The sequence below is a fragment of the Gorilla gorilla genome, chromosome 18 (assembly GCF_029281585.2).
Source record: "Gorilla gorilla gorilla isolate KB3781 chromosome 18, NHGRI_mGorGor1-v2.1_pri, whole genome shotgun sequence".
NCBI lineage: Eukaryota > Metazoa > Chordata > Mammalia > Primates > Hominidae > Gorilla > Gorilla gorilla.
In genome coordinates, this window is record NC_073242.2 from 45,414,538 (window position 1) to 45,991,253 (window position 576,716).

The window sequence follows — 576,716 nt, forward strand, 5'->3', positions numbered from 1 at the left end:
CCATTCCGTTCTACTCGGGTTCATTCCATTCCATTCCATTACATGGAATTCCATTGAATTCCATTGAATTCCATTCCATTGAATTCCATTCCATTGAATTCCATTCCATTCCATTGAATTCCATTCCATTTCATTCCATTCCATTCCGTTCCATTCCATTCCGTTCCATTCCATTCCATTCCTTTCCATTCCATTCCATTCCGTTCCATTCCATTGAATTCCGTTCCATTGCATTGAATTCCGTTCCATTCCATTCCATTCCTTTCCGTTCCGTTCCGTTCCGTTCCGTTCCGTTCCGTTCTACTCGGGTTGATTCCATTCTATTCCATTCCATTCCATTCGATTCCATTCGATTCAATTCGATTCCATTCGATTCCATTCCATTCCATTCCATTCCATTCCATTCCATTGAATTCCATTCCATTCCATTCCGTTCCATTCCATTCCGTTCCATTCCATTCCATTCCATTCCATTCCATTCCATTCCATTCCGTTCCATTCCATTCCATTCCTTTCCATTCCATTCCTTTCCGTTCCATTCCGTTCCGTTCCATTCCGTTCTACTCGGATTGATTCCATTCTATTCCATTCCATTCCATTCGATTCCATTCGATTCCATTCGATTCCATTCGATTCCATTCCATTCCATTCCATTCCATTCCATTCCATTCCATTCCATTGAACTCCATTCCATTCCATTCCATTCCATTCCATTCCATTGAATTCCATTCCATTCCATTCCATTCCATTGAATTCTGTTCCATTCAATTCCATTCCATTCCATTCCGTTCTACTCGGGTTGATTCCATGCTATTCCATTCCGTTCCATTCCGTTCCGTTCCGTTCCGTTCCGTTCCGTTCCGTTCCATTCCACTCGGGTTGATTCCATTCTATTCCATTCCATTCCATTCCATTCCATTCCATTCCATTCGATTCCATTCGATTCCATTCGATTCCATTCGATTCCATTCCATTCCATTCCATTCCATTGAATTCCATTGCATTCCATTCCATTCCATTGAATTCCGTTCCATTCCATTCCATTGCATTCCATTCCATTCCATTCCATTTGAATTCCATTCCATTCCATTCCATTCCATTCCATTCCATTCTACTCGGGTTGATTCCATTCTATTCCATTCCATTCCATTCGATTCCATTCGATTGCATTCGATTCCATTCGATTCCATTCCATTCCATTCCATTCCATTCCATTCCATTCCATTCCATTCCATTGAATTCCATTACATTCCATTCCGTTCCATTCCATTCCGTTCCATTCCATTCCATTCCATTCCATTCCATTCCATTCCATTACGTTCCGTTCCATTCCGTTCCATTCCATTGAATTCCGATCGATTGCATTGAATTCCGTTCCATTCCATTCCATTCCTTTCCGTTCCGTTCCGTTCCGTTCCGTTCTACTCGGGTTGATTCCATTCTATTCCATTCCATTCCATTCGATTCCATTCTATTCCATTCGATTCCATTCGATTCAATTCGATTCGATTCCATTCCATTCCATTCCATTCCATTCCATTCCATTGAATTCCATTCCATTCCATAGAATTCCATTCCATTCCATTGAATTCCATTCCATTCCATAGAATTCCATTCCATTCCATTCCATTCCATTCCATTCCATTGAATTCCATTCCATTCCATTGAATTCCATTCCATTCCATTCCATTCGATTCCATTCCATTCCATGGAATTCCATTCCATTCGATTCCATTCCATTCCATGGAATTCCATTTCATTCCATTCCATTCCATTCCATTCCATTCCATTCCATTCCATTCCATTCCATAGAATTCCATTCCATTCCATTCCATTCCATTCCATTCCGTTCCATTCCATTCCATCGAATTCCATTCCATTCCATTCCATTCCATTCCATTCCATTCCATTCCATTCCATTCCATTCCATTCCATTCCATTCTACTCGGGTTGATTCCATTCTATTACATTCCATTCCATTCGATTCCATTCGATTCCATTCGATTCCATTCGATTCCATTCCATTCCATTCCATTCAATTGAATTCCATTCCATTCCATTCCATTCCATTCCATTCCATTGAATTCCATTCCATTCCATTGAATTCCATTCCATTCCATTCCATTCCATTGAATTCCGTTCCATTCCATTCCTTTCCATTCCATTCCATTCCATTGAATTCCATTCCATTCCATTCCATCGAATTCCATTCCATTCCATTGAATTCCATTCCATTCCATTCCATTCCATTCCATTCCATTCCATTCCATCGAATTCCATTCCATTCCATTCCATTCCATTCGATTCCATTCGATTCCATTCGATTCCATTCGATTCCATTCCATTCCATTCCATTCCATTCCATTCCATTCCATTCCATTCTACTCTGGTTGATTCCATTCTATTACATTCCATTCCATTCGATTCCATTAGATTCCATTCGATTCCATTCGATTCCATTCCATTCCATTCCATTCCATTGAATTCCGTTCCATTCCATTCCATTCCATTCCATTCCATGGAATTCCATTCCATTCCGTTCCGTTCCGTTCCGTTCCGTTCCGTACCGTTCCATTCCATTCCATTCCATTCCATTGAATTCCGTTCCATTCCATTGAATTCCATTCCATTCCGTTCCATTCCATTGAATTCCGTTCCGTTCCGTTCCGTTCCGTTCCATTCCGTTCCATTCCATTCCATTCCGTTCTACTCGGGTTCATTCCATTCCATTCCTTTCCGTTCCGTTCCGTTCCGTTCCGTTCCGTTCAGTTCCGTTCTACTCGGGTTGATTCCATTCTATTCCATTCCATTCCATTCGATTCCATTCTATTCCATTCGATTCCATTCTATTCAATTCGATTCCATTCCATTCCATTCCATTCCATTCCATTCCATTGAATTCCATTGAATTCCATGCCATTCCATTCCGTTCCATTCCATTCCGTTCCATTCCATTCCATTCCATTCCATTCCATTCCATTCCATTCCATTCCGTTCTACTCGGGTTCATTCCATTCCATTCCGTTCCGTTCCGTTCCGTTCCGTTCCTTTCCTTTCTACTTGTGTTGATTCCATTCCATTCCATTCTATTCCATTGAATTCCATTCCATTCCATTCCATTCCATTCCATTACATGGAATTCCATTGAATTCCATTGAATTCCATTCCATAGAATTCCATTCCATTCCATTCCATTCCATTCCATGGAATTCCATTCCATTCCATTCCATTCCATTGAATTCCATTCCATTCCATTCCATTGAATTCCATTCCATTCCATTCCATTCGATTCCATTTCATTCCATTGAATTCCATTCCATTCCATTGAATTCCATTCCATTCCGTTCCCTTCCATTGAATTCTGTTCCGTTCCGTTCCGTTCCGTTCCGTTCCATTCCGTTCCATTCCGTTCCTTTCCGTTCTACTCGGGTTGATTCCATTCTATTCCATTCCATTCCATTCGATTCCATTCTATTCCATTCGATTCCATTCGATTCAATTAGATTCCATTCCATTCCATTCCATTCCATTCCATTGAATTCCGTTCCATTCCATTGAATTCCATTCCATTCCGTTCCATTCCATTGAATTCCGCTCCGTTCCGTTCCGTTCCGTTCCGTTCCATTCCGTACCATTCCGTTCCATTCCGTTCTACTCGGGTTGATTCCATTCTATTCCATTCCATTCCATTCGATTCCATTCCATTCCATTCCATTCCATTCCATTCCGTTCTACTCGGGTTCATTCCATTCCATTCCATTACATGGAATTCCATTGAATTCCATTGAATTCCATTCCATGGAATTCCATTCCATTCCATTCCATTCCATTCCATTCCATGGAATTCCATTCCATTCCATTCCATTCCATTCCATTGAATTCCATTCCATTCCATTCCATTGAATTCCATTCCATTCCATTCCATTCGATTCCATTTCATTCCATTGAATTCCATTCCATTCCATTCCATTCCATTCCATTCCATTGAATTCCATTGAATTCCATTCCATTGAATTCCATTCCATTCCATTGAATTCCATTCCATTTCATTCCATTCCATTCCGTTCCATTCCATTCCGTTCCATTCCATTCCATTCCTTTCCATTCCATTCCATTCCGTTCCATTCCATTGAATTCCGTTCCATTGCATTGAATTCCGTTCCATTCCATTCCATTCCTTTCCGTTCCGTTCCGTTCCGTTCCGTTCCGTTCCGTTCTACTCGGGTTGATTCCATTCTATTCCATTCCATTCCATTCGATTCCATTCGATTCAATTCGATTCCATTCGATTCCATTCCATTCCATTCCATTCCATTCCATTCCATTGAATTCCATTCCATTCCATTCCGTTCCATTCCATTCCGTTCCATTCCATTCCATTCCATTCCATTCCATTCCATTCCATTCCGTTCCATTCCATTCCATTCCTTTCCATTCCATTCCTTTCCGTTCCATTCCGTTCCGTTCCATTCCGTTCTACTCGGATTGATTCCATTCTATTCCATTCCATTCCATTCGATTCCATTCGATTCCATTCGATTCCATTCGATTCCATTCCATTCCATTCCATTCCATTCCATTCCATTCCATTCCATTGAACTCCATTCCATTCCATTCCATTCCATTCCATTCCATTGAATTCCATTCCATTCCATTCCATTCCATTGAATTCTGTTCCATTCAATTCCATTCCATTCCATTCCGTTCTACTCGGGTTGATTCCATGCTATTCCATTCCGTTCCATTCCGTTCCGTTCCGTTCCGTTCCGTTCCGTTACATTCCACTCGGGTTGATTCCATTCTATTCCATTCCATTCCATTCCATTCCATTCCATTCCATTCGATTCCATTCGATTCCATTCGATTCCATTCGATTCCATTCCATTCCATTCCATTCCATTGAATTCCATTCCATTCCATTCCATTCCATTCCATTGAATTCCGTTCCATTCCATTCCATTGCATTCCATTCCATTCCATTCCATTTGAATTCCATTCCATTCCATTCCATTCCATTCCATTCCATTCTACTCGGGTTGATTCCATTCTATTCCATTCCATTCCATTCGATTCCATTCGATTCCATTCGATTCCATTCGATTCCATTCCATTCCATTCCATTCCATTCCATTCCATTCCATTCCATTGAATTCCATTCCATTCCATTGAATTCCATTCCATTCCATTCCATTCCATTGAATTCTGTTCCATTCAATTCCATTCCATTCCATTCCGTTCTACTCGGGTTGATTCCTTTCTATTCCATTCCGTTCCGTTCCGTTCCGTTCCGTTCCGTTCCGTTCCCTTCCACTCGGGTTGATTCCATTCTATTCCATTCCATTCCATTCCATTCCATTCCATTCGATTCCATTCGATTCCATTCGATTCCATTCGATTCCATTCCATTCCATTGAATTCCATTCCATTCCATTCCATTCCATGGAATTCCGTTCCATTCCATTCCATTGCATTCCTTTCCATTCCATTCCATTTGAATTCCATTCCATTCCATTCCATTCCATTCCATTCCATTCCATTCCATTCCATTCCATTCTACTCGGGTTGATTCCATTCTATTCCATTCCATTCCATTCGATTCCATTCGATTCCATTCGATTCCATTCGATTCCATTCCATTGCATTCCATTCCATTCCATTCCATTCCATTGAATTCCATTCCATTCCATTGAATTCCATTCCATTCCATTCCATTCCATTGAATTCCGTTCCATTCCATTCCATTCCATTCCATTCCATTCCATTGAATTCCATTCCATTGAATTCCATTCCATTCCATTCCAATCCATTGAATTCCATTCCATTCCGTTCCGTTCCGTTCCGTTCCGTTCCGTTTCGTTCCGTTCCATTCCGTTCCGTTCCATTCCATTCCATTCCATTCCATTGAATTCCGTTCCATTCCATTGAATTCCATTCCATTCCGTTCCATTCCATTGAATTCTGTTCCGTTCAGTTCCGTTCCGTTCGGTTCCATTCCGTTCCATTCCGTTCCTTTCCGTTCTACTCGGGTTGATTCCATTCTATTCCATTCCATTCCATTCGATTCCATTCGATTCCATTCGAATCCATTCGATTCCATTCGATTCCATTCGATTCCATTCCATTCCATTGAATTCCATTCCATTCCATTCCATTCCATTGAATTCCGTTCCATTCCATTCAATTCCATTCCATTCCATTCCTTTCCGTTCCGTTCCGTTCCGTTCCGTTCCGTTCCGTTCTACTCGGGTTGATTCCATTCTATTCCATTCCATACCATTCGATTCCATTCTATTCCATTCGATTCCATTCGATTCAATTCGATTCCATTCCATTCCATTCCATTCCATTCCATTCCATTGAATTCCGTTCCATTCCATTGAATTCCATTCCATTCCGTTCCATTCCATTGAATTCCGCTCCGTTCCGTTCCGTTCCGTTCCGTTCCATTCCGTTCCATTCCGTTCCATTCCGTTCTACTCGGGTTGATTCCATTCTATTCCATTCCATTCCATTCGATTCCATTCTATTCCATTCGATTCCATTCTATTCAATTCGATTCCATTCCATTCCATTCCATTCCATTCCATTCCATTGAATTCCATTGAATTCCATTCCATTCCATTCCGTTCCATTCCATTCCGTTCCATTCCATTCCATTCCATTCCATTCCATTCCATTCCATTCCATTCCGTTCTACTCGGGTTCATTCCATTCCATTCCGTTCCGTTCCGTTCCGTTACGTTCCTTTCCTTTCTACTTGTGTTGATTCCATTCCATTCCATTCTATTCCATTGAATTCCATTCCATTCCATTCCATTCCATTCCATTACATGGAATTCCATTGAATTCCATTGAATTCCATTCCATAGAATTCCATTCCATTCCATTCCATTCCATTCCATTCCATGGAATTCCATTCCATTCCATTCCATTCCATGGAATTCCATTCCATTCCATTCCATTCCATTGAATTCCATTCCATTCCATTCCATTGAATTCCATTCCATTCCATTCCATTCGATTCCATTTCATTCCATTGAATTCCATTCCATTCCATTGAATTCCATTCCATTCCGTTCCGTTCCGTTCCGTTCCGTTTCGTTCCGTTCCGTTCCGTTCCGTTCCATTCCATTCCATTCCATTGAATTCCGTTCCATTCCATTGAATTCCATTCCATTCCGTTCCATTCCATTGAATTCTGTTCCGTTCCGTTCCGTTCCGTTCCATTCCATTCCGTTCCATTCCGTTCCTTTCCGTTCTACTCGGGTTGATTCCATTCTATTCCATTCCATTCCATTCGATTCCATTCGATTCCATTCGAATCCATTCGATTCCATTCGATTCCATTCGATTCCATTCCATTCCATTGAATTCCATTCCATTCCATTCCATTCCATTGAATTCCGTTCCATTCCATTCAATTCCATTCCATTCCATTCCTTTCCGTTCCGTTCCGTTCCGTTCCGTTCCGTTCCCTTCTACTCGGGTTGATTCCATTCTATTCCATTCCATTCCATTCGATTCCATTCTATTCCATTCGATTCCATTCGATTCAATTTGATTCCATTCCATTCCATTCCATTCCATTCCATTCCATTGAATTCCGTTCCATTCCATTGAATTCCATTCCATTCCGTTCCATTCCATTGAATTCCGCTCCGTTCCGTTCCGTTCCGTTCCGTTCCATTCCGTACCATTCCATTCCATTCCGTTCTACTCGGGTTCATTCCATTCCATTCCGTTCCGTTCCGTTCCGTTCCGTTCCTTTCCTTTCTACTTGTGTTGATTCCATTCCATTCCTTTCTATTCCATTGAATTCCATTCCTTTCCATTCCATTCCATTCCATTACATGGAATTCCATTGAATTCAATTGAATTCCATTCCATTGAATTCCATTCCATTCCATTCCATTCCATTCCATTCCATTGAATTCCATTCCATTCCATTCCATTGAATTCCATTCCATTCCATTCCATTCGATTCCATTTCATTCCATTGAATTCCATTCCATTCCATTCCATTCCATTCCATTCCATTGAATTCCATTGAATTCCATTCCATTGAATTCCATTCCATTCCATTGAATTCCATTCCATTTCATTCCATTCCATTCCGTTCCATTCCATTCCGTTCCATTCCATTCCATTCCTTTCCATTCCATTCCATTCCGTTCCATTCCATTGAATTCCGTTCCATTGCATTGAATTCCGTTCCATTCCATTCCATTCCTTTCCGTTCCTTTCCGTTCCGTTCCGTTCCGTTCCGTTCTACTCGGGTTGATTCCATTCTATTCCATTCCATTCCATTCGATTCCATTCTATTCCATTCGATTCCATTCGATTCAATTCGATTCGATTCCATTCCATTCCATTCCATTCCATTCCATTCCATAGAATTCCATTCCATTCCATTGAATTCCATTCCATTCCATTCCATTCCATTGAATTCTATTCCATTCCATGGAATTCCATTCCATTCCATTCCATTCGATTCCATTCCATTCCATGGAATTCCATTCCATTCGATTCCATTCCATTCCATGGAATTCCATTTCATTCCATTCCATTCCGTTCCATTCCATTGAATTCCATTCCATTCCATTGAATTCCATTCCATTCCATTCCATTGAATTCCATTCCATTCCATTGAATTCCATTCCATTAAATTCCATTCCATTCCATTCCATGGAATTCCATTCCATTCCATTGAATTCCATTCCATTCCATTCAATTCGATTCCATTCCATTCCATGGAATTCCATTCCATTCGATTCCATTCCATTCCATGGAATTCCGTTTCATTCCATTCCATTCCATTCCATTCGATTCCATTCCATTCCATTCCATTCCATTCCATTCCATTCCATTCCATTCCGTTCCATTCCATTCCATCGAATTCCATTCCATTCCATTCCATTCCATTCCATTCCATTCCATTCCATTCCATTCCATTCTACTCGGGTTGATTCCATTCTATTACATTCCATTCCATTCGATTCCATTCGATTCCATTCGATTCCATTCGATTCCATTCCATTCCATTCCATTCAATTGAATTCCATTCCATTCCATTCCATTCCATTCCATTCCATTCCATTGAATTCCATTCCATTCCATTGAATTCCATTCCATTCCATGGAATTCCATTCCATTCCATTCCATTCGATTCCATTCCATTCCATGGAATTCCATTCCATTCGATTCCATTCCATTCCATGGAATTCCATTTCATTCCATTCCATTCCGTTCCATTCCATTCCATCGAATTCCATTCCATTCCATTCCATTCCATTCCATTCCATTCCATTCCATTCCATTCCATTCCATTCTACTCGGGTTGATTCCATTCTATTACATTCCATTCCATTCGATTCCATTCGATTCCATTCGATTCCATTCCATTCCATTCCATTCAATTGAATTCCATTCCATTCCATTCCATTCCATTCCATTCCATTCCATTCCATTGAATTCCATTCCAGTACATTGAATTCCATTCCATTCCATTCCATTCCATTGAATTCCGTTCCATTCCATTCCTTTCCATTCCATTCCATTCCATTGAATTCCATTACATTGAATTCCATTCCATTCCATTCCATTCCATTCCATTCCATTGAATTCCATTCCATTCCATTGAATTCCATTCCATTCCATTCCATTCGATTCCATTCCATTCCATGGAATTCCATTCCTTTCCATTCCATTCCATTCCATTCCATTCCATTCCATTGAATTCCATTGAATTCCATTCCATTCCATTGAATTCCATTCCTTTCCATTCCATTCCATTGAATTCCGTTCAATTCCATTCCATTCCATTCCATTCCATTCCATTCGAATTCCATTCCATTCCATTCCATTCCATTCCATTCCATTCCATTCCATTCTACTCGGGTTGATTCCATTCTATTCCATTCCATTCCATTCGATTCCATTCGATTCCTTTCGATTCCATTCCATTCCATTCCATTCCATTCCATTGAATTCCATTCCATTCCATTCCATTCCATTCCATTGAATTCCATTCCATTCCATTCCATCGAATTCCATTCCATTCCATTGAATTCCATTCCATTCCATTCCATTCCATTCCATTCCATTCCATTCCATTCCATCGAATTCCATTCCATTCCATTCCATTCCATTCCATTCCATTCCATTCGATTCCATTCGATTCCATTCGATTCCATTCCATTCCATTCCATTCCATTGAATTCCGTTCCATTCCATTCCATTCCATTCCATTCCCTTCCATTGAATTCCATTCCATGGAATTCCATTCCATTCCATTCCATTCCATGGAATTCCATTCCATTCCGTTCCGTTCCGTTCCGTTCCGTTCCGTACCGTTCCATTCCATTCCATTTCATTCCATTGAATTCCGTTCCATTCCATTGAATTCCTTTCCATTCCGTTCCATTCCATTGAATTCCGTTCCGTTCCGTTCCGTTCCGTTCCGTTCCGTTCCATTCCGTTCCATTCCATTCCATTCCGTTCTACTCGGGTTCATTCCATTCCATTCCTTTCCGTTCCGTTCCGTTCCGTACCATTCCGTTCCGTTCTACTCGGGTTGATTCCATTCTATTCCATTCCATTCCATTCGATTCCATTCTATTCCATTCGATTCCATTCTATTCAATTCGATTCCATTCCATTCCAATCCATTCCATTACATTCCATTGAATTCCATTCCATTCCATTCCGTTCCATTCCATTCCGTTCCATTCCATTCCATTCCATTCCATTCCATTCCATTCCATTACGTTCCGTTCCATTCCGTTCCATTCCATTGAATTCCGATCCATTGCATTGAATTCCGTTCCATTCCATTCCATTCCATTCCATTCCATTGAATTCCATTCCATTGAATTCCATTCCATTCCATTCCATTCCATTGAATTCCGTTCCATTCCATTGAATTCCATTCCATTCCGTTCCATTCCATTGAATTCCGTTCCGTTCCGTTCCGTTCCGTTCCGTTCCATTCCGTTCCATTCCGTTCTACTCGGGTTGATTCCATTCTATTCCATTCCATTCCATTCGATTCCATTCCATTCCATTCCATTCCATTCCATTCCATTCCTTTCTACTCGGGTTCATTCCATTCCATTCCGTTCCGTTCCGTTCCGTTCCGTTCCATTCCTTTCTACTTGTGTTGATTCCATTCCATTCCATTCTATTCCATTGAATTCCATTCCATTCCATTCCATTCCATTCCATTACATGGAATTCCATTGAATTCCATTGAATTCCATTCCATTGAATTCCATTGAATTCCATTCCATTCCATTCCATGGAATTCCATTCCATTCCATTCCATTCCTTGGAATTCCATTCCATTCCATTCCATTCCATTGAATTCCATTCCATTCCATTCAATTGAATTCCATTCCATTCCATTCCATTCGATTCCATTCCATTCCATTGAATTCAATTCCGTTCCATTCCATTCCATTGAATTCCATTGAATTCCATTCCATTGAATTCCATTCCATTCCATTGAATTCCATTCCATTTCATTCCATTCCATTCCGTTCCATTCCATTCCGTTCCATTCCATTCCATTCCTTTCCATTCCATTCCATTCCGTTCCATTCCATTGAATTCCGTTCCATTCCATTCCGTTCCATTGCATTCCGTTCCATTCCATTCCATTCCATTCCATTACGTTCCGTTCCATTCCGTTCCATTCCGTTCCATTCCATTGAATTCCGATCCATTGCATTGAATTCCGTTCCATTCCATTCCATTCCTTTCCGTTCCGTTCCATTCCGTTCCGTTCCGTTCCGTTCCGTTCTACTCGGATTGATTCCATTCTATTCCATTCCATTCCATTCGATTCCATTCGATTCCATTCGATTCCATTCGATTCCATTCCATTCCATTCCATTCCATTGAATTCCATTCCATTCCATTCCATTCCATTCCATTCCATTGAATTCCATTGAATTCCATTCCATTGAATTCCATTCCATTCCATTCCATTCCGTTCCATTCCATTCCGTTCCATTCCATTCCATTCCATTCCATTCCATTCCGTTCCGTTCCATTCCGTTCCATTCCGTTCCATTCCATTGAATTCCGTTCCATTCCATTACATTCCTTTACGTTCCGTTCCGTTCCGTTCCGTTCTGTTCCGTTCTACTCGGGTTGATTCCATTCTATTCCATTCCATTCCATTCGATTCCATTCTATTCCATTCGATTCCATTCGATTCCATTCTATTCAATTCGATTCCATTCCATTTCATTCCATTCCATTGAATTCCATTCCATTCCATTGAATTCCATTCCATTCCATTCCATTCCATTCCATTCCATGGAATTCCATTCCATTCCATTGAATTCCATTCCATTCCATTCCATTCGATTCCATTCCATTCCATGGAATTCCATTCCATTCGATTCCATTCCATTCCATGGAATTCCATTTCATTCCATTCCATTCCATTCCATTCCATTCCATTCCATTCCATAGAATTCCATTCCGTTCCATTCCATTCCATTCCATTCCATTCCGTTCCATTCCATTCCATCGAATTCCATTCCATTCCATTCCATTCCATTCCATTCCATTCCATTCCATTCCATTCCATTCCATTCTACTCGGGTTGATTCCATTCTATTACATTCCATTCCATTCGATTCCATTCGATTCCATTCGATTCCATTCGATTCCATTCCATTCCATTCCATTCCATGGAATTCCATTCCATTCCATTCCATTCCATTCCATTCCATAGAATTCCATTGAATTCCATTCCATTGAATTCCATTCCATTCCATTCCATTCCGTTCCATTCCATTCCGTTCCATTCCATTCCATTCCATTCCATTCCATTCCGTTCCGTTCCATTCCGTTCCATTCCGTTCCATTCCATTGAATTCCGTTCCATTGCATTGAATTCCGTTCCATTCCATTCCATTCCTTTCCGTTCCGTTCCGTTCCGTTCCGTTCCGTTCCGTTCTACTCGGGTTGATTCCATTCTATTCCATTCCATTCCATTCGATTCCATTCGATTCCTTTCGATTCCATTCCATTCCATTCCATTCCATTGAATTCCATTGCATTCCATTCCATTCCATTCCATTGAATTCCATTCCATTCCATTCCATCGAATTCCATTCCATTCCATTCCATTCCATTCCATTCCATTCCATTCCATTCCATTCCATTCCATCGAATTCCATTCCATTCCATTCCATTCCATTCCATTCCATTCCATTCGATTCCATTCGATTCCATTCGATTCCATTCCATTCCATTCCATTCCATTGAATTCCGTTCCATTCCATTCCATTCCATTCCATGGAATTCCGTTCCATTCCATTGAATTCCATTCCATTCCGTTCCATTCCATTGAATTCCGTTCCGTTCCGTTCCGTTCCGTTCCGTTCCATTCCGTTCCATTCCATTCCATTCCGTTCTACTCGGGTTCATTCCATTCCATTCCTTTCCGTTCCGTTCCGTTCCGTACCATTCCGTTCCGTTCTACTCGGGTTGATTCCATTCTATTCCATTCCATTCCATTCGATTCCATTCTATTCCATTCGATTCCATTCTATTCAATTCGATTCCATTCCATTCCAATCCATTCCATTACATTCCATTGAATTCCATTCCATTCCATTCCGTTCCATTCCATTCCGTTCCATTCCATTCCATTCCATTCCATTCCATTCCATTACGTTCCGTTCCATTCCGTTCCATTCCATTGAATTCCGATCCATTGCATTGAATTCCGTTCCATTCCATTCCATTCCATTCCATTCCATTCCATTGAATTCCATTCCATTGAATTCCGTTCCATTCCATTGAATTCCATTCCATTCCGTTCCATTCCATAGAATTCCGTTCCGTTCCGTTCCGTTCCGTTCCGTTCCATTCCGTTCCATTCCGTTCCATTCCGTTCTACTCGGGTTGATTCCATTCTATTCCATTCCATTCCATTCGATTCCATTCCATTCCATTCCATTCCATTCCATTCCATTCCATTCCTTTCTACTCGGGTTCATTCCATTCCATTCCGTTCCGTTCCGTTCCGTTCCGTTCCATTCCTTTCTACTTGTGTTGATTCCATTCCATTCCATTCTATTCCATTGAATTCCATTCCATTCCATTCCATTCCATTCCATTACATGGAATTCCATTGAATTCCATTGAATTCCATTCCATTGAATTCCATTGAATTCCATTCCATTCCATTCCATGGAATTCAATTCCATTCCATTCCATTCCTTGGAATTCCATTCCATTCCATTCCATTCCATTCCATTGAATTCCATTCCATTCCATTCAATTGAATTCCATTCCATTCCATTCCATTCGATTCCATTCCATTCCATTGAATTCGATTCCGTTCCATTCCATTCCATTGAATTCCATTGAATTCCATTCCATTGAATTCCATTCCATTCCATTGAATTCCATTCCACTTCATTCCATTCCATTCCGTTCCATTCCATTCCGTTCCATTCCATTCCATTCCTTTCCATTCCATTCCATTCAGTTCCATTCCATTGAATTCCGTTCCATTGCACTGAATTCCGTTCCATTCCATTCCATTCCTTTCCGTTCCGTTCCGTTCCGTTCCGTTCCTTTCTACTCGGGTTGATTCCATTCTATTCCTTTCCATTCCATTCGATTCCATTCTATTCCATTCGATTCCATTCGATTCAATTCGATTCCATTCCATTCCATTCCATTCCATTCCATTGAATTCCATTCCATTCCATTCCGTTCCATTCCATTCCGTTCCATTCCATTCCATTCCATTCCATTACGTTCCGTTCCATTCCGTTCCATTCCGTTCCATTCCATTGAATTCCGATCCATTGCATTGAATTCCGTTCCATTCCATTCCATTCCTTTCCGTTCCGTTCCGTTCCGTTCCGTTCCGTTCTATTCTACTCGGATTGATTCCATTCTATTCCATTCCATTCCATTCGATTCCATTCGATTCCATTCGATTCCATTCGATTCCATTCCATTCCATTCCATTCCATTGAATTCCATTCCATTCCATTCCATTCCATTCCATTCCATGGAATTCCATTGAATTCCATTCCATTGAATTCCATTCCATTCCATTCCATTCCGTTCCATTCCATTCCGTTCCATTCCATTCCATTCCATTCCATTCCGTTCCGTTCCATTCCGTTCCATTCCGTTCCATTCCATTGAATTCCGTTCCATTCCATTACATTCCTTTACGTTCCGTTCCGTTCCGTTCCGTTCCGTTCCGTTCTACTCGGGTTGATTCCATTCTATTCCATTCCATTCCATTCGATTCCTTTCTATTCCATTCGATTCCATTCGATTCAATTCGATTCGTTTCGATTCCATTCCATTCCATTCCATTGCATTGAATTCCATTCCTTTCCATTGAATTCCATTCCATTCCATTCCATTCCATTCCATTCCATGGAATTCCATTCCATTCCATTGAATTCCATTCCATTCCATTCCATTCGATTCAATTCCATTCCATGGAATTCCATTCCATTCGATTCCATTCCATTCCATGGAATTCCATTTCATTCCATTCCATTCCATTCCATTCCATTCCATAGAATTCCATTCCATTCCATTCCATTCCATTCCATTCCATTCCATTCCATTCCATTCCATCGAATTCCATTCCATTCCATTCCATTCCATTCCATTCCATTCCATTCCATTCTACTCGGGTTGATTCCATTCTATTACATTCCATTCCATTCGATTCCATTCGATTCCATTCGATTCCATTCGATTCCATTCCATTCCATTCCATTCAATTGAATTCCATTCCATTCCATTCCATTCCATTCCATTCCATTCCACTCCATTCCATTCCATTGAATTCCATTCCATTCCATTGAATTCCATTCCATTCCGTTCCATTCCATTGAATTCCGTTCCGTTCCGTTCCGTTCCGTTCCGTTCCGTTCCATTCCGTTCCATTCCATTCCATTCCGTTCTACTCGGGTTCATTCCATTCCATTCCTTTCCGTTCCGTTCCGTTCCGTTCCGTTCCGTTGCGTTCCGTTCCGTTCTACTCGGGTTGATTCCATTCTATTCCATTCCATTCCATTCGATTCCATTCTATTCCATTCGATTCCATTCTATTCAATTCGATTCCATTCCATTCCATTCCATTCCATTCCATTCCATTGAATTCCATTCCATTCCATTCCGTTCCATTCCATTCCGTTCCATTCCATTCCATTCCATTCCATTCCATTCCATTACGTTCCGTTCCATTCCGTTCCATTCCATTGAATTCCGATCCATTGCATTGAATTCCGTTCCATTCCATTCCACTCCTTTCCGTTCCATTCCGTTCCGTTCCGTTCCGTTCTACTCGGGTTAATTCCATTCTATTCCATTCCATTCCATTCGATTCCAATCTATTCCATTCGATTCCATTCGATTCAATTCGATTCCATTCCATTCCATTCCATTCCATTCCATTCCATTCCATTCCATTCCATTGAATTCCATTCCATTCCATTCCGTTCCATTCCATTCCGTTCCATTCCATTCCATTCCATTCCATTCCATTCCTTTCCGTTACGTTCCGTTCCGTTCCATTCCGTTCTACTCGGATTGATTCCATTCTATTCCATTCCATTCCATTCGATTCCATTCGATTCCATTCGATTCCATTCCATTCCATTCCATTCCATTGAATTCCATTCCATTCCATTCCGTTCCATTCCATTCCGTTCCATTCCATTCCATTCCATTCCATTACGTTCCGTTCCATTCCGTTCCATTCCGTTCCATTCCATTGAATTCCGATCCATTGCATTGAATTCCGTTCCATTCCATTCCATTCCTTTCCGTTCCGTTCCGTTCCGTTCCGTTCCGTTCCGTTCTACTCGGATTGATTCCATTCTATTCCATTCCATTCCATTCGATTCCATTCGATTCCATTCGATTCCATTCGATTCCATTCCATTCCATTCCATTCCATTGAATTCCATTCCATTCCATTCCATTCCATTCCATTCCATTCCATTGAATTCCATTGAATTCCATTCCATTGAATTCCATTCCATTCCATTCCATTCCGTTCCATTCCATTCCGTTCCATTCCATTCCATTCCATTCCATTCCATTCCGTTCCGTTCCATTCCGTTCCATTCCGTTCCATTCCATTGAATTCCGTTCCATTCCATTACATTCCTTTACGTTCCGTTCCGTTCCGTTCCGTTCCGTTCCGTTCTACTCCGGTTGATTCCATTCTATTCCATTCCATTCCATTCGATTCCATTCTATTCCATTCGATTCCATTCGATTCAATTCGATTCGATTCGATTCCATTCCATTCCATTCCATTCCATTGAATTCCATTCCATTCCATTGAATTCCATTCCATTCCATTCCATTCCATTCCATTTTTTGGAATTCCATTCCATTCCATGGAATTCCATTCCATTCCATTCCATTCGATTCCATTCCATTCCATGGAATTCCATTCCATTCGATTCCATTCCATTCCATGGAATTCCATTTCATTCCATTCCATTCCATTCCATTCCATTCCATAGAATTCCATTCCATTCCATTCCATTCCATTCCATTCCATTCCATTCCATCGAATTCCATTCCATTCCATTCCATTCCATTCCATTCCATTCCATTCTACTCGGGTTGATTCCATTCTATTACATTCCATTCCATTCGATTCCATTCGATTCCATTCGATTCCATTCGATTCCATTCCATTCCATTCCATTCAATTGAATTCCATTCCATTCCATTGCATTCCATTCCATTACACTCCATTCCATTCCATTGAATTCCATTCCATTCCATTGAATTCCATTCCATTCCGTTCCATTCCATTGAATTCCGTTCCGTTCCGTTCCGTTCCGTTCCGTTCCGTTCCATTCCGTTCCATTCCATTCCATTCCGTTCTACTCGGGTTCATTCCATTCCATTCCTTTCCGTTCCGTTCCGTTCCGTTCCGTTCCGTTGCGTTCCGTTCCGTTCTACTCGGGTTGATTCCATTCTATTCCATTCCATTCCATTCGATTCCATTCTATTCCATTCGATTCCATTCTATTCAATTCGATTCCATTCCATTCCATTCCATTCCATTCCATTCCATTGAATTCCATTCCATTCCATTCCGTTCCATTCCATTCCGTTCCATTCCATTCCATTCCATTCCATTCCATTCCATTACGTTCCGTTACATTCCGTTCCATTCCATTGAATTCCGATCCATTGCATTGAATTCCGTTCCATTCCATTCCACTCCTTTCCGTTCCATTCCGTTCCGTTCCGTTCCGTTCTACTCGGGTTGATTCCATTCTATTCCATTCCATTCCATTCGATTCCAATCTATTCCATTCGATTCCATTCGATTCAATTCGATTCCATTCCATTCCATTCCATTCCATTCCATTCCATTCCATTCCATTGAATTCCATTCCATTCCATTCCGTTCCATTCCATTCCGTTCGATTCCATTCCATTCCATTCCATTCCATTCCTTTCCGTTACGTTCCGTTCCGTTCCATTCCGTTCTACTCGGATTGATTCCATTCTATTCCATTCCATTCCATTTGATTCCATTCGATTCCATTCGATTCCATTCCATTCCATTCCATTCCATTGAACTCCATTCCATTCCATTCCATTCCATTCCATTCCATCGAATTCCATTCCATTCCATTGAATTCCATTCCATTCCATTCCATTCCATTCCATTCCATTCCATTCCATTCCATCGAATTCCATTCCATTCCATTCCATTCCATTCGATTCCATTCTATTCCATTCGATTCCATTCGATTCAATTCGATTCCATTCCATTCCATTCCATTCCATTCCATTCCATTGAATTCCATTCCATTCCATTCCGTTCCATTCCATTCCGTTCCATTCCATTCCATTCCATTCCATTCCATTCCATTCCATTCCATTACGTTCCGTTCCATTCCGTTCCATTCCGTTCCATTCCATTGAATTCCGATCCACTGCATTGAATTCCGTTCCATTCCATTCCATTCCTTTCCGTTCCGTTCCGTTCCGTTCCGTTCCGTTCTACTCGGATTGATTCCATTCTATTCCATTCCATTCCATTCGATTCCATTCGATTCCATTCGATTCCATTCGATTCCATTCCATTCCATTCCATTCCATTGAATTCCATTCCATTCCATTCCATTCCATTCCATTGAATTCCATTGAATTCCATTCCATTGAATTCCATTCCATTCCATTCCATTCCGTTCCATTCCATTCCGTTCCATTCCATTCCATTCCATTCCATTCCATTCCGTTCCGTTCCATTCCGTTCCATTCCGTTCCATTCCATTGAATTCCGTTCCATTCCATTCCATTCCTTTCCGTTCCGTTCCGTTCCGTTCCGTTCCGTTCCGTTCTACTCGGGTTGATTCCATTCTATTCCATTCCATTCCATTCGATTCCATTCTATTCCATTCGATTCCATTCGATTCAATTCGATTCGATTCCATTCCATTCCATTCCATTCCATTCCATTCCATAGAATTCCATTCCATTCCATTGAATTCCATTCCATTCCATTCCATTCCATTCCATTGAATTCCATTCCATTCCATTGAATTCCATTCCATTCCATTCCATTCGATTCCATTCCATTCCATGGAATTCCATTCCATTCGATTCCATTCCATTCCATGGAATTCCATTTCATTCCATTCGATTCCATTCCATTCCATTCCATTCCATAGAATTCCATTCCGTTCCATTCCATTCCATTCCGTTCCATTCCATTCCATCGAATTCCATTCCATTCCATTCCATTCCATTCCATTCCATTCCATTCTACTCGGGTTGATTCCATTCTATTACATTCCATTCCATTCGATTCCATTCGATTCCATTCGATTCCATTCCATTCCATTCCATTCAATTGAATTCCATTCCATTCCATTCCATTCCATTCCATTCCATTGAATTCCATTCCATTACATTGAATTCCATTGCATTCCATTCCATTCCATTGAATTCCGTTCCATTCCATTCCTTTCCATTCCATTCCATTCCATTGAATTCCATTACATTGAATTCCATTCCATTCCATTCCATTCCATTCCATTCCATTGAATTCAATTCCATTCCATTGAATTCCATTCCATTCCATTCCATTCGATTCCATTCCATTCCATGGAATTCCATTCCTTTCCATTCCATTCCATTCCATTCCATTCCATTCCATTGAATTCCATTGAATTCCATTCCATTCCATTGAATTCCATTCCTTTCCATTCCATTCCATTGAATTCCGTTCAATTCCATTCCATTCCATTCCATTCCATTCCATTCCATTCGAATTCCATTCCATTCCATTCCATTCCATTCCATTCCATTCCATTCCATTCCATTCTACTGGGGTTGATTCCATTCTATTCCATTCCATTCCATTCGATTGCATTCGATTCCTTTCGATTCCATTCCATTCCATTCCATTCCATTCCATTCCATTGAATTCCATTCCATTCCATTCCATTCCATTCCATTGAATTCCATTCCATTCCATTCCATCGAATTCCATTCCATTCCATTGAATTCCATTCCATTCCATTCCATTCCATTCCATTCCATTCCATTCCATTCCATTCCATCGAATTCCATTCCATTCCATTCCATTCCATTCCATTCCATTCGATTCCATTCGATTCCATTCGATTCCATTCGATTCCATTCCATTCCATTCCATTCCATTCCATTCCATTCCATTCCATTCCATTCCATTCTACTCCGGTTGATTCCATTCTATTACATTCCATTCCATTCGATTCCATTAGATTCCATTCGATTCCATTCCATTCCATTCCATTCCATTCCATTCCATTGAATTCCGTTCCATTCCATTCCATTCCATTCCATTCCATTCCATTGAATTCCATTACATTGAATTCCATTCCATTCCATTCCATTCCATGGAATTCCATTCCATTCCATTCCATTCCATGGAATTCCATTCCATTCCGTTCCGTTCCGTTCCGTTCCGTTCCGTACCGTTCCATTCCATTCCATTCCATTCCATTGAATTCCGTTCCATTCCATTGAATTCCATTCCATTCCGTTCCATTCCATTGAATTCCGTTCCGTTCCGTTCCGTTCCGTTTCGTTCCATTCCGTTCCATTCCATTCCATTCCGTTCTACTCGGGTTCATTCCATTCCATTCCTTTCCGTTCCGTTCCGTTCCGTTCCGTTCCGTTCCGTTCCGTTCTACTCGGGTTGATTCCATTCTATTCCATTCCATTCCATTCGATTCCATTCTATTCCATTCGATTCCATTCTATTCAATTCGATTCCATTCCATTCCATTCCATTCCATTCCATTCCATTCCATTCCATTGAATTCCATTCCATTCCATTCCGTTCCATTCCATTCCGTTTCATTCCATTCCATTCCATTCCATTCCATTCCATTCCATTACGTTCCGTTCCATTCCGTTCCATTCCATTGAATTCCGATCCATTGCATTGAATTCCGTTCCATTCCATTCCATTCCTTTCCGTTCCGTTCCGTTCCGTTCCGTTCTACTCGGGTTGATTCCATTCTATTCCATTCCATTCCATTCGATTCCATTCTATTCCATTCGATTCCATTCGATTCAATTCGATTCGATTCCATTCCATTCCATTCCATTCCATTCCATTCCATTCCATTCCATTGAATTCCATTCCATTCCATAGAATTCCATTCCATTCCATTCCATTCCATTCCATTCCATTGAATTCCATTCCATTCCATTGAATTCCATTCCATTCCATTCCATTCGATTCCATTCCATTCCATGGAATTCCATTCCATTCGATTCCATTCCATTCCATGGAATTCCATTTCATTCCATTCCATTCCATTCCATTCCATTCCATTCCATTCCATTCCATAGAATTCCATTCCATTCCATTCCATTCCATTCCATTCCGTTCCATTCCATTCCATCGAATTCCATTCCATTCCATTCCATTCCATTCCATTCCATTCCATTCCATTCCATTCTACTCGGGTTGATTCCATTCTATTACATTCCATTCCATTCGATTCCATTCGATTCCATTCCATTCCATTCGATTCCATTCCATTCCATTCCATTCAATTGAATTCCATTCCATTCCATTCCATTCCATTCCATTCCATTCCATTGAATTCCATTCCATTCCATTGAATTCCATTCCATTCCATTCCATTCCATTGAATTCCGTTCCATTCCATTCCTTTCCATTCCATTCCATTCCATTGAATTCCATTCCATTCCATTCCATTCGATTCCATTCCATTCCATGGAATTCCATTCCTTTCCATTCCATTCCATTCCATTGAATTCCATTCCATTCCATTCCATTCCATTCCATTGAATTCCATTCCATTCCATTCCATTCCATTCCATTCCATCGAATTCCATTCCATTCCATTGAATTCCATTCCATTCCATTCCATTCCATTCCATTCCATTCCATTCCATTCCATCGAATTCCATTCCATTCCATTCCATTCCATTCGATTCCATTCGATTCCATTCGATTCCATTCGATTCCATTCCATTCCATTCCATTCCATTCCATTCCATTCCATAGAATTCCATTCCATTCTACTCTGGTTGATTCCATTCTATTACATTCCATTCCATTCGATTCCATTAGATTTCATTCGATTCCATTCGATTCCATTCCATTCCATTCCATTCCATTGAATTCCGTTCCATTCCATTCCATTCCATTCCATTCCATGGAATTCCATTCCATTCCGTTCCGTTCCGTTCCGTTCCGTTCCGTACCGTTCCATTCCATTCCATTCCATTCCATTGAATTCCGTTCCATTCCATTGAATTCCATTCCATTCCGTTCCATTCCATTGAATTCCGTTCCGTTCCGTTCCGTTCCGTTCCATTCCGTTCCATTCCATTCCATTCCGTTCTATTCGGGTTCATTCCATTCCATTCCTTTCCGTTCCGTTCCGTTCCGTTCCGTTCCGTTCCGTTCTACTCGGGTTGATTCCATTCTATTCCATTCCATTCCATTCGATTCCATTCTATTCCATTCGATTCCATTCTATTCAATTCGATTCCATTCCATTCCATTCCATTCCATTCCATTCCATTCCATTCCATTGAATTCCATGCCATTCCATTCCGTTCCATTCCATTCCGTTCCATTCCATTCCATTCCATTCCATTCCATTCCATTCCATTCCATTACGTTCCGTTCCATTCCGTTCCATTCCATTGAATTCCGATCCATTGCATTGAATTCCGTTCCATTCCATTCCATTCCTTTCCGTTCCGTTCCGTTCCGTTCCGTTCTACTCGGGTTGATTCCATTCTATTCCATTCCATTCCATTCGATTCCATTCTATTCCATTCGATTCCATTCGATTCAATTCGATTCGATTCGATTCCATTCCATTCCATTCCATTCCATTCCATTGAATTCCATTCCATTCCATTGAATTCCATTCCATTCCATTCCATTCGATTCCATTCCATTCCATGGAATTCCATTCCATTCGATTCCATTCCATTCCATTGAATTCCATTTCATTCCATTCCATTCCATTCCATTCCATTCCATTCCATTCCATTCCATAGAATTCCATTCCATTCCATTCCATTCCATTCCATTCCATTCCATTCCGTTCCATTCCATTCCATCGAATTCCATTCCATTCCATTCCATTCCATTCCATTCCATTCCATTCCATTCCATTCCATTCCATTCCATTCCATTCTACTCGGGTTGATTCCATTCTATTACATTCCATTCCATTCGATTCCATTCGATTCCATTCGATTCCATTCGATTCCATTCCATTCCATTCCATTCAATTGAATTCCATTCCATTCCATTCCATTCCATTCCATTCCATTCCATTCCATTGAATTCCATTCCATTCCATTGAATTCCATTCCATTCCATTCCATTCCATTGAATTCCGTTCCATTCCATTCCTTTCCATTCCATTCCATTCCATTGAATTCCATTACATTGAATTCCATTCCATTCCATTCCATTCCATTGAATTCCATTCCATTCCATTCCATTCGATTCCATTCCATTCCATGGAATTCCATTCCTTTCCATTCCATTCCATTCCATTCCTTTCCATTCCATTCCATTGAATTCCATTGAATTCCATTCCATTCCATTGAATTCAATTCCTTTCCATTCCATTCCATTGAATTCCGTTCCATTCCATTGAATTCCATTCCATTCCGTTCCATTCCATTGAATTCCGCTCCGTTCCGTTCCGTTCCGTTCCGTTCCATTCCGTTCCATTCCATTCCATTCCGTTCTACTCGGGTTCATTCCATTCCATTCCTTTCCGTTCCGTTCCGTTCCGTTCCATTCCGTTCCGTTCCGTTCCGTTCTACTCGGGTTGATTCCATTCTATTCCATTCCATTCCATTCGATTCCAATCTATTCCATTCGATTCCATTCGATTCAATTCTATTCCATTCCATTCCATTCCATTTCATTCCATTCCATTCCATTCCATTGAATTCCATTCCATTCCATTCCGTTCCATTCCATTCCGTTCCATTCCATTCCATTCCATTCCATTCCATTCCTTTCCGTTCCGTTCCGTTCCGTTCCATTCCGTTCTACTCGGATTGATTCCATTCGATTCCATTCCATTCCATTCCATTCCATTCCATTCCATTCCATTGAACTCCATTCCATTCCATTCCATTCCATTCAATTCCATTCCATTCCATTGAATTCCATTCCATTCCATTCCATTCCATTGAATTCTGTTCCATTCAATTCCATTCCATTCCATTCCGTTCTACTCGGGTTGATTCCATTCTATTCCATTCCGTTCCGTTCCGTTCCGTTCCGTTCCCTTCCACTCGGGCTGATTCCATTCTATTCCATTCCATTCCATTCCATTCCATTCGATTCCATTCGATTCCATTCGATTCCATTCGATTCCATTCCATTCCATTGAATTCCATTCCATTCCATTCCATTCCATGGAATTCCGTTCCATTCCATTCCATTGCATTCCATTCCATTCCATTCCATTTGAATTCCATTCCATTCCATTCCATTCCATTCCATTCCATTCCATTCCACTCCATTCCATTCCATTCTACTCGGGTTGATTCCATTCTATTCCATTCCATTCCATTCGATTCCATTCGATTCCATTCGATTCCATTCCATTCCATTCCATTCCATTCCATTCCATTCCATTCCATTGAATTCCATTCCATTCCATTGAATTCCATTCCATTCCATTCCATTCCATTGAATTCCGTTCCATTCCATTCCATTCCATTCCATTCCATTCCATTCCATTGAATTCCATTCCATTGAATTCCATTCCATTCCATTCCAATCCATTGAATTCCATTCCATTCCGTTCCGTTCCGTTCCGTTCCGTTCCGTTTCGTTCCGTTCCGTTCCGTTCCGTTCCATTCCATTCCATTGAATTCCGTTCCATTCCATTGAATTCCATTCCATTCCGTTCCATTCCATTGAATTCTGTTCCGTTCAGTTCCGTTCCGTTCCGTTCCATTCCGTTCCATTCCGTTCCTTTCCGTTCTACTCGGGTTGATTCCATTCTATTCCATTCCATTCCATTCGATTCCATTCGATTCCATTCGAATCCATTCGATTCCATTCGATTCCATTCGATTCCATTCCATTCCATTGAATTCCATTCCATTCCATTCCATTCCATTGCATTCCGTTCCATTCCATTCAATTCCATTCCATTCCATTCCTTTCCGTTCCGTTCCGTTCCGTTCCGTTCCGTTCCGTTCTACTCGGGTTGATTCCATTCTATTCCATTCCATTCCATTCGATTCCATTCTATTCCATTCGATTCCATTCGATTCAATTCAATTCCATTCCATTCCATTCCATTCCATTCCATTCCATTGAATTCCATTCCATTCCATTGAATTCCATTCCATTCCATTCCATTCCATTCCATTCCATTCCATTGAATTCCATTCCATTCCATGGAATTCCATTCCATTCCATTCCATTCCATTCGATTCCATTCCATTCCATTCCATTGCATTCCATTCCATTCCATTCCATTGAATTCCATTGAATTCCATTGAATTCCATTCCATTCCATTGAATTCCATTCCTTTCCATTCCATTCCATTGAATTCCGTTCAATTCCATTCCATTGCATTCCATTCCATTCCATTCCATTCGAATTCCATTCCATTCCATTCCATTCCATTCCATTCCATTCCATTCCATTCCATTCTACTCGGGTTGATTCCATTCTATTCCATTCCATTCCATTCGATTCCATTCGATTCCTTTCGATTCCATTCGATTCCATTCCATTCCATTCCATTCCATTGAATTCCATTCCATTCCATTCCATTCCATTCCATTCCATTCCATTCCATTCCATTCTACTCGGGTTGATTCCATTCTATTCCATTCCATTCCATTCGATTCCATTCGATTCCTTTCGATTCCATTCGATTCCATTCCATTCCATTCCATTCCATCGAATTCCATTCCATTCCATTCCATTCCATTCCATTCCATTCCATTCCATTCTACTCGAGTTGATTCCATTCTATTACATTCCATTCCATTCGATTCCATTCGATTCCATTCGATTCCATTCGATTCCATTCCATTCCATTCCATTCAATTGAATTCCATTCCATTCCATTCCATTCCATTCCATTCCATTCCATTCCATTCCATTCCATTCCATTCTACTCGGGATGATTCCATTCTATTACATTCCATTCCATTCGATTCCATTCGATTCCATTCGATTCCATTCGATTCCATTCCATTCGATTCCATTCAATTGAATTCCATTCCATTCCATTCCATTCCATTCCATTCCATTCCATTCCATTCCATTGAATTCCATTCCATTCCATTGAATTCCATTCCATTACATTCCATTCCATTGAATTCCATTCCATTCCATTCCATTCCACTCCATTCCATTCCATTCCATTCCATTGAATTCCATTACATTCAATTCCATTCCATTCCATTCCATTCCATGGAATTCCATTCCATTCCGTTCCGTTCCGTTCCGTTCCGTTCCATTCCATTCCATTCCATTCCATTGAATTCCGTTCCATTCCATTGAATTCCATTCCATTCCGTTCCAATCCATTGAATTCCGTTCCGTTCCGTTCCGTTCCGTTCCATTCCGTTCCATTCCGTTCCATTCCGTTCTACTCGGGTTGATTCCATTCTATTCCATTCCATTCCATTCGATTCCATTCCATTCCATTCCATTCCATTCCATTCCTTTCTACTCGGGTTCATTGCATTCCATTCCGTTCCGTTCCGTTCCGTTCCGTTCTACTCGGGTTGATTCCATTCTATTCCATTCCATTCCATTCGATTCCATTCTATTCCATTCCATTCCATTCGATTCCATTCTATTCCATTCTATTCCATTCGATTCCATTCGATTCAATTCGATTCCATTCCATTCCATTCCATTCCATTCCATTCCATTCCATTCCATTGAATTCCATTCCATTCCATTCCGTTCCATTCCATTCCGTTCCATTCCATTCCATTCCATTCCATTACGTTCCGTTCCATTCCGTTCCATTCCGTTCCATTCCATTGAATTCCGATCCATTGCATTGAATTCCGTTCCATTCCATTCCATTCCTTTCCGTTCCGTTCCGTTCCGTTCCGTTCCGTTCCGTTCTACTCGGATTGATTCCATTCTATTCCAATCCATTCCATTCGATTCCATTCGATTCCATTCGATTCCATTCGTTTCCATTCCATTCCATTCCATTCCATGGAATTCCATTCCATTCCATTCCATTCCATTCCATTCCATTCCATTCCATGGAATTCCGTTCCATTCCGTTCCGTTCCATTGAATTCCGTTCCGTTCCATTGAATTCCATTCCATTCCATTCCATCGAATTCCATTCCATTCCATTCCATTCCATTCCATTCCATTGAATTCCGTTCCATTCCATTGAATTCCATTCCATTCCGTTCCATTCCATTGAATTCCGTTCCGTTCCGTTCCGTTCCATTCCGTTCTACTCGGGTTGATTCCATTCTATTCCATTCCAATCCACTCGATTCCATTCCATTCCATTCCATTCCATTCCATTCCATTCCATTCCGTTCTACTCGGGTTCATTCCATTCCATTCCTTTCCGTTCCGTTCCGTTCCGTTCCGTTCCGTTCCGTTCTACTCGGGTTGATTCAATTCTATTCCATTCCATTCCATTCGATTCCATTCTATTCCATTCGATTCCATTCGATTCAATTCGATTCGATTCCATTCCATTCCATTCCATTCCATTGCATTCCATTGAATTCCATTCCATTCCATTGAATTCCATTCCATTCCATTCCATTCCATTCCATTCCATTCCATTCCATCGAATTCCATTCCATTCCATTCCATTCCATTCCATTCAATTCCATTCGATTCCATTCGATTCCATTCCATTCCATTGAATTCCATTCCATTCCATTCCATTCCATTGAATTCCGTTCCATTCCTTTCAATTCCATTCCATTCCATTCCATTCCATTCCATTCCATTCCATTCCATTCCATTCCATTCCATTTGAATTCCATTCCATTCCATTCCATTCCATTCCATTCCATTCCATTCCATTCTATTCTACTCGGGTTGATTCCATTCTATTCCATTCCATTCCATTCGATTCCACTCGATTCCATTCGATTCCATTCGATTCCATTCCATTCCATTCCATTCCATGGAATTCCATTCCATTCCATTCCATTCCATTCCATTCCATTCCATGGAATTCCATTCCATTCCGTTCCGTTCCGTTCCGTTCCGTTCCGTACCGTTCCATTCCATTCCATTCCATTCCATTGAATTCCGATCCATTCCATTGAATTCCATTCCATTACGTTCCATTCCATTGAATTCCGTTCCGTTCCGTTCCGTTCCGTTCCGTTCCGTTCCATTCCGTTCCATTCCATTCCATTCCGTTCTACTCAGGTTCATTCCATTCCATTCCTTTCCGTTCCGTTCCGTTCCGTTCCATTCCGTTCCGTTCCGTTCCGTTCTACTCGGGTTGATTCCATTCTATTCCATTCCATTCCATTCGATTCCATTCTATTCCATTCGATTCCATTCTATTCAATTCGATTCCATTCCATTCCATTCCATTCCATTACGTTCCGTTCCATTCCGTTCCATTCCATTGAATTCCGATCCATTGCATTGAATTCCGTTCCATTCCATTCCATTCCTTTCCGTTCCGTTCCGTTCTGTTCCGTTCTACTCGGGTTGATTCCATTCTATTCCATTCCATTCCATTCGATTCCATTCTATTCCATTCGATTCCATTCGATTCAATTTGATTCGATTCGATTCCATTCCATTCCATTCCATTCCATTCCATTGAATTCCATTCCATTCCATAGAATTCCATTCCATTCCATTCCATAGAATTCCATTCCATTCCATTCCATTCCATTCCATTCCATTCCATTGAATTCCATTCCATTCCATTGAATTCCATTCCATTCCATTCCATTCGATTCCATTCCATTCCATGGAATTCCATTCCATTCGATTCCATTCCATTCCATGGAATTCCATTTCATTCCATTCCATTCCATTCCATTCCATTCCATTCCATAGAATTCCATTCCATTCCATTCCATTCCATTCCATTCCGTTCCATTCCATTCCATCGAATTCCATTCCATTCCATTCCATTCCATTCCATTCCATTCCATTCCATTCCATTCCATTCCATTCCATTCCATTCTACTCGGGTTGATTCCATTCTATTCCATTCCATTCCATTCGATTCCATTCGATTCCATTCGATTCCATTCGATTCCATTCCATTCCATTCCATTCCATTCAATTCCATTCCATTCCATTCCATTCCATTCCATTCCATTCCATTCCATTCCATTCCATTCCATTGAATTCCATTCCATTCCATTGAATTCCATTCCATTCCATTCCATTCCATTGAATTCCGTTCCATTCCATTCCTTTCCATTCCATTCCATTCCATTGAATTCCCTTACATTGAATTCCATTCCATTCCATTCCATTCCATTGAATTCCATTCCATTCCATTGAATTCCATTCCATTCCATTCCATTCGATTCCATTCCATTCCATGGAATTCCATTCCTTTCCATTCCATTCCATTCCATTCCATTCCATTCCATTCCATTCCATGGAATTCCATTGAATTCCATTCCATTCCATTGAATTCCATTCCTTTCCATTCCATTCCATTGAATTCCGTTCAATTCCATTCCATTCCATTCCATTCCATTCCATTCCATTCGAATTCCATTCCATTCCATTCCATTCCATTCCATTCCATTCCATTCCATTCCATTCCATTCCATTCTACTCGGGTTGATTCCATTCTATTCCATTCCATTCCATTCGATTCCATTCGATTCCTTTCGATTCCATTCCATTCCATTCCATTCCATTCCATGGAATTCCATTCCATTCCATTCCATTCCATTCCATTGAATTCCACTCCATTCCATTCCATCGAATTCCATTCCATTCCATTGAATTCCATTCCATTCCATTCCATTCCATTCCATTCCATTCCATTCCATTCCATTCCATCGGATTCCATTCCATTCCATTCCATTCCATTCCATTCCATTCCATTCCGTTCCGTTCCATTCCGTTCCATTCCGTCCCATTCCATTGAATTCCGTTCCATTGCATTGAATTCCGTTCCATTCCATTCCATTCCTTTCCGTTCCGTTCCGTTCCGTTCCGCTCCGTTCTACTCGGGTTGATTCCATTCTATTCCATTCCATTCCATTCGATTCCATTCTATTCCATTCGATTCCATTCGATTCAATTCGATTCCATTCCATTCCATTCCATTCCATTCCATTCCATTGAATTCCATTCCATTCCATTGAATTCCATTCCATTCCATTCCGTTCCATTCCATTCCATTCCATTGAATTCCATTCCATTCCATGGAATTCCATTCCATTCCATTCCATTCCATTCCATTCCATTCCATTCCATGGAATTCCATTCCATTCCATTCCATTCCATTGAATTCCATTGAATTCCATTGAATTCCATTCCATTCCATTGAATTCCATTCCTTTCCATTCCATTCCATAGAATTCCGTTCAATTCCATTCCATTGCATTCCATTCCATTCCATTCCATTCGAATTCCATTCCATTCCATTCCATTCCATTCCATTCCATTCCATTCCATTCTACTCGGGTTGATTCCATTCTATTCCATTCCATTCCATTCGATTCCATTCGATTCCTTTCGATTCCTTTCCATTCCATTCCATTCCATTCCATTCCATTGAATTCCATTCCATTCCATTCCATTCCATTCCATTGAATTCCATTCCATTCCATTCCATTCCATGGAATTCCATTCCATTCCGTTCCGTTCCGTTCCGTTCCGTTCCGTACCGTTCCATTCCATTCCATTCCGTTCCATTGAATTCCGTTCCATTCCATTGAATTCCATTCCATTCCGTTCCATTCCATTGAATTCCGTTCCGTTCCGTTCCGTTCCGTTCCGTTCCGATCCATTCCGTTCCATTCCATTCCATTCCGTTCTACTCGGGTTCATTCCATTCCATTCCTTTCCGTTCCGTTCCGTTCCGTTCCGTTCCGTTCCGTTCCGTTCCATTCCACTCGGGTTGATTCCATTCTATTCCATTCCATTCCATTCCATTCCATTCGATTCCATTCGATTCCATTCGATTCCATTCGATTCCATTCCATTCCATTCCATTCCATTCCATTGCATTCCATTGAATTCTGTTCCATTCCATTCCATTGCATTCCGTTCCATTCCATTCCATTTGATTTCCATTCCATTCCATTCCATTCCATTCCATTCCATTCCATTCCATTCCATTCCATTCCATTCTCCTCGGGTTGATTCCATTCTATTCCATTCCATTCCATTCCATTCCATTCGATTCCATTCGATTCCATTCGATTCCATTCCATTCCATTCCATTCCATTCCATTCCATTCCATTCCATTCCATTGAATTCCATTCCATTCCATTGAATTCCATTCCATTCCATTCCATTCCATTGAATTCCGTTCCATTCCATTCCATTCGATTCCATTCCATTGAATTCCATTGAATTCCATTCCATTGAATTCCATTCCATTCCATTGAATTCCATTCCATTTCATTCCATTCCATTCCGTTCCATTCCATTCCGTTCCATTCCATTCCATTCCTTTCCATTCCATTCCATTCCGTTCCATTCCATTGAATTCCGTTCCATTGCATTGAATTCCGTTCCATTCCATTCCATTCCTTTCCGTTCCGTTCCGTTCCGTTCCGTTCCGTTCCGTTCTACTCGGGTTGATTCCATTCTATTCCATTCCATTCCATTCGATTCCATTCTATTCCATTCTATTCCATTCGATTCCATTCGATTCAATTCGATTCCATTCCATTCCATTCCATTCCATTCCATTCCATTCCATTGAATTCCATTCCATTCCATTCCGTTCCATTCCATTCGGTTCCATTCCATTCCATTCCATTCCATTACGTTCCGTTCCATTCCGTTCCATTCCGTTCCATTCCATTGAATTCCGATCCATTGCATTGAATTCCGTTCCATTCCATTCCATTCCTTTCCGTTCAGTTCCGTTCCGTTCCGTTCCGTTCTACTCGGATTGATTCCATTCTATTCCAATCCATTCCATTCGATTCCATTCGATTCCATTCGATTCCATTCGTTTCCATTCCATTCCATTCCATTCCATTGAATTCCATTCCATTCCATTCCATTCCATTCCATTCCATTCCATGGAATTCCGTTCCATTCCGTTCCGTTCCATTGAATTCCGTTCCGTTCCATTGAATTCCATTCCATTCCATTCCATGGAATTCCATTCCATTCCATTCCATTCCATTCCATTCCATTCCATTCCATCGAATTCCATTCCATTCCATTCCATTCCATTCCATTCCATTGAATTCCGTTCCATTCCATTGAATTCCATTCCATTCCGTTCCATTCCATTGAATTCCGTTCCGTTCCGTTCCGTTCCATTCCGTTCTACTCGGGTTGATTCCATTCTATTCCATTCCAATCCACTCGATTCCATTCCATTCCATTCCATTCCATTCCATTCCATTCCATTCCGTTCTACTCGGGTTCATTCCATTCCATTCCTTTCCGTTCCATTCCGTTCCGTTCCGTTCCGTTCTACTCGGGTTGATTCCATTCTATTCCATTCCATTCCATTCGATTCCATTCTATTCCATTCGATTCCATTCGATTCAATTCGATTCGATTCCATTCCATTCCATTCCATTCCATTGCATTCCATTGAATTCCATTCCATTCCATTGAATTCCATTCCATTCCATTCCATTCCATTCCATTCCATTCCATTCCATTCCATTCCATCAAATTCCATTCCATTCCATTCCATTCCATTCCATTCAATTCCATTCGATTCCATTCGATTCAATTCGATTCCATTCGATTCCATTCCATTCCATTCCATTCCATTGAATTCCATTCCATTCCATTCCATTGAATTCCGTTCCATTCCTTTCAATTCCATTCCATTCCATTCCATTCCATTCCATTCCATTCCATTCCATTCCATTCCATTCCATTCCATTCTACTCGGGTTGATTCCATTCTATTACATTCCATTCCATTCGATTCCATTCGATTCCATTCGATTCCATTCGATTCCATTCCATTCCATTCCATTCCATTGAATTCCGTTCCATTCCATTCCATTCCATTCCATTCCATTCCATTCCTTTGAATTCCATTACATTGAATTCCATTCCATTCCTTTCCGTTCCGTTCCGTTCCGTTCCGTACCGTTCCATTCCATTCCATTCCGTTCCATTGAATTCCGTTCCATTCCATTGAATTCCATTCCATCCCGTTCCATTCCATTGAATTCCGTTCCGTTCCGTTCCGTTCCGTTCCGTTCCGTTCCATTCCGTTCCATTCCATTCCATTGCGTTCTACTCGGGTTCATTCCATTCCATTCCTTTCCGTTCCGTTCCGTTCCGTTCCATTCCGTTCCGTTCCGTTCCGTTCTACTCGGGTTGATTCAATTCTATTCCATTCCATTCCATTCGATTCCATTCTATTCCATTCGATTCCATTCTATTCAATTCGATTCCATTCCATTCCATTCCATTCCATTCCATTCCATTCCATTGAATTCCATTCCATTCCATTCCGTTCCATTCCATTCCGTTCCATTCCATTCCACTCCATTCCATTCCATTCCATTCCATTACGTTCCGTTCCATTCCGTTCCATTCCATTGAATTCCGCTCCATTGCATTGAATTCCGTTCCATTCCATTCCATTCCTTTCCGTTCCGTTCCGTTCCGTTCCGTTCTACTCGGGTTGATTCCATTCTATTCCATTCCATTCCATTCGATTCCATTCTATTCCATTCGATTCCATTCGATTCAATTCTATTCGATTCCATTCCATTCCATTCCATTCCATTCCATTGAATTCCATTCCATTCCATAGAATTCCATTCCATTCCATTCCATTCCATTCCATTCCATTCCATTGAATTCCATTCCATTCCATTGAATTCCATTCCATTCCATTCCATTCGATTCCATTCCATTCCATGGAATTCCATTCCATTCGATTCCATTCCATTCCATGGAATTCCATTTCATTCCATTCCATTCCATTCCATTCCATTCCATTCCATGGAATTCCATTCCATTCCATTCCATTCCATTCCATTCCGTTCCATTCCATTCCATCGAATTCCATTCCATTCCATTCCATTCCATTCCATTCCATTCCATTCCATTCCATTCCATTCCATTCTACTCGGGTTGATTCCATTCTATTCCATTCCATTCCATTCGATTCCATTCGATTCCATTCGATTCCATTCGATTCCATTCCATTCCATTCCATTCCATTCAATTCCATTCCATTCCATTCCATTCCATTCCATTCCATTCCATTCCATTCCATTGAATTCCATTCCATTCCATTGAATTCCATTCAATTCCATTCCATTCCATTGAATTCCGTTCCATTCCATTCCTTTCCATTCCATTCCATTCCATTGAATTCCATTACATTGAATTCCATTCCATTCCATTCCATTCCATTGAATTCCATTCCATTCCATTGAATTCCATTCCATTCCATTCCATTCGATTCCATTCCATTCCATGGAATTCCATTCCTTTCCATTCCATTCCATTCCATTCCATTCCATTCCATTCTCCTCGGGTTGATTCCATTCTATTCCATTCCATTCCATTCCATTCCATTCGATTCCATTCGATTCCATTCGATTCCATTCCATTCCATTCCATTCCATTCCATTCCATTCCATTCCATTGAATTCCATTCCATTCCATTGAATTCCATTCCATTCCATTCCATTCCATTGAATTCCGTTCCATTCCATTCCATTCCATTCGATTCCATTCCATTGAATTCCATTGAATTCCATTCCATTGAATTCCATTCCATTCCATTGAATTCCATTCCATTTCATTCCATTCCATTCCGTTCCATTCCATTCCGTTCCATTCCATTCCATTCCTTTCCATTCCATTCCATTCCGTTCCATTCCATTGAATTCCGTTCCATTGCATTGAATTCCGTTCCATTCCATTCCATTCCTTTCCGTTCCGTTCCGTTCCGTTCCGTTCCGTTCCGTTCCGTTCTACTCGGGTTGATTCCATTCTATTCCATTCCATTCCATTCGATTCCATTCTATTCCATTCTATTCCATTCGATTCCATTCGATTCAATTCGATTCCATTCCATTCCATTTCATTCCATTCCATTCCATTCCATTCCATTGAATTCCATTCCATTCCATTCCGTTCCATTCCATTCGGTTCCATTCCATTCCATTCCATTCCATTACGTTCCGTTCCATTCCGTTCCATTCCGTTCCATTCCATTGAATTCCGATCCATTGCATTGAATTCCGTTCCATTCCATTCCATTCCTTTCCGTTCCGTTCCGTTCCGTTCCGTTCCGTTCTACTCGGATTGATTCCATTCCATTCCATTCCATTCCATTGAATTCCATTCCATTCCATTCCATTCCATTCCATTCCATTCCATGGAATTCCGTTCCATTCCGTTCCGTTCCATTGAATTCCGTTCCGTTCCATTGAATTCCATTCCATTCCATTCCATTGAATTCCATTCCATTCCATTCCATTCCATTCCATTCCATTCCATTCCATTCCTTCGAATTCCATTCCATTCCATTCCATTCCATTCCATTCCATTGAATTCCGTTCCATTCCATTGAATTCCATTCCATTCCGTTCCATTCCATTGAATTCCGTTCCGTTCCGTTCCGTTCCATTCCGTTCTACTCGGGTTGATTCCATTCTATTCCATTCCAATCCACTCGATTCCATTCCATTCCATTCCATTCAATTCCATTCCATTCCGTTCTACTCGGGTTCATTCCATTCCATTCCTTTCCGTTCCATTCCGTTCCGTTCCGTTCCGTTCCGTTCTACTCGGGTTGATTCCATTCTATTCCATTCCATTCCATTCGATTCCATTCTATTCCATTCGATTCCATTCGATTCAATTCGATTCGATTCCATTCCATTCCATTCCATTCCATTGCATTCCATTGAATTCCATTCCATTCCATTGAATTCCATTCCATTCCATTCCATTCCATTCCATTCCATTCCATTCCATTCCATCAAATTCCATTCCATTCCATTCCATTCCATTCCATTCAATTCCATTCGATTCCATTCGATTCCATTCGATTCCATTCGATTCCATTCCATTCCATTCCATTCCATTGAATTCCATTCCATTCCATTCCATTCCATGGAATTCCGTTCCATTCCTTTCAATTCCATTCCATTCCATTCCATTCCATTCCATTCCATTCCATTCCATTCCATTCTACTCGGGTTGATTCCATTCTATTACATTCCATTCCATTCGATTCCATTCGATTCCATTCGATTCCATTCGATTCCATTCCATTCCATTCCATTCCATTGAATTCCGTTCCATTCCATTCCATTCCATTCCATTCCATTCCATTCCTTTGAATTCCATTACATTGAATTCCATTCCATTCCTTTCCGTTCCGTTCCGTTCCGTACCGTTCCATTCCATTCCATTCCGTTCCATTGAATTCCGTTCCATTCCATTGAATTCCATTCCATTCCGTTCCATTCCATTGAATTCCGTTCCGTTCCGTTCCGTTCCGTTCCGTTCCGTTCCATTCCGTTCCATTCCATTCCATTGCGTTCTACTCGGGTTCATTCCATTCCATTCCTTTCCGTTCCGTTCCGTTCCGTTCCATTCCGTTCCGTTCCGTTCCGTTCTACTCGGGTTGATTCAATTCTATTCCATTCCATTCCATTCGATTCCATTCTATTCCATTCGATTCCATTCTATTCATTTCGATTCCATTCCATTCCATTCCATTCCATTCCATTCCATTCCATTGAATTCCATTCCATTCCATTCCGTTCCATTCCATTCCGTTCCATTCCATTCCATTCCATTCCATTCCATTCCATTACGTTCCGTTCCATTCCGTTCCATTCCATTGAATTCCGCTCCATTGCATTGAATTCCGTTCCATTCCATTCCATTCCTTTCCGTTCCGTTCCATTCCGTTCCGTTCTACTCGGGTTGATTCCATTCTATTCCATTCCATTCCATTCGATTCCATTCTATTCCATTCGATTCCATTCGATTCAATTCTATTCGATTCCATTCCATTCCATTCCATTCCATTCCATTCCATTGAATTCCATTCCATTCCATAGAATTCCATTCCATTCCATTCCATTCCATTCCATTCCATTCCATTCCATTGAATTCCATTCCATTCCATTGAATTCCATTCCATTCCATTCCATTCGATTCCATTCCATTCCATGGAATTCCATTCCATTCGATTCCATTCCATTCCATGGAATTCCATTTCATTCCATTCCATTCCATTCCATTCCATTCCATTCCATAGAATTCCATTCCATTCCATTCCATTCCATTCCATTCCGTTCCATTCCATTCCATCGAATTCCATTCCATTCCATTCCATTCCATTCCATTCCATTCCATTCCATTCCATTCCATTCCATTCCATTCTACTCGGGTTGATTCCATTCTATTCCATTCCATTCCATTCGATTCCATTCGATTCCATTCGATTCCATTCGATTCCATTCCATTCCATTCCATTCCATTCAATTCCATTCCATTCCATTCCATTCCATTCCATTCCATTCCATTCCATTCCATTGAATTCCATTCCATTCCATTGAATTCCATTCAATTCCATTCCATTCCATTGAATTCCGTTCCATTCCATTCCTTTCCATTCCATTCCATTCCATTGAATTCCATTACATTGAATTCCATTCCATTCCATTCCATTCCATTGAATTCCATTCCATTCCATTGAATTCCATTCCATTCCATTCCATTCGATTCCATTCCATTCCATGGAATTCCATTCCTATCCATTCCATTCCATTCCATTCCATTCCATTCCATTCCATGGAATTCCATTGAATTCCATTCCATTCCATTGAATTCCATTCCTTTCCATTCCATTCCATTGAATTTCGTTCAATTCCATTCCATTCCATTCCATTCCATTCCATGCCATTCGAATTCCATTCCATTCCATTCCATTCTTTCCATTCCATTCCATTCCATTCCATTCTACTCGGGTTGATTCGATTCTATTCCATTCCATTCCATTCGATTCCATTCGATTCCTTTCGATTCCATTCCATTCCATTCCATTCCATTCCATTGAATTCCATTCCATTCCATTCCATTCCATTCCATTGAATTCCATTCCATTCCATTCCATCGAATTCCTTTCCATTCCATTGAATTCCATTCCATTCCATTCCATTCCATTCCATTCCATTCCATTCCATTCCATTCCATTCCATTCCATTCCATTCCATCGAATTCCATTCCATTCCATTAAATTCCATTCCATTCCATTCCATTCCATTCCATTCCATTCCATTCCATTCGATTCCATTCGATTCCATTCGATTCCATTCCATTCCATTCCATTCCGTTCCGTTCCATTCCGTTCCATTCCGTTCCATTCCATTGAATTCTGTTCCATTGCATTGAATTCCGTTCCATTCCATTCCATACCTTTCCGTTCCGTTCCGTTCCGTTCCGTTCCGTTCTACTCGGGTTGATTCCATTCTATTCCATTCCATTCCATTCGATTCCATTCTATTCCATTCGATTCCATTCGATTCAATTCGATTCCATTCCATTCCATTCCATTCCATTCCATTCCATCGAATTCCATTCCATTCCATTGAATTCCATTCCATTCCATTCCATTCCATTCCATTCCATTCCATTCCATTCCATCGAATTCCATTCCATTCCATTCCATTCCATTCCATTCCATTCGATTCCATTCGATTCCATTCGATTCCATTCCATTCCATTCCATTCCATTCCATTCCATTCCATTCCATTCCATTCCATTCCATTCCATTCTCCTCCGGTTGATTGCATTCTATTACATTCCATTCCATTCGATTCCATTCGATTCCTCTCGATTCCATTCCATTCCATTCCATTCCATTCCATTGAATTCCATTCCATTCCATTCCATTCCATTCCATTGAATTCCATTCCATTCCATTCCATTCCATTCCATTCCGTTCCATTCCATTCCATTCCATTCCATTCCATTGAATTCCATTACATTGAATTCCATTCCATTCCATTCCATTCCATGGAATTCCATTCCATTCTGTTCCGTTCCGTTCCGTTCCGTTCCGTACCGTTCCATTCCATTCCATTCCATTCCATTGAATTCCGATCCATTCCATTGAATTCCATTCCATTCCGTTCCATTCCATTGAATTCCGTTCCGTTCCGTTCCGTTCCGTTCCGTTCCGTTCCATTCCGTTCCATTCCATTCCATTCCGTTCTACTCGGGTTCATTCCATTCCATTCCTTTCCGTTCCGTTCCGTTCCGTTCCATTCCGTTCCGTTCCGTTCCGTTCTACTCGGGTTGATTCCATTCTATTCCATTCCATTCCATTCGATTCCATTCTATTCCATTCGATTCCATTCTATTCAATTCGATTCCATTCCATTCCATTCCATTCCATTACGTTCCGTTCCATTCCGTTCCATTCCATTGAATTCCGATCCATTGCATTGAATTCCGTTCCATTCCATTCCATTCCTTTCCGTTCCGTTCCGTTCCGTTCCGTTCTACTCGGGTTGATTCAATTCTATTCCATTCCATTCCATTCGATTCCATTCTATTCCATTCGATTCCATTCGATTCAATTCTATTCGATTCCATTCCATTCCATTCCATTCCATTCCATTCGATTCCATTCCATTCCATGGAATTCCATTCCATTCGATTCCATTCCATTCCATGGAATTCCATTTCATTCCATTCCATTCCATTCCATTCCATTCCATTCCATAGAATTCCATTCCATTCCATTCCATTCCATTCCGTTCCATTCCATTCCATCGAATTCCATTCCATTCCATTCCATTCCATTCCATTCCATTCCATTCCATTCCATTCCATTCCATTCTACTCGGGTTGATTCCATTCTATTCCATTCCATTCCATTCGATTCCATTCGATTCCATTCGATTCCATTCGATTCCATTCCATTCCATTCCATTCCATTCAATTCCATTCCATTCCATTCCATTCCATTCCATTCCATTCCATTCCATTGAATTCCATTCCATTCCATTGAATTCCATTCCATTCCATTCCATTCCATTGAATTCCGTTCCATTCCATTCCTTTCCATTCCATTCCATTCCATTGAATTCCATTACATTGAATTCCATTCCATTCCATTCCATTCGATTCCATTCCATTCCATGGAATTCCATTCCTTTCCATTCCATTCCATTCCATTCCATTCCATTCCATTCCATTCCATGGAATTCCATTGAATTCCATTCCATTCCATTGAATTCCATTCCTTTCCATTCCATTCCATTGAATTCCGTTCAATTCCATTCCATTCCATTCCATTCCATTCCATTCCATTCGAATTCCATTCCATTCCATTCCATTCCATTCCATTCCATTCCATTCCATTCCATTCCATTCTACTCGGGTTGATTCCATTCTATTCCATTCCATTCCATTCGATTCCATTCGATTCCTTTCGATTCCATTCCATTCCATTCCATTCCATTCCATTGAATTCCATTCCATTCCATTCCATTCCATTCCATTGAATTCCATTCCATTCCATTCCATTCCATTCCATTGAATTCCATTCCATTCCATTCCATCGAATTCCATTCCATTCCATTGAATTCCATTCCATTCCATTCCATTCCATTCCATTCCATTCCATTCCATTCCATCGAATTCCATTCCATTCCATTCCATTCCATTCCATTCCATTCCATTCCATTCCATTCCATTCCATTCCATTCCATTCCATTCGATTCCATTCGATTCCATTCCATTCCATTCCATTCCGTTCCGTTCCATTCCGTTCCATTCCGTCCCATTCCATTGAATTCCGTTCCATTGCATTGAATTCCGTTCCATTCCATTCCATTCCTTTCCGTTCCGTTCCGTTCCGTTCCGCTCCGTTCTACTCGGGTTGATTCCATTCTATTCCATTCCATTCCATTCGATTCCATTCTATTCCATTCGATTCCATTCGATTCCATTCGATTCCATTCCATTCCATTCCATTCCATTCCATTCCATTGAATTCCATTCCATTCCATTGAATTCCATTCCATTCCATTGAATTCCATTCCATTCCATTCCATTCCATTGCATTCCATTGAATTCCATTCCATTCCATTGAATTCCATTCCATTCCATTCCATTCGATTCCATTCCATTCCATGGAATTCCATTCCATTCCATTCCATTCCATTCCATTCCATTCGATTCCATTCCATTCCATGGAATTCCATTCCATTCGATTCCATTCCATTCCATGGAATTCCATTTCATTCCATTCCATTCCATTCCATTCCATTCCATTCCATAGAATTCCATTCCATTCCATTCCATTCCATTCCGTTCCATTCCATTCCATCGAATTCCATTCCATTCCATTCCATTCCATTCCATTCCATTCCATTCCATTCCATTCCATTCCATTCCATTCTACTCGGGTTGATTCCATTCTATTCCATTCCATTCCATTCGATTCCATTCGATTCCATTCGATTCCATTCGATTCCATTCCATTCCATTCCATTCCATTCAATTCCATTCCATTCCATTCCATTCCATTCCATTCCATTCCATTCCATTGAATTCCATTCCATTCCATTGAATTCCATTCCATTCCATTCCATTCCATTGAATTCCGTTCCATTCCATTCCTTTCCATTCCATTCCATTCCATTGAATTCCATTACATTGAATTCCATTCCATTCCATTCCATTCGATTCCATTCCATTCCATGGAATTCCATTCCTTTCCATTCCATTCCATTCCATTCCATTCCATTCCATTCCATTCCATGGAATTCCATTGAATTCCATTCCATTCCATTGAATTCCATTCCTTTCCATTCCATTCCATTGAATTCCGTTCAATTCCATTCCATTCCATTCCATTCCATTCCATTCCATTCGAATTCCATTCCATTCCATTCCATTCCATTCCATTCCATTCCATTCCATTCCATTCCATTCTACTCGGGTTGATTCCATTCTATTCCATTCCATTCCATTCGATTCCATTCGATTCCTTTCGATTCCATTCCATTCCATTCCATTCCATTCCATTGAATTCCATTCCATTCCATTCCATTCCATTCCATTGAATTCCATTCCATTCCATTCCATTCCATTCCATTGAATTCCATTCCATTCCATTCCATCGAATTCCATTCCATTCCATTGAATTCCATTCCATTCCATTCCATTCCATTCCATTCCATTCCATTCCATTCCATCGAATTCCATTCCATTCCATTCCATTCCATTCCATTCCATTCCATTCCATTCCATTCCATTCCATTCCATTCGATTCCATTCGATTCCATTCCATTCCATTCCATTCCGTTCCGTTCCATTCCGTTCCATTCCGTCCCATTCCATTGAATTCCGTTCCATTGCATTGAATTCCGTTCCATTCCATTCCATTCCTTTCCGTTCCGTTCCGTTCCGTTCCGCTCCGTTCTACTCGGGTTGATTCCATTCTATTCCATTCCATTCCATTCGATTCCATTCTATTCCATTCGATTCCATTCGATTCCATTCGATTCCATTCCATTCCATTCCATTCCATTCCATTCCATTGAATTCCATTCCATTCCATTGAATTCCATTCCATTCCATTGAATTCCATTCCATTCCATTCCATTCCATTGCATTCCATTGAATTCCATTCCATTCCATTGAATTCCATTCCATTCCATTCCATTCGATTCCATTCCATTCCATGGAATTCCATTCCATTCCATTCCATTCCATTCCATTCCATTCCATGGAATTCCATTGAATTCCATTGAATTCCATTCCATTCCATTGAATTCCATTCCTTTCCATTCCATTCCATTGAATTCCGTTCAATTCCATTCCATTGCATTCCATTCCATTCCATTCCATTCGAATTCCATTCCATTCCATTCCATTCCATTCCATTCCATTCCATTCTACTCGGGTTGATTCCATTCTATTCCATTCCATTCCATTCGATTCCATTCGATTCCTTTCGATTCCATTCGATTCCATTCCATTCCATTCCATTCCACTGAATTCCATTCCATTCCATTCCATTCCATTCCATTCCATTCCATTCCATTCTACTCGGGTTTATTCCATTCTATTCCATTCCATTCCATTCGATTCCATTTGATTCCTTTCGATTCCATTCGTTTCCATTCCATTCCATTCCATTCCATCGAATTCCATTCCATTCCATTCCATTCCATTCCATTCCATTCCATTCCATTCCATTCTACTCGGGTTGATTCCATTCTATTACATTCCATTCCATTCGATTCCATTCGATTCCATTCGATTCCATTCGATTCCATTCCATTCCATTCCATTCAATTGAATTCCATTCCATTCCATTCCATTCCATTCCATTCCATTCCATTCCATTCCATTCCATTCCATTCTACTCGGGATGATTCCATTCTATTACATTCCATTCCATTCGATTCCATTCGATTCCATTCGATTCCATTCGATTCCATTCCATTCGATTCCATTCAATTGAATTCCATTCCATTCCATTCCATTCCATTCCATTCCATTCCATTCCATTGAATTCCATTCCATTCCATTGAATTCCATTCCATTCCATTCCATTCCATTGAATTCCATTCCATTCCATTCCATTCCACTCCATTCCATTCCATTCCATTCCATTGAATTCCATTACATTCAATTCCATTCCATTCCATTCCATTCCATGGAATTCCATTCCATTCTGTTCCGTTCCGTTCCGTTCCATTCCATTCCATTCCATTCCATTGAATTCCGTTCCATTCCATTGAATTCCATTCCATTCCGTTCCATTCCATTGAATTCCGTTCCGTTCCGTTCCGTTCCGTTCCATTCCGTTCCATTCCGTTCCTTTCCGTTCTACTCGGGTTGATTCCATTCTATTCCATTCCATTCCATTCGATTCCATTCCATTCCATTCCATTCCATTCCATTCCTTTCTACTCGGGTTCATTCCATTCCATTCCGTTCCGTTCCGTTCTGTTCCGTTCCATTCCTTTCTACTTGTGTTGATTCCATTCCATTCCATTCTATTCCATTGAATTCCATTCCATTCCATTCCATTCCATTCCATTACATGGAATTCCATTGAATTCCATTGAATTCCATTGAATTCCATTGAATTCCATTCCATTGAATTCCATTGAATTCCATTCCATTCCATTCCATTCCATTCCTTGGAATTCCATTCCATTCCATTCTATTCCATTCCATTGAATTCCATTCCATTCCATTCAATTGAATTCCATTCCATTCCATTCCATTCGATTCCATTCCATTCCATTGAATTCCATTCCATTCCATTCCATTCCATTGAATTCCATTGAATTCCATTCCATTGAATTCCATTCCATTCCATTGAATTCCATTCCATTTCATTCCATTCCATTCCGTTCCATTCCATTCCGTTCCATTCCATTCCATTCCTTTCCATTCCATTCCTTTCCGTTCCTTTCCATTGAATTCCGTTCCATTGCATTGAATTCCGTTCCATTCCATTCCATTCCTTTCCGTTCCGTTCCGTTCCGTTCCGTTCCGTTCCGTTCTACTCGGGTTGATTCCATTCTATTCCATTCCATTCCATTCGATTCCATTCTATTCCATTCGATTCCATTCGATTCCATTCGATTCAATTCGATTCCATTCCATTCCATTCCATTCCATTCCATTCCATTCCATTCCATTCCATTGAATTCCATTCCATTCCATTCCGTTCCATTCCATTCCGTTCCATTCCATTCCATTCCATTCCATTACGTTCCGTTCCATTCCGTTCCATTCCGTTCCATTCCATTGAATTCCGATCCATTGCATTGAATTCCGTTCCATTCCATTCCATTCCTTTCCGTTCCGTTCCGTTCCGTTCCGTTCCGTTCCGTTCTACTCGGATTGATTCCATTCTATTCCAATCCATTCCATTCGATTCCATTCGATTCCATTCGATTCCATTCGTTTCCATTCCATTCCATTCCATTCCATTGAATTCCATTCCATTCCATTCCATTCCATTCCATTCCATTCCATTCCATGGAATTCCGTTCCATTCCGTTCCGTTCCATTGAATTCCGTTCCGTTCCATTGAATTCCATTCCATTCCATTCCATCGAATTCCATTCCATTCCATTCCATTCCATTCCATTCCATTCCATTGAATTCCGTTCCATTCCATTGAATTCCATTCCATTCCGTTCCATTCCATTGAATTCCGTTCCGTTCCGTTCCGTTCCATTCCGTTCTACTCGGGTTGATTCCATTCTATTCCATTCCAATCCACTCGATTCCATTCCATTCCATTCCATTCCATTCCATTCCATTCCGTTCTACTCGGGTTCATTCCATTCCATTCCTTTCCGTTCCGTTCCGTTCCGTTCCGTTCCGTTCCGTTCTACTCGGGTTGATTCCATTCTATTCCATTCCATTCCGTTCGATTCCATTCTATTCCATTCGATTCCATTCGATTCAATTCGATTCGATTCCATTCCATTCCATTCCATTCCATTGCATTCCATTGAATTCCATTCCATTCCATGGAATTCCATTCCATTCCATTCCATTCCATTCCATTCCATTCCATTCCATTCCATTCCATTCCATTCCATTCGATTCCATTCGATTCCATTCGATTCCATTCCATTCCATTCCATTCCGTTCCGTTCCATTCCGTTCCATTCCGTCCCATTCCATTGAATTCCGTTCCATTGCATTGAATTCCGTTCCATTCCATTCCATTCCTTTCCGTTCCGTTCCGTTCCGTTCCGTTCCGTTCTACTCGGGTTGATTCCATTCTATTCCATTCCATTCCATTCGATTCCATTCGATTCAATTCGATTCCATTCGATTCCATTCCATTCCATTCCATTCCATTGAATTCCATTCCATTCCATTCCATTCCATTCCATTCCATTGAATTCCATTCCATTCCATTCCATTCCATTGAATTCCGTTCCATTCCTTTCAATTCCATTCCATTCCATTCCATTCCATTCCATTCCATTCCATTCCATTCCATTCCATTCCATTCGATTCTACTCGGGTTGATTCCATTCTATTACATTCCATTCCATTCGATTCCATTCGATTCCATTCGATTCCATTCCATTCCATTCCATTCCATTGAATTCCGTTCCATTCCATTCCATTCCATTCCATTCCATTCCATTCCATTGAATTCCATTACATTGAATTCCATTCCATTCCATTCCATTCCATGGAATTCCATTCCATTCCGTTCCGTTCCGTTCCGTTCCGTTCCGTACCGTTCCATTCCATTCCATTCCGTTCCATTGAATTCCGTTCCATTCCATTGAATTCCATTCCATTCCGTTCCATTCCATTGAATTCCGTTCCGTTCCGTTCCGTTCCGTTCCGTTCCATTCCGTTCCATTCCATTCCATTCCGTTCTACTCGGGTTCATTCCATTCCATTCCTTTCCGTTCCGTTCCGTTCCATTCCATTCCATTCCATTCCATTCCATTCCATTCTACTCGGGTTGATTCCATTCCATTCCATTCCATTCCATTCGATTCCATTCGATTCCATTCCATTCCATTCCATTCAATTGAATTCCATTCCATTCCATTCCATTCCATTCCATTCCATTCCATTCCATTCCATTCCATTCCATTCCATTCTACTCGGGATGATTCCATTCTATTACATTCCATTCCATTCGATTCCATTCGATTCCATTCGATTCCATTCCATTCGATTCCATTCAATTGAATTCCATTCCATTCCATTCCATTCCATTCCATTCCATTCCATTCCATTCCATTCCATTGAATTCCATTCCATTCCATTGAATTCCATTCCATTACATTCCATTCCATTGAATTCCATTCCATTCCATTCCATTCCACTCCATTCCATTCCATTCCATTCCATTGAATTCCATTACATTCAATTCCATTCCATGGAATTCCATTCCATTCCGTTCCGTTCCGTTCCGTTCCGTTCCATTCCATTCCATTCCATTCCATTGAATTCCGTTCCATTCCATTGAATTCCGTTCCGTTCCGTTCCGTTCCGTTCCGTTCCATTCCGTTCCATTCCGTTCCATTCCGTTCTACTCGGGTTGATTCCATTCTATTCCATTCCATTCCATTCGATTCCATTCCATTCCATTCCATTCCATTCCATTCCTTTCTACTCGGGTTCATTCCATTCCATTCCGTTCCGTTCCGTTCCTTTCCGTTCCATTCCTTTCTACTTGTGTTGATTCCATTCCATTCCATTCTATTCCATTGAATTCCATTCCATTCCATTCCATTCCATTCCATTACATGGAATTCCATTGAATTCCATTGAATTCCATTCCATTGAATTCCATTGAATTCCATTCCATTCCATTCCATGGAATTCCATTCCATTCCATTCCATTCCTTGGAATTCCATTCCATTCCATTCCATTCCATTCCATTGAATTCCATTCCATTCCATTCAATTGAATTCCATTCCATTCCATTCCATTCGATTCCATTCCATTCCATTGAATTCCATTCCATTCCATTCCATTCCATTGAATTCCATTGAATTCCATTCCATTGAATTCCATTCCATTCCATTGAATTCCATTCCATTTCATTCCATTCCATTCCGTTCCATTCCATTCCGTTCCATTCCATTCCATTCCATTCCATTCCATTCCATTCCATTCCATTACGTTCCGTTCCATTCCGTTCCATTCCATTGAATTCCGATCCATTGCATTGAATTCCGTTCCATTCCATTCCATTCCTTTCCGTTCCGTTCCGTTCCGTTCCGTTCCGTTCTACTCGGATTGATTCCATGCTATTCCATTCCATTCCATTCGATTCCATTCGATTCCATTCGATTCCATTCGATTCCATTCCATTCCATTCCATTCCATTGAATTCCATTCCATTCCATTCCATTGAATTCCATTGAATTCCATTCCATTGAATTCCATTCCATTCCATTCCATTCCGTTCCATTCCATTCCGTTCCATTCCATTCCATTCCATTCCATTCCATTCCATTCCGTTCCGTTCCATTCCGTTCCATTCCGTTCCATTCAATTGAATTCCGTTCCATTGCATTGAATTCCGTTCCATTCCATTCCATTCCTTTCCGTTCCGTTCCGTTCCGTTCCGTTCCGTTCCATTCTACTCGGGTTGATTCCATTCCATTCCATTCCATTCCATTCGATTCCATTCTATTCCATTCGATTCCATTCGATTCAATTCGATTCGATTCCATTCCTTTCCATTCCATTCCATTCCATTCCATAGAATTCCATTCCATTCCATTGAATTCCATTCCATTCCATTCCATTCCGTTCCATTGAATTCCATTCCATTCCATTGAATTCCATTCCATTCCATTCCATTCCATTCCATTCCATTCCATGGAATTCCATTCCATTCAATTCCATTCCATTCCATGGAATTCCATTTCATTCCATTCCATTCCATTCCATTCCATTCCATTCCATAGAATTCCATTCCGTTCCATTCCATTCCATTCCATTCCATTCCGTTCCATTCCATTCCATCGAATTCCATTCCATTCCATTCCATTCCATTCCATTCCATTCCATTCCATTCTACTCGGGTTGATTCCATTCGATTCCATTCCATTCCATTCGATTCCATTCGATTCCATTCGATTCCATTCCATTCCATTCCATTCCATTCCATTCAATTGAATTCCATTCCATTCCATTCCATTCCATTCCATTCCATTCCATTCCATTGAATTCCATTCCATTACATTGAATTCCATTCCATTCCATTCCATTCCATTGAATTCCGTTCCATTCCATTCCTTTCCATTCCATTCCATTCCATTGAATTCCATTACATTGAATTCCATTCCATTCCATTCCATTCCATTCCATTCCATAGAATTCCATTCCATTCCATTGAATTCCATTCCATTGAATTCCATTCGATTCCATTCCATTCCATGGAATTCCATTCCTTTCCATTCCATTCCATTCCATTCCATTCCATTCCATTGAATTCCATTGAATTCCATTCCATTCCATTGAATTCCATTCCTTTCCATTCCATTCCATTGAATTCCGTTCAATTCCATTCCATTCCATTCCATTCCATTCCATTCCATTCCATTCCATTCCATTCCATTCTACTCGGGTTGATTCCATTCTATTCCATTCCATTCCATTCGATTCCATTCGATTCCTTTCGATTCCATTCCATTCCATTCCATTCCATTCCATTGAGTTCCATTCCATTCCATTCCATTCCATTCCATTGAATTCCATTCCATTCCATTCCATCGAATTCCATTCCATTCCATTGAATTCCATTCCATTCCATTCCATTCCATTCCATTCCATTCCATTCCATTCCATTCCATCGAATTCCATTCCATTCCATTCCATTCCATTCCATTCCATTCGATTCCATTCGATTCCATTCGATTCCATTCCATTCCATTCCATTCCATTGAATTCCGTTCCATTCCATTCCATTCCATTCCATTCCCTTCCATTGAATTCCATTACATTGAATTCCATTCCATTCCATTCCATTCCATTCCGTTCCGTTCCGTTCCGTTCCGTTCCGTTTCGTTCCGTTCCGTTCCGTTCCGTTCCATTCCATTCCATTCCATTCCATTGAATTCAGTTCCATTCCATTGAATTCCATTCCATTCCGTTCCATTCCATTGAATTCTGTTCCGTTCCGTTCTGTTCCGTTCCGTTCTATTCCGTTCCATTCCGTTCCTTTCCGTTCTACTCGGGTTGATTCCATTCTATTCCATTCCATTCCATTCGATTCCATTCGATTCCATTCGAATCCATTCGATTCCATTCGATTCCATTCGATTCCATTCCATTCCATTGAATTCCATTCAATTCCATTCCATTCCATTGAATTCCGTTCCATTCCATTCAATTCCATTCCATTCCATTCCTTTCCGTTCCGTTCCGTTCCGTTCCGTTCCGTTCTACTCGGGTTGATTCCATTCTATTCCATTCCATACCATTCGATTCCATTCTATTCCATTCGATTCCATTAGATTCAATTCGATTCCATTCCATTCCATTCCATTCCATTCCATTCCATTGAATTCCGTTCCATTCCATTGAATTCCATTCCATTGAATTCCATTCCATTGAATTCCGCTCCGTTCCGTTCCGTTCCGTTCCGTTCCATTCCGTTCCATTCCGTTCCATTCCGTTCTACTCGGGTTGATTCCATTCTATTCCATTCCATTCCATTCGATTCCATTCTATTCCATTCGATTCCATTCGATTCAATTCGATTCCATTCCATTCCATTCCATTCCATTCCATTCCATTGAATTCCATTGAATTCCATTCCATTCCATTCCGTTCCATTCCATTCCGTTCCATTCCATTCCATTCCATTCCATTCCATTCCATTCCGTTCTACTCGGGTTCATTCCATTCCATTCCGTTCCGTTCCGTTCCGTTCCGTTCCTTTCCTTTCTACTTGTGTTGATTCCATTCCATTCCATTCTATTCCATTGAATTCCATTCCATTCCATTCCATTCCATTCCATTACATGGAATTCCATTGAATTCCATTGAATTCCATTCCATAGAATTCCATTCCATTCCATTCCATTCCATTCCATGGAATTCCATTCCATTCCATTCCATTCCATTCCATTGAATTCCATTCCATTCCATTCCATTGAATTCCATTCCATTCCATTCCATTCGATTCCATTTCATTCCATTGAATTCCATTCCATTCCATTCCATTCCATTGAATTCCATTGAATTCCATTCCATTGAATTCCATTCCACTCCATTGAATTCCATTCCATTTCATTCCATTCCATTCCGTTCCATTCCATTCCGTTCCATTCCATTCCATTCCTTTCCATTCCATTCCATTCCGTTCCATTCCATTGAATTCCGTTCCATTGCATTGAATTCCGTTCCATTCCATTCCATTCCTTTCCGTTCCGTTCCGTTCCGTTCCGTTCCGTTCCGTTCTACTCGGGTTGATTCCATTCTATTCCATTCCATTCCATTCGATTCCATTCTATTCCATTCGATTCCATTCGATTCAATTCGATTCCATTCGATTCCATTCCATTCCATTCCATTCCATTCCATTCCATTGAATTCCATTCCATTCCATTCCATTCCATTGAATTCCGTTCCATTCCTTTCAATTCCATTCCATTCCATTCCATTCCATTCCATTCCATTCCATTCCATTCCATTCCATTCCATTCGATTCTACTCGGGTTGATTCCATTCTATTACATTCCATTCCATTCGATTCCATTCGATTCCATTCGATTCCATTCCATTCCATTCCATTCCATTGAATTCCGTTCCATTCCATTCCATTCCATTCCATTCCATTCCATTCCATTGAATTCCATTACATTGAATTCCATTCCATTCCATTCCATTCCATGGAATTCCATTCCATTCCGTTCCGTTCCGTTCCGTTCCGTTCCGTACCGTTCCATTCCATTCCATTCCGTTCCATTGAATTCCGTTCCATTCCATTGAATTCCATTCCATTCCGTTCCATTCCATTGAATTCCGTTCCGTTCCGTTCCGTTCCGTTCCATTCCGTTCCATTCCATTCCATTCCGTTCTACTCGGGTTCATTCCATTCCATTCCTTTCCGTTCCGTTCCGTTCCATTCCATTCCATTCCATTCCATTCCATTCCATTCTACTCGGGTTGATTCCATTCCATTCCATTCCATTCCATTCGATTCCATTCGATTCCATTCCATTCCATTCCATTCAATTGAATTCCATTCCATTCCATTCCATTCCATTCCATTCCATTCCATTCCATTCCATTCCATTCCATTCCATTCCATTCCATTCCATTCTACTCGGGATGATTCCATTCTATTACATTCCATTCCATTCGATTCCATTCGATTCCATTCGATTCCATTCCATTCGATTCCATTCAATTGAATTCCATTCCATTCCATTCCATTCCATTCCATTCCATTCCATTCCATTGAATTCCATTCCATTCCATTGAATTCCATTCCATTACATTCCATTCCATTGAATTCCATTCCATTCCATTCCATTCCACTCCATTCCATTCCATTCCATTCCATTGAATTCCATTACATTCAATTCCATTCCATGGAATTCCATTCCATTCCGTTCCGTTCCGTTCCGTTCCGTTCCATTCCATTCCATTCCATTCCATTGAATTCCGTTCCATTCCATTGAATTCCGTTCCGTTCCGTTCCGTTCCGTTCCGTTCCATTCCGTTCCATTCCGTTCCATTCCGTTCTACTCGGGTTGATTCCATTCTATTCCATTCCATTCCATTCGATTCCATTCCATTCCATTCCATTCCATTCCATTCCTTTCTACTCGGGTTCATTCCATTCCATTCCGTTCCGTTCCGTTCCTTTCCGTTCCATTCCTTTCTACTTGTGTTGATTCCATTCCATTCCATTCTATTCCATTGAATTCCATTCCATTCCATTCCATTCCATTCCATTACATGGAATTCCATTGAATTCCATTGAATTCCATTCCATTGAATTCCATTGAATTCCATTCCATTCCATTCCATGGAATTCCATTCCATTCCATTCCATTCCTTGGAATTCCATTCCATTCCATTCCATTCCATTCCATTGAATTCCATTCCATTCCATTCAATTGAATTCCATTCCATTCCATTCCATTCGATTCCATTCCATTCCATTGAATTCCATTCCATTCCATTCCATTCCATTGAATTCCATTGAATTCCATTCCATTGAATTCCATTCCATTCCATTGAATTCCATTCCATTTCATTCCATTCCATTCCGTTCCATTCCATTCCGTTCCATTCCATTCCATTCCATTCCATTCCATTCCATTCCATTACGTTCCGTTCCATTCCGTTCCATTCCATTGAATTCCGATCCATTGCATTGAATTCCGTTCCATTCCATTCCATTCCTTTCAGTTCCGTTCCGTTCCGTTCCGTTCCGTTCTACTCGGATTGATTCCATTCTATTCCATTCCATTCCATTCGATTCCATTCGATTCCATTCGATTCCATTCGATTCCATTCCATTCCATTCCATTCCATTGAATTCCATTCCATTCCATTCCATTCCATTCCATTGAATTCCATTGAATTCCATTCCATTGAATTCCATTCCATTCCATTCCATTCCGTTCCATTCCATTCCGTTCCATTCCATTCCATTCCATTCCATTCCATTCCATTCCGTTCCGTTCCATTCCGTTCCATTCCGTTCCATTCCATTGAATTCCGTTCCATTGCATTGAATTCCGTTCCATTCCATTCCATTCCTTTCCGTTCCGTTCCGTTCCGTTCCGTTCCGTTCCATTCTACTCGGGTTGATTCCATTCCATTCCATTCCATTCCATTCGATTCCATTCTATTCCATTCGATTCCATTCGATTCAATTCGATTCGATTCCATTCCTTTCCATTCCATTCCATTCCATTCCATAGAATTCCATTCCATTCCATTGAATTCCATTCCATTCCATTCCATTCCGTTCCATTGAATTCCATTCCATTCCATTGAATTCCATTCCATTCCATTCCATTCGATTCCATTCCATTCCATGGAATTCCATTCCATTCAATTCCATTCCATTCCATGGAATTCCATTTCATTCCATTCCATTCCATTCCATTCCATTCCATTCCATAGAATTCCATTCCGTTCCATTCCATTCCATTCCATTCCATTCCGTTCCATTCCATTCCATCGAATTCCATTCCATTCCATTCCATTCCATTCCATTCCATTCCATTCCATTCTACTCGGGTTGATTCCATTCGATTCCATTCCATTCCATTCGATTCCATTCGATTCCATTCGATTCCATTCGATTCCATTCCATTCCATTCCATTCAATTGAATTCCATTCCATTCCATTCCATTCCATTCCATTCCATTCCATTCCATTCCATTGAATTCCATTCCATTACATTGAATTCCATTCCATTCCATTCCATTCCATTGAATTCCGTTCCATTCCATTCCTTTCCATTCCATTCCATTCCATTGAATTCCATTACATTGAATTCCATTCCATTCCATTCCATTCCATTCCATTCCATAGAATTCCATTCCATTCCATTGAATTCCATTCCATTGAATTCCATTCGATTCCATTCCATTCCATGGAATTCCATTCCTTTCCATTCCATTCCATTCCATTCCATTCCATTCCATTGAATTCCATTGAATTCCATTCCATTCCATTGAATTCCATTCCTTTCCATTCCATTCCATTGAATTCCGTTCAATTCCATTCCATTCCATTCCATTCCATTCCATTCCATTCCATTCCATTCCATTCTACTCGGGTTGATTCCATTCTATTCCATTCCATTCCATTCGATTCCATTCGATTCCTTTCGATTCCATTCCATTCCATTCCATTCCATTCCATTGAGTTCCATTCCATTCCATTCCATTCCATTCCATTGAATTCCATTCCATTCCATTCCATCGAATTCCATTCCATTCCATTGAATTCCATTCCATTCCATTCCATTCCATTCCATTCCATTCCATTCCATTCCATCGAATTCCATTCCATTCCATTCCATTCCATTCCATTCCATTCGATTCCATTCGATTCCATTCGATTCCATTCCATTCCATTCCATTCCATTGAATTCCGTTCCATTCCATTCCATTCCATTCCATTCCCTTCCATTGAATTCCATTACATTGAATTCCATTCCATTCCATTCCATTCCATTCCGTTCCGTTCCGTTCCGTTCCGTTCCGTTTCGTTCCGTTCCGTTCCGTTCCGTTCCATTCCATTCCATTCCATTCCATTGAATTCAGTTCCATTCCATTGAATTCCATTCCATTCCGTTCCATTCCATTGAATTCTGTTTCGTTCCGTTCTGTTCCGTTCCGTTCTATTCCGTTCCATTCCGTTCCTTTCCGTTCTACTCGGGTTGATTCCATTCTATTCCATTCCATTCCATTCGATTCCATTCGATTCCATTCGAATCCATTCGATTCCATTCGATTCCATTCGATTCCATTCCATTCCATTGAATTCCATTCCATTCCATTCCATTCCATTGAATTCCGTTCCATTCCATTCAATTCCATTCCATTCCATTCCTTTCCGTTCCGTTCCGTTCCGTTCCGTTCCGTTCTACTCGGGTTGATTCCATTCTATTCCATTCCATACCATTCGATTCCATTCTATTCCATTCGATTCCATTAGATTCAATTCGATTCCATTCCATTCCATTCCATTCCATTCCATTCCATTGAATTCCGTTCCATTCCATTGAATTCCATTCCATTGAATTCCATTCCATTGAATTCCGCTCCGTTCCGTTCCGTTCCGTTCCGTTCCATTCCGTTCCATTCCGTTCCATTCCGTTCTACTCGGGTTGATTCCATTCTATTCCATTCCATTCCATTCGATTCCATTCTATTCCATTCGATTCCATTCGATTCAATTCGATTCCATTCCATTCCATTCCATTCCATTCCATTCCATTGAATTCCATTGAATTCCATTCCATTCCATTCCGTTCCATTCCATTCCGTTCCATTCCATTCCATTCCATTCCATTCCATTCCATTCCGTTCTACTCGGGTTCATTCCATTCCATTCCGTTCCGTTCCGTTCCGTTCCGTTCCTTTCCTTTCTACTTGTGTTGATTCCATTCCATTCCATTCTATTCCATTGAATTCCATTCCATTCCATTCCATTCCATTCCATTACATGGAATTCCATTGAATTCCATTGAATTCCATTCCATAGAATTCCATTCCATTCCATTCCATTCCATTCCATGGAATTCCATTCCATTCCATTCCATTCCATTCCATTCCATGGAATTCCATTCCATTCCATTCCATTGAATTCCATTCCATTCCATTCCATTCGATTCCATTTCATTCCATTGAATTCCATTCCATTCCATTCCATTCCATTGAATTCCATTGAATTCCATTCCATTGAATTCCATTCCACTCCATTGAATTCCATTCCATTTCATTCCATTCCATTCCGTTCCATTCCATTCCGTTCCATTCCATTCCATTCCTTTCCATTCCATTCCATTCCGTTCCATTCCATTGAATTCCGTTCCATTGCATTGAATTCCGTTCCATTCCATTCCATTCCTTTCCGTTCCGTTCCGTTCCGTTCCGTTCCGTTCCGTTCTACTCGGGTTGATTCCATTCTATTCCATTCCATTCCATTCGATTCCATTCTATTCCATTCGATTCCATTCGATTCAATTCGATTCCATTCGATTCCATTCCATTCCATTCCATTCCATTCCATTCCATTGAATTCCATTCCATTCCATTCCGTTCCATTCCATTCCGTTCCATTCCATTCCATTCCATTCCATTCCATTCCATTCTGTTCCATTCCATTCCACTCCTTTCCATTCCATTCCTTTCCGTTCCATTCCGTTCCGTTCCATTCCGTTCTACTCGGATTGATTCCATTCTATTCCATTCCATTCCATTCGATTCCATTCGATTCCATTCGATTCCATTCGATTCCATTCCATTCCATTCCATTCCATTCCATTCCATTCCATTGAACTCCATTCCATTCCATTCCATTCCATTCCATTCCATTCCATTCCATTCCATTGAATTCCATTCCATTCCATTCCATTCCATTGAATTCTGTTCCATTCAATTCCATTCCATTCCATTCCGTTCTACTCGGGTTGATTCCATGCTATTCCATTCCGTTCCTTTCCGTTCCGTTCCGTTCCGTTCCGTTCCGTTCCATTCCACTCGGGTTGATTCCATTCTATTCCATTCCATTCCATTCCATTCCATTCCATTCCATTCCATTCCATTCCATTCGATTCCATTCGATTCCATTCGATTCCATTCGATTCCATTCGATTCCATTCCATTCCATTGAATTCCATTCCATTCCATTCCATTCCATTGAATTCCGTTCCATTCCATTCCATTGCATTCCATTCCATTCCATTCCATTTGAATTCCATTCCATTCCATTCCATTCCATTCCATTCCATTCTACTCGGGTTGATTCCATTCTATTCCATTCCATTCCATTCGATTCCATTCGATTCCATTCGATTCCATTCGATTCCATTCCATTCCATTCCATTCCATTCCATTCCATTCCATTCCATTCCATTCCATTGAATTCCATTCCATTCCATTGAATTCCATTCCATTCCATTCCATTCCATTGAATTCCGTTCCATTCCATTCCATTCCATTCCATTCCATTCCATTGAATTCCATTCCATTGAATTCCATTCCATTCCATTCCATTCCATTGAATTCCATTCCATTCCGTTCCGTTCCGTTCCATTCCGTTTCGTTCCGTTCCGTTCCGTTCCGTTCCATTCCATTCCATTCCATTCCATTGAATTCCGTTCCATTCCATTGAATTCCATTCCATTCCGTTCCATTCCATTGAATTCTGTTCCGTTCCGTTCCGTTCCGTTCCGTTCCATTCCGTTCCATTCCGTTCCTTTCCGTTCTACTCGGGTTGATTCCATTCTGTTCCATTCCATTTCATTCGATTCCATTCTATTCCATTCGATTCCATTCGATTCAATTAGATTCCATTCCATTCCATTCCATTCCATTGAATTCCGTTCCATTCCATTGAATTCCATTCCATTCCGTTCCATTCCATTGAATTCCGCTCCGTTCCGTTCCGTTCCGTTCCGTTCCACTCCGTACCATTCCGTTCCATTCCGTTCTACTCGGGTTGATTCCATTCTATTCCATTCCATTCCATTCGATTCCATTCCATTCCATTCCATTCCATTCCATTCCGTTCTACTCGGGTTCATTCCATTCCATTCCGTTCCGTTCCGTTCCGTTCCTTTCCTTTCTACTTGTGTTGATTCCATTCCATTCCTTTCTATTCCATTGAATTCCATTCCATTCCATTCCATTCCATTCCATTACATGGAATTCCATTGAATTCCATTGAATTCCATTCCATTGAATTCCATTCCATTCCATTCCATTCCATTCCATTCCATGGAATTCCATTCCATTCCATTCCATTCCATTCCATTCCATTCCATTGAATTCCATTCCATTCTATTCCATTCCATTCCATTGAATTCCATTCCATTCCATTCCATTCCATTCCATTCCTTTCCATTCCATTGAATTCCATTGAATTCCGTTCCATTGAATTCCATTCCATTCCATGGAATTCCATTCCATTCCATTCCATTCCATTCCGTTCCATTCCATTCCGTTCCATTCCATTCCATTCCATTCCATTCCGTTCCGTTCCATTCCGTTCCGTTCCGTTCCGTTCCGTTGCGTTCCGTTCTACTCGGGTTGATTCCATTCTATTCCATTCCATTCCATTCGATTCCATTCTATTCCATTCTATTCCATTCGATTCCATTCGATTCCATTCGATTCCATTCCATTCCATTCCATTCCATTCCATTCCATTGAATTCCATTCCATTCCATTAAATTCCATTCCATTCCATTCCATTCCACTCCACTCCATTCCACTCCACTCCACTCCACTCCACTCCACTCCATTCCATTCCATTGAATTCCATTGAATTCCATTGAATTCCATTCCATTGAATTCCATTCCGTTCTGTTCCGTTCCGTTCCATTCCGTTCCGCTCTACTCGGGTTGATTCCATTCTATTCCATTCCATTCCATTCGATTCCATTCTATTCCATTCGATTCCATTCGATTCCATTCGATTCCATTCGATTCCATTCCATTCCATTCCATTCCATTCCATTCCATTCCATTCCTTTCCATTCCATTCCATTCCATTGAATTCCATTACATTGAATTCCATTCCATTCCATTCCATTCCATTGAATTCCATTCCATTCCATTCCATTGCATTGAATTCTGTTCCATTCCATTCCATTCCATTCCATTCCATTCCATTGAATTCCATTCCATTGAATTCCATTCCATTCCATTCCATTCCATTGAATTCCATTCCATTCCGTTCCGTTCCGTTCCATTCCGTTCCGTTTCGTTCCGTTCCGTTCCGTTCCGTTCCATTCCATTCCATTCCATTCCATTGAATTCCGTTCCATTCCATTGAATTCCATTCCATTCCGTTCCATTCCATTGAATTCTGTTCCGTTCCGTTCCGTTCCGTTCCGTTCCATTCCGTTCCATTCCGTTCCTTTCCGTTCTACTCGGGTTGATTCCATTCTATTCCATTCCATTCCATTCGATTCCATTCGATTCCATTCGAATCCATTCGATTCCATTCGATTCCATTCGATTCCATTCCATTCCATTGAATTCCATTCCATGCCATTCCATTCCATTGAATTCCGTTCCATTCCATTCAATTCCATTCCATTCCATTCCTTTCCGTTCCGTTCCGTTCCGTTCCATTCCGTTCCGTTCCGTTCCGTTCTACTCGGGTTGATTCCATTCTATTCCATTCCATACCATTCGATTCCATTCTATTCCATTCGATTCCATTCGATTCAATTCGATTCCATTCCATTCCATTCCATTCCATTCCATTGAATTCCGTTCCATTCCATTGAATTCCATTCCATTCCGTTCCATTCCATTGAATTCCGCTCCGTTCCGTTCCGTTCCGTTCCGTTCCATTCCGTTCCATTCCGTTCCATTCCGTTCAACTCGGGTTGATTCCATTCTATTCCATTCCATTCCATTCGATTCCATTCTATTCCATTCGATTCCATTCGATTCAATTCGATTCCATTCCATTCCATTCCATTCCATTCCATTCCATTGAATTCCATTGAATTCCATTCCTTTCCATTCCGTTCCATTCCATTCCGTTCCATTCCATTCCATTCCATTCCATTCCATTCCATTCCATTCCATTCCATTCCGTTCTACTCGGGTTCATTCCATTCCATTCCGTTCCGTTCCGTTCCGTTCCGTTCCTTTCCTTTCTACTTGTGTTGATTCCATTCCATTCCATTCTATTCCATTGAATTCCATTCCATTCCATTCCATTCCATTCCATTACATGGAATTCCATTGAATTCCATGGAATTCCATTCCATAGAATTCCATTCCATTCCATTCCATTCCATTCCATGGAATTCCATTCCATTCCATTCCATTCCATTCCATTCCATGGAATTCCATTCCATTCCATTCCATTGAATTCCATTCCATTCCATTCCATTCGATTCCATTTCATTCCATTGAATTCCATTCCATTCCATTCCATTCCATTGAATTCCATTGAATTCCATTCCATTGAATTCCTTTCCACTCCATTGAATTCCATTCCATTTCATTCCATTCCATTCCGTTCCATTCCATTCCGTTCCATTCCATTCCATTCCTTTCCATTCCATTCCATTCCGTTCCATTCCATTGAATTCCGTTCCATTGCATTGAATTCCGTTCCATTCCATTCCATTCCTTTCCGTTCCTTTCCGTTCCGTTCCGTTCCGTTCCGTTCTACTCGGGTTGATTCCATTCTATTCCATTCCATTCCATTCGATTCCATTCTATTCCATTCGATTCCATTCGATTCAATTCGATTCCATGCGATTCCATTCCATTCCATTCCATTCCATTCCATTCCATTCCATTCCATTCCATTGAATTCCATTCCATTCCATTCCGTTCCATTCCATTCCGTTCCATTCCATTCCATTCCATTCCATTCCATTCCGTTCCATTCCATTCCATTCCTTTCCATTCCATTCCTTTCCGTTCCATTCCGTTCCGTTCCATTCCGTTCTACTCGGATTGATTCCATTCTATTCCATTCCATTCCATTCGATTCCATTCGATTCCATGCGATTCCATTCCATTCCATTGAACTCCATTCCATTCCATTCCATTCCATTCCATTCCATTGAACTCCATTCCATTCCATTCCATTCCATTCCATTCCATTCCATTGTATTCCATTCCATTCCATTCCATTCCATTGAATTCTGTTCCATTCAATTCCATTCCATTCCATTCCGTTCTACTCGGGTTGATTCCATGCTATTCCATTCCGTTCCATTCCGTTCCGTTCCGTTCCGTTCCGTTCCGTTCCGTTCCATTCCACTCGGGTTGATTCCATTCTATTCCATTCCATTCCATTCCATTCCATTCCATTCCATTCGATTCCATTCGATTCCATTCGATTCCATTCGATTCCATTCGATTCCATTCCATTCCATTGAATTCCATTCCATTCCATTCCATTCCATTGAATTCCGTTCCATTCCATTCCATTGCATTCCATTCCATTCCATTCCATTTGAATTCCATTCCATTCCATTCCATTCCATTCCATTCCATTCCATTCCATTCTACTCGGGTTGATTCCATTCTATTCCATTCCATTCCATTCGATTCCATTCGATTCCATTCGATTCCATTCGATTCCATTCCATTCCATTCCATTCCATTCCATTCCATTCCATTCCATTCCATTGAATTCCATTCCATTCCATTCCATTCCATTCCATTCCATTGAATTCCGTTCCATTCCATTCCATTCCATTCCATTCCATTCCATTGAATTCCATTCCATTGAATTCCATTCCATTCCATTCCATTCCATTGAATTCCATTCCATTCCGTTCCGTTCCGTTCCATTCCGTTTCGTTCCGTTCCGTTCCGTTCCGTTCCATTCCATTCCATTCCATTCCATTGAATTCCGTTCCATTCCATTGAATTCCATTCCATTCCGTTCCATTCCATTGAATTCTGTTCCGTTCCGTTCCGTTCCGTTCCGTTCCATTCCGTTCCATTCCGTTCCTTTCCGTTCTACTCGGGTTGATTCCATTCCATTCCATTCCATTCCATTCGATTCCATTCGATTCCATTCGAATCCATTCGATTCCATTCGATTCCATTCGATTCCATTCTATTCCATTGAATTCCATTCCATTCCATTCCATTCCATTGAATTCCGTTCCATTCCATTCAATTCCATTCCACTCCATTCCTTTCCGTTCCGTTCCATTCCGTTCCGTTCCGTTCCCTTCTACTCGGGTTGATTCCATTCTATTCCATTCGATTCCATTCGATTCAATTAGATTCCATTCCATTCCATTCCATTCCATTCCATTCCATTGAATTCCGTTCCATTCCATTGAATTCCATTCCATTCCGTTCCATTCCATTGAATTCCGCTCCGTTCCGTTCCGTTCCGTTCCGTTCCATTCCGTACCATTCCGTTCCATTCCGTTCTACTCGGGTTGATTCCATTCTATTCCATTCCATTCCATTCGATTCCATTCCATTCCATTCCATTCCATTCCGTTCTACTCGGGTTCATTCCATTCCATTCCGTTCCGTTCCTTTCCATTCCGTTCCTTTCCTTTCTACTTGTGTTGATTCCATTCCATTCCTTTCTATTCCATTGAATTCCATTGCATTCCATTCCATTCCATTCCATTACATGGAATTCCATTGAATTCCATTGAATTACATTCCATTGAATTCCATTCCATTCCATTCCATTCCATTCCATGGAATTCCATTCCATTCCATTCCATTCCATTCCATTGAATTCCATTCCATTCCATTCCATTCGATTCCATTTCATTCCATTGAATTCCATTCCATTCCATTCCATTCCATTCCATTCCATTGAATTCCATTGAATTCCATTCCATTGAATTCCATTCCATTCCATTGAATTCCATTCCATTTCATTCCATTCCATTCCGTTCCATTCCATTCCGTTCCATTCCATTCCATTCCTTTCCATTCCATTCCATTCCGTTCCATTCCATTGAATTCCGTTCCATTGCACTGAATTCCGTTCCATTCCATTCCATTCCTTTCCGTTCCGTTCCGTTCCGTTCCGTTCCGTTCTACTCGGGTTGATTCCATTCTATTCCATTCCATTCCATTCGATTCCATTCTATTCCATTCGATTCCATTCGATTCAATTCGATTCCATTCCATTCCATTCCATTCCATTCCATTCCATTCCATTCCATTGAATTCCATTCCATTCCATTCCGTTCCATTCCATTCCGTTCCATTCCATTCCATTCCATTCCATTCCATTCCATTCCATTACGTTCCGTTCCATTCCGTTCCATTCCGTTCCATTCCATTGAATTCCGATCCATTGCATTGAATTCCGTTCCATTCCATTCCATTCCTTTCCGTTCCGTTCCGTTCCGTTCCGTTCCATTCCGTTCTACTCGGATTGATTCCATTCTATTCCATTCCATTCCATTCGATTCCATTCGATTCCATTCGATTCCATTCGATTCCATTCCATTCCATTCCATTCCATTCCATTGAATTCCATTCCATTCCATTCCATTCCATTCCATTGAATTCCATTGAATTCCATTCCATTGAATTCCATTCCATTCCATTCCATTCCGTTCCATTCCATTCCGTTCCATTCCATTCCATTCCATTCCATTCCATTGAATTCTGTTCCATTCAATTCCATTCCATTCCATTCCGTGCTACTCGGGTTGATTCCATTCTATTCCATTCCGTTCCGTTGCGTTCCGTTCCGTTCCGTTCCGTTCCGTTCCGTTCCGTTCCATTCCACTCGAGTTGATTCCATTCTATTCCATTCCATTCCATTCCATTCCATTCGATTCCATTCGATTCCATTCGATTCCATTCGATTCCATTCCATTCCATTGAATTCCATTCCATTCCATTCCATTCCATGGAATTCCGTTCCATTCCATTCCATTGCATTCCATTCCATTCCATTCCATTTGAATTCCATTCCATTCCATTCCATTCCATTCCATTCCATTCCATTCCATTCCATTCCATTCTACTCGGGTTGATTCCATTCTATTCCATTCCATTCCATTCGATTCCATTCGATTCCATTCGATTCCATTCGATTCCATTCCATTCCATTCCATTCCATTCCATTCCATTCCATTCCATTGAATTCCATTCCATTCCATTGAATTCCATTCCATTCCATTCCATTCCATTCCATTGAATTCCGTTCCATTCCATTCCATTCCATTCCGTTCCATTCCGTTCCGTTCCGTTCCGTTCCGTTGCGTTCCGTTCTACTCGGGTTGATTCCATTCTATTCCATTCCATTCCATTCGATTCCATTCTATTCCATTCTATTCCATTCGATTCCATTCGATTCCATTCGATTCCATTCCATTCCATTCCATTCCATTCCATTCCATTGAATTCCATTCCATTCCATTAAATTCCATTCCATTCCATTCCATTCCACTCCACTCCATTCCACTCCACTCCACTCCACTCCACTCCACTCCATTCCATTCCATTGAATTCCATTGAATTCCATTGAATTCCATTCCATTGAATTCCATTCCGTTCTGTTCCGCTCCGTTCCATTCCGTTCCGCTCTACTCGGGTTGATTCCATTCTATTCCATTCCATTCCATTCGATTCCATTCTATTCCATTCGATTCCATTCGATTCCATTCGATTCCATTCGATTCCATTCCATTCCATTCCATTCCATTCCATTCCATTCCATTCCTTTCCATTCCATTCCATTCCATTGAATTCCATTACATTGAATTCCATTCCATTCCATTCCATTCCATAGAATTCCATTCCATTCCATTCCATTGCATTGAATTCTGTTCCATTCCATTCCATTCCATTCCATTCCATTCCATTGAATTCCATTCCATTGAATTCCATTCCATTCCATTCCATTCCATTGAATTCCATTCCATTCCGTTCCGTTCCGTTCCGTTCCGTTCCGTTTCGTTCCGTTCCGTTCCGTTCCGTTCCATTCCATTCCATTCCATTCCATTGAATTCCGTTCCATTCCATTGAATTCCATTCCATTCCGTTCCATTCCATTGAATTCTGTTCCGTTCCGTTCCGTTCCGTTCCGTTCCATTCCGTTCCATTCCGTTCCTTTCCGTTCTACTCGGGTTGATTCCATTCTATTCCATTCAATTCCATTCGATTCCATTCGATTCCATTCGAATCCATTCGATTCCATTCGATTCCATTCGATTCCATTCCATTCCATTGAATTCCATTCCATTCCATTCCATTCCATTGAATTCCGTTCCATTCCATTCAATTCCATTCCATTCCATTCCTTTCCGTTCCGTTCCGTTCCGTTCCGTTCCGTTCCGTTCTACTCGGGTTGATTCCATTCTATTCCATTCCATACCATTCGATTCCATTCTATTCCATTCGATTCCATTCGATTCAATTCGATTCCATTCCATTCCATTCCATTCCATTCCATTGAATTCCGTTCCATTCCATTGAATTCCATTCCATTCCGTTCCATTCCATTGAATTCCGCTCCGTTCCGTTCCGTTCCGTTCCGTTCCATTCCGTTCCATTCCGTTCCATTCCGTTCTACTCGGGTTGATTCCATTCTATTCCATTCCATTCCATTCGATTCCATTCTATTCCATTCGATTCCATTCGATTCAATTCGATTCCATTCCATTCCATTCCATTCCATTCCATTCCATTGAATTCCATTGAATTCCATTCCATTCCATTCCGTTCCATTCCATTCCGTTCCATTCCATTCCATTCCATTCCATTCCATTCCATTCCATTCCATTCCGTTCTACTCGGGTTCATTCCATTCCATTCCGTTCCGTTCCGTTCCTTTCCGTTCCTTTCCTTTCTACTTGTGTTGATTCCATTCCATTCCATTCTATTCCATTGAATTCCATTCCATTCCATTCCATTACATGGAATTCCATTGAATTCCATGGAATTCCATTCCATAGAATTCCATTCCATTCCATTCCATTCCATTCCATGGAATTCCATTCCATTCCATTCCATTCCATTCCATTCCATGGAATTCCATTCCATTCCATTCCATTGAATTCCATTCCATTCCATTCCATTCGATTCCATTTCATTCCATTGAATTCCATTCCATTCCATTCCATTCCATTGAATTCCATTGAATTCCATTCCATTGAATTCCATTCCATTCCATTCCATTCCATTCCATTCCATGGAATTCCATTCCATTCCATTCCATTCCATTCCATTCCATTCCATTGAATTCCATTCCATTCTATTCCATTCCATTCCATTGAATTCCATTCCATTCCATTCCATTCCATTCCATTCCTTTCCATTCCATTGAATTCCATTGAATTCCGTTCCATTGAATTCCATTCCATTCCATGGAATTCCATTCCATTCCATTCCATTCCATTCCGTTCCATTCCATTCCGTTCCATTCCATTCCATTCCATTCCATTCCGTTCCGTTCCATTCCGTTCCGTTCCGTTCCGTTCCGTTGCGTTCCGTTCTACTCGGGTTGATTCCATTCTATTCCATTCCATTCCATTCGATTCCATTCTATTCCATTCTATTCCATTCGATTCCATTCGATTCCATTCGATTCCATTCCATTCCATTCCATTCCATTCCATTCCATTGAATTCCATTCCATTCCATTAAATTCCATTCCATTCCATTCCATTCCACTCCACTCCATTCCACTCCACTCCACTCCACTCCACTCCACTCCATTCCATTCCATTGAATTCCATTGAATTCCATTGAATTCCATTCCATTGAATTCCATTCCGTTCTGTTCCGTTCCGTTCCATTCCGTTCCGCTCTACTCGGGTTGATTCCATTCTATTCCATTCCATTCCATTCGATTCCATTCTATTCCATTCGATTCCATTCGATTCCATTCGATTCCATTCGATTCCATTCCATTCCATTCCATTCCATTCCATTCCATTCCATTCCTTTCCATTCCATTCCATTCCATTGAATTCCATTACATTGAATTCCATTCCATTCCATTCCATTCCATTGAATTCCATTCCATTCCATTCCATTGCATTGAATTCTGTTCCATTCCATTCCATTCCATTCCATTCCATTCCATTGAATTCCATTCCATTGAATTCCATTCCATTCCATTCCATTCCATTGAATTCCATTCCATTCCGTTCCGTTCCGTTCCATTCCGTTCCGTTTCGTTCCGTTCCGTTCCGTTCCGTTCCATTCCATTCCATTCCATTCCATTGAATTCCGTTCCATTCCATTGAATTCCATTCCATTCCGTTCCATTCCATTGAATTCTGTTCCGTTCCGTTCCGTTCCGTTCCGTTCCATTCCGTTCCATTCCGTTCCTTTCCGTTCTACTCGGGTTGATTCCATTCTATTCCATTCCATTCCATTCGATTCCATTCGATTCCATTCGAATCCATTCGATTCCATTCGATTCCATTCGATTCCATTCCATTCCATTGAATTCCATTCCATGCCATTCCATTCCATTGAATTCCGTTCCATTCCATTCAATTCCATTCCATTCCATTCCTTTCCGTTCCGTTCCGTTCCGTTCCATTCCGTTCCGTTCCGTTCCGTTCTACTCGGGTTGATTCCATTCTATTCCATTCCATACCATTCGATTCCATTCTATTCCATTCGATTCCATTCGATTCAATTCGATTCCATTCCATTCCATTCCATTCCATTCCATTGAATTCCGTTCCATTCCATTGAATTCCATTCCATTCCGTTCCATTCCATTGAATTCCGCTCCGTTCCGTTCCGTTCCGTTCCGTTCCATTCCGTTCCATTCCGTTCCATTCCGTTCAACTCGGGTTGATTCCATTCTATTCCATTCCATTCCATTCGATTCCATTCTATTCCATTCGATTCCATTCGATTCAATTCGATTCCATTCCATTCCATTCCATTCCATTCCATTCCATTGAATTCCATTGAATTCCATTCCATTCCATTCCGTTCCATTCCATTCCGTTCCATTCCATTCCATTCCATTCCATTCCATTCCATTCCATTCCATTCCATTCCGTTCTACTCGGGTTCATTCCATTCCATTCCGTTCCGTTCCGTTCCGTTCCGTTCCTTTCCTTTCTACTTGTGTTGATTCCATTCCATTCCATTCTATTCCATTGAATTCCATTCCATTCCATTCCATTCCATTCCATTACATGGAATTCCATTGAATTCCATGGAATTCCATTCCATAGAATTCCATTCCATTCCATTCCATTCCATTCCATGGAATTCCATTCCATTCCATTCCATTCCATTCCATTCCATGGAATTCCATTCCATTCCATTCCATTGAATTCCATTCCATTCCATTCCATTCGATTCCATTTCATTCCATTGAATTCCATTCCATTCCATTCCATTCCATTGAATTCCATTGAATTCCATTCCATTGAATTCCTTTCCACTCCATTGAATTCCATTCCATTTCATTCCATTCCATTCCGTTCCATTCCATTCCGTTCCATTCCATTCCATTCCTTTCCATTCCATTCCATTCCGTTCCATTCCATTGAATTCCGTTCCATTGCATTGAATTCCGTTCCATTCCATTCCATTCCTTTCCGTTCCTTTCCGTTCCGTTCCGTTCCGTTCCGTTCTACTCGGGTTGATTCCATTCTATTCCATTCCATTCCATTCGATTCCATTCTATTCCATTCGATTCCATTCGATTCAATTCGATTCCATGCGATTCCATTCCATTCCATTCCATTCCATTCCATTCCATTCCATTCCATTCCATTGAATTCCATTCCATTCCATTCCGTTCCATTCCATTCCGTTCCATTCCATTCCATTCCATTCCATTCCATTCCGTTCCATTCCATTCCATTCCTTTCCATTCCATTCCTTTCCGTTCCATTCCGTTCCGTTCCATTCCGTTCTACTCGGATTGATTCCATTCTATTCCATTCCATTCCATTCGATTCCATTCGATTCCATTCGATTCCATTCCATTCCATTGAACTCCATTCCATTCCATTCCATTCCATTCCATTCCATTGAACTCCATTCCATTCCATTCCATTCCATTCCATTCCATTCCATTGTATTCCATTCCATTCCATTCCATTCCATTGAATTCTGTTCCATTCAATTCCATTCCATTCCATTCCGTTCTACTCGGGTTGATTCCATGCTATTCCATTCCGTTCCATTCCGTTCCGTTCCGTTCCGTTCCGTTCCGTTCCGTTCCATTCCACTCGGGTTGATTCCATTCTATTCCATTCCATTCCATTCCATTCCATTCCATTCCATTCGATTCCATTCGATTCCATTCGATTCCATTCGATTCCATTCGATTCCATTCCATTCCATTGAATTCCATTCCATTCCATTCCATTCCATTGAATTCCGTTCCATTCCATTCCATTGCATTCCATTCCATTCCATTCCATTTGAATTCCATTCCATTCCATTCCATTCCATTCCATTCCATTCCATTCCATTCTACTCGGGTTGATTCCATTCTATTCCATTCCATTCCATTCGATTCCATTCGATTCCATTCGATTCCATTCGATTCCATTCCATTCCATTCCATTCCATTCCATTCCATTCCATTCCATTCCATTGAATTCCATTCCATTCCATTCCATTCCATTCCATTCCATTGAATTCCGTTCCATTCCATTCCATTCCATTCCATTCCATTCCATTGAATTCCATTCCATTGAATTCCATTCCATTCCATTCCATTCCATTGAATTCCATTCCATTCCGTTCCGTTCCGTTCCATTCCGTTTCGTTCCGTTCCGTTCCGTTCCGTTCCATTCCATTCCATTCCATTCCATTGAATTCCGTTCCATTCCATTGAATTCCATTCCATTCCGTTCCATTCCATTGAATTCTGTTCCGTTCCGTTCCGTTCCGTTCCGTTCCATTCCGTTCCATTCCGTTCCTTTCCGTTCTACTCGGGTTGATTCCATTCCATTCCATTCCATTCCATTCGATTCCATTCGATTCCATTCGAATCCATTCGATTCCATTCGATTCCATTCGATTCCATTCTATTCCATTGAATTCCATTCCATTCCATTCCATTCCATTGAATTCCGTTCCATTCCATTCAATTCCATTCCACTCCATTCCTTTCCGTTCCGTTCCATTCCGTTCCGTTCCGTTCCCTTCTACTCGGGTTGATTCCATTCTATTCCATTCGATTCCATTCGATTCAATTAGATTCCATTCCATTCCATTCCATTCCATTCCATTCCATTGAATTCCGTTCCATTCCATTGAATTCCATTCCATTCCGTTCCATTCCATTGAATTCCGCTCCGTTCCGTTCCGTTCCGTTCCGTTCCATTCCGTACCATTCCGTTCCATTCCGTTCTACTCGGGTTGATTCCATTCTATTCCATTCCATTCCATTCGATTCCATTCCATTCCATTCCATTCCATTCCGTTCTACTCGGGTTCATTCCATTCCATTCCGTTCCGTTCCTTTCCATTCCGTTCCTTTCCTTTCTACTTGTGTTGATTCCATTCCATTCCTTTCTATTCCATTGAATTCCATTGCATTCCATTCCATTCCATTCCATTACATGGAATTCCATTGAATTCCATTGAATTACATTCCATTGAATTCCATTCCATTCCATTCCATTCCATTCCATGGAATTCCATTCCATTCCATTCCATTCCATTCCATTGAATTCCATTCCATTCCATTCCATTCGATTCCATTTCATTCCATTGAATTCCATTCCATTCCATTCCATTCCATTCCATTCCATTGAATTCCATTGAATTCCATTCCATTGAATTCCATTCCATTCCATTGAATTCCATTCCATTTCATTCCATTCCATTCCGTTCCATTCCATTCCGTTCCATTCCATTCCATTCCTTTCCATTCCATTCCATTCCGTTCCATTCCATTGAATTCCGTTCCATTGCACTGAATTCCGTTCCATTCCATTCCATTCCTTTCCGTTCCGTTCCGTTCCGTTCCGTTCCGTTCTACTCGGGTTGATTCCATTCTATTCCATTCCATTCCATTCGATTCCATTCTATTCCATTCGATTCCATTCGATTCAATTCGATTCCATTCCATTCCATTCCATTCCATTCCATTCCATTCCATTCCATTGAATTCCATTCCATTCCATTCCGTTCCATTCCATTCCGTTCCATTCCATTCCATTCCATTCCATTCCATTCCATTCCATTACGTTCCGTTCCATTCCGTTCCATTCCGTTCCATTCCATTGAATTCCGATCCATTGCATTGAATTCCGTTCCATTCCATTCCATTCCTTTCCGTTCCGTTCCGTTCCGTTCCGTTCCATTCCGTTCTACTCGGATTGATTCCATTCTATTCCATTCCATTCCATTCGATTCCATTCGATTCCATTCGATTCCATTCGATTCCATTCCATTCCATTCCATTCCATTCCATTGAATTCCATTCCATTCCATTCCATTCCATTCCATTGAATTCCATTGAATTCCATTCCATTGAATTCCATTCCATTCCATTCCATTCCGTTCCATTCCATTCCGTTCCATTCCATTCCATTCCATTCCATTCCATTGAATTCTGTTCCATTCAATTCCATTCCATTCCATTCCGTGCTACTCGGGTTGATTCCATTCTATTCCATTCCGTTCCGTTGCGTTCCGTTCCGTTCCGTTCCGTTCCGTTCCGTTCCGTTCCATTCCACTCGAGTTGATTCCATTCTATTCCATTCCATTCCATTCCATTCCATTCGATTCCATTCGATTCCATTCGATTCCATTCGATTCCATTCCATTCCATTGAATTCCATTCCATTCCATTCCATTCCATGGAATTCCGTTCCATTCCATTCCATTGCATTCCATTCCATTCCATTCCATTTGAATTCCATTCCATTCCATTCCATTCCATTCCATTCCATTCCATTCCATTCCATTCCATTCTACTCGGGTTGATTCCATTCTATTCCATTCCATTCCATTCGATTCCATTCGATTCCATTCGATTCCATTCGATTCCATTCCATTCCATTCCATTCCATTCCATTCCATTCCATTCCATTGAATTCCATTCCATTCCATTGAATTCCATTCCATTCCATTCCATTCCATTCCATTGAATTCCGTTCCATTCCATTCCATTCCATTCCGTTCCATTCCGTTCCGTTCCGTTCCGTTCCGTTGCGTTCCGTTCTACTCGGGTTGATTCCATTCTATTCCATTCCATTCCATTCGATTCCATTCTATTCCATTCTATTCCATTCGATTCCATTCGATTCCATTCGATTCCATTCCATTCCATTCCATTCCATTCCATTCCATTGAATTCCATTCCATTCCATTAAATTCCATTCCATTCCATTCCATTCCACTCCACTCCATTCCACTCCACTCCACTCCACTCCACTCCACTCCATTCCATTCCATTGAATTCCATTGAATTCCATTGAATTCCATTCCATTGAATTCCATTCCGTTCTGTTCCGCTCCGTTCCATTCCGTTCCGCTCTACTCGGGTTGATTCCATTCTATTCCATTCCATTCCATTCGATTCCATTCTATTCCATTCGATTCCATTCGATTCCATTCGATTCCATTCGATTCCATTCCATTCCATTCCATTCCATTCCATTCCATTCCTTTCCATTCCATTCCATTCCATTGAATTCCATTACATTGAATTCCATTCCATTCCATTCCATTCCATAGAATTCCATTCCATTCCATTCCATTGCATTGAATTCTGTTCCATTCCATTCCATTCCATTCCATTCCATTCCATTGAATTCCATTCCATTGAATTCCATTCCATTCCATTCCATTCCATTGAATTCCATTCCATTCCGTTCCGTTCCGTTCCGTTCCGTTCCGTTTCGTTCCGTTCCGTTCCGTTCCGTTCCATTCCATTCCATTCCATTCCATTGAATTCCGTTCCATTCCATTGAATTCCATTCCATTCCGTTCCATTCCATTGAATTCTGTTCCGTTCCGTTCCGTTCCGTTCCGTTCCATTCCGTTCCATTCCGTTCCTTTCCGTTCTACTCGGGTTGATTCCATTCTATTCCATTCAATTCCATTCGATTCCATTCGATTCCATTCGAATCCATTCGATTCCATTCGATTCCATTCGATTCCATTCCATTCCATTGAATTCCATTCCATTCCATTCCATTCCATTGAATTCCGTTCCATTCCATTCAATTCCATTCCATTCCATTCCTTTCCGTTCCGTTCCGTTCCGTTCCGTTCCGTTCCGTTCTACTCGGGTTGATTCCATTCTATTCCATTCCATACCATTCGATTCCATTCTATTCCATTCGATTCCATTCGATTCAATTCGATTCCATTCCATTCCATTCCATTCCATTCCATTGAATTCCGTTCCATTCCATTGAATTCCATTCCATTCCGTTCCATTCCATTGAATTCCGCTCCGTTCCGTTCCGTTCCGTTCCGTTCCATTCCGTTCCATTCCGTTCCATTCCGTTCTACTCGGGTTGATTCCATTCTATTCCATTCCATTCCATTCGATTCCATTCTATTCCATTCGATTCCATTCGATTCAATTCGATTCCATTCCATTCCATTCCATTCCATTCCATTCCATTGAATTCCATTGAATTCCATTCCATTCCATTCCGTTCCATTCCATTCCGTTCCATTCCATTCCATTCCATTCCATTCCATTCCATTCCATTCCATTCCGTTCTACTCGGGTTCATTCCATTCCATTCCGTTCCGTTCCGTTCCTTTCCGTTCCTTTCCTTTCTACTTGTGTTGATTCCATTCCATTCCATTCTATTCCATTGAATTCCATTCCATTCCATTCCATTACATGGAATTCCATTGAATTCCATGGAATTCCATTCCATAGAATTCCATTCCATTCCATTCCATTCCATTCCATGGAATTCCATTCCATTCCATTCCATTCCATTCCATTCCATTCCATGGAATTCCATTCCATTCCATTCCATTGAATTCCATTCCATTCCATTCCATTCGATTCCATTTCATTCCATTGAATTCCATTCCATTCCATTCCATTCCATTGAATTCCATTGAATTCCATTCCATTGAATTCCTTTCCACTCCATTGAATTCCATTCCATTTCATTCCATTCCATTCCGTTCCATTCCATTCCGTTCCATTCCATTCCATTCCTTTCCATTCCATTCCATTCCGTTCCATTCCATTGAATTCCGTTCCATTGCATTGAATTCCGTTCCATTCCATTCCATTCCTTTCCGTTCCGTTCCGTTCCGTTCCGTTCCGTTCCGTTCTACTCGGGTTGATTCCATTCTATTCCATTCCATTCCATTCGATTCCATTCTATTCCATTCGATTCCATTCGATTCAATTCGATTCCATGCGATTCCATTCCATTCCATTCCATTCCATTCCATTCCATTCCATTGAATTCCATTCCATTCCATTCCGTTCCATTCCATTCCGTTCCATTCCATTCCATTCCATTCCATTCCATTCCGTTCCATTCCATTCCATTCCTTTCCATTCCATTCCTTTCCGTTCCATTCCGTTCCGTTCCATTCCGTTCTACTCGGATTGATTCCATTCTATTCCATTCCATTCCATTCGATTCCATTCGATTCCATTCGATTCCATTGGATTCCATTCCATTCCATTCCATTCCATTCCATTCCATTCCATTCCATTCCATTCCATTGAACTCCATTCCATTCCATTCCATTCCATTCCATTCCATTCCATTGTATTCCATTCCATTCCATTCCATTCCATTGAATTCTGTTCCATTCAATTCCATTGCATTCCATTCCGTTCTACTCGGGTTGATTCCATGCTATTCCATTCCGTTCCATTCCGTTCCGTTCCGTTCCGTTCCGTTCCGTTCCATTCCACTCGGGTTGATTCCATTCTATTCCATTCCATTCCATTCCATTCCATTCCATTCCATTCGATTCCATTCGATTCCATTCGATTCCATTCGATTCCATTCGATTCCATTCCATTCCATTGAATTCCATTCCATTCCATTCCATTCCATTGAATTCCGTTCCATTCCATTCCATTGCATTCCATTCCATTCCATTCCATTTGAATTCCATTCCATTCCATTCCATTCCATTCCATTCCATTCCATTCTACTCGGGTTGATTCCATTCTATTCCATTCCATTCCATTCGATTCCATTCGATTCCATTCGATTCCATTCCATTCCATTCCATTCCATTCCATTCCATTGAATTCCATTCCATTCCATTGAATTCCATTCCATTCCATTCCATTCCATTGAATTCCGTTCCATTCCATTCCATTCCATTCCATTCCATTCCATTGAATTCCATTCCATTGAATTCCATTCCATTCCATTCCATTCCATTGAATTCCATTCCATTCCGTTCCGTTCCGTTCCGTTCCGTTTCGTTCCGTTCCGTTCCGTTCCGTTCCATTCCATTCCATTCCATTCCATTGAATTCCGTTCCATTCCATTGAATTCCATTCCATTCCATTCCATTCCATTGAATTCCGTTCCATTCCATTCCATTCCATTCCATTCCATTCCATTGAATTCCATTCCATTGAATTCCATTCCATTCCATTCCATTCCATTGAATTCCATTCCATTCCGTTCCGTTCCGTTCCGTTCCGTTCCATTCCGTTCCATTCCGTTCCTTTCCGTTCTACTCGGGTTGATTCCATTCTATTCCATTCCATTCCATTCGATTCCATTCGATTCCATTCGAATCCATTCGATTCCATTCGATTCCATTCGATTCCATTCTATTCCATTGAATTCCATTCCATTCCATTCCATTCCATTGAATTCCGTTCCATTCCATTCAATTCCATTCCATTCCATTCCTTTCCGTTCCGTTCCGTTCCGTTCCGTTCCGTTCCCTTCTACTCGGGTTGATTCCATTCTATTCCATTCGATTCCATTCGATTCAATTCGATTCCATTCCATTCCATTCCATTCCATTCCATTCCATTGAATTCCGTTCCATTCCATTGAATTCCATTCCATTCCGTTCCATTCCATTGAATTCCGCTCCGTTCCGTTCCGTTCCGTTCCGTTCCATTCCGTACCATTCCGTTCCATTCCGTTCTACTCGGGTTGATTCCATTCTATTCCATTCCATTCCATTCGATTCCATTCCATTCCATTCCATTCCATTCCATTCCGTTCTACTCGGGTTCATTCCATTCCATTCCGTTCCGTTCCTTTCCATTCCGTTCCTTTCCTTTCTACTTGTGTTGATTCCATTCCATTCCTTTCTATTCCATTGAATTCCATTGCATTCCATTCCATTCCATTCCATTACATGGAATTCCATTGAATTCCATTGAATTCCATTCCATTGAATTCCATTCCATTCCATTCCATTCCATTCCATTCCATTCCATGGAATTCCATTCCATTCCATTCCATTCCATTCCATTGAATTCCATTCCATTCCATTCCATTCGATTCCATTTCATTCCATTGAATTCCATTCCATTCCATTCCATTCCATTCCATTCCATTCCATAGAATTCCATTGAATTCCATTCCATTGAATTCCATTCCATTCCATTCCATCGATTCAATTCGATTCCATTCCATTCCATTCCATTCCATTCCATTGAATTCCATTCCATTCCATTCCGTTCCATTCCATTCGGTTCCATTCCATTCCATTCCATTCCATTACGTTCCGTTCCATTCCGTTCCATTCCATTGAATTCCGATCCATTGCATTGAATTCCGTTCCATTCCATTCCATTCCTTTCCGTTCCGTTCCGTTCCGTTCCGTTCCGTTCTACTCGGATTGATTCCATTCTATTCCAATCCATTCCATTCGATTCCATTCGATTCCATTCGATTCCATTCGTTTCCATTCCATTCCATTCCATTCCATTGAATTCCATTCCATTCCATTCCATTCCATTCCATGGAATTCCGTTCCATTCCGTTCCGTTCCATTGAATTCCGTTCCGTTCCATTGAATTCCATTCCATTCCATTCCATTGAATTCCATTCCATTCCATTCCATTCCATTCCATTCCATTCCATTCCATGGAATTCCATTCCATTCCATTCCATTCCATTCCATTGAATTCCATTCCATTCCATTCCATTCGATTCCATTTCATTCCATTGAATTCCATTCCATTCCATTCCATTCCATTCCATTCCATTGAATTCCATTGAATTCCATTCCATTGAATTCCATTCCATTCCATTGAATTCCATTCCATTTCATTCCATTCCATTCCGTTCCATTCCATTCCGTTCCATTCCATTCCATTCCTTTCCATTCCATTCCATTCCGTTCCATTCCATTGAATTCCGTTCCATTGCACTGAATTCCGTTCCATTCCATTCCATTCCTTTCCGTTCCGTTCCGTTCCGTTCCGTTCCGTTCCGTTCTACTCGGGTTGATTCCATTCTATTCCATTCCATTCCATTCCATTCCATTCTATTCCATTCGATTCCATTCGATTCAATTCGATTCCATTCCATTCCATTCCATTCCATTCCATTCCATTCCATTCCATTGAATTCCATTCCATTCCATTCCGTTCCATTCCATTCCGTTCCATTCCATTCCATTCCATTCCATTCCATTCCATTCCATTCCATTACGTTCCGTTCCATTCCGTTCCATTCCGTTCCATTCCATTGAATTCCGATCCATTGCATTGAATTCCGTTCCATTCCATTCCATTCCTTTCCGTTCCGTTCCGTTCCGTTCCGTTCCATTCCGTTCTACTCGGATTGATTCCATTCTATTCCATTCCATTCCATTCGATTCCATTCGATTCCATTCGATTCCATTCGATTCCATTCCATTCCATTCCATTCCATTCCATTGAATTCCATTCCATTCCATTCCATTCCATTCCATTGAATTCCATTGAATTCCATTCCATTGAATTCCATTCCATTCCATTCCATTGAATTCCATTCCATTCCATTCCATTCCGTTCCATTCCATTCCGTTCCATTCCATTCCATTCCATTCCATTCCATTGAATTCTGTTCCATTCAATTCCATTGCATTCCATTCCGTTCTACTCGGGTTGATTCCATGCTATTCCATTCCGTTCCATTCCGTTCCGTTCCGTTCCGTTCCGTTCCGTTCCATTCCACTCGGGTTGATTCCATTCTATTCCATTCCATTCCATTCCATTCCATTCCATTCCATTCGATTCCATTCGATTCCATTCGATTCCATTCCATTCCATTGAATTCCATTCCATTCCATTCCATTCCATGGAATTCCGTTCCATTCCATTCCATTGCATTCCATTCCATTCCATTCCATTTGAATTCCATTCCATTCCATTCCATTCCATTCCATTCCATTCCATTCCATTCCATTCCATTCTACTCGGGTTGATTCCATTCTATTCCATTCCATTCCATTCGATTCCATTCGATTCCATTCGATTCCATTCGATTCCATTCCATTCCATTCCATTCCATTCCATTCCATTCCATTCCATTGAATTCCATTCCATTCCATTGAATTCCATTCCATTCCATTCCATTCCATTCCATTGAATTCCGTTCCATTCCATTCCATTCCATTCCGTTCCATTCCGTTCCGTTCCGTTCCGTTCCGTTGCGTTCCGTTCTACTCGGGTTGATTCCATTCTATTCCATTCCATTCCATTCGATTCCATTCTATTCCATTCTATTCCATTCGATTCCATTCGATTCCATTCGATTCCATTCCATTCCATTCCATTCCATTCCATTCCATTGAATTCCATTCCATTCCATTAAATTCCATTCCATTCCATTCCATTCCACTCCACTCCATTCCACTCCACTCCACTCCACTCCACTCCACTCCATTCCATTCCATTGAATTCCATTGAATTCCATTGAATTCCATTCCATTGAATTCCATTCCGTTCTGTTCCGCTCCGTTCCATTCCGTTCCGCTCTACTCGGGTTGATTCCATTCTATTCCATTCCATTCCATTCGATTCCATTCTATTCCATTCGATTCCATTCGATTCCATTCGATTCCATTCGATTCCATTCCATTCCATTCCATTCCATTCCATTCCATTCCATTCCTTTCCATTCCATTCCATTCCATTGAATTCCATTACATTGAATTCCATTCCATTCCATTCCATTCCATAGAATTCCATTCCATTCCATTCCATTGCATTGAATTCTGTTCCATTCCATTCCATTCCATTCCATTCCATTCCATTGAATTCCATTCCATTGAATTCCATTCCATTCCATTCCATTCCATTGAATTCCATTCCATTCCGTTCCGTTCCGTTCCGTTCCGTTCCGTTTCGTTCCGTTCCGTTCCGTTCCGTTCCATTCCATTCCATTCCATTCCATTGAATTCCGTTCCATTCCATTGAATTCCATTCCATTCCGTTCCATTCCATTGAATTCTGTTCCGTTCCGTTCCGTTCCGTTCCGTTCCAATCCGTTCCATTCCGTTCCTTTCCGTTCTACTCGGGTTGATTCCATTCTATTCCATTCAATTCCATTCGATTCCATTCGATTCCATTCGAATCCATTCGATTCCATTCGATTCCATTCGATTCCATTCCATTCCATTGAATTCCATTCCATTCCATTCCATTCCATTGAATTCCGTTCCATTCCATTCAATTCCATTCCATTCCATTCCTTTCCGTTCCGTTCCGTTCCGTTCCGTTCCGTTCCGTTCTACTCGGGTTGATTCCATTCTATTCCATTCCATACCATTCGATTCCATTCTATTCCATTCGATTCCATTCGATTCAATTCGATTCCATTCCATTCCATTCCATTGAATTCCGTTCCATTCCATTGAATTCCATTCCATTCCGTTCCATTCCATTGAATTCCGCTCCGTTCCGTTCCGTTCCGTTCCGTTCCATTCCGTTCCATTCCGTTCCATTCCGTTCTACTCGGGTTGATTCCATTCTATTCCATTCCATTCCATTCGATTCCATTCTATTCCATTCGATTCCATTCGATTCAATTCGATTCCATTCCATTCCATTCCATTCCATTCCATTCCATTGAATTCCATTGAATTCCATTCCATTCCATTCCGTTCCATTCCATTCCGTTCCATTCCATTCCATTCCATTCCATTCCATTCCATTCCATTCCATTCCGTTCTACTCGGGTTCATTCCATTCCATTCCGTTCCGTTCCGTTCCGTTCCGTTCCTTTCCTTTCTACTTGTGTTGATTCCATTCCATTCCATTCTATTCCATTGAATTCCATTCCATTCCATTCCATTACATGGAATTCCATTGAATTCCATGGAATTCCATTCCATAGAATTCCATTCCATTCCATTCCATTCCATTCCATGGAATTCCATTCCATTCCATTCCATTCCATTCCATTCCATGGAATTCCATTCCATTCCATTCCATTGAATTCCATTCCATTCCATTCCATTCGATTCCATTTCATTCCATTGAATTCCATTCCATTCCATTCCATTCCATTGAATTCCATTGAATTCCATTCCATTGAATTCCTTTCCACTCCATTGAATTCCATTCCATTTCATTCCATTCCATTCCGTTCCATTCCATTCCGTTCCATTCCATTCCATTCCTTTCCATTCCATTCCATTCCGTTCCATTCCATTGAATTCCGTTCCATTGCATTGAATTCCGTTCCATTCCATTCCATTCCTTTCCGTTCCGTTCCGTTCCGTTCCGTTCCGTTCCGTTCTACTCGGGTTGATTCCATTCTATTCCATTCCATTCCATTCGATTCCATTCTATTCCATTCGATTCCATTCGATTCAATTCGATTCCATGCGATTCCATTCCATTCCATTCCATTCCATTCCATTCCATTCCATTGAATTCCATTCCATTCCATTCCGTTCCATTCCATTCCGTTCCATTCCATTCCATTCCATTCCATTCCATTCCGTTCCATTCCATTCCATTCCTTTCCATTCCATTCCTTTCCGTTCCATTCCGTTCCGTTCCATTCCGTTCTACTCGGATTGATTCCATTCTATTCCATTCCATTCCATTCGATTCCATTCGATTCCATTCGATTCCATTGGATTCCATTCCATTCCATTCCATTCCATTCCATTCCATTCCATTCCATTCCATTCCATTGAACTCCATTCCATTCCATTCCATTCCATTCCATTCCATTCCATTGTATTCCATTCCATTCCATTCCATTCCATTGAATTCTGTTCCATTCAATTCCATTGCATTCCATTCCGTTCTACTCGGGTTGATTCCATGCTATTCCATTCCGTTCCATTCCGTTCCGTTCCGTTCCGTTCCGTTCCGTTCCATTCCACTCGGGTTGATTCCATTCTATTCCATTCCATTCCATTCCATTCCATTCCATTCCATTCGATTCCATTCGATTCCATTCGATTCCATTCGATTCCATTCGATTCCATTCCATTCCATTGAATTCCATTCCATTCCATTCCATTCCATTGAATTCCGTTCCATTCCATTCCATTGCATTCCATTCCATTCCATTCCATTTGAATTCCATTCCATTCCATTCCATTCCATTCCATTCCATTCCATTCTACTCGGGTTGATTCCATTCTATTCCATTCCATTCCATTCGATTCCATTCGATTCCATTCGATTCCATTCCATTCCATTCCATTCCATTCCATTCCATTGAATTCCATTCCATTCCATTGAATTCCAATCCATTCCATTCCATTCCATTGAATTCCGTTCCATTCCATTCCATTCCATTCCATTCCATTCCATTGAATTCCATTCCATTGAATTCCATTCCATTCCATTCCATTCCATTGAATTCCATTCCATTCCGTTCCGTTCCGTTCCGTTCCGTTTCGTTCCGTTCCGTTCCGTTCCGTTCCATTCCATTCCATTCCATTCCATTGAATTCCGTTCCATTCCATTGAATTCCATTCCATTCCATTCCATTCCATGGAATTCCGTTCCATTCCATTCCATTCCATTCCATTCCATTCCATTGAATTCCATTCCATTGAATTCCATTCCATTCCATTCCATTCCATTGAATTCCATTCCATTCCGTTCCGTTCCGTTCCGTTCCGTTCCATTCCGTTCCATTCCGTTCCTTTCCGTTCTACTCGGGTTGATTCCATTCTATTCCATTCCATTCCATTCGATTCCATTCGATTCCATTCGAATCCATTCGATTCCATTCGATTCCATTCGATTCCATTCTATTCCATTGAATTCCATTCCATTCCATTCCATTCCATTGAATTCCGTTCCATTCCATTCAATTCCATTCCATTCCATTCCTTTCCGTTCCGTTCCGTTCCGTTCCGTTCCGTTCCCTTCTACTCGGGTTGATTCCATTCTATTCCATTCGATTCCATTCGATTCAATTCGATTCCATTCCATTCCATTCCATTCCATTCCATTCCATTGAATTCCGTTCCATTCCATTGAATTCCATTCCATTCCGTTCCATTCCATTGAATTCCGCTCCGTTCCGTTCCGTTCCGTTCCGTTCCATTCCGTACCATTCCGTTCCATTCCGTTCTACTCGGGTTGATTCCATTCTATTCCATTCCATTCCATTCGATTCCATTCCATTCCATTCCATTCCATTCCATTCCGTTCTACTCGGGTTCATTCCATTCCATTCCGTTCCGTTCCTTTCCATTCCGTTCCTTTCCTTTCTACTTGTGTTGATTCCATTCCATTCCTTTCTATTCCATTGAATTCCATTGCATTCCATTCCATTCCATTCCATTACATGGAATTCCATTGAATTCCATTGAATTCCATTCCATTGAATTCCATTCCATTCCATTCCATTCCATTCCATTCCATGGAATTCCATTCCATTCCATTCCATTCCATTCCATTGAATTCCATTCCATTCCATTCCATTCGATTCCATTTCATTCCATTGAATTCCATTCCATTCCATTCCATTCCATTCCATTCCATTCCATAGAATTCCATTGAATTCCATTCCATTGAATTCCATTCCATTCCATTCCATCGATTCAATTCGATTCCATTCCATTCCATTCCATTCCATTCCATTGAATTCCATTCCATTCCATTCCGTTCCATTCCATTCGGTTCCATTCCATTCCATTCCATTCCATTACGTTCCGTTCCATTCCGTTCCATTCCATTGAATTCCGATCCATTGCATTGAATTCCGTTCCATTCCATTCCATTCCTTTCCGTTCCGTTCCGTTCCGTTCCGTTCCGTTCTACTCGGATTGATTCCATTCTATTCCAATCCATTCCATTCGATTCCATTCGATTCCATTCGATTCCATTCGTTTCCATTCCATTCCATTCCATTCCATTGAATTCCATTCCATTCCATTCCATTCCATTCCATTCCATTCCATGGAATTCCGTTCCATTCCGTTCCGTTCCATTGAATTCCGTTCCGTTCCATTGAATTCCATTCCATTCCATTCCATTGAATTCCATTCCATTCCATTCCATTCCATTCCATTCCATTCCATTCCATGGAATTCCATTCCATTCCATTCCATTCCATTCCATTGAATTCCATTCCATTCCATTCCATTCGATTCCATTTCATTCCATTGAATTCCATTCCATTCCATTCCATTCCATTCCATTCCATTGAATTCCATTGAATTCCATTCCATTGAATTCCATTCCATTCCATTGAATTCCATTCCATTTCATTCCATTCCATTCCGTTCCATTCCATTCCGTTCCATTCCATTCCATTCCTTTCCATTCCATTCCATTCCGTTCCATTCCATTGAATTCCGTTCCATTGCACTGAATTCCGTTCCATTCCATTCCATTCCTTTCCGTTCCGTTCCGTTCCGTTCCGTTCCGTTCCGTTCTACTCGGGTTGATTCCATTCTATTCCATTCCATTCCATTCGATTCCATTCTATTCCATTCGATTCCATTCGATTCAATTCGATTCCATTCCATTCCATTCCATTCCATTCCATTCCATTCCATTCCATTGAATTCCATTCCATTCCATTCCGTTCCATTCCATTCCGTTCCATTCCATTCCATTCCGTTCCATTCCATTCCATTCCATTCCATTCCATTCCATTCCATTACGTTCCGTTCCATTCCGTTCCATTCCGTTCCATTCCATTGAATTCCGATCCATTGCATTGAATTCCGTTCCATTCCATTCCATTCCTTTCCGTTCCGTTCCGTTCCGTTCCGTTCCATTCCGTTCTACTCGGATTGATTCCATTCTATTCCATTCCATTCCATTCGATTCCATTCGATTCCATTCGATTCCATTCGATTCCATTCCATTCCATTCCATTCCATTCCATTGAATTCCATTCCATTCCATTCCATTCCATTCCATTGAATTCCATTGAATTCCATTCCATTGAATTCCATTCCATTCCATTCCATTGAATTCCATTCCATTCCATTCCATTCCGTTCCATTCCATTCCGTTCCATTCCATTCCATTCCATTCCATTCCATTGAATTCTGTTCCATTCAATTCCATTGCATTCCATTCCGTTCTACTCGGGTTGATTCCATGCTATTCCATTCCGTTCCATTCCGTTCCGTTCCGTTCCGTTCCGTTCCGTTCCATTCCACTCGGGTTGATTCCATTCTATTCCATTCCATTCCATTCCATTCCATTCCATTCCATTCGATTCCATTCGATTCCATTCGATTCCATTCGATTCCATTCGATTCCATTCCATTCCATTGAATTCCATTCCATTCCATTCCATTCCATTGAATTCCGTTCCATTCCATTCCATTGCATTCCATTCCATTCCATTCCATTTGAATTCCATTCCATTCCATTCCATTCCATTCCATTCTACTCGGGTTGATTCCATTCTATTCCATTCCATTACATTCGATTCCATTCGATTCCATTCGATTCCATTCCATTCCATTCCATTCCATTCCATTCCATTGAATTCCATTCCATTCCATTGAATTCCATTCCATTCCATTCCATTCCATTGAATTCCGTTCCATTCCATTCCATTCCATTCCATTCCATTCCATTGAATTCCATTCCATTGAATTCCATTCCATTCCATTCCATTCCATTGAATTCCATTCCATTCCGTTCCGTTCCGTTCCGTTCCGTTTCGTTCCGTTCCGTTCCGTTCCGTTCCATTCCATTCCATTCCATTCCATTGAATTCCGTTCCATTCCATTGAATTCCATTCCATTCCGTTCCATTCCATTGAATTCTGTTCCGTTCCGTTCCGTTCCGTTCCGTTCCATTCCGTTCCATTCCGTTCCTTTCCGTTCTACTCGGGTTGATTCCATTCTATTCCATTCCATTCCATTCGATTCCATTCGATTCCATTCGAATCCATTCGATTCCATTCGATTCCATTCGATTCCATTCTATTCCATTGAATTCCATTCCATTCCATTCCATTCCATTGAATTCCGTTCCATTCCATTCAATTCCATTCCATTCCATTCCTTTCCGTTCCGTTCCGTTCCGTTCCGTTCCGTTCCCTTCTACTCGGGTTGATTCCATTCTATTCCATTCGATTCCATTCGATTCAATTCGATTCCATTCCATTCCATTCCATTCCATTCCATTGAATTCCGTTCCATTCCATTGAATTCCATTCCATTCCGTTCCATTCCATTGAATTCCGCTCCGTTCCGTTCCGTTCCGTTCCGTTCCATTCCGTACCATTCCGTTCCATTCCGTTCTACTCGGGTTGATTCCATTCTATTCCATTCCATTCCATTCGATTCCATTCCATTCCATTCCATTCCATTCCATTCCGTTCTACTCGGGTTCATTCCATTCCATTCCGTTCCGTTCCTTTCCATTCCGTTCCTTTCCTTTCTACTTGTGTTGATTCCATTCCATTCCTTTCTATTCCCTTGAATTCCATTGCATTCCATTCCATTCCATTCCATTACATGGAATTCCATTGAATTCCATTGAATTCCATTCCATTGAATTCCATTCCATTCCATTCCATTCCATTCCATTCCATGGAATTCCATTCCATTCCATTCCATTCCATTCCATTGAATTCCATTCCATTCCATTCCATTCGATTCCATTTCATTCCATTGAATTCCATTCCATTCCATTCCATTCCATTCCATTCCATTCCATAGAATTCCATTGAATTCCATTCCATTGAATTCCATTCCATTCCATTCCATCGATTCAATTCGATTCCATTCCATTCCATTCCATTCCATTCCATTGAATTCCATTCCATTCCATTCCGTTCCATTCCATTCGGTTCCATTCCATTCCATTCCATTCCATTACGTTCCGTTCCATTCCGTTCCATTCCATTGAATTCCGATCCATTGCATTGAATTCCGTTCCATTCCATTCCATTCCTTTCCGTTCCGTTCCGTTCCGTTCCGTTCCGTTCTACTCGGATTGATTCCATTCTATTCCAATCCATTCCATTCGATTCCATTCGATTCCATTCGATTCCATTCGTTTCCATTCCATTCCATTCCATTCCATTGAATTCCATTCCATTCCATTCCATTCCATTCCATTCCATTCCATGGAATTCCGTTCCATTCCGTTCCGTTCCATTGAATTCCGTTCCGTTCCATTGAATTCCATTCCATTCCATTCCATTGAATTCCATTCCATTCCATTCCATTCCATTCCATTCCATTCCATTCCATGGAATTCCATTCCATTCCATTCCATTCCATTCCATTGAATTCCATTCCATTCCATTCCATTCGATTCCATTTCATTCCATTGAATTCCATTCCATTCCATTCCATTCCATTCCATTCCATTGAATTCCATTGAATTCCATTCCATTGAATTCCATTCCATTCCATTGAATTCCATTCCATTTCATTCCATTCCATTCCGTTCCATTCCATTCCGTTCCATTCCATTCCATTCCTTTCCATTCCATTCCATTCCGTTCCATTCCATTGAATTCCGTTCCATTGCACTGAATTCCGTTCCATTCCATTCCATTCCTTTCCGTTCCGTTCCGTTCCGTTCCGTTCCGTTCCGTTCTACTCGGGTTGATTCCATTCTATTCCATTCCATTCCATTCGATTCCATTCTATTCCATTCGATTCCATTCGATTCAATTCGATTCCATTCCATTCCATTCCATTCCATTCCATTCCATTCCATTCCATTGAATTCCATTCCATTCCATTCCGTTCCATTCCATTCCGTTCCATTCCATTCCATTCCATTCCATTCCATTCCATTCCATTCCATTACGTTCCGTTCCATTCCGTTCCATTCCGTTCCATTCCATTGAATTCCGATCCATTGCATTGAATTCCGTTCCATTCCATTCCATTCCTTTCCGTTCCGTTCCGTTCCGTTCCGTTCCATTCCGTTCTACTCGGATTGATTCCATTCTATTCCATTCCATTCCATTCGATTCCATTCGATTCCATTCGATTCCATTCGATTCCATTCCATTCCATTCCATTCCATTCCATTGAATTCCATTCCATTCCATTCCATTCCATTCCATTGAATTCCATTGAATTCCATTCCATTGAATTCCATTCCATTCCATTCCATTCCGTTCCATTCCATTCCGTTCCATTCCATTCCATTCCATTCCATTCCATTGAATTCTGTTCCATTCAATTCCATTCCATTCCATTCCGTGCTACTCGGGTTGATTCCATTCTATTCCATTCCGTTCCGTTGCGTTGCGTTCCGTTCCGTTCCGTTCCGTTCCGTTCCGTTCCATTCCACTCGAGTTGATTCCATTCTATTCCATTCCATTCCATTCCATTCCATTCGATTCCATTCGATTCCATTCGATTCCATTCGATTCCATTCCATTCCATTGAATTCCATTCCATTCCATTCCATTCCATGGAATTCCGTTCCATTCCATTCCATTGCATTCCATTCCATTCCATTCCATTTGAATTCCATTCCATTCCATTCCATTCCATTCCATTCCATTCCATTCCATTCCATTCTACTCGGGTTGATTCCATTCTATTCCATTCCATTCCATTCGATTCCATTCGATTCCATTCGATTCCATTCGATTCCATTCCATTCCATTCCATTCCATTCCATTCCATTCCATTCCATTGAATTCCATTCCATTCCATTGAATTCCATTCCATTCCATTCCATTCCATTCCATTGAATTCCGTTCCATTCCATTCCATTCCGTTCCGTTCCATTCCGTTCCGTTCCGTTCCGTTCCGTTGCGTTCCGTTCTACTCGGGTTGATTCCATTCTATTCCATTCCATTCCATTCGATTCCATTCTATTCCATTCTATTCCATTCGATTCCATTCGATTCCATTCGATTCCATTCCATTCCATTCCATTCCATTCCATTCCATTGAATTCCATTCCATTCCATTAAATTCCATTCCATTCCATTCCATTCCACTCCACTCCATTCCACTCCACTCCACTCCACTCCACTCCACTCCATTCCATTCCATTGAATTCCATTGAATTCCATTGAATTCCATTCCATTGAATTCCATTCCGTTCTGTTCCGCTCCGTTCCATTCCGTTCCGCTCTACTCGGGTTGATTCCATTCTATTCCATTCCATTCCATTCGATTCCATTCTATTCCATTCGATTCCATTCGATTCCATTCGATTCCATTCGATTCCATTCCATTCCATTCCATTCCATTCCATTCCATTCCATTCCTTTCCATTCCATTCCATTCCATTGAATTCCATTACATTGAATTCCATTCCATTCCATTCCATTCCATTGAATTCCATTCCATTCCATTCCATTGCATTGAATTCTGTTCCATTCCATTCCATTCCATTCCATTCCATTCCATTGAATTCCATTCCATTGAATTCCATTCCATTCCATTCCATTCCATTGAATTCCATTCCATTCCGTTCCGTTCCGTTCCGTTCCGTTCCGTTTCGTTCCGTTCCGTTCCGTTCCGTTCCATTCCATTCCATTCCATTCCATTGAATTCCGTTCCATTCCATTGAATTCCATTCCATTCCGTTCCATTCCATTGAATTCTGTTCCGTTCCGTTCCGTTCCGTTCCGTTCCATTCCGTTCCATTCCGTTCCTTTCCGTTCTACTCGGGTTGATTCCATTCTATTCCATTCAATTCCATTCGATTCCATTCGATTCCATTCGAATCCATTCGATTCCATTCGATTCCATTCGATTCCATTCCATTCCATTGAATTCCATTCCATTCCATTCCATTCCATTGAATTCCGTTCCATTCCATTCAATTCCATTCCATTCCATTCCTTTCCGTTCCGTTCCGTTCCGTTCCGTTCCGTTCCGTTCCGTTCTACTCGGGTTGATTCCATTCTATTCCATTCCATACCATTCGATTCCATTCTATTCCATTCGATTCCATTCGATTCAATTCGATTCCATTCCATTCCATTCCATTCCATTCCATTGAATTCCGTTCCATTCCATTGAATTCCATTCCATTCCGTTCCATTCCATTGAATTCCGCTCCGTTCCGTTCCGTTCCGTTCCGTTCCATTCCGTTCCATTCCGTTCCATTCCGTTCTACTCGGGTTGATTCCATTCTATTCCATTCCATTCCATTCGATTCCATTCTATTCCATTCGATTCCATTCGATTCAATTCGATTCCATTCCATTCCATTCCATTCCATTCCATTCCATTGAATTCCATTGAATTCCATTCCATTCCATTCCGTTCCATTCCATTCCGTTCCATTCCATTCCATTCCATTCCATTCCATTCCATTCCATTCCATTCCGTTCTACTCGGGTTCATTCCATTCCATTCCGTTCCGTTCCGTTCCGTTCCGTTCCTTTCCTTTCTACTTGTGTTGATTCCATTCCATTCCATTCTATTCCATTGAATTCCATTCCATTCCATTCCATTACATGGAATTCCATTGAATTCCATGGAATTCCATTCCATAGAATTCCATTCCATTCCATTCCATTCCATTCCATGGAATTCCATTCCATTCCATTCCATTGAATTCCATTCCATTCCATTCCATTCGATTCCATTTCATTCCATTGAATTCCATTCCATTCCATTCCATTCCATTGAATTCCATTGAATTCCATTCCATTGAATTCCTTTCCACTCCATTGAATTCCATTCCATTTCATTCCATTCCATTCCGTTCCATTCCATTCCGTTCCATTCCATTCCATTCCTTTCCATTCCATTCCATTCCGTTCCATTCCATTGAATTCCGTTCCATTGCATTGAATTCCGTTCCATTCCATTCCATTCCTTTCCGTTCCGTTCCGTTCCGTTCCGTTCCGTTCCGTTCTACTCGGGTTGATTCCATTCTATTCCATTCCATTCCATTCGATTCCATTCTATTCCATTCGATTCCATTCGATTCAATTCGATTCCATGCGATTCCATTCCATTCCATTCCATTCCATTCCATTCCATTCCATTGAATTCCATTCCATTCCATTCCGTTCCATTCCATTCCGTTCCATTCCATTCCATTCCATTCCATTCCATTCCGTTCCATTCCATTCCATTCCTTTCCATTCCATTCCTTTCCGTTCCATTCCGTTCCGTTCCATTCCGTTCTACTCGGATTGATTCCATTCTATTCCATTCCATTCCATTCGATTCCATTCGATTCCATTCGATTCCATTGGATTCCATTCCATTCCATTCCATTCCATTCCATTCCATTCCATTCCATTGAACTCCATTCCATTCCATTCCATTCCATTCCATTCCATTCCATTGTATTCCATTCCATTCCATTCCATTCCATTGAATTCTGTTCCATTCAATTCCATTGCATTCCATTCCGTTCTACTCGGGTTGATTCCATGCTATTCCATTCCGTTCCATTCCGTTCCGTTCCGTTCCGTTCCGTTCCGTTCCATTCCACTCGGGTTGATTCCATTCTATTCCATTCCATTCCATTCCATTCCATTCCATTCCATTCGATTCCATTCGATTCCATTCGATTCCATTCGATTCCATTCGATTCCATTCCATTCCATTGAATTCCATTCCATTCCATTCCATTCCATTGAATTCCGTTCCATTCCATTCCATTGCATTCCATTCCATTCCATTCCATTTGAATTCCATTCCATTCCATTCCATTCCATTCCATTCCATTCCATTCCATTCTACTCGGGTTGATTCCATTCTATTCCATTCCATTCCATTCGATTCCATTCGATTCCATTCGATTCCATTCCATTCCATTCCATTCCATTCCATTCCATTGAATTCCATTCCATTCCATTGAATTCCATTCCATTCCATTCCATTCCATTGAATTCCGTTCCATTCCATTCCATTCCATTCCATTCCATTGAATTCTGTTCCATTCAATTCCATTCCATTCCATTCCGTGCTACTCGGGTTGATTCCATTCTATTCCATTCCGTTCCGTTGCGTTCCGTTCCGTTCCGTTCCGTTCCGTTCCGTTCCGTTCCATTCCACTCGAGTTGATTCCATTCTATTCCATTCCATTCCATTCCATTCCATTCGATTCCATTCGATTCCATTCGATTCCATTCGATTCCATTCCATTCCATTGAATTCCATTCCATTCCATTCCATTCCATGGAATTCCGTTCCATTCCATTCCATTGCATTCCATTCCATTCCATTCCATTTGAATTCCATTCCATTCCATTCCATTCCATTCCATTCCATTCCATTCCATTCCATTCCATTCTACTCGGGTTGATTCCATTCTATTCCATTCCATTCCATTCGATTCCATTCGATTCCATTCGATTCCATTCGATTCCATTCCATTCCATTCCATTCCATTCCATTCCATTCCATTCCATTGAATTCCATTCCATTCCATTGAATTCCATTCCATTCCATTCCATTCCATTCCATTGAATTCCGTTCCATTCCATTCCATTCCATTCCGTTCCATTCCGTTCCGTTCCGTTCCGTTCCGTTGCGTTCCGTTCTACTCGGGTTGATTCCATTCTATTCCATTCCATTCCATTCGATTCCATTCTATTCCATTCTATTCCATTCGATTCCATTCGATTCCATTCGATTCCATTCCATTCCATTCCATTCCATTCCATTCCATTGAATTCCATTCCATTCCATTAAATTCCATTCCATTCCATTCCATTCCACTCCACTCCATTCCACTCCACTCCACTCCACTCCACTCCACTCCATTCCATTCCATTGAATTCCATTGAATTCCATTGAATTCCATTCCATTGAATTCCATTCCGTTCTGTTCCGCTCCGTTCCATTCCGCTCCGCTCTACTCGGGTTGATTCCATTCTATTCCATTCCATTCCATTCGATTCCATTCTATTCCATTCGATTCCATTCGATTCCATTCGATTCCATTCGATTCCATTCCATTCCATTCCATTCCATTCCATTCCATTCCATTCCTTTCCATTCCATTCCATTCCATTGAATTCCATTACATTGAATTCCATTCCATTCCATTCCATTCCATAGAATTCCATTCCATTCCATTCCATTGCATTGAATTCTGTTCCATTCCATTCCATTCCATTCCATTCCATTGAATTCCATTCCATTGAATTCCATTCCATTCCATTCCATTCCATTGAATTCCATTCCATTCCGTTCCGTTCCGTTCCGTTCCGTTCCGTTTCGTTCCGTTCCGTTCCGTTCCGTTCCATTCCATTCCATTCCATTCCAATGAATTCCGTTCCATTCCATTGAATTCCATTCCATTCCGTTCCATTCCATTGAATTCTGTTCCGTTCCGTTCCGTTCCGTTCCGTTCCATTCCGTTCCATTCCGTTCCTTTCCGTTCTACTCGGGTTGATTCCATTCTATTCCATTCAATTCCATTCGATTCCATTCGATTCCATTCGAATCCATTCGATTCCATTCGATTCCATTCGATTCCATTCCATTCCATTGAATTCCATTCCATTCCATTCCATTCCATTGAATTCCGTTCCATTCCATTCAATTCCATTCCATTCCATTCCTTTCCGTTCCGTTCCGTTCCGTTCCGTTCCGTTCCGTTCTACTCGGGTTGATTCCATTCTATTCCATTCCATACCATTCGATTCCATTCTATTCCATTCGATTCCATTCGATTCAATTCGATTCCATTCCATTCCATTCCATTCCATTCCATTGAATTCCGTTCCATTCCATTGAATTCCATTCCATTCCGTTCCATTCCATTGAATTCCGCTCCGTTCCGTTCCGTTCCGTTCCGTTCCATTCCGTTCCATTCCGTTCCATTCCGTTCTACTCGGGTTGATTCCATTCTATTCCATTCCATTCCATTCGATTCCATTCTATTCCATTCGATTCCATTCGATTCAATTCGATTCCATTCCATTCCATTCCATTCCATTCCATTCCATTGAATTCCATTGAATTCCATTCCATTCCATTCCGTTCCATTCCATTCCGTTCCATTCCATTCCATTCCATTCCATTCCATTCCATTCCATTCCATTCCGTTCTACTCGGGTTCATTCCATTCCATTCCGTTCCGTTCCGTTCCGTTCCGTTCCTTTCCTTTCTACTTGTGTTGATTCCATTCCATTCCATTCTATTCCATTGAATTCCATTCCATTCCATTCCATTACATGGAATTCCATTGAATTCCATGGAATTCCATTCCATAGAATTCCATTCCATTCCATTCCATTCCATTCCATGGAATTCCATTCCATTCCATTCCATTCCATTCCATTCCATGGAATTCCATTCCATTCCATTCCATTCCATTCCATTCCATGGAATTCCATTCCATTCCATTCCATTCCATTCCATTCCATGGAATTCCATTCCATTCCATTCCATTGAATTCCATTCCATTCCATTCCATTCGATTCCATTTCATTCCATTGAATTCCATTCCATTCCATTCCATTCCATTGAATTCCATTGAATTCCATTCCATTGAATTCCTTTCCACTCCATTGAATTCCATTCCATTTCATTCCATTCCATTCCGTTCCATTCCATTCCGTTCCATTCCATTCCATTCCTTTCCATTCCATTCCATTCCGTTCCATTCCATTGAATTCCGTTCCATTGCATTGAATTCCGTTCCATTCCATTCCATTCCTTTCCGTTCCGTTCCGTTCCGTTCCGTTCCGTTCCGTTCTACTCGGGTTGATTCCATTCTATTCCATTCCATTCCATTCGATTCCATTCTATTCCATTCGATTCCATTCGATTCAATTCGATTCCATGCGATTCCATTCCATTCCATTCCATTCCATTCCATTCCATTCCATTGAATTCCATTCCATTCCATTCCGTTCCATTCCATTCCGTTCCATTCCATTCCATTCCATTCCATTCCGTTCCATTCCATTCCATTCCTTTCCATTCCATTCCTTTCCGTTCCATTCCGTTCCGTTCCATTCCGTTCTACTCGGATTGATTCCATTCTATTCCATTCCATTCCATTCGATTCCATTCGATTCCATTCGATTCCATTGGATTCCATTCCATTCCATTCCATTCCATTCCATTCCATTCCATTCCATTCCATTCCATTGAACTCCATTCCATTCCATTCCATTCCATTCCATTCCATTCCATTGTATTCCATTCCATTCCATTCCATTCCATTGAATTCTGTTCCATTCAATTCCATTGCATTCCATTCCGTTCTACTCGGGTTGATTCCATGCTATTCCATTCCGTTCCATTCCGTTCCGTTCCGTTCCGTTCCGTTCCGTTCCATTCCACTCGGGTTGATTCCATTCTATTCCATTCCATTCCATTCCATTCCATTCCATTCCATTCGATTCCATTCGATTCCATTCGATTCCATTCGATTCCATTCGATTCCATTCCATTCCATTGAATTCCATTCCATTCCATTCCATTCCATTGAATTCCGTTCCATTCCATTCCATTGCATTCCATTCCATTCCATTCCATTTGAATTCCATTCCATTCCATTCCATTCCATTCCATTCCATTCCATTCTACTCGGGTTGATTCCATTCTATTCCATTCCATTCCATTCGATTCCATTCGATTCCATTCGATTCCATTCCATTCCATTCCATTCCATTCCATTCCATTGAATTCCATTCCATTCCATTGAATTCCATTCCATTCCATTCCATTCCATTGAATTCCGTTCCATTCCATTCCATTCCATTCCATTCCATTGAATTCCATTCCATTGAATTCCATTCCATTCCATTCCATTCCATTGAATTCCATTCCATTCCGTTCCGTTCCGTTCCGTTCCGTTTCGTTCCGTTCCGTTCCGTTCCGTTCCATTCCATTCCATTCCATTCCATTGAATTCCGTTCCATTCCATTGAATTCCATTCCATTCCATTCCATTCCATTGAATTCCGTTCCATTCCATTCCATTCCATTCCATTCCATTCCATTGAATTCCATTCCATTGAATTCCATTCCATTCCATTCCATTCCATTGAATTCCATTCCATTCCGTTCCGTTCCGTTCCGTTCCGTTCCATTCCGTTCCATTCCGTTCCTTTCCGTTCTACTCGGGTTGATTCCATTCTATTCCATTCCATTCCATTCGATTCCATTCGATTCCATTCGAATCCATTCGATTCCATTCGATTCCATTCGATTCCATTCTATTCCATTGAATTCCATTCCATTCCATTCCATTCCATTGAATTCCGTTCCATTCCATTCAATTCCATTCCATTCCATTCCTTTCCGTTCCGTTCCGTTCCGTTCCGTTCCGTTCCCTTCTACTCGGGTTGATTCCATTCTATTCCATTCGATTCCATTCGATTCAATTCGATTCCATTCCATTCCATTCCATTCCATTCCATTCCATTGAATTCCGTTCCATTCCATTGAATTCCATTCCATTCCGTTCCATTCCATTGAATTCCGCTCCGTTCCGTTCCGTTCCGTTCCGTTCCATTCCGTACCATTCCGTTCCATTCCGTTCTACTCGGGTTGATTCCATTCTATTCCATTCCATTCCATTCGATTCCATTCCATTCCATTCCATTCCATTCCATTCCGTTCTACTCGGGTTCATTCCATTCCATTCCGTTCCGTTCCTTTCCATTCCGTTCCTTTCCTTTCTACTTGTGTTGATTCCATTCCATTCCTTTCTATTCCATTGAATTCCATTGCATTCCATTCCATTCCATTCCATTACATGGAATTCCATTGAATTCCATTGAATTCCATTCCATTGAATTCCATTCCATTCCATTCCATTCCATTCCATTCCATGGAATTCCATTCCATTCCATTCCATTCCATTCCATTGAATTCCATTCCATTCCATTCCATTCGATTCCATTTCATTCCATTGAATTCCATTCCATTCCATTCCATTCCATTCCATTCCATTCCATTCCATAGAATTCCATTGAATTCCATTCCATTGAATTCCATTCCATTCCATTCCATCGATTCAATTCGATTCCATTCCATTCCATTCCATTCCATTCCATTGAATTCCATTCCATTCCATTCCGTTCCATTCCATTCGGTTCCATTCCATTCCATTCCATTCCATTACGTTCCGTTCCATTCCGTTCCATTCCATTGAATTCCGATCCATTGCATTGAATTCCGTTCCATTCCATTCCATTCCTTTCCGTTCCGTTCCGTTCCGTTCCGTTCCGTTCTACTCGGATTGATTCCATTCTATTCCAATCCATTCCATTCGATTCCATTCGATTCCATTCGATTCCATTCGTTTCCATTCCATTCCATTCCATTCCATTGAATTCCATTCCATTCCATTCCATTCCATTCCATTCCATTCCATGGAATTCCGTTCCATTCCGTTCCGTTCCATTGAATTCCGTTCCGTTCCATTGAATTCCATTCCATTCCATTCCATTGAATTCCATTCCATTCCATTCCATTCCATTCCATTCCATTCCATTCCATGGAATTCCATTCCATTCCATTCCATTCCATTCCATTGAATTCCATTCCATTCCATTCCATTCGATTCCATTTCATTCCATTGAATTCCATTCCATTCCATTCCATTCCATTCCATTCCATTGAATTCCATTGAATTCCATTCCATTGAATTCCATTCCATTCCATTGAATTCCATTCCATTTCATTCCATTCCATTCCGTTCCATTCCATTCCGTTCCATTCCATTCCATTCCTTTCCATTCCATTCCATTCCGTTCCATTCCATTGAATTCCGTTCCATTGCACTGAATTCCGTTCCATTCCATTCCATTCCTTTCCGTTCCGTTCCGTTCCGTTCCGTTCCATTCCGTTCTACTCGGGTTGATTCCATTCTATTCCATTCCATTCCATTCGATTCCATTCTATTCCATTCGATTCCATTCGATTCAATTCGATTCCATTCCATTCCATTCCATTCCATTCCATTCCATTCCATTCCATTGAATTCCATTCCATTCCATTCCGTTCCATTCCATTCCGTTCCATTCCATTCCATTCCATTCCATTCCATTCCATTCCATTACGTTCCGTTCCATTCCGTTCCATTCCGTTCCATTCCATTGAATTCCGATCCATTGCATTGAATTCCGTTCCATTCCATTCCATTCCTTTCCGTTCCGTTCCGTTCCGTTCCGTTCCATTCCGTTCTACTCGGATTGATTCCATTCTATTCCATTCCATTCCATTCGATTCCATTCGATTCCATTCGATTCCATTCGATTCCATTCCATTCCATTCCATTCCATTCCATTGAATTCCATTCCATTCCATTCCATTCCATTCCATTGAATTCCATTGAATTCCATTCCATTGAATTCCATTCCATTCCATTCCATTGAATTCCATTCCATTCCATTCCATTCCGTTCCATTCCATTCCGTTCCATTCCATTCCATTCCATTCCATTCCATTGAATTCTGTTCCATTCAATTCCATTGCATTCCATTCCGTTCTACTCGGGTTGATTCCATGCTATTCCATTCCGTTCCATTCCGTTCCGTTCCGTTCCGTTCCGTTCCGTTCCATTCCACTCGGGTTGATTCCATTCTATTCCATTCCATTCCATTCCATTCCATTCCATTCCATTCCATTCCATTCGATTCCATTCGATTCCATTCGATTCCATTCGATTCCATTCGATTCCATTCCATTCCATTGAATTCCATTCCATTCCATTCCATTCCATTGAATTCCGTTCCATTCCATTCCATTGCATTCCATTCCATTCCATTCCATTTGAATTCCATTCCATTCCATTCCATTCCATTCCATTCTACTCGGGTTGATTCCATTCTATTCCATTCCATTCCATTCGATTCCATTCGATTCCATTCGATTCCATTCCATTCCATTCCATTCCATTCCATTCCATTGAATTCCATTCCATTCCATTGAATTCCATTCCATTCCATTCCATTCCATTGAATTCCGTTCCATTCCATTCCATTCCATTCCATTCCATTCCATTGAATTCCATTCCATTGAATTCCATTCCATTCCATTCCATTCCATTGAATTCCATTCCATTCCGTTCCGTTCCGTTCCGTTCCGTTTCGTTCCGTTCCGTTCCGTTCCGTTCCATTCCATTCCATTCCATTCCATTGAATTCCGTTCCATTCCATTGAATTCCATTCCATTCCGTTCCATTCCATTGAATTCTGTTCCGTTCCGTTCCGTTCCGTTCCGTTCCATTCCGTTCCATTCCGTTCCTTTCCGTTCTACTCGGGTTGATTCCATTCTATTCCATTCCATTCCATTCGATTCCATTCGATTCCATTCGAATCCATTCGATTCCATTCGATTCCATTCGATTCCATTCTATTCCATTGAATTCCATTCCATTCCATTCCATTCCATTGAATTCCGTTCCATTCCATTCAATTCCATTCCATTCCATTCCTTTCCGTTCCGTTCCGTTCCGTTCCGTTCCGTTCCCTTCTACTCGGGTTGATTCCATTCTATTCCATTCGATTCCATTCGATTCAATTCGATTCCATTCCATTCCATTCCATTCCATTCCATTCCATTGAATTCCGTTCCATTCCATTGAATTCCATTCCATTCCGTTCCATTCCATTGAATTCCGCTCCGTTCCGTTCCGTTCCGTTCCGTTCCATTCCGTACCATTCCGTTCCATTCCGTTCTACTCGGGTTGATTCCATTCTATTCCATTCCATTCCATTCGATTCCATTCCATTCCATTCCATTCCATTCCATTCCGTTCTACTCGGGTTCATTCCATTCCATTCCGTTCCGTTCCTTTCCATTCCGTTCCTTTCCTTTCTACTTGTGTTGATTCCATTCCATTCCTTTCTATTCCATTGAATTCCATTGCATTCCATTCCATTCCATTCCATTACATGGAATTCCATTGAATTCCATTGAATTCCATTCCATTGAATTCCATTCCATTCCATTCCATTCCATTCCATTCCATGGAATTCCATTCCATTCCATTCCATTCCATTCCATTGAATTCCATTCCATTCCATTCCATTCGATTCCATTTCATTCCATTGAATTCCATTCCATTCCATTCCATTCCATTCCATTCCATTCCATTCCATAGAATTCCATTGAATTCCATTCCATTGAATTCCATTCCATTCCATTCCATCGATTCAATTCGATTCCATTCCATTCCATTCCATTCCATTCCATTGAATTCCATTCCATTCCATTCCGTTCCATTCCATTCGGTTCCATTCCATTCCATTCCATTCCATTACGTTCCGTTCCATTCCGTTCCATTCCATTGAATTCCGATCCATTGCATTGAATTCCGTTCCATTCCATTCCATTCCTTTCCGTTCCGTTCCGTTCCGTTCCGTTCCGTTCTACTCGGATTGATTCCATTCTATTCCAATCCATTCCATTCGATTCCATTCGATTCCATTCGATTCCATTCGTTTCCATTCCATTCCATTCCATTCCATTGAATTCCATTCCATTCCATTCCATTCCATTCCATTCCATTCCATGGAATTCCGTTCCATTCCGTTCCGTTCCATTGAATTCCGTTCCGTTCCATTGAATTCCATTCCATTCCATTCCATTGAATTCCATTCCATTCCATTCCATTCCATTCCATTCCATTCCATTCCATGGAATTCCATTCCATTCCATTCCATTCCATTCCATTGAATTCCATTCCATTCCATTCCATTCGATTCCATTTCATTCCATTGAATTCCATTCCATTCCATTCCATTCCATTCCATTCCATTGAATTCCATTGAATTCCATTCCATTGAATTCCATTCCATTCCATTGAATTCCATTCCATTTCATTCCATTCCATTCCGTTCCATTCCATTCCGTTCCATTCCATTCCATTCCTTTCCATTCCATTCCATTCCGTTCCATTCCATTGAATTCCGTTCCATTGCACTGAATTCCGTTCCATTCCATTCCATTCCTTTCCGTTCCGTTCCGTTCCGTTCCGTTCCGTTCCGTTCTACTCGGGTTGATTCCATTCTATTCCATTCCATTCCATTCGATTCCATTCTATTCCATTCGATTCCATTCGATTCAATTCGATTCCATTCCATTCCATTCCATTCCATTCCATTCCATTCCATTCCATTCCATTGAATTCCATTCCATTCCATTCCGTTCCATTCCATTCCGTTCCATTCCATTCCATTCCATTCCATTCCATTCCATTCCATTACGTTCCGTTCCATTCCGTTCCATTCCGTTCCATTCCATTGAATTCCGATCCATTGCATTGAATTCCGTTCCATTCCATTCCATTCCTTTCCGTTCCGTTCCGTTCCGTTCCGTTCCATTCCGTTCTACTCGGATTGATTCCATTCTATTCCATTCCATTCCATTCGATTCCATTCGATTCCATTCGATTCCATTCGATTCCATTCCATTCCATTCCATTCCATTCCATTGAATTCCATTCCATTCCATTCCATTCCATTCCATTGAATTCCATTGAATTCCATTCCATTGAATTCCATTCCATTCCATTCCATTCCGTTCCATTCCATTCCGTTCCATTCCATTCCATTCCATTCCATTCCATTGAATTCTGTTCCATTCAATTCCATTCCATTCCATTCCGTGCTACTCGGGTTGATTCCATTCTATTCCATTCCGTTCCGTTGCGTTCCGTTCCGTTCCGTTCCGTTCCGTTCCGTTCCGTTCCATTCCACTCGAGTTGATTCCATTCTATTCCATTCCATTCCATTCCATTCCATTCGATTCCATTCGATTCCATTCGATTCCATTCGATTCCATTCCATTCCATTGAATTCCATTCCATTCCATTCCATTCCATGGAATTCCGTTCCATTCCATTCCATTGCATTCCATTCCATTCCATTCCATTTGAATTCCATTCCATTCCATTCCATTCCATTCCATTCCATTCCATTCCATTCCATTCCATTCCATTCTACTCGGGTTGATTCCATTCTATTCCATTCCATTCCATTCGATTCCATTCGATTCCATTCGATTCCATTCGATTCCATTCCATTCCATTCCATTCCATTCCATTCCATTCCATTCCATTGAATTCCATTCCATTCCATTGAATTCCATTCCATTCCATTCCATTCCATTCCATTGAATTCCGTTCCATTCCATTCCATTCCGTTCCGTTCCATTCCGTTCCGTTCCGTTCCGTTCCGTTGCGTTCCGTTCTACTCGGGTTGATTCCATTCTATTCCATTCCATTCCATTCGATTCCATTCTATTCCATTCTATTCCATTCGATTCCATTCGATTCCATTCGATTCCATTCCATTCCATTCCATTCCATTCCATTCCATTGAATTCCATTCCATTCCATTAAATTCCATTCCATTCCATTCCATTCCACTCCACTCCATTCCACTCCACTCCACTCCACTCCACTCCACTCCATTCCATTCCATTGAATTCCATTGAATTCCATTGAATTCCATTCCATTGAATTCCATTCCGTTCTGTTCCGCTCCGTTCCATTCCGTTCCGCTCTACTCGGGTTGATTCCATTCTATTCCATTCCATTCCATTCGATTCCATTCTATTCCATTCGATTCCATTCGATTCCATTCGATTCCATTCCATTCCATTCCATTCCATTCCATTCCATTCCATTCCTTTCCATTCCATTCCATTCCATTGAATTCCATTACATGGAATTCCATTCCATTCCATTCCATTCCATTGAATTCCATTCCATTCCATTCCATTGCATTGAATTCTGTTCCATTCCATTCCATTCCATTCCATTCCATTCCATTGAATTCCATTCCATTGAATTCCATTCCATTCCATTCCATTCCATTGAATTCCATTCCATTCCGTTCCGTTCCGTTCCGTTCCGTTCCGTTTCGTTCCGTTCCGTTCCGTTCCGTTCCATTCCATTCCATTCCATTCCATTGAATTCCGTTCCATTCCATTGAATTCCATTCCATTCCGTTCCATTCCATTGAATTCTGTTCCGTTCCGTTCCGTTCCGTTCCGTTCCATTCCGTTCCATTCCGTTCCTTTCCGTTCTACTCGGGTTGATTCCATTCTATTCCATTCAATTCCATTCGATTCCATTCGATTCCATTCGAATCCATTCGATTCCATTCGATTCCATTCGATTCCATTCCATTCCATTGAATTCCATTCCATTCCATTCCATTCCATTGAATTCCGTTCCATTCCATTCAATTCCATTCCATTCCATTCCTTTCCGTTCCGTTCCGTTCCGTTCCGTTCCGTTCCGTTCTACTCGGGTTGATTCCATTCTATTCCATTCCATACCATTCGATTCCATTCTATTCCATTCGATTCCATTCGATTCAATTCGATTCCATTCCATTCCATTCCATTCCATTCCATTGAATTCCGTTCCATTCCATTGAATTCCATTCCATTCCGTTCCATTCCATTGAATTCCGCTCCGTTCCGTTCCGTTCCGTTCCGTTCCATTCCGTTCCATTCCGTTCCATTCCGTTCTACTCGGGTTGATTCCATTCTATTCCATTCCATTCCATTCGATTCCATTCTATTCCATTCGATTCCATTCGATTCAATTCGATTCCATTCCATTCCATTCCATTCCATTCCATTCCATTGAATTCCATTGAATTCCATTCCATTCCATTCCGTTCCATTCCATTCCGTTCCATTCCATTCCATTCCATTCCATTCCATTCCATTCCATTCCATTCCATTCCGTTCTACTCGGGTTCATTCCATTCCATTCCGTTCCGTTCCGTTCCGTTCCGTTCCTTTCCTTTCTACTTGTGTTGATTCCATTCCATTCCATTCTATTCCATTGAATTCCATTCCATTCCATTCCATTACATGGAATTCCATTGAATTCCATGGAATTCCATTCCATAGAATTCCATTCCATTCCATTCCATTCCATTCCATGGAATTCCATTCCATTCCATTCCATTGAATTCCATTCCATTCCATTCCATTCGATTCCATTTCATTCCATTGAATTCCATTCCATTCCATTCCATTCCATTGAATTCCATTGAATTCCATTCCATTGAATTCCTTTCCACTCCATTGAATTCCATTCCATTTCATTCCATTCCATTCCGTTCCATTCCATTCCGTTCCATTCCATTCCATTCCTTTCCATTCCATTCCATTCCGTTCCATTCCATTGAATTCCGTTCCATTGCATTGAATTCCGTTCCATTCCATTCCATTCCTTTCCGTTCCGTTCCGTTCCGTTCCGTTCCGTTCCGTTCTACTCGGGTTGATTCCATTCTATTCCATTCCATTCCATTCGATTCCATTCTATTCCATTCGATTCCATTCGATTCAATTCGATTCCATGCGATTCCATTCCATTCCATTCCATTCCATTCCATTCCATTCCATTCCATTGAATTCCATTCCATTCCATTCCGTTCCATTCCATTCCGTTCCATTCCATTCCATTCCATTCCATTCCATTCCATTCCATTCCATTCCTTTCCATTCCATTCCTTTCCGTTCCATTCCGTTCCGTTCCATTCCGTTCTACTCGGATTGATTCCATTCTATTCCATTCCATTCCATTCGATTCCATTCGATTCCATTCGATTCCATTGGATTCCATTCCATTCCATTCCATTCCATTCCATTCCATTCCATTCCATTCCATTCCATTGAACTCCATTCCATTCCATTCCATTCCATTCCATTCCATTCCATTGTATTCCATTCCATTCCATTCCATTCCATTGAATTCTGTTCCATTCAATTCCATTGCATTCCATTCCGTTCTACTCGGGTTGATTCCATGCTATTCCATTCCGTTCCATTCCGTTCCGTTCCGTTCCGTTCCGTTCCGTTCCATTCCACTCGGGTTGATTCCATTCTATTCCATTCCATTCCATTCCATTCCATTCCATTCCATTCGATTCCATTCGATTCCATTCGATTCCATTCGATTCCATTCGATTCCATTCCATTCCATTGAATTCCATTCCATTCCATTCCATTCCATTGAATTCCGTTCCATTCCATTCCATTGCATTCCATTCCATTCCATTCCATTTGAATTCCATTCCATTCCATTCCATTCCATTCCATTCCATTCCATTCTACTCGGGTTGATTCCATGCTATTCCATTCCATTCCATTCGATTCCATTCGATTCCATTCGATTCCATTCCATTCCATTCCATTCCATTCCATTCCATTGAATTCCATTCCATTCCATTGAATTCCATTCCATTCCATTCCATTCCATTGAATTCCGTTCCATTCCATTCCATTCCATTCCATTCCATTCCATTGAATTCCATTCCATTGAATTCCATTCCATTCCATTCCATTCCATTGAATTCCATTCCATTCCGTTCCGTTCCGTTCCGTTCCGTTTCGTTCCGTTCCGTTCCGTTCCGTTCCATTCCATTCCATTCCATTCCATTGAATTCCGTTCCATTCCATTGAATTCCATTCCATTCCGTTCCATTCCATTGAATTCTGTTCCGTTCCGTTCCGTTCCGTTCCGTTCCATTCCGTTCCATTCCGTTCCTTTCCGTTCTACTCGGGTTGATTCCATTCTATTCCATTCCATTCCATTCGATTCCATTCGATTCCATTCGAATCCATTCGATTCCATTCGATTCCATTCGATTCCATTCTATTCCATTGAATTCCATTCCATTCCATTCCATTCCATTGAATTCCGTTCCATTCCATTCAATTCCATTCCATTCCATTCCTTTCCGTTCCGTTCCGTTCCGTTCCGTTCCGTTCCCTTCTACTCGGGTTGATTCCATTCTATTCCATTCGATTCCATTCGATTCAATTCGATTCCATTCCATTCCATTCCATTCCATTCCATTCCATTGAATTCCGTTCCATTCCATTGAATTCCATTCCATTCCGTTCCATTCCATTCAATTCCGCTCCGTTCCGTTCCGTTCCGTTCCGTTCCATTCCGTACCATTCCGTTCCATTCCGTTCTACTCGGGTTGATTCCATTCTATTCCATTCCATTCCATTCGATTCCATTCCATTCCATTCCATTCCATTCCATTCCGTTCTACTCGGGTTCATTCCATTCCATTCCGTTCCGTTCCTTTCCATTCCGTTCCTTTCCTTTCTACTTGTGTTGATTCCATTCCATTCCTTTCTATTCCATTGAATTCCATTGCATTCCATTCCATTCCATTCCATTACATGGAATTCCATTGAATTCCATTGAATTCCATTCCATTGAATTCCATTCCATTCCATTCCATTCCATTCCATTCCATGGAATTCCATTCCATTCCATTCCATTCCATTCCATTCCATTGAATTCCATTCCATTCCATTCCATTCGATTCCATTTCATTCCATTGAATTCCATTCCATTCCATTCCATTCCATTCCATTCCATTCCACTCCATAGAATTCCATTGAATTCCATTCCATTGAATTCCATTCCATTCCATTCCATCGATTCAATTCGATTCCATTCCATTCCATTCCATTCCATTCCATTGAATTCCATTCCATTCCATTCCGTTCCATTCCATTCGGTTCCATTCCATTCCATTCCATTCCATTACGTTCCGTTCCATTCCGTTCCATTCCATTGAATTCCGATCCATTGCATTGAATTCCGTTCCATTCCATTCCATTCCTTTCCGTTCCGTTCCGTTCCGTTCCGTTCCGTTCTACTCGGATTGATTCCATTCTATTCCAATCCATTCCATTCGATTCCATTCGATTCCATTCGATTCCATTCGTTTCCATTCCATTCCATTCCATTCCATTGAATTCCATTCCATTCCATTCCATTCCATTCCATTCCATTCCATGGAATTCCGTTCCATTCCGTTCCGTTCCATTGAATTCCGTTCCGTTCCATTGAATTCCATTCCATTCCATTCCATTGAATTCCATTCCATTCCATTCCATTCCATTCCATTCCATTCCATTCCATCGAATTCCATTCCATTCCATTCCATTCCATTCCATTCCATTGAATTCCGTTCCATTCCATTGAATTCCATTCCATTCCGTTCCATTCCATTGAATTCCGTTCCGTTCCGTTCCGTTCCATTCCGTTCTACTCGGGTTGATTCCATTCTATTCCATTCCAATCCACTCGATTCCATTCCATTCCATTCCATTCCATTCCATTCCATTCCGTTCTACTCGGGTTCATTCCATTCCATTCCTTTCCGTTCCATTCCGTTCCGTTCCGTTCCGTTCCGTTCTACTCGGGTTGATTCCATTCTATTCCATTCCATTCCATTCGATTCCATTCTATTCCATTCGATTCCATTCGATTCAATTCGATTCGATTCCATTCCATTCCATTCCATTCCATTGCATTCCATTGAATTCCATTCCATTCCATTGAATTCCATTCCATTCCATTCCATTCCATTCCATTCCATTCCATTCCATTCCACTCCACTCCATTCCACTCCACTCCACTCCACTCCACTCCACTCCATTCCATTCCATTGAATTCCATTGAATTCCATTGAATTCCATTCCATTGAATTCCATTCCGTTCTGTTCCGCTCCGTTCCATTCCGTTCCGCTCTACTCGGGTTGATTCCATTCTATTCCATTCCATTCCATTCGATTCCATTCTATTCCATTCGATTCCATTCGATTCCATTCGATTCCATTCGATTCCATTCCATTCCATTCCATTCCATTCCATTCCATTCCATTCCTTTCCATTCCATTCCATTCCATTGAATTCCATTACATGGAATTCCATTCCATTCCATTCCATTCCATTGAATTCCATTCCATTCCATTCCATTGCATTGAATTCTGTTCCATTCCATTCCATTCCATTCCATTCCATTCCATTGAATTCCATTCCATTGAATTCCATTCCATTCCATTCCATTCCATTGAATTCCATTCCATTCCGTTCCGTTCCGTTCCGTTCCGTTCCGTTTCGTTCCGTTCCGTTCCGTTCCGTTCCATTCCATTCCATTCCATTCCATTGAATTCCGTTCCATTCCATTGAATTCCATTCCATTCCGTTCCATTCCATTGAATTCAGTTCCGTTCCGTTCCGTTCCGTTCCGTTCCATTCCGTTCCATTCCGTTCCTTTCCGTTCTACTCGGGTTGATTCCATTCTATTCCATTCAATTCCATTCGATTCCATTCGATTCCATTCGAATCCATTCGATTCCATTCGATTCCATTCGATTCCATTCCATTCCATTGAATTCCATTCCATTCCATTCCATTCCATTGAATTCCGTTCCATTCCATTCAATTCCATTCCATTCCATTCCTTTCCGTTCCGTTCCGTTCCGTTCCGTTCCGTTCCGTTCTACTCGGGTTGATTCCATTCTATTCCATTCCATACCATTCGATTCCATTCTATTCCATTCGATTCCATTCGATTCAATTCGATTCCATTCCATTCCATTCCATTCCATTCCATTGAATTCCGTTCCATTCCATTGAATTCCATTCCATTCCGTTCCATTCCATTGAATTCCGCTCCGTTCCGTTCCGTTCCGTTCCGTTCCATTCCGTTCCATTCCGTTCCATTCCGTTCTACTCGGGTTGATTCCATTCTATTCCATTCCATTCCATTCGATTCCATTCTATTCCATTCGATTCCATTCGATTCAATTCGATTCCATTCCATTCCATTCCATTCCATTCCATTCCATTGAATTCCATTGAATTCCATTCCATTCCATTCCGTTCCATTCCATTCCGTTCCATTCCATTCCATTCCATTCCATTCCATTCCATTCCATTCCATTCCATTCCGTTCTACTCGGGTTCATTCCATTCCATTCCGTTCCGTTCCGTTCCGTTCCGTTCCTTTCCTTTCTACTTGTGTTGATTCCATTCCATTCCATTCTATTCCATTGAATTCCATTCCATTCCATTCCATTACATGGAATTCCATTGAATTCCATGGAATTCCATTCCATAGAATTCCATTCCATTCCATTCCATTCCATTCCATGGAATTCCATTCCATTCCATTCCATTGAATTCCATTCCATTCCATTCCATTCGATTCCATTTCATTCCATTGAATTCCATTCCATTCCATTCCATTCCATTGAATTCCATTGAATTCCATTCCATTGAATTCCTTTCCACTCCATTGAATTCCATTCCATTTCATTCCATTCCATTCCGTTCCATTCCATTCCGTTCCATTCCATTCCATTCCTTTCCATTCCATTCCATTCCGTTCCATTCCATTGAATTCCGTTCCATTGCATTGAATTCCGTTCCATTCCATTCCATTCCTTTCCGTTCCGTTCCGTTCCGTTCCGTTCCGTTCCGTTCTACTCGGGTTGATTCCATTCTATTCCATTCCATTCCATTCGATTCCATTCTATTCCATTCGATTCCATTCGATTCAATTCGATTCCATGCGATTCCATTCCATTCCATTCCATTCCATTCCATTCCATTCCATTCCATTGAATTCCATTCCATTCCATTCCGTTCCATTCCATTCCGTTCCATTCCATTCCATTCCATTCCATTCCATTCCATTCCATTCCATTCCTTTCCATTCCATTCCTTTCCGTTCCATTCCGTTCCGTTCCATTCCGTTCTACTCGGATTGATTCCATTCTATTCCATTCCATTCCATTCGATTCCATTCGATTCCATTCGATTCCATTGGATTCCATTCCATTCCATTCCATTCCATTCCATTCCATTCCATTCCATTCCATTGAACTCCATTCCATTCCATTCCATTCCATTCCATTCCATTCCATTGTATTCCATTCCATTCCATTCCATTCCATTGAATTCTGTTCCATTCAATTCCATTGCATTCCATTCCGTTCTACTCGGGTTGATTCCATGCTATTCCATTCCGTTCCATTCCGTTCCGTTCCGTTCCGTTCCGTTCCGTTCCATTCCACTCGGGTTGATTCCATTCTATTCCATTCCATTCCATTCCATTCCATTCCATTCCATTCGATTCCATTCGATTCCATTCGATTCCATTCGATTCCATTCGATTCCATTCCATTCCATTGAATTCCATTCCATTCCATTCCATTCCATTGAATTCCGTTCCATTCCATTCCATTGCATTCCATTCCATTCCATTCCATTTGAATTCCATTCCATTCCATTCCATTCCATTCCATTCCATTCCATTCTACTCGGGTTGATTCCATGCTATTCCATTCCATTCCATTCGATTCCATTCGATTCCATTCGATTCCATTCCATTCCATTCCATTCCATTCCATTCCATTGAATTCCATTCCATTCCATTGAATTCCATTCCATTCCATTCCATTCCATTGAATTCCGTTCCATTCCATTCCATTCCATTCCATTCCATTCCATTGAATTCCATTCCATTGAATTCCATTCCATTCCATTCCATTCCATTGAATTCCATTCCATTCCGTTCCGTTCCGTTCCGTTCCGTTTCGTTCCGTTCCGTTCCGTTCCGTTCCATTCCATTCCATTCCATTCCATTGAATTCCGTTCCATTCCATTGAATTCCATTCCATTCCGTTCCATTCCATTGAATTCTGTTCCGTTCCGTTCCGTTCCGTTCCGTTCCATTCCGTTCCATTCCGTTCCTTTCCGTTCTACTCGGGTTGATTCCATTCTATTCCATTCCATTCCATTCGATTCCATTCGATTCCATTCGAATCCATTCGATTCCATTCGATTCCATTCGATTCCATTCTATTCCATTGAATTCCATTCCATTCCATTCCATTCCATTGAATTCCGTTCCATTCCATTCAATTCCATTCCATTCCATTCCTTTCCGTTCCGTTCCGTTCCGTTCCGTTCCGTTCCCTTCTAGTCGGGTTGATTCCATTCTATTCCATTCGATTCCATTCGATTCAATTCGATTCCATTCCATTCCATTCCATTCCATTCCATTCCATTGAATTCCGTTCCATTCCATTGAATTCCATTCCATTCCGTTCCATTCCATTCAATTCCGCTCCGTTCCGTTCCGTTCCGTTCCGTTCCATTCCGTACCATTCCGTTCCATTCCGTTCTACTCGGGTTGATTCCATTCTATTCCATTCCATTCCATTCGATTCCATTCCATTCCATTCCATTCCATTCCATTCCGTTCTACTCGGGTTCATTCCATTCCATTCCGTTCCGTTCCTTTCCATTCCGTTCCTTTCCTTTCTACTTGTGTTGATTCCATTCCATTCCTTTCTATTCCATTGAATTCCATTGCATTCCATTCCATTCCATTCCATTACATGGAATTCCATTGAATTCCATTGAATTCCATTCCATTGAATTCCATTCCATTCCATTCCATTCCATTCCATTCCATGGAATTCCATTCCATTCCATTCCATTCCATTCCATTCCATGGAATTCCATTCCATTCCATTCCATTCGATTCCATTTCATTCCGTTGAATTCCATTCCATTCCATTCCATTCCATTCCATTCCACTCCATAGAATTCCATTGAATTCCATTCCATTGAATTCCATTCCATTCCATTCCATCGATTCAATTCGATTCCATTCCATTCCATTCCATTCCATTCCATTGAATTCCATTCCATTCCATTCCGTTCCATTCCATTCGGTTCCATTCCATTCCATTCCATTCCATTACGTTCCGTTCCATTCCGTTCCATTCCATTGAATTCCGATCCATTGCATTGAATTCCGTTCCATTCCATTCCATTCCTTTCCGTTCCGTTCCGTTCCGTTCCGTTCCGTTCTACTCGGATTGATTCCATTCTATTCCAATCCATTCCATTCGATTCCATTCGATTCCATTCGATTCCATTCGTTTCCATTCCATTCCATTCCATTCCATTGAATTCCATTCCATTCCATTCCATTCCATTCCATTCCATTCCATGGAATTCCGTTCCATTCCGTTCCGTTCCATTGAATTCCGTTCCGTTCCATTGAATTCCATTCCATTCCATTCCATTGAATTCCATTCCATTCCATTCCATTCCATTCCATTCCATTCCATTCCATCGAATTCCATTCCATTCCATTCCATTCCATTCCATTCCATTGAATTCCATTCCATTCCATTCCATTCCATTCCATTCCATTCCATTCCATCGAATTCCATTCCATTCCATTCCATTCCATTCCATTCCATTGAATTCCGTTCCATTCCATAGAATTCCATTCCATTCCGTTCCATTCCATTGAATTCCGTTCCGTTCCGTTCCGTTCCATTCCGTTCTACTCGGGTTGATTCCATTCTATTCCATTCCAATCCACTCGATTCCATTCCATTCCATTCCATTCCATTCCATTCCATTCCGTTCTACTCGGGTTCATTCCATTCCATTCCTTTCCGTTCCATTCCGTTCCGTTCCGTTCCGTTCCGTTCTACTCGGGTTGATTCCATTCTATTCCATTCCATTCCATTCGATTCCATTCTATTCCATTCGATTCCATTCGATTCAATTCGATTCGATTCCATTCCATTCCATTCCATTCCATTGCATTCCATTGAATTCCATTCCATTCCATTGAATTCCATTCCATTCCATTCCATTCCATTCCATTCCATTCCATTCCATTCCATTCCATTCCATCAAATTCCATTCCATTCCATTCCATTCCATTCCATTCCATTCCATTCGATTCCATTCGATTCCATTCGATTCCATTCGATTCCATTCCATTCCATTCCATTCCATTGAATTCCATTCCATTCCATTCCATTCCATTGAATTCCGTTCCATTCCTTTCAATTCCATTCCATTCCATTCCATTCCATTCCATTCCATTCCATTCCATTCCATTCCATTCCATTCCATTCTACTCGGGTTGATTCCATTCTATTACATTCCATTCCATTCGATTCCATTCGATTCCATTCGATTCCATTCGATTCCATTCCATTCCATTCCATTCCATTGAATTCCGTTCCATTCCATTCCATTCCATTCCATTCCATTCCATTCCTTTGAATTCCATTACATTGAATTCCATTCCATTCCTTTCCGTTCCGTTCCATTCCGTTCCGTACCGTTCCATTCCATTCCATTCCGTTCCATTGAATTCCGTTCCATTCCATTGAATTCCATTCCATCCCGTTCCATTCCATTGAATTCCGTTCCGTTCCGTTCCGTTCCGTTCCGTTCCGTTCCATTCCGTTCCATTCCATTCCATTGCGTTCTACTCGGGTTCATTCCATTCCATTCCTTTCCGTTCCGTTCCGTTCCGTTCCATTCCGTTCCGTTCCGTTCCGTTCTACTCGGGTTGATTCAATTCTATTCCATTCCATTCCATTCGATTCCATTCTATTCCATTCGATTCCATTCTATTCAATTCGATTCCATTCCATTCCATTCCATTCCATTCCATTCCATTCCATTGAATTCCATTCCATTCCATTCCGTTCCATTCCATTCCGTTCCATTCCATTCCATTCCATTCCATTCCATTCCATTACGTTCCGTTCCATTCCGTTCCATTCCATTGAATTCCGCTCCATTGCATTGAATTCCGTTCCATTCCATTCCATTCCTTTCCGTTCCGTTCCGTTCCGTTCCGTTCTACTCGGGTTGATTCCATTCTATTCCATTCCATTCCATTCGATTCCATTCTATTCCATTCGATTCCATTCGATTCAATTCTATTCGATTCCATTCCATTCCATTCCATTCCATTCCATTGAATTCCATTCCATTCCATAGAATTCCATTCCATTCCATTCCATTCCATTCCATTCCATTCCATTGAATTCCATTCCATTCCATTGAATTCCATTCCATTCCATTCCATTCGATTCCATTCCATTCCATGGAATTCCATTCCATTCGATTCCATTCCATTCCATGGAATTCCATTTCATTCCATTCCATTCCATTCCATTCCATTCCATTCCATGGAATTCCATTCCATTCCATTCCATTCCATTCCATTCCGTTCCATTCCATTCCATCGAATTCCATTCCATTCCATTCCATTCCATTCCATTCCATTCCATTCCATTCCATTCCATTCCATTCTACTCGGGTTGATTCCATTCTATTCCATTCCATTCCATTCGATTCCATTCGATTCCATTCGATTCCATTCGATTCCATTCCATTCCATTCCATTCCATTCAATTCCATTCCATTCCATTCCATTCCATTCCATTCCATTCCATTCCATTCCATTGAATTCCATTCCATTCCATTGAATTCCATTCAATTCCATTCCATTCCATTGAATTCCGTTCCATTCCATTCCTTTCCATTCCATTCCATTCCATTGAAATCCATTACATTGAATTCCATTCCATTCCATTCCATTCCATTGAATTCCATTCCATTCCATTGAATTCCATTCCATTCCATTCCATTCGATTCCATTCCATTCCATGGAATTCCATTCCTTTCCATTCCATTCCATTCCATTCCATTCCATTCCATTCCATTCCATTCCATTCCATTCCATTCTCCTCGGGTTGATTCCATTCTATTCCATTCCATTCCATTCCATTCCATTCGATTCCATTCGATTCCATTCGATTCCATTCCATTCCATTCCATTCCATTCCATTCCATTCCATTCCATTCCATTGAATTCCATTCCATTCCATTGAATTCCATTCCATTCCATTCCATTCCATTGAATTCCGTTCCATTCCATTCCATTCCATTCGATTCCATTCCATTGAATTCCATTGAATTCCATTCCATTGAATTCCATTCCATTCCATTGAATTCCATTCCATTTCATTCCATTCCATTCCGTTCCATTCCATTCCGTTCCATTCCATTCCATTCCTTTCCATTCCATTCCATTCCGTTCCATTCCATTGAATTCCGTTCCATTGCATTGAATTCCGTTCCATTCCATTCCATTCCTTTCCGTTCCGTTCCGTTCCGTTCCGTTCCGTTCCTTTCCGTTCTACTCGGGTTGATTCCATTCTATTCCATTCCATTACATTCGATTCCATTCTATTCCATTCTATTCCATTCGATTCCATTCGATTCAATTCGATTCCATTCCATTCCATTTCATTCCATTCCATTCCATTCCATTCCATTGAATTCCATTCCATTCCTTTCCGTTCCATTCCATTCGGTTCCATTCCATTCCATTCCATTCCATTACGTTCCGTTCCATTCCGTTCCATTCCGTTCCATTCCATTGAATTCCGATCCATTGCATTGAATTCCGTTCCATTCCATTCCATTCCTTTCCGTTCCGTTCCGTTCCGTTCCGTTCTACTCGGATTGATTCCATTCTATTCCAATCCATTCCATTCGATTCCATTCGATTCCATTCGATTCCATTCGTTTCCATTCCATTCCATTCCATTCCATTGAATTCCATTCCATTCCATTCCATTCCATTCCATTCCATTCCATTCCATGGAATTCCGTTCCATTCCGTTCCGTTCCATTGAATTCCGTTCCGTTCCATTGCATTCCATTCCATTCCATTCCATTGAATTCCATTCCATTCCATTCCATTCCATTCCATTCCATTCCATTCCATTCCATCGAATTCCATTCCATTCCATTCCATTCCATTCCATTTCATTGAATTCCGTTCCATTCCATTGAATTCCATTCCATTCCGTTCCATTCCATTGAATTCCGTTCCGTTCCGTTCCGTTCCATTCCGTTCTACTCGGGTTGATTCCATTCTATTCCATTCCAATCCACTCGATTCCATTCCATTCCATTCCATTCAATTCCATTCCATTCCGTTCTACTCGGGTTCATTCCATTCCATTCCTTTCCGTTCCATTCCGTTCCGTTCCGTTCCGTTCCGTTCTACTCGGGTTGATTCCATTCTATTCCATTCCATTCCATTCGATTGCATTGTATTCCATTCGATTCCATTCGATTCAATTCGATTCGATTCCATTCCATTCCATTCCATTCCATTGCATTCCATTGAATTCCATTCCATTCCATTGAATTCCATTCCATTCCATTCCATTCCATTCCATTCCATTCCATTCCATTCAATTCCATCAAATTCCATTCCATTCCATTCCATTCCATTCAATTCCATTCGATTCCATTCGATTCCATTCGATTCCATTCGATTCCATTCCATTCCATTCCATTCCATTCCATTGAATCCCATTCCATTCCATTCCATTCCATGGAATTCCGTTCCATTCCTTTCAATTCCATTCCATTCCATTCCATTCCATTCCATTCCATTCCATTCCATTCCATTCCATTCCATTCTACTCGGGTTGATTCCATTCTATTACATTCCATTCCATTCGATTCCATTCGATTCCATTCGATTCCATTCGATTCCATTCCATTCCATTCCATTCCATTGAATTCCGTTCCATTCCATTCCATTCCATTCCATTCCATTCCATTCCTTTGAATTCCATTACATTGAATTCCATTCCATTCCTTTCCGTTCCGTTCCGTTCCGTACCGTTCCAATCCATTCCATTCCGTTCCATTGAATTCCGTTCCATTCCATTGAATTCCATTCCATTCCGTTCCATTGCATTGAATTCCGTTCCGTTCCGTTCCGTTCCGTTCCGTTCCGTTCCATTCCGTTCCATTCCATTCCATTGCGTTCTACTCGGGTTCATTCCATTCCATTCCTTTCCGTTCCGTTCCGTTCCGTTCCATTCCGTTCCGTTCCGTTCCGTTCTACTCGGGTTGATTCAATTCTATTCCATTCCATTCCATTCGATTCCATTCTATTCCATTCGATTCCATTCTATTCATTTCGATTCCATTCCATTCCATTCCATTCCATTCCATTCCATTCCATTGAATTCCATTCCATTCCATTCCGTTCCATTCCATTCCGTTCCATTCCATTCCATTCCATTCCATTCCATTCCATTACGTTCCGTTCCATTCCGTTCCATTCCATTGAATTCCGCTCCATTGCATTGAATTCCGTTCCATTCCATTCCATTCCTTTCCGTTCCGTTCCGTTCTGTTCCGTTCTACTCGGGTTGATTCCATTCTATTCCATTCCATTCTATTCGATTCCATTCTATTCCATTCGATTCCATTCGATTCAATTCTATTCGATTCCATTCCATTCCATTCCATTCCATTGAATTCCATTCCATTCCATAGAATTCCATTCCATTCCATTCCATTCCATTCCATTCCATTCCATTGAATTCCATTCCATTCCATTGAATTCCATTCCATTCCATTCCATTCGATTCCATTCCATTCCATGGAATTCCATTCCATTCGATTCCATTCCATTCCATGGAATTCCATTTCATTCCATTCCATTCCATTCCATTCCATTCCATTCCATAGAATTCCATTCCATTCCATTCCATTCCATTCCATTCCGTTCCATTCCATTCCATCGAATTCCATTCCATTCCATTCCATTCCATTCCATTCCATTCCATTCCTTTCCATTCCATTCTACTCGGGTTGATTCCATTCTATTCCATTCCATTCCATTCGATTCCATTCGATTCCATTCGATTCCATTCGATTCCATTCCATTCCATTCCATTCCATTCAATTCCATTCCATTCCATTCCATTCCATTCCATTCCATTCCATTCCATTCCATTGAATTCCATTCCATTCCATTCCATTCCATTCAATTCCATTCCATTCCATTGAATTCCGTTCCATTCCATTCCTTTCCATTCCATTCCATTCCATTGAATTCCATTACATTGAATTCCATTCCATTCCATTCCATTCCATTGAATTCCATTCCATTCCATGGAATTCCATTCCATTCCATTCCATTCGATTCCATTCCATTCCATGGAATTCCATTCCTTTCCATTCCATTCCATTCCATTCCATTCCATGGAATTCCATTGAATTCCATTCCATTCCATTGAATTCCATTCCTTTCCATTCCATTCCATTGAATTTCGTTCAATTCCATTCCATTCCATTCCATTCCATTCCATGCCATTCGAATTCCATTCCATTCCATTCCATTCTTTCCATTCCATTCCATTCCATTCCATTCTACTCGGGTTGATTCGATTCTATTCCATTCCATTCCATTCGATTCCATTCGATTCCTTTCGATTCCATTCCATTCCATTCCATTCCATTCCATTCCATTGAATTCCATTCCATTCCATTCCATTCCATTCCATTGAATTCCATTCCATTCCATTCCATCGAATTCCTTTCCATTCCATTGAATTCCATTCCATTCCATTGAATTCCATTCCATTCCATTCCATTCCATTCCATTCCATTCCATCGAATTCCATTCCATTCCATTAAATTCCATTCCATTCCATTCCATTCCATTCCATTCCATTCCATTCCATTCGATTCCATTCGATTCCATTCGATTCCATTCCATTCCATTCCATTCCGTTCCGTTCCATTCCGTTCCATTCCGTTCCATTCCATTGAATTCTGTTCCATTGCATTGAATTCCGTTCCATTCCATTCCATACCTTTCCGTTCCGTTCCGTTCCGTTCCGTTCCGTTCTACTCGGGTTGATTCCATTCTATTCCATTCCATTCCATTCGATTCCATTCTATTCCATTCGATTCCATTCGATTCAATTCGATTCCATTCCATTCCATTCCATTCCATCGAATTCCATTCCATTCCATTGAATTCCATTCCATTCCATTCCATTCCATTCCATTCCATTCCATTCCATTCCATCGAATTCCATTCCATTCCATTCCATTCCATTCCATTCCATTCCATTCCATTCGATTCCATTCGATTCCATTCGATTCCATTCCATTCCATTCCATTCCATTCCATTCCATTCCATTCCATTCTACTCCGGTTGATTCCATTCTATTACATTCCATTCCATTCGATTCCATTCGATTCCTTTCGATTCCATTCCATTCCATTCCATTCCATTCCATTCCATTGAATTCCATTCCATTCCATTCCATTCCATTCCATTGAATTCCATTCCATTCCATTCCATTCCATTCCATTCCATTCCATTCCATTCCATTCCATTCCATTGAATTCCATTACACTGAATTCCATTCCATTCCATTCCATTCCATGGAATTCCATTCCATTCCGTTCCGTTCCGTTCCGTTCCGTACCGTTCCATTCCATTCCATTCCATTCCATTGAATTCCGATCCATTCCATTGAATTCCATTCCATTCCGTTCCATTCCATTGAATTCCGTTCCGTTCCGTTCCGTTCCGTTCCGTTACGTTCCATTCCGTTCCATTCCATTCCATTCCGTTCTACTCGGGTTCATTCCATTCCATTCCTTTCCGTTCCGTTCCGTTCCGTTCCATTCCGTTCCGTTCCGTTCCGTTCTACTCGGGTTGATTCCATTCTATTCCATTCCATTCCATTCGATTCCATTCTATTCCATTCGATTCCATTCTATTCAATTCGATTCCATTCCATTCCATTCCATTTCATTACGTTCCGTTCCATTCCTTTCCATTCCATTGAATTCCGATCCATTGCATTGAATTCCGTTCCATTCCATTCCATTCCTTTCCGTTCCGTTCCGTTCCGTTCCGTTCTACTCGGGTTGATTCAATTCTATTCCATTCCATTCCATTCGATTCCATTCTATTCCATTCGATTCCATTCGATTCAATTCTATTCGATTCCATTCCATTCCATTCCATTCCATTCCATTCCATTCGATTCCATTCCATTCCATGGAATTCCATTCCATTCGATTCCATTCCATTCCATGGAATTCCATTTCATTCCATTCCATTCCATTCCATTCCATTCCATTCCATAGAATTCCATTCCATTCCATTCCATTCCATTCCATTCCGTTCCATTCCATTCCATCGAATTCCATACCATTCCATTCCATTCCATTCCATTCCATTCCATTCCATTCCATTCCATTCCATTCTACTCGGGTTGATTCCATTCTATTCCATTCCATTCCATTCGATTCCATTCGATTCCATTCGATTCCATTCGATTCCATTCCATTCCATTCCATTCCATTCAATTCCATTCCATTCCATTCCATTCCATTCCATTCCATTCCATTGAATTCCATTCCATTCCATTGAATTCCATTCCATTCCATTCCATTCCATGGAATTCCGTTCCATTCCATTCCTTTCCATTCCATTCCATTCCATTGAATTCCATTACATTGAATTCCATTCCATTCCATTCTATTCCATTGAATTCCATTCCATTCCATTGAATTCCATTCCATTCCATTCCATTCGATTCCATTCCATTCCATGGAATTCCATTCCTTTCCATTCCATTCCATTCCATTCCATTCCATTCCATTCCATGGAATTCCATTGAATTCCATTCCATTCCATTGAATTCCATTCCTTTCCATTCCATTCCATTGAATTCCGTTCAATTCCATTCCATTCCATTCCATTCCATTCCATTCCATTCGAATTCCATTCCATTCCATTCCATTCCATTCCATTCCATTCCATTCCATTCCATTCCATTCCATTCCATTCCATTCTACTCGGGTTGATTCCATTCTATTCCATTCCATTCCATTCGATTCCATTCAATTCCTTTCGATTCCATTCCATTCCATTCCATTGAATTCCATTCCATTCCATTCCATTCCATTCCATTGAATTCCATTCCATTCCATTCCATTCCATTCCATTGAATTCCATTCCATTCCATTCCATCGAATTCCATTCCATTCCATTGAATTCCATTCCATTCCATTCCATTCCATTCCATTCCATTCCATTCCATTCCATTCCATCGAATTCCATTCCATTCCATTCCATTCCATTCCATTCCATTCCATTCCATTCCATTCCATTCGATTCCATTCGATTCCATTCGATTCCATTCCATTCCATTCCATTCCGTTCCGTTCCATTCCGTTCCATTCCGTCCCATTCCATTGAATTCCGTTCCATTGCATTGAATTCCGTTCCATTCCATTCCATTCCTTTCCGTTCCGTTCCGTTCCGTTCCGCTCCGTTCTACTCGGGTTGATTCCATTCTATTCCATTCCATTCCATTCGATTCCATTCTATTCCATTCGATTCCATTCGATTCAATTCGATTCCATTCCATTCCATTCCATTCCATTCCATTCCATTGAATTCCATTCCATTCCATTCCATTCCATTCCATTGAATTCCATTCCATTCCATTGAATTCCATTCCATTCCATTCCATTCGATTCCATTCCATTCCATGGAATTCCATTCCATTCCATTCCATTCCATTCCATTCCATTCCATTCCATTCCATGGAATTCCATTGAATTCCATTGAATTCCATTCCATTCCATTGAATTCCATTCCTTTCCATTCCATTCCATTGAATTCCGTTCAATTCCATTCCATTGCATTCCATTCCATTCCATTCCATTCGAATTCCATTCCATTCCATTCCATTCCATTCCATTCCATTCCATTCTACTCGGGTTGATTCCATTCCATTCCATTCCATTCCATTCCATTCCATTCCATTCCATTCGATTCCATTCGATTCCATTCGATTCCATTCCATTCCATTCCATTCCGTTCCGTTCCATTCCGTTCCATTCCGTTCCATTCCATTGAATTCTGTTCCATTGCATTGAATTCCGTTCCATTCCATTCCATACCTTTCCGTTCCGTTCCGTTCCGTTCCGTTCCGTTCTACTCGGGTTGATTCCATTCTATTCCATTCCATTCCATTCGATTCCATTCTATTCCATTCGATTCCATTCGATTCAATTCGATTCCATTCCATTCCATTCCATTCCATCGAATTCCATTCCATTCCATTGAATTCCATTCCATTCCATTCCATTCCATTCCATTCCATTCCATTCCATTCCATCGAATTCCATTCCATTCCATTCCATTCCATTCCATTCCATTCCATTCCATTCCATTCGATTCCATTCGATTCCATTCGATTCCATTCCATTCCATTCCATTCCATTCCATTCCATTCCATTCCATTCTACTCCGGTTGATTCCATTCTATTACATTCCATTCCATTCGATTCCATTCGATTCCTTTCGATTCCATTCCATTCCATTCCATTCCATTCCATTGAATTCCATTCCATTCCATTCCATTCCATTCCATTGAATTCCATTCCATTCCATTCCATTCCATTCCATTCCATTCCATTCCATTCCATTGAATTCCATTACACTGAATTCCATTCCATTCCATTCCATTCCATGGAATTCCATTCCATTCCGTTCCGTTCCGTTCCGTTCCGTTCCGTACCGTTCCATTCCATTCCATTCCATTCCATTGAATTCCGATCCATTCCATTGAATTCCATTCCATTCCGTTCCATTCCATTGAATTCCGTTCCGTTCCGTTCCGTTCCGTTCCGTTACGTTCCATTCCGTTCCATTCCATTCCATTCCGTTCTACTCGGGTTCATTCCATTCCATTCCTTTCCGTTCCGTTCCGTTCCGTTCCATTCCGTTCCGTTCCGTTCCGTTCTACTCGGGTTGATTCCATTCTATTCCATTCCATTCCATTCGATTCCATTCTATTCCATTCGATTCCATTCTATTCAATTCGATTCCATTCCATTCCATTCCATTCCATTACGTTCCGTTCCATTCCGTTCCATTCCATTGAATTCCGATCCATTGCATTGAATTCCGTTCCATTCCATTCCATTCCTTTCCGTTCCGTTCCGTTCCGTTCCGTTCTACTCGGGTTGATTCAATTCTATTCCATTCCATTCCATTCGATTCCATTCTATTCCATTCGATTCCATTCGATTCAATTCTATTCGATTCCATTCCATTCCATTCCATTCCATTCCATTCCATTCGATTCCATTCCATTCCATGGAATTCCATTCCATTCGATTCCATTCCATTCCATGGAATTCCATTTCATTCCATTCCATTCCATTCCATTCCATTCCATTCCATAGAATTCCATTCCATTCCATTCCATTCCATTCCATTCCATTCCGTTCCATTCCATTCCATCGAATTCCATACCATTCCATTCCATTCCATTCCATTCCATTCCATTCCATTCCATTCCATTCCATTCTACTCGGGTTGATTCCATTCTATTCCATTCCATTCCATTCGATTCCATTCGATTCCATTCGATTCCATTCGATTCCATTCCATTCCATTCCATTCCATTCAATTCCATTCCATTCCATTCCATTCCATTCCATTCCATTCCATTCCATTGAATTCCATTCCATTCCATTGAATTCCATTCCATTCCATTCCATTCCATGGAATTCCGTTCCATTCCATTCCTTTCCATTCCATTCCATTCCATTGAATTCCATTACATTGAATTCCATTCCATTCCATTCTATTCCATTGAATTCCATTCCATTCCATTGAATTCCATTCCATTCCATTCCATTCGATTCCATTCCATTCCATGGAATTCCATTCCTTTCCATTCCATTCCATTCCATTCCATTCCATTCCATTCCATTCCATGGAATTCCATTGAATTCCATTCCATTCCATTGAATTCCATTCCTTTCCATTCCATTCCATTGAATTCCGTTCAATTCCATTCCATTCCATTCCATTCCATTCCATTCCATTCGAATTCCATTCCATTCCATTCCATTCCATTCCATTCCATTCCATTCCATTCCATTCCATTCCATTCTACTCGGGTTGATTCCATTCTATTCCATTCCATTCCATTCGATTCCATTCAATTCCTTTCGATTCCATTCCATTCCATTCCATTGAATTCCATTCCATTCCATTCCATTCCATTCCATTGAATTCCATTCCATTCCATTCCATTCCATTCCATTGAATTCCATTCCATTCCATTCCATCCAATTCCATTCCATTCCATTGAATTCCATTCCATTCCATTCCATTCCATTCCATTCCATTCCATTCCATTCCATCGAATTCCATTCCATTCCATTCCATTCCATTCCATTCCATTCCATTCCATTCCATTCCATTCGATTCCATTCGATTCCATTCGATTCCATTCGATTCCATTCCATTCCATTCCATTCCGTTCCGTTCCATTCCGTTCCATTCCGTTCCATTCCATTGAATTCTGTTCCATTGCATTGAATTCCGTTCCATTCCATTCCATACCTTTCCGTTCCGTTCCGTTCCGTTCCGTTCCGTTCTACTCGGGTTGATTCCATTCTATTCCATTCCATTCCATTCGATTCCATTCTATTCCATTCGATTCCATTCGATTCAATTCGATTCCATTCCATTCCATTCCATTCCATCGAATTCCATTCCATTCCATTGAATTCCATTCCATTCCATTCCATTCCATTCCATTCCATTCCATTCCATTCCATCGAATTCCATTCCATTCCATTCCATTCCATTCCATTCCATTCCATTCCATTCCATTCGATTCCATTCGATTCCATTCGATTCCATTCCATTCCATTCCATTCCATTCCATTCCATTCCATTCCATTCTACTCCGGTTGATTCCATTCTATTACATTCCATTCCATTCGATTCCATTCGATTCCTTTCGATTCCATTCCATTCCATTCCATTCCATTCCATTGAATTCCATTCCATTCCATTCCATTCCATTCCATTGAATTCCATTCCATTCCATTCCATTCCATTCCATTCCATTCCATTCCATTCCATTGAATTCCATTACACTGAATTCCATTCCATTCCATTCCATTCCATGGAATTCCATTCCATTCCGTTCCGTTCCGTTCCGTTCCGTTCCGTACCGTTCCATTCCATTCCATTCCATTCCATTGAATTCCGATCCATTCCATTGAATTCCATTCCATTCCGTTCCATTCCATTGAATTCCGTTCCGTTCCGTTCCGTTCCGTTCCGTTACGTTCCATTCCGTTCCATTCCATTCCATTCCGTTCTACTCGGGTTCATTCCATTCCATTCCTTTCCGTTCCGTTCCGTTCCGTTCCATTCCGTTCCGTTCCGTTCCGTTCTACTCGGGTTGATTCCATTCTATTCCATTCCATTCCATTCGATTCCATTCTATTCCATTCGATTCCATTCTATTCAATTCGATTCCATTCCATTCCATTCCATTCCATTACGTTCCGTTCCATTCCGTTCCATTCCATTGAATTCCGATCCATTGCATTGAATTCCGTTCCATTCCATTCCATTCCTTTCCGTTCCGTTCCGTTCCGTTCCGTTCTACTCGGGTTGATTCAATTCTATTCCATTCCATTCCATTCGATTCCATTCTATTCCATTCGATTCCATTCGATTCAATTCTATTCGATTCCATTCCATTCCATTCCATTCCATTCCATTCCATTCGATTCCATTCCATTCCATGGAATTCCATTCCATTCGATTCCATTCCATTCCATGGAATTCCATTTCATTCCATTCCATTCCATTCCATTCCATTCCATTCCATAGAATTCCATTCCATTCCATTCCATTCCATTCCATTCCATTCCGTTCCATTCCATTCCATCGAATTCCATACCATTCCATTCCATTCCATTCCATTCCATTCCATTCCATTCCATTCCATTCCATTCTACTCGGGTTGATTCCATTCTATTCCATTCCATTCCATTCGATTCCATTCGATTCCATTCGATTCCATTCGATTCCATTCCATTCCATTCCATTCCATTCAATTCCATTCCATTCCATTCCATTCCATTCCATTCCATTCCATTCCATTGAATTCCATTCCATTCCATTGAATTCCATTCCATTCCATTCCATTCCATGGAATTCCGTTCCATTCCATTCCTTTCCATTCCATTCCATTCCATTGAATTCCATTACATTGAATTCCATTCCATTCCATTCTATTCCATTGAATTCCATTCCATTCCATTGAATTCCATTCCATTCCATTCCATTCGATTCCATTCCATTCCATGGAATTCCATTCCTTTCCATTCCATTCCATTCCATTCCATTCCATTCCATTCCATTCCATGGAATTCCATTGAATTCCATTCCATTCCATTGAATTCCATTCCTTTCCATTCCATTCCATTGAATTCCGTTCAATTCCATTCCATTCCATTCCATTCCATTCCATTCCATTCGAATTCCATTCCATTCCATTCCATTCCATTCCATTCCATTCCATTCCATTCCATTCCATTCCATTCTACTCGGGTTGATTCCATTCTATTCCATTCCATTCCATTCGATTCCATTCAATTCCTTTCGATTCCATTCCATTCCATTCCATTGAATTCCATTCCATTCCATTCCATTCCATTCCATTGAATTCCATTCCATTCCATTCCATTCCATTCCATTGAATTCCATTCCATTCCATTCCATCCAATTCCATTCCATTCCATTGAATTCCATTCCATTCCATTCCATTCCATTCCATTCCATTCCATTCCATTCCATCGAATTCCATTCCATTCCATTCCATTCCATTCCATTCCATTCCATTCCATTCCATTCCATTCGATTCCATTCGATTCCATTCGATTCCATTCGATTCCATTCCATTCCATTCCATTCCGTTCCGTTCCATTCCGTTCCATTCCGTCCCATTCCATTGAATTCCGTTCCATTGCATTGAATTCCGTTCCATTCCATTCCATTCCTTTCCGTTCCGTTCCGTTCCGTTCCGCTCCGTTCTACTCGGGTTGATTCCATTCTATTCCATTCCATTCCATTCGATTCCATTCGATTCCATTCGATTCCATTCGATTCAATTCGATTCCATTCCATTCCATTCCATTCCATTCCATTCCATTGAATTCCATTCCATTCCATTGAATTCCATTCCATTCCATTCCATTCCATTCCATTCCATTCCATTGAATTCCATTCCATTCCATTGAATTCCATTCCATTCCATTCCATTCGATTCCATTCCGTTCCATGGAATTCCATTCCATTCCATTCCATTCCATTCCATTCCATTCCATTCCATGGAATTCCATTGAATTCCATTGAATTCCATTCCATTCCATTGAATTCCATTCCTTTCCATTCCATTCCATTGAATTCCGTTCAATTCCATTCCATTGCATTCCATTCCATTCCATTCCATTCGAATTCCATTCCATTCCATTCCATTCCATTCCATTCCATTCCATTCCATTCTACTCGGGTTGATTCCATTCTATTCCATTCCATTCCATTCGATTCCATTCGATTCCTTTCGATTCCATTCAATTCCATTCCATTCCATTCCATTCCACTGAATTCCATTCCATTCCATTCCATTCCATTCCATTCCATTCCATTCCATTCTACTCGGGTTGATTCCATTCTATTCCATTCCATTCCATTCGATTCCATTTGATTCCTTTCGATTCCATTCGATTCCATTCCATTCCATTCCATTCCATCGAATTCCATTCCATTCCATTCCATTCCATTCCATTCCATTCCATTCCATTCCGTTCCATTCTACTCGGGTTGATTCCATTCTATTACATTCCATTCCATTCGATTCCATTCGATTCCATTCGATTCCATTCGATTCCATTCCATTCCATTCCATTCAATTGAATTCCATTCCATTCCATTCCATTCCATTCCATTCCATTCCATTCCATTCCATTCCATTCCATTCCATTCCATTCTACTCGGGATGATTCCATTCTATTACATTCCATTCCATTCGATTCCATTCGATTCCATTCGATTCCATTCGATTCCATTCCATTCGATTCCATTCAATTGAATTCCATTCCATTCCATTCCATTCCATTCCATTCCATTCCATTCCATTCCATTGAATTCCATTCCATTCCATTGAATTCCATTCCATTACATTCCATTCCATTGAATTCCATTCCATTCCATTCCATTCCACTCCATTCCATTCCATTCCATTCCATTGAATTCCATTACATTCAATTCCATTCCATTCCATTCCATTCCATGGAATTGCATTCCATTCTGTTCCGTTCCGTTCCGTTCCATTCCATTCCATTCCATTCCATTGAATTCCGTTCCATTCCATTGAATTCCATTCCATTCCGTTCCATTCCATTGAATTCCGTTCCGTTCCGTTCCGTTCCGTTCCATTCCGTTCCATTCCGTTCCTTTCCGTTCTACTCGGGTTGATTCCATTCTATTCCATTCCATTCCATTCGATTCCATTCCATTCCATTCCATTCCATTCCATTCCTTTCTACTCGGGTTCATTCCATTCCATTCCGTTCCGTTCCGTTCTGTTCCGTTCCAATCCTTTCTACTTGTGTTGATTCCATTCCATTCCATTCTATTCCATTGAATTCCATTCCATTCCATTCCATTCCATTCCATTCCATTCCATTCCATTCCATTGAATTCCATTACACTGAATTCCATTGAATTCCATTCCATTGAATTCCATTGAATTCCATTCCATGGAATTCCATGGAATTCCATTCCATTCCATTCCATTCCTTGGAATTCCATTCCATTCCATTCTATTCCATTCCATTGAATTCCATTCCATTCCATTCAATTGAATTCCATTCCATTCCATTCCATTCGATTCCATTCGATTCCATTCCATTCCATTCCATTCCGTTCCGTTCCATTCCGTTCCATTCCGTTCCATTCCATTGAATTCTGTTCCATTGCATTGAATTCCGTTCCATTCCGTTCCATACCTTTCCGTTCCGTTCCGTTCCGTTCCGTTCCGTTCTACTCGGGTTGATTCCATTCTATTCCATTCCATTCCATTCGATTCCATTCTATTCCATTCGATTCCATTCGATTCAATTCGATTCCATTCCATTCCATTCCATTCCATCGAATTCCATTCCATTCCATTGAATTCCATTCCATTCCATTCCATTCCATTCCATTCCATTCCATTCCATTCCATCGAATTCCATTCCATTCCATTCCATTCCATTCCATTCCATTCCATTCCATTCGATTCCATTCGATTCCATTCGATTCCATTCCATTCCATTCCATTCCATTCCATTCCATTCCATTCCATTCCATTCTACTCCGGTTGATTCCATTCTATTACATTCCATTCCATTCGATTCCATTCGATTCCTTTCGATTCCATTCCATTCCATTCCATTCCATTCCATTGAATTCCATTCCATTCCATTCCATTCCATTCCATTGAATTCCATTCCATTCCATTCCATTCCATTCCATTCCATTCCATTCCATTCCATTCCATTCCATTGAATTCCATTACATTGAATTCCATTCCATTCCATTCCATTCCATGGAATTCCATTCCATTCCGTTCCGTTCCGTTCCGTTCCGTTCCGTACCGTTCCATTCCATTCCATTCCATTCCATTGAATTCCGATCCATTCCATTGAATTCCATTCCATTCCGTTCCATTCCATTGAATTCCGTTCCGTTCCGTTCCGTTCCGTTCCGTTACGTTCCATTCCGTTCCATTCCATTCCATTCCGTTCTACTCGGGTTCATTCCATTCCATTCCTTTCCGTTCCGTTCCGTTCCGTTCCATTCCGTTCCGTTCCGTTCCGTTCTACTCGGGTTGATTCCATTCTATTCCATTCCATTCCATTCGATTCCATTCTATTCCATTCGATTCCATTCTATTCAATTCGATTCCATTCCATTCCATTCCATTCCATTACGTTCCGTTCCATTCCGTTCCATTCCATTGAATTCCGATCCATTGCATTGAATTCCGTTCCATTCCATTCCATTCCTTTCCGTTCCGTTCCGTTCCGTTCCGTTCTACTCGGGTTGATTCAATTCTATTCCATTCCATTCCATTCGATTCCATTCTATTCCATTCGATTCCATTCGATTCAATTCTATTCGATTCCATTCCATTCCATTCCATTCCATTCCATTCCATTCGATTCCATTCCATACCATGGAATTCCATTCCATTCGATTCCATTCCATTCCATGGAATTCCATTTCATTCCATTCCATTCCATTCCATTCCATTCCATTCCATAGAATTCCATTCCATTCCATTCCATTCCATTCCATTCCATTCCGTTCCATTCCATTCCATCGAATTCCATACCATTCCATTCCATTCCATTCCATTCCATTCCATTCCATTCCATTCCATTCCATTCTACTCGGGTTGATTCCATTCTATTCCATTCCATTCCATTCGATTCCATTCGATTCCATTCGATTCCATTCGATTCCATTCCATTCCATTCCATTCCATTCCATTCCATTCCATTACATTCCATTCCATTCCATTCCATTCCATTCCATTCCATTGAATTCCATTCCATTCCATTGAATTCCATTCCATTCCATTCCATTCCATGGAATTCCGTTCCATTCCATTCCTTTCCATTCCATTCCATTCCATTGAATTCCATTACATTGAATTCCATTCCATTCCATTCTATTCCATTGAATTCCATTCCATTCCATTGAATTCCATTCCATTCCATTCCATTCGATTCCATTCCATTCCATGGAATTCCATTCCTTTCCATTCCATTCCATTCCATTCCATTCCATTCCATTCCATGGAATTCCATTGAATTCCATTCCATTCCATTGAATTCCATTCCTTTCCATTCCATTCCATTGAATTCCGTTCAATTCCATTCCATTCCATTCCATTCCATTCCATTCCATTCGAATTCCATTCCATTCCATTCCATTCCATTCCATTCCATTCCATTCCATTCCATTCCATTCCATTCCATTCTACTCGGGTTGATTCCATTCTATTCCATTCCATTCCATTCGATTCCATTCAATTCCTTTCGATTCCATTCCATTCCATTCCATTGAATTCCATTCCATTCCATTCCATTCCATTCCATTGAATTCCATTCCATTCCATTCCATTCCATTCCATTGAATTCCATTCCATTCCATTCTATCGAATTCCATTCCATTCCATTGAATTCCATTCCATTCCATTCCATTCCATTCCATTCCATTCCATTCCATTCCATCGAATTCCATTCCATTCCATTCCATTCCATTCCATTCCATTCCATTCCATTCCATTCCATTCGATTCCATTCGATTCCATTCGATTCCATTCGATTCCATTCCATTCCATTCCATTCCGTTCCGTTCCATTCCGTTCCATTCCGTCCCATTCCATTGAATTCCGTTCCATTGCATTGAATTCCGTTCCATTCCATTCCATTCCTTTCCGTTCCGTTCCGTTCCGTTCCGCTCCGTTCTACTCGGGTTGATTCCATTCTATTCCATTCCATTCCATTCGATTCCATTCTATTCCATTCGATTCCATTCGATTCAATTCGATTCCATTCCATTCCATTCCATTCCATTCCATTCCATTGAATTCCATTCCATTCCATTGAATTCCATTCCATTCCATTCCATTCCATTCCATTGAATTCCATTCCATTCCATTGAATTCCATTCCATTCCATTCCATTCGATTCCATTCCATTCCATGGAATTCCATTCCATTCCATTCCATTCCATTCCATTCCATTCCATTCCATGGAATTCCATTGAATTCCATTGAATTCCATTCCATTCCATTGAATTCCATTCCTTTCCATTCCATTCCATTGAATTCCGTTCAATTCCATTCCATTGCATTCCATTCCATTCCATTCCATTCGAATTCCATTCCATTCCATTCCATTCCATTCCATTCCATTCCATTCTACTCGGGTTGATTCCATTCTATTCCATTCCATTCCATTCGATTCCATTCGATTCCTTTCGATTCCATTCGATTCCATTCCATTCCATTCCATTCCATTCCATTGAATTCCATTCCATTCCATTCCATCGAATTCCATTCCATTCCATTGAATTCCATTCCATTCCATTCCATTCCATTCCATTCCATTCCATTCCATTCCATTCCATCGAATTCCATTCCATTCCATTCCATTCCATTCCATTCCATTCCATTCCATTCCATTCCATTCGATTCCATTCGATTCCATTCGATTCCATTCGATTCCATTCCATTCCATTCCATTCCGTTCCGTTCCATTCCGTTCCATTCCGTCCCATTCCATTGAATTCCGTTCCATTGCATTGAATTCCGTTCCATTCCATTCCATTCCTTTCCGTTCCGTTCCGTTCCGTTCCGCTCCGTTCTACTCGGGTTGATTCCATTCTATTCCATTCCATTCCATTCGATTCCATTCTATTCCATTCGATTCCATTCGATTCAATTCGATTCCATTCCATTCCATTCCATTCCATTCCATTCCATTGAATTCCATTCCATTCCATTGAATTCCATTCCATTCCATTCCATTCCATTCCATTGAATTCCATTCCATTCCATTGAATTCCATTCCATTCCATTCCATTCGATTCCATTCCATTCCATGGAATTCCATTCCATTCCATTCCATTCCATTCCATTCCATTCCATTCCATTCCATGGAATTCCATTGAATTCCATTGAATTCCATTCCATTCCATTGAATTCCATTCCTTTCCATTCCATTCCATTGAATTCCGTTCAATTCCATTCCATTGCATTCCATTCCATTCCATTCCATTCGAATTCCATTCCATTCCATTCCATTCCATTCCATTCCATTCCATTCTACTCGGGTTGATTCCATTCCATTCCATTCCATTCCATTCCATTCCATTCCATTCCATTCGATTCCATTCGATTCCATTCGATTCCATTCCATTCCATTCCATTCCGTTCCGTTCCATTCCGTTCCATTCCGTTCCATTCCATTGAATTCTGTTCCATTGCATTGAATTCCGTTCCATTCCATTCCATACCTTTCCGTTCCGTTCCGTTCCGTTCCGTTCCGTTCTACTCGGGTTGATTCCATTCTATTCCATTCCATTCCATTCGATTCCATTCTATTCCATTCGATTCCATTCGATTCAATTCGATTCCATTCCATTCCATTCCATTCCATCGAATTCCATTCCATTCCATTGAATTCCATTCCATTCCATTCCATTCCATTCCATTCCATTCCATTCCATTCCATCGAATTCCATTCCATTCCATTCCATTCCATTCCATTCCATTCCATTCCATTCCATTCGATTCCATTCGATTCCATTCGATTCCATTCCATTCCATTCCATTCCATTCCATTCCATTCCATTCCATTCCATTCTACTCCGGTTGATTCCATTCTATTACATTCCATTCCATTCGATTCCATTCGATTCCTTTCGATTCCATTCCATTCCATTCCATTCCATTCCATTGAATTCCATTCCATTCCATTCCATTCCATTCCATTGAATTCCATTCCATTCCATTCCATTCCATTCCATTCCATTCCATTCCATTCCATTGAATTCCATTACACTGAATTCCATTCCATTCCATTCCATTCCATGGAATTCCATTCCATTCCGTTCCGTTCCGTTCCGTTCCGTTCCGTACCGTTCCATTCCATTCCATTCCATTCCATTGAATTCCGATCCATTCCATTGAATTCCATTCCATTCCGTTCCATTCCATTGAATTCCGTTCCGTTCCGTTCCGTTCCGTTCCGTTACGTTCCATTCCGTTCCATTCCATTCCATTCCGTTCTACTCGGGTTCATTCCATTCCATTCCTTTCCGTTCCGTTCCGTTCCGTTCCATTCCGTTCCGTTCCGTTCCGTTCTACTCGGGTTGATTCCATTCTATTCCATTCTATTCCATTCGATTCCATTCGATTCAATTCGATTCGATTCCATTCCATTCCATTCCATTCCATTCCATTCCATAGAATTCCATTCCATTCCATTGAATTCCATTCCATTCCATTCCATTCCATTCCATTCCATTCCATTCCATTCCATCGAATTCCATTCCATTCCATTCCATTCCATTCCATTCCATTCCATTCCATTCCATTCCATTCCATTCGATTCCATTCGATTCCATTCGATTCCATTCGATTCCATTCCATTCCATTCCATTCCGTTCCGTTCCATTCCGTTCCATTCCGTCCCATTCCATTGAATTCCGTTCCATTGCATTGAATTCCGTTCCATTCCATTCCATTCCTTTCCGTTCCGTTCCGTTCCGTTCCGCTCCGTTCTACTCGGGTTGATTCCATTCTATTCCATTCCATTCCATTCGATTCCATTCTATTCCATTCGATTCCATTCGATTCAATTCGATTCCATTCCATTCCATTCCATTCCATTCCATTCCATTGAATTCCATTCCATTCCATTGAATTCCATTCCATTCCATTCCATTCCATTCCATTGAATTCCATTCCATTCCATTGAATTCCATTCCATTCCATTCCATTCGATTCCATTCCATTCCATGGAATTCCATTCCATTCCATTCCATTCCATTCCATTCCATTCCATTCCATGGAATTCCATTGAATTCCATTGAATTCCATTCCATTCCATTGAATTCCATTCCTTTCCATTCCATTCCATTGAATTCCGTTCAATTCCATTCCATTGCATTCCATTCCATTCCATTCCATTCGAATTCCATTCCATTCCATTCCATTCCATTCCATTCCATTCCATTCTACTCGGGTTGATTCCATTCTATTCCATTCCATTCCATTCGATTCCATTCGATTCCTTTCGATTCCATTCGATTCCATTCCATTCCATTCCATTCCACTGAATTCCATTCCATTCCATTCCATTCCATTCCATTCCATTCCATTCCATTCTACTCGGGTTGATTCCATTCTATTCCATTCCATTGCATTCGATTCCATTTGATTCCTTTCGATTCCATTCGATTCCATTCCATTCCATTCCATTCCATCGAATTCCATTCCATTCCATTCCATTCCATTCCATTCCATTCCATTCCATTCCATTCCGTTCCATTCTACTCGGGTTGATTCCATTCTATTACATTCCATTCCATTCGATTCCATTCGATTCCATTCGATTCCATTCGATTCCATTCCATTCCATTCCATTCAATTGAATTCCATTCCATTCCATTCCATTCCATTCCATTCCATTCCATTGAATTCCATTCCATTCCATTCCATTGAATTCCATTCCATTCGATTCCATTCCATTCCATGGAATTCCATTCCGTTCCATTCCGTCCCATTCCATTGAATTCCGTTCCATTGCATTGAATTCCGTTCCATTCCATTCCATTCCTTTCCGTTCCGTTCCGTTCCGTTCCGCTCCGTTCTACTCGGGTTGATTCCATTCTATTCCATTCCATTCCATTCGATTCCATTCGATTCAATTCGATTCGATTCGATTCCATTCCATTCCATTCCATTCCATTGAATTCCATTCCATTCCATTGAATTCCATTCCATTCCATTCCATTCCATTCCATTACATGGAATTCCATTCCATTCCATTGAATTCCATTCCATTCCATTCCATTCGATTCCATTCCATTCCATTCGATTCCATTCCATTCCATGGAATTCCATTTCATTCCATTCCATTCCATTCCATTCCATTCCATTCCATTCCATAGAATTCCATTCCATTCCATTCCATTCCATTCCATTCCATTCCATTCCATTCCATTCCATCGAATTCCATTCCATTCCATTCCATTCCATTCCATTCCATTCCATTCCATTCTATTCCATTCTACTCGGGTTGATTCCATTCTATTACATTCGATTCCATTCGATTCCATTCGATTCCATTCGATTCCATTCGATTCCATTCCATTCCATTCCATTCAATTGAATTCCATTCCATTCCATTCCATTCCATTCCATTCCATTCCATTCCATTCCATTGAATTCCATTCCATTCCATTGAATTCCATTCCATTCCGTTCCATTCCATTGAATTCCGTTCCGTTCCGTTCCGTTCCGTTCCGTTCCATTCCGTTCCATTCCATTCCATTCCGTTCTACTCGGGTTCATTCCATTCCATTCCTTTCCGTTCCGTTCCGTTCCGTTCCGTTCCGTTGCGTTCCGTTCCGTTCTACTCGGGTTGATTCCATTCTATTCCATTCCATTCCATTCGATTCCATTCTATTCCATTCGATTCCATTCTATTCAATTCGATTCCATTCCATTCCATTCCATTCCATTGAATTCCATTCCATTCCATTCCATTCCATTCCATTCCATTGAATTCCATTGAATTCCATTCCATTGAATTCCATTCCATTCCATTCCATTCCGTTCCATTCCATTCCGTTCCATTCCATTCCATTCCATTCCATTCCATTCCGTTCCGTTCCATTCCGTTCCATTCCGTTCCATTCCATTGAATTCCGTTCCATTGCATTGAATTCCGTTCCATTCCATTCCATTCCTTTCCGTTCGGTTCCGTTCCGTTCCGTTCCGTTCCGTTCTACTCGGGTTGATTCCATTCTATTCCATTCCATTCCATTCGATTCCATTCTATTCCATTCGATTCCATTCGATTCAATTCGATTCGATTCCATTCCATTCCATTCCATTCCATAGAATTCCATTCCATTCCATTGAATTCCATTCCATTCCATTCCATTCCATTCCATTGAATTCCATTCCATTCCATTGAATTCCATTCCATTCCATTCCATTCGATTCCATTCCATTCCATGGAATTCCATTCCATTCGATTCCATTCCATTCCATGGAATTCCATTTCATTCCATTCCATTCCATTCCATTCCATTCCATAGAATTCCATTCCGTTCCATTCCATTCCATTCCATTCCATTCCGTTCCATTCCATTCCATCGAATTCCATTCCATTCCATTCCATTCCATTCCATTCCATTCCATTCCATTCCATTCCATTCCATTCCATTCTACTCGGGTTGATTCCATTCTATTACATTCCATTCCATTCGATTCCATTCGATTCCATTCGATTCCATTCCATTCAATTGAATTCCATTCCATTCCATTCCATTCCATTCCATTCCATTCCATTGAATTCCATTCCATTACATTGAATTCCATTCCATTCCATTCCATTCCATTGAATTCCGTTCCATTCCATTCTTTCCATTCCATTCCATTCCATTGAATTCCATTACATTGAATTCCATTCCATTCCATTCCATTCCATTCCATTCCATTGAATTCCATTCCATTCCATTGAATTCCATTCCTTTCCATTCCATTCCATTGAATTCCGTTCAATTCCATTCCATTCCATTCCATTCCATTCCATTCCATTCCATTCGAATTCCATTCCATTCCATTCCATTCCATTCCATTCCATTCCATTCCATTCCATTCTACTCGGGTTGATTCCATTCTATTCCATTCCATTCCATTCGATTCCATTCGATTCCTTTCGATTCCATTCCATTCCATTCCATTCCATTCCATTGAATTCCATTCCATTCCATTCCATTCCATTCCATTGGATTCCATTCCATTCCATTCCATCGAATTCCATTCCATTCCATTGAATTCCATTCCATTCCATTCCATTCCATTCCATTCCATTCCATTCCATTCCATCGAATTCCATTCCATTCCATTCCATTCCATTCCATTCCATTCCATTCGATTCCATTCGATTCCATTCCATTCCATTCCATTCCATTGAATTCCGTTCCATTCCATTCCATTCCATTCCATTCCCTTCCATTGAATTCCATTACATTGAATTCCATTCCATTCCATTCCATTCCATGGAATTCCATTCCATTCCGTTCCGTTCCGTTCCGTTCCGTTCCATACCGTTCCATTCCATTCCATTCCATTCCATTGAATTCCGTTCCATTCCATTGAATTCCATTCCATTCCGTTCCATTCCATTGAATTCCGTTCCGTTCCGTTCCGTTCCGTTCCGTTCCGTTCCGTTCCATTCCGTTCCATTCCATTCCATTCCGTTCTACTCGGGTTCATTCCATTCCATTCCTTTCCGTTCCGTTCCGTTCCGTACCATTCCGTTCCGTTCTACTCGGGTTGATTCCATTCTATTCCATTCCATTCCATTCGATTCCATTCTATTCCATTCGATTCCATTCTATTCAATTCGATTCCATTCCATTCCAATCCATTCCATTACATTCCATTGAATTCCATTCCATTCCATTCCGTTCCATTCCATTCCGTTCCATTCCATTCCATTCCATTCCATTCCATTCCATTACGTTCCGTTCCATTCCGTTCCATTCCATTGAATTCCGATCCATTGCATTGAATTCCGTTCCATTCCATTCCATTCCATTCCATTCCATTCCATTCCATTGAATTCCATTCCATTGAATTCCATTCCATTCCATTCCATTCCACTGAATTCCATTCCATTCCGTTCCGTTCCGTTCCGTTCCGTTCCATTCCGTTCCATTCCATTCCATTCCATTCCATTGAATTCCGTTCCATTCCATTGAATTCCATTCCATTCCGTTCCATTCCATTGAATTCCGTTCCGTTCCGTTCCGTTCCGTTCCGTTCCATTCCGTTCCATTCCGTTCCATTCCGTTCTACTCGGGTTGATTCCATTCTATTCCATTCCATTCCATTCGATTCCATTCCATTCCATTCCATTCCATTCCATTTCATTCCTTTCTACTCGGGTTCATTCCATTCCATTCCGTTCCGTTCCGTTCCGTTCCGTTCCATTCCTTTCTACTTGTGTTGATTCCATTCCATTCCATTCTATTCCATTGAATTCCATTCCATTCCATTCCATTCCATTCCATTACATGGAATGCCATTGAATTCCATTGAATTCCATTCCATTGAATTCCATTGAATTCCATTCCATTCCATTCCATGGAATTCAATTCCATTCCATTCCATTCCTTGGAATTCCATTCCATTCCATTCCATTCCATTCCATTGAATTCCATTCCATTCCATTCAATTGAATTCCATTCCATTCCATTCCATTCGATTCCATTCCATTCCATTGAATTCAATTCCGTTCCATTCCATTCCATTGAATTCCATTGAATTCCATTCCATTGAATTCCATTCCATTCCATTGAATTCCATTCCATTTCATTCCATTCCATTCCGTTCCATTCCATTCCGTTCCATTCCATTCCATTCCTTTCCATTCCATTCCATTCCGTTCCATTCCATTGAATTCCGTTCCATTGCACTGAATTCCGTTCCATTCCATTCCATCCCTTTCCGTTCCGTTCCGTTCCGTTCCGTTCCGTTCCGTTCTACTCGGGTTGATTCCATTCTATTCCTTTCCATTCCATTCGATTCCATTCTATTCCATTCGATTCCATTCGATTCAATTCGATTCCATTCCATTCCATTCCATTCCATTCCATTCCATTCCATTGAATTCCATTCCATTCCATTCCGTTCCATTCCATTCCGTTCCATTCCATTACATTCCATTCCATTACGTTCCGTTCCATTCCGTTCCATTCCGTTCCATTCCATTGAATTCCGATCCATTGCATTGAATTCCGTTCCATTCCATTCCATTCCTTTCCGTTCCGTTCCGTTCCGTTCCGTTCCGTTCCGTTCCGTTCTACTCGGATTGATTCCATTCTATTCCATTCCATTCCATTCGATTCCATTCGATTCCATTCGATTCCATTCGATTCCATTCCATTCCATTCCATTCCATTGAATTCCATTCCATTCCATTCCATTCCATTCCATTCCATTCCATTGAATTCCATTGAATTCCATTCCATTGAATTCCATTCCATTCCATTCCATTCCGTTCCATTCCATTCCGTTCCATTCCATTCCATTCCATTCCATTCCATTCCATTCCGTTCCGTTCCATTCCGTTCCATTCCGTTCCATTCCATTGAATTCCGTTCCATTCCATTACATTCCTTTACGTTCTGTTCCGTTCCGTTCCGTTCCGTTCCGTTCTACTCGGGTTGATTCCATTCTATTCCATTCCATTCCATTCCATTCCATTCTATTCCATTCGATTCCATTCGATTCAATTCGATTCGATTCGATTCCATTCCATTCCATTCCATTCCATTGAATTCCATTCCATTCCATTGAATTCCATTCCATTCCATTCCATTCCATTCCATTCCATGGAATTCCATTCCATTCCATTGAATTCCATTCCATTCCATTCCATTCGATTCCATTCCATTCCATGGAATTCCATTCCATTCGATTCCATTCCATTCCATGGAATTCCATTTCATTCCATTCCATTCCATTCCATTCCATTCCATTCCATTCCATAGAATTCCATTCCATTCCATTCCATTCCATTCCATTCCATTCCATTCCATCGAATTCCATTCCATTCCATTCCATTCCATTCCATTCCATTCCATTCCATTCTATTCCATTCTACTCGGGTTGATTCCATTCTATTACATTCGATTCCATTCGATTCCATTCGATTCCATTCGATTCCATTCGATTCCATTCCATTCAATTGAATTCCATTCCATTCCATTCCATTCCATTCCATTCCATTCCATTCCATTCCATTCCATTGAATTCCATTCCATTCCATTGAATTCCATTCCATTCCGTTCCATTCCATTGAATTCCGTTCCGTTCCGTTCCGTTCCGTTCCGTTCCATTCCGTTCCATTCCATTCCATTCCGTTCTACTCGGGTTCATTCCATTCCATTCCTTTCCGTTCCGTTCCGTTCCGTTCCGTTCCGTTGCGTTCCGTTCCGTTCTACTCGGGTTGATTCCATTCTTTTCCATTCCATTCCATTCGATTCCATTCTATTCCATTCGATTCCATTCTATTCAATTCGATTCCATTCCATTCCATTCCATTGAATTCCATTCCATTCCATTCCGTTCCATTCCATTCAGTTCCATTCCATTCCATTCCATTCCATTCCATTCCTTTCCGTTACGTTCCGTTCCGTTCCATTCCGTTCTACTCGGATTGATTCCATTCTATTCCATTCCATTCCATTCGATTCCATTCGATTCCATTCGATTCCATTCGATTCCATTCCATTCCATTCCATTCCATTGAACTCCATTCCATTCCATTCCATTCCATTCCATTCCATTCCATGGAACTCCATTCCATTCCATTCCATTCCATTCCATTCCATTCCATTCCATTCCATTGAATTCCATTCCATTCCATTCCATTCCATTGAATTCCGTTCCATTCCATTCCTTTCCATTCCATTCCATTCCATTGAATTCCATTACATTGAATTCCATTCCATTCCATTCCATTCCATTCCATTCCATTCCATTGAATTCCATTCCATTCCATAGAATTCCATTCCATTCCATTCCATTCGATTCCATTCCATTCCATGGAATTCCATTCCTTTCCATTCCATTCCATTCCATTCCATTCCATTCCATTCCATTGAATTCCATTGAATTCCATTCCATTCCATTGAATTCCATTCTTTTCCATTCCATTCCATTGAATTCCTTTCAATTCCATTCCATTCCATTCCATTCCATTCCATTCCATTCGAATTCCATTCCATTCCATTCCATTCCATTCCATTCCATTCCATTCTACTCGGGTTGATTCCATTCTATTCCATTCCATTCCATTCGATTCCATTCGATTGCTTTCGATTCCATTCCATTCCATTCCATTCCATTCCATTCCATTGTATTCCATTCCATTCCATTCCATTCCATTGAATTCCATTCCATTCCATTCCATCGAATTCCATTCCATTCCATTGAATTCCATTCCATTGCATTCCATTCCATTCCATTCCATTCCATTCCATTCCATTCTATTCCATTCCTTCGAATTCCATTCCATTGCATTCCATTCCATTCGATTCCATTCGATTCCATTCGATTCCATTCGATTCCATTCGATTCCATTCGATTCCATTCCATTCCATTCCATTCCATTGAATTCCATTCCATTCCATTCCATTCCATTGAATTCCGTTCCATTCCTTTCAATTCCATTCCATTCCATTCCATTCCATTCCATTCCATTCCATTCCGTTCTACTCGGGTTCATTCCATTCCATTCCTTTCCTTTCCGTTCCGTTCCGTTCCGTTCCGTTCCGTTCTACTCGGGTTGATTCCATTCTATTCCATTCCATACCATTCGATTCCATTCTATTCCATTCGATTCAATTCTATTCCATTCCTTTCCATTCCATTTCATTCCTTTCCATTCCATTCCATTGAATTCCATTCCATTCCATTCCGTTCCATTCCATTCCGTTCCATTCCATTCCATTCCATTCCATTCCATTCCTTTCCGTTACGTTCCGTTCCGTTCCATTCCGTTCTACTCGGATTGATTCCATTCTATTCCATTCCATTCCATTCGATTCCATTCGATTCCATTCGATTCCATTCGATTCCATTCCATTCCATTCCATTCCATTCCATTCCATTCCATTGAACTCCATTCCATTCCATTCCATTCCATTCCATTCCATTCCATTCCATTGAATTCCATTCCATTCCATTCCATTCCATTGAATTCTGTTCCATTCAATTCCATTCCATTCCATTCCGTTCTACTCGGGTTGATTCCATTCTATTCCATTCCGTTCCGTTCCGTTCCGTTCCGTTCCGTTCCGTTCCGTTCCATTCCACTCGGGTTGATTCCATTCTATTCCATTCCATTCCATTCCATTCCATTCGATTCCATTCGATTCCATTCGATTCCATTCGATTCCATTCCATTCCATTGAATTCCATTCCATTCCATGGAATTCCGTTCCATTCCATTCCATTGCATTCCATTCCATTCCATTCCATTTGGATTCCATTCCATTCTATTCCATTCCATTCCATTCCATTCCATTCCATTCCATTCCATTCCATTCTACTCTGGTTGATTCCATTCTATTCCATTCCATTCCATTCGATTCCATTCGATTCCATTCGATTCCATTCGATTCCATTCCATTCCATTCCATTCCATTCCATTCCATTCCATTGAATTCCATTCCATTCCATTGAATTCCATTCCATTCCATTCCATTCCATTGAATTCCGTTCCATTCCATTGCATTCCATTCCTTTCCATTCCATTGAATTCCATTCCATTGAATTCCATTCCATTCCATTCCATTCCATGGAATTCCATTCCATTCCGTTCCGTTCCGTTCCGTTCCTTTCCGTTTCGTTCCGTTCCGTTCCGTTCCGTTCCATTCCATTCCATTCCATTCCATTGAAATCCGTTCCATTCCATTGAATTCCATTCCATTCCGTTCCATTCCATTGAATTCTGTTCCGTTCCGTTCCGTTCCGTTCCGTTCCATTCCGTTCCATTCCATTGAATTCCATTGAATTCCATTCCATTCCATTCCGTTCCATTCCATTCCGTTCCGTTCCATTCCATTCCATTCCATTCCATTCCATTCCATTCCGTTCTACTCGGGTTCATTCCATTCCATTCCATTCCGTTCCGTTCCGTTCCGTTCCGTTCCTTTCCTTTCTACTTGTGTTGATTCCATTCCATTCCATTCTATTCCATTGAATTCCATTCCATTCCATTCCATTCCATTCCATTACATGGAATTCCATTGAATTCCATTGAATTCCATTCCATAGAATTCCATTCCATTCCATTCCATTCCATTCCATGGGATTCCATTCCATTCCATTCCATTCCATTCCATTGAATTCCATTCCATTCCATTCCATTGAATTCCATTCCATTCCATTCCATTCGATTCCATTTCATTCCATTGAATTCCATTCCATTCCATTGAATTCCATTGAATTCCATTCCATTGAATTCCATTCCACTCCATTGAATTCCATTCCATTTCATTCCATTCCATTCCGTTCCATTCCATTCCGTTCCATTCCATTCCATTCCTTTCCATTCCATTCCATTCCGTTCCATTCCATTGAATTCCGTTCCATTGCATTGAATTCCGTTCCATTCCATTCCATTCCTTTCCGTTCCGTTCCGTTCCGTTCCGTTCCGTTCCGTTCTACTCGGGTTGATTCCATTCTATTCCATTCCATTCCATTCGATTCCATTCTATTCCATTCGATTCCATTCGATTCAATTCGATTCCATTCGATTCCATTCCATTCCATTCCATTCCATTCCATTCCATTCCATTGAATTCCATTCCATTCCATTCCGTTCCATTCCATTCCGTTCCATTCCATTAAATTCCATTCCATTCCATTCCATTCCGTTCCATTCCATTCCATTCCTTTCCATTCCATTCCTTTCCGTTCCATTCCGTTCCTTTCCATTCCGTTCTACTCGGATTTATTCCATTCTATTCCATTCCATTCCATTCGATTCCATTCGATTCCATTCGATTCCATTCGATTCCATTCCATTCCATTCCATTCCATTCCATTCCATTCCATTCCATTCCATTCCATTGAACTCCATTCCATTCCATTCCATTCCATTCCATTCCATTCCATTCCATTGAATTCCATTCCATTCCATTCCATTCCATTGAATTCTGTTCCATTCAATTCCATTCCATTCCATTCCGTTCTACTCGGGTTGATTCCATGCTATTCCATTCCGTTCCATTCCGTTCCGTTCCGTTCCGTTCCGTTCCGTTCCATTCCACTCGGGTTGATTCCATTCTATTCCATTCCATTCCATTCCATTCCATTCCATTCGATTCCATTCGATTCCATTCGATTCCATTCGATTCCATTCGATTCCATTCCATTCCATTGAATTCCATTCCATTCCATTCCATTCCATTGAATTCCGTTCCATTCCATTCCATTGCATTCCATTATATTCCATTCCATTTGAATTCCATTCCATTCCATTCCATTCCATTCCATTCCATTCCATTCCATTCCATTCCATTCTACTCGGGTTGATTCCATTCTATTCCATTCCATTCCATTCGATTCCATTCGATTCCATTCGATTCCATTCGATTCCATTCCATTCCATTCCATTCCATTCCATTCCATTCCATTCCATTCCATTGAATTCCATTCCATTCCATTGAATTCCATTCCATTCCATTCCATTCCATTGAATTCCGTTCCATTCCATTCCATTCCATTCCATTCCATTCCATTGAATTCCATTCCATTGAATTCCATTCCATTCCATTCCATTCCATTGAATTCCATTCCATTCCGTTCCGTTCCGTTCCGTTCCGTTTCGTTCCGTTCCGTTCTGTTCCGTTCCATTCCATTCCATTCCATTCCATTGAATTCCGTTCCATTCCATTGAATTCCATTCCATTCCGTTCCATTCCATTGAATTCTGTTCCGTTCCGTTCCGTTCCGTTCCGTTCCATTCCGTTCCATTCCGTTCCTTTCCGTTCTACTCGGGTTGATTCCATTCTATTCCATTCCACTCCATTCGATTCCATTCGATTCCATTCGAATCCATTCGATTCCATTCGATTCCATTCGATTCCATTCCATTCCATTGAATTCCATTCCATTCCATTCCATTCCATTGAATTCCGTTCCATTCCATTCAATTCCATTCCATTCCATTCCATTCCATTCCATTCCTTTCCGTTCCGTTCCGTTCCGTTCCGTTCCGTTCTACTCGGGTTGATTCCATTCTATTCCATTCCATTCCATTCGATTCCATTCTATTCCATTCGATTCCATTCGATTCAATTAGATTCCATTCCATTCCATTCCATTCCATTCCATTCCATTGGATTCCGTTCCATTCCATTGAATTCCATTCCATTCCGTTCCATTCCATTGAATTCCGCTCCGTTCCGTTCCGTTCCGTTCCGTTCCATTCCGTACCATTCCATTCCATTCCGTTCTACTCGGGTTGATTCCATTCTATTCCATTCCATTCCATTCGATTCCATTCCATTCCATTCCATTCCATTCCATTCCATTCCGTTCTACTCGGGTTCATTCCATTCCATTCCGTTCCGTTCCGTTCCGTTCCGTTCCTTTCCTTTCTACTTGTGTTGATTCCATTCCATTCCTTTCTATTCCATTGAATTCCATTCCATTCCATTCCATTCCATTCCATTCCATTACATGGAATTCCATTGAATTCCATTGAATTCCATTCCATTGAATTCCATTCCATTCCATTCCATTCCATTCCATTCCATTCCATGGAATTCCATTCCATTCCATTCCATTCCATTCCATTGAATTCCATTCCATTCCATTCCATTGAATTCCATTCCATTCCATTCCATTCGATTCCATTTCATTCCATTGAATTCCATTCCATTCCATTCCATTCCATTCCATTCCATTGAATTCCATTGAATTCCATTCCATTGAATTCCATTCCATTCCATTGAATTCCATTCCATTTCATTCCATTCCATTCCGTTCCATTCCATTCCGTTCCATTCCATTCCATTCCTTTCCATTCCATTCCATTCCGTTCCATTCCATTGAATTCCGTTCCATTGCATTGAATTCCGTTCCATTCCGTTCCATTCCTTTCCGTTCCGTTCCGTTCCGTTCCGTTCCGTTCCGTTCTACTCGGGTTGATTCCATTCTATTCCATTCCATTCCATTCGATTCCATTCTATTCCATTCGATTCCATTCGATTCAATTCGATTCCATTCCATTCCATTCCATTCCATTCCATTCCATTCCATTGAATTCCATTCCATTCCATTCCGTTCCATTCCATTCCGTTCCATTCCATTCCATTCCATTCCATTCCATTCCATTACGTTCCGTTCCATTCAGTTCCATTCCATTCCATTCCATTCCATTGAATTCCATTCCATTCGATTCCATTCCATTCCATGGAATTCCATTTCATTCCGTTCCATTCCATTCCATTCCATTCCATTCCATAGAATTCCATTCCGTTCCATTCCATTCCATTCCATTCCATTCCATTCCATTCCATTCTACTCGGGTTGATTCCATTCTATTGCATTCCATTCCATTCGATTCCATTCGATTCCATTCGATTCCATTCGATTCCATTCCATTCCATTCCATTCAATTGAATTCCATTCCATTCCATTCCATTCCATTCCATTCCATTGAATTCCATTCCATTACATTGAATTCCATTCCATTCCATTCCATTCCATTGAATTCCGTTCCATTCCATTCCTTTCCATTCCATTCCATTCCATTGAATTCCATTACATTGAATTCCATTCCATTCCATTCCATTCCATTCCATTGAATTCAATTCCATTCCATTGAATTCCATTCCATTCCATTCCATTCGACTCCATTCCATTCCATGGAATTCCATTCCTTTCCATTCCATTCCATTCCATTCCATTCCATCCCATTGAATTGCATTGAATTCCATTCCATTCCATTGAATTCCGTTCAATTCCATTCCATTCCATTCCATTCCATTCCATTCCATTCGAATTCCATTCCATTCCATTCCATTCCATTCCATTCCATTCCATTCCATTCTACTCGGGTTGATTCCATTCTATTCCATTCCATTCCATTCGATTCCTTTCGATTCCATTCCATTCCATTCCATTCCATTCCATTCCATTCCATGGAATTCCATTCCATTCCATTCCATTCCATTCCATTGAATTCCATTCCATTCCATTCCATCGAATTCCATTCCATTCCATTGAATTCCATTCCATTCCATTCCATTCCATTCCATTCCATTCCATTCCATTCCATTCCATTCCATTCCATCGAATTCCATTCCATTCCATTCCATTCCATTCCATTCCATTCCATTCCATTCCATTCCATTCCATTCCATTCCATTCGATTCCATTCGATTCCATTCCATTCCATTCCATTCCATTCCATTCCATTCCATTCCATTCCATTCCATTCTACTCCGGTTGATTCCATTCTATTACATTCCATTCCATTCGATTCCATTAGATTCCATTCGATTCCATTCGATTCCATTCCATTCCATTCCATTCCATTCCATTGAATTCCGTTCCATTCCATTCCATTCCATTCCATTCCATTCCATTGAATTCCATTACATTGAATTCCATTCCATTCCATTCCATTCCATGGAATTCCATTCCATTCCGTTCCGTTCCGTTCCGTTCCGTTCCGTACCGTTCCATTCCATTCCATTCCATTCCATTGAATTCCGTTCCATTCCATTTAATTCCATTCCATTCCGTTCCATTCCATTGAATTCCGTTCCGTTCCGTTCCGTTCCGTTCCGTTCCGTTCCATTCCGTTCCATTCCATTCCATTCCGTTCTACTCGGGTTCATTCCATTCCATTCCTTTCCGTTCCATTCGATTCCAATCTATTCCATTCGATTCCATTCGATTCAATTCTATTCCATTCCATTCCATTTCATTCCATTCCATTCCATTCCATTGAATTCCATTCCATTCCATTCCGTTCCATTCCATTCCGTTCCATTCCATTCCATTCCATTCCATTCCATTCCGTTCCATTCCATTCCGTTCCATTCCATTCCATTCCATTCCATTCCATTCCATTCCATTCCATTCCATGGAACTCCATTCCATTCCATTCCATTCCATTCCATTCCATTCCATTCCATTGAATTCCATTCCATTCCATTCCATTCCATTGAATTCTGTTCCATTCAATTCCATTCCATTCCATTCCGTTCTACTCGGGTTGATTCCATGCTATTCCATTCCGTTCCATTCCGTTCCGTTCCGTTCCGTTCCGTTCCGTTCCATTCCACTCGGGTTGATTCCATTCTATTCCATTCCATTCCATTCCATTCCATTCCATTCCATTCCATTCGATTCCATTCGGTTCCATTCGATTCCATTCGATTCCATTCGATTCCATTCCATTCCATTGAATTCCATTCCATTCCATTCCATTCCATTGAATTCCGTTCCATTCCATTCCATTGCATTCCATTCCATTCCATTCCATTTGAATTCCATTCCATTCCATTCCATTCCATTCCATTCCATTCCATTCCATTCCATTCTACTCGGGTTGATTCCATTCTATTCCATTCCATTCCATTCGATTCCATTCGATTCCATTCGATTCCATTCGATTCCATTCCATTCCATTCCATTCCATTCCATTCCATTCCATTCCATTCCATTGAATTCCATTCCATTCCATTGAATTCCATTCCATTCCATTCCATTCCATTGAATTCCGTTCCATTCCATTCCATTCCATTCCATTCCATTCCATTGAATTCCATTCCATTGAATTCCATTCCATTCCATTCCATTGAATTCCATTCCATTCCATTCCATTCGATTCCATTTCATTCCATTGAATTCCATTCCATTCCATTCCATTCCATTCCATTCCATTGAATTCCATTGAATTCCATTCCATTGAATTCCATTCCATTCCATTGAATTCCATTCCATTTCATTCCATTCCATTCCGTTCCATTCCATTCCGTCCCATTCCATTCCATTCCTTTCCATTCCATTCCATTCCGTTCCATTCCATTGAATTCCGTTCCATTGCATTGAATTCCGTTCCATTCCATTCCATTCCTTTCCGTTCCGTTCCGTTCCGTTCCGTTCCGTTCCGTTCTACTCGGGTTGATTCCATTCTATTCCATTCCATTCCATTCGATTCCATTCTATTCCATTCGATTCCATTCGATTCAATTCGATTCCATTCCATTCCATTCCATTCCATTCCATTCCATTCCATTGAATTCCATTCCATTCCATTCCGTTCCATTCCATTCCGTTCCATTCCATTCCATTCCATTCCATTCCATTCCATTACGTTCCTTTCCATTCCGTTCCATTCCGTTCCATTCCATTGAATTCCGATCCATTGCATTGAATTCCGTTCCATTCCATTCCATTCCTTTCCGTTCCGTTCCGTTCCGTTCCGTTCCGTTCTACTCGGATTGATTCCATTCTATTCCATTCCATTCCATTCGATTCCATTCGATTCCATTCGATTCCATTCGATTCCATTCCATTCCATTCCATTCCATTGAATTCCATTCCATTCCATTCCATTCCATTCCATTCCATTCCATTGAATTCCATTGAATTCCATTCCATTGAATTCCATTCCATTCCATTCCATTCCGTTCCATTCCATTCCGTTCCATTCCATTCCATTCCATTCCATTCCATTCCGCTCCGTTCCATTCCGTTCCATTCCGTTCCATTCCATTGAATTCCGTTCCATTGCATTGAATTCCGTTCCATTCCATTCCATTCCTTTCCGTTCCGTTCCGTTCCGTTCCGTTCCGTTCCGTTCTACTCGGGTTGATTCCATTCTATTCCATTCCATTCCATTCCATTCCATTCTATTCCATTCGATTCCATTCGATTCAATTCGATTCGATTCCATTCCATTCCATTCCATTCCATTCCATTCCATAGAATTCCATTCCATTCCATTGAATTCAATTCCATTCCATTCCATTCCATTCCATTGAATTCCATTCCATTCCATTGAATTCCATTCCATTCCATTCCATTCGATTCCATTCCATTCCATGTAATTCCATTCCATTCGATTCCATTCCATTCCATGGAATTCCATTTCATTCCATTCCATTCCGTTCCATTCCATTCCATCGAATTCCATTCCATTCCATTCCATTCCATTCCATTCCATTCCATTCCATTCCATTCTACTCGGGTTCATTCCATTCTATTACATTCCATTCCATTCGATTCCATTCGATTCCATTCGATTCCATTCGATTCCATTCCATTCCATTCCATTCAATTGAATTCCATTCCATTCCATTCCATTCCATTCCATTCCATTCCATTCCATTCCATTGAATTCCATTCCATTACATTGAATTCCATTCCATTCCATTCCATTCCATTGAATTCCGTTCCATTCCATTCCTTTCCATTCCATTCCATTCCATTGAATTCCATTACATTGAATTCCATTCCATTCCATTCCATTCCATTCCATTCCATTGAATTCCATTCCATTCCATTGAATTCCATTCCATTCCATTCCATTCGATTCCATTCCATTCCATGGAATTCCATTCCTTTCCATTCCATTCCATTCCATTCCATTCCATTGAATTCCATTGAATTCCATTCCATTCCATTGAATTCCATTCCTTTCCATTCCATTCCATTGAATTCCGTTCAATTCCATTCCATTCCATTCCATTCCATTCCATTCCATTCGAATTCCATTCCATTCCATTCCATTCCATTCCATTCTATTCCATTCCATTCTACTCGGGTTGATTCCATTCTATTCCAATCCATTCCATTCGATTCCATTCTATTCCATTCGATTCCATTCGATTCAATTAGATTCCATTCCATTCCATTCCATTCCATTCCATTCCATTGAATTCCGTTCCATTCCATTGAATTCCATTCCATTCCGTTCCATTCCATTGAATTCCGCTCCGTTCCGTTCCGTTCCGTTCCGTTCCATTCCGTACCATTCCGTTCCATTCCGTTCTACTCGGGTTGATTCCATTCTATTCCATTCCATTCCATTCGATTCCATTCCATTCCATTCCATTCCATTCCATTCCATTCCGTTCTACTCGGGTTCATTCCATTCCATTCCGTTCCGTTCCGTTCCGTTCCGTTCCTTTCCTTTCTACTTGTGTTGATTCCATTCCATTCCTTTCTATTCCATTGAATTCCATTCCTTTCCATTCCATTCCATTCCATTACATGGAATTCCATTGAATTCCATTCCATTGAATTCCATTCCATTCCATTGAATTCCATTCCATTTCTTTCCATTCTATTCCGTTCCATTCCATTCCGTCCCATTCCATTCCATTCCTTTCCATTCCATTCCATTCCGTTCCATTCCATTGAATTCCGTTCCATTGCATTGAATTCCGTTCCATTCCATTGAATTCCGTTCCATTGCATTGAATTCCGTTCCATTCCATTCCATTCCTTTCCGTTCCGTTCCGTTCCGTTCCGTTCCGTTCCGTTCCGTTCTACACGGGTTGATTCCATTCTATTCCATTCCATTCCATTCGATTCCATTCTATTCCATTCGATTCCATTCGATTCAATTCGATTCCATTCCATTCCATTCCATTCCATTCCATTCCATTCCATTCCATTCCATTGAATTCCATTCCATTCCATTCCGTTCCATTCCATTCCGTTCCATTCCATTCCATTCCATTCCATTCCATTCCATTACGTTCCGTTCCATTCCGTTCCATTCCGTTCCATTCCATTGAATTCCGATCCATTGCATTGAATTCCGTTCCATTCCATTCCATTCCTTTCCGTTCCGTTCCGTTCCGTTCCGTTCCGTTCCGTTCTACTCGGATTGATTCCATTCTATTCCATTCCATTCCATTCGATTCCATTCGATTCCATTCGATTCCATTCGATTCCATTCCATTCCATTCCATTCCATTGAATTCCATTCCATTCCATTCCATTCCATTCCATTCCATTGAATTCCATTGAATTCCATTCCATTGAATTCCATTCCATTCCATTCCATTCCGTTCCATTCCATTCCGTTCCATTCCATTCCATTCCATTCCATTCCATTCCGCTCCGTTCCATTCCGTTCCATTCCGTTCCATTCCATTGAATTCCGTTCCATTGCATTGAATTCCGTTCCATTCCATTCCATTCCTTTCCGTTCCGTTCCGTTCCGTTCCGTTCCGTTCCGTTCTACTCGGGTTGATTCCATTCTATTCCATTCCATTGAATTCCATTCCATTCCATTCCATTCGATTCCATTCCATTCCATGTAATTCGATTCCATTCGATTCCATTCCATTCCATGGAATTCCATTTCATTCCATTCCATTCCGTTCCATTCCATTCCATCGAATTCCATTCCATTCCATTCCATTCCATTCCATTCCATTCCATTCCATTCTACTCGGGTTGATTCCATTCTATTACATTCCATTCCATTCGATTCCATTCGATTCCATTCGATTCCATTCGATTCCATTCCATTCCATTCCATTCAATTGAATTCCATTCCATTCCATTCCATTCCATTCCATTCCATTCCATTCCATTGAATTCCATTCCATTACATTGAATTCCATTCCATTCCATTCCATTCCATTGAATTCCGTTCCATTCCATTCCTTTCCATTCCATTCCATTCCATTGAATTCCATTACATTGAATTCCATTCCATTCCATTCCATTCCATTCCATTCCATTGAATTCCATTCCATTCCATTGAATTCCATTCCATTCCATTCCATTCGATTCCATTCCATTCCATGGAATTCCATTCCTTTCCATTCCATTCCATTCCATTCCATTCCATTCCATTCCATTGAATTCCATTGAATTCCATTCCATTCCATTGAATTCCATTCCTTTCCATTCCATTCCATTGAATTCCGTTCAATTCCATTCCATTCCATTCCATTCCATTCCATTCCATTCGAATTCCATTCCATTCCATTCCATTCCATTCCATTCCATTCCATTCCATTCTACTCGGGTTTATTCCATTCCATTCCATTCCATTCCATTCCATTCCATTCCTTTCGATTCCATTCCATTCCATTCCATTCCATTCCATTGAATTCCATTCCATTCCATTCCATTCCATTCCATTGAATTCCATTCCATTCCATTCCATCGAATTCCATTCCATTCCATTGAATTCCATTCCATTCCATTCCATTCCATTCCATTCCATTCCATTCCATTCCATTCCATCGAATTCCATTCCATTCCATTCCATTCCATTCCATTCCATTCGATTCCATTCGATTCCATTCGATTCAATTCCATTCCATTCCATTCCATTCCATTCCATTCCATCGAATTCCATTCCATTCCATTCCATTCCATTCCATTCCATTCGATTCCATTCGATTCCATTCGATTCCATTCCATTCCATTCCATTCCATTGAATTCCGTTCCATTCCATTCCATTCCATTCCATTCCCTTCCATTGAATTCCATTACATTGAATTCCATTCCATTCCATTCCATTCCATGGAATTCCATTCCATTCCGTTCCGTTCCGTTCCGTTCCGTTCCGTACCGTTCCATTCCATTCCATTCCATTCCATTGAATTCCGTTCCATTCCATTGAATTCCATTCCATTCCGTTCCATTCCATTGAATTCCGTTCCGTTCCGTTCCGTTCCGTTCCGTTCCGTTCCATTCCGTTCCATTCCATTCCATTCCGTTCTACTCGGGTTCATTCCATTCCATTCCTTTCCGTTCCGTTCCGTTCCGTACCATTCCGTTCCGTTCTACTCGGGTTGATTCCATTCTATTCCATTCCATTCCATTCCATTCCATTCTATTCCATTCGATTCCATTCTATTCAATTCGATTCCATTCCATTCCAATCCATTCCATTACATTCCATTGAATTCCATTCCATTCCATTCCGTTCCATTCCATTCCGTTCCATTCCATTCCATTCCATTCCATTCCATTCCATTACGTTCCGTTCCATTCCGTTCCATTCCATTGAATTCCGATCCATTGCATTGAATTCCGTTCCATTCCATTCCATTCCATTCCATTCCATTCCATTGAATTCCATTCCATTGAATTCCATTCCATTCCATTCCATTCCACTGAATTCCATTCCATTCCGTTCCGTTCCGTTCCGTTCCGTTCCGTTCCGTTCCATTCCATTCCATTCCATTCCATTGAATTCCGTTCCATTCCATTGAATTCCATTCCATTCCGTTCCATTCCATTGAATTCCGTTCCGTTCCGTTCCGTTCCGTTCCGTTCCATTCCGTTCCATTCCGTTCCATTCCGTTCTACTCGGGTTGATTCCATTCTATTCCATTCCATTCCATTCGATTCCATTCCATTCCATTCCATTCCATTCCATTCCATTCCTTTCTACTCGGGTTCATTCCATTCCATTCCGTTCCGTTCCGTTCCATTCCGTTCCGTTCCATTCCTTTCTACTTGTGTTGATTCCATTCCATTCCATTCTATTCCATTGAATTCCATTCCATTCCATTCCATTCCATTCCATTCCATTACATGGAATTCCATTGAATTCCATTGAATTCCATTCCATTTAATTCCATTGAATTCCATTCCATTCCATTCCATGGAATTCAATTCCATTCCATTCCATTCCTTGGAATTCCGTTCCATTCCATTCCATTCCATTCCATTGAATTCCATTCCATTCCATTCAATTGAATTCCATTCCATTCCATTCCATTCGATTCCATTCCATTCCATTGAATTCCATTCCGTTCCATTCCATTCCATTGAATTCCATTCGATTCCATTCTATTCCATTCGATTCCATTCGATTCAATTCGATTCCATTCCATTCCATTCCATTCCATTCCATTCCATTCCATTCCATTGAATTCCATTCCATTCCATTCCGTTCCATTCCATTCCGTTCCATTCCATTCCATTCCATTCCATTACGTTCCGTTCCATTCCGTTCCATTCCGTTCCATTCCATTGAATTCCGATCCGTTGCATTGAATTCCGTTCCATTCCATTCCGTTCCTTTCCGTTCCGTTCCTTTCCGTTCCGTTCCGTTCCGTTCCGTTGTACTCGGATTGATTCCATTCTATTCCATTCCATTCCATTCGATTCCATTCGATTCCATTCGATTCCATTCGATTCCATTCGAATCCATTCGATTCCATTCCATTCCATTCCATTCCATTGAATTCCATTCCATTCCATTCCATGGAATTCCATTCCATGGAATTCCATTCCATTCCATGGAATTCCATTCCATTCCATTCCATTCGATTCCATTCCATTCCATGGAATTCCATTCCATTCGATTCCATTCCATTCCATGGAATTCCATTTCATTCCATTCCATTCCATTCCATTCCATTCCATTCCATTCCATTCCATTCCATTCCATCGAATTCCATTCCATTCCATTCCATTCCATTCCATTCCATTCCATTCCATTCCATTCTACTCGGGTTGATTCCATTCTATTACATTCCATTCCATTCGATTCCATTCGATTCCATTCGATTCCATTCGATTCCATTCCATTCCATTCCATTCCATTCCATTCAATTGAATTCCATTCCATTCCATTCCATTCCATTCCATTCCATTCCATTCCATTCCATTCCATTGAATTCCATTCCATTCCATTGAATTCCATTCCATTCCGTTCCATTCCATTGAATTCCGTTCCGTTCCGTTCCGTTCCGTTCCGTTCCGTTCCGTTCCATTCCGTTCCATTCCATTCCATTCCTTTCTACTCGGGTTCATTCCATTCCATTCCTTTCCGTTCCGTTCCGTTCCGTTCCGTTCCGTTGCGTTCCGTTCCGTTCTACTCGGGTTGATTCCATTCTATTCCATTCCATTCCATTCGATTCCATTCTATTCCATTCGATTCCATTCTATTCAATTCGATTCCATTCCATTCCATTCCATTCCATTCCATTCCATTGAATTCCATTCCATTCCATTCCGTTCCATTCCATTCCGTTCCATTCCATTCCATTCCATTCCATTCCATTCCATTACGTTCCGTTCCATTCCGTTCCATTCCATTGAATTCCGATCCATTGCATTGAATTCCGTTCCATTCCATTCCACTCCTTTCCGTTCCGTTCCGTTCCGTTCTGTTCCATTCTACGCGGGTTGATTCCATTCTATTCCATTCCATTCCATTCGATTCCAATCTATTCCATTCGATTCCATTCGATTCAATTCGATTCCATTCCATTCCATTCCATTCCATTCCATTCCATTGAATTCCATTCCATTCCATTCCGTTCCATTCCATTCCGTTCCATTCCATTCCATTCCATTCCATTCCATTCCTTTCCGTTACGTTCCGTTCCGTTCCATTCCGTTCTACTCGGATTGATTCCATTCTATTCCATTCCATTCCATTCGATTCCATTCGATTCCATTCGATTCCATTCGATTCCATTCCATTCCATTCCATTCCATTGAATTCCATTCCATTCCATTCCATTCCATTCCATTCCATTCCATTGAACTCCATTCCATTCCATTCCATTCCATTCCATTCCATTCCATTCCATTCCATTCCATTGAATTCCATTCCATTCCATTCCATTCCATTGAATTCCGTTCCATTCCATTCCTTTCCATTCCATTCCATTCCATTGAATTCCATTACATTGAATTCCATTCCATTTCATTCCATTCCATTCCATTCCATTCCATTGAATTCCATTCCATTCCATAGAATTCCATTCCATTCCATTCCATTCGATTCCATTCCATTCCATGGAATTCCATTCCTTTCCATTCCATTCCATTCCATTCCATTCCATTGAATTCCATTGAATTCCATTCCATTCCATTGAATTCCATTCTTTTCCATTCCATTCCATTGAATTCCGTTCAATTCCATTCCATTCCATTCCATTTCATTCCATTCCATTCGAATTCCATTCCATTCCATTCCATTCCATTCCATTCCATTCAACTCGGGTTGATTCTATTCCATTCCATTCCATTCCATTCCATTGAATTCCATTCCATTCCATTGAATTCCATTCCATTCCATTCCATCGAATTCCATTCCATTCCATTGAATTCCATTCCATTGCATTCCATTCCATTCCATTCCATTCCATTCCATTCCATTCCATTCCATTCCTTCGAATTCCATTCCATTCCATTCCATTCCATTCCATTCCATTCGATTCCATTCGATTCCATTCGATTCCATTCGATTCCATTCGATTCCATTCCATTCCATTCCATTCCATTGAATTCCATTCCATTCCATTCCATTCCATTGAATTCCGTTCCATTCCTTTCAATTCCATTCCATTCCATTCCATTCCATTCCATTCCATTCCATTCCATTCCATTCCTTTCTACTCGGGTTGATTCCATTCTATTACGTTCCATTCCATTCGATTCCATTCGATTCCATTCGATTCCATTCGATTCCATTCCATTCCATTCCATTCCATTGAATTCCGTTCCATTCCATTCCATTCCATTCCATTCCATTCCATTGAATTCCTTTACATTGAATTCCATTCCATTCCATTCCATTCCATGGAATTCCATTCCATTCCGTTCCGTTCCGTTCCGTTCCGTTCCGTACCGTTCCATTCCATTCCATTCCATTCCATTGAATTCCGTTCCATTCCATTGAATTCCATTCCATTCCGTTCCATTCCATTGAATTCCGTTCCGTTCCGTTCCGTTCCGTTCCGTTCCGTTCCATTCCGTTCCATTCCATTCCATTCCGTTCTACTCGGGTTCATTCCATTCCATTCCCTTCCTTTCCGTTCCGTTCCGTTCCGTTCCGTTCCGTTCCGTTCCGTTCTACTAGGGTTGATTCCATTCTATTCCATTCCATTCCATTCGATTCCATTCTATTCCATTCGATTCCATTCTATTCAATTCGATTCCATTCCATTCCAATCCATTCCATTACATTCCATTGAATTCCATTCCATTCCATTCCGTTCCATTCCATTCCGTTCCATTCCATTCCATTTCATTCCATTCCATTCCATTACGTTCCGTTCCATTCCGTTCCATTCCATTGAATTCCGATCCATTGCATTGAATTCCGTTCCATTCCATTCCACTCCTTTCCGTTCCGTTCCGTTCCGTTCCGTTCCGTTCTACTCGGGTTGATTCCATTCTATTCCATTCCATTCCATTCGATTCCAATCTATTCCATTCGATTCCATTCGATTCAATTCTATTCCATTCCATTCCATTCCATTTCATTCCATTCCATTCCATTCAATTGAATTCCATTCCATTCCATTCCGTTCCATTCCATTCTGTTCCATTCCATTCCATTCCATTCCATTCCATTCCTTTCCGTTACGTTCCGTTCCGTTCCATTCCGTTCTACTCGGATTGATTTCATTCTATTCCATTCCATTCCATTCGATTCCATTCGATTCCATTCGATTCCATTCCATTCCATTCCATTCCATTCCATTCCATTGAACTCCATTCCATTCCATTCCATTCCATTCCATTCCATTCCATTCCATTGAATTCCATTCCATTCCATTCCATTCCATTGAATTCTGTTCCATTCAATTCCATTCCATTCCATTCCGTTCTACTCGGGTTGATTCCATTCTATTCCATTCCGTTCCGTTCCGTTCCGTTCCGTTCCATTCCGTTCCGTTCCATTCCACTCGGGTTGATTCCATTCTATTCCATTCCATTCCATTCCATTCCATTCGATTCCATTCGATTCCATTCGATTCCATTCGATTCCATTCCATTCCATTGAATTCCATTCCATTCCATTCCATTCCATGGAATTCCGTTCCATTCCATTCCATTGCATTCCATTCCATTCCATTCCATTTGAATTCCATTCCATTCCATTCCATTCCATTCCATTCCATTCCATTCCATTCCATTCCATTCCATTCTACTCGGGTTGATTCCATTCTATTCCATTCCATTCCATTCCATTCCATTCGATTCCATTCGATTCCATTCGATTCCATTCCATTCCATTCCATTCCATTCCATTCCATTCCATTGAATTCCATTCCATTCCATTGAATTCCATTCCATTCCATTCCATTCCATTGAATTCCGTTCCATTCCATTCCATTCCATTCCATTCCATTCCATTCCATTGAATTCCATTCCATTGAATTCCATTCCATTCCATTCCATTCCATTGAATTCCATTCCATTCCGTTCCGTTCCGTTCCGTTCCGTTCCGTTTCGTTCCGTTCCGTTCCGTTCCGTTCCATTCCTTTCCATTCCATTCCATTGAATTCCGTTCCATTCCATTGAATTCCATTCCATTCCGTTCCATTCCATTGAATTCTGTTCCGTTCCGTTCCGTTCCGTTCCGTTCCATTCCGTTCCATTCCATTGAATTCTATTGAATTCCATTCCATTCCATTCCGTTCCATTCCATTCCGTTCCGTTCCATTCCATTCCATTCCATTCCATTCCATTCCATTCCGTTCTACTCGGGTTCATTCCATTCCATTCCGTTCCGTTCCGTTCCGTTCCGTTCCTTTCCTTTCTACTTGTGTTGATTCCATTCCATTCCATTCTATTCCATTGAATTCCATTCCATTCCATTCCATTCCATTCCATTACATGGAATTCCATTGAATTCCATTGAATTCCATTCCATAGAATTCCATTCCATTCCATTCCATTCCATTCCTTGGAATTCCATTCCATTCCATTCCATTCCATTCCATTGAATTCCATTCCATTCCATTCCATTGAATTCCATTCCATTCCATTCCATTCGATTCCATTTCATTCCATTGAATTCCATTCCATTCCATTCCATTCCATTCCATTGAATTCCATTGAATTCCATTCCATTGAATTCCATTCCACTCCATTGAATTCCATTCCATTTCATTCCATTCCATTCCGTTCCATTCCATTCCGTTCCATTCCATTCCATTCCTTTCCATTCCATTCCATTCCGTTCCATTCCATTGAATTCCGTTCCATTGCATTGAATTCCGTTCCATTCCATTCCATTCCTTTCCGTTCCGTTCCGTTCTGTTCCGTTCCGTTCCGTTCTACTCGGGTTGATTCCATTCTATTCCATTCCATTCCATGCGATTCCATTCTATTCCATTCGATTCCATTCGATTCAATTCGATTCCATTCGATTCCATTCCATTCCATTCCATTCCATTCCATTCCATTGAATTCCATTCCATTCCATTCCGTTCCATTCCATTCCGTTCCATTCCATTCCATTCCATTCCATTCCATTCCGTTCCATTCCATTCCATTCCTTTCCATTCCATTCCTTTCCGTTCCATTCCGTTCCGTTCCATTCCGTTCTACTCGGATTGATTCCTTTCTATTCAATTCCATTCCATTCGATTCCATTCGATTCCATTCGATTCCATTCGATTCCATTCCATTCCATTCCATTTCATTCCATTCCATTCCATTCCATTCCATTGAATTCCATTCCATTCCATAGAATTCCATTCCATTCCATTCCATTCGATTCCATTCCATTCCATGGAATTCCATTCCTTTCCATTCCATTCCATTCCATTCCATTCCATTGAATTCCATTGAATTCCATTCCATTCCATTGAATTCCATTCTTTTCCATTCCATTCCATTGAATTCCGTTCAATTCCATTCCATTCCATTCCATTCCATTCCATTCCATTCGAATTCCATTCCATTCCATTCCATTCCATTCCATTCCATTCAACTCGGGTTGATTCTATTCCATTCCATTCCATTCCATTCCATTGAATTCCATTCCATTCCATTGAATTCCATTCCATTCCATTCCATCGAATTCCATTCCATTCCATTGAATTCCATTCCATTGCATTCCATTCCATTCCATTCCATTCCATTCCATTCCATTCCATTCCTTCGAATTCCATTCCATTCCATTCCATTCCATTCCATTCCATTCGATTCCATTCGATTCCATTCGATTCCATTCGATTCCATTCGATTCCATTCCATTCCATTCCATTCCATTGAATTCCATTCCATTCCATTCCATTCCATTGAATTCCGTTCCATTCCTTTCAATTCCATTCCATTCCATTCCATTCCATTCCATTCCATTCCATTCCATTCCATTCCATTCCATTCCATTCCATTCCATTCCATTCTACTCGGGTTGATTCCATTCTATTACGTTCCATTCCATTCGATTCCATTCGATTCCATTCGATTCCATTCGATTCCATTCCATTCCATTCCATTCCATTGAATTCCGTTCCATTCCATTCCATTCCATTCCATTCCATTCCATTGAATTCCATTACATTCCATTCCATTCCATTCCATTCCATGGAATTCCATTCCATTCCGTTCCGTTCCGTTCCGTTCCGTTCCGTACCATTCCATTCCATTCCATTCCATTCCATTGAATTCCGTTCCATTCCATTGAATTCCATTCCATTCCGTTCCATTCCATTGAATTCCGTTCCGTTCCGTTCCGTTCCGTTCCGTTCCGTTCCATTCCGTTCCATTCCATTCCATTCCGTTCTACTCGGGTTCATTCCATTCCATTCCCTTCCTTTCCGTTCCATTCCGTTCCGTTCCGTTCCGTTCCGTTCCGTTCTACTAGGGTTGATTCCATTCTATTCCATTCCATTCCATTCGATTCCATTCTATTCCATTCGATTCCATTCTATTCAATTCGATTCCATTCCATTCCAATCCATTCCATTACATTCCATTGAATTCCATTCCATTCCATTCCGTTCCATTCCATTCCGTTCCATTCCATTCCATTTCATTCCATTCCATTCCATTACGTTCCGTTCCATTCCGTTCCATTCCATTGAATTGCGATCCATTGCATTGAATTCCGTTCCATTCCATTCCACTCCTTTCCGTTCCGTTCCGTTCCGTTCCGTTCCGTTCTACTCGGGTTGATTCCATTCTATTCCATTCCATTCCATTCGATTCCAATCTATTCCATTCGATTCCATTCGATTCAATTCTATTCCATTCCATTCCATTCCATTTCATTCCATTCCATTCCATTCCATTGAATTCCATTCCATTCCATTCCGTTCCATTCCATTCTGTTCCATTCCATTCCATTCCATTCCATTCCATTCCTTTCCGTTACGTTCCGTTCCGTTCCATTCCGTTCTACTCGGATTGATTCCATTCTATTCCATTCCATTCCATTCGATTCCATTCGATTCCATTCGATTCCATTCCATTCCATTCCATTCCATTCCATTCCATTCCATTCCATTGAACTCCATTCCATTCCATTCCATTCCATTCCATTCCATTCCATTCCATTGAATTCCATTCCATTGAATTCCATTCCATTCCATTCCATTGAATTCCATTCCATTCCATTCCATTCGATTCCATTTCATTCCATTGAATTCCATTCCATTCCATTCCATTCCATTCCATTCCATTGAATTCCATTGAATTCCATTCCATTGAATTCCATTCCATTCCATTGAATTCCATTCCATTTCAATCCATTCCATTCCGTTCCATTCCATTCCGTCCCATTCCATTCCATTCCTTTCCATTCCATTCCATTCCGTTCCATTCCATTGAATTCCGTTCCATTGCATTGAATTCCGTTCCATTCCATTCCATTCCTTTCCGTTCCGTTCCGTTCCGTTCCGTTCCGTTCCGTTCTACTCGGGTTGATTCCATTCTATTCCATTCCATTCCATTCGATTCCATTGTATTCCATTCGATTCCATTCGATTCAATTCGATTCCATTCCATTCCATTCCATTCCATTCCATTCCATTCCATTGAATTCCATTCCATTCCATTCCGTTCCATTCCATTCCGTTCCATTCCATTCCATTCCATTCCATTCCATTCCATTACGTTCCTTTCCATTCCGTTCCATTCCGTTCCATTCCATTGAATTCCGATCCATTGCATTGAATTCCGTTCCATTCCATTCCATTCCTTTCCGTTCCGTTCCGTTCCGTTCCGTTCCGTTCTACTCGGATTGATTCCATTCTATTCCATTCCATTCCATTCGATTCCATTCGATTCCATTCGATTCCATTCGATTCCATTCCATTCCATTCCATTCCATTGAATTCCGTTCCATTCCATTCCATTCCATTCCATTCCATTGAATTCCATTGAATTCCATTCCATTGAATTCCATTCCATTCCATTCCATTCCGTTCCATTCCATTCCGTTCCATTCCATTCCATTCCATTCCATTCCATTCTGCTCCGTTCCATTCCGTTCCATTCCGTTCCATTCCATTGAATTCCGTTCCATTGCATTGAATTCCGTTCCATTCCATTCCATTCCTTTCCGTTCCGTTCCGTTCCGTTCCGTTCCGTTCTACTCGGGTTGATTCCATTCTATTCCATTCCATTCCATTCCATTCCATTCTATTCCATTCGATTCCATTCGATTCAATTCGATTCGATTCCATTCCATTCCATTCCATTCCATTCCATTCCATAGAATTCCATTCCATTCCATTGAATTCAATTCCATTCCATTCCATTCCATTCCATTGAATTCCATTCCATTCCATTGAATTCCATTCCATTCCATTCCATTCGATTCCATTCCATTCCATGTAATTCCATTCCATTCGATTCCATTCCATTCCATGGAATTCCATTTCATTCCATTCCATTCCGTTCCATTCCATTCCATCGAATTCCATTCCATTCCATTCCATTCCATTCCATTCCATTCCATTCCATTCTACTCGGGTTCATTCCATTCTATTACATTCCATTCCATTCGATTCCATTCGATTCCATTCGATTCCATTCGATTCCATTCCATTCCATTCCATTCAATTGAATTCCATTCCATTCCATTCCATTCCATTCCATTCCATTCCATTCCATTGAATTCCATTCCATTACATTGAATTCCATTCCATTCCATTCCATTCCATTGAATTCCGTTCCATTCCATTCCTTTCCATTCCATTCCATTCCATTGAATTCCATTACATTGAATTCCATTCCATTCCATTCCATTCCATTCCATTCCATTGAATTCCATTCCTTTCCATTGAATTCCATTCCATTCCATTCCATTCGATTCCATTCCATTCCATGGAATTCCATTCCTTTCCGTTCCATTCCATTCCATTCCATTCCATTCCATTCCATTGAATTCCATTGAATTCCATTCCATTCCATTGAATTCCATTCCTTTCCATTCCATTCCATTGAATTCCGTTCAATTCCATTCCATTCCATTCCATTCCATTCCATTCCATTCGAATTCCATTCCATTCCATTCCATTCCATTCCATTCTATTCCATTCCATTCTACTCGGGTTGATTCCATTCTATTCCATTCCATTCCATTCGATTCCATTCTATTCCATTCGATTCCATTCGATTCAATTAGATTCCATTCCATTCCATTCCATTCCATTCCATTCCATTGAATTCCGTTCCATTCCATTGAATTCCATTCCATTCCGTTCCATTCCATTGAATTCCGCTCCGTTCCGTTCCGTTCCGTTCCGTTCCATTCCGTACCATTCCGTTCCATTCCGTTCTACTCGGGTTGATTCCATTCTATTCCATTCCATTCCATTCGATTCCATTCCATTCCATTCCATTCCATTCCATTCCGTTCTACTCGGGTTCATTCCATTCCATTCCGTTCCGTTCCGTTCCGTTCCGTTCCTTTCCTTTCTACTTGTGTTGATTCCATTCCATTCCTTTCTGTTCCATTGAATTCCATTCCTTTCCATTCCATTCCATTCCATTACATGGAATTCCATTCCATTCCATTGAATTCCATTCCATTTCTTTCCATTCCATTCCGTTCCATTCCATTCCGTCCCATTCCATTCCATTCCTTTCCATTCCATTCCATTCCGTTCCATTCCATTGAATTCCGTTCCATTGCATTGAATTCCGTTCCATTCCATTGAATTCCGTTCCATTGCATTGAATTCCGTTCCATTCCATTCCATTCCTTTCCGTTCCGTTCCGTTCCGTTCCGTTCCGTTCCGTTCTACACGGGTTGATTCCATTCTATTCCATTCCATTCCATTCGATTCCATTCTATTCCATTCGATTCCATTCGATTCAATTCGATTCCATTCCATTCCATTCCATTCCATTCCATTCCATTCCATTCCATTGAATTCCATTCCATTCCATTCCGTTCCATTCCATTCCGTTCCATTCCATTCCATTCCATTCCATTCCATTCCATTACGTTCCGTTCCATTCCGTTCCATTCCGTTCCATTCCATTGAATTCCGATCCATTGCATTGAATTCCGTTCCATTCCATTCCATTCCTTTCCGTTCCGTTCCGTTCCGTTCCGTTCCGTTCCGTTCTACTCGGATTGATTCCATTCTATTCCATTCCATTCCATTCGATTCCATTCTATTCCATTCGATTCCATTCGATTCCATTCCATTCCATTCCATTCCATTGAATTCCATTCCATTCCATTCCATTCCATTCCATTCCATTGAATTCCATTGAATTCCATTCCATTGAATTCCATTCCATTCCATTCCATTCCGTTCCATTCCATTCCGTTCCATTCCATTCCATTCCATTCCATTCCATTCCGCTCCGTTCCATTCCGTTCCATTCCGTTCCATTCCATTGAATTCCGTTCCATTGCATTGAATTCCGTTCCATTCCATTCCATTCCTTTCCGTTCCGTTCCGTTCCGTTCCGTTCCGTTCCGTTCTACTCGGGTTGATTCCATTCTATTCCATTCCATTGAATTCCATTCCATTCCATTCCATTCGATTCCATTCCATTCCATGTAATTCCATTCCATTCGATTCCATTCCATTCCATGGAATTCCATTTCATTCCATTCCATTCCGTTCCATTCCATTCCATCGAATTCCATTCCATTCCATTCCATTCCATTCCATTCCATTCCATTCCATTCTACTCGGGTTGATTCCATTCTATTACATTCCATTCCATTCGATTCCATTCGATTCCATTCGATTCCATTCGATTCCATTCCATTCCATTCCATTCAATTGAATTCCATTCCATTCCATTCCATTCCATTCCATTCCATTCCATTCCATTGAATTCCATTCCATTACATTGAATTCCATTCCATTCCATTCCATTCCATTGAATTCCGTTCCATTCCATTCCTTTCCATTCCATTCCATTCCATTGAATTCCATTACATTGAATTCCATTCCATTCCATTCCATTCCATTCCATTCCATTGAATTCCATTCCATTCCATTGAATTCCATTCCATTCCATTCCATTCGATTCCATTCCATTCCATGGAATTCCATTCCTTTCCATTCCATTCCATTCCATTCCATTCCATTCCATTCCATTGAATTCCATTGAATTCCATTCCATTCCATTGAATTCCATTCCTTTCCATTCCATTCCATTGAATTCCGTTCAATTCCATTCCATTCCATTCCATTCCATTCCATTCCATTCGAATTCCATTCCATTCCATTCCATTCCATTCCATTCCATTCCATTCCATTCCATTCTACTCGGGTTGATTCCATTCTATTCCATTCCATTCCATTCCATTCCATTCCATTCCTTTCGATTCCATTCCATTCCATTCCATTCCATTCCATTGAATTCCATTCCATTCCATTCCATTCCATTCCATTGAATTCCATTCCATTCCATTCCATCGAATTCCATTCCATTCCATTGAATTCCATTCCATTCCATTCCATTCCATTCCATTCCATTCCATTCCATTCCATTCCATCGAATTCCATTCCATTCCATTCCATTCCATTCCATTCCATTCGATTCCATTCGATTCCATTCGATTCCATTCCATTCCATTCCATTCCATTGAATTCCGTTCCATTCCATTCCATTCCATTCCATTCCCTTCCATTGAATTCCATTACATTGAATTCCATTCCATTCCATTCCATTCCATGGAATTCCATTCCATTCCGTTCCGTTCCGTTCCGTTCCGTTCCGTACCGTTCCATTCCATTCCATTCCATTCCATTGAATTCCGTTCCATTCCATTGAATTCCATTCCATTCCGTTCCATTCCATTGAATTCCGTTCCGTTCCGTTCCGTTCCGTTCCGTTCCGTTCCATTCCGTTCCATTCCATTCCATTCCGTTCTACTCGGGTTCATTCCATTCCATTCCTTTCCGTTCCGTTCCGTTCCGTACCATTCCGTTCCGTTCTACTCGGGTTGATTCCATTCTATTCCATTCCATTCCATTCGATTCCATTCTATTCCATTCGATTCCATTCTATTCAATTCGATTCCATTCCATTCCAATCCATTCCATTACATTCCATTGAATTCCATTCCATTCCATTCCGTTCCATTCCATTCCGTTCCATTCCATTCCATTCCATTCCATTCCATTCCATTACCTTCCGTTCCATTCCGTTCCATTCCATTGAATTCCGATCCATTGCATTGAATTCCGTTCCATTCCATTCCATTCCATTCCATTCCATTCCATTGAATTCCATTCCATTGAATTCCATTCCATTCCATTCCATTCCACTGAATTCCATTCCATTCCGTTCCGTTCCGTTCCGTTCCGTTCCGTTCCGTTCCATTCCATTCCATTCCATTCCATTGAATTCCGTTCCATTCCATTGAATTCCATTCCATTCCGTTCCATTCCATTGAATTCCGTTCCGTTCCGTTCCGTTCCGTTCCGTTCCATTCCGTTCCATTCCGTTCCATTCCGTTCTACTCGGGTTGATTCCATTCTATTCCATTCCATTCCATTCGATTCCATTCGATTCCATTCCATTCCATTCCATTCCATTCCTTTCTACTCGGGTTCATTCCATTCCATTCCGTTCCGTTCCGTTCCGTTCCGTTCCATTCCTTTCTACTTGTGTTGATTCCATTCCATTCCATTCTATTCCATTGAATTCCATTCCATTCCATTCCATTCCATTCCATTCCATTACATGGAATTCCATTGAATTCCATTGAATTCCATTCCATTGAATTCCATTGAATTCCATTCCATTCCATTCCATGGAATTCAATTCCATTCCATTCCATTCCTTGGAATTCCGTTCCATTCCATTCCATTCCATTCCATTGAATTCCATTCCATTCCATTCAATTGAATTCCATTCCATTCCATTCCATTCGATTCCATTCCATTCCATTGAATTCCATTCCGTTCCATTCCATTCCATTGAATTCCATTCGATTCCATTCTATTCCATTCGATTCCATTCGATTCAATTCGATTCCATTCCATTCCATTCCATTCCATTCCATTCCATTCCATTGAATTCCATTCCATTCCATTCCGTTCCATTCCATTCCGTTCCATTCCATTCCATTCCATTCCATTACGTTCCGTTCCATTCCGTTCCATTCCGTTCCATTCCATTGAATTCCGATCCGTTGCATTGAATTCCGTTCCATTCCATTCCATTCCATTCCATTCCATTCCATTCCATTCCATTCCATTGAATTCCATTCCATTCCATTGAATTCCATTCCATTCCGTTCCATTCCATTGAATTCCGTTCCGTTCCGTTCCGTTCCGTTCCGTTCCGTTCCGTTCCATTCCGTTCCATTCCATTCCATTCCTTTCTACTCGGGTTCATTCCATTCCATTCCTTTCCGTTCCGTTCCGTTCCGTTCCGTTCCGTTGCGTTCCGTTCCGTTCTACTCGGGTTGATTCCATTCTATTCCATTCCATTCCATTCGATTCCATTCTATTCCATTCGATTCCATTCTATTCAATTCGATTCCATTCCATTCCATTCCATTCCATTCCATTCCATTGAATTCCATTCCATTCCATTCCGTTCCATTCCATTCCGTTCCATTCCATTCCATTCCATTCCATTCCATTCCATTACGTTCCGTTCCATTCCGTTCCATTCCATTGAATTCCGATCCATTGCATTGAATTCCGTTCCATTCCATTCCACTCCTTTCCGTTCCGTTCCGTTCCGTTCCGTTCCGTTCTACTCGGGTTGATTCCATTCTATTCCATTCCATTCCATTCGATTCCAATCTATTCCATTCGATTCCATTCGATTCAATTCGATTCCATTCCATTCCATTCCATTCCATTCCATTCCATTGAATTCCATTCCATTCCATTCCGTTCCATTCCATTCCGTTCCATTCCATTCCATTCCATTCCATTCCATTCCTTTCCGTTACGTTCCGTTCCGTTCCATTCCGTTCTACTCGGATTGATTCCATTCTATTCCATTCCATTCCATTCGATTCCATTCGATTCCATTCGATTCCATTCGATTCCATTCCATTCCATTCCATTCCATTGAACTCCATTCCATTCCATTCCATTCCATTCCATTCCATTCCATTGAACTCCATTCCATTCCATTCCATTCCATTCCATTCCATTCCATTCCATTCCATTGAATTCCATTCCATTCCATTCCATTCCATTGAATTCCGTTCCATTCCATTCCTTTCCATTCCATTCCATTCCATTGAATTCCATTACATTGAATTCCATTCCATTTCATTCCATTCCATTCCATTCCATTCCATTGAATTCCATTCCATTCCATAGAATTCCATTCCATTCCATTCCATTCGATTCCATTCCATTCCATGGAATTCCATTCCTTTCCATTCCATTCCATTCCATTCCATTCCATTTCATTCCATTCCATTCCATTCAATTGAATTCCATTCCATTCCATTCCGTTCCATTCCATTCTGTTCCATTCCATTCCATTCCATTCCATTCCATTCCTTTCCGTTACGTTCCGTTCCGTTCCATTCCGTTCTACTCGGATTGATTTCATTCTATTCCATTCCATTCCATTCGATTCCATTCGATTCCATTCGATTCCATTCCATTCCATTCCATTCCATTCCATTCCATTCCATTCCATTGAACTCCATTCCATTCCATTCCATTCCATTCCATTCCATTCCATTCCATTGAATTCCATTCCATTCCATTCCATTCCATTGAATTCTGTTCCATTCAATTCCATTCCATTCCATTCCGTTCTACTCGGGTTGATTCCATTCTATTCCATTCCGTTCCGTTCCGTTCCGTTCCGTTCCGTTCCGTTCCGTTCCATTCCACTCGGGTTGATTCCATTCTATTCCATTCCATTCCATTCCATTCCATTCGATTCCATTCGATTCCATTCGATGCCATTCGATTCCATTCCATTCCATTGAATTGCATTCCATTCCATTCCATTCCATGGAATTCCGTTCCATTCCATTCCATTGCATTCCATTCCATTCCATTCCATTTGAATTCCATTCCATTCCATTCCATTCCATTCCATTCCATTCCATTCCATTCCATTCCATTCCATTCCATTCCATTCCATTCCATTCCATTCCATTCCATTCCATTCTACTCGGGTTGATTCCATTCTATTCCATTCCATTCCATTCGATTCCATTCGATTCCATTCGATTCCATTCGATTCCATTCCATTCCATTCCATTCCATTCCATTCCATTCCATTGAATTCCATTCCATTCCATTGAATTCCATTCCATTCCATTCCATTCCATTGAATTCCGTTCCATTCCATTCCATTCCATTCCATTCCATTCCATTGAATTCCATTCCATTGAATTCCATTCCATTCCATTCCATTCCATTGAATTCCATTCCATTCCGTTCCGTTCCGTTCCGTTCCGTTCCGTTTCGTTCCGTTCCGTTCCGTTCCGTTCCATTCCTTTCCATTCCATTCCATTGAATTCCGTTCCATTCCATTGAATTCCATTCCATTCCGTTCCATTCCATTGAATTCTGTTCCGTTCCGTTCCGTTCCGTTCCGTTCCATTCCGTTCCATTCCATTGAATTCTATTGAATTCCATTCCATTCCATTCCGTTCCATTCCATTCCGTTCCGTTCCATTCCATTCCATTCCATTCCATTCCATTCCATTCCATTCCGTTCTACTCGGGTTCATTCCATTCCATTCCGTTCCGTTCCGTTCCGTTCCGTTCCTTTCCTTTCTACTTGTGTTGATTCCATTCCATTCCATTCTATTCCATTGAATTCCATTCCATTCCATTCCATTCCATTCCATTACATGGAATTCCATTGAATTCCATTGAATTCCATTCCATAGAATACCATTCCATTCCATTCCATTCCATTCCTTGGAATTCCATTCCATTCCATTCCATTCCACTCCATTGAATTCCATTCCATTTCATTCCATTCCATTCCGTTCCATTCCATTCCGTTCCATTCCATTCCATTCCTTTCCATTCCATTCCATTCCGTTCCATTCCATTGAATTCCGTTCCATTGCATTGAATTCCGTTCCATTCCATTCCATTCCTTTCCGTTCCGTTCCGTTCCGTTCCGTTCCGTTCCGTTCTACTCGGGTTGATTCCATTCTATTCCATTCCATTCCATGCGATTCCATTCTATTCCATTCGATTCCATTCGATTCAATTCGATTCCATTCGATTCCATTCCATTCCATTCCATTCCATTCCATTCCATTGAATTCCATTCCATTCCATTCCGTTCCATTCCATTCCGTTCCATTCCATTCCATTCCATTCCATTCCATTCCGTTCCATTCCATTCCATTCCTTTCCATTCCATTCCTTTCCGTTCCATTCCGTTCCGTTCCATTCCGTTCTACTCGGATTGATTCCATTCTATTCCATTCCATTCCATTCGATTCCATTCGATACCATTCGATTCCATTCGATTCCATTCCATTCCATTCCATTCCATTCCATTCCATTCCATTGAACTCCATTCCATTCCATTCCATTCCATTCCATTCCATTCCATTCCATTCCATTCCATTGAATTCCATTCCATTCCATTCCATTCCATTGAATTCTGTTCCATTCAATTCCATTCCATTCCATTCCGTTCTACTCGGGTTGATTCCATGCTATTCCATTCCGTTCCATTCCGTTCCATTCCGTTCCGTTCCGTTCCGTTCCATTCCACTCGGGTTGATTCCATTCTATTCCATTCCATTCCATTCCATTCCATTCGATTCCATTCGATTCCATTCGATTCCATTCGATTCCATTCGATTCCATTCCATTCCATTGAATTCCATTCCATTCCATTCCATTCCATTGAATTCCGTTCCATTCCATTCCATTGCATTCCATTCCATTCCATTCCATTTGAATTCCATTCCATTCCATTCCATTCCATTCCATTCCATTCCATTCCATTCCATTCTACTCGGGTTGATTCCATTCTATTCCATTACATTCCATTCGATTCCATTCGATTCCATTCGATTCCATTCGATTCCATTCCATTCCATTCCATTCCATTCCATTCCATTCCATTGAATTCCATTCCATTGAATTCCATTCCATTCCATTCCATTCCATTGAATTCCATTCCATTCCGTTCCGTTCCGTTCCGTTTCGTTCCGTTCCGTTCCGTTCCGTTCCATTCCATTCCATTCCATTCCATTGAATTCCGTTCCATTCCATTGAATTCCATTCCATTCCGTTCCATTCCATTGAATTCTGTTCCGTTCCGTTCCGTTCCGTTCCGTTCCATTCCGTTCCATTCCATTCCTTTCCGTTCTACTCGGGTTGATTCCATTCTATTCCATTCCATTCCATTCGATTCCATTCGATTCCATTCGAATCCATTCGATTCCATTCGATTCCATTCGATTCCATTCCATTCCATTGAATTCCATTCCATTCCATTCCATTCCATTGAATTCCGTTCCATTCCATTCAATTCCATTCCATTCCATTCCTTTCCGTTCCGTTCCGTTCCGTTCCGTTCCGTTCCGTTCTACTCGGGTTGATTCCATTCTATTCCATTCCATTCCATTCGATTCCATTCTATTCCATTCGATTCCATTCGATTCAATTAGATTCCATTCCATTCCATTCCATTCCATTCCATTCCATTGAATTCCGTTCCATTCCATTGAATTCCATTCCATTCCGTTCCATTCCATTGAATTCCGCTCCGTTCCATTCCGTTCCGTTCCGTTCCATTCCGTACCATTCCATTCCATTCCGTTCTACTCGGGTTGATTCCATTCTATTCCATTCCATTCCATTTGATTCCATTCCATTCCATTCCATTCCATTCCATTCCATTCCGTTCTACTCGGGTTCATTCCATTCCATTCCGTTCCGTTCCGTTCCGTTCCGTTCCTTTCCTTTCTACTTGTGTTGATTCCATTCCATTCCTTTCTATTCCATTGAATTCCATTCCATTCCATTCCATTCCATTCCATTCCATTACATGGAATTCCATTGAATTCCATCGAATTCCATTCCATTGAATTCCATTCCATTCCATTCCATTCCATTCCATTCCATTCCATGGAATTCCATTCCATTCCATTCCATTCCATTCCATTGAATTCCATTCCATTGAATTCCATTCCATTCCATTCCATTCGATTCCATTTCATTCCATTGAATTCCATTCCATTCCATTCCATTCCATTCCATTCCATTCCATTCCATTGAATTCCATTGAATTCCATTCCATTGAATTCCATTCCATTCCATTGAATGGAATGGAATGGAATGGAATGGAATGGAATGGAATGGAATCGCAACGAATCGAATGGAATCGAATGGAATCGAATGGAATGGAATGGAATGGAATGGAATGGAATCAACCCGAGTAGAATGGAATGGAATGGAACGGAACGGAATGGAACGGAACGGAACGGAATGGAATGGAATGGAATTCAACGGAATGGAATGGAATGGAATGGAATGGAATCAACCCGAGTAGAATGGAATGGATCGGAATGGATTGGAATGGAATGGAATGGAATGGAACGGAATCGAATCGAATGGAATCGAATGGAATGGAATGGAATGGAATGGAATGGAATGGAATGGAATGGAATGGAATGGAATCAACCCGAGTAGAACGGAATGGATTGGAATGGAATGGAATGGAATGGAATTAAAAGGAATAGAATGGAATGGAAAGGAATGGAGTGGAATGGAATGGATTGGAATTCAATGGAATAGAATGGAATGGAATGGAATGGAATGGAATGGAATGGAATGGAATGGAATCGAATCGAATGGAATCGAACGGAATCAAATGGAATGGAGTGGAATAGAATGGAATCAACCCGATTATAATGGAATGGAATGGAATGGAACGGAATGGAACGAACCCGAGTAGAACGGAACTGAACGGAACGGAACGGAACGGAACGGAACGGAACGGAGTGAAATGGAATGGAATGGAATCGAATGGAACCGAATGGAATGGAATGGAATGGAATGGAATGGAATGGAATGGAATGGAATCAACCCTAGTAGAATGGAATGGAATCGAATGGAATGGAATGGAATGGAATGGAATGGAATCAACCCGAGTAGAATGGAATGGATTGGAATGGAATGGAATGGAATGGAATGGAATGGAATGGAATCGAATGGAATGGAAAGGAATGGAATGGAATGGAATGGAATCAACCAGAGTGGAGTGGAGTTAAGTGGAGTGGAGTGGAGTGGAGTGGAGTGGAATGGAATGGAATGGAATGGAATGGAATGGAATGGAATGGAATAGAATGGAATCAACCCGAGTAGAACGGAATGGAATGGAATGGAATGGAATGGAACGGAATGGAACAGAACGGAATGGAAAGGAACGGAACAGAACGGAATGGAGTTTAATGAACCCGAGTAGAACGGAATGGAATGGAATGGAATGGAATGGAATGGAATGGAATGGAATCGAATCGAATGGAATCGAATGGAATGGAAAGGAATGGAATGGAATGGAATGGAATGGAATGGAATCATCCCGAGAAGAACGGAATGGAATGGAATGGAGTGGAATGGAATGGAATTGAATGGAATGGAATGGAATAAACCCGTGTAGAATGGAATGGATTGGAATGGAATGGAATGGAATGGAATGGAATGGAATGGAATGGAATGGAATGGAATGGAGTGGAATAGAATGGAATCAACCCGAGTAGAACGGAATGGAATGGAATGGAACGGAATGGAACGAACCCGATCCATTCCATTGAATTCCATTCCATTCCATTCCATTCCTTTGAATTCCGTTCCATTCCATTCCATTCCATTCCATTCCATTGAATTCCGTTCCATTCCATTGAATTCCATTCCATTCCGTTCCATTCCATTGAATTCCGTTCCGTTCCGTTCCGTTCCGTTCCGTTCCGTTCCATTCCGTTCCATTCCGTTCTACTGGGGTTGCTTCCATTTTATTCCATTCCATTCCACTCGATTCCATTCCATTCCATTCCATTCCATTCCATTCCATTCCATTCCGTTCTACTCGGGTTCATTCCATTCCATTCCTTTCCGTTCCGTTCCGTTCCGTTCTACTCGGGTTGATTCCATTCTATTCCATTCCATTCCATTCGATTCCATTCGATTCAATTCGATTCCATTCCAATCCATTCCATTCCATTCCATTGAATTCCATTCCATTCCATTCCGTTCCATTCCATTCCATTACGTTCCGTTCCATTCCGTTCCATTCCATTGAATTCCGATCCATTGCATTGAATTCCGTTCCATTCCATTCCATTCCTTTCCGTTCCGTTCCGTTCCGTTCCGTTCCGTTCTACTCGGGTTGATTCCATTCTATTCCATTCCATTCCATTCGATTCCAATCTATTCCATTCGATTCCATTCGATTCAATTCGATTCCATTCCATTCCATTCCATTCCATTCCATTCCATTGAATTCCGTTCCATTCCATTCCATTGCATTCCATTCCATTCCATTCCATTTTAATTCCATTCCATTCCATTCCATTCCATTCCATTCCATTCCATTCCATTCCATTCCATTCCATTCTACTCGGGTTGATTCCATTCTATTCCATTCCATTCCATTCGATTCCATTCGATTCCATTCGATTCCATTCGATTCCATTCCATTCCATTCCATTCCATTGAATTCCATTCCATTCCGTTGAATTCCATTCCATTCCATTCCATTCCATTGAATTCCGTTCCATTCCATTCCATTCCATTCCATTCCATTCCATTGAATTCCATTCCATTGAATTCCATTCCATTCCATTCCATTCCATAGAATTCCATTCCATTCCGTTCCGTTCCGTTCCTTTCCGTTCCGTTTCGTTCCGTTCCGTTCCGTTCCTTTCCTTTCCATTCCATTCCATTCCATTGAATTCCGTTCCATTCCATTGAATTCCATTCCATTCCGTTCCATTCCATTGAATTCTGTTCCGTTCCGTTCCGTTCCGTTCCGTTCCATTCCGTTCCATTCCGTTCCTTTCCGTTCTACTCGGATTGATTCCATTCCATTCCATTCCATTCCATTCCATTCCATTCGATTCCATTCGAATCCATTCGATTCCATTCGATTCCATTCGATTCCATTCCATTCCATTGAATTCCATTCCATTCCATTCCATTCCATTGAATTCCGTTCCATTCCATTCAATTCCATTCCATTCCATTCCTTTCCATTCCGTTCCGTTCCGTTCCGTTCCGTTCCGTTCTACTCGGGTTGATTCCATTCTATTCCATTCCATTCCATTCGATTCCAATCTATTCCATTCGATTCCATTCGATTCAATTCGATTCCATTCCATTCCATTCCATTCCATTCCATTCCATTGAATTCCATTCCATTCCATTCCGTTCCATTCCATTCCATTCCATTCCATTCCATTCTATTCCATTCCATTACGTTCCGTTCCATTGCATTCCATTCCATTCTACTCGGGTTGATTCCATTCTATTCCATTCCATTCCATTCCATTCCATTCCATTCCATTCCTTTCGATTCCATTCCATTCCATTCCATTCCATTCCATTGAATTCCATTCCATTCCATTCCATTCCATTCCATCGAATTCCATTCCATTCCATTCCATTCCATTCCATTCCATTCGATTCCATTCGATTCCATTCGATTCCATTCCATTCCATTCCATTCCATTGAATTCCGTTCCATTCCATTCCATTCCATTCCATTCCCTTCCATTGAATTCCATTACATTGAATTCCATTCCATTCCATTCCATTCCATGGAATTCCATTCCATTCCGTTCCGTTCCGTTCCGTTCCGTTCCGTACCGTTCCATTCCATTCCATTCCATTCCATTGAATTCCGTTCCATTCCATTGAATTCCATTCCATTCCGTTCCATTCCATTGAATTCCGTTCCGTTCCGTTCCGTTCCGTTCCGTTCCGTTCCATTCCGTTCCATTCCATTCCATTCCGTTCTACTCGGGTTCATTCCATTCCATTCCTTTCCGTTCCGTTCCGTTCCGTACCATTCCGTTCCGTTCTACTCGGGTTGATTCCATTCTATTCCATTCCATTCCATTCGATTCCATTCTATTCCATTCGATTCCATTCTATTCAATTCGATTCCATTCCATTCCAATCCATTCCATTACATTCCATTGAATTCCATTCCATTCCATTCCGTTCCATTCCATTCCGTTCCATTCCATTCCATTCCATTCCATTCCATTCCATTTCGTTCCGTTCCATTCCGTTCCATTCCATTGAATTCCGATCCATTGCATTGAATTCCGTTCCATTCCATTCCATTCCATTCCATTCCATTCCATTGAATTCCATTCCATTGAATTCCATTCCATTCCATTCCATTCCACTGAATTCCATTCCATTCCGTTCCGTTCCGTTCCGTTCCGTTCCGTTCCGTTCCATTCCATTCCATTCCATTCCATTGAATTCCGTTCCATTCCATTGAATTCCATTCCATTCCGTTCCATTCCATTGAATTCCGTTCCGTTCCGTTCCGTTCCGTTCCGTTCCATTCCGTTCCATTCCGTTCCATTCCGTTCTACTCGGGTTGATTCCATTCTATTCCATTCCATTCCATTCGATTCCATTCCATTCCATTCCATTCCATTCCATTCCATTCCTTTCTACTCGGGTTCATTCCATTCCATTCCGTTCCGTTCCGTTCCGTTCCGTTCCGTTCCATTCCTTTCTACTTGTGTTGATTCCATTCCATTCCATTCTATTCCATTGAATTCCATTCCATTCCATTCCATTCCATTCCATTCCATTACATGGAATTCCATTGAATTCCATTGAATTCCATTCCATTGAATTCCATTGAATTCCATTCCATTCCATTCCATGGAATTCAATTCCATTCCATTCCATTCCTTGGAATTCCGTTCCATTCCATTCCATTGAATTCCATTCCATTCCATTCAATTGAATTCCATTCCATTCCATTCCATTCGATTCCATTCCATTCCATTGAATTCCATTCCGTTCCATTCCATTCCATTGAATTCCATTCGATTCCATTCTATTCCATTCGATTCCATTCGATTCAATTCGATTCCATTCCATTCCATTCCATTCCATTCCATTCCATTCCATTGAATTCCATTCCATTCCATTCCGTTCCATTCCATTCCGTTCCATTCCATTCCATTCCATTCCATTACGTTCCGTTCCATTCCGTTCCATTCCGTTCCATTCCATTGAATTCCGATCCGTTGCATTGAATTCCGTTCCATTCCATTCCATTCCATTCCATTCCATTCCATTCCATTCCATTCCATTGAATTCCATTCCATTCCATTGAATTCCATTCCATTCCGTTCCATTCCATTGAATTCCGTTCCGTTCCGTTCCGTTCCGTTCCGTTCCGTTCCGTTCCATTCCGTTCCATTCCATTCCATTCCTTTCTACTCGGGTTCATTCCATTCCATTCCTTTCCGTTCCGTTCCGTTCCGTTCCGTTCCGTTGCGTTCCGTTCCGTTCTACTCGGGTTGATTCCATTCTATTCCATTCCATTCCATTCGATTCCATTCTATTCCATTCGATTCCATTCTATTCAATTCGATTCCATTCCATTCCATTCCATTCCATTCCATTCCATTGAATTCCATTCCATTCCATTCCGTTCCATTCCATTCCGTTCCATTCCATTCCATTCCATTCCATTCCATTCCATTACGTTCCGTTCCATTCCGTTCCATTCCATTGAATTCCGATCCATTGCATTGAATTCCGTTCCATTCCATTCCACTCCTTTCCGTTCCGTTCCGTTCCGTTCCGTTCCGTTCTACTCGGGTTGATTCCATTCTATTCCATTCCATTCCATTCGATTCCAATCTATTCCATTCGATTCCATTCGATTCAATTCGATTCCATTCCATTCCATTCCATTCCATTCCATTCCATTGAATTCCATTCCATTCCATTCCGTTCCATTCCATTGCGTTCCATTCCATTCCATTCCATTCCATTCCATTCCTTTCCGTTACGTTCCGTTCCGTTCCATTCCGTTCTACTCGGATTGATTCCATTCTATTCCATTCCATTCCATTCGATTCCATTCGATTCCATTCGATTCCATTCGATTCCATTCCACTCCATTCCATTCCATTGAACTCCATTCCATTCCATTCCATTCCATTCCATTCCATTCCATTGAACTCCATTCCATTCCATTCCATTCCATTCCATTCCATTCCATTCCATTCCATTGAATTCCATTCCATTCCATTCCATTCCATTGAATTCCGTTCCATTCCATTCCTTTCCATTCCATTCCATTCCATTGAATTCCATTACATTGAATTCCATTCCATTTCATTCCATTCCATTCCATTCCATTCCATTCCATTGAATTCCATTCCATTCCATAGAATTCCATTCCATTCCATTTCATTCGATTCCATTCCATTCCATGGAATTCCATTCCTTTCCATTCCATTCCATTCCATTCCATTCCATTGAATTCCATTGAATTCCATTCCATTCCATTGAATTCCATTCTTTTCCATTCCATTCCATTGAATTCCGTTCAATTCCATTCCATTCCATTCCATTCCATTCCATTCCATTCGAATTCCATTCCATTCCATTCCATTCCATTCCATTCCATTCCATTCCATTCCATTCTACTCGGGTTGATTCCATTCTATTCCATTCCATTCCATTCGATTCCATTCGATTCCATTCGATTCCATTCGATTCCATTCCATTCCATTCCATTCCATTGAATTCCATTCCATTCCGTTGAATTCCATTCCATTCCATTCCATTCCATTGAATTCCGTTCCATTCCATTCCATTCCATTCCATTCCATTCCATTGAATTCCATTCCATTGAATTCCATTCCATTCCATTCCATTCCATAGAATTCCATTCCATTCCGTTCCGTTCCGTTCCTTTCCGTTCCGTTTCGTTCCGTTCCGTTCCGTTCCTTTCCTTTCCATTCCATTCCATTCCATTGAATTCCGTTCCATTCCATTGAATTCCATTCCATTCCGTTCCATTCCATTGAATTCTGTTCCGTTCCGTTCCGTTCCGTTCCGTTCCATTCCGTTCCATTCCGTTCCTTTCCGTTCTACTCGGATTGATTCCATTCCATTCCATTCCATTCCATTCCATTCCATTCGATTCCATTCGAATCCATTCGATTCCATTCGATTCCATTCGATTCCATTCCATTCCATTGAATTCCATTCCATTCCATTCCATTCCATTGAATTCCGTTCCATTCCATTCAATTCCATTCCATTCCATTCCTTTCCATTCCGTTCCGTTCCGTTCCGTTCCGTTCCGTTCTACTCGGGTTGATTCCATTCTATTCCATTCCATTCCATTCGATTCCAATCTATTCCATTCGATTCCATTCGATTCAATTCGATTCCATTCCATTCCATTCCATTCCATTCCATTCCATTGAATTCCATTCCATTCCATTCCGTTCCATTCCATTCCATTCCATTCCATTCCATTCTATTCCATTCCATTACGTTCCGTTCCATTCCATTCCATTCCATTCTACTCGGGTTGATTCCATTCTATTCCATTCCATTCCATTCCATTCCATTCCATTCCATTCCTTTCGATTCCATTCCATTCCATTCCATTCCATTCCATTGAATTCCATTCCATTCCATTCCATTCCATTCCATCGAATTCCATTCCATTCCATTCCATTCCATTCGATTCCATTCGATTCCATTCGATTCCATTCCATTCCATTCCATTCCATTGAATTCCGTTCCATTCCATTCCATTCCATTCCATTCCCTTCCATTGAATTCCATTACATTGAATTCCATTCCATTCCATTCCATTCCATGGAATTCCATTCCATTCCGTTCCGTTCCGTTCCGTTCCGTTCCGTACCGTTCCATTCCATTCCATTCCATTCCATTGAATTCCGTTCCATTCCATTGAATTCCATTCCATTCCGTTCCATTCCATTGAATTCCGTTCCGTTCCGTTCCGTTCCGTTCCGTTCCGTTCCATTCCGTTCCATTCCATTCCATTCCGTTCTACTCGGGTTCATTCCATTCCATTCCTTTCCGTTCCGTTCCGTTCCGTACCATTCCGTTCCGTTCTACTCGGGTTGATTCCATTCTATTCCATTCCATTCCATTCGATTCCATTCTATTCCATTCGATTCCATTCTATTCAATTCGATTCCATTCCATTCCAATCCATTCCATTACATTCCATTGAATTCCATTCCATTCCATTCCGTTCCATTCCATTCCGTTCCATTCCATTCCATTCCATTCCATTCCATTCCATTTCGTTCCGTTCCATTCCGTTCCATTCCATTGAATTCCGATCCATTGCATTGAATTCCGTTCCATTCCATTCCATTCCATTCCATTCCATTCCATTGAATTCCATTCCATTGAATTCCATTCCATTCCATTCCATTCCACTGAATTCCATTCCATTCCGTTCCGTTCCGTTCCGTTCCGTTCCGTTCCGTTCCATTCCATTCCATTCCATTCCATTGAATTCCGTTCCATTCCATTGAATTCCATTCCATTCCGTTCCATTCCATTGAATTCCGTTCCGTTCCGTTCCGTTCCGTTCCGTTCCATTCCGTTCCATTCCGTTCCATTCCGTTCTACTCGGGTTGATTCCATTCTATTCCATTCCATTCCATTCGATTCCATTCCATTCCATTCCATTCCATTCCATTCCATTCCTTTCTACTCGGGTTCATTCCATTCCATTCCGTTCCGTTCCGTTCCGTTCCGTTCCGTTCCATTCCTTTCTACTTGTGTTGATTCCATTCCATTCCATTCTATTCCATTGAATTCCATTCCATTCCATTCCATTCCATTCCATTCCATTACATGGAATTCCATTGAATTCCATTGAATTCCATTCCATTGAATTCCATTGAATTCCATTCCATTCCATTCCATGGAATTCAATTCCATTCCATTCCATTCCTTGGAATTCCGTTCCATTCCATTCCATTGAATTCCATTCCATTCCATTCAATTGAATTCCATTCCATTCCATTCCATTCGATTCCATTCCATTCCATTGAATTCCATTCCGTTCCATTCCATTCCATTGAATTCCATTCGATTCCATTCTATTCCATTCGATTCCATTCGATTCAATTCGATTCCATTCCATTCCATTCCATTCCATTCCATTCCATTCCATTGAATTCCATTCCATTCCATTCCGTTCCATTCCATTCCGTTCCATTCCATTCCATTCCATTCCATTACGTTCCGTTCCATTCCGTTCCATTCCGTTCCATTCCATTGAATTCCGATCCGTTGCATTGAATTCCGTTCCATTCCATTCCATTCCATTCCATTCCATTCCATTCCATTCCATTCCATTGAATTCCATTCCATTCCATTGAATTCCATTCCATTCCGTTCCATTCCATTGAATTCCGTTCCGTTCCGTTCCGTTCCGTTCCGTTCCGTTCCGTTCCATTCCGTTCCATTCCATTCCATTCCTTTCTACTCGGGTTCATTCCATTCCATTCCTTTCCGTTCCGTTCCGTTCCGTTCCGTTCCGTTGCGTTCCGTTCCGTTCTACTCGGGTTGATTCCATTCTATTCCATTCCATTCCATTCGATTCCATTCTATTCCATTCGATTCCATTCTATTCAATTCGATTCCATTCCATTCCATTCCATTCCATTCCATTCCATTGAATTCCATTCCATTCCATTCCGTTCCATTCCATTCCGTTCCATTCCATTCCATTCCATTCCATTCCATTCCATTACGTTCCGTTCCATTCCGTTCCATTCCATTGAATTCCGATCCATTGCATTGAATTCCGTTCCATTCCATTCCACTCCTTTCCGTTCCGTTCCGTTCCGTTCCGTTCCGTTCTACTCGGGTTGATTCCATTCTATTCCATTCCATTCCATTCGATTCCAATCTATTCCATTCGATTCCATTCGATTCAATTCGATTCCATTCCATTCCATTCCATTCCATTCCATTCCATTGAATTCCATTCCATTCCATTCCGTTCCATTCCATTGCGTTCCATTCCATTCCATTCCATTCCATTCCATTCCTTTCCGTTACGTTCCGTTCCGTTCCATTCCGTTCTACTCGGATTGATTCCATTCTATTCCATTCCATTCCATTCGATTCCATTCGATTCCATTCGATTCCATTCGATTCCATTCCACTCCATTCCATTCCATTGAACTCCATTCCATTCCATTCCATTCCATTCCATTCCATTCCATTGAACTCCATTCCATTCCATTCCATTCCATTCCATTCCATTCCATTCCATTCCATTGAATTCCATTCCATTCCATTCCATTCCATTGAATTCCGTTCCATTCCATTCCTTTCCATTCCATTCCATTCCATTGAATTCCATTACATTGAATTCCATTCCATTTCATTCCATTCCATTCCATTCCATTCCATTCCATTGAATTCCATTCCATTCCATAGAATTCCATTCCATTCCATTTCATTCGATTCCATTCCATTCCATGGAATTCCATTCCTTTCCATTCCATTCCATTCCATTCCATTCCATTGAATTCCATTGAATTCCATTCCATTCCATTGAATTCCATTCTTTTCCATTCCATTCCATTGAATTCCGTTCAATTCCATTCCATTCCATTCCATTCCATTCCATTCCATTCGAATTCCATTCCATTCCATTCCATTCCATTCCATTCCATTCCATTCCATTCCATTCTACTCGGGTTGATTCCATTCTATTCCATTCCATTCCATTCGATTCCATTCGATTCCATTCGATTCCATTCGATTCCATTCCATTCCATTCCATTCCATTGAATTCCATTCCATTCCGTTGAATTCCATTCCATTCCATTCCATTCCATTGAATTCCGTTCCATTCCATTCCATTCCATTCCATTCCATTCCATTGAATTCCATTCCATTGAATTCCATTCCATTCCATTCCATTCCATAGAATTCCATTCCATTCCGTTCCGTTCCGTTCCTTTCCGTTCCGTTTCGTTCCGTTCCGTTCCGTTCCTTTCCTTTCCATTCCATTCCATTCCATTGAATTCCGTTCCATTCCATTGAATTCCATTCCATTCCGTTCCATTCCATTGAATTCTGTTCCGTTCCGTTCCGTTCCGTTCCGTTCCATTCCGTTCCATTCCGTTCCTTTCCGTTCTACTCGGATTGATTCCATTCCATTCCATTCCATTCCATTCCATTCCATTCGATTCCATTCGAATCCATTCGATTCCATTCGATTCCATTCGATTCCATTCCATTCCATTGAATTCCATTCCATTCCATTCCATTCCATTGAATTCCGTTCCATTCCATTCAATTCCATTCCATTCCATTCCTTTCCATTCCGTTCCGTTCCGTTCCGTTCCGTTCCGTTCTACTCGGGTTGATTCCATTCTATTCCATTCCATTCCATTCGATTCCAATCTATTCCATTCGATTCCATTCGATTCAATTCGATTCCATTCCATTCCATTCCATTCCATTCCATTCCATTGAATTCCATTCCATTCCATTCCGTTCCATTCCATTCCATTCCATTCCATTCCATTCTATTCCATTCCATTACGTTCCGTTCCATTCCATTCCATTCCATTCTACTCGGGTTGATTCCATTCTATTCCATTCCATTCCATTCCATTCCATTCCATTCCATTCCTTTCGATTCCATTCCATTCCATTCCATTCCATTCCATTGAATTCCATTCCATTCCATTCCATTCCATTCCATCGAATTCCATTCCATTCCATTCCATTCCATTCCATTCCATTCGATTCCATTCGATTCCATTCGATTCCATTCCATTCCATTCCATTCCATTGAATTCCGTTCCATTCCATTCCATTCCATTCCATTCCCTTCCATTGAATTCCATTACATTGAATTCCATTCCATTCCATTCCATTCCATGGAATTCCATTCCATTCCGTTCCGTTCCGTTCCGTTCCGTTCCGTACCGTTCCATTCCATTCCATTCCATTCCATTGAATTCCGTTCCATTCCATTGAATTCCATTCCATTCCGTTCCATTCCATTGAATTCCGTTCCGTTCCGTTCCGTTCCGTTCCGTTCCGTTCCATTCCGTTCCATTCCATTCCATTCCGTTCTACTCGGGTTCATTCCATTCCATTCCTTTCCGTTCCGTTCCGTTCCGTACCATTCCGTTCCGTTCTACTCGGGTTGATTCCATTCTATTCCATTCCATTCCATTCGATTCCATTCTATTCCATTCGATTCCATTCTATTCAATTCGATTCCATTCCATTCCAATCCATTCCATTACATTCCATTGAATTCCATTCCATTCCATTCCGTTCCATTCCATTCCGTTCCATTCCATTCCATTCCATTCCATTCCATTCCATTTCGTTCCGTTCCATTCCGTTCCATTCCATTGAATTCCGATCCATTGCATTGAATTCCGTTCCATTCCATTCCATTCCATTCCATTCCATTCCATTGAATTCCATTCCATTGAATTCCATTCCATTCCATTCCATTCCACTGAATTCCATTCCATTCCGTTCCGTTCCGTTCCGTTCCGTTCCGTTCCGTTCCATTCCATTCCATTCCATTCCATTGAATTCCGTTCCATTCCATTGAATTCCATTCCATTCCGTTCCATTCCATTGAATTCCGTTCCGTTCCGTTCCGTTCCGTTCCGTTCCATTCCGTTCCATTCCGTTCCATTCCGTTCTACTCGGGTTGATTCCATTCTATTCCATTCCATTCCATTCGATTCCATTCCATTCCATTCCATTCCATTCCATTCCATTCCTTTCTACTCGGGTTCATTCCATTCCATTCCGTTCCGTTCCGTTCCGTTCCGTTCCGTTCCATTCCTTTCTACTTGTGTTGATTCCATTCCATTCCATTCTATTCCATTGAATTCCATTCCATTCCATTCCATTCCATTCCATTCCATTACATGGAATTCCATTGAATTCCATTGAATTCCATTCCATTGAATTCCATTGAATTCCATTCCATTCCATTCCATGGAATTCAATTCCATTCCATTCCATTCCTTGGAATTCCGTTCCATTCCATTCCATTGAATTCCATTCCATTCCATTCAATTGAATTCCATTCCATTCCATTCCATTCGATTCCATTCCATTCCATTGAATTCCATTCCGTTCCATTCCATTCCATTGAATTCCATTCGATTCCATTCTATTCCATTCGATTCCATTCGATTCAATTCGATTCCATTCCATTCCATTCCATTCCATTCCATTCCATTCCATTGAATTCCATTCCATTCCATTCCGTTCCATTCCATTCCGTTCCATTCCATTCCATTCCATTCCATTACGTTCCGTTCCATTCCGTTCCATTCCGTTCCATTCCATTGAATTCCGATCCGTTGCATTGAATTCCGTTCCATTCCATTCCATTCCATTCCATTCCATTCCATTCCATTCCATTCCATTGAATTCCATTCCATTCCATTGAATTCCATTCCATTCCGTTCCATTCCATTGAATTCCGTTCCGTTCCGTTCCGTTCCGTTCCGTTCCGTTCCGTTCCATTCCGTTCCATTCCATTCCATTCCTTTCTACTCGGGTTCATTCCATTCCATTCCTTTCCGTTCCGTTCCGTTCCGTTCCGTTCCGTTGCGTTCCGTTCCGTTCTACTCGGGTTGATTCCATTCTATTCCATTCCATTCCATTCGATTCCATTCTATTCCATTCGATTCCATTCTATTCAATTCGATTCCATTCCATTCCATTCCATTCCATTCCATTCCATTGAATTCCATTCCATTCCATTCCGTTCCATTCCATTCCGTTCCATTCCATTCCATTCCATTCCATTCCATTCCATTACGTTCCGTTCCATTCCGTTCCATTCCATTGAATTCCGATCCATTGCATTGAATTCCGTTCCATTCCATTCCACTCCTTTCCGTTCCGTTCCGTTCCGTTCCGTTCCGTTCTACTCGGGTTGATTCCATTCTATTCCATTCCATTCCATTCGATTCCAATCTATTCCATTCGATTCCATTCGATTCAATTCGATTCCATTCCATTCCATTCCATTCCATTCCATTCCATTGAATTCCATTCCATTCCATTCCGTTCCATTCCATTCCGTTCCATTCCATTCCATTCCATTCCATTCCATTCCTTTCCGTTACGTTCCGTTCCGTTCCATTCCGTTCTACTCGGATTGATTCCATTCTATTCCATTCCATTCCATTCGATTCCATTCGATTCCATTCGATTCCATTCGATTCCATTCCACTCCATTCCATTCCATTGAACTCCATTCCATTCCATTCCATTCCATTCCATTCCATTCCATTGAACTCCATTCCATTCCATTCCATTCCATTCCATTCCATTCCATTCCATTCCATTCCATTGAATTCCATTCCATTCCATTCCATTCCATTGAATTCCGTTCCATTCCATTCCTTTCCATTCCATTCCATTCCATTGAATTCCATTACATTGAATTCCATTCCATTTCATTCCATTCCATTCCATTCCATTCCATTCCATTGAATTCCATTCCATTCCATAGAATTCCATTCCATTCCATTTCATTCGATTCCATTCCATTCCATGGAATTCCATTCCTTTCCATTCCATTCCATTCCATTCCATTCCATTGAATTCCATTGAATTCCATTCCATTCCATTGAATTCCATTCTTTTCCATTCCATTCCATTGAATTCCGTTCAATTCCATTCCATTCCATTCCATTCCATTCCATTCCATTCGAATTCCATTCCATTCCATTCCATTCCATTCCATTCCATTCAACTCGGGTTGATTCTATTCCATTCCATTCCATTCCATTCCATTGAATTCCATTCCATTCCATTGAATTCCATTCCATTCCATTCCATCGAATTCCATTCCATTCCATTGAATTCCATTCCATTGCATTCCATTCCATTCCATTCGATTCCATTCCATTCCATTCCATTCCATTCCTTCGAATTCCATTCCATTCCATTCCATTCCATTCCATTCCATTCGATTCCATTCGATTCCATTCGATTCCATTCGATTCCATTCGATTCCATTCCATTCCATTCCATTCCATTGAATTCCATTCCATTCCATTCCATTCCATTGAATTCCGTTCCATTCCTTTCAATTCCATTCCATTCCATTCCATTCCATTCCATTCCATTCCATTCCATTCCATTCCATTCCATTCTACTCGGGTTGATTCCATTCTATTACGTTCCATTCCATTCGATTCCATTCGATTCCATTCGATTCCATTCGATTCCATTCCATTCCATTCCATTCCATTGAATTCCGTTCCATTCCATTCCATTCCATTCCATTCCATTCCATTGAATTCCATTACATTGAATTCCATTCCATTCCATTCCATTCCATGGAATTCCATTCCATTCCGTTCCGTTCCGTTCCGTTCCGTTCCGTACCGTTCCATTCCATTCCATTCCATTCCATTGAATTCCGTTCCATTCCATTGAATTCCATTCCATTCCGTTCCATTCCATTGAATTCCGTTCCGTTCTGTTCCGTTCCGTTCCGTTCCGTTCCATTCCGTTCCATTCCATTCCATTCCGTTCTACTCGGGTTCATTCCATTCCATTCCCTTCCTTTCCGTTCCGTTCCGTTCCGTTCCGTTCCGTTCCGTTCCGTTCTACTCGGGTTGATTCCATTCTATTCCATTCCATTCCATTCAATTCCATTCTATTCCATTCGATTCCATTCGATTCAATTAGATTCCATTCCATTCCATTCCATTCCATTCCATTCCATTGAATTCCGTTCCATTCCATTGAATTCCATTCCATTCCGTTCCATTCCATTGAATTCCGCTCCGTTCCATTCCGTTCCGTTCCGTTCCATTCCGTACCATTCCATTCCATTCCGTTCTACTCGGGTTGATTCCATTCTATTCCATTCCATTCCATTTGATTCCATTCCATTCCATTCCATTCCATTCCATTCCGTTCTACTCGGGTTCATTCCATTCCATTCCGTTCCGTTCCGTTCCGTTCCGTTCCTTTCCTTTCTACTTGTGTTGATTCCATTCCATTCCTTTCTATTCCATTGAATTCCATTCCATTCCATTCCATTCCATTCCATTACATGGAATTCCATTGAATTCCATCGAATTCCATTCCATTGAATTCCATTCCATTCCATTCCATTCCATTCCATTCCATGGAATTCCATTCCATTCCATTCCATTCCATTCCATTGAATTCCATTCCATTGAATTCCATTCCATTCCATTCCATTCGATTCCATTTCATTCCATTGAATTCCATTCCATTCCATTCCATTCCATTCCATTCCATTCCATTCCATTCCATTGAATTCCATTGAATTCCATTCCATTGAATTCCATTCCATTCCATTGAATGGAATGGAATGGAATGGAATGGAATGGAATGGAATCGCAACGAATCGAATGGAATCGAATGGAATCGAATGGAATGGAATGGAATGGAATGGAATGGAATCAACCCGAGTAGAATGGAATGGAATGGAACGGAACGGAATGGAACGGAACGGAACGGAATGGAATGGAATGGAATTCAACGGAATGGAATGGAATGGAATGGAATGGAATCAACCCGAGTAGAATGGAATGGATCGGAATGGATTGGAATGGAATGGAATGGAATGGAACGGAATCGAATCGAATGGAATCGAATGGAATGGAATGGAATGGAATGGAATGGAATGGAATGGAATGGAATGGAATGGAATGGAATGGAATCAACCCGAGTAGAACGGAATGGATTGGAATGGAATGGAATGGAATGGAATTAAAAGGAATAGAATGGAATGGAAAGGAATGGAGTGGAATGGAATGGATTGGAATTCAATGGAATAGAATGGAATGGAATGGAATGGAATGGAATGGAATGGAATGGAATGGAATCGAATCGAATGGAATCGAACGGAATCAAATGGAATGGAGTGGAATAGAATGGAATCAACCCGATTATAATGGAATGGAATGGAATGGAACGGAATAGAACGAACCCGAGTAGAACGGAACTGAACGGAACGGAACGGAACGGAACGGAACGGAACGGAGTGAAATGGAATGGAATGGAATCGAATGGAACCGAATGGAATGGAATGGAATGGAATGGAATGGAATGGAATGGAATGGAATGGAATGGAATCAACCCTAGTAGAATGGAATGGAATCGAATGGAATGGAATGGAATGGAATGGAATGGAATCAACCCGAGTAGAATCGAATGGATTGGAATGGAATGGAATGGAATGGAATGGAATGGAATGGAATCGAATGGAATGGAAAGGAATGGAATGGAATGGAATGGAATCAACCAGAGTGGAGTGGAGTTAAGTGGAGTGGAGTGGAGTGGAGTGGAGTGGAATGGAATGGAATGGAATGGAATGGAATGGAATGGAATGGAATGGAATGGAATAGAATGGAATCAACCCGAGTAGAACGGAATGGAATGGAATGGAATGGAATGGAACGGAATGGAACAGAACGGAATGGAAAGGAACGGAACAGAACGGAATGGAGTTTAATGAACCCGAGTAGAACGGAATGGAATGGAATGGAATGGAATGGAATGGAATGGAATGGAATCGAATCGAATGGAATCGAATGGAATGGAAAGGAATGGAATGGAATGGAATGGAATGGAATGGAATCATCCCGAGAAGAACGGAATGGAATGGAATGGAGTGGAATGGAATGGAATTGAATGGAATGGAATGGAATAAACCCGTGTAGAATGGAATGGATTGGAATGGAATGGAATGGAATGGAATGGAATGGAATGGAATGGAATGGAATGGAATGGAATGGAGTGGAATAGAATGGAATCAACCCGAGTAGAACGGAATGGAATGGAATGGAACGGAATGGAACGAACCCGATCCATTCCATTGAATTCCATTCCATTCCATTCCATTCCTTTGAATTCCGTTCCATTCCATTCCATTCCATTCCATTCCATTGAATTCCGTTCCATTCCATTGAATTCCATTCCATTCCGTTCCATTCCATTGAATTCCGTTCCGTTCCGTTCCGTTCCGTTCCGTTCCGTTCCATTCCGTTCCATTCCGTTCTACTGGGGTTGCTTCCATTTTATTCCATTCCATTCCACTCGATTCCATTCCATTCCATTCCATTCCATTCCATTCCATTCCATTCCGTTCTACTCGGGTTCATTCCATTCCATTCCTTTCCGTTCCGTTCCGTTCCGTTCTACTCGGGTTGATTCCATTCTATTCCATTCCATTCCATTCGATTCCATTCGATTCAATTCGATTCCATTCCAATCCATTCCATTCCATTCCATTGAATTCCATTCCATTCCATTCCGTTCCATTCCATTCCATTACGTTCCGTTCCATTCCGTTCCATTCCATTGAATTCCGATCCATTGCATTGAATTCCGTTCCATTCCATTCCATTCCTTTCCGTTCCGTTCCGTTCCGTTCCGTTCCGTTCTACTCGGGTTGATTCCATTCTATTCCATTCCATTCCATTCGATTCCAATCTATTCCATTCGATTCCATTCGATTCAATTCGATTCCATTCCATTCCATTCCATTCCATTCCATTCCATTGAATTCCGTTCCATTCCATTCCATTGCATTCCATTCCATTCCATTCCATTTTAATTCCATTCCATTCCATTCCATTCCATTCCATTCCATTCCATTCCATTCCATTCCATTCTACTCGGGTTGATTCCATTCTATTCCATTCCATTCCATTCGATTCCATTCGATTCCATTCGATTCCATTAGATTCCATTCCATTCCATTCCATTCCATTGAATTCCATTCCATTCCATTGAATTCCATTCCATTCCATTCCATTCCATTGAATTCCGTTCCATTCCATTCCATTCCATTCCATTCCATTCCATTGAATTCCATTCCATTGAATTCCATTCCATTCCATTCCATTCCATTGAATTCCATTCCATTCCGTTCCGTTCCGTTCCTTTCCGTTCCGTTTCGTTCCGTTCCGTTCCGTTCCTTTCCTTTCCATTCCATTCCATTCCATTGAATTCCGTTCCATTCCATTGAATTCCATTCCATTCCGTTCCATTCCATTGAATTCTGTTCCGTTCCGTTCCGTTCCGTTCCGTTCCATTCCGTTCCATTCCGTTCCTTTCCGTTCTACTCGGATTGATTCCATTCCATTCCATTCCATTCCATTCCATTCCATTCGATTCCATTCGAATCCATTCGATTCCATTCGATTCCATTCGATTCCATTCCATTCCATTGAATTCCATTCCATTCCATTCCATTGAATTCCGTTCCATTCCATTCAATTCCATTCCATTCCATTCCTTTCCATTCCGTTCCGTTCCGTTCCGTTCCGTTCCGTTCTACTCGGGTTGATTCCATTCTATTCCATTCCATTCCATTCGATTCCAATCTATTCCATTCGATTCCATTCGATTCAATTCGATTCCATTCCATTCCATTCCATTCCATTCCATTCCATTGAATTCCATTCCATTCCATTCCGTTCCATTCCATTCCATTCCATTCCATTCCATTCCATTCTATTCCATTCCATTACGTTCCGTTCCATTCCGTTCCATTCCGTTCCTTTCCATTGAATTCCGATCCATTGCATTGAATTCCGTTCCATTCCATTCCATTCCTTTCCGTTCCATTCCGTTCCGTTCCATTCCGTTCTACTCGGATTGATTCCATTCTAATCCATTCCATTCCATTCGATTCCATTCGATTCCATTCGATTGCATTCGATTCCATTCCATTCCATTCCATTCCATTCCATTCCGTTCCATTGAATTCCGTTCCATTCCATTCCATTCCATTCCATTCCATTCCATTCCATTCCATTGAATTCCATTCCATTGAATTCCATTCCATTCCATTCCATTCCATTGAATTCCATTCCATTCCGTTCCGTTCCGTTCCGTTCCGTTCCGTTCTGTTCCGTTCCGTTTCGTTCCGTTCCGTTCCGTTCCGTTCCATTCCATTCCATTCCATTCCATTGAATTCCGTTCCATTCCATTGAATTCCATTCCATTCCGTTCCATTCCATTGAATTCTGTTCCGTTCCGTTCCGTTCCGTTCCGTTCCATTCCGTTCCATTCCGTTCCTTTCCGTTCTACTCGGATTGATTCCATTCTATTCCATTCCATTCCATTCGATTCCATTCGATTCCATTCGAATCCATTCGATTCCATTCGATTCCATTCGATTCCATTCCATTCCATTGAATTCCATTCCATTCCATTCCATTCCATTGAATTCCGTTCCATTCCATTCAATTCCATTCCATTCCATTCCTTTCCGTTCCGTTCCGTTCCGTTCCGTTCCGTTATACAAGGGTTGATTCCATTCTATTCCATTCCATTCCATTCGATTCCATTCTATTCCATTCGATTCCATTCGATTCAATTCGATTCCATTCCATTCCATTCCATTCCATTCCATTCCATTCCATTCCATTGAATTCCATTCCATTCCATTCCGTTCCATTCCATTCCGTTCCATTCCATTCCATTCCATTCCATTCCATTCCATTCCCTTCCATTCCGTTCCATTCCGTTCCATTCCATTGAATTCCGATCCATTGCATTGAATTCCGTTCCATTCCATTCCATTCCTTTCCATTCCGTTCCGTTCCGTTCCGTACCGTTCTACTCGGATTGATTCCATTCTATTCCATTCCATTCCATTCGATTCCATTCGATTCCATTCGATTCCATTCGACTCCATTCCATTCCATTCCATTCCATTCCATTCCATTCCATTGAACTCCATTCCATTCCATTCCATTCCATTCCATTCCATTCCATTCCATTGAATTCCATTCCATTCCATTCCATTCCTTTGAATTCTGTTCCATTCCATTCCATTCCATTCCATTCCGTTCTACTCGGGTTGAATCCATTCTATTCCATTCCGTTCCGTTCCGTTCCGTTCCGTTCCATTCCATTCCACTCGGGTTGATTCCATTCTATTCCATTGCATTCCATTCGATTCCATTCGATTCCATTCGATTCCATTCGATTCCATTCGATTCCATTCCATTCCATTCCATTCCATTGAATTCCATTCCATTCCATTCCATTCCATTGAATTCCGTTCCATTCCATTCAATTCCATTCCATTCCATTCCATTCCATTCCATTTGAATTCCATTCCATTCCATTCCATTCAATTCCATTCCATTCCATTCCATTCCATTCCATTCCATTCCATTCTACTCGGGTTGATTCCATTCTATTCCATTCCATTCCATTCGATTCCATTCGATTCCATTCGATTCCATTCGATTCCATTCCATTCCATTCCATTCCATTCCATTCCATTCCATTCCATTCCATTCCATTGAATTCCATTCCATTCCATTGAATTCCATTCCATTCCATTCCATTCCATTGAATTCCGTTCCGTTCCATTCCTTTCCATTCCATTCCATTCCATTCCATTGAATTCCATTCCATTCCATTGAATTCCATTCCATTCCATTCCATTCCATTGAATTCCGTTCCGTTCCATTCCTTTCCATTCCATTCCATTCCATTGTATTCCATTACATTGAATTCCATTCCATTCCATTCCATTCCATTGTATTCCATTACATTGAATTCCATTCCATTCCATTCCATTCCATTGAATTCCATTCCATTCCATTGAATTACATTCCATTCCATTCCATTCGATTCCATTCCATTCCATTGAATTCCATTCCTTTCCATTCCATTCCATTGAATTCCGTTCAATTCCATTCCATTCCATTCCATTCCATTCCATTCCATTCCATTCGAATTCCATTCCATTCCTTTCCATTCCATTAAATTCCATTCCATTCCATTCTACTCGGGTTGATTCCATTCTATTCCATTCCATTCCATTCGATTCAATTCGATTCCTTTCGATTCCATTCCATTCCATTCCATTCCATTCCATTCCATTGAATTCCATTCCATTCCATTCCATTCCATTGAATTCCATTCCATTCCATTCCATCGAATTCCATTCCATTCCATTGAATTCCATTCCATCCATTCCATTCCATTCCATTCCATTCCATTGAATTCCGTTCCATTCCATTCCATTGCATTCCATTCCATTCCATTCCATTTGAATTCCATTCCATTCCATTCCATTCCATTCCATTCCATTCCATTCCATTCTACTCGGGTTGATTCCATTCTATTCCATTCCATTCCATTCCATTCCATTCCATTCCATTCCATTCCATTCCTTTCCATTCCATTCCATTACATTCCATGGAATTCCATTCCATTCCATTGAATTCCATTCCATTCCATTCCATTCCATTGAATTCCGTTCCATTCCATTCCATTCCATTCCATTCCATTCCATTGAATTCCATTCCATTGAATTCCATTCCATTCCATTCCATTCCATTGAATTCCATTCCATTCCGTTCCGTTCCGTTCCGTTCCATTCCGTTTCGTTCCGTTCCGTTCCGTTCCGTTCCATTCCATTCCATTCCATTCCATTGAATTCCGTTCCATTCCATTGAATTCCATTCCATTCCGTTCCATTCCATTGAATTCTGTTCCGTTCCGTTCCGTTCCGTTCCATTCCGTTCCATTCCGTTCCTTTCCGTTCTACTCGGATTGATTCCATTCTATTCCATTCCATTCCATTCGATTCCATTCGATTCCATTCGAATCCATTCGATTCCATTCGATTCCATTCGATTCCATTCCATTCCATTGAATTCCATTCCATTCCATTCCATTCCATTGAATTCCGTTCCATTCCATTCAATTCCATTCCATTCCATTCCTTTCCGTTCCGTTCCGTTCCGTTCCGTTCCGTTCCGTTCTACTCGGGTTGATTCCATTCTATTCCATTCCATTCCATTCGATTCCAATCTATTCCATTCGATTCCATTCGATTCAATTCGATTCCATTCCATTCCATTCCATTCCATTCCATTGAATTCCATTCCATTCCATTCCATCGAATTCCATTCCATTCCATTGAATTCCATTCCATTCCATTCCATTCCATTCCATTCCATTCCATTCCATTCCATTCCATCGAATTCCATTCCATTCTATTCCATTCCATTCCATTCCATTCCATTCCATTCGATTCCATTCGATTCCATTCGATTCCATTCGATTCCATTCCATTCCATTCCATTCCATTGAATTCCATTCCATTCCATTCCATTCCATTCTACTCGGGTTGATTCCATTCTATTCCATTCCATTCCATTCGATTCCATTCTATTCCATTCGATTCCATTCGATTCAATTCGATTCGATTCCATTCCATTCCATTCCATTCCATTCCATTCCATTGAATTCCATTCCATTCCATAGAATTCCATTCCATTCCATTCCATTCCATTCCATTCCATTCCATTCCATTGAATTCCATTCCATTCCATTGAATTCCATTCCATTCCATTCCATTCGATTCCATTCCATTCCATGGAATTCCATTCCATTCGATTCCATTCCATTCCATGGAATTCCATTTCATTCCATTCCATTCCATTCCATTCCATTCCATTCCCTAGAATTCCATTCCATTCCATTCCATTCCATTCCATTCCATTCCATTCCGTTCCATTCCATTCCATCGAATTCCATTCCATTCCATTCCATTCCATTCCATTCCATTCCATTCCATTCCATTCCATTCCACTCTACTCGGGTTGATTCCATTCTATTACATTCCATTCCATTCGATTCCATTCGATTCCATTCGATTCCTTTCGATTCCATTCCATTCAATTGAATTCCATTCCATTCCATTCCATTCCATTCCATTCCATTCCATTCCATTGAATTCCATTCCATTCCATTGAATTCCATTCCATTCCATTCCATTCCATGGAATTCCGTTCCATTCCATTCCTTTCCATTCCATTGAATTCCATTACATTGAATTCCATTCCATTCCATTCCATTCCATTGAATTCCATTCCATTCCATTGAATTCCATTCCATTCCATTCCATTCGATTCCATTCCATTCCATGGAATTCCATTCCTTTCCATTCCATTCCATTCCATACCATTCCATTCCATTCCTTTGAATTCCATTGAATTCCATTCCATTCCATTGAATTCCATTCCTTTCCATTCCATTCCATTGAATTCCGTTCAATTCCATTCCATTCCATTCCATTCCATTCCATTCCATTCCATTCCATTCGAATTCCATTCCATTCCATTGAATTCCATTCCATTCCATTCCATTCGATTCCATTCCATTCCATGGAATTCCATTCCATTCGATTCCATTCCATTCCATGGAATTCCATTTCATTCCATTCCATTCCATTCCATTCCATTCCATTCCCTAGAATTCCATTCCATTCCATTCCATTCCATTCCATTCCATTCCGTTCCATTCCATTCCATCGAATTCCATTCCATTCCGTTCCATTCCATTCCATTCCATTCCATTCCATTCCATTCCATTCCATTCCATTCCATTCCATTCCATTCCACTCAACTCGGGTTGATTCCATTCTATTACATTCCATTCCATTCGATTCCATTTGATTCCATTCGATTCCATTCGATTCCATTCCATTCAATTGAATTCCATTCCATTCCATTCCATTCCATTCCATTCCATTCCATTCCATTCCATTCCATTCCATTGAATTCCATTCCATTCCATTCTGTTCCATTCCATTCCGTTCCATTCCATTCCATTCCATTCCATTCCATTCCATTCCATTCCCTTCCATTCCGTTCCATTCCGTTCCATTCCATTGAATTCCGATCCATTGCATTGAATTCCGTTCCATTCCATTCCATTCCTTTCCATTCCGTTCCGTTCCGTTCCGTACCGTTCTACTCGGATTGATTCCATTCTATTCCATTCCATTCCATTCGATTCCATTCGATTCCTTTCGATTCCATTCCATTCCATTCCATTCCATTCCATTCCATTGAATTCCATTCCATTCCATTCCATTCCATTCCATTGAATTCCATTCCATTCCATTCCATCGAATTCCATTCCATTCCATTGAATTCCATTCCATCCATTCCATTCCATTCCATTCCATTCCATTGAATTCCGTTCCATTCCATTCCATTGCATTCCATTCCATTCCATTCCATTTGAATTCCATTCCATTCCATTCCATTCCATTCCATTCCATTCCATTCCATTCCATTCTACTCGGGTTGATTCCATTCTATTCCATTCCATTCCATTCCATTCCATTCCATTCCATTCCATTCCATTCCTTTCCATTCCATTCCATTCCATTCCATGGAATTCCATTCCATTCCATTCCATGGAATTCCATTCCATTCCATTGAATTCCATTCCATTCCATTCCATTCCATTGAATTCCGTTCCATTCCATTCCATTCCATTCATTCCATTCCATTCCATTCCATTCCATTGAATTCCATTCCATTGAATTCCATTCCATTCCATTCCATTCCATTGAATTCCATTCCATTCCGTTCCGTTCCGTTCCGTTCCGTTCCGTTTCGTTCCGTTCCGTTCCGTTCCGTTCCATTCCATTCCATTCCATTCCATTGAATTCCGTTCCATTCCATTGAATTCCATTCCATTCCGTTCCATTCCATTGAATTCTGTTCCGTTCCGTTCCGTTCCGTTCCGTTCCATTCCGTTCCATTCCGTTCCTTTCCGTTCTACTCGGATTGATTCCATTCTATTCCATTCCATTCCATTCGATTCCATTCGATTCCATTCGAATCCATTCGATTCCATTCGATTCCATTCGATTCCATTCCATTCCATTGAATTCCATTCCATTCCATTCCATTCCATTGAATTCCGTTCCATTCCATTCAATTCCATTCCATTCCATTCCTTTCCGTTCCGTTCCGTTCCGTTCCGTTCCGTTCTACTCGGGTTGATTCCATTCTATTCCATTCCATTCCATTCGATTCCAATCTATTCCATTCGATTCCATTCGATTCAATTCGATTCCATTCCATTCCATTCCATTCCATTCCATTCCATTCCATTGAATTCCATTCCATTCCATTCCATCGAATTCCATTCCATTCCATTGAATTCCATTCCATTCCATTCCATTCCATTCCATTCCATTCCATTCCATTCCATTCCATCGAATTCCATTCCATTCCATTCCATTCCATTCCATTCCATTCCATTCCATTCCATTCCATTCCATTCGATTCCATTCGATTCCATTCGATTCCATTCCATTCCATTCCATTCCATTGAATTCCATTCCATTCCATTCCATTCCATTGAATTCCGTTCCATTCCTTTCAATTCCATTCCATTCCATTCCATTCCATTCCATTCCATTCCATTCCATTCCATTCCATTCCATTCTACTCGGGTTGATTCCATTCTATTACATTCCATTCCATTCGATTCCATTCGATTCCATTCGATTCCATTCGATTCCATTCCATTCCATTCCATTCCATTGAATTCCGTTCCATTCCATTCCATTCCATTCCATTCCATTCCATTCCATTGAATTCCATTACATTGAATTCCATTCCATTCCATTCCATTCCATGGAATTCCATTCCATTCCGTTCCATTCCGTTCCGTTCCGTTCCATACCGTTCCATTCCATTCCATTCCATTCCATTGAATTCCGTTCCATTCCATTGAATTCCATTCCATTCCGTTCCATTCCATTGAATTCCGTTCCGTTCCGTTCCGTTCCATTCCGTTCCGTTCCATTCCGTTCCATTCCATTCCATTCCGTTCTACTCGGGTTCATTCCATTCCATTCCTTTCCGTTCCGTTCCGTTCCGTTCCGTTCCGTTCCGTTCCGTTCTACTCGGGTTGATTCCATTCTATTCCATTCCATTCCATTCGATTCCATTCTATTCCATTCCATTCCATTCCATTCCATTCCATTCCATTCCTTTCGATTCCATTCCATTCCATTCCATTCCATTCCATTGAATTCCATTCCATTCCATTCCATTCCATTCCATCGAATTCCATTCCATTCCATTCCATTCCATTCCATTCCATTCGATTCCATTCGATTCCATTCGATTCCATTCCATTCCATTCCATTCCATTGAATTCCGTTCCATTCCATTCCATTCCATTCCATTCCCTTCCATTGAATTCCATTACATTGAATTCCATTCCATTCCATTCCATTCCATGGAATTCCATTCCATTCCGTTCCGTTCCGTTCCGTTCCGTTCCGTACCGTTCCATTCCATTCCATTCCATTCCATTGAATTCCGTTCCATTCCATTGAATTCCATTCCATTCCGTTCCATTCCATTGAATTCCGTTCCGTTCCGTTCCGTTCCGTTCCGTTCCGTTCCATTCCGTTCCATTCCATTCCATTCCGTTCTACTCGGGTTCATTCCATTCCATTCCTTTCCGTTCCGTTCCGTTCCGTACCATTCCGTTCCGTTCTACTCGGGTTGATTCCATTCTATTCCATTCCATTCCATTCGATTCCATTCTATTCCATTCGATTCCATTCTATTCAATTCGATTCCATTCCATTCCAATCCATTCCATTACATTCCATTGAATTCCATTCCATTCCATTCCGTTCCATTCCATTCCGTTCCATTCCATTCCATTCCATTCCATTCCATTCCATTTCGTTCCGTTCCATTCCGTTCCATTCCATTGAATTCCGATCCATTGCATTGAATTCCGTTCCATTCCATTCCATTCCATTCCATTCCATTCCATTGAATTCCATTCCATTGAATTCCATTCCATTCCATTCCATTCCACTGAATTCCATTCCATTCCGTTCCGTTCCGTTCCGTTCCGTTCCGTTCCGTTCCATTCCATTCCATTCCATTCCATTGAATTCCGTTCCATTCCATTGAATTCCATTCCATTCCGTTCCATTCCATTGAATTCCGTTCCGTTCCGTTCCGTTCCGTTCCGTTCCATTCCGTTCCATTCCGTTCCATTCCGTTCTACTCGGGTTGATTCCATTCTATTCCATTCCATTCCATTCGATTCCATTCCATTCCATTCCATTCCATTCCATTCCATTCCTTTCTACTCGGGTTCATTCCATTCCATTCCGTTCCGTTCCGTTCCGTTCCGTTCCGTTCCATTCCTTTCTACTTGTGTTGATTCCATTCCATTCCATTCTATTCCATTGAATTCCATTCCATTCCATTCCATTCCATTCCATTCCATTACATGGAATTCCATTGAATTCCATTGAATTCCATTCCATTGAATTCCATTGAATTCCATTCCATTCCATTCCATGGAATTCAATTCCATTCCATTCCATTCCTTGGAATTCCGTTCCATTCCATTCCATTGAATTCCATTCCATTCCATTCAATTGAATTCCATTCCATTCCATTCCATTCGATTCCATTCCATTCCATTGAATTCCATTCCGTTCCATTCCATTCCATTGAATTCCATTCGATTCCATTCTATTCCATTCGATTCCATTCGATTCAATTCGATTCCATTCCATTCCATTCCATTCCATTCCATTCCATTCCATTGAATTCCATTCCATTCCATTCCGTTCCATTCCATTCCGTTCCATTCCATTCCATTCCATTCCATTACGTTCCGTTCCATTCCGTTCCATTCCGTTCCATTCCATTGAATTCCGATCCGTTGCATTGAATTCCGTTCCATTCCATTCCATTCCATTCCATTCCATTCCATTCCATTCCATTCCATTGAATTCCATTCCATTCCATTGAATTCCATTCCATTCCGTTCCATTCCATTGAATTCCGTTCCGTTCCGTTCCGTTCCGTTCCGTTCCGTTCCGTTCCATTCCGTTCCATTCCATTCCATTCCTTTCTACTCGGGTTCATTCCATTCCATTCCTTTCCGTTCCGTTCCGTTCCGTTCCGTTCCGTTGCGTTCCGTTCCGTTCTACTCGGGTTGATTCCATTCTATTCCATTCCATTCCATTCGATTCCATTCTATTCCATTCGATTCCATTCTATTCAATTCGATTCCATTCCATTCCATTCCATTCCATTCCATTCCATTGAATTCCATTCCATTCCATTCCGTTCCATTCCATTCCGTTCCATTCCATTCCATTCCATTCCATTCCATTCCATTACGTTCCGTTCCATTCCGTTCCATTCCATTGAATTCCGATCCATTGCATTGAATTCCGTTCCATTCCATTCCACTCCTTTCCGTTCCGTTCCGTTCCGTTCCGTTCCGTTCTACTCGGGTTGATTCCATTCTATTCCATTCCATTCCATTCGATTCCAATCTATTCCATTCGATTCCATTCGATTCAATTCGATTCCATTCCATTCCATTCCATTCCATTCCATTCCATTGAATTCCATTCCATTCCATTCCGTTCCATTCCATTGCGTTCCATTCCATTCCATTCCATTCCATTCCATTCCTTTCCGTTACGTTCCGTTCCGTTCCATTCCGTTCTACTCGGATTGATTCCATTCTATTCCATTCCATTCCATTCGATTCCATTCGATTCCATTCGATTCCATTCGATTCCATTCCACTCCATTCCATTCCATTGAACTCCATTCCATTCCATTCCATTCCATTCCATTCCATTCCATTGAACTCCATTCCATTCCATTCCATTCCATTCCATTCCATTCCATTCCATTCCATTCCATTGAATTCCATTCCATTCCATTCCATTCCATTGAATTCCGTTCCATTCCATTCCTTTCCATTCCATTCCATTCCATTGAATTCCATTACATTGAATTCCATTCCATTTCATTCCATTCCATTCCATTCCATTCCATTCCATTGAATTCCATTCCATTCCATAGAATTCCATTCCATTCCATTTCATTCGATTCCATTCCATTCCATGGAATTCCATTCCTTTCCATTCCATTCCATTCCATTCCATTCCATTGAATTCCATTGAATTCCATTCCATTCCATTGAATTCCATTCTTTTCCATTCCATTCCATTGAATTCCGTTCAATTCCATTCCATTCCATTCCATTCCATTCCATTCCATTCGAATTCCATTCCATTCCATTCCATTCCATTCCATTCCATTCAACTCGGGTTGATTCTATTCCATTCCATTCCATTCCATTCCATTGAATTCCATTCCATTCCATTGAATTCCATTCCATTCCATTCCATCGAATTCCATTCCATTCCATTGAATTCCATTCCATTGCATTCCATTCCATTCCATTCGATTCCATTCCATTCCATTCCATTCCATTCCTTCGAATTCCATTCCATTCCATTCCATTCCATTCCATTCCATTCGATTCCATTCGATTCCATTCGATTCCATTCGATTCCATTCGATTCCATTCCATTCCATTCCATTCCATTGAATTCCATTCCATTCCATTCCATTCCATTGAATTCCGTTCCATTCCTTTCAATTCCATTCCATTCCATTCCATTCCATTCCATTCCATTCCATTCCATTCCATTCCATTCCATTCTACTCGGGTTGATTCCATTCTATTACGTTCCATTCCATTCGATTCCATTCGATTCCATTCGATTCCATTCGATTCCATTCCATTCCATTCCATTCCATTGAATTCCGTTCCATTCCATTCCATTCCATTCCATTCCATTCCATTGAATTCCATTACATTGAATTCCATTCCATTCCATTCCATTCCATGGAATTCCATTCCATTCCGTTCCGTTCCGTTCCGTTCCGTTCCGTACCGTTCCATTCCATTCCATTCCATTCCATTGAATTCCGTTCCATTCCATTGAATTCCATTCCATTCCGTTCCATTCCATTGAATTCCGTTCCGTTCTGTTCCGTTCCGTTCCGTTCCGTTCCATTCCGTTCCATTCCATTCCATTCCGTTCTACTCGGGTTCATTCCATTCCATTCCCTTCCTTTCCGTTCCGTTCCGTTCCGTTCCGTTCCGTTCCGTTCCGTTCTACTCGGGTTGATTCCATTCTATTCCATTCCATTCCATTCAATTCCATTCTATTCCATTCGATTCCATTCGATTCAATTAGATTCCATTCCATTCCATTCCATTCCATTCCATTCCATTGAATTCCGTTCCATTCCATTGAATTCCATTCCATTCCGTTCCATTCCATTGAATTCCGCTCCGTTCCATTCCGTTCCGTTCCGTTCCATTCCGTACCATTCCATTCCATTCCGTTCTACTCGGGTTGATTCCATTCTATTCCATTCCATTCCATTTGATTCCATTCCATTCCATTCCATTCCATTCCATTCCGTTCTACTCGGGTTCATTCCATTCCATTCCGTTCCGTTCCGTTCCGTTCCGTTCCTTTCCTTTCTACTTGTGTTGATTCCATTCCATTCCTTTCTATTCCATTGAATTCCATTCCATTCCATTCCATTCCATTCCATTACATGGAATTCCATTGAATTCCATCGAATTCCATTCCATTGAATTCCATTCCATTCCATTCCATTCCATTCCATTCCATGGAATTCCATTCCATTCCATTCCATTCCATTCCATTGAATTCCATTCCATTGAATTCCATTCCATTCCATTCCATTCGATTCCATTTCATTCCATTGAATTCCATTCCATTCCATTCCATTCCATTCCATTCCATTCCATTCCATTCCATTGAATTCCATTGAATTCCATTCCATTGAATTCCATTCCATTCCATTGAATGGAATGGAATGGAATGGAATGGAATGGAATGGAATCGCAACGAATCGAATGGAATCGAATGGAATCGAATGGAATGGAATGGAATGGAATGGAATGGAATCAACCCGAGTAGAATGGAATGGAATGGAACGGAACGGAATGGAACGGAACGGAACGGAATGGAATGGAATGGAATTCAACGGAATGGAATGGAATGGAATGGAATGGAATCAACCCGAGTAGAATGGAATGGATCGGAATGGATTGGAATGGAATGGAATGGAATGGAACGGAATCGAATCGAATGGAATCGAATGGAATGGAATGGAATGGAATGGAATGGAATGGAATGGAATGGAATGGAATGGAATGGAATGGAATCAACCCGAGTAGAACGGAATGGATTGGAATGGAATGGAATGGAATGGAATTAAAAGGAATAGAATGGAATGGAAAGGAATGGAGTGGAATGGAATGGATTGGAATTCAATGGAATAGAATGGAATGGAATGGAATGGAATGGAATGGAATGGAATGGAATGGAATCGAATCGAATGGAATCGAACGGAATCAAATGGAATGGAGTGGAATAGAATGGAATCAACCCGATTATAATGGAATGGAATGGAATGGAACGGAATAGAACGAACCCGAGTAGAACGGAACTGAACGGAACGGAACGGAACGGAACGGAACGGAACGGAGTGAAATGGAATGGAATGGAATCGAATGGAACCGAATGGAATGGAATGGAATGGAATGGAATGGAATGGAATGGAATGGAATGGAATGGAATCAACCCTAGTAGAATGGAATGGAATCGAATGGAATGGAATGGAATGGAATGGAATGGAATCAACCCGAGTAGAATCGAATGGATTGGAATGGAATGGAATGGAATGGAATGGAATGGAATGGAATCGAATGGAATGGAAAGGAATGGAATGGAATGGAATGGAATCAACCAGAGTGGAGTGGAGTTAAGTGGAGTGGAGTGGAGTGGAGTGGAGTGGAATGGAATGGAATGGAATGGAATGGAATGGAATGGAATGGAATGGAATGGAATAGAATGGAATCAACCCGAGTAGAACGGAATGGAATGGAATGGAATGGAATGGAACGGAATGGAACAGAACGGAATGGAAAGGAACGGAACAGAACGGAATGGAGTTTAATGAACCCGAGTAGAACGGAATGGAATGGAATGGAATGGAATGGAATGGAATGGAATGGAATCGAATCGAATGGAATCGAATGGAATGGAAAGGAATGGAATGGAATGGAATGGAATGGAATGGAATCATCCCGAGAAGAACGGAATGGAATGGAATGGAGTGGAATGGAATGGAATTGAATGGAATGGAATGGAATAAACCCGTGTAGAATGGAATGGATTGGAATGGAATGGAATGGAATGGAATGGAATGGAATGGAATGGAATGGAATGGAATGGAATGGAGTGGAATAGAATGGAATCAACCCGAGTAGAACGGAATGGAATGGAATGGAACGGAATGGAACGAACCCGATCCATTCCATTGAATTCCATTCCATTCCATTCCATTCCTTTGAATTCCGTTCCATTCCATTCCATTCCATTCCATTCCATTGAATTCCGTTCCATTCCATTGAATTCCATTCCATTCCGTTCCATTCCATTGAATTCCGTTCCGTTCCGTTCCGTTCCGTTCCGTTCCGTTCCATTCCGTTCCATTCCGTTCTACTGGGGTTGCTTCCATTTTATTCCATTCCATTCCACTCGATTCCATTCCATTCCATTCCATTCCATTCCATTCCATTCCATTCCGTTCTACTCGGGTTCATTCCATTCCATTCCTTTCCGTTCCGTTCCGTTCCGTTCTACTCGGGTTGATTCCATTCTATTCCATTCCATTCCATTCGATTCCATTCGATTCAATTCGATTCCATTCCAATCCATTCCATTCCATTCCATTGAATTCCATTCCATTCCATTCCGTTCCATTCCATTCCATTACGTTCCGTTCCATTCCGTTCCATTCCATTGAATTCCGATCCATTGCATTGAATTCCGTTCCATTCCATTCCATTCCTTTCCGTTCCGTTCCGTTCCGTTCCGTTCCGTTCTACTCGGGTTGATTCCATTCTATTCCATTCCATTCCATTCGATTCCAATCTATTCCATTCGATTCCATTCGATTCAATTCGATTCCATTCCATTCCATTCCATTCCATTCCATTCCATTGAATTCCGTTCCATTCCATTCCATTGCATTCCATTCCATTCCATTCCATTTTAATTCCATTCCATTCCATTCCATTCCATTCCATTCCATTCCATTCCATTCCATTCCATTCTACTCGGGTTGATTCCATTCTATTCCATTCCATTCCATTCGATTCCATTCGATTCCATTCGATTCCATTAGATTCCATTCCATTCCATTCCATTCCATTGAATTCCATTCCATTCCATTGAATTCCATTCCATTCCATTCCATTCCATTGAATTCCGTTCCATTCCATTCCATTCCATTCCATTCCATTCCATTGAATTCCATTCCATTGAATTCCATTCCATTCCATTCCATTCCATTGAATTCCATTCCATTCCGTTCCGTTCCGTTCCTTTCCGTTCCGTTTCGTTCCGTTCCGTTCCGTTCCTTTCCTTTCCATTCCATTCCATTCCATTGAATTCCGTTCCATTCCATTGAATTCCATTCCATTCCGTTCCATTCCATTGAATTCTGTTCCGTTCCGTTCCGTTCCGTTCCGTTCCATTCCGTTCCATTCCGTTCCTTTCCGTTCTACTCGGATTGATTCCATTCCATTCCATTCCATTCCATTCCATTCCATTCGATTCCATTCGAATCCATTCGATTCCATTCGATTCCATTCGATTCCATTCCATTCCATTGAATTCCATTCCATTCCATTCCATTGAATTCCGTTCCATTCCATTCAATTCCATTCCATTCCATTCCTTTCCATTCCGTTCCGTTCCGTTCCGTTCCGTTCCGTTCTACTCGGGTTGATTCCATTCTATTCCATTCCATTCCATTCGATTCCAATCTATTCCATTCGATTCCATTCGATTCAATTCGATTCCATTCCATTCCATTCCATTCCATTCCATTCCATTGAATTCCATTCCATTCCATTCCGTTCCATTCCATTCCATTCCATTCCATTCCATTCCATTCTATTCCATTCCATTACGTTCCGTTCCATTCCGTTCCATTCCGTTCCTTTCCATTGAATTCCGATCCATTGCATTGAATTCCGTTCCATTCCATTCCATTCCTTTCCGTTCCATTCCGTTCCGTTCCATTCCGTTCTACTCGGATTGATTCCATTCTAATCCATTCCATTCCATTCGATTCCATTCGATTCCATTCGATTGCATTCGATTCCATTCCATTCCATTCCATTCCATTCCATTCCGTTCCATTGAATTCCGTTCCATTCCATTCCATTCCATTCCATTCCATTCCATTCCATTCCATTGAATTCCATTCCATTGAATTCCATTCCATTCCATTCCATTCCATTGAATTCCATTCCATTCCGTTCCGTTCCGTTCCGTTCCGTTCCGTTCTGTTCCGTTCCGTTTCGTTCCGTTCCGTTCCGTTCCGTTCCATTCCATTCCATTCCATTCCATTGAATTCCGTTCCATTCCATTGAATTCCATTCCATTCCGTTCCATTCCATTGAATTCTGTTCCGTTCCGTTCCGTTCCGTTCCGTTCCATTCCGTTCCATTCCGTTCCTTTCCGTTCTACTCGGATTGATTCCATTCTATTCCATTCCATTCCATTCGATTCCATTCGATTCCATTCGAATCCATTCGATTCCATTCGATTCCATTCGATTCCATTCCATTCCATTGAATTCCATTCCATTCCATTCCATTCCATTGAATTCCGTTCCATTCCATTCAATTCCATTCCATTCCATTCCTTTCCGTTCCGTTCCGTTCCGTTCCGTTCCGTTATACAAGGGTTGATTCCATTCTATTCCATTCCATTCCATTCGATTCCATTCTATTCCATTCGATTCCATTCGATTCAATTCGATTCCATTCCATTCCATTCCATTCCATTCCATTCCATTCCATTCCATTGAATTCCATTCCATTCCATTCCGTTCCATTCCATTCCGTTCCATTCCATTCCATTCCATTCCATTCCATTCCATTCCCTTCCATTCCGTTCCATTCCGTTCCATTCCATTGAATTCCGATCCATTGCATTGAATTCCGTTCCATTCCATTCCATTCCTTTCCATTCCGTTCCGTTCCGTTCCGTACCGTTCTACTCGGATTGATTCCATTCTATTCCATTCCATTCCATTCGATTCCATTCGATTCCATTCGATTCCATTCGACTCCATTCCATTCCATTCCATTCCATTCCATTCCATTCCATTGAACTCCATTCCATTCCATTCCATTCCATTCCATTCCATTCCATTCCATTGAATTCCATTCCATTCCATTCCATTCCTTTGAATTCTGTTCCATTCCATTCCATTCCATTCCATTCCGTTCTACTCGGGTTGAATCCATTCTATTCCATTCCGTTCCGTTCCGTTCCGTTCCGTTCCATTCCATTCCACTCGGGTTGATTCCATTCTATTCCATTGCATTCCATTCGATTCCATTCGATTCCATTCGATTCCATTCGATTCCATTCGATTCCATTCCATTCCATTCCATTCCATTGAATTCCATTCCATTCCATTCCATTCCATTGAATTCCGTTCCATTCCATTCAATTCCATTCCATTCCATTCCATTCCATTCCATTTGAATTCCATTCCATTCCATTCCATTCAATTCCATTCCATTCCATTCCATTCCATTCCATTCCATTCCATTCTACTCGGGTTGATTCCATTCTATTCCATTCCATTCCATTCGATTCCATTCGATTCCATTCGATTCCATTCGATTCCATTCCATTCCATTCCATTCCATTCCATTCCATTCCATTCCATTCCATTCCATTGAATTCCATTCCATTCCATTGAATTCCATTCCATTCCATTCCATTCCATTGAATTCCGTTCCGTTCCATTCCTTTCCATTCCATTCCATTCCATTCCATTGAATTCCATTCCATTCCATTGAATTCCATTCCATTCCATTCCATTCCATTGAATTCCGTTCCGTTCCATTCCTTTCCATTCCATTCCATTCCATTGTATTCCATTACATTGAATTCCATTCCATTCCATTCCATTCCATTGTATTCCATTACATTGAATTCCATTCCATTCCATTCCATTCCATTGAATTCCATTCCATTCCATTGAATTACATTCCATTCCATTCCATTCGATTCCATTCCATTCCATTGAATTCCATTCCTTTCCATTCCATTCCATTGAATTCCGTTCAATTCCATTCCATTCCATTCCATTCCATTCCATTCCATTCCATTCGAATTCCATTCCATTCCTTTCCATTCCATTAAATTCCATTCCATTCCATTCTACTCGGGTTGATTCCATTCTATTCCATTCCATTCCATTCGATTCAATTCGATTCCTTTCGATTCCATTCCATTCCATTCCATTCCATTCCATTCCATTGAATTCCATTCCATTCCATTCCATTCCATTGAATTCCATTCCATTCCATTCCATCGAATTCCATTCCATTCCATTGAATTCCATTCCATCCATTCCATTCCATTCCATTCCATTCCATTGAATTCCGTTCCATTCCATTCCATTGCATTCCATTCCATTCCATTCCATTTGAATTCCATTCCATTCCATTCCATTCCATTCCATTCCATTCCATTCCATTCTACTCGGGTTGATTCCATTCTATTCCATTCCATTCCATTCCATTCCATTCCATTCCATTCCATTCCATTCCTTTCCATTCCATTCCATTACATTCCATGGAATTCCATTCCATTCCATTGAATTCCATTCCATTCCATTCCATTCCATTGAATTCCGTTCCATTCCATTCCATTCCATTCCATTCCATTCCATTGAATTCCATTCCATTGAATTCCATTCCATTCCATTCCATTCCATTGAATTCCATTCCATTCCGTTCCGTTCCGTTCCGTTCCATTCCGTTTCGTTCCGTTCCGTTCCGTTCCGTTCCATTCCATTCCATTCCATTCCATTGAATTCCGTTCCATTCCATTGAATTCCATTCCATTCCGTTCCATTCCATTGAATTCTGTTCCGTTCCGTTCCGTTCCGTTCCATTCCGTTCCATTCCGTTCCTTTCCGTTCTACTCGGATTGATTCCATTCTATTCCATTCCATTCCATTCGATTCCATTCGATTCCATTCGAATCCATTCGATTCCATTCGATTCCATTCGATTCCATTCCATTCCATTGAATTCCATTCCATTCCATTCCATTCCATTGAATTCCGTTCCATTCCATTCAATTCCATTCCATTCCATTCCTTTCCGTTCCGTTCCGTTCCGTTCCGTTCCGTTCCGTTCTACTCGGGTTGATTCCATTCTATTCCATTCCATTCCATTCGATTCCAATCTATTCCATTCGATTCCATTCGATTCAATTCGATTCCATTCCATTCCATTCCATTCCATTCCATTGAATTCCATTCCATTCCATTCCATCGAATTCCATTCCATTCCATTGAATTCCATTCCATTCCATTCCATTCCATTCCATTCCATTCCATTCCATTCCATTCCATCGAATTCCATTCCATTCTATTCCATTCCATTCCATTCCATTCCATTCCATTCGATTCCATTCGATTCCATTCGATTCCATTCGATTCCATTCCATTCCATTCCATTCCATTGAATTCCATTCCATTCCATTCCATTCCATTCTACTCGGGTTGATTCCATTCTATTCCATTCCATTCCATTCGATTCCATTCTATTCCATTCGATTCCATTCGATTCAATTCGATTCGATTCCATTCCATTCCATTCCATTCCATTCCATTCCATTGAATTCCATTCCATTCCATAGAATTCCATTCCATTCCATTCCATTCCATTCCATTCCATTCCATTCCATTGAATTCCATTCCATTCCATTGAATTCCATTCCATTCCATTCCATTCGATTCCATTCCATTCCATGGAATTCCATTCCATTCGATTCCATTCCATTCCATGGAATTCCATTTCATTCCATTCCATTCCATTCCATTCCATTCCATTCCCTAGAATTCCATTCCATTCCATTCCATTCCATTCCATTCCATTCCATTCCGTTCCATTCCATTCCATCGAATTCCATTCCATTCCATTCCATTCCATTCCATTCCATTCCATTCCATTCCATTCCATTCCACTCTACTCGGGTTGATTCCATTCTATTACATTCCATTCCATTCGATTCCATTCGATTCCATTCGATTCCTTTCGATTCCATTCCATTCAATTGAATTCCATTCCATTCCATTCCATTCCATTCCATTCCATTCCATTCCATTGAATTCCATTCCATTCCATTGAATTCCATTCCATTCCATTCCATTCCATGGAATTCCGTTCCATTCCATTCCTTTCCATTCCATTGAATTCCATTACATTGAATTCCATTCCATTCCATTCCATTCCATTGAATTCCATTCCATTCCATTGAATTCCATTCCATTCCATTCCATTCGATTCCATTCCATTCCATGGAATTCCATTCCTTTCCATTCCATTCCATTCCATACCATTCCATTCCATTCCTTTGAATTCCATTGAATTCCATTCCATTCCATTGAATTCCATTCCTTTCCATTCCATTCCATTGAATTCCGTTCAATTCCATTCCATTCCATTCCATTCCATTCCATTCCATTCCATTCCATTCGAATTCCATTCCATTCCATTGAATTCCATTCCATTCCATTCCATTCGATTCCATTCCATTCCATGGAATTCCATTCCATTCGATTCCATTCCATTCCATGGAATTCCATTTCATTCCATTCCATTCCATTCCATTCCATTCCATTCCCTAGAATTCCATTCCATTCCATTCCATTCCATTCCATTCCATTCCGTTCCATTCCATTCCATCGAATTCCATTCCATTCCGTTCCATTCCATTCCATTCCATTCCATTCCATTCCATTCCATTCCATTCCATTCCATTCCATTCCATTCCACTCAACTCGGGTTGATTCCATTCTATTACATTCCATTCCATTCGATTCCATTTGATTCCATTCGATTCCATTCGATTCCATTCCATTCAATTGAATTCCATTCCATTCCATTCCATTCCATTCCATTCCATTCCATTCCATTCCATTCCATTCCATTGAATTCCATTCCATTCCATTCTGTTCCATTCCATTCCGTTCCATTCCATTCCATTCCATTCCATTCCATTCCATTCCATTCCCTTCCATTCCGTTCCATTCCGTTCCATTCCATTGAATTCCGATCCATTGCATTGAATTCCGTTCCATTCCATTCCATTCCTTTCCATTCCGTTCCGTTCCGTTCCGTACCGTTCTACTCGGATTGATTCCATTCTATTCCATTCCATTCCATTCGATTCCATTCGATTCCTTTCGATTCCATTCCATTCCATTCCATTCCATTCCATTCCATTGAATTCCATTCCATTCCATTCCATTCCATTCCATTGAATTCCATTCCATTCCATTCCATCGAATTCCATTCCATTCCATTGAATTCCATTCCATCCATTCCATTCCATTCCATTCCATTCCATTGAATTCCGTTCCATTCCATTCCATTGCATTCCATTCCATTCCATTCCATTTGAATTCCATTCCATTCCATTCCATTCCATTCCATTCCATTCCATTCCATTCCATTCTACTCGGGTTGATTCCATTCTATTCCATTCCATTCCATTCCATTCCATTCCATTCCATTCCATTCCATTCCTTTCCATTCCATTCCATTCCATTCCATGGAATTCCATTCCATTCCATTCCATGGAATTCCATTCCATTCCATTGAATTCCATTCCATTCCATTCCATTCCATTGAATTCCGTTCCATTCCATTCCATTCCATTCATTCCATTCCATTCCATTCCATTCCATTGAATTCCATTCCATTGAATTCCATTCCATTCCATTCCATTCCATTGAATTCCATTCCATTCCGTTCCGTTCCGTTCCGTTCCGTTCCGTTTCGTTCCGTTCCGTTCCGTTCCGTTCCATTCCATTCCATTCCATTCCATTGAATTCCGTTCCATTCCATTGAATTCCATTCCATTCCGTTCCATTCCATTGAATTCTGTTCCGTTCCGTTCCGTTCCGTTCCGTTCCATTCCGTTCCATTCCGTTCCTTTCCGTTCTACTCGGATTGATTCCATTCTATTCCATTCCATTCCATTCGATTCCATTCGATTCCATTCGAATCCATTCGATTCCATTCGATTCCATTCGATTCCATTCCATTCCATTGAATTCCATTCCATTCCATTCCATTCCATTGAATTCCGTTCCATTCCATTCAATTCCATTCCATTCCATTCCTTTCCGTTCCGTTCCGTTCCGTTCCGTTCCGTTCTACTCGGGTTGATTCCATTCTATTCCATTCCATTCCATTCGATTCCAATCTATTCCATTCGATTCCATTCGATTCAATTCGATTCCATTCCATTCCATTCCATTCCATTCCATTCCATTCCATTGAATTCCATTCCATTCCATTCCATCGAATTCCATTCCATTCCATTGAATTCCATTCCATTCCATTCCATTCCATTCCATTCCATTCCATTCCATTCCATTCCATCGAATTCCATTCCATTCCATTCCATTCCATTCCATTCCATTCCATTCCATTCCATTCCATTCCATTCGATTCCATTCGATTCCATTCGATTCCATTCCATTCCATTCCATTCCATTGAATTCCATTCCATTCCATTCCATTCCATTGAATTCCGTTCCATTCCTTTCAATTCCATTCCATTCCATTCCATTCCATTCCATTCCATTCCATTCCATTCCATTCCATTCCATTCTACTCGGGTTGATTCCATTCTATTACATTCCATTCCATTCGATTCCATTCGATTCCATTCGATTCCATTCGATTCCATTCCATTCCATTCCATTCCATTGAATTCCGTTCCATTCCATTCCATTCCATTCCATTCCATTCCATTCCATTGAATTCCATTACATTGAATTCCATTCCATTCCATTCCATTCCATGGAATTCCATTCCATTCCGTTCCATTCCGTTCCGTTCCGTTCCATACCGTTCCATTCCATTCCATTCCATTCCATTGAATTCCGTTCCATTCCATTGAATTCCATTCCATTCCGTTCCATTCCATTGAATTCCGTTCCGTTCCGTTCCGTTCCATTCCGTTCCGTTCCATTCCGTTCCATTCCATTCCATTCCGTTCTACTCGGGTTCATTCCATTCCATTCCTTTCCGTTCCGTTCCGTTCCGTTCCGTTCCGTTCCGTTCCGTTCTACTCGGGTTGATTCCATTCTATTCCATTCCATTCCATTCGATTCCATTCTATTCCATTCGATTCTATTCTATTCAATTCGATTCCATTCCATTCCATTCCATTCCATTCCATTCCATTCCATTGAATTCCATTCCATTCCATTCCGTTCCATTCCATTCCGTTCCATTCCATTCCATTCCATTCCATTCCATTCCATTACGTTCCGTTCCATTCCGTTCCATTCCATTGAATTCCGATCCATTGCATTGAATTCCGTTCCATTCCATTCCATTCCTTTCCGTTCCGTTCCGTTCCGTTCCGTTCTACTCGGGTTGATTCCATTCTATTCCATTCCATTCCATTCGATTCCATTCTATTCCATTCGATTCCATTCGATTCCATTCGATTCCATTCGATTCCATTCCATTCCATTGAATTCCATTCCATTCCATTCCATTCCACTGAATTCCATTCCATTCCATTCAATTGAATTCCATTCCATTCCATTCCATTCGATTCCATTCCATTCCATTCCATTCCATTCCATTCCATTCCATTCCTTTCTACTCGGGTTCATTCCATTCCATTCCGTTCCGTTCCGTTCCGTTCCGTTCCATTCCTTTCTACTTTTGTTGATTCCATTCCATTCCATTCTATTCCATTGAATTCCATTCCATTCCATTGCATTCCATTCCATTACATGGAATTCCATTGAATTCCATTGAATTCCATTCCATTGAATTCCATTCCATTCCATTCCATTCCATTCCATTCCATTCCATTCCATCGAATTCCATTCCATTCCATTCCATTCCATTCCATTCCATTCGATTCAATTCGATTCCATTCGATTCCATTCCATTCCATTCCATTCCATTGAATTCCGTTCCATTCCATTCCATTCCATTCCATTCCCTTCCATTGAATTCCATTACATTGAATTCCATTCCATTCCATTCCATTCCATTGAATTCCATTCCATTCCATTCCATTCCTTTCCATTCCATTCCGTTCCATTCCATTCAATTCCATTCCATTCCATTCCATTCCGTTCCGTTCCATTCCGTTCCATTCCGTTCCATTCCATTGAATTCCGTTCCATTCCATTACATTCCTTTACGTTCCGTTCCGTTCCGTTCCGTTCCGTTCCGTTCTACTCGGGTTGATTCCATTCTATTCCATTCCATTCCATTCGATTCCATTCTATTCCATTCGATTCCATTCGATTCAATTCGATTCGATTCGATTCCATTCCATTCCATTCCATTCCATTGAATTCCATTCCATTCCATTGAATTCCATTCCATTCCATTCCATTCCATTCCATTCCATGGAATTCCATTCCATTCCATTGAATTCCATTCCATTCCATTCCATTCGATTCCATTCCATTCCATGGAATTCCATTCCATTCGATTCCATTCCATTCCATGGAATTCCATTTCATTCCATTCCATTCCATTCCATTGCATTCCATTCCATTCCATAGAATTCCATTCCATTCCATTCCATTCCATTCCATTCCATTCCATTCCGTTCCATTCCATTCCATCGAATTCCATTCCATTCCATTCCATTCCATTCCATTCCATTCCATTCCATTCCATTCCATTCCATTCTACTCGGGTTGATTCCATTCTATTACATTCCATTCCATTCGATTCCATTCGATTCCATTCGATTCCATTCGATTCCATTCCATTCCATTCCATTCAATTGAATTCCATTCCATTCCATTCCATTCCATTCCATTCCATTCCATTGAATTCCATTCCATTCCATTGAATTCCATTCCATTCCATTCCATTCCATTGAATTCCGTTCCATTCCATTCCTTTCCATTCCATTCCATTCCATTGAATTCCATTACATTGAATTCCATTCCATTCCATTCCATTCCATTGAATTCCATTCCATTCCATTCCATTCGATTCCATTCCATTCCATGGAATTCCATTCCTTTCCATTGCATTCCATTCCATTCCTTTCCATTCCATTCCATTGAATTCCATTGAATTCCATTCCATTCCATTGAATTCCATTCCTTTCCATTCCATTCCATTGAATTCCGTTCAATTCCATTCCATTCCATTCCATTCCATTCCATTCCATTCGAATTCCATTCAATTCCATTCCATTCCATTCCATTCCATTCCATTCCATTCCATTCCATTCTACTCGGGTTGATTCCATTCTATTCCATTCCATTCCATTCGATTCCATTCGATTCCTTTCGATTCCATTCCATTCCATTCCATTCCATTCCATTGAATTCCATTCCATTCCATTCCATTCCATTCCATTCCATTGAATTCCATTCCATTCCATTCCATTCCATTCCATTCCATTCCATTCCATCGAATTCCATTCCATTCCATTCCATTCCATTCCATTCCATTCCATTCGATTCAATTCGATTCCATTCGATTCCATTCCATTCCATTCCATTCCATTGAATTCCGTTCCATTCCATTCCATTCCATTCCATTCCCTTCCATTGAATTCCATTACATTGAATTCCATTCCATTCCATTCCATTCCATGGAATTCCATTCCATTCCGTTCCGTTCCGTTCCGTTCCGTTCCGTACCGTTCCATTCCATTCCATTCCATTCCATTGAATTCCGTTCCATTCCATTGAATTCCATTCCATTCCGTTCCATTCCATTGAATTCCGTTCCGTTCCGTTCCGTTCCGTTCCGTTCCATTCCGTTCCATTCCATTCCATTCCGTTCTACTCGGGTTCATTCCATTCCATTCCTTTCCGTTCCGTTCCGTTCCGTTCCATTCCGTTCCGTTCCGTTCCGTTCTACTCGGGTTGATTCCATTCTATTCCATTCCATTCCATTCGATTCCAATCTATTCCATTCGATTCCATTCGATTCAGTTCTATTCCATTCCATTCCATTCCATTTCATTCCATTCCATTCCATTCCATTGAATTCCATTCCATTCCATTCCGTTCCATTCCATTCCATTCCATTCCATTCCATTCCATTCCATTCCATTCCTTTCCGTTCCGTTCCGTTCCGTTCCATTCCGTTCTACTCGGATTGATTCCATTCTATTCCATTCCATTCCATTCGATTCCATTCGATTCCATTCGATTCCATTCGATTCCATTCCATTCCATTCCATTCCATTCCATTCCATTCCATTCCATTGAACTCCATTCCATTCCATTCCATTCCATTCCATTCCATTGAATTCTGTTCCATTCAATTCCATTCCATTCCATTCCGTTCTACTCGGGTTGATTCCATTCTATTCCATTCCGTTCCGTTCCGTTCCGTTCCGTTCCGTTCCGTTCCCTTCCACTCGGGTTGATTCCATTCTATTCCATTCCATTCCATTCCATTCCATTCGATTCCATTCGATTCCATTCGATTCCATTCGATTCCATTCCATTCCATTGAATTCCATTCCATTCCATTCCATTCCATTCCATTGCATTCCATTCCATTCCATTCCATTTGAATTCCATTCCATTCCATTCCATTCCATTCCATTCCATTCCATTCCATTCCATTCCATTCTACTCGGGTTGATTCCATTCTATTCCATTCCATTCCATTCGATTCCATTCGATTCCATTCGAATCCATTCGATTCCATTCGATTCCATTCGATTCCATTCCATTCCATTGAATTCCATTCCATTCCATTCCATTCCATTGAATTCCGTTCCATTCCATTCAATTCCATTCCATTCCATTCCTTTCCGTTCCGTTCCGTTCCGTTCCCTTCCGTTCCGTTCTACTCGGGTTGATTCCATTCTATTCCATTCCATACCATTCGATTCCATTCTATTCCATTCGATTCCATTCGATTCAATTCGATTCCATTCCATTCCATTCCATTCCATTCCATTGAATTCCGTTCCATTCCATTGAATTCCATTCCATTCCGTTCCATTCCATTGAATTCCGCTCCGTTCCGTTCCGTTCCGTTCCATTCCATTCCGTTCCATTCCGTTCCATTCCGTTCTACTCGGGTTGATTCCATTCTATTCCATTCCATTCCATTCCATTCCATTCTATTCCATTCGATTCCATTCGATTCAATTCCATTCGATTCCATTCCATTCCATTCCATTCCATTCCATTCCATTGAATTCCATTGAATTCCATTCCATTCCATTCCGTTCCATTCCATTCCGTTCCATTCCATTCCATTCCATTCCATTCCATTCCATTCCATTCCGTTCTACTCGGGTTCATTCCATTCCATTCCGTTCCGTTCCGTTCCGTTCCGTTCCTTTCCTTTCTACTTGTGTTGATTCCATTCCATTCCATTCTATTCCATTGAATTCCATTCCATTCCATTCCATTCCATTCCATTACATGGAATTCCATTGTATTCCATTGAATTCCATTCCATAGAATTCCATTCCATTCCATTCCATTCCATTCCATGGAATTCCATTCCATTCCATTCCATTCCATTGAATTCCATTCCATTCCATTCCATTGAATTCCATTCCATTCCATTCCATTCGATTCCATTTCATTCCATTGAATTCCATTCCATTCCATTGAATTCCATTCCATTCCGTTCCATTCCATTGAATTCTGTTCCGTTCCGTTCCGTTCCGTTCCGTTCCATTCCGTTCCATTCCGTTCCTTTCCGTTCTACTCGGGTTGATTCCATTCTATTCCATTCCATTCCATTCCATTCCATTCTATTCCATTCGATTCCATTCGATTCAATTAGATTCCATTCCATTCCATTCCATTCCATTCCATTCCATTGAATTCCGTTCCATTCCATTGAATTCCATTCCATTCCGTTCCATTCCATTGAATTCCGCTCCGTTCCGTTCCGTTCCGTTCTGTTCCATTCCGTACCATTCCGTTCCAATCCGTTCTACTCGGGTTGTTTCCATTCTATTCCATTCCATTCCATTCGATTCCATTCCATTCCATTCCATTCCATTCCATTCCGTTCTACTCGGGTTCATTCCATTCCATTCCATTACATGGAATTCCATTGAATTCCATTGAATTCCATTCCATTGAATTCCATTCCATTCCATTCCATTCCATTCCATTCCATGGAATTCCATTCCATTCCATTCCATTCCATTCCATTGAATTCCATTCCATTCCATTCCATTGAATTCCATTCCATTCCATTCCATTCCATTCCATTCCATTCCATTCCATTGAATTCCATTGAATTCCATTCCATTGAATTCCATTCCATTCCATTGAATTCCATTCCATTTCATTCCATTCCATTCCGTTCCATTCCATTCCGTTCCATTCCATTCCATTCCTTTCCATTCCATTCCATTCCGTTCCATTCCATTGAATTCCCTTCCATTGCATTGAATTCCTTTCCATTCCATTCCATTCCTTTCCGTTCCGTTCCGTTCCATTCCGTTCCGTTCCGTTCTACTCGGGTTGATTCCATTCTATTCCATTCCATTCCATTCGATTCCATTCTATTCCATTCGATTCCATTCGATTCAATTCGATTCCATTCGATTCCATTCCATTCCATTCCATTCCATTCCATTCCATTCCATTGAATTCCATTGCATTCCATTCCGTTCCATTCCATTCCGTTCCATTCCATTCCATTCCATTCCATTCCATTCCAATCCGTTCCATTCCATTCCATTCCTTTCCATTCCATTCCTTTCCGTTCCATTCCGTTCCGTTCCATTCCGTTCTACTCGGATTGATTCCATTCTATTCCATTCCATTCCATTCGATTCCATTCGATTCCATTCGATTCCATTCGATTCCATTCCATTCCATTCCATTCCATTCCATTCCATTCCATTCCATTGAACTCCATTCCATTCCATTTCATTCCATTCCATTCCATTGAATTCCATTCCTTTCCATTCCATTCCATTGAATTCTGTTCCATTCAATTCCATTCCATTCCATTCCGTTCTACTCGGGTTGATTCCATGCTATTCCATTCCGTTCCATTCCGTTCCGTTCCGTTCCGTTCCGTTCCGTTCCATTCCACTCGGGTTGATTCCATTCTATTCCATTCCATTCCATTCCATTCCATTCCATTCCATTCGATTCCATTCGATTCCATTCGATTCCATTCGATTCCATTCCATTCCATTCCATTCCATTGAATTCCATTCCATTCCATTCCATTCCATTGAATTCCGTTCCATTCCATTCCATTGCATTCCATTCCATTCCATTCCATTTGAATTCCATTCCATTCCATTCCATTCCATTCCATTCCATTCTACTCGGGTTGATTCCATTCTATTCCATTCCATTCCATTCGATTCCATTCGATTCCATTCGATTCCATTCCATTCCATTCCATTCCATTCCAATCCATTCCATTCCATTCCATTGAATTCCATTCCATTCCATTGAATTCCATTCCATTCCATTCCATTCCATTGAATTCCGTTCCATTCCATTCCATTCCATTCCATTCCATTCCATTCCATTGAATTCCATTCCTTTGAATTCCATTCCATTCCATTCCATTCCATGGAATTCCATTCCATTCCGTTCCGTTCCGTTCCGTTCCGTTTCGTTCCGTTCCGTTCCGTTCCGTTCCATTCCATTCCATTCCATTCCATTGAATTCCGTTCCATTCCATTGAATTCCATTCCATTCCGTTCCATTCCATTGAATTCTGTTCCGTTCCGTTCCGTTCCGTTCCATTCCATTCCGTTCCATTCCGTTCCTTTCCGTTCTACTCGGGTTGATTCCATTCCATTCCATTCGATTCCATTCGATTCCATTCGAATCCATTCGATTCCATTCGATTCCATTCGATTCCATTCCATTCCATTGAATTCCATTCCATTCCATTCCATTCCATTGAATTCCGTTCCATTCCATTCAATTCCATTCCATTCCATTCCTTTCCGTTCCGTTCCGTTCCGTTCCGTTCCGTTCCCTTCTACTCGGGTTGATTCCATTCTATTCCATTCCATTCCATTCGATTCCATTCTATTCCATTCGATTCCATTCGATTCAATTAGATTCCATTCCATTCCATTCCATTCCATTCCATTCCATTGAATTCCGTTCCATTCCATTGAATTCCATTCCATTCCGTTCCATTCCATTGAATTCCGCTCCGTTCCGTTCCGTTCCGTTCCTTTCCATTCCGTACCATTCCGTTCCATTCCGTTCTACTCGGGTTGATTCCATTCTATTCCATTCCATTCCATTCCATTCCATTCCATTCCATTCCATTCCATTCCATTCCGTTCTACTCGGGTTCATTCCATTCCATTCCGTTCCGTTCCGTTCCGTTCCGTTCCTTTCCTTTCTACTTGTGTTGATTCCATTCCATTCCTTTCTATTCCATTGAATTCCATTCCTTTCCATTCCATTCCATTCCATTACATGGAATTCCATTGAATTCAATTGAATTCCATTCCATGGAATTCCATTCCATTCCATTCCATTCCATTCCATTCCATGGAATTCCATTCCATTCCATTCCATTCCATTCCATTCCATTGAATTCCATTCCATTCCATTCCATTGAATTCCATTCCATTCCATTCCATTCGATTCCATTTCATTCCATTGAATTCCATTCCATTCCATTCCATTCCATTCCATTCCATTGTATTCCATTGAATTCCATTCCATTGAATTCCATTCCATTCCATTGAATTCCATTCCATTTCATTCCATTCCATTCCGTTCCATTCCATTCCGTTCCATTCCATTCCATTCCTTTCCATTCCATTCCATTCCGTTCCATTCCATTGAATTCCGTTCCATTGCATTGAATTCCGTTCCATTCCATTCCATTCCTTTCCGTTCCTTTCCGTTCCGTTCCGTTCCGTTCCGTTCTACTCGGGTTGATTCCATTCTATTCTATTCCATTCCATTCGATTCCATTCTATTCCATTCGATTCCATTCGATTCAATTCGATTCCATTCCATTCCATTCCATTCCATTCCATTCCATTCCATTGAATTCCATTCCATTCCATTCCGTTCCATTCCATTCCGTTCCATTCCATTCCATTCCATTCCATTCCATTCCATTCCATTACGTTCCGTTCCATTCCGTTCCATTCCGTTCCATTCCATTGAATTCCGATCCATTGCATTGAATTCCGTTCCATTCCATTCCATTCCTTTCCGTTCCGTTCCGTTCCGTTCCGTTCCGTTCCGTTCTACTCGGATTGATTCCATTCTATTCCATTCCATTCCATTCGATTCCATTCGATTCCATTCGATTCCATTCGATTCCATTCCATTCCATTCCATTCCATTGAATTCCATTCCATTCCATTCCATTCCATTCCATTCCATTCCATTGAATTCCATGGAATTCCATTCCATTGAATTCCATTCCATTCCATTCCATTCCGTTCCATTCCATTCCGTTCCATTCCATTCCATTCCATTCCATTCCATTCCGTTCCGTTCCATTCCGTTCCATTCCGTTCCATTCCATTGAATTCCGTTCCATTGCATTGAATTCCGTTCCATTCCATTCCATCCCTTTCCGTTCCGTTCCGTTCCGTTCCGTTCCGTTCCGTTCTACTCGGGTTGATTCCATTCTATTCCATTCCATTCCATTCGATTCCATTCTATTCCATTCGATTCCATTCGATTCAATTCGATTCGATTCCATTCCATTCCATTCCATTCCATTCCATTCCATAGAATTCCATTCCATTCCATTGAATTCCATTCCATTCCATTCCATTCCATTCCATTGAATTCCATTCCATTCCATGGAATTCCATTCCTTTCCATTCCATTCGATTCCATTCCATTCCATGGAATTCCATTCCATTCGATTCCATTCCATTCCATGGAATTCCATTTCATTCCATTCCATTCCGTTCCATTCCATTCCATCGAATTCCATTCCATTCCATTCCATTCCATTCCATTCCATTCCATTCCATTCCATTCCATTCTACTCGGGTTGATTCCATTCTATTACATTCCATTCCATTCGATTCCATTCGATTCCATTCGATTCCATTCGATTCCATTCCATTCCATTCCATTCAATTGAATTCCATTCCGTTCCATTCCATTCCATTCCATTCCATTCCATTGAATTCCATTCCATTACATTGAATTCCATTCCATTCCATTCCATTCCATTGAATTCCGTTCCATTCCATTCCTTTCCATTCCATTCCATTCCATTGAATTCCATTACATTGAATTCCGTTCCATTCCATTCCATTCCATTCCATTCCATTGAATTCCATTCCATTCCATTGAATTCCATTCCATTCCATTCCATTCGATTCCATTCCATTCCATGGAATTCCATTCCTTTCCATTCCATTCCATTCCATTCCATTCCATTCCATTGAATTCCATTGAATTCCATTCCATTCCATTGAATTCCATTCCTTTCCATTCCATTCCATTGAATTCCGTTCATTTCCATTCCATTCCATTCCATTCCATTCCATTCCATTCGAATTCCATTCCATTCCATTCCATTCCATTCCATTCCATTCCATTCCATTCCATTCTACTCGGGTTGATTCCATTCTATTCCATTCCATTCCATTCGATTCCATTCGATTCCTTTCGATTCCATTCCATTCCATTCCATTCCATTCCATTGAATTCCATTCCATTCCATTCCATTCCATTCCATTGAATTCCATTCCATTCCATTCCATCGAATTCCATTCCATTCCATTGAATTCCATTCCATTCCATTCCATTCCATTCCATTCCATTCCATTCCATTCCATTCCATCGAATTCCATTCCATTCCATTCCATTCCATTCCATTCCATTCCATTCCATTCGATTCCATTCGATTCCATTCCATTCCATTCCATTCCATTGAATTCCGTTCCATTCCATTCCATTCCATTCCATTCCCTTCCATTGAATTCCATTACATTGAATTCCATTCCATTCCATTCCATTCCATGGAATTCCATTCCATTCCGTTCCGTTCCGTTCCGTTCCGTTCCGTACCGTTCCATTCCATTCCATTCCATTCCATTGAATTCCGTTCCATTCCATTGAATTCCATTCCATTCCGTTCCATTCCATTGAATTCCGTTCCGTTCCGTTCCGTTCCGTTCCGTTCCATTCCGTTCCATTCCATTCCATTCCGTTCTACTCGGGTTCATTCCATTCCATTCCTTTCCGTTCCGTTCCGTTCCGTACCATTCCGTTCCGTTCTACTCGGGTTGATTCCATTCTATTCCATTCCATTCCATTCGATTCCATTCTATTCCATTCGATTCCATTCTATTCAATTCGATTCCATTCCATTCCAATCCATTCCATTACATTCCATTGAATTCCATTCCATTCCATTCCGTTCCATTCCATTCCGTTCCATTCCATTCCATTCCATTCCATTCCATTCCATTCCATTACGTTCCGTTCCATTCCGTTCCATTCCATTGAATTCCGATCCATTGCATTGAATTCCGTTCCATTCCATTCCATTCCATTCCATTCCATTCCATTCCATTGAATTCCATTCCATTGAATTCCATTCCATTCCATTCCATTCCATTGAATTCCGTTCCATTCCATTGAATTCCATTCCATTCCGTTCCATTCCATTGAATTCCGTTCCGTTCCGTTCCGTTCCGTTCCGTTCCATTCCGTTCCATTCCGTTCCATTCCGTTCTACTCGGGTTGATTCCATTCTATTCCATTCCATTCCATTCGATTCCATTCCATTCCATTCCATTCCATTCCATTCCATTCCTTTCTACTCGGGTTCATTCCATTCCATTCCGTTCCGTTCCGTTCCATTCCGTTCCATTCCTTTCTACTTGTGTTGATTCCATTCCATTCCATTCTATTCCATTGAATTCCATTCCATTCCATTCAATTCCATTCCATTACATGGAATTCCATTGAATTCCATTGAATTCCATTCCATTGAATTCCATTGAATTCCATTCCATTCCATTCCTTGGAATTCCATTCCATTCCATTCCATTCCATTCCATTGAATTCCATTCCATTCCATTCAATTGAATTCCATTCCATTCCATTCCATTAGATTCCATTAAATTCCATTGAATTCAATTCCGTTCCATTCCATTCCATTGAATTCCATTGAATTCCATTCCATTGAATTCCATTCCATTCCATTGAATTCCATTCCATTTCATTCCATTCCATTCCGTTCCATTCCATTCCGTTCCATTCCATTCCATTCCTTTCCATTCCATTCCATTCCGTTCCATTCCATTGAATTCCGTTCCATTGCACTGAATTCCGTTCCATTCCATTCCATTCCTTTCCGTTCCGTTCCGTTCCGTTCCGTTCCGTTCTACTCGGGTGGATTCCATTCTATTCCTTTCCATTCCATTCGATTCCATTCTATTCCATTCGATTCCATTCGATTCAATTCGATTCCATTCCATTCCATTCCATTCCATTCCGTTCCATTCCATTGAATTCCGTTCCGTTCCGTTCCGTTCCGTTCCGTTCCATTCCGTTCCATTCCATTCCATTCCGTTCTACTCGGGTTCATTCCATTCCATTCCTTTCCGTTCCGTTCCGTTCCGTTCCATTCCGTTCCGTTCCGTTCCGTTCTACTCGGGTTGATTCCATTCTATTCCATTCCATTCCATTCGATTCCAATCTATTCCATTCGATTCCATTCGATTCAGTTCTATTCCATTCCATTCCATTCCATTTCATTCCATTCCATTCCATTCCATTGAATTCCATTCCATTCCATTCCGTTCCATTCCATTCCGTTCCATTCCATTCCATTCCATTCCATTCCATTCCTTTCCGTTCCGTTCCGTTCCGTTCCATTCCGTTCTACTCGGATTGATTCCATTCTATTCCATTCCATTCCATTCGATTCCATTCGATTCCATTCGATTCCATTCGATTCCATTCCATTCCATTCCATTCCATTCCATTCCATTCCATTCCATTCCATTGAACTCCATTCCATTCCATTCCATTCCATTCCATTCCATTTAATTCTGTTCCATTCAATTCCATTCCATTCCATTCCGTTCTACTCGGGTTGATTCCATTCTATTCCATTCCGTTCCGTTCCGTTCCGTTCCGTTCCGTTCCGTTCCGTTCCCTTCCACTCGGGTTGATTCCATTCTATTCCATTCCATTCCATTCCATTCCATTCGATTCCATTCGATTCCATTCGATTCCATTCGATTCCATTCCATTCCATTGAATTCCATTCCATTCCATTCCATTCCATGGAATTCCGTTCCATTCCATTCCATTGCATTCCATTCCATTCCATTCCATTTGAATTCCATTCCATTCCATTCCATTCCATTCCATTCCATTCCATTCTACTCGGGTTGATTCCATTCTATTCCATTCCATTCCATTCGATTCCATTCGATTCCATTCGAATCTATTCGATTCCATTCGATTCCATTCGATTCCATTCCATTCCATTGAATTCCATTCCATTCCATTCCATTCCATTGAATTCCGTTCCATTCCATTCAATTCCATTCCTTTCCATTCCTTTCCGTTCCTTTCCGTTCCGTTCCCTTCCGTTCCGTTCTACTCGGGTTGATTCCATTCTATTCCATTCCATACCATTCGATTCCATTCTATTCCATTCGATTCCATTCGATTCAATTCGATTCCATTCCATTCCATTCCATTCCATTCCATTGAATTCCGTTCCATTCCATTGAATTCCATTCCATTCCGTTCCATTCCATTGAATTCCGCTCCGTTCCGTTCCGTTCCGTTCCATTCCATTCCGTTCCATTCCGTTCCATTCCGTTCTACTCGGGTTGATTCCATTCTATTCCATTCCATTCCATTCCATTCCATTCTATTCCATTCGATTCCATTCGATTCAATTAGATTCCATTCCATTCCATTCCATTCCATTCCATTCCATTCCATTGAATTCCATTGAATTCCATTCCATTCCATTCCGTTCCATTCCATTCCGTTCCATTCCATTCCATTCCATTCCATTCCATTCCATTCCATTCCATTCCGTTCTACTCGGGTTCATTCCATTCCATTCCGTTCCGTTCCGTTCCGTTCCGTTCCTTTCCTTTCTACTTGTGTTGATTCCATTCCATTCCATTCTATTCCATTGAATTCCATTCCATTCCATTCCATTCCATTCCATTCCATTACATGGAATTCCATTGTATTCCATTGAATTCCATTCCATAGAATTCCATTCCATTCCATTCCATTCCATTCCATGGAATTCCATTCCATTCCATTCCATTCCATTGAATTCCATTCCATTCCATTCCATTGAATTCCATTCCATTCCATTCCATTCGATTCCATTTCATTCCATTGAATTCCATTCCATTCCATTGAATTCCATTCCATTCCGTTCCATTCCATTGAATTCTGTTCCGTTCCGTTCCGTTCCGTTCCGTTCCATTCCGTTCCATTCCGTTCCTTTCCGTTCTACTCGGGTTGATTCCATTCTATTCCATTCCATTCCATTCGATTCCATTCTATTCCATTCGATTCCATTCGATTCAATTAGATTCCATTCCATTCCATTCCATTCCATTCCATTCCATTGAATTCCGTTCCATTCCATTGAATTCCATTCCATTCCGTTCCATTCCATTGAATTCCGCTCCGTTCCGTTCCGTTCCGTTCTGTTCCATTCCGTACCATTCCGTTCCAATCCGTTCTACTCGGGTTGTTTCCATTCTATTCCATTCCATTCCATTCGATTCCATTCCATTCCATTCCATTCCATTCCATTCCGTTCTACTCGGGTTCATTCCATTCCATTCCATTACATGGAATTCCATTGAATTCCATTGAATTCCATTCCATTGAATTCCATTCCATTCCATTCCATTCCATTCCATTCCATGGAATTACATTCCATTCCATTCCATTCCATTCCATTGAATTCCATTCCATTCCATTCCATTGAATTCCATTCCATTCCATTCCATTCCATTCCATTCCATTGAATTCCATTGAATTCCATTCCATTGAATTCCATTCCATTCCATTGAATTCCATTCCATTTCATTCCATTCCATTCCGTTCCATTCCATTCCGTTCCATTCCATTCCATTCCTTTCCATTCCATTCCATTCCGTTCCATTCCATTGAATTCCGTTCCATTGCATTGAATTCCGTTCCATTCCATTCCATTCCTTTCCGTTCCGTTCCGTTCCGTTCCGTTCCGTTCCGTTCTACTCGGGTTGATTCCATTCTATTCCATTCCATTCCATTCGATTCCATTCTATTCCATTCGATTCCATTCGATTCAATTCGATTCCATTCGATTCCATTCCATTCCATTCCATTCCATTCCATTCCATTGAATTCCATTGCATTCCATTCCGTTCCATTCCATTCCGTTCCATTCCATTCCATTCCATTCCATTCCATTGAATTCCGTTCCATTCCATTGAATTCCATTCCATTCCGTTCCATTCCATTGAATTCCGCTCCGTTCCATTGAATTCCATTCCATTCCATTCCATTCCGTTCCATTCCATTCCGTTCCATTCCATTCCATTCCTTTCCATTCCATTCCATTCCGTTCCATTCCATTGAATTCCGTTCCATTGCATTGAATTCCGTTCCATTCCATTCCATTCCTTTCCGTTCCGTTCCGTTCCATTCCGTTCCGTTCCGTTCTACTCGGGTTGATTCCATTCTATTCCATTCCATTCCATTCGATTCCATTCTATTCCATTCGATTCCATTCGATTCAATTCGATTCCATTCGATTCCATTCCATTCCATTCCATTCCATTCCATTCCATTCCATTGAATTCCATTGCATTCCATTCCGTTCCATTCCATTCCGTTCCATTCCATTCCATTCCATTCCATTCCATTCCAATCCGTTCCATTCCATTCCATTCCTTTCCATTCCATTCCTTTCCGTTCCATTCCGTTCCGTTCCATTCCGTTCTACTCGGATTGATTCCATTCTATTCCATTCCATTCCATTCGATTCCATTCGATTCCATTCGATTCCATTCGATTCCATTCCATTCCATTCCATTCCATTCCATTCCATTCCATTCCATTCCATTGAACTCCATTCCATTCCATTCCATTCCATTCCATTCCATTGAATTCCATTCCATTCCATTCCATTCCATTGAATTCTGTTCCATTCAATTCCATTCCATTCCATTCCGTTCTACTCGGGTTGATTCCATGCTATTCCATTCCGTTCCATTCCGTTCCGTTCCGTTCCGTTCCGTTCCGTTCCATTCCACTCGGGTTGATTCCATTCTATTCCATTCCATTCCATTCCATTCCATTCCATTCCATTCGATTCCATTCGATTCCATTCGATTCCATTCGATTCCATTCCATTCCATTCCATTCCATTGAATTCCATTCCATTCCATTCCATTCCATTGAATTCCGTTCCATTCCATTCCATTGCATTCCATTCCATTCCATTCCATTGGAATTCCATTCCATTCCATTCCATTCCATTCCATTCCATTCTACTCGGGTTGATTCCATTCTATTCCATTCCATTCCATTCGATTCCATTCGATTCCATTCGATTCCATTCCATTCCATTCCATTCCATTCCAATCCATTCCACTCCATTCCATTGAATTCCATTCCATTCCATTGAATTCCATTCCATTCCATTCCATTCCATTGAATTCCGTTCCATTCCATTCCATTCCATTCCATTCCATTCCATTGAATTCCATTCCTTTGAATTCCATTCCATTCCATTCCATTCCATTGAATTCCATTCCATTCCGTTCCGTTCCGTTCCGTTCCGTTTCGTTCCGTTCCGTTCCGTTCCGTTCCATTCCATTCCATTCCATTCCATTGAATTCCGTTCCATTCCATTGAATTCCATTCCATTCCGTTCCATTCCATTGAATTCTGTTCCGTTCCGTTCCGTTCCATTCCATTCCATTCCGTTCCATTCCGTTCCTTTCCGTTCTACTCGGGTTGATTCCATTCCATTCCATTCGATTCCAATCGATTCCATTCGAATCCATTCGATTCAATTCGATTCCATTCGATTCCATTCCATTCCATTGAATTCCATTCCATTCCATTCCATTCCATTGAATTCCGTTCCATTCCATTCAATTCCATTCCATTCCATTCCTTTCCGTTCCGTTCCGTTCCGTTCCGTTCCGTTCCCTTCTACTCGGGTTGATTCCATTCTATTCCATTCGATTCCATTCGATTCCATTCTATTCCATTCGATTCCATTCGATTCAATTAGATTCCATTCCATTCCATTCCATTCCATTGAATTCCGTTCCATTCCATTCCATTCCATTCCATTCCATTCCATTCCATTGAATTCCATTCCTTTGAATTCCATTCCATTCCATTCCATTCCATGGAATTCCATTCCATTCCGTTCCGTTCCGTTCCGTTCCGTTTCGTTCCGTTCCGTTCCGTTCCGTTCCATTCCATTCCATTCCATTCCATTGAATTCCGTTCCATTCCATTGAATTCCATTCCATTCCGTTCCATTCCATTGAATTCTGTTCCGTTCCGTTCCGTTCCGTTCCATTCCATTCCGTTCCATTCCGTTCCTTTCCGTTCTACTCGGGTTGATTCCATTCCATTCCATTCGATTCCATTCGATTCCATTCGAATCCATTCGATTCCATTCGATTCCATTCGATTCCATTCCATTCCATTGAATTCCATTCCATTCCATTCCATTCCATTGAATTCCGTTCCATTCCATTCAATTCCATTCCATTCCATTCCTTTCCGTTCCGTTCCGTTCCGTTCCGTTCCGTTCCCTTCTACTCGGGTTGATTCCATTCTATTCCATTCCATTCCATTCGATTCCATTCTATTCCATTCGATTCCATTCGATTCAATTAGATTCCATTCCATTCCATTCCATTCCATTCCATTCCATTGAATTCCGTTCCATTCCATTGAATTCCATTCCATTCCGTTCCATTCCATTGAATTCCGCTCCGTTCCGTTCCGTTCCGTTCCGTTCCATTCCGTACCATTCCGTTCCATTCCGTTCTACTCGGGTTGATTCCATTCTATTCCATTCCATTCCATTCCATTCCATTCCATTCCATTCCATTCCATTCCATTCCGTTCTACTCGGGTTCATTCCATTCCATTCCGTTCCGTTCCGTTCCGTTCCGTTCCTTTCCTTTCTACTTGTGTTGATTCCATTCCATTCCTTTCTATTCCATTGAATTCCATTCCTTTCCATTCCATTCCATTCCATTACATGGAATTCCATTGAATTCAATTGAATTCCATTCCATGGAATTCCATTCCATTCCATTCCATTCCATTCCATTCCATGGAATTCCATTCCATTCCATTCCATTCCATTCCATTCCATTGAATTCCATTCCATTCCATTCCATTGAATTCCATTCCATTCCATTCCATTCGATTCCATTTCATTCCATTGAATTCCATTCCATTCCATTCCATTCAATTCCATTCCATTGTATTCCATTGAATTCCATTCCATTGAATTCCATTCCATTCCATTGAATTCCATTCCATTTCATTCCATTCCATTCCGTTCCATTCCATTCCGTTCCATTCCATTCCATTCCTTTCCATTCCATTCCATTCCGTTCCATTCCATTGAATTCCGTTCCATTGCATTGAATTCCGTTCCATTCCATTCCATTCCTTTCCGTTCCTTTCCGTTCCGTTCCGTTCCGTTCCGTTCTACTCGGGTTGATTCCATTCTATTCCATTCCATTCCATTCGATTCCATTCTATTCCATTCGATTCCATTCGATTCAATTCGATTCCATTCCATTCCATTCCATTCCATTCCATTCCATTCCATTGAATTCCATTCCATTCCATTCCGTTCCATTCCATTCCGTTCCATTCCATTCCATTCCATTCCATTCCATTCCATTCCATTACGTTCCGTTCCATTCCGTTCCATTCCGTTCCATTCCATTGAATTCCGATCCATTGCATTGAATTCCGTTCCATTCCATTCCATTCCTTTCCGTTCCGTTCCGTTCCGTTCCGTTCCGTTCCGTTCTACTCGGATTGATTCCATTCTATTCCATTCCATTCCATTCGATTCCATTCCATTCCATTCCATTCCATTCCGTTCCATTCCATTCCGTTCCATTCCATTCCATTCCATTCCATTCCATTCCGTTCCGTTCCATTCCGTTCCATTCCGTTCCATTCCATTGAATTCCGTTCCATTGCATTGAATTCCGTTCCATTCCATTCCATCCCTTTCCGTTCCGTTCCGTTCCGTTCCGTTCCGTTCCGTTCTACTCGGGTTGATTCCATTCTATTCCATTCCATTCCATTCGATTCCATTCTATTCCATTCGATTCCATTCGATTCAATTCGATTCGATTCCATTCCATTCCATTCCATTCCATTCCATTCCATAGAATTCCATTCCATTCCATTGAATTCCATTCCATTCCATTCCATTCCATTCCATTGAATTCCATTCCATTCCATGGAATTCCATTCCTTTCCATTCCATTCGATTCCATTCCATTCCATGGAATTCCATTCCATTCGATTCCATTCCATTCCATGGAATTCCATTTCATTCCATTCCATTCCGTTCCATTCCATTCCATCGAATTCCATTCCATTCCATTCCATTCCATTCCATTCCATTCCATTCCATTCCATTCCATTCCATTCTACTCGGGTTGATTCCATTCTATTACATTCCATTCCATTCGATTCCATTCGATTCCATTCGATTCCATTCGATTCCATTCCATTCCATTCCATTCAATTGAATTCCATTCCGTTCCATTCCATTCCATTCCATTCCATTCCATTGAATTCCATTCCATTACATTGAATTCCATTCCATTCCATTCCATTCCATTGAATTCCGTTCCATTCCATTCCTTTCCATTCCATTCCATTCCATTGAATTCCATTACATTGAATTCCGTTCCATTCCATTCCATTCCATTCCATTCCATTCCATTGAATTCCATTCCATTCCATTGAATTCCATTCCATTCCATTCCATTCGATTCCATTCCATTCCATGGAATTCCATTCCTTTCCATTCCATTCCATTCCATTCCATTCCATTCCATTGAATTCCATTGAATTCCATTCCATTCCATTGAATTCCATTCCTTTCCATTCCATTCCATTGAATTCCGTTCATTTCCATTCCATTCCATTCCATTCCATTCCATTCCATTCGAATTCCATTCCATTCCATTCCATTCCATTCCATTCCATTCCATTCCATTCTACTCGGGTTGATTCCATTCTATTCCATTCCATTCCATTCGATTCCATTCGATTCCTTTCGATTCCATTCCATTCCATTCCATTCCATTCCATTGAATTCCATTCCATTCCATTCCATTCCATTCCATTGAATTCCATTCCATTCCATTCCATCGAATTCCATTCCATTCCATTGAATTCCATTCCATTCCATTCCATTCCATTCCATTCCATTCCATTCCATTCCATTCCATCGAATTCCATTCCATTCCATTCCATTCCATTCCATTCCATTCCATTCCATTCGATTCCATTCGATTCCATTCCATTCCATTCCATTCCATTGAATTCCGTTCCATTCCATTCCATTCCATTCCATTCCCTTCCATTGAATTCCATTACATTGAATTCCATTCCATTCCATTCCATTCCATGGAATTCCATTCCATTCCGTTCCGTTCCGTTCCGTTCCGTTCCGTACCGTTCCATTCCATTCCATTCCATTCCATTGAATTCCGTTCCATTCCATTGAATTCCATTCCATTCCGTTCCATTCCATTGAATTCCGTTCCGTTCCGTTCCGTTCCGTTCCGTTCCATTCCGTTCCATTCCATTCCATTCCGTTCTACTCGGGTTCATTCCATTCCATTCCTTTCCGTTCCGTTCCGTTCCGTACCATTCCGTTCCGTTCTACTCGGGTTGATTCCATTCTATTCCATTCCATTCCATTCGATTCCATTCTATTCCATTCGATTCCATTCTATTCAATTCGATTCCATTCCATTCCAATCCATTCCATTACATTCCATTGAATTCCATTCCATTCCATTCCGTTCCATTCCATTCCGTTCCATTCCATTCCATTCCATTCCATTCCATTCCATTCCATTACGTTCCGTTCCATTCCGTTCCATTCCATTGAATTCCGATCCATTGCATTGAATTCCGTTCCATTCCATTCCATTCCATTCCATTCCATTCCATTGAATTCCATTCCATTGAATTCCATTCCATTCCATTCCATTCCATTGAATTCCGTTCCATTCCATTGAATTCCATTCCATTCCGTTCCATTCCATTGAATTCCGTTCCGTTCCGTTCCGTTCCGTTCCGTTCCATTCCGTTCCATTCCGTTCCATTCCGTTCTACTCGGGTTGATTCCATTCTATTCCATTCCATTCCATTCGATTCCATTCCATTCCATTCCATTCCATTCCATTCCATTCCTTTCTACTCGGGTTCATTCCATTCCATTCCGTTCCGTTCCGTTCCATTCCGTTCCATTCCTTTCTACTTGTGTTGATTCCATTCCATTCCATTCTATTCCATTGAATTCCATTCCATTCCATTCAATTCCATTCCATTACATGGAATTCCATTGAATTCCATTGAATTCCATTCCATTGAATTCCATTGAATTCCATTCCATTCCATTCCTTGGAATTCCATTCCATTCCATTCCATTCCATTCCATTGAATTCCATTCCATTCCATTCAATTGAATTCCATTCCATTCCATTCCATTAGATTCCATTAAATTCCATTGAATTCAATTCCGTTCCATTCCATTCCATTGAATTCCATTGAATTCCATTCCATTGAATTCCATTCCATTCCATTGAATTCCATTCCATTTCATTCCATTCCATTCCGTTCCATTCCATTCCGTTCCATTCCATTCCATTCCTTTCCATTCCATTCCATTCCGTTCCATTCCATTGAATTCCGTTCCATTGCACTGAATTCCGTTCCATTCCATTCCATTCCTTTCCGTTCCGTTCCGTTCCGTTCCGTTCCGTTCTACTCGGGTGGATTCCATTCTATTCCTTTCCATTCCATTCGATTCCATTCTATTCCATTCGATTCCATTCGATTCAATTCGATTCCATTCCATTCCATTCCATTCCATTCCGTTCCATTCCATTGAATTCCGTTCCGTTCCGTTCCGTTCCGTTCCGTTCCATTCCGTTCCATTCCATTCCATTCCGTTCTACTCGGGTTCATTCCGTTCCATTCCTTTCCGTTCCGTTCCGTTCCGTTCCATTCCGTTCCGTTCCGTTCCGTTCTACTCGGGTTGATTCCATTCTATTCCATTCCATTCCATTCGATTCCAATCTATTCCATTCGATTCCATTCGATTCAGTTCTATTCCATTCCATTCCATTCCATTTCATTCCATTCCATTCCATTCCATTGAATTCCATTCCATTCCATTCCGTTCCATTCCATTCCGTTCCATTCCATTCCATTCCATTCCATTCCATTCCTTTCCGTTCCGTTCCGTTCCGTTCCATTCCGTTCTACTCGGATTGATTCCATTCTATTCCATTCCATTCCATTCGATTCCATTCGATTCCATTCGATTCCATTCGATTCCATTCCATTCCATTCCATTCCATTCCATTCCATTCCATTCCATTCCATTCCATTGAACTCCATTCCATTCCATTCCATTCCATTCCATTCCATTTAATTCTGTTCCATTCAATTCCATTCCATTCCATTCCGTTCTACTCGGGTTGATTCCATTCTATTCCATTCCGTTCCGTTCCGTTCCGTTCCGTTCCGTTCCGTTCCGTTCCCTTCCACTCGGGTTGATTCCATTCTATTCCATTCCATTCCATTCCATTCCATTCGATTCCATTCGATTCCATTCGATTCCATTCGATTCCATTCCATTCCATTGAATTCCATTCCATTCCATTCCATTCCATGGAATTCCGTTCCATTCCATTCCATTGCATTCCATTCCATTCCATTCCATTTGAATTCCATTCCATTCCATTCCATTCCATTCCATTCCATTCCATTCTACTCGGGTTGATTCCATTCTATTCCATTCCATTCCATTCGATTCCATTCGATTCCATTCGAATCCATTCGATTCCATTCGATTCCATTCGATTCCATTCCATTCCATTGAATTCCATTCCATTCCATTCCATTCCATTGAATTCCGTTCCATTCCATTCAATTCCATTCCATTCCATTCCTTTCCGTTCCGTTCCGTTCCGTTCCCTTCCGTTCCGTTCTACTCGGGTTGATTCCATTCTATTCCATTCCATACCATTCGATTCCATTCTATTCCATTCGATTCCATTCGATTCAATTCGATTCCATTCCATTCCATTCCATTCCATTCCATTGAATTCCGTTCCATTCCATTGAATTCCATTCCATTCCGTTCCATTCCATTGAATTCCGCTCCGTTCCGTTCCGTTCCGTTCCATTCCATTCCGTTCCATTCCGTTCCATTCCGTTCTACTCGGGTTGATTCCATTCTATTCCATTCCATTCCATTCCATTCCATTCTATTCCATTCGATTCCATTCGATTCAATTAGATTCCATTCCATTCCATTCCATTCCATTCCATTCCATTCCATTGAATTCCATTGAATTCCATTCCATTCCATTCCGTTCCATTCCATTCCGTTCCATTCCATTCCATTCCATTCCATTCCATTCCATTCCATTCCATTCCGTTCTACTCGGGTTCATTCCATTCCATTCCGTTCCGTTCCGTTCCGTTCCGTTCCTTTCCTTTCTACTTGTGTTGATTCCATTCCATTCCATTCTATTCCATTGAATTCCATTCCATTCCATTCCATTCCATTCCATTACATGGAATTCCATTGTATTCCATTGAATTCCATTCCATAGAATTCCATTCCATTCCATTCCATTCCATTCCATGGAATTCCATTCCATTCCATTCCATTCCATTGAATTCCATTCCATTCCATTCCATTGAATTCCATTCCATTCCATTCCATTCGATTCCATTTCATTCCATTGAATTCCATTCCATTCCATTGAATTCCATTCCATTCCGTTCCATTCCATTGAATTCTGTTCCGTTCCGTTCCGTTCCGTTCCGTTCCATTCCGTTCCATTCCGTTCCTTTCCGTTCTACTCGGGTTGATTCCATTCTATTCCATTCCATTCCATTCGATTCCATTCTATTCCATTCGATTCCATTCGATTCAATTAGATTCCATTCCATTCCATTCCATTCCATTCCATTCCATTCCATTGAATTCCGTTCCATTCCATTGAATTCCATTCCATTCCGTTCCATTCCATTGAATTCCGCTCCGTTCCGTTCCGTTCCGTTCTGTTCCATTCCGTACCATTCCGTTCCAATCCGTTCTACTCGGGTTGTTTCCATTCTATTCCATTCCATTCCATTCGATTCCATTCCATTCCATTCCATTCCATTCCATTCCGTTCTACTCGGGTTCATTCCATTCCATTCCATTACATGGAATTCCATTGAATTCCATTGAATTCCATTCCATTGAATTCCATTCCATTCCATTCCATTCCATTCCATTCCATGGAATTACATTCCATTCCATTCCATTCCATTCCATTGAATTCCATTCCATTCCATTCCATTGAATTCCATTCCATTCCATTCCATTCCATTCCATTCCATTGAATTCCATTGAATTCCATTCCATTGAATTCCATTCCATTCCATTGAATTCCATTCCATTTCATTCCATTCCATTCCGTTCCATTCCATTCCGTTCCATTCCATTCCATTCCTTTCCATTCCATTCCATTCCGTTCCATTCCATTGAATTCCGTTCCATTGCATTGAATTCCGTTCCATTCCATTCCATTCCTTTCCGTTCCGTTCCGTTCCGTTCCGTTCCGTTCCGTTCTACTCGGGTTGATTCCATTCTATTCCATTCCATTCCATTCGATTCCATTCTATTCCATTCGATTCCATTCGATTCAATTCGATTCCATTCGATTCCATTCCATTCCATTCCATTCCATTCCATTCCATTGAATTCCATTGCATTCCATTCCGTTCCATTCCATTCCGTTCCATTCCATTCCATTCCATTCCATTCCATTGAATTCCGTTCCATTCCATTGAATTCCATTCCATTCCGTTCCATTCCATTGAATTCCGCTCCGTTCCATTGAATTCCATTCCATTCCATTCCATTCCGTTCCATTCCATTCCGTTCCATTCCATTCCATTCCTTTCCATTCCATTCCATTCCGTTCCATTCGATTGAATTCCGTTCCATTGCATTGAATTCCGTTCCATTCCATTCCATTCCTTTCCGTTCCGTTCCGTTCCATTCCGTTCCGTTCCGTTCTACTCGGGTTGATTCCATTCTATTCCATTCCATTCCATTCGATTCCATTCTATTCCATTCGATTCCATTCGATTCAATTCGATTCCATTCGATTCCATTCCATTCCATTCCATTCCATTCCATTCCATTCCATTGAATTCCATTGCATTCCATTCCGTTCCATTCCATTCCGTTCCATTCCATTCCATTCCATTCCATTCCATTCCAATCCGTTCCATTCCATTCCATTCCTTTCCATTCCATTCCTTTCCGTTCCATTCCGTTCCGTTCCATTCCGTTCTACTCGGATTGATTCCATTCTATTCCATTCCATTCCATTCGATTCCATTCGATTCCATTCGATTCCATTCGATTCCATTCCATTCCATTCCATTCCATTCCATTCCATTCCATTCCATTGAACTCCATTCCATTCCATTCCATTCCATTCCATTCCATTGAATTCCATTCCATTCCATTCCATTCCATTGAATTCTGTTCCATTCAATTCCATTCCATTCCATTCCGTTCTACTCGGGTTGATTCCATGCTATTCCATTCCGTTCCATTCCGTTCCGTTCCGTTCCGTTCCGTTCCGTTCCATTCCACTCGGGTTGATTCCATTCTATTCCATTCCATTCCATTCCATTCCATTCCATTCCATTCGATTCCATTCGATTCCATTCGATTCCATTCGATTCCATTCCATTCCATTCCATTCCATTGAATTCCATTCCATTCCATTCCATTCCATTGAATTCCGTTCCATTCCATTCCATTGCATTCCATTCCATTCCATTCCATTTGAATTCCATTCCATTCCATTCCATTCCATTCCATTCCATTCTACTCGGGTTGATTCCATTCTATTCCATTCCATTCCATTCGATTCCATTCGATTCCATTCGATTCCATTCCATTCCATTCCATTCCATTCCAATCCATTCCACTCCATTCCATTGAATTCCATTCCATTCCATTGAATTCCATTCCATTCCATTCCATTCCATTGAATTCCGTTCCATTCCATTCCATTCCATTCCATTCCATTCCATTGAATTCCATTCCTTTGAATTCCATTCCATTCCATTCCATTCCATTGAATTCCATTCCATTCCGTTCCGTTCCGTTCCGTTCCGTTTCGTTCCGTTCCGTTCCGTTCCGTTCCATTCCATTCCATTCCATTCCATTGAATTCCGTTCCATTCCATTGAATTCCATTCCATTCCGTTCCATTCCATTGAATTCTGTTCCGTTCCGTTCCGTTCCATTCCATTCCATTCCGTTCCATTCCGTTCCTTTCCGTTCTACTCGGGTTGATTCCATTCCATTCCATTCGATTCCAATCGATTCCATTCGAATCCATTCGATTCCATTCGATTCCATTCGATTCCATTCCATTCCATTGAATTCCATTCCATTCCATTCCATTCCATTGAATTCCGTTCCATTCCATTCAATTCCATTCCATTCCATTCCTTTCCGTTCCGTTCCGTTCCGTTCCGTTCCGTTCCCTTCTACTCGGGTTGATTCCATTCTATTCCATTCCATTCCATTCGATTCCATTCTATTCCATTCGATTCCATTCGATTCAATTAGATTCCATTCCATTCCATTCCATTCCATTGAATTCCGTTCCATTCCATTCCATTCCATTCCATTCCATTCCATTCCATTGAATTCCATTCCTTTGAATTCCATTCCATTCCATTCCATTCCATGGAATTCCATTCCATTCCGTTCCGTTCCGTTCCGTTCCGTTTCGTTCCGTTCCGTTCCGTTCCGTTCCATTCCATTCCATTCCATTCCATTGAATTCCGTTCCATTCCATTGAATTCCATTCCATTCCGTTCCATTCCATTGAATTCTGTTCCGTTCCGTTCCGTTCCGTTCCATTCCATTCCGTTCCATTCCGTTCCTTTCCGTTCTACTCGGGTTGATTCCATTCCATTCCATTCGATTCCATTCGATTCCATTCGAATCCATTCGATTCCATTCGATTCCATTCGATTCCATTCCATTCCATTGAATTCCATTCCATTCCATTCCATTCCATTGAATTCCGTTCCATTCCATTCAATTCCATTCCATTCCATTCCTTTCCGTTCCGTTCCGTTCCGTTCCGTTCCGTTCCCTTCTACTCGGGTTGATTCCATTCTATTCCATTCCATTCCATTCGATTCCATTCTATTCCATTCGATTCCATTCGATTCAATTAGATTCCATTCCATTCCATTCCATTCCATTCCATTCCATTGAATTCCGTTCCATTCCATTGAATTCCATTCCATTCCGTTCCATTCCATTGAATTCCGCTCCGTTCCGTTCCGTTCCGTTCCGTTCCATTCCGTACCATTCCGTTCCATTCCGTTCTACTCGGGTTGATTCCATTCTATTCCATTCCATTCCATTCCATTCCATTCCATTCCATTCCATTCCATTCCATTCCGTTCTACTCGGGTTCATTCCATTCCATTCCGTTCCGTTCCGTTCCGTTCCGTTCCTTTCCTTTCTACTTGTGTTGATTCCATTCCATTCCTTTCTATTCCATTGAATTCCATTCCTTTCCATTCCATTCCATTCCATTACATGGAATTCCATTGAATTCAATTGAATTCCATTCCATGGAATTCCATTCCATTCCATTCCATTCCATTCCATTCCATGGAATTCCATTCCATTCCATTCCATTCCATTCCATTCCATTGAATTCCATTCCATTCCATTCCATTGAATTCCATTCCATTCCATTCCATTCGATTCCATTTCATTCCATTGAATTCCATTCCATTCCATTCCATTCAATTCCATTCCATTGTATTCCATTGAATTCCATTCCATTGAATTCCATTCCATTCCATTGAATTCCATTCCATTTCATTCCATTCCATTCCGTTCCATTCCATTCCGTTCCATTCCATTCCATTCCTTTCCATTCCATTCCATTCCGTTCCATTCCATTGAATTCCGTTCCATTGCATTGAATTCCGTTCCATTCCATTCCATTCCTTTCCGTTCCTTTCCGTTCCGTTCCGTTCCGTTCCGTTCTACTCGGGTTGATTCCATTCTATTCCATTCCATTCCATTCGATTCCATTCTATTCCATTCGATTCCATTCGATTCAATTCGATTCCATTCCATTCCATTCCATTCCATTCCATTCCATTCCATTGAATTCCATTCCATTCCATTCCGTTCCATTCCATTCCGTTCCATTCCATTCCATTCCATTCCATTCCATTCCATTCCATTACGTTCCGTTCCATTCCGTTCCATTCCGTTCCATTCCATTGAATTCCGATCCATTGCATTGAATTCCGTTCCATTCCATTCCATTCCTTTCCGTTCCGTTCCGTTCCGTTCCGTTCCGTTCCGTTCTACTCGGATTGATTCCATTCTATTCCATTCCATTCCATTCGATTCCATTCCATTCCATTCCATTCCATTCCGTTCCATTCCATTCCGTTCCATTCCATTCCATTCCATTCCATTCCATTCCGTTCCGTTCCATTCCGTTCCATTCCGTTCCATTCCATTGAATTCCGTTCCATTGCATTGAATTCCGTTCCATTCCATTCCATCCCTTTCCGTTCCGTTCCGTTCCGTTCCGTTCCGTTCCGTTCTACTCGGGTTGATTCCATTCTATTCCATTCCATTCCATTCGATTCCATTCTATTCCATTCGATTCCATTCGATTCAATTCGATTCGATTCCATTCCATTCCATTCCATTCCATTCCATTCCATAGAATTCCATTCCATTCCATTGAATTCCATTCCATTCCATTCCATTCCATTCCATTGAATTCCATTCCATTCCATGGAATTCCATTCCTTTCCATTCCATTCGATTCCATTCCATTCCATGGAATTCCATTCCATTCGATTCCATTCCATTCCATGGAATTCCATTTCATTCCATTCCATTCCGTTCCATTCCATTCCATCGAATTCCATTCCATTCCATTCCATTCCATTCCATTCCATTCCATTCCATTCCATTCCATTCTACTCGGGTTGATTCCATTCTATTACATTCCATTCCATTCGATTCCATTCGATTCCATTCGATTCCATTCGATTCCATTCCATTCCATTCCATTCAATTGAATTCCATTCCGTTCCATTCCATTCCATTCCATTCCATTCCATTGAATTCCATTCCATTACATTGAATTCCATTCCATTCCATTCCATTCCATTGAATTCCGTTCCATTCCATTCCTTTCCATTCCATTCCATTCCATTGAATTCCATTACATTGAATTCCGTTCCATTCCATTCCATTCCATTCCATTCCATTCCATTGAATTCCATTCCATTCCATTGAATTCCATTCCATTCCATTCCATTCGATTCCATTCCATTCCATGGAATTCCATTCCTTTCCATTCCATTCCATTCCATTCCATTCCATTCCATTGAATTCCATTGAATTCCATTCCATTCCATTGAATTCCATTCCTTTCCATTCCATTCCATTGAATTCCGTTCATTTCCATTCCATTCCATTCCATTCCATTCCATTCCATTCGAATTCCATTCCATTCCATTCCATTCCATTCCATTCCATTCCATTCCATTCTACTCGGGTTGATTCCATTCTATTCCATTCCATTCCATTCGATTCCATTCGATTCCTTTCGATTCCATTCCATTCCATTCCATTCCATTCCATTGAATTCCATTCCATTCCATTCCATTCCATTCCATTGAATTCCATTCCATTCCATTCCATCGAATTCCATTCCATTCCATTGAATTCCATTCCATTCCATTCCATTCCATTCCATTCCATTCCATTCCATTCCATTCCATCGAATTCCATTCCATTCCATTCCATTCCATTCCATTCCATTCCATTCCATTCGATTCCATTCGATTCCATTCCATTCCATTCCATTCCATTGAATTCCGTTCCATTCCATTCCATTCCATTCCATTCCCTTCCATTGAATTCCATTACATTGAATTCCATTCCATTCCATTCCATTCCATGGAATTCCATTCCATTCCGTTCCGTTCCGTTCCGTTCCGTTCCGTACCGTTCCATTCCATTCCATTCCATTCCATTGAATTCCGTTCCATTCCATTGAATTCCATTCCATTCCGTTCCATTCCATTGAATTCCGTTCCGTTCCGTTCCGTTCCGTTCCGTTCCATTCCGTTCCATTCCATTCCATTCCGTTCTACTCGGGTTCATTCCATTCCATTCCTTTCCGTTCCGTTCCGTTCCGTACCATTCCGTTCCGTTCTACTCGGGTTGATTCCATTCTATTCCATTCCATTCCATTCGATTCCATTCTATTCCATTCGATTCCATTCTATTCAATTCGATTCCATTCCATTCCAATCCATTCCATTACATTCCATTGAATTCCATTCCATTCCATTCCGTTCCATTCCATTCCGTTCCATTCCATTCCATTCCATTCCATTCCATTCCATTACGTTCCGTTCCATTCCGTTCCATTCCATTGAATTCCGATCCATTGCATTGAATTCCGTTCCATTCCATTCCATTCCATTCCATTCCATTCCATTGAATTCCATTCCATTGAATTCCATTCCATTCCATTCCATTCCATTGAATTCCGTTCCATTCCATTGAATTCCATTCCATTCCGTTCCATTCCATTGAATTCCGTTCCGTTCCGTTCCGTTCCGTTCCGTTCCATTCCGTTCCATTCCGTTCCATTCCGTTCTACTCGGGTTGATTCCATTCTATTCCATTCCATTCCATTCGATTCCATTCCATTCCATTCCATTCCATTCCATTCCATTCCTTTCTACTCGGGTTCATTCCATTCCATTCCGTTCCGTTCCGTTCCATTCCGTTCCATTCCTTTCTACTTGTGTTGATTCCATTCCATTCCATTCTATTCCATTGAATTCCATTCCATTCCATTCAATTCCATTCCATTACATGGAATTCCATTGAATTCCATTGAATTCCATTCCATTGAATTCCATTGAATTCCATTCCATTCCATTCCTTGGAATTCCATTCCATTCCATTCCATTCCATTCCATTGAATTCCATTCCATTCCATTCAATTGAATTCCATTCCATTCCATTCCATTAGATTCCATTAAATTCCATTGAATTCAATTCCGTTCCATTCCATTCCATTGAATTCCATTGAATTCCATTCCATTGAATTCCATTCCATTCCATTGAATTCCATTCCATTTCATTCCATTCCATTCCGTTCCATTCCATTCCGTTCCATTCCATTCCATTCCTTTCCATTCCATTCCATTCCGTTCCATTCCATTGAATTCCGTTCCATTGCACTGAATTCCGTTCCATTCCATTCCATTCCTTTCCGTTCCGTTCCGTTCCGTTCCGTTCCGTTCTACTCGGGTGGATTCCATTCTATTCCTTTCCATTCCATTCGATTCCATTCTATTCCATTCGATTCCATTCGATTCAATTCGATTCCATTCCATTCCATTCCATTCCATTCCGTTCCATTCCATTGAATTCCGTTCCGTTCCGTTCCGTTCCGTTCCGTTCCATTCCGTTCCATTCCATTCCATTCCGTTCTACTCGGGTTCATTCCATTCCATTCCTTTCCGTTCCGTTCCGTTCCGTTCCATTCCGTTCCGTTCCGTTCCGTTCTACTCGGGTTGATTCCATTCTATTCCATTCCATTCCATTCGATTCCAATCTATTCCATTCGATTCCATTCGATTCAGTTCTATTCCATTCCATTCCATTCCATTTCATTCCATTCCATTCCATTCCATTGAATTCCATTCCATTCCATTCCGTTCCATTCCATTCCGTTCCATTCCATTCCATTCCATTCCATTCCATTCCTTTCCGTTCCGTTCCGTTCCGTTCCATTCCGTTCTACTCGGATTGATTCCATTCTATTCCATTCCATTCCATTCGATTCCATTCGATTCCATTCGATTCCATTCGATTCCATTCCATTCCATTCCATTCCATTCCATTCCATTCCATTCCATTCCATTGAACTCCATTCCATTCCATTCCATTCCATTCCATTCCATTTAATTCTGTTCCATTCAATTCCATTCCATTCCATTCCGTTCTACTCGGGTTGATTCCATTCTATTCCATTCCGTTCCGTTCCGTTCCGTTCCGTTCCGTTCCGTTCCGTTCCGTTCCCTTCCACTCGGGTTGATTCCATTCTATTCCATTCCATTCCATTCCATTCCATTCGATTCCATTCGATTCCATTCGATTCCATTCGATTCCATTCCATTCCATTGAATTCCATTCCATTCCATTCCATTCCATGGAATTCCGTTCCATTCCATTCCATTGCATTCCATTCCATTCCATTCCATTTGAATTCCATTCCATTCCATTCCATTCCATTCCATTCCATTCCATTCTACTCGGGTTGATTCCATTCTATTCCATTCCATTCCATTCGATTCCATTCGATTCCATTCGAATCCATTCGATTCCATTCGATTCCATTCGATTCCATTCCATTCCATTGAATTCCATTCCATTCCATTCCATTCCATTGAATTCCGTTCCATTCCATTCAATTCCATTCCATTCCATTCCTTTCCGTTCCGTTCCGTTCCGTTCCCTTCCGTTCCGTTCTACTCGGGTTGATTCCATTCTATTCCATTCCATACCATTCGATTCCATTCTATTCCATTCGATTCCATTCGATTCAATTCGATTCCATTCCATTCCATTCCATTCCATTCCATTGAATTCCGTTCCATTCCATTGAATTCCATTCCATTCCGTTCCATTCCATTGAATTCCGCTCCGTTCCGTTCCGTTCCGTTCCATTCCATTCCGTTCCATTCCGTTCCATTCCGTTCTACTCGGGTTGATTCCATTCTATTCCATTCCATTCCATTCCATTCCATTCTATTCCATTCGATTCCATTCGATTCAATTCGATTCCATTCCATTCCATTCCATTCCATTCCATTCCATTCCATTGAATTCCATTGAATTCCATTCCATTCCATTCCGTTCCATTCCATTCCGTTCCATTCCATTCCATTCCATTCCATTCCATTCCATTCCATTCCATTCCGTTCTACTCGGGTTCATTCCATTCCATTCCGTTCCGTTCCGTTCCGTTCCGTTCCTTTCCTTTCTACTTGTGTTGATTCCATTCCATTCCATTCTATTCCATTGAATTCCATTCCATTCCATTCCATTCCATTCCATTACATGGAATTCCATTGTATTCCATTGAATTCCATTCCATAGAATTCCATTCCATTCCATTCCATTCCATTCCATGGAATTCCATTCCATTCCATTCCATTGAATTCCATTCCATTCCATTCCATTCGATTCCATTTCATTCCATTGAATTCCATTCCATTCCATTGAATTCCATTCCATTCCGTTCCATTCCATTGAATTCTGTTCCGTTCCGTTCCGTTCCGTTCCGTTCCATTCCGTTCCATTCCGTTCCTTTCCGTTCTACTCGGGTTGATTCCATTCTATTCCATTCCATTCCATTCGATTCCATTCTATTCCATTCGATTCCATTCGATTCAATTAGATTCCATTCCATTCCATTCCATTCCATTCCATTCCATTGAATTCCGTTCCATTCCATTGAATTCCATTCCATTCCGTTCCATTCCATTGAATTCCGCTCCGTTCCGTTCCGTTCCGTTCTGTTCCATTCCGTACCATTCCGTTCCAATCCGTTCTACTCGGGTTGTTTCCATTCTATTCCATTCCATTCCATTCGATTCCATTCCATTCCATTCCATTCCATTCCATTCCGTTCTACTCGGGTTCATTCCATTCCATTCCATTACATGGAATTCCATTGAATTCCATTGAATTCCATTCCATTGAATTCCATTCCATTCCATTCCATTCCATTCCATTCCATGGAATTACATTCCATTCCATTCCATTCCATTCCATTGAATTCCATTCCATTCCATTCCATTGAATTCCATTCCATTCCATTCCATTCCATTCCATTCCATTGAATTCCATTGAATTCCATTCCATTGAATTCCATTCCATTCCATTGAATTCCATTCCATTTCATTCCATTCCATTCCGTTCCATTCCATTCCGTTCCATTCCATTCCATTCCTTTCCATTCCATTCCATTCCGTTCCATTCCATTGAATTCCGTTCCATTGCATTGAATTCCGTTCCATTCCATTCCATTCCTTTCCGTTCCGTTCCGTTCCGTTCCGTTCCGTTCCGTTCTACTCGGGTTGATTCCATTCTATTCCATTCCATTCCATTCGATTCCATTCTATTCCATTCGATTCCATTCGATTCAATTCGATTCCATTCGATTCCATTCCATTCCATTCCATTCCATTCCATTCCATTGAATTCCATTGCATTCCATTCCGTTCCATTCCATTCCGTTCCATTCCATTCCATTCCATTCCATTCCATTGAATTCCGTTCCATTCCATTGAATTCCATTCCATTCCGTTCCATTCCATTGAATTCCGCTCCGTTCCATTGAATTCCATTCCATTCCATTCCATTCCGTTCCATTCCATTCCGTTCCATTCCATTCCATTCCTTTCCATTCCATTCCATTCCGTTCCATTCCATTGAATTCCGTTCCATTGCATTGAATTCCGTTCCATTCCATTCCATTCCTTTCCGTTCCGTTCCGTTCCATTCCGTTCCGTTCCGTTCTACTCGGGTTGATTCCATTCTATTCCATTCCATTCCATTCGATTCCATTCTATTCCATTCGATTCCATTCGATTCAATTCGATTCCATTCGATTCCATTCCATTCCATTCCATTCCATTCCATTCCATTCCATTGAATTCCATTGCATTCCATTCCGTTCCATTCCATTCCGTTCCATTCCATTCCATTCCATTCCATTCCATTCCAATCCGTTCCATTCCATTCCATTCCTTTCCATTCCATTCCTTTCCGTTCCATTCCGTTCCGTTCCATTCCGTTCTACTCGGATTGATTCCATTCTATTCCATTCCATTCCATTCGATTCCATTCGATTCCATTCGATTCCATTCGATTCCATTCCATTCCATTCCATTCCATTCCATTCCATTCCATTCCATTGAACTCCATTCCATTCCATTCCATTCCATTCCATTCCATTGAATTCCATTCCATTCCATTCCATTCCATTGAATTCTGTTCCATTCAATTCCATTCCATTCCATTCCGTTCTACTCGGGTTGATTCCATGCTATTCCATTCCGTTCCATTCCGTTCCGTTCCGTTCCGTTCCGTTCCGTTCCATTCCACTCGGGTTGATTCCATTCTATTCCATTCCATTCCATTCCATTCCATTCCATTCCATTCGATTCCATTCGATTCCATTCGATTCCATTCGATTCCATTCCATTCCATTCCATTCCATTGAATTCCATTCCATTCCATTCCATTCCATTGAATTCCGTTCCATTCCATTCCATTGCATTCCATTCCATTCCATTCCATTTGAATTCCATTCCATTCCATTCCATTCCATTCCATTCCATTCTACTCGGGTTGATTCCATTCTATTCCATTCCATTCCATTCGATTCCATTCGATTCCATTCCATTCCATTCCATTCCATTCCATTCCATTCCAATCCATTCCACTCCATTCCATTGAATTCCATTCCATTCCATTGAATTCCATTCCATTCCATTCCATTCCATTGAATTCCGTTCCATTCCATTCCATTCCATTCCATTCCATTCCATTGAATTCCATTCCTTTGAATTCCATTCCATTCCATTCCATTCCATTGAATTCCATTCCATTCCGTTCCGTTCCGTTCCGTTCCGTTTCGTTCCGTTCCGTTCCGTTCCGTTCCATTCCATTCCATTCCATTCCATTGAATTCCGTTCCATTCCATTGAATTCCATTCCATTCCGTTCCATTCCATTGAATTCTGTTCCGTTCCGTTCCGTTCCATTCCATTCCATTCCGTTCCATTCCGTTCCTTTCCGTTCTACTCGGGTTGATTCCATTCCATTCCATTCGATTCCATTCGATTCCATTCGAATCCATTCGATTCCATTCGATTCCATTCGATTCCATTCCATTCCATTGAATTCCATTCCATTCCATTCCATTCCATTGAATTCCGTTCCATTCCATTCAATTCCATTCCATTCCATTCCTTTCCGTTCCGTTCCGTTCCGTTCCGTTCCGTTCCCTTCTACTCGGGTTGATTCCATTCTATTCCATTCCATTCCATTCGATTCCATTCTATTCCATTCGATTCCATTCGATTCAATTAGATTCCATTCCATTCCATTCCATTCCATTCCATTCCATTGAATTCCGTTCCATTCCATTGAATTCCATTCCATTCCGTTCCATTCCATTGAATTCCGCTCCGTTCCGTTCCGTTCCGTTCCGTTCCATTCCGTACCATTCCGTTCCATTCCGTTCTACTCGGGTTGATTCCATTCTATTCCATTCCATTCCATTCCATTCCATTCCATTCCATTCCATTCCATTCCATTCCGTTCTACTCGGGTTCATTCCATTCCATTCCGTTCCGTTCCGTTCCGTTCCGTTCCTTTCCTTTCTACTTGTGTTGATTCCATTCCATTCCTTTCTATTCCATTGAATTCCATTCCTTTCCATTCCATTCCATTCCATTACATGGAATTCCATTGAATTCAATTGAATTCCATTCCATGGAATTCCATTCCATTCCATTCCATTCCATTCCATTCCATGGAATTCCATTCCATTCCATTCCATTCCATTCCATTCCATTCCATTGAATTCCATTCCATTCCATTCCATTGAATTCCATTCCATTCCATTCCATTCGATTCCATTTCATTCCATTGAATTCCATTCCATTCCATTCCATTCCATTCCATTCCATTGTATTCCATTGAATTCCATTCCATTGAATTCCATTCCATTCCATTGAATTCCATTCCATTTCATTCCATTCCATTCCGTTCCATTCCATTCCGTTCCATTCCATTCCATTCCTTTCCATTCCATTCCATTCCGTTCCATTCCATTGAATTCCGTTCCATTGCATTGAATTCCATTCCATTCCATTCCATTCCTTTCCGTTCCTTTCCGTTCCGTTCCGTTCCGTTCCGTTCTACTCGGGTTGATTCCATTCTATTCCATTCCATTCCATTCGATTCCATTCTATTCCATTCGATTCCATTCGATTCAATTCGATTCCATTCCATTCCATTCCATTCCATTCCATTCCATTCCATTGAATTCCATTCCATTCCATTCCGTTCCATTCCATTCCGTTCCATTCCATTCCATTCCATTCCATTCCATTCCATTACGTTCCGTTCCATTCCGTTCCATTCCGTTCCATTCCATTGAATTCCGATCCATTGCATTGAATTCCGTTCCATTCCATTCCATTCCTTTCCGTTCCGTTCCGTTCCGTTCCGTTCCGTTCCGTTCTACTCGGATTGATTCCATTCTATTCCATTCCATTCCATTCGATTCCATTCGATTCCATTCGATTCCATTCGATTCCATTCCATTCCATTCCATTCCATTGAATTCCATTCCATTCCATTCCATTCCATTCCATTCCATTCCATTGAATTCCATTGAATTCCATTCCATTGAATTCCATTCCATTCCATTCCATTCCGTTCCATTCCATTCCGTTCCATTCCATTCCATTCCATTCCATTCCATTCCGTTCCGTTCCATTCCGTTCCATTCCGTTCCATTCCATTGAATTCCGTTCCATTGCATTGAATTCCGTTCCATTCCATTCCATCCCTTTCCGTTCCGTTCCGTTCCGTTCCGTTCCGTTCCGTTCTACTCGGGTTGATTCCATTCTATTCCATTCCATTCCATTCGATTCCATTCTATTCCATTCGATTCCATTCGATTCAATTCGATTCGATTCCATTCCATTCCATTCCATTCCATTCCATTCCATAGAATTCCATTCCATTCCATTGAATTCCATTCCATTCCATTCCATTCCATTCCATTGAATTCCATTCCATTCCATGGAATTCCATTCCATTCCATTCCATTCGATTCCATTCCATTCCATGGAATTCCATTCCATTCGATTCCATTCCATTCCATGGAATTCCATTTCATTCCATTCCATTCCGTTCCATTCCATTCCATCGAATTCCATTCCATTCCATTCCATTCCATTCCATTCCATTCCATTCCATTCCATTCCATTCTACTCGGGTTGATTCCATTCTATTACATTCCATTCCATTCGATTCCATTCGATTCCATTCGATTCCATTCGATTCCATTCCATTCCATTCCATTCAATTGAATTCCATTCCGTTCCATTCCATTCCATTCCATTCCATTCCATTGAATTCCATTCCATTACATTGAATTCCATTCCATTCCATTCCATTCCATTGAATTCCGTTCCATTCCATTCCTTTCCATTCCATTCCATTCCATTGAATTCCATTATATTGAATTCCGTTCCATTCCATTCCATTCCATTCCATTCCATTGAATTCCATTCCATTCCATTGAATTCCATTCCATTCCATTCCATTCGATTCCATTCCATTCCATGGAATTCCATTCCTTTCCATTCCATTCCATTCCATTCCATTCCATTCCATTGAATTCCATTGAATTCCATTCCATTCCATTGAATTCCATTCCTTTCCCTTCCATTCCATTGAATTCCGTTCATTTCCATTCCATTCCATTCCATTCCATTCCATTCCATTCGAATTCCATTCCATTCCATTCCATTCCATTCCATTCCATTCCATTCCATTCTACTCGGGTTGATTCCATTCTATTCCATTCCATTCCATTCGATTCCATTCGATTCCTTTCGATTCCATTCCATTCCATTCCATTCCATTCCATTGAATTCCATTCCATTCCATTCCATTCCATTCCATTGAATTCCATTCCATTCCATTCCATCGAATTCCATTCCATTCCATTGAATTCCATTCCATTCCATTCCATTCCATTCCATTCCATTCCATTCCATTCCATTCCATTCCATCGAATTCCATTCCATTCCATTCCATTCCATTCCATTCCATTCCATTCCATTCGATTCCATTCGATTCCATTCCATTCCATTCCATTCCATTGAATTCCGTTCCATTCCATTCCATTCCATTCCATTCCCTTCCATTGAATTCCATTACATTGAATTCCATTCCATTCCATTCCATTCCATGGAATTCCATTCCATTCCGTTCCGTTCCGTTCCGTTCCGTTCCGTACCGTTCCATTCCATTCCATTCCATTCCATTGAATTCCGTTCCATTCCATTGAATTCCATTCCATTCCGTTCCATTCCATTGAATTCCGTTCCGTTCCGTTCCGTTCCGTTCCGTTCCATTCCGTTCCATTCCATTCCATTCCGTTCTACTCGGGTTCATTCCATTCCATTCCTTTCCGTTCCGTTCCGTTCCGTACCATTCCATTCCGTTCTACTCGGGTTGATTCCATTCTATTCCATTCCATTCCATTCGATTCCATTCTATTCCATTCGATTCCATTCTATTCAATTCGATTCCATTCCATTCCAATCCATTCCATTACATTCCATTGAATTCCATTCCATTCCATTCCGTTCCATTCCATTCCGTTCCATTCCATTCCATTCCATTCCATTCCATTCCATTACGTTCCGTTCCATTCCGTTCCATTCCATTGAATTCCGATCCATTGCATTGAATTCCGTTCCATTCCATTCCATTCCATTCCATTCCATTCCATTGAATTCCATTCCATTGAATTCCATTCCATTCCATTCCATTCCATTGAATTCCGTTCCATTCCATTGAATTCCATTCCATTCCGTTCCATTCCATTGAATTCCGTTCCGTTCCGTTCCGTTCCGTTCCGTTCCATTCCGTTCCATTCCGTTCCATTCCGTTCTACTCGGGTTGATTCCATTCTATTCCATTCCATTCCATTCGATTCCATTCCATTCCATTCCATTCCATTCCATTCCATTCCTTTCTACTCGGGTTCATTCCATTCCATTCCGTTCCGTTCCGTTCCGTTCCGTTCCATTCCTTTCTACTTGTTTTGATTCCATTCCATTCCATTCTATTCCATTGAATTCCATTCCATTCCATTCCATTCCATTCCATTACATGGAATTCCATTGAATTCCATTGAATTCCATTCCATTGAATTCCATTGAATTCCATTCCATTCCATTCCTTGGAATTCCATTCCATTCCATTCCATTGCATTCCATTGAATTCCATTCCATTCCATTCAATTGAATTCCATTCCATTCCATTCCATTAGATTCCATTAAATTCCATTGAATTCAATTCCGTTCCATTCCATTCCATTGAATTCCATTGAATTCCATTCCATTGAATTCCATTCCATTCCATTGAATTCCATTCCATTTCATTCCATTCCATTCCGTTCCATTCCATTCCGTTCCATTCCATTCCATTCCTTTCCATTCCATTCCATTCCGTTCCATTCCATTGAATTCCGTTCCATTGCACTGAATTCCGTTCCATTCCATTCCATTCCTTTCCGTTCCGTTCCGTTCCGTTCCGTTCCGTTCTACTCGGGTGGATTCCATTCTATTCCTTTCCATTCCATTCGATTCCATTCTATTCCATTCGATTCCATTCGATTCAATTCGATTCCATTCCATTCCATTCCATTCCATTCCGTTCCATTCCATTGAATTCCGTTCCGTTCCGTTCCGTTCCGTTCCATTCCGTTCCATTCCATTCCATTCCGTTCTACTCGGGTTCATTCCATTCCATTCCTTTCCGTTCCGTTCCGTTCCGTTCCATTCCGTTCCGTTCCGTTCCGTTCTACTCGGGTTGATTCCATTCTATTCCATTCCATTCCATTCGATTCCAATCTATTCCATTCGATTCCATTCGATTCAGTTCTATTCCATTCCATTCCATTCCATTTCATTCCATTCCATTCCATTCCATTGAATTCCATTCCATTCCATTCCGTTCCATTCCATTCCGTTCCATTCCATTCCATTCCATTCCATTCCATTCCTTTCCGTTCCGTTCCGTTCCGTTCCATTCCGTTCTACTCGGATTGATTCCATTCTATTCCATTCCATTCCATTCGATTCCATTCGATTCCATTCGATTCCATTCGATTCCTTTCCATTCCATTCCATTCCATTCCATTCCATTCCATTCCATTCCATTGAACTCCATTCCATTCCATTCCATTCCATTCCATTCCATTGAATTCTGTTCCATTCAATTCCATTCCATTCCATTCCGTTCTACTCGGGTTGATTCCATTCTATTCCATTCCGTTCCGTTCCGTTCCGTTCCGTTCCGTTCCGTTCCGTTCCGTTCCCTTCCACTCGGGTTGATTCCATTCTATTCCATTCCATTCCATTCCATTCCATTCGATTCCATTCGATTCCATTCGATTCCATTCGATTCCATTCCATTCCATTGAATTCCATTCCATTCCATTCCATTCCATGGAATTCCGTTCCATTCCATTCCATTGCATTGAATTCCATTCCATTCCATTCCATTGAATTCCATTCCATTCCATTCCATTCGATTCCATTTCATTCCATTGAATTCCATTCCATTCCATTGAATTCCATTCCATTCCGTTCCATTCCATTGAATTCTGTTCCGTTCCGTTCCGTTCCGTTCCGTTCCATTCCGTTCCATTCCGTTCCTTTCCGTTCTACTCGGGTTGATTCCATTCTATTCCATTCCATTCCATTCGATTCCATTCTATTCCATTCGATTCCATTCGATTCAATTAGATTCCATTCCATTCCATTCCATTCCATTCCATTCCATTGAATTCCGTTCCATTCCATTGAATTCCATTCCATTCCGTTCCATTCCATTGAATTCCGCTCCGTTCCGTTCCGTTCCGTTCTGTTCCATTCCGTACCATTCCGTTCCAATCCGTTCTACTCGGGTTGTTTCCATTCTATTCCATTCCATTCCATTCGATTCCATTCCATTCCATTCCATTCCATTCCATTCCGTTCTACTCGGGTTCATTCCATTCCATTCCATTACATGGAATTCCATTGAATTCCATTGAATTCCATTCCATTGAATTCCATTCCATTCCATTCCATTCCATTCCATTCCATTCCATGGAATTACATTCCATTCCATTCCATTCCATTCCATTGAATTCCATTCCATTCCATTCCATTGAATTCCATTCCATTCCATTCCATTCCATTCCATTCCATTGAATTCCATTGAATTCCATTCCATTGAATTCCATTCCATTCCATTGAATTCCATTCCATTTCATTCCATTCCATTCCGTTCCATTCCATTCCGTTCCATTCCATTCCATTCCTTTCCATTCCATTCCATTCCGTTCCATTCCATTGAATTCCGTTCCATTGCATTGAATTCCGTTCCATTCCATTCCATTCCTTTCCGTTCCGTTCCGTTCCGTTCCGTTCCGTTCCGTTCTACTCGGGTTGATTCCATTCTATTCCATTCCATTCCATTCGATTCCATTCTATTCCATTCGATTCCATTCGATTCAATTCGATTCCATTCGATTCCATTCCATTCCATTCCATTCCATTCCATTCCATTCCATTCCATTGCATTCCATTCCGTTCCATTCCATTCCGTTCCATTCCATTCCATTCCATTCCATTCCATTGAATTCCGTTCCATTCCATTGAATTCCATTCCATTCCGTTCCATTCCATTGAATTCCGCTCCGTTCCATTGAATTCCATTCCATTCCATTCCATTCCGTTCCATTCCATTCCGTTCCATTCCATTCCATTCCTTTCCATTCCATTCCATTCCGTTCCATTCCATTGAATTCCGTTCCATTGCATTGAATTCCGTTCCATTCCATTCCATTCCTTTCCGTTCCGTTCCGTTCCATTCCGTTCCGTTCCGTTCTACTCGGGTTGATTCCATTCTATTCCATTCCATTCCATTCGATTCCATTCTATTCCATTCGATTCCATTCGATTCAATTCGATTCCATTCGATTCCATTCCATTCCATTCCATTCCATTCCATTCCATTCCATTGAATTCCATTGCATTCCATTCCGTTCCATTCCATTCCGTTCCATTCCATTCCATTCCATTCCATTCCATTCCAATCCGTTCCATTCCATTCCATTCCTTTCCATTCCATTCCTTTCCGTTCCATTCCGTTCCGTTCCATTCCGTTCTACTCGGATTGATTCCATTCTATTCCATTCCATTCCATTCGATTCCATTCGATTCCATTCGATTCCATTCGATTCCATTCCATTCCATTCCATTCCATTCCATTCCATTCCATTCCATTGAACTCCATTCCATTCCATTCCATTCCATTCCATTCCATGGAATTCCATTCCATTCCATTCCATTCCATTGAATTCTGTTCCATTCAATTCCATTCCATTCCATTCCGTTCTACTCGGGTTGATTCCATGCTATTCCATTCCGTTCCATTCCGTTCCGTTCCGTTCCGTTCCGTTCCGTTCCATTCCACTCGGGTTGATTCCATTCTATTCCATTCCATTCCATTCCATTCCATTCCATTCCATTCGATTCCATTCGATTCCATTCGATTCCATTCGATTCCATTCCATTCCATTCCATTCCATTGAATTCCATTCCATTCCATTCCATTCCATTGAATTCCGTTCCATTCCATTCCATTGCATTCCATTCCATTCCATTCCATTTGAATTCCATTCCATTCCATTCCATTCCATTCCATTCCATTCTACTCGGGTTGATTCCATTCTATTCCATTCCATTCCATTCGATTCCATTCGATTCCATTCGATTCCATTCCATTCCATTCCATTCCATTCCAATCCATTCCACTCCATTCCATTGAATTCCATTCCATTCCATTGAATTCCATTCCATTCCATTCCATTCCATTGAATTCCGTTCCATTCCATTCCATTCCATTCCATTCCATTCCATTGAATTCCATTCCTTTGAATTCCATTCCATTCCATTCCATTCCATTGAATTCCATTCCATTCCGTTCCGTTCCGTTCCGTTCCGTTTCGTTCCGTTCCGTTCCGTTCCGTTCCATTCCATTCCATTCCATTCCATTGAATTCCGTTCCATTCCATTGAATTCCATTCCATTCCGTTCCATTCCATTGAATTCTGTTCCGTTCCGTTCCGTTCCATTCCATTCCATTCCGTTCCATTCCGTTCCTTTCCGTTCTACTCGGGTTGATTCCATTCCATTCCATTCGATTCCATTCGATTCCATTCGAATCCATTCGATTCCATTCGATTCCATTCGATTCCATTCCATTCCATTGAATTCCATTCCATTCCATTCCATTCCATTGAATTCCGTTCCATTCCATTCAATTCCATTCCATTCCATTCCTTTCCGTTCCGTTCCGTTCCGTTCCGTTCCGTTCCCTTCTACTCGGGTTGATTCCATTCTATTCCATTCCATTCCATTCGATTCCATTCTATTCCATTCGATTCCATTCGATTCAATTAGATTCCATTCCATTCCATTCCATTCCATTCCATTCCATTGAATTCCGTTCCATTCCATTGAATTCCATTCCATTGCGTTCCATTCCATTGAATTCCGCTCCGTTCCGTTCCGTTCCGTTCCGTTCCATTCCGTACCATTCCGTTCCATTCCGTTCTACTCGGGTTGATTCCATTCTATTCCATTCCATTCCATTCCATTCCATTCCATTCCATTCCATTCCATTCCATTCCATTCCGTTCTACTCGGGTTCATTCCATTCCATTCCGTTCCGTTCCGTTCCGTTCCTTTCCTTTCTACTTGTGTTGATTCCATTCCATTCCTTTCTATTCCATTGAATTCCATTCCTTTCCATTCCATTCCATTCCATTACATGGAATTCCATTGAATTCAATTGAATTCCATTCCATGGAATTCCATTCCATTCCATTCCATTCCATTCCATTCCATGGAATTCCATTCCATTCCATTCCATTCCATTCCATTCCATGGAATTCCATTCCATTCCATTCCATTGAATTCCATTCCATTCCATTCCATTCGATTCCATTTCATTCCATTGAATTCCATTCCATTCCATTCCATTCCATTCCATTCCATTGTATTCCATTGAATTCCATTCCATTGAATTCCATTCCATTCCATTGAATTCCATTCCATTTCATTCCATTCCATTCCGTTCCATTCCATTCCGTTCCATTCCATTCCATTCCTTTCCATTCCATTCCATTCCGTTCCATTCCATTGAATTCCGTTCCATTGCATTGAATTCCGTTCCATTCCATTCCATTCCTTTCCGTTCCTTTCCGTTCCGTTCCGTTCCGTTCCGTTCTACTCGGGTTGATTCCATTCTATTCCATTCCATTCCATTCGATTCCATTCTATTCCATTCGATTCCATTCGATTCAATTCGATTCCATTCCATTCCATTCCATTCCATTCCATTCCATTCCATTGAATTCCATTCCATTCCATTCCGTTCCATTCCATTCCGTTCCATTCCATTCCATTCCATTCCATTCCATTCCATTCCATTACGTTCCGTTCCATTCCGTTCCATTCCGTTCCATTCCATTGAATTCCGATCCATTGCATTGAATTCCGTTCCATTCCATTCCATTCCTTTCCGTTCCGTTCCGTTCCGTTCCGTTCCGTTCCGTTCTACTCGGATTGATTCCATTCTATTCCATTCCATTCCATTCGATTCCATTCGATTCCATTCGATTCCATTCGATTCCATTCCATTCCATTCCATTCCATTGAATTCCATTCCATTCCATTCCATTCCATTCCATTCCATTCCATTGAATTCCATTGAATTCCATTCCATTGAATTCCATTCCATTCCATTCCATTCCGTTCCATTCCATTCCGTTCCATTCCATTCCATTCCATTCCATTCCATTCCGTTCCGTTCCATTCCGTTCCATTCCGTTCCATTCCATTGAATTCCGTTCCATTGCATTGAATTCCGTTCCATTCCATTCCATCCCTTTCCGTTCCGTTCCGTTCCGTTCCGTTCCGTTCCGTTCTACTCGGGTTGATTCCATTCTATTCCATTCCATTCCATTCGATTCCATTCTATTCCATTCGATTCCATTCGATTCAATTCGATTCGATTCCATTCCATTCCATTCCATTCCATTCCATTCCATAGAATTCCATTCCATTCCATTGAATTCCATTCCATTCCATTCCATTCCATTCCATTGAATTCCATTCCATTCCATGGAATTCCATTCCATTCCATTCCATTCGATTCCATTCCATTCCATGGAATTCCATTCCATTCGATTCCATTCCATTCCATGGAATTCCATTTCATTCCATTCCATTCCGTTCCATTCCATTCCATCGAATTCCATTCCATTCCATTCCATTCCATTCCATTCCATTCCATTCCATTCCATTCCATTCTACTCGGGTTGATTCCATTCTATTACATTCCATTCCATTCGATTCCATTCGATTCCATTCGATTCCATTCGATTCCATTCCATTCCATTCCATTCAATTGAATTCCATTCCGTTCCATTCCATTCCATTCCATTCCATTCCATTGAATTCCATTCCATTACATTGAATTCCATTCCATTCCATTCCATTCCATTGAATTCCGTTCCATTCCATTCCTTTCCATTCCATTCCATTCCATTGAATTCCATTCCATTCCATTGAATTCCATTCCATTCCATTCCATTCGATTCCATTCCATTCCATGGAATTCCATTCCTTTCCATTCCATTCCATTCCATTCCATTCCATTCCATTGAATTCCATTGAATTCCATTCCATTCCATTGAATTCCATTCCTTTCCCTTCCATTCCATTGAATTCCGTTCATTTCCATTCCATTCCATTCCATTCCATTCCATTCCATTCGAATTCCATTCCATTCCATTCCATTCCATTCCATTCCATTCCATTCCATTCTACTCGGGTTGATTCCATTCTATTCCATTCCATTCCATTCGATTCCATTCGATTCCTTTCGATTCCATTCCATTCCATTCCATTCCATTCCATTGAATTCCATTCCATTCCATTCCATTCCATTCCATTGAATTCCATTCCATTCCATTCCATCGAATTCCATTCCATTCCATTGAATTCCATTCCATTCCATTCCATTCCATTCCATTCCATTCCATTCCATTCCATCGAATTCCATTCCATTCCATTCCATTCCATTCCATTCCATTCCATTCCATTCGATTCCATTCGATTCCATTCCATTCCATTCCATTCCATTGAATTCCGTTCCATTCCATTCCATTCCATTCCATTCCCTTCCATTGAATTCCATTACATTGAATTCCATTCCATTCCATTCCATTCCATGGAATTCCATTCCATTCCGTTCCGTTCCGTTCCGTTCCGTTCCGTACCGTTCCATTCCATTCCATTCCATTCCATTGAATTCCGTTCCATTCCATTGAATTCCATTCCATTCCGTTCCATTCCATTGAATTCCGTTCCGTTCCGTTCCGTTCCGTTCCGTTCCATTCCGTTCCATTCCATTCCATTCCGTTCTACTCGGGTTCATTCCATTCCATTCCTTTCCGTTCCGTTCCGTTCCGTACCATTCCATTCCGTTCTACTCGGGTTGATTCCATTCTATTCCATTCCATTCCATTCGATTCCATTCTATTCCATTCGATTCCATTCTATTCAATTCGATTCCATTCCATTCCAATCCATTCCATTACATTCCATTGAATTCCATTCCATTCCATTCCGTTCCATTCCATTCCGTTCCATTCCATTCCATTCCATTCCATTCCATTCCATTACGTTCCGTTCCATTCCGTTCCATTCCATTGAATTCCGATCCATTGCATTGAATTCCGTTCCATTCCATTCCATTCCATTCCATTCCATTCCATTGAATTCCATTCCATTGAATTCCATTCCATTCCATTCCATTCCATTGAATTCCGTTCCATTCCATTGAATTCCATTCCATTCCGTTCCATTCCATTGAATTCCGTTCCGTTCCGTTCCGTTCCGTTCCGTTCCATTCCGTTCCATTCCGTTCCATTCCGTTCTACTCGGGTTGATTCCATTCTATTCCATTCCATTCCATTCGATTCCATTCCATTCCATTCCATTCCATTCCATTCCATTCCATTCCTTTCTACTCGGGTTCATTCCATTCCATTCCGTTCCGTTCCGTTCCGTTCCGTTCCATTCCTTTCTACTTGTTTTGATTCCATTCCATTCCATTCTATTCCATTGAATTCCATTCCATTCCATTCCATTCCATTCCATTACATGGAATTCCATTGAATTCCATTGAATTCCATTCCATTGAATTCCATTGAATTCCATTCCATTCCATTCCTTGGAATTCCATTCCATTCCATTCCATTGCATTCCATTGAATTCCATTCCATTCCATTCAATTGAATTCCATTCCATTCCATTCCATTAGATTCCATTAAATTCCATTGAATTCAATTCCGTTCCATTCCATTCCATTGAATTCCATTGAATTCCATTCCATTGAATTCCATTCCATTCCATTGAATTCCATTCCATTTCATTCCATTCCATTCCGTTCCATTCCATTCCGTTCCATTCCATTCCATTCCTTTCCATTCCATTCCATTCCGTTCCATTCCATTGAATTCCGTTCCATTGCACTGAATTCCGTTCCATTCCATTCCATTCCTTTCCGTTCCGTTCCGTTCCGTTCCGTTCCGTTCTACTCGGGTGGATTCCATTCTATTCCTTTCCATTCCATTCGATTCCATTCTATTCCATTCGATTCCATTCGATTCAATTCGATTCCATTCCATTCCATTCCATTCCATTCCGTTCCATTCCATTGAATTCCGTTCCGTTCCGTTCCGTTCCGTTCCATTCCGTTCCATTCCATTCCATTCCGTTCTACTCGGGTTCATTCCATTCCATTCCTTTCCGTTCCGTTCCGTTCCGTTCCATTCCGTTCCGTTCCGTTCCGTTCTACTCGGGTTGATTCCATTCTATTCCATTCCATTCCATTCGATTCCAATCTATTCCATTCGATTCCATTCGATTCAGTTCTATTCCATTCCATTCCATTCCATTTCATTCCATTCCATTCCATTCCATTGAATTCCATTCCATTCCATTCCGTTCCATTCCATTCCGTTCCATTCCATTCCATTCCATTCCATTCCATTCCTTTCCGTTCCGTTCCGTTCCGTTCCATTCCGTTCTACTCGGATTGATTCCATTCTATTCCATTCCATTCCATTCGATTCCATTCGATTCCATTCGATTCCATTCGATTCCTTTCCATTCCATTCCATTCCATTCCATTCCATTCCATTCCATTCCATTGAACTCCATTCCATTCCATTCCATTCCATTCCATTCCATTGAATTCTGTTCCATTCAATTCCATTCCATTCCATTCCGTTCTACTCGGGTTGATTCCATTCTATTCCATTCCGTTCCGTTCCGTTCCGTTCCGTTCCGTTCCGTTCCGTTCCGTTCCCTTCCACTCGGGTTGATTCCATTCTATTCCATTCCATTCCATTCCATTCCATTCGATTCCATTCGATTCCATTCGATTCCATTCGATTCCATTCCATTCCATTGAATTCCATTCCATTCCATTCCATTCCATGGAATTCCGTTCCATTCCATTCCATTGCATTCCATTCCATTCCATTCCATTTGAATTCCATTCCATTCCATTCCATTCCATTCCATTCCATTCCATTCCATTCTACTCGGGTTGATTCCATTCTATTCCATTCCATTCCATTCGATTCCATTCGATTCCATTCGAATCCATTCGATTCCATTCGATTCCATTCGATTCCATTCCATTCCATTGAATTCCATTCCATTCCATTCCATTCCATTGAATTCCGTTCCATTCCATTCAATTCCATTCCATTCCATTCCTTTCCGTTCCGTTCCGTTCCGTTCCCTTCCGTTCCGTTCTACTCGGGTTGATTCCATTCTATTCCATTCCATACCATTCGATTCCATTCTATTCCATTCGATTCCATTCGATTCAATTCGATTCCATTCCATTCCATTCCATTCCATTCCATTGAATTCCGTTCCATTCCATTGAATTCCATTCCATTCCGTTCCATTCCATTGAATTCCGCTCCGTTCCGTTCCGTTCCGTTCCATTCCATTCCGTTCCATTCCGTTCCATTCCGTTCTACTCGGGTTGATTCCATTCTATTCCATTCCATTCCATTCCATTCCATTCTATTCCATTCGATTCCATTCGATTCAATTCGATTCCATTCCATTCCATTCCATTCCATTCCATTCCATTCCATTGAATTCCATTGAATTCCATTCCATTCCATTCCGTTCCATTCCATTCCGTTCCATTCCATTCCATTCCATTCCATTCCATTCCATTCCATTCCATTCCGTTCTACTCGGGTTCATTCCATTCCATTCCGTTCCGTTCCGTTCCGTTCCGTTCCTTTCCTTTCTACTTGTGTTGATTCCATTCCATTCCATTCTATTCCATTGAATTCCATTCCATTCCATTCCATTCCATTCCATTACATGGAATTCCATTGTATTCCATTGAATTCCATTCCATAGAATTCCATTCCATTCCATTCCATTCCATTCCATGGAATTCCATTCCATTCCATTCCATTCCATTGAATTCCATTCCATTCCATTCCATTGAATTCCATTCCATTCCATTCCATTCGATTCCATTTCATTCCATTGAATTCCATTCCATTCCATTGAATTCCATTCCATTCCGTTCCATTCCATTGAATTCTGTTCCGTTCCGTTCCGTTCCGTTCCGTTCCATTCCGTTCCATTCCGTTCCTTTCCGTTCTACTCGGGTTGATTCCATTCTATTCCATTCCATTCCATTCGATTCCATTCTATTCCATTCGATTCCATTCGATTCAATTAGATTCCATTCCATTCCATTCCATTCCATTCCATTCCATTCCATTGAATTCCGTTCCATTCCATTGAATTCCATTCCATTCCGTTCCATTCCATTGAATTCCGCTCCGTTCCGTTCCGTTCCGTTCTGTTCCATTCCGTACCATTCCGTTCCAATCCGTTCTACTCGGGTTGTTTCCATTCTATTCCATTCCATTCCATTCGATTCCATTCCATTCCATTCCATTCCGTTCTACTCGGGTTCATTCCATTCCATTCCATTACATGGAATTCCATTGAATTCCATTGAATTCCATTCCATTGAATTCCATTCCATTCCATTCCATTCCATTCCATTCCATGGAATTCCATTCCATTCCATTCCATTCCATTGCATTGAATTCCATTCCATTCCATTCCATTGAATTCCATTCCATTCCATTCCATTCCATTCCATTCCATTGAATTCCATTGAATTCCATTCCATTGAATTCCATTCCATTCCATTGAATTCCATTCCATTTCATTCCATTCCATTCCGTTCCATTCCATTCCGTTCCATTCCATTCCATTCCTTTCCATTCCATTCCATTCCGTTCCATTCCATTGAATTCCGTTCCATTGCATTGAATTCCGTTCCATTCCATTCCATTCCTTTCCGTTCCGTTCCGTTCCGTTCCGTTCCGTTCCGTTCTACTCGGGTTGATTCCATTCTATTCCATTCCATTCCATTCGATTCCATTCTATTCCATTCGATTCCATTCGATTCAATTCGATTCCATTCGATTCCATTCCATTCCATTCCATTCCATTCCATTCCATTGAATTCCATTGCATTCCATTCCGTTCCATTCCATTCCGTTCCATTCCATTCCATTCCATTCCATTCCATTGAATTCCGTTCCATTCCATTGAATTCCATTCCATTCCGTTCCATTCCATTGAATTCCGCTCCGTTCCATTGAATTCCATTCCATTCCATTCCATTCCGTTCCATTCCATTCCGTTCCATTCCATTCCATTCCTTTCCATTCCATTCCATTCCGTTCCATTCCATTGAATTCCGTTCCATTGCATTGAATTCCGTTCCATTCCATTCCATTCCTTTCCGTTCCGTTCCGTTCCATTCCGTTCCGTTCCGTTCTACTCGGGTTGATTCCATTCTATTCCATTCCATTCCATTCGATTCCATTCTATTCCATTCGATTCCATTCGATTCAATTCGATTCCATTCGATTCCATTCCATTCCATTCCATTCCATTCCATTCCATTCCATTGAATTCCATTGCATTCCATTCCGTTCCATTCCATTCCGTTCCATTCCATTCCATTCCATTCCATTCCATTCCAATCCGTTCCATTCCATTCCATTCCTTTCCATTCCATTCCTTTCCGTTCCATTCCGTTCCGTTCCATTCCGTTCTACTCGGATTGATTCCATTCTATTCCATTCCATTCCATTCGATTCCATTCGATTCCATTCGATTCCATTCGATTCCATTCCATTCCATTCCATTCCATTCCATTCCATTCCATTCCATTCCATTGAACTCCATTCCATTCCATTCCATTCCATTCCATTCCATTGAATTCCATTCCATTCCATTCCATTCCATTGAATTCTGTTCCATTCAATTCCATTCCATTCCATTCCGTTCTACTCGGGTTGATTCCATGCTATTCCATTCCGTTCCATTCCGTTCCGTTCCGTTCCGTTCCGTTCCGTTCCATTCCACTCGGGTTGATTCCATTCTATTCCATTCCATTCCATTCCATTCCATTCCATTCCATTCGATTCAATTCGATTCCATTCGATTCCATTCGATTCCATTCCATTCCACTCCATTCCATTGAATTCCATTCCATTCCATTCCATTCCATTGAATTCCGTTCCATTCCATTCCATTGCATTCCATTCCATTCCATTCCATTTGAATTCCATTCCATTCCATTCCATTCCATTCCATTCCATTCTACTCGGGTTGATTCCATTCTATTCCATTCCATTCCATTCGATTCCATTCGATTCCATTCGATTCCATTCCATTCCATTCCATTCCATTCCAATCCATTCCATTCCATTCCATTGAATTCCATTCCATTCCATTGAATTCCATTCCATTCCATTCCATTCCATTGAATTCCGTTCCATTCCATTCCATTCCATTCCATTCCATTGAATTCCATTCCATTGAATTCCATTCCATTCCATTCCATTCCATTGAATTCCATTCCATTCCGTTCCGTTCCGTTCCGTTCCGTTTCGTTCCGTTCCGTTCCGTTCCGTTCCATTCCATTCCATTCCATTCCATTGAATTCCGTTCCATTCCATTGAATTCCATTCCATTCCGTTCCATTCCATTGAATTCTGTTCCGTTCCGTTCCGTTCCATTCCATTCCGTTCCATTCCGTTCCTTTCCGTTCTACTCGGGTTGATTCCATTCCATTCCATTCGATTCCATTCGATTCCATTCGAATCCATTCGATTCCATTCGATTCCATTCGATTCCATTCCATTCCATTGAATTCCATTCCATTCCATTCCATTCCATTGAATTCCGTTCCATTCCATTCCATTCCATTGAATTCCGTTCCATTCCATTCAATTCCATTCCATTGAATTCCATTCCATTCCATTCCATTCGATTCCATTTCATTCCATTGAATTCCATTAAATTCCATTCCATTCCATTCCATTCCATTGAATTCCATTGAATTCCATTCCATTGAATTCCATTCCATTCCATTGAATTCCATTCCATTTCATTCCATTCCATTCCGTTCCATTCCATTCCGTTCCATTCCATTCCATTCCTTTCCATTCCATTCCATTACGTTCCATTCCATTGAATTCCGTTCCATTGCATTGAATTCCGTTCCATTCCATTCCATTCCTTTCCGTTCCGTTCCGTTCCGTTCCGTTCCGTTCTACTCGGGTTGATTCCATTCTATTCCATTCCATTCCATTCGATTCCATTCTATTCCATTCGATTCCATTCGATTCAATTCGATTCCATTCGATTCCATTCCATTCCATTCCATTCCATTCCATTCCATTCCATTCCATTGAATTCCATTGCATTCCATTCCGTTCCATTCCATTCCGTTCCATTCCATTCCATTCCATTCCATTCCATTCCAATCCGTTCCATTCCATTCCATTCCTTTCCATTCCATTCCTTTCCGTTCCATTCCGTTCCGTTCCATTCCGTTCTACTCGGATTGATTCCATTCTATTCCATTCCATTCCATTCGATTCCATTCGATTCCATTCGATTCCATTCGATTCCATTCCATTCCATTCCATTCCATTCCATTCCATTCCATTCCATTGAACTCCATTCCATTCCATTCCATTCCATTCCATTCCATTGAATTCCATTCCATTCCATTCCATTCCATTGAATTCTGTTCCATTCAATTCCATTCCATTCCATTCCGTTCTACTCGGGTTGATTCCATGCTATTCCATTCCGTTCCATTCCGTTCCGTTCCGTTCCGTTCCGTTCCGTTCCATTCCACTCGGGTTGATTCCATTCTATTCCATTCCATTCCATTCCATTCCATTCCATTCCATTCGATTCCATTCGATTCCATTCGATTCCATTCGATTCCATTCCATTCCATTCCATTCCATTGAATTCCATTCCATTCCATTCCATTCCATTGAATTCCGTTCCATTCCATTCCATTGCATTCCATTCCATTCCATTCCATTTGAATTCCATTCCATTCCATTCCATTCCATTCCATTCCATTCTACTCGGGTTGATTCCATTCTATTCCATTCCATTCCATTCGATTCCATTCGATTCCATTCGATTCCATTCCATTCCATTCCATTCCATTCCAATCCATTCCATTCCATTCCATTGAATTCCATTCCATTCCATTGAATTCCATTCCATTCCATTCCATTCCATTGAATTCCGTTCCATTCCATTCCATTCCATTCCATTCCATTCCAATGAATTCCATTCCTTTGAATTCCATTCCATTCCATTCCATTCCATTGAATTCCATTCCATTCCGTTCCGTTCCGTTCCGTTCCGTTTAGTTCCGTTCCGTTCCGTTCCGTTCCATTCCATTCCATTCCATTCCATTGAATTCCGTTCCATTCCATTGAATTCCATTCCATTCCGTTCCATTCCATTGAATTCTGTTCCGTTCCGTTCCATTCCGTTCCATTCCATTCCGTTCCATTCCGTTCCTTTCCGTTCTACTCGGGTTGATTCCATTCCATTCCATTCGATTCCATTCGATTCCATTCGAATCCATTCGATTCCATTCGATTCCATTCGATTCCATTCCATTCCATTGAATTCCATTCCATTCCATTCCATTCCATTGAATTCCGTTCCATTCCATTCGATTCCATTCCATTCCATTCCTTTCCGTTCCGTTCCGTTCCGTTCCGTTCCGTTCCCTTCTACTCGGGTTGATTCCATTCTATTCCATTCCATTCCATTCGATTCCATTCTATTCCATTCGATTCCATTCGATTCAATTAGATTCCATTCCATTCCATTCCATTCCATTCCATTCCATTGAATTCCGTTCCATTCCATTGAATTCCATTCCATTCCGTTCCATTCCATTGAATTCCGCTCCGTTCCGTTCCGTTCCGTTCCGTTCCATTCCGTACCATTCCGTTCCATTCCGTTCTACTCGGGTTGATTCCATTCTATTCCATTCCATTCCATTCCATTCCATTCCATTCCATTCCATTCCATTCCATTCCGTTCTACTCGGGTTCATTCCATTCCATTCCGTTCCGTTCCGTTCCGTTCCGTTCCTTTCTTTCTACTTGTGTTGATTCCATTCCATTCCTTTCTATTCCATTGAATTCCATTCCTTTCCATTCCATTCCATTCCATTACATGGAATTCCATTGAATTCAATTGAATTCCATTCCATGGAATTCCATTCCATTCCATTCCATTCCATTCCATTCCATGGAATTCCATTCCATTCCATTCCATTCCATTCCATTCCATTGAATTCCATTCCATTCCATTCCATTGAATTCCATTCCATTCCATTCCATTCGATTCCATTTCATTCCATTGAATTCCATTCCATTCCATTCCATTCCATTCCATTCCATTCCATTCCATTGTATTCCATTGAATTCCATTCCATTGAATTCCATTCCATTCCATTGAATTCCATTCCATTTCATTCCATTCCATTCCGTTCCATTCCATTCCGTTCCATTCCATTCCATTCCTTTCCATTCCATTCCATTCCGTTCCATTCCATTGAATTCCATTCCATTGCATTGAATTCCGTTCCATTCCATTCCATTCCTTTCCGTTCCTTTCCGTTCCGTTCCGTTCCGTTCCGTTCTACTCGGGTTGATTCCATTCTATTCCATTCCATTCCATTCGATTCCATTCTATTCCATTCGATTCCATTCGATTCAATTCGATTCCATTCCATTCCATTCCATTCCATTCCATTCCATTGAATTCCATTCCATTCCATTCCGTTCCATTCCATTCCGTTCCATTCCATTCCATTCCATTCCATTCCATTCCATTACGTTCCGTTCCATTCCGTTCCATTCCGTTCCATTCCATTGAATTCCGATCCATTGCATTGAATTCCGTTCCATTCCATTCCATTCCTTTCCGTTCCGTTCCGTTCCGTTCCGTTCCGTTCCGTTCTACTCGGATTGATTCCATTCTATTCCATTCCATTCCTTTCGATTCCATTCGATTCCATTCGATTCCATTCGATTCCATTCCATTCCATTCCATTCCATTGAATTCCATTCCATTCCATTCCATTCCATTCCATTCCATTGAATTCCATTGAATTCCATTCCATTGAATTCCATTCCATTCCATTCCATTCCGTTCCATTCCATTCCGTTCCATTCCATTCCATTCCATTCCATTCCATTCCGTTCCGTTCCATTCCGTTCCATTCCGTTCCATTCCATTGAATTCCGTTCCATTGCATTGAATTCCGTTCCATTCCATTCCATCCCTTTCCGTTCCGTTCCGTTCCGTTCCGTTCCGTTCCGTTCTACTCGGGTTGATTCCATTCTATTCCATTCCATTCCATTCGATTCCATTCTATTCCATTCGATTCCATTCGATTCAATTCGATTCGATTCCATTCCATTCCATTCCATTCCATTCCATTCCATAGAATTCCATTCCATTCCATTGAATTCCATTCCATTCCATTCCATTCCATTCCATTGAATTCCATTCCATTCCATGGAATTCCATTCCATTCCATTCCATTCGATTCCATTCCATTCCATGGAATTCCATTCCATTCGATTCCATTCCATTCCATGGAATTCCATTTCATTCCATTCCATTCCGTTCCATTCCATTCCATCGAATTCCATTCCATTCCATTCCATTCCATTCCATTCCATTCCATTCCATTCCATTCCATTCTACTCGGGTTGATTCCATTCTATTACATTCCATTCCATTCGATTCCATTCGATTCCATTCGATTCCATTCGATTCCATTCCATTCCATTCCATTCAATTGAATTCCATTCCATTCCATTCCATTCCATTCCATTCCATTCCATTGAATTCCATTCCATTACATTGAATTCCATTCCATTCCATTCCATTCCATTGAATTCCGTTCCATTCCATTCCTTTCCATTCCATTCCATTCCATTGAATTCCATTACATTGAATTCCGTTCCATTCCATTCCATTCCATTCCATTCCATTGAATTCCATTCCATTCCATTGAATTCCATTCCATTCCATTCCATTCGATTCCATTCCATTCCATGGAATTCCATTCCTTTCCATTCCATTCCATTCCATTCCATTCCATTCCATTGAATTCCATTGAATTCCATTCCATTCCATTGAATTCCATTCCTTTCCATTCCATTCCATTGAATTCCGTTCATTTCCATTCCATTCCATTCCATTCCATTCCATTCCATTCGAATTCCATTCCATTCCATTCCATTCCATTCCATTCCATTCCATTCTACTCGGGTTGATTCCATTCTATTCCATTCCATTCCATTCGATTCCATTCGATTCCTTTCGATTCCATTCCATTCCATTCCATTCCATTCCATTGAATTCCATTCCATTCCATTCCATTCCATTCCATTGAATTCCATTCCATTCCATTCCATCGAATTCCATTCCATTCCATTGAATTCCATTCCATTCCATTCCATTCCATTCCATTCCATTCCATTCCATTCCATTCCATCGAATTCCATTCCATTCCATTCCATTCCATTCCATTCCATTCCATTCGATTCCATTCGATTCCATTCCATTCCATTCCATTCCATTGAATTCCGTTCCATTCCATTCCATTCCATTCCATTCCCTTCCATTGAATTCCATTACATTGAATTCCATTCCATTCCATTCCATTCCATGGAATTCCATTCCATTCCGTTCCGTTCCGTTCCGTTCCGTTCCGTACCGTTCCATTCCATTCCATTCCATTCCATTGAATTCCGTTCCATTCCATTGAATTCCATTCCATTCCGTTCCATTCCATTGAATTCCGTTCCGTTCCGTTCCGTTCCGTTCCGTTCCGTTCCATTCCGTTCCATTCCATTCCATTCCGTTCTACTCGGGTTCATTCCATTCCATTCCTTTCCGTTCCGTTCCGTTCCGTACCATTCCGTTCCGTTCTACTCGGGTTGATTCCATTCTATTCCATTCCATTCCATTCGATTCCATTCTATTCCATTCGATTCCATTCTATTCAATTCGATTCCATTCCATTCCAATCCATTCCATTACATTCCATTGAATTCCATTCCATTCCATTCCGTTCCATTCCATTCCGTTCCATTCCATTCCATTCCATTCCATTCCATTCCATTACGTTCCGTTCCATTCCGTTCCATTCCATTGAATTCCGATCCATTGCATTGAATTCCGTTCCATTCCATTCCATTCCATTCCATTCCATTCCATTGAATTCCATTCCATTGAATTCCATTCCATTCCATTCCATTCCATTGAATTCCGTTCCATTCCATTGAATTCCATTCCATTCCGTTCCATTCCATTGAATTCCGTTCCGTTCCGTTCCGTTCCGTTCCGTTCCATTCCGTTCCATTCCGTTCCATTCCGTTCTACTCGGGTTGATTCCATTCTATTCCATTCCATTCCATTCGATTCCATTCCATTCCATTCCATTCCATTCCATTCCATTCCTTTCTACTCGGGTTCATTCCATTCCATTCCGTTCCGTTCCGTTCCGTTCCGTTCCATTCCTTTCTACTTGTGTTGATTCCATTCCATTCCATTCTATTCCATTGAATTCCATTCCATTCCATTCCATTCCATTCCATTACATGGAATTCCATTGAATTCCATTGAATTCCATTCCATTGAATTCCATTGAATTCCATTCCATTCCATTCCTTGGAATTCCATTCCATTCCATTCCATTCCATTCCATTGAATTCCATTCCATTCCATTCAATTGAATTCCATTCCATTCCATTCCATTAGATTCCATTAAATTCCATTGAATTCAATTCCGTTCCATTCCATTCCATTGAATTCCATTGAATTCCATTCCATTGAATTCCATTCCATTCCATTGAATTCCATTCCATTTCATTCCATTCCATTCCGTTCCATTCCATTCCGTTCCATTCCATTCCATTCCTTTCCATTCCATTCCATTCCGTTCCATTCCATTGAATTCCGTTCCATTGCACTGAATTCCGTTCCATTCCATTCCATTCCTTTCCGTTCCGTTCCGTTCCGTTCCGTTCCGTTCTACTCGGGTGGATTCCATTCTATTCCTTTCCATTCCATTCGATTCCATTCTATTCCATTCGATTCCATTCGATTCAATTCGATTCCATTCCATTCCATTCCATTCCATTCCATTCCATTCCATTGAATTCCATTCCATTCCATTCCGTTCCATTCCATTCCGTTCCATTCCATTCCATTCCATTCCATTACGTTCCGTTCCATTCCGTTCCATTCCGTTCCATTCCATTGAATTCCGATCCATTGCATTGAATTCCGTTCCATTCCATTCCATTCCTTTCCGTTCCGTTCCGTTCCGTTCCGTTCCGTTCCGTTCCGTTCTACTCGGATTGATTCCATTCTATTCCATTCCATTCCATTCGATTCCATTCGATTCCATTCGATTCCATTCGATTCCATTCCATTCCATTCCATTCCATTGAATTCCATTCCATTCCATTCCATTCCATTCCATTCTATTCCATTGAATTCCATTGAATTCCATTCCATTGAATTCCATTCCATTCCATTCCATTCCGTTCCATTCCATTCCGTTCCATTCCATTCCATTCCATTCCATTCCATTCCGTTCCGTTCCATTCCGTTCCATTCAGTTCCATTCCATTGAATTCCGTTCCATTCCATTACATTCCTTTACGTTCCGTTCCGTTCCGTTCCGTTCCGTTCCGTTCTACTCGGGTTGATTCCATTCTATTCCATTCCATTCCATTCGATTCCATTCTATTCCATTCGATTCCATTCGATTCAATTCGATTCGATTCGATTCCATTCCATTCCATTCCATTCCATTGAATTCCATTCCATTCCATTGAATTCCATTCCATTCCATTCCATTCCATTCCATTCCATGGAATTCCATTCCATTCCATTGAATTCCATTCCATTCCATTCCATTCGATTCCATTCCATTCCATGGAATTCCATTCCATTCGATTCCATTCCATTCCATGGAATTCCATTTCATTCCATTCCATTCCATTCCATTCCATTCCATTCCATAGAATTCCATTCCGTTCCATTCCATTCCATTCCATTCCATTCCGTTCCATTCCATTCCATCGAATTCCATTCCATTCCATTCCATTCCATTCCATTCCATTCCATTCCATTCCATTCCATTCTACTCGGGTTGATTCCATTCTATTACATTCCATTCCATTCGATTCCATTCGATTCCATTCGATTCCATTCGATTCCATTCCATTCCATTCCATTCCATTGAATTCCATTCCATTCCATTCCATTCCATTCCATTCCATTGAATTCCATTGAATTCCATTCCATTGAATTCCATTCCATTCCATTCCATTCCGTTCCATTCCATTCCGTTCCATTCCATTCCATTCCATTCCATTCCATTCCGTTCCGTTCCATTCCGTTCCATTCCGTTCCATTCCATTGAATTCCGTTCCATTGCATTGAATTCCGTTCCATTCCATTCCATTCCTTTCCGTTCCGTTCCGTTCCGTTCCGTTCCGTTCCGTTCTACTCGGGTTGATTCCATTCTATTCCATTCCATTCCATTCGATTCCATTCGATTCCTTTCGATTCCATTCCATTCCATTCCATTCCATTCCATTGAATTCCATTCCATTCCATTCCATTCCATTCCATTGAATTCCATTCCATTCCATTCCATCGAATTCCATTCCATTCCATTGAATTCCATTCCATTCCATTCCATTCCATTCCATTCCATTCCATTCCATCGAATTCCATTCCATTCCATTCCATTCCATTCCATTCCATTCGATTCCATTCGATTCCATTCGATTCCATTCCATTCCATTCCATTCCATTGAATTCCGTTCCATTCCATTCCATTCCATTCCATTCCCTTCCATTGAATTCCATTACATTGAATTCCATTCCATTCCATTCCATTCCATGGAATTCCATTCCATTCCGTTCCGTTCCGTTCCGTTCCGTTCCGTACCGTTCCATTCCATTCCATTCCATTCCATTGAATTCCGTTCCATTCCATTGAATTCCATTCCATTCCGTTCCATTCCATTGAATTCCGTTCCGTTCCGTTCCGTTCCGTTCCGTTCCGTTCCATTCCGTTCCATTCCATTCCATTCCGTTCTACTCGGGTTCATTCCATTCCATTCCTTTCCGTTCCGTTCCGTTCCGTACCATTCCGTTCCGTTCTACTCGGGTTGATTCCATTCTATTCCATTCCATTCCATTCGATTCCATTCTATTCCATTCGATTCCATTCTATTCAATTCGATTCCATTCCATTCCAATCCATTCCATTACATTCCATTGAATTCCATTCCATTCCATTCCGTTCCATTCCATTCCGTTCCATTCCATTCCATTCCATTCCATTCCATTCCATTACGTTCCATTCCATTCCGTTCCATTCCATTGAATTCCGATCCATTGCATTGAATTCCGTTCCATTCCATTCCATTCCATTCCATTCCATTCCATTGAATTCCATTCCATTGAATTCCGTTCCATTCCATTGAATTCCATTCCATTCCGTTCCATTCCATTGAATTCCGTTCCGTTCCGTTCCGTTCCGTTCCGTTCCATTCCGTTCCATTCCGTTCCATTCCGTTCTACTCGGGTTGATTCCATTCTATTCCATTCCATTCCATTCGATTCCATTCCATTCCATTCCATTCCATTCCATTCCATTCCATTCCTTTCTACTCGGGTTCATTCCATTCCATTCCGTTCCGTTCCGTTCCGTTCCGTTCCATTCCTTTCTACTTGTGTTGATTCCATTCCATTCCATTCTATTCCATTGAATTCCATTCCATTCCATTCCATTCCATTCCATTACATGGAATTCCATTGAATTCCATTGAATTCCATTCCATTGAATTCCATTCCATTCCATTCCATTCCATTCCGTTGAATTCCATTCCATTCCATTCCATTCCATTCCATTCCATTCCATTCCATTCCATCGAATTCCATTCCATTCCATTCCATTCCATTCCATTCCATTCGATTCAATTCGATTCCATTCGATTCCATTCCATTCCATTCCATTCCATTGAATTCCATTCCATTCCATTCCAATCCATTCCATTCCCTTCCATTGAATTTCATTACATTGAATTCCATTCCATTCCATTCCTTTCCATGGAATTCCATTCCATTCCGTTCCATTCCGTTCCGTTCCGTTCCGTACCGTTCCATTCCATTCCATTCCATTCCATTGAATTCCGTTCCATTCCATTGAATTCCATTCCATTCCGTTCCATTCCATTGAATTCCGTTCCGTTCCGTTCCGTTCCGTTCCGTTCCGTTCCATTCCGTTCCATTCCATTCCATTCCGTTCTACTCGGGTTCATTCCATTCCATTCCTTTCCGTTCCGTTCCGTTCCGTTCCATTCCGTTCCGTTCCGTTCCGTTCTACTCGGGTTGATTCCATTCTATTCCATTCCATTCCATTCGATTCCAATCTATTCCATTCGATTCCATTCGATTCAATTCTATTCCATTCCATTCCATTCCATTTCATTCCATTCCATTCCATTCCATTGAATTCCATTCCATTCCATTCCGTTCCATTCCATTCCGTTCCATTCAATTCCATTCCATTCCATTCCATTCCATTCCTTTCCGTTCCGTTCCGTTCCGTTCCATTCCGTTCTACTCGGATTGATTCCATTCTATTCCATTCCATTCCATTCGATTCCATTCGATTCCATTCGATTCCATTCGATTCCATTCCATTCCATTCCATTCCATTCCATTCCATTCCATTCCATTGAACTCCATTCCATTCCATTCCATTCCATTCAATTCCATTCCATTCCATTGAATTCCATTCCATTCCATTCCATTCCATTGAATTCTGTTCCATTCAATTCCATTCCATTCCATTCCGTTCTACTCGGGTTGATTCCATTCTATTCCATTCCGTTCCGTTCCGTTCCGTTCCGTTCCGTTCCGTTCCGTTCCATTCCACTCGGGTTGATTCCATTCTATTCCATTCCATTCCATTCCATTCCATTCGATTCCATTCGATTCCATTCGATTCCATTCCATTCCATTGAATTCCATTCCATTCCATTCCATTCCATGGAATTCCGTTCCATTCCATTCCATTGCATTCCATTCCATTCCATTCCATTTGAATTCCATTCCATTCCATTCCATTCCATTCCATTCCATTCCATTCCATTCCACTCTACTCGGGTTGATTCCATTCTATTCCATTCCATTCCATTCGATTCCATTCGATTCCATTCGATTCCATTCGATTCCATTCCATTCCATTCCATTCCATTGAATTCCATTCCATTCCATTGAATTCCATTCCATTCCATTCCATTCCATTGAATTCCGTTCCATTCCATTCCATTCCATTGAATTCCATTCCATTGAATTCCATTCCATTGAATTCCATTCCATTTCATTCCATTCAATTGAATTCCATTCCATTACGTTCCGTTCCGTTCCGTTCCATTCCGTTTCGTTCCGTTCCGTTCCGTTCCGTTCCATTCCATTCCATTCCATTCCATTGAATTCCGTTCCATTCCATTGAATTCCATTCCATTCCGTTCCATTCCATTGAATTCTGTTCCGCTCCGTTCCGTTCCGTTCCGTTCCATTCCGTTCCATTCCGTTCCTTTCCGTTCTACTCGGGTTGATTCCATTCTATTCCATTCCATTCCATTCGATTCCATTCGATTCCATTCGAATCCATTCGATTCCATTCGATTCCATTCGATTTCATTCCATTCCATTGAATTCCATTCCATTCCATTCCATTCCATTGAATTCCGTTACATTCCATTCAATTCCATTCCATTCCATTCCTTTCCGTTCCGTTCCGTTCCGTTCCGTTCCGTTCCGTTCTACTCGGGTTGATTCCATTCTATTCCATTCCATACCATTCGATTCCATTCTATTCCATTCGATTCCATTCGATTCAATTCGATTCCATTCCATTCCATTCCATTCCATTCCATTCCATTGAATTCCGTTCCATTCCATTGAATTCCATTCCATTCCGTTCCATTCCATTGAATTCCGCTCCGTTCCGTTCCGTTCCGTTCCGTTCCATTCCGTTCCATTCCGTTCCATTCCGTTCTACTCGGGTTGATTCCATTCTATTCCATTCCATTCCATTCGATTCCATTCTATTCCATTCGATTCCATTCGATTCAATTCGATTCCATTCCTTTCCATTCCATTCCATTCCATTCCATTGAATTCCATTGAATTCCATTCCATTCCATTCCGTTCCATTCCATTCCGTTCCATTCCATTCCATTCCATTCCATTCCATTCCATTCCATTCCCTTCCGTTCTACTCGAGTTCATTCCATTCCATTCCGTTCCGTTCCGTTCCGTTCCGTTCCTTTCCTTTCTACTTGTGTTGATTCCATTCCATTCCATTCTATTCCATTGAATTCCATTCCATTCCATTCCATTCCATTCCATTACATGGAATTCCATTGAATTCCATTGAATTCCATTCCATAGAATTCCATTCCATTCCATTCCATTCCATTCCATGGAATTCCATTCCATTCCATTCCATTCCATTGAATTCCATTCCATTTCATTCTATTGAATTCCATTCCATTCCATTCCATTCGATTCCATTTCATTCCATTGAATTCCATTCCATTCCATTGAATTCCATTCCATTCCGTTCCCTTCCATTGAATTCTGTTCCGTTCCGTTCCGTTCCGTTCCGTTCCATTCCGTTCCATTCCGTTCCTTTCCGTTCTACTCGGGTTGATTCCATTCTATTCCATTCCATTCCATTCGATTCCATTCTATTCCATTCGATTCCATTCGATTCAATTAGATTCCATTCCATTCCATTCCATTCCATTCCATTCCATTGAATTCCGTTCCATTCCATTGAATTCCATTCCATTCCGTTCCATTCCATTGAATTCCGCTCCGTTCCGTTCCGTTCCGTTCCGTTCCATTCCGTACCATTCCGTTCCATTCCGTTCTACTCGGGTTGATTCCATTCTATTCCATTCCATTCCATTCGATTCCATTCCATTCCATTCCATTCCATTCCATTCCGTTCTACTCGGGTTCATTCCATTCCATTCCGTTCCGTTCCGTTCCGTTCCGTTCCTTTCCTTTCTACTTGTGTTGATTCCATTCCATTCCTTTCTATTCCATTGAATTCCATTCCATTCCATTCCATTCCATTCCATTACATGGAATTCCATTGAATTCCATTGAATTCCATTCCATTGAATTCCATTCCATTCCATTCCATTCCATTCCGTTCCATTCCATTCCGTTCCATTCCATTCCATTCCTTTCCATTCCATTCCATTCCGTTCCATTCCATTGAATTCCGTTCCATTGCATTGAATTCCGTTCCATTCCATTCCATTCCTTTCCGTTCCGTTCCGTTCCGTTCCGTTCCGTTCTACTCGGGTTGATTCCATTCTATTCCATTCCATTCCATTCGATTCCATTCTATTCCATTCGATTCCATTCGATTCCATTCCATTCCATTCCATTCCATTCATTCCATTCCATTGAATTCCATTCCATTCCATTCCGTTCCATTCCATTCCGTTCCATTCCATTCCATTCCATTCCATTCCATTCCATTCCATTCCGTTCCATTCCATTCCATTCCTTTCCATTCCATTCCTTTCCGTTCCATTCCGTTCCGTTCCATTCCGTTCTACTCGGATTGATTCCATTCTATTCCATTCCATTCCATTCGATTCCATTCGATTCCATTCGATTCCATTCGATTCCATTCCATTCCATTCCATTCCATTCCATTCCATTCCATTCCATTGAACTAAATTCCATTCCATTCCATTCCATTCCATTCCATTCCATTGAATTCCATTCCATTCTATTCCATTCCATTGAATTCTGTTCCATTCAATTCCATTCCATTCCATTCCGTTCTACTCGGGTTGATTCCATGCTATTCCATTCCGTTCCATTCCGTTCCGTTCCGTTCCGTTCCGTTCCGTTCCATTCCACTCGGGTTGATTCCATTCTATTCCATTCCATTCCATTCCATTCCATTCCATTCCATTCCATTCGATTCCATTCGATTCCATTCGATTCCATTCGATTCCATTCCATTCCATTGAATTCCATTCCATTCCATTCCATTCCATTGAATTCCGTTCCATTCCATTCCATTGCATTCCATTCCATTCCATTCCATTTGAATTCCATTCCATTCCATTCCATTCCATTCCATTCCATTCTACTCGGGTTGATTCCATTCTATTCCATTCCATTCCATTCGATTCCATTCGATTCCATTCGATTCCATTCGATTACATTCCATTCCATTCCATTCCATTCCATTCCATTCCATTCCATTGAATTCCATTCCATTCCATTGAATTCCATTCCATTCCATTCCATTCCATTGAATTCCGTTCCATTCCATTCCATTCCATTCCATTCCATTCCATTGAATTCCATTCCATTGAATTCAATTCCATTCCATTCCATACCATTGAATTCCATTCCATTCCGTTCCGTTCCGTTCCGTTCCGTTTCGTTCCGTTCCGTTCCGTTCCGTTCCATTCCATTCCATTCCATTCCATTGAATTCCGTTCCATTCCATTGAATTCCATTCCATTCCGTTCCATTCCATTGAATTCTGTTCCGTTCCGTTCCGTTCCGTTCCGTTCCATTCCGTTCCATTCCGTTCCTTTCCGTTCTACTCGGGTTGATTCCATTCTATTCCATTCCATTCCATTCGATTCCATTCGATTCCATTCGAATCCATTCGATTCCATTCGATTCCATTCGATTCCATTCCATTCCATAGAATTCCATTCCATTCCATTCCATTCCATTGAATTCCGTTCCATTCCATTCAATTCCATTCCATTCCATTCCTTTCCGTTCCGTTCCGTTCCGTTCCGTTCCCTTCTACTCGGGTTGATTCCATTCTATTCCATTCCATTCCATTCGATTCCATTCTATTCCATTCGATTCCATTCGATTCAATTAGATTCCATTCCATTCCATTCCATTCCATTCCATTCCATTCCATTGAATTCCGTTCCATTCCATTGAATTCCATTCCATTCCGTTCCATTCCATTGAATTCCGCTCCGTTCCGTTCCGTTCCGTTCCGTTCCATTCCGTACCATTCCGTTCCATTCCGTTCTACTCGGGTTGATTCCATTCTATTCCATTCCATTCCATTCGATTCCATTCCATTCCATTCCATTCCATTCCATTCCGTTCTACTCGGGTTCATTCCATTCCATTCCGTTCCGTTCCGTTCCGTTCCGTTCCTTTCCTTTCTACTTGTGTTGATTCCATTCCATTCCTTTCTATTCCATTGAATTCCATTCCTTTCCATTCCATTCCATTCCATTACATGGAATTCCATTGAATTCCATTGAATTCCATTCCATTGAATTCCATTCCATTCCATTGAATTCCATTCCATTTCATTCCATTCCATTCCGTTCCATTCCATTCCGTTCCATTCCATTCCATTCCTTTCCATTCCATTCCATTCCGTTCCATTCCATTGAATTCCGTTCCATTGCATTGAATTCCGTTCCATTCAATTCCATTCCTTTCCGTTCCGTTCCGTTCCGTTCCGTTCCGTTCTACTCGGGTTGATTCCATTCTATTCCATTCCATTCCATTCGATTCCATTCTATTCCATTCGATTCCATTCGATTCAATTCGATTCCATTCCATTCCATTCCATTCCATTCCATTCCATTCCATTGAATTCCATTCCATTCCATTCCGTTCCATTCCATTCCGTTCCATTCCATTCCATTCCATTCCATTCCGTTCCATTACGTTCCGTTCCATTCCGTTCCATTCCGTTCCATTCCATTGAATTCCGATCCATTGCATTGAATTCCGTTCCATTCCATTCCATTCCTTTCCGTTCCATTCCATTCCGTTCAGTTCCGTTCCGTTCTACTCGGATTGATTCCATTCTATTCCATTCGATTCCATTCGATTCCATTCGATTCCATTCGATTCCATTCGATTCCATTCCATTCCATTCCATTCCATTGAATTCCATTCCATTCCATTCCATTCCATTCCATTCCATTGAATTCCATTGAAATCCATTCCATTGAATTCCATTCCATTCCATTCCATTCCGTTCCATTCCATTCCGTTCCATTCCATTCCATTCCATTCCATTCCATTCCGTTCCGTTCCATTCCGTTCCATTCCGTTCCATTAAATTGAATTCCGTTCCATTGCGTTGAATTCCGTTCCATTCCATTCTATTCCTTTCCGTTCCGTTCCGTTCCGTTCCGTTCCGTTCCGTTCTACTCGGGATGATTCCATTCTATTCCATTCCATTCCATTCCATTCCATTCTATTCCATTCGATTCCATTCGATTCAATTCGATTCGATTCCATTCCATTCCATTCCATTCCATTCCATTCCATAGAATTCCATTCCATTCCATTGAATTCCATTCCATTCCATTGAATTCCATTCCATTGAATTCCATTCCATTCCATGGAATTCCATTCCATTCCATTCCATTCGATTCCATTCCATTCCATGGAATTCCATTCCATTCGATTCCATTCCATTCCATGGAATTCCATTTCATTCCATTCCATTCCGTTCCATTCCATTCCATCGAATTCCATTCCATTCCATTCCATTCCATTCCAATCCATTCCATTCCATTCCATTCCATTCCATTCTACTCGGGTTGATTCCATTCTATTACATTCCATTCCATTCGATTCCATTCGATTCCATTCGATTCCATTCGATTCCATTCCATTCCATTCCATTCAATTGAATTCCATTCCATTCCATTCCATTCCATTCCATTCCATTCCATTCCATTGAATTCCATTCCAGTACATTGAATTCCATTCCATTCCATTCCATTCCATTGAATTCCGTTCCATTCCATTCCTTTCCATTCCATTCCATTCCATTGAATTCCATTACATTGAATTCCATTCCATTCCATTCCATTCCATTCCATTCCATTGAATTCCATTCCATTCCATTGAATTCCATTCCATTCCATTCCATTCGATTCCATTCCATTCCATGGAATTCCATTCCTTTCCATTCCATTCCATTCCATTCCATTCCATTCTATTGAATTCCATTGAATTCCATTCCATTCCATTGAATTCCATTCCTTTCCATTCCATTCCATTGAATTCCGTTCAATTCCATTCCATTCCATTCCATTCCATTCCATTCCATTCGAATTCCATTCCATTCCATTCCATTCCATTCCATTCCATTCCATTCCATTCTACTCGGGTTGATTCCATTCTATTCCATTCCATTCCATTCGATACCATTCGATTCCTTTCGATTCCATTCCATTCCATTCCATTCCATTCCATTGAATTCCATTCCATTCCATTCCATTCCATTCCATTGAATTCCATTCCATTCCATTCCATCGAATTCCATTCCATTCCATTGAATTCCATTCCATTCCATTCCATTCCATTCCATTCCATTCCATTCCATTCCATCGAATTCCATTCCATTCCATTCCATTCCATTCCATTCCATTCGATTCCATTCGATTCCATTCGATTCCATTCCATTCCATTCCATTCCATTGAATTCCGTTCCATTCCATTCCATTCCATTCCATTCCCTTCCATTGAATTTCTTTACATTGAATTCCATTCCATTCCATTCCATTCCATGGAATTCCATTCCATTCCGTTCCGTTCCGTTCCGTTCCGTTCCGTACCGTTCCATTCCATTCCATTTCATTCCATTGAATTCCGTTCCATTCCATTGAATTCCATTCCATTCCGTTCCATTCCATTGAATTCCGTTCCGTTCCGTTCCGTTCCGTTCCGTTCCATTCCGTTCCATTCCATTCCATTCCGTTCTACTCGGGTTCATTCCATTCCATTCCTTTCCGTTCCGTTCCGTTCCGTACCATTCCGTTCCGTTCTACTCGGGTTGATTCCATTCTATTCCATTCCATTCCATTCGATTCCATTCTATTCCATTCGATTCCATTCTATTCAATTCGATTCCATTCCATTCCAATCCATTCCATTACATTCCATTGAATTCCATTCCATTCCATTCCGTTCCATTCCATTCCGTACCATTCCATTCCATTCCATTCCATTCCATTCCATTCCATTCCATTACGTTCCGTTCCATTCCGTTCCATTCCATTGAATTCCGATCCATTGCATTGAATTCCGTTCCATTCCATTCCATTCCATTCCATTCCATTCCATTGAATTCCATTCCATTGAATTCCATTCCATTCCATTCCATTCCATTGAATTCCGTTCCATTCCATTGAATTCCATTCCATTCCGTTCCATTCCATTGAATTCCGTTCCGTTCCGTTCCGTTCCGTTCCGTTCCATTCCGTTCAATTCCGTTCTACTCGGGTTGATTCCATTCTATTCCATTCCATTCCATTCGATTCCATTCCATTCCATTCCATTCCATTCCATTCCATTCCTTTCTACTCGGGTTCATTCCATTCCATTCCGTTCCGTTCCGTTCCGTTCCGTTCCATTCCTTTCTACTTGTGTTGATTCCATTCCATTCCATTCTATTCCATTGAATTCCATTCCATTCCATTCCATTCCATTCCATTACATGGAATTCCATTGAATTCCATTGAATTCCATTCCATTGAATTCCATTGAATTCCATTCCATTCCATTCCATGGAATTCAATTCCATTCCATTCCATTCCTTGGAATTCCATTCCATTCCATTCCATTCCATTCCATTGAATTCCATTCCATTCCATTCAATTGAATTCCATTCCATTCCATTCCATTCGATTCCATTCCATTCCATTGAATTCAATTCCGTTCCATTCCATTCCATTGAATTCCATTGAATTCCATTCCATTGAATTCCATTCCATTCCATTGAATTCCATTCCATTTCATTCCATTCCATTCCGTTCCATTCCATTCCGTTCCATTCCATTCCATTCCTTTCCATTCCTTTCCATTCCATTCCATTCCGTTCCATTCCATTGAATTCCGTTCCATTGCACTGAATTCCGTTCCATTCCATTCCATTCCTTTCCGTTCCGTTCCGTTCCGTTCCGTTCCGTTCCGTTCTACTCGGGTGGATTCCATTCTATTCCTTTCCATTCCATTCGATTCCATTCTATTCCATTCGATTCCATTCGATTCCATTCCATTCCATTCCATTCCATTCCATTCCATTGAATTCCATTCCATTCCATTCCGTTCCATTCCATTCCGTTCCATTCCATTCCATTCCATTCCATTACGTTCCGTTCCATTCCGTTCCATTCCGTTCCATTCCATTGAATTCCGATCCATTGCATTGAATTCCGTTCCATTCCATTCCATTCCATTCCTTTCCGTTCCATTCCATTCCATTCCATTCCATTCTATTCCATTCCATTCCATTCTATTCCATTCCATTCCATTCCATTCCATTCCATTGAATTCCATTCCATTGAATTCCATTCCATTCCATTCCATTCCATTGAATTCCATTCCATTCCGTTCCGTTCCGTTCTGTTCCGTTCCGTTCCATTCCATTCCATTCCATTCCAATGAATTCCATTCCATTCCATTGAATTCCATTCCATTCCATTCCATTCCATTCCATTCCGTTCCATTCCATTCCGTTCCATTCCATTCCGTTCCATTCCATTCCATTCCATTCCATTCCATTCCATTCCGTTCCATTCCGTTCCGTTCCTTTCCGTTCCGTACCATTCCTTTCTACTTGTGTTGATTCCATTCCATTCCATTCTATTCCATTGAATTCCATTCCATTCCATTCCATTCCATTCCATTCCATTGAATTCCATTCCATTCCATTCCATTCCATTCCATTCCATTCCATTGAATTCCATTCCATTCTATTCCATTCCATTCCATTGAATTCCATTCCATTCCATTCCATTCCATTCCATTCCTTTCCATTCCATTGAATTCCATTGAATTCCGTTCCATTGAATTCCATTCCATTCAATGGAATTCCATTCCATTCCATTCCATTCCATTCCGTTCCATTCCATTCCGTTCCATTCCATTCCATTCCATTCCATTCCGTTCCGTTCCATTCCGTTCCATTCCGTTCCATTCCATTGAATTCCGTTCCCTTGCACTGAATTCCGTTCCATTCCATTCCATTCCTTTCCGTTCCGTTCCGTTCCGTTCCGTTACGTTCCGTTCTACTCGGGTTGATTCCATTCTATTCCATTCCATTCCATTCGATTCCATTCTAATCCATTCGATTCCATTCGATTCAATTCGATTCCATTCCATTCCATTTCATTCCATTCCATTCCAAAGAATTCCATTCCATTCCATTGAATTCCATTCCATTCCATTCCATTCCATTGAATTCCATTCCATTCCATTGAATTCCATTCCATTCCATTCCATTCGATTCCATTCCATTCCATGGAATTCCATTCCATTCCATTCCATTCCATTCCATTCCATTCCATTCCATTCCATTCCATTCCATTCCATTCGATTCCATTCGATTCCTTTCGATTCCATTCGATTCCATTCCATTCCATTCCATTCCATTGAATTCCATTCCATTCCATTCCATTCCATTGAATTCCATTCCATTCCATTCCATCGAATTCCATTCCATTCCATTGAATTCCATTCCATTCCATTCCATTCCATTCCATTCCATTCCATTCCATTACATCGAATTCCAGTCCATTCCATTCCATTCCATTCCATTCCATTGTATTCCATTCCATTCCATTGAATTCCATTCCATTCCATTCCATTCCATTGAATTCCGTTCCATTGAATTCCATTCCTTTCCGTTCCCTTCCGTTCCGTTCTGTTCCATTCTACTCGGGTTGATTCCATTCTTTTCCATTACATTTCATTCGATTCCATTCGATTCCATTCCATTCCATTCAATTCCATTCCATTCCATTGAATTCCTTTCCATTCCATTCCATTCCATTGCATTCCATTCCATTCCATTCCATTGAATTCCATTCCATTCCATTCCATTCCATTCCATTCCATTGAATTCCATTCCATTCCATTCCATTCCATTCCATTCCATTCCATTCCATTCCATTCCATTGAATTCCATTGAATTCCATTCCATTGAATTCCATTCCATTCCATTGAATTCCATTCCATTCCATTCCATTCCATTCCCTTCCATTCCATTCCGTTCCATTGCATTCCATTCCATTCCATTCCATTCCGTTCCGTTCCATTCCGTTCCATTCCATTCCATTCCATTGAATTCCGTTCCATTGCATTGAATTCCGTTCCATTCCATTCCATTCCTTTCCGTTCCGTTCCGTTCCGTTCCGTTCCGTTCTACTCGGGTTGATTCCATTCTATTCCATTCCATTCCATTCTATTCCATTGTATTCCATTCGATTCCTTTCGATTCAATTCGATTCCATTCCATTCCATTCCATTCCATTCCATTCCATTCCATTCCATTGAATTCCATTCCATTCCATTCCGTTCCATTCCATTCCGTTCCATTCCATTCCATTCCATTCCATTCCATTCCATTCCATTCCATTCCATTCCGTTCCATTACGTTCCGTTCCATTCCGTTCCATTCCATTGAATTCCGATCCATTGCATTGAATTCCGTTCCATTCCATTCCATTCCTTTCCGTTCTGTTCCGTTCCGTTCCGTTCCGTTCTACTCGGATTGATTCCATTCTATTCCATTCCATTCCATTCCATTCCATTCCCTTCCATTCCATTCCGTTCCATTCCATTCCATTCCATTCCATTCCGTTCCGTTCCATTCCGTTCCATTCCGTTCCATTCCATTGAATTCCGTTCCATTGCATTGAATTCCGTTCCATTCCATTCCATTCCTTTCCGTTCCGTTCCGTTCCGTTCCGTTCCGTTCTACTCGGGTTGATTCCATTCTATTCCATTCCATTCCATTCTATTCCATTGTATTCCATTCGCTTCCATTCGATTCCATTCGACTCCATTCCATTCCATTCCATTCCATTCCATTCCATGGTACTCCATTCCATTCCATTGCATTCCATTCCATTCCTTTCCATTCCATTGAATTCCATTCCATTCCATTCCATTCCATTGAATTCTGTTCCATTCAATTCCATTCGATTCCATTCCGTTCTACTCGGGTTGATTCCATTCTATTCCGTTCCGTTCCGTTCCGTTCCGTTCCGTTCCATTCCATTCCACTCGGGTTGATTCCATTCGATTCCATTCCATTCCATTCGATTCCATTCGATTCCATTCGATTCCATTCGATTCCATTACATTCCATTCCATTCCATTGAATTCCATTCCATTCCATTCCATTCCATTGAATTCCATTCCATTCCATTGAATTCCATTCCATTCCGTTCCATTCCATTGAATTCCGTTCCGTTCCGTTCCGTTCCGTTCCGTTCCGTTCCGTTCCGTTCCATTCCGTTCCATTCCATTCCATTCCGTTCTACTCGGGTTCATTCCATTCCATTCCTTTCCGTTCCGTTCCGTTCCGTTCCGTTCCGTTGCGTTCCGTTCCATTCTACTCGGGTTGATTCCATTCTATTCCATTCCATCCCATTCGATTCCATTCTATTCCATTCGATTCCATTCTATTCAATTCGATTCCATTCCATTCCATTCCATTCCATTCCATTGGATTCCATTCCATTCCATTCCGTTCCATTCCATTCCGTTCCATTCCATTCCATTCCATTCCATTCCATTCCATTACGTTCCGTTCCATTCCGTTCCATTCCATTGAATTCCGATCCATTGCATTGAATTCCGTTCCATTCCATTCCACTCCTTTCCGTTCCGTTCCGTTCCGTTCCGTTCCGTTCTACTCGGGTTGATTCCATTCTATTCCATTCCATTCCATTCGATTCCAATCTATTCCATTCGATTCCATTCGATTCAATTCGATTCCATTCCATTCCATTCCATTCCATTCCATTCCATTCCATTCCATTGAATTCCATTCCATTCCATTCCGTTCCATTCCATTCCGTTCCATTCCATTCCATTCCATTCCATTCCATTCCTTTCTGTTACATTCCGTACCGTTCCATTCCGTTCTACTCGGATTGATTCCATTCTATTCCATTCCATTCCATTCGATTCCATTCGATTCCATTCGATTCCATTCCATTCCATTCCAATCCATTGAACTCCATTCTATTCCATTCCATTCCATTCCATTCCATCGAATTCCATTCCATTCCATTGAATTCCATTCCATTCCATTCCATTCCATTCCATTCCATTCCATTCCATTCCATCGAATTCCATTCCATTCAATTCCATTCCATTCGATTCCATTCTATTCCATTCGATTCCATTCGATTCAATTCGATTCCATTCCATTCCATTCCATTCCATTCCATTCCATTCCATTGAATTCCTTTCCATTCCATTCCGTTCCATTCCATTCCGTTCCATTCCATTCCATTCCATTCCATTCCATTCCATTACGTTCCGTTCCATTCCGTTCCATTCCGTTCCATTCCATTGAATTCCGATCCATTGCATTGAATTCCGTTCCATTCCATTCCATTCCTTTCCGTTCCGTTCCGTTCCGTTCCGTTCCGTTCCGTTCTACTCGGATTGATTCCATTCTATTCCATTCCATTCCATTCGATTCCATTCGATTGCATTCGATTCCATTCGATTCCATTCCATTCCATTCAATTCCATTGAATTCCATTCCATTCCATTCCATTCCATTCCATTCCATTGAATTCCATTGAATTCCATTCCATTGAATTCCATTCCATTCCATTCCATTCCGTTCCATTCCATTCCGTTCCATTCCATTCCATTCCATTCCATTCCATTCCGTTCCGTTCCATTCCGTTCCATTCCGTTCCATTCCATTGAATTCCGTTCCATTGCATTGAATTCCGTTCCATTCCATTCCATTCCTTTCGGTTCCGTTCCGTTCCGTTCCGTTCCGTTCCGTTCTACTCGGGTTGATTCCATTCTATTCCATTCCATTCCATTCGATTCCATTCTATTCCATTCGATTCCATTCGATTCAATTCGATTCGATTCCATTCCATTCCATTCCATTCCATTCCATTCCATAGAATTCCATTCCATTCCATTGAATTCCATTCCATTCCATTCCATTCCATTCCATTCGATTCCATTCCATTCCATGGAATTCCATTCCATTCGATTCCATTCCATTCCATGGAATTCCATTTCATTCCATTCCATTCCATTCCATTCCATTCCATTCCATAGAATTCCATTCCGTTCCATTCCATTCCATTACATTCCATTCCGTTCCATTCCATTCCATCGAATTCCATTCCATTCCATTCCATTCCATTCCATTCCATTCCATTCCATTCCATTCCATTCCATTCTACTCGGGTTGATTCCATTCTATTACATTCCATTCCATTCGATTCCATTCGATTCCATTCGATTCCATTCGATTCCATTCCATTCCATTCCATTCCATTGAATTCAATTCCATTCCATTCCATTCCATTCCATTCCATTGAATTCCATTGAATTCCATTCCATTGAATTCCATTCCATTCCATTCCATTCCGTTCCATTCCATTCCGTTCCATTCCATTCCATTCCATTCCATTCCATTCCGTTCCGTTCCATTCCGTTCCATTCCGTTCCATTCCATTGAATTCCGTTCCATTGCATTGAATTCCGTTCCATTCCATTCCATTCCTTTCCGTTCCGTTCCGTTCCGTTCCGTTCCGTTCTACTCGGGTTGATTCCATTCTATTCCATTCCATTCCATTCGATTCCATTCGATTCCTTTCGATTCCATTCCATTCCATTCCATTCCATTCCATTGAATTCCATTCCATTCCATTCCATTCCATTCCATTGAATTCCATTCCATTCCTTTCCATCGAATTCCATTCCATTCCATTGAATTCCATTCCATTCCATTCCATTCCATTCCATTCCATTCCATTCCATTCCATTCCATTCCATTCCATCGAATTCCATTCCATTCCATTCCATTCCATTCCATTCGATTCCATTCGATTCCATTCGATTCCATTCCATTCCATTCCATTCCATTGAATTCCGTTCCATTCCATTCCATTCCATTCCATTCCCTTCCATGGAATTCCATTACATTGAATTCCATTCCATTCCATTCCATTCCATGGAATTCCATTCCATTCCGTTCCGTTCCGTTCCGTTCCGTTCCGTACCGTTCCACTCCATTCCATTCCATTCCATTGAATTCCGTTCCATTCCATTGAATTCCATTCCATTCCGTTCCATTCCATTGAATTCCGTTCCGTTCCGTTCCGTTCCGTTCCGTTCCATTCCGTTCCATTCCATTCCATTCCGTTCTACTCGGGTTCATTCCATTCCATTCCTTTCCGTTCCGTTCGGTTCCGTACCATTCCGTTCCGTTCTACTCGGGTTGATTCCATTCTATTCCATTCCATTCCATTCGATTCCATTCTATTCCATTCGATTCCATTCTATTCAATTCGATTCCATTCCATTCCAATCCATTCCATTACATTCCATTGAATTCCATTCCATTCCATTCCGTTCCATTCCATTCCGTTCCATTCCATTCCATTCCATTCCATTCCATTCCATTACGTTCCGTTCCATTCCGTTCCATTCCATTGAATTCCGATCCATTGCATTGAATTCCGTTCCATTCCATTCCATTCCATTCCACTCCATTCCATTCCTTTCCATTGAATTCCATTCCATTCCATTACGTTCCATTCCATTCCGTTCCATTCCATTCCATTCCATTCCATTCCATTCCATTACGTTCCGTTCCATTCCGTTCCATTCCATTGAATTCCGATCCATTGCATTGAATTCCGTTCCATTCCATTCCACTCCTTTCCGTTCCGTTCCGTTCCGTTCCGTTCCGTTCTACTCGGGTTGATTCCATTCTATTCCATTCCATTCCATTCGATTCCAATCTATTCCATTCGATTCCATTCGATTCAATTCGATTCCATTCCATTCCATTCCATTCCATTCCATTCCATTCCATTCCATTGAATTCCATTCCATTCCATTCCGTTCCATTCCATTCCGTTCCATTCCATTCCATTCCATTCCATTCCATTCCTTTCCGTTACGTTCCGTTCCGTTCCATTCCGTTCTACTCGGATTGATTCCATTCTATTCCATTCCATTCCATTCGATTCCATTCGATTCCATTCGATTCCATTCGATTCCATTCCATTCCATTCCATTCCATTGAACTCCATTCCATTCCATTCCATTCCATTCCATTCCATCGAATTCCATTCCATTCCATTGAATTCCATTCCATTCCATTCCATTCCATTCCATTCCATTCCATTCCATTCCATCGAATTCCATTCCATTCCATTCCATTCCATTCGATTCCATTCTATTCCATTCGATTCCATTCGATTCAATTCGATTCCATTCCATTCCATTCCATTCCATTCCATTCAATTCCATTGAATTCCATTCCATTCCATTCCGTTCCATTCCATTCCGTTCGATTCCATTCCATTCCATTCCATTCCATTCCATTACGTTCCGTTCCATTCCGTTCCATTCCGTTCCATTCCATTGAATTCCGATCCATTGCATTGAATTCCGTTCCATTCCATTCCATTCCTTTCCGTTCCGTTCCGTTCCGTTCCGTTCCGTTCCGTTCCGTTCCGTTCTACTCGGATTGATTCCATTCTATTCCATTCCATTCCATTCGATTCCATTCGATTCCATTCGATTCCATTCGATTCCATTCCATTCCATTCCATTCCATTGAATTCCATTCCATTCCATTCCATTCCATTCCATTCCATTGAATTCCATTGAATTCCATTCCATTGAATTCCATTCCATTCCATTCCATTCCGTTCCATTCCATTCCGTTCCATTCCATTCCATTCCATTCCATTCCATTCCGTTCCGTTCCATTCCGTTCCATTCCGTTCCATTCCATTGAATTCCGTTCCATTGCATTGAATTCCGTTCCATTCCATTCCATTCTTTTCCGTTCCGTTCCGTTCCGTTCCGTTCCGTTCCGTTCTACTCGGGTTGATTCCATTCTATTCCATTCCATTCCATTCGATTCCATTCGATTCCTTTCGATTCCATTCCATTCCATTCCATTCCATTCCATTGAATTCCATTCCATTCCATTCCATTCCATTCCATTGAATTCCATTCCATTCCATTCCATCGAATTCCATTCCATTCCATTGAATTCCATTCCATTCCATTCCATTCCATTCCATTCCATTCCATTCCATTCCATCGAATTCCATTCCATTCCATTCCATTCCATTCCATTCCATTCGATTCCATTCGATTCCATTCGATTCCATTCCATTCCATTCCATTCCATTGAATTCCGTTCCATTCCATTCCATTCCATTCCATTCCCTTCCATTGAATTCCATTACATTGAATTCCATTCCATTCCATTCCATTCCATGGAATTCCATTCCATTCCGTTCCGTTCCGTTCCGTTCCGTTCCGTACCGTTCCATTCCATTCCATTCCATTCCATTGAATTCCGTTCCATTCCATTGAATTCCATTCCATTCCGTTCCATTCCATTGAATTCCGTTCCGTTCCGTTCCGTTCCGTTCCGTTCCATTCCGTTCCATTCCATTCCATTCCGTTCTACTCGGGTTCATTCCATTCCATTCCTTTCCGTTCCGTTCGGTTCCGTACCATTCCGTTCCGTTCTACTCGGGTTGATTCCATTCTATTCCATTCCATTCCATTCGATTCCATTCTATTCCATTCGATTCCATTCTATTCAATTCGATTCCATTCCATTCCAATCCATTCCATTACATTCCATTGAATTCCATTCCATTCCATTCCGTTCCATTCCATTCCGTTCCATTCCATTCCATTCCATTCCATTCCATTCCATTACGTTCCGTTCCATTCCGTTCCATTCCATTGAATTCCGATCCATTGCATTGAATTCCGTTCCATTCCATTCCATTCCATTCCATTCCATTCCATTGAATTCCATTCCATTGAATTCCATTCCATTACATTCCATTCCACTGAATTCCATTCCATTCCGTTCCGTTCCGTTCCGTTCCGTTCCGTTCCGTTCCGTTCCATTCCATTCCATTCCATTCCATTGAATTCCGTTCCATTCCATTGAATTCCATTCCATTCCGTTCCATTCCATTGAATTCCGTTCCGTTCCGTTCTGTTCCGTTCCATTCCGTTCCATTCCGTTCCATTCCGTTCTACTCGGGTTGATTCCATTCTATTCCATTCCATTCCATTCGATTCCATTCCATTCCATTCCATTCCATTCCTTTCTACTCGGGTTCATTCCATTCCATTCCGTTCCGTTCCGTTCCGTTCCGTTCCATTCCTTTCTACTTGTGTTGATTCCATTCCATTCCATTCTATTCCATTGAATTCCATTCCATTCCATTCCATTCCATTCCATTCCATTACATGGAATTCCATTGAATTCCATTGAATTCCATTCCATTGAATTCCATTGAATTCCATTCCATTCCATTCCATGGAATTCAATTCCATTCCATTCCATTCCTTGGAATTCCATTCCATTCCATTCCATTCCATTCCATTGAATTCCATTCCATTCCATTCAATTGAATTCCATTCCATTCCATTCCATTCGATTCCATTCCATTCCATTGAATTCAATTCCGTTCCATTCCATTCCATTGAATTCCATTGAATTCCATTCCATTGAATTCCATTCCATTCCATTGAATTCCATTCCATTTCATTCCATTCCATTCCATTCCGTTCCATTCCATTCCATTCCTTTCCATTCCATTCCATTCCGTTCCATTCCATTGAATTCCGTTCCATTGCACTGAATTCCGTTCCATTCCATTCCATTCCTTTCCGTTCCGTTCCGTTCCGTTCCGTTCCGTTCCGTTCTACTCGGGTTGATTCCATTCTATTCCTTTCCATTCCATTCGATTCCATTCTATTCCATTCGATTCCATTCGATTCAATTCGATTCCATTCCATTCCATTCCATTCCATTCCATTCCGTTCCATTGAATTCCATTCCATTCCATTCCGTTCCATTCCATTCCGTTCCATTCCATTCCATTCCATTCCATTCCATTCCATTCCATTGAATTCCATTCCATTGAATTCCATTCCATTCCATTCCATTCCATTGAATTCCATTCCATTCCGTTCCGTTCCGTTCCGTTCCGTTCCGTTCTGTTCCGTTCCGTTTCGTTCCGTTCCGTTCCGTTCCGTTCCATTCCATTCCATTCCATTCCATTGAATTCCGTTCCATTCCATTGAATTCCATTCCATTCCGTTCCATTCCATTGAATTCTGTTCCGTTCCGTTCCGTTCCGTTCCGTTCCATTCCGTTCCATTCCGTTCCTTTCCGTTCTACTCGGATTGATTCCATTCTATTCCATTCCATTCCATTCGATTCCATTCGATTCCATTCGAATCCATTCGATTCCATTCGATTCCATTCCATTCCATTGAATTCCATTCCATTCCATTCCATTCCATTGAATTCCGTTCCATTCCATTCAATTCCATTCCATTCCATTCCTTTCCGTTCCGTTCCGTTCCGTTCCGTTCCGTTCCGTTCTACAAGGGTTGATTCCATTCTATTCCATTCCATTCCATTCGATTCCATTCTATTCCATTCGATTCCATTCGATTCAATTCGATTCCATTCCATTCCATTCCATTCCATTCCATTCCATTCCATTCCATTCCATTGAATTCCATTCCATTCCATTCCGTTCCATTCCATTCCGTTCCATTCCATTCCATTCCATTCCATTCCATTCCATTACATTCCCTTCCATTCCGTTCTATTCCGTTCCATTCCATTGAATTCCGATCCATTGCATTGAATTCCGTTCCATTCCATTCCATTCCTTTCCATTCCGTTCCGTTCCGTTCCGTACCGTTCTACTCGGATTGATTCCATTCTATTCCATTCCATTGCATTCGATTCCATTCGATTCCATTCGATTCCATTCGACTCCATTCCATTCCATTCCATTCCATTCCATTCCATTCCATTGAACTCCATTCCATTCCATTCCATTCCATTCCATTCCATTCCATTGAATTCCATTCCATTCCATTCCATTCCTTTGAATTCTGTTCCATTCCATTCCATTCCATTCCATTCCGTTCTACTCGGGTTGATTCCATTCTATTCCATTCCGTTCCGTTCCGTTCCGTTCCGTTCCATTCCATTCCACTCGGGTTGATTCCATTCTATTCCATTGCATTCCATTCGATTCCATTCGATTCCATTCGATTCCATTCGATTCCATTCGATTCCATTCCATTCCATTCCATTCCATTGAATTCCATTCCATTCCATTCCCTTCCATTGAATTCCGTTCCATTCCATTCAATTCCATTCCATTCCATTCCATTCCATTCCATTTGAATTCCATTCCATTCCATTCCATTCAATTCCATTCCATTCCATTCCATTCCATTCCATTCCATTCCATTCTACTCGGGTTGATTCCATTCTATTCCATTCCATTCCATTCGATTCCATTCGATTCCATTCGATTCCATTCGATTCCATTCCATTCCATTCCATTCCATTCCATTCCATTCCATTCCATTCCATTCCATTGAATTCCATTCCATTCCATTGAATTCCATTCCATTCCATTCCATTCCATTGAATTCCGTTCCGTTCCATTCCTTTCCATTCCATTCCATTCCATTCCATTGAATTCCATTCCATTCCATTGAATTCCATTCCATTCCATTCCATTCCATTGAATTCCGTTCCGTTCCATTCCTTTCCATTCCATTCCATTCCATTGTATTCCATTACATTGAATTCCATTCCATTCCATTCCATTCCATTGAATTCCATTCCATTCCATTGAATTACATTCCATTCCATTCCATTCGATTCCATTCCATTCCATGGAATTCCATTCCTTTCCATTCCATTCCATTCCATTCCATTCCATTGAATTCCATTGAATTCCATTCCATTCCATTGAATTCCATTCCTTTCCATTCCATTCCATTGAATTCCGTTCAATTCCATTCCATTCCATTCCATTCCATTCCATTCCATTCCATTCCATTCGAATTCCATTCCATTCCTTTCCATTCCATTAAATTCCATTCCATTCCATTCTACTCGTGTTGATTCCATTCTATTCCATTCCATTCCATTCGATTCCATTCGATTCCTTTCGATTCCATTCCATTCCATTCCATTCCATTCCATTCCATTGAATTCCATTCCATTCCATTCCATTCCATTGAATTCCATTCCATTCCATTCCATCGAATTCCATTCCATTCCATTGAATTCCATTCCATCCATTACATTCCATTCCATTCCATTCCATTGAATTCCGTTCCATTCCATTCCATTGCATTCCATTCCATTCCATTCCATTTGAATTCCATTCCATTCCATTCCATTCCATTCCATTCCATTCCATTCCATTCCATTCTACTCGGGTTGATTCCATTCTATTCCATTCCATTCCATTCCATTCCATTCCATTCCATTCCATTCCATTCCATTCCTTTCCATTCCATTCCATTCCATTCCATGGAATTCCATTCCATTCCATTCCATGGAATTCCATTCCATTCCATTGAATTCCATTCCATTCCATTCCATTCCATTGAATTCCGTTCCATTCCATTCCATTCCATTCCATTCCATTCCATTGAATTCCATTCCATTGAATTCCATTCCATTCCATTCCATTCCATTGAATTCCATTCCATTCCGTTCCGTTCCGTTCCGTTCCGTTCCGTTTCGTTCCGTTCCGTTCCGTTCCGTTCCGTTCCATTCCATTCCATTCCATTCCATTGAATTCCGTTCCATTCCATTGAATTCCATTCCATTCCGTTCCATTCCATTGAATTCTGTTCCGTTCCGTTCCGTTCCGTTCCGTTCCATTCCGTTCCATTCCGTTCCTTTCCGTTCTACTCGGATTGATTCCATTCTATTCCATTCCATTCCATTCGATTCCATTCGATTCCATTCGAATCCATTCGATTCCATTCGATTCCATTCCATTCCATTGAATTCCATTCCATTCCATTCCATTCCATTGAATTCCGTTCCATTCCATTCAATTCCATTCCATTCCATTCCTTTCCGTTCCGTTCCGTTCCGTTCCGTTCCGTTCTACTCGGGTTGATTCCATTCTATTCCATTCCATTCCATTCGACTCCAATCTATTCCATTCGATTCCATTCGATTCAATTCGATTCCATTCCATTCCATTCCATTCCATTCCATTCCATTGAATTCCATTCCATTCCATTCCATCGAATTCCATTCCATTCCATTGAATTCCATTCCATTCCATTCCATTCCATTCCATTCCATTCCATTCCATTCCATTCCATTCCATCGAATTCCATTCCATTCCATTCCATTCCATTCCATTCCATTCCATTCCATTCGATTCCATTCGATTCCATTCGATTCCATTCGATTCCATTCCATTCCATTCCATTCCATTGAATTCCATTCCATTCCATTCCATTCCATTGAATTCCGTTCCATTCCTTTCAATTCCATTCCATTCCATTCCATTCCATTCCATTCCATTCCATTCCATTCCATTCCATTCTACTCGGGTTGATTCCATTCTATTACATTCCATTCCATTCGATTCCATTCGATTCCATTCGATTCCATTCGATTCCATTCCATTCCATTCCATTCCATTGAATTCCGTTCCATTCCATTCCATTCCATTCCATTCCATTCCATTGAATTCCATTACATTGAATTCCATTCCATTCCATTCCATTCCATGGAATTCCATTCCATTCCGTTCCATTCCGTTCCGTTCCTTTCCGTACCGTTCCATTCCATTCCATTCCATTCCATTGAATTCCGTTCCATTCCATTGAATTCCATTCCATTCCGTTCCATTCCATTGAATTCCGTTCCGTTCCGTTCTGTTCCATTCCGTTCCGTTCCATTCCGTTCCATTCCATTCCATTCCGTTCTACTCGGGTTCATTCCATTCCATTCCTTTCCGTTCCGTTCCGTTCCGTTCCGTTCCGTTCCGTTCCGTTCTACTCGGGTTGATTCCATTCTATTCCATTCCATTCCATTCGATTCCATTCTATTCCATTCGATTCTATTCTATTCAATTCGATTCCATTCCATTCCATTCCATTCCATTCCATTCCATTCCATTGAATTCCATTCCATTCCATTCCTTTCCATTCCATTCCGTTCCATTCCATTCCATTCCATTCCATTCCATTCCATTACGTTCCGTTCCATTCCGTTCCATTCCATTGAATTCCGATCCATTGCATTGAATTCCGTTCCATTCCATTCCATTCCTTTCCGTTCCGTTCCGTTCCGTTCCGTTCTACTCGGGTTCATTCCATTCTATTCCATTCCATTCCATTCGATTCCATTCTATTCCATTCGATTCCATTCGATTCAATTCGATTCGATTCCATTCCATTCCATTCCATTCCATTCCATTCCATTGAATTCCATTCCATTCCATAGAATTCCATTCCATTCCATTCCATTCCATTCCATTCCATTCCATTGAATTCCATTCCATTCCATTGAATTCCATTCCATTCCATTCCATTCGATTCCATTCCATTCCATGGAATTCCATTCCATTCGATTCCATTCCATTCCATGGAATTCCATTTCATTCCATTCCATTCCATTCCATTCCATTCCATTCCTTAGAATTCCATTCCATTCCATTCCATTCCATTCCATTCCGTTCCATTCCATTCCATCGAATTCCATTCCATTCCATTCCATTCCATTCCATTCCATTCCATTCCATTCCACTCTACTCGGGTTGATTCCATTCTATTACATTCCATTCCATTCGATTCCATTCGATTCCATTCGATTCCATTCGATTCCATTCCATTCAATTGAATTCCATTCCATTCCATTCCATTCCATTCCATTCCATTCCATTCCATTGAATTCCATTCCATTCCATTCCATTCCATGGAATTCCGTTCCATTCCATTCCTTTCCATTCCATTCCATTCCATTGAATTCCATTACATTGAATTCCATTCCATTCCATTCCATTCCATTGAATTCCATTCCATTCCATTGAATTCCATTCCATTCCATTCCATTCGATTCCATTCCATTCCATGGAATTCCATTCCTTTCCATTCCATTCCATTCCATACCATTCCATTCCATTCCTTTGAATTCCATTGAATTCCATTCCATTCCATTGAATTCCATTCCTTTCCATTCCATTCCATTGAATTCCGTTCAATTCCATTCCATTCCATTCCATTCCATTCGAATTCCATTCCATTCCATTGAATTCCATTCCATTCCATTCCATTCGATTCCATTCCATTCCATGGAATTCCATTCCATTCGATTCCATTCCATTCCATGGAATTCCATTTCATTCCATTCCATTCCATTCCATTCCATTCCATTCCCTAGAATTCCATTCCATTCCATTCCATTCCGTTCCATTCCATTCCATTCCATTCCGTTCCATTCCATTCCATCGAATTCCATTCCATTCCATTCCATTCCATTCCATTCCATTCCATTCCATTCCATTCCATTCCATTCCATTCCACTCTACTCGGGTTGATTCCATTCTATTACATTCCATTCCATTCGATTCCATTTGATTCCATTCGATTCCATTCGATTCCATTCCATTCAATTGAATTCCATTCCATTCCATTCCATTCCATTCCATTCCATTCCATTCCATTCCATTGAATTCCATTCCATTCCATTGAATTCCATTCCATTCCATTCCATTCCATGGAATTCCGTTCCATTCCATTCCTTTCCATTCCATTCCATTCCATTGAATTCCATTACATTGAATTCCATTCCATTCCATTCCATTCCATTGAATTCCATTCCATTCCATTGAATTCCATTCCATTCCATTCCATTCGATTCCATTCCATTCCATGGAATTCCATTCCTTTCCATTCCATTCCATTCCATACCATTCCATTCCATTCCTTTGAATTCCATTGAATTCCATTCCATTCCATTGAATTCCATTCCTTTCCATTACATTCCATTGAATTCCGTTCAATTCCATTCCATTCCATTCCATTCCATTCCATTCGAATTCCATTCCATTCCATTCCATTCCATTCCATTCCATTCCATTCCATTCTACTCGGGTTGATTCCATTCTATTCCATTCCATTCCATTCGATTCCATTCGATTCCTTTCGATTCCATTCCATTCCATTCCATTCCATTCCATTCCATTCCATTCCATTCCATCGAATTCCATTCCATTCCATTCCATTCCATTCCATTCCATTCCATTCCATTCGATTCCATTCGATTCCATTCGATTCCATTCGATTCCGTTCGATTCCATTCCATTCCATTCCATTCCATTGAATTCCATTCCATTCCATTCCATTCCATTGAATTCCGTTCCATTCCTTTCAATTCCATTCCATTCCATTCCATTCCATTCCATTCCATTCCATTCCATTCCATTCCATTCTACTCGGGTTGATTCCATTCTATTCCATTCCATTCCATTCGATTCCATTCGATTCCATTCGATTCCATTCGATTCCATTCCATTCCATTCCATTCCATTGAATTCCATTCCATTCCATTCCATTCCATTGAATTCCGTTCCATTCCATTCAATTCCATTCCATTCCATTCCATTCCATTCCATTTGAATTCCATTCCATTCCATTCCATTCCATTCCATTCCATTCCATTCCATTCCATTCCTTTCCATTCCATTCCATTCCATTGAATTCCATTACATTGAATTCCATTCCATTCCATTCCATTCCATTGAATTCCATTCCATTCCATTCCATTGCATTGAATTCTGTTCCATTCCATTCTATTCCATTCCATTCCATTCCATTGAATTGCATTCCATTGAATTCCATTCCATTCCATTCCATTCCATTGAATTCCATTCCATTCCGTTCCGTTCCGTTCCGTTCCGTTCCGTACCGTTCCATTCCATTCCATTCCATTCCATTGAATTCCGTTCCATTCCATTGAATTCCATTCCATTCCGTTCCATTCCATTGAATTCCGTTCCGTTCCGTTCCGTTCCGTTCCGTTCCATTCCATTCCATTTCATTCCATTCCGTTCTACTCGGGTTCATTCCATTCCATTCCTTTCCGTTCCGTTCCGTTCCGTTCCGTTCCGTTCCGTTCCATTCTACTCGGGTTGATTCCATTCTATTCCATTCCATTCCATTCGATTCCATTCTATTCCATTCGATTCCATTCTATTCAATTCGATTCCATTCCATTCCATTCCATTCCATTCCATTCCATTCCATTCCATTGAAGTCCATTCCATTCCATTCCGTTCCATTCCATTCTGTTCCATTCCATTCCATTCCATTCCATTCCATTCCATTACGTTCCGTTCCATTCCGTTCCATTCCATTGAATTCCGATCCATTGCATTGAATTCCGTTCCATTCCATTCCATTCCTTTCCGTTCCGTTCCGTTCCGTTCCGTTCTACTCGGGTTGATTCCATTCTATTCCATTCCATTCCATTCGATTCCAATCTATTCCATTCGATTCCATTCGATTCAATTCGATTCGATTCCATTCCATTCCATTCCATTCCATTCCATTCCATTGAATTCCATTCCATTCCATTCGGTTCCATTCCATTCCGTTCCATTCCATTCCATTCCATTCCATTCCATTCCATTCCATTCCATTCCATTACGTTCCGTTCCATTCCGTTCCATTCCATTGAATTCCGATCCACTGCATTGAATTCCGTTCCATTCCATTCCATTCCTTTCCGTTCCGTTCCGTTCCGTTCCATTCCGTTCTACTCGGATTGATTCCATTCTATTCCATTCCATTCCATTCCATTCCATTCGATTCCATTCGATTCCATTCGATTCCATTCCATTCCATTCCATTCCATTCCATTACATTCCATTGAACTCCATTCCATTCCATTCCATTCCATTCCATTCCATTCCATTCCATTCCATGGAATTCCATTCCATTCCATTCCATTCCATTGAATTCTGTTCCATTCAATTCCATTCCATTCCATTCCGTTCTTCTCGGGTTGATTCCATTCTATTCCATTCCGTTCCGTTCCATTCCGTTCCGTTCCGTTCCGTTCCATTCCACTCGGGTTGATTCCATTCTATTCCATTCCATTCCATTCCATTCGATTCCATTCGATTCCATTCGATTCCATTCGATTCCATTCCATTCCATTCCATTCGATTCCATTCGATTCCATTCGATTCCATTCGATTCCATTCGATTCCATTCCATTCCATTGAATTCCATTCCATTCCATTCCATTCCATTGAATTCCGTTCCATTCCATTCCATTGCATTCCATTCCATTCCATTCCATTTGAATTCCATTCCATTCCATTCCATTCCATTCCATTCCATTCCATTCCATTCCATTCCATTCTACTCGGGTTGATTCCATTCTATTCCATTACATTCCATTCGATTCCATTCGATTCCATTCGATTCCATTCGATTCCATTCCATTCCATTCCATTCCATTGAATTCCATTCCATTCCATTGAATTCCATTCCATTCCATTCCATTCCATTGAATTCCGTTCCATTCCATTCCATTCCATTCCATTCCATTCCATTGAATTCCATTCCATTGAATTCCATTCCATTCCATTCCATTCCATTGAATTCCATTCCATTCCGTTCCGTTCCGTTCCGTTCCGTTCCGTTTCGTTCCGTTCCGTTCCGTTCCGTTCCATTCCATTCCATTCCATTCCATTGAATTCCGTTCCATTCCATTGAATTCCATTCCATTCCGTTCCATTCCATTGAATTCTGTTCCGTTCCGTTCCGTTCCGTTCCGTTCCATTCCGTTCCATTCCGTTCCTTTCCGTTCTACTCGGATTGATTCCATTCTATTCCATTCCATTCCATTCGATTCCATTCGATTCCATTCGAATCCATTCGATTCCATTCGATTCCATTCGATTCCATTCCATTCCATTGAATTCCATTACATTCCATTCCATTCCATTGAATTCCGTTCCATTCCATTCAATTCCATTCCATTCCATTCCTTTCCGTTCCGTTCCGTTCCGTTCCGTTCTGTTCCGTTCTACTCGGGTTGATTCCATTCTATTCCATTCCATTCCATTCGATTCCAATCTATTCCATTCGATTCCATTCGATTCAATTCGATTCCATTCCATTCCATTCCATTCCATTCCATTCCATTCCATTGAATTCCATTCCATTCCATTCCATCGAATTCCATTCCATTCCATTGAATTCCATTCCATTCCATTCCATTCCATTCCATTCCATTCCATTCCATTCCATTCCATTCCATCGAATTCCATTCCATTCCATTCCATTCCATTCCATTCCATTCGATTCCATTCGATTCCATTCGATTCCATTCGATTCCATTCCATTCCATTCCATTCCATTGAATTCCATTCCATTCCATTCCATTCCATTGAATTCCGTTCCATTCCTTTCAATTCCATTCCATTCCATTCCATTCCATTCCATTCCATTCCATTCCATTCCATTCCATTCTACTCGGGTTGATTCCATTCTATTACATTCCATTCCATTCGATTCCATTCGATTCCATTCGATTCCATTCGATTCCATTCCATTCCATTCCATTCCATTGAATTCCGTTCCATTCCATTCCATTGAATTGCATTCCATTGAATTCCATTCCACTCCATTCCATTCCATTGAATTCCATTCCATTCCGTTCCGTTCCGTTCCGTTCCGTTCCGTACCGTTCCATTCCATTCCATTCCATTCCATTGAATTCCTTTCCATTCCATTGAATTCCATTCCATTCCGTTCCATTCCATTGAATTCCGTTCCGTTCCGTTCCGTTCCGTTCCATTCCGTTCCATTCCATTCCATTTCATTCCATTCCGTTCTACTCGGGTTCATTCCATTCCATTCCTTTCCGTTCCGTTCCGTTCCGTTCCGTTCCGTTCCGTTCCATTCTACTCGGGTTGATTCCATTCTATTCCATTCCATTCCATTCGATTCCATTCTATTCCTTTCGATTCCATTCTATTCAATTCGATTCCATTCCATTCCATTCCATTCCATTCCATTCCATTCCATTCCATTGAAGTCCATTCCATTCCATTCCGTTCCATTCCATTCTGTTCCATTCCATTCCATTCCATTCCATTACGTTCCGTTCCATTCCGTTCCATTCCATTGAATTCCGATCCATTGCATTGAATTCCGTTCCATTCCATTCCATTCCTTTCCGTTCCGTTCCGTTCCGTACCGTTCTACTCGGGTTGATTCCATTCTATTCCATTCCATTCCATTCGATTCCAATCTATTCCATTCGATTCCATTCGATTCAATTCGATTCGATTCCATTCCATTCCATTCCATTCCATTCCATTCCATTGAATTCCATTCGATTCCATTCGGTTCCATTCCATTCCGTTCCATTCCATTCCATTCCATTCCATTCCATTCCATTCCATTCCATTACGTTCCGTTCCATTCCGTTCCATTCCGTTCCATTCCATTGAATTCCGATCCACTGCATTGAATTCCGTTCCATTCCATTCCATTCCTTTCCGTTCCGTTCCGTTCCGTTCCATTCCGTTCTACTCGGATTGATTCCATTCTATTCCATTCCATTCCATTCCATTCCATTCGATTCCATTCGATTCCATTCGATTCCATTCCATTCCATTCCATTCCATTCCATTACATTCCATTGAACTCCATTCCATTCCATTCCATTCCATTCCATTCCATTCCATTCCATTCCATGGAATTCCATTCCATTCCATTCCATTCCATTGAATTCTGTTCCATTCAATTCCATTCCATTCCATTCCGTTCTTCTCGGGTTGATTCCATTCTATTCCATTCCGTTCCGTTCCGTTCCGTTCCGTTCCGTTCCGTTCCATTCCACTCGGGTTGATTCCATTCTATTCCATTCCATTCCATTCCATTCGATTCCATTCGATTCCATTCGATTCCATTCGATTCCATTCCATTCCATTCCATTCGATTCCATTCGATTCCATTCGATTCCATTCGATTCCATTCGATTCCATTCCATTCCATTGAATTCCATTCCATTCCATTCCATTAAATTGAATTCCGTTCCATTCCATTCCATTGCATTCCATTCCATTCCATTCCATTTGAATTCCATTCCATTCCATTCCATTCCATTCCATTCCATTCCATTCCATTCCATTCCATTCCATTCCATTCCATTCCATTCTACTCGGGTTGATTCCATTCTATTCCATTACATTCCATTCGATTCCATTCGATTCCATTCGATTCCATTCCATTCCATTGAATTCCATTCCATTCCATTGAATTCCATTCCATTCCATTCCATTCCATTGAATTCCGTTCCATTCCATTCCATTCCATTCCATTCCATTCCATTGAATTCCATTCCATTGAATTCCATTCCATTCCATTCCATTCCATTGAATTCCATTCCAGTTCTTTCCGTTCCGTTCCGTTCCGTTCCGTTTCGTTCCGTTCCGTTCCGTTCCGTTCCATTCCATTCCATTCCATTCCATTGAATTCCGTTCCATTCCATTGAATTCCATTCCATTCCGTTCCATTCCATTGAATTCTGTTCCGTTCCGTTCCGTTCCGTTCCGTTCCATTCCGTTCCATTCCGTTCCTTTCCGTTCTACTCGGATTGATTCCATTCTATTCCATTCCATTCCATTCGATTCCATTCGATTCCATTCGAATCCATTCGATTCCATTCGATTCCATTCGATTCCATTCCATTCCATTGAATTCCATTCCATTCCATTCCATTCCATTGAATTCCGTTCCATTCCATTCAATTCCATTCCATTCCATTCCTTTCCGTTCCGTTCCGTTCCGTTCCGTTCCGTTCTACTCGGGTTGATTCCATTCTATTCCATTCCATTCCATTCGATTCCAATCTATTCCATTCGATTCCATTCGATTCAATTCGATTCCATTCCATTCCATTCCATTCCATTCCATTCCATTGAATTCCATTCCATTCCATTCCATCGAATTCCATTCCATTCCATTGAATTCCATTCCATTCCATTCCATTCCATTCCATTCCATTCCATTCCATTCCATTCCATTCCATCGAATTCCATTCCATTCCATTCCATTCCATTCCATTCCATTCCATTCCATTTGATTCCATTCGATTCCATTCGATTCCATTCGATTCCATTCCATTGCATTCCATTCCATTGAATTCCATTCCATTCCATTCCATTCCATTGAATTCCGTTCCATTCCTTTCAATTCCATTCCATTCCATTCCATTCCATTCCATTCCATTCCATTCCATTCCATTCTACTCGGGTTGATTCCATTCTATTACATTCCATTCCATTCGATTCCATTCGATTCCATTCGATTCCATTCGATTCCATTCCATTCCATTCCATTCCATTGAATTCCGTTCCATTCCATTCCATTCCATTCCATTCCATTCCATTGAATTCCATTACATTGAATTCCATTCCATTCCATTCCATTCCATGGAATTCCATTCCATTCCGTTCCATTCCGTTCCGTTCCGTTCCGTACCGTTCCATTCCATTCCATTGAATTCCGTTCCATTCCATTGAATTCCATTCCATTCCGTTCCATTCCATTGAATTCCGTTCCGTTCCGTTCTGTTCCATTCCGTTCCGTTCCATTCCGTTCCATTCCATTCCATTCCGTTCTACTCGGGTTCATTCCATTCCATTCCTTTCCGTTCCGTTCCGTTCCGTTCCGTTCCGTTCCGTTCCGTTCTACTCGGGTTGATTCCATTCTATTCCATTCCATTCCATTCGATTCCATTCTATTCCATTCGATTCTATTCTATTCAATTCGATTCCATTCCATTCCATTCCATTCCATTCCATTACATTCCATTGAATTCCATTCCATTCCATTCCTTTCCATTCCATTCCGTTCCATTCCATTCCATTCCATTCCATTCCATTCCATTACGTTCCGTTCCATTCCGTTCCATTCCATTGAATTCCGATCCATTGCATTGAATTCCGTTCCATTCCATTCCATTCCTTTCCGTTCCGTTCCGTTCCGTTCCGTTCTACTCGGGTTCATTCCATTCTATTCCATTCCATTCCATTCGATTCCATTCTATTCCATTCGATTCCATTCGATTCAATTCGATTCGATTCCATTCCATTCCATTCCATTCCATTCCATTCCATTGAATTCCATTCCATTCCATAGAATTCCATTCCATTCCATTCCATTCCATTCCATTCCATTCCATTGAATTCCATTCCATTCCATTGAATTCCATTCCATTCCATTCCATTCGATTCCATTCCATTCCATGGAATTCCATTCCATTCGATTCCATTCCATTCCATGGAATTCCATTTCATTCCATTCCATTCCATTCCATTCCATTCCATTCCCTAGAATTCCATTCCATTCCATTCCATTCCATTCCGTTCCATTCCATTCCATCGAATTCCATTCCATTCCATTCCATTCCATTCCATTCCATTCCATTCCATTCCATTCCATTCCATTCCATTCCATTCCACTCTACTCGGGTTGATTCCATTCTATTACATTCCATTCCATTCGATTCCATTCGATTCCATTCGATTCCATTCGATTCCATTCCATTCAATTGAATTCCATTCCATTCCATTCCATTCCATTCCATTCCATTCCATTGAATTCCATTCCATTCCATTGAATTCCATTCCATTCCATTCCATTCCATGGAATTCCGTTCCATTCCATTCCTTTCCATTCCATTCCATTCCATTGAATTCCATTACATTGAATTCCATTCCATTCCATTCCATTCCATTGAATTCCATTCCATTCCATTGAATTCCATTCCATTCCATTCCATTCGATTCCATTCCATTCCATGGAATTCCATTCCTTTCCATTACATTCCATTCCATACAATTCCATTCCATTCCTTTGAATTCCATTGAATTCCATTCCATTCCATTGAATTCCATTCCTTTCCATTCCATTCCATTGAATTCCGTTCAATTCCATTCCATTCCATTCCATTCCATTCCATTCGAATTCCATTCCATTCCATGGAATTCCATTCCATTCCATTCCATTCGATTCCATTCCAGTCCATGGAATTCCATTCCATTCGATTCCATTCCATTCCATGGAATTCCATTTCATTCCATTCCATTCCATTCCATTCCATTCCATTCCCTAGAATTCCATTCCATTCCATTCCATTCCATTCCATTCCATTCCGTTCCATTCCATTCCATCGAATTCCATTCCATTCCATTCCATTCCATTCCATTCCATTCCATTCCATTCCATTCCATTCCATTCCATTCCATTCCACTCTACTCGGGTTGATTCCATTCTATTACATTCCATTCCATTCGATTCCATTTGATTCCATTCGATTCCATTCGATTCCATTCCATTCAATTGAATTCCATTCCATTCCATTCCATTCCATTCCATTCCATTCCATTGAATTCCATTCCATTCCATTGAATTCCATTCCATTCCATTCCATTCCATGGAATTCCGTTCCATTCCATTCCTTTCCATTCCATTCCATTTCATTGAATTCCATTACATTGAATTCCATTCCATTCCATTCCATTCCATTGAATTCCATTCCATTCCATTGAATTCCATTCCATTCCATTCCATTCGATTCCATTCCATTCCATGGAATTCCATTCCTTTCCATTCCATTCCATTCCATACCATTCCATTCCATTCCTTTGAATTCCATTGAATTCCATTCCATTCCATTGAATTCCATTCCTTTCCATTCCATTCCATTGAATTCCGTTCAATTCCATTCCATTCCATTCCATTCCATTCCATTCGAATTCCATTCCATTCCATTCCATTCCATTCCATTCCATTCCATTCCATTCTACTCGGGTTGATTCCATTCTATTCCATTCCATTCCATTCGATTCCATTCGATTCCTTTCGATTCCATTCCATTCCATTCCATTCCATTCCATTGAATTCCATTCCATTCCATTCCATTCCATTCCATTCCATTCCATTCCATTCCATCGAATTCCATTCCATTCCATTCCATTCCATTCCATTCCATTCCATTCCATTCCATTCGATTCCATTCGATTCCATTCGATTCCATTCGATTCCATTCCATTCCATTCCATTCCATTGAATTCCATTCCATTCCATTCCATTCCATTGAATTCCGTTCCATTCCTTTCAATTCCATTCCATTCCATTCCATTCCATTCCATTCCATTCCATTCCATTCCATTCCATTCCATTCCATTCCATTCTACTCGGGTTGATTCCATTCTATTACATTCCATTCCATTCGATTCCATTCGATTCCATTCGATTCCATTCGATTCCATTCCATTCCATTCCATTCCATTGAATTCCGTTCCATTCCATTCCATTCCATTCCATTGAATTCCATTACATTGAATTCCATTCCATTCCATTCCATTCCATGGAATTCCATTCCATTCCGTTCCGTTCCGTTCCGTTCCGTTCCGTACCGTTCCATTCCATTCCATTCCATTCCATTGAATTCCGTTCCATTCCATTGAATTCCATTCCATTCCGTTCCATTCCATTGAATTCCGTTCCGTTCCGTTCCGTTCCGTTCCGTTCCGTTCCATTCCATTCCATTTCATTCCATTCCGTTCTACTCGGGTTCATTCCATTCCATTCCTTTCCGTTCCGTTCCGTTCCGTTCCGTTCCGTTCCATTCTACTCGGGTTGATTCCATTCTATTCCATTCCATTCCATTCGATTCCATTCTATTCCATTCGATTCCATTCTATTCAATTCGATTCCATTCCATTCCATTCCATTCCATTCCATTCCATTCCATTCCATTCCATTGAAGTCCATTCCATTCCATTCCGTTCCATTCCATTCTGTTCCATTCCATTCCATTCCATTCCATTCCATTCCATTACGTTCCGTTCCATTCCGTTCCATTCCATTGAATTCCGATCCATTGCATTGAATTCCGTTCCATTCCATTCCATTCCTTTCCGTTCCGTTCCGTTCCGTTCCGTTCTACTCGGGTTGATTCCATTCTATTCCATTCCATTCCATTCGATTCCAATCTATTCCATTCGATTCCATTCGATTCAATTCGATTCGATTCCATTCCATTCCATTCCATTCCATTCCATTCCATTGAATTCCATTCCATTCCATTCGGTTCCATTCCATTCCGTTCCATTCCATTCCATTCCATTCCATTCCATTCCATTCCATTCCATTACGTTCCGTTCCATTCCGTTCCATTCCGTTCCATTCCATTGAATTCCGATCCACTGCATTGAATTCCGTTCCATTCCATTCCATTCCTTTCCGTTCCGTTCCGTTCCGTTCCATTCCGTTCTACTCGGATTGATTCCATTCTATTCCATTCCATTCCATTCCATTCCATTCGATTCCATTCGATTCCATTCGATTCCATTCCATTCCATTCCATTCCATTCCATTACATTCCATTGAACTCCATTCCATTCCATTCCATTCCATTCCATTCCATTCCATTCCATTCCATTCCATGGAATTCCATTCCATTCCATTCCATTCCATTGAATTCTGTTCCATTCAATTCCATTCCATTCCATTCCGTTCTTCTCGGGTTGATTCCATTCTATTCCATTCCGTTCCGTTCCGTTCCGTTCCGTTCCGTTCCGTTCCATTCCACTCGGGTTGATTCCATTCTATTCCATTCCATTCCATTCCATTCGATTCCATTTGATTCCATTCGATTCCATTCGATTCCATTCCATTCCATTCCATTCGATTCCATTCGATTCCATTCGATTCCATTCGATTCCATTCGATTCCATTCCATTCCATTGAATTCCATTCCATTCCATTCCATTCCATTGAATTCCGTTCCATTCCATTCCATTGCATTCCATTCCATTCCATTCCATTTGAATTCCATTCCATTCCATTCCATTCCATTCCATTCCATTCCATTCCATTCCATTCCATTCTACTCGGGTTGATTCCATTCTATTCCATTACATTCCATTCGATTCCATTCGATTCCATTCGATTCCATTCGATTCCATTCCATTCCATTCCATTCCATTGAATTCCATTCCATTCCATTGAATTCCATTCCATTCCATTCCATTCCATTGAATTCCGTTCCATTCCATTCCATTCCATTCCATTCCATTCCATTGAATTCCATTCCATTGAATTCCATTCCATTCCATTCCATTCCATTGAATTCCATTCCATTCCGTTCCGTTCCGTTCCGTTCCGTTCCGTTTCGTTCCGTTCCGTTCCGTTCCGTTCCATTCCATTCCATTCCATTCTATTGAATTCCGTTCCATTCCATTGAATTCCATTCCATTCCGTTCCATTCCATTGAATTCTGTTCCGTTCCGTTCCGTTCCGTTCCGTTCCATTCCGTTCCATTCCGTTCCTTTCCGTTCTACTCGGATTGATTCCATTCTATTCCATTCCATTCCATTCGATTCCATTCGATTCCATTCGAATCGATTCGATTCCATTCGATTCCATTCGATTCCATTCCATTCCACTGAATTCCATTCCATTCCATTCCATTCCATTGAATTCCGTTCCATTCCATTCAATTCCATTCCATTCCATTCCTTTCCGTTCCGTTCCGTTCCGTTCCATTCCGTTCCGTTCTACTCGGGTTGATTCCATTCTATTCCATTCCATTCCATTCGATTCCATTCTATTCCATTCGATTCCATTCGATTCAATTCGATTCCATTCCATTCCATTCCATTCCATTCCATTCCATTCCATTGAATTCCATTCCATTCCATTCCGTTCCATTCCATTCCGTTCCATTCCATTCCATTCCATTCCATTCCATTCCATTACATTCCCTTCCATTCCGTTCCATTCCGTTCAATTCCATTGAATTCCGATCCATTGCATTGAATTCCGTTCCATTCCATTCCATTCCTTTCCATTCCGTTCCGTTCCGTTCCGTACCGTTCTACTCGGATTGATTCCATTCTATTCCATTCCATTCCATTCGATTCCATTCGATTCCATTCGATTCCATTCGACTCCATTCCATTCCATTCCATTCCATTCCATTCCATTCCATTCCATTGAACTCCATTTCATTCCATTCCATTCCATTCCATTCCATTCCATTCCATTCCATTCCATTCCATTCCATTCCATTCCATTGAATTCCATTCCATTCCATTCCATTCCTTTGAATTATGTTCCATTCCATTCCATTCCATTCCATTCCGTTCTACTCGGGTTGATTCCATTCTATTCCATTCCGTTCTCTTCCGTTCCGTTCCGTTCCGTTCCATTCCACTCGGGTTGATTCCATTCTATTCCATTCCATTCCATTCGATTCCATTCGATTCCATTCGATTCCATTCGATTCCATTCGATTCCATTCCATTCCATTCCATTCCATTGAATTCCATTCCATTCCATTCCATTCCATTGAATTCCGTTCCATTCCATTCAATTCCATTCCATTCCATTCCATTCCATTCCATTTGAATTCCATTCCATTCCATTCCATTCCATTCCATTCCATTCCATTCCATTCCATTCCTTTCCATTCCATTCCATTCCATTGAATTCCATTACATTGAATTCCATTCCATTCCATTCCATTCCATTGAATTCCATTCCATTCCGTTCCGTTCCGTTCCGTTCCGTTCCGTTTCGTTCCGTTCCGTTCCGTTCCGTTCCATTCCATTCCATTCCATTCCATTGAATTCCGTTCCATTCCATTGAATTCCATTCCATTCCGTTCCATTCCATTGAATTCTGTTCCGTTCCGTTCCGTTCCGTTCCGTTCCATTCCGTTCCATTCCGTTCCTTTCCGTTCTACTCGGATTGATTCCATTCTATTCCATTCCATTCCATTCGATTCCATTCGATTCCATTCGAATCCATTCGATTCCATTCGATTCCATTCGATTCCATTCCATTCCATTGAATTCCATTCCATTCCATTCCATTCCATTGAATTCCGTTCCATTCCATTCAATTCCATTCCATTCCATTCCTTTCCGTTCCGTTCCGTTCCGTTCCGTTCCGTTCCGTTCTACTCGGGTTGATTCCATTCTATTCCATTCCATTCCATTCGATTCCAATCTATTCCATTCGATTCCATTCGATTCAATTCGATTCCATTCCATTCCATTCCATTCCATTCCATTCCATTGAATTCCATTCCATTCCATTCCATCGAATTCCATTCCATTCCATTGAATTCCATTCCATTCCATTCCATTCCATTCCATTCCATTCCATTCCATTCCATTCCATTCCATCGAATTCCATTCCATTCCATTCCATTCCATTCCATTCCATTCCATTCCATTCGATTCCATTCGATTCCATTCGATTCCATTCGATTCCATTCCATTCCATTCCATTCCATTGAATTCCATTCCATTCCATTCCATTCCATTGAATTCCGTTCCATTCCTTTCAATTCCATTCCATTCCATTCCATTCCATTCCATTCCATTCCATTCCATTCCATTCCATTCTACTCGGGTTGATTCCATTCTATTACATTCCATTCCATTCGATTCCATTCGATTCCATTCGATTCCATTCGATTCCATTCCATTCCATTCCATTCCATTGAATTCCGTTCCATTCCATTCCATTCCATTCCATTCCATTCCATTGAATTCCATTACATTGAATTCCATTCCATTCCATTCCATTCCATGGAATTCCATTCCATTCCGTTCCATTCCGTTCCGTTCCGTTCCGTACTGTTCCATTCCATTCCATTCCATTCCATTGAATTCCGTTCCATTCCATTGAATTCCATTCCATTCCGTTCCATTCCATTGAATTCCGTTCCGTTCCGTTCTGTTCCATTCCGTTCCGTTCCATTCCGTTCCATTCCATTCCATTCCGTTCTACTCGGGTTCATTCCATTCCATTCCTTTCCGTTCCGTTCCGTTCCGTTCCGTTCCGTTCCGTTCCGTTCTACTCGGGTTGATTCCATTCTATTCCATTCCATTCCATTCGATTCCATTCTATTCCATTCGATTCTATTCTATTCAATTCGATTCCATTCCATTCCATTCCATTCCATTCCATTACATTCCATTGAATTCCATTCCATTCCATTCCTTTCCATTCCATTCCGTTCCATTCCATTCCATTCCATTCCATTCCATTACATTACGTTCCGTTCCATTCCGTTCCATTCCATTGAATTCCGATCCATTGCATTGAATTCCGTTCCATTCCATTCCATTCCTTTCCGTTCCGTTCCGTTCCGTTCCGTTCTACTCGGGTTCATTCCATTCTATTCCATTCCATTCCATTCGATTCCATTCTATTCCATTCGATTCCATTCGATTCAATTCGATTCGATTCCATTCCATTCCATTCCATTCCATTCCATTCCATTGAATTCCATTCCATTCCATAGAATTCCATTCCATTCCATTCCATTCCATTCCATTCCATTTGAATTCCATTCCATTCCATTCCATTCCATTCCATTCCATTCCATTCCATTCCATTCCATTCCATTCCTTTCCATTCCATTCCATTCCATTGAATTCCATTACATTGAATTCCATTCCATTCCATTCCATTCCATTGAATTCCATTCCATTCCGTTCCGTTCCGTTCCGTTCCGTTCCGTTTCGTTCCGTTCCGTTCCGTTCCGTTCCATTCCATTCCATTCCATTCCATTGAATTCCGTTCCATTCCATTGAATTCCATTCCATTCCGTTCCATTCCATTGAATTCTGTTCCGTTCCGTTCCGTTCCGTTCCGTTCCATTCCGTTCCATTCCGTTCCTTTCCGTTCTACTCGGATTGATTCCATTCTATTCCATTCCATTCCATTCGATTCCATTCGATTCCATTAGAATCCATTCGATTCCATTCGATTCCATTCGATTCCATTCCATTCCATTGAATTCCATTCCATTCCATTCCATTCCATTGAATTCCGTTCCATTCCATTCAATTCCATTCCATTCCATTCCTTTCCGTTCCGTTCCGTTCCGTTCCGTTCCGTTCCGTTCTACTCGGGTTGATTCCATTCTATTCCATTCCATTCCATTCGATTCCAATCTATTCCATTCGATTCCATTCGATTCAATTCGATTCCATTCCATTCCATTCCATTCCATTCCATTCCATTGAATTCCATTCCATTCCATTCCATCGAATTCCATTCCATTCCATTGAATTCCATTCCATTCCATTCCATTCCATTCCATTCCATTCCATTCCATTCCATTCCATTCCATCGAATTCCATTCCATTCCATTCCATTCCATTCCATTTCATTCCATTCCATTCGATTCCATTCGATTCCATTCGATTCCATTCGATTCCATTCCATTCCATTCCATTCCATTGAATTCCATTCCATTCCATTCCATTCCATTGAATTCCGTTCCATTCCTTTCAATTCCATTCCATTCCATTCCATTCCATTCCATTCCATTCCATTCCATTCCATTCCATTCCATTCTACTCGGGTTGATTCCATTCTATTACATTCCATTCCATTCGATTCCATTCGATTCCATTCGATTCCATTCGATTCCATTCCATTCCATTCCATTCCATTGAATTCCGTTCCATTCCATTCCATTCCATTCCATTCCATTCCATTGAATTCCATTACATTGAATTCCATTCCATTCCATTCCATTCCATGGAATTCCATTCCATTCCGTTCCATTCCGTTCCGTTCCGTTCCGTACCGTTCCATTCCATTCCATTCCATTCCATTGAATTCCGTTCCATTCCATTGAATTCCATTCCATTCCGTTCCATTCCATTGAATTCCGTTCCGTTCCGTTCTGTTCCATTCCGTTCCGTTCCATTCCGTTCCATTCCATTCCATTCCGTTCTACTCGGGTTCATTCCATTCCATTCCTTTCCGTTCCGTTCCGTTCCGTTCCGTTCCGTTCCGTTCCGTTCTACTCGGGTTGATTCCATTCTATTCCATTCCATTCCATTCGATTCCATTCTATTCCATTCGACTCTATTCTATTCAATTCGATTCCATTCCATTCCATTCCATTCCATTCCATTACATTCCATTGAATTCCATTCCATTCCATTCCTTTCCATTCCATTCCGTTCCATTCCATTCCATTCCATTCCATTCCATTCCATTCCATTACGTTCCGTTCCATTCCGTTCCATTCCATTGAATTCCGATCCATTGCATTGAATTCCGTTCCATTCCATTCCATTCATTTCCGTTCCGTTCCGTTCCGTTCCGTTCTACTCGGGTTCATTCCATTCTATTCCATTCCATTCCATTCGATTCCATTCTATTCCATTCGATTCCATTCGATTCAATTCGATTCGATTCCATTCCATTCCATTCCATTCCATTCCATTCCATTGAATTCCATTCCATTCCATAGAATTCCATTCCATTCCATTCCATTCCATTCCATTCCATTCCATTGAATTCCATTCCATTCCATTGAATTCCATTCCATTCCATTCCATTCCATGGAATTCCGTTCCATTCCATTCCTTTCCATTCCATTCCATTCCATTGAATTCCATTACATTGAATTCCATTCCATTCCATTCCATTCCATTGAATTCCATTCCATTCCATTGAATTCCATTCCATTCCATTCCATTCGATTCCATTCCATTCCATGGAATTCCATTCCTTTCCATTCCATTCCATTCCATACCATTCCATTCCATTCCTTTGAATTCCATTGAATTCCATTCCATTCCATTGAATTCCATTCCTTTCCATTCCATTCCATTGAATTCCGTTCAATTCCATTCCATTCCATTCCATTCCATTCCATTCGAATTCCATTCCATTCCATTGAATTCCATTCCATTCCATTCCATTCGATTCCATTCCATTCCATGGAATTCCATTCCATTCGATTCCATTCCATTCCATGGAATTCCATTTCATTCCATTCCATTCCATTCCATTCCATTCCATTCCCTAGAATTCCATTCCATTCCATTCCATTCCATTCCATTCCATTCCGTTCCATTCCATTCCATCGAATTCCATTCCATTCCATTCCATTCCATTCCATTCCATTCCATTCCATTCCATTCCATTCCATTCCATTCCATTCCATTCCATTCCATTCCACTCTACTCGGGTTGATTCCATTCTATTACATTCCATTCCATTCGATTCCATTTGATTCCATTCGATTCCATTCGATTCCATTCCATTCAATTGAATTCCATTCCATTCCATTCCATTCCATTCCATTCCATTCCATTGAATTCCATTCCATTCCATTGAATTCCATTCCATTCCATTCCATTCCATGGAATTCCATTCCATTCCATTCCTTTCCATTCCATTCCATTCCATTGAATTCCATTACATTGAATTCCATTCCATTCCATTCCATTCCATTGAATTCCATTCCATTCCATTGAATTCCATTCCATTCCATTCCATTCGATTCCATTCCATTCCATGGAATTCCATTGCTTTCCATTCCATTCCATTCCATACCATTCCATTCCATTCCTTTGAATTCCATTGAATTCCATTCCATTCCATTGAATTCCATTCCTTTCCATTACATTCCATTGAATTCCGTTCAATTCCATTCCATTCCATTCCATTCCATTCCATTCGAATTCCATTCCATTCCATTCCATTCCATTCCATTCCATTCCATTCCATTCTACTCGGGTTGATTCCATTCTATTCCATTCCATTCCATTCGATTCCATTCGATTCCTTTCGATTCCATTCCATTCCATTCCATTCCATTCCATTGAATTCCATTCCATTCCATTCCATTCCATTCCATTGAATTCCATTCCATTCCATTCCATCGAATTCCATTCCATTCCATTGAATTCCATTCCATTCCATTCCACTCCATTCCATTCCATTCCATTCCATCGAATTCCATTCCATTCCATTCCATTCCATTCCATTCCATTCCATTCCATTCGATTCCATTCGATTCCATTCGATTCCATTCGATTCCATTCGATTCCATTCCATTCCATTCCATTCCATTGAGTTCCATTCCATTCCATTCCATTCCATTGAATTCCGTTCCATTCCTTTCAATTCCATTCCATTCCATTCCATTCCATTCCATTCCATTCCATTCCATTCCATTCTACTCGGGTTGATTCCATTCTATTACATTCCATTCCATTCGATTCCATTCGATTCCATTCGATTCCATTCGATTCCATTCCATTCCATTCCATTCCAATGAATTCCGTTCCATTCCATTCCATTCCATTCCATTGAATTCCATTACATTGAATTCCATTCCATTCCATTCCATTCCATGGAATTCCATTCCATTCCGTTCCGTTCCGTTCCGTTCCGTTCCGTACCGTTCCATTCCATTCCATTCCATTCCATTGAATTCCGTTCCATTCCATTGAATTCCATTCCATTCCGTTCCATTCCATTGAATTCCGTTCCGTTCCGTTCCGTTCCGTTCCGTTCCGTTCCATTCCATTCCATTTCATTCCATTCCGTTCTACTCGGGTTCATTCCATTCCATTCCTTTCCGTTCCGTTCCGTTCCGTTCCGTTCCGTTCCGTTCCATTCTACTCGGGTTGATTCCATTCTATTCCATTCCATTCCATTCGATTCCATTCTATTCCATTCGATTCCATTCTATTCAATTCGATTCCATTCCATTCCATTCCATTCCATTCCATTCCATTCCATTCCATTCCATTGAAGTCCATTCCATTCCATTCCGTTCCATTCCATTCTGTTCCATTCCAATCCATTCCATTCCATTCCATTCCATTACGTTCCGTTCCATTCCGTTCCATTCCATTGAATTCCGATCCATTGCATTGAATTCCGTTCCATTCCATTCCATTCCTTTCCGTTCCGTTCCGTTCCGTTCCGTTCTACTCGGGTTGATTCCATTCTATTCCATTCCATTCCATTCGATTCCAATCTATTCCATTCGATTCCATTCGATTCAATTCGATTCGATTCCATTCCATTCCATTCCATTCCATTCCATTCCATTCCATTGAATTCCATTCCATTCCATTCGGTTCCATTCCATTCCGTTCCATTCCATTCCATTCCATTCCATTCCATTCCATTCCATTCCATTACGTTCCGTTCCATTCCGTTCCATTCCGTTCCATTCCATTGAATTCCGATCCACTGCATTGAATTCCGTTCCATTCCATTCCATTCCTTTCCGTTCCGTTCCGTTCCGTTCCATTCCGTTCTACTCGGATTGATTCCATTCTATTCCATTCCATTCCATTCCATTCCATTCGATTCCATTCGATTCCATTCGATTCCATTCCATTCCATTCCATTCCATTCCATTCGATTCCATTCTATTCCATTCGATTCCATTCGATTCCATTCGATTCCATTCCATTCCATTGAATTCCATTCCATTCCATTGAATTCCATTCCATTCCATTCCATTCCATGGAATTCCATTCCATTCCATTCCTTTCCATTCCATTCCATTCCATTGAATTCCATTACATTGAATTCCATTCCATTCCATTCCATTCCATTGAATTCCATTCCATTCCATTGAATTCCATTCCATTCCATTCCATTCGATTCCATTCCATTCCATGGAATTCCATTGCTTTCCATTCCATTCCATTCCATACCATTCCATTCCATTCCTTTGAATTCCATTGAATTCCATTCCATTCCATTGAATTCCATTCCTTTCCATTACATTCCATTGAATTCCGTTCAATTCCATTCCATTCCATTCCATTCCATTCCATTCGAATTCCATTCCATTCCATTCCATTCCATTCCATTCCATTCCATTCCATTCTACTCGGGTTGATTCCATTCTATTCCATTCCATTCCATTCGATTCCATTCGATTCCTTTCGATTCCATTCCATTCCATTCCATTCCATTCCATTGAATTCCATTCCATTCCATTCCATTCCATTCCATTGAATTCCATTCCATTCCATTCCATCGAATTCCATTCCATTCCATTGAATTCCATTCCATTCCATTCCACTCCATTCCATTCCATTCCATTCCATCGAATTCCATTCCATTCCATTCCATTCCATTCCATTCCATTCCATTCCATTCGATTCCATTCGATTCCATTCGATTCCATTCGATTCCATTCGATTCCATTCCATTCCATTCCATTCCATTGAGTTCCATTCCATTCCATTCCATTCCATTGAATTCCGTTCCATTCCTTTCAATTCCATTCCATTCCATTCCATTCCATTCCATTCCATTCCATTCCATTCCATTCCATTCTACTCGGGTTGATTCCATTCTATTACATTCCATTCCATTCGATTCCATTCGATTCCATTCGATTCCATTCGATTCCATTCCATTCCATTCCATTCCAATGAATTCCGTTCCATTCCATTCCATTCCATTCCATTGAATTCCATTACATTGAATTCCATTCCATTCCATTCCATTCCATGGAATTCCATTCCATTCCGTTCCGTTCCGTTCCGTTCCGTTCCGTACCGTTCCATTCCATTCCATTCCATTCCATTGAATTCCGTTCCATTCCATTGAATTCCATTCCATTCCGTTCCATTCCATTGAATTCCGTTCCGTTCCGTTCCGTTCCGTTCCGTTCCGTTCCATTCCATTCCATTTCATTCCATTCCGTTCTACTCGGGTTCATTCCATTCCATTCCTTTCCGTTCCGTTCCGTTCCGTTCCGTTCCGTTCCGTTCCATTCTACTCGGGTTGATTCCATTCTATTCCATTCCATTCCATTCGATTCCATTCTATTCCATTCGATTCCATTCTATTCAATTCGATTCCATTCCATTCCATTCCATTCCATTCCATTCCATTCCATTCCATTGAAGTCCATTCCATTCCATTCCGTTCCATTCCATTCTGTTCCATTCCAATCCATTCCATTCCATTCCATTCCATTACGTTCCGTTCCATTCCGTTCCATTCCATTGAATTCCGATCCATTGCATTGAATTCCGTTCCATTCCATTCCATTCCTTTCCGTTCCGTTCCGTTCCGTTCCGTTCTACTCGGGTTGATTCCATTCTATTCCATTCCATTCCATTCGATTCCAATCTATTCCATTCGATTCCATTCGATTCAATTCGATTCGATTCCATTCCATTCCATTCCATTCCATTCCATTCCATTGAATTCCATTCCATTCCATTCGGTTCCATTCCATTCCGTTCCATTCCATTCCATTCCATTCCATTCCATTCCATTCCATTCCATTCCATTACGTTCCGTTCCATTCCGTTCCATTCCGTTCCATTCCATTGAATTCCGATCCACTGCATTGAATTCCGTTCCATTCCATTCCATTCCTTTCCGTTCCGTTCCGTTCCGTTCCATTCCGTTCTACTCGGATTGATTCCATTCTATTCCATTCCATTCCATTCCATTCCATTCGATTCCATTCGATTCCATTCGATTCCATTCCATTCCATTCCATTCCATTCCATTACATTCCATTGAACTCCATTCCATTCCATTCCATTCCATTCCATTCCATTCCATTCCATGGAATTCCATGGAATTCCATTCCATTCCATTCCATTCCATTGAATTCTGTTCCATTCAATTCCATTCCATTCCATTCCGTTCTTCTCGGGTTGATTCCATTCTATTCCATTCCGTTCCGTTCCGTTCCGTTCCGTTCCGTTCCGTTCCATTCCACTCGGGTTAATTCCATTCTATTCCATTCCATTCCATTCCATTCCATTCGATTCCATTCGATTCCATTCGATTCCATTCCATTCCATTCCATTCGATTCCATTCTATTCCATTCGATTCCATTCGATTCCATTCGATTCCATTCCATTCCATTGAATTCCATTCCATTCCATTCCATTCCATTGAATTCCGTTCCATTCCATTCCATTGCATTCCATTCCATTCCATTCCATTTGAATTCCATTCCATTCCATTCCATTCCATTCCATTCCATTCCATTCCATTCCATTCCATTCCATTCTACTCGGGTTGATTCCATTCTATTCCATTACATTCCATTCGATTCCATTCGATTCCATTCGATTCCATTCGATTCCATTCCATTCCATTCCATTCCATTGAATTCCATTCCATTCCATTGAATTCCATTCCATTCCATTCCATTCCATTGAATTCCGTTCCATTCCATTCCATTCCATTCCATTCCATTCCATTGAATTCCATTCCATTGAATTCCATTCCATTCCATTCCATTCCATTGAATTCCATTCCATTCCGTTCCGTTCCGTTCCGTTCCGTTCCGTTTCGTTCCGTTCCGTTCCGTTCCGTTCCATTCCATTCCATTGAATTCCGTTCCATTCCATTGAATTCCATTCCATTCCGTTCCATTCCATTGAATTCTGTTCCGTTCCGTTCCGTTCCGTTCCGTTCCATTCCGTTCCATTCCGTTCCTTTCCGTTCTACTCGGATTGATTCCATTCTATTCCATTCCATTCCATTCGATTCCATTCGATTCCATTCGAATCCATTCGATTCCATTCGATTCCATTCGATTCCATTCCATTCCATTGAATTCCATTCCATTCCATTCCATTCCATTGAATTCCGTTCCATTCCATTCAATTCCATTCCATTCCATTCCTTTCCGTTCCGTTCCGTTCCGTTCCATTCCGTTCCGTTCTACTCGGGTTGATTCCATTCTATTCCATTCCATTCCATTCGATTCCATTCTATTCCATTCGATTCCATTCGATTCAATTCGATTCCATTCCATTCCATTCCATTCCATTCCATTCCATTGAATTCCATTCCATTCCATTCCGTTCCATTCCATTCCGTTCCATTCCATTCCATTCCATTCCATTCCATTCCATTCCATTCCCTTCCATTCCGTTCCATTCCGTTCAATTCCATTGAATTCCGATCCATTGCATTGAATTCCGTTCCATTCCATTCCATTCCTTTCCATTCCGTTCCGTTCCGTTCCGTACCGTTCTACTCGGATTGATTCCATTCTATTCCATTCCATTCCATTCGATTCCATTCGATTCCATTCGATTCCATTCGACTCCATTCCATTCCATTCCATTCCATTCCATTCCATTCCATTCCATTGAACTCCATTTCATTCCATTCCATTCCATTCCATTCCATTCCATTCCATTCCATTCCATTCCATTCCATTCCATTCCATTCCATTGAATTCCATTCCATTCCATTCCATTCCTTTGAATTCTGTTCCATTCCATTCCATTCCATTCCATTCCGTTCTACTCGGGTTGATTCCATTCTATTCCATTCCGTTCTCCTCCGTTCCGTTCCGTTCCGTTCCATTCCACTCGGGTTGATTCCATTCTATTCCATTCCATTCCATTCGATTCCATTCGATTCCATTCGATTCCATTCGATTCCATTCGATTCCATTCCATTCCATTCCATTCCATTGAATTCCATTCCATTCCATTCCATTCCATTGAATTCCGTTCCATTCCATTCCATTCCATTCCATTCCATTCCATTCCATTCCATTTGAATTCCATTCCATTCCATTCCATTCCATTCCATTCCATTCCATTCCATTCCATTCCATTCCATTCCTTTCCATTCCATTCCATTCCATTGAATTCCATTACATTGAATTCTATTCCATTCCATTCCATTCCATTGAATTCCATTCCATTCCATTCCATTGCATTGAATTCTGTTCCATTCCATTCCATTCCATTCCATTCCATTCCATTGAATTGCATTCCATTGAATTCCATTCCATTCCATTCCATTCCATTGAATTCCATTCCATTCCGTTCCGTTCCGTTCCGTTCCGTTCCGTACCGTTCCATTCCATTCCATTCCATTCCATTGAATTCCGTTCCATTCCATTGAATTCCATTCCATTCCGTTCCATTCCATTGAATTCCGTTCCGTTCCGTTCCGTTCCGTTCCGTTCCGTTCCATTCCATTCCATTTCATTCCATTCCGTTCTACTCGGGTTCATTCCATTCCATTCCTTTCCGTTCCGTTCCGTTCCGTTCCGTTCCGTTCTAATCGGGTTGATTCCATTCCATTCCATTCCATTCCATTCCATTCCATTCCATTCCATTCCATTCCATTCCATTCCATTGAATTCTGTTCCATTCAATTCCATTCCATTCCATTCCGTTCTACTCGGGTTGATTCCATGCTATTCCATTCCGTTCCATTCCGTTCCGTTCCGTTCCGTTCCGTTCCGTTCCATTCCACTCGGGTTGATTCCATTCTATTCCATTCCATTCCATTCCATTCCATTCCATTCCATTCGATTCCATTCGATTCCATTCGATTCCATTCGATTCCATTCGATTCCATTCCATTCCATTGAATTCCATTCCATTCCATTCCATTCCATTCCATTGAATTCCGTTCCATTCCATTCCATTGCATTCCATTCCATTCCATTCCATTTGAATTCCATTCCATTCCATTCCATTCCATTCCATTCCATTCCATTCCATTCTACTCGGGTTGATTCCATTCTATTCCATTCCATTCCATTCGATTCCATTCGATTCCATTCGATTCCATTCCATTCCATTCCATTCCATTCCATTCCATTGAATTCCATTCCATTCCATTCCATTCCATTGAATTCCGTTCCATTCCATTCCATTCCATTCCATTCCATTCCATTGAATTCCATTCCATTGAATTCCATTCCATTCCATTCCATTCCATTCCATTGAATTCCATTCCATTCCGTTCCGTTCCGTTCCGTTCCGTTTCGTTCCGTTCCGTTCCGTTCCATTCCATTCCATTCCATTCCATTGAATTCCGTTCCATTCCATTCCATTCCATTCCATTGAATTCCGTTCCATTCCATTGAATTCCATTCCAATCCGTTCCATTCCATTGAATTCTGTTCCGTTCCGTTCCGTTCCGTTCCGTTCCATTCCGTTCCATTCCGTTCCTTTCCGTTCTACTCGGGTTGATTCCATTCTATTCCATTCCATTCCATTCGATTCCATTCGATTCCATTCGAATCCATTCGATTCCATTCGATTCCATTCGATTCCGTTCCATTCCATTGAATTCCATTCCATTCCATTCCATTCCATTGAATTCCGTTCCGTTCCGTTCCGTTCCGTTCCGTTCCGTTCCATTCCATTCCATTTCATTCCATTCCGTTCTACTCGGGTTCATTCCATTCCATTCCTTTCCGTTCCGTTCCGTTCCGTTCCGTTCCGTTCTAATCGGGTTGATTCCATTCCATTCCATTCCATTCCATTCCATTCCATTCCATTCCATTCCATTCCATTCCATTGAATTCTGTTCCATTCAATTCCATTCCATTCCATTCCGTTCTACTCGGGTTGATTCCATGCTATTCCATTCCGTTCCATTCCGTTCCGTTCCGTTCCGTTCCGTTCCATTCCACTCGGGTTGATTCCATTCTATTCCATTCCATTCCATTCCATTCCATTCCATTCCATTCGATTCCATTCGATTCCATTCGATTCCATTCGATTCCATTCGATTCCATTCCATTCCATTGAATTCCATTCCATTCCATTCCATTCCATTGAATTCCGTTCCATTCCATTCCATTGCATTCCATTCCATTCCATTCCATTTGAATTCCATTCCATTCCATTCCATTCCATTCCATTCCATTCCATTCCATTCTACTCGGGTTGATTCCATTCTATTCCATTCCATTCCATTCGATTCCATTCGATTCCATTCGATTCCATTCCATTCCATTCCATTCCATTCCATTCCATTCCATTCCATTCCATTGAATTCCATTCCATTCCATTGAATTCCATTCCATTCCATTCCATTCCATTGAATTCCGTTCCATTCCATTCCATTCCATTCCATTCCATTCCATTGAATTTCATTCCATTGAATTCCATTCCATTCCATTCCATTCCATTCCATTGAATTCCATTCCATTCCGTTCCGTTCCGTTCCGTTCCGTTTCGTTCCGTTCCGTTCCGTTCCATTCCATTCCATTCCATTCCATTGAATTCCGTTCCATTCCATTCCATTCCATTCCATTGAATTCCGTTCCATTCCATTGAATTCCATTCCATTCCGTTCCATTCCATTGAATTCTGTTCCGTTCCGTTCCGTTCCGTTCCGTTCCATTCCGTTCCATTCCGTTCCTTTCCGTTCTACTCGGGTTGATTCCATTCTATTCCATTCCATTCCATTCGATTCCATTCGATTCCATTCGAATCCATTCGATTCCATTCGATTCCATTCGATTCCATTCCATTCCATTGAATTCCATTCCATTCCATTCCATTCCATTGAATTCCGTTCCATTCCATTCAATTCCATTCCATTCCATTCCTTTCCGTTCCGTTCCGTTCCGTTCCGTTCCGTTCCCTTCTACTCGGGTTGATTCCATTCTATTCCATTCCATTCCATTCGATTCCATTCTATTCCATTCGATTCCATTCGATTCAATTAGATTCCATTCCATTGCATTCCATTCCATTCCATTCCATTGAATTCCGTTCCATTCCATTGAATTCCATTCCATTCCGTTCCATTCCATTGAATTCCGCTCCGTTCCGTTCCGTTCCGTTCCGTTCCATTCCGTACCATTCCGTTCCATTCCGTTCTACTCGGGTTGATTCCATTCTATTCCATTCCATTCCATTCGATTCCATTCCATTCCATTCCATTCCGTTCTACTCGGGTTCATTCCATTCCATTCCGTTCCGTTCCGTTCCGTTCCGTTCCTTTCCTTTCTACTCGTGTTGATTCCATTCCATTCCTTTCTATTCCATTGAATTCCATTCCTTTCCATTCCATTCCATTCCATTACATGGAATTCCATTGAATTCCATTGAATTCCATTCCATTGAATTCCATTCCATTCCATTCCATTCCATTGAATTCCATTCCATTCCATTCCATTCGATTCCATTTCATTCCATTGAATTCCATTCCATTCCATTCCATTCCATTCCATGCCATTGAATTCCATTGAATTCCATTCCATTGAATTCCATTCCATTCCATTGAATTCCATTCCATTTCATTCCATTCCATTCCGTTCCATTCCATTCCGTTCCATTCCATTCCATTCCTTTCCATTCCATTCCATTCCGTTCCATTCCATTGAATTCCGTTCCATTGCATTGAATTCCGTTCCATTCCATTCCATTCCTTTCCGTTCCGTTCCGTTCCGTTCCGTTCCGTTCTACTCGGGTTGATTCCATTCTATTCCATTCCATTCCATTCGATTCCATTCTATTCCATTCGATTCCATTCGATTCAATTCGATTCCATTCCATTCCATTCCATTCCATTCCATTCCATTGAATTCCATTCCATTCCATTCCGTTCCATTCCATTCCGTTCCATTCCATTCCATTCCATTCCATTCCATTCCATTACGTTCCGTTCCATTCGGTTCCATTCCGTTCCATTCCATTGAATTCCGATCCATTGCATTGAATTCCGTTCCATTCCATTCCATTCCTTTCCGTTCCGTTCCGTTCCGTTCCGTTCCGTTCCGTTCTACTCGGATTGATTCCATTCTATTCCATTCCATTCCATTCGATTCCATTCGATTCCATTCGATTCCATTCGATTCCATTCCATTCCATTCCATTCCATTGAATTCCATTCCATTCCATTCCATTCCATTCCATTCCATGGAATTCCATTGAATTCCATTCCATTGAATTCCATTCCATTCCATTCCATTCCGTTCCATTCCATTCCGTTCCATTCCATTCCATTCCATTCCATTCCATTCCGTTCCGTTCCATTCCGTTCCATTCCGTTCCATTCCATTGAATTCCGTTCCATTGCATTGAATTCCGTTCCATTCCATTCCATTCCTTTCCGTTCCGTTCCGTTCCGTTCCGTTCCGTTCCGTTCTACTCGGGTTGATTCCATTCTATTCCATTCCATTCCATTCGATTCCATTCTATTCCATTCGATTCCATTCGATTCAATTCGATTCGATTCGATTCCATTCCATTCCATTCCATTCCATTCCATAGAATTCCATTCCATTCCATTGAATTCCATTCCATTCCATTCCATTCCATTCCATTGAATTCCATTCCATTCCATTGAATTCCATTCCATTCCATTCCATTCGATTCCATTCCATTCCATGGAATTCCATTCCATTCGATTCCATTCCATTCCATGGAATTCCATTTCATTCCATTCCATTCCGTTCCATTCCATTCCATCGAATTCCATTCCATTCTATTCCATTCCATTCCATTCCATTCCATTCCATTCCATTCCATTCTACTCGGGTTGATTCCATTCTATTACATTCCATTCCATTCGATTCCATTCGATTCCATTCGATTCCATTCCATTCCATTCCATTCAATTGAATTCCATTCCATTCCATTCCATTCCATTCCATTCCATTGAATTCCATTCCATTACATTGAATTCCATTCCATTCCATTCCATTCCATTGAATTCCGTTCCATTCCATTCCTTTCCATTCCATTCCATTCCATTGAATTCCATTACATTGAATTCCATTCCATTCCATTCCATTCCATTCCATTCCATTGAATTCCATTCCATTCCATTGAATTCCATTCCATTCCATTCCATTCGATTCCATTCCATTCCATGGAATTCCATTCCTTTCGATTCCATTCCATTCCATTCCATTCCATTCCATTGAATTCCATTGAATTCCATTCCATTCCATTGAATTCCATTCCTTTCCATTCCATTCCATTGAATTCCGTTCAATTCCATTCCATTCCATTCCATTCCATTCCATTCCATTCGAATTCCATTCCATTCCATTCCATTCCATTCCATTCCATTCCATTCCATTCTACTCGGGTTGATTCCATTCTATTTCATTCCATTCCATTCGATTCCATTCGATTCCTTTCGATTCCATTCCATTCCATTCCATTCCATTGAATTCCATTCCATTCCATTCCATTCCATTCCATTGAATTCCATTCCATTCCATTCCATCGAATTCCATTCCATTCCATTGAATTCCATTCCATTCCATTCCATTCCATTCCATTCCATTCCATTCCATCGAATTCCATTCCATTCCATTCCATTCCATTCCATTCCATTCGATTCCATTCGATTCCATTCGATTCCATTCCATTCCATTCCAATCCATTGAATTCCGTTCCATTCCATTCCATTCCATTCCATTCCCTTCCATTGAATTCCATTACATTGAATTCCATTCCATTCCATTCCATTCCATGGAATTCCATTCCATTCCGTTCCGTTCCGTTCCGTTCCGTTCCGTACCGTTCCATTCCATTCCATTCCATTCCATTGAATTCCGTTCCATTCCATTGAGTTCCATTCCATTCCATTCCATTCCATTCCGTTCCATTCCATTCCGTTCCATTCCATTCCGTTCCATTCCATTCCATTCCATTCCATTCCATTCCATTACGTTCCGTTCCATTCCGTTCCATTCCATTGAATTCCGATCCATTGCATTGAATTCCGTTCCATTCCATTCCATTCCATTCCATTCCATTCCATTGAATTCCATTCCATTGAATTCCATTCCATTCCATTCCATTCCATTGAATTCCGTTCCATTCCATTGAATTCCATTCCATTCCGTTCCATTCCATTGAATTCCGTTCCGTTCTGTTCCGTTCCGTTCCGTTCCGTTCCATTCCGTTCCATTCCGTTCCATTCCGTTCTACTCGGGTTGATTCCATTCTATTCCATTCCATTCCATTCGATTCCATTCCATTCCATTCCATTCCATTCCATTCCATTCCTTTCTACTCGGGTTCATTCCATTCCTTTCCGTTCCGTTCCGTTCCGTTCCGTTCCATTCCTTTCTACTTGTGTTGATTCCATTCCAATCCATTCTATTCCATTGAATTCCATTCCATTCCATTCTATTCCATTCAATTACATGGAATTCCATTGAATTCCATTGAATTCCATTCCATTGAATTCCATTGAATTCCATTCCATTCCATTCCATGGAATTCAATTCCATTCCATTCCATTCCTTGGAATTCCATTCCATTCCATTCCATTCCATTCCATTGAATTCCATTCCATTCCATTCAATTGAATTCCATTCCATTCCATTCCATTCGATTCCATTCCATTCCATTGAATTCAATTCCGTTCCATTCCATTCCATTGAATTCCATTGAATTCCATTCCATTGAATTCCATTCCATTCCATTGAATTCCATTCCATTTCATTCCATTCCATTCCGTTCCATTCCATTCCGTTCCATTCCATTCCATTCCTTTCCATTCCATTCCATTCCGTTCCATTCCATTGAATTCCGTTCCATTGCACTGAATTCCGTTCCATTCCATTCCATTCCTTTCCGTTCCGTTCCGTTCCGTTCCGTTCCGTTCCGTTCTACTCGGGTGGATTCCATTCTATTCCTTTCCATTCCATTCGATTCCATTCTATTCCATTCGATTCCATTCGATTCAATTCGATTCCATTCCATTCCATTCCATTCCATTCCATTCCATTCCATTCCATTGAATTCCATTCCATTCCATTCCGTTCCATTCCATTCCGTTCCATTCCATTCCATTCCATTCCATTACATTCCGTTCCATTCCGTTCCATTCCGTTCCATTCCATTGAATTCCGATCCATTGCATTGAATTCCGTTCCATTCCATTCCATTCCTTTCCGTTCCGTTCCGTTCCGTTCCGTTCCGTTCCGTTCCGTTCTACTCGGATTGATTCCATTCTATTCCATTCCATTCCATTCCATTCCATTCGATTCCATTCGATTCCATTCGATTCCATTCCATTCCATTCCATTCCATTGAATTCCATTCCATTCCATTCCATTCCATTCCATTCCATTCCATTGAATTCCATTGAATTCCATTCCATTGAATTCCATTCCATTCCATTCCATTCCGTTCCATTCCATTCCGTTCCATTCCATTCCATTCCATTCCATTCCATTCCGTTCCGTTCCATTCTGTTCCATTCCGTTCCATTCCATTGAATTCCGTTCCATTCCATTACATTCCTTTACGTTCCGTTCCGTTCCGTTCCGTTCCGTTCCGTTCTACTCGGGTTGATTCCATTCTATTCCATTCCATTCCATTCGATTCCATTCTATTCCATTCGATTCCATTCGATTCCATTCGATTCCATTCGATTCCATTCCATTCCATTCCATTCCATTGAATTCCATTCCATTCCATGGAATTCCATTCCATTCCATGGAATTCCATTCCATTCGATTCCATTCCATTCCATGGAATTCCATTTCACTCCATTCCATTCCATTCCATTCCATTCCATTCCATTCCATAGAATTCCATTCCATTCCATTCCATTCCATTCCATTCCATTCCATTCCATTCCATCGAATTCCATTCCATTCCATTCCATTCCATTCCATTCCATTCCATTCCATTCCATTCCATTCCATTCTACTCGGGTTGATTCCATTCTATTACATTCCATTCCATTCGATTCCATTCGATTCCATTCGATTCCATTCGATTCCATTCCATTCAATTGAATTCCATTCCATTCCATTCCATTCCATTCCATTCCATTCCATTCCATTCCATTCCATTCCATTGAATTCCATTCCATTCCATTGAATTCCATTCCATTCCGTTCCATTCCATTGAATTCCGTTCCGTTCCGTTCCGTTCCGTTCCGTTCCATTCCGTTCCATTCCATTCCATTCCGTTCTACTCGGGTTCATTCCATTCCATTCCTTTCCGTTCCGTTCCGTTCCGTTCCGTTCCGTTGCGTTCCGTTCCGTTCTACTCGGGTTGATTCCATTCTATTCCATTCCATTCCATTCGATTCCATTCTATTCCATTCGATTCCATTCTATTCAATTCGATTCCATTCCATTCCATTCCATTCCATTCCATTCCATTGAATTCCATTCCATTCCATTCCGTTCCATTCCATTCCGTTCCATTCCATTCCATTCCATTCCATTCCATTCCATTACGTTCCGTTCCATTCCGTTCCATTCCATTGAATTCCGATCCATTGCATTGAATTCCGTTCCATTCCATTCCACTCCTTTCCGCTCCGTTCCGTTCCGTTCCGTTCTACTCGGGTTGATTCCATTCTATTCCATTCCATTCCATTCGATTCCAATCTATTCCATTCGATTCCATTCGATTCAATTCGATTCCATTCCATTCCATTCCATTCCATTCCATTCCATTGAATTCCATTCCATTCCATTCCGTTCCATTCCATTCCGTTCCATTCCATTCCATTCCATTCCATTCCATTCCTTTCCGTTACGTTCCGTTCCGTTCCATTCCGTTCTACTCGGATTGATTCCATTCTATTCCATTCCATTCCATTCGATTCCATTCGATTCCATTCGATTCCATTCGATTCCATTCCATTCCATTCCATTCCATTGAACTCCATTCCATTCCATTCCATTCCATTCCATTCCATCGAGTTCCATTCCATTCCATTGAATTCCATTCCATTCCATTCCATTCCATTCCATTCCATTCCATTCCATTCCATCGAATTCCATTCCATTCCATTCCATTCCATTCGATTCCATTCTATTCCATTCGATTCCATTCGATTCAATTCGATTCCATTCCATTCCATTCCATTCCATTCCATTCCATTCCATTCCATTGAATTCCATTCCATTCCATTCCGTTCCATTCCATTCCGTTCCATTCCATTCCATTCCATTCCATTCCATTCCATTACGTTCCGTTCCATTCCGTTCCATTCCGTTCCATTCCATTGAATTCCGATCCATTGCATTGAATTCCGTTCCATTCCATTCCATTCCTTTCCGTTCCGTTCCGTTCCGTTCCGTTCCGTTCCGTTCCGTTCTACTCGGATTGATTCCATTCTATTCCATTCCATTCCATTCGATTCCATTCGATTCCATTCAATTCCATTCGATTCCATTCCATTCCATTCCATTCCATTGAATTCCATTCCATTCCATTCCATTCCATTCCATTCCATTCCATTGAATTCCATTGAATTCCATTCCATTGAATTCCATTCCATTCCATTCCATTCCGTTCCATTCCATTCCGTTCCATTCCATTCCATTCCATTCCATTCCATTCCATTCCGTTCCGTTCCATTCCGTTCCATTCCGTTCCATTCCATTGAATTCCGTTCCATTGCATTGAATTCCGTTCCATTCCATTCCATTCCTTACCGTTCCGTTCCGTTCCGTTCCGTTCCGTTCTACTCGGGTTGATTCCATTCTATTCCATTCCATTCCATTCGATTCCATTCGATTCCTTTCGATTCCATTCCATTCCATTCCATTCCATTCCATTGAATTCCATTCCATTCCATTCCATTCCATTCCATTGAATTCCATTCCATTCCATTCCATCGAATTCCATTCCATTCCATTGAATTCCATTCCATTCCATTCCATTCCATTCCATTCCATTCCATTCCATCGAATTCCATTCCATTCCATTCCATTCCATTCCATTCGATTCCATTCGATTCCATTCGATTCCATTCCACTCCATTCCATTCCATTGAATTCCGTTCCATTCCATTCCATTCCATTCCATTCCCTTCCATTGAATTCCATTACATTGAATTCCATTCCATTCCATTCCATTCCATGGAATTCCATTCCATTCCGTTCTGTTCCGTTCCGTTCCGTTCCGTACCGTTCCATTCCATTCCATTGAATTCCGTTCCATTCCATTGAATTCCATTCCATTCTGTTCCATTCCATTGAATTCCGTTCCGTTCCGTTCCGTTCCGTTCCATTCCGTTCCATTCCATTCCATTCCGTTCTACTCGGGTTCATTCCATTCCATTCCTTTCCATTCCGTTCGGTTCCGTACCATTCCGTTCCGTTCTACTCGGGTTGATTCCATTCTATTCCATTCCATTCCATTCGATTCCATTCTATTCCATTCTATTCAATTCGATTCCATTCCATTCCAATCCATTCCATTACATTCCATTGAATTCCATTCCATTCCATTCCGTTCCATTCCATTCCGTTCCATTCCATTCCATTCCATTCCATTCCATTACGTTCCGTTCCATTCCGTTCCATTCCATTGAATTCCGATCCATTGCATTGAATTCCGTTCCATTCCATTCCATTCCAGTCCATTCCATTCCATTGAATTCCATTCCATTGAATTCCATTCCATTCCATTCCATTCCACTGAATTCCATTCCATTCCGTTCCGTTCCGTTCCGTTCCGTTCCGTTCCGTTCCGTTCCATTCCATTCCATTCCATTCCATTGAATTCCGTTCCATTCCATTGAGTTCCATTCCATTCCGTTCCATTCCATTGAATTCCGTTCCGTTCCGTTCCGTTCCGTTCCATTCCGTTCCATTCCGTTCCATTCCGTTCTACTCGGGTTGATTCCATTCTATTCCATTCCATTCCATTCGATTCCATTCCATTCCATTCCATTCCATTCCATTCCATTCCTTTCTACTCGGGTTCATTCCATTCCATTCCGTTCCGTTCCGTTCCGTTCCGTTCCATTCCTTTCTACTTGTGTTGATTCCATTCCATTCCATTCTATTCCATTGAATTCCATTCCATTCCATTCCATTCCATTCAATTACATGGAATTCCATTGAATTCCATTGAATTCCATTCCATTGAATTCCATTGAATTCCATTCCATTCCATTCCATGGAATTCAATTCCATTCCATTCCATTCCTTGGAATTCCATTCCATTCCATTCCATTCCATTCCATTGAATTCCATTCCATTCCATTCAATTGAATTCCATTCCATTCCATTCCATTCGATTCCATTCCATTCCATTGAATTCAATTCCGTTCCATTCCATTCCATTTAATTCCATTGAATTCCATTCCATTGAATTCCATTCCATTCCATTTCATTCCATTCCATTCCGTTCCATTCCATTCCGTTCCATTCCATTCCATTCCTTTCCATTCCATTCCATTCCGTTCCATTCCATTGAATTCCGTTCCATTGCACTGAATTCCGTTCCATTCCATTCCATTCCTTTCCGTTCCGTTCCGTTCCGTTCCGTTCCGTTCCGTTCTACTCGGGTTGATTCCATTCTATTCCTTTCCATTCCATTCGATTCCATTCTATTCCATTCGATTCCATTCGATTCAATTCGATTCCATTCCATTCCATTCCATTCCATTCCATTCCATTCCATTCCATTGAATTCCATTCCATTCCATTCCGTTCCATTCCATTCCGTTCCATTCCATTCCATTCCATTCCATTACGTTCCGTTCCATTCCGTTCCATTCCGTTCCATTCCATTGAATTCCGATCCATTGCATTGAATTCCGTTCCATTCCATTCCATTCCTTTCCGTTCCGTTCCGTTCTGTTCCGTTCCGTTCCGTTCTACTCGGATTGATTCCATTCTATTCCATTCCATTCCATTCGATTCCATTCGATTCCATTCGATTCCATTCGATTCCATTCCATTCCATTCCATTCCATTGAATTCCATTCCATTCCATTCCATTCCATTCCTTTCTACTCGGGTTCATTCCATTCCATTCCGTTCCGTTCCGTTCCGTTCCGTTCCATTCCTTTCTACTTGTGTTGATTCCATTCCATTCCATTCTATTCCATTGAATTCCATTCCATTCCATTCCATTCCATTCAATTACATGGAATTCCATTGAATTCCATTGAATTCCATTCCATTGAATTCCATTGAATTCCATTCCATTCCATTCCATGGAATTCAATTCCATTCCATTCCATTCCTTGGAATTCCATTCCATTCCATTCCATTCCATTCCATTGAATTCCATTCCATTCCATTCAATTGAATTCCATTCCATTCCATTCCATTCGATTCCATTCCATTCCATTGAATTCAATTCCGTTCCATTCCATTCCATTGAATTCCATTGAATTCCATTCAATTGAATTCCATTCCATTCCATTGAATTCCATTCCATTTCATTCCATTCCATTCCGTTCCATTCCATTCCGTTCCATTCCATTCCATTCCTTTCCATTCCATTCCACTCCGTTCCATTCCATTGAATTCCGTTCCATTGCACTGAATTCCGTTCCATTCCATTCCATTCCTTTCCGTTCCGTTCCGTTCCGTTCCGTTCCGTTCCGTTCTACTCGGGTTGATTCCATTCTATTCCTTTCCATTCCATTCGATTCCATTCTATTCCATTCGATTCCATTCGATTCAATTCGATTCCATTCCATTCCATTCCATTCCATTCCATTCCATTCCATTCCATTGAATTCCATTCCAATCCATTCCGTTCCATTCCATTCCGTTCCATTCCATTCCATTCCATTCCATTACGTTCCGTTCCATTCCGTTCCATTCCGTTCCATTCCATTGAATTCCGATCCATTGCATTGAATTCCGTTCCATTCCATTCCATTCCTTTCCGTTCCGTTCCGTTCTGTTCCGTTCCGTTCCGTTCTACTCGGATTGATTCCATTCTATTCCATTCCATTCCATTCGATTCCATTCGATTCCATTCGATTCCATTCGATTCCATTCCATTCCATTCCATTCCATTGAATTCCATTCCATTCCATTCCATTCCATTCCATTCCATTCCATTGAATTCCATTGAATTCCATTCCATTGAATTCCATTGAATTCCATTCCATTCCGTTCCATTCCATTCCGTTCCATTCCATTCCATTCCATTCCATTCCATTCCGTTCCGTTCCATTCCGTTCCATTCCGTTCCATTCCATTGAATTCCGTTCCATTCCATTACATTCCTTTACGTTCCGTTCCGTTCCGTTCCGTTCCGTTCCGTTCTACTCGGGTTGATTCCATTCTATTCCATTCCATTCCATTCGATTCCATTCTATTCCATTCGATTCCATTCGATTCAATTCGATTCGATTCGATTCCATTCCATTCCATTGAATTCCATTGAATTCCATTCCATTCCATTGAATTCCATTCCATTCCATTCCATTCCATTCCATTCCATGGAATTCCATTCCATTCCATTGAATTCCATTCCATTCCATTCCATTCGATTCCATTCCATTCCATGGAATTCCATTCCATTCGATTCCATTCCATTCCATGGAATTCCATTTCATTCCATTCCATTCCATTCCATTCCATTCCATTCCATAGAATTCCATTCCATTCCATTCCATTCCATTCCATTCCATTCCATTCCATTCCATTCCATTCCATTCCATTCCATTCCATTCCATTCTACTCGGGTTGATTCCATTCTATTACATTCCATTCCATTCGATTCCATTCGATTCCATTCGATTCCATTCCATTCCATTCCATTCCATTCCATTCAATTGAATTCCATTCCATTCCATTCCATTCCATTCCATTCCATTCCATTGAATTCCATTCCATTCCATTGAATTCCATTCCATTCCGTTCCATTCCATTGAATTCCGTTCCGTTCCGTTCCGTTCCGTTCCGTTCCGTTCCATTCCATTCCATTCCATTCCATCGAATTCCATTCCATTCCATTCCATTCCATTCGATTCCATTCTATTCCATTCGATTCCATTCGATTCAATTCGATTCCATTCCATTCCATTCCATTCCATTCCATTCCATTCCATTCCATTGAATTCCATTCCATTCCATTCCGTTCCATTCCATTCCGTTCCATTCCATTCCATTCCATTCCATTCCATTCCATTACGTTCCGTTCCATTCCGTTCCATTCCGTTCCATTCCATTGAATTCCGATCCATTGCATTGAATTCCGTTCCATTCCATTCCATTCCTTTCCGTTCCGTTCCGTTCCGTTCCGTTCCGTTCCGTTCCGTTCTACTCGGATTGATTCCATTCTATTCCATTCCATTCCATTCGATTCCATTCGATTCCATTCAATTCCATTCGATTCCATTCCATTCCATTCCATTCCATTGAATTCCATTCCATTCCATTCCATTCCATTCCATTCAATTGAATTCCATTGAATTCCATTCCATTGAATACCATTCCATTCCATTCCATTCCGTTCCATTCCATTCCGTTCCATTCCATTCCATTCCATTCCATTCCATTCCGTTCCGTTCCATTCCGTTCCATTCCGTTCCATTCCATTGAATTCCGTTCCATTGCATTGAATTCCGTTCCATTCCATTCCATTCCTTACCGTTCCGTTCCGTTCCGTTCCGTTCCGTTCTACTCGGGTTGATTCCATTCTATTCCATTCCATTCCATTCGATTCCATTCGATTCCTTTCGATTCCATTCCATTCCATTCCATTCCATTCCATTGAATTCCATTCCATTCCATTCCATTCCATTCCATTGAATTCCATTCCATTCCATTCCATCGAATTCCATTCCATTCCATTGAATTCCATTCCATTCCATTCCATTCCATTCCATTCCATTCCATTCCATCGAATTCCATTCCATTCCATTCCATTCCATTCCATTCGATTCCATTCGATTCCATTCGATTCCATTCCATTCCATTCCATTCCATTGAATTCCGTTCCATTCCATTCCATTCCATTCCATTCCCTTCCATTGAATTCCATTACATTGAATTCCATTCCATTCCATTCCATTCCATGGAATTCCATTCCATTCCGTTCTGTTCCGTTCCGTTCCGTTCCGTACCGTTCCATTCCATTCCATTGAATTCCGTTCCATTCCATTGAATTCCATTCCATTCTGTTCCATTCCATTGAATTCCGTTCCGTTCCGTTCCGTTCCGTTCCATTCCGTTCCATTCCATTCCATTCCGTTCTACTCGGGTTCATTCCATTCCATTCCTTTCCATTCCGTTCGGTTCCGTACCATTCCGTTCCGTTCTACTCGGGTTGATTCCATTCTATTCCATTCCATTCCATTCGATTCCATTCTATTCCATTCTATTCAATTCGATTCCATTCCATTCCAATCCATTCCATTACATTCCATTGAATTCCATTCCATTCCATTCCGTTCCATTCCATTCCGTTCCATTCCATTCCATTCCATTCCATTCCATTACGTTCCGTTCCATTCCGTTCCATTCCATTGAATTCCGATCCATTGCATTGAATTCCGTTCCATTCCATTCCATTCCATTCCATTCCATTCCATTGAATTCCATTCCATTGAATTCCATTCCATTCCATTCCATTCCACTGAATTCCATTCCATTCCGTTCCGTTCCGTTCCGTTCCGTTCCGTTCCGTTCCGTTCCGTTCCATTCCATTCCATTCCATTCCATTGAATTCCGTTCCATTCCATTGAGTTCCATTCCATTCCGTTCCATTCCATTGAATTCCGTTCCGTTCCGTTCCGTTCCGTTCCATTCCGTTCCATTCCGTTCCATTCCGTTCTACTCGGGTTGATTCCATTCTATTCCATTCCATTCCATTCGATTCCATTCCATTCCATTCCATTCCATTCCATTCCATTCCTTTCTACTCGGGTTCATTCCATTCCATTCCGTTCCGTTCCGTTCCGTTCCGTTCCATTCCTTTCTACTTGTGTTGATTCCATTCCATTCCATTCTATTCCATTGAATTCCATTCCATTCCATTCCATTCCATTCCATTACATGGAATTCCATTGAATTCCATTGAATTCCATTCCATTGAATTCCATTGAATTCCATTCCATTCCATTCCATGGAATTCAATTCCATTCCATTCCATTCCTTGGAATTCCATTCCATTCCATTCCATTCCATTCCATTGAATTCCATTCCATTCCATTCAATTGAATTCCATTCCATTCCATTCCATTCGATTCCATTCCATTCCATTGAATTCAATTCCGTTCCATTCCATTCCATTGAATTCCATTGAATTCCATTCCATTGAATTCCATTCCATTCCATTGAATTCCATTCCATTTCATTCCATTCCATTCCGTTCCATTCCATTCCGTTCCATTCCATTCCATTCCTTTCCATTCCATTCCATTCCGTTCCATTCCATTGAATTCCGTTCCATTGCACTGAATTCCGTTCCATTCCATTCCATTCCTTTCCGTTCCGTTCCGTTCCGTTCCGTTCCGTTCCGTTCTACTCGGGTTGATTCCATTCTATTCCTTTCCATTCCATTCGATTCCATTCTATTCCATTCGATTCCATTCGATTCAATTCGATTCCATTCCATTCCATTCCATTCCATTCCATTCCATTCCATTCCATTGAATTCCATTCCATTCCATTCCGTTCCATTCCATTCCGTTCCATTCCATTCCATTCCATTCCATTACGTTCCGTTCCATTCCGTTCCATTCCGTTCCATTCCATTGAATTCCGATCCATTGCATTGAATTCCGTTCCATTCCATTCCATTCCTTTCCGTTCCGTTCCGTTCTGTTCCGTTCCATTCCGTTCTACTCGGATTGATTCCATTCTATTCCATTCCATTCCATTCGATTCCATTCGATTCCATTCGATTCCATTCGATTCCATTCCATTCCATTCCATTCCATTGAATTCCATTCCATTCCATTCCATTCCATTCCTTTCTACTCGGGTTCATTCCATTCCATTCCGTTCCGTTCCGTTCCGTTCCGTTCCATTCCTTTCTACTTGTGTTGATTCCATTCCATTCCATTCTATTCCATTGAATTCCATTCCATTCCATTCCATTCCATTCAATTACATGGAATTCCATTGAATTCCATTGAATTCCATTCCATTGAATTCCATTGAATTCCATTCCATTCCATTCCATGGAATTCAATTCCATTCCATTCCATTCCTTGGAATTCCATTCCATTCCATTCCATTCCATTCCATTGAATTCCATTCCATTCCATTCAATTGAATTCCATTCCATTCCATTCCATTCGATTCCATTCCATTCCATTGAATTCAATTCCGTTCCATTCCATTCCATTGAATTCCATTGAATTCCATTCAATTGAATTCCATTCCATTCCATTGAATTCCATTCCATTTCATTCCATTCCATTCCGTTCCATTCCATTCCGTTCCATTCCATTCCATTCCTTTCCATTCCATTCCATTCCGTTCCATTCCATTGAATTCCGTTCCATTGCACTGAATTCCGTTCCATTCCATTCCATTCCTTTCCGTTCCGTTCCGTTCCGTTCCGTTCCGTTCCGTTCTACTCGGGTTGATTCCATTCTATTCCTTTCCATTCCATTCGATTCCATTCTATTCCATTCGATTCCATTCGATTCAATTCGATTCCATTCCATTCCATTCCATTCCATTCCATTCCATTCCATTGAATTCCATTCCAATCCATTCCGTTCCATTCCATTCCGTTCCATTCCATTCCATTCCATTCCATTACGTTCCGTTCCATTCCGTTCCATTCCGTTCCATTCCATTGAATTCCGATCCATTGCATTGAATTCCGTTCCATTCCATTCCATTCCTTTCCGTTCCGTTCCGTTCTGTTCCGTTCCGTTCCGTTCTACTCGGATTGATTCCATTCTATTCCATTCCATTCCATTCGATTCCATTCGATTCCATTCGATTCCATTCGATTCCATTCCATTCCATTCCATTCCATTGAATTCCATTCCATTCCATTCCATTCCATTCCATTCCATTCCATTGAATTCCATTGAATTCCATTCCATTGAATTCCATTGAATTCCATTCCATTCCGTTCCATTCCATTCCGTTCCATTCCATTCCATTCCATTCCATTCCATTCCGTTCCGTTCCATTCCGTTCCATTCCGTTCCATTCCATTGAATTCCGTTCCATTCCATTACATTCCTTTACGTTCCGTTCCGTTCCGTTCCGTTCCGTTCCGTTCTACTCGGGTTGATTCCATTCTATTCCATTCCATTCCATTCGATTCCATTCTATTCCATTCGATTCCATTCGATTCAATTCGATTCGATTCGATTCCATTCCATTCCATTGAATTCCATTGAATTCCATTCCATTCCATTGAATTCCATTCCATTCCATTCCATTCCATTCCATTCCATGGAATTCCATTCCATTCCATTGAATTCCATTCCATTCCATTCCATTCGATTCCATTCCATTCCATGGAATTCCATTCCATTCGATTCCATTCCATTCCATGGAATTCCATTTCATTCCATTCCATTCCATTCCATTCCATTCCATTCCATAGAATTCCATTCCATTCCATTCCATTCCATTCCATTCCATTCCATTCCATTCCATTCCATTCCATTCCATTCCATTCTACTCGGGTTGATTCCATTCTATTACATTCCATTCCATTCGATTCCATTCGATTCCATTCGATTCCATTCCATTCCATTCCATTCCATTCCATTCCATTGAATTCCATTCCATTCCATTCCGTTCCATTCCATTCCATTCCATTCCATTCCATTGAATTCCATTCCATTCCATTGAATTCCATTCCATTCCGTTCCATTCCATTGAATTCCGTTCCGTTCCGTTCCGTTCCGTTCCGTTCCGTTCCATTCCGTTCCATTCCATTCCATTCCGTTCTACTCGGGTTCATTCCATTCCATTCCTTTCCGTTCCGTTCCGTTCCGTTCCGTTCCGTTGCGTTCCGTTCCGTTCTACTCGGGTTGATTCCATTCTATTCCATTCCATTTCATTCGATTCCATTCTATTCCATTCGATTCCATTCTATTCAATTCGATTCCATTCCATTCCATTCCATTCCATTCCATTCCATTGAATTCCATTCCATTCCATTCCGTTCCATTCCATTCCGTTCCATTCCATTCCATTCCATTCCATTCCATTCCTTTCCGTTACGTTCCGTTCCGTTCCATTCCGTTCTACTCGGATTGATTCCATTCTATTCCATTCCATTCCATTCGATTCCATTCGATTCCATTCGATTACATTCCATTCCATTCCATTCCATTCCATTCCATTGAACTCCATTCCATTCCATTCCATTCCATTCCATTCCATCGAATTCCATTCCATTCCATTGAATTCCATTCCATTCCATTCCATTCCATTCCATTCCATTACATTCCATTCCATCGAATTCCATTCCATTCCATTCCATTCCATTCGATTCCATTCTATTCCATTCGATTCCATTCGATTCAATTCGATTCCATTCCATTCCATTCCATTCCATTCCATTCCATTCCATTGAATTCCATTCCATTCCATTCCGTTCCATTCCATTCCGTTCCATTCCATTCCATTCCATTCCATTCCATTACGTTCCGTTCCATTCCGTTCCATTCCGTTCCATTCCATTGAATTCCGATCCATTGCATTGAATTCCGTTCCATTCCATTCCATTCCTTTCCGTTCCGTTCCATTCCGTTCCGTTCCGTTCTGTTCTACTCGGATTGATTCCATTCTATTCCATTCCATTCCATTCGATTCCATTCGATTCCATTCGATTCAATTCGATTCCATTCCATTCCATTCCATTCCATTCCATTCCATTCCATAGAATTCCATTCCATTCCATTGAATTCCATTCCATTCCATTCCTTTCCATTCCATTGAATTCCATTCCATTCCATTGAATTCCATTCCATTCCATTCCATTCGATTCCATTCCATTCCATGGAATTCCATTCCATTCGATTCCATTGCATTCCATGGAATTCCATTTCATTCCATTCCATTCCATTCCATTCCATTCCATTCCATTCCATAGAATTCCATTCCGTTCCATTCCATTCCATTCCATTCCATTCCGTTCCATTCCATTCCACCGAATTCCATTCCATTCCATTCCATTCCATTCCATTCCATTCCATTCTACTCGGGTTGATTCCATTCTATTACATTCCATTCCATTCGATTCCATTCGATTCCATTCGATTCCATTCGATTCCATTCCATTCCATTCCATTCCATTCAATTCCATTCCATTCCATTCCATTCCATTCCATTCCATTCCATTCCATTCCATTCCATGGAATTCCATTCCATTACATTGAATTCCATTCCATTCCATTCCATTCCATTGAATTCCGTTCCATTCCATTCCTTTCCATTCCATTCCATTCCATTGAATTCCATTACATTGAATTCCATTCCATTCCATTCCATTCCATTCCATTCCATTGAATTCCATTCCATTCCATTGAATTCCATTCCATTCCATTCCATTCGATTCCATTCCATTCCATGGAATTCCATTCCTTTCCATTCCATTCCATTCCATTCCATTCCATTCCATTGAATTCCATTGAATTCCATTCCATTCCATTGAATTCCATTCCTTTCCATTCCATTCCATTGAATTCCGTTCAATTCCATTCCATTCCATTCCATTCCATTCCATTCCATTCCATTCGAATTCCATTCCATTCCATTCCATTCCATTCCATTCCATTCCATTCTACTCGGGTTGATTCCATTCTATTCCATTCCATTCCATTCGATTCCATTCGATTCCTTTCGATTCCATTCCATTCCATTCCATTCCATTCCATTCCATTGAATTCCATTCCATTCCATTCCATCGAATTCCATTCCATTCCATTGAATTCCATTCCATTCCATTCCATTCCATTCCATTCCATTCCATTCCATTCCATTCCATCGAATTCCATTCCATTCCATTCCATTCCATTCCATTCCATTCGATTCCATTCGATTCCATTCGATTCCATTCCATTCCATTCCATTCCATTCCATTCCATTCCATTCCATTCCATTCCATTCTACTCCGGTTGATTCCATTCTATTACATTCCATTCCATTCGATTCCATTAGATTCCATTCGATTCCATTCGATTCCATTCCATTCCATTCCATTCCATTGAATTCCGTTCCATTCCATTCCATTCCATTCCATTCCATGGAATTCCATTCCATTCCGTTCCGTTCCGTTCCGTTCCGTTCCGTACCGTTCCATTCCATTCCATTCCATTCCATTGAATTCCGTTCCATTCCATTGAATTCCATTCCATTCCGTTCCATTCCATTGAATTCCGTTCCGTTCCGTTCCGTTCCGTTCCATTCCGTTCCATTCCATTCCATTCCGTTCTACTCGGGTTCATTCCATTCCATTCCTTTCCGTTCCGTTCCGTTCCGTTCCGTTCCGTTCCGTTCCGTTCCGTTCTACTCGGGTTGATTCCATTCTATTCCATTCCATTCCATTCGATTCCTTTCTATTCCATTCGATTCCATTCTATTCAATTCGATTCCATTCCATTCCATTCCATTCCATTCCATTCCATTCCATTGAATTCCATTCCATTCCATTCCGTTCCATTCCATTCCGTTCCTTTCCATTCCATTCCATTCCATTCCATTCCATTACGTTCCGTTCCATTCCCTTCCATTCCATTGAATTCCGATCCATTGCATTGAATTCCGTTCCATTCCATTCCATTCCTTTCCGTTCCGTTCCGTTCCGTTCCGTTCTACTCGGGTTGATTCCATTCTATTCCATTCCATTCCATTCGATTCCATTCTATTCCATTCGCTTCCATTCGATTCAATTCGATTCGATTCCATTCCATTCCATTCCATTCCATTGAATTCCATTCCATTCCATAGAATTCCATTCCATTCCATTCCATTCCATTCCATTCCATTCCATTCCATTGAATTCCATTCCATTCCATTGAATTCCATTCCATTCCATTCCATTCGATTCCATTCCATTCCATGGAATTCCATTCCATTCGATTCCATTCCATTCCATGGAATTCCATTTCATTCCATTCCATTCCATTCCATTGCATTCCATTCCATTCCATAGAATTCCATTCCATTCCATTCCATTCCATTCCATTCCATTCCATTCCGTTCCATTCCATTCCATCGAATTCCATTCCATTCCATTCCATTCCATTCCATTCCATTCCATTCCATTCCATTCCATTCCATTCTACTCGGGTTGATTCCATTCTATTACATTCCATTCCATTCGATTCCATTCGATTCCATTCGATTCCATTCGATTCCATTCCATTCCATTCCATTCAATTGAATTCCATTCCATTCCATTCCATTCCATTCCATTCCATTCCATTGAATTCCATTCCATTCCATTGAATTCCATTCCATTCCATTCCATTCCATTGAATTCCGTTCCATTCCATTCCTTTCCATTCCATTCCATTCCATTGAATTCCATTACATTGAATTCCATTCCATTCCATTCCATTCCATTGAATTCCATTCCATTCCATTCCATTCGATTCCATTCCATTCCATGGAATTCCATTCCTTTCCATTCCATTCCATTCCATTCCTTTCCATTCCATTCCATTGAATTCCATTGAATTCCATTCCATTCCATTGAATTCCATTCCTTTCCATTCCATTCCATTGAATTCCGTTCAATTCCATTCCATTCCATTCCATTCCATTCCATTCCATTCGAATTCCATTCAATTCCATTCCATTCCATTCCATTCCATTCCATTCCATTCCATTCCATTCTACTCGGGTTGATTCCATTCTATTCCATTCCATTCCATTCGATTCCATTCGATTCCTTTCGATTCCATTCCATTCCATTCCATTCCATTCCATTGAATTCCATTCCATTCCATTCCATTCCATTCCATTCCATTGAATTCCATTCCATTCCATTCCATTCCATTCCATTCCATTCCATCGAATTCCATTCCATTCCATTCCATTCCATTCCATTCCATTCCATTCGATTCAATTCGATTCCATTCGATTCCATTCCATTCCATTCCATTCCATTGAATTCCGTTCCATTCCATTCCATTCCATTCCATTCCCTTCCATTGAATTCCATTACATTGAATTCCATTCCATTCCATTCCATTCCATGGAATTCCATTCCATTCCGTTCCGTTCCGTTCCGTTCCGTTCCGTACCGTTCCATTCCATTCCATTCCATTCCATTGAATTCCGTTCCATTCCATTGAATTCCATTCCATTCCGTTCCATTCCATTGAATTCCGTTCCGTTCCGTTCCGTTCCGTTCCGTTCCATTCCGTTCCATTCCATTCCATTCCGTTCTACTCGGGTTCATTCCATTCCATTCCTTTCCGTTCCGTTCCGTTCCGTTCCATTCCGTTCCGTTCCGTTCCGTTCTACTCGGGTTGATTCCATTCTATTCCATTCCATTCCATTCGATTCCAATCTATTCCATTCGATTCCATTCGATTCAGTTCTATTCCATTCCATTCCATTCCATTTCATTCCATTCCATTCCATTCCATTGAATTCCATTCCATTCCATTCCGTTCCATTCCATTCCGTTCCATTCCATTCCATTCCATTCCATTCCATTCCTTTCCGTTCCGTTCCGTTCCGTTCCATTCCGTTCTACTCGGATTGATTCCATTCTATTCCATTCCATTCCATTCGATTCCATTCGATTCCATTCGATTCCATTCGATTCCATTCCATTCCATTCCATTCCATTCCATTCCATTCCATTCCATTGAACTCCATTCCATTCCATTCCATTCCATTCCATTCCATTGAATTCTGTTCCATTCAATTCCATTCCATTCCATTCCGTTCTACTCGGGTTGATTCCATTCTATTCCATTCCGTTCCGTTCCGTTCCGTTCCGTTCCGTTCCGTTCCGTTCCGTTCCCTTCCACTCGGGTTGATTCCATTCTATTCCATTCCATTCCATTCCATTCCATTCGATTCCATTCGATTCCATTCGATTCCATTCGATTCCATTCCATTCCATTGAATTCCATTCCATTCCATTCCATTCCATGGAATTCCGTTCCATTCCATTCCATTGTATTCCATTCCATTCCATTCCATTTGAATTCCATTCCATTCCATTCCATTCCATTCCATTCCATTCCATTCCATTCCATTCCATTCCATTCTACTCGGGTTGATTCCATTCTATTCCATTCCATTCCATTCGATTCCATTCGATTCCATTCGAATCCATTCGATTCCATTCGATTCCATTCGATTCCATTCCATTCCATTGAATTCCATTCCATTCCATTCCATTCCATTGAATTCCGTTCCATTCCATTCAATTCCATTCCATTCCATTCCTTTCCGTTCCGTTCCGTTCCGTTCCCTTCCGTTCCGTTCTACTCGGGTTGATTCCATTCTATTCCATTCCATACCATTCGATTCCATTCTATTCCATTCGATTCCATTCGATTCAATTCGATTCCATTCCATTCCATTCCATTCCATTCCATTGAATTCCGTTCCATTCCATTGAATTCCATTCCATTCCGTTCCATTCCATTGAATTCCGCTCCGTTCCGTTCCGTTCCGTTCCATTCCATTCCGTTCCATTCCGTTCCATTCCGTTCTACTCGGGTTGATTCCATTCTATTCCATTCCATTCCATTCCATTCCATTCTATTCCATTCGATTCCATTCCATTCCATTCCATTCCATTCCATTCCATTCCATTGAATTCCATTGAATTCCATTCCATTCCATTCCGTTCCATTCCATTCCGTTCCATTCCATTCCATTCCATTCCATTCCATTCCATTCCATTCCATTCCGTTCTACTCGGGTTCATTCCATTCCATTCCGTTCCGTTCCGTTCCGTTCCGTTCCTTTCCTTTCTACTTGTGTTGATTCCATTCCATTCCATTCTATTCCATTGAATTCCATTCCATTCCATTCCATTCCATTCCATTACATGGAATTCCATTGTATTCCATTGAATTCCATTCCATAGAATTCCATTCCATTCCATTCCATTCCATTCCATGGAATTCCATTCCATTCCATTCCATTCCATTGAATTCCATTCCATTCCATTCCATTGAATTCCATTCCATTCCATTCCATTCGATTCCATTTCATTCCATTGAATTCCATTCCATTCCATTGAATTCCATTCCATTCCGTTCCATTCCATTGAATTCTGTTCCGTTCCGTTCCGTTCCGTTCCGTTCCATTCCGTTCCATTCCGTTCCTTTCCGTTCTACTCGGGTTGATTCCATTCTATTCCATTCCATTCCATTCGATTCCATTCTATTCCATTCGATTCCATTCGATTCAATTAGATTCCATTCCATTCCATTCCATTCCATTCCATTCCATTGAATTCCGTTCCATTCCATTGAATTCCATTCCATTCCGTTCCATTCCATTGAATTCCGCTCCATTCCGTTCCGTTCCGTTCTGTTCCATTCCGTACCATTCCGTTCCAATCCGTTCTACTCGGGTTGTTTCCATTCTATTCCATTCCATTCCATTCGATTCCATTCCATTCCATTCCATTCCATTCCATTCCGTTCTACTCGGGTTCATTCCATTCCATTCCATTACATGGAATTCCATTGAATTCCATTGAATTCCATTCCATTGAATTCCATTCCATTCCATTCCATTCCATTCCATTCCATGGAATTCCATTCCATTCCATTCCATTCCATTCCATTGAATTCCATTCCATTCCATTCCATTGAATTCCATTCCATTCCATTCCATTCCATTCCATTCCATTGAATTCCATTGAATTCCATTCCATTGAATTCCATTCCATTCCATTGAATTCCATTCCATTTCATTCCATTCCATTCCGTTCCATTCCATTCCGTTCCATTCCATTCCATTCCTTTCCATTCCATTCCATTCCGTTCCATTCCATTGAATTCCGTTCCATTGCATTGAATTCCGTTCCATTCCATTCCATTCCTTTCCGTTCCGTTCCGTTCCGTTCCGTTCCGTTCCGTTCTACTCGGGTTGATTCCATTCTATTCCATTCCATTCCATTCGATTCCATTCTATTCCATTCGATTCCATTCGATTCAATTCGATTCCATTCGATTCCATTCCATTCCATTCCATTCCATTCCATTCCATTGAATTCCATTGCATTCCATTCCGTTCCATTCCATTCCGTTCCATTCCATTCCATTCCATTCCATTCCATTCCAATCCGTTCCATTCCATTCCATTCCTTTCCATTCCATTCCTTTCCGTTCCATTCCGTTCCGTTCCATTCCGTTCTACTCGGATTGATTCCATTCTATTCCATTCCATTCCATTCGATTCCATTCGATTCCATTCGATTCCATTCGATTCCATTCCATTCCATTCCATTCCATTCCATTCCATTCCATTCCATTGAACTCCATTCCATTCCATTCCATTCCATTCCATTCCATTGAATTCCATTCCATTCCATTCCATTCCATTGAATTCTGTTCCATTCAATTCCATTCCATTCCATTCCGTTCTACTCGGGTTGATTCCATGCTATTCCATTCCGTTCCATTCCGTTCCGTTCCGTTCCGTTCCGTTCCATTCCACTCGGGTTGATTCCATTCTATTCCATTCCATTCCATTCCATTCCATTCCATTCCATTCCATTCGATTCCATTCGATTCCATTCGATTCCATTCGATTCCATTCCATTCCATTCCATTCCATTGAATTCCATTCCATTCCATTCCATTCCATTGAATTCCGTTCCATTCCATTCCATTGCATTCCATTCCATTCCATTCCATTTGAATTCCATTCCATTCCATTCCATTCCATTCCATTCCATTCTACTCGGGTTGATTCCATTCTATTCCATTCCATTCCATTCGATTCCATTCGATTCCATTCGATTCCATTCCATTCCATTCCATTCCATTCCAATCCATTCCATTCCATTCCATTGAATTCCATTCCATTCCATTGAATTCCATTCCATTCCATTCCATTCCATTGAATTCCGTTCCATTCCATTCCATTCCATTCCATTCCATTCCATTGAATTCCATTCCATTGAATTCCATTCCATTCCATTCCATTCCATTGAATTCCATTCCATTCCGTTCCGTTCCGTTCCGTTCCGTTTCGTTCCGTTCCGTTCCGTTCCGTTCCATTCCATTCCATTCCATTCCATTGAATTCCGTTCCATTCCATTGAATTCCATTCCATTCCGTTCCATTCCATTGAATTCTGTTCCGTTCCGTTCCGTTCCATTCCATTCCGTTCCATTCCGTTCCTTTCCGTTCTACTCGGGTTGATTCCATTCCATTCCATTCGATTCCATTCGATTCCATTCGAATCCATTCGATTCCATTCGATTCCATTCGATTCCATTCCATTCCATTGAATTCCATTCCATTCCATTCCATTCCATTGAATTCCGTTCCATTCCATTCCATTCCATTGAATTCCGTTCCATTCCATTCAATTCCATTCCATTGAATTCCATTCCATTCCATTCCATTCGATTCCATTTCATTCCATTGAATTCCATTCCATTCCATTCCATTCCATTCCATTCCATTGAATTCCATTGAATTCCATTCCATTGAATTCCATTCCATTCCATTGAATTCCATTCCATTTCATTCCATTCCATTCCGTTCCATTCTATTCCGTTCCATTCCATTCCATTCCTTTCCATTCCATTCCATTCCGTTCCATTCCATTGAATTCCGTTCCATTGCATTGAATTCCGTTCCATTCCATTCCATTCCTTTCCGTTCCGTTCCGTTCCATTCCGTTCCGTTCCGTTCTACTCGGGTTGATTCCATTCTATTCCATTCCATTCCATTCGATTCCATTCTATTCCATTCGATTCCATTCGATTCAATTCGATTCCATTCGATTCCATTCCATTCCATTCCATTCCATTCCATTCCATTCCATTGAATTCCATTGCATTCCATTCCGTTCCATTCCATTCCGTTCCATTCCATTCCATTCCATTCCATTCCATTCCAATCCGTTCCATTCCATTCCATTCCTTTCCATTCCATTCCTTTCCGTTCCATTCCGTTCCGTTCCATTCCGTTCTACTCGGATTGATTCCATTCTATTCCATTCCATTCCATTCGATTCCATTCGATTCCATTCGATTCCATTCGATTCCATTCCATTCCATTCCATTCCATTCCATTCCATTCCATTCCATTGAACTCCATTCCATTCCATTCCATTCCATTCCATTCCATTGAATTCCATTCCATTCCATTCCATTCCATTGAATTCTGTTCCATTCAATTCCATTCCATTCCATTCCGTTCTACTCGGGTTGATTCCATGCTATTCCATTCCGTTCCATTCCGTTCCGTTCCGTTCCGTTCCGTTCCGTTCCATTCCACTCGGGTTGATTCCATTCTATTCCATTCCATTCCATTCCATTCCATTCCATTCCATTCGATTCCATTCGATTCCATTCGATTCCATTCGATTCCATTCCATTCCATTCCATTCCATTGAATTCCATTCCATTCCATTCCATTCCATTGAATTCCGTTCCATTCCATTCCATTGCATTCCATTCCATTCCATTCCATTTGAATTCCATTCCATTCCATTCCATTCCATTCCATTCCATTCCATTCTACTCGGGTTGATTCCATTCTATTCCATTCCATTCCATTCGATTCCATTCGATTCCATTCGATTCCATTCCATTCCATTCCATTCCATTCCAATCCATTCCATTCCATTCCATTGAATTCCATTCCATTCCATTGAATTCCATTCCATTCCATTCCATTCCATTGAATTCCGTTCCATTCCATTCCATTCCATTCCATTCCATTCCATTGAATTCCATTCCTTTGAATTCCATTCCATTCCATTCCATTCCATGGAATTCCATTCCATTCCGTTCCGTTCCGTTCCGTTCCGTTTCGTTCCGTTCCGTTCCGTTCCGTTCCATTCCATTCCATTCCATTCCATTGAATTCCGTTCCATTCCATTGAATTCCATTCCATTCCGTTCCATTCCATTGAATTCTGTTCCGTTCCGTTCCGTTCCGTTCCATTCCATTCCGTTCCATTCCGTTCCTTTCCGTTCTACTCGGGTTGATTCCATTCCATTCCATTCGATTCCATTCGATTCCATTCGAATCCATTCGATTCCATTCGATTCCATTCGATTCCATTCCATTCCATTGAATTCCATTCCATTCCATTCCATTCCATTGAATTCCGTTCCATTCCATTCAATTCCATTCCATTCCATTCCTTTCCGTTCCGTTCCGTTCCGTTCCGTTCCGTTCCCTTCTACTCGGGTTGATTCCATTCTATTCCATTCCATTCCATTCGATTCCATTCTATTCCATTCGATTCCATTCGATTCAATTAGATTCCATTCCATTCCATTCCATTCCATTCCATTCCATTGAATTCCGTTCCATTCCATTGAATTCCATTCCATTCCGTTCCATTCCATTGAATTCCGCTCCGTTCCGTTCCGTTCCGTTCCGTTCCATTCCGTACCATTCCGTTCCATTCCGTTCTACTCGGGTTGATTCCATTCTATTCCATTCCATTCCATTCCATTCCATTCCATTCCATTCCATTCCATTCCATTCCATTCCGTTCTACTCGGGTTCATTCCATTCCATTCCGTTCCGTTCCGTTCCGTTCCGTTCCTTTCCTTTCTACTTGTGTTGATTCCATTCCATTCCTTTCTATTCCATTGAATTCCATTCCTTTCCATTCCATTCCATTCCATTACATGGAATTCCATTGAATTCAATTGAATTCCATTCCATGGAATTCCATTCCATTCCATTCCATTCCATTCCATTCCATGGAATTCCATTCCATTCCATTCCATTCCATTCCATTCCATTGAATTCCATTCCATTCCATTCCATTGAATTCCATTCCATTCCATTCCATTCGATTCCATTTCATTCCATTGAATTCCATTCCATTCCATTCCATTCCATTCCATTCCATTGTATTCCATTGAATTCCATTCCATTGAATTCCATTCCATTCCATTGAATTCCATTCCATTTCATTCCATTCCATTCCGTTCCATTCCATTCCGTTCCATTCCATTCCATTCCTTTCCATTCCATTCCATTCCGTTCCATTCCATTGAATTCCGTTCCATTGCATTGAATTCCGTTCCATTCCATTCCATTCCTTTCCGTTCCTTTCCGTTCCGTTCCGTTCCGTTCCGTTCTACTCGGGTTGATTCCATTCTATTCCATTCCATTCCATTCGATTCCATTCTATTCCATTCGATTCCATTCGATTCAATTCGATTCCATTCCATTCCATTCCATTCCATTCCATTCCATTGAATTCCATTCCATTCCATTCCGTTCCATTCCATTCCGTTCCATTCCATTCCATTCCATTCCATTCCATTCCATTACGTTCCGTTCCATTCCGTTCCATTCCGTTCCATTCCATTGAATTCCGATCCATTGCATTGAATTCCGTTCCATTCCATTCCATTCCTTTCCGTTCCGTTCCGTTCCGTTCCGTTCCGTTCCGTTCTACTCGGATTGATTCCATTCTATTCCATTCCATTCCATTCGATTCCATTCGATTCCATTCGATTCCATTCGATTCCATTCCATTCCATTCCATTCCATTGAATTCCATTCCATTCCATTCCATTCCATTCCATTCCATTCCATTGAATTCCATTGAATTCCATTCCATTGAATTCCATTCCATTCCATTCCATTCCGTTCCATTCCATTCCGTTCCATTCCATTCCATTCCATTCCATTCCATTCCGTTCCGTTCCATTCCGTTCCATTCCGTTCCATTCCATTGAATTCCGTTCCATTGCATTGAATTCCGTTCCATTCCATTCCATCCCTTTCCGTTCCGTTCCGTTCCGTTCCGTTCCGTTCCGTTCTACTCGGGTTGATTCCATTCTATTCCATTCCATTCCATTCGATTCCATTCTATTCCATTCGATTCCATTCGATTCAATTCGATTCGATTCCATTCCATTCCATTCCATTCCATTCCATTCCATAGAATTCCATTCCATTCCATTGAATTCCATTCCATTCCATTCCATTCCATTCCATTGAATTCCATTCCATTCCATGGAATTCCATTCCATTCCATTCCATTCGATTCCATTCCATTCCATGGAATTCCATTCCATTCGATTCCATTCCATTCCATGGAATTCCATTTCATTCCATTCCATTCCGTTCCATTCCATTCCATCGAATTCCATTCCATTCCATTCCATTCCATTCCATTCCATTCCATTCCATTCCATTCCATTCTACTCGGGTTGATTCCATTCTATTCCATTCCATTCCATTCGATTCCATTCGATTCCATTCGATTCCATTCCATTCCATTCCATTCCATTCCAATCCATTCCATTCCATTCCATTGAATTCCATTCCATTCCATTGAATTCCATTCCATTCCATTCCATTCCTTTGAATTCCATTCCATTCCATTCCATTCCATGGAATTCCATTCCATTCCGTTCCGTTCCGTTCCGTTCCGTTTCGTTCCGTTCCGTTCCGTTCCGTTCCATTCCATTCCATTCCATTCCATTGAATTCCGTTCCATTCCATTGAATTCCATTCCATTCCGTTCCATTCCATTGAATTCTGTTCCGTTCCGTTCCGTTCCGTTCCATTCCATTCCGTTCCATTCCGTTCCTTTCCGTTCTACTCGGGTTGATTCCATTCCATTCCATTCGATTCCATTCGATTCCATTCGAATCCATTCGATTCCATTCGATTCCATTCGATTCTATTCCATTCCATTGAATTCCATTCCATTCCATTCCATTCCATTGAATTCCGTTCCATTCCATTCAATTCCATTCCATTCCATTCCTTTCCGTTCCGTTCCGTTCCGTTCCGTTCCGTTCCCTTCTACTCGGGTTGATTCCATTCTATTCCATTCCATTCCATTCGATTCCATTCTATTCCATTCGATTCCATTCGATTCAATTAGATTCCATTCCATTCCATTCCATTCCATTCCATTCCATTGAATTCCGTTCCATTCCATTGAATTCCATTCCATTCCGTTCCATTCCATTGAATTCCGCTCCGTTCCGTTCCGTTCCGTTCCGTTCCATTCCGTACCATTCCGTTCCATTCCGTTCTACTCGGGTTGATTCCATTCTATTCCATTCCATTCCATTCCATTCCATTCCATTCCATTCCATTCCATTCCATTCCGTTCTACTCGGGTTCATTCCATTCCATTCCATTCCGTTCCGTTCCGTTCCGTTCCTTTCCTTTCTACTTGTGTTGATTCCATTCCATTCCTTTCTATTCCATTGAATTCCATTCCTTTCCATTCCATTCCATTCCATTACATGGAATTCCATTGAATTCAATTGAATTCCATTCCATGGAATTCCATTCCATTCCATTCCATTCCATTCCATTCCATGGAATTCCATTCCATTCCATTCCATTCCATTCCATTCCATTGAATTCCATTCCATTCCATTCCATTGAATTCCATTCCATTCCATTCCATTCGATTCCATTTCATTCCATTGAATTCCATTCCATTCCATTCCATTCCATTCCATTCCATTGTATTCCATTGAATTCCATTCCATTGAATTCCATTCCATTCCATTGAATTCCATTCCATTCCGTTCCATTCCATTGAATTCCGTTCCGTTCCGTTCCGTTCCGTTCCGTTCCGTTCCATTCCGTTCCATTCCATTCCATTCCGTTCTACTCGGGTTCATTCCATTCCATTCCTTTCCGTTCCGTTCCGTTCCGTTCCGTTCCGTTGCGTTCCGTTCCGTTCTACTCGGGTTGATTCCATTCTATTCCATTCCATTTCATTCGATTCCATTCTATTCCATTCGATTCCATTCTATTCAATTCGATTCCATTCCATTCCATTCCATTCCATTCCATTCCATTGAATTCCATTCCATTCCATTCCGTTCCATTCCATTCCGTTCCATTCCATTCCATTCCATTCCATTCCATTCCATTACGTTCCGTTCCATTCCGTTCCATTCCATTGAATTCCGATCCATTGCATTGAATTCCGTTCCATTCCATTCCACTCCTTTCCGTTCCGTTCCGTTCCGTTCCGTTCCGTTCTACTCGGGTTGATTCCATTCTATTCCATTCCATTCCATTCGATTCCAATCTATTCCATTCGATTCCATTCGATTCAATTCGATTCCATTCCATTCCATTCCATTCCATTCCATTCCATTCCATTCCATTGAATTCCATTCCATTCCATTCCGTTCCATTCCATTCCGTTCCATTCCATTCCATTCCATTCCATTCCATTCCTTTCCGTTACGTTCCGTTCCGTTCCATTCCGTTCTACTCGGATTGATTCCATTCTATTCCATTCCATTCCATTCGATTCCATTCGATTCCATTCGATTCCATTCCATTCCATTCCATTCCATTCCATTCCATTGAACTCCATTCCATTCCATTCCATTCCATTCCATTCCATCGAATTCCATTCCATTCCATTGAATTCCATTCCATTCCATTCCATTCCATTCCATTCCATTACATTCCATTCCATCGAATTCCATTCCATTCCATTCCATTCCATTCCATTCCATTCCATTCCATGGAATTCCATTCCATTCCATTCCATTCCATTCCATTGAATTCCATTCCATTCCATTCCATTGAATTCCATTCCATTCCATTCCATTCCATTCCATTCCATTGAATTCCATTGAATTCCATTCCATTGAATTCCATTCCATTCCATTGAATTCCATTCCATTTCATTCCATTCCATTCCGTTCCATTCCATTCCGTTCCATTCCATTCCATTCCTTTCCATTCCATTCCATTCCGTTCCATTCCATTGAATTCCGTTCCATTGCATTGAATTCCGTTCCATTCCATTCCATTCCTTTCCGTTCCGTTCCATTCCGTTCCGTTCCGTTCCGTTCTACTCGGGTTGATTCCATTCTATTCCATTCCATTCCATTCGATTCCATTCTATTCCATTCGATTCCATTCGATTCAATTCGATTCCATTCGATTCCATTCCATTCCATTCCATTCCATTCCATTCCATTGAATTCCATTGCATTCCATTCCGTTCCATTCCATTCCGTTCCATTCCATTCCATTCCATTCCATTCCATTCCAATCCGTTCCATTCCATTCCATTCCTTTCCATTCCATTCCTTTCCGTTCCATTCCGTTCCGTTCCATTCCGTTCTACTCGGATTGATTCCATTCTATTCCATTCCATTCCATTCGATTCCATTCGATTCCATTCGATTCCATTCGATTCCATTCCATTCCATTCCATTCCATTCCATTCCATTCCATTCCATTGAACTCCATTCCATTCCATTCCATTCCATTCCATTCCATTGAATTCCATTCCATTCCATTCCATTCCATTGAATTCTGTTCCATTCAATTCCATTCCATTCCATTCCGTTCTACTCGGGTTGATTCCATGCTATTCCATTCCGTTCCATTCCGTTCCGTTCCGTTCCGTTCCGTTCCGTTCCATTCCGCTCGGGTTGATTCCATTCTATTCCATTCCATTCCATTCCATTCCATTCCATTCCATTCGATTCCATTCGATTCCATTCGATTCCATTCGATTCCATTCCATTCCATTCCATTCCATTGAATTCCATTCCATTCCATTCCATTCCATTGAATTCCGTTCCATTCCATTCCATTGCATTCCATTCCATTCCATTCCATTTGAATTCCATTCCATTCCATTCCATTCCATTCCATTCCATTCTACTCGGGTTGATTCCATTCTATTCCATTCCATTCCATTCGATTCCATTCGATTCCATTCGATTCCATTCCATTCCATTCCATTCCATTCCAATCCATTCCATTCCATTCCATTGAATTCCATTCCATTCCATTGAATTCCATTCCATTCCATTCCATTCCATTGAATTCCGTTCCATTCCATTCCATTCCATTCCATTGAATTCCATTCCATTGAATTCCATTCCATTCCATTCCATTCCATTGAATTCCATTCCATTCCGTTCCGTTCCGTTCCGTTCCGTTTCGTTCCGTTCCGTTCCGTTCCGTTCCGTTCCATTCCATTCCATTCCATTCCATTGAATTCCGTTCCATTCCATTGAATTCCATTCCATTCCGTTCCATTCCATTGAATTCTGTTCCGTTCCGTTCCGTTCCATTCCATTCCGTTCCATTCCGTTCCTTTCCGTTCTACTCGGGTTGATTCCATTCCATTCCATTCGATTCCATTCGATTCCATTCGAATCCATTCGATTCCATTCGATTCCATTCGATTCCATTCCATTCCATTGAATTCCATTCCATTCCATTCCATTCCATTGAATTCCGTTCCATTCCATTCCATTCCATTGAATTCCGTTCCATTCCATTCAATTCCATTCCATTGAATTCCATTCCATTCCATTCCATTCGATTCCATTTCATTCCATTGAATTCCATTCCATTCCATTCCATTCCATTCCATTCCATTGAATTCCATTGAATTCCATTCCATTGAATTCCATTCCATTCCATTGAATTCCATTCCATTTCATTCCATTCCATTCCGTTCCATTCCATTCCGTTCCATTCCATTCCATTCCTTTCCATTCCATTCCATTCCGTTCCATTCCATTGAATTCCGTTCCATTGCATTGAATTCCGTTCCATTCCATTCCATTCCTTTCCGTTCCGTTCCGTTCCATTCCGTTCCGTTCCGTTCTACTCGGGTTGATTCCATTCTATTCCATTCCATTCCATTCGATTCCATTCTATTCCATTCGATTCCATTCGATTCAATTCGATTCCATTCGATTCCATTCCATTCCATTCCATTCCATTCCATTCCATTCCATTGAATTCCATTGCATTCCATTCCGTTCCATTCCATTCCGTTCCATTCCATTCCATTCCATTCCATTCCATTCCAATCCGTTCCATTCCATTCCATTCCTTTCCATTCCATTCCTTTCCGTTCCATTCCGTTCCGTTCCATTCCGTTCTACTCGGATTGATTCCATTCTATTCCATTCCATTCCATTCGATTCCATTCGATTCCATTCAATTCCATTCGATTCCATTCCATTCCATTCCATTCCATTCCATTCCATTCCATTCCATTGAACTCCATTCCATTCCATTCCATTCCATTCCATTCCATTGAATTCCATTCCATTCCATTCCATTCCATTGAATTCTGTTCCATTCAATTCCATTCCATTCCATTCCGTTCTACTCGGGTTGATTCCATGCTATTCCATTCCGTTCCATTCCGTTCCGTTCCGTTCCGTTCCGTTCCGTTCCATTCCACTCGGGTTGATTCCATTCTATTCCATTCCATTCCATTCCATTCCATTCCATTCCATTCGATTCCATTCGATTCCATTCGATTCCATTCGATTCCATTCCATTCCATTCCATTCCATTGAATTCCATTCCATTCCATTCCATTCCATTGAATTCCGTTCCATTCCATTCCATTGCATTCCATTCCATTCCATTCCATTTGAATTCCATTCCATTCCATTCCATTCCATTCCATTCCATTCTACTCGGGTTGATTCCATTCTATTCCATTCCATTCCATTCGATTCCATTCGATTCCATTCGATTCCATTCCATTCCATTCCATTCCATTCCAATCCATTCCATTCCATTCCATTGAATTCCATTCCATTCCATTGAATTCCATTCCATTCCATTCCATTCCATTGAATTCCGTTCCATTCCATTCCATTCCATTCCATTCCATTCCATTGAATTCCATTCCTTTGAATTCCATTCCATTCCATTCCATTCCATGGAATTCCATTCCATTCCGTTCCGTTCCGTTCCGTTCCGTTTCGTTCCGTTCCGTTCCGTTCCGTTCCATTCCATTCCATTCCATTCCATTGAATTCCGTTCCATTCCATTGAATTCCATTCCATTCCGTTCCATTCCATTGAATTCTGTTCCGTTCCGTTCCGTTCCGTTCCATTCCATTCCGTTCCATTCCGTTCCTTTCCGTTCTACTCGGGTTGATTCCATTCCATTCCATTCGATTCCATTCGATTCCATTCGAATCCATTCGATTCCATTCGATTCCATTCGATTCCATTCCATTCCATTGAATTCCATTCCATTCCATTCCATTCCATTGAATTCCGTTCCATTCCATTCAATTCCATTCCATTCCATTCCTTTCCGTTCCGTTCCGTTCCGTTCCGTTCCGTTCCCTTCTACTCGGGTTGATTCCATTCTATTCCATTCCATTCCATTCGATTCCATTCTATTCCATTCGATTCCATTCGATTCAATTAGATTCCATTCCATTCCATTCCATTCCATTCCATTCCATTGAATTCCGTTCCATTCCATTGAATTCCATTCCATTCCGTTCCATTCCATTGAATTCCGCTCCGTTCCGTTCCGTTCCGTTCCGTTCCATTCCGTACCATTCCGTTCCATTCCGTTCTACTCGGGTTGATTCCATTCTATTCCATTCCATTCCATTCCATTCCATTCCATTCCATTCCATTCCATTCCATTCCATTCCGTTCTACTCGGGTTCATTCCATTCCATTCCGTTCCTTTCCTTTCTACTTGTGTTGATTCCATTCCATTCCTTTCTATTCCATTGAATTCCATTCCTTTCCATTCCATTCCATTCCATTACATGGAATTCCATTGAATTCAATTGAATTCCATTCCATGGAATTCCATTCCATTCCATTCCATTCCATTCCATTCCATGGAATTCCATTCCATTCCATTCCATTCCATTCCATTCCATTGAATTCCATTCCATTCCATTCCATTGAATTCCATTCCATTCCATTCCATTCGATTCCATTTCATTCCATTGAATTCCATTCCATTCCATTCCATTCCATTCCATTCCATTCCATTGTATTCCATTGAATTCCATTCCATTGAATTCCATTCCATTCCATTGAATTCCATTCCATTTCATTCCATTCCATTCCGTTCCATTCCATTCCGTTCCATTCCATTCCATTCCTTTCCATTCCATTCCATTCCGTTCCATTCCATTGAATTCCGTTCCATTGCATTGAATTCCGTTCCATTCCATTCCATTCCTTTCCGTTCCTTTCCGTTCCGTTCCGTTCCGTTCCGTTCTACTCGGGTTGATTCCATTCTATTCCATTCCATTCCATTCGATTCCATTCTATTCCATTCGATTCCATTCGATTCAATTCGATTCCATTCCATTCCATTCCATTCCATTCCATTCCATTGAATTCCATTCCATTCCATTCCGTTCCATTCCATTCCGTTCCATTCCATTCCATTCCATTCCATTCCATTCCATTACGTTCCGTTCCATTCCGTTCCATTCCGTTCCATTCCATTGAATTCCGATCCATTGCATTGAATTCCGTTCCATTCCATTCCATTCCTTTCCGTTCCGTTCCGTTCCGTTCCGTTCCGTTCCGTTCTACTCGGATTGATTCCATTCTATTCCATTCCATTCCATTCGATTCCATTCGATTCCATTCGATTCCATTCGATTCCATTCCATTCCATTCCATTCCATTGAATTCCATTCCATTCCATTCCATTCCATTCCATTCCATTCCATTGAATTCCATTGAATTCCATTCCATTGAATTCCATTCCATTCCATTCCATTCCGTTCCATTCCATTCCGTTCCATTCCATTCCATTCCATTCCATTCCATTCCGTTCCGTTCCATTCCGTTCCATTCCGTTCCATTCCATTGAATTCCGTTCCATTGCATTGAATTCCGTTCCATTCCATTCCATCCCTTTCCGTTCCGTTCCGTTCCGTTCCGTTCCGTTCCGTTCTACTCGGGTTGATTCCATTCTATTCCATTCCATTCCATTCGATTCCATTCTATTCCATTCGATTCCATTCGATTCAATTCGATTCGATTCCATTCCATTCCATTCCATTCCATTCCATTCCATAGAATTCCATTCCATTCCATTGAATTCCATTCCATTCCATTCCATTCCATTCCATTGAATTCCATTCCATTCCATGGAATTCCATTCCATTCCATTCCATTCGATTCCATTCCATTCCATGGAATTCCATTCCATTCGATTCCATTCCATTCCATGGAATTCCATTTCATTCCATTCCATTCCGTTCCATTCCATTCCATCGAATTCCATTCCATTCCATTCCATTCCATTCCATTCCATTCCATTCCATTCCATTCCATTCCATTCTACTCGGGTTGATTCCATTCTATTCCATTCCATTCCATTCGATTCCATTCGATTCCATTCGATTCCATTCCATTCCATTCCATTCCATTCCAATCCATTCCATTCCATTCCATTGAATTCCATTCCATTCCATTGAATTCCATTCCATTCCATTCCATTCCTTTGAATTCCATTCCATTCCATTCCATTCCATGGAATTCCATTCCATTCCGTTCCGTTCCGTTCCGTTCCGTTTCGTTCCGTTCCGTTCCGTTCCGTTCCATTCCATTCCATTCCATTCCATTGAATTCCGTTCCATTCCATTGAATTCCATTCCATTCCGTTCCATTCCATTGAATTCTGTTCCGTTCCGTTCCGTTCCGTTCCATTCCATTCCGTTCCATTCCGTTCCTTTCCGTTCTACTCGGGTTGATTCCATTCCATTCCATTCGATTCCATTCGATTCCATTCGAATCCATTCGATTCCATTCGATTCCATTCGATTCTATTCCATTCCATTGAATTCCATTCCATTCCATTCCATTCCATTGAATTCCGTTCCATTCCATTCAATTCCATTCCATTCCATTCCTTTCCGTTCCGTTCCGTTCCGTTCCGTTCCGTTCCCTTCTACTCGGGTTGATTCCATTCTATTCCATTCCATTCCATTCGATTCCATTCTATTCCATTCGATTCCATTCGATTCAATTAGATTCCATTCCATTCCATTCCATTCCATTCCATTCCATTGAATTCCGTTCCATTCCATTGAATTCCATTCCATTCCGTTCCATTCCATTGAATTCCGCTCCGTTCCGTTCCGTTCCGTTCCGTTCCATTCCGTACCATTCCGTTCCATTCCGTTCTACTCGGGTTGATTCCATTCTATTCCATTCCATTCCATTCCATTCCATTCCATTCCATTCCATTCCATTCCATTCCGTTCTACTCGGGTTCATTCCATTCCATTCCATTCCGTTCCGTTCCGTTCCGTTCCTTTCCTTTCTACTTGTGTTGATTCCATTCCATTCCTTTCTATTCCATTGAATTCCATTCCTTTCCATTCCATTCCATTCCATTACATGGAATTCCATTGAATTCAATTGAATTCCATTCCATGGAATTCCATTCCATTCCATTCCATTCCATTCCATTCCATGGAATTCCATTCCATTCCATTCCATTCCATTCCATTCCATTGAATTCCATTCCATTCCATTCCATTGAATTCCATTCCATTCCATTCCATTCGATTCCATTTCATTCCATTGAATTCCATTCCATTCCATTCCATTCCTTTCCATTCCATTGTATTCCATGGAATTCCATTCCATTGAATTCCATTCCATTCCATTGAATTCCATTCCATTCCGTTCCATTCCATTGAATTCCGTTCCGTTCCGTTCCGTTCCGTTCCGTTCCGTTCCATTCCGTTCCATTCCATTCCATTCCGTTCTACTCGGGTTCATTCCATTCCATTCCTTTCCGTTCCGTTCCGTTCCGTTCCGTTCCGTGGCGTTCCGTTCCGTTCTACTCGGGTTGATTCCATTCTATTCCATTCCATTTCATTCGATTCCATTCTATTCCATTCGATTCCATTCTATTCAATTCGATTCCATTCCATTCCATTCCATTCCATTCCATTGAATTCCATTCCATTCCATTCCGTTCCATTCCATTCCGTTCCATTCCATTCCATTCCATTCCATTCCATTCCATTACGTTCCGTTCCATTCCGTTCCATTCCATTGAATTCCGATCCATTGCATTGAATTCCGTTCCATTCCATTCCACTCCTTTCCGTTCCGTTCCGTTCCGTTCCGTTCCGTTCTACTCGGGTTGATTCCATTCTATTCCATTCCATTCCATTCGATTCCAATCTATTCCATTCGATTCCATTCGATTCAATTCGATTCCATTCCATTCCATTCCATTCCATTCCATTCCATTCCATTCCATTGAATTCCATTCCATTCCATTCCGTTCCATTCCATTCCGTTCCATTCCATTCCATTCCATTCCATTCCATTCCTTTCCGTTACGTTCCGTTCCGTTCCATTCCGTTCTACTCGGATTGATTCCATTCTATTCCATTCCATTCCATTCGATTCCATTCGATTCCATTCGATTACATTCCATTCCATTCCATTCCATTGAACTCCATTCCATTCCATTCCATTCCATTCCATTCCATCGAATTCCATTCCATTCCATTGAATTCCATTCCATTCCATTCCATTCCATTCCATTCCATTACATTCCATTCCATCGAATTCCATTCCATTCCATTCCATTCCATTCGATTCCATTCTATTCCATTCGATTCCATTCGATTCAATTCGATTCCATTCCATTCCATTCCATTCCATTCCATTCCATTCCATTGAATTCCATTCCATTCCATTCCGTTCCATTCCATTCCGTTCCATTCCATTCCATTCCATTCCATTCCATTACGTTCCGTTCCATTCCGTTCCATTCCGTTCCATTCCATTGAATTCCGATCCATTGCATTGAATTCCGTTCCATTCCATTCCATTCCTTTCCGTTCCGTTCCATTCCGTTCCGTTCCGTTCTGTTCTACTCGGATTGATTCCATTCTATTCCATTCCATTCCATTCGATTCCATTCGATTCCATTCGATTCAATTCGATTCCATTCCATTCCATTCCATTCCATTCCATTCCATTCCATAGAATTCCATTCCATTCCATTGAATTCCATTCCATTCCATTCCTTTCCATTCCATTGAATTCCATTCCATTCCATTGAATTCCATTCCATTCCATTCCATTCGATTCCATTCCATTCCATGGAATTCCATTCCATTCGATTCCATTGCATTCCATGGAATTCCATTTCATTCCATTCCATTCCATTCCATTCCATTCCATTCCATTCCATAGAATTCCATTCCGTTCCATTCCATTCCATTCCATTCCATTCCGTTCCATTCCATTCCATCGAATTCCATTCCATTCCATTCCATTCCATTCCATTCCATTCCATTCCATTCCATTCTACTCGGGTTGATTCCATTCTATTACATTCCATTCCATTCGATTCCATTCGATTCCATTCGATTCCATTCGATTCCATTCCATTCCATTCCATTCCATTCAATTCCATTCCATTCCATTCCATTCCATTCCATTCCATTCCATTCCATTCCATTCCATTCCATTCCATGGAATTCCATTCCATTACATGGAATTCCATTCCATTCCATTCCATTCCATTGAATTCCGTTCCATTCCATTCCTTTCCATTCCATTCCATTCCATTGAATTCCATTACATTGAACTCCATTCCATTCCATTCCATTCCATTCCATTCCATTGAATTCCATTCCATTCCATTGAATTCCATTCCATTCCATTCCATTCGATTCCATTCCATTCCATGGAATTCCATTCCTTTCCATTCCATTCCATTCCATTCCATTCCATTCCATTGAATTCCATTGAATTCCATTCCATTCCATTGAATTCCATTCCTTTCCATTCCATTCCATTGAATTCCGTTCAATTCCATTCCATTCCATTCCATTCCATTCCATTCCATTCCATTCGAATTCCATTCCATTCCATTCCATTCCATTCCATTCCATTCCATTCTACTCGGGTTGATTCCATTCTATTCCATTCCATTCCATTCGATTCCATTCGATTCCTTTCGATTCCATTCCATTCCATTCCATTCCATTCCATTGAATTCCATTCCATTCCATTCCATCGAATTCCATTCCATTCCATTGAATTCCATTCCATTCCATTCCATTCCATTCCATTCCATTCCATTCCATTCCATTCCATCGAATTCCATTCCATTCCATTCCATTCCATTCCATTCCATTCGATTCCATTCGATTCCATTCGATTCCATTCCATTCCATTCCATTCCATTCCATTCCATTCCATTCCATTCCATTCCATTCCATTCCATTCTACTCCGGTTGATTCCATTCTATTACATTCCATTCCATTCGATTCCATTAGATTCCATTCGATTCCATTCGATTCCATTCCATTCCATTCCATTCCATTGAATTCCGTTCCATTCCATTCCATTCCATTCCATTCCATGGAATTCCATTCCATTCCGTTCCGTTCCGTTCCGTTCCGTTCCGTACCGTTCCATTCCATTCCATTCCATTCCATTGAATTCCGTTCCATTCCATTGAATTCCATTCCATTCCGTTCCATTCCATTGAATTCCGTTCCGTTACGTTCCGTTCCGTTCCATTCCGTTCCATTCCATTCCATTCCGTTCTACTCGGGTTCATTCCATTCCATTCCTTTCCGTTCCGTTCCGTTCCGTTCCGTTCCGTTCCGTTCCGTTCTACTCGGGTTGATTCCATTCTATTCCATTCCATTCCATTCGATTCCTTTCTATTCCATTCGATTCCATTCTATTCAATTCGATTCCATTCCATTCCATTCCATTCCATTCCATTCCATTCCATTGAATTCCATTCCATTCCATTCCGTTCCATTCCATTCCGTTCCTTTCCATTCCATTCCATTCCATTCCATTCCATTACGTTCCGTTCCATTCCCTTCCATTCCATTGAATTCCGATCCATTGCATTGAATTCCGTTCCATTCCATTCCATTCCTTTCCGTTCCGTTCCGTTCCGTTCCGTTCTACTCGGGTTGATTCCATTCTATTCCATTCCATTCCATTCGATTCCATTCTATTCCATTCGCTTCCATTCGATTCAATTCGATTCGATTCCATTCCATTCCATTCCATTCCATTCCATTCCATTGAATTCCATTCCATTCCATAGAATTCCATTCCATTCCATTCCATTCCATTCCATTCCATTCCATTCCATTGAATTCCATTCCATTCCATTGAATTCCATTCCATTCCATTCCATTCGATTCCATTCCATTCCATGGAATTCCATTCCATTCGATTCCATTCCATTCCATGGAATTCCATTTCATTCCATTCCATTCCATTCCATTGCATTCCATTCCATTCCATAGAATTCCATTCCATTCCATTCCATTCCATTCCATTCCATTCCATTCCGTTCCATTCCATTCCATCGAATTCCATTCCATTCCATTCCATTCCATTCCATTCCATTCCATTCCATTCCATTCCATTCCATTCTACTCGGGTTGATTCCATTCTATTACATTCCATTCCATTCGATTCCATTCGATTCCATTCGATTCCATTCGATTCCATTCCATTCCATTCCATTCAATTGAATTCCATTCCATTCCATTCCATTCCATTCCATTCCATTCCATTGAATTCCATTCCATTCCATTGAATTCCATTCCATTCCATTCCATTCCATTGAATTCCGTTCCATTCCATTCCTTTCCATTCCATTCCATTCCATTGAATTCCATTACATTGAATTCCATTCCATTCCATTCCATTCCATTGAATTCCATTCCATTCCATTCCATTCGATTCCATTCCATTCCATGGAATTCCATTCCTTTCCATTCCATTCCATTCCATTCCTTTCCATTCCATTCCATTGAATTCCATTGAATTCCATTCCATTCCATTGAATTCCATTCCTTTCCATTCCATTCCATTGAATTCCGTTCAATTCCATTCCATTCCATTCCATTCCATTCCATTCCATTCGAATTCCATTCAATTCCATTCCATTCCATTCCATTCCATTCCATTCCATTCCATTCCATTCTACTCGGGTTGATTCCATTCTATTCCATTCCATTCCATTCGATTCCATTCGATTCCTTTCGATTCCATTCCATTCCATTCCATTCCATTCCATTGAATTCCATTCCATTCCATTCCATTCCATTCCATTCCATTGAATTCCATTCCATTCCATTCCATTCCATTCCATTCCATTCCATCGAATTCCATTCCATTCCATTCCATTCCATTCCATTCCATTCCATTCGATTCAATTCGATTCCATTCGATTCCATTCCATTCCATTCCATTCCATTGAATTCCGTTCCATTCCATTCCATTCCATTCCATTCCCTTCCATTGAATTCCATTACATTGAATTCCATTCCATTCCATTCCATTCCATGGAATTCCATTCCATTCCGTTCCGTTCCGTTCCGTTCCGTTCCGTACCGTTCCATTCCATTCCATTCCATTCCATTGAATTCCGTTCCATTCCATTGAATTCCATTCCATTCCGTTCCATTCCATTGAATTCCGTTCCGTTCCGTTCCGTTCCGTTCCGTTCCATTCCGTTCCATTCCATTCCATTCCGTTCTACTCGGGTTCATTCCATTCCATTCCTTTCCGTTCCGTTCCGTTCCGTTCCATTCCGTTCCGTTCCGTTCCGTTCTACTCGGGTTGATTCCATTCTATTCCATTCCATTCCATTCGATTCCAATCTATTCCATTCGATTCCATTCGATTCAGTTCTATTCCATTCCATTCCATTCCATTTCATTCCATTCCATTCCATTCCATTGAATTCCATTCCATTCCATTCCGTTCCATTCCATTCCGTTCCATTCCATTCTATTCCATTCCATTCCATTCCTTTCCGTTCCGTTCCGTTCCGTTCCATTCCGTTCTACTCGGATTGATTCCATTCTATTCCATTCCATTCCATTCGATTCCATTCGATTCCATTCGATTCCATTCGATTCCATTCCATTCCATTCCATTCCATTCCATTCCATTCCATTCCATTGAACTCCATTCCATTCCATTCCATTCCATTCCATTCCATTGAATTCTGTTCCATTCAATTCCATTCCATTCCATTCCGTTCTACTCGGGTTGATTCCATTCTATTCCATTCCGTTCCGTTCCGTTCCGTTCCGTTCCGTTCCGTTCCGTTCCCTTCCACTCGGGTTGATTCCATTCTATTCCATTCCATTCCATTCCATTCCATTCGATTCCATTCGATTCCATTCGATTCCATTCGATTCCATTCCATTCCATTGAATTCCATTCCATTCCATTCCATTCCATGGAATTCCGTTCCATTCCATTCCATTGCATTCCATTCCATTCCATTCCATTTGAATTCCATTCCATTCCATTCCATTCCATTCCATTCCATTCCATTCCATTCCATTCCATTCCATTCTACTCGGGTTGATTCCATTCTATTCCATTCCATTCCATTCGATTCCATTCGATTCCATTCGAATCCATTCGATTCCATTCGATTCCATTCGATTCCATTCCATTCCATTGAATTCCATTCCATTCCATTCCATTCCATTGAATTCCGTTCCATTCCATTCAATTCCATTCCATTCCATTCCTTTCCGTTCCGTTCCGTTCCGTTCCCTTCCGTTCCGTTCTACTCGGGTTGATTCCATTCTATTCCATTCCATACCATTCGATTCCATTCTATTCCATTCGATTCCATTCGATTCAATTCGATTCCATTCCATTCCATTCCATTCCATTCCATTGAATTCCGTTCCATTCCATTGAATTCCATTCCATTCCGTTCCATTCCATTGAATTCCGCTCCGTTCCGTTCCGTTCCGTTCCATTCCATTCCGTTCCATTCCGTTCCATTCCGTTCTACTCGGGTTGATTCCATTCTATTCCATTCCATTCCATTCCATTCCATTCTATTCCATTCGATTCCATTCGATTCAATTCGATTCCATTCCATTCCATTCCATTCCATTCCATTCCATTCCATTGAATTCCATTGAATTCCATTCCATTCCATTCCGTTCCATTCCATTCCGTTCCATTCCATTCCATTCCATTCCATTCCATTCCATTCCATTCCATTCCATTCCGTTCTACTCGGGTTCATTCCATTCCATTCCGTTCCGTTCCGTTCCGTTCCGTTCCTTTCCTTTCTACTTGTGTTGATTCCATTCCATTCCATTCTATTCCATTGAATTCCATTCCATTCCATTCCATTCCATTCCATTACATGGAATTCCATTGTATTCCATTGAATTCCATTCCATAGAATTCCATTCCATTCCATTCCATTCCATTCCATGGAATTCCATTCCATTACATTCCATTCCATTGAATTCCATTCCATTCCATTCCATTGAATTCCATTCCATTCCATTCCATTCGATTCCATTTCATTCCATTGAATTCCATTCCATTCCATTGAATTCCATTCCATTCCGTTCCATTCCATTGAATTCTGTTCCGTTCCGTTCCGTTCCGTTCCGTTCCATTCCGTTCCATTCCGTTCCTTTCCGTTCTACTCGGGTTGATTCCATTCTATTCCATTCCATTCCATTCGATTCCATTCTATTCCATTCGATTCCATTCGATTCAATTAGATTCCATTCCATTCCATTCCATTCCATTCCATTCCATTGAATTCCGTTCCATTCCATTGAATTCCATTCCATTCCGTTCCATTCCATTGAATTCCGCTCCATTCCGTTCCGTTCCGTTCTGTTCCATTCCGTACCATTCCGTTCCAATCCGTTCTACTCGGGTTGTTTCCATTCTATTCCATTCCATTCCATTCGATTCCATTCCATTCCATTCCATTCCATTCCATTCCGTTCTACTCGGGTTCATTCCATTCCATTCCATTACATGGAATTCCATTGAATTCCATTGAATTCCATTCCATTGAATTCCATTCCATTCCATTCCATTCCATTCCATTCCATGGAATTCCATTCCATTCCATTCCATTCCATTCCATTGAATTCCATTCCATTCCATTCCATTGAATTCCATTCCATTCCATTCCATTCCATTCCATTCCATTGAATTCCATTGAATTCCATTCCATTGAATTCCATTCCATTCCATTGAATTCCATTCCATTTCATTCCATTCCATTCCGTTCCATTCCATTCCGTTCCATTCCATTCCATTCCTTTCCATTCCATTCCATTCCGTTCCATTCCATTGAATTCCGTTCCATTGCATTGAATTCCGTTCCATTCCATTCCATTCCTTTCCGTTCCGTTCCGTTCCGTTCCGTTCCGTTCTACTCGGGTTGATTCCATTCTATTCCATTCCATTCCATTCGATTCCATTCTATTCCATTCGATTCCATTCGATTCAATTCGATTCCATTCGATTCCATTCCATTCCATTCCATTCCATTCCATTCCATTGAATTCCATTGCATTCCATTCCGTTCCATTCCATTCCGTTCCATTCCATTCCATTCCATTCCATTCCATTCCAATCCGTTCCATTCCATTCCATTCCTTTCCATTCCATTCCTTTCCGTTCCATTCCGTTCCGTTCCATTCCGTTCTACTCGGATTGATTCCATTCTATTCCATTCCATTCCATTCGATTCCATTCGATTCCATTCGATTCCATTCGATTCCATTCCATTCCATTCCATTCCATTCCATTCCATTCCATTCCATTGAACTCCATTCCATTCCATTCCATTCCATTCCATTCCATTGAATTCCATTCCATTCCATTCCATTCCATTGAATTCTGTTCCATTCAATTCCATTCCATTCCATTCCGTTCTACTCGGGTTGATTCCATGCTATTCCATTCCGTTCCATTCCGTTCCGTTCCGTTCCGTTCCGTTCCGTTCCATTCCACTCGGGTTGATTCCATTCTATTCCATTCCATTCCATTCCATTCCATTCCATTCCATTCGATTCCATTCGATTCCATTCGATTCCATTCGATTCCATTCCATTCCATTCCATTCCATTGAATTCCATTCCATTCCATTCCATTCCATTGAATTCCGTTCCGTTCCATTCCGTTCCATTCCATTCCATTCCATTCCATTGAATTCCGTTCCATTCCATTGAATTCCATTCCATTCCGTTCCATTCCATTGAATTCCGCTCCGTTCCGTTCCGTTCCGTTCCGTTCCATTCCGTACCATTCCGTTCCATTCCGTTCTACTCGGGTTGATTCCATTCTATTCCATTCCATTCCATTCCATTCCATTCCATTCCATTCCATTCCATTCCATTCCGTTCTACTCGGGTTCATTCCATTCCATTCCGTTCCGTTCCGTTCCGTTCCGTTCCTTTCCTTTCTACTTGTGTTGATTCCATTCCATTCCTTTCTATTCCATTGAATTCCATTCCTTTCCATTCCATTCCATTCCATTACATGGAATTCCATTGAATTCAATTGAATTCCATTCCATGGAATTCCATTCCATTCCATTCCATTCCATTCCATTCCATTGAATTCCATTCCATTCCATTCCATTCCATTCCATTCCATTGAATTCCATTCCATTCCATTCCATTGAATTCCATTCCATTCCATTCCATTCGATTCCATTTCATTCCATTGAATTCCATTCCATTCCATTCCATTCCATTCCATTCCATTGTATTCCATTGAATTCCATTCCATTGAATTCCATTCCATTCCATTGAATTCCATTCCATTCCGTTCCATTCCATTGAATTCCGTTCCGTTCCGTTCCGTTCCGTTCCGTTCCGTTCCATTCCGTTCCATTCCATTCCATTCCGTTCTACTCGGGTTCATTCCATTCCATTCCTTTCCGTTCCGTTCCGTTCCGTTCCGTTCCGTTGCGTTCCGTTCCGTTCTACTCGGGTTGATTCCATTCTATTCCATTCCATTTCATTCGATTCCATTCTATTCCATTCGATTCCATTCTATTCAATTCGATTCCATTCCATTCCATTCCATTCCATTCCATTCCATTGAATTCCATTCCATTCCATTCCGTTCCATTCCATTCCGTTCCATTCCATTCCATTCCATTCCATTCCATTCCATTACGTTCCGTTCCATTCCGTTCCATTCCATTGAATTCCGATCCATTGCATTGAATTCCGTTCCATTCCATTCCACTCCTTTCCGTTCCGTTCCGTTCCGTTCCGTTCCGTTCTACTCGGGTTGATTCCATTCTATTCCATTCCATTCCATTCGATTCCAATCTATTCCATTCGATTCCATTCGATTCAATTCGATTCCATTCCATTCCATTCCATTCCATTCCATTCCATTCCATTCCATTGAATTCCATTCCATTCCATTCCGTTCCATTCCATTCCGTTCCATTCCATTCCATTCCATTCCATTCCATTCCTTTCCGTTACGTTCCGTTCCGTTCCATTCCGTTCTACTCGGATTGATTCCATTCTATTCCATTCCATTCCATTCGATTCCATTCGATTCCATTCGATTACATTCCATTCCATTCCATTCCATTCCATTCCATTGAACTCCATTCCATTCCATTCCATTCCATTCCATTCCATCGAATTCCATTCCATTCCATTGAATTCCATTCCATTCCATTCCATTCCATTCCATTCCATTACATTCCATTCCATCGAATTCCATTCCATTCCATTCCATTCCATTCGATTCCATTCTATTCCATTCGATTCCATTCGATTCAATTCGATTCCATTCCATTCCATTCCATTCCATTCCATTCCATTGAATTCCATTCCATTCCATTCCGTTCCATTCCATTCCGTTCCATTCCATTCCATTCCATTCCATTCCATTACGTTCCGTTCCATTCCGTTCCATTCCGTTCCATTCCATTGAATTCCGATCCATTGCATTGAATTCCGTTCCATTCCATTCCATTCCTTTCCGTTCCGTTCCATTCCGTTCCGTTCCGTTCTGTTCTACTCGGATTGATTCCATTCTATTCCATTCCATTCCATTCGATTCCATTCGATTCCATTCGATTCAATTCGATTCCATTCCATTCCATTCCATTCCATTCCATTCCATTCCATAGAATTCCATTCCATTCCATTGAATTCCATTCCATTCCATTCCTTTCCATTCCATTGAATTCCATTCCATTCCATTGAATTCCATTCCATTCCATTCCATTCGATTCCATTCCATTCCATGGAATTCCATTCCATTCGATTCCATTGCATTCCATGGAATTCCATTTCATTCCATTCCATTCCATTCCATTCCATTCCATTCCATTCCATAGAATTCCATTCCGTTCCATTCCATTCCATTCCATTCCATTCCGTTCCATTCCATTCCATCGAATTCCATTCCATTCCATTCCATTCCATTCCATTCCATTCCATTCCATTCCATTCTACTCGGGTTGATTCCATTCTATTACATTCCATTCCATTCGATTCCATTCGATTCCATTCGATTCCATTCGATTCCATTCCATTCCATTCCATTCCATTCAATTCCATTCCATTCCATTCCATTCCATTCCATTCCATTCCATTCCATTCCATTCCATTCCATGGAATTCCATTCCATTACATTGAATTCCATTCCATTCCATTCCATTCCATTGAATTCCGTTCCATTCCATTCCTTTCCATTCCATTCCATTCCATTGAATTCCATTACATTGAATTCCATTCCATTCCATTCCATTCCATTCCATTCCATTGAATTCCATTCCATTCCATTGAATTCCATTCCATTCCATTCCATTCGATTCCATTCCATTCCATGGAATTCCATTCCTTTCCATTCCATTCCATTCCATTCCATTCCATTCCATTCCATTGAATTCCATTGAATTCCATTCCATTCCATTGAATTCCATTCCTTTCCATTCCATTCCATTGAATTCCGTTCAATTCCATTCCATTCCATTCCATTCCATTCCATTCCATTCCATTCGAATTCCATTCCATTCCATTCCATTCCATTCCATTCCATTCCATTCTACTCGGGTTGATTCCATTCTATTCCATTCCATTCCATTCGATTCCATTCGATTCCTTTCGATTCCATTCCATTCCATTCCATTCCATTCCATTCCATTGAATTCCATTCCATTCCATTCCATCGAATTCCATTCCATTCCATTGAATTCCATTCCATTCCATTCCATTCCATTCCATTCCATTCCATTCCATTCCATTCCATCGAATTCCATTCCATTCCATTCCATTCCATTCCATTCCATTCGATTCCATTCGATTCCATTCGATTCCATTCCATTCCATTCCATTCCATTCCATTCCATTCCATTCCATTCCATTCCATTCTACTCCGGTTGATTCCATTCTATTACATTCCATTCCATTCGATTCCATTAGATTCCATTCGATTCCATTCGATTCCATTCCATTCCATTCCATTCCATTGAATTCCGTTCCATTCCATTCCATTCCATTCCATTCCATGGAATTCCATTCCATTCCGTTCCGTTCCGTTCCGTTCCGTTCCGTACCGTTCCATTCCATTCCATTCCATTCCATTGAATTCCGTTCCATTCCATTGAATTCCATTCCATTCCGTTCCATTCCATTGAATTCCGTTCCGTTCCGTTCCGTTCCGTTCCATTCCGTTCCATTCCATTCCATTCCGTTCTACTCGGGTTCATTCCATTCCATTCCTTTCCGTTCCGTTCCGTTCCGTTCCGTTCCGTTCCGTTCCGTTCCGTTCTACTCGGGTTGATTCCATTCTATTCCATTCCATTCCATTCGATTCCTTTCTATTCCATTCGATTCCATTCTATTCAATTCGATTCCATTCCATTCCATTCCATTCCATTCCATTCCATTCCATTCCATTGAATTCCATTCCATTCCATTCCGTTCCATTCCATTCCGTTCCTTTCCATTCCATTCCATTCCATTCCATTCCATTACGTTCCGTTCCATTCCCTTCCATTCCATTGAATTCCGATCCATTGCATTGAATTCCGTTCCATTCCATTCCATTCCTTTCCGTTCCGTTCCGTTCCGTTCCGTTCTACTCGGGTTGATTCCATTCTATTCCATTCCATTCCATTCGATTCCATTCTATTCCATTCGCTTCCATTCGATTCAATTCGATTCGATTCCATTCCATTCCATTCCATTCCATTCCATTCCATTGAATTCCATTCCATTCCATAGAATTCCATTCCATTCCATTCCATTCCATTCCATTCCATTCCATTCCATTGAATTCCATTCCATTCCATTGAATTCCATTCCATTCCATTCCATTCGATTCCATTCCATTCCATGGAATTCCATTCCATTCGATTCCATTCCATTCCATGGAATTCCATTTCATTCCATTCCATTCCATTCCATTGCATTCCATTCCATTCCATAGAATTCCATTCCATTCCATTCCATTCCATTCCATTCCATTCCATTCCATTCCGTTCCATTCCATTCCATCGAATTCCATTCCATTCCATTCCATTCCATTCCATTCCATTCCATTCCATTCCATTCCATTCCATTCTACTCGGGTTGATTCCATTCTATTACATTCCATTCCATTCGATTCCATTCGATTCCATTCGATTCCATTCGATTCCATTCCATTCCATTCCATTCAATTGAATTCCATTCCATTCCATTCCATTCCATTCCATTCCATTCCATTCCATTGAATTCCATTCCATTCCATTGAATTCCATTCCATTCCATTCCATTCCATTGAATTCCGTTCCATTCCATTCCTTTCCATTCCATTCCATTCCATTGAATTCCATTACATTGAATTCCATTCCATTCCATTCCATTCCATTGAATTCCATTCCATTCCATTCCATTCGATTCCATTCCATTCCATGGAATTCCATTCCTTTCCATTCCATTCCATTCCATTCCTTTCCATTCCATTCCATTGAATTCCATTGAATTCCATTCCATTCCATTGAATTCCATTCCTTTCCATTCCATTCCATTGAATTCCGTTCAATTCCATTCCATTCCATTCCATTCCATTCCATTCCATTCGAATTCCATTCAATTCCATTCCATTCCATTCCATTCCATTCCATTCCATTCCATTCCATTCTACTCGGGTTGATTCCATTCTATTCCATTCCATTCCATTCGATTCCATTCGATTCCTTTCGATTCCATTCCATTCCATTCCATTCCATTCCATTGAATTCCATTCCATTCCATTCCATTCCATTCCATTCCATTGAATTCCATTCCATTCCATTCCATTCCATTCCATTCCATTCCATTCCATCGAATTCCATTCCATTCCATTCCATTCCATTCCATTCCATTCCATTCGATTCAATTCGATTCCATTCGATTCCATTCCATTCCATTCCATTCCATTGAATTCCGTTCCATTCCATTCCATTCCATTCCATTCCCTTCCATTGAATTCCATTACATTGAATTCCATTCCATTCCATTCCATTCCATGGAATTCCATTCCATTCCGTTCCGTTCCGTTCCGTTCCGTTCCGTACCGTTCCATTCCATTCCATTCCATTCCATTGAATTCCGTTCCATTCCATTGAATTCCATTCCATTCCGTTCCATTCCATTGAATTCCGTTCCGTTCCGTTCCGTTCCGTTCCGTTCCATTCCGTTCCATTCCATTCCATTCCGTTCTACTCGGGTTCATTCCATTCCATTCCTTTCCGTTCCGTTCCGTTCCGTTCCATTCCGTTCCGTTCCGTTCCGTTCTACTCGGGTTGATTCCATTCTATTCCATTCCATTCCATTCGATTCCAATCTATTCCATTCGATTCCATTCGATTCAGTTCTATTCCATTCCATTCCATTCCATTTCATTCCATTCCATTCCATTCCATTGAATTCCATTCCATTCCATTCCGTTCCATTCCATTCCGTTCCATTCCATTCCATTCCATTCCATTCCATTCCTTTCCGTTCCGTTCCGTTCCGTTCCATTCCGTTCTACTCGGATTGATTCCATTCTATTCCATTCCATTCCATTCGATTCCATTCGTTTCCATTCGATTCCATTCGATTCCATTCCATTCCATTCCATTCCATTCCATTCCATTCCATTCCATTGAACTCCATTCCATTCCATTCCATTCCATTCCATTCCATTGAATTCTGTTCCATTCAATTCCATTCCATTCCATTCCGTTCTACTCGGGTTGATTCCATTCTATTCCATTCCGTTCCGTTCCGTTCCGTTCCGTTCCGTTCCGTTCCGTTCCCTTCCACTCGGGTTGATTCCATTCTATTCCATTCCATTCCATTCCATTCCATTCGATTCCATTCGATTCCATTCGATTCCATTCGATTCCATTCCATTCCATTGAATTCCATTCCATTCCATTCCATTCCATGGAATTCCGTTCCATTCCATTCCATTGCATTCCATTCCATTCCATTCCATTTGAATTCCATTCCATTCCATTCCATTCCATTCCATTCCATTCCATTCCATTCCATTCCATTCCATTCTACTCGGGTTGATTCCATTCTATTCCATTCCATTCCATTCGATTCCATTCGATTCCATTCGAATCCATTCGATTCCATTCGATTCCATTCGATTCCATTCCATTCCATTGAATTCCATTCCATTCCATTCCATTCCATTGAATTCCGTTCCATTCCATTCAATTCCATTCCATTCCATTCCTTTCCGTTCCGTTCCGTTCCGTTCCCTTCCGTTCCGTTCTACTCGGGTTGATTCCATTCTATTCCATTCCATACCATTCGATTCCATTCTATTCCATTCGATTCCATTCGATTCAATTCGATTCCATTCCATTCCATTCCATTCCATTCCATTGAATTCCGTTCCATTCCATTGAATTCCATTCCATTCCGTTCCATTCCATTGAATTCCGCTCCGTTCCGTTCCGTTCCGTTCCATTCCATTCCGTTCCATTCCGTTCCATTCCGTTCTACTCGGGTTGATTCCATTCTATTCCATTCCATTCCATTCCATTCCATTCTATTCCATTCGATTCCATTCGATTCAATTCGATTCCATTCCATTCCATTCCATTCCATTCCATTCCATTCCATTGAATTCCATTGAATTCCATTCCATTCCATTCCGTTCCATTCCATTCCGTTCCATTCCATTCCATTCCATTCCATTCCATTCCATTCCATTCCGTTCTACTCGGGTTCATTCCATTCCATTCCGTTCCGTTCCGTTCCGTTCCGTTCCTTTCCTTTCTACTTGTGTTGATTCCATTCCATTCCATTCTATTCCATTGAATTCCATTCCATTCCATTCCATTCCATTCCATTACATGGAATTCCATTGTATTCCATTGAATTCCATTCCATAGAATTCCATTCCATTCCATTCCATTCCATTCCATGGAATTCCATTCCATTACATTCCATTCCATTGAATTCCATTCCATTCCATTCCATTGAATTCCATTCCATTCCATTCCATTCGATTCCATTTCATTCCATTCCATTCCATTCCATTGCATTCCATTCCATTCCATAGAATTCCATTCCATTCCATTCCATTCCATTCCATTCCATTCCATTCCGTTCCATTCCATTCCATCGAATTCCATTCCATTCCATTCCATTCCATTCCATTCCATTCCATTCCATTCCATTCCATTCTACTCGGGTTGATTCCATTCTATTACATTCCATTCCATTCGATTCCATTCGATTCCATTCGATTCCATTCGATTCCATTCCATTCCATTCCATTCAATTGAATTCCATTCCATTCCATTCCATTCCATTCCATTCCATTCCATTGAATTCCATTCCATTCCATTGAATTCCATTCCATTCCATTCCATTCCATTGAATTCCGTTCCATTCCATTCCTTTCCATTCCATTCCATTCCATTGAATTCCATTACATTGAATTCCATTCCATTCCATTCCATTCCATTGAATTCCATTCCATTCCATTCCATTCGATTCCATTCCATTCCATGGAATTCCATTCCTTTCCATTCCATTCCATTCCATTCCTTTCCATTCCATTCCATTGAATTCCATTGAATTCCATTCCATTCCATTGAATTCCATTCCTTTCCATTCCATTCCATTGAATTCCGTTCAATTCGATTCCATTCCATTCCATTCCATTCCATTCCATTCGAATTCCATTCAATTCCATTCCATTCCATTCCATTCCATTCCATTCCATTCCATTCCATTCTACTCGGGTTGATTCCATTCTATTCCATTCCATTCCATTCGATTCCATTCGATTCCTTTCGATTCCATTCCATTCCATTCCATTCCATTCCATTGAATTCCATTCCATTCCATTCCATTCCATTCCATTCCATTGAATTCCATTCCATTCCATTCCATTCCATTCCATTCCATTCCATTCCATCGAATTCCATTCCATTCCATTCCATTCCATTCCATTCCATTCCATTCGATTCAATTCGATTCCATTCGATTCCATTCCATTCCATTCCATTCCATTGAATTCCGTTCCATTCCATTCCATTCCATTCCATTCCCTTCCATTGAATTCCATTCCATTGAATTCCATTCCATTCCATTCCATTCCATGGAATTCCATTCCATTCCGTTCCGTTCCGTTCCGTTCCGTTCCGTACCGTTCCATTCCATTCCATTCCATTCCATTGAATTCCGTTCCATTCCATTGAATTCCATTCCATTCCGTTCCATTCCATTGAATTCCGTTCCGTTCCGTTCCGTTCCGTTCCGTTCCATTCCGTTCCATTCCATTCCATTCCGTTCTACTCGGGTTCATTCCATTCCATTCCTTTCCGTTCCGTTCCGTTCCGTTCCATTCCGTTCCGTTCCGTTCCGTTCTACTCGGGTTGATTCCATTCTATTCCATTCCATTCCATTCGATTCCAATCTATTCCATTCGATTCCATTCGATTCAGTTCTATTCCATTCCATTCCATTCCATTTCATTCCATTCCATTCCATTCCATTGAATTCCATTCCATTCCATTCCGTTCCATTCCATTCCGTTCCATTCCATTCCATTCCATTCCATTCCATTCCTTTCCGTTCCGTTCCGTTCCGTTCCATTCCGTTCTACTCGGATTGATTCCATTCTATTCCATTCCATTCCATTCGATTCCATTCGATTCCATTCGATTCCATTCGATTCCATTCCATTCCATTCCATTCCATTCCATTCCATTCCATTCCATTGAACTCCATTCCATTCCATTCCATTCCATTCCATTCCATTGAATTCTGTTCCATTCAATTCCATTCCATTCCATTCCGTTCTACTCGGGTTGATTCCATTCTATTCCATTCCGTTCCGTTCCGTTCCGTTCCGTTCCGTTCCGTTCCCTTCCACTCGGGTTGATTCCATTCTATTCCATTCCATTCCATTCCATTCCATTCGATTCCATTCGATTCCATTCGATTCCATTCGATTCCATTCCATTCCATTGAACTCCATTCCATTCCATTCCATTCCATGGAATTCCGTTCCATTCCATTCCATTGCATTCCATTCCATTCCATTCCATTTGAATTCCATTCCATTCCATTCCATTCCATTCCATTCCATTCCATTCCATTCCATTCCATTCCATTCTACTCGGGTTGATTCCATTCTATTCCATTCCATTCCATTCGATTCCATTCGATTCCATTCGAATCCATTCGATTCCATTCGATTCCATTCGATTCCATTCCATTCCATTGAATTCCATTCCATTCCATTCCATTCCATTGAATTCCGTTCCATTCCATTCAATTCCATTCCATTCCATTCCTTTCCGTTCCGTTCCGTTCCGTTCCCTTCCGTTCCGTTCTACTCGGGTTGATTCCATTCTATTCCATTCCATACCATTCGATTCCATTCTATTCCATTCGATTCCATTCGATTCAATTCGATTCCATTCCATTCCATTCCATTCCATTCCATTGAATTCCGTTCCATTCCATTGAATTCCATTCCATTCCGTTCCATTCCATTGAATTCCGCTCCGTTCCGTTCCGTTCCGTTCCATTCCATTCCGTTCCATTCCGTTCCATTCCGTTCTACTCGGGTTGATTCCATTCTATTCCATTCCATTCCATTCCATTCCATTCTATTCCATTCGATTCCATTCGATTCAATTCGATTCCATTCCATTCCATTCCATTCCATTCCATTCCATTCCATTGAATTCCATTGAATTCCATTCCATTCCATTCCGTTCCATTCCATTCCGTTCCATTCCATTCCATTCCATTCCATTCCATTCCATTCCATTCCATTCCATTCCGTTCTACTCGGGTTCATTCCATTCCATTCCGTTCCGTTCCGTTCCGTTCCGTTCCTTTCCTTTCTACTTGTGTTGATTCCATTCCATTCCATTCTATTCCATTGAATTCCATTCCATTCCATTCCATTCCATTCCATTACATGGAATTCCATTGTATTCCATTGAATTCCATTCCATAGAATTCCATTCCATTCCATTCCATTCCATTCCATGGAATTCCATTCCATTACATTCCATTCCATTGAATTCCATTCCATTCCATTCCATTGAATTCCATTCCATTCCATTCCATTCGATTCCATTTCATTCCATTGAATTCCATTCCATTCCATTGAATTCCATTCCATTCCGTTCCATTCCATTGAATTCTGTTCCGTTCCGTTCCGTTCCGTTCCGTTCCATTCCGTTCCATTCCGTTCCTTTCCGTTCTACTCGGGTTGATTCCATTCTATTCCATTCCATTCCATTCGATTCCATTCTATTCCATTCGATTCCATTCGATTCAATTAGATTCCATTCCATTCCATTCCATTCCATTCCATTCCATTGAATTCCGTTCCATTCCATTGAATTCCATTCCATTCCGTTCCATTCCATTGAATTCCGCTCCATTCCGTTCCGTTCCGTTCTGTTCCATTCCGTACCATTCCGTTCCAATCCGTTCTACTCGGGTTGTTTCCATTCTATTCCATTCCATTCCATTCGATTCCATTCCATTCCATTCCATTCCATTCCATTCCGTTCTACTCGGGTTCATTCCATTCCATTCCATTACATGGAATTCCATTGAATTCCATTGAATTCCATTCCATTGAATTCCATTCCATTCCATTCCATTCCATTCCATTCCATGGAATTCCATTCCATTCCATTCCATTCCATTCCATTGAATTCCATTCCATTCCATTCCATTGAATTCCATTCCATTCCATTCCATTCCATTCCATTCCATTGAATTCCATTGAATTCCATTCCATTGAATTCCATTCCATTCCATTGAATTCCATTCCATTTCATTCCATTCCATTCCGTTCCATTCCATTCCGTTCCATTCCATTCCATTCCTTTCCATTCCATTCCATTCCGTTCCATTCCATTGAATTCCGTTCCATTGCATTGAATTCCGTTCCATTCCATTCCATTCCTTTCCGTTCCGTTCCGTTCCGTTCCGTTCCGTTCCGTTCTACTCGGGTTGATTCCATTCTATTCCATTCCATTCCATTCGATTCCATTCTATTCCATTCGATTCCATTCGATTCAATTCGATTCCATTCGATTCCATTCCATTCCATTCCATTCCATTCCATTCCATTGAATTCCATTGCATTCCATTCCGTTCCATTCCATTCCGTTCCATTCCATTCCATTCCATTCCATTCCATTCCAATCCGTTCCATTCCATTCCATTCCTTTCCATTCCATTCCTTTCCGTTCCATTCCGTTCCGTTCCATTCCGTTCTACTCGGATTGATTCCATTCTATTCCATTCCATTCCATTCGATTCCATTCGATTCCATTCGATTCCATTCGATTCCATTCCATTCCATTCCATTCCATTCCATTCCATTCCATTCCATTGAACTCCATTCCATTCCATTCCATTCCATTCCATTCCATTGAATTCCATTCCATTCCATTCCATTCCATTGAATTCTGTTCCATTCAATTCCATTCCATTCCATTCCGTTCTACTCGGGTTGATTCCATGCTATTCCATTCCGTTCCATTCCGTTCCGTTCCGTTCCGTTCCATTCCACTCGGGTTGATTCCATTCTATTCCATTCCATTCCATTCCATTCCATTCCATTCCATTCGATTCCATTCGATTCCATTCGATTCCATTCGATTCCATTCCATTCCATTCCATTCCATTGAATTCCATTCCATTCCATTCCATTCCATTGAATTCCGTTCCGTTCCATTCCGTTCCATTCCATTCCATTCCATTCCATTGAATTCCGTTCCATTCCATTGAATTCCATTCCATTCCGTTCCATTCCATTGAATTCCGCTCCGTTCCGTTCCGTTCCGTTCCGTTCCATTCCGTACCATTCCGTTCCATTCCGTTCTACTCGGGTTGATTCCATTCTATTCCATTCCATTCCATTCCATTCCATTCCATTCCATTCCATTCCATTCCATTCCGTTCTACTCGGGTTCATTCCATTCCATTCCGTTCCGTTCCGTTCCGTTCCGTTCCTTTCCTTTCTACTTGTGTTGATTCCATTCCATTCCTTTCTATTCCATTGAATTCCATTCCTTTCCATTCCATTCCATTCCATTACATGGAATTCCATTGAATTCAATTGAATTCCATTCCATGGAATTCCATTCCATTCCATTCCATTCCATTCCATTCCATTGAATTCCATTCCATTCCATTCCATTCCATTCCATTCCATTGAATTCCATTCCATTCCATTCCATTGAATTCCATTCCATTCCATTCCATTCGATTCCATTTCATTCCATTGAATTCCATTCCATTCCATTCCATTCCATTCCATTCCATTGTATTCCATTGAATTCCATTCCATTGAATTCCATTCCATTCCATTGAATTCCATTCCATTCCGTTCCATTCCATTGAATTCCGTTCCGTTCCGTTCCGTTCCGTTCCGTTCCGTTCCATTCCGTTCCATTCCATTCCATTCCGTTCTACTCGGGTTCATTCCATTCCATTCCTTTCCGTTCCGTTCCGTTCCGTTCCGTTCCGTTGCGTTCCGTTCCGTTCTACTCGGGTTGATTCCATTCTATTCCATTCCATTTCATTCGATTCCATTCTATTCCATTCGATTCCATTCTATTCAATTCGATTCCATTCCATTCCATTCCATTCCATTCCATTCCATTGAATTCCATTCCATTCCATTCCGTTCCATTCCATTCCGTTCCATTCCATTCCATTCCATTCCATTCCATTCCATTACGTTCCGTTCCATTCCGTTCCATTCCATTGAATTCCGATCCATTGCATTGAATTCCGTTCCATTCCATTCCACTCCTTTCCGTTCCGTTCCGTTCCGTTCCGTTCCGTTCTACTCGGGTTGATTCCATTCTATTCCATTCCATTCCATTCGATTCCAATCTATTCCATTCGATTCCATTCGATTCAATTCGATTCCATTCCATTCCATTCCATTCCATTCCATTCCATTCCATTCCATTGAATTCCATTCCATTCCATTCCGTTCCATTCCATTCCGTTCCATTCCATTCCATTCCATTCCATTCCATTCCTTTCCGTTACGTTCCGTTCCGTTCCATTCCGTTCTACTCGGATTGATTCCATTCTATTCCATTCCATTCCATTCGATTCCATTCGATTCCATTCGATTACATTCCATTCCATTCCATTCCATTCCATTCCATTGAACTCCATTCCATTCCATTCCATTCCATTCCATTCCATCGAATTCCATTCCATTCCATTGAATTCCATTCCATTCCATTCCATTCCATTCCATTCCATTACATTCCATTCCATCGAATTCCATTCCATTCCATTCCATTCCATTCGATTCCATTCTATTCCATTCGATTCCATTCGATTCAATTCGATTCCATTCCATTCCATTCCATTCCATTCCATTCCATTCCATTGAATTCCATTCCATTCCATTCCGTTCCATTCCATTCCGTTCCATTCCATTCCATTCCATTCCATTCCATTACGTTCCGTTCCATTCCGTTCCATTCCGTTCCATTCCATTGAATTCCGATCCATTGCATTGAATTCCGTTCCATTCCATTCCATTCCTTTCCGTTCCGTTCCATTCCGTTCCGTTCCGTTCTGTTCTACTCGGATTGATTCCATTCTATTCCATTCCATTCCATTCGATTCCATTCGATTCCATTCGATTCAATTCGATTCCATTCCATTCCATTCCATTCCATTCCATTCCATTCCATAGAATTCCATTCCATTCCATTGAATTCCATTCCATTCCATTCCTTTCCATTCCATTGAATTCCATTCCATTCCATTGAATTCCATTCCATTCCATTCCATTCGATTCCATTCCATTCCATGGAATTCCATTCCATTCGATTCCATTGCATTCCATGGAATTCCATTTCATTCCATTCCATTCCATTCCATTCCATTCCATTCCATAGAATTCCATTCCGTTCCATTCCATTCCATTCCATTCCATTCCGTTCCATTCCATTCCATCGAATTCCATTCCATTCCATTCCATTCCATTCCATTCCATTCCATTCCATTCCATTCTACTCGGGTTGATTCCATTCTATTACATTCCATTCCATTCGATTCCATTCGATTCCATTCGATTCCATTCGATTCCATTCCATTCCATTCCATTCCATTCAATTCCATTCCATTCCATTCCATTCCATTCCATTCCATTCCATTCCATTCCATTCCATTCCATGGAATTCCATTCCATTACATTGAATTCCATTCCATTCCATTCCATTCCATTGAATTCCGTTCCATTCCATTCCTTTCCATTCCATTCCATTCCATTGAATTCCATTACATTGAATTCCATTCCATTCCATTCCATTCCATTCCATTCCATTGAATTCCATTCCATTCCATTGAATTCCATTCCATTCCATTCCATTCGATTCCATTCCATTCCATGGAATTCCATTCCTTTCCATTCCATTCCATTCCATTCCATTCCATTCCATTGAATTCCATTGAATTCCATTCCATTCCATTGAATTCCATTCCTTTCCATTCCATTCCATTGAATTCCGTTCAATTCCATTCCATTCCATTCCATTCCATTCCATTCCATTCCATTCGAATTCCATTCCATTCCATTCCATTCCATTCCATTCCATTCCATTCTACTCGGGTTGATTCCATTCTATTCCATTCCATTCCATTCGATTCCATTCGATTCCTTTCGATTCCATTCCATTCCATTCCATTCCATTCCATTCCATTGAATTCCATTCCATTCCATTCCATCGAATTCCATTCCATTCCATTGAATTCCATTCCATTCCATTCCATTCCATTCCATTCCATTCCATTCCATTCCATCGAATTCCATTCCATTCCATTCCATTCCATTCCATTCCATTCGATTCCATTCGATTCCATTCGATTCCATTCCATTCCATTCCATTCCATTCCATTCCATTCCATTCCATTCCATTCCATTCTACTCCGGTTGATTCCATTCTATTACATTCCATTCCATTCGATTCCATTAGATTCCATTCGATTCCATTCGATTCCATTCCATTCCATTCCATTCCATTGAATTCCGTTCCATTCCATTCCATTCCATTCCATTCCATGGAATTCCATTCCATTCCGTTCCGTTCCGTTCCGTTCCGTTCCGTACCGTTCCATTCCATTCCATTCCATTCCATTGAATTCCGTTCCATTCCATTGAATTCCATTCCATTCCGTTCCATTCCATTGAATTCCGTTCCGTTCCGTTCCGTTCCGTTCCATTCCGTTCCATTCCATTCCATTCCGTTCTACTCGGGTTCATTCCATTCCATTCCTTTCCGTTCCGTTCCGTTCCGTTCCGTTCCGTTCCGTTCCGTTCCGTTCTACTCGGGTTGATTCCATTCTATTCCATTCCATTCCATTCGATTCCTTTCTATTCCATTCGATTCCATTCTATTCAATTCGATTCCATTCCATTCCATTCCATTCCATTCCATTCCATTCCATTGAATTCCATTCCATTCCATTCCGTTCCATTCCATTCCGTTCCTTTCCATTCCATTCCATTCCATTCCATTCCATTACGTTCCGTTCCATTCCCTTCCATTCCATTGAATTCCGATCCATTGCATTGAATTCCGTTCCATTCCATTCCATTCCTTTCCGTTCCGTTCCGTTCCGTTCCGTTCTACTCGGGTTGATTCCATTCTATTCCATTCCATTCCATTCGATTCCATTCTATTCCATTCGCTTCCATTCGATTCAATTCGATTCGATTCCATTCCATTCCATTCCATTCCATTCCATTCCATTGAATTCCATTCCATTCCATAGAATTCCATTCCATTCCATTCCATTCCATTCCATTCCATTCCATTCCATTGAATTCCATTCCATTCCATAGAATTCCATTCCATTCCATTCCATTCGATTCCATTCCATTCCATGGAATTCCATTCCATTCGATTCCATTCCATTCCATGGAATTCCATTTCATTCCATTCCATTCCATTCCATTGCATTCCATTCCATTCCATAGAATTCCATTCCATTCCATTCCATTCCATTCCATTCCATTCCATTCCGTTCCATTCCATTCCATCGAATTCCATTCCATTCCATTCCATTCCATTCCATTCCATTCCATTCCATTCCATTCCATTCCATTCTACTCGGGTTGATTCCATTCTATTACATTCCATTCCATTCGATTCCATTCGATTCCATTCGATTCCATTCGATTCCATTCCATTCCATTCCATTCAATTGAATTCCATTCCATTCCATTCCATTCCATTCCATTCCATTCCATTGAATTCCATTCCATTCCATTGAATTCCATTCCATTCTATTCCATTCCATTGAATTCCGTTCCATTCCATTCCTTTCCATTCCATTCCATTCCATTGAATTCCATTACATTGAATTCCATTCCATTCCATTCCATTCCATTGAATTCCATTCCATTCCATTCCATTCGATTCCATTCCATTCCATGGAATTCCATTCCTTTCCATTCCATTCCATTCCATTCCTTTCCATTCCATTCCATTGAATTCCATTGAATTCCATTCCATTCCATTGAATTCCATTCCTTTCCATTCCATTCCATTGAATTCCGTTCAATTCCATTCCATTCCATTCCATTCCATTCCATTCCATTCGAATTCCATTCAATTCCATTCCATTCCATTCCATTCCATTCCATTCCATTCCATTCCATTCTACTCGGGTTGATTCCATTCTATTCCATTCCATTCCATTCGATTCCATTCGATTCCTTTCGATTCCATTCCATTCCATTCCATTCCATTCCATTGAATTCCATTCCATTCCATTCCATTCCATTCCATTCCATTGAATTCCATTCCATTCCATTCCATTCCATTCCATTCCATTCCATTCCATCGAATTCCATTCCATTCCATTCCATTCCATTCCATTCCATTCCATTCGATTCAATTCGATTCCATTCGATTCCATTCCATTCCATTCCATTCCATTGAATTCCGTTCCATTCCATTCCATTCCATTCCATTCCCTTCCATTGAATTCCATTACATTGAATTCCATTCCATTCCATTCCATTCCATGGAATTCCATTCCATTCCGTTCCGTTCCGTTCCGTTCCGTTCCGTACCGTTCCATTCCATTCCATTCCATTCCATTGAATTCCGTTCCATTCCATTGAATTCCATTCCATTCCGTTCCATTCCATTGAATTCCGTTCCGTTCCGTTCCGTTCCGTTCCGTTCCATTCCGTTCCATTCCATTCCATTCCGTTCTACTCGGGTTCATTCCATTCCATTCCTTTCCGTTCCGTTCCGTTCCGTTCCATTCCGTTCCGTTCCGTTCCGTTCTACTCGGGTTGATTCCATTCTATTCCATTCCATTCCATTCGATTCCAATCTATTCCATTCGATTCCATTCGATTCAGTTCTATTCCATTCCATTCCATTCCATTTCATTCCATTCCATTCCATTCCATTGAATTCCATTCCATTCCATTCCGTTCCATTCCATTCCGTTCCATTCCATTCCATTCCATTCCATTCCATTCCTTTCCGTTCCGTTCCGTTCCGTTCCATTCCGTTCTACTCGGATTGATTCCATTCTATTCCATTCCATTCCATTCGATTCCATTCGATTCCATTCGATTCCATTCGATTCCATTCCATTCCATTCCATTCCATTCCATTCCATTCCATTCCATTGAACTCCATTCCATTCCATTCCATTCCATTCCATTCCATTGAATTCTGTTCCATTCAATTCCATTCCATTCCATTCCGTTCTACTCGGTTTGATTCCATTCTATTCCATTCCGTTCCGTTCCGTTCCGTTCCGTTCCGTTCCGTTCCGTTCCGTTCCCTTCCACTCGGGTTGATTCCATTCTATTCCATTCCATTCCATTCCATTCCATTCGATTCCATTCGATTCCATTCGATTCCATTCGATTCCATTCCATTCCATTGAATTCCATTCCATTCCATTCCATTCCATGGAATTCCGTTCCATTCCATTCCATTGCATTCCATTCCATTCCATTCCATTTGAATTCCATTCCATTCCATTCCATTCCATTCCATTCCATTCCATTCCATTCCATTCCATTCCATTCTACTCGGGTTGATTCCATTCTATTCCATTCCATTCCATTCGATTCCATTCGATTCCATTCGAATCCATTCGATTCCATTCGATTCCATTCGATTCCATTCCATTCCATTGAATTCCATTCCATTCCATTCCATTCCATTGAATTCCGTTCCATTCCATTCAATTCCATTCCATTCCATTCCTTTCCGTTCCGTTCCGTTCCGTTCCCTTCCGTTCCGTTCTACTCGGGTTGATTCCATTCTATTCCATTCCATACCATTCGATTCCATTCTATTCCATTCGATTCCATTCGATTCAATTCGATTCCATTCCATTCCATTCCATTCCATTCCATTGAATTCCGTTCCATTCCATTGAATTCCATTCCATTCCGTTCCATTCCATTGAATTCCGCTCCGTTCCGTTCCGTTCCGTTCCATTCCATTCCGTTCCATTCCGTTCCATTCCGTTCTACTCGGGTTGATTCCATTCTATTCCATTCCATTCCATTCCATTCCATTCTATTCCATTCGATTCCATTCGATTCAATTCGATTCCATTCCATTCCATTCCATTCCATTCCATTCCATTCCATTGAATTCCATTGAATTCCATTCCATTCCATTCCGTTCCATTCCATTCCGTTCCATTCCATTCCATTCCATTCCATTCCATTCCATTCCATTCCATTCCGTTCTACTCGGGTTCATTCCATTCCATTCCGTTCCGTTCCGTTCCGTTCCGTTCCTTTCCTTTCTACTTGTGTTGATTCCATTCCATTCCATTCTATTCCATTGAATTCCATTCCATTCCATTCCATTCCATTCCATTACATGGAATTCCATTGTATTCCATTGAATTCCATTCCATAGAATTCCATTCCATTCCATTCCATTCCATTGAATTCCATTCCATTCCATTCCATTGAATTCCATTCCATTCCATTCCATTCGATTCCATTTCATTCCATTGAATTCCATTCCATTCCATTGAATTCCATTCCATTCCGTTCCATTCCATTGAATTCTGTTCCGTTCCGTTCCGTTCCGTTCCGTTCCATTCCGTTCCATTCCGTTCCTTTCCGTTCTACTCGGGTTGATTCCATTCTATTCCATTCCATTCCATTCGATTCCATTCTATTCCATTCGATTCCATTCGATTCAATTAGATTCCATTCCATTCCATTCCATTCCATTCCATTCCATTGAATTCCGTTCCATTCCATTGAATTCCATTCCATTCCGTTCCATTCCATTGAATTCCGCTCCATTCCGTTCCGTTCCGTTCTGTTCCATTCCGTACCATTCCGTTCCAATCCGTTCTACTCGGGTTGTTTCCATTCTATTCCATTCCATTCCATTCGATTCCATTCCATTCCATTCCATTCCATTCCATTCCGTTCTACTCGGGTTCATTCCATTCCATTCCATTACATGGAATTCCATTGAATTCCATTGAATTCCATTCCATTGAATTCCATTCCATTCCATTCCATTCCATTCCATTCCATGGAATTCCATTCCATTCCATTCCATTCCATTCCATTGAATTCCATTCCATTCCATTCCATTGAATTCCATTCCATTCCATTCCATTCCATTCCATTCCATTGAATTCCATTGAATTCCATTCCATTGAATTCCGTTCCATTCCATTCCTTTCCATTCCATTCCATTCCATTGAATTCCATTACATTGAATTCCATTCCATTCCATTCCATTCCATTCCATTCCATTGAATTCCATTCCATTCCATTGAATTCCATTCCATTCCATTCCATTCGATTCCATTCCATTCCATGGAATTCCATTCCTTTCCATTCCATTCCATTCCATTCCATTCCATTCCATTGAATTCCATTGAATTCCATTCCATTCCATTGAATTCCATTCCTTTCCATTCCATTCCATTGAATTCCGTTCAATTCCATTCCATTCCATTCCATTCCATTCCATTCCATTCCATTCGAATTCCATTCCATTCCATTCCATTCCATTCCATTCCATTCCATTCTACTCGGGTTGATTCCATTCTATTCCATTCCATTCCATTCGATTCCATTCGATTCCTTTCGATTCCATTCCATTCCATTCCATTCCATTCCATTCCATTGAATTCCATTCCATTCCATTCCATCGAATTCCATTCCATTCCATTGAATTCCATTCCATTCCATTCCATTCCATTCCATTCCATTCCATTCCATTCCATCGAATTCCATTCCATTCCATTCCATTCCATTCCATTCGATTCCATTCGATTCCATTCGATTCCATTCCATTCCATTCCATTCCATTCCATTCCATTCCATTCCATTCCATTCCATTCTACTCCGGTTGATTCCATTCTATTACATTCCATTCCATTCGATTCCATTAGATTCCATTCGATTCCATTCGATTCCATTCCATTCCATTCCATTCCATTGAATTCCGTTCCATTCCATTCCATTCCATTCCATTCCATGGAATTCCATTCCATTCCGTTCCGTTCCGTTCCGTTCCGTTCCGTACCGTTCCATTCCATTCCATTCCATTCCATTGAATTCCGTTCCATTCCATTGAATTCCATTCCATTCCGTTCCATTCCATTGAATTCCGTTCCGTTCCGTTCCGTTCCGTTCCATTCCGTTCCATTCCATTCCATTCCGTTCTACTCGGGTTCATTCCATTCCATTCCTTTCCGTTCCGTTCCGTTCCGTTCCGTTCCGTTCCGTTCCGTTCCGTTCTACTCGGGTTGATTCCATTCTATTCCATTCCATTCCATTCGATTCCTTTCTATTCCATTCGATTCCATTCTATTCAATTCGATTCCATTCCATTCCATTCCATTCCATTCCATTCCATTCCATTGAATTCCATTCCATTCCATTCCGTTCCATTCCATTCCGTTCCTTTCCATTCCATTCCATTCCATTCCATTCCATTACGTTCCGTTCCATTCCCTTCCATTCCATTGAATTCCGATCCATTGCATTGAATTCCGTTCCATTCCATTCCATTCCTTTCCGTTCCGTTCCGTTCCGTTCCGTTCTACTCGGGTTGATTCCATTCTATTCCATTCCATTCCATTCGATTCCATTCTATTCCATTCGCTTCCATTCGATTCAATTCGATTCGATTCCATTCCATTCCATTCCATTCCATTCCATTCCATTGAATTCCATTCCATTCCATAGAATTCCATTCCATTCCATTCCATTCCATTCCATTCCATTCCATTCCATTGAATTCCATTCCATTCCATAGAATTCCATTCCATTCCATTCCATTCGATTCCATTCCATTCCATGGAATTCCATTCCATTCGATTCCATTCCATTCCATGGAATTCCATTTCATTCCATTCCATTCCATTCCATTGCATTCCATTCCATTCCATAGAATTCCATTCCATTCCATTCCATTCCATTCCATTCCATTCCATTCCGTTCCATTCCATTCCATCGAATTCCATTCCATTCCATTCCATTCCATTCCATTCCATTCCATTCCATTCCATTCCATTCCATTCTACTCGGGTTGATTCCATTCTATTACATTCCATTCCATTCGATTCCATTCGATTCCATTCGATTCCATTCGATTCCATTCCATTCCATTCCATTCAATTGAATTCCATTCCATTCCATTCCATTCCATTCCATTCCATTCCATTGAATTCCATTCCATTCCATTGAATTCCATTCCATTCTATTCCATTCCATTGAATTCCGTTCCATTCCATTCCTTTCCATTCCATTCCATTCCATTGAATTCCATTACATTGAATTCCATTCCATTCCATTCCATTCCATTGAATTCCATTCCATTCCATTCCATTCGATTCCATTCCATTCCATGGAATTCCATTCCTTTCCATTCCATTCCATTCCATTCCTTTCCATTCCATTCCATTGAATTCCATTGAATTCCATTCCATTCCATTGAATTCCATTCCTTTCCATTCCATTCCATTGAATTCCGTTCAATTCCATTCCATTCCATTCCATTCCATTCCATTCCATTCGAATTCCATTCAATTCCATTCCATTCCATTCCATTCCATTCCATTCCATTCCATTCCATTCTACTCGGGTTGATTCCATTCTATTCCATTCCATTCCATTCGATTCCATTCGATTCCTTTCGATTCCATTCCATTCCATTCCATTCCATTCCATTGAATTCCATTCCATTCCATTCCATTCCATTCCATTCCATTGAATTCCATTCCATTCCATTCCATTCCATTCCATTCCATTCCATTCCATCGAATTCCATTCCATTCCATTCCATTCCATTCCATTCCATTCCATTCGATTCAATTCGATTCCATTCGATTCCATTCCATTCCATTCCATTCCATTGAATTCCGTTCCATTCCATTCCATTCCATTCCATTCCCTTCCATTGAATTCCATTACATTGAATTCCATTCCATTCCATTCCATTCCATGGAATTCCATTCCATTCCGTTCCGTTCCGTTCCGTTCCGTTCCGTACCGTTCCATTCCATTCCATTCCATTCCATTGAATTCCGTTCCATTCCATTGAATTCCATTCCATTCCGTTCCATTCCATTGAATTCCGTTCCGTTCCGTTCCGTTCCGTTCCGTTCCATTCCGTTCCATTCCATTCCATTCCGTTCTACTCGGGTTCATTCCATTCCATTCCTTTCCGTTCCGTTCCGTTCCGTTCCATTCCGTTCCGTTCCGTTCCGTTCTACTCGGGTTGATTCCATTCTATTCCATTCCATTCCATTCGATTCCAATCTATTCCATTCGATTCCATTCGATTCAGTTCTATTCCATTCCATTCCATTCCATTTCATTCCATTCCATTCCATTCCATTGAATTCCATTCCATTCCATTCCGTTCCATTCCATTCCGTTCCATTCCATTCCATTCCATTCCATTCCATTCCTTTCCGTTCCGTTCCGTTCCGTTCCATTCCGTTCTACTCGGATTGATTCCATTCTATTCCATTCCATTCCATTCGATTCCATTCGATTCCATTCGATTCCATTCGATTCCATTCCATTCCATTCCATTCCATTCCATTCCATTCCATTCCATTGAACTCCATTCCATTCCATTCCATTCCATTCCATTCCATTGAATTCTGTTCCATTCAATTCCATTCCATTCCATTCCGTTCTACTCGGTTTGATTCCATTCTATTCCATTCCGTTCCGTTCCGTTCCGTTCCGTTCCGTTCCGTTCCGTTCCGTTCCCTTCCACTCGGGTTGATTCCATTCTATTCCATTCCATTCCATTCCATTCCATTCGATTCCATTCGATTCCATTCGATTCCATTCGATTCCATTCCATTCCATTGAATTCCATTCCATTCCATTCCATTCCATGGAATTCCGTTCCATTCCATTCCATTGCATTCCATTCCATTCCATTCCATTTGAATTCCATTCCATTCCATTCCATTCCATTCCATTCCATTCCATTCCATTCCATTCCATTCCATTCTACTCGGGTTGATTCCATTCTATTCCATTCCATTCCATTCGATTCCATTCGATTCCATTCGAATCCATTCGATTCCATTCGATTCCATTCGATTCCATTCCATTCCATTGAATTCCATTCCATTCCATTCCATTCCATTGAATTCCGTTCCATTCCATTCAATTCCATTCCATTCCATTCCTTTCCGTTCCGTTCCGTTCCGTTCCCTTCCGTTCCGTTCTACTCGGGTTGATTCCATTCTATTCCATTCCATACCATTCGATTCCATTCTATTCCATTCGATTCCATTCGATTCAATTCGATTCCATTCCATTCCATTCCATTCCATTCCATTGAATTCCGTTCCATTCCATTGAATTCCATTCCATTCCGTTCCATTCCATTGAATTCCGCTCCGTTCCGTTCCGTTCCGTTCCATTCCATTCCGTTCCATTCCGTTCCATTCCGTTCTACTCGGGTTGATTCCATTCTATTCCATTCCATTCCATTCCATTCCATTCTATTCCATTCGATTCCATTCGATTCAATTCGATTCCATTCCATTCCATTCCATTCCATTCCATTCCATTCCATTGAATTCCATTGAATTCCATTCCATTCCATTCCGTTCCATTCCATTCCGTTCCATTCCATTCCATTCCATTCCATTCCATTCCATTCCATTCCATTCCGTTCTACTCGGGTTCATTCCATTCCATTCCGTTCCGTTCCGTTCCGTTCCGTTCCTTTCCTTTCTACTTGTGTTGATTCCATTCCATTCCATTCTATTCCATTGAATTCCATTCCATTCCATTCCATTCCATTCCATTACATGGAATTCCATTGTATTCCATTGAATTCCATTCCATAGAATTCCATTCCATTCCATTCCATTCCATTGAATTCCATTCCATTCCATTCCATTGAATTCCATTCCATTCCATTCCATTCGATTCCATTTCATTCCATTGAATTCCATTCCATTCCATTGAATTCCATTCCATTCCGTTCCATTCCATTGAATTCTGTTCCGTTCCGTTCCGTTCCGTTCCGTTCCATTCCGTTCCATTCCGTTCCTTTCCGTTCTACTCGGGTTGATTCCATTCTATTCCATTCCATTCCATTCGATTCCATTCTATTCCATTCGATTCCATTCGATTCAATTAGATTCCATTCCATTCCATTCCATTCCATTCCATTCCATTGAATTCCGTTCCATTCCATTGAATTCCATTCCATTCCGTTCCATTCCATTGAATTCCGCTCCATTCCGTTCCGTTCCGTTCTGTTCCATTCCGTACCATTCCGTTCCAATCCGTTCTACTCGGGTTGTTTCCATTCTATTCCATTCCATTCCATTCGATTCCATTCCATTCCATTCCATTCCATTCCATTCCGTTCTACTCGGGTTCATTCCATTCCATTCCATTACATGGAATTCCATTGAATTCCATTGAATTCCATTCCATTGAATTCCATTCCATTCCATTCCATTCCATTCCATTCCATGGAATTCCATTCCATTCCATTCCATTCCATTCCATTGAATTCCATTCCATTCCATTCCATTGAATTCCATTCCATTCCATTCCATTCCATTCCATTCCATTGAATTCCATTGAATTCCATTCCATTGAATTCCATTCCATTCCATTGAATTCCATTCCATTTCATTCCATTCCATTCCGTTCCATTCCATTCCGTTCCATTCCATTCCATTCCTTTCCATTCCATTCCATTCCGTTCCATTCCATTGAATTCCGTTCCATTGCATTGAATTCCGTTCCATTCCATTCCATTCCTTTCCGTTCCGTTCCGTTCCGTTCCGTTCCGTTCCGTTCTACTCGGGTTGATTCCATTCTATTCCATTCCATTCCATTCGATTCCATTCTATTCCATTCGATTCCATTCGATTCAATTCGATTCCATTCGATTCCATTCCATTCCATTCCATTCCATTCCATTCCATTGAATTCCATTGCATTCCATTCCGTTCCATTCCATTCCGTTCCATTCCATTCCATTCCATTCCATTCCATTCCAATCCGTTCCATTCCATTCCATTCCTTTCCATTCCATTCCTTTCCGTTCCATTCCGTTCCGTTCCATTCCGTTCTACTCGGATTGATTCCATTCTATTCCATTCCATTCCATTCGATTCCATTCGATTCCATTCGATTCCATTCGATTCCATTCCATTCCATTCCATTCCATTCCATTCCATTCCATTCCATTGAACTCCATTCCATTCCATTCCATTCCATTCCATTCCATTGAATTCCATTCCATTCCATTCCATTCCATTGAATTCTGTTCCATTCAATTCCATTCCATTCCATTCCGTTCTACTCGGGTTGATTCCATGCTATTCCATTCCGTTCCATTCCGTTCCGTTCCGTTCCGTTCCGTTCCGTTCCATTCCACTCGGGTTGATTCCATTCTATTCCATTCCATTCCATTCCATTCCATTCCATTCGATTCCATTCGATTCCATTCGATTCCATTCGATTCCATTCCATTCCATTCCATTCCATTGAATTCCATTCCATTCCATTCCATTCCATTGAATTCCGTTCCATTCCATTCCATTGCATTCCATTCCATTCCATTCCATTTGAATTCCATTCCATTCCATTCCATTCCATTCCATTCCATTCTACTCGGGTTGATTCCATTCTATTCCATTCCATTCCATTCGATTCCATTCGATTCCATTCGATTCCATTCCATTCCATTCCATTCCATTCCAATCCATTCCATTCCATTCCATTGAATTCCATTCCATTCCATTGAATTCCATTCCATTCCATTCCGTTCCATTGAATTCCGTTCCATTCCATTCCATTCCATTGAATTCCATTCCATTGAATTCCATTCCATTCCATTCCATTCCATTGAATTCCATTCCATTCCGTTCCGTTCCGTTCCGTTCCGTTTCGTTCCGTTCCGTTCCGTTCCGTTCCATTCCATTCCATTCCATTCCATTGAATTCCGTTCCATTCCATTGAATTCCATTCCATTCCGTTCCATTCCATTGAATTCTGTTCCGTTCCGTTCCGTTCCATTCCATTCCGTTCCATTCCGTTCCTTTCCGTTCTACTCGGGTTGATTCCATTCCATTCCATTCGATTCCATTCGATTCCATTCGAATCCATTCGATTCCATTCGATTCCATTCGATTCCATTCCATTCCATTGAATTCCATTCCATTCCATTCCATTCCATTGAATTCCGTTCCATTCCATTCCATTCCATTGAATTCCGTTCCATTCCATTCAATTCCATTCCATTGAATTCCATTCCATTCCATTCCATTCGATTCCATTTCATTCCATTGAATTCCATTCCATTCCATTCCATTCCATTCCATTCCATTCCATTGAATTCCATTGAATTCCATTCCATTGAATTCCATTCCATTCCATTGAATTCCATTCCATTTCATTCCATTCCATTCCGTTCCATTCCATTCCGTTCCATTCCATTCCATTCCTTTCCATTCCATTCCTTTCCGTTCCATTCCATTGAATTCCGTTCCATTGCATTGAATTCCGTTCCATTCCATTCCATTCCTTTCCGTTCCGTTCCGTTCCATTCCGTTCCGTTCCGTTCTACTCGGGTTGATTCCATTCTATTCCATTCCATTCCATTCGATTCCATTCTATTCCATTCGATTCCATTCGATTCAATTCGATTCCATTCGATTCCATTCCATTCCATTCCATTCCATTCCATTCCATTCCATTGAATTCCATTGCATTCCATTCCGTTCCATTCCATTCCGTTCCATTCCATTCCATTCCATTCCATTCCATTCCAATCCGTTCCATTCCATTCCATTCCTTTCCATTCCATTCCTTTCCGTTCCATTCCGTTCCGTTCCATTCCGTTCTACTCGGATTGATTCCATTCTATTCCATTCCATTCCATTCGATTCCATTCGATTCCATTCGATTCCATTCGATTCCATTCCATTCCATTCCACTCCATTCCATTCCATTCCATTCCATTGAACTCCATTCCATTCCATTCCATTCCATTCCATTCCATTGAATTCCATTCCATTCCATTCCATTCCATTGAATTCTGTTCCATTCAATTCCATTCCATTCCATTCCGTTCTACTCGGGTTGATTCCATGCTATTCCATTCCGTTCCATTCCGTTCCGTTCCGTTCCGTTCCGTTCCGTTCCATTCCACTCGGGTTGATTCCATTCTATTCCATTCCATTCCATTCCATTCCAATCCATTCCATTCGATTCCATTCGATTCCATTCGATTCCATTCGATTCCATTCCATTCCATTCCATTCCATTGAATTCCATTCCATTCCATTCCATTCCATTGAATTCCGTTCCATTCCATTCCATTGCATTCCATTCCATTCCATTCCATTTGAATTCCATTCCATTCCATTCCATTCCATTCCATTCCATTCTACTCGGGTTGATTCCATTCTATTCCATTCCATTCCATTCGATTCCATTCGATTCCATTCGATTCCATTCCATTCCATTCCATTCCATTCCAATCCATTCCATTCCATTCCATTGAATTCCATTCCATTCCATTGAATTCCATTCCATTCCATTCCATTCCATTCCATTACATGGAATTCCATTGAATTCCATTGAATTCCATTCCATTGAATTCCATTGAATTCCATTCCATTCCATTCCATGGAATTCAATTCCATTCCATTCCATTCCTTGGAATTCCATTCCATTCCATTCCATTCCATTCCATTCCATTCCATTCCATTGAATTCCATTCCATTCCATTCAATTGAATTCCATTCCATTCCATTCCATTCGATTCCATTCCATTCCATTGAATTCAATTCCGTTCCATTCCATTCCATTGAATTCCATTGAATTCCATTCCATTGAATTCCATTCCATTCCATTGAATTCCATTCCATTTCATTCCATTCCATTCCGTTCCATTCCATTCCGTTCCATTCCATTCCATTCCTTTCCATTCCATTCCATTCCGTTCCATTCCATTGAATTCCGTTCCATTGCACTGAATTCCGTTCCATTCCATTCCATTCCTTTCCGTTCCGTTCCGTTCCGTTCCGTTCCATTCCGTTCTACTCGGGTGGATTCCATTCTATTCCTTTCCATTCCATTCGATTCCATTCTATTCCATTCGATTCCATTCGATTCAATTCGATTCCATTCCATTCCATTCCATTCCATTCCATTCCATTCCTTTGAATTCCATTCCATTCCATTCCGTTCCATTCCATTCCGTTCCATTCCATTTCATTCCATTCCATTACGTTCCGTTCCATTCCGTTCCATTCCGTTCCATTCCATTGAATTCCGATCCATTGCATTGAATTCCGTTCCATTCCATTCCATTCCTTTCCGTTCCGTTCCGTTCCGTTCCGTTCCGTTCCGTTCCGTTCTACTCGGATTGATTCCATTCTATTCCATTCCATTCCATTCGATTCCATTCGATTCCATTCGATTCCATTCGATTCCATTCCATTCCATTCCATTCCATTGAATTCCATTCCATTCCATTCCATTCCATTCCATTCCATTCCATTGAATTCCATTGAATTCCATTCCATTGAATTCCATTCCATTCCATTCCATTCCGTTCCATTCCATTCCGTTCCATTCCATTCCATTCCATTCCATTCCATTCCGTTCCGTTCCATTCCGTTCCATTCCGTTCCATTCCATTGAATTCCATTCCATTCCATTCCATTCGATTCCATTCCATTCCATGGAATTCCATTCCTTTCCATTCCATTCCATTCCATTCCATTCCATTGAATTCCATTCCATTCCATTCCATTCGATTCCATTCCATTCCATGGAATTCCATTCCTTTCCATTCCATTCCATTCCATTCCTTTCCATTCCATTCCATTGAATTCCATTGAATTCCATTCCATTCCATTGAATTCCATTCCTTTCCATTCCATTCCATTGAATTCCGTTCAATTCCATTCCATTCCATTCCATTCCATTCCATTCCATTCGAATTCCATTCAATTCCATTCCATTCCATTCCATTCCATTCCATTCCATTCCATTCCATTCTACTCGGGTTGATTCCATTCTATTCCATTCCATTCCATTCGATTCCATTCGATTCCTTTCGATTCCATTCCATTCCATTCCATTCCATTCCATTGAATTCCATTCCATTCCATTCCATTCCATTCCATTCCATTGAATTCCATTCCATTCCATTCCATTCCATTCCATTCCATTCCATTCCATCGAATTCCATTCCATTCCATTCCATTCCATTCCATTCCATTCGATTCAATTCGATTCCATTCGATTCCATTCCATTCCATTCCATTCCATTGAATTCCGTTCCATTCCATTCCATTCCATTCCATTCCCTTCCATTGAATTCCATTACATTGAATTCCATTCCATTCCATTCCATTCCATGGAATTCCATTCCATTCCGTTCCGTTCCGTTCCGTTCCGTTCCGTACCGTTCCATTCCATTCCATTCCATTCCATTGAATTCCGTTCCATTCCATTGAATTCCATTCCATTCCGTTCCATTCCATTGAATTCCGTTCCGTTCCGTTCCGTTCCGTTCCGTTCCATTCCGTTCCATTCCATTCCATTCCGTTCTACTCGGGTTCATTCCATTCCATTCCTTTCCGTTCCGTTCCGTTCCGTTCCATTCCGTTCCGTTCCGTTCCGTTCTACTCGGGTTGATTCCATTCTATTCCATTCCATTCCATTCGATTCCAATCTATTCCATTCGATTCCATTCGATTCAGTTCTATTCCATTCCATTCCATTCCATTTCATTCCATTCCATTCCATTCCATTGAATTCCATTCCATTCCATTCCGTTCCATTCCATTCCGTTCCATTCCATTCCATTCCATTCCATTCCATTCCTTTCCGTTCCGTTCCGTTCCGTTCCATTCCGTTCTACTCGGATTGATTCCATTCTATTCCATTCCATTCCATTCGATTCCATTCGATTCCATTCGATTCCATTCGATTCCATTCCATTCCATTCCATTCCATTCCATTCCATTCCATTCCATTGAACTCCATTCCATTCCATTCCATTCCATTCCATTCCATTGAATTCTGTTCCATTCAATTCCATTCCATTCCATTCCGTTCTACTCGGGTTGATTCCATTCTATTCCATTCCGTTCCGTTCCGTTCCGTTCCGTTCCGTTCCGTTCCGTTCCGTTCCCTTCCACTCGGGTTGATTCCATTCTATTCCATTCCATTCCATTCCATTCCATTCGATTCCATTCGATTCCATTCGATTCCATTCGATTCCATTCCATTCCATTGAATTCCATTCCATTCCATTCCATTCCATGGAATTCCGTTCCATTCCATTCCATTGCATTCCATTCCATTCCATTCCATTTGAATTCCATTCCATTCCATTCCATTCCATTCCATTCCATTCCATTCCATTCCATTCCATTCCATTCTACTCGGGTTGATTCCATTCTATTCCATTCCATTCCATTCGATTCCATTCGATTCCATTCGAATCCATTCGATTCCATTCGATTCCATTCGATTCCATTCCATTCCATTGAATTCCATTCCATTCCATTCCATTCCATTGAATTCCGTTCCATTCCATTCAATTCCATTCCATTCCATTCCTTTCCGTTCCGTTCCGTTCCGTTCCCTTCCGTTCCGTTCTACTCGGGTTGATTCCATTCTATTCCATTCCATACCATTCGATTCCATTCTATTCCATTCGATTCCATTCGATTCAATTCGATTCCATTCCATTCCATTCCATTCCATTCCATTGAATTCCGTTCCATTCCATTGAATTCCATTCCATTCCGTTCCATTCCATTGAATTCCGCTCCGTTCCGTTCCGTTCCGTTCCATTCCATTCCGTTCCATTCCGTTCCATTCCGTTCTACTCGGGTTGATTCCATTCTATTCCATTCCATTCCATTCCATTCCATTCTATTCCATTCGATTCCATTCGATTCAATTCGATTCCATTCCATTCCATTCCATTCCATTCCATTCCATTCCATTGAATTCCATTGAATTCCATTCCATTCCATTCCGTTCCATTCCATTCCGTTCCATTCCATTCCATTCCATTCCATTCCATTCCATTCCATTCCATTCCGTTCTACTCGGGTTCATTCCATTCCATTCCGTTCCGTTCCGTTCCGTTCCGTTCCTTTCCTTTCTACTTGTGTTGATTCCATTCCATTCCATTCTATTCCATTGAATTCCATTCCATTCCATTCCATTCCATTCCATTACATGGAATTCCATTGTATTCCATTGAATTCCATTCCATAGAATTCCATTCCATTCCATTCCATTCCATTGAATTCCATTCCATTCCATTCCATTGAATTCCATTCCATTCCATTCCATTCGATTCCATTTCATTCCATTGAATTCCATTCCATTCCATTGAATTCCATTCCATTCCGTTCCATTCCATTGAATTCTGTTCCGTTCCGTTCCGTTCCGTTCCGTTCCATTCCGTTCCATTCCGTTCCTTTCCGTTCTACTCGGGTTGATTCCATTCTATTCCATTCCATTCCATTCGATTCCATTCTATTCCATTCGATTCCATTCGATTCAATTAGATTCCATTCCATTCCATTCCATTCCATTCCATTCCATTGAATTCCGTTCCATTCCATTGAATTCCATTCCATTCCGTTCCATTCCATTGAATTCCGCTCCATTCCGTTCCGTTCCGTTCTGTTCCATTCCGTACCATTCCGTTCCAATCCGTTCTACTCGGGTTGTTTCCATTCTATTCCATTCCATTCCATTCGATTCCATTCCATTCCATTCCATTCCATTCCATTCCGTTCTACTCGGGTTCATTCCATTCCATTCCATTACATGGAATTCCATTGAATTCCATTGAATTCCATTCCATTGAATTCCATTCCATTCCATTCCATTCCATTCCATTCCATGGAATTCCATTCCATTCCATTCCATTCCATTCCATTGAATTCCATTCCATTCCATTCCATTGAATTCCATTCCATTCCATTCCATTCCATTCCATTCCATTGAATTCCATTGAATTCCATTCCATTGAATTCCATTCCATTCCATTGAATTCCATTCCATTTCATTCCATTCCATTCCGTTCCATTCCATTCCGTTCCATTCCATTCCATTCCTTTCCATTCCATTCCATTCCGTTCCATTCCATTGAATTCCGTTCCATTGCATTGAATTCCGTTCCATTCCATTCCATTCCTTTCCGTTCCGTTCCGTTCCGTTCCGTTCCGTTCCGTTCTACTCGGGTTGATTCCATTCTATTCCATTCCATTCCATTCGATTCCATTCTATTCCATTCGATTCCATTCGATTCAATTCGATTCCATTCGATTCCATTCCATTCCATTCCATTCCATTCCATTCCATTGAATTCCATTGCATTCCATTCCGTTCCATTCCATTCCGTTCCATTCCATTCCATTCCATTCCATTCCATTCCAATCCGTTCCATTCCATTCCATTCCTTTCCATTCCATTCCTTTCCGTTCCATTCCGTTCCGTTCCATTCCGTTCTACTCGGATTGATTCCATTCTATTCCATTCCATTCCATTCGATTCCATTCGATTCCATTCGATTCCATTCGATTCCATTCCATTCCATTCCATTCCATTCCATTCCATTCCATTCCATTGAACTCCATTCCATTCCATTCCATTCCATTGAATTCCATTCCATTCCATTCCATTCCATTGAATTCTGTTCCATTCAATTCCATTCCATTCCATTCCGTTCTACTCGGGTTGATTCCATGCTATTCCATTCCGTTCCATTCCGTTCCGTTCCGTTCCGTTCCGTTCCGTTCCATTCCACTCGGGTTGATTCCATTCTATTCCATTCCATTCCATTCCATTCCATTCCATTCGATTCCATTCGATTCCATTCGATTCCATTCGATTCCATTCCATTCCATTCCATTCCATTGAATTCCATTCCATTCCATTCCATTCCATTGAATTCCGTTCCATTCCATTCCATTGCATTCCATTCCATTCCATTCCATTTGAATTCCATTCCATTCCATTCCATTCCATTCCATTCCATTCTACTCGGGTTGATTCCATTCTATTCCATTCCATTCCATTCGATTCCATTCGATTCCATTCGATTCCATTCCATTCCATTCCATTCCATTCCAATCCATTCCATTCCATTCCATTGAATTCCATTCCATTCCATTGAATTCCATTCCATTCCATTCCGTTCCATTGAATTCCGTTCCATTCCATTCCATTCCATTGAATTCCATTCCATTGAATTCCATTCCATTCCATTCCATTCCATTGAATTCCATTCCATTCCGTTCCGTTCCGTTCCGTTCCGTTTCGTTCCGTTCCGTTCCGTTCCGTTCCATTCCATTCCATTCCATTCCATTGAATTCCGTTCCATTCCATTGAATTCCATTCCATTCCGTTCCATTCCATTGAATTCTGTTCCGTTCCGTTCCGTTCCATTCCATTCCGTTCCATTCCGTTCCTTTCCGTTCTACTCGGGTTGATTCCATTCCATTCCATTCGATTCCATTCGATTCCATTCGAATCCATTCGATTCCATTCGATTCCATTCGATTCCATTCCATTCCATTGAATTCCATTCCATTCCATTCCATTCCATTGAATTCCGTTCCATTCCATTCCATTCCATTGAATTCCGTTCCATTCCATTCAATTCCATTCCATTGAATTCCATTCCATTCCATTCCATTCGATTCCATTTCATTCCATTGAATTCCATTCCATTCCATTCCATTCCATTCCATTCCATTCCATTGAATTCCATTGAATTCCATTCCATTGAATTCCATTCCATTCCATTGAATTCCATTCCATTTCATTCCATTCCATTCCGTTCCATTCCATTCCGTTCCATTCCATTCCATTCCTTTCCATTCCATTCCTTTCCGTTCCATTCCATTGAATTCCGTTCCATTGCATTGAATTCCGTTCCATTCCATTCCATTCCTTTCCGTTCCGTTCCGTTCCATTCCGTTCCGTTCCGTTCTACTCGGGTTGATTCCATTCTATTCCATTCCATTCCATTCGATTCCATTCTATTCCATTCGATTCCATTCGATTCAATTCGATTCCATTCGATTCCATTCCATTCCATTCCATTCCATTCCATTCCATTCCATTGAATTCCATTGCATTCCATTCCGTTCCATTCCATTCCGTTCCATTCCATTCCATTCCATTCCATTCCATTCCAATCCGTTCCATTCCATTCCATTCCTTTCCATTCCATTCCTTTCCGTTCCATTCCGTTCCGTTCCATTCCGTTCTACTCGGATTGATTCCATTCTATTCCATTCCATTCCATTCGATTCCATTCGATTCCATTCGATTCCATTCGATTCCATTCCATTCCATTCCACTCCATTCCATTCCATTCCATTCCATTGAACTCCATTCCATTCCATTCCATTCCATTCCATTCCATTGAATTCCATTCCATTCCATTCCATTCCATTGAATTCTGTTCCATTCAATTCCATTCCATTCCATTCCGTTCTACTCGGGTTGATTCCATGCTATTCCATTCCGTTCCATTCCGTTCCGTTCCGTTCCGTTCCGTTCCGTTCCATTCCACTCGGGTTGATTCCATTCTATTCCATTCCATTCCATTCCATTCCAATCCATTCCATTCGATTCCATTCGATTCCATTCGATTCCATTCGATTCCATTCCATTCCATTCCATTCCATTGAATTCCATTCCATTCCATTCCATTCCATTGAATTCCGTTCCATTCCATTCCATTGCATTCCATTCCATTCCATTCCATTTGAATTCCATTCCATTCCATTCCATTCCATTCCATTCCATTCTACTCGGGTTGATTCCATTCTATTCCATTCCATTCCATTCGATTCCATTCGATTCCATTCGATTCCATTCCATTCCATTCCATTCCATTCCAATCCATTCCATTCCATTCCATTGAATTCCATTCCATTCCATTGAATTCCATTCCATTCCATTCCATTCCATTCCATTACATGGAATTCCATTGAATTCCATTGAATTCCATTCCATTGAATTCCATTGAATTCCATTCCATTCCATTCCATGGAATTCAATTCCATTCCATTCCATTCCTTGGAATTCCATTCCATTCCATTCCATTCCATTCCATTCCATTCCATTCCATTGAATTCCATTCCATTCCATTCAATTGAATTCCATTCCATTCCATTCCATTCGATTCCATTCCATTCCATTGAATTCAATTCCGTTCCATTCCATTCCATTGAATTCCATTGAATTCCATTCCATTGAATTCCATTCCATTCCATTGAATTCCATTCCATTTCATTCCATTCCATTCCGTTCCATTCCATTCCGTTCCATTCCATTCCATTCCTTTCCATTCCATTCCATTCCGTTCCATTCCATTGAATTCCGTTCCATTGCACTGAATTCCGTTCCATTCCATTCCATTCCTTTCCGTTCCGTTCCGTTCCGTTCCGTTCCATTCCGTTCTACTCGGGTGGATTCCATTCTATTCCTTTCCATTCCATTCGATTCCATTCTATTCCATTCGATTCCATTCGATTCAATTCGATTCCATTCCATTCCATTCCATTCCATTCCATTCCATTCCTTTGAATTCCATTCCATTCCATTCCGTTCCATTCCATTCCGTTCCATTCCATTTCATTCCATTCCATTACGTTCCGTTCCATTCCGTTCCATTCCGTTCCATTCCATTGAATTCCGATCCATTGCATTGAATTCCGTTCCATTCCATTCCATTCCTTTCCGTTCCGTTCCGTTCCGTTCCGTTCCGTTCCGTTCCGTTCTACTCGGATTGATTCCATTCTATTCCATTCCATTCCATTCGATTCCATTCGATTCCATTCGATTCCATTCGATTCCATTCCATTCCATTCCATTCCATTGAATTCCATTCCATTCCATTCCATTCCATTCCATTCCATTCCATTGAATTCCATTGAATTCCATTCCATTGAATTCCATTCCATTCCATTCCATTCCGTTCCATTCCATTCCGTTCCATTCCATTCCATTCCATTCCATTCCATTCCGTTCCGTTCCATTCCGTTCCATTCCGTTCCATTCCATTGAATTCCATTCCATTCCATTCCATTCGATTCCATTCCATTCCATGGAATTCCATTCCTTTCCATTCCATTCCATTCCATTCCATTCCATTGAATTCCATTCCATTCCATTCCATTCGATTCCATTCCATTCCATGGAATTCCATTCCTTTCCATTCCATTCCATTCCATTCCTTTCCATTCCATTCCATTGAATTCCATTGAATTCCATTCCATTCCATTGAATTCCATTCCTTTCCATTCCATTCCATTGAATTCCGTTCAATTCCATTCCATTCCATTCCATTCCATTCCATTCCATTCGAATTCCATTCAATTCCATTCCATTCCATTCCATTCCATTCCATTCCATTCCATTCCATTCTACTCGGGTTGATTCCATTCTATTCCATTCCATTCCATTCGATTCCATTCGATTCCTTTCGATTCCATTCCATTCCATTCCATTCCATTCCATTGAATTCCATTCCATTCCATTCCATTCCATTCCATTCCATTGAATTCCATTCCATTCCATTCCATTCCATTCCATTCCATTCCATTCCATCGAATTCCATTCCATTCCATTCCATTCCATTCCATTCCATTCGATTCAATTCGATTCCATTCGATTCCATTCCATTCCATTCCATTCCATTGAATTCCGTTCCATTCCATTCCATTCCATTCCATTCCCTTCCATTGAATTCCATTACATTGAATTCCATTCCATTCCATTCCATTCCATGGAATTCCATTCCATTCCGTTCCGTTCCGTTCCGTTCCGTTCCGTACCGTTCCATTCCATTCCATTCCATTCCATTGAATTCCGTTCCATTCCATTGAATTCCATTCCATTCCGTTCCATTCCATTGAATTCCGTTCCGTTCCGTTCCGTTCCGTTCCGTTCCATTCCGTTCCATTCCATTCCATTCCGTTCTACTCGGGTTCATTCCATTCCATTCCTTTCCGTTCCGTTCCGTTCCGTTCCATTCCGTTCCGTTCCGTTCCGTTCTACTCGGGTTGATTCCATTCTATTCCATTCCATTCCATTCGATTCCAATCTATTCCATTCGATTCCATTCGATTCAGTTCTATTCCATTCCATTCCATTCCATTTCATTCCATTCCATTCCATTCCATTGAATTCCATTCCATTCCATTCCGTTCCATTCCATTCCGTTCCATTCCATTCCATTCCATTCCATTCCATTCCTTTCCGTTCCGTTCCGTTCCGTTCCATTCCGTTCTACTCGGATTGATTCCATTCTATTCCATTCCATTCCATTCGATTCCATTCGATTCCATTCGATTCCATTCGATTCCATTCCATTCCATTCCATTCCATTCCATTCCATTCCATTCCATTCCATTGAACTCCATTCCATTCCATTCCATTCCATTCCATTCCATTGAATTCTGTTCCATTCAATTCCATTCCATTCCATTCCGTTCTACTCGGGTTGATTCCATTCTATTCCATTCCGTTCCGTTCCGTTCCGTTCCGTTCCGTTCCGTTCCGTTCCGTTCCCTTCCACTCGGGTTGATTCCATTCTATTCCATTCCATTCCATTCCATTCCATTCGATTCCATTCGATTCCATTCGATTCCATTCGATTCCATTCCATTCCATTGAATTCCATTCCATTCCATTCCATTCCATGGAATTCCGTTCCATTCCATTCCATTGCATTCCATTCCATTCCATTCCATTTGAATTCCATTCCATTCCATTCCATTCCATTCCATTCCATTCCATTCCATTCCATTCCATTCCATTCTACTCGGGTTGATTCCATTCTATTCCATTCCATTCCATTCGATTCCATTCGATTCCATTCGAATCCATTCGATTCCATTCGATTCCATTCGATTCCATTCCATTCCATTGAATTCCATTCCATTCCATTCCATTCCATTGAATTCCGTTCCATTCCATTCAATTCCATTCCATTCCATTCCTTTCCGTTCCGTTCCGTTCCGTTCCCTTCCGTTCCGTTCTACTCGGGTTGATTCCATTCTATTCCATTCCATACCATTCGATTCCATTCTATTCCATTCGATTCCATTCGATTCAATTCGATTCCATTCCATTCCATTCCATTCCATTCCATTGAATTCCGTTCCATTCCATTGAATTCCATTCCATTCCGTTCCATTCCATTGAATTCCGCTCCGTTCCGTTCCGTTCCGTTCCATTCCATTCCGTTCCATTCCGTTCCATTCCGTTCTACTCGGGTTGATTCCATTCTATTCCATTCCATTCCATTCCATTCCATTCTATTCCATTCGATTCCATTCGATTCAATTCGATTCCATTCCATTCCATTCCATTCCATTCCATTCCATTCCATTGAATTCCATTGAATTCCATTCCATTCCATTCCGTTCCATTCCATTCCGTTCCATTCCATTCCATTCCATTCCATTCCATTCCATTCCATTCCATTCCGTTCTACTCGGGTTCATTCCATTCCATTCCGTTCCGTTCCGTTCCGTTCCGTTCCTTTCCTTTCTACTTGTGTTGATTCCATTCCATTCCATTCTATTCCATTGAATTCCATTCCATTCCATTCCATTCCATTCCATTACATGGAATTCCATTGTATTCCATTGAATTCCATTCCATAGAATTCCATTCCATTCCATTCCATTCCATTGAATTCCATTCCATTCCATTCCATTGAATTCCATTCCATTCCATTCCATTCGATTCCATTTCATTCCATTGAATTCCATTCCATTCCATTGAATTCCATTCCATTCCGTTCCATTCCATTGAATTCTGTTCCGTTCCGTTCCGTTCCGTTCCGTTCCATTCCGTTCCATTCCGTTCCTTTCCGTTCTACTCGGGTTGATTCCATTCTATTCCATTCCATTCCATTCGATTCCATTCTATTCCATTCGATTCCATTCGATTCAATTAGATTCCATTCCATTCCATTCCATTCCATTCCATTCCATTGAATTCCGTTCCATTCCATTGAATTCCATTCCATTCCGTTCCATTCCATTGAATTCCGCTCCATTCCGTTCCGTTCCGTTCTGTTCCATTCCGTACCATTCCGTTCCAATCCGTTCTACTCGGGTTGTTTCCATTCTATTCCATTCCATTCCATTCGATTCCATTCCATTCCATTCCATTCCATTCCATTCCGTTCTACTCGGGTTCATTCCATTCCATTCCATTACATGGAATTCCATTGAATTCCATTGAATTCCATTCCATTGAATTCCATTCCATTCCATTCCATTCCATTCCATTCCATGGAATTCCATTCCATTCCATTCCATTCCATTCCATTGAATTCCATTCCATTCCATTCCATTGAATTCCATTCCATTCCATTCCATTCCATTCCATTCCATTGAATTCCATTGAATTCCATTCCATTGAATTCCATTCCATTCCATTGAATTCCATTCCATTTCATTCCATTCCATTCCGTTCCATTCCATTCCGTTCCATTCCATTCCATTCCTTTCCATTCCATTCCATTCCGTTCCATTCCATTGAATTCCGTTCCATTGCATTGAATTCCGTTCCATTCCATTCCATTCCTTTCCGTTCCGTTCCGTTCCGTTCCGTTCCGTTCCGTTCTACTCGGGTTGATTCCATTCTATTCCATTCCATTCCATTCGATTCCATTCTATTCCATTCGATTCCATTCGATTCAATTCGATTCCATTCGATTCCATTCCATTCCATTCCATTCCATTCCATTCCATTGAATTCCATTGCATTCCATTCCGTTCCATTCCATTCCGTTCCATTCCATTCCATTCCATTCCATTCCATTCCAATCCGTTCCATTCCATTCCATTCCTTTCCATTCCATTCCTTTCCGTTCCATTCCGTTCCGTTCCATTCCGTTCTACTCGGATTGATTCCATTCTATTCCATTCCATTCCATTCGATTCCATTCGATTCCATTCGATTCCATTCGATTCCATTCCATTCCATTCCATTCCATTCCATTCCATTCCATTCCATTGAACTCCATTCCATTCCATTCCATTCCATTCCATTCCATTGAATTCCATTCCATTCCATTCCATTCCATTGAATTCTGTTCCATTCAATTCCATTCCATTCCATTCCGTTCTACTCGGGTTGATTCCATGCTATTCCATTCCGTTCCATTCCGTTCCGTTCCGTTCCGTTCCGTTCCGTTCCATTCCACTCGGGTTGATTCCATTCTATTCCATTCCATTCCATTCCATTCCATTCCATTCGATTCCATTCGATTCCATTCGATTCCATTCGATTCCATTCCATTCCATTCCATTCCATTGAATTCCATTCCATTCCATTCCATTCCATTGAATTCCGTTCCATTCCATTCCATTGCATTCCATTCCATTCCATTCCATTTGAATTCCATTCCATTCCATTCCATTCCATTCCATTCCATTCTACTCGGGTTGATTCCATTCTATTCCATTCCATTCCATTCGATTCCATTCGATTCCATTCGATTCCATTCCATTCCATTCCATTCCATTCCAATCCATTCCATTCCATTCCATTGAATTCCATTCCATTCCATTGAATTCCATTCCATTCCATTCCATTCCATTGAATTCCGTTCCATTCCATTCCATTCCATTCCATTCCATTGAATTCCATTCCATTGAATTCCATTCCATTCCATTCCATTCCATTGAATTCCATTCCATTCCGTTCCGTTCCGTTCCGTTCCGTTTCGTTCCGTTCCGTTCCGTTCCGTTCCATTCCATTCCATTCCATTCCATTGAATTCCGTTCCATTCCATTGAATTCCATTCCATTCCGTTCCATTCCATTGAATTCTGTTCCGTTCCGTTCCGTTCCATTCCATTCCGTTCCATTCCGTTCCTTTCCGTTCTACTCGGGTTGATTCCATTCCATTCCATTCGATTCCATTCGATTCCATTCGAATCCATTCGATTCCATTCGATTCCATTCGATTCCATTCCATTCCATTGAATTCCATTCCATTCCATTCCATTCCATTGAATTCCGTTCCATTCCATTCCATTCCATTGAATTCCGTTCCATTCCATTCAATTCCATTCCATTGAATTCCATTCCATTCCATTCCATTCGATTCCATTTCATTCCATTGAATTCCATTCCATTCCATTCCATTCCATTCCATTCCATTGAATTCCATTGAATTCCATTCCATTGAATTCCATTCCATTCCATTGAATTCCATTCCATTTCATTCCATTCCATTCCGTTCCATTCCATTCCGTTCCATTCCATTCCATTCCTTTCCATTCCATTCCTTTCCGTTCCATTCCATTGAATTCCGTTCCATTGCATTGAATTCCGTTCCATTCCATTCCATTCCTTTCCGTTCCGTTCCGTTCCATTCCGTTCCGTTCCGTTCTACTCGGGTTGATTCCATTCTATTCCATTCCATTCCATTCGATTCCATTCTATTCCATTCGATTCCATTCGATTCAATTCGATTCCATTCGATTCCATTCCATTCCATTCCATTCCATTCCATTCCATTCCATTGAATTCCATTGCATTCCATTCCGTTCCATTCCATTCCGTTCCATTCCATTCCATTCCATTCCATTCCATTCCAATCCGTTCCATTCCATTCCATTCCTTTCCATTCCATTCCTTTCCGTTCCATTCCGTTCCGTTCCATTCCGTTCTACTCGGATTGATTCCATTCTATTCCATTCCATTCCATTCGATTCCATTCGATTCCATTCGATTCCATTCGATTCCATTCCATTCCATTCCATTCCATTCCATTCCATTCCATTCCATTGAACTCCATTCCATTCCATTCCATTCCATTCCATTCCATTGAATTCCATTCCATTCCATTCCATTCCATTGAATTCTGTTCCATTCAATTCCATTCCATTCCATTCCGTTCTACTCGGGTTGATTCCATGCTATTCCATTCCGTTCCATTCCGTTCCGTTCCGTTCCGTTCCGTTCCGTTCCATTCCACTCGGGTTGATTCCATTCTATTCCATTCCATTCCATTCCATTCCATTCCATTCGATTCCATTCGATTCCATTCGATTCCATTCGATTCCATTCCATTCCATTCCATTCCATTGAATTCCATTCCATTCCATTCCATTCCATTGAATTCCGTTCCATTCCATTCCATTGCATTCCATTCCATTCCATTCCATTTGAATTCCATTCCATTCCATTCCATTCCATTCCATTCCATTCTACTCGGGTTGATTCCATTCTATTCCATTCCATTCCATTCGATTCCATTCGATTCCATTCGATTCCATTCCATTCCATTCCATTCCATTCCAATCCATTCCATTCCATTCCATTGAATTCCATTCCATTCCATTGAATTCCATTCCATTCCATTCCATTCCATTCCATTACATGGAATTCCATTGAATTCCATTGAATTCCATTCCATTGAATTCCATTGAATTCCATTCCATTCCATTCCATGGAATTCAATTCCATTCCATTCCATTCCTTGGAATTCCATTCCATTCCATTCCATTCCATTCCATTCCATTCCATTGAATTCCATTCCATTCCATTCAATTGAATTCCATTCCATTCCATTCCATTCGATTCCATTCCATTCCATTGAATTCAATTCCGTTCCATTCCATTCCATTGAATTCCATTGAATTCCATTCCATTGAATTCCATTCCATTCCATTGAATTCCATTCCATTTCATTCCATTCCATTCCGTTCCATTCCATTCCGTTCCATTCCATTCCATTCCTTTCCATTCCATTCCATTCCGTTCCATTCCATTGAATTCCGTTCCATTGCACTGAATTCCGTTCCATTCCATTCCATTCCTTTCCGTTCCGTTCCGTTCCGTTCCGTTCCGTTCCGTTCTACTCGGGTGGATTCCATTCTATTCCTTTCCATTCCATTCGATTCCATTCTATTCCATTCGATTCCATTCGATTCAATTCGATTCCATTCCATTCCATTCCATTCCATTCCATTCCATTCCATTGAATTCCATTCCATTCCATTCCGTTCCATTCCATTCCGTTCCATTCCATTTCATTCCATTCCATTACGTTCCGTTCCATTCCGTTCCATTCCGTTCCATTCCATTGAATTCCGATCCATTGCATTGAATTCCGTTCCATTCCATTCCATTCCTTTCCGTTCCGTTCCGTTCCGTTCCGTTCCGTTCCGTTCCGTTCTACTCGGATTGATTCCATTCTATTCCATTCCATTCCATTCGATTCCATTCGATTCCATTCGATTCCATTCGATTCCATTCCATTCCATTCCATTCCATTGAATTCCATTCCATTCCATTCCATTCCATTCCATTCCATTCCATTGAATTCCATTGAATTCCATTCCATTGAATTCCATTCCATTCCATTCCATTCCGTTCCATTCCATTCCGTTCCATTCCATTCCATTCCATTCCATTCCATTCCGTTCCTTTCCATTCCGTTCCATTCCGTTCCATTCCATTGAATTCCGTTCCATTCCATTACATTCCTTTACGTTCCGTTCCGTTCCGTTCCGTTCCGTTCCGTTCTACTCGGGTTGATTCCATTCTATTCCATTCCATTCCATTCGATTCCATTCTATTCCATTCGATTCCATTCGATTCAATTCGATTCGATTCGATTCCATTCCATTCCATTCCATTCCATTGAATTCCATTCTATTCCATTGAATTCCATTCCATTCCATTCCATTCCATTCCATTCCATGGAATTCCATTCCATTCCATTGAATTCCATTCCATTCCATTCCATTCGATTCCATTCCATTCCATGGAATTCCATTCCATTCGATTCCATTCCATTCCATGGAATTCCTTTTCATTCCATTCCATTCCATTCCATTCCATTCCATAGAATTCCATTCCGTTCCATTCCATTCCATTCCATTCCATTCCGTTCCATTCCATTCCATCGAATTCCATTCCATTCCATTCCATTCCATTCCATTCCATTCCATTCCATTCCATTCCATTCCATTCCATTCCATTCCATTCTACTCGTGTTGATTCCATTCTATTACATTCCATTCCATTCGATTCCATTCGATTCCATTCGATTCCATTCGATTCCATTCCATTCCATTCCATTCCATTGAATTCCATTCCATTCCATTCCATTCCATTCCATTCCATTGAATTCCATTGAATTCCATTCCATTGAATTCCATTCCATTCCATTCCATTCCGTTCCATTCCATTCCGTTCCATTCCATTCCATTCCATTCCATTCCATTCCGTTCCGTTCCATTCCGTTCCATTCCGTTCCATTCCATTGAATTCCGTTCCATTGCATTGAATTCCGTTCCATTCCATTCCATTCCTTTCCGTTCCGTTCCGTTCCGTTCCGTTCCGTTCCGTTCTACTCGGGTTGATTCCATTCTATTCCATTCCATTCCATTCGATTCCATTCGATTCCTTTCGATTCCATTCCATTCCATTCCATTCCATTCCATTGAATTCCATTCCATTCCATTCCATTCCATTCCATTGAATTCCATTCCATTCCATTCCATCGAATTCCATTCCATTCCATTGAATTCCATTCCATTCCATTCCATTCCATTCCAATCCATTCCATTCCATTCCATTCCATTCCATCGAATTCCATTCTATTCCATTCCATTCCATTCCATTCCATTCGATTCCATTCGATTCCATTCGATTCCATTCCATTCCATTCCATTCCATTGAATTCCGTTCCATTCCATTCCATTCCATTCCATTCCCTTCCATTGAATTCCATTACATTGAATTCCATTCCATTCCATTCCATTCCATGGAATTCCATTCCATTCCGTTCCGTTCCGTTCCGTTCCGTTCCGTACCGTTCCATTCCATTCCATTCCATTCCATTGAATTCCGTTCCATTCCATTGAATTCCATTCCATTCCGTTCCATTCCATTGAATTCCGTTCCGTTCCGTTCCGTTCCGTTCCATTCCGTTCCATTCCATTCCATTCCGTTCTACTCGGGTTCATTCCATTCCATTCCTTTCCGTTCCGTTCCGTTCCGTACCATTCCGTTCCGTTCTACTCGGGTTGATTCCATTCTATTCCATTCCATTCCATTCGATTCCATTCTATTCCATTCGATTCCATTCTATTCAATTCGATTCCATTCCATTCCAATCCATTCCATTACATTCCATTGAATTCCATTCCATTCCATTCCGTTCCATTCCATTCCGTTCCATTCCATTCCATTCCTTTCCATTCCATTCCATTCCGTTCCATTCCATTGAATTCCGTTCCATTGCACTGAATTCCGTTCCATTCCATTCCATTCCTTTCCGTTCCGTTCCGTTCCGTTCCGTTCCGTTCCGTTATACTCGGGTTGATTCCATTCTATTCCTTTCCATTCCATTCGATTCCATTCTATTCCATTCGATTCCATTCGATTCCATTCGATTCCATTCCATTCCATTCCATTCCATTCCATTCCATTCCATGGAATTCCATTCCATTCCATTCCGTTCCATTCCATTCCGTTCCATTCCATTCCATTCCATTCCATTACGTTCCGTTCCATTCTGTTCCATTCCGTTCCTTTCCATTGAATTCCGATCCATTGCATTGATTTCCGTTCCATTCCATTCCATTCCTTTCCGTTCCGTTCCGTTCCGTTCCGTTCCGTTCCGTTCTACTCGGATTGATTCCATTGTATTCCATTCCATTCCATTCGATTCCATTCGATTCCATTCGATTCCATTCGATTCCATTCCATTCCATTCCATTCCACTGAATTCCATTCCATTCCATTCCATTCCATTCCATTCCATTGAATTCCATTGAATTCCATTCCATTGAATTCCATTCCATTCCATTCCATTCCGTTCCATTCCATTCCGTTCCATTCCATTCCATTCCATTCCATTCCATTCCGTTCCGTTCCATTCCGTTCCATTCCGTTCCATTCCATTGAATTCCGTTCCATTCCATTACATTCCTTTACGTTCCGTTCCGTTCCGTTCCGTTCTACTCGGGTTGATTCCATTCCATTCCATTCCATTCCATTCCATTCCATTCTATTCCATTCGATTCCATTCGATTCAATTCGATTCGATTCGATTCCATTCCATTCCATTCCATTCCATTGAATTCCATTCCATTCCATTGAATTCCATTCCATTCCATTCCATTCCATTCCATTCCATGGAATTCCATTCCATTCCATTGAATTCCATTCCATTCCATTCCATTCGATTCCATTCCATTCCATGGAATTCCATTCCATTCGATTCCATTCCATTCCATGGAATTCCATTTCATTCCATTCCATTCCATTCCATTCCATTCCATTCCATTCCATTCCATCGAATTCCATTCCATTCCATTCCATTCCATTCCATTCCATTCCATTCCATTCCATTCCATTCTACTCGGGTTGATTCCATTCTATTACATTCCATTCCATTCGATTCCATTCGATTCCATTCGATTCCATTCGATTCCATTCCATTCCATTCCATTCAATTGAATTCCATTCCATTCCATTCCATTCCATTCCATTCCTTTCCATTCCATTGAATTCCATTCCATTCCATTGAATTCCATTCCATTCCATTCCATTCCATTGAATTCCGTTCCATTCCATTCCTTTCCATTCCATTCCATTCCATTGAATTACATTACATTGAATTCCATTCCATTCCATTCCATTCCATTGAATTCCATTCCATTCCATTCCATTCGATTCCATTCCATTCCATGGAATTCCATTCCTTTCCATTCCATTCCATTCCATTCCTTTCCATTCCATTCCATTGAATTCCATTGAATTCCATTCCATTCCATTGAATTCCATTCCTTTCCATTCCATTCCATTGAATTCCGTTCAATTCCATTCCATTCCATTCCATTCCATTCCATTCCATTCGAATTCCATTCAATTCCATTCCATTCCATTCCATTCCATTCCATTCCATTCTACTCGGGTTGATTCCATTCTATTCCATTCCATTCCATTCCATTCCATTCGATTCCTTTCGATTCCATTCCATTCCATTCCATTCCATTCCATTGAATTCCATTCCATTCCATTCCATTCCATTCCATTCCATTGAATTCCATTCCATTCCATTGAATTCCATTCCATTCCATTCCATTCCATTGAATTCCGTTCCATTCCATTCCATTCCATTCCATTCCATTCCATTGAATTCCATTCCATTGAATTCCATTCCATTCCATTCCGATCCATTGAATTCCATTCCATTCCGTTCCGTTCCGTTCCGTTCCGTTCCGTTTCGTTCCGTTCCGTTCCGTTCCGTTCCATTCCATTCCATTCCATTCCATTGAATTCCGTTCCATTCCATTGAATTCCATTCCATTCCGTTCCATTCCATTGAATTCTGTTCCGTTCCGTTCCGTTCCGTTCCATTCCATTCCGTTCCATTCCGTTCCTTTCCGTTCTACTCGGGTTGATTCCATTCTATTCCATTCCATTCCATTCGATTCCATTCGATTCCATTCGAATCCATTCGATTCCATTCGATTCCATTCGATTCCATTCCATTCCATTGAATTCCATTCCATTCCATTCCATTCCATTGAATTCCGTTCCATTCCATTCAATTCCATTCCATTCCATTCCTTTCCGTTCCGTTCCGTTCCGTTCCGTTCCGTTCCGTTCTACTCGGGTTGATTCCATTCTATTCCATTCCATACCATTCGATTCCATTCTATTCCATTCGATTCCATTCGATTCAATTCGATTCCATTCCATTCCATTCCATTCCATTCCATTCCATTGAATTCCGTTCCATTCCATTGAATTCCATTCCATTCCGTTCCATTCCATTGAATTCCGCTCCGTTCCGTTCCGTTCCGTTCCGTTCCATTCCGTTCCATTCCGTTCCATTCCGTTCTACTCGGGTTGATTCCATTCTATTCCATTCCATTCCATTCGATTCCATTCTATTCCATTCGATTCCATTCTATTCAATTCGATTCCATTCCATTCCATTCCATTCCATTCCATTCCATTGAATTCCATTGAATTCCATTCCATTCCATTCCGTTCCATTCCATTCCGTTCCATTCCATTCCATTCCATTCCATTCCATTCCATTCCATTCCGTTCTACTCGGGTTCATTCCATTCCATTCCGTTCCGTTCCGTTCCGTTCCGTTCCTTTCCTTTCTACTTGTGTTGATTCCATTCCATTCCATTCTATTCCATTGAATTCCATTCCATTCCATTCCATTCCATTCCATTACATGGAATTCCATTGAATTCCATTGAATTCCATTCCATAGAATTCCATTCCATTCCATTCCATTCCATTCCATGGAATTCCATTCCATTCCATTCCATTCTATGGAATTCCATTCCATTCCATTCCATTGAATTCCATTCCATTCCATTCCATTCGATTCCATTTCATTCCATTGAATTCCATTCCATTCCATTGAATTCCATTCCATTCCGTTCCCTTCCATTGAATTCTGTTCCGTTCCGTTCCGTTCCGTTCCGTTCCATTCCGTTCCATTCCGTTCCTTTCCGTTCTACTCGGGTTGATTCCATTCTATTCCATTCCATTCCATTCGATTCCATTCTATTCCATTCGATTCCATTCCATTCCATTCCATTCCATTTCATTCCATTGAATTCCATTCCATTCCATTGCATTCCATTCCATTCCGTTCCATTCCATTCCATTCCATTCCGTTCCATTCCATTCCGTTCCATTCCATTCCATTCCATTCCATTACGTTCCGTTCCATTCCGTTCCATTCCGTTCCATTCCATTGAATTCCGATCCATTGCATTGAATTCCGTTCCATTCCATTCCATTCCTTTCCGTTCCGTTCCGTTCCGTTCCGTTCCGTTCCGTTCTACTCGGATTGATTCCATTCTATTCCATTCCATTCCATTCGATTCCATTCGATTCCATTCGATTCCATTCGATTCCATTCCATTCCATTCCATTCCATTGAATTCCATTCCATTCCATTCCATTCCATTCCATTCCATTCCATTGAATTCCATTGAATTACATTCCATTGAATTCCATTCCATTCCATTCCGTTCCGTTCCATTCCATTCCGTTCATGGAATTCCATTCCATTCCATGGAATTCCATTCCATTCCATTCCATTCGATTCCATTCCATTCCATGGAATTCCATTCCATTCGATTCCATTCCATTCCATGGAATTCCATTTCATTCCATTCCATTCCATTCCATTCCATTCCATCGAATTCCATTCCATTCCATTCCATTCCATTCCATTCCATTCCATTCCATTCCATCGAATTCCATTCCATTCCATTCCATTCCATTCCATTCCATTCCATTCCATTCTACTCGGGTTGATTCCATTCTATTACATTCCATTCCATTCGATTCCATTCGATTCCATTCGATTCCATTCGATTCCATTCCATTCCATTCCATTCAATTGAATTCCATTCCATTCCATTCCATTCCATTCCATTCCATTCCACTCCATTCCATTCCATTGAATTCCATTCCATTCCATTGAATTCCATTCCATTCCGTTCCATTCCATTGAATTCCGTTCCGTTCCGTTCCGTTCCGTTCCGTTCCGTTCCGTTCCATTCCGTTCCATTCCATTCCATTCCGTTCTACTCGGGTTCATTCCATTCCATTCCTTTCCGTTCCGTTCCGTTCCGTTCCGTTCCGTTGCGTTCCGTTCCGTTCTACTCGGGTTGATTCCATTCTATTCCATTCCATTCCATTCGATTCCATTCTATTCCATTCGATTCCATTCTATTCAATTCGATTCCATTCCATTCCATTCCATTCCATTGAATTCCATTCCATTCCATTCCGTTCCATTCCATTCCGTTCCATTCCATTCCATTCCATTCCATTCCATTCCATTACGTTCCGTTCCATTCCGTTCCATTCCATTGAATTCCGATCCATTGCATTGAATTCCGTTCCATTCCATTCCACTCCTTTCCGTTCCATTCCGTTCCGTTCCGTTCCGTTCTACTCGGGTTAATTCCATTCTATTCCATTCCATTCCATTCGATTCCAATCTATTCCATTCGATTCCATTCGATTCAATTCGATTCCATTCCATTCCATTCCATTCCATTCCATTCCATTCCATTCCATTGAATTCCATTCCATTCCATTCCGTTCCATTCCATTCCGTTCCATTCCATTCCATTCCATTCCATTCCATTCCTTTCCGTTACGTTCCGTTCCGTTCCATTCCGTTCTACTCGGATTGATTCCATTCTATTCCATTCCATTCCATTCGATTCCATTCGATTCCATTCGATTCCATTCCATTCCATTCCATTCCATTGAATTCCATTCCATTCCATTCCGTTCCATTCCATTCCGTTCCATTCCATTCCATTCCATTCCATTACGTTCCGTTCCATTCCGTTCCATTCCGTTCCATTCCATTGAATTCCGATCCATTGCATTGAATTCCGTTCCATTCCATTCCATTCCTTTCCGTTCCGTTCCGTTCCGTTCCGTTCCGTTCCGTTCTACTCGGATTGATTCCATTCTATTCCATTCCATTCCATTCGATTCCATTCGATTCCATTCGATTCCATTCGATTCCATTCCATTCCATTCCATTCCATTGAATTCCATTCCATTCCATTCCATTCCATTCCATTCCATTCCATTGAATTCCATTGAATTCCATTCCATTGAATTCCATTCCATTCCATTCCATTCCGTTCCATTCCATTCCGTTCCATTCCATTCCATTCCATTCCATTCCATTCCGTTCCGTTCCATTCCGTTCCATTCCTTTCCATTCCATTGAATTCCGTTCCATTCCATTACATTCCTTTACGTTCCGTTCCGTTCCGTTCCGTTCCGTTCTACTCGGGTTGATTCCATTCTATTCCATTCCATTCCATTCCATTCCATTCTATTCCATTCGATTCCATTCGATTCAATTCGATTCGATTCGATTCCATTCCATTCCATTCCATTCCATTGAATTCCATTCCATTCCATTGAATTCCATTCCATTCCATTCCATTCCATTCCATTCCATGGAATTCCATTCCATTCCATGGAATTCCATTCCATTCCATTCCATTCGATTCCATTCCATTCCATGGAATTCCATTCCATTCGATTCCATTCCATTCCATGGAATTCCATTTCATTCCATTCCATTCCATTCCATTCCATTCCATAGAATTCCATTCCATTCCATTCCATTCCATTCCATTCCATTCCATTCCATCGAATTCCATTCCATTCCATTCCATTCCATTCCATTCCATTCCATTCCATTCTACTCGGGTTGATTCCATTCTATTACATTCCATTCCATTCGATTCCATTCGATTCCATTCGATTCCATTCGATTCCATTCCATTCCATTCCATTCAATTGAATTCCATTCCATTCCATTCCATTCCATTCCATTCCATTCCACTCCATTCCATTCCATTGAATTCCATTCCATTCCATTGAATTCCATTCCATTCCGTTCCATTCCATTGAATTCCGTTCCGTTCCGTTCCGTTCCGTTCCGTTCCGTTCCGTTCCATTCCGTTCCATTCCATTCCATTCCGTTCTACTCGGGTTCATTCCATTCCATTCCTTTCCGTTCCGTTCCGTTCCGTTCCGTTCCGTTGCGTTCCGTTCCGTTCTACTCGGGTTGATTCCATTCTATTCCATTCCATTCCATTCGATTCCATTCTATTCCATTCGATTCCATTCTATTCAATTCGATTCCATTCCATTCCATTCCATTCCATTGAATTCCATTCCATTCCATTCCGTTCCATTCCATTCCGTTCCATTCCATTCCATTCCATTCCATTCCATTCCATTACGTTCCGTTACATTCCGTTCCATTCCATTGAATTCCGATCCATTGCATTGAATTCCGTTCCATTCCATTCCACTCCTTTCCGTTCCATTCCGTTCCGTTCCGTTCCGTTCTACTCGGGTTGATTCCATTCTATTCCATTCCATTCCATTCGATTCCAATCTATTCCATTCGATTCCATTCGATTCAATTCGATTCCATTCCATTCCATTCCATTCCATTCCATTCCATTCCATTGAATTCCATTCCATTCCATTCCGTTCCATTCCATTCCGTTCCATTCCATTCCATTCCATTCCATTCCATTCCTTTCCGTTACGTTCCGTTCCGTTCCATTCCGTTCTACTCGGATTGATTCCATTCTATTCCATTCCATTCCATTCGATTCCATTCGATTCCATTCGATTCCATTCCATTCCATTCCATTCCATTGAACTCCATTCCATTCCATTCCATTCCATTCCATTCCATCGAATTCCATTCCATTCCATTGAATTCCATTCCATTCCATTCCATTCCATTCCATTCCATTCCATTCCATTCCATCGAATTCCATTCCATTCCATTCCATTCCATTCGTTTCCATTCTATTCCATTCGATTCCATTCGATTCAATTCGATTCCATTCCATTCCATTCCATTCCATTCCATTCCATTGAATTCCATTCCATTCCATTCCGTTTCATTCCATTCCGTTCCATTCCATTCCATTCCATTCCATTCCATTCCATTCCATTACGTTCCGTTCCATTCCGTTCCATTCCGTTCCATTCCATTGAATTCCGATCCACTGCATTGAATTCCGTTCCATTCCATTCCATTCCTTTCCGTTCCGTTCCGTTCCGTTCCGTTCCGTTCTACTCGGATTGATTCCATTCTATTCCATTCCATTCCATTCGATTCCATTCGATTCCATTCGATTCCATTCGATTCCATTCCATTCCATTCCATTCCATTGAATTCCATTCCATTCCATTCCATTCCATTCCATTCCATTGAATTCCATTGAATTCCATTCCATTGAATTCCATTCCATTCCATTCCATTCCGTTCCATTCCATTCCGTTCCATTCCATTCCATTCCATTCCATTCCATTCCGTTACGTTCCATTCCGTTCCATTCCGTTCCATTCCATTGAATTCCGTTCCATTCCATTCCATTCCTTTCCGTTCCGTTCCGTTCCGTTCCGTTCTACTCGGGTTGATTCCATTCTATTCCATTCCATTCCATTCGATTCCATTCTATTCCATTCGATTCCATTCGATTCAATTCGATTCGATTCCATTCCATTCCATTCCATTCCATTCCATAGAATTCCATTCCATTCCATTGAATTCCATTCCATTCCATTCCATTCCATTCCATTGAATTCCATTCCATTCCATTGAATTCCATTCCATTCCATTCCATTCGATTCCATTCCATTCCATGGAATTCCATTCCATTCGATTCCATTCCATTCCATGGAATTCCATTTCATTCCATTCGATTCCATTCCATTCCATTCCATTCCATAGAATTCCATTCCGTTCCATTCCATTCCATTCCATTCCATTCCGTTCCATTCCATTCCATCGAATTCCATTCCATTCCATTCCATTCCATTCCATTCCATTCCATTCCATTCCATTCTACTCGGGTTGATTCCATTCTATTACATTCCATTCCATTCGATTCCATTCGATTCCATTCGATTCCATTCCATTCCATTCCATTCAATTGAATTCCATTCCATTCCATTCCATTCCATTCCATTCCATTGAATTCCATTCCATTACATTGAATTCCATTCCATTCCATTCCATTCCATTGAATTCCGTTCCATTCCATTCCTTTCCATTCCATTCCATTCCATTGAATTCCATTACATTGAATTCCATTCCATTCCATTCCATTCCATTCCATTCCATTGAATTCAATTCCATTCCATTGAATTCCATTCCATTCCATTCCATTCGATTCCATTCCATTCCATGGAATTCCATTCCTTTCCATTCCATTCCATTCCATTCCATTCCATTCCATTGAATTCCATTGAATTCCATTCCATTCCTTTGAATTCCATTCCTTTCCATTCCATTCCATTGAATTCCGTTCAATTCCATTCCATTCCATTCCATTCCATTCCATTCCATTCGAATTCCATTCCATTCCATTCCATTCCATTCCATTCCATTCCATTCCATTCTACTGGGGTTGATTCCATTCTATTCCATTCCATTCCATTCGATTGCATTCGATTCCTTTCGATTCCATTCCATTCCATTCCATTCCATTCCATTCCATTGAATTCCATTCCATTCCATTCCATTCCATTCCATTGAATTCCATTCCATTCCATTCCATCGAATTCCATTCCATTCCATTGAATTCCATTCCATTCCATTCCATTCCATTCCAATCCATTCCATTCCATTCCATTCCATTCCATCGAATTCCATTCTATTCCATTCCATTCCATTCCATTCCATTCGATTCCATTCGATTCCATTCGATTCCATTCCATTCCATTCCATTCCATTGAATTCCGTTCCATTCCATTCCATTCCATTCCATTCCCTTCCATTGAATTCCATTACATTGAATTCCATTCCATTCCATTCCATTCCATGGAATTCCATTCCATTCCGTTCCGTTCCGTTCCGTTCCGTTCCGTACCGTTCCATTCCATTCCATTCCATTCCATTGAATTCCGTTCCATTCCATTGAATTCCATTCCATTCCGTTCCATTCCATTGAATTCCGTTCCGTTCCGTTCCGTTCCGTTCCATTCCGTTCCATTCCATTCCATTCCGTTCTACTCGGGTTCATTCCATTCCATTCCTTTCCGTTCCGTTCCGTTCCGTACCATTCCGTTCCGTTCTACTCGGGTTGATTCCATTCTATTCCATTCCATTCCATTCGATTCCATTCTATTCCATTCGATTCCATTCTATTCAATTCGATTCCATTCCATTCCAATCCATTCCATTACATTCCATTGAATTCCATTCCATTCCATTCCGTTCCATTCCATTCCGTTCCATTCCATTCCATTCCTTTCCATTCCATTCCATTCCGTTCCATTCCATTGAATTCCGTTCCATTGCACTGAATTCCGTTCCATTCCATTCCATTCCTTTCCGTTCCGTTCCGTTCCGTTCCGTTCCGTTCCGTTCTACTCGGGTTGATTCCATTCTATTCCTTTCCATTCCATTCGATTCCATTCTATTCCATTCGATTCCATTCGATTCCATTCGATTCCATTCCATTCCATTCCATTCCATTCCATTCCATTCCATGGAATTCCATTCCATTCCATTCCGTTCCATTCCATTCCGTTCCATTCCATTCCATTCCATTCCATTACGTTCCGTTCCATTCTGTTCCATTCCGTTCCTTTCCATTGAATTCCGATCCATTGCATTGATTTCCGTTCCATTCCATTCCATTCCTTTCCGTTCCGTTCCGTTCCGTTCCGTTTCGTTCCGTTCTACTCGGATTGATTCCATTCTATTCCATTCCATTCCATTCGATTCCATTCGATTCCATTCGATTCCATTCGATTCCATTCCATTCCATTCCATTCCACTGAATTCCATTCCATTCCATTCCATTCCATTCCATTCCATTGAATTCCATTGAATTCCATTCCATTGAATTCCATTCCATTCCATTCCATTCCGTTCCATTCCATTCCGTTCCATTCCATTCCATTCCATTCCATTCCATTCCGTTCCGTTCCATTCCGTTCCATTCCGTTCCATTCCATTGAATTCCGTTCCATTCCATTACATTCCTTTACGTTCCGTTCCGTTCCGTTCCGTTCTACTCGGGTTGATTCCATTCCATTCCATTCCATTCCATTCCATTCCATTCTATTCCATTCGATTCCATTCGATTCAATTCGATTCGATTCGATTCCATTCCATTCCATTCCATTCCATTGAATTCCATTCCATTCCATTGAATTCCATTCCATTCCATTCCATTCCATTCCATTCCATGGAATTCCATTCCATTCCATTGAATTCCATTCCATTCCATTCCATTCGATTCCATTCCATTCCATGGAATTCCATTCCATTCGATTCCATTCCATTCCATGGAATTCCATTTCATTCCATTCCATTCCATTCCATTCCATTCCATTCCATTCCATTCCATCGAATTCCATTCCATTCCATTCCATTCCATTCCATTCCATTCCATTCCATTCCATTCCATTCTACTCGGGTTGATTCCATTCTATTACATTCCATTCCATTCGATTCCATTCGATTCCATTCGATTCCATTCGATTCCATTCCATTCCATTCCATTCAATTGAATTCCATTCCATTCCATTCCATTCCATTCCATTCCTTTCCATTCCATTGAATTCCATTCCATTCCATTGAATTCCATTCCATTCCATTCCATTCCATTGAATTCCGTTCCATTCCATTCCTTTCCATTCCATTCCATTCCATTGAATTACATTACATTGAATTCCATTCCATTCCATTCCATTCCATTGAATTCCATTCCATTCCATTCCATTCGATTCCATTCCATTCCATGGAATTCCATTCCTTTCCATTCCATTCCATTCCATTCCTTTCCATTCCATTCCATTGAATTCCATTGAATTCCATTCCATTCCATTGAATTCCATTCCTTTCCATTCCATTCCATTGAATTCCGTTCAATTCCATTCCATTCCATTCCATTCCATTCCATTCCATTCGAATTCCATTCAATTCCATTCCATTCCATTCCATTCCATTCCATTCCATTCTACTCGGGTTGATTCCATTCTATTCCATTCCATTCCATTCCATTCCATTCGATTCCTTTCGATTCCATTCCATTCCATTCCATTCCATTCCATTGAATTCCATTCCATTCCATTCCATTCCATTCCATTCCATTGAATTCCATTCCATTCCATTGAATTCCATTCCATTCCATTCCATTCCATTGAATTCCGTTCCATTCCATTCCATTCCATTCCATTCCATTCCATTGAATTCCATTCCATTGAATTCCATTCCATTCCATTCCGATCCATTGAATTCCATTCCATTCCGTTCCGTTCCGTTCCGTTCCGTTCCGTTTCGTTCCGTTCCGTTCCGTTCCGTTCCATTCCATTCCATTCCATTCCATTGAATTCCGTTCCATTCCATTGAATTCCATTCCATTCCGTTCCATTCCATTGAATTCTGTTCCGTTCCGTTCCGTTCCGTTCCATTCCATTCCGTTCCATTCCGTTCCTTTCCGTTCTACTCGGGTTGATTCCATTCTATTCCATTCCATTCCATTCGATTCCATTCGATTCCATTCGAATCCATTCGATTCCATTCGATTCCATTCGATTCCATTCCATTCCATTGAATTCCATTCCATTCCATTCCATTCCATTGAATTCCGTTCCATTCCATTCAATTCCATTCCATTCCATTCCTTTCCGTTCCGTTCCGTTCCGTTCCGTTCCGTTCCGTTCTACTCGGGTTGATTCCATTCTATTCCATTCCATACCATTCGATTCCATTCTATTCCATTCGATTCCATTCGATTCAATTCGATTCCATTCCATTCCATTCCATTCCATTCCATTCCATTGAATTCCGTTCCATTCCATTGAATTCCATTCCATTCCGTTCCATTCCATTGAATTCCGCTCCGTTCCGTTCCGTTCCGTTCCGTTCCATTCCGTTCCATTCCGTTCCATTCCGTTCTACTCGGGTTGATTCCATTCTATTCCATTCCATTCCATTCGATTCCATTCTATTCCATTCGATTCCATTCTATTCAATTCGATTCCATTCCATTCCATTCCATTCCATTCCATTCCATTGAATTCCATTGAATTCCATTCCATTCCATTCCGTTCCATTCCATTCCGTTCCATTCCATTCCATTCCATTCCATTCCATTCCATTCCATTCCGTTCTACTCGGGTTCATTCCATTCCATTCCGTTCCGTTCCGTTCCGTTCCGTTCCTTTCCTTTCTACTTGTGTTGATTCCATTCCATTCCATTCTATTCCATTGAATTCCATTCCATTCCATTCCATTCCATTCCATTACATGGAATTCCATTGAATTCCATTGAATTCCATTCCATAGAATTCCATTCCATTCCATTCCATTCCATTCCATGGAATTCCATTCCATTCCATTCCATTCCATGGAATTCCATTCCATTCCATTCCATTGAATTCCATTCCATTCCATTCCATTCGATTCCATTTCATTCCATTGAATTCCATTCCATTCCATTGAATTCCATTCCATTCCGTTCCCTTCCATTGAATTCTGTTCCGTTCCGTTCCGTTCCGTTCCGTTCCATTCCGTTCCATTCCGTTCCTTTCCGTTCTACTCGGGTTGATTCCATTCTATTCCATTCCATTCCATTCGATTCCATTCTATTCCATTCGATTCCATTCCATTCCATTCCATTCCATTTCATTCCATTGAATTCCATTCCATTCCATTGCATTCCATTCCATTCCGTTCCATTCCATTCCATTCCATTCCGTTCCATTCCATTCCGTTCCATTCCATTCCATTCCATTCCATTACGTTCCGTTCCATTCCGTTCCATTCCGTTCCATTCCATTGAATTCCGATCCATTGCATTGAATTCCGTTCCATTCCATTCCATTCCTTTCCGTTCCGTTCCGTTCCGTTCCGTTCCGTTCCGTTCTACTCGGATTGATTCCATTCTATTCCATTCCATTCCATTCGATTCCATTCGATTCCATTCGATTCCATTCGATTCCATTCCATTCCATTCCATTCCATTGAATTCCATTCCATTCCATTCCATTCCATTCCATTCCATTCCATTGAATTCCATTGAATTACATTCCATTGAATTCCATTCCATTCCATTCCATTCCGTTCCATTCCATTCCGTTCATGGAATTCCATTCCATTCCATGGAATTCCATTCCATTCCATTCCATTCGATTCCATTCCATTCCATGGAATTCCATTCCATTCGATTCCATTCCATTCCATGGAATTCCATTTCATTCCATTCCATTCCATTCCATTCCATTCCATCGAATTCCATTCCATTCCATTCCATTCCATTCCATTCCATTCCATTCCATTCCATCGAATTCCATTCCATTCCATTCCATTCCATTCCATTCCATTCCATTCCATTCTACTCGGGTTGATTCCATTCTATTACATTCCATTCCATTCGATTCCATTCGATTCCATTCGATTCCATTCGATTCCATTCCATTCCATTCCATTCAATTGAATTCCATTCCATTCCATTCCATTCCATTCCATTCCATTCCACTCCATTCCATTCCATTGAATTCCATTCCATTCCATTGAATTCCATTCCATTCCGTTCCATTCCATTGAATTCCGTTCCGTTCCGTTCCGTTCCGTTCCGTTCCGTTCCGTTCCATTCCGTTCCATTCCATTCCATTCCGTTCTACTCGGGTTCATTCCATTCCATTCCTTTCCGTTCCGTTCCGTTCCGTTCCGTTCCGTTGCGTTCCGTTCCGTTCTACTCGGGTTGATTCCATTCTATTCCATTCCATTCCATTCGATTCCATTCTATTCCATTCGATTCCATTCTATTCAATTCGATTCCATTCCATTCCATTCCATTCCATTGAATTCCATTCCATTCCATTCCGTTCCATTCCATTCCGTTCCATTCCATTCCATTCCATTCCATTCCATTCCATTACGTTCCGTTCCATTCCGTTCCATTCCATTGAATTCCGATCCATTGCATTGAATTCCGTTCCATTCCATTCCACTCCTTTCCGTTCCATTCCGTTCCGTTCCGTTCCGTTCTACTCGGGTTAATTCCATTCTATTCCATTCCATTCCATTCGATTCCAATCTATTCCATTCGATTCCATTCGATTCAATTCGATTCCATTCCATTCCATTCCATTCCATTCCATTCCATTCCATTCCATTGAATTCCATTCCATTCCATTCCGTTCCATTCCATTCCGTTCCATTCCATTCCATTCCATTCCATTCCATTCCTTTCCGTTACGTTCCGTTCCGTTCCATTCCGTTCTACTCGGATTGATTCCATTCTATTCCATTCCATTCCATTCGATTCCATTCGATTCCATTCGATTCCATTCCATTCCATTCCATTCCATTGAATTCCATTCCATTCCATTCCGTTCCATTCCATTCCGTTCCATTCCATTCCATTCCATTCCATTACGTTCCGTTCCATTCCGTTCCATTCCGTTCCATTCCATTGAATTCCGATCCATTGCATTGAATTCCGTTCCATTCCATTCCATTCCTTTCCGTTCCGTTCCGTTCCGTTCCGTTCCGTTCCGTTCTACTCGGATTGATTCCATTCTATTCCATTCCATTCCATTCGATTCCATTCGATTCCATTCGATTCCATTCGATTCCATTCCATTCCATTCCATTCCATTGAATTCCATTCCATTCCATTCCATTCCATTCCATTCCATTCCATTGAATTCCATTGAATTCCATTCCATTGAATTCCATTCCATTCCATTCCATTCCGTTCCATTCCATTCCGTTCCATTCCATTCCATTCCATTCCATTCCATTCCGTTCCGTTCCATTCCGTTCCATTCCTTTCCATTCCATTGAATTCCGTTCCATTCCATTACATTCCTTTACGTTCCGTTCCGTTCCGTTCCGTTCCGTTCTACTCGGGTTGATTCCATTCTATTCCATTCCATTCCATTCCATTCCATTCTATTCCATTCGATTCCATTCGATTCAATTCGATTCGATTCGATTCCATTCCATTCCATTCCATTCCATTGAATTCCATTCCATTCCATTGAATTCCATTCCATTCCATTCCATTCCATTCCATTCCATGGAATTCCATTCCATTCCATGGAATTCCATTCCATTCCATTCCATTCGATTCCATTCCATTCCATGGAATTCCATTCCATTCGATTCCATTCCATTCCATGGAATTCCATTTCATTCCATTCCATTCCATTCCATTCCATTCCATAGAATTCCATTCCATTCCATTCCATTCCATTCCATTCCATTCCATTCCATCGAATTCCATTCCATTCCATTCCATTCCATTCCATTCCATTCCATTCCATTCTACTCGGGTTGATTCCATTCTATTACATTCCATTCCATTCGATTCCATTCGATTCCATTCGATTCCATTCGATTCCATTCCATTCCATTCCATTCAATTGAATTCCATTCCATTCCATTCCATTCCATTCCATTCCATTCCACTCCATTCCATTCCATTGAATTCCATTCCATTCCATTGAATTCCATTCCATTCCGTTCCATTCCATTGAATTCCGTTCCGTTCCGTTCCGTTCCGTTCCGTTCCGTTCCGTTCCATTCCGTTCCATTCCATTCCATTCCGTTCTACTCGGGTTCATTCCATTCCATTCCTTTCCGTTCCGTTCCGTTCCGTTCCGTTCCGTTGCGTTCCGTTCCGTTCTACTCGGGTTGATTCCATTCTATTCCATTCCATTCCATTCGATTCCATTCTATTCCATTCGATTCCATTCTATTCAATTCGATTCCATTCCATTCCATTCCATTCCATTGAATTCCATTCCATTCCATTCCGTTCCATTCCATTCCGTTCCATTCCATTCCATTCCATTCCATTCCATTCCATTACGTTCCGTTACATTCCGTTCCATTCCATTGAATTCCGATCCATTGCATTGAATTCCGTTCCATTCCATTCCACTCCTTTCCGTTCCATTCCGTTCCGTTCCGTTCCGTTCTACTCGGGTTGATTCCATTCTATTCCATTCCATTCCATTCGATTCCAATCTATTCCATTCGATTCCATTCGATTCAATTCGATTCCATTCCATTCCATTCCATTCCATTCCATTCCATTCCATTGAATTCCATTCCATTCCATTCCGTTCCATTCCATTCCGTTCCATTCCATTCCATTCCATTCCATTCCATTCCTTTCCGTTACGTTCCGTTCCGTTCCATTCCGTTCTACTCGGATTGATTCCATTCTATTCCATTCCATTCCATTCGATTCCATTCGATTCCATTCGATTCCATTCCATTCCATTCCATTCCATTGAACTCCATTCCATTCCATTCCATTCCATTCCATTCCATCGAATTCCATTCCATTCCATTGAATTCCATTCCATTCCATTCCATTCCATTCCATTCCATTCCATTCCATTCCATCGAATTCCATTCCATTCCATTCCATTCCATTCGTTTCCATTCTATTCCATTCGATTCCATTCGATTCAATTCGATTCCATTCCATTCCATTCCATTCCATTCCATTCCATTGAATTCCATTCCATTCCATTCCGTTTCATTCCATTCCGTTCCATTCCATTCCATTCCATTCCATTCCATTCCATTCCATTACGTTCCGTTCCATTCCGTTCCATTCCGTTCCATTCCATTGAATTCCGATCCACTGCATTGAATTCCGTTCCATTCCATTCCATTCCTTTCCGTTCCGTTCCGTTCCGTTCCGTTCCGTTCTACTCGGATTGATTCCATTCTATTCCATTCCATTCCATTCGATTCCATTCGATTCCATTCGATTCCATTCGATTCCATTCCATTCCATTCCATTCCATTGAATTCCATTCCATTCCATTCCATTCCATTCCATTCCATTGAATTCCATTGAATTCCATTCCATTGAATTCCATTCCATTCCATTCCATTCCGTTCCATTCCATTCCGTTCCATTCCATTCCATTCCATTCCATTCCATTCCGTTACGTTCCATTCCGTTCCATTCCGTTCCATTCCATTGAATTCCGTTCCATTCCATTCCATTCCTTTCCGTTCCGTTCCGTTCCGTTCCGTTCTACTCGGGTTGATTCCATTCTATTCCATTCCATTCCATTCGATTCCATTCTATTCCATTCGATTCCATTCGATTCAATTCGATTCGATTCCATTCCATTCCATTCCATTCCATTCCATAGAATTCCATTCCATTCCATTGAATTCCATTCCATTCCATTCCATTCCATTCCATTCCATTGAATTCCATTCCATTCCATTGAATTCCATTCCATTCCATTCCATTCGATTCCATTCCATTCCATGGAATTCCATTCCATTCGATTCCATTCCATTCCATGGAATTCCATTTCATTCCATTCGATTCCATTCCATTCCATTCCATTCCATAGAATTCCATTCCGTTCCATTCCATTCCATTCCATTCCATTCCGTTCCATTCCATTCCATCGAATTCCATTCCATTCCATTCCATTCCATTCCATTCCATTCCATTCCATTCCATTCTACTCGGGTTGATTCCATTCTATTACATTCCATTCCATTCGATTCCATTCGATTCCATTCGATTCCATTCCATTCCATTCCATTCAATTGAATTCCATTCCATTCCATTCCATTCCATTCCATTCCATTGAATTCCATTCCATTACATTGAATTCCATTCCATTCCATTCCATTCCATTGAATTCCGTTCCATTCCATTCCTTTCCATTCCATTCCATTCCATTGAATTCCATTACATTGAATTCCATTCCATTCCATTCCATTCCATTCCATTCCATTGAATTCAATTCCATTCCATTGAATTCCATTCCATTCCATTCCATTCGATTCCATTCCATTCCATGGAATTCCATTCCTTTCCATTCCATTCCATTCCATTCCATTCCATTCCATTGAATTCCATTGAATTCCATTCCATTCCATTGAATTCCATTCCTTTCCATTCCATTCCATTGAATTCCGTTCAATTCCATTCCATTCCATTCCATTCCATTCCATTCCATTCGAATTCCATTCCATTCCATTCCATTCCATTCCATTCCATTCCATTCCATTCTACTGGGGTTGATTCCATTCTATTCCATTCCATTCCATTCGATTGCATTCGATTCCTTTCGATTCCATTCCATTCCATTCCATTCCATTCCATTCCATTGAATTCCATTCCATTCCATTCCATTCCATTCCATTGAATTCCATTCCATTCCATTCCATCGAATTCCATTCCATTCCATTGAATTCCATTCCATTCCATTCCATTCCATTCCATTCCATTCCATTCCATTCCATTCCATTCCATTCCATCGAATTCCATTCCATTCCATTCCATTCCATTCCATTCCATTCCATTCGATTCCATTCGATTCCATTCGATTCCATTCGATTCCATTCCATTCCATTCCATTCCATTCCATTCCATTCCATTCCATTCCATTCCATTCCATTCTACTCCGGTTGATTCCATTCTATTACATTCCATTCCATTCGATTCCATTAGATTCCATTCGATTCCATTCCATTCCATTCCATTCCATTCCATTCCATTGAATTCCGTTCCATTCCATTCCAATCCATTCCATTCCATTCCATTGAATTCCATTACATTGAATTCCATTCCATTCCATTCCATTCCATGGAATTCCATTCCATTCCATTCCATTCCATGGAATTCCATTCCATTCCGTTCCGTTCCGTTCCGTTCCGTTCCGTACCGTTCCATTCCATTCCATTCCATTCCATTGAATTCCGTTCCATTCCATTGAATTCCATTCCATTCCGTTCCATTCCATTGAATTCCGTTCCGTTCCGTTCCGTTCCGTTTCGTTCCATTCCGTTCCATTCCATTCCATTCCGTTCTACTCGGGTTCATTCCATTCCATTCCTTTCCGTTCCGTTCCGTTCCGTTCCGTTCCGTTCCGTTCCGTTCTACTCGTGTTGATTCCATTCTATTCCATTCCATTCCATTCGATTCCATTCTATTCCATTCGATTCCATTCTATTCAATTCGATTCCATTCCATTCCATTCCATAGAATTCCATTCCATTCCATTCCATTCCATTCCATTCCATTGAATTCCATTCCATTCCATTGAATTCCATTCCATTCCATTCCATTCGATTCCATTCCATTCCATGGAATTCCATTCCATTCGATTCCATTCCATTCCATGGAATTCCATTTCATTCCATTCCATTCCATTCCATTCCATTCCATTCCATTCCATTCCATTCCATAGAATTCCATTTCATTCCATTCCATTCCATTCCATTCCGTTCCATTCCATTCCATCGAATTCCATTCCATTCCATTCCATTCCATTCCATTCCATTCCATTCCATTCCATTCCATTCCATTCCATTCTACTCGGGTTGATTCCATTCTATTACATTCCATTCCATTCGATTCCATTCGATTCCATTCGATTCCATTCGATTCCATTCCATTCCATTCCATTCAATTGAATTCCATTCCATTCCATTCCATTCCATTCCATTCCATTGAATTCCATTCCATTCCATTGAATTCCATTCCATTCCATTCCATTCCATTGAATTCCGTTCCATTCCATTCCTTTCCATTCCATTCCATTCCATTGAATTCCATTCCATTCCATTCCATTCGATTCCATTCCATTCCATGGAATTCCATTCCTTTCCATTCCATTCCATTCCATTGAATTCCATTCCATTCCATTCCATTCCATTCCATTGAATTCCATTCCATTCCATTCCATTCCATTCCATTCCATCGAATTCCATTCCATTCCATTGAATTCCATTCCATTCCATTCCATTCCATTCTATTCCATTCCATTCCATCGAATTCCATTCCATTCCATTCCATTCCATTCGATTCCATTCGATTCCATTCGATTCCATTCGATTCCATTCCATTCCATTCCATTCCATTCCATTCCATTCCATTCCATTCCATTCCATTCTACTCTGGTTGATTCCATTCTATTACATTCCATTCCATTCGATTCCATTAGATTCCATTCGATTCCATTCGATTCCATTCCATTCCATTCCATTCCATTGAATTCCGTTCCATTCCATTCCATTCCATTCCATTCCATGGAATTCCATTCCATTCCGTTCCGTTCCGTTCCGTTCAGTTCCGTACCGTTCCATTCCATTCCATTCCATTCCATTGAATTCCGTTCCATTCCATTGAATTCCATTCCATTCCGTTCCATTCCATTGAATTCCGTTCCGTTCCGTTCCGTTCCGTTCCATTCCGTTCCATTCCATTCCATTCCGTTCTACTCGGGTTCATTCCATTCCATTCCTTTCCGTTCCGTTCCGTTCCGTTCCGTTCCGTTCCGTTCCGTTCTACTCGGGTTGATTCCATTCTATTCCATTCCATTCCATTCGATTCCATTCTATTCCATTCGATTCCATTCTATTCAATTCGATTCCATTCCATTCCATTCCATTCCATTCCATTCCATTCCATTGAATTCCATGCCATTCCATTCCGTTCCATTCCATTCCGTTCCATTCCATTCCATTCCATTCCATTCCATTCCATTACGTTCCGTTCCATTCCGTTCCATTCCATTGAATTCCGATCCATTGCATTGAATTCCGTTCCATTCCATTCCATTCCTTTCCGTTCCGTTCCGTTCCGTTCCGTTCTACTCGGGTTGATTCCATTCTATTCCATTCCATTCCATTCGATTCCATTCTATTCCATTCGATTCCATTCGATTCAATTCGATTCGATTCGATTCCATTCCATTCCATTCCATTCCATTCCATTGAATTCCATTCCATTCCATTGAATTCCATTCCATTCCATTCCATTCGATTCCATTCCATTCCAAGGAATTCCATTCCATTCGATTCCATTCCATTCCATGGAATTCCATTTCATTCCATTCCATTCCATTCCATTCCATTCCATTCCATTCCATTCCATAGAATTCCATTCCATTCCATTCCATTCCATTCCATTCCATTCCATTCCGTTCCATTCCATTCCATCGAATTCCATTCCATTCCATTCCATTCCATTCCATTCCATTCCATTCCATTCCATTCCATTCCATTCCATTCCATTCCATTCCATTCCATTCCATTCTACTCGGGTTGATTCCATTCTATTACATTCCATTCCATTCGATTCCATTCGATTCCATTCGATTCCATTCGATTCCATTCCATTCCATTCCATTCAATTGAATTCCATTCCATTCCATTCCATTCCATTCCATTGAATTCCATTCCATTCCATTGAATTCCATTCCATTCCATTGAATTCCGTTCCATTCCATTCCTTTCCATTCCATTCCATTCCATTGAATTCCATTACATTGAATTCCATTCCATTCCATTCCATTCCATTGAATTCCATTCCATTCCATTCCATTCGATTCCATTCCATTCCATGGAATTCCATTCCTTTCCATTCCATTCCATTCCATTCCTTTCCATTCCATTCCATTGAATTCCATTGAATTCCATTCCATTCCATTGAATTCCATTCCTTTCCATTCCATTCCATTGAATTCCGTTCCATTCCATTGAATTCCATTCCATTCCGTTCCATTCCATTGAATTCCGCTCCGTTCCGTTCCGTTCCGTTCCGTTCCATTCCGTTCCATTCCATTCCATTCCGTTCTACTCGGGTTCATTCCATTCCATTCCTTTCCGTTCCGTTCCGTTCCGTTCCATTCCGTTCCGTTCCGTTCCGTTCTACTCGGGTTGATTCCATTCTATTCCATTCCATTCCATTCGATTCCAATCTATTCCATTCGATTCCATTCGATTCAATTCTATTCCATTCCATTCCATTCCATTTCATTCCATTCCATTCCATTCCATTGAATTCCATTCCATTCCATTCCGTTCCATTCCATTCCGTTCCATTCCATTCCATTTCATTCCTTTCCGTTCCGTTCCGTTCCGTTCCATTCCGTTCTACTCGGATTGATTCCATTCGATTCCATTCCATTCCATTCCATTCCATTCCATTCCATTCCATTGAACTCCATTCCATTCCATTCCATTCCATTCAATTCCATTCCATTCCATTGAATTCCATTCCATTCCATTCCATTCCATTGAATTCTGTTCCATTCAATTCCATTCCATTCCATTCCGTTCTACTCGGGTTGATTCCATTCTATTCCATTCCGTTCCGTTCCGTTCCGTTCCGTTCCGTTCCGTTCCCTTCCACTCGGGCTGATTCCATTCTATTCCATTCCATTCCATTCCATTCCATTCGATTCCATTCGATTCCATTCGATTCCATTCGATTCCATTCCATTCCATTGAATTCCATTCCATTCCATTCCATTCCATGGAATTCCGTTCCATTCCATTCCATTGCATTCCATTCCATTCCATTCCATTTGAATTCCATTCCATTCCATTCCATTCCATTCCATTCCATTCCATTCCACTCCATTCCATTCCATTCTACTCGGGTTGATTCCATTCTATTCCATTCCATTCCATTCGATTCCATTCGATTCCATTCGATTCCATTCCATTCCATTCCATTCCATTCCATTCCATTCCATTGAATTCCATTCCATTCCATTGAATTCCATTCCATTCCATTCCATTCCATTGAATTCCGTTCCATTCCATTCCATTCCATTCCATTCCATTCCATTGAATTCCATTCCATTGAATTCCATTCCATTCCATTCCAATCCATTGAATTCCATTCCATTCCGTTCCGTTCCGTTCCGTTCCGTTCCGTTTCGTTCCGTTCCGTTCCGTTCCGTTCCATTCCATTCCATTCCATTCCATTGAATTCCGTTCCATTCCATTGAATTCCATTCCATTCCGTTCCATTCCATTGAATTCTGTTCCGTTCAGTTCCGTTCCGTTCCGTTCCATTCCGTTCCATTCCGTTCCTTTCCATTCTACTCGGGTTGATTCCATTCTATTCCATTCCATTCCATTCGATTCCATTCGATTCCATTCGAATCCATTCGATTCCATTCGATTCCATTCGATTCCATTCCATTCCATTGAATTCCATTCCATTCCATTCCATTCCATTGAATTCCGTTCCATTCCATTCAATTCCATTCCATTCCATTCCTTTCCGTTCCGTTCCATTCCGTTCCGTTCCGTTCCGTTCTACTCGGGTTGATTCCATTCTATTCCATTCCATACCATTCGATTCCATTCTATTCCATACGATTCCATTCGATTCAATTCGATTCCATTCCATTCCATTCCATTCCATTCCATTCCATTGAATTCCATTGGATTCCATTCCATTCCATTCCGTTCCATTCCATTCCGTTCCATTCCATTCCATTCCATTCCATTCCATTCCATTCCATTCCATTCCGTTCTACTCGTGTTCATTCCATTCCATTCCGTTCCGTTCCGTTCCGTTCCGTTCCTTTCCTTTCTACTTGTGTTGATTCCATTCCATTCCATTCTATTCCATTGAATTCCATTCCATTCCATTCCATTCCATTCCATTACATGGAATTCCATTGAATTCCATTGAATTCCATTCCATAGAATTCCATTCCATTCCATTCCATTCCATTCCATGGAATTCCATTCCATTCCATTCCATTCCATTGAATTCCATTCCATTCCATTCCATTGAATTCCATTCCATTCCATTCCATTCGATTCCATTTCATTCCATTGAATTCCATTCCATTCCATTGAATTCCATTCCATTCCGTTCCCTTCCATTGAATTCTGTTCCGTTCCGTTCCGTTCCGTTCCGTTCCATTCCGTTCCATTCCGTTCCTTTCCGTTCTACTCGGGTTGATTCCATTCTATTCCATTCCATTCCATTCGATTCCATTCTATTCCATTCGATTCCATTCGATTCAATTAGATTCCATTCCATTCCATTCCATTCCATTCCATTGAATTCCGTTCCATTCCATTGAATTCCATTCCATTCCGTTCCATTCCATTGAATTCCGCTCCGTTCCGTTCCGTTCCATTCCGTACCATTCCGTTCCATTCCGTTCTACTCGGGTTGATTCTATTCTATTCCATTCCATTCCATTCGATTCCATTCCATTCCATTCCATTCCATTCCATTCCGTTCTACTCGGGTTCATTCCATTCCATTCCATTACATGGAATTCCATTGAATTCCATTGAATTCCATTCCATTGAATTCCATTCCATTCCATTCCATTCCATTCCATTCCATGGAATTCCATTCCATTCCATTCCATTCCATTCCATTGAATTCCATTCCATTCCATTCCATTGAATTCCATTCCATTCCATTCCATTCGATTCCATTTCATTCCATTGAATTCCATTCCATTCCATTCCATTCCATTCCATTCCATTGAATTCCATTGAATTCCATTCCATTGAATTCCATTCCATTCCATTGAATTCCATTCCATTTCATTCCATTCCATTCCGTTCCATTCCATTCCGTTCCATTCCATTCCATTCCTTTCCATTCCATTCCATTCCGTTCCATTCCATTGAATTCCGTTCCATTGCATTGAATTCCGTTCCATTCCATTCCATTCCTTTCCGTTCCGTTCCGTTCCGTTCCGTTCTACTCGGGTTGATTCCATTCTATTCCATTCCATTCCATTCGATTCCATTCTATTCCATTCGATTCCATTCGATTCAATTCGATTCCATTCGATTCCATTCCATTCCATTCCATTCCATTCCATTCCATTGAATTCCATTCCATTCCATTCCGTTCCATTCCATTCCGTTCCATTCAATTCCATTCCATTCCATTCCATTCCATTCCATTCCGTTCCATTCCATTCCATTCCTTTCCATTCCATTCCTTTCCGTTCCATTCCTTTCCGTTCCATTCCGTTCTACTCGGATTGATTCCATTCTATTCCATTCCATTCCATTCGATTCCATTCGATTCCATTCGATTCCATTCGATTCCATTCCATTCCATTCCATTCCATTCCATTCCATTCCATTCCATTGAACTCCATTCCATTCCATTCCATTCCATTCCATTCCATTGAATTCCGTTCCATTCCATTCCATTCCATTGAATTCTGTTCCATTCAATTCCATTCCATTCCATTCCGTTCTACTCGGGTTGATTCCATGCTATTCCATTCCGTTCCATTCCGTTCCGTTCCGTTCCGTTCCGTTCCGTTCCATTCCACTCGGGTTGATTCCATTCTATTCCATTCCATTCCATTCCATTCCATTCCATTCCATTCCATTCGATTCCATTCGATTCCATTCGATTCCATTCGATTCCATTCCATTCCATTCCATTCCATTGAATTCCATTCCATTCCATTCCATTCCATTGAATTCCGTTCCATTCCATTCCATTGCATTCCATTCCATTCCATTCCATTTGAATTCCATTCCATTCCATTCCATTCCATTCCATTCCATTCTACTCGGGTTGATTCCATTCTATTCCATTCCATTCCATTCGATTCCATTCGATTCCATTCGATTCCATTCGATTCCATTCCATTCCATTCCATTCCATTCCATTCCATTCCATTCCATTGAATTCCATTCCATTCCATTGAATTCCATTCCATTCCATTCCACTCCATTGAATTCCGTTCCATTCCATTCCATTCCATTCCATTCCATTCCATTCCATTGAATTCCATTCCATTGAATTCCATTCCATTCCATTCCATTCCATTGAATTCCATTCCATTCCGTTCCGTTCCGTTCCGTTCCGTTTCGTTCCGTTCCGTTCCGTTCCGTTCCATTCCATTCCATTCCATTCCATTGAATTCCGTTCCATTCCATTGAATTCCATTCCATTCCGTTCCATTCCATTGAATTCTGTTCCGTTCCGTTCCGTTCCGTTCCATTCCATTCCGTTCCATTCCGTTCCTTTCCGTTCTACTCGGGTTGACTCCATTCTATTCCATTCCATTCCATTCGATTCCATTCGATTCCTTTCGATTCCATTCCATTCCATTCCATTCCATTCCATTGAATTCCATTCCATTCCATTCCATTCCATTCCATTCCATTGAATTCCATTCCATTCCATTCCATTCCATTCCATTCCATTCCATTCCATTCCATCGAATTCCATTCCATTCCATTCCATTCCATTCCATTCCATTCGATTCAATTCGATTCCATTCGATTCCATTCCATTCCATTCCATTCCATTGAATTCCGTTCCATTCCATTCCATTCCATTCCATTCCCTTCCATTGAATTCCATTACATTGAATTCCATTCCATTCCATTCCATTCCATGGAATTCCATTCCATTCCGTTCCGTTCCGTTCCGTTCCGTTCCGTACCGTTCCATTCCATTCCATTCCATTCCATTGAATTCCGTTCCATTCCATTGAATTCCATTCCATTCCGTTCCATTCCATTGAATTCCGTTCCGTTCCGTTCCGTTCCGTTCCGTTGCGTTCCATTCCGTTCCATTCCATTCCATTCCGTTCTACTCGGGTTCATTCCATTCCATTCCTTTCCGTTCCGTTCCGTTCCGTTCCATTCCGTTCCGTTCCGTTCCGTTCTACTCGGGTTGATTCCATTCTATTCCATTCCATTCCATTCGATTCCATTCTATTCCATTCGATTCCATTCTATTCAATTCGATTCCATTCGATTCAATTCTATTCCATTCCATTCCATTCCATTCCATTTCATTCCATTCCATTCCATTCCATTGAATTCCATTCCATTCCATTCCGTTCCATTCCATTCCGTTCCATTCCATTCAATTCCATTCCATTCCATTCCTTTCCGTTCCGTTCCGTTCCGTTCCATTCCGTTCTACTCGGATTGATTCCATTCTATTCCATTCCATTCCATTCGATTCCATTCGATTCCATTCGATTCCATTCCATTCCATTCCATTCCATTCCATTCCATTCCATTCCATTCCATTCCATTGAACTCCATTCCATTCCATTCCATTCCATTCAATTCCATTCCATTCCATTGAATTCCATTCCATTCCATTCCATTCCATTGAATTCTGTTCCATTCAATTCCATTCCATTCCATTCCGTTCTACTCGGGTTGATTCCATTCTATTCCATTCCGTTCCGTTCCGTTCCGTTCCGTTCCGTTCCGTTCCCTTCCACTCGGGTTGATTCCATTCTATTCCATTCCATTCCATTCCATTCCATTCGATTCCATTCGATTCCATTCGATTCCATTCGATTCCATTCCATTCCATTGAATTCCATTCCATTCCATTCCATTCCATGGAATTCCGTTCCATTCCATTCCATTGCATTCCATTCCATTCCATTCCATTTGAATTCCATTCCATTCCATTCCATTCCATTCCATTCCATTCCATTCCATTCCATTCCATTCTACTCGGGTTGATTCCATTCTATTCCATTCCATTCCATTCCAATCCATTGAATTCCATTCCATTCCGTTCCGTTCCGTTCCGTTCCATTCCGTTTCGTTCCGTTCCGTTCCGTTCCGTTCCATTCCATTCCATTCCATTCCATTCCATTGAATTCCGTTCCATTCCATTGAATTCCATTCCATTCCGTTCCATTCCATTGAATTCTGTTCCGTTCAGTTCCGTTCCGTTCGGTTCCATTCCGTTCCATTCCGTTCCTTTCCGTTCTACTCGGGTTGATTCCATTCTATTCCATTCCATTCCATTCGATTCCATTCGATTCCATTCGAATCCATTCGATTCCATTCGATTCCATTCGATTCCATTCCATTCCATTGAATTCCATTCCATTCCATTCCATTCCATTGAATTCCGTTCCATTCCATTCAATTCCATTCCATTCCATTCCTTTCCGTTCCGTTCCGTTCCGTTCCGTTCCGTTCTACTCGGGTTGATTCCATTCTATTCCATTCCATACCATTCGATTCCATTCTATTCCATTCGATTCCATTCGATTCAATTCGATTCCATTCCATTCCATTCCATTCCATTCCATTCCATTGAATTCCATTCCATTCAATTCGATTCCATTCCATTCCATTCCATTCCATTCCATTCCATTGAATTCCATTGAATTCCATTCCATTCCGTTCCATTCCATTCCGTTCCATTCCATTCCATTCCATTCCATTCCATTCCATTCCATTCCATTCCGTTCTACTCGGGTTCATTCCATTCCATTCCGTTCCGTTCCGTTCCGTTCCGTTCCTTTCCTTTCTACTTGTGTTGATTCCATTCCATTCCATTCTATTCCATTGAATTCCATTCCATTCCATTCCATTCCATTCCATTACATGGAATTCCATTGAATTCCATTGAATTCCATTCCATAGAATTCCATTCCATTCCATTCCATTCCATTCCATGGAATTCCATTCCATTCCATTCCATTCCATTGAATTCCATTCCATTCCATTCCATTGAATTCCATTCCATTCCATTCCATTCGATTCCATTTCATTCCATTGAATTCCATTCCATTCCATTGAATTCCATTCCATTCCGTTCCCTTCCATTGAATTCTGTTCCGTTCCGTTCCGTTCCGTTCCGTTCCATTCCGTTCCATTCCGTTCCTTTCCATTCTACTCGGGTTGATTCCATTCTATTCCATTCCATTCCATTCGATTCCATTCTATTCCATTCGATTCCATTCGATTCAATTAGATTCCATTCCATTCCATTCCATTCCATTCCATTGAATTCCGTTCCATTCCATTGAATTCCATTCCATTCCGTTCCATTCCATTGAATTCCGCTCCGTTCCGTTCCGTTCCGTTCCGTTCCATTCCGTACCATTCCGTTCCATTCCGTTCTACTCGGGTTGATTCCATTCTATTCCATTCCATTCCATTCGATTCCATTCCATTCCATTCCATCCCATTCCATTCCGTTCTACTCGGGTTCATTCCATTCCATTCCATTACATGGAATTCCATTGAATTCCATTGAATTCCATTCCATTGAATTCCACTCCATTCCATTCCATTCCATTCCATTCCATGGAATTCCATTCCATTCCATTCCATTCCATGGAATTCCATTCCATTCCATTCCATTCCATTCCATTGAATTCCATTCCATTCCATTCCATTGAATTCCATTCCATTCCATTCCATTCGATTCCATTTCATTCCATTGAATTCCATTCCATTCCATTCCATTCCATTCCATTCCATTGAATTCCATTGAATTCCATTCCATTGAATTCCATTCCATTCCATTGAATTCCATTCCATTTCATTCCATTCCATTCCGTTCCATTCCATTCCGTTCCATTCCATTCCATTCCTTTCCATTCCATTCCATTCCGTTCCATTCCATTGAATTCCGTTCCATTGCATTGAATTCCGTTCCATTCCATTCCATTCCTTTCCGTTCCGTTCCGTTCCGTTCCGTTCCGTTCCGTTCTACTCGGGTTGATTCCATTCTATTCCATTCCATTCCATTCGATTCCATTCGATTCAATTCGATTCCATTCGATTCCATTCCATTCCATTCCATTCCATTCCATTCCATTGAATTCCATTCCATTCCATTCCGTTCCATTCCATTCCGTTCCATTCCATTCCATTCCATTCCATTCCATTCCATTCCATTCCGTTCCATTCCATTCCATTCCTTTCCATTCCATTCCTTTCCGTTCCATTCCGTTCCGTTCCATTCCGTTCTACTCGGATTGATTCCATTCTATTCCATTCCATTCCATTCGATTCCATTCGATTCCATTCGATTCCATTCGATTCCATTCCATTCCATTCCATTCCATTCCATTCCATTCCACTCCATTGAACTCCATTCCATTCCATTCCATTCCATTCCATTCCATTGAATTCCATTCCATTCCATTCCATTCCATTGAATTCTGTTCCATTCAATTCCATTCCATTCCATTCCGTTCTACTCGGGTTGATTCCATGCTATTCCATTCCGTTCCATTCCGTTCCGTTCCGTTCCGTTCCGTTCCGTTCCGTTCCATTCCACTCGGGTTGATTCCATTCTATTCCATTCCATTCCATTCCATTCCATTCCATTCCATTCGATTCCATTCGATTCCATTCGATTCCATTCGATTCCATTCCATTCCATTCCATTCCATTCCGTTCTACTCGGGTTCATTCCATTCCATTCCATTACATGGAATTCCATTGAATTCCATTGAATTCCATTCCATTGAATTCCACTCCATTCCATTCCATTCCATTCCATTCCATGGAATTCCATTCCATTCCATTCCATTCCATGGAATTCCATTCCATTCCATTCCATTCCATTCCATTGAATTCCATTCCATTCCATTCCATTGAATTCCATTCCATTCCATTCCATTCGATTCCATTTCATTCCATTGAATTCCATTCCATTCCATTCCATTCCATTCCATTCCATTGAATTCCATTGAATTCCATTCCATTGAATTCCATTCCATTCCATTGAATTCCATTCCATTTCATTCCATTCCATTCCGTTCCATTCCATTCCGTTCCATTCCATTCCATTCCTTTCCATTCCATTCCATTCCGTTCCATTCCATTGAATTCCGTTCCATTGCATTGAATTCCGTTCCATTCCATTCCATTCCTTTCCGTTCCGTTCCGTTCCGTTCCGTTCCGTTCCGTTCTACTCGGGTTGATTCCATTCTATTCCATTCCATTCCATTCGATTCCATTCGATTCAATTCGATTCCATTCGATTCCATTCCATTCCATTCCATTCCATTCCATTCCATTGAATTCCATTCCATTCCATTCCGTTCCATTCCATTCCGTTCCATTCCATTCCATTCCATTCCATTCCATTCCATTCCATTCCGTTCCATTCCATTCCATTCCTTTCCATTCCATTCCTTTCCGTTCCATTCCGTTCCGTTCCATTCCGTTCTACTCGGATTGATTCCATTCTATTCCATTCCATTCCATTCGATTCCATTCGATTCCATTCGATTCCATTCGATTCCATTCCATTCCATTCCATTCCATTCCATTCCATTCCATTCCATTGAACTCCATTCCATTCCATTCCATTCCATTCCATTCCATTGAATTCCATTCCATTCCATTCCATTCCATTGAATTCTGTTCCATTCAATTCCATTCCATTCCATTCCGTTCTACTCGGGTTGATTCCATGCTATTCCATTCCGTTCCATTCCGTTCCGTTCCGTTCCGTTCCGTTCCGTTCCGTTCCATTCCACTCGGGTTGATTCCATTCTATTCCATTCCATTCCATTCCATTCCATTCCATTCCATTCGATTCCATTCGATTCCATTCGATTCCATTCGATTCCATTCCATTCCATTCCATTCCATTGAATTCCATTGCATTCCATTCCATTCCATTGAATTCCGTTCCATTCCATTCCATTGCATTCCATTCCATTCCATTCCATTTGAATTCCATTCCATTCCATTCCATTCCATTCCATTCCATTCTACTCGGGTTGATTCCATTCTATTCCATTCCATTCCATTCGATTCCATTCGATTGCATTCGATTCCATTCGATTCCATTCCATTTCATTCCATTCCATTCCATTCCATTCCATTCCATTCCATTGAATTCCATTACATTCCATTCCGTTCCATTCCATTCCGTTCCATTCCATTCCATTCCATTCCATTCCATTCCATTCCATTACGTTCCGTTCCATTCCGTTCCATTCCATTGAATTCCGATCGATTGCATTGAATTCCGTTCCATTCCATTCCATTCCTTTCCGTTCCGTTCCGTTCCGTTCCGTTCTACTCGGGTTGATTCCATTCTATTCCATTCCATTCCATTCGATTCCATTCTATTCCATTCGATTCCATTCGATTCAATTCGATTCGATTCCATTCCATTCCATTCCATTCCATTCCATTCCATTGAATTCCATTCCATTCCATAGAATTCCATTCCATTCCATTCCATTCCATTCCATTCCATTGAATTCCATTCCATTCCATTGAATTCCATTCCATTCCATTCCATTCGATTCCATTCCATTCCATGGAATTCCATTCCATTCGATTCCATTCCATTCCATGGAATTCCATTTCATTCCATTCCATTCCATTCCATTCCATTCCATTCCATTCCATTCCATTCCATAGAATTCCATTCCATTCCATTCCATTCCATTCCATTCCGTTCCATTCCATTCCATCGAATTCCATTCCATTCCATTCCATTCCATTCCATTCCATTCCATTCCATTCCATTCCATTCCATTCTACTCGGGTTGATTCCATTCTATTACATTCCATTCCATTCGATTCCATTCGATTCCATTCGATTCCATTCGATTCCATTCCATTCCATTCCATTCAATTGAATTCCATTCCATTCCATTCCATTCCATTCCATTCCATTGAATTCCATTCCATTCCATTGAATTCCATTCCATTCCATTCCATTCCATTGAATTCCGTTCCATTCCATTCCTTTCCATTCCATTCCATTCCATTGAATTCCATTCCATTCCATTCCATTCGATTCCATTCCATTCCATGGAATTCCATTCCTTTCCATTCCATTCCATTCCATTGAATTCCATTCCATTCCATTCCATTCCATTCCATTGAATTCCATTCCATTCCATTCCATTCCATTCCATTCCATCGAATTCCATTCCATTCCATTGAATTCCATTCCATTCCATTCCATTCCATTCCATTCCATTCCATTCCATCGAATTCCATTCCATTCCATTCCATTCCATTCGATTCCATTCGATTCCATTCGATTCCATTCGATTCCATTCCATTCCATTCCATTCCATTCCATTCCATTCCATTCCATTCCATTCTACTCTGGTTGATTCCATTCTATTACATTCCATTCCATTCGATTCCATTAGATTCCATTCGATTCCATTCGATTCCATTCCATTCCATTCCATTCCATTGAATTCCGTTCCATTCCATTCCATTCCATTCCATTCCATGGAATTCCATTCCATTCCGTTCCGTTCCGTTCCGTTCCGTTCCGTACCGTTCCATTCCATTCCATTCCATTCCATTGAATTCCGTTCCATTCCATTGAATTCCATTCCATTCCGTTCCATTCCATTGAATTCCGTTCCGTTCCGTTCCGTTCCGTTCCATTCCGTTCCATTCCATTCCATTCCGTTCTACTCGGGTTCATTCCATTCCATTCCTTTCCGTTCCGTTCCGTTCCGTTCCGTTCCGTTCCGTTCCGTTCTACTCGGGTTGATTCCATTCTATTCCATTCCATTCCATTCGATTCCATTCTATTCCATTCGATTCCATTCTATTCAATTCGATTCCATTCCATTCCATTCCATTCCATTCCATTCCATTCCATTGAATTCCATGCCATTCCATTCCGTTCCATTCCATTCCGTTCCATTCCATTCCATTCCATTCCATTCCATTCCATTCCATTACGTTCCGTTCCATTCCGTTCCATTCCATTGAATTCCGATCCATTGCATTGAATTCCGTTCCATTCCATTCCATTCCTTTCCGTTCCGTTCCGTTCCGTTCCGTTCTACTCGGGTTGATTCCATTCTATTCCATTCCATTCCATTCGATTCCATTCTATTCCATTCGATTCCATTCGATTCAATTCGATTCGATTCGATTCCATTCCATTCCATTCCATTCCATTCCATTGAATTCCATTCCATTCCATTGAATTCCATTCCATTCCATTCCATTCGATTCCATTCCATTCCATGGAATTCCATTCCATTCGATTCCATTCCATTCCATGGAATTCCATTTCATTCCATTCCATTCCATTCCATTCCATTCCATTCCATTCCATTCCATAGAATTCCATTCCATTCCATTCCATTCCATTCCATTCCATTCCATTCCGTTCCATTCCATTCCATCGAATTCCATTCCATTCCATTCCATTCCATTCCATTCCATTCCATTCCATTCCATTCCATTCTACTCGGGTTGATTCCATTCTATTACATTCCATTCCATTCGATTCCATTCGATTCCATTCGATTCCATTCGATTCCATTCCATTCCATTCCATTCAATTGAATTCCATTCCATTCCATTCCATTCCATTCCATTCCATTCAATTGAATTCCATTCCATTCCATTGAATTCCATTCCATTCCATTGAATTCCGTTCCATTCCATTCCTTTCCATTCCATTCCATTCCATTGAATTCCATTACATTGAATTCCATTCCATTCCATTCCATTCCATTGAATTCCATTCCATTCCATTCCATTCGATTCCATTCCATTCCATGGAATTCCATTCCTTTCCATTCCATTCCATTCCATTCCTTTCCATTCCATTCCATTGAATTCCAATGAATTCCATTCCATTCCATTGAATTCCATTCCTTTCCATTCCATTCCATTGAATTCCGTTCCATTCCATTGAATTCCATTCCATTCCGTTCCATTCCATTGAATTCCGCTCCGTTCCGTTCCGTTCCGTTCCATTCCGTTCCATTCCATTCCATTCCGTTCTACTCGGGTTCATTCCATTCCATTCCTTTCCGTTCCGTTCCGTTCCGTTCCATTCCGTTCCGTTCCGTTCCGTTCTACTCGGGTTGATTCCATTCTATTCCATTCCATTCCATTCGATTCCAATCTATTCCATTCGATTCCATTCGATTCAATTCTATTCCATTCCATTCCATTCCATTGAATTCCATTCCATTCCATTCCATTGAATTCCATTCCATTCCATTCCGTTCCATTCCATTCCGTTCCATTCCATTCCATTCCATTCCTTTCCATTCCGTTCCGTTCCGTTCCATTCCGTTCTACTCGGATTGATTCCATTCGATTCCATTCCATTCCATTCCATTCCATTCCATTCCATTCCATTGAACTCCATTCCATTCCATTCCATTCCATTCAATTCCATTCCATTCCATTGAATTCCATTCCATTCCATTCCATTCCATTGAATTCTGTTCCATTCAATTCCATTCCATTCCATTCCGTTCTACTCGGGTTGATTCCATTCTATTCCATTCCGTTCCGTTCCGTTCCGTTCTGTTCCGTTCCGTTCCCTTCCACTCGGGCTGATTCCATTCTATTCCATTCCATTCCATTCCATTCCATTCGATTCCATTCGATTCCATTCGATTCCATTCGATTCCATTCCATTCCATTGAATTCCATTCCATTCCATTCCATTCCATGGAATTCCGTTCCATTCCATTCCATTGCATTCCATTCCATTCCATTCCATTTGAATTCCATTCCATTCCATTCCATTCCATTCCATTCCATTCCATTCCACTCCATTCCATTCCATTCTACTCGGGTTGATTCCATTCTATTCCATTCCATTCCATTCGATTCCATTCGATTCCATTCGATTCCATTCCATTCCATTCCATTCCATTCCATTCCATTCCATTCCATTGAATTCCATTCCATTCCATTGAATTCCATTCCATTCCATTCCATTCCATTGAATTCCGTTCCATTCCATTCCATTCCATTCCATTCCATTCCATTGAATTCCATTCCATTGAATTCCATTCCATTCCATTCCAATCCATGGAATTCCATTCCATTCCGTTCCGTTCCGTTCCGTTCCGTTCCGTTTCGTTCCGTTCCGTTCCGTTCCGTTCCATTCCATTCCATTCCATTCCATTGAATTCCGTTCCATTCCATTGAATTCCATTCCATTCCGTTCCATTCCATTGAATTCTGTTCCGTTCAGTTCCGTTCCGTTCCGTTCCATTCCGTTCCATTCCGTTCCTTTCCATTCTACTCGGGTTGATTCCATTCTATTCCATTCCATTCCATTCGATTCCATTCGATTCCATTCGAATCCATTCGATTCCATTCGATTCCATTCGATTCCATTCCATTCCATTGAATTCCATTCCATTCCATTCCATTCCATTGAATTCCGTTCCATTCCATTCAATTCCATTCCATTCCATTCCTTTCCGTTCCGTTCCGTTCCGTTCCGTTCCGTTCCGTTCTACTCGGGTTGATTCCATTCTATTCCATTCCATACCATTCGATTCCATTCTATTCCATTCGATTCCATTCGATTCAATTCGATTCCATTCCATTCCATTCCATTCCATTCCATTCCATTCCATTGAATTCCATTGGATTCCATTCCATTCCATTCCGTTCCATTCCATTCCGTTCCATTCCATTCCATTCCATTCCATTCCATTCCATTCCATTCCATTCCATTCCGTTCTACTCGGGTTCATTCCATTCCATTCCGTTCCGTTCCGTTCCGTTCCGTTCCTTTCCTTTCTACTTGTGTTGATTCCATTCCATTCCATTCTATTCCATTGAATTCCATTCCATTCCATTCCATTCCATTCCATTACATGGAATTCCATTGAATTCCATTGAATTCCATTCCATAGAATTCCATTCCATTCCATTCCATGGAATTCCATTCCATTCCATTCCATTCCATTGAATTCCATTCCATTCCATTCCATTGAATTCCATTCCATTCCATTCCATTCGATTCCATTTCATTCCATTGAATTCCATTCCATTCCATTGAATTCCATTCCATTCCGTTCCCTTCCATTGAATTCTGTTCCGTTCCGTTCCGTTCCGTTCCGTTCCATTCCGTTCCATTCCGTTCCTTTCCGTTCTACTCGGGTTGATTCCATTCTATTCCATTCCATTCCATTCGATTCCATTCTATTCCATTCGATTCCATTCGATTCAATTAGATTCCATTCCATTCCATTCCATTCCATTCCATTGAATTCCGTTCCATTCCATTGAATTCCATTCCATTCCGTTCCATTCCATTGAATTCCGCTCCGTTCCGTTCCGTTCCATTCCGTACCATTCCGTTCCATTCCGTTCTACTCGGGTTGATTCTATTCTATTCCATTCCATTCCATTCGATTCCATTCCATTCCATTCCATTCCATTCCATTCCGTTCTACTCGGGTTCATTCCATTCCATTCCATTACATGGAATTCCATTGAATTCCATTGAATTCCATTCCATTGAATTCCATTCCATTCCATTCCATTCCATTCCATTCCATGGAATTCCATTCCATTCCATTCCATTCCATTCCATTGAATTCCATTCCATTCCATTCCATTGAATTCCATTCCATTCCATTCCATTCGATTCCATTTCATTCCATTGAATTCCATTCCATTCCATTCCATTCCATTCCATTCCATTGAATTCCATTGAATTCCATTCCATTGAATTCCATTCCATTCCATTGAATTCCATTCCATTTCATTCCATTCCATTCCGTTCCATTCCATTCCGTTCCATTCCATTCCATTCCTTTCCATTCCATTCCATTCCGTTCCATTCCATTGAATTCCGTTCCATTGCATTGAATTCCGTTCCATTCCATTCCATTCCTTTCCGTTCCGTTCCGTTCCGTTCCGTTCCGTTCCGTTCTACTCGGGTTGATTCCATTCTATTCCATTCCATTCCATTCGATTCCATTCTATTCCATTCGATTCCATTCGATTCAATTCGATTCCATTCGATTCCATTCCATTCCATTCCATTCCATTCCATTCCATTGAATTCCATTCCATTCCATTCCGTTCCATTCCATTCCGTTCCATTCCATTCCATTCCATTCCATTCCATTCCATTCCGTTCCATTCCATTCCATTCCTTTCCATTCCATTCCTTTCCGTTCCATTCCGTTCCGTTCCATTCCGTTCTACTCGGATTGATTCCATTCTATTCCATTCCATTCCATTCGATTCCATTCGATTCCATTCGATTCCATTCGATTCCATTCCATTCCATTCCATTCCATTCCATTCCATTCCATTCCATTGAACTCCATTCCATTCCATTCCATTCCATTCCATTCCATTGAATTCCGTTCCATTCCATTCCATTCCATTGAATTCTGTTCCATTCAATTCCATTCCATTCCATTCCGTTCTACTCGGGTTGATTCCATGCTATTCCATTCCGTTCCATTCCGTTCCGTTCCGTTCCGTTCCGTTCCGTTCCATTCCACTCGGGTTGATTCCATTCTATTCCATTCCATTCCATTCCATTCCATTCCATTCCATTCCATTCGATTCCATTCGATTCCATTCGATTCCATTCGATTCCATTCCATTCCATTCCATTCCATTGAATTCCATTCCATTCCATTCCATTCCATTGAATTCCGTTCCATTCCATTCCATTGCATTCCATTCCATTCCATTCCATTTGAATTCCATTCCATTCCATTCCATTCCATTCCATTCCATTCTACTCGGGTTGATTCCATTCTATTCCATTCCATTCCATTCGATTCCATTCGATTCCATTCGATTCCATTCGATTCCATTCCATTCCATTCCATTCCATTCCATTCCATTCCATTCCATTGAATTCCATTCCATTCCATTGAATTCCATTCCATTCCATTCCATTCCATTGAATTCCGTTCCATTCCATTCCATTCCATTCCATTCCATTCCATTGAATTCCATTCCATTGAATTCCATTCCATTCCATTCCATTCCATTGAATTCCATTCCATTCCGTTCCGTTCCGTTCCGTTCCGTTTCGTTCCGTTCCGTTCCGTTCCGTTCCATTCCATTCCATTCCATTCCATTGAATTCCGTTCCATTCCATTGAATTCCATTCCATTCCGTTCCATTCCATTGAATTCTGTTCCGTTCCGTTCCGTTCCGTTCCATTCCATTCCGTTCCATTCCGTTCCTTTCCGTTCTACTCGGGTTGACTCCATTCTATTCCATTCCATTCCATTCGATTCCATTCGATTCCTTTCGATTCCATTCCATTCCATTCCATTCCATTCCATTGAATTCCATTCCATTCCATTCCATTCCATTCCATTCCATTGAATTCCATTCCATTCCATTCCATTCCATTCCATTCCATTCCATTCCATTCCATTCCATCGAATTCCATTCCATTCCATTCCATTCCATTCCATTCCATTCGATTCAATTCGATTCCATTCGATTCCATTCCATTCCATTCCATTCCATTGAATTCCGTTCCATTCCATTCCATTCCATTCCATTCCCTTCCATTGAATTCCATTACATTGAATTCCATTCCATTCCATTCCATTCCATGGAATTCCATTCCATTCCGTTCCGTTCCGTTCCGTTCCGTTCCGTACCGTTCCATTCCATTCCATTCCATTCCATTGAATTCCGTTCCATTCCATTGAATTCCATTCCATTCCGTTCCATTCCATTGAATTCCGTTCCGTTCCGTTCCGTTCCGTTCCGTTCCGTTCCATTCCGTTCCATTCCATTCCATTCCGTTCTACTCGGGTTCATTCCATTCCATTCCTTTCCGTTCCGTTCCGTTCCGTTCCATTCCGTTCCGTTCCGTTCCGTTCTACTCGGGTTGATTCCATTCTATTCCATTCCATTCCATTCGATTCCAATCTATTCCATTCGATTCCATTCGATTCAATTCTATTCCATTCCATTCCATTCCATTTCATTCCATTCCATTCCATTCCATTGAATTCCATTCCATTCCATTCCGTTCCATTCCATTCCGTTCCATTCCATTCCATTCCATTCCATTCCATTCCTTTCCGTTCCGTTCCGTTCCGTTCCATTCCGTTCTACTCGGATTGATTCCATTCTATTCCATTCCATTCCATTCGATTCCATTCGATTCCATTCGATTCCATTCGATTCCATTCCATTCCATTCCATTCCATTCCATTCCATTCCATTCCATTGAACTCCATTCCATTCCATTCCATTCCATTCAATTCCATTCCATTCCATTGAATTCCATTCCATTCCATTCCATTCCATTGAATTCTGTTCCATTCAATTCCATTCCATTCCATTCCGTTCTACTCGGGTTGATTCCATTCTATTCCATTCCGTTCCGTTCCGTTCCGTTCCGTTCCGTTCCGTTCCCTTCCACTCGGGTTGATTCCATTCTATTCCATTCCATTCCATTCCATTCCATTCGATTCCATTCGATTCCATTCGATTCCATTCGATTCCATTCCATTCCATTGAATTCCATTCCATTCCATTCCATTCCATGGAATTCCGTTCCATTCCATTCCATTGCATTCCATTCCATTCCATTCCGTTCCATTCCATTCCATTCCGTTCTACTCGGGTTCATTCCATTCCATTCCATTCCATTCCATTCTACTCGGGTTGATTCCATTCTATTCCATTCCATTCCATTCGATTCCATTCGATTCCATTCGATTCCACTCGATTCCATTCCATTCCATTCCATTCCATTCCATTCCATTCCATTCCATTCCATTCCATTGAATTCCATTCCATTCCATTGAATTCCATTCCATTCCATTCCATTCCATTGAATTCCGTTCCATTCCATTCCATTCCATTCCATTCCATTCCATTGAATTCCATTCCATTGAATTCCATTCCATTCCATTCCAATCCATTGAATTCCATTCCATTCCGTTCCGTTCCGTTCCGTTCCGTTCCGTTTCGTTCCGTTCCGTTCCGTTCCGTTCCATTCCATTCCATTCCATTCCATTGAATTCCGTTCCATTCCATTGAATTCCATTCCATTCCGTTCCATTCCATTGAATTCTGTTCCGTTCAGTTCCGTTCCGTTCGGTTCCATTCCGTTCCATTCCGTTCCTTTCCGTTCTACTCGGGTTGATTCCATTCTATTCCATTCCATTCCATTCGATTCCATTCGATTCCATTCGAATCCATTCGATTCCATTCGATTCCATTCGATTCCATTCCATTCCATTGAATTCCATTCCATTCCATTCCATTCCATTGAATTCCGTTCCATTCCATTCAATTCCATTCCATTCCATTCCTTTCCGTTCCGTTCCGTTCCGTTCCGTTCCGTTCCGTTCTACTCGGGTTGATTCCATTCTATTCCATTCCATACCATTCGATTCCATTCTATTCCATTCGATTCCATTCGATTCAATTCGATTCCATTCCATTCCATTCCATTCCATTCCATTCCATTGAATTCCGTTCCATTCCATTGAATTCCATTCCATTCCGTTCCATTCCATTGAATTCCGCTCCGTTCCGTTCCGTTCCGTTCCGTTCCATTCCGTTCCATTCCGTTCCATTCCGTTCTACTCGGGTTGATTCCATTCTATTCCATTCCATTCCATTCGATTCCATTCTATTCCATTCGATTCCATTCTATTCAATTCGATTCCATTCCATTCCATTCCATTCCATTCCATTCCATTGAATTCCATTGAATTCCATTCCATTCCATTCCGTTCCATTCAATTCCGTTCCATTCCATTCCATTCCATTCCATTCCATTCCATTCCATTCCATTCCGTTCTACTCGGGTTCATTCCATTCCATTCCGTTCCGTTCCGTTCCGTTACGTTCCTTTCCTTTCTACTTGTGTTGATTCCATTCCATTCCATTCTATTCCATTGAATTCCATTCCATTCCATTCCATTCCATTCCATTACATGGAATTCCATTGAATTCCATTGAATTCCATTCCATAGAATTCCATTCCATTCCATTCCATTCCATTCCATTCCATGGAATTCCATTCCATTCCATTCCATTCCATTGAATTCCATTCCATTCCATTCCATTGAATTCCATTCCATTCCATTCCATTCGATTCCATTTCATTCCATTGAATTCCATTCCATTCCATTGAATTCCATTCCATTCCGTTCCGTTCCGTTCCGTTCCGTTTCGTTCCGTTCCGTTCCGTTCCGTTCCATTCCATTCCATTCCATTGAATTCCGTTCCATTCCATTGAATTCCATTCCATTCCGTTCCATTCCATTGAATTCTGTTCCGTTCCGTTCCGTTCCGTTCCATTCCATTCCGTTCCATTCCGTTCCTTTCCGTTCTACTCGGGTTGATTCCATTCTATTCCATTCCATTCCATTCGATTCCATTCGATTCCATTCGAATCCATTCGATTCCATTCGATTCCATTCGATTCCATTCCATTCCATTGAATTCCATTCCATTCCATTCCATTCCATTGAATTCCGTTCCATTCCATTCAATTCCATTCCATTCCATTCCTTTCCGTTCCGTTCCGTTCCGTTCCGTTCCGTTCCCTTCTACTCGGGTTGATTCCATTCTATTCCATTCCATTCCATTCGATTACATTCTATTCCATTCGATTCCATTCGATTCAATTTGATTCCATTCCATTCCATTCCATTCCATTCCATTCCATTGAATTCCGTTCCATTCCATTGAATTCCATTCCATTCCGTTCCATTCCATTGAATTCCGCTCCGTTCCGTTCCGTTCCGTTCCGTTCCATTCCGTACCATTCCATTCCATTCCGTTCTACTCGGGTTCATTCCATTCCATTCCGTTCCGTTCCGTTCCGTTCCGTTCCTTTCCTTTCTACTTGTGTTGATTCCATTCCATTCCTTTCTATTCCATTGAATTCCATTCATTTCCATTCCATTCCATTCCATTACATGGAATTCCATTGAATTCAATTGAATTCCATTCCATTGAATTCCATTCCATTCCATTCCATTCCATTCCATTCCATTGAATTCCATTCCATTCCATTCCATTGAATTCCATTCCATTCCATTCCATTCGATTCCATTTCATTCCATTGAATTCCATTCCATTCCATTCCATTCCATTCCATTCCTTTGAATTCCATTGAATTCCATTCCATTGAATTCCATTCCATTCCATTGAATTCCATTCCATTTCATTCCATTCCATTCCGTTCCATTCCATTCCGTTCCATTCCATTCCATTCCTTTCCATTCCATTCCATTCCGTTCCATTCCATTGAATTCCGTTCCATTGCATTGAATTCCGTTCCATTCCATTCCATTCCTTTCCGTTCCTTTCCGTTCCGTTCCGTTCCGTTCCGTTCTACTCGGGTTGATTCCATTCTATTCCATTCCATTCCATTCGATTCCATTCTATTCCATTCGATTCCATTCGATTCAATATGATTCGATTCCATTCCATTCCATTCCATTCCATTCCATTCCATAGAATTCCATTCCATTCCATTGAATTCCATTCCATTCCATTCCATTCCATTGAATTCTATTCCATTCCATGGAATTCCATTCCATTCCATTCCATTCGATTCCATTCCATTCCATGGAATTCCATTCCATTCGATTCCATTCCATTCCATGGAATTCCATTTCATTCCATTCCATTCCGTTCCATTCCATTGAATTCCATTCCATTCCATTGAATTCCATTCCATTCCATTCCATTGAATTCCATTCCATTCCATTGAATTCCATTCCATTAAATTCCATTCCATTCCATTCCATGGAATTCCATTCCATTCCATTGAATTCCATTCCATTCCATTCAATTCGATTCCATTCCATTCCATGGAATTCCATTCCATTCGATTCCATTCCATTCCATGGAATTCCATTTCATTCCATTCCATTCCATTCCATTCCATTCCATTCCATTCCATAGAATTCCATTCCGTTCCATTCCATTCCATTCCATTCCATTCCGTTCCATTCCATTCCATCGAATTCCATTCCATTCCATTCCATTCCATTCCATTCCATTCCATTCCATTCCATTCCATTCCATTCCATTCCATTCCATTCCATTCCATTCTACTCGGGATGATTCCATTCTATTACATTCCATTCCATTCGATTCCATTCGATTCCATTCGATTCCATTCGATTCCATTCCATTCCATTCCATTCAATTGAATTCCATTCCATTCCATTCCATTCCATTCCATTCCATTCCATTGAATTCCATTCCATTCCATTGAATTCCATTCCATTCCATGGAATTCCATTCCATTCCATTCCATTCGATTCCATTCCATTCCATGGAATTCCATTCCATTCGATTCCATTCCATTCCATGGAATTCCATTTCATTCCATTCCATTCCGTTCCATTCCATTCCATCGAATTCCATTCCATTCCATTCCATTCCATTCCATTCCATTCCATTCCATTCCATTCTACTCGGGTTGATTCCATTCTATTACATTCCATTCCATTCGATTCCATTCGATTCCATTCGATTCCATTCGATTCCATTCCATTCCATTCCATTCAATTGAATTCCATTCCATTCCATTCCATTCCATTCCATTCCATTCCATTCCATTGAATTCCATTCCAGTACATTGAATTCCATTCCATTCCATTCCATTCCATTGAATTCCGTTCCATTCCATTCCTTTCCATTCCATTCCATTCCATTGAATTCCATTACATTGAATTCCATTCCATTCCATTCCATTCCATTCCATTCCATTGAATTCCATTCCATTCCATTGAATTCCATTCCATTCCATTCCATTCGATTCCATTCCATTCCATGGAATTCCATTCCTTTCCATTCCATTCCATTCCATTCCATTCCATTCCATTGAATTCCATTGAATTCCATTCCATTCCATTGAATTCCATTCCTTTCCATTCCATTCCATTGAATTCCGTTCAATTCCATTCCATTCCATTCCATTCCATTCCATTCGAATTCCATTCCATTCCATTCCATTCCATTCCATTCCATTCCATTCCATTCTACTCGGGTTGATTCCATTCTATTCCATTCCATTCCATTCGATTCCATTCGATTCCTTTCGATTCCATTCCATTCCATTCCATTCCATTCCATTGAATTCCATTCCATTCCATTCCATTCCATTCCATTGAATTCCATTCCATTCCATTCCATCGAATTCCATTCCATTCCATTGAATTCCATTCCATTCCATTCCATTCCATTCCATTCCATTCCATTCCATCGAATTCCATTCCATTCCATTCCATTCCATTCCATTCCATTCCATTCGATTCCATTCGATTCCATTCGATTCCATTCCATTCCATTCCATTCCATTGAATTCCGTTCCATTCCATTCCATTCCATTCCATTCCCTTCCATTGAATTCCATTCCATGGAATTCCATTCCATTCCATTCCATTCCATGGAATTCCATTCCATTCCGTTCCGTTCCGTTCCGTTCCGTTCCGTACCGTTCCATTCCATTCCATTTCATTCCATTGAATTCCGTTCCATTCCATTGAATTCCTTTCCATTCCGTTCCATTCCATTGAATTCCGTTCCGTTCCGTTCCGTTCCGTTCCGTTCCGTTCCATTCCGTTCCATTCCATTCCATTCCGTTCTACTCGGGTTCATTCCATTCCATTCCTTTCCGTTCCGTTCCGTTCCGTACCATTCCGTTCCGTTCTACTCGGGTTGATTCCATTCTATTCCATTCCATTCCATTCGATTCCATTCTATTCCATTCGATTCCATTCTATTCAATTCGATTCCATTCCATTCCAATCCATTCCATTACATTCCATTGAATTCCATTCCATTCCATTCCGTTCCATTCCATTCCGTTCCATTCCATTCCATTCCATTCCATTCCATTCCATTCCATTCCATTCCATTACGTTCCGTTCCATTCCGTTCCATTCCATTGAATTCCGATCCATTGCATTGAATTCCGTTCCATTCCATTCCATTCCATTCCATTCCATTCCATTGAATTCCATTCCATTGAATTCCATTCCATTCCATTCCATTCCATTGAATTCCGTTCCATTCCATTGAATTCCATTCCATTCCGTTCCATTCCATTGAATTCCGTTCCGTTCCGTTCCGTTCCGTTCCGTTCCATTCCGTTCCATTCCGTTCTACTCGGGTTGATTCCATTCTATTCCATTCCATTCCATTCGATTCCATTCCATTCCATTCCATTCCATTCCATTCCATTCCTTTCTACTCGGGTTCATTCCATTCCATTCCGTTCCGTTCCGTTCCGTTCCGTTCCATTCCTTTCTACTTGTGTTGATTCCATTCCATTCCATTCTATTCCATTGAATTCCATTCCATTCCATTCCATTCCATTCCATTACATGGAATTCCATTGAATTCCATTGAATTCCATTCCATTGAATTCCATTGAATTCCATTCCATTCCATTCCATGGAATTCAATTCCATTCCATTCCATTCCTTGGAATTCCATTCCATTCCATTCCATTCCATTGAATTCCATTCCATTCCATTCAATTGAATTCCATTCCATTCCATTCCATTCGATTCCATTCCATTCCATTGAATTCAATTCCGTTCCTTTCCATTCCATTGAATTCCATTGAATTCCATTCCATTGAATTCCATTCCATTCCATTGAATTCCATTCCATTTCATTCCATTCCATTCCGTTCCATTCCATTCCGTTCCATTCCATTCCATTCCTTTCCATTCCATTCCATTCCGTTCCATTCCATTGAATTCCGTTCCATTGCACTGAATTCCGTTCCATTCCATTCCATTCCTTTCCGTTCCGTTCCGTTCCGTTCCGTTCCGTTCCGTTCTACTCGGGTGGATTCCATTCTATTCCTTTCCATTCCATTCGATTCCATTCTATTCCATTCGATTCCATTCGATTCAATTCGATTCCATTCCATTCCATTCCATTCCATTCCATTCCATTCCATTGAATTCCATTCCATTCCATTCCGTTCCATTGCATTCCGTTCCATTCCATTCCATTCCATTCCATTACGTTCCGTTCCATTCCGTTCCATTCCGTTCCATTCCATTGAATTCCGATCCATTGCATTGAATTCCGTTCCATTCCATTCCATTCCTTTCCGTTCCGTTCCATTCCGTTCCGTTCCGTTCCGTTCCGTTCTACTCGGATTGATTCCATTCTATTCCATTCCATTCCATTCGATTCCATTCGATTCCATTCGATTCCATTCGATTCCATTCCATTCCATTCCATTCCATTGAATTCCATTCCATTCCATTCCATTCCATTCCATTGAATTCCATTGAATTCCATTCCATTGAATTCCATTCCATTCCATTCCATTCCGTTCCATTCCATTCCGTTCCATTCCATTCCATTCCATTCCATTCCATTCCGTTCCGTTCCATTCCGTTCCATTCCGTTCCATTCCATTGAATTCCGTTCCATTCCATTACATTCCTTTACGTTCCGTTCCGTTCCGTTCCGTTCTGTTCCGTTCTACTCGGGTTGATTCCATTCTATTCCATTCCATTCCATTCGATTCCATTCTATTCCATTCGATTCCATTCGATTCCATTCTATTCAATTCGATTCCATTCCATTTCATTCCATTCCATTGAATTCCATTCCATTCCATTGAATTCCATTCCATTCCATTCCATTCCATTCCATTCCATGGAATTCCATTCCATTCCATTGAATTCCATTCCATTCCATTCCATTCGATTCCATTCCATTCCATGGAATTCCATTCCATTCGATTCCATTCCATTCCATGGAATTCCATTTCATTCCATTCCATTCCATTCCATTCCATTCCATTCCATTCCATAGAATTCCATTCCGTTCCATTCCATTCCATTCCATTCCATTCCGTTCCATTCCATTCCATCGAATTCCATTCCATTCCATTCCATTCCATTCCATTCCATTCCATTCCATTCCATTCCATTCTACTCGGGTTGATTCCATTCTATTACATTCCATTCCATTCGATTCCATTCGATTCCATTCGATTCCATTCGATTCCATTCCATTCCATTCCATTCCATGGAATTCCATTCCATTCCATTCCATTCCATTCCATTCCATTGAATTCCATTGAATTCCATTCCATTGAATTCCATTCCATTCCATTCCATTCCGTTCCATTCCATTCCGTTCCATTCCATTCCATTCCATTCCATTCCATTCCGTTCCGTTCCATTCCGTTCCATTCCGTTCCATTCCATTGAATTCCGTTCCATTGCATTGAATTCCGTTCCATTCCATTCCATTCCTTTCCGTTCCGTTCCGTTCCGTTCCGTTCCGTTCCGTTCTACTCGGGTTGATTCCATTCTATTCCATTCCATTCCATTCGATTCCATTCGATTCCTTTCGATTCCATTCCATTCCATTCCATTCCATTGAATTCCATTGCATTCCATTCCATTCCATTCCATTGAATTCCATTCCATTCCATTCCATCGAATTCCATTCCATTCCATTCCATTCCATTCCATTCCATTCCATTCCATTCCATTCCATTCCATCGAATTCCATTCCATTCCATTCCATTCCATTCCATTCCATTCCATTCGATTCCATTCGATTCCATTCGATTCCATTCCATTCCATTCCATTCCATTGAATTCCGTTCCATTCCATTCCATTCCATTCCATGGAATTCCGTTCCATTCCATTGAATTCCATTCCATTCCGTTCCATTCCATTGAATTCCGTTCCGTTCCGTTCCGTTCCGTTCCGTTCCATTCCGTTCCATTCCATTCCATTCCGTTCTACTCGGGTTCATTCCATTCCATTAATTTCCGTTCCGTTCCGTTCCGTACCATTCCGTTCTGTTCTACTCGGGTTGATTCCATTCTATTCCATTCCATTCCATTCGATTCCATTCTATTCCATTCGATTCCATTCTATTCAATTCGATTCCATTCCATTCCAATCCATTCCATTACATTCCATTGAATTCCATTCCATTCCATTCCGTTCCATTCCATTCCGTTCCATTCCATTCCATTCCATTCCATTCCATTCCATTACGTTCCGTTCCATTCCGTTCCATTCCATTGAATTCCGATCCATTGCATTGAATTCCGTTCCATTCCATTCCATTCCATTCCATTCCATTCCATTCCATTGAATTCCATTCCATTGAATTCCGTTCCATTCCATTGAATTCCATTCCATTCCGTTCCATTCCATAGAATTCCGTTCCGTTCCGTTCCGTTCCGTTCCGTTCCATTCCGTTCCATTCCGTTCCATTCCGTTCTACTCGGGTTGATTCCATTCTATTCCATTCCATTCCATTCGATTCCATTCCATTCCATTCCATTCCATTCCATTCCATTCCTTTCTACTCGGGTTCATTCCATTCCATTCCGTTCCGTTCCGTTCCGTTCCGTTCCATTCCTTTCTACTTGTGTTGATTCCATTCCATTCCATTCTATTCCATTGAATTCCATTCCATTCCATTCCATTCCATTCCATTACATGGAATTCCATTGAATTCCATTGAATTCCATTCCATTGAATTCCATTGAATTCCATTCCATTCCATTCCATGGAATTCAATTCCATTCCATTCCATTCCTTGGAATTCCATTCCATTCCATTCCATTCCATTCCATTGAATTCCATTCCATTCCATTCAATTGAATTCCATTCCATTCCATTCCATTCGATTCCATTCCATTCCATTGAATTCGATTCCGTTCCATTCCATTCCATTGAATTCCATTGAATTCCATTCCATTGAATTCCATTCCATTCCATTGAATTCCATTCCACTTCATTCCATTCCATTCCGTTCCATTCCATTCCGTTCCATTCCATTCCATTCCTTTCCATTCCATTCCATTCAGTTCCATTCCATTGAATTCCGTTCCATTGCACTGAATTCCGTTCCATTCCATTCCATTCCTTTCCGTTCCGTTCCGTTCCGTTCCGTTCCTTTCTACTCGGGTTGATTCCATTCTATTCCTTTCCATTCCATTCGATTCCATTCTATTCCATTCGATTCCATTCGATTCAATTCGATTCCATTCCATTCCATTCCATTCCATTCCATTGAATTCCATTCCATTCCATTCCGTTCCATTCCATTCCGTTCCATTCCATTCCATTCCATTCCATTACGTTCCGTTCCATTCCGTTCCATTCCGTTCCATTCCATTGAATTCCGATCCATTGCATTGAATTCCGTTCCATTCCATTCCATTCCTTTCCGTTCCGTTCCGTTCCGTTCCGTTCCGTTCTATTCTACTCGGATTGATTCCATTCTATTCCATTCCATTCCATTCGATTCCATTCGATTCCATTCGATTCCATTCGATTCCATTCCATTCCATTCCATTCCATTGAATTCCATTCCATTCCATTCCATTCCATTCCATTCCATGGAATTCCATTGAATTCCATTCCATTGAATTCCATTCCATTCCATTCCATTCCGTTCCATTCCATTCCGTTCCATTCCATTCCATTCCATTCCATTCCATTCCGTTCCGTTCCATTCCGTTCCATTCCGTTCCATTCCATTGAATTCCGTTCCATTCCATTACATTCCTTTACGTTCCGTTCCGTTCCGTTCCGTTCCGTTCCGTTCTACTCGGGTTGATTCCATTCTATTCCATTCCATTCCATTCGATTCCATTCTATTCCATTCGATTCCATTCGATTCAATTCGATTCGTTTCGATTCCATTCCATTCCATTCCATTGCATTGAATTCCATTCCATTCCATTGAATTCCATTCCATTCCATTCCATTCCATTCCATTCCATGGAATTCCATTCCATTCCATTGAATTCCATTCCATTCCATTCCATTCGATTCCATTCCATTCCATGGAATTCCATTCCATTCGATTCCATTCCATTCCATGGAATTCCATTTCATTCCATTCCATTCCATTCCATTCCATTCAATAGAATTCCATTCCATTCCATTCCATTCCATTCCATTCCATTCCATTCCATCGAATTCCATTCCATTCCATTCCATTCCATTCCATTCCATTCCATTCCATTCCATTCTACTCGGGTTGATTCCATTCTATTACATTCCATTCCATTCGATTCCATTCGATTCCATTCGATTCCATTCGATTCCATTCCATTCCATTCCATTCAATTGAATTCCATTCCATTCCATTCCATTCCATTCCATTCCATTCCACTCCATTCCATTCCATTGAATTCCATTCCATTCCATTGAATTCCATTCCATTCCGTTCCATTCCATTGAATTCCGTTCCGTTCCGTTCCGTTCCGTTCCGTTCCGTTCCATTCCGTTCCATTCCATTCCATTCCGTTCTACTCGGGTTCATTCCATTCCATTCCTTTCCGTTCCGTTCCGTTCCGTTCCGTTCCGTTGCGTTCCGTTCCGTTCTACTCGGGTTGATTCCATTCTATTCCATTCCATTCCATTCGATTCCATTCTATTCCATTCGATTCCATTCTATTCAATTCGATTCCATTCCATTCCATTCCATTCCATTCCATTCCATTGAATTCCATTCCATTCCATTCCGTTCCATTCCATTCCGTTCCATTCCATTCCATTCCATTCCATTCCATTCCATTACGTTCCGTTCCATTCCGTTCCATTCCATTGAATTCCGATCCATTGCATTGAATTCCGTTCCATTCCATTCCACTCCTTTCCGTTCCATTCCGTTCCGTTCCGTTCCGTTCTACTCGGGTTAATTCCATTCTATTCCATTCCATTCCATTCGATTCCAATCTATTCCATTCGATTCCATTCGATTCAATTCGATTCCATTCCATTCCATTCCATTCCATTCCATTCCATTCCATTCCATTGAATTCCATTCCATTCCATTCCGTTCCATTCCATTCCGTTCCATTCCATTCCATTCCATTCCATTCCATTCCTTTCCGTTACGTTCCGTTCCGTTCCATTCCGTTCTACTCGGATTGATTCCATTCTATTCCATTCCATTCCATTCGATTCCATTCGATTCCATTCGATTCCATTCCATTCCATTCCATTCCATTGAATTCCATTCCATTCCATTCCGTTCCATTCCATTCCGTTCCATTCCATTCCATTCCATTCCATTACGTTCCGTTCCATTCCGTTCCATTCCGTTCCATTCCATTGAATTCCGATCCATTGCATTGAATTCCGTTCCATTCCATTCCATTCCTTTCCGTTCCGTTCCGTTCCGTTCCGTTCCGTTCCGTTCTACTCGGATTGATTCCATTCTATTCCATTCCATTCCATTCGATTCCATTCGATTCCATTCGATTCCATTCGATTCCATTCCATTCCATTCCATTCCATTGAATTCCATTCCATTCCATTCCATTCCATTCCATTCCATTCCATTGAATTCCATTGAATTCCATTCCATTGAATTCCATTCCATTCCATTCCATTCCGTTCCATTCCATTCCGTTCCATTCCATTCCATTCCATTCCATTCCATTCCGTTCCGTTCCATTCCGTTCCATTCAGTTCCATTCCATTGAATTCCGTTCCATTCCATTACATTCCTTTACGTTCCGTTCCGTTCCGTTCCGTTCCGTTCCGTTCTACTCCGGTTGATTCCATTCTATTCCATTCCATTCCATTCGATTCCATTCTATTCCATTCGATTCCATTCGATTCAATTCGATTCGATTCGATTCCATTCCATTCCATTCCATTCCATTGAATTCCATTCCATTCCATTGAATTCCATTCCATTCCATTCCATTCCATTCCATTCCATGGAATTCCATTCCATTCCATGGAATTCCATTCCATTCCATTCCATTCGATTCCATTCCATTCCATGGAATTCCATTCCATTCGATTCCATTCCATTCCATGGAATTCCATTTCATTCCATTCCATTCCATTCCATTCCATTCCATAGAATTCCATTCCATTCCATTCCATTCCATTCCATTCCATTCCATTCCATCGAATTCCATTCCATTCCATTCCATTCCATTCCATTCCATTCCATTCCATTCCATTCTACTCGGGTTGATTCCATTCTATTACATTCCATTCCATTCGATTCCATTCGATTCCATTCGATTCCATTCGATTCCATTCCATTCCATTCCATTCAATTGAATTCCATTCCATTCCATTGCATTCCATTCCATTACACTCCATTCCATTCCATTGAATTCCATTCCATTCCATTGAATTCCATTCCATTCCGTTCCATTCCATTGAATTCCGTTCCGTTCCGTTCCGTTCCGTTCCGTTCCGTTCCGTTCCATTCCGTTCCATTCCATTCCATTCCGTTCTACTCGGGTTCATTCCATTCCATTCCTTTCCGTTCCGTTCCGTTCCGTTCCGTTCCGTTGCGTTCCGTTCCGTTCTACTCGGGTTGATTCCATTCTATTCCATTCCATTCCATTCGATTCCATTCTATTCCATTCGATTCCATTCTATTCAATTCGATTCCATTCCATTCCATTCCATTCCATTCCATTCCATTGAATTCCATTCCATTCCATTCCGTTCCATTCCATTCCGTTCCATTCCATTCCATTCCATTCCATTCCATTCCATTACGTTCCGTTACATTCCGTTCCATTCCATTGAATTCTGATCCATTGCATTGAATTCCGTTCCATTCCATTCCACTCCTTTCCGTTCCATTCCGTTCCGTTCCGTTCCGTTCTACTCGGGTTGATTCCATTCTATTCCATTCCATTCCATTCGATTCCAATCTATTCCATTCGATTCCATTCGATTCAATTCGATTCCATTCCATTCCATTCCATTCCATTCCATTCCATTCCATTCCATTGAATTCCATTCCATTCCATTCCGTTCCATTCCATTCCGTTCGATTCCATTCCATTCCATTCCATTCCATTCCTTTCCGTTACGTTCCGTTCCGTTCCATTCCGTTCTACTCGGATTGATTCCATTCTATTCCATTCCATTCCATTTGATTCCATTCGATTCCATTCGATTCCATTCCATTCCATTCCATTCCATTGAACTCCATTCCATTCCATTCCATTCCATTCCATTCCATCGAATTCCATTCCATTCCATTGAATTCCATTCCATTCCATTCCATTCCATTCCATTCCATTCCATTCCATTCCATTCCATCGAATTCCATTCCATTCCATTCCATTCCATTCGATTCCATTCTATTCCATTCGATTCCATTCGATTCAATTCGATTCCATTCCATTCCATTCCATTCCATTCCATTCCATTGAATTCCATTCCATTCCATTCCGTTCCATTCCATTCCGTTCCATTCCATTCCATTCCATTCCATTCCATTCCATTCCATTCCATTACGTTCCGTTCCATTCCGTTCCATTCCGTTCCATTCCATTGAATTCCGATCCACTGCATTGAATTCCGTTCCATTCCATTCCATTCCTTTCCGTTCCGTTCCGTTCCGTTCCGTTCCGTTCTACTCGGATTGATTCCATTCTATTCCATTCCATTCCATTCGATTCCATTCGATTCCATTCGATTCCATTCGATTCCATTCCATTCCATTCCATTCCATTGAATTCCATTCCATTCCATTCCATTCCATTCCATTGAATTCCATTGAATTCCATTCCATTGAATTCCATTCCATTCCATTCCATTCCGTTCCATTCCATTCCGTTCCATTCCATTCCATTCCATTCCATTCCATTCCGTTCCGTTCCATTCCGTTCCATTCCGTTCCATTCCATTGAATTCCGTTCCATTCCATTCCATTCCTTTCCGTTCCGTTCCGTTCCGTTCCGTTCCGTTCCGTTCTACTCGGGTTGATTCCATTCTATTCCATTCCATTCCATTCGATTCCATTCTATTCCATTCGATTCCATTCGATTCAATTCGATTCGATTCCATTCCATTCCATTCCATTCCATTCCATTCCATAGAATTCCATTCCATTCCATTGAATTCCATTCCATTCCATTCCATTCCATTCCATTGAATTCCATTCCATTCCATTGAATTCCATTCCATTCCATTCCATTCGATTCCATTCCATTCCGTGGAATTCCATTCCATTCGATTCCATTCCATTCCATGGAATTCCATTTCATTCCATTCGATTCCATTCCATTCCATTCCATTCCATAGAATTCCATTCCGTTCCATTCCATTCCATTCCATTCCATTCCGTTCCATTCCATTCCATCGAATTCCATTCCATTCCATTCCATTCCATTCCATTCCATTCCATTCTACTCGGGTTGATTCCATTCTATTACATTCCATTCCATTCGATTCCATTCGATTCCATTCGATTCCATTCCATTCCATTCCATTCAATTGAATTCCATTCCATTCCATTCCATTCCATTCCATTCCATTGAATTCCATTCCATTACATTGAATTCCATTCCATTCCATTCCATTCCATTGAATTCCGTTCCATTCCATTCCTTTCCATTCCATTCCATTCCATTGAATTCCATTACATTGAATTCCATTCCATTCCATTCCATTCCATTCCATTCCATTGAATTCAATTCCATTCCATTGAATTCCATTCCATTCCATTCCATTCGATTCCATTCCATTCCATGGAATTCCATTCCTTTCCATTCCATTCCATTCCATTCCATTCCATTCCATTGAATTCCATTGAATTCCATTCCATTCCATTGAATTCCATTCCTTTCCATTCCATTCCATTGAATTCCGTTCAATTCCATTCCATTCCATTCCATTCCATTCCATTCCATTCGAATTCCATTCCATTCCATTCCATTCCATTCCATTCCATTCCATTCCATTCCATTCTACTGGGGTTGATTCCATTCTATTCCATTCCATTCCATTCGATTGCATTCGATTCCTTTCGATTCCATTCCATTCCATTCCATTCCATTCCATTCCATTGAATTCCATTCCATTCCATTCCATTCCGTTCCATTGAATTCCATTCCATTCCATTCCATCGAATTCCATTCCATTCCATTGAATTCCATTCCATTCCATTCCATTCCATTCCATTCCATTCCATTCCATTCCATTCCATCGAATTCCATTCCATTCCATTCCATTCCATTCCATTCCATTCGATTCCATTCGATTCCATTCGATTCCATTCGATTCCATTCCATTCCATTCCATTCCATTCCATTCCATTCCATTCCATTCCATTCCATTCTACTCCGGTTGATTCCATTCTATTACATTCCATTCCATTCGATTCCATTAGATTCCATTCGATTCCATTCCATTCCATTCCATTCCATTCCATTCCATTGAATTCCGTTCCATTCCATTCCATTCCATTCCATTCCATTCCATTGAATTCCATTACATTGAATTCCATTCCATTCCATTCCATTCCATGGAATTCCATTCCATTCCATTCCATTCCATGGAATTCCATTCCATTCCGTTCCGTTCCGTTCCGTTCCGTTCCGTACCGTTCCATTCCATTCCATTCCATTCCATTGAATTCCGTTCCATTCCATTGAATTCCATTCCATTCCGTTCCATTCCATTGAATTCCGTTCCGTTCCGTTCCGTTCCGTTTCGTTCCATTCCGTTCCATTCCATTCCATTCCGTTCTACTCGGGTTCATTCCATTCCATTCCTTTCCGTTCCGTTCCGTTCCGTTCCGTTCCGTTCCGTTCCGTTCTACTCGGGTTGATTCCATTCTATTCCATTCCATTCCATTCGATTCCATTCTATTCCATTCGATTCCATTCTATTCAATTCGATTCCATACCATTCCATTCCATTCCATTCCATTCCATTCCATTCCATTGAATTCCATTCCATTCCATTCCGTTCCATTCCATTCCGTTTCATTCCATTCCATTCCATTCCATTCCATTCCATTCCATTACGTTCCGTTCCATTCCGTTCCATTCCATTGAATTCCGATCCATTGCATTGAATTCCGTTCCATTCCATTCCATTCCTTTCCGTTCCGTTCCGTTCCGTTCCGTTCTACTCGGGTTGATTCCATTCTATTCCATTCCATTCCATTCGATTCCATTCTATTCCATTCGATTCCATTCGATTCAATTCGATTCGATTCCATTCCATTCCATTCCATTCCATTCCATTCCATTCCATTCCATTGAATTCCATTCCATTCCATAGAATTCCATTCCATTCCATTCCATTCCATTCCATTCCATTCCATGGAATTCCATTCCATTCGATTCCATTCCATTCCATGGAATTCCATTTCATTCCATTCCATTCCATTCCATTCCATTCCATTCCATTCCATTCCATAGAATTCCATTCCATTCCATTCCATTCCATTCCGTTCCATTCCATTCCATCGAATTCCATTCCATTCCATTCCATTCCATTCCATTCCATTCCATTCCATTCCATTCTACTCGGGTTGATTCCATTCTATTACATTCCATTCCATTGGATTCCATTCGATTCCATTCGATTCCATTCGATTCCATTCCATTCCATTCCATTCAATTGAATTCCATTCCATTCCATTCCATTCCATTCCATTCCATTCCATTGAATTCCATTCCATTCCATTGAATTCCATTCCATTCCATTCCATTCCATTGAATTCCGTTCCATTCCATTCCTTTCCATTCCATTCCATTCCATTGAATTCCATTCCATTCCATTCCATTCGATTCCATTCCATTCCATGGAATTCCATTCCTTTCCATTCCATTCCATTCCATTGAATTCCATTCCATTCCATTCCATTCCATTCCATTGAATTCCATTCCATTCCATTCCATTCCATTCCATTCCATCGAATTCCATTCCATTCCATTGAATTCCATTCCATTCCATTCCATTCCATTCCATTCCATTCCATTCCATTCCATCGAATTCCATTCCATTCCATTCCATTCCATTCGATTCCATTCGATTCCATTCGATTCCATTCGATTCCATTCCATTCCATTCCATTCCATTCCATTCCATTCCATTCCATTCCATTCCATTCCATTCTACTCTGGTTGATTCCATTCTATTACATTCCATTCCATTCGATTCCATTAGATTTCATTCGATTCCATTCGATTCCATTCCATTCCATTCCATTCCATTGAATTCCGTTCCATTCCATTCCATTCCATTCCATTCCATGGAATTCCATTCCATTCCGTTCCGTTCCGTTCCGTTCCGTTCCGTACCGTTCCATTGCATTCCATTCCATTCCATTGAATTCCGTTCCATTCCATTGAATTCCATTCCATTCCGTTCCATTCCATTGAATTCCGTTCCGTTCCGTTCCGTTCCGTTCCATTCCGTTCCATTCCATTCCATTCCGTTCTATTCGGGTTCATTCCATTCCATTCCTTTCCGTTCCGTTCCGTTCCGTTCCGTTCCGTTCCGTTCTACTCGGGTTGATTCCATTCTATTCCATTCCATTCCATTCGATTCCATTCTATTCCATTCGATTCCATTCTATTCAATTCGATTCCATTCCATTCCATTCCATTCCATTCCATTCCATTCCATTCCATTGAATTCCATGCCATTCCATTCCGTTCCATTTCATTCCGTTCCATTCCATTCCATTCCATTCCATTCCATTCCATTCCATTCCATTACGTTCCGTTCCATTCCGTTCCATTCCATTGAATTCCGATCCATTGCATTGAATTCCGTTCCATTCCATTCCATTCCTTTCCGTTCCGTTCCGTTCCGTTCCGTTCTACTCGGGTTGATTCCATTCTATTCCATTCCATTCCATTCGATTCCATTCTATTCCATTCGATTCCATTCGATTCAATTCGATTCGATTCGATTCCATTCCATTCCATTCCATTCCATTCCATTGAATTCCATTCCATTCCATTGAATTCCATTCCATTCCATTCCATTCGATTCCATTCCATTCCATGGAATTCCATTCCATTCGATTCCATTCCATTCCATGGAATTCCATTTCATTCCATTCCATTCCATTCCATTCCATTCCATTCCATTCCATTCCATTCCATAGAATTCCATTCCATTCCATTCCATTCCATTCCATTCCATTCCATTCCGTTCCATTCCATTCCATCGAATTCCATTCCATTCCATTCCATTCCATTCCATTCCATTCCATTCCATTCCATTCCATTCCATTCCATTCCATTCTACTCGGGTTGATTCCATTCTATTACATTCCATTCCATTCGATTCCATTCGATTCCATTCGATTCCATTCGATTCCATTCCATTCCATTCCATTCAATTGAATTCCATTCCATTCCATTCCATTCCATTCCATTCCATTCCATTCCATTGAATTCCATTCCATTCCATTGAATTCCATTCCATTCCATTCCATTCCATTGAATTCCGTTCCATTCCATTCCTTTCCATTCCATTCCATTCCATTGAATTCCATTACATTGAATTCCATTCCATTCCATTCCATTCCATTGAATTCCATTCCATTCCATTCCATTCGATTCCATTCCATTCCATGGAATTCCATTCCTTTCCATTCCATTCCATTCCATTCCTTTCCATTCCATTCCATTGAATTCCATTGAATTCCATTACATTCCATTGAATTCAATTCCTTTCCATTCCATTCCATTGAATTCCGTTCCATTCCATTGAATTCCATTCCATTCCGTTCCATTCCATTGAATTCCGCTCCGTTCCGTTCCGTTCCGTTCCGTTCCATTCCGTTCCATTCCATTCCATTCCGTTCTACTCGGGTTCATTCCATTCCATTCCTTTCCGTTCCGTTCCGTTCCGTTCCATTCCGTTCCGTTCCGTTCCGTTCTACTCGGGTTGATTCCATTCTATTCCATTCCATTCCATTCGATTCCAATCTATTCCATTCGATTCCATTCGATTCAATTCTATTCCATTCCATTCCATTCCATTTCATTCCATTCCATTCCATTCCATTGAATTCCATTCCATTCCATTCCGTTCCATTCCATTCCGTTCCATTCCATTCCATTCCATTCCATTCCATTCCTTTCCGTTCCGTTCCGTTCCGTTCCATTCCGTTCTACTCGGATTGATTCCATTCGATTCCATTCCATTCCATTCCATTCCATTCCATTCCATTCCATTGAACTCCATTCCATTCCATTCCATTCCATTCAATTCCATTCCATTCCATTGAATTCCATTCCATTCCATTCCATTCCATTGAATTCTGTTCCATTCAATTCCATTCCATTCCATTCCGTTCTACTCGGGTTGATTCCATTCTATTCCATTCCGTTCCGTTCCGTTCCGTTCCGTTCCGTTCTGTTCCCTTCCACTCGGGCTGATTCCATTCTATTCCATTCCATTCCATTCCATTCCATTCGATTCCATTCGATTCCATTCGATTCCATTCGATTCCATTCCATTCCATTGAATTCCATTCCATTCCATTCCATTCCATGGAATTCCGTTCCATTCCATTCCATTGCATTCCATTCCATTCCATTCCATTTGAATTCCATTCCATTCCATTCCATTCCATTCCATTCCATTCCATTCCACTCCATTCCATTCCATTCTACTCGGGTTGATTCCATTCTATTCCATTCCATTCCATTCGATTCCATTCGATTCCATTCGATTCCATTCCATTCCATTCCATTCCATTCCATTCCATTCCATTCCATTGAATTCCATTCCATTCCATTGAATTCCATTCCATTCCATTCCATTCCATTGAATTCCGTTCCATTCCATTCCATTCCATTCCATTCCATTCCATTCCATTGAATTCCATTCCATTGAATTCCATTCCATTCCATTCCAATCCATTGAATTCCATTCCATTCCGTTCCGTTCCGTTCCGTTCCGTTCCGTTTCGTTCCGTTCCGTTCCGTTCCGTTCCATTCCATTCCATTCCATTCCATTGAATTCCGTTCCATTCCATTGAATTCCATTCCATTCCGTTCCATTCCATTGAATTCTGTTCCGTTCAGTTCCGTTCCGTTCCGTTCCATTCCGTTCCATTCCGTTCCTTTCCGTTCTACTCGGGTTGATTCCATTCTATTCCATTCCATTCCATTCGATTCCATTCGATTCCATTCGAATCCATTCGATTCCATTCGATTCCATTCGATTCCATTCCATTCCATTGAATTCCATTCCATTCCATTCCATTCCATTGAATTCCGTTCCATTCCATTCAATTCCATTCCATTCCATTCCTTTCCGTTCCGTTCCGTTCCGTTCCGTTCCGTTCCGTTCTACTCGGGTTGATTCCATTCTATTCCATTCCATACCATTCGATTCCATTCTATTCCATTCGATTCCATTCGATTCAATTCGATTCCATTCCATTCCATTCCATTCCATTCCATTCCATTGAATTCCGTTCCATTCCATTGAATTCCATTCCATTCCGTTCCATTCCATTGAATTCCGCTCCGTTCCGTTCCGTTCCGTTCTGTTCCATTCCGTTCCATTCCGTTCCATTCCGTTCTACTCGGGTTGATTCCATTCTATTCCATTCCATTCCATTCGATTCCATTCTATTCCATTCGATTCCATTCGATTCAATTCGATTCCATTCCATTCCATTCCATTCCATTCCATTCCATTGAATTCCATTGGATTCCATTCCATTCCATTCCGTTCCATTCCATTCCGTTCCATTCCATTCCATTCCATTCCATTCCATTCCATTCCATTCCATTCCGTTCTACTCGGGTTCATTCCATTCCATTCCGTTCCGTTCCGTTCCGTTCCGTTCCTTTCCTTTCTACTTGTGTTGATTCCATTCCATTCCATTCTATTCCATTGAATTCCATTCCATTCCATTCCATTCCATTCCATTACATGGAATTCCATTGAATTCCATTGAATTCCATTCCATAGAATTCCATTCCATTCCATTCCATTCCATTCCATGGAATTCCATTCCATTCCATTCCATTCCATTGAATTCCATTCCATTCCATTCCATTGAATTCCATTCCATTCCATTCCATTCGATTCCATTTCATTCCATTGAATTCCATTCCATTCCATTGAATTCCATTCCATTCCGTTCCCTTCCATTGAATTCTGTTCCGTTCCGTTCCGTTCCGTTCCGTTCCATTCCGTTCCATTCCGTTCCTTTCCGTTCTACTCGGGTTGATTCCATTCTATTCCATTCCATTCCATTCGATTCCATTCTATTCCATTCGATTCCATTCGATTCAATTAGATTCCATTCCATTCCATTCCATTCCATTCCATTGAATTCCGTTCCATTCCATTGAATTCCATTCCATTCCGTTCCATTCCATTGAATTCCGCTCCGTTCCGTTCCGTTCCATTCCGCACCATTCCGTTCCATTCCGTTCTACTCGGGTTGATTCCATTCTATTCCATTCCATTCCATTCGATTCCATTCCATTCCATTGCATTCCATTCCATTCCGTTCTATTCGGGTTCATTCCATTCCATTCCATTACATGGAATTCCATTGAATTCCATTGAATTCCATTCCATTGAATTCCATTCCATTCCATTCCATTCCATTCCATTCCATGGAATTGCATTCCATTCCATTCCATTCCATTCCATTGAATTCCATTCCATTCCATTCCATTGAATTCCATTCCATTCCATTCCATTCGATTCCATTTCATTCCATTGAATTCCATTCCATTCCATTCCATTCCATTGAATTCCATTCGATTCCATTCCATTCCATTCCATTCCATTCCATTCAATTCCATTCCATTCCATTCCATTCCATTCCATTTGAATTCCATTCCATTCCATTCCATTCCATTCCATTCCATTCCATTCCATTCTACTCGGGTTGATTCCATTCTATTCCATTCCATTCCATTCGATTCCATTCGATTCCTTTCGTTTCCATTCCATTCCATTCCATTCCATTCCATTCCATTCCATTGAATTCCATTCCATTCCATTCCATCGAATTCCATTCCATTCCATTGAATTCCATTCCATTCCATTCCATTCCATTCCATTCCATTCCATTCCATTCCATACCATCGAATTCCATTCCATTCCATTCCATTCCATTCCATTCCATTCCATTCCATTCCATTCCATTCCATTCCATTGAATTCCATTCCATTTCATTCCATTCCATTCCGTTCCATTCCATTCCATTCCATTCCATTCCTTTCCATTCCATTCCATTCCGTTCCATTCCATTGAATTCCGTTCCATTGCATTGAATTCCGTTCCATTCCATTCCATTCCTTTCCGTTCCGTTCCGTTCCGTTCCGTTCCGTTCCGTTCTACTCGGGTTGATTCCATTCTATTCCATTCCATTCCATTCGATTCCATTCTATTCCATTCGATTCCATTCGATTCAATTCGATTCCATTCGATTCCATTCCATTCCATTCCATTCCATTCCATTCCATTGAATTCCATTCCATTCCATTCCGTTCCATTCCATTCCGTTCCATTCCATTCCATTCCATTCCATTCCATTCCATTCCATTCCGTTCCATTCCATTCCATTCCTTTCCATTCCATTCCTTTCCGTTCCATTCCATTCCGTTCCATTCCGTTCTACTCGGATTGATTCCATTGTATTCCATTCCATTCCATTCCATTCCATTCGATTCCATTCGATTCCATTCGATTCCATTCCATTCCATTCCATTCCATTCCATTCCATTCCATTCCATTGAACTCCATTCCATTCCATTCCATTCCATTCCATTCCATTGAATTCCATTCCATTCCATTCCATTCCATTGAATTCTGTTCCATTCAATTCCATTCCATTCCATTCCGTTCTACTCGGGTTGATTCCATGCTATTCCATTCCGTTCCATTCCGTTCCGTTCCGTTCCGTTCCGTTCCGTTCCATTCCACTCGGGTTGATTCCATTCTATTCCATTCCATTCCATTCCATTCCATTCCATTCCATTCCATTCGATTCCATTCGATTCCATTCGATTCCATTCGATTCCATTCCATTCCATTCCATTCCATTGAATTCCATTCCATTCCATTCCATTCCATTGAATTCCGTTCCATTCCATTCCATTGCATTCCATTCCATTCCATTCCATTTGAATTCCATTCCATTCCATTCCATTCCATTCCATTCCATTCTACTCGGGTTGATTCCATTCTATTCCATTCCATTCCATTCGATTCCAATCTATTCCATTCGATTCCATTCGATTCAATTCTATTCCATTCCATTCCATTCCATTTCATTACATTCCATTCCATTCCATTGAATTCCATTCCATTCCATTCCGTTCCATTCCATTCCGTTCCATTCCATTCCATTCCATTCCATTCCATTCCTTTCCGTTCCGTTCCGTTCCGTTCCATTCCGTTCTACTCGGATTGATTCCATTCTATTCCATTCCATTCCATTCGATTCCATTCGATTCCATTCGATTCCATTCGATTCCATTCCATTCCATTCCATTCCATTCCATTCCATTGAACTCCATTCCATTCCATTCCATTCCATTCAATTCCATTCCATTCCATTGAATTCCATTCCATTCCATTCCATTCCATTGAATTCAGTTCCATTCAATTCCATTCCATTCCATTCCGTTCTACTCGGGTTGATTCCATTCTATTCCATTCCGTTCCGTTCCGTTCCGTTCCGTTCCGTTCCCTTCCACTCGGGTTGATTCCATTCTATTCCATTCCATTCCATTCCATTCCATTCGATTCCATTCGATTCCATTCGATTCCATTCGATTCCATTCCATTCCATTGAATTCCATTCCATTCCATTCCATTCCATGGAATTCCGTTCCATTCCATTCCATTGCATTCCATTCCATTCCATTCCATTTGAATTCCATTCCATTCCATTCCATTCCATTCCATTCCATTCCATTCCATTCCATTCCATTCTACTCGGGTTGATTCCATTCTATTCCATTCCATTCCATTCGATTCCATTCGATTCCATTCGATTCCATTCGATTCCATTCCATTCCATTCCATTCCATTCCATTCCATTCCATTCCATTGAATTCCATTCCATTCCATTGAATTCCATTCCATTCCATTCCATTCCATTGAATTCCGTTCCATTCCATTCCATTCCATTCCATTCCATTCCATTGAATTCCATTCCATTGAATTCCATTCCATTCCATTCCAATCCATTGAATTCCATTCCATTCCGTTCCGTTCCGTTCCGTTCCTTTCCGTTTCGTTCCGTTCCGTTCCGTTCCGTTCCATTCCATTCCATTCCATTCCATTGAATTCCGTTCCATTCCATTGAATTCCATTCCATTCCGTTCCATTCCATTGAATTCTGTTCCGTTCAGTTCCGTTCCGTTCGGTTCCATTCCGTTCCATTCCGTTCCTTTCCGTTCTACTCGGGTTGATTCCATTCTATTCCATTCCATTCCATTCGATTCCATTCGATTCCATTCGAATCCATTCGATTCCATTCGATTCCATTCGATTCCATTCCATTCCATTGAATTCCATTCCATTCCATTCCATTCCATTGAATTCCGTTCCATTCCATTCAATTCCATTCCATTCCTTTCCTTTCCGTTCCGTTCCGTTCCGTTCCGTTCCGTTCCGTTCTACTCGGGTTGATTCCATTCTATTCCATTCCATACCATTCGATTCCATTCTATTCCATTCCATTCCATTCGATTCAATTCGATTCGATTCCATTCCATTCCATTCCATTCCATTCCATTGAATTCCGTTCCATTCCATTGAATTCCATTCCATTCCGTTCCATTCCATTGAATTCCGCTCCGTTCCGTTCCGTTCCGTTCCGTTCCATTCCGTTCCATTCCGTTCCATTCCGTTCTACTCGGGTTGATTCCATTCTATTCCATTCCATTCCATTCGATTCCATTCTATTCCATTCGATTCCATTCTATTCAATTCGATTCCATTCCATTCCATTCCATTCCATTCCATTCCATTGAATTCCATTGAATTCCATTCCATTCCATTCCGTTCCATTCCATTCCGTTCCATTCCATTCCATTCCATTCCATTCCATTCCATTCCATTCCATTCCGTTCTACTCGGGTTCATTCCATTCCATTCCGTTCCGTTCCGTTCCGTTCCGTTCCTTTCCTTTCTACTTGTGTTGATTCCATTCCATTCCATTCTATTCCATTGAATTCCATTCCATTCCATTCCATTCCATTCCATTACATGGAATTCCATTGAATTCCATTGAATTCCATTCCATAGAATTCCATTCCATTCCATTCCATTCCATTCCATGGAATTCCATTCCATTCCATTCCATTCCATTGAATTCCATTCCATTCCATTCCATTGAATTCCATTCCATTCCATTCCATTCGATTCCATTTCATTCCATTGAATTCCATTCCATTCCATTGAATTCCATTCCATTCCGTTCCCTTCCATTGAATTCTGTTCCGTTCCGTTCCGTTCCGTTCCGTTCCATTCCGTTCCATTCCGTTCCTTTCCGTTCTACTCGGGTTGATTCCATTCTATTCCATTCCATTCCATTCGATTCCATTCTATTCCATTCGATTCCATTCGATTCAATTAGATTCCATTCCATTCCATTCCATTCCATTCCATTGAATTCCGTTCCATTCCATTGAATTCCATTCCATTCCGTTCCATTCCATTGAATTCCGCTCCGTTCCGTTCCGTTCCGTTCCGTTCCATTCCGTACCATTCCGTTCCATTCCGTTCTACTCGGGTTGATTCCATTCTATTCCATTCCATTCCATTCGATTCCATTCCATTCCATTCCATTCCATTCCATTCCGTTCTACTCGGGTTCATTCCATTCCATTCCATTACATGGAATTCCATTGAATTCCATTGAATTCCATTCCATTGAATTCCACTCCATTCCATTCCATTCCATTCCATTCCATGGAATTCCATTCCATTCCATTCCATTCCATTCCATTGAATTCCATTCCATTCCATTCCATTGAATTCCATTCCATTCCATTCCATTCGATTCCATTTCATTCCATTGAATTCCATTCCATTCCATTCCATTCCATTCCATTCCATTGAATTCCATTGAATTCCATTTCATTGAATTCCATTCCATTCCATTGAATTCCATTCCATTTCATTCCATTCCATTCCGTTCCATTCCATTCCGTTCCATTCCATTCCATTCCTTTCCATTCCATTCCATTCCGTTCCATTCCATTGAATTCCGTTCCATTGCATTGAATTCCGTTCCATTCCATTCCATTCCTTTCCGTTCCGTTCCGTTCCGTTCCGTTCCGTTCCGTTCTACTCGGGTTGATTCCATTCTATTCCATTCCATTCCATTCGATTCCATTCGATTTAATTCGATTCCATTCGATTCCATTCCATTCCATTCCATTCCATTCCATTCCATTGAATTCCATTCCATTCCATTCCGTTCCATTCCATTCCGTTCCATTCCATTCCATTCCATTCCATTCCATTCCATTCCATTCCGTTCCATTCCATTCCATTCCTTTCCATTCCATTCCTTTCCGTTCCATTCCGTTCCGTTCCATTCCGTTCTACTCGGATTGATTCCATTCTATTCCATTCCATTCCATTCGATTCCATTCGATTCCATTCGATTCCATTCGATTCCATTCCATTCCATTCCATTCCATTCCATTCCATTCCATTCCATTGAACTCCATTCCATTCCATTCCATTCCATTCCATTCCATTGAATTCCATTCCATTCCATTCCATTCCATTGAATTCTGTTCCATTCAATTCCATTCCATTCCATTCCGTTCTACTCGGGTTGATTCCATTCTATTCCATTCCGTTCCGTTCCGTTCCGTTCCGTTCCATTCCACTCGGGTTGATTCCATTCTATTCCATTCCATTCCATTCCATTCCATTCCATTCCATTCGATTCCATTCGATTCCATTCGATTCCATTCGATTCCATTCCATTCCATTCCATTCCATTGAATTCCATTCCATCCCATTCCATTCCATTGAATTCCGTTCCATTCTATTCCATTGCATTCCATTCCATTCCATTCCATTTGAATTCCATTCCATTCCATTCCATTCCATTCCATTCCATTCTACTCGGGTTGATTCCATTCTATTCCATTCCATTCCATTCGATTCCATTCGATTCCATTCGATTCCATTCGATTCCATTCCATTCCATTCCATTCCATTCCATTCCATTCCATTCCATTGAATTCCATTCCATTCCATTGAATTCCATTCCATTCCATTCCATTCCATTGAATTCTGTTCCATTCAATTCCATTCCATTCCATTCCGTTCTACTCGGGTTGATTCCTTTCTATTCCATTCCGTTCCGTTCCGTTCCGTTCCGTTCCGTTCCCTTCCACTCGGGTTGATTCCATTCTATTCCATTCCATTCCATTCCATTCCATTCGATTCCATTCGATTCCATTCGATTCCATTCGATTCCATTCCATTCCATTGAATTCCATTCCATTCCATTCCATTCCATGGAATTCCGTTCCATTCCATTCCATTGCATTCCATTCCATTCCATTCCATTTGAATTCTATTCCATTCCATTCCATTCCATTCCATTCCATTCCATTCCATTCCATTCCATTCCATTCTACTCGGGTTGATTCCATTCTATTCCATTCCATTCCATTCGATTCCATTCGATTCCATTCGATTCCATTCGATTCCATTCCATTCCATTCCATTCCATTCCATTCCATTCCATTGAATTCCATTCCATTCCATTGAATTCCATTCCATTCCATTCCATTCCATTGAATTCCGTTCCATTCCATTCCATTCCATTCCATTCCATTGAATTCCGTTCCATTCCATTCCATTCCATTCCATTCCATTGAATTCCGTTCCATTCCATTGAATTCCATTCCATTCCATTCCATTCCATTGAATTCCGTTCCATTCCATTCCATTCCATTCCATTCCATTGAATTCCGTTCCATTCCATTCCATTCCATTCCAATCCATTGAATTCCATTCCATTCCGTTCCGTTCCGTTCCGTTCCGTTCCGTTTCGTTCCGTTCCATTCCGTTCCGTTCCATTCCATTCCATTCCATTCCATTGAATTCCGTTCCATTCCATTGAATTCCATTCCATTCCGTTCCATTACATTGAATTCTGTTCCGTTCAGTTCCGTTCCGTTCGGTTCCATTCCGTTCCATTCCGTTCCTTTCCGTTCTACTCGGGTTGATTCCATTCTATTCCATTCCATTCCATTCGATTCCATTCGATTCCATTCGAATCCATTCGATTCCATTCGATTCCATTCGATTCCATTCCATTCCATTGAATTCCATTCCATTCCATTCCATTCCATTGAATTCCGTTCCATTCCATTCAATTCCATTCCATTCCATTCCTTTCCGTTCCGTTCCGTTCCGTTCCGTTCCGTTCCGTTCTACTCGGGTTGATTCCATTCTATTCCATTCCATACCATTCGATTCCATTCTATTCCATTCGATTCCATTCGATTCAATTCGATTCCATTCCATTCCATTCCATTCCATTCCATTCCATTGAATTCCGTTCCATTCCATTGAATTCCATTCCATTCCGTTCCATTCCATTGAATTCCGCTCCGTTCCGTTCCGTTCCGTTCCGTTCCATTCCGTTCCATTCCGTTCCATTCCGTTCTACTCGGGTTGATTCCATTCTATTCCATTCCATTCCATTCGATTCCATTCTATTCCATTCGATTCCATTCTATTCAATTCGATTCCATTCCATTCCATTCCATTCCATTCCATTCCATTGAATTCCATTGAATTCCATTCCATTCCATTCCGTTCCATTCCATTCCGTTCCATTCCATTCCATTCCATTCCATTCCATTCCATTCCATTCCGTTCTACTCGGGTTCATTCCATTCCATTCCGTTCCGTTCCGTTCCGTTCCGTTCCTTTCCTTTCTACTTGTGTTGATTCCATTCCATTCCATTCTATTCCATTGAATTCCATTCCATTCCATTCCATTCCATTCCATTACATGGAATTCCATTGAATTCCATTGAATTCCATTCCATAGAATTCCATTCCATTCCATTCCATTCCATTCCATGGAATTCCATTCCATTCCATTCCATTCCATTGAATTCCATTCCATTCCATTCCATTGAATTCCATTCCATTCCATTCCATTCGATTCCATTTCATTCCATTGAATTCCATTCCATTCCATTGAATTCCATTCCATTCCGTTCCGTTCCGTTCCGTTCCGTTTCGTTCCGTTCCGTTCCGTTCCGTTCCATTCGATTCCATTCCATTGAATTCCGTTCCATTCCATTGAATTCCATTCCATTCCGTTCCATTCCATTGAATTCTGTTCCGTTCCGTTCCGTTCCGTTCCATTCCATTCCGTTCCATTCCGTTCCTTTCCGTTCTACTCGGGTTGATTCCATTCTATTCCATTCCATTCCATTCGATTCCATTCGATTCCATTCGAATCCATTCGATTCCATTCGATTCCATTCGATTCCATTCCATTCCATTGAATTCCATTCCATTCCATTCCATTCCATTGAATTCCGTTCCATTCCATTCAATTCCATTCCATTCCATTCCTTTCCGTTCCGTTCCGTTCCGTTCCGTTCCTTTCCGTTCTACTCGGGTTGATTCCATTCTATTCCATTCCATTCCATTCGATTCCATTCTATTCCATTCGATTCCATTCGATTCAATTTGATTCCATTCCATTCCATTCCATTCCATTCCATTCCATTGAATTCCGTTCCATTCCATTGAATTCCATTCCATTCCGTTCCATTCCATTGAATTCCGCTCCGTTCCGTTCCGTTCCGTTCCGTTCCATTCCGTACCATTCCGTTCCATTCCGTTCTACTCCGGTTGATTCCATTCTATTCCATTCCATTCCATTCGATTCCATTCCATTCGATTCCATTCCATTCCATTCCGTTCTACTCGGGTTCATTCCATTCCATTCCGTTCCGTTCCGTTCCGTTCCGTTCCTTTCCTTTCTACTTGTGTTGATTCCATTCCATTCCTTTCTATTCCATTGAATTCCATTCCTTTCCATTCCATTCCATTCCATTACATGGAATTCCATTGAATTCAATTGAATTCCATTCCATTGAATTCCATTCCATTCCATTCCATTCCATTCCATTCCATTGAATTCCATTCCATTCCATTCCATTGAATTCCATTCCATTCCATTCCATTCGATTCCATTTCATTCCATTGAATTCCATTCCATTCCATTCCATTCCATTCCATTCCATTGAATTCCATTGAATTCCATTCCATTGAATTCCATTCCATTCCATTGAATTCCATTCCATTTCATTCCATTCCATTCCGTTCCATTCCATTCCGTTCCATTCCATTCCATTCCTTTCCATTCCATTCCATTCCGTTCCATTCCATTGAATTCCGTTCCATTGCATTGAATTCCGTTCCATTCCATTCCATTCCTTTCCGTTCCTTTCCGTTCCGTTCCGTTCCGTTCCGTTCTACTCGTGTTGATTCCATTCTATTCCATTCCATTCCATTCGATTCCATTCTATTCCATTCGATTCCATTCGATTCAATTCGATTCCATTCCATTCCATTCCATTCCATTCCATTCCATTCCATTGAATTCCATTCCATTCCATTCCGTTCCATTCCATTCCGTTCCATTCCATTCCATTCCATTCCATTCCATTCCATTACGTTCCGTTCCATTCCGTTCCATTCCGTTCCATTCTATTGAATTCCGATCCATTGCATTGAATTCCGTTCCATTCCATTCCATTCCTTTCCGTTCCGTTCCGTTCCGTTCCGTTCCGTTCCGTTCTACTCGGATTGATTCCATTCTATTCCATTCCATTCCATTCGATTCCATTCGATTCCATTCGATTCCATTCCATTCCATTCCATTCCATTGAATTCCATTCCATTCCATTCCATTCCATTCCATTCCATTGAATTCCATTGAATTCCATTCCATTGAATTCCATTCCATTCCATTCCATTCCGTTCCATTCCATTCCGTTCCATTCCATTCCATTCCATTCCATTCCATTCCGTTCCGTTCCATTCCGTTCCATTCCGTTCCATTCCATTGAATTCCGTTCCATTGCATTGAATTCCGTTCCATTCCATTCCATTCCTTTCCGTTCCGTTCCGTTCCGTTCCGTTCCGTTCCGTTCTACTCGGGTTGATTCCATTCTATTCCATTCCATTCCATTCGATTCCATTCTATTCCATTCGATTCCATTCGATTCAATTCGATTCGATTCGATTTTATTCCATTCCATTCCATTCCATTCCATAGAATTCCATTCCATTCCATTGAATTCCATTCCATTCCATTCCATTCCATTCCATTGAATTCCATTCCATTCCATGGAATTCCATTCCATTCCATTCCATTCGATTCCATTCCATTCCATGGAATTCCATTCCATTCGATTCCATTCCATTCCATGGAATTCCATTTCATTCCATTCCATTCCGTTCCATTCCATTGAATTCCATTCCATTCCATTGAATTCCATTCCATTCCATTCCATTGAATTCCATTCCATTCCATTGAATTCCATTCCATTCCATTCCATTCCATTCTATTCCATGGAATTCCATTCCATTCCATTGAATTCCATTCCATTCCATTCCATTCGATTCCATTCCATTCCATGGAATTCCATTCCATTCGATTCCATTCCGTTCCATGGAATTCCATTTCATTCCATTCCATTCCATTCCATTCCATAGAATTCCATTCCGTTCCATTCCATTCCATTCCATTCCATTCCGTTCCATTCCATTCCATCGAATTCCATTCCATTCCATTCCATTCCATTCCATTCCATTCCATTCCATTCCATTCCATTCTACTCGGGTTGATTCCATTCTATTACATTCCATTCCATTCGATTCCATTCGATTCCATTCGATTCCATTCGATTCCATTCCATTCCATTCCATTCAATTGAATTCCATTCCATTCCATTCCATTCCATTCCATTCCATTCCATTGAATTCCATTCCATTACATTGAATTCCATTCCATTCCATTCCATTCCATTCCATTGAATTCCGTTCCATTCCATTCCTTTCCATTCCATTCCATTCCATTGAATTCCATTACATTGAATTCCATTCCATTCCATTCCATTCCATTCCATTCCATTGAATTCCATTCCATTCCATTGAATTCCATTCCATTCCATTCCATTCGATTCCATTCCATTCCATGGAATTCCATTCCTTTCCATTCCATTCCATTCCATTCCATTCCATTCCATTGAATTCCATTGAATTCCATTCCATTCCATTGAATTCCATTCCTTTCCATTCCATTCCATTGAATTCCGTTCAATTCCATTCCATTCCATTCCATTCCATTCCATTCCATTCGAATTCCATTCCATTCCATTCCATTCCATTCCATTCCATTCCATTCCATTCTACTCGGGTTGATTCCATTCTATTCCATTCCATTCCATTCGATTCCATTCGATTCCTTTCGATTCCATTCCATTCCATTCCATTCCATTCCATTGAATTCCATTCCATTCCATTCCATTCCATTCCATTGAATTCCATTCCATTCCATTCCATCGAATTCCATTCCATTCCATTGAATTCCATTCCATTCCATTCCATTCCATTCCATTCCATTCCATTCCATTCCATTCCATCGAATTCCATTCCATTCCATTCCATTCCATTCCATTCCATTCCATTCCATTCGATTCCATTCGATTCCATTCCATTCCATTCCATTCCATTGAATTCCGTTCCATTCCATTCCATTCCATTCCATTCCCTTCCATTGAATTCCATTACATTGAATTCCATTCCATTCCATTCCATTCTATGGAATTCCATTCCATTCCGTTCCGTTCCGTTCCGTTCCGTTCCGTACCGTTCCATTCCATTCCATTCCATTCCATTGAATTCCGTTCCATTCCATTGAATTCCATTCCATTCCGTTCCATTCCATTGAATTCCGTTCCGTTCCGTTCCGTTCCGTTCCGTTCCGTTCCATTCCGTTCCATTCCATTCCATTCCGTTCTACTCGGGTTCATTCCATTCCATTCCTTTCCGTTCCGTTCCGTTCCGTACCATTCCGTTCCGTTCTACTCGGGTTGATTCCATTCTATTCCATTCCATTCCATTCGATTCCATTCTATTCCATTCGATTCCATTCTATTCAATTCGATTCCATTCCATTCCAATCCATTCCATTACATTCCATTGAATTCCATTCCATTCCATTCCGTTCCATTCCATTCCGTTCCATTCCATTCCATTCCATTCCATTCCATTACGTTCCGTTCCATTCCGTTCCATTCCATTGAATTCCGATCCATTGCATTGAATTCCGTTCCATTCCATTCCATTCCATTCCATTCCATTCCATTGAATTCCATTCCATTGAATTCCGTTCCATTCCATTCCATTCCATTCCATTACATTCCATTGAATTCCATTCCATTCCATTCCATTCCATGGAATTCCGTTCCATTCCATTCCATTGCATTCCATTCCATTCCATTCCATTTGAATTCCATTCCATTCCATTCCATTCCATTCCATTCCATTCCATTCCATTCCATTCCATTCCACTCTACTCGGGTTGATTCCATTCTATTCCATTCCATTCCATTCGATTCCATTCGATTCCATTCGATTCCATTCGATTCCATTCCATTCCATTCCATTCCATTCCATTCCATTGAATTCCATTCCATTCCATTGAATTCCATTCCATTACATTCCATTCCATTGAATTCCGTTCCATTCCATTCCATTCCATTCCATTCCATTCCATTGAATTCCATTCCATTGAATTCCATTCCATTCCATTCCATTCCATTGAATTCCATTCCATTCCGTTCCGTTCCGGTCCGTTCCGTTCCGTTTCGTTCCGTTCCGTTCCGTTCCGTTCCATTCCATTCCATTCCATTCCATTGAATTCCGTTCCATTCCATTGAATTCCATTCCATTCCGTTCCATTCCATTGAATTCTGTTCCGTTCCGTTCCGTTCCGTTCCGTTCCATTCCGTTCCATTCCGTTCCTTTCCGTTCTACTCGGGTTGATTCCATTCTATTCCATTCCATTCCATTCGATTCCATTCGATTCCATTCGAATCCATTCGATTCCATTCGATTCCATTCGATTCCATTCCATTCCATTGAATTCCATTCCATTCCATTCCATTCCATTGAATTCCGTTCCATTCCATTCAATTCCATTCCATTCCATTCCTTTCCGTTCCGTTCCGTTCCGTTCCGTTCCGTTCCGCTCTACTCGGGTTGATTCCATTCTATTCCATTCCATACCATTCGATTCCATTCTATTCCATTCGATTCCATTCGATTCAATTCGATTCCATTCCATTCCATTCCATTCCATTCCATTCCATTGAATTCCGTTCCATTCCATTGAATTCCATTCCATTCCGTTCCATTCCATTGAATTCCGCTCCGTTCCGTTCCGTTCCGTTCCGTTCCATTCCGTTCCATTCCGTTCCATTCCGTTCTACTCGGGTTGATTCCATTCTATTCCATTCCATTCCATTCGATTCCATTCTATTCCATTCGATTCCATTCGATTCCATTCGATTCCATTCCATTCCATTCCATTCCATTCCATTCCATTCCATTGAATTCCATTGAATTCCATTCCATTCCATTCCGTTCCATTCCATTCCGTTCCATTCCATTCCATTCCATTCCATTCCATTCCATTCCATTCCATTCCGTTCTACTCGGGTTCATTCCATTCCATTCCGTTCCGTTCCGTTCCGTTCCTTTCCTTTCTACTTGTGTTGATTCCATTCCATTCCATTCTATTCCATTGAATTCCATTCCATTCCATTCCATTCCATTCCATTACATGGAATTCCATTGAATTCCATTGAATTCCAATCCATAGAATTCCATTCCATTCCATTCCATTCCATTCCATGGAATTCCATTCCATTCCATTCCATTCCATTGAATTCCATTCCATTCCATTCCATTGAATTCCATTCCATTCCATTCCATTCGATTCCATTTCATTCCATTGAATTCCATTCCATTCCATTGAATTCCATTCCATTCCGTTCCATTCCATTGAATTCTGTTCCGTTCCGTTCCGTTCCGTTCCGTTCCATTCCGTTCCATTCCGTTCCTTTCCGTTCTACTCGGGTTGATTCCATTCTATTCCATTCCATTCCATTCGATTCCATTCTATTCCATTCGATTCCATTCGATTCAATTAGATTCCATTCCATTCCATTCCATTCCATTCCATTGAATTCCGTTCCATTCCATTGAATTCCATTCCATTCCGTTCCATTCCATTGAATTCCGCTCCGTTCCGTTCCGTTCCGTTCCGTTCCATTCCGTACCATTCCGTTCCATTCCGTTCTACTCGGGTTGATTCCATTCTATTCCATTCCATTCCATTCGATTCCATTCCATTCCATTCCATTCCATTCCATTCCGTTCTACTCGGGTTCATTCCATTCCATTCCGTTCCGTTCCGTTCCGTTCCGTTCCTTTCCTTTCTACTTGTGTTGATTCCATTCCATTCCTTTCTATTCCATTGAATTCCATTCCATTCCATTCCATTCCATTCCATTCCATGGAATTCCATTCCATTCCATTCCATTCCATTCCATTGAATTCCATTCCATTCCATTCCATTGAATTCCATTCCATTCCATTCCATTCGATTCCATATCATTCCATTGAATTCCATTCCATTCCATTCCATTCCATTCCATTCCATTGAATTCCATTGAATTCCATTCCATAGAATTCCATTCCATTCCATTGAATTCCATTCCATTTCATTCCATTCCATTCCGTTCCATTCCATTCCGTTCCATTCCATTCCATTCCTTTCCATTCCATTCCATTCCGTTCCATTCCATTGAATTCCGTTCCATTGCATTGAATTCCGTTCCATTCCATTCCATTCCTTTCCGTTCCGTTCCGTTCCGTTCCGTTCCGTTCCGTTCTACTCGGGTTGATTCCATTCTATTCCATTCCATTCCATTCGATTCCATTCTATTCCATTCGATTCCATTCGATTCAATTCGATTCCATTCGATTCCATTCCATTCCATTCCATTCCATTCCATTGAATTCCATTCCATTCCATTCCGTTCCATTCCATTCCGTTCCATTCCATTCCATTCCATTCCATTCCATTCCATTGAATTCCATTCCATTCCATTCCGTTCCATTCCATTCCGTTCCATTCCATTCCATTCCTTTCCATTCCATTCCATTCCGTTCCATTCCATTGAATTCCGTTCCATTGCATTGAATTCCGTTCCATTCCATTCCATTCCTTTCCGTTCCTTTCCGTTCCGTTCCGTTCCGTTCCGTTCTACTCGGGTTGATTCCATTCTATTCCATTCCATTCCATTCGATTCCATTCTATTCCATTCGATTCCATTCGATTCAATTCGATTCCATTCCATTCCATTCCATTCCATTCCATTCCATTCCATTCCATTGAATTCCATTCCATTCCATTCCGTTCCATTCCATTCCGTTCCATTCCATTCCATTCCATTCCATTCCATTCCATTACGTTCCGTTCCATTCCGTTCCATTCCGTTCCATTCTATTGAATTCCGATCCATTGCATTGAATTCCGTTCCATTCCATTCCATTCCTTTCCGTTCCGTTCCGTTCCGTTCCGTTCCGTTCCGTTCTACTCGGATTGATTCCATTCCATTCCATTCCATTCCATTCGATTCCATTCGATTCCATTCGATTCCATTCGATTCCATTCCATTCCATTCCATTCCATTGAATTCCATTCCATTCCATTCCATTCCATTCCATTCCATTGAATTCCATTGAATTCCATTCCATTGAATTCCATTCCATTCCATTCCATTCCGTTCCATTCCATTCCGTTCCATTCCATTCCATTCCATTCCATTCCATTCCGTTCCGTTCCATTCCGTTCCATTCCGTTCCATTCCATTGAATTCCGTTCCATTGCATTGAATTCCGTTCCATTCCATTCCATTCCTTTCCGTTCCGTTCCGTTCCGTTCCGTTCCGTTCCGTTCTACTCGGGTTGATTCCATTCTATTCCATTCCATTCCATTCGATTCCATTCTATTCCATTCGATTCCATTCGATTCAATTCGATTCGATTCGATTCCATTCCATTCCATTCCATTCCATTCCATAGAATTCCATTCCATTCCATTGAATTCCATTCCATTCCATTCCATTCCATTCCATTGAATTCCATTCCATTCCATGGAATTCCATTCCATTCCATTCCATTCGATTCCATTCCATTCCATGGAATTCCATTCCATTCGATTCCATTCCATTCCATGGAATTCCATTTCATTCCATTCCATTCCGTTCCATTCCATTGAATTCCATTCCATTCCATTGAATTCCATTCCATTCCATTCCATTGAATTCCATTCCATTCCATTGAATTCCATTCCATTCCATTCCATTCCATTCTATTCCATGGAATTCCATTCCATTCCATTGAATTCCATTCCATTCCATTCCATTCGATTCCATTCCATTCCATGGAATTCCATTCCATTCGATTCCATTCCATTCCATGGAATTCCATTTCATTCCATTCCATTCCATTCCATTCCATTCCATTCCATAGAATTCCATTCCGTTCCATTCCATTCCATTCCATTCCATTCCGTTCCATTCCATTCCATCGAATTCCATTCCATTCCATTCCATTCCATTCCATTCCATTCCATTCCATTCCATTCCATTCTACTCGGGTTGATTCCATTCTATTACATTCCATTCCATTCGATTCCATTCGATTCCATTCGATTCCATTCGATTCCATTCCATTCCATTCCATTCAATTGAATTCCATTCCATTCCATTCCATTCCATTCCATTCCATTCCATTGAATTCCATTCCATTACATTGAATTCCATTCCATTCCATTCCATTCCATTCCATTGAATTCCGTTCCATTCCATTCCTTTCCATTCCATTCCATTCCATTGAATTCCATTACATTGAATTCCATTCCATTCCATTCCATTCCATTCCATTCCATTGAATTCCATTCCATTCCATTGAATTCCATTCCATTCCATTCCATTCGATTCCATTCCATTCCATGGAATTCCATTCCTTTCCATTCCATTCCATTCCATTCCATTCCATTCCATTGAATTCCATTGAATTCCATTCCATTCCATTGAATTCCATTCCTTTCCATTCCATTCCATTGAATTCCGTTCAATTCCATTCCATTCCATTCCATTCCATTCCATTCCATTCGAATTCCATTCCATTCCATTCCATTCCATTCCATTCCATTCCATTCCATTCCATTCTACTCGGGTTGATTCCATTCTATTCCATTCCATTCCATTCGATTCCATTCGATTCCTTTCGATTCCATTCCATTCCATTCCATTCCATTCCATTGAATTCCATTCCATTCCATTCCATTCCATTCCATTGAATTCCATTCCATTCCATTCCATCGAATTCCATTCCATTCCATTGAATTCCATTCCATTCCATTCCATTCCATTCCATTCCATTCCATTCCATTCCATCGAATTCCATTCCATTCCATTCCATTCCATTCCATTCCATTCCATTCCATTCGATTCCATTCGATTCCATTCCATTCCATTCCATTCCATTGAATTCCGTTCCATTCCATTCCATTCCATTCCATTCCCTTCCATTGAATTCCATTACATTGAATTCCATTCCATTCCATTCCATTCTATGGAATTCCATTCCATTCCGTTCCGTTCCGTTCCGTTCCGTTCCGTACCGTTCCATTCCATTCCATTCCATTCCATTGAATTCCGTTCCATTCCATTGAATTCCATTCCATTCCGTTCCATTCCATTGAATTCCGTTCCGTTCCGTTCCGTTCCGTTCCGTTCCGTTCCATTCCGTTCCATTCCATTCCATTCCGTTCTACTCGGGTTCATTCCATTCCATTCCTTTCCGTTCCGTTCCGTTCCGTACCATTCCGTTCCGTTCTACTCGGGTTGATTCCATTCTATTCCATTCCATTCCATTCGATTCCATTCTATTCCATTCGATTCCATTCTATTCAATTCGATTCCATTCCATTCCAATCCATTCCATTACATTCCATTGAATTCCATTCCATTCCATTCCGTTCCTTTCCATTCCGTTCCATTCCATTCCATTCCATTCCATTCCATTACGTTCCGTTCCATTCCGTTCCATTCCATTGAATTCCGATCCATTGCATTGAATTCCGTTCCATTCCATTCCATTCCATTCCATTCCATTCCATTGAATTCCATTCCATTGAATTCCGTTCCATTCCATTCCATTCCATTCCATTACATTCCATTGAATTCCATTCCATTCCATTCCATTCCATGGAATTCCGTTCCATTCCATTCCATTGCATTCCATTCCATTCCATTCCATTTGAATTCCATTCCATTCCATTCCATTCCATTCCATTCCATTCCATTCCATTCCATTCCATTCCACTCTACTCGGGTTGATTCCATTCTATTCCATTCCATTCCATTCGATTCCATTCGATTCCATTCGATTCCATTCGATTCCATTCCATTCCATTCCATTCCATTCCATTCCATTCCATTGAATTCCATTCCATTCCATTGAATTCCATTCCATTACATTCCATTCCATTGAATTCCGTTCCATTCCATTCCATTCCATTCCATTCCATTCCATTGAATTCCATTCCATTGAATTCCATTCCATTCCATTCCATTCCATTGAATTCCATTCCATTCCGTTCGGTTCCGGTCCGTTCCGTTCCGTTTCGTTCCGTTCCGTTCCGTTCCGTTCCATTCCATTCCATTCCATTCCATTGAATTCCGTTCCATTCCATTGAATTCCATTCCATTCCGTTCCATTCCATTGAATTCTGTTCCGTTCCGTTCCGTTCCGTTCCGTTCCATTCCGTTCCATTCCGTTCCTTTCCGTTCTACTCGGGTTGATTCCATTCTATTCCATTCCATTCCATTCGATTCCATTCGATTCCATTCGAATCCATTCGATTCCATTCGATTCCATTCGATTCCATTCCATTCCATTGAATTCCATTCCATTCCATTCCATTCCATTGAATTCCGTTCCATTCCATTCAATTCCATTCCATTCCATTCCTTTCCGTTCCGTTCCGTTCCGTTCCGTTCCGTTCCGCTCTACTCGGGTTGATTCCATTCTATTCCATTCCATACCATTCGATTCCATTCTATTCCATTCGATTCCATTCGATTCAATTCGATTCCATTCCATTCCATTCCATTCCATTCCATTCCATTGAATTCCGTTCCATTCCATTGAATTCCATTCCATTCCGTTCCATTCCATTGAATTCCGCTCCGTTCCGTTCCGTTCCGTTCCGTTCCATTCCGTTCCATTCCGTTCCATTCCGTTCTACTCGGGTTGATTCCATTCTATTCCATTCCATTCCATTCGATTCCATTCTATTCCATTCGATTCCATTCGATTCAATTCGATTCCATTCCATTCCATTCCATTCCATTCCATTGAATTCCATTGAATTCCATTCAATTCCATTCCGTTCCATTCCATTCCGTTCCATTCCATTCCATTCCATTCCATTCCATTCCATTCCATTCCATTCCGTTCTACTCGGGTTCATTCCATTCCATTCCGTTCCGTTCCGTTCCGTTCCGTTCCTTTCCTTTCTACTTGTGTTGATTCCATTCCATTCCATTCTATTCCATTGAATTCCATTCCATTCCATTCCATTCCATTCCATTACATGGAATTCCATTGAATTCCATTGAATTCCAATCCATAGAATTCCATTCCATTCCATTCCATTCCATTCCATGGAATTCCATTCCATTCCATTCCATTCCATTGAATTCCATTCCATTCCATTCCATTGAATTCCATTCCATTCCATTCCATTCGATTCCATTTCATTCCATTGAATTCCATTCCATTCCATTGAATTCCATTCCATTCCGTTCCATTCCATTGAATTCTGTTCCGTTCCGTTCCGTTCCGTTCCGTTCCATTCCGTTCCATTCCGTTCCATTCCGTTCTACTCGGGTTGATTCCATTCTATTCCATTCCATTCCATTCGATTCCATTCTATTCCATTCGATTCCATTCGATTCAATTAGATTCCATTCCATTCCATTCCATTCCATTCCATTGAATTCCGTTCCATTCCATTGAATTCCATTCCATTCCGTTCCATTCCATTGAATTCCGCTCCGTTCCGTTCCGTTCCGTTCCGTTCCATTCCGTACCATTCCGTTCCATTCCGTTCTACTCGGGTTGATTCCATTCTATTCCATTCCATTCCATTCGATTCCATTCCATTCCATTCCATTCCATTCCATTCCGTTCTACTCGGGTTCATTCCATTCCATTCCGTTCCGTTCCGTTCCGTTCCGTTCCTTTCCTTTCTACTTGTGTTGATTCCATTCCATTCCTTTCCATTCCATTGAATTCCATTCCATTCCATTCCATTCCATTCCATTCCATGGAATTCCATTCCATTCCATTCCATTCCATTCCATTCCATGGAATTCCATTCCATTCCATTCCATTCCATTCCATTGAATTCCATTCCATTCCATTCCATTGAATTCCATTCCATTCCATTCCATTCGATTCCATATCATTCCATTGAATTCCATTCCATTCCATTCCATTCCATTCCATTCCATTCCATTGAATTCCATTGAATTCCATTCCATAGAATTCCATTCCATTCCATTGAATTCCATTGAATTCCATTCCATAGAATTCCATTCCATTCCATTGAATTCCATTCCATTTCATTCCATTCCATTCCGTTCCATTCCATTCCGTTCCATTCCATTCCATTCCTTTCCATTCCATTCCATTCCGTTCCATTCCATTGAATTCCGTTCCATTGCATTGAATTCCGTTCCATTCCATTCCATTCCTTTCCGTTCCGTTCCGTTCCGTTCCGTTCCGTTCCGTTCTACTCGGGTTGATTCCATTCTATTCCATTCCATTCCATTCGATTCCATTCTATTCCATTCGATTCCATTCGATTCAATTCGATTCCATTCGATTCCATTCCATTCCATTCCATTCCATTCCATTGAATTCCATTCCATTCCATTCCGTTCCATTCCATTCCGTTCCATTCCATTCCATTCCATTCCATTCCATTCCATTCCGTTCCATTCCATTCCATTCCTTTCCATTCCATTCCTTTCCGTTCCATTCCGTTCCGTTCCATTCCGTTCTACTCGGATTGATTCCATTCTATTCCATTCCATTCCATTCGATTCCATTCGATTCCATTCAATTCCATTCGATTCCATTCCATTCCATTCCATTCCATTCCATTCCATTCCATTCCATTGAACTCCATTCCATTCCATTCCATTCCATTCCATTCCATTGAATTCCATTCCATTCCATTCCATTCCATTGAATTCTGTTCCATTCAATTCCATTCCATTCCATTCCGTTCTACTCGGGTTGATTCCATGCTATTCCATTCCGTTCCATTCCGTTCCGTTCCGTTCCGTTCCGTTCCGTTCCATTCCACTCAGGTTGATTCCATTCTATTCCATTCCATTCCATTCCATTCCATTCCATTCCATTCGATTCCATTCGATTCCATTCGATTCCATTCGATTCCATTCGATTCCATTCCATTCCATTGAATTCCATTCCATTCCATTCCATTCCATTGAATTCCGTTCCATTCCATTCCATTGCATTCCATTCCATTCCATTCCATTTGAATTCCATTCCATTCCATTCCATTCCATTCCATTCCATTCTACTCGGGTTGATTCCATTCTATTCCATTCCATTCCATTCGATTCCACTCGATTCCATTCGATTCCATTCGATTCCATTCCATTCCATTCCATTCCATTCCATTCCATTCCATTCCATTGAATTCCATTCCATTCCATTGAATTCCATTCCATTCCATTCCATTCCATTGAATTCCGTTCCATTCCATTCCATTCCATTCCATTCCATTCCATTCCATTGAATTCCATTCCATTGAATTCCATTCCATTGAATTCCATTCCATTGAATTCCATTCCATTCCGTTCCGTTCCGTTCCGTTCCGTTTCGTTCCGTTCCGTTCCGTTCCGTTCCATTCCATTCCATTCCATTCCATTGAATTCCGTTCCATTCCATTGAATTCCTTTCCATTCCGTTCCATTCCATTGAATTCTGTTCCGTTCCGTTCCGTTCCGTTCCGTTCCATTCCGTTCCATTCCGTTCCTTTCCGTTCTACTCGGGTTGAATCCATTCTATTCCATTCCATTCCATTCGATTCCATTCGAATCCATTCGATTCCATTCGATTCCATTCGATTCCATTCCATTCCATTGAATTCCATTCCATTCCATTCCATTCCATTGAATTCCGTTCCATTCCATTCAATTCCATTCCATTCCATTCCTTTCCGTTCCGTTCCGTTCCGTTCCGTTCCGTTCCCTTCTACTCGGGTTGATTCCATTCTATTCCATTCCATTCCATTCGATTCCATTCTATTCCATTCGATTCCATTCGATTCAATTAGATTCCATTCCATTCCATTCCATTCCATTCCATTCCATTCCATTGAATTCCGTTCCATTCCATTGAATTCCATTCCATTCCATTCCATTCCATTGAATTCCGCTCCGTTCCGTTCCGTTCCGTTCCGTTCCATTCCGTACCATTCCGTTCCATTCCGTTCTACTCGGGTTGATTCCATTCTATTCCATTCCATTCCATTCGATTCCATTCCATTCCATTCCATTCCATTCCATTCCGTTCTACTCGGGTTCATTCCATTCCATTCCGTTCCGTTTCGTTCCGTTCCGTTCCTTTCCTTTCTACTTGTGTTGATTCCATTCCATTGCTTTCTATTCCATTGAATTCCATTCCTTTCCATTCCATTCCATTCCATTACATGGAATTCCATTGAATTCCATTGAATTCCATTCCATTGAATTCCATTCCATTCCATTCCATTCCATGGAATTCCATTCCATTCCATTCCATTCCATTCCATTGAATTCCATTCCATTCTATTCCATTGAATTCCATTCCATTCCATTCCATTCCATTCCATTACATGGAATTCCATTGAATTCCATAGAATTCCATTCCATTGAATTCCATTGAATTCCATTCCATTCCATTCCATGGAATTCAATTCCATTCCATTCCATTCCTTGGAATTCCATTCCATTCCATTCCATTCCATTCCATTCCATTGAATTCCATTCCATTCCATTCAATTGAATTGCATTCCATTCCATTCCATTCGATTCCATTCCATTCCATTGAATTCAATTCCGTTCCATTCCATTCCATTGAATTCCATTGAATTCCATTCCATTGAATTCCATTCCATTCCATTGAATTCCATTCCATTTCATTCCATTCCATTCCGTTCCATTCCATTCCGTTCCATTCCATTCCATTCCTTTCCATTCCATTCCATTCCGTTCCATTCCATTGAATTCCGTTCCATTGCACTGAATTCCGTTCCATTCCATTCCGTTCCTTTCCGTTCCGTTCCGTTCCGTTCCGTTCCGTTCCGTTCTACTCGGGTGGATTCCATTCTATTCCTTTCCATTCCATTCGATTCCATTCTATTCCATTCGATTCCATTCGATTCAATTCGATTCCATTCCATTCCATTCCATTCCATTCCATTCCATTCCATTGAATTCCATTCCATTCCATTCCGTTCCATTCCATTCCGTTCCATTCCATTTCATTCCATTCCATTACGTTCCGTTCCATTCCGTTCCATTCCGTTCCATTCCATTGAATTCCGATCCATTGCATTGAATTCCGTTCCATTCCATTCCATTCCTTTCCGTTCCGTTCCGTTCCGTTCCGTTCCGTTCCGTTCCGTTCTACTCGGATTGATTCCATTCTATTCCATTCCATTCATTCGATTCCATTCGATTCCATTCGATTCCATTCGATTCCATTCCATTCCATTCCATTCCATTGAATTCCATTCCATTCCATTCCATTCCATTCCATTCCATTCCATTGAATTCCATTGAATTCCATTCCATTGAATTCCATTCCATTCCATTCCATTCCGTTCCATTCCATTCCGTTCCATTCCATTCCATTCCATTCCATTCCATTCCGTTCCGTTCCATTCCGTTCCATTCCGTTTCATTCCATTGAATTCCGTTCCATTCCATTACATTCCTTTACGTTCCGTTCCGTTCCGTTCCGTTACGTTCCGTTCTACTCGGGTTGATTCCATTCTATTCCATTCCATTCCATTCGATTCCATTCTATTCCATTCGATTCCATTCGATTCAATTCGATTCGATTCGATTCCATTCCATTCCATTCCATTCCATTGAATTCCATTCTATTCCATTGAATTCCATTCCATTCCATTCCATTCCATTCCATTCCATGGAATTCCATTCCATTCCATTGAATTCCATTCCATTCCATTCCATTCGATTCCATTCCATTCCATGGAATTCCATTCCATTCGATTCCATTCCATTCCATGGAATTCCATTTCATTCCATTCCATTCCATTCCATTCCATTCCATAGAATTCCATTCCGTTCCATTCCATTCCATTCCATTCCATTCCGTTCCATTCCATTCCATCGAATTCCATTCCATTCCATTCCATTCCATTCCATTCCATTCCATTCCATTCCATTCTACTCGTGTTGATTCCAATCTATTACATTCCATTCCATTCGATTCCATTCGATTCCATTCGATTCCATTCGATTCCATTCCATTCCATTCCATTCCATTGAATTCCATTCCATTCCATTCCATTCCATTCCATTCCATTGAATTCCATTGAATTCCATTCCATTGAATTCCATTCCATTCCATTCCATTCCGTTCCATTCCATTCCGTTCCATTCCATTCCATTCCATTCCATTCCATTCCGTTCCGTTCCATTCCGTTCCATTCCGTTCCATTCCATTGAATTCCGTTCCATTGCATTGAATTCCGTTCCATTCCATTCCATTCCTTTCCGTTCCGTTCCGTTCCGTTCCGTTCCGTTCTACTCGGGTTGATTCCATTCTATTCCATTCCATTCCATTCGATTCCATTCGATTCCTTTCGATTCCATTCCATTCCATTCCATTCCATTCCATTGAATTCCATTCCATTCCATTCCATTCCATTCCATTGAATTCCATTCCATTCCATTCCATCGAATTCCATTCCACTCCATTGAATTCCATTCCATTCCATTCCATTCCATTCCAATCCATTCCATTCCATTCCATTCCATTCCATCGAATTCCATTCTATTCCATTCCATTCCATTCCATTCCATTCGATTCCATTCGATTCCATTCGATTCCATTCCATTCCATTCCATTCCATTGAATTCCGTTCCATTCCATTCCATTCCATTCCATTCCCTTCCATTGAATTCCATTACATTGAATTCCATTCCATTCCATTCCATTCCATGGAATTCCATTCCATTCCGTTCCGTTCCGTTCCGTTCCGTTCCGTACCGTTCCATTCCATTCCATTCCATTCCATTGAATTCCGTTCCATTCCATTGAATTCCATTCCATTCCGTTCCATTCCATTGAATTCCGTTCCGTTCCGTTCCGTTCCGTTCCGTTCCGTTCCATTCCGTTCCATTCCATTCCATTCCGTTCTACTCGGGTTCATTCCATTCCATTCCTTTCCGTTCCGTTCCGTTCCGTACCATTCCGTTCCGTTCTACTCGGGTTGATTCCATTCTATTCCATTCCATTCCATTCGATTCCATTCTATTCCATTCGATTCCATTCTATTCAATTCGATTCCATTCCATTCCAATCCATTCCATTACATTCCATTGAATTCCATTCCATTCCATTCCGTTCCATTCCATTCCGTTCCATTCCATTCCATTCCATTCCATTCCATTCCATTACGTTCCGTTCCATTCCGTTCCATTCCATTGAATTCCGATCCATTGCATTGAATTCCGTTCCATTCCATTCCATTCCATTCCATTCCATTCCATTGAATTCCATTCCATTGAATTCCTTTCCATTCCATTCCATTCCATTGAATTCCGTTCCATTCCATTGAATTCCATTCCATTCCGTTCCATTCCATTGAATTCCGTTCCGTTCCGTTCCGTTCCGTTCCGTTCCATTCCGTTCCATTCCGTTCCATTCCGTTCTACTCGGGTTGATTCCATTCTATTCCATTCCATTCCATTCGATTCCATTCCATTCCATTCCATTCCATTCCATTCCATTCCTTTCTACTCGGGTTCATTCCATTCCATTCCGTTCCGTTCCGTTCCGTTCCATTCCATTCCATTCCATTCCATTCCATTCCATTCCATTACGTTCCGTTCCATTCCGTTCCATTCCATTGAATTCCGATCCATTGCATTGAATTCCGTTCCATTCCATTCCATTCCATTCCATTCCATTAGATTCCATTCCATTCCATTGAATTCAATTCCGTTCCATTCCATTCCATTGAATTCCATTGAATTCCATTCCATTGAATTCCATTCCATTCCATTGAATTCCATTCCATTTCATTCCATTCCATTCCGTTCCATTCCATTCCGTTCCATTCCATTCCATTCCTTTCCATTCCATTCCATTCCGTTCCATTCCATTGAATTCCGTTCCATTGCACTGAATTCCGTTCCATTCCATTCCATTCCTTTCCGTTCCGTTCCGTTCCGTTCCGTTCCGTTCTACTCGGGTGGATTCCATTCTATTCCTTTCCATTCCATTCGATTCCATTCTATTCCATTCGATTCCATTCGATTCAATTCGATTCCATTCCATTCCATTCCATTCCATTCCATTCCATTCCATTGAATTCCATTCCATTCCATTCCGTTCCATTCCATTCCGTTCCATTCCATTCCATTCCATTCCATTACGTTCCGTTCCATTCCGTTCCATTCCGTTCCATTCCATTGAATTCCGATCCATTGCATTGAATTCCGTTCCATTCCATTCCATTCCTTTCCGTTCCGTTCCGTTCCGTTCCGTTCCGTTCTACTCGGATTGATTCCATTCTATTCCATTCCATTCCATTCGATTCCATTCGATTCCATTCGATTCCATTCGATTCCATTCCATTCCATTCCATTCCATTGAATTCCATTCCATTCCATTCCATTCCATTCCATTCCATTTCATTCCATTGAATTCCATTGAATTCCATTCCATTGAATTCCATTCCATTCCATTCCATTCCTTTCCATTCCATTCCGTTCCATTCCATTCCATTCCATTCCATTCCATTCCATTCCGTTCCGTTCCATTCCGTTCCATTCCGTTCCATTCCATTGAATTCCGTTCCATTCCATTACATTCCTTTACGTTCCGTTCCGTTCCGTTCCGTTCCGTTCCGTTCTACTCGGGTTGATTCCATTCTATTCCATTCCATTCCATTCGATTCCATTCTATTCCATTCGATTCCATTCGATAAAATTCGATTAGATTCGATTCCATTGAATTCCATTCCATTCCATTGAATTCCATTCCATTCCATTGAATTCCATTCCATTCCATTCCATTCCATTCCATTCCATGGAATTCCATTCCATTCCATTGAATTCCATTCCATTCCATTACATTCGATTCCATTCCATTCCATGGAATTCCATTCCCTTCGATTCCATTCCATTCCATGGAATTCCATTTCATTCCATTCCATTCCATTCCATTCCATTCCATTCCATAGAATTCCATTCCGTTCCATTCCATTCCATTCCATTCCATTCCGTTCCATTCCATTCCATCGAATTCCATTCCATTCCATTCCATTCCATTCCATTCCATTCCATTCCATTCCATTCCATTCCATTCTACTCGGGTTGATTCCATTCTATTGCATTCCATTCCATTCGATTCCATTCGATTCCATTCGATTCCATTCGATTCCATTCCATTCCATTCCATTCCATTGAATTCCATTCCATTCCATTCCATTCCATTCCATTCCATTCCATTGAATTCCATTGAATTCCATTCCATTGAATTCCATTCCATTCCATTCCATTCCGTTCCATTCCATTCCGTTCCATTCCATTCCATTCCATTCCATTCCATTCCATTCCATTCCGTTCCGTTCCATTCCGTTCCATTCCGTTCCATTCCATTGAATTCCGTTCCATTGCATTGAATTCCGTTCCATTCCATTCCATTCCTTTCCGTTCCGTTCCGTTCCGTTCCGTTCCGTTCCGTTCTACTCGGGTTGATTCCATTCTATTCCATTCCATTCCATTCGATTCCATTCGATTCCTTTCGATTCCATTCCATTCCATTCCATTCCATTCCATTGAATTCCATTCCATTCCATTCCATTCCATTCCATTCGATTCCATTCGATTCCATTCGATTCCATTCCATTCCATTCCATTCCATTCCATTGAATTCCGTTCCATTCCATTCCATTCCATTCCATTCCCTTCCATTGAATTCCATTACATTGAATTCCATTCCATTCCATTCCATTCCATGGAATTCCATTCCATTCTGTTCCGTTCCGTTCCGTTCCGTTCCGTACCGTTCCATTCCATTCCATTCCATTCCATTGAATTCCGTTCCATTCCATTGAATTCCATTCCATTCCGTTCCATTCCATTGAATTCCGTTCCGTTCCGTTCCGTTCCGTTCCGTTCCGTTCCATTCCGTTCCATTCCATTCCATTCCGTTCTACTCGGGTTCATTCCATTCCATTCCTTTCCGTTCCGTTCCGTTCCGTACCATTCCGTTCCGTTCTACTCGGGTTGATTCCATTCTATTCCATTCCATTCCATTCGATTCCATTCTATTCCATTCGATTCCATTCTATTCAATTCGATTCCATTCCATTCCAATCCATTCCATTACATTCCATTGAATTCCATTCCATTCCATTCCGTTCCATTCCATTCCGTTCCATTCCATTCCATTCCATTCCATTCCATTCCATTACGTTCCGTTCCATTCCGTTCCATTCCATTGAATTCCGATCCATTGCATTGAATTCCGTTCCATTCCATTCCATTCCATTCCATTCCATTCCATTGAATTCCATTCCATTGAATTCCGTTCCATTCCATTGAATTCCATTCCATTCCGTTCCATTCCATTGAATTCCGTTCCGTTCCGTTCCGTTCCGTTCCGTTCCATTCCGTTCCATTCCGTTCCATTCCGTTCTACTCGGGTTGATTCCATTCTATTCCATTCCATTCCATTCGATTCCATTCCATTCCATTCCATTCCATTCCATTCCATTCCATTCCATTCCATTCCATTCCATTCCATTCCATTCCTTTCTACTCGGGTTCATTCCATTCCATTCCGTTCCGTTCCGTTCCGTTCCGTTCCATTCCTTTCTACTTGTGTTGATTCCATTCCATTCCATTCTATTCCATTGAATTCCATTCCATTCCATTCCATTCCATTCCATTACATGGAATTCCATGGAATTCCATTGAATTCCATTCCATTGAATTCCATTCCATTCCATTCCATTCCATTCCATTGAATTCCATTCCATTCCATTCCATTCCATTCCATTGAATTCCATTCCATTCCATTCCATTCCATTCCATTCCATCGAATTCCATTCCATTCCATTCCATTCCATTCCATTCCATTCGATTCAATTCGATTCCATTCGATTCCATTCCATTCCATTCCATTCCATTGAATTCCGTTCCATTCCATTCCATTCCATTCCATTCCCTTCCATTGAATTCCATTACATTGAATTCCATTCCATTCCATTCCATTCCATGGAATTCCATTCCATTCCGTTCCGCTCCGTTCCGTTCCGTTCCGTACCGTTCCATTCCATTCCATTCCATTGAATTCCGTTCCATTCCATTGAATTCCATTCCATTCCGTTCCATTCCATTGAATTCCGTTCCGTTCCGTTCCGTTCCGTTCCGTTCCGTTCCATTCCGTTCCATTCCATTCCATTCCGTTCTACTCGGGTTCATTCCATTCCATTCCTTTCCGTTCCGTTCCATTCCGTTCCATTCCGTTCCGTTCCGTTCCGTTCTACTCGGGTTGATTCCATTCTATTCCATTCCATTCCATTCGATTCTAATCTATTCCATTCGATTCCATTCGATTCAATTCTATTCCATTCCATTCCATTCCATTTCATTCCATTCCATTCCATTCCATTGAATTCCATTCCATTCCATTCCGTTCCATTCCATTCCGTTCCATTCCATTCCATTCCATTCCATTCCATTCCTTTCCGTTCCGTTCCGTTCCGTTCCATTCCGTTCTACTCGGATTGATTCCATTCTATTCCATTCCATTCCATTCGATTCCATTCGATTCCATTCGATTCCATTCGATTCCATTCCATTCCATTCCATTCCATTCCATTCCATTCCATTGAACTCCATTCCATTCCATTCCATTCCATTCCATTCAATTCCATTCCATTCCATTGAATTCCATTCCATTCCATTCCATTCCATTGAATTCTGTTCCATTCAATTCCATTCCATTCCATTCCGTTCTACTCGGGTTGATTCCATTGTATTCCATTCCGTTCCGTTCCGTTCCGTTCCGTTCCGTTCCATTCCATTCCACTCGGGTTGATTCCATTCTATTCCATTCCATTCCATTCCATTCCATTCGATTCCATTCGATTCCATTCGATTCCATTCGATTCCATTCCATTCCATTGAATTCCATTCCATTCCATTCCATTCCATGGAATTCCGTTCCATTCCATTCCATTGCATTCCATTCCATTCCATTCCATTTGAATTCCATTCCATTCCATTCCATTCCATTCCATTCCATTCCATTCCATTCCATTCCATTCCACTCTACTCGGGTTGATTCCATTCTATTCCATTCCATTCCATTCGATTCCATTCGATTCCATTCGATTCCATTCGATTCCATTCCATTCCATTCCATTCCATTCCATTCCATTGAATTCCATTCCATTCCATTGAATTCCATTCCATTCCATTCCATTCCGTTCCATTCCATTCCGTTCCATTCCATTCCATTCCATTCCATTCCATTCCGTTCCGTTCCATTCCGTTCCATTCCGTTCCATTCCATTGAATTCCGTTCCATTGCATTGAATTCCGTTCCATTCCATTCCATTCCTTTCCGTTCCGTTCCGTTCCGTTCCGTTCCGTTCTACTCGGGTTGATTCCATTCTATTCCATTCCATTCCATTCGATTCCATTCGATTCCTTTCGATTCCATTCCATTCCATTCCATTCCATTCCATTGAATTCCATTCCATTCCATTCCATTCCATTCCATTGAATTCCATTCCATTCCATTCCATCGAATTCCATTCCACTCCATTGAATTCCATTCCATTCCATTCCATTCCATTCCAATCCATTCCATTCCATTCCATTCCATTCCATCGAATTCCATTCTATTCCATTCCATTCCATTCCATTCCATTCGATTCCATTCGATTCCATTCGATTCCATTCCATTCCATTCCATTCCATTGAATTCCGTTCCATTCCATTCCATTCCATTCCATTCCCTTCCATTGAATTCCATTACATTGAATTCCATTCCATTCCATTCCATTCCATGGAATTCCATTCCATTCCGTTCCGTTCCGTTCCGTTCCGTTCCGTACCGTTCCATTCCATTCCATTCCATTCCATTGAATTCCGTTCCATTCCATTGAATTCCATTCCATTCCGTTCCATTCCATTGAATTCCGTTCCGTTCCGTTCCGTTCCGTTCCGTTCCGTTCCATTCCGTTCCATTCCATTCCATTCCGTTCTACTCGGGTTCATTCCATTCCATTCCTTTCCGTTCCGTTCCGTTCCGTACCATTCCGTTCCGTTCTACTCGGGTTGATTCCATTCTATTCCATTCCATTCCATTCGATTCCATTCTATTCCATTCGATTCCATTCTATTCAATTCGATTCCATTCCATTCCAATCCATTCCATTACATTCCATTGAATTCCATTCCATTCCATTCCGTTCCATTCCATTCCGTTCCATTCCATTCCATTCCATTCCATTCCATTCCATTACGTTCCGTTCCATTCCGTTCCATTCCATTGAATTCCGATCCATTGCATTGAATTCCGTTCCATTCCATTCCATTCCATTCCATTCCATTCCATTGAATTCCATTCCATTGAATTCCTTTCCATTCCATTCCATTCCATTGAATTCCGTTCCATTCCATTGAATTCCATTCCATTCCGTTCCATTCCATTGAATTCCGTTCCGTTCCGTTCCGTTCCGTTCCGTTCCATTCCGTTCCATTCCGTTCCATTCCGTTCTACTCGGGTTGATTCCATTCTATTCCATTCCATTCCATTCGATTCCATTCCATTCCATTCCATTCCATTCCATTCCATTCCTTTCTACTCGGGTTCATTCCATTCCATTCCGTTCCGTTCCGTTCCGTTCCATTCCATTCCATTCCATTCCATTCCATTCCATTCCATTACGTTCCGTTCCATTCCGTTCCATTCCATTGAATTCCGATCCATTGCATTGAATTCCGTTCCATTCCATTCCATTCCATTCCATTCCATTAGATTCCATTCCATTCCATTGAATTCAATTCCGTTCCATTCCATTCCATTGAATTCCATTGAATTCCATTCCATTGAATTCCATTCCATTCCATTGAATTCCATTCCATTTCATTCCATTCCATTCCGTTCCATTCCATTCCGTTCCATTCCATTCCATTCCTTTCCATTCCATTCCATTCCGTTCCATTCCATTGAATTCCGTTCCATTGCACTGAATTCCGTTCCATTCCATTCCATTCCTTTCCGTTCCGTTCCGTTCCGTTCCGTTCCGTTCTACTCGGGTGGATTCCATTCTATTCCTTTCCATTCCATTCGATTCCATTCTATTCCATTCGATTCCATTCGATTCAATTCGATTCCATTCCATTCCATTCCATTCCATTCCATTCCATTCCATTGAATTCCATTCCATTCCATTCCGTTCCATTCCATTCCGTTCCATTCCATTCCATTCCATTCCATTACGTTCCGTTCCATTCCGTTCCATTCCGTTCCATTCCATTGAATTCCGATCCATTGCATTGAATTCCGTTCCATTCCATTCCATTCCTTTCCGTTCCGTTCCGTTCCGTTCCGTTCCGTTCTACTCGGATTGATTCCATTCTATTCCATTCCATTCCATTCGATTCCATTCGATTCCATTCGATTCCATTCGATTCCATTCCATTCCATTCCATTCCATTGAATTCCATTCCATTCCATTCCATTCCATTCCATTCCATTTCATTCCATTGAATTCCATTGAATTCCATTCCATTGAATTCCATTCCATTCCATTCCATTCCTTTCCATTCCATTCCGTTCCATTCCATTCCATTCCATTCCATTCCATTCCATTCCGTTCCGTTCCATTCCGTTCCATTCCGTTCCATTCCATTGAATTCCGTTCCATTCCATTACATTCCTTTACGTTCCGTTCCGTTCCGTTCCGTTCCGTTCCGTTCTACTCGGGTTGATTCCATTCTATTCCATTCCATTCCATTCGATTCCATTCTATTCCATTCGATTCCATTCGATAAAATTCGATTAGATTCGATTCCATTGAATTCCATTCCATTCCATTGAATTCCATTCCATTCCATTGAATTCCATTCCATTCCATTCCATTCCATTCCATTCCATTCCATGGAATTCCATTCCATTCCATTGAATTCCATTCCATTCCATTACATTCGATTCCATTCCATTCCATGGAATTCCATTCCATTCGATTCCATTCCATTCCATGGAATTCCATTTCATTCCATTCCATTCCATTCCATTCCATTCCATTCCATAGAATTCCATTCCGTTCCATTCCATTCCATTCCATTCCATTCCGTTCCATTCCATTCCATCGAATTCCATTCCATTCCATTCCATTCCATTCCATTCCATTCCATTCCATTCCATTCCATTCCATTCTACTCGGGTTGATTCCATTCTATTGCATTCCATTCCATTCGATTCCATTCGATTCCATTCGATTCCATTCGATTCCATTCCATTCCATTCCATTCCATTGAATTCCATTCCATTCCATTCCATTCCATTCCATTCCATTCCATTGAATTCCATTGAATTCCATTCCATTGAATTCCATTCCATTCCATTCCATTCCGTTCCATTCCATTCCGTTCCATTCCATTCCATTCCATTCCATTCCATTCCATTCCGTTCCGTTCCATTCCGTTCCATTCCGTTCCATTCCATTGAATTCCGTTCCATTGCATTGAATTCCGTTCCATTCCATTCCATTCCTTTCCGTTCCGTTCCGTTCCGTTCCGTTCCGTTCCGTTCTACTCGGGTTGATTCCATTCTATTCCATTCCATTCCATTCGATTCCATTCGATTCCTTTCGATTCCATTCCATTCCATTCCATTCCATTCCATTGAATTCCATTCCATTCCATTCCATTCCATTCCATTCGATTCCATTCGATTCCATTCGATTCCATTCCATTCCATTCCATTCCATTCCATTGAATTCCGTTCCATTCCATTCCATTCCATTCCATTCCCTTCCATTGAATTCCATTACATTGAATTCCATTCCATTCCATTCCATTCCATGGAATTCCATTCCATTCTGTTCCGTTCCGTTCCGTTCCGTTCCGTACCGTTCCATTCCATTCCATTCCATTCCATTGAATTCCGTTCCATTCCATTGAATTCCATTCCATTCCGTTCCATTCCATTGAATTCCGTTCCGTTCCGTTCCGTTCCGTTCCGTTCCGTTCCATTCCGTTCCATTCCATTCCATTCCGTTCTACTCGGGTTCATTCCATTCCATTCCTTTCCGTTCCGTTCCGTTCCGTACCATTCCGTTCCGTTCTACTCGGGTTGATTCCATTCTATTCCATTCCATTCCATTCGATTCCATTCTATTCCATTCGATTCCATTCTATTCAATTCGATTCCATTCCATTCCAATCCATTCCATTACATTCCATTGAATTCCATTCCATTCCATTCCGTTCCATTCCATTCCGTTCCATTCCATTCCATTCCATTCCATTCCATTCCATTACGTTCCGTTCCATTCCGTTCCATTCCATTGAATTCCGATCCATTGCATTGAATTCCGTTCCATTCCATTCCATTCCATTCCATTCCATTCCATTGAATTCCATTCCATTGAATTCCGTTCCATTCCATTGAATTCCATTCCATTCCGTTCCATTCCATTGAATTCCGTTCCGTTCCGTTCCGTTCCGTTCCGTTCCATTCCGTTCCATTCCGTTCCATTCCGTTCTACTCGGGTTGATTCCATTCTATTCCATTCCATTCCATTCGATTCCATTCCATTCCATTCCATTCCATTCCATTCCATTCCATTCCATTCCATTCCATTCCATTCCATTCCTTTCTACTCGGGTTCATTCCATTCCATTCCGTTCCGTTCCGTTCCGTTCCGTTCCATTCCTTTCTACTTGTGTTGATTCCATTCCATTCCATTCTATTCCATTGAATTCCATTCCATTCCATTCCATTCCATTCCATTACATGGAATTCCATGGAATTCCATTGAATTCCATTCCATTGAATTCCATTCCATTCCATTCCATTCCATTCCATTGAATTCCATTCCATTCCATTCCATTCCATTCCATTGAATTCCATTCCATTCCATTCCATTCCATTCCATTCCATCGAATTCCATTCCATTCCATTCCATTCCATTCCATTCCATTCGATTCAATTCGATTCCATTCGATTCCATTCCATTCCATTCCATTCCATTGAATTCCGTTCCATTCCATTCCATTCCATTCCATTCCCTTCCATTGAATTCCATTACATTGAATTCCATTCCATTCCATTCCATTCCATGGAATTCCATTCCATTCCGTTCCGCTCCGTTCCGTTCCGTTCCGTACCGTTCCATTCCATTCCATTCCATTGAATTCCGTTCCATTCCATTGAATTCCATTCCATTCCGTTCCATTCCATTGAATTCCGTTCCGTTCCGTTCCGTTCCGTTCCGTTCCGTTCCATTCCGTTCCATTCCATTCCATTCCGTTCTACTCGGGTTCATTCCATTCCATTCCTTTCCGTTCCGTTCCATTCCGTTCCATTCCGTTCCGTTCCGTTCCGTTCTACTCGGGTTGATTCCATTCTATTCCATTCCATTCCATTCGATTCTAATCTATTCCATTCGATTCCATTCGATTCAATTCTATTCCATTCCATTCCATTCCATTTCATTCCATTCCATTCCATTCCATTGAATTCCATTCCATTCCATTCCGTTCCATTCCATTCCGTTCCATTCCATTCCATTCCATTCCATTCCATTCCTTTCCGTTCCGTTCCGTTCCGTTCCATTCCGTTCTACTCGGATTGATTCCATTCTATTCCATTCCATTCCATTCGATTCCATTCGATTCCATTCGATTCCATTCGATTCCATTCCATTCCATTCCATTCCATTCCATTCCATTCCATTGAACTCCATTCCATTCCATTCCATTCCATTCCATTCAATTCCATTCCATTCCATTGAATTCCATTCCATTCCATTCCATTCCATTGAATTCTGTTCCATTCAATTCCATTCCATTCCATTCCGTTCTACTCGGGTTGATTCCATTGTATTCCATTCCGTTCCGTTCCGTTCCGTTCCGTTCCGTTCCATTCCATTCCACTCGGGTTGATTCCATTCTATTCCATTCCATTCCATTCCATTCCATTCGATTCCATTCGATTCCATTCGATTCCATTCGATTCCATTCCATTCCATTGAATTCCATTCCATTCCATTCCATTCCATGGAATTCCGTTCCATTCCATTCCATTGCATTCCATTCCATTCCATTCCATTTGAATTCCATTCCATTCCATTCCATTCCATTCCATTCCATTCCATTCCATTCCATTCCATTCCACTCTACTCGGGTTGATTCCATTCTATTCCATTCCATTCCATTCGATTCCATTCGATTCCATTCGATTCCATTCGATTCCATTCCATTCCATTCCATTCCATTCCATTCCATTGAATTCCATTCCATTCCATTGAATTCCATTCCATTACATTCCATTCCATTGAATTCCGTTCCATTCCATTCCATTCCATTCCATTCCATTCCATTGAATTCCATTCCATTGAATTCCATTCCATTCCATTCCATTCCATTGAATTCCATTCCATTCCGTTCCGTTCCGGTCCGTTCCGTTCCGTTTCGTTCCGTTCCGTTCCGTTCCGTTCCATTCCATTCCATTCCATTCCATTCCATTGAATTCCGTTCCATTCCATTGAATTCCATTCCATTCCGTTCCATTCCATTGAATTCTGTTCCGTTCCGTTCCGTTCCGTTCCGTTCCATTCCGTTCCATTCCGTTCCTTTCCTTTCTACTCGGGTTGATTCCATTCTATTCCATTCCATTCCATTCGATTCCATTCGATTCCATTCGAATCCATTCGATTCCATTCGATTCCATTCGATTCCATTCCATTCCATTGAATTCCATTCCATTCCATTCCATTCCATTGAATTCCGTTCCATTCCATTCAATTCCATTCCATTCCATTCCTTTCCGTTCCGTTCCGTTCCGTTCCGTTCCGTTCCGCTCTACTCGGGTTGATTCCATTCTATTCCATTCCATACCATTCGATTCCATTCTATTCCATTCGATTCCATTCGATTCAATTCGATTCCATTCCATTCCATTCCATTCCATTCCATTGAATTCCGTTCCATTCCATTGAATTCCATTCCATTCCGTTCCATTCCATTGAATTCCGCTCCGTTCCGTTCCGTTCCGTTCCGTTCCATTCCGTTCCATTCCGTTCCATTCCGTTCTACTCGGGTTGATTCCATTCTATTCCATTCCATTCCATTCGATTCCATTCTATTCCATTCGATTCCATTCGATTCAATTCGATTCCATTCCATTCCATTCCATTCCATTCCATTGAATTCCATTGAATTCCATTCCATTCCATTCCGTTCCATTCCATTCCGTTCCATTCCATTCCATTCCATTCCATTCCATTCCATTCCATTCCATTCCGTTCTACTCGGGTTCATTCCATTCCATTCCGTTCCGTTCCGTTCCGTTCCGTTCCTTTCCTTTCTACTTGTGTTGATTCCATTCCATTCCATTCTATTCCATTGAATTCCATTCCATTCCATTCCATTCCATTCCATTACATGGAATTCCATTGAATTCCATTGAATTCCAATCCATAGAATTCCATTCCATTCCATTCCATTCCATTCCATGGAATTCCATTCCATTCCATTCCATTCCATTGAATTCCATTCCATTCCATTCCATTGAATTCCATTCCATTCCATTCCATTCGATTCCATTTCATTCCATTGAATTCCATTCCATTCCATTGAATTCCATTCCATTCCGTTCCATTCCATTGAATTCTGTTCCGTTCCGTTCCGTTCCGTTCCGTTCCATTCCGTTCCATTCCGTTCCTTTCCGTTCTACTCGGGTTGATTCCATTCTATTCCATTCCATTCCATTCGATTCCATTCTATTCCATTCGATTCCATTCGATTCAATTAGATTCCATTCCATTCCATTCCATTGCATTCCATTGAATTCCGTTCCATTCCATTGAATTCCATTCCATTCCGTTCCATTCCATTGAATTCCGCTCCGTTCCGTTCCGTTCCGTTCCGTTCCATTCCGTACCATTCCGTTCCATTCCGTTCTACTCGAGTTGATTCCATTCTATTCCATTCCATTCCATTCGATTCCATTCCATTCCATTCCATTCCATTCCATTCCGTTCTACTCGGGTTCATTCCATTCCATTCCGTTCCGTTCCGTTCCGTTCCGTTCCTTTCCTTTCTACTTGTGTTGATTCCATTCCATTCCTTTCTATTCCATTGAATTCCATTCCATTCCATTCCATTCCATTGAATTCCATTCCATTCCATTCCATTCGATTCCATTTCATTCCATTGAATTCCATTCCATTCCATTCCATTCCATTCCATTGAATTCCATTCCATTCCATTCCATTGAATTCCATTCCATTCCATTCCATTCGATTCCATATCATTCCATTGAATTCCATTCCATTCCATTCCATTCCATTCCATTCCATTCCATTGAATTCCATTGAATTCCATTCCATAGAATTCCATTCCATTCCATTGAATTCCATTCCATTTCATTCCATTCCATTCCGTTCCATTCCATTCCGTTCCATTCCATTCCATTCCTTTCCATTCCATTCCATTCCGTTCCATTCCATTGAATTCCGTTCCATTGCATTGAATTCCGTTCCATTCCATTCCATTCCTTTCCGTTCCGTTCCGTTCCGTTCCGTTCCGTTCCGTTCTACTCGGGTTGATTCCATTCTATTCCATTCCATTCCATTCGATTCCATTCTATTCCATTCGATTCCATTCGATTCAATTCGATTCCATTCGATTCCATTCCATTCCATTCCATTCCATTCCATTGAATTCCATTCCATTCCATTCCGTTCCATTCCATTCCGTTCCATTCCATTCCATTCCATTCCATTCCATTCCATTCCGTTCCATTCCATTCCATTCCTTTCCATTCCATTCCTTTCCGTTCCATTCCGTTCCGTTCCATTCCGTTCTACTCGGATTGATTCCATTCTATTCCATTCCATTCCATTCGATTCCATTCGATTCCATTCAATTCCATTCGATTCCATTCCATTCCATTCCATTCCATTCCATTCCATTCCATTCCATTGAACTCCATTCCATTCCATTCCATTCCATTCCATTCCATTGAATTCCATTCCATTCCATTCCATTCCATTGAATTCTGTTCCATTCAATTCCATTCCATTCCATTCCGTTCTACTCGGGTTGATTCCATGCTATTCCATTCCGTTCCATTCCGTTCCGTTCCGTTCCGTTCCGTTCCGTTCCATTCCACTCAGGTTGATTCCATTCTATTCCATTCCATTCCATTCCATTCCATTCCATTCCATTCGATTCCATTCGATTCCATTCGATTCCATTCGATTCCATTCGATTCCATTCCATTCCATTGAATTCCATTCCATTCCATTCCATTCCATTGAATTCCGTTCCATTCCATTCCATTGCATTCCATTCCATTCCATTCCATTTGAATTCCATTCCATTCCATTCCATTCCATTCCATTCCATTCTACTCGGGTTGATTCCATTCTATTCCATTCCATTCCATTCGATTCCACTCGATTCCATTCGATTCCATTCGATTCCATTCCATTCCATTCCATTCCATTCCATTCCATTCCATTCCATTGAATTCCATTCCATTCCATTGAATTCCATTCCATTCCATTCCATTCCATTGAATTCCGTTCCATTCCATTCCATTCCATTCCATTCCATTCCATTCCATTGAATTCCATTCCATTGAATTCCATTCCATTGAATTCCATTCCATTGAATTCCATTCCATTCCGTTCCGTTCCGTTCCGTTCCGTTTCGTTCCGTTCCGTTCCGTTCCGTTCCATTCCATTCCATTCCATTCCATTGAATTCCGTTCCATTCCATTGAATTCCTTTCCATTCCGTTCCATTCCATTGAATTCTGTTCCGTTCCGTTCCGTTCCGTTCCGTTCCATTCCGTTCCATTCCGTTCCTTTCCGTTCTACTCGGGTTGAATCCATTCTATTCCATTCCATTCCATTCGATTCCATTCGAATCCATTCGATTCCATTCGATTCCATTCGATTCCATTCCATTCCATTGAATTCCATTCCATTCCATTCCATTCCATTGAATTCCGTTCCATTCCATTCAATTCCATTCCATTCCATTCCTTTCCGTTCCGTTCCGTTCCGTTCCGTTCCGTTCCCTTCTACTCGGGTTGATTCCATTCTATTCCATTCCATTCCATTCGATTCCATTCTATTCCATTCGATTCCATTCGATTCAATTAGATTCCATTCCATTCCATTCCATTCCATTCCATTCCATTCCATTGAATTCCGTTCCATTCCATTGAATTCCATTCCATTCCATTCCATTCCATTGAATTCCGCTCCGTTCCGTTCCGTTCCGTTCCGTTCCATTCCGTACCATTCCGTTCCATTCCGTTCTACTCGGGTTGATTCCATTCTATTCCATTCCATTCCATTCGATTCCATTCCATTCCATTCCATTCCATTCCATTCCGTTCTACTCGGGTTCATTCCATTCCATTCCGTTCCGTTTCGTTCCGTTCCGTTCCTTTCCTTTCTACTTGTGTTGATTCCATTCCATTGCTTTCTATTCCATTGAATTCCATTCCTTTCCATTCCATTCCATTCCATTACATGGAATTCCATTGAATTCCATTGAATTCCATTCCATTGAATTCCATTCCATTCCATTCCATTCCATGGAATTCCATTCCATTCCATTCCATTCCATTCCATTGAATTCCATTCCATTCTATTCCATTGAATTCCATTCCATTCCATTCCATTCCATTCCATTACATGGAATTCCATTGAATTCCATAGAATTCCATTCCATTGAATTCCATTGAATTCCATTCCATTCCATTCCATGGAATTCAATTCCATTCCATTCCATTCCTTGGAATTCCATTCCATTCCATTCCATTCCATTCCATTCCATTGAATTCCATTCCATTCCATTCAATTGAATTGCATTCCATTCCATTCCATTCGATTCCATTCCATTCCATTGAATTCAATTCCGTTCCATTCCATTCCATTGAATTCCATTGAATTCCATTCCATTGAATTCCATTCCATTCCATTGAATTCCATTCCATTTCATTCCATTCCATTCCGTTCCATTCCATTCCGTTCCATTCCATTCCATTCCTTTCCATTCCATTCCATTCCGTTCCATTCCATTGAATTCCGTTCCATTGCACTGAATTCCGTTCCATTCCATTCCGTTCCTTTCCGTTCCGTTCCGTTCCGTTCCGTTCCGTTCCGTTCTACTCGGGTGGATTCCATTCTATTCCTTTCCATTCCATTCGATTCCATTCTATTCCATTCGATTCCATTCGATTCAATTCGATTCCATTCCATTCCATTCCATTCCATTCCATTCCATTCCATTGAATTCCATTCCATTCCATTCCGTTCCATTCCATTCCGTTCCATTCCATTTCATTCCATTCCATTACGTTCCGTTCCATTCCGTTCCATTCCGTTCCATTCCATTGAATTCCGATCCATTGCATTGAATTCCGTTCCATTCCATTCCATTCCTTTCCGTTCCGTTCCGTTCCGTTCCGTTCCGTTCCGTTCCGTTCTACTCGGATTGATTCCATTCTATTCCATTCCATTCATTCGATTCCATTCGATTCCATTCGATTCCATTCGATTCCATTCCATTCCATTCCATTCCATTGAATTCCATTCCATTCCATTCCATTCCATTCCATTCCACTCCATTGAATTCCATTGAATTCCATTCCATTGAATTCCATTCCATTCCATTCCATTCCGTTCCATTCCATTCCGTTCCATTCCATTCCATTCCATTCCATTCCATTCCGTTCCGTTCCATTCCGTTCCATTCCGTTTCATTCCATTGAATTCCGTTCCATTCCATTACATTCCTTTACGTTCCGTTCCGTTCCGTTCCGTTACGTTCCGTTCTACTCGGGTTGATTCCATTCTATTCCATTCCATTCCATTCGATTCCATTCTATTCCATTCGATTCCATTCGATTCAATTCGATTCGATTCGATTCCATTCCATTCCATTCCATTCCATTGAATTCCATTCTATTCCATTGAATTCCATTCCATTCCATTCCATTCCATTCCATTCCATGGAATTCCATTCCATTCCATTGAATTCCATTCCATTCCATTCCATTCGATTCCATTCCATTCCATGGAATTCCATTCCATTCGATTCCATTCCATTCCATGGAATTCCATTTCATTCCATTCCATTCCATTCCATTCCATTCCATAGAATTCCATTCCGTTCCATTCCATTCCATTCCATTCCATTCCGTTCCATTCCATTCCATCGAATTCCATTCCATTCCATTCCATTCCATTCCATTCCATTCCATTCCATTCCATTCTACTCGTGTTGATTCCAATCTATTACATTCCATTCCATTCGATTCCATTCGATTCCATTCGATTCCATTCGATTCCATTCCATTCCATTCCATTCCATTGAATTCCATTCCATTCCATTCCATTCCATTCCATTCCATTGAATTCCATTGAATTCCATTCCATTGAATTCCATTCCATTCCATTCCATTCCGTTCCATTCCATTCCGTTCCATTCCATTCCATTCCATTCCATTCCATTCCGTTCCGTTCCATTCCGTTCCATTCCGTTCCATTCCATTGAATTCCGTTCCATTGCATTGAATTCCGTTCCATTCCATTCCATTCCTATCCGTTCCGTTCCGTTCCGTTCCGTTCCGTTCTACTCGGGTTGATTCCATTCTATTCCATTCCATTCCATTCGATTCCATTCGATTCCTTTCGATTCCATTCCATTCCATTCCATTCCATTCCATTGAATTCCATTCCATTCCATTCCATTCCATTCCATTGAATTCCATTCCATTCCATTCCATCGAATTCCATTCCACTCCATTGAATTCCATTCCATTCCATTCCATTCCATTCCAATCCATTCCATTCCATTCCATTCCATTCCATCGAATTCCATTCTATTCCATTCCATTCCATTCCATTCCATTCGATTCCATTCGATTCCATTCGATTCCATTCCATTCCATTCCATTCCATTGAATTCCGTTCCATTCCATTCCATTCCATTCCATTCCCTTCCATTGAATTCCATTACATTGAATTCCATTCCATTCCATTCCATTCCATGGAATTCCATTCCATTCCGTTCCGTTCCGTTCCGTTCCGTTCCGTACCGTTCCATTCCATTCCATTCCATTCCATTGAATTCCGTTCCATTCCATTGAATTCCATTCCATTCCGTTCCATTCCATTGAATTCCGTTCCGTTCCGTTCCGTTCCGTTCCGTTCCGTTCCATTCCGTTCCATTCCATTCCATTCCGTTCTACTCGGGTTCATTCCATTCCATTCCTTTCCGTTCCGTTCCGTTCCGTACCATTCCGTTCCGTTCTACTCGGGTTGATTCCATTCTATTCCATTCCATTCCATTCGATTCCATTCTATTCCATTCGATTCCATTCTATTCAATTCGATTCCATTCCATTCCAATCCATTCCATTACATTCCATTGAATTCCATTCCATTCCATTCCGTTCCATTCCATTCCGTTCCATTCCATTCCATTCCATTCCATTCCATTCCATTACGTTCCGTTCCATTCCGTTCCATTCCATTGAATTCCGATCCATTGCATTGAATTCCGTTCCATTCCATTCCATTCCATTCCATTCCATTCCATTGAATTCCATTCCATTGAATTCCTTTCCATTCCATTCCATTCCATTGAATTCCGTTCCATTCCATTGAATTCCATTCCATTCCGTTCCATTCCATTGAATTCCGTTCCGTTCCGTTCCGTTCCGTTCCGTTCCATTCCGTTCCATTCCGTTCCATTCCGTTCTACTCGGGTTGATTCCATTCTATTCCATTCCATTCCATTCGATTCCATTCCATTCCATTCCATTCCATTCCATTCCATTCCTTTCTACTCGGGTTCATTCCATTCCATTCCGTTCCGTTCCGTTCCGTTCCATTCCATTCCATTCCATTCCATTCCATTCCATTCCATTACGTTCCGTTCCATTCCGTTCCATTCCATTGAATTCCGATCCATTGCATTGAATTCCGTTCCATTCCATTCCATTCCATTCCATTCCATTAGATTCCATTCCATTCCATTGAATTCAATTCCGTTCCATTCCATTCCATTGAATTCCATTGAATTCCATTCCATTGAATTCCATTCCATTCCATTGAATTCCATTCCATTTCATTCCATTCCATTCCGTTCCATTCCATTCCGTTCCATTCCATTCCATTCCTTTCCATTCCATTCCATTCCGTTCCATTCCATTGAATTCCGTTCCATTGCACTGAATTCCGTTCCATTCCATTCCATTCCTTTCCGTTCCGTTCCGTTCCGTTCCGTTCCGTTCTACTCGGGTGGATTCCATTCTATTCCTTTCCATTCCATTCGATTCCATTCTATTCCATTCGATTCCATTCGATTCAATTCGATTCCATTCCATTCCATTCCATTCCATTCCATTCCATTCCATTGAATTCCATTCCATTCCATTCCGTTCCATTCCATTCCGTTCCATTCCATTCCATTCCATTCCATTACGTTCCGTTCCATTCCGTTCCATTCCGTTCCATTCCATTGAATTCCGATCCATTGCATTGAATTCCGTTCCATTCCATTCCATTCCTTTCCGTTCCGTTCCGTTCCGTTCCGTTCCGTTCTACTCGGATTGATTCCATTCTATTCCATTCCATTCCATTCGATTCCATTCGATTCCATTCGATTCCATTCGATTCCATTCCATTCCATTCCATTCCATTGAATTCCATTCCATTCCATTCCATTCCATTCCATTCCATTTCATTCCATTGAATTCCATTGAATTCCATTCCATTGAATTCCATTCCATTCCATTCCATTCCTTTCCATTCCATTCCGTTCCATTCCATTCCATTCCATTCCATTCCATTCCATTCCGTTCCGTTCCATTCCGTTCCATTCCGTTCCATTCCATTGAATTCCGTTCCATTCCATTACATTCCTTTACGTTCCGTTCCGTTCCGTTCCGTTCCGTTCCGTTCTACTCGGGTTGATTCCATTCTATTCCATTCCATTCCATTCGATTCCATTCTATTCCATTCGATTCCATTCGATAAAATTCGATTAGATTCGATTCCATTGAATTCCATTCCATTCCATTGAATTCCATTCCATTCCATTGAATTCCATTCCATTCCATTCCATTCCATTCCATTCCATGGAATTCCATTCCATTCCATTGAATTCCATTCCATTCCATTACATTCGATTCCATTCCATTCCATGGAATTCCATTCCCTTCGATTCCATTCCATTCCATGGAATTCCATTTCATTCCATTCCATTCCATTCCATTCCATTCCATTCCATAGAATTCCATTCCGTTCCATTCCATTCCATTCCATTCCATTCCGTTCCATTCCATTCCATCGAATTCCATTCCATTCCATTCCATTCCATTCCATTCCATTCCATTCCATTCCATTCCATTCCATTCTACTCGGGTTGATTCCATTCTATTGCATTCCATTCCATTCGATTCCATTCGATTCCATTCGATTCCATTCGATTCCATTCCATTCCATTCCATTCCATTGAATTCCATTCCATTCCATTCCATTCCATTCCATTCCATTCCATTGAATTCCATTGAATTCCATTCCATTGAATTCCATTCCATTCCATTCCATTCCGTTCCATTCCATTCCGTTCCATTCCATTCCATTCCATTCCATTCCATTCCATTCCATTCCGTTCCGTTCCATTCCGTTCCATTCCGTTCCATTCCATTGAATTCCGTTCCATTGCATTGAATTCCGTTCCATTCCATTCCATTCCTTTCCGTTCCGTTCCGTTCCGTTCCGTTCCGTTCCGTTCTACTCGGGTTGATTCCATTCTATTCCATTCCATTCCATTCGATTCCATTCGATTCCTTTCGATTCCATTCCATTCCATTCCATTCCATTCCATTGAATTCCATTCCATTCCATTCCATTCCATTCCATTCGATTCCATTCGATTCCATTCGATTCCATTCCATTCCATTCCATTCCATTCCATTGAATTCCGTTCCATTCCATTCCATTCCATTCCATTCCCTTCCATTGAATTCCATTACATTGAATTCCATTCCATTCCATTCCATTCCATGGAATTCCATTCCATTCTGTTCCGTTCCGTTCCGTTCCGTTCCGTACCGTTCCATTCCATTCCATTCCATTCCATTGAATTCCGTTCCATTCCATTGAATTCCATTCCATTCCGTTCCATTCCATTGAATTCCGTTCCGTTCCGTTCCGTTCCGTTCCGTTCCGTTCCATTCCGTTCCATTCCATTCCATTCCGTTCTACTCGGGTTCATTCCATTCCATTCCTTTCCGTTCCGTTCCGTTCCGTACCATTCCGTTCCGTTCTACTCGGGTTGATTCCATTCTATTCCATTCCATTCCATTCGATTCCATTCTATTCCATTCGATTCCATTCTATTCAATTCGATTCCATTCCATTCCAATCCATTCCATTACATTCCATTGAATTCCATTCCATTCCATTCCGTTCCATTCCATTCCGTTCCATTCCATTCCATTCCATTCCATTCCATTCCATTACGTTCCGTTCCATTCCGTTCCATTCCATTGAATTCCGATCCATTGCATTGAATTCCGTTCCATTCCATTCCATTCCATTCCATTCCATTCCATTGAATTCCATTCCATTGAATTCCGTTCCATTCCATTGAATTCCATTCCATTCCGTTCCATTCCATTGAATTCCGTTCCGTTCCGTTCCGTTCCGTTCCGTTCCATTCCGTTCCATTCCGTTCCATTCCGTTCTACTCGGGTTGATTCCATTCTATTCCATTCCATTCCATTCGATTCCATTCCATTCCATTCCATTCCATTCCATTCCATTCCATTCCATTCCATTCCATTCCATTCCATTCCATTCCTTTCTACTCGGGTTCATTCCATTCCATTCCGTTCCGTTCCGTTCCGTTCCGTTCCATTCCTTTCTACTTGTGTTGATTCCATTCCATTCCATTCTATTCCATTGAATTCCATTCCATTCCATTCCATTCCATTCCATTACATGGAATTCCATGGAATTCCATTGAATTCCATTCCATTGAATTCCATTCCATTCCATTCCATTCCATTCCATTGAATTCCATTCCATTCCATTCCATTCCATTCCATTGAATTCCATTCCATTCCATTCCATTCCATTCCATTCCATCGAATTCCATTCCATTCCATTCCATTCCATTCCATTCCATTCGATTCAATTCGATTCCATTCGATTCCATTCCATTCCATTCCATTCCATTGAATTCCGTTCCATTCCATTCCATTCCATTCCATTCCCTTCCATTGAATTCCATTACATTGAATTCCATTCCATTCCATTCCATTCCATGGAATTCCATTCCATTCCGTTCCGCTCCGTTCCGTTCCGTTCCGTACCGTTCCATTCCATTCCATTCCATTGAATTCCGTTCCATTCCATTGAATTCCATTCCATTCCGTTCCATTCCATTGAATTCCGTTCCGTTCCGTTCCGTTCCGTTCCGTTCCGTTCCATTCCGTTCCATTCCATTCCATTCCGTTCTACTCGGGTTCATTCCATTCCATTCCTTTCCGTTCCGTTCCATTCCGTTCCATTCCGTTCCGTTCCGTTCCGTTCTACTCGGGTTGATTCCATTCTATTCCATTCCATTCCATTCGATTCTAATCTATTCCATTCGATTCCATTCGATTCAATTCTATTCCATTCCATTCCATTCCATTTCATTCCATTCCATTCCATTCCATTGAATTCCATTCCATTCCATTCCGTTCCATTCCATTCCGTTCCATTCCATTCCATTCCATTCCATTCCATTCCTTTCCGTTCCGTTCCGTTCCGTTCCATTCCGTTCTACTCGGATTGATTCCATTCTATTCCATTCCATTCCATTCGATTCCATTCGATTCCATTCGATTCCATTCGATTCCATTCCATTCCATTCCATTCCATTCCATTCCATTCCATTGAACTCCATTCCATTCCATTCCATTCCATTCCATTCAATTCCATTCCATTCCATTGAATTCCATTCCATTCCATTCCATTCCATTGAATTCTGTTCCATTCAATTCCATTCCATTCCATTCCGTTCTACTCGGGTTGATTCCATTGTATTCCATTCCGTTCCGTTCCGTTCCGTTCCGTTCCGTTCCATTCCATTCCACTCGGGTTGATTCCATTCTATTCCATTCCATTCCATTCCATTCCATTCGATTCCATTCGATTCCATTCGATTCCATTCGATTCCATTCCATTCCATTGAATTCCATTCCATTCCATTCCATTCCATGGAATTCCGTTCCATTCCATTCCATTGCATTCCATTCCATTCCATTCCATTTGAATTCCATTCCATTCCATTCCATTCCATTCCATTCCATTCCATTCCATTCCATTCCATTCCACTCTACTCGGGTTGATTCCATTCTATTCCATTCCATTCCATTCGATTCCATTCGATTCCATTCGATTCCATTCGATTCCATTCCATTCCATTCCATTCCATTCCATTCCATTGAATTCCATTCCATTCCATTGAATTCCATTCCATTCCATTCCATTCCGTTCCATTCCATTCCGTTCCATTCCATTCCATTCCATTCCATTCCATTCCGTTCCGTTCCATTCCGTTCCATTCCGTTCCATTCCATTGAATTCCGTTCCATTGCATTGAATTCCGTTCCATTCCATTCCATTCCTTTCCGTTCCGTTCCGTTCCGTTCCGTTCCGTTCTACTCGGGTTGATTCCATTCTATTCCATTCCATTCCATTCGATTCCATTCGATTCCTTTCGATTCCATTCCATTCCATTCCATTCCATTCCATTGAATTCCATTCCATTCCATTCCATTCCATTCCATTGAATTCCATTCCATTCCATTCCATCGAATTCCATTCCACTCCATTGAATTCCATTCCATTCCATTCCATTCCATTCCAATCCATTCCATTCCATTCCATTCCATTCCATCGAATTCCATTCTATTCCATTCCATTCCATTCCATTCCATTCGATTCCATTCGATTCCATTCGATTCCATTCCATTCCATTCCATTCCATTGAATTCCGTTCCATTCCATTCCATTCCATTCCATTCCCTTCCATTGAATTCCATTACATTGAATTCCATTCCATTCCATTCCATTCCATGGAATTCCATTCCATTCCGTTCCGTTCCGTTCCGTTCCGTTCCGTACCGTTCCATTCCATTCCATTCCATTCCATTGAATTCCGTTCCATTCCATTGAATTCCATTCCATTCCGTTCCATTCCATTGAATTCCGTTCCGTTCCGTTCCGTTCCGTTCCGTTCCGTTCCATTCCGTTCCATTCCATTCCATTCCGTTCTACTCGGGTTCATTCCATTCCATTCCTTTCCGTTCCGTTCCGTTCCGTACCATTCCGTTCCGTTCTACTCGGGTTGATTCCATTCTATTCCATTCCATTCCATTCGATTCCATTCTATTCCATTCGATTCCATTCTATTCAATTCGATTCCATTCCATTCCAATCCATTCCATTACATTCCATTGAATTCCATTCCATTCCATTCCGTTCCATTCCATTCCGTTCCATTCCATTCCATTCCATTCCATTCCATTCCATTACGTTCCGTTCCATTCCGTTCCATTCCATTGAATTCCGATCCATTGCATTGAATTCCGTTCCATTCCATTCCATTCCATTCCATTCCATTCCATTGAATTCCATTCCATTGAATTCCTTTCCATTCCATTCCATTCCATTGAATTCCGTTCCATTCCATTGAATTCCATTCCATTCCGTTCCATTCCATTGAATTCCGTTCCGTTCCGTTCCGTTCCGTTCCGTTCCATTCCGTTCCATTCCGTTCCATTCCGTTCTACTCGGGTTGATTCCATTCTATTCCATTCCATTCCATTCGATTCCATTCCATTCCATTCCATTCCATTCCATTCCATTCCTTTCTACTCGGGTTCATTCCATTCCATTCCGTTCCGTTCCGTTCCGTTCCATTCCATTCCATTCCATTCCATTCCATTCCATTCCATTACGTTCCGTTCCATTCCGTTCCATTCCATTGAATTCCGATCCATTGCATTGAATTCCGTTCCATTCCATTCCATTCCATTCCATTCCATTAGATTCCATTCCATTCCATTGAATTCAATTCCGTTCCATTCCATTCCATTGAATTCCATTGAATTCCATTCCATTGAATTCCATTCCATTCCATTGAATTCCATTCCATTTCATTCCATTCCATTCCGTTCCATTCCATTCCGTTCCATTCCATTCCATTCCTTTCCATTCCATTCCATTCCGTTCCATTCCATTGAATTCCGTTCCATTGCACTGAATTCCGTTCCATTCCATTCCATTCCTTTCCGTTCCGTTCCGTTCCGTTCCGTTCCGTTCTACTCGGGTGGATTCCATTCTATTCCTTTCCATTCCATTCGATTCCATTCTATTCCATTCGATTCCATTCGATTCAATTCGATTCCATTCCATTCCATTCCATTCCATTCCATTCCATTCCATTGAATTCCATTCCATTCCATTCCGTTCCATTCCATTCCGTTCCATTCCATTCCATTCCATTCCATTACGTTCCGTTCCATTCCGTTCCATTCCGTTCCATTCCATTGAATTCCGATCCATTGCATTGAATTCCGTTCCATTCCATTCCATTCCTTTCCGTTCCGTTCCGTTCCGTTCCGTTCCGTTCTACTCGGATTGATTCCATTCTATTCCATTCCATTCCATTCGATTCCATTCGATTCCATTCGATTCCATTCGATTCCATTCCATTCCATTCCATTCCATTGAATTCCATTCCATTCCATTCCATTCCATTCCATTCCATTTCATTCCATTGAATTCCATTGAATTCCATTCCATTGAATTCCATTCCATTCCATTCCATTCCTTTCCATTCCATTCCGTTCCATTCCATTCCATTCCATTCCATTCCATTCCATTCCGTTCCGTTCCATTCCGTTCCATTCCGTTCCATTCCATTGAATTCCGTTCCATTCCATTACATTCCTTTACGTTCCGTTCCGTTCCGTTCCGTTCCGTTCCGTTCTACTCGGGTTGATTCCATTCTATTCCATTCCATTCCATTCGATTCCATTCTATTCCATTCGATTCCATTCGATAAAATTCGATTAGATTCGATTCCATTGAATTCCATTCCATTCCATTGAATTCCATTCCATTCCATTGAATTCCATTCCATTCCATTCCATTCCATTCCATTCCATTCCATGGAATTCCATTCCATTCCATTGAATTCCATTCCATTCCATTACATTCGATTCCATTCCATTCCATGGAATTCCATTCCATTCGATTCCATTCCATTCCATGGAATTCCATTTCATTCCATTCCATTCCATTCCATTCCATTCCATTCCATAGAATTCCATTCCGTTCCATTCCATTCCATTCCATTCCATTCCGTTCCATTCCATTCCATCGAATTCCATTCCATTCCATTCCATTCCATTCCATTCCATTCCATTCCATTCCATTCCATTCCATTCTACTCGGGTTGATTCCATTCTATTGCATTCCATTCCATTCGATTCCATTCGATTCCATTCGATTCCATTCGATTCCATTCCATTCCATTCCATTCCATTGAATTCCATTCCATTCCATTCCATTCCATTCCATTCCATTCCATTGAATTCCATTGAATTCCATTCCATTGAATTCCATTCCATTCCATTCCATTCCGTTCCATTCCATTCCGTTCCATTCCATTCCATTCCATTCCATTCCATTCCATTCCGTTCCGTTCCATTCCGTTCCATTCCGTTCCATTCCATTGAATTCCGTTCCATTGCATTGAATTCCGTTCCATTCCATTCCATTCCTTTCCGTTCCGTTCCGTTCCGTTCCGTTCCGTTCCGTTCTACTCGGGTTGATTCCATTCTATTCCATTCCATTCCATTCGATTCCATTCGATTCCTTTCGATTCCATTCCATTCCATTCCATTCCATTCCATTGAATTCCATTCCATTCCATTCCATTCCATTCCATTCGATTCCATTCGATTCCATTCGATTCCATTCCATTCCATTCCATTCCATTCCATTGAATTCCGTTCCATTCCATTCCATTCCATTCCATTCCCTTCCATTGAATTCCATTACATTGAATTCCATTCCATTCCATTCCATTCCATGGAATTCCATTCCATTCTGTTCCGTTCCGTTCCGTTCCGTTCCGTACCGTTCCATTCCATTCCATTCCATTCCATTGAATTCCGTTCCATTCCATTGAATTCCATTCCATTCCGTTCCATTCCATTGAATTCCGTTCCGTTCCGTTCCGTTCCGTTCCGTTCCGTTCCATTCCGTTCCATTCCATTCCATTCCGTTCTACTCGGGTTCATTCCATTCCATTCCTTTCCGTTCCGTTCCGTTCCGTACCATTCCGTTCCGTTCTACTCGGGTTGATTCCATTCTATTCCATTCCATTCCATTCGATTCCATTCTATTCCATTCGATTCCATTCTATTCAATTCGATTCCATTCCATTCCAATCCATTCCATTACATTCCATTGAATTCCATTCCATTCCATTCCGTTCCATTCCATTCCGTTCCATTCCATTCCATTCCATTCCATTCCATTCCATTACGTTCCGTTCCATTCCGTTCCATTCCATTGAATTCCGATCCATTGCATTGAATTCCGTTCCATTCCATTCCATTCCATTCCATTCCATTCCATTGAATTCCATTCCATTGAATTCCGTTCCATTCCATTGAATTCCATTCCATTCCGTTCCATTCCATTGAATTCCGTTCCGTTCCGTTCCGTTCCGTTCCGTTCCATTCCGTTCCATTCCGTTCCATTCCGTTCTACTCGGGTTGATTCCATTCTATTCCATTCCATTCCATTCGATTCCATTCCATTCCATTCCATTCCATTCCATTCCATTCCATTCCATTCCATTCCATTCCATTCCATTCCTTTCTACTCGGGTTCATTCCATTCCATTCCGTTCCGTTCCGTTCCGTTCCGTTCCATTCCTTTCTACTTGTGTTGATTCCATTCCATTCCATTCTATTCCATTGAATTCCATTCCATTCCATTCCATTCCATTCCATTACATGGAATTCCATGGAATTCCATTGAATTCCATTCCATTGAATTCCATTCCATTCCATTCCATTCCATTCCATTGAATTCCATTCCATTCCATTCCATTCCATTCCATTGAATTCCATTCCATTCCATTCCATTCCATTCCATTCCATCGAATTCCATTCCATTCCATTCCATTCCATTCCATTCCATTCGATTCAATTCGATTCCATTCGATTCCATTCCATTCCATTCCATTCCATTGAATTCCGTTCCATTCCATTCCATTCCATTCCATTCCCTTCCATTGAATTCCATTACATTGAATTCCATTCCATTCCATTCCATTCCATGGAATTCCATTCCATTCCGTTCCGCTCCGTTCCGTTCCGTTCCGTACCGTTCCATTCCATTCCATTCCATTGAATTCCGTTCCATTCCATTGAATTCCATTCCATTCCGTTCCATTCCATTGAATTCCGTTCCGTTCCGTTCCGTTCCGTTCCGTTCCGTTCCATTCCGTTCCATTCCATTCCATTCCGTTCTACTCGGGTTCATTCCATTCCATTCCTTTCCGTTCCGTTCCATTCCGTTCCATTCCGTTCCGTTCCGTTCCGTTCTACTCGGGTTGATTCCATTCTATTCCATTCCATTCCATTCGATTCTAATCTATTCCATTCGATTCCATTCGATTCAATTCTATTCCATTCCATTCCATTCCATTTCATTCCATTCCATTACATTCCATTGAATTCCATTCCATTCCATTCCGTTCCATTCCATTCCGTTCCATTCCATTCCATTCCATTCCATTCCATTCCTTTCCGTTCCGTTCCGTTCCGTTCCATTCCGTTCTACTCGGATTGATTCCATTCTATTCCATTCCATTCCATTCGATTCCATTCGATTCCATTCGATTCCATTCGATTCCATTCCATTCCATTCCATTCCATTCCATTCCATTCCATTGAACTCCATTCCATTCCATTCCATTCCATTCCATTCAATTCCATTCCATTCCATTGAATTCCATTCCATTCCATTCCATTCCATTGAATTCTGTTCCATTCAATTCCATTCCATTCCATTCCGTTCTACTCGGGTTGATTCCATTGTATTCCATTCCGTTCCGTTCCGTTCCGTTCCGTTCCGTTCCATTCCATTCCACTCGGGTTGATTCCATTCTATTCCATTCCATTCCATTCCATTCCATTCGATTCCATTCGATTCCATTCGATTCCATTCGATTCCATTCCATTCCATTGAATTCCATTCCATTCCATTCCATTCCATGGAATTCCGTTCCATTCCATTCCATTGCATTCCATTCCATTCCATTCCATTTGAATTCCATTCCATTCCATTCCATTCCATTCCATTCCATTCCATTCCATTCCATTCCATTCCACTCTACTCGGGTTGATTCCATTCTATTCCATTCCATTCCATTCGATTCCATTCGATTCCATTCGATTCCATTCGATTCCATTCCATTCCATTCCATTCCATTCCATTCCATTGAATTCCATTCCATTCCATTGAATTCCATTCCATTACATTCCATTCCATTGAATTCCGTTCCATTCCATTCCATTCCATTCCATTCCATTCCATTGAATTCCATTCCATTGAATTCCATTCCATTCCATTCCATTCCATTGAATTCCATTCCATTCCGTTCCGTTCCGGTCCGTTCCGTTCCGTTTCGTTCCGTTCCGTTCCGTTCCGTTCCATTCCATTCCATTCCATTCCATTCCATTGAATTCCGTTCCATTCCATTGAATTCCATTCCATTCCGTTCCATTCCATTGAATTCTGTTCCGTTCCGTTCCGTTCCGTTCCGTTCCATTCCGTTCCATTCCGTTCCTTTCCTTTCTACTCGGGTTGATTCCATTCTATTCCATTCCATTCCATTCGATTCCATTCGATTCCATTCGAATCCATTCGATTCCATTCGATTCCATTCGATTCCATTCCATTCCATTGAATTCCATTCCATTCCATTCCATTCCATTGAATTCCGTTCCATTCCATTCAATTCCATTCCATTCCATTCCTTTCCGTTCCGTTCCGTTCCGTTCCGTTCCGTTCCGCTCTACTCGGGTTGATTCCATTCTATTCCATTCCATACCATTCGATTCCATTCTATTCCATTCGATTCCATTCGATTCAATTCGATTCCATTCCATTCCATTCCATTCCATTCCATTCCATTGAATTCCGTTCCATTCCATTGAATTCCATTCCATTCCGTTCCATTCCATTGAATTCCGCTCCGTTCCGTTCCGTTCCGTTCCGTTCCATTCCGTTCCATTCCGTTCCATTCCGTTCTACTCGGGTTGATTCCATTCTATTCCATTCCATTCCATTCGATTCCATTCTATTCCATTCGATTCCATTCGATTCAATTCGATTCCATTCCATTCCATTCCATTCCATTCCATTGAATTCCATTGAATTCCATTCCATTCCATTCCGTTCCATTCCATTCCGTTCCATTCCATTCCATTCCATTCCATTCCATTCCATTCCATTCCATTCCGTTCTACTCGGGTTCATTCCATTCCATTCCGTTCCGTTCCGTTCCGTTCCGTTCCTTTCCTTTCTACTTGTGTTGATTCCATTCCATTCCATTCTATTCCATTGAATTCCATTCCATTCCATTCCATTCCATTCCATTACATGGAATTCCATTGAATTCCATTGAATTCCAATCCATAGAATTCCATTCCATTCCATTCCATTCCATTCCATGGAATTCCATTCCATTCCATTCCATTCCATTGAATTCCATTCCATTCCATTCCATTGAATTCCATTCCATTCCATTCCATTCGATTCCATTTCATTCCATTGAATTCCATTCCATTCCATTGAATTCCATTCCATTCCGTTCCATTCCATTGAATTCTGTTCCGTTCCGTTCCGTTCCGTTCCGTTCCATTCCGTTCCATTCCGTTCCTTTCCGTTCTACTCGGGTTGATTCCATTCTATTCCATTCCATTCCATTCGATTCCATTCTATTCCATTCGATTCCATTCGATTCAATTAGATTCCATTCCATTCCATTCCATTGCATTCCATTGAATTCCGTTCCATTCCATTGAATTCCATTCCATTCCGTTCCATTCCATTGAATTCCGCTCCGTTCCGTTCCGTTCCGTTCCGTTCCATTCCGTACCATTCCGTTCCATTCCGTTCTACTCGAGTTGATTCCATTCTATTCCATTCCATTCCATTCGATTCCATTCCATTCCATTCCATTCCATTCCATTCCGTTCTACTCGGGTTCATTCCATTCCATTCCGTTCCGTTCCGTTCCGTTCCGTTCCTTTCCTTTCTACTTGTGTTGATTCCATTCCATTCCTTTCTATTCCATTGAATTCCATTCCATTCCATTCCATTCCATTGAATTCCATTCCATTCCATTCCATTCGATTCCATTTCATTCCATTGAATTCCATTCCATTCCATTCCATTCCATTCCATTGAATTCCATTGAATTCCATTCCATTGAATTCCATTCCATTCCATTGAATTCCATTCCATTTCATTCCATTCCATTCCGTTCCATTCCATTCCGTTCCATTCCATTCCATTCCTTTCCATTCCATTCCATTCCGTTCCATTCCATTGAATTCCGTTCCATTGCATTGAATTCCGTTCCATTCCATTCCATTCCTTTCCGTTCCATTCCGTTCCGTTCCGTTCCGTTCCGTTCTACTCGGGTTGATTCCATTCTATTCCATTCCATTCCATTCGATTCCATTCTATTCCATTCGATTCCATTCGATTCAATTCGATTCCATTCGATTCCATTCCATTCCATTCCATTCCATTCCATTCCATTGAATTCCATTCCATTCCATTCCGTTCCATTCCATTCCGTTCCATTCCATTCCATTCCATTCCATTCCATTCCGTTCCGTTCCATTCCGTTCTACTCGGATTGATTCCATTATATTCCATTCCATTCCATTCCATTCGATTCCATTCGATTCCATTCAATTCCATTCGATTCCATTCCATTCCATTCCATTCCATTCCATTCCATTCCATTCCATTGAACTCCATTCCATTCCATTCCATTCCATTCCATTCCATTCCATTGAATTCCATTCCATTCCATTCCATTCCATTGAATTCTGTTCCATTCAATTCCATTCCATTCCATTCCGTTCTACTCGGGTTGATTCCATGCTATTCCATTCCGTTCCATTCCGTTCCGTTCCGTTCCGTTCCGTTCCGTTCCATTCCACTCAGGTTGATTCCATTCTATTCCATTCCATTCCATTCCATTCCATTCCATTCCATTCGATTCCATTCGATTCCATTCGATTCCATTCGATTCCATTCGATTCCATTCCATTCCATTGAATTCCATTCCATTCCATTCCATTCCATTGAATTCCGTTCCATTCCATGCCATTGCATTCCATTCCATTCCATTCCATTTGAATTCCATTCCATTCCATTCCATTCCATTCCATTCCATTCCATTCTACTCGGGTTGATTCCATTCTATTCCATTCCATTCCATTCGATTCCACTCGATTCCATTCGATTCCATTCGATTCCATTCCATTCCATTCCATTCCATTCCATTCCATTCCATTCCATTGAATTCCATTCCATTCCATGGAATTCCATTCCATTCCATTCCATTCCATTGAATTCCGTTCCATTCCATTCCATTCCATTCCATTCCATTCCATTGAATTCCATTCCATTGAATTCCATTCCATTGAATTCCATTCCATTGAATTCCATTCCATTCCGTTCCGTTCCGTTCCGTTCCGTTTCATTCCGTTCCGTTCCGTTCCGTTCCATTCCATTCCATTCCATTCCATTGAATTCCGTTCCATTCCATTGAATTCCATTCCATTCCGTTCCATTCCATTGAATTCTGTTCCGTTCCGTTCCGTTCCGTTCCGTTCCATTCCGTTCCATTCCGTTCCTTTCCGTTCTACTCGGGTTGATTCCATTCTATTCCATTCCATTCCATTCGATTCCATTCGAATCCATTCGATTCCATTCGATTCCATTCGATTCCATTCCATTCCATTGAATTCCATTCCATTCCATTCCATTCCATTGAATTCCGTTCCATTCCATTCAATTCCATTCCATTCCATTCCTTTCCGTTCCGTTCCGTTCCGTTCCGTTCCGTTCCCTTCTACTCGGGTTGATTCCATTCTATTCCATTCCATTCCATTCGATTCCATTCTATTCCATTCTATTCCATTCGATTCAATTAGATTCCATTCCATTCCATTCCATTCCATTCCATTCCATTCCATTCCATTGAATTCCGTTCCATTCCATTGAATTCCATTCCATTCCGTTCCATTCCATTGAATTCCGCTCCGTTCCGTTCCGTTCCGTTCCGTTCCATTCCGTACCATTCCGTTCCATTCCGTTCTACTCGGGTTGATTCCATTCTATTCCATTCCATTCCATTCGATTCCATTCCATTCCATTCCATTCCATTCCATTCCGTTCTACTCGGGTTCATTCCATTCCATTCCGTTCCGTTCCATTCCGTTCCGTTCCTTTCCTTTCTACTTGTGTTGATTCCATTCCATTCCTTTCTATTCCATTGAATTCCATTCCTTTCCATTCCATTCCATTCCATTACATGGAATTCCATTGAATTCCATTGAATTCCATTCCATTGAATTCCATTCCATTCCATTCCATTCCATTCCATTCCATGGAATTCCATTCCATTCCATTCCATTCCATTCCATTGAATTCCATTCCATTCCATTCCATTCCATTGAATTCCGTTCCATTCCATTCCATTGCATTCCATTCCATTCCATTCCATTTGAATTCCATTCCATTCCATTCCATTCCATTCCATTCCATTCTACTCGGGTTGATTCCATTCTATTCCATTCCATTCCATTCGATTCCACTCGATTCCATTCGATTCCATTCGATTCCATTCCATTCCATTCCATTCCATTCCATTCCATTCCATTCCATTCCATTCCATTGAATTCCATTCCATTCCATTGAATTCCATTCCATTCCATTCCATTCCATTGAATTCCGTTCCATTCCATTCCATTCCATTCCATTCCATTCCATTGAATTCCATTCCATTGAATTCCATTCCATTGAATTCCATTCCATTGAATTCCATTCCATTCCGTTCCGTTCCGTTCCGTTCCGTTTCGTTCCGTTCCGTTCCGTTCCGTTCCATTCCATTCCATTCCATTCCATTGAATTCCGTTCCATTCCATTGAATTCCATTCCATTCCGTTCCGTTCCATTGAATTCTGTTCCGTTCCGTTCCGTTCCGTTCCGTTCCATTCCGTTCCATTCCGTTCCTTTCCGTTCTACTCGGGTTGATTCCATTCTATTCCATTCCATTCCATTCGATTCCATTCGAATCCATTCGATTCCATTCGATTCCATTCGATTCCATTCCATTCCATTGAATTCCATTCCATTCCATTCCATTCCATTGAATTCCGTTCCATTCCATTCAATTCCATTCCATTCCATTCCTTTCCGTTCCGTTCCGTTCCGTTCCGTTCCGTTCCCTTCTACTCGGGTTGATTCCATTCTATTCCATTCCATTCCATTCGATTCCATTCTATTCCATTCGATTCCATTCGATTCAATTAGATTCCATTCCATTCCATTCCATTCCATTCCATTCCATTGAATTCCGTTCCATTCCATTGAATTCCATTCCATTCCGTTCCATTCCATTGAATTCCGCTCCGTTCCGTTCCGTTCCGTTCCGTTCCATTCCGTACCATTCCGTTCCATTCCGTTCTACTCGGGTTGATTCCATTCTATTCCATTCCATTCCATTCCATTCCATTCCATTCCATTCCATTCCATTCCATTCCGTTCTACTCGGGTTCATTCCATTCCATTCCGTTCCGTTCCGTTCCGTTCCGTTCCTTTCCTTTCTACTGGTGTTGATTCCATTCCATTCCTTTCTATTCCATTGAATTCCATTCCTTTCCATTCCATTCCATTCCATTACATGGAATTCCATTGAATTCCATTGAATTCCATTCCATTGAATTCCATTCCATTCAATTCCATTCCATTCCATTCCATGGAATTCCATTCCATTCCATTCCATTCCATTCCATTGAATTCCATTCCATTCCATTCCATTGAATTCCATTCCATTCCATTCCATTCGATTCCATTCCATTCCATTGAATTCCATTCCATTCCATTCCATTCCATTCCATTCCATTCCATTGAATTCCATTGAATTCCATTCCATTGAATTCCATTCCATTCCATTGAATTCCATTCCATTTCACTCCATTCCATTCCGTTCCATTCCATTCCGTTCCATTCCATTCCATTCCTTTCCATTCCATTCCATTCCGTTCCATTCCATTGAATTCCGTTCCATTGCATTGAATTCCGTTCCATTCCATTCCATTCCTTTCCGTTCCGTTCCGTTCCGTTCCGTTCCGTTCCGTTCTACTCGGGTTGATTCCATTCTATTCCATTCCATTCCATTCGATTCCATTCTATTCCATTCGATTCCATTCGATTCAATTCGATTCCATTCCATTCCATTCCATTCCATTCCATTCCATTCCATTCCATTCCATTCCATTGAATTCCATTCCATTCCATTCCGTTCCATTCCATTCCGTTCCATTCCATTCCATTCCATTCCATTCCATTACATCGAATTCCAGTCCATTCCATTCCATTCCATTCCATTCCATTGTACTCCATTCCATTCCATTGAATTCCATTCCATTCCATTCCATTCCATTGAATTCCGTTCCATTGAATTCCATTCCTTTCCGTTCCCTTCCGTTCCGTTCTGTTCCATTCTACTCGGGTTGATTCCATTCTTTTCCATTACATTTCATTCGATTCCATTCGATTCCATTCCATTCCATTCCATTTGAATTCCATTGCATTCCATTCCATTCCATTCCATTCCATTCCATTCCATTCCATTCCATCGAATTCCATTCCATTCGATTCCATTCCATTCCATTCCATTGTATTCCATTCCATTCCATTCTACTCGGGTTGATTCCATTCTATTCCATTCCATTCCATTCGATTCCATTCGATTCCATTCGATTCCATTCGATTACATTCCATTCAATTCCATTCAATTGAATTCCATTCCATTACATTCCATTCCTTTCCATTCCATTCCATTCCATTCCATTCCATTCCATTCCATTCCATTCCGTTCTGCTCGGGTTGATTCCATTTTATTCCATTCCATTCCATTCGTTTCCATTCGATTCCATTCGATTCCATTCCATTCCATTCCATTCCATTGAATTCCATTCCATTCCATTCCATTCCATTCCATTCCATTCCATTCCATTCCATTCCATTCCATTCCGTTCCATTCCATTCCGTTCCTTTCCTTTCCATTCCGTTCCATTCCATTCCGTTCCGTTCCATTCCATTGCATTCCGTTCCATTCCATTGAATTCCGTTCCATTGCATTGAATTCCATTCCAATCCATTCCATTCCATTCCATTCCATTCCATTCCATTGAATTCCATTCCATTCCATTCCATTCCATTCCATTCCATTCCATTCCATTCCATTGAATTCCATTCCATTCCATTGAATTCCATTCCATTCCATTCCATTCGATTCCATTCCATTCCATTGAATTCCATTCCATTCCTTTCCATTCCATTCCATTCCATTCCATTCCATTGAATTCCATTCCATTGAATTCCATTCCATTCCATTGAATTCCTTTGCAATCCATTCCATTCCATTGAATTCCATTCCATTCCATTCCATTCCATTCCGTTCCATTCCATTTGAATTCCATTCCATTCCATTCCATTCCATTCCATTCTACTTGGGTTGATTCCATTCTATTCCATTCCATTCCATTCCATTCCATTCCATTCCATTCGATTCAATTCGATTCCATTCTATTCCATTCGATTCCATTCGATTCAATTCGATTCCATTCCATTCCATTCCATTCCATTCCATTCCATTCCATTCCATTGAATTCCATTCCATTCCATTCCGTTCCATTCCATTCCGTTCCATTCCATTCCATTCCATTGAACTCCATTCCATTCCATTCCATTCCATTCCATTCCATTCCATTGAATTCCATTCCACTCCATTCCATTCCATTGAATTCAGTTCCATTCAATTCCATTCGATTCCATTCCGTTCTACTCGGGTTGATTCCATTCTATTCCATTCCGTTCCGTTACGTTCCGTTCCGTTCCTTTCCGTTCCATTCCACTCGGGTTGATTCCTTTCTATTCCATTCCATTCCATTCGATTCCATTCGATTCCATTCGATTCCATTCGATTCCATTCGATTCCATTCCATTCCATAGAATTCCATTCCATTCCATTCCATTCCATTGAATTCCGTTCCATTCCATTCAATTCCATTCCATTCAATTCCATTCCATTTGAATTCCATTCCATTCCATTCCATTCCATTCCATTCCATTGAACTCCATTCCATTCCATTCCATTCCATTCCATTCCATTCCATTCCATTGAATTCCATTCCATTGAATTCCATTCCATTCCATTGAATTCCATTGCAATCCATTCCATTCCATTGAATTCCATTCCATTCCATTCCATTCCATTCCGTTCCATTCCATTTGAATTCCATTCCATTCCATTCCATTCCATTCCATTCTACTTGGGTTGATTCCATTCTATCCCATTCCATTCCATTCCATTCCATTCCATTCCATTCCATTCGATTCAATTCGATTCCATTCTATTCCATTCGATTCCATTCGATTCAATTCGATTCCATTCCATTCCATTCCATTCCATTCCATTCCATTCCATTCCATTGAATTCCATTCCATTCCATTCCGTTCCATTCCATTCCGTTCCATTCCATTCCATTCCATTCCATTCCATTGAACTCCATTCCATTCCATTCCATTCCATTCCATTCCATTCCATTCCATTGAATTCCATTCCATTCCATTCCATTCCATTGAATTCAGTTCCATTCAATTCCATTCGATTCCATTCCGTTCTACTCGGGTTGATTCCATTCTATTCCATTCCGTTCCGTTACGTTCCGTTCCGTTCCTTTCCGTTCCATTCCACTCGGGTTGATTCCTTTCTATTCCATTCCATTCCATTCGATTCCATTCGATTCCATTCGATTCCATTCGATTCCATTCGATTCCATTCCATTCCATTCCATTCCATTGAATTCCATTCCATTCCATTCCATTCCATTGAATTCCGTTCCATTCCATTCCATTCCATTCCATTCCATTCCATTCCATTCCATTGAATTCCATTCCATTCCATTCCATTCCATTGAATTCTGTTCCATTCAATTCCATTCCATTCCATTCCGTTCTACTCGGGTTGATTCCATTCTATTCCATTCCGTTCCGTTCCGTTCCGTTCCGTTCCATTCCACTCGGGTTGATTCCATTCTATTCCATTCCATTCCATTCGATTCCATTCGATTCCATTCGATTCCATTCGATTCCATTCGATTCCATTCGATTCCATTCCATTCCATTGAATTCCATTCCATTCCATTGCATTCCATTGAATTCCGTTCCATTCCATTCAATTCCATTCCATTCCATTCCATTCCATTTGAATTCCATTCCATTCCATTCCATTCCATTCCATTCCATTCCATTCCATTCCATTCCATTCCATTCCATTCCATTCTACACGGGTTGATTCCATTCTATTCCATTCCATTCCATTCGATTCCATTCGATTCCATTCGATTCCATTCCATTCCATTCCATTCTATTCCATTCCATTCCATTCCATTCCATTGAATTCCATTCCATTCCATTGAATTCCATTCCATTCCATTCCATTCCATTGAATTCCGTTCCTTTCCATTCCATTCCATTCCATTCCATTGAATTCCATTCCATTGAATTCCATTCCATTCCATTCCATTCCACTGAATTCCATTCCATTCCGTTCCGTTCCGTTCCGTTCCGTTCCATTCCGTTCCATTCCATTCCATTCCATTCCATTGAATTCCGTTCCATTCCATTGAATTCCATTCCATTCCGTTCCATTCCATTGAATTCCGTTCCGTTCCGTTCCGTTCCATTCCGTTCCATTCCGTTCCATTCCGTTCTACTCGGGTTGATTCCATTCTATTCCATTCCATTCCATTCGATTCCATTCCATTCCATTCGATTCCATTCCATTCCGTTCTACTCGGGTTCATTCCATTCCATTCCGTTCCGTTCCGTTCCGTTCCGTTCCATTCCTTTCTACTTGTGTTGATTCCATTCCATTCCATTCTATTCCATTGAATTCCATTCCATTCCATTCCATTCCATTCCATTACATGGAATTCCATTGAATTCCATTGAATTCCATTCCATTGAATTCCATTCCATTCCATTGAATTCCATTCCATTCCATTCCATTCCATTCCATTGAATTCCATTCCATTCCATTCCATTCCATTCCATTCCATTCCATTCCATTGAATTCCATTCCATTCCATTCCATTCGATTCCTTTCCATTCCATTGAATTCCATTCCATTCCATTCCATTCCATTCCATTCCATTGAATTCCATTGAATTCCATTCCATTCCGTTCCATTCCATTGAATTCCGTTCCGTTCCGTTCCGTTCCATTCCGTTCCGTTCCATTCCGTTCCATTCTGTTCTATTCCGTTCTACTCGGGTTGATTCCATTCTATTCCATTCCATTCCACTCGATTCCATTCCATTCCATTCCATTCCATTCCATTCCATTCCGTTCTACTCGGGTTCATTCCATTCCATTCCGTTCCGTTCCATTCCTTTCTACTTGTGTTGATTTCATTCCATTCCATTCTATTCCATTGAATTCCATTCCATTCCATTCCATTCCATTCCATGGAATTCCATTGAATTCCATTGAATTCCATTCCATGGAATTCCATTGAATTCCATTGAATTCCATTCCATGGAATTCCATTGAATTCCATTCCATTCCATTCCATGGAATTCCATTCCATTCCATTCCATTCCATTCCATTCCATTACATGGAATTCCATTGAATTCCATTGAATTCCATTCCATTCCATTCCATTCCATTCCGTTCCATTCCATTCCGATCCATTGCATTGAATTCCGCTCCATTCCATTCCATTCCTTTCCGTTCCGTTCCGTTCCGTTCCGTTCCTTTCCGTTCTACTCAGATTGATTCCATTCTACTCCATTCCATTCCATTCGATTGCATTCGATTCCATTCGATTCCATTCGATTCCATTCCATTCCATTCCATTCCATTCCATTGAATTCCATTACATTCCATTCCATTCCATTCCATTCCATTCCATTCCATTCCATAGAATTCCATTCCATTCCATTCCATTCCATTGAATTCTGTTCCATTCAGTTCCATTCCATTCCATTCCGTTCTACTCGGGTTTATTCCATTCTATTCCATTCCGTTCCGTTCCGTTCCGTTCCTTTCCGTTCCATTCCATTCCACTCGGGTTGGTTCCATTCTATTCCATTCCATTCCATTCGATTCCATTCGATTCCATTCGATTCCATTCGATTCCATTCGATTCCATTCCATTCCATTCCATTCCATTGAATTCCGTTCCATTCCATTCAATTCCATTCCATTCCATTCCATTCCATTTGAATTCCATTCCATTCCATTCCGTTCCATTCCATTCCATTCCATTCCATTCCATTCCGTTCTACTCGGGTTGATTCCATTCTATTCCATTCCATTCCATTCGATTCCATTCGATTCCATTCGATTCCATTCGATTCCATTCCATTCCATTCCATTCCATTCCATTCCATTCCATTCCATTCCATTGAATTCCATTCCATTCCATTGAATTCCATTCCATTCCATTCCATTCCATTGAAGTCCGTTCCATTCCATTCCATTCCATTCCATTCCATTCCATTGAATTCCATTCCATTGAATTCCATTCCATTCCATTCCATTCCATTGAATTCCATTCCATTCCGTTCCGTTCCGTTCCGTTCTGTTCCGTTCCGTTCCATTCCATTCCATTCCATTCCATTGAATTCCGTTCCATTCCATTGAATTCCATTCCATTCCGTTCCATTCCATTGAATTCCGTTCCGTTCCGTTCCGTTCCGTTCCATTCCGTTCCATTCCGTTCCATTCCGTTCTACTTGGGTTGATTCCATTCTATTCCATTCCATTCCATTCGATTCCATTCCATTCCGTTCCATTCCATTAAATTCCGTTCTACTCGGGTTCATTCCATTCCATTCCGTTCCTTTCCGTTCCGTACCATTCCTTTCTACTTGTGTTGATTCTATTCCATTCCATTCTATTCCATTGAATTCCATTCCATTCCATTCCATTCCATTCCATTCCATTCCATTGAATTCCATTCCATTCTATTCCATTCCATTCCATAGAATTCCATTCCATTCCATTCCATTCCATTCCATTCCTTTCCATTCCAATGAATTCCATTGAATTCCGTTCCATTGAATTCCATTCCATTCCATGGAATTCCATTCCATTCCATTCCATTCCATTCCGTTCCATTCCATTCAGTTCCATTCCATTCCATTCCATTCCATTCCGTTCCGTTCCATTCCGTTCCATTCCGTTCCATTCCATTGAATTCCGTTCCCTTGCACTGAATTCCGTTCCATTCCATTCCATTCCTTTCCGTTCCGTTCCGTTCCGTTCCGTTCCGTTCCGTTCTACTCGGGTTGATTCCATTCTATTCCATTCCATTCCATTCGATTCCATTCTAATCCATTCGATTCCATTCGATTCAATTCGATTCCATTCCATTCCATTTCATTCCATTCCATTCCAATGAATTCCATTCCATTCCATTGAATTCCATTCCATTCCATTCCATTCCATTGAATTCCATTCCATTCCATTGAATTCCATTCCATTCCATTCCATTCGATTCCATTCCATTCCATGGAATTCCATTCCATTCCATTCCATTCCATTCCATTCCATTCCATTCCATTCCATTCGATCCATTCTATTCCTTTCGATTCCATTCGATTCCATTCCATTCCATTCCATTGAATTCCATTCCATTCCATTCCATTCCATTGAATTCCATTCTATTCTATTCCATCGAATTCCATTCCATTCCATTGAATTCCGTTCCATTCCATTCCATTCCATTCCATTCCATTCCATTCCATTCCATTCCATTCCATTCCATCGAATTCCATTCCATTCCATTCCATTCCATTCCATTCCATTCCATTCCATTCTACTCGGGTTGATTCCATTCTATTACATTCCATTCCATTCGATTCCATTCGATTCCATTCGATTCCATTCGATTCCATTCCATTCCATTCCATTCAATTGAATTCCATTCCATTCCATTCCATTCCATTCCATTCCATTCCATTCAATTACATCGAATTCCAGTACATTCCATTCCATTCCATTCCATTCCATTGTATTCCATTCCATTCCATTGAATTCCATTCCATTCCATTCCATTCCATTGAATTCCGTTCCATTCCATTCCATTCCATTGAATTCCGATCCATTGAATTCCATTCCTTTCCGTTCCCTTCCGTTCCGTTCTGTTCCATTCTACTCGGGTTGATTCCATTCTTTTCCATTACATTCCATTCGATTCCATTCGATTCCATTCCATTCCATTCCATTTGAATTCCATTGCATTCCATTCCATTCCATTCCATTCCATTCCATTCCATTCCATCGAATTCCATTCCATTCGATTCCATTCCATTCCATTCCATTGCATTCCATTCCATTCCATTCTACTCGGGTTGATTCCATTCTATTCCATTCCATTCCATTCGATTCCATTTGATTCCATTCGATTCCATTCGATTCCATTCCATTCCATTCCATTCAATTGAATTCCATTCCATTCCATTCCATTCCTTTCCATTCCATTCCATTCCATTCCATTCCATTCCATTCCGTTCTGCTCGGGTTGATTCCATTTTATTCCATTCCATTCCATTCGATTCCATTCGATTCCATTCGATTCCATTCCATTCCATTCCATTCCATTGAATTCCATTCCATTCCATTCCATTCCATTCCATTCCATTCCATTCCATTCCTTTCCGTTCCATTCCATTCCGTTCCTTTCCTTTCCATTCCGTTCCATTCCATTCCGTTCCGTTCCATTCCATTGCATTCCGTTCCATTCCATTGAATTCCGTTCCATTGCATTGAATTCCATTCCAATCCATTCCATTCCATTCCGTTCCGTTCCGTTCCGTTCCGTTCCGTTCCGTTCTTCTCGGGTTGATTCCATTCTATTCCATTCCATTCCATTCGATTCCATTCGATTCCATTCGATTCCATTCGATTCCATTCGATTCCATTCCATTCAATTCCATTCCATTGAATTCCATTCCATTCCATTGAATTCCATTCCATTCCATTCCATTCCATTCCATTCCATTCCATTCCATTCCATTCCATTCCATTGAATTCCATTCCATTCCATTGAATTCCATTCCATTCCATCCCATTCGATTCCATTCCATTCCATTGAATTCCATTCCATTCCATTCCATTCCATTCCATTCCATTCCATTCCATTGAATTCCATTCCATTGAATTCCATTCCATTCCATTGAATTCCATTGCAATCCATTCCATTCCATTGAATTCCGTTCCATTCCATTCCATTCCATTCCGTTCCATTCCATTTGAATTCCATTCCATTCCATTCCATTCCATTCCATTCCATTCTACTCGGGTTGATTCCATTCTATTCCATTCCATTCCATTCCATTCCATTCCATTCCATTCCATTCCATTCAATTCGATTCCATTCTATTCCATTCGATTATATTCGATTCAATTCGATTCCATTCCATTCCATTCCATTCCATTCCATTCCATTGAATTCCATTCCATTCCATTCCGTTCCATTCCATTCCGTTCCATTCCATTCCATTCCATTCAATTCCATTGAACTCCATTCCATTCCATTCCATTCCATTCCATTCCATTCCATTCCATTGAATTCCATTCCATTCCATTCCATTCCATTGAATTCTGTTCCATTCAATTCCATTCGATTCCATTCCGTTCTACTCGGGTTGATTCCATTCTATTCCATTCCGTTCCGTTACGTTCCGTTCCGTTCCTTTCCGTTCCATTCCACTCGGGTTTATTCCTTTCTATTCCATTCCATTCCATTCGATTCCATTCGATTCCATTCGATTCCATTCGATTCCATTCGATTCCATTCCATTCCATTCCATTGAATTCCATTCCATTCCATTCCATTCCATTGAATTCCGTTCCATTCCATTCCATTCCATTCCATTCCATTCCATTCCATTCCATTGAATTCCATTCCATTCCGTTTCGTTCCGTTCCGTTCCGTTCCTTTCCGTTCCATTCCATTCCACTCGGGTTGGTTCCATTCTATTCCATTCCATTCCATTCGATTCCATTCGATTCCATTCGATTCCATTCGATTCCATTCGATTCCATTCCATTCCATTCCATTCCATTCCATTCCATTCCATTCCATTGAATTCCATTCCATTCCATTGAATTCCATTCCATTCCATTCCATTCCATTGAATTCCGTTCCATTCCATTCCATTCCATTCCATTCCATTCCATTGAATTCCATTCCATTGAATTCCATTCCATTCCATTCCATTCCACTGAATTCCATTCCATGCCGTTCCGTTCCGTTCCGTTCCGTTCCATTCCGTTCCATTCCATTCCATTCCATTCCATTGAATTCCGTTCCATTCCATTGAATTCCATTCCATTCCGTTCCATTCCATTGAATTCCGTTCCGTTCCGTTCCGTTCCGTTCCATTCCGTTCCATTCCGTTCCATTCCGTTCTACTCGGGTTGATTCCATTCTATTCCATTCCATTCCATTCGATTCCATTCCATTCCATTCGATTCCATTCCATTCCGTTCTACTCGGGTTCATTCCATTCCATTCCGTTCCGTTCTGTTCCGTTCCGTTCCATTCCTTTCTACTTGTGTTGATTCCATTCCATTCCATTCTATTCCATTGAATTCCATTCCATTCCATTCCATTCCATTCCATTACATGGAATTCCATTGAATTCCATTGAATTCCATTCCATTGAATTCCATTCCATTCCATTGAATTCCATTCCATTCCTTTCCATTCCATTCCATTGAATTCCATTCCATTCCATTCCATTCCATTCCATTCCATTCCATTCCATTCCATTCCATAGAATTCCATTCCATTCCATTCCATTCGATTCCTTTCCATTCCATTGAATTCCATTCCATTCCATTCCATTCCATTCCATTCCATTGAATTCCATTGAATTCCATTCCATTGAATTCCATTCCATTCCATTGAATTCCATTCCATTCCATTCCATTCCATTCCGTTCCATTCCATTCCGTTCCATTCCATTCCATTCCATTCCATTCCATTCCATTCCTTTCCGTTCCGTTCCGTTCCGTTCTACTCGGGTTGATTCCATTCTATTCCATTCCATTCCATTCCATTCCATTCTATTCCATTCGATTCCATTCGATTCAATTCGATTCCATTCCATACCATTCCATTCCATTCCATTCCATTCCATTGAATTCCATTCCATTCCATTCCGTTCCATTCCATTCCGTTCCATTCCATTCCATTCCATTCCATTCCATTACGTTCCGTTCCATTCCGTTCCATTCCGTTCCATTCCATTGAATTCCGATCCATTGCATTGAATTCCGCTCCATTCCATTCCATTCCTTTCCGTTCCGTTCCGTTCCGTTCCGTTCCGTTCCTTTCCGTTCTACTCAGATTGATTCCATTCTACTCCATTCCATTCCATTCGATAGCATTCGATTCCATTCGATTCCATTCCATTCCATTCCATTCCATTCCATTCCATTCCATTGAATTCCATTCCATTCCATTCCATTCCATTCCATTCCATTCCATTCCATTCCATTGAATTCCATTCCATTCCATTCCATTCCATTGAATTCTGTTCCATTCAATTCCATTCCATTCCATTCCGTTCTACTCGGGTTTATTCCATTCTATTCCATTCCGTTCCGTTCCGTTCCGTTCCTTTCCGTTCCATTCCATTCCACTCGGGTTGGTTCCATTCTATTCCATTCCATTCCATTCGATTCCATTCGATTCCATTCGATTCCATTCGATTCCATTCGATTCCATTCCATTCCATTCCATTCCATTGAATTCCGTTCCATTCCATTCAATTCCATTCCATTCCATTCCATTCCATTTGAATTCCATTCCATTCCATTCCGTTCCATTCCATTCCATTCCATTCCATTCCATTCCATTCCATTCCGTTCTACTCGGGTTGATTCCATTCTATTCCATTCCATTCCATTCGATTCCATTCGATTCCATTCGATTCCATTCGATTCCATTCCATTCCATTCGATTCCATTCCATTCCATTCCATTCCATTCCATTCCATTCCATTGAATTCCATTCCATTCCATTGAATTCCATTCCATTCCATTCCATTCCATTGAAGTCCGTTCCATTCCATTCCATTCCATTCCATTCCATTCCATTGAATTCCATTCCATTGAATTCCATTCCATTCCATTCCATTCCATTGAATTCCATTCCATTCCGTTCCGTTCCGTTCTGTTCCGTTCCGTTCCATTCCATTCCATTCCATTCCAATGAATTCCATTCCATTCCATTGAATTCCATTCCATTCCATTCCATTCCATTGAATTCCATTCCATTCCATTGAATTCCATTCCATTCCATTCGATTCGATTCCATTCCATTCCATGGAATTCCATTCCATTCCATTCCATTCCATTCCTTTCCATTCCATTCCATTCCATTCCATTCCATTCCATTCGATTCCATTCGATTCCTTTCGATTCCATTCGATTCCATTCCATTCCATTCCATTCCATTGAATTCCATTCCATTCCATTCCATTCCATTGAATTCCATTCCATTCCATTCCATCGAATTCCATTCCATTCCATTGAATTCCATTCCATTCCATTCCATTCCATTCCATTCCATTCCATTCCATTCCATTACATCGAATTCCAGTCCATTCCATTCCATTCCATTCCATTCCATTGTATTCCATTCCATTCCATTGAATTCCATTCCATTCCATTCCATTCCATTGAATTCCGTTCCATTGAATTCCATTCCTTTCCGTTCCCTTCCGTTCCGTTCTGTTCCATTCTACTCGGGTTGATTCCATTCTTTTCCATTACATTTCATTCGATTCCATTCGATTCCATTCCATTCCATTCCATTTGAATTCCATTGCATTCCATTCCATTCCATTACGTTCCGTTCCATTCTGTTCCATTCCGTTCCATTCCATTGAATTCCGATCCATTGCATTGAATTCCATTCCATTCCATTCCATTCCATTCCATTCCATTCCATTGAATTCCATTCCATTCCATTCCATTCCATTCCATTCCATTCCATTCCATTCCATTCCATTGAATTCCATTCCACTCCATTCCATTCCATTGAATTCTGTTCCATTCAATTCCATTCCATTCCATTCCGTTCTACTCGGGTTTATTCCATTCTATTCCATTCCGTTCCATTCCGTTCCGTTCCTTTCCGTTCCATTCCATTCCACTCGGGTTGGTTCCATTCTATTCCATTCCATTCCATTCGATTCCATTCGATTCCATTCGATTCCATTCGATTCCATTCGATTCCATTCCATTCCATTCCATTCCATTGAATTCCGTTCCATTCCATTCAATTACATTCCATTCCATTCCATTCCATTTGAATTCCATTCCATTCCATTCCGTTCCATTCCATTCCATTCCATTCCATTCCATTCCATTCCGTTCTACTCGGGTTGATTCCATTCTATTCCATTCCATTCCATTCGATTCCATTTGATTCCATTCGATTCCATTCGATTCCATTCCATTCCATTCCATTCCATTCCATTCCATTCCATTCCATTCCATTGAATTCCATTCCATTCCATTGAATTCCATTCCATTCCATTCCATTCCATTGAAGTCCGTTCCATTCCATTCCATTCCATTCCATTCCATTGAATTCCATTCCATTCCATTCCATTCCATTGAATTCCATTCCATTCCGTTCCGTTCCGTTCCGTTCCGTTCCGTTCCATTCCATTCCATTCCATTCCATTGAATTCCGTTCCATTCCATTGAATTCCATTCCATTCCGTTCCATTCCATTGAATTCCGTTCCGTTCCGTTCCGTTCCGTTCCATTCCGTTCCATTCCGTTCCATTCCGTTCTACTTGGGTTGATTCCATTCTATTCCATTCCATTCCATTCGATTCCATTCCATTCCGTTCCATTCCATTAAATTCCGTTCTACTCGGGTTCATTCCATTCCATTCCGTTCCTTTCCGTTCCGTACCATTCCTTTCTACTTGTGTTGATTCCATTCCATTCCATTCTATTCCATTGAATTCCATTCCATTCCATTCCATTCCATTCCATTCCATTCCATTGAATTCCATTCCATTCCATTCCATTCCATTCCATTCCATTCCATTGAATTCCATTCCATTCTATTCCATTCCATTCCATTGAATTCCATTCCATTCCATTCCATTCCATTCCATTCCTTTCCATTCCATTGAATTCCATTGAATTCCGTTCCATTGAATTCCATTCCATTCCATGGAATTCCATTCCATTCCATTCCATTCCATTCCGTTCCATTCCATTCCGTTCCATTCCATTCCATTCCATTCCATTCCGTTCCGTTCCATTCCGTTCCATTCCGTTCCATTCCATTGAATTCCGTTCCCTTGCACTGAATTCCGTTCCATTCCATTCCATTCCTTTCCGTTCCGTTCCGTTCCGTTCCGTTCCGTTCTACTCGGGTTGATTCCATTCTATTCCATTCCATTCCATTCGATTCCATTCTAATCCATTCGATTCCATTCGATTCAATTCGATTCCATTCCATTCCATTTCATTCCATTCCATTCCAAAGAATTCCATTCCATTCCATTGAATTCCATTCCATTCCATTCCATTCCATTGAATTCCATTCCATTCCATTGAATTCCATTCCATTCCATTCCATTCGATTCCATTCCATTCCATGGAATTCCATTCCATTCCATTCCATTCCATTCCATTCCATTCCATTCCATTCCATTCCATTCCATTCCATTCGATTCCATTCGATTCCTTTCGATTCCATTCGATTCCATTCCATTCCATTCCATTCCATTGAATTCCATTCCATTCCATTCCATTCCATTGAATTCCATTCCATTCCATTCCATCGAATTCCATTCCATTCCATTGAATTCCATTCCATTCCATTCCATTCCATTCCATTCCATTCCATTCCATTACATCGAATTCCAGTCCATTCCATTCCATTCCATTCCATTCCATTGTATTCCATTCCATTCCATTGAATTCCATTCCATTCCATTCCATTCCATTGAATTCCGTTCCATTGAATTCCATTCCTTTCCGTTCCCTTCCGTTCCGTTCTGTTCCATTCTACTCGGGTTGATTCCATTCTTTTCCATTACATTTCATTCGATTCCATTCGATTCCATTCCATTCCATTCAATTCCATTCCATTCCATTGAATTCCTTTCCATTCCATTCCATTCCATTGCATTCCATTCCATTCCATTCCATTGAATTCCATTCCATTCCATTCCATTCCATTCCATTCCATTGAATTCCATTCCATTCCATTCCATTCCATTCCATTCCATTCCATTCCATTCCATTCCATTGAATTCCATTGAATTCCATTCCATTGAATTCCATTCCATTCCATTGAATTCCATTCCATTCCATTCCATTCCATTCCCTTCCATTCCATTCCGTTCCATTGCATTCCATTCCATTCCATTCCATTCCGTTCCGTTCCATTCCGTTCCATTCCATTCCATTCCATTGAATTCCGTTCCATTGCATTGAATTCCGTTCCATTCCATTCCATTCCTTTCCGTTCCGTTCCGTTCCGTTCCGTTCCGTTCTACTCGGGTTGATTCCATTCTATTCCATTCCATTCCATTCTATTCCATTGTATTCCATTCGATTCCTTTCGATTCAATTCGATTCCATTCCATTCCATTCCATTCCATTCCATTCCATTCCATTCCATTGAATTCCATTCCATTCCATTCCGTTCCATTCCATTCCGTTCCATTCCATTCCATTCCATTCCATTCCATTCCATTCCGTTCCATTACGTTCCGTTCCATTCCGTTCCATTCCATTGAATTCCGATCCATTGCATTGAATTCCGTTCCATTCCATTCCATTCCTTTCCGTTCTGTTCCGTTCCGTTCCGTTCCGTTCTACTCGGATTGATTCCATTCTATTCCATTCCATTCCATTCCATTCCATTCCCTTCCATTCCATTCCGTTCCATTCCATTCCATTCCATTCCATTCCGTTCCGTTCCATTCCGTTCCATTCCGTTCCATTCCATTGAATTCCGTTCCATTGCATTGAATTCCGTTCCATTCCATTCCATTCCTTTCCGTTCCGTTCCGTTCCGTTCCGTTCCGTTCTACTCGGGTTGATTCCATTCTATTCCATTCCATTCCATTCTATTCCATTGTATTCCATTCGCTTCCATTCGATTCCATTCGACTCCATTCCATTCCATTCCATTCCATTCCATTCCATGGTACTCCATTCCATTCCATTGCATTCCATTCCATTCCTTTCCATTCCATTGAATTCCATTCCATTCCATTCCATTCCATTGAATTCTGTTCCATTCAATTCCATTCGATTCCATTCCGTTCTACTCGGGTTGATTCCATTCTATTCCGTTCCGTTCCGTTCCGTTCCGTTCCGTTCCATTCCATTCCACTCGGGTTGATTCCATTCGATTCCATTCCATTCCATTCGATTCCATTCGATTCCATTCGATTCCATTCGATTCCATTCCATTCCATTCCATTCCATTGAATTCCATTCCATTCCATTCCATTCCATTGAATTCCGTTCCATTCCATTCTATTGCATTCCATTCCATTCCATTGAATTCCATTACATTGAATTCCATTCCATTCCATTCCCTTCCATTGAATTCCATTCCATTCCGTTCCGTTCCGTTCCGTTCCGTTCCGTTCCATTCCATTCCATTCCATTCCATTGAATTCCGTTCCATTCCATTGAATACCGTTCCATTCCGTTCCATTCCATTGAATTCCGTTCCGTTCCGTTCCGTTCCGTTCCGTTCCGTTCCATTCCGTTCCATTCCGTTCTACTCGGGTTGATTCCATTCTATTCCGTTCCATTCCACTCGATTCCATTCCATTCAATTCCATTCCATTCCATTCCATTCCGTTCTACTCGGGTTCATTCCATTCCATTCCGTTCCGTTCCGTTCCGTTCCATTCCATTCTACTTGTGTTGATTTCATTCCATTCCATTCTATTCCATTGAATTCCATTCCATTCCATTCCATTCCATTCCATTGAATTCCATTCCATTGCATTCCATTCCATTCCATTCCATTGAATTCCATTGAATTCCATTCCATTGAATTCCATTCCATTCCATTGAATTCCATTCCATTCCATTCCATTCCATTCCGTTCCATTCCATTCCGTTACATTCCATTCCATTCCATTCCATTCCGTTCCATTCCGTTCCATTCCGTTCCATTCCATTGAATTCCGTTCCATTGCATTGAATTCCGTTCCATTCCATTCCATTCCATTCCATTCCGTTCCATTCCATTCCATTCCATTCCATTACGTTCCGTTCCATTCCGTTCCATTCCATTGAATTCCGATCCATTGCATTGAATTCCGTTCCATTCCATTCCATTCCTTTCCGTTCCGTTCCGTTCCGTTCCGTTCCGTTCTACTCGGATTGATTCCATTCTATTCCATTCCATTCCATTCGATTCCATTCGATTCCATTCGATTCCATTCGATTCCATTCCATTCCATTCCATTCCATTGAATTCCATTCCATTCCATTCCATTCCATTCCATTCCATTGAATTCCATTGAATCCCATTCCATTGAATTCCATTCCATTCCATTCCATTCCGTTCCATTCCATTCCGTTCCATTCCATTCCATTCCATTCCATTCCTTTCCGTTCCGTTCCATTCCGTTCCATTCCGTTCCATTCCATTGAATTCCGTTCCATTGCATTGAATTCCGTTCCATTCCATTCCATTCCTTTCCGTTCCGTTCCGTTCCGTTCCGTTCCGTTCCATTCTACTCGGGTTGATTCCATTCCATTCCATTCCATTCCATTCGATTCCATTCTATTCCATTCGATTCCATTCGATTCAATTCGATTCGATTCCATTCCTTTCCATTCCATTCCATTCCATTCCATTGAATTCCATTCCATTGCATTCCATTCCATTCCATTCCATTGAATTCCATTGAATTCCATTCCATTGAATTCCATTCCATTCCATTGAATTCCATTCCATTCCATTCCATTCCATTCCGTTCCATTCCATTCCGTTACATTCCATTCCATTCCATTCCATTCCGTTCCATTCCGTTCCATTCCGTTCCATTCCATTGAATTCCGTTCCATTGCATTGAATTCCGTTCCATTCCATTCCATTCCATTCCATTCCGTTCCATTCCATTCCATTCCATTCCATTACGTTCCGTTCCATTCCGTTCCATTCCATTGAATTCCGATCCATTGCATTGAATTCCGTTCCATTCCATTCCATTCCTTTCCGTTCCGTTCCGTTCCGTTCCGTTCCGTTCTACTCGGATTGATTCCATTCTATTCCATTCTCTTCCATTCGATTCATTTCGATTCCATTCCATTCCATTCCATTCCATTCCATTCCATTCCATTCCATTCCATTCCATTCTACTCGGGTTGATTCCATTCTATTCCATTCCATTCCATTCGATTCCATTCGATTCCATTCGATTCCATTCCATTCCATTCCATTCCATTCCATTCCATTCCATTCCATTCCATTCCATTGAATTCCATTCCATTCCATTGAATTCCATTCCATTCCATGCCATTCCATTGAATTCCGTTCCATTCCCTTCCATTCCACTCCATTCCATTCCATTGAATTGCATTACATTGAATTCCATTCCATTCCATTCCATTCCATTGAATTCCATTCCATTCCGTTCCGTTCCGTTCCATTCCGTTCCGTTCCGTTCCATTCCATTCCATTCCATTCCATTGAATTCCGTTCCATTCCATTGAATTCCATTCCATTCCGTTCCATTCCATTGAATTCCGTTCCGTTCCGTTCCGTTCCATTCCGTTCCGTTCCATTCCGTTCCATTCCGTTCTATTCCGTTCTACTCGGGTTGATTCCATTCTATTCCATTCCATTCCACTCGATTCCATTCCATTCCATTCCATTCCATTCCATTCCATTCCATTCCGTTCTACTCGGGTTCATTCCATTCCATTCCGTTCCGTTCCATTCCTTTCTACTTGTGTTGATTTCATTCCATTCCATTCTATTCCATTGAATTCCATTCCATTCCATTCCATTCCATTCCATTCCTTTCCATTCCATTCCATTCCATTCCATTCCATTCCATTCCATTCCATTCGATTCCTTTCGATTCCATTCGATTCCATTCCATTCCATTCCATTCCTTTGAATTCCATTCCATTCCATTCCATTCCATTGAATTCCATTCCATTCCATTCCATCGAATTCCAATCCATTCCATTGAATTCCATTCCATTCCATTCCATTCCATTCCATTCCATTCCATTCCATTCCATTCCATTCCATTACATCGAATTCCAGTCCATTCCATTCCATTCCATTCCATTCCATTGTATTCCATTCCATTCCATTGAATTCCATTCCATTCCATTCCATTCCATTGAATTCCGTTCCATTGAATTCCATTCCTTTCCGTTCCCTTCCGTTCCGTTCTGTTCCATTCTACTCGGGTTGATTCCATTCTTTTCCATTACATTTCATTCGATTCCATTCGATTCCATTCCATTCCATTCCATTTGAATTCCATTGCATTCCATTCCATTCCATTACGTTCCGTTCCATTCTGTTCCATTCCGTTCCATTCCATTGAATTCCGATCCATTGCATTGAATTCCATTCCATTCCATTCCATAACTTTCCGTTCCGTTCCGTTCCGTTCCGTTCCGTTCCGTTCTACTCGGGTTGATTCCATTCTATTCCATTCCATTCCATTCGATTCCATTCTAATCCATTCGATTCCATTCGATTCTATTCGATTCCATTCCATTCCATTTCATTCCATTCCATTCCAATGAATTCCATTCCATTCCATTGAATTCCATTCCATTCCTTTCCATTCCATTCCATTCCATTCCATTCCATTCCATTCGATTCCATTCGATTCCTTTCCATTCCATTCGATTCCATTCCATTCCATTCCATTCCATTGAATTCCATTCCATTCCATTCCATTCCATTGAATTCCATTCCATTCCATTCCATCGAATTCCATTCCATTCCATTGAATTCCATTCCATTCCATTCCATTCCATTCCATTCCATTCCATTCCATTCCATTCCATTCCATTCCATTACATCGAATTCCAGTCCATTCCATTCCATTCCATTCCATTCCATTGTATTCCATTCCATTCCATTGAATTCCATTCCATTCCATTCCATTCCATTGAATTCCGTTCCATTGAATTCCATTCCTTTCCGTTCCCTTCCGCTCCGTTCCGTTCCGTTCTACTCGGATTGATTCCATTCTACTCCATTCCATTCCATTCGATTGCATTCGATTCCATTCGATTCCATACGATTCCATTCCATTCCATTCCATTCCATTCCATTCCATTCCATTCCATTGAATTCCATTCCATTCCATTCCATTCCATTCCATTCCATTCCATTCCATTCCATTCCATTCCATTCCATTGAATTCCATTCCACTCCATTCCATTCCATTGAATTCTGTTCCATTCAATTCCATTCCATTCCATTCCGTTCTACTCGGGTTTATTCCATTCTATTCCATTCCGTTCCATTCCGTTCCGTTCCTTTCCGTTCCATTCCATTCCACTCGGGTTGGTTCCATTCTATTCCATTCCATTCCATTCGATTCCATTCGATTCCATTCGATTCCATTCGATTCCATTCGATTCCATTCCATTCCATTCCATTCCATTGAATTCCGTTCCATTCCATTCAATTACATTCCATTCCATTCCATTCCATTCCATTCCATTCCATTCCATTCCATTCCATTCCGTTCCATTCCATTCCATTCCTTTCCATTCCATTCCGTTCCATTCCATTCCATTCCTTTCCATTCCATTCCGTTCCGTTCCATTCCGTTCCATTCCGTACCATTCCATTGAATTCCGTTCCATTGCATTGAATTCCGTTCCATTCCATTCCATTCCTTTCCGTTCCGTTCCGTTCCGTTCCGTTCCGTTCCGTTCCGTTCCATTCCGTTCTACTCGGGTTGATTCCATTCTATTCCATTCCATTCAGTTCGATTCCATTCCATTCCATTCCATTCCATTCCATTGAATTCCATTCCTTTCCATTCCTTTCCATTCCATTCCGTTCCATTCCATTCCATTCCATTCCATTACGTTCCGTTCCATTCCGTTCCATTCCGTTCCATTCCACTGAATTCCGATCCATTGCATTGAATTCCGTTCCATTCCATTCCATTCCTTTCCGTTCCGTTCCGTTCCGTTCCGTTCTACTCGGATTGATTCCATTCTATTCCATTCCATTCCATTCGATTCCATTCGATTCCATTCGATTCCATTCCATTAAATTCCATTCCATTCCATTCCATTCCATTCCATTCCATTGAATTCCATGGAATTCCACTCCTTTCCATTCCATTCCATTCCATTCCATTCCATTCCATTCCATTGAATTCTGTTCCATTCAATTCCATTCCATTCCATTCCGTTCTACTCGGGTTGATTCCATTCTATTCCATTCCGTTCCGTTCCGTTCCGTTCCGTTCCATTCCACTCGGGTTGATTCCATTCTATTCCATTCCATTCCATTCGATTCCATTCGATTCCATTCGATTCCATTCGATTCCATTCGATTCCATTCGATTCCATTCGATTCCATTCCATTCCATTGAATTCCATTCCATTCCATTCCATTCCATTGAATTCCGTTCCATTCCATTCAATTCCATTCCATTCAATTCCATTCCATTTGAATTCCATTCCATTCCTTTCCGTTCCATTCCATTCCATTCCATTCCATTCCATTCTACTCGGGTTGATTCCATTCTATTCCATTCCATTCCATTCGATTCCATTCGATTCCATTCGATTCCATTCCATTCCATTCCATTCCATTCCATTCCATTCCATTCCATTCCATTCCGTTGAATTCCATTCCATTCCATTGAATTCCATTCCATTCCGTTCCATTCCATTGAATTCCGTTCCTTTCCATTCCATTCCATTCCATTCCATTCCATTGAATTCCATTCCATTGAATTCCATTCCATTCCATTCCATTCCATTGAATTCCATTCCATTCCGTTCCGTTCCGTTCCGTTCCGTTCCGTTCCGTTCCATTCCATTCCATTCCATTCCATTGAATTCCGTTCCATTCCATTGAATTCCATTCCATTCCGTTCCATTCCATTGAATTCTGTTCCGTTCCGTTCCGTTCCGTTCCGTTCCATTCCGTTCCATTCCGTTCCTTTCCGTTCTACTCGGGTTGATTCCATTCTATTCCATTCCATTTCATTCGATTCCATTCGATTCCATTCCATTCCATTCCATTCCATTCCATTCCATTCCATTCCATTGAATTCCATTCCATTCCATTCCATCGAATTCCATTCCATTCCATTGAATTCCATTCCATTCCATTCCATTCCATTCCATTCCATTCCATTCCATTCCATTCCATTCCATTCCATTCCATTCTACTCGGGTTGATTCCATTCTATTACATTCCATTCCATTCGATTCCATTCGATTCCATTCGATTCCATTCGATTCCATTCCATTCCATTCCATTCAATTGAATTCCATTCCATTCCATTCCATTCCAATCCATTCCATTCCATTCCATTCCATTCCATTCCATTCCATTCCATTCCATTCCATAGAATTCCATTCCATTCCATTGAATTCCATTCCATTCCATTCCATTCCATTGAATTCCGTTCCATTCCATTCCATTCCATTCCATTCCATTCCATTGAATTCCATTACATTCCGTTCCGTTCCGTTCCGTTCCGTTCTGTTCCGTTCCATTCCATTCCATTCCATTCCATTGAATTCCGTTCCATTCCATTGAATTCCATTCCATTCCGTTCCATTCCATTGAATTCCTTTCCGTTCCGTTCCGTTCCGTTCCGTTCCATTCCGTTCCATTCCGTTCCATTACGTTCTACTCGGGTTGATTCCATTCTATTCCATTCCATTCCACTCGATTCCATTCCATTCCATTCCATTCCATTCCATTCCGTTCTACTCGGGTTCATTCCATTCCATTCCTTTCCGTTCCGTTCCGTTCCGTTCCGTTCCGTTCCGTTCTACTCGGGTTGATTCCATTCTATTCCATTCCATTTCATTCGATTCCATTCGATTCCATTCGATTCCATTCCACTCCATTCCATTCCATTCCATTCCATTCCATTCCATTCCATTGAATTCCATTCCATTCCATTCCATTAAATTGAATTCCGTTTCATTCCATTCCATTCCATTCCATTCCATTCCATTGAATTCCATTCCATTGAATTCCATTCCATTCCATTCCATTCCACTGAATTCCATTCCATTCCGTTCTGTTCCGTTCCATTCCGTCCATTCCATTCCATTCCATTCCATTGAATTCCGTTCCATTCCATTGAATTCCATTCCATTCCGTTCCATTCCATTGAATTCCGTTCCGTTCCGTTCCGTTCCATTCCGTTCCATTCCGTTCTTGCCGTTCTACTCGGGTTGACTCCATTCTATTCCATTCCATTCCATTCGATTCCATTCGATTCCATTCGATTCCATTCGATTCCATTCCATTCCATTCCATTCCATTCCATTCCATTCCATTGAATTCCATTCCATTCCATTCCATCGAATTCCATTCCATTCCATTGAATTCCATTCCATTCCATTCCATTCCATTCCATTCCATTCCATTCCATTCCATTCCATTCCATTCCATTCCATTCCATTCCATTCTACTCGGGTTGATTCCATTCTATTACATTCCATTCCATTCGATTCCATTCGATTCCATTCGATTCCATTCGATTCCATTCCATTCCATTCCATTCAATTGAATTCCATTCCATTCCATTCCATTCCATTCCTTTCCATTCCATTCCATTCCATTCCATTCCATTCCATTGAATTCCATTCCATTCCATTGAATTCCATTCCATTCCATTCCATTCCATTGAATTCCGTTCCGTTCCGTTCCATTCCATTCCATTCCATTCCATTGAATTCCGTTCCATTGCATTGAATTCCATTCCATTCCGTTCCATTCCATTGAATTCTGTTCCATTCCGTTCCGTTCCGTTCCGTTCCGTTCCGTTCTACTCGGATTGATTCCATTCTATTCCATTCCATTCCATTCGATTCCATTCGATTCCATTCGATTCCATTCGACTCCATTCCATTCCATTCAATTCCATTCCATTCCATTCCATTGAACTCCATTCCATTCCACTCCATTCCATTCCATTCCATTCCATTCCATTGAATCCCATTCCATTCCATTCCATTCCATTGAATTCTGTTCCATTCCATTCCATTCCATTCCATTCCATTCCATTCCATTCCATTACATTCCATTACGTTCCGTTCCATTCCGTTCCATTCCATTGAATTCCGATCCATTGCATTGAATTCCGTTCCATTCCATTCCATTCCTTTCCGTTCCGTTCCGTTGCGTTCCGTTCCGTTCTACTCGGGTTGATTCCGTTCCATTCCATTCCATTCCTTTCCGTTCCGTTCCGTTCCGTTCCATTCCGTTCTACTCGGATTGATTCCATTCTAATTCCATTCCAATCCATTCGATTCCATTCGATTCCATTCGATTCCATTCCATTCCATTCCATTCCATTCAATTCCATTGAACTCCATTCCATTCCATTCCATTCCATTCCATTCCATTCCATTCCATTGAATTCCATTCCATTCCATTCCATTCGATTGAATTCTGTTCCATTCAATTCCATTCCGTTCCATTCCGTTCTACTCGGGTTGATTCCATTCTATTCCATTCCGTTCCGTTCCGTTCCGTTCCGTTCCGTTCCATTCCACTCGGGTTGATTCCATTCTATTCCATTCCATTCCATTCCATTCCATTCCATTCGATTCCATTCGATTCCATTGGATTCCATTCGATTCCATTCGATTCCATTCCATTCCATTGAATTCCATTCCATTCCATTCCATTCCATTGAATTCCGTTCCATTCCATTCCATTGCATTCCATTCCATTCCATTCCATTTGAATTCCATTCCATTCCATTCCATTCCATTCCATTCCATTCCATTCTACTCGGGTTGATTCCATTCTATTCCATTCCATTCCATTCGATTCCATTCGATTCCATTCGATTCCATTCGATTCCATTCCATTCCATTCCATTCCATTCCATTCCATTCCATTGAATTCCATTCCATTCCGTTCCGTTCCGTTCCGTTCCGTTCCGTTTCGTTCCGTTCCGTTCTGTTCCGTTCCATTCCATTCCATTCCATTCCATTGAATTCCGTTCCATTCCATTGAATTCCATTCCATTCCGTTCCATTCCATTGAATTCTGTTCCGTTCCGTTCCGTTCCGTTCCATTCCGTTCCATTCCGTTCCTTTCCGTTCTACTCGGGTTGATTCCATTCTATTCCATTCCATTCCATTCGATTCCATTCGATTCCATTCGAATCCATTCGATTCCATTCGATTCCATTCGATTCAATTCCATTCCATTGAATTCCATTCCATTCCATTCCATTCCATTGAATTCCGTTCCATTCCATTCAATTCCATTCCATTCCATTCCTTTCCGTTCCGTTCCGTTCCGTTCCGTTCCATTCTACTCGGGTTGATTCCATTCTATTCCATTCCATTCCATTCGATTCCATTCTATTCCATTTGATTCCATTCGATACAATTCGATTCCATTCCATTCTATTCCATTCCATTCCATTCCATTCCATTCCATTCCATTCCAGTGAATTCCATTCCGTTCCTTTCCGTTCCATTCCATTGAATTCCGATCCATTGCATTGAATTCCGTTCCATTCCATTCCATTCCTTTCCGTTCCGTTCCATTCCGTTCCGTACCGTTCTACTCGGATTGATTCCATTCTATTCCATTCCATTCCATTCGATTCCATTCGATTCCATTCGACTCCATTCCATTCCATTCCATTCCATTCCATTCCATTCCATTGAACTCCATTCCATTCCAATCCATTCCATTCCATTCCATTCCATTCCATTGAATTCCATTCCATTCCATTCCATTCCATTGAATTCTTTTCCATTCCATTCCATTCCATTCCATTCCGTTCTACTCAGGTTGATTCCATTCTATTCCATTCCGTTCCGTTCCGTTCCGTTCCGTTCCGTTCCATTCCACTCGGGTTGATTCCATTCTATTCCATTCCATTCCATTCGATTCCATTCGATTCCATTCGATTCCATTCCATTCCATTCCATTCCATTCCATTGAATTCCATTCCATTCCATTCCATTCCATTCCATTCCATTCCATTCCATTCCATTCCATTCCATTAAATTCTATTCCATTGAATTCCATTCCATTCCGTTCCATTCCAATCCATTCCATTCCATTCCATTCCATCGAATTCCGTTCCATTCCATTCCATTCCATTCCATTCCATTCCATTCCATTCTACTCGGGTTGATTCCATTCTATTACATTCCATTCCATTCGATTCCATTCGATTCCATTCGATTCCATTCGATTCCATTCCATTCCATTCAATTGAATTCCATTCCATTCCTTTCCATTCCATTCCATTCCATTCCATTCCATTCCATTGAATTCCATTCCATTCCATTGAATTCCATTCCATTGAATTCCATTCCATTCCATTGAATTCCATTCCATTCCATTCCATTCCATTGAATTCCGTTCCATTCCATTCCATTCCATTCCATTCCATTCCATGGAATTCCATTACATTGAATTCCTTTCCATTCCGTTCCATTCCATTGAATTCCGTTCCGTTCCGTTCTGTTCCGTTCCGTTCCGTTCCATTCTGTTCCATTCCGTTCCATTCCGTTCTACTCGGGTTGATTCCATTCTATTCCATTCCATTCCACTCGATTCCATTCCATTCCATTCCATTCCATTCCATTCCATTCCGTTCTACTCGGGTTCATTCCATTCCATTCCTTTCCGTTCCGTTCCGTTCCGTTCCGTTCCATTCCGTTCCATTCCGTTCTACTCGGGTTGATTCCATTCTATTCCATTCCATTCCGTTCCATTACGTTCCGTTCCATTCGGTTCCATTCCATTGAATTCCGTTCCATTGCATTGAATTCCGTTCCATTCCATTCCATTCCTTTCCGTTCCGTTCCGTTCCGTTCCGTTCCGTTCTACTCGGGTTGATTCCATTCTATTCCATTCCATTCCATTCCATTCGATTCCATTCTATTCCATTCGATTCCATTCGATTCAATTCGATTCCATTCCATTCCATTCCATTCCATTCCATTCCATTCCATTCCATTCCATTGAATTCCATTCCATTCCATTCCGTTCCGTTCCATTCCGTTCCATTCCGTTCCATTCCATTGAATTCCGATCCATTGCATTGATTTCCGTTCCATTCCATTCCATTCCTTTCCGTTCCGTTCCGTTCCGTTCCATTCCGTTCTACTCGGATTGATTCCATTCTATTCCATTCCATTCCATTCGATTCCATTCGATTCCATTCGATTCCATTCGGTTCCATTCCATTCCATTCCATTCCATTCCATTCCATTCCATTGAACTCCATTCCATTCCATTCCATTCCATTCCATTCCATTCCATTCCATTGAATTCCATTCCATTCCATTCCATTCCATTGAATTCTGTTCCATTCAATTCCATTCCATTCCATTCCGTTCTACTCGGGTTGATTCCATTCTATTCCATTCCGTTCCGTTCCGTTCCGTTCCGTTCCGTTCCGTTCCGTTCCGTTCCATTCCACTCGGGTTGATTCCATTCTATTCCATTCCATTCCATTCCATTCCATTCGATTCCATTCGATTCCATTCGATTCCATTCGATTCCATTCGATTCCATTCCATTCCATTGAATTCCATTCCATTCCATTCCATTCCATTGAATTCCGTTCCATTCCATTCCATTGCATTCCATTCCATTCCATTCCATTTGAATTCCATTCCATTCCATTCCATTCCATTCCATTCCATTCCATTCCATTCCATTCCATTCCATTCCATTCTACTCGGGTTGATTCCATTCTATTCCATTCCATTCCATTCGATTCCATTCGATTCCATTCGATTCCATTCCATTCCATTCCATTCCATTCCATTCCATTCCATTGAATTCCATTCCATTCCATTGAATTCCATTCCATTCCATTCCATTCCATTGAATTCCTTTCCACTCCATTCCATTCCATTCCATTCCATTCCATTGAATTCCATTCCATTGAATTCCATTCCATTCCATTCCATTCCATTGAATTCCATTCCATTCCGTTCCGTTCCGTTCCGTTCCGTTTCGTTCCGTTCCGTTCCGTTCCGTTCCATTCCATTCCATTCCATTCCATTGAATTCCGTTCCATTCCATTGAATTCCATTCCATTCCGTTCCATTCCATTGAATTCTGTTCCGTTCCGTTCCGTTCCATTCCGTTCCATTCCGTTCCTTTCCGTTCTACTCGGGTTGACTCCATTCTATTCCATTCCATTCCATTCGATTCCATTCGATTCCATTCGAATCCATTCGATTCCATTCGATTCCATTCGATTCCATTCCATTCCATTGAATTCCATTCCATTCCATTCCATTCCATTGAATTCCGTTCCATTCCATTCAATTCCATTCCATTCCACTCCTTTCCGTTCCGTTCCGTTACGTTCTACTCGGGTTGATTCCATTCTATTCCATTCCATTCCATTCGATTCCATTCTATTCCATTTGATTCCATTCGATTCCATTCGATTCCATTCGATTCCATTCGATTCCATTCCATTGCATTCCATTCCATTGAATTCCATTCCATTCCATTCCATTCCGTTGAATTCCGTTCCATTCCATTCAATTCCATTCCATTCCATTCCATTCCATTCCATTTGAATTCCATTCCATTCCATTCCATTCCATTCCATTCCATTCCATTCCATTCCATTCCATTCCATTCCATTCCATTCCATTCTACTCGGGTTGATTCCATTCTATTCCATTCCATTCCATTCGATTCCATTCGATTCCATTCGATTCCATTCGATTCCATTCGATTCCATTCGATTCCATTCCATTCCATTCCATTCCATTCCATTCCATTCCATTCCATTGAATTCCATTGCATTCCATTCCATTCCATTCCATTGAATTCCATTCCATTCCATTCCATTCCATTGAATTCTGTTCCATTCAATTCCATTCCATTCCATTCCGTTCTACTCGGGTTGATTCCATTCTATTCCATTCCGTTCCGTTCCGTTCCGTTCCGTTCCATTCCGTTCCGTTCCATTCCACTCGGGTTGATTCCATTCTATTCCATTCCATTCCATTCGATTCCATTCGATTCCATTCGATTACATTCGATTCCATTCGATTCCATTCGATTGCATTCCATTCCATTGAATTCCATTCCATTCCATTCCATTCCATTGAATTCCGTTCCATTCCATTCAATTTCATTCCATTCCATTCCATTCCATTTGAATTCCATTCCATTCCATTCCATTCCATTCCATTCCATTCCATTCCATTTGAATTCCTTTCCATTCCATTCCATTCCATTCCATTGAATTCCGTTCCATTTCATTCCATTCCATTCCATTCCATTCCATTGAATTCCATTCCATTGTATTCCATTCCATTCCATTCCATTCCATTGAATTCCATTCCATTCCGTTCCGTTCCGTTCCGTTCCGTTCCGTTCCGTTCCGTTCCGTTCCATTCCATTCCATTCCATTCCATTGAATTCCGTTCTATTCCATTGAATTCCATTCCATTCTGTTGCATTCCATTGAATTCCGTTCCGTTCCGTTCCGTTCCATTCCATTCCATTCCGTTCCATTCTGTTCTACTCGGGTTGATTCCATTCTATTCCATTCCATTCCATTCGATTCCATTCCATTCCATTCCATTCCATTCCATTCCGTTCTACTCGGGTTCATTCCATTCCATTCCGTTCCGTTCCGTTCCGTTCCGTTCCATTCCTTTCTACTTGTGTTGATTCCATTCCATTCCATTCTATTCCGTTGAATTCCATTCCATTCCATTCCATTCCATTCCGTTACATGGAATTCCATTGAATTCCATTGAATTCCATTCCATGGAATTCCATTGCATTCCATTCCATTCCATTCCATTGAATTCCATTCCATTAAATTCCATTCCATTCCATTCCATTCCATTCCATTCCATTCCATTGAATTCCATTCCTTTCCATTCCATTCGATTCCATTCCATTCCATTGAATTCCATTCCATTCCATTCCATTCCATTGAATTCCATTGAATTCCATTCCATTGAATTCCATTACATTCCATTGAATTCCATTCCATTCCATTCCATTCCATTCCATTCCATTCCGTTCCATTCCATTCCATTCCTTTCCATTCCATTCCGTTTCATTCCATTCCATTGCTTTCCATTCCATTCCGTTCCGTTCCATTCCGTTCCATTCCGTACCATTCCATTGAATTCCGTTCCATTGCATTGAATTCCGTTCCATTCCATTCCATTCCTTTCCGTTCCGTTCCGTTCCGTTCCGTTCCGTTCCATTCCGTTCTACTCGGGTTGATTCCATTCTATTCCATTCCATTCAGTTCGGTTCCATTCCATTCCATTCCATTCCATTCCATTGAATTCCATTCCTTTCCATTCCTTTCCATTCCATTCCGTTCCATTCCATTCCATTCCATTCCATTACGTTCCGTTCCATTCCGTTCCATTCCGTTCCATTCCACTGAATTCCGATCCATTGCATTGAATTCCGTTCCATTCCATTCCATTCCTTTCCGTTCCGTTCCGTTCCGTTCCGTTCTACTCGGATTGATTCCATTCTATTCCATTCCATTCCATTCGATTCCATTCGATTCCATTCGATTCCATTCCATTAAATTCCATTCCATTCCATTCCATTCCATTCCATTCCATTGAATTCCATGGAATTCCACTCCTTTCCATTCCATTCCATTCCATTCCATTCCATTCCATTCCATTGAATTCTGTTCCATTCAATTCCATTCCATTCCATTCCGTTCTACTCGGGTTGATTCCATTCTATTCCATTCCGTTCCGTTCCGTTCCGTTCCGTTCCATTCCACTCGGGTTGATTCCATTCTATTCCATTCCATTCCATTCCATTCCATTCGATTCCATTCGATTCCATTCGATTCCATTCGATTCCATTCGATTCCATTCGATTCCATTCCATTCCATTGAATTCCATTCCATTCCATTCCATTCCATTGAATTCCGTTCCATTCCATTCAATTCCATTCCATTCAATTCCATTCCATTTGAATTCCATTCCATTCCTTTCCGTTCCATTCCATTCCATTCCATTCCATTCCATTCTACTCGGGTTGATTCCATTCTATTCCATTCCATTCCATTCGATTCCATTCGATTCCATTCGATTCCATTCGATTCCATTCCATTCCATTCCATTCCATTCCATTCCATTCCATTCCATTCCATTCCGTTGAATTCCATTCCATTCCATTGAATTCCATTCCATTCCGTTCCATTCCATTGAATTCCGTTCCTTTCCATTCCATTCCATTCCATTCCATTCCATTGAATTCCATTCCATTGAATTCCATTCCATTCCATTCCATTCCATTGAATTCCATTCCATTCCGTTCCGTTCCGTTCCGTTCCGTTCCGTTCCGTTCCATTCCATTCCATTCCATTCCATTGAATTCCGTTCCATTCCATTGAATTCCATTCCATTCCGTTCCATTCCATTGAATTCTGTTCCGTTCCGTTCCGTTCCGTTCCGTTCCATTCCGTTCCATTCCGTTCCTTTCCGTTCTACTCGGGTTGATTCCATTCTATTCCATTCCATTTCATTCGATTCCATTCGATTCCATTCCATTCCATTCCATTCCATTCCATTCCATTCCATTGAATTCCATTCCATTCCATTCCATCGAATTCCATTCCATTCCATTGAATTCCATTCCATTCCATTCCATTCCATTCCATTCCATTCCATTCCATTCCATTCCATTCCATTCTACTCGGGTTGATTCCATTCTATTACATTCCATTCCATTCGATTCCATTCGATTCCATTCGATTCCATTCGATTCCATTCCATTCCATTCCATTCAATTGAATTCCATTCCATTCCATTCCATTCCATTCCATTACATTACATACCATTCCATTCCATTCCATTCCATTCCATTCCATTCCATTCCATTGAATTCCACTCCATTCCATTGAATTCCATTCCATTCCATTCCATTCCATTGAATTCCGTTCCATTCCATTCCATTCCATTCCATTCCATTCCATTGAATTCCATTACATTCCGTTCCGTTCCGTTCCGTTCCGTTCCGTTCCGTTCCATTCCATTCCATTCCATTCCATTGAATTCCGTTCCATTCCATTGAATTACATTCCATTCCGTTCCATTCCATTGAATTCCTTTCCGTTCCGTTCCGTTCCGTTCCGTTCCATTCCGTTCCATTCCGTTCCATTCCGTTCTACTCGGGTTGATTCCATTCTATTCCATTCCATTCCACTCGATTCCATTCCATTCCATTCCATTCCATTCCATTCCGTTCTACTCGGGTTCATTCCATTCCATTCCTTTCCGTTCCGTTCCGTTCCGTTCCGTTCCGTTCTACTCGGGTTGATTCCATTCTATTCCATTCCATTTCATTCGATTCCATTCGATTCCATTCGATTCCATTCCATTCCATTCCATTCCATTCCATTCCATTCCATTCCATGGAATTCCATTCCATTCCATTCCATTCCATTGAATTCCGTTCCATTCCATTCCATTCCATTCCATTCCATTCCATTGAATTCCATTCCATTGAATTCCATTCCATTCCATTCCATTCCACTGAATTCCATTCCATTCCGTTCTGTTCCGTTCCATTCCGTCCATTCCATTCCATTGAATTCCGTTCCATTCCATTGAATTCCATTCCATTCCGTTCCATTCCATTGAATTCCGTTCCGTTCCGTTCCGTTCCGTTCCATTCCGTTCCATTCCGTTCCATGCCGTTCTACTCGGGTTGACTCCATTCTATTCCATTCCATTCCATTCGATTCCATTCGATTCCATTCGATTCCATTCGATTCCATTCCATTCCATTCCATTCCATTCCATTCCATTCCATTGAATTCCATTCCATTCCATTCCATCGAATTCCATTCCATTCCATTGAATTCCATTCCATTCCATTCCATTCCATTCCATTCCATTCCATTCCATTCCATTCCATTCCATTCTACTCGGGTTGATTCCATTCTATTACATTCCATTCCATTCGATTCCATTCGATTCCATTCGATTCCATTCGATTCCATTCCATTCCACCCCATTCAATTGAATTCCATTCCATTCCATTCCATTCCATTCCATTCCATTCCATTCCATTCCATTCCATTGAATTCCATTCCATTGAATTCCATTCCATTCCATTCCATTCCACTGAATTCCATTCCATTCCGTTCTGTTCCGTTCCATTCCGTCCATTCCATTACATTCCATTCCATTGAATTCCGTTCCATTCCATTGAATTCCATTCCATTCCGTTCCATTCCATTGAATTCCGTTCCGTTCCGTTCCGTTCCGTTCCATTCCGTTCCATTCCGTTCCATGCCGTTCTACTCGGATTGATTCCATTCTATTCCATTCCATTCCATTCGATTCCATTCGATTCCATTCGATTCCATTCGACTCCATTCCATTCCATTCCATTCCATTCCATTGAATTCCATTCCATTCCATTCCATCGAATTCCATTCCATTCCATTGAATTCCATTCCATTCCATTCCATTCCATTCCATTCCATTCCATTCCATTCCATTCCATTCCATTCCATTCTACTCGGGTTGATTCCATTCTATTACATTCCATTCCATTCGATTCCATTCGATTCCATTCGATTCCATTCGATTCCATTCCATTCCATTCCATTCAATTGAATTCCATTCCATTCCATTCCATTCCATTCCTTTCCATTCCATTCCATTCCATTCCATTCCATTCCATTGAATTCCATTCCATTCCATTGAATTCCATTCCATTCCATTCCATTCCATTGAATTCCGTTCCGTTCCGTTCCATTCCATTCCATTCCATTCCATTGAATTCCGTTCCATTGCATTGAATTCCATTCCATTCCGTTCCATTCCATTGAATTCTGTTCCATTCCGTTCCGTTCCGTTCCGTTCCGTTCCGTTCTACTCGGATTGATTCCATTCTATTCCATTCCATTCCATTCGATTCCATTCGATTCCATTCGATTCCATTCGACTCCATTCCATTCCATTCAATTCCATTCCATTCCATTCCATTGAACTCCATTCCATTCCACTCCATTCCATTCCATTCCATTCCATTGAATTCCATTCCATTCCATTCCATTCCATTGAATTCTGTTCCATTCCATTCCATTCCATTCCATTCCATTCCATTCCATTACATTCCATTACGTTCCGTTCCATTCCGTTCCATTCCATTGAATTCCGATCCATTGCATTGAATTCCGTTCCATTCCATTCCATTCCTTTCCGTTCCGTTCCGTTGCGTTCCGTTCCGTTCTACTCGGGTTGATTCCGTTCCATTCCATTCCATTCCTTTCCGTTCCGTTCCGTTCCGTTCCATTCCGTTCTACTCGGATTGATTCCATTCTAATTCCATTCCATTCCATTCGATTCCATTCGATTCCATTCGATTCCATTCCATTCCATTCCATTCCATTCAATTCCATTGAACTCCATTCCTTTCCATTCCATTCCATTCCATTCCATTCCATTCCATTCCATTGAATTCCATTCCATTCCATTCCATTCCATTGAATTCTGTTCCATTCAATTCCATTCCGTTCCATTCCGTTCTACTCGGGTTGATTCCATTCTATTCCATTCCGTTCCGTTCCGTTCCGTTCCGTTCCGTTCCATTCCACTCGGGTTGATTCCATTCTATTCCATTCCATTCCATTCCATTCCATTCCATTCGATTCCATTCGATTCCATTCGATTCCATTCGATTCCATTCGATTCCATTCCATTCCATTGAATTCCATTCCATTCCATTCCATTCCATTGAATTCCGTTCCATTCCATTCCATTGCATTCCATTCCATTCCATTCCATTTGAATTCCATTCCATTCCATTCCATTCCATTCCATTCCATTCCATTCCATTCCATTCTACTCGGGTTGATTCCATTCTATTCCATTCCATTCCATTCGATTCCATTCGATTCCATTCGATTCCATTCGATTCCATTCCATTCCATTCCATTCCATTCCATTCCATTGAATTCCATTCCATTCCGTTCCGTTCCGTTCCGTTCCGTTCCGTTTCGTTCCGTTCCGTTCTGTTCCGTTCCATTCCATTCCATTCCATTCCATTGAATTCCGTTCCATTCCATTGAATTCCATTCCATTCCGTTCCATTCCATTGAATTCTGTTCAGTTCCGTTCCGTTCCGTTCCATTCCGTTCCATTCCGTTCCTTTCCGTTCTACTCGGGTTGATTCCATTCTATTCCATTCCATTCCATTCGATTCCATTCGATTCCATTCGAATCCATTCGATTCCATTCGATTCCATTCGATTCAATTCCATTCCATTGAATTCCATTCCATTCCATTCCATTCCATTGAATTCCGTTCCATTCCATTCAATTCCATTCCATTCCATTCCTTTCCGTTCCGTTCCGTTCCGTTCCGTTCCGTTCTACTCGGGTTGATTCCATTCTATTCCATTCCATTCCATTCGATT